This window comes from Eubalaena glacialis, chromosome 2 (genome assembly GCF_028564815.1).
Source record: "Eubalaena glacialis isolate mEubGla1 chromosome 2, mEubGla1.1.hap2.+ XY, whole genome shotgun sequence".
In the NCBI taxonomy this organism is placed as follows: Eukaryota; Metazoa; Chordata; class Mammalia; order Artiodactyla; family Balaenidae; genus Eubalaena; species Eubalaena glacialis.
The window spans coordinates 42,395,501-42,972,216 of record NC_083717.1 but is presented as its reverse complement, the minus strand read 5'-3'; the positions used below and the strand labels follow the sequence as shown (position 1 = coordinate 42,972,216).

At 40.7% G+C, this 576,716-nt stretch overlaps 3 protein-coding genes across 9 annotated transcripts; all 3 read left to right on the top strand.

Annotated features, from left to right (window-relative positions):
* Positions 1–141,055: 141,055 nt before the first annotated feature.
* Positions 141,056–141,528, top strand: LOC133084972 (large ribosomal subunit protein uL14-like). The gene has a single exon (XM_061181786.1). It carries the CDS (start codon positions 141,061–141,063, stop codon positions 141,481–141,483), a length of 423 nt encoding a protein of 140 aa, XP_061037769.1. The 5' UTR covers positions 141,056–141,060; the 3' UTR covers positions 141,484–141,528.
* Positions 141,529–220,579: 79,051 nt separating this feature from the next.
* AKAP13 (A-kinase anchoring protein 13) lies at positions 220,580–567,578 on the top strand. Of its 7 annotated transcripts, none has more exons than XM_061179972.1 (37): positions 220,580–220,798; positions 318,701–318,744; positions 359,419–359,566; positions 372,065–372,361; positions 381,922–382,105; positions 405,975–406,173; positions 408,865–412,009; positions 415,780–415,913; positions 475,987–476,062; positions 481,247–481,383; positions 491,210–491,580; positions 493,800–493,853; positions 499,105–499,297; positions 502,158–502,266; positions 511,854–511,896; positions 513,652–513,784; positions 520,282–520,456; positions 535,524–535,591; positions 537,661–537,727; positions 541,156–541,291; positions 542,689–542,801; positions 543,391–543,537; positions 544,159–544,409; positions 546,728–546,853; positions 546,970–547,087; positions 547,749–547,997; positions 551,141–551,217; positions 551,750–551,931; positions 552,052–552,134; positions 554,785–554,979; positions 558,138–558,299; positions 558,727–558,797; positions 559,268–559,312; positions 562,137–562,187; positions 562,828–563,277; positions 564,745–565,072; positions 565,905–567,578. In XM_061179972.1, the coding sequence occupies exons 2-37, from the start codon at positions 318,712–318,714 to the stop codon at positions 565,952–565,954; spliced, it is 8,400 nt and encodes a 2,799-aa protein (XP_061035955.1). In that variant the 5' UTR covers positions 220,580–220,798; positions 318,701–318,711; the 3' UTR covers positions 565,955–567,578. The 7 variants fall into 7 exon arrangements, with proteins under 7 accessions (XP_061035955.1, XP_061035954.1, XP_061035953.1 ...); XM_061179971.1 differs by having other exon boundaries at positions 543,388–543,537; XM_061179970.1 differs by having other exon boundaries at positions 543,385–543,537.
* On the top strand, positions 431,168–431,514 carry LOC133084971 (ATP synthase membrane subunit K, mitochondrial-like). Its single transcript, XM_061181785.1, has one exon. It carries the CDS (start codon positions 431,231–431,233, stop codon positions 431,405–431,407), a length of 177 nt encoding a protein of 58 aa, XP_061037768.1. The 5' UTR covers positions 431,168–431,230; the 3' UTR covers positions 431,408–431,514.
* Positions 567,579–576,716: the final 9,138 nt, after the last annotated feature.

Here is a 576,716-nt window from a genome sequence, read left to right as displayed (position 1 = left end):
GGGTTTTTTCTCTTTCATTGAGAAATGCCAACTCATTTTTTCAGCAAAGTATTTTCTAGAGAGTACAGCTATTAATCTGTTATGGGATGAATTGGGACCCCTCCCCCCTAAAAAAAAGGTATATTGAAACCCTAACTTCCAGTACCTCATAATGTGACCTTATTTACAAGTACGTCTTTATAAGGGTAATCAAGTTAAGATGAGGTCATTAGGGTGAGCTCTAATCCAATATGACTGGTGACTTATAAAAAGGGGAAATTTGGAGGCAGAGAGAGACACACATAGAGAAAAGATGATGTGAAGACACAGGGAGGGTACCACTGACAAGACAAGGGATGTCTGAGGCCACCAGAAGCAAGGAGAGAGGCCTGGAACAGATTCTCCTTCACAGCCCTCGGAAGGAATCAACTCTCATCAGGTTCAATCAAAACCAACACCTTGCCTTTGGATTTCTAGCTTTCACAACTGTGAAACGATACATTTCTTTCTCTAAGCCACCCAGTTTGTACTCCTTTGTTATGGCAGCACCAGGAAACTCATATATTCAAAAACATCAGCAAGTCGAATGATTATCAGCTAAACCGCAATAATAAAACAACCAGAAGAGCAGCTGTTAACTGCGGACTAATATGAGCATGTTACAAGCATTACCTCATTTATCCTCACAGCCAATAGTGAAGCAACGTTATTCTCTCCATTTCACAGATGAAGAAACTGAGGGCTAAGAGGGTTAAAGAATGTGCCCAATGTAACACAGACAATCAATTTCAAGGCTTGGATTTGAAGCCAGCTTCAAAGAGAATGTTAGGGATGATGTACAGTGGAAGAAACTTAGGAGTCCAAGGAGACAAGTCAGGGTCACACAAGGAGCTGCCTGCAGAGCTAGGACTGACATTGGGCTTCTGACTCCCAGGTTCAAGTTTGTTTGCCCATCCTCAACAAACATTCCCCAGGATCTTTGGTGCTTAAGGCATCGTATTAGTTATGACATGACTTGATCCCCATTCTCAAGAGGTCTACCCCTCATGAGAGAGTCAAACAACACAAAGCATCATGCAGTCATAAAAATTAAATGTTAATATTAACTCTCACTAATATTATCTTTCATTTATTGAGTACTTGCCCTGTGGCTTTGAGCCAAGTACAATGCTAAGTTTATCGTGTGCTCTACATATTCCAACTGGGACAAGAACCCTATGAGGCAGGGGCTGTTTTTATACTCAGTTTACAATAAACAAGACTGAGGCTGAAGAGGTTGGACAGATGACCAGGGTCACAGGTTGTAGGTTCTCCGAGGAGGTTCAGGGAAGGGAAGGATCGCTATGAGCTGAGTTCTGCTGAAATAGCATCTTAGAGGTCGGGGGATTTCCAAGGTCAGGAAAGGGCTCAGAGAAGCAAACAACAGAGAGGAGGGCACTACAGGCTGGAGAACAGGGAGAAGCAAAGGCACAGAGGTAGGAATGGCTTCACTTGTTTTGGCAGCAATGAAGCATCTGCCCACAGCAGAGGATCCAAGAAAGGGCGATTATGGGAGATAGACTGGGGAGGGAAATAGCAATCGGTCTGAATGCCCTGCTCAGGGACTGAGAATTTTCCTTTGAGCAAGGGAAGCCCTGAAGTTGTTGTTGAAGTGAGTAAAGTAGCGTGTCATGCAGAGCAGGGATCTGGAAAGATTTTCCTAGTGGGAATGCGTGTCCTGGTTTTTAAGTGAAAACCTAGAGACAACGAAACCAGGTAGAAGTTTTCGTGTGTGTGTGTGTGCGCGCGCATGTGTGAATCATCCAGAGGTGAGGTTAGGCCTGGACAAAGGTGGTGGCCTCGGGACAGGAAGAGAAGGGCGAACACAAGGGGCCTTACCGGGGAGAACAAGTGATGTATTTCCTGTCAGGAGAGAGGAAGCAGCGAGGGTAACTAGGACGATGATGACTCTAGGGGGGCAAATCCTGGGCTGGAAATCTTTCCAGCATCCTACAACTACCGTGTAACTTAGACAGACAGGGACTTCCCTGGTGGTCCAGCGGGTGAGACTCCGCGCTCCCAATGCAGGGGGGCCGGGTTCGATTCCTGGTTGGGGAACTAGATCCGAATACATGCCACAACCAAGGAGTCTGCATGCTGCAACTGAACATATTGCATGCCGCAACGAAGATGCCTCATGCTGCAACTAAGACCCGGTGCAGCCAAAATAAATAAATTAAAAAAAGAAAGACAGACAAGTCTTTTTTCAGGCTGATCTGCCTTTTTGGAGGGTGGTAGGCTATATAGCAGAGTGGTTCAAGAACACAACCGCTAGTGTTAAGGCCCCAGGTTCAAATCCTGACTCTGCCACTTCCTGCTACCCGTGCGCAAGCTACTGGTGACTCTGTGCCTCAGTCTCCTCACCTGTAAAATGGTTGTAACACTAGTACCTACGCTGAGGATTTGGGAAGACAATCCATGAAGAGTGCTTAGCACAGCGCCTGGCATGGATGTGATCAATATAAATTTGATTTTTTATTATGATTGTTGTTGTTGTTGTTATGATTATTATCTGAGGATTGATAAGGAAAATGTAGCCAGGATCTCAGCTTGAGCCTTGCCTAACTCCACTTGAGACCTGGGGCCCATCTGCACTGGGCTGGGGAACAAAACACAGAGAAAAACAAACTGACATTTAGTTATTCATGAAAACCACTGCTTCTCTAAAATGACCCAGCACAAATCTCTTAAGCATCCTCCTTTAACCCTTACATTCTGTTAACCTCTGCGTCTGTGCTATCTGATTCAAAATCATCGCGTGGTAAACACTTGCTCATGATTAAATATCACATAGAACAAAGCTAAAAATAATGTTAGAATCAAATGATGTAATGCTTCTCAAAACGTGTTCTGCGGAACATTAGGCCTTTTAATATGCTCATTTAAGGGGAAAAAAAGAATTTCAAGAGCAAATAAGTTTAGGAAATGTTGCATACTCTATTCACCATTTTCTTTCAGAGATTCAGAATGCATGCACATGGCTATGTTAAAAGCTGTGAGAAGACCTGAATAAAAACCTATTTCACACCACAATGAGCTACCACCACACACCCATCAGAATAGTTACAATCAATAGACAGACGATAGCAAGTGCTAACTAGGATATTATGAACTAGAACCCTCATACATTGTTGGTAGGAATAAGAAGTGGTTCAGCCACTTTGGAAAACAGTTCGGCACTTTCTTAAAATGTTAAACATACACTTACCAAACAATTCCAACCTAAGAGAAATAAAAACGTATGCCCACACAAAGACTAATACGTGAATGTAAATAACAACATAATTTACGATAGCCCCAAACTGAGAACAATACAAATGTCCATCAACTAATGAATGGATGAACAAAAGGTGGTATATCCATGCAATGGAAGAATAGCCATCAAGAAAAAGGAACAAACTACCGGTGCATACTACAACATGGAGGAACCTCAAAACCATTACACCAAGTAAAAGAAGGCAAACACAAAGGGCCATGTAGCGTATGACTCCATTATATGAAATTCTCCAGAACAGGCAAATCCATAGAGACAGAAAGCAGATAAGTGGTTGCCTGGGGCCAGGGTGGGAGCGGGGAGTGACTGTAAGTAAATTTGAGGAAAGTTGAGCCAGAGAAGTGTTGTGAGTGTTCTAAAACTGGATTATAGTGATGGTTGTTGCACAACTCTATAAATTTACTAAAAATCATTTACTCTAATGAGTGGATTTTATGCCATGTATATTTTAATAATAAATTATTACTTTAAATAATTTTATAATTTATATTATAGAATAAAGCTGCTGTTCTTCCCCTCTTTCTTCCCCCCAAAATCTATTTAACTGGTGGAAACCAGTGTTACCCGTGATTATGGACCTCTTTTTCCTTGGAACCCGTATTAACATTAGGCTCTTCTAAATAGTGAAGTACTGATTTAGAGCCTAAGCTTTATTCATCCTAGGATTTTGTCATGTCTTGAAAGCCCATTTGGCAAGCATCACGGAGTCTATTTGCATGCAGGACCCATTAGAAGTGAGAATTAGGGAAAATAGCCTGGTCATAGCCCAATGGGCCACAGGTGGAGGGAAAGATAATTCTGAGATTTTCCACCAGATTCAATCAAATCTTGGTGGTATATCAAGAGCCCAGAATGTGGCAAGTTGGGTGCAAACAATAATGGAAGATGGTCCCCTTAGCAAAGATGCCAGTAGACTCAGACCCACCCCTAGAAAGCTGAGCACACTCGTTGGCCTGCTTGGCAAGAGTCAGTAGCAGCTGTGCCTTCAGTTGCAATTGGCCTTGATGGGACATTCACCCCAAAGAGTCAGGGCAGAAGAACATGGCAGATAACCTACACTTAGAAAGACTAGTGCACCAACACAGGAGATGGCCTTGGGTACTCCTGAAACTATTCGGCAGGAATTAAGGGGGAACTGAGGCATAGAGGGGCAAAGCCTGAGAAAACTGTATTTAGAACCTTAGTGTAATTCTATTTCACATGAACAAGAGATAGGAAGGTCAGCAAACTCAGATAGGCACTAATGAGATAGCCAATGTGTCAGTTAGCTTTGCAGACACCTCTTACTTCAGTTCCCCTCCTAATTGTGCAGGTCATGCCAATAATGAGTCCGAAGAGAGGACAAGAGAGCTCAGTACAAAATATTGTCAGTTGTTTAAGAAAAAGACAGCTGGACCACTAGATAGAGGATGTGAACTATAGCCCTATGCCTGCCATTGAGTCAGGGTGGGACCCTGGATGCAGCCCTCAGTTCCATGCATCTAAATGACAGGTTGTACTGGATGACTTCTTAAGGTCCTTTCCAGCTCTCTGATTCAATATTTTCTTCTATATCTGTGACAATGCTTTGAACCATCTAAGTAATATATAAAACATTATTATTATTATTATTATTATTATCATTGTTTTAATATCTGGGATAGTGTCCATTTTAAGCTAAGAGCAACAATTTCCAAACTGATTAACCGTTTTCTGGCAATGCGATGACTCTTTATTCTGAAACATTTAGAATTACTCCAAGAGGTCCCATGGCATTCTGCACATATCTCTATAATCACATTAAACTGTAACCGTTTATGTGTCTCTCTGCCAGGAGATTGTGAGCAATTCTAGGATAGGTAAAACATGGGATTTTACTAATTTTTTAATCTCTAGAACCAAATACAGAGTCTTTAAACATAGAAGGTCCTTGAAAATGCTTGCTCAATAAAGGAGGTTAATAGTTATTCAGTGCCTGCTTGAAAGCAAGTCAAAATGACACCTGGGCCAGAGTGTCCCTGCCCTGGCTGTAAATAGACGAATTGGTTTACCTTTATTTACCAAAAAAAAGTCGGATCAGCTGACATCCTGAAGACGCCACCTTTTACAAGGAGTCATTCACTCTTTTACTTCCCTACTGGCCTTTCATTGACACCGAGGTCCCGGCTTGGTGCAATGGCCCTAAGGACTACTTGAGTTATTTGTTATCAACTTTCAGACTATAAAATATGTTTTAACCACCTGCTATGCTTCCTGAAATACACTGCTTGATGTTTCTGGGCTAGGTTACATCTACGGTGAGCCGAAAATAACAAGGCTTAATCTGGCTAGTATCGGAAGATGTGTTCTCTGAGGCTTCCAACCTCAGACGTCCCACTTAAAACAGTGTGGGCTCATTAGTGTGACATTAAAAGTACTTCTCTCTTCTTAGCTGAATCACCCAGCTGTTCCATTGTGTTAAAACAGAAAGCCAGTTTCCAAGGTGTATTGGTTATTAAACAAGAACCAAACTACATTATCTTTTTGTTGGAGGAAAAAACAAATACTTTAAAGGAATGCCAGCCTTAATTTGACTGTTCAGAATGGTTCTTTATTTTAAAATACAAAAGCAAAATAACAATTTATGGAGAAGTACATCAATCAAAGCATCATTTAGAACATCAAGCCCAGAAAACAACCCATATGTTAAGTAATAGGGGCTAGGTAAATGCAGCTTATACATACTTATATAGTTAAATATTATGGGTTTTGAAGGACTTATCAAGAAAAAAAATGATCACACTCTAATAGTAGGTGAAAATATAGGTAAATCATATATTTACATCATTATACCAATAGTTTCTGTAATATTATATATTGTAAATATGTATTTATTTATACTACATAAATGTATATGGTGGGGTGATCTGTTAAGATGTTAATGTTGACCTAGTAATCCCTGAAATGCTAACTCTCTTCCTCTCTGCTCCTCTGTGTTCTAAAGCCAGGTCAGGGTTTTTCACAGTGTGGTCCTCAAATCACCTACAGGAGGATCACTCAGTACCAATTAAACACAGATTCTTGGACCCCATTCCAAACCTTCTGACACAGAAGGGGGAAAGAAATCTGTTTTATTAGCAAGCTCTCCAGGTAATTCTTGGGATCACTCAAAGTCAAGAACTTCTGGTTGATGCTCTTCTTACCCCAAGAAGCAGCTAATTTTTTTTTTAACATCTTTATTGGAGTATAATTGCTTTACAACGGTGTGTTAGTTTCTGCTTTAAAACAAAGTGAATCAGCTATACGTATACATATATCCCCATATCTCCTCCCTCTTGCGTCTCCATCCCACGCTCCCTATCCCACCCCTCTAGGTGGTCACAAAGCACTGAGCTGATCTCCCTGTGCTATGCGGCTGCTTCCCACCAGCTATCCGTTTTACATTTGGTAGTGTATATAGGTCCATGCCACTCTCTCACTTCGTCCCAGCTTACCCTTCCCCCTCCCCGTGTCCTCAAGTCCATTCTCTACGTCTGCCTCTTTATTCCTGTCCTGCCCCTGGGTTCTTCAGAACCATTTTTTTTTTTTTTTTAAGATTCCATATATATGTGTTAACATGAGACCCTTGTTGCTGCTCCTGGGACTGCAGGGTTAATAGTGTCCATGGGCACCCACAGCCTGTACTTCATCCAGAGTGTTGCCTGCAGGAGGGACAGGGCTCTGTCTTCTCTCAGGGAACTCACACCCCCCTTCTCTAGCTTGAAAAAAAAAAAAAAAACAAAGCAGTTAATTCCTTCATGATTCAAGGGCAAATCCAAAGAAGCCCTCAACCAAGTCTTCAGACAATTAGACCTTTCCAGGAGCTAAGCTAGAAGGGAAGGGGAAGAGGAGCTGGTGCTTTGACTTGTAGGGGAGGTACCCAAGCCCTGAGAGAGGGGGACTCATAGGTGGCAGAAAGCCTCTTCCCATAGGCAGCACTGAGTAGCAGAAAGAACCAGAACCACTGTGGCTACAGCCATGGACAAAGAGCCAAGCATCCCTGCCATTTGGGGGACCACTTAAGTGGTCCAGTGGAGTGGGGAAGGGAGCCCTAAAAAAAAACTGATAATTGCCATCTTATCAACCCTACTGTAATTTGATTATGAAAAACATTTTTAATGGTATTTCTTGCCTAGCAGTGATACTGTAAAGCAAATTCTTGCCCCCTGCGTATATCTGCAGATTCCAGCTCTGCTCCTTACAAGCTCTGAGAATCTGAGCAAGCTGTTTAACCTTTAAGCTTCGGTTTCCTCATGTGTGAAATGAAGAGAATATGGGTCCCTATTCATTGGGTTGTTATGAGAATTAAATGAGTTAATACGTTCAAAAAGCTCAGTACAGTGCCTATCGCCAAGGAAGAGCTCAATAAAAATAGCTAGTATTATATAAATGAATAACACACAGGATATGCATTTCTACATACTCACTAACCTCTGTAGCAATGCCTAACAGAGCCAGAAGGACAATAAGAGCCTTTGCCTCATCCCACAAGCAGCAAATCTGCAGCCTTTGAGGTACAGTTCTCTAGATTTTTAGCATCCCAATCTGCTGGAGCCCCGCCCTGAATCCCTACCCCTGGGCCAGTGTCCTGACCACCTCTCCCCATCACTCTGTATCAGCTCCTCTCTCTGGAGACCCCGACCCTGACAAACATTCCTGTAATCCCAGATATTTTGCTCCTGTTGGGGTTCAGGGTGGGCCCCCCAAAATACACCACAACGGCATATTGATTACTGTGAATTACAGTTACTTAAGAAACAGCCAATGCTGGAGGGTCACTCTGACCCTCCTTTCTATCTCTCTGAAAACAGGAAATAAATCTCTCATGTAAAAGGTACACTCCCTATATCTGGAGGTAGAAGAATACCCTTATTGCCAGAGACAGGGAATTCAGGCTGAGAAGCCTACGTAAACAAACCTTGTCACTTCTTTAATTTACTACCCCAAGCCCAAACTCTAGATTCTTCACTAATTGAGCACCCAAAACCTAAGTCTTTTTGTCCTGTAAATTCCTCACAAATGCATTGTTTCCTTGTCTAAAAAGTATAAAAGCCGCCTGCTTTGGCCACTTCTTAGGTCTCATTTCTACCAGACCCCCTTTATGAACAAATTAAAATTTGTTTCTTTTTTTCCTCTTCATCTGTCGTGTGTCACTTTTATTATTAGTCCAGCCACAAGAACTCAAGAGAGATTGAGGGGGAAATTTCCCCTTCCCCAACACTCCCAAATGACTGATGCCCAAGGCCAATTTCCCAGAATGGGTGATGCTACATTTCTTGGTATCTGACATGATTTCAAGAGATGTTCGAGCATCGCATTAAATAACATTGAATCACATAAAGAAAAAGTGCATTTTTAATGTTCTTTCAATCCCTTTTGATGGTCAAAGGAAAAGTCTCCTTTGGGGGGCCAGCACAGCTCTACCTCCTACTTGCTAACTTGTTAACCGCCCTTTTTAAGGAAGTGAAAGCAAGCCTTAGATTCAGAGCTTTTAGCAAGGCGCGGTATCTGGCTAAACATCAACAACATAACATTGTATTGTTTTCACTGTGTTTGTTTTTATAGTTACCCTATATTTACAAGAGTGGTATAGTTTCCTTCCTAAATAAATGTATTCCTTTAATAAGAGTGAGTTGATTGTTCTTTAAAAATTAAGTAAGAGTATGATCTTTGCCAGGGATATGGTAAAAATCTTGAGGATCATGCATGAATGATGCAAGCTTGACAAATACCACCCAGACAGAAAACACTGCCTTCAAGGTAGAATGAAAGCAACATTTTCTTATCTGAGCACTTCAGATTTATCATCTCATTTCAACTTCACCACACTATGAGATAGTTATGAAACGGAGCAGGACCCTATAGTCATTCCCCTCTGTCCCCCGCCTGCCTTTTGCCTGTGGAAAAACTTTAGCCAAAGAATAAGTATAATCAGAGAAGTGAGAAAATGCAGAAACAAAGGAGAACAGTAGAAGGAGACCAAATAATAGTTTAGTCATGAAGCAAACTCAAGGACCTTTAGTTCCTCCTCAAGGGCTATAGATACTATTCTGAGCCATATCCTGTGAGCTGTCCTGTAGATACTGAAACTCCCACCAGGTGGAAGAAGTTAGCTACATGATGACCAGACTGTAGCCATGACATAAGCTGCCACAATTCTGAGAACTGGCCTCAAAGAAATGGAACAAACCAACCCTGGAACTGAAGACTAACTGTACTTAAAACAAGATGACGCTAGTCAGACCACTGATGACCAATTTCAAGATGACTGTCAGAGCTGACTGTGCTGTTTCTACATGTAGCCCCTCCCTCTGCCTATAAAAGCTCTTGCGCCCTGGTTGTCAGCAGGGGACGGAGGGGGGTAGTCGGCCTTTGGACAGGAGTCCGCCCTCCCCATCCCCGCAGTTGCCGGCCTCCAAAATAAAGCAAACTTTCCTTTCCACCAACCTTGCCTCTTTATTGGCTTTTGAGCAGCGAGCAGCCAGATCCCACTTTCGGTTATAGGTATGCTTGTTTTTCTATTCCATAGATGAGAAAACAGACTCAGAGAGGTCAAGTCACTTGTCAGGGTCACACAGCTAGTAAGCTTGAGAGTCAGGATTCAAACTCTCCATCTTTACTAAGCTTCCTCCCCCACACCCTTATTGCCTCTCCTGCTGCCAGATGGGTACCTCTCAGAAACCAATGCTGGCTTGAAGATAAATTAAATGTTGACTACCACTGAGAGGGCCTGCCTGCCAGATAACACAGACCCTCCAAACCAGGCCCTGGGATCCTCTATTCCTCCACAATCCCACTTTACCTTACAATCAAATACACTCAACAAAGACAGTATACTGTAAGCAACAACTGAAAACATCCCTGTATGTTCACTTGGGAACAGATGTGCCCTAAGTAAATTCACAGACTGACAAAATTACACAGCAAATTTGGGTAACATAGGGGCAGAAAAATGTTCTCTTCTTCCCTAGTTTCTTTGGCTGGCCTAATAGTTAAATTGCCATAGTACAAGTGAACAGGAGAAAAACAGATTTAACTTTATACATACAGGAGTCTCAAAAAAATACGAGACTCAAAGAGATGACTAACACAGGCAGCTTTTATACCTTTTAGACAAAGAAACAACAAATTTATGAAGAATTGCCAAGACAAAGGGGATTGGACTTCAGGTAGTAAATTAGTAAAGAAGTAACAAGGTTCCTTTATACAGCCTTCTTGGCTCTAAATTCCCTATCTCTGGTGACACGGATGCTCTCTACTCTCCTGTTACAGGGTAGGTACCTTTCATGTGGGAGATTTATTTCCTGCTTTCAGGGGAACAAAGGAAGATCATAGTGTTCTTCTTGTACCGGCTATTTTCTTAAGTAACTTTAATTCAAAATAATCAATATGCCAAAGTGGCATCTTTTGGCTTGGCATATTCTGCTTCCTTTCAGTAACGTCAGATATTCTAATGATGGGATCTCCCTGGAGGCCAGTGAGTCCAGAGGAAGTTAAGGGGGACTTTGGGAGGATAGCTGGAGATATATGTGGAAAGGAAGGTAGAGCCAGATTAGGAAGGACCTTGAGTGACAACAGAGGGTGTTGAACTCATTGACACCTCGAAGTTTGAGGAGTGAAGAAGCACAGGTACATTTTAGACTAACCTGGAGGAAAGGAAAGGAATGGGGTCAAGCTTTTTGCTTTTTGGAAAATTCTTATTTTGTTTTTTTCTGAGAAGCAATATTTCCTTTGGAAAGAAAAGTAAGAGCTATTAAAATGGAGCCCTCTGTGCTGCCCACATCTACCTGGAAACTCATAGAACACAGCACAGGCTTATCTAAGGGAACATTTAAAGATCGGTCCCACTGCTGGTGGACTTCCATCTCCCAGAGCAAGAAGAGATATTAGAACCTGCTGGGCATTTCAAATACACTTTATTTTCCTTCTCAAAATAGATTTGATTCAAAAATAGTTCTACTGGTTGAAAGTGCAGCTTAAAGATAAGAAACAAATTGTTTAGAGCACTATACCAATAACAGAATTGAATATAAGCTTGAAGACTGCAGTGGCCATCATCAAGAAAGCCAAGCACCCAGGACCCCCTTCTTGTGTGGTTTACAGATTTTGCCCGCTGAGCCTATTAGATTTTACATCTTGCCACTATGCCAAAGAAATAAGGTCAGGAGACAAGCCTTCATCCAACTGACACTGCCTCAGAGTATCCCTCACCGGAATCACCCCAACACGGTCAGCCCACTTCCTCACAGCCTAACATCTCCTAGTGGTTTCTTCAAACCACTGTCCTCAAATTTGGCCTTGAAGGACCCTCACTAAACAATGTCCACTCCACCTCCCCAGCTGTATTTTCTCCTTTTCCGATAACTCCTCCTAGGAGACTAGCCTTACTGAATTGTCATCATTATATTCACTCATGTATTCCATAAATACTTTGGGGGGAGGCATACCAACTACACAGCAGGTCCTGTATCAGGACACCAAGGGGAATATAACAAGCTCCTGCCCTCATGTCCCTTATAGTCTAGTTCATAGTCATTTTACTAAACCTAAGAACAACAGATTTCTGTAAGGAGAGGGTCCTTTCTTCACACGTAAGATAGTCTCCATCTTCTGGTGCCTTACAATCTTTAGAAGTAGATCCCCAAAAATAAAAATACAGAACTGGCATTAAACTTAAATGGTCTGATACTCCACTGGGGGAGGGGGCATTGGTTGAAAATTTGGGTCTCTTCCTAAAAGACTAAAAACTTTGTGGATACAGATCTATGAGGAAAATGAAAAGTGGCATGGACAGATTAACATAGTTGATATCCAGGAGGATCCAAGACCTCCCCATCGTGCCCCAAAGGCAAGTCTGAGGACCATTGACAGGGCTGAAGGAATTCTTCTTCATGTCTTTATTTACCTCTTCTCTCATCTTAGCCCTCGTCCATTTTTTTTTCTTAAAACGAGCCTGCTCTTCTACCATATGACCCTGCAATCCCACTCCTGGGCATATATCCAGAGAAAAACATGGTCTGAAAGGATACATGCACCCCAATGTTCATTGCAGCACTGCTTACAATAGCCAGGACATGGAAGCAACCTAAGTGTCCATTGACAGAGGAATGGATAAAGAAGATGTGGCACATATACACAATAGGATATTACTCAGCCATTAAAATGAATGAAATAATGCCATTTGCAGCAATATGGATGGATCTAGAGATTGACCTACTGAGTGAAGTAAGTCAGACAGAGAAAGAGAAATATTGTATGTTATGGTTATAGGCGGAATCTAAAAAGAAATGATACAAATGAACTTATTTACAAAACAGAAACAGACTCACAGACTTAGAGAAAGAACTTATGGTTACTTATGGTTACGGGAAGGGGGTGAAGGATGTGGGGAAGGGATAGTTAGGGAGTTTGGGACTGACATGTACACACTGCTGTATTTTAAATGGATAACCAACAAGGACCTACTGTACAGCACAGGGAACTCTGCTCAATATTCTATAACGAACTAAATGGGAAAAGAATTTGAAAAAGATTAGCTACAGGTATATGTATAACTGAATCACTTTGCTGTACACCTGAAACTAACACAACATTGTTAATCAACTATGCTCCAATATAAAATAACAAGTTAAAAAAACCCAAAAAACTAGCCTGTTCTTTGCCACATTCCAGCCTTGCAATAACCCAGCCATGGAAACGTCCCTCCTCTAGGGTTGCTTGCAGGTAGCAGCTTCTGCAGCTCAGGCCTATGGACTTACCACACGCTGCTCAGCTAGGGGTCCCTGATTTCTGCTGCCCAGTTATGGCTCCACCCTGCATCCCATCAGCCTGCCTCTCGGCCCCCGGAAACCTTCCCCACATTTCTCACTTTGAAGAAACTATAAGTAGAGGCCTCCCAGCTTATCTTGCTCTTACCAGTCCCCTGTAGTTCCCTGAAATAATACATATTTTTTAATTTACCCCAGTACATTCTAATTCTTGTCTTCACCTCCTAATTATCCTGGAATGATTCAGTCTCCGGGTGTGATTGGCCCTATGGTTCTCCTCTGCCCCCCACTCCAATGTATGACATCTCTGTAATTAGTCTCCTCCTTCTCCCCATCCTCGCCTCTAATTCAGCTTTGGCAAAGTATAAACTTTGTAATTAGAAAGAGCTCAAATGTTGCCAGGAATGCAAACACATTTAGTGCTAAAGCCTAGAATTTTGTACAGTTCTGGGCTCCACTCCAAATCCTAGAGTAGCAGTGAAAGAAAAGGGGTTAGGAAAGGACCCTTTAATGAGCTTGTAGTACATGTCAGGAGCTTTCTCACACACAAGCTCATTTAATCCTTTCAAAGACCTAAGAGGTGGGTTTAGGTAACAGGAGATCAGAGAGGCCAAGAGAATTGCCCAAGGTCACAAACCTGGAGAGAGGCAGAGTCAGACTCACACCCAGGTCTATTCCTGGCAGCCTCTGTTGTGGTCTTTGGGCTTCTCCACAGTATTACTGAATGTCACAAATTATCTCAGTCTGATACCTGACAAGCCTGGCTACTTCCGCGATGAAATTCCTTGACATGTCTCTTTCCACCTTTTGGCTTTCCTGTTGAAATTACTCCTACCTATTTGGTAAGGAGAGATTTCAAATGATGTCAACATCTTAAAGAACTCTGCTTAAGCCATTCAAAGCAGTATTGCCACACTCACCGCACTCTTGCAGCTGACTGCCTAGATTGTCAGCACCTTGAGGGCAGGATCCACCTTGTATTTGTCTCCCAGGTGGTAGGTTGCAGGACTTTGCACTAAAGGCACTTAATAAATACTTTATTACAAAAGAAAAATAAAGAGAAGATTGGACTCTGGCCCTACTGAAGTCTAGGGCAGTGGAAACCCAAATAACCCATCGCAGCATCCTTTCATCTGTCCTTGGATACCAAAATGAACTCTGAGAGAGCTATGTCCTGGAGTCCTGAGCAGGACAGAAGAAGGGAGGAGGTGGGTAGGAGGGAACCAAACTAGGTAACAGGAAGCTTATTTTTTTAAAAGATGTATCTTCCTTGTCCTCCTGTTTCTAAATTGCCTTATAACTTAGAGGGTTATCATATACCCTCTACAGGGAAAAGATGAATTTTAAGAAGACCTGGCAGGGATATTTTCAGCTATTGGAATCATCCTAGAAACAGATGGCGCGTCACTGCAACATGCTGTGTGAAGGACAATTCCTGCTCAGGTGTCATCCGGGATCCACCCCCAGAGCTGCCGGCTGCCGCCATTGGGAGCCTTGAAACCAAAGACACCATGTCTTTCTGTGTTCCGTGAATATGGGACTGTCCTTAGCAAAATGATCTTTGGAAACTTTCACCTCTGAAATCAGCTAACCCAGTGTTGTTTTCTTTTCAGAAGGAAAAAAAAAAATACTTTCCTCTTCTTCATAAACCACACAGTCATGATTTGCCCTAGAGATCGAAGGGAAAAAAGAGGTAATTTGCAAGCTGTTGTGCATATAAAGAGAAGTGTAGATACAAAGGTTTTTGCAAAATGGGAGGGGTCTCTGCTGGGGTATTGGAAACCAGCTGTTCAGACACTAGTCAGTTTGTACTACATCAGAAATGTTGCCATTGCTTCCTGTGAGCTCAGGGACCCTGGCTTGACTGGTGATACCAATCAGGCCAAACAGACTTGATGGACATGCCCTGAAAAAATTAGCTCTCTGTTTGCATGAACGGGATGAATCGCTTCCCTGGTGAGCACCTCACAGTACACACAGGCCATTTTCAGGGACAGGGACAAAAAAGATTCCTTACAGAAGCAATACTTTGCTTTAGACACAGGATGCTTTCCACAGAGGAATTCTTCAGTCCCACCTTTTAAAATATTCAGCAGAAAAATGTTCTAAAGAAAACTGCTTGTGGTGCAATTTCACAACTTTTATAGAGTTAGCCTCTTGGCCTCCACCAAATGCTCCCTTCTCACTGTCTCAGGTCTCTCTGGAAGATGCACACACCCAGGGCTGGATCAGAGTCTTCTTTCCTGTTTGGGGTGATGTAGTTAAATAAGAGATCCTAACATCAGAACACTAGCCTTTCAAACTTCTAAATGGATCAGAAGATCCATTTTCCCTCCTCTGGACACCCCTGACTTTAAACCCGCTCTCTCTATAATACAAGCAAGTCAAGGGGAAAGATAACATTTATATCCTTATGAGCCCATCGGCTGGCAAACCAGATGATGGGGGTGGGAATGGGCCCCCTCACTCCCACCCCCACTGCCTCAAAATGATTGTGTGATTATTCGCTTTCAAGCAGGCCTTGCCCACAACACCCCCAGACGGACAGCTCTCCTCAAGTCCCAAGCAAACTGAAAGTGTTCCATCTGATTCTAATTCACAGAAATTCCTGAGGGGGTTTCTGACTTTTACTGAACTGAAATTCAAAGTTAACAACCATAGTGAAGCCTTCGGAGAGCAGCCCTATGTGGATCAGTGCACCATCCATATACGAAAACAGTCTACAGGGCTTCCCTGGTGGTGCAGTGGTTAAGAATCCGCCGGCCAAGGCAGGGGACACGGGTTCGAGCCCTGGTCCGGGAAGATCCCACATGCTGCGGAGTGGCTAAGCCCGTGCGCCACAACTACTGAGCCTGCGCTCTAGAGCCTGCGAGCCACAGCTACTGAGCCCACGTGCTGCAACTACTAAAGCCCACGCGCCTAGAGCCGGTGCTCCACAACAAGAGAAGCCACGGCAATAAGAAGCCCGCGCACCGCAACGAAGAGTAGCCCCCGCTCGCCGTGAAAGCCTGCATGCAGCAACGAAGACCCAACACAGGCAAAAATAAATAAATAAATAAATACATTAAAAAAAAAAGAAAACAGTCTACATATGGCTCTATGCATGGGGAACCTTCTGCAAGGGTGAACTTCCTTAACAAAATATTAACAGTAGTTACCTCTGGGAAAGGGGAATCGTGTGCACTGTACCCAGACAATGAAGCTTTCTAGAAGAAGAGGAGGAAAGGGCGCAGCAGCAATAAGGAACTTGTGAGCTTCTTTCTGAAGCGTAGTGAGTTGGCAATATTTTAGCACATGCTTCTTCCAGAAAACGAAAACTGGGGTCCATACTTCAGCCTTAGGCCAACTTGGGTTTGAATCCAAGTTCAGATCTCCTGCAAGTTTATTTAACCCCGCTCAACCTCAGTGTTTCCTACCTTATAGGGCGGTAGTGAGGAATAGAAGAAAGTAAGTGGATAGATAAAATAAGCACAGCAGATGTGTGTAAACCTCCATAACTATGATTGATCTATTATCGTAACTCTCAACACATCACAAATGTGAGTTAATTTTTCTTCGAAACCAATAACCCTACTCAAAACTAAAAAAAGTTAGAAATTTAAAAGAAATGAAGGCAGAACCTTCATGTGCTGTCCAGTAGAACTTTCTGGGCTGCCCACGACATAGCCACCAGCCACCCATGGCTATTGAAAACAGGAAATGTGGTTAGTGTGACAGAGGAACTGAATTAAATTTGGCTGGTGTTGGACAGCGCAGATCTAGAGGTACCCCGCTTTCACCAAGAGGGTAATGAGTTCCCAGACAGTGAGGGCTAGGCAGACATTCTCGGTTTGTTAGAAGAGACCTCACACTAGCCTCCAGCTCTCCAGACCCAAGCCCTGCTTCTACTGCATCTCAACTCTTCTCAAAGAAAATGAAGACATCTGGACTGGTTTCACTGAACGGTATGTGAAACCCAAGTTGCACCATAACAGGATCGCCACATTTAGGATACTTTAAAATAAAAAAGTTAATAGTGTTTTTGAATAAAGATAGAAAGGCATTTCATCACAAAGGCTTAAGTCTTTCACTTTTACAGAGTTATTTGCATTTCAATGGAACACTCTCCATGCTTCTTAAAAATGCTTCAATACAGAATGGAATTGTAACAGTAGGATTCCAGGTGGTGGGGGAATTTCCTTTAAGTGGAACTGTGCACTTGCCTGGTGACCTAGACTACTCAGAAGGCTAGCCCTATTTTGTTCTTTTTTTTTTTTTTTTAATTTATTTCCTTGTTTTTCCTCCACATATATTTTTAATATAATTTTTAAGGGTTACACTCCACTTACAATTATTACAAAATATTGGCTATATTCCTTGTATTGTACAATAAATACATCTTTGTAGCCTATCTTATACCCAATAGTTTAAACCTCCCACTCCTCTACCCTTATAATGCACATCCCCCAAACTGGTAACCACTAGTTTGTTGTCTGTATCTGTGAGTCTGCTTCTTTTCTATTATATTCACTAGTTTGTTGTATTTTTTAGATTCCACATATAAGTGATACCATACAATATGTCTTTCTCTGTCTGACATTTGAGCATAATGCCCTCCAAGTCCATCCAAGTTGCTACAGATGGCAAAATTTTATTCTTTTTTATGGCTGAGTAGGTTTCCATTGTATGTATATATACCACATCTTCTTTATCATTTCATCTGTTGATGGGCACTTAGGTTGCTTCCATATCTTGGCTATAGTAAATTCTGCTGCTATGAACATTGAGATGCATGTATCTTTTCGAATTTACTATTGTTGTTTTTTTCAGCTATAAACCCAGGAGTGGAATTGCTGGTGCATATGGTAGTTCTATTTTTAGTTTTTTGGGAAACAGTACGGAGGTTTCTCCAAAAACTAAAAATAGCCCTATTTTGTTCTGAATCACCTGGATCACAGGAAATAAGGTAGAACCTGCTGACACCTCAACCATGGTCTAAGCAAACTGGGCAGCTGGGTAAAGGTTCCCCACCACCACCACCAAATCCATAGAGAGAAAAGCTTATAGACCAAATCCAATCCTGAATCTTTACAAGCAAGCCAAGATTCTCAAAGAATGGTATGTGCTCTGTTCTCAATGGGCACTAGAGTAGCTAGAGGTGCTTAGAAGGAACTGATTGCTGGGTTAAGGCAGTGCAGTAAGAAGGTGTGATTCCCAGCATTTACTGAAGTTTACTGTAGGGGTGCTGGCATGCTCCACCCAAGCCTCCACTCACAACAGGTCTGCAGCCCTCATTTCCCCGCTTCTCCCTAGAGACTGGCCTCACCCAAGGCCATGCCCTTTTCCCAGAGACACCTGAAGCCAATGACCAAGTGACATGGGCGTACAAAGGCCAGGCCCACCTGCCGCAGTGCAGGCCAACTCTATGGGTCTTTCCGGCTCCTGCACTCCCTGGAGAGATGAGACTGCAGCCCACCTTCTCGCTCTGGCCAATCCTGCTTCTTTTACTCCTTCAGGTGCTCCTCCCAAGAGCACTAATTCTGTACCAATCTCCCTCCACTTCCCAGGAAACCCCCCTGCAATAGGTCCTGTGTGCCAAACACTGTCCTCAGGACTAACATGTACTTACTCTCAGAAGTAAGCGCTATTATTATCCTCTTCTTAAAGATAAAGAAACTGAAGTTAAACAGAGATAAGTAATGTTTCCAAGACACCCAGGTAGCCTTGGGAGATCTTGTGAAGATTAAGCAGCTATCCATGCTGCAAGGACCCTAATCACAGAAGCATCCTGCAATGCCACCTGATGGAGCTGCCAAGAACTTAGTTTGGGAGCGGGGGGTGTAAAACTGGGAAATGCTGCTCACTGACAGAATTTTTAAAAAAATAACCAGAATAAAAAAACAATTGAATTGTTTTTAATAAAGCCAATTAGGTCTTCACATTTACTCAGTTGAATTTTTGTTATTTAACAGTGCCATGTATAAAAACCAAGGCAGGTTAAAAGGAACAGGAGACTACAGCAGTGAAAATAGGCTATTTTAGGTAGAGAAATAGGGAAGAACTCATTGATAAGTTGACATAAACATGCTTATAATAGTGACTAGCACGGAGTGAGCATTCACTTCATTCATTACTGTTTTTCATTCATTGTATAAGTATTTATTGAGCATCTACTATATGCCAAGTGCTCTTCTCGGCACTACAGATACACCATTGAGCAAGAGTGCAAGTCTCTGCCCTCATAGAGCTAGAATTCTAGTGGGAGGGGCAAGAAATATACAAATAAACAAGTAAATGTAAATGTCATGTGAGTGCTGTTAAAAAAGAAAGAAGCCGGGCTTCCCTGGTGGCGCAGCGGTTGAGAATCTGCCTGCCAATGCAGGGGACACGGGTTCAAGCCCTGGTCTGGGAAGATCCCACATGCCGCGGAGCAACTGGGCCCATGAGCCACAACTACTGAGCCTGCGCATCTGGAGCCTGTGCTCCGCAACAAGAGAGGCCGCGACAGTGAGAGGCCCGCGCACCGCGATGAAGAGTGGCCCCCGCAACTAGAGAAAGCCCTCGCACAGAAACGAAGACCTAACACAGCCAAAAATAAATAAATAAATAAATAAAAATGGTACTGGAAATTAATTGGCATTAAAAAAAAAAAAAAAAAAGAAAGAAAGAAGCCCAAAATGGAGTCACTTATGCTAGACCCCACCAAGAGTTAATACCTAACCTAATTACAGTTTCAACCTTCCCCAGGAACGTGCCCCTTAACCAGCCAACCTGGAATTTCCTGGTCAGCACTAGGAAATCCTCTGATAGACTCCCTCCACCCCTCTTAGGAGGGCAACCTTGCCTAAAACAATGAATTCTTTGCTAATTTCTATCCCCCCACCCCGCCACACCCTCCCTCTCTACATTTATAAACCTCTCCTTTTCTGCATCTCAGTGGAGCTCCTTTCTATTGCTCGATGAGATGTTGCCCAATTCAGTGCTGCGGGCCTTTTGGAGCTGATGATTGGAACCTAAATATTTACTTCGGCTGCACAGATTCCAATGCAAGTCGAGAGCGATGCAGCATGCCATGCTCCTGCTGTACTAAAGACCCCACAGAAGGTGTCATCAACGCTCGGTGTGGCTCTGATGCCAGGCAGAAAACAGAAGTCGATCAGCAGCTTGTAATCTACACGAAAGGCTGTGCGGCCCAGTTTGAGACGTGGTTGCAGGATAACTTGATCATCATGGCTGGTACTTTCATAGGTATTGCACTGCTACAGATTTGGGGGATGTGCCTGGCCTGGAATCTGGTGAGTGATATTGAAGCTGTCAGGGCTAGCTGGTACAGCCCCTGCAACAGCTGCTTCAAGACACTGGACAGACGCAGCCTTCCTGACCCTCCAGTGTGCCCAACTGCTATCCATGCTGCAAGGACCCTAATCACAGAAGCATCCTGCAATGCCACTTGATGGAGCTGCCAAGAACTTAGTTTGGGAGCGGGGGGTGTAAAACTGGGAAATGCTGCTCACTGACAGAATTTTTTTAAAAATAACCAGAATAAAAAAACAATTGAATTGTTTTTAATAAAGCGAATTAGGTCTTCACACTTACTCAGTTGAATTTTTGTTATTTAACAGTGCCATGTATAAAAACCAAGGCAGGTTAAAAGGAACAGGAGACTACAGCAGTGAAAATGGGCTATTTTAGGTAGAGAAATAGGGAAGAGCTCATTGATAAGTTGACATTTGAGTAAAGAATAGAAGGAAGTAAAGGAGTGAGCTGTGTAAATACAGTCAGCACTCCCATATCCGGAGGGTCCACGTCCATGGATGCAGAACCCACAGATACAGGAGGGCTGGCTATACTACACCGTTTTATAGTATAAGGGACTTGAGCATCCTCGGATTTTCGTATCCATGGAGGGTCCTGGAACCAATCCCTGCAGATTTTGAGGAACAACTGTAGTTGCAGAAAGTATTTCAAATAAAGAGGGCAAGTGCAAAGTCAGGAACAGTGAAAGATACTGAGCAGAGGTGTGACATGATCTGACAGATTTTAAAAGGATCACCCTGGCTGCTGCTGTGTTGAGAATAGACTTGGGATGGGCAGACAAGGAAGGGAGCAGGGAAGCCACAGAGGAAGGGGACTCTTGCCATAATCCAGAGCAGCAACAGTACTTTAGGCTGGGATGGTTATGATGGAAGTGGTAGAAACTGTCAGACCTGGCTCCATGCTGGAGGTAGAGCCATCTGGATTTGCAGATGGATCAGATGTGGGGTGTGACAGCAAGAGAAGAGTCAGATGACTCCAAGATTTGGGGCCTGAGCAGTTGGAAGGATGGAGTAGCCATGAACTGAGATGGGAAAAAAAAAAACCTGCAGGAGTTGCTGCTTTGGCTGAAGATGGGGCAGGATCAGGAGATGTGGATTGATGCAAGTTAGCTATGATTAGGCAGAAGCCTTTAAGGAGAGATAATATGGAATGCTGGTGATGGAATTCAGGGCAGGCTGCCCCAAAATATGGCAGTTTGGCATATTGATTGTTTTGAATTAATGTTATTTAAGAAACAGCTGGCGCAAAAAAGAGCACTCTGACCCTCCTTTGACCCCTTAAAGCAGGAAATAAACCTCCCATGTGAAAGGTACCCTCCCTGTACCAGAAGGAAGAGAGAAATCCTTATCACCAGAGATAGGGAATTCAAGGCCAAGAAGGCTGTGTAAACAAACCTTGCTACTTCTTCACTAATTTACTACCCTACCCCAAACCCTTTTGTCTTGTCAATTCTTCACAAATTTATTGTTTCTTTGTCTAAAAAGGTATAAAAGCTGCCTGTTTTGGCCACCTCTTTGAGTCTCCCTCTCTCTCTCTTTTTTTTTTTTTTTTATGGTTTCCGGTACATACGAAATTAAATGTATTTTTCTCCTGTTAATCTGTTTTATGTCTATTTAATTATTAGACCAGCCATAGAACCTGGAAGAAAAGAAAGGAAATGTCTTCCTTCCCAACACTGGTTATGAACTCATATTCTAGAGCCAGACTACCCAGAGCTGAGTCTTAGCTCTACTACTATTAGCTGTGTGACTTTGGGTATTTAACTGCACCTCTCTGAGCTTCATTAGTCTCATCTGTTAATATAGGGAGAATATCTGTATTTACCTCATATGGCTGCTATGAGACTTAAATGAGTAAAGATACGTACAAGTGCTAAGGACTAATAAACACCATATTAGTGTTTAAAAGTAAAAACTAGGCCTTCAATCAATGTCAAACTTGAGAATTATATAATATGTAGTGGAGAAAAAAGTTGTCCTCAACCCTCTTAGGGTCCCTGACTGGGTCTGAAAATTAAAATGACAAAGACATTAACAGAAGACAAGCAAGCAAATTTATTTAATATAAGTTTTAGGTAACACAGGAGCCCTTGTAAGGAAATGAAAACCCAAAGAAAGAGTTAGACCTACATATACCTATACTGGATTTGATGAAGAGTGTGTGGTCATGGAGGAATATGATGGGTTAAGGAGCATGAGATGAGTGCAGTAAACTGGGGGAAACTCAGCAAGGCCTGCTTGTTGGGATTGTTCTCGGGGTCCCTTTGCCTTAAGAGATAAGGATGCTCCTTTCCTCTGGGTGTAGGGAGGACATCTCTCACATGAGAGTTTTTTATCACCCATTTCAGGGGAGAAGAGCAAGGCAGGAGATGGTCAGATGGTCAGATGGTCAGATGGTCAGGGAGGTGACCTCCCTGCTTCTGCCATTTTACTCAGACTACTTCAGCTTAAAATATTCAACATGCCAAGGTGCCATATTTGGGGGGAGCATGTCCTGAACCCCATCAGGTACATGTTGGTACCCAGGAGGAGTGATTCACTGTATCTGAAGACTTGCTCCCCTGAGGAGATGAAGCCTGGGCTTGACTTTGAAAAATGCATAGGAAGTAGCCAGGGAGACAAAGGGTGGAAGGAGTGGGAGCGTTCAAGACAGAAGTGCCAGCAGGTCCATTTCCCTGAAAATATAGCCACTATGCAGTAAAAGCTAAATGTGAGATGGTTATCTTATGCCACCTATGTTAATCCTTCTCCCTGACACTGTATAATCCACAATATGTCTAAAGAGAATGAGAATGGCTTTCAGTTTATTTACGCAAAATAAATAAACTCTAGTACAGTCCCTCTGACCTTCTCGTGCACCTGTCTTTGCTGAGTGGTGGCTAGCACCACTGGCCACGTGAAAGCCTGTGTTGACATATTAGAGCTTCCAACACACGTGCACACCGCAAGACTAGTCTGGGTCACCACACCCATTGGCCCCTGTCGACACCCCTAAAGTTTCCTTCCTTAACCTCCAGGCAAATGTGTTCAAAAAGTAATCAACAGGGGCTGGCATTTGCCTTTCTTCTAATTATATGTGAACAGATTTCAAGGCCATATGGCTCAGTAAATATCCTGAAACTCTCTGTCCCTTACCATTCCTATCAATCCTCCTGGAGAAATAGCATTTCTAAGGTCAAAAGCGTGATTTGGGCAGGGCAGTTCTGTCTGGATCTCAGTGAAATGGGCCACAAAGACCAGACACAGAAGTAAGGCATCTGATTCCCTCAGCAGAAACCTTCCCTCTTGGTAAATGATCAAATATCAGAACATAAGCAACAGGAGAGAGGCTTGAACTTGTGTGGGATCAAGGCACTTCCTGGATTTTTTAATACACCTTAGATACATAAATATGGAAAATCTTAACAAGTGATGGCAGATAGTTAAGAAGAAGGCCAGACTCTGAGCTGTCAGAGCTTGCCTCTCTGGATAGGCCACCCATCTGAAGCCCCTTGGCCTGCAGACATAGCCCCAGTTAGTCCCCAGTCAGAGAGAAGCAAACTTAGCCATCCAGCTGCTACACCGTCCTGACAGCAATGTGTTCTGAAGGGCAGCAGAATATATCACTTTGGCATACTAATTATTTTGAGTTGAAGACAATTGAGAAGAAGCAGATATAAGAAAAGCTTTCTGCCCTCCCCTGAAAGCAAGATGTAAATGTGTAAAGGTGACCCCCTCTCCTCTCTACCAGGAAGGACGAATTCTAGACCCTTATGAGCACAGAGGCAGGATCAGGGGACCCTACATAACAAGTCTTCCTAACTAGCCCTTATCTTCCATTAGTCTCCCCCATATATTTGCCTTTCCACGATTTGCCACCCTTGAAACTGAAAGTCCTTTTCCTTTGTCCTGTCACTTCTCTAAAAATTTATTGTTCTTTTGTTGAACTGCTATAGAAGCCCAAGTTCTAACCACCCCTTGGAGTTTCTCATCTCTGAGGGTTCCCATGTATATGTGCTCTGCACGTGTTACTAAACTTCAGTGTGTTTCTCTTGTTAATCTGTCTTTTGTCAGTCTAATTGACAGGACCCCAGCCAATGAACCTAAAATGGGTAGAGGAAGAGAAAAGTTTTCCTCCTTTGCTGTTTAAAGCTGCTTCCTCATCAGCAAGTGGGCTTGAAATTAATAGCCTTTAGCCCAGAGTAACCTGCCAAGCCCTCATCCCCACGGTGAATGTCCAGAAACTTCGACTGGGCCTCTGCTCCATTACCTGGCTTACCTATCGCCCCACCTGGGCACTGAAACCTGGGTGCCTCGGTGGTTCCTCTCATCTCTTATTGTTCGTGGTCCTGATTCAACACTGACAGGTTTGGAAACAAACAAGCACCACCACGGCCTGCAACTGGGATTCTCAAAGCATTTACTCTGCTCCAAGAACCTGAGGGCCTAACATCTCCCCAGAGGCACTAGGGTTCAGGACAGCAGTATTCAACAAATAGGGCCCAGACCCACTCACTCCCACTCCAGGTGGGGAGATCTCAGGGAGATAGAAGCATAGGCTTTGCTTGTCAAAGTCATCACCACCACCAAGATGCTGGTCCCCTGAGCACACCAGCCTAGAGCAATGTTATCAACCTTTTTCACCTATGCCCGCCCTCCTTCAGCAAATCTCACAGCCATTCATTTCCTAATCCTCACTCATTCTTCCCCCTAGGGAGTGATGGCTCAGTTAAGAGTCAAATTATTTTCTGAAAATTCTTCCCCTGAGATTTGTTGAGTTTAGCTCTCTGTAGTTTACCTGGCCAAAAAAAGGTTCTATATTCAATATAGAAAATATATTTTATAATACCAAATATGCTGTTTCAAACTGTAAATACACATGCAAAACCACAGGAGATTCTGCCGGTCCTAGAGAACCAGCTCCACGTCATTAGAATCACTGTGGTTTATGTCCCCTCCACCAGATCTCAGGCCACGTGCACACCACAAGACTAGTCTGGGTCAAACCAAGGTTGGCCACATAGCTTTAAAAATTATAATTAAGATCTCCAGCTACCCTTCTTGGGCAATACCACCACAGCCAAGTGATTGCTTTCCCCCATGGTGTCCCCACTTACCCCTTAAATCGTCCTCATCTCCTGTGGTCTAGGCCCCGTTACCCATAACATAAGCCCTTCTAATCATTAAGGTAACATAGTCTGCATTTCACGTAAAGAAAATATATTTTTTAGGTTTCTGATACAAACATAATACTCCATTTTAACAAATGTGGTCACCTCCTCTAACAGACCTCCAAACACACACCTACGCACACACATGCATTGTGGATGAAAACCCAAAGCTGTCAACTGGGAAGAAAAAGCAACTAGGATATTCACTCAATGCCAAAAGCAATGTCTTTGTTTGAGTAGGCCTGGGCGCCTTGATTAAAGCATTGCCTTTTAAAATTTAATCGTGTTATAAAAATTTCTCTTCAAATACAGAAATACAAAGAGAAAATGATACAACGTAATGAAGAACCATGAACTCACAGCCCAGATTTATCTGATCTTAACATCGACCTTGTGGAATTTTTGCTTTCAGAACAAAGGAAGGTCTATGGATAAACTTGAAGGCGCCACCCTGCACTCCGCAGACCTTTCCCATGTTGTCTCTCTCTCTCTTCCTCCCAGAGATTCACCAGTTTTTTGTCTTCCCACATATTAATGTATATGTCCAATATGTTTTGTGTGTTTTTTAAACTTTATATAAGTGATATCCTATGGTAAATATCCTTGCTTGCATCTAAGACCAGCATCTGTGGGCTGAAGGCTGCCACAGCTGACAGGCTGAACAGAAGAAGGGCAAAGTCCCACAGCCCTGGGATTGGGTATCAACCTCCCTCTGCAGTAGGGTCCTTTGTCACAGCCTGGCATGTGACTAGTGCCATGTAAACAACGGTCATCATTCTTATTATCGTCTGCCTGGCCCTGTGCTTGGCTAGAATCTCAGTCCTATCCTCCTCAGTCTGCCCTTTAGACTCACCCCACAGGGACATTTTTACTCACTAACAGTGCCGAATGGCACAGCACTCATGTCAGTGCAATTTCATTCAGCAGGCAAAAAACTTCCCTTGTTCTACAAATAGAGGATAATCCATAACTTTGCTGATTTTCCTTCCTCTCTGTCTCTGGTGTTCATCCACGGCATAGTTGCCAAATACATATTTCCCCACAGTGTCTCCCCTTTGCCTGCAGAATCAAATCCAAATTCCCCAACATAGCATCAAGGGCCTTACAGTCAACCTCAGGTCTTCGTCTCATCTTTTTTTTTTTTTTTAATTAATTTATTTAATTTATTTATTTATTTTTGGCTGTGTTGGGTCTTCGTTTCTGCACGAGGGCTTTCTCTAGTTGCGACAAGTGGGGGCCACTCTTCATCGCGGTGCGCGGGCCTCTCACTATCGCGGCCTCTCTTGTTGCGGAGCACAGGCTCCAGACGCGCAGGCTCAGTAGTTGTGGCTCACGGGCCTAGTAGCTCTGCGGCATGTGGGATCTTCCCAGGCCAGGGCTCGAACCCGTGTCCCCTGCATTGGCAGGCAGACTCTCAACCACTGCGCCACCAGGGAAGCCCTCTTCGTCTCATCTTTAGCCACATCCCACATCCCAATTTTTTTTTTTTAATTGTCATGCTGGTTGCTTGTTAAAATTCTATAAAATGCATTTTTCATTTTCCTACTCTATTTTTATAATCATTTTTTAATTGAAGTATAGTTAATTTACAATGTTGTGTTAGTTTCAGGTACACAGCAAAGTGATTCATAGATAGATAGATAATATACATATTCTTTTTCAGATTCTTTTCCATTATAGGTTATTACAAGATATTGACTACAGTTTCCTGTGCTATACAGTAAGTCTTTGTTGTTTATTTTATATATAGCAGTGTGTATATGTTAATCCCAAACTCCTAATTTATCCCTCCCCTCCCCCGCAACTGCTATCCCCTTTGGTGACCACAAGTTTATTTTCTACGTCTGTGAGTCTATTTCTGTTTTGTAAATAAGTTCATTTGTATCATTTTTTTAGATTTCACATATAAATGATATCATATGATATCTGTCTTTCTCTGTCTGATTTACTTCACTTAATATGATAATCTTTACGTCCATCCATGTTATAGCATCTTATTTTAATTCTTTGTACACAGTGTTCGTCTCCTAGACTGTGAGCACCTCAGCACAGGGGCCCTACTTTATGCTTCATTTTATACTCATGCCTTGCCCGGGACATAGAGTGAATAAATGTTTCACAAACACATCAAATGTAATTTTTTTCCATGACTAATTTCTAGCAAGAAGAAGAGAATTTTAGTATCTTAGCCTGTGTGTGAACTATTGATTTATTTTTGAAGAAAAGACTCTTTCAGCAGCAGATCTTTAATAAATTATTATGAACACAAAGTCTAAAGCACTTAAGCAGTTTCCCTTGTATGGATATTTTTCCTGCCTGCAGATTTTTTTAAAAAGATAGACACATTTTGTTCTAGTTGTAATAGAATAGAATTGCAGAACCCCAGCCCTCCCCTAGACCCTTTGATCCCCAGGCCCTCCAATCCTGATGCCAACAGAAAAGGTATCTATATAATAACATCAACATCCTTAATACAACCACGGCAACAACAGCAAGCAAACTTCATCCAGGACTTACGTGTCAGGCACTGTGCTATGCCTTATCTGTACTTCAGCATTTAACCTGTCCACCACCCTATAAGGTGTGATGTATCATTTTATGTGTCAACTTGACTGGACCACAGGGTGCCCACATTAAACATTATTTCTGGGTGTGTCTGTGAGGGTTTTTCCAGAAGAGATGAGTATCTGAATCAGTGGACTCAGTAGAGCTGCCCTCCTCAGTGTGGGTGGGCACCATCCAATCCAATCCACTGAGGGCCTGGATGGAACAAAAAGTGGAGGAAGAGAGGAATCATTCCATTCCTGCCTGCCTGCTTGAGCTGGAACATCAATCTTCTCCTGCCCTTGGACTAGGATTTACGCCATTGGCTCTCCTGGTTCTCAGGCCTTCAGGCTCAGACTAGAATTATACCAACTTTTCTGGGTCTCCAGCTTGCAGACAGATGGCAGATCATGGGACTTCTCAGCCTCCACAATTCTGTGAGCCAATTCCTCATAATAAATCTTCTCTCTCCATCAATCATTTGATCAATCGATAGATAGACAGATAGATAGGTAGGTAGATAAAGGTGAGATAGACAGATATAGATAAATAGATATAGGTGAAATAGATAGATAGATAGATATAGATGACATATATAGTATCCACCTGTTTGTGTATATAGACAGAGTATATATATACATGTATAACATATATATGCTATATATGTGTTAGGGTTCTCAAAAAAACAGAACAATGCATGTGTGTGTGTGTGTGTGTGTGTGTGTATATATATATATATATATATATACTGTGCCTCCCTCCACTCCACAGGGCCCTACATACCCAAAGAACATATATATTCTACCCAAAGACATTATCCCTACTTTATCAAAACAGGAAATTAAGCTCATGAGGCCCAGAGACACGGGTGGGCTGGCCCAAGGTCATGCCTTTGCAAGGTAGAATTGAGGCAGAGTGACTTGTGCATCACCCTATCCGTCACCCCTCAAGTCACTGAGCCAGAGCTCCCTGCTTCCCCATCCTACCATTTCTGCTTCACTGAAACACTGTCTTCTCTCTCGAGCTCCCCTAGTACAAGACAGTAATCAAAACTGCCCTTGACTGATCCCAGCTGACTTTGCCTAAATTCAATCTCTCCTGCGCTGGCCATCCACTGCAGCATCCCAGTGTCTTGGCCAGGATCCTATAAGAAAGAACGCCCTCTGATTCATCTATACCCTGATGATTAGCTGGCACACACCAACACAGGTTTGCAATTCCCACATTTACACTGTAAAAGTAGGGGAAAACTTTGTGGGTTCTTATGGTTATAATTTAGGTTTGATAAACCTAAACATGCTGGAATATAGAGGAAAACAAAATCTTTTTCTGGCCTGCTGTCTCTGAGACAATAAGCACATTCAGAGCATTTAAATCTACTCCATTGATCTCTTCTGTGGTCATTTTACGAGCACTTCACTTGAGAATTATTCCTCAAGTTAATATAAATGGAACGATATGAAAGCTGAGTGCTTCCTAGAACGAGGAGCATTGAGAAGATGAAAGCTGCTTTCATTCTGTGTTGGCAAAACGTCCTTGCACTTTTCTCACATATTTGGAGGTCTTCAAAGGCCCTAAGATTTTTAAAACGCATAGGGTGGGTCTACTCTTAGATCTGCCTCTTGCTTAGACCTGGCAAGTGAAGCCACCATCTGCTCTGCTCCAGGAAAGAGAAGGGAATACAGACAGTCTGGGTCTTCCTAAGGGGGTTCCCTGGCTCTGATGTTGTGGGGTTTTTTTCCATCTCCAATTTGGAAAATATCAGGGCAAAGCAAAGTGAACCGTGCTTCTTTGGAAATGAGAGGCTAACCATATACCTCAAGGTCAACAGGTACATTTTTCAACAAAAGTTTGTTGAGGTACTACTATGTGGCGGGGTACCAGGCAGGCAGGGCGAATACTCCCTGTACAGATTTCCCGCCCACAATAGCTGCAGGGGCTCCTTTCCGTCCTTCTCAGGCTCACTTCTCCCGACTACTCCCATCACTTCCAAGAGCTGAACAGGGCACGATACTGAGCAATCACAGATGCCTAAGAAACAGATGTCTCACTGAGTAAAAGAGACCACTATGTATTAACAAGACAGAAAACGAATTAGTGACCCGATTTGTTTCTCTTTCTCTGCACTTTAAATAAGAAAAATGGGGGGCGGAATAGTGTAAGATATGAGAGCAGCCACGAGCCTGAAAATGACAGCCCAGGCCAGCTCACTGCCTCAGGAGCAGCATCCACCCTGCCCAGCCTCGGAGCCTGCCAGCAGATACCTAGAAAACAGCACAGCTTGGTTTCAAGGTAGGAATCACACACCAGTCCCTAAGGCCCACCTTATTAAAAGCAGCTGCTGAAAGGCATTAATCTGTCCACAGCAAGAAAAACTTTCTGTGATTTTTAAAAATGGAAAAAAAATCTCAGTGAATTCCCTGACCTTGGGAAACAGGAGGAAATGTTACCTACTCTCCCCTTTTCTTCCCATCCTTTCTGAAAGGGAAGAATTTTGTCAAAAATTTTAAAGCCATAGTAGAGGCAACTCAGTGACCATTTTACTTAAAGTTCAGAGTGACCAAAGGTCACTTCCAAGGTGGACCTGAGTCCTCACAACAGACACTCAAGAAGTCATATTTGGGACTTCCCTGGTGGTGCAGTGGTTAAGAATCCACCTGCCAATGCAGGGGACATGGGCTCAATCCCTGGCCTGGGAAGAACCCAGATGCTGCAGAGCAATGAAGCCCGTGTGCCGCAACGACTGAGCCTGAGCTCTAGAGCCCACAAGCCACAACTACTGAGCCCGCATGCCACAACTACTGAAGCCCACGCACTTAGAGCCTGTGCTCTGCAGCAAGAGAAGCCACCGCAATGAGAAGCCCGCATACCACAATGAAGAGTAACCCCTGCTCGCCACAACTAGAGAAAGCCTGCACACAACAATGAAGACCCAGCGCAGCCAAAAATAAAAATTAATTAATTAATTAATTTTTTTAAAAAAAGTCATATTGACAAAGACTTAGAGAAAGAAACTAAGACAGCTTAGAATCTTATGTCAGCCAAACTTTCAATTAAATGCAAAAGTAATAAAAGATACTGTGAGTCATTCAAGGCCTCAGAAGTTTATTACACAAAGACTCACTTTGAAAATACTTTTTAAGAGGAATAGTGCTGCAAAAAGAGAAAATAAATTCTAGAAGGACACTGTTAGATACAGGAAAGAAAAGTGAGTAAATATACTAACAAATTTTATTTTCTAAATAAATTATGACTCAAGATATATATATATATATTGACCAGAGTGAGGTGATACCAGAGTGAGGTGAGACCATGATAATGTATTTGCTTTGTTTGTAAAGATAACTGTAGTTTTAATGATCTAGAGGTAACGACCAGAAAACTAAAACTGTAACTTGAAAATCTGTAAAGGGACTTCTCTGGTGGTGCAGCAATTAAGAATTCACCTGCCAATGCAGGGGACATGGGTTCGAGCCCTGGTCTGGGAAGATCCCACATGCCGCGAAGCAACTAAGCCCATGAGCCACAACTACTGAAGCCTGCGCGCCTAGAGTCTGTGCTCTGCAACAAGAGAAGCCACCATAATGAGAAGCCTACACACCACAACGAAGAGGAGCCCCTGCTCGCCGCAACTAGAGAAAGCCTGCACACAGCAACGAAGACCCAATGCAGCCAAAAAATAAATAAATAAATAAATAAAATCAAAAAAAAAGAAAATCTGTAAAATAGAATTCAACATATGTATTAGAAAGTAGGGAGGAAAAAAAGACAAAAGCTATGCAAAACTAAAAACAGAAAACAAGATAAAGCAACAAATACTAATATAATAATAACTACAATTAAAGTAAAAAGTTAAACAAAACAATTAAAATATTCTCAGGTTGTATTTTGAAAAATATGCAGCAAAATATTGCCTATAAGAGATTTATTTAAAATAAAAGTGCAGGGAGAGATCATGTAAAAGAAGTATTTTGCACCACTTGTTAACAATGGCAAGAGAAATTTTATTTGAGGTATTGCAGTAGAGCAGAGACTCCAGTGTAGAGCTGAGCTCAACTCCAAATGCAGCAAAGACAGCTGAAGCTTGATAGCCAGAGAGTAGAGAGAGGGAGTCAGTTAATGGAAAATCACTAAGAAGAACCTAGCAAGATAAGAGGGGTGGGGGGATTTTTGCTAAACTGGTTTAACAGGATTCTTGCTAAAGGCAGGTCAAGGACTTGGATATCAAGGATGGAGGATGAGGAACTTGATCAGATATGAAGGATGGGGGGATTCTCCCTAAACTCACCTAGAAGGATTCTTTGCTGAAACTGGACTCAGCAGGCCAAGGTCAAGGTCTAGTCAAGAAGAGGATTAAGAGGAGCCTGACAAAAATTTGGTCAAAGAGGGAGTCTGTCAGTTGAAAATAAAGTAATGGAAAAATAAGAACCCAAAGAAATTCAGAGTAACAATCTTAATATCAGACTAAATAGAAAGTAAGGTAAAAAGTATCATAAGGAAAAAGACTATGATATATACTGGTAGAAGCAACACTAGATCAAGAAACTATAACAATCATGAACATAATGCTCTAAATAATACCGTATCAAAATACATGAAGCATAATTGATAAAACCATAGGGAGAAGTAGACAGATCAACGATTGTAGCTAGAGATTTTAATACTTCCTTTTCAGAAAAAGATAAAGCAGACAAAAAGAAAAATCATGTTGTAGAAGAACTACATATGTGTATAGGTTTGTTGACGCTTATGAAACATTTGCAGAAATTTATAATGTACCAGGCCACAATAGAAGTTTCATACAGATTAGTTTCTGACCATAAAGCAGTAAAATTAGAAATCAATAGCACATGTCTGAAAACTAAGAAATACTCTGCCTTTAGGAGAAAGAAGAAATAACAATGGAAAGTTGAAGATACTTAGAACCGGTGAAAAAGAAAGCACTAGAGGTATGTATTTCTGACTATAAATAAACATTGATTGCTAAAAACCTTCAGCAAACATCATACTTATTGAGAAAATTTTACATGCATTCACTTTAATATCAAGAACAGGAAAAAAAATGCACACTTTTACCACAACTGTACAACATAGTACTGGAGGTCCCCACCAATGCAACTAGGCAAGAAAAAGAAATAAGGAAAAAATAGAAAACATTGGAAATGAAAAGGCATAACAATTATTATTGATGAATGATATGATCACTCATGTAGATTATTCATATAGATGTAATAATCCAAGATTTATGGATAAAAGATCAACATGCTATAATAAATAGCATTTCCCTTTATTAGCAATAACTAACAAGAAAATAAAATATGAAATAAGATAACCTACACAATAGCAATAAAAATCTAAAAAAGTATCAATGAATTATTCTAAAAATGAGTGTACAAGGCCTGTATGGAGAAAATCTAAAACTTTGTCAAAGAAAACTTTTAAAAGACCTGACTATATGGAGAGATTTACTATATTCCTGTAATGAGATTACAACATTATATATAAATGGGGAATTTTCTTAGAATTAGATTGTGTTGGTAAGTTAATTTGGAGAAAATTAACTTCTTTATAAAGTCAGAAGCATTGAAATACATATAAACATATATGTATATATATATGCAAGAAACAGAACAAAACTATGGTGTAATGTCATCCATGTATAGAATATGTATAAATAAAACAATATATTTTAAGAATATATGTAAATGGGCTTATTAAGCATGTTGGAGTGAATGCCTATGGGAGGAGGTAAATAGGGATGGAGCTAGAAAAAAAAAATGGCAATGACTAAATGAACACAAAACACAGGGCATCTTTCTAAGGACCAATTACGACAGCGTGCCAGGAACTAAATATGGTCCAAAAGAAGGAACAGAGGTGAAAAAAGACATTTTCAGAAAAAAAGAAAAAAACTAAGGTAGGAAAGAGAATGCAGATAAACCAGGGCTTAGTATTAGAAGCTATCAGATCATGAGAACAATAAGAAAGACAACCTGGAATATGCGATGGGTCATAGAAGTAAGAGCTTTCAAATTAACTTTTTTTCAAAAAGTCTTTAGATAACTTTCACTATTCAAACCACACATCCATGTTCAAAGGAAAAGGCACTCATTCGGCTTCCAAATTCTCTGGATTCAAGAGGCTAAAGCACATAATGAGCTGATAGACTTCTTCCTGGGACCCCTCTTGGCCTCTGTAGAAGGCAAGTTGTAGAACTCTAATTAATTGGTCTCTGATTGATCTCTCTGTAATTATTCCTTTTTAAATAAGGTGAGTAGAGGAAAACTTACTGATAAAATAAAATAATTAAATGAAAGCTAATATATAGTCTTAATAAAATATGTTAAGCTTTCAGTCCCAAATGTCTTAGTAATTTGTATTTGAATATTTTATGCATATAAGATAGCCTCATTATTATTGCTTATTATGGCATTGAAGCTTTAAATTAAATCCAAATACAGTAAATCAAAGTGAGTTTAACTTTCAAATATGTGGTTCAGTTCTTCTCAAAAGCTCTAAGCACCAAAACATCAGTCTTAAAAGAAATATAGTCAGTGTTTTGCAAAATGAAAATCCACAAATCACAAGTGCTGCTTCCTAGTAAATAAATATAGAAAATTATTGTTAGTTATCATTTATACTCAGTAAAAATTATACAAATCCACTTATCTTTGCAATAAGGAGAAATTTTCATTTGTTGCCACTATGAAAAACATAGATAAAATCAAATGATTTCAGGATTAACACTATTTTTCTAGGTATCAAACCAGTATTTGTTGACAGATGTTATCCTACAAGCCTCATGAAGCTTTACTTTAATTACTGTGAGGTACTTTAAATATTGGATTATATATTAGAATGAGGTGCCTTCTAGAAAACAAACCCATAAGCTGCAACAGTTTTTCAGCACATTGGACAGTGACCTTTACCTGCGGTTTTCCTATGCTGGTGACCAAGCTGGTTGGAATGCTCCACTCTGCTGTCAAGTGAAAAATTATTGATTAAATGTGAGACTCTGAAATTCATCTCTTACTGAGAAACATTTAAGAGCATTATAGAATTCATTTTAGCCATGCAATAAATCTACTGAGAAATGAGAAAGAAGAATCCACTTGCAAATATGGAGAAATATTTCCTCAAGCAGTCACATCAGATAAAGTATTCACCTTCAACAATATGCCACAAAATGTAATGCTGGTAGATTTGTTTTAATGCAGTGTTCATGCATCCAGGGAAGGATGCCTGGGAAGTATTCATTCTTGTCAGTTTTTGCTAAAAACATGTCTTGTGCGTGACTCAGGTCTTCTCCTGCACTCATTATAGGAATAGAGCGTGTTCAAACAGTCCTCTCTTTCTAATGCAAAAAACAGTGTAATTTTAAAAGATAATGCTCCCCCAAGTAAATCTCTTTTGTGTATTTGATTGATGTTTCATGCTTTCAAGTTAATTGCCTAAGAAAGACTTGAATCCTCTCTTATTTTTTAAAGTTTATTAAGCATTTAGGATCTTTTCACATTTCTACAGCTTCTTCGATAACTCCACTGGTAGGTGTGATTACCTCCTCTTAAAAATTAGAAAACCAAGTCTCAGAGAGGTCAAGTGACTTGCTAAAGAACACACAGCAAGTAAATTGTGGAGCTGGGCTTTGAAACTAGCTTTGACCTATTCCATGTATAATTATGCTTTTCCTATTTGTCATAATGCTGCTCCACTATAATGTTTTACAAATAAAGTTTGCTCTGTGGCTTATCTCACTTATACACAAACATAAAGAAATAAATTTAAACTCTATCATTAGTTCTATTTACATAAAAGAAAACACGTTTATGACAGTAATCTGCCAAGTAGGTCTCCTAAAGATCTGTAGTTACCGGCTTTGGGTGTAAAAGAAATCAGTCTCAGCCTTCTTCATTACACATCTCACTAATAAGCAGATTGGCCAGGGCCTATTTTTTAGGAGAAAGTAAATGCGTAATTTCATGCCAACACCCACACCCTTTTTCAAAGAAGAAAAAATAGCATGGTGTAATACAGTAATCTCTTATAAAGAATCTTCCTGTTTATAATGATAAAGAGAGAAGAGAGAAGGAGCAGGCTGTCCAAAGACAGCCTCAGACAGGTAGCAGCCCATCTCAGGAAGGGTCTAGTCCTGCCCATTGGGGTTCAGGATACACTGAGGATAAAGCACTGGTCAACCTCATAGAGTGGTGAAGTGGTTATGAGTGTGTGATTTAGAGCCAGGCCACAGCAACATGACCTTGGGCAAGTTACTCTACCCCCAAGCTTTAAGTTTCTTCATCTGGAAAAAGGAGATAATGAGCTCTACCTTGCAGAGTATTCTAAGAGTTCAATGAGTCCCTGAGTGCAGGGTAAGAACTGAACAAATGCTAGCCATTATCATAATCCTAATCATCATATCACTTTTCCAGTTCAGCAATTTGACCTTCTTAAGTGCTCAGTATTATTTTCTTCAGGAAACCTCAAAGGACACCGACCTGGGGGGTGCGAAGGGCAGAAACAACTATGTTCCATTCCACCTATTCCCATATGCTTTGCTGGGGAAAATCATAATATTCTCTCAAATAGCTATGAGCTTTAGACCAACAAGACCAAGACACTTATCATCAATGTACTGGAGACAGTTGCATACCTTATAGGTTAAGCAGTGCCCACTGACTGTTTAAATAGAAGGAAGGAAAATATCATCCATATCGTGGATGCGAAAGAACTTTGCAAAAGAACTACTTGCAAAAATTCAAAATTGCAAACAGACACACACACCCAGACAAACACATACATACAAATGTGCTGCACAGCTTTGTAAATTAGAAAACAAAATAAATTTGATTTTGAAGTGGTTAATTTTTTTCTCAAATGTCTTTTAGTTGATATTCAACTGGATGGATAGAACATCTGTTTCAGAAGAAAGTTCCAGTGACAGGATAAAATGATTTCCAATATCATACCTCTTTAAAAATGAAAGACACCTTTATAAATATTTACCTTTTTAAGCATTTTTATTGGAATATAGTTGTTTATACATATTTATCTTAACTGAAGTAGATTCATAACAATTTTATTATGCTTACATTAATCAACCAAGTATATATGCAGATTCTCTTGTGTACATTTATGCCAAATAGTCTGAGAAATCTTAAAATACTATGATAACATTTTGACTTTAAGCAATCATTTGAGGAGATGAAGGGCAGTTGCTTCTAACTGCTTGAATTCTGAATAAAGTGGTGAAGATCAGATACATAAGTTGGATCCCAATGATAAAATGAAGCATATGGCTTTGAAATAACAGATAAGTCTTGAGTAGTCACTTTCAAGCTCACAAAGAAAGAAACAGCTGACTAGCAATGGAAAAAAACAAGGTAAAGAAGAATGAAATTGGGGAACAGAAAGTGCTGGGTGATGAATCAGAAGGCAGTATAGGTTCCAATAGCAGGATCTTTGGGAAGACACCAAGAGAAAGGGACATTTTAGAGAGCATTACCAAAGTCAAACTTTTCCCCCAAGAAATAACTGGTATCTAACCATCAACTCTCACAACATCTGACACCCACTTGTGATGCCCAAGTGAGTATTAATAGGTAGCATTTATTGAAAAGTTACTATGTGCTAAACATTGTAGTAAGCATTTTACAAGCATTCTCTAATCCTAGGAGGTGGAAACCAATATCACCCCCATTTCTCAGATAAGAAAACTAAAGCTCTGAGAAATTAAGTGACTTGCCTAAGGACATGCAGCAAGTCAATGATGGTGCCCAGGTATGAACCAGGAAATGTAACTCAGCGTCCATGCTCTTAACTTCAAAATTACACTTCTGTATACACAATGGAATACATTTCTTGAAAGTTAAAAAAAAATTCATGCAACTCAATGAATGAATGAAAAAGAAAGAATTCCATGTGCAGCCCCTCTTCCTTCAGTAATAAAATCTCATTATATGATGATTGATTCAAATTCTCACCTTGCTTAAAATAGAACTGACATCACAGGAGAGTCCCAGAACCTTGGGGATAAGAATTTCATAGAATCAGGAACTTTCTTAAGCTAGGTAGCGTTTTCTCCTTTTCCTCTTTATACACACAAAAGAACACTACTTCTTTTTTTTTTTTTTTGCTCTAGCAGCATTTTTATTTACAAACAGCAATTTCCATTGACTTTATACCATAAAAAAGCCATTTGCAAGCAAGAAACAAGAATTCAGAACAAAATTAAGCAAGGAACACTACTTCTTACTACCCTAAAGTTTTTAAAGATTATTTTATTTAAGCTCATTGTCTTTAAATAATGACACCCAATTAACCAATTAGATAACAATGAACAAATGGAATAATCAGTTTGATGACCATCATGAGGTTGTCACTTCCCTGAGTAAAGGACTTGTCACATGTCACTTCTTTCATGTGGGAGTCATGGTTGAACCTGTATTGGGTTATTTGTAAAGTAACGTAAGAAACTTCGTAGCATCTGGTTTCTTAGAAGAAGAAAGATTTTAGTTCAAACTAGACTGTAGGTCTCTGCAATCTATATCTAGACATGACAGATGATAGATAGATAGATAGATAGATAGATAGATAGATAGATAGATAGATAGATAGATAGATAGACATGTGTATGTATATTTACACCATAGGTATTTTTAAGAGCTTAAGTCTAAAGACAGAGAGAAAATGGACCCTTGGAATTGTGCACTTTCATTTTTCATTTTGAAATACCTGCATATCTCAAATGTAAGATTGTCTAGAACCACATTATCACTGGCCTTCTAATAAAAAAATGCATTCAAATGAAAAACATACTGACACGGCAAAATAAGTTCAAGTGGGAGAAACAAGCCTTGTACAAAACAGAAGAGGAATGTTTTTCCTATGAATAATTTAAAGCAAAGATCAGTTCAAGCAAGGAGAGCTTTCCTTTTAAAAACCTCTCAATACCTGGTGTGTGACCACTGCCACAGTGATGGAGTGCCTGCAGTGAATGGAGTGCCTTGCTTTGTGGCTGGCACATAGCAAGTGCTCAATTAATATTTGTTGAATGCGTGCATATATGAATAACCGAATAAAAGGTGTCTCAAAAAGCTCAAAAGCTAGAAGCTCCTATTTCAAGAATCTGAAATAAGATCATAAACCTGAATATAAATCCGAGGATGATGATAGCACTGATGATACTCTTCAGGCCAAGATCATGAACTTGACTCCCCTGGAGGCCAGTCAGTTTTGGTTATTCTGAGCCGCCACACTGTGCCCTACGCCCAGTCAGCCATGTCTCCAATGCATGTCACTGACCACAAGGGCATCTAAGATGGGTCAGCACTGAGTCATAGCTGGATAAACAATTCCAAGGGTCTGTTCTCATGGCAGAGGTCATGAGGATCTCTTTGGGTCCTTCATTTCAAGGACTTCATCCAAAGTTTCTTTCCCTACTACCTTTAAAAATGCCATTTGTGAAGGGAAAAAAAATCCACAATTCTGCTGGATATTAGTTAACCACAAACCAACCTCAAAAACATATAGAACTGTCAAGTTTGGAAACTGTTATGGAGAATTATCATTCATATGTAAGTCCAGGGGCTCTAAGAGGTGCATGATCATTTCATAGATACTCATTTAACAGCCTCTATGGAGCACCTATGTGCCAGGCACTGTGACAAGGCTGAAGAGACTGCAGACCCTGTCCTCGAGGAGTACATACTCTAGGGAAGAGAGAGACATTGCAAATATATAATCCTATAAAAGCAAAGGAGAAGGCATCATTTGGATTATGCAATATGAGGACTTTACCTAGTCAGAGGAGGTGGCCTTTGGGTAAGCTTTGGGTAAGGCTGAAAATTAGCTAACAAATAGCTATGATCACCATGTACTCCTGACCATACAAATTGGGATTAAATTACTTAGATAAATTGGGGAAAGTCAGCCTTCATTTGAATTACCCAGACACTGAGATTTTATTTTCTATTCTGAACTATTGAAATATCAAGTGAAAAAATCAAGGCAATTGACCAAACCATTATCCAGAAAACATTTTTTCCTTAATTTTACAGACTCTTCATGAAAAGTAGTTCAACAGCAACTGTACGAACAGCTCTTGGGTTCTCCACCTCAGCTGGTGCCCTTACATCCAGTTTTAAGATCTGGCTTAAGATGTATGACTTGTTATAGGTCAAAACTCTGAGGCAAATTTCTTCAAAACTCTTTGCACAACGTGGTAGATGCCATCATAGGCTATTTCCTCGCTGGTAGGATGTCAGTTAGCCTTCCCCATAGACTAAGCTCCACTGCTGAATTGGTTTCATTGTACTTCACAGCCATTTTGCTATGTAATTGTGCGGGCATTCATCAAGATGACAAAGGAAATGAAAACTCCAGTGCCAAAGCTGTGTGGATGTCAGTGAGCAAACAGATCCAAGAAGTAAACAAGTCAGATTCACATTCACTTGTGATTAACAGGAAAACAGAGGGGGAGGAAACTGACTATTTGCCAAGAACAGGATGGAGCACAAATTGAATTTTCCTCCTGGCCTTTGAAAATGTTGACATTTCATCTGCTCATTATTTCTACGTGTCTTATGTTCTCAACTTGCTTCACACCCTAAATAACTGCCTGGGGCCAAAAAAATAACTGCAATAGCATCAGGACTTTTTTAATCACTGGTCTTGTTAAGAAGTGATTGTATCCACCTTCATCTTTTATGAAGTGTCTAGAACACCTACCATTCACAACATTGTGAACTCATAATGCATGAGAGAAATTTGAAGAATATATGTCTCATTTATCTCTGTAGCCCCAGTACCTAGCCCAGACCAGTCACAAAGTCCCATTAATTAGAGGCTCCCTAAAACCCTTAAGCAGGAAAGCGACTTGCCAAAGTTCCTATCATGAGGAGGAAAGGTAATTCAGTGAGTGGAAATTCATGGTCTCTGGAGTCAAACAGATGGGATTTTGAATCGACCTCTGTTTCCTAGTCACATGACCCTGGACAAATGGCTTAAATCTTCTAAACCTTAGATTCCTCATCTATCAAGTGGAGATAAGTATCCCCAACATCACAGGGATAAGGTACGAAACAAACCAAATCATGCACATAAAACATCGGCATTTACTAGGAAATAAGGAAATGTCTTCTCTTTCCTTTACTAAACCATTCAATAGATCAGCTTGTGGCATGTCAATGATGTGGAATTTTTATTTTACTTTTACTAGTGGGAGCAAGGTGAGATGAGGGAGTAGATCCTGTTACTTTTGATATGACAAATAATATTGGGAAGTTACTCTTTTCCAGACTTGCTTCATTCATGCCAGAACAGCACACTATATATTCATGTCTGAAACGTGTTCCCCTATGGTGACAGAGCTACAGGGCTGATAGAGAGGATGCCACACTCCCATGGTCTCAGAGGCCCTATCCCATCATTATTCTCACCTTCTTTGATGCAATGAACACAGAGAACTTCATGGCCATCCACCTCCTCTTGGCATCTCTTCTACGAATTACAGATGGGAAAGTTCTCCCCTACCTCCAGATGGAGACAGCTAGGTCTGAACCCACCCTCACTCTGCTCCGCATCTACAACTCAAGCTGAATCCTACACTGGGGACATCAGTCAGCTCAGAAGTCTCAATGCTGAGAGACTGGCCCATCCAGTGGCCTGAACCATCTTTTAATGAGCTACATAGAAGTGTCACAAATTTGGAGAACTATCTTAGAAAAAGCTTTTCTTCCATTATCACTACAGTAAGCTTCCTTTTGCCCCTTGAATTAAAATCCTCTCCATGGGCTGCTCCCTAAGGTATAAACTACCTGAGCTAGCCAGCACCTTTAGGCATACTGGATCCCATCTAATGAAGAATATTATTTAATGAGAAGATAAAGGAAAGAAGGATGCAATAGTGCAGGGGGCTTAAACTATTAAGAGAATGTGATCTATCTTTGGCTTTAAATTAAGTCATTTTCACCCTAAATTAAGTGATAGCACAGCATTCAACATTCAATTTCCTGCTAGGAATGGAAATAAAATGTATAGAGTACCTACTACACACCATCGGACAGTTTACCTAACTATCACATGCAGAGCCATCACGCTAAGAACTAAAGTAACTTGCCTAAAGCCACAAAGATAGTCAGTGAAGCTGAGATTCAAGCCAGGTTTCTCACCTCTCAAGTCAAACTTTCTCAACCACAGAATCTTCTACTGTTTAGGCTTTAGTCCAAATGTACCCACTTCACAGAGGCCCACTCCCCACCACACCAACCAAAGAGTCCCTCCTTTCCTCCAAAAATAACTACTCCCGAGCATATTACCTTCTTTGTTCCTTTCATAGCAGTTACTGCAATGTGGCCTCATCTTGGTATTGATTTGCTCACTTGTTGATTATCTAAACTTCACTAGAAAAAAATGCCCCTTCAAGGAGGGCTCTTACTCATCTCAGTATACTTGGTGGACAATAATGATAACAGCAAGATTTATATAACCTTTATTATGAGCCACATACTGTAATTAGTACTTTACATATATTAATTCACTTAATCCTTTGAGGTGGAAACTATTATTGTCCTCTTTAGCTTACAGATAGGGAACCAAGGTACAGAGAAGTTAAGTAACTTGCCCAAAGTCACCCAGTTAGTAAAGACCAAGCTGGCAGCCTGGACAGACTGTCTCCAGAGTCCAAACTCTTAACTCCTCTGCTCTCTTGCTTCTATCTGTTACAGGGATGATGGGAGACTTCTTAAGAAGGCACAAAAGAGAGGCTTTGGGGAGCTTATTTACATCACTTGCCAGTATCCAGGCCCTTCCACCTGCCTATGCCTCCCCTCCTTTCCCTCTGTTCTGAAGATCCCATGTGCCAGAAGAAGTAAAAGAAAAGACTCACTGCAGACAAAAACGCTCTGTAAGGGCAGGAAATAGGCTTGCTCAGTGTGACCCAGGGAGGCTGAGCCGTGTCGTCTCCACCTTTGTGGCTCTTGTGCACAGCCACATAGAGCCTGGCACAAAGGGGATCTGGAAAGGAAAGGAGAGAGGGAAATCCCCTCACTGGGAAGGGCTGAGAAGAGTTTTCCTAGAAGAAAGAACAGTACATGCAAATGATGGAGCTCCTGACTACTTTTGTTGTATTGAGGTGTAGTTTACATATGATACAAAATGCACCACTTTTAATGATGTGATGTTAATATAGCGCTTGATGAGTTTTGACATTTAACCACCACTGAAAGCATGATAATTAATATTTCTATCACCTCCCCCCAAAGTTTCCTCACCACTGAAGATTTTCAAGCAAAAGAGTGACACAACCAGATTGGTGTTTCAGAAAGACGATCCTACATCAGGCATGGAGAGGGGGGTAGATCAAAGAGGCAATGGTATCTTAAAAACCCAGTCATTTGGTAGTGTATATATGTCCATGCCAATATTACACATCAACTATACCTCAACAAAATAAAGAAAAAAGAAAGAAAGAAAAATAAAAATAATTATGTTTACAGAGGAAAAAAACCCAGTCATCTCAGTTTCTGGCCCATGGAGCAAGATAGATTCACTGACAGACAACCACTTTAAAACACTCACTGGAACAGTATTAATTCACAAACTTGGTTAAAATGCCAAAAGGAAAGAAAGCACAAAACGACAAAACTGGTCTGTGTGGGTTAAGCATAGAGTTTTTCCTAAAAGCAAGATTGCTGCCCAATCAATAAAGCTGCAGCAATCCATACGCACCACGAGGAGATGTGATGGCCATGTAAGCTGAGTCTGGGTGTTTTATGACTTTGGGCACAGCCTCGGAGTCCCATTCCAACCAACTGCCCTGAGAAAATTAGCTGCCAGCTTGACACACAACCCAAACCAGCGGACCAGGCGAGGGTAGCGTTTGACAGAAACTGCAGTGTAGTGCACAGAGTGACTGCAGAGACAGGAAGGCAACCTGGCACCAAAGTTCAAGACCATATATGGCACCAGCCTGGTATTCCCACCAGCTCAAAAGACTAAACACCCAAACTCTCTGTGCTCAGAAATGATGATAGGAAGTTCATCCCGTGAACTGCTTATTATATGCTTTCCTTAAAAATTTAATTATCTTAACTTATTAGGTGAGGTCTATACTTATCTCCATTTTAGAAAGGATGAAACTGAGGCACAGAAAGTTCAAGCCGCTTGTCCAATGTCACACAGCAGAGCCAGGATTTAAAGCCAGGAAACTCAGCTCCAGAGACCCAGAGACTGATCCCCATACTTCCTGCCTTTCCATAGCATAATGGTTTAAGAGCACAAGTTTCAGAGTTGGACTCAGATCCAAATTCTGGATCTGCTACCAATCATCTGCATGACCTTGAATCTCTCTCCATCACAGTTTTCTCATCTGCAAAAAAGGCAGAGTTGTTGAGGGTTTAAATGTGGAAAGCTGCTGGCACAGAATGAGTCCACAATGAAGAGTAGATGTGATAGTATTATTTCAGGAGCTCACAAACCAAATTCCAGGATGCATATTATTCAAGCTTCACTGTCAACTAACCACCTAAAAAATCCTGAACACTAATGAATCATGCTGGTTTTAATTAAAGCCTTATTATTGCATTAGATCAGGAAAACTTCCCCAGAAGCATGTATTCATTTGACAAATGTCAAATACTTACTTGGTACCAAGTGCTGTTCTGGTTTCTGAAAACACACTGGTGAATGTAAGAGAAAAATCCTTGACCTCACAGGCAGGGACAGTTACATTTTTTAACGTAATTTAAATTATTGCCGACCAGGTATGGAACCTGGGCCCCAGCAGTGAAAGTGCTGAGTATTAACCACTGGACCATCAGGGAATTCCCTGTTCCTTTTAATTTTAAAAAACTCTAACAAACCAACATGTTTACCTCTCATAAGGCTATACAGGCAATCTAAAAAAAAAAAAAAAAAAGTCAAGCACCTTTTTCTTTGTCTAGAATTATACCAACCTTGTCTACAGACACTGCAATCCCGTGAGAAATCTACTTAATTAATTAAGGGTTGGGGTTTTTTTGGTGGTAAAACCCTGAAACCATGGACCTAGGAGACAAATTAAGTTACAATTATTTCTTTAGATTAATCTTTGATTTAAAAAAAAAAAAAGCTGGGCTAAAACAAATCACTGGGTGGACTCTAGGATCCCTTTAATAATATGAAAGGGACTGATTCTCTTTAGCCTTTTTTAAACATTTCTCTTAGAGTTTTATTTACACTCCTAATGGTCTCAGTGAAAACAATGAGCATGTTAAGCAAGAGGAAAATTCCATGTTGGGATGTGACCCGCAGATGAATGAATGTCTGAAGCCTTCTTTCTCAAAACTCAGCTCAAACGTGACCTCCACAGAGAACCTCCCTGACCATCCAAACTAAAGCATCCCCACACCCCCAGGTTCTATCCATTACCCTCTTTTATTTCTCCCTATCACTTATCACCCCCTGAAATGATCTCATTTGTTTATCAGTGACTTGTTTTCTGCCTCTCACACATTAGAAGGCAAGCTCCGTGAGGCTGGGATCCCATCTGCCTTTCCTCACTGTATCCCCAGCAGACAGTATGCTGCCTGGTGCACATATTTGTTGAGAGAAGAGATGAAGAGCAAAACTGGTGTGTTCCTTTGAAAGGGTCTCTCCCTTCAGCTGCAGTGAGGAAAGAGAAGCATGTACAAATTCCTAAGTTCTCCTCAAGTAGCCTATAAAGCAGTGTTGGGGTGGGGGGTGGTCTTGCATCCATTCATTCACTGAGCAGATATTTACTGAGAAACTACTATACACCAGGAACCAGGCTAAGTGCTGGGTAAGAGAATGAAATAGACATGGTCCAGGTTCTTAAAGAAGCCATTATTGAACAAGCCCAAGCCTGGAACATCTGCAAAGTATACACAGATGGGGCTACTTCAAAGATACATAATGTATGTAAAGTCCTTAGCATGGGTCCTGGAAAATAGTAAGCACTCAAGGACTGATGAGAAACAAGAGGAAAACCATCATGATGATGATGACTACTACTTCATATGCAGAAAGATAAAGGAACTTCCTACAGACATCAAATGAGCAAAAAATATTTACTGGGATCAATTAAAAAGTATTAATAATCTGCCCCTGGACGAACTAGGAGAGTTCAGTATAGGTTCTTTCTGCAGATAAGAAGAATCACCATGTCCAAGACTAGTGACGTATTTCACTTTCTTATCTAAAGCCACAGCCATGTCGTCATTTATGTTATTACTAATCTACCTAGGGAATTGGTTCAAGATGGCGGAGTAGAAGGACATGCTCTCACTCCCTCTTGCAAGAACACCGGAATCACAACTAACTGCTGGAAAATCATCAACAGGAAGACACTGGAACTCACCAAAAAAGATACCTCACATTCAAAGACAAAGGAGAAGCCACAATGAGATGGTAGAAGGGGCACAGTCACAATAAAATAAAATCCCATAACTGCTGGGTGGGTGACTCACAAACTGGAGAAAACTTATACCACAGAAGTCCACCCACTGGAGTGACGGTTCTGAGCCCCACGTCAGGCTTCCCAACCTGGGGGTCTGGCAACAGGAGGAGGAATTCCTAGAGAATCAGACTTTGAAGGCTAGCAGGATTTGATTGCAGGACATCAACAGGACTGGGGAAAACAGACTCCACTCTTGGAGGGCACACACAAAGTACTGTGCACATCGGGACCCAGGGGAAGAAGCAGTGACCCCATAGGAGACTGAACCAGACCTACCTGCTAGTGTTGGAGGGTCTCCTGCAGAGGTGGGGGTGGCTGTGGCTCACCGTGGGGACAACGACACTGGCAGCAGAAATTCTGAGAAGTACTCCTTGGCGTGAGTGCTCCCAGAGTCTGCCATTAGCCCCACCAAAGAGCCGGGGTAGGCTCCAGGGTTGGGTTGCCTCAGGCCAAGCAACCAACAGGGAGGGAACCCAGTCCCATGCATCAGCAGACAAGTAGATTAAAGTTTTACTGAGCTCTGCCCACCAGAACAACAGCCAGCTCTACCTACCACCAGTCCCTGCCATCAGGAAACTTACTCAAGCCCCTTAGATAGCCTCATCCACCAGAGGGCAGACAGCAGAAGCAAGAAGAACTACAATCCTGCAGCCTGTGGAACAAAAACCACATTCACAGAAACATAGATAGGATGAAAAGGCAGAGGGCTATATACCAGATGAAGGAACAAGATAAAACCCCAGAAAAACAACCAAATGAAGTGGAGATAGGCAACGAAAAGTATTTGCTTTATTATTATTTTTGATCAAGAGAGAGTCATGAAGAAAGCTGTTTTCAGATTGGTACTCTGGCCAAAATTATCCTGGAGCCAGGGAGAGATGAGGGAAGTGTTAACATCTCTTGTGGGAGATGGGAAGGGAGAGAAGAGAAGAAAAAAGGGAGCAGGATGTCTGGGTTTCCCAAGGGTGAGAACACCTCTTCAGATTTCATGCCTCTTTCTTGATACTTTACGGAGACAAGCTAACACAGAAATCATTTATTCTCTGTGCATGCAGTGATGGTACAACCAATTCCTCCAGAATAGGGATGGAAATGGGGGAAAGGAGAAAATCCTCCCTGAATCGTATTCTCATTTGCAAGCTCAACTTCCCCGCCCCTAACCCGCCCTCATGACATCAGTGTTCAATACACACAGGGCCTTAACCACGCCCTGACTATGGCCTGACTGACCCTACAGCTGGGGCCAAGTTCAGCGACAGAGAGCCCCTGGCATCAAACAATGGGTTCGCACCTGCACCTGTTCACCTGAGGTTTTTGTTTCCAGATAAAGCATCTCTCCCAGTGCTTTATGTAAACACAAAAATCACAATTAGCAGCCCACATAAAGGAGGTAGAGTCTCCATGTGACTCATAAAGCAGGGCAGTGGGGGTTATATATGACAACAATGGGATTAAAGGACATTACACCTGGAGATTTTCCAGGCAGTGTTAGAGGCAGGTAATACTGAGCTTCTTGGGAATTTTGGTTGTCACTCTGGCTTAATGATGAGTCTCCATCTATCTGACTTTGCCTTTGATTGGAGATTTCCAAGTAGGAATGAGTACATGTCCCTGTATGTTTAAGCCAGGCCAATGGCCCTTAAGGGTGACAGTGCAGAGCCATCAGCACCAGTATGTCCTGTACATCTTCCCATCACTAACCCGGCTCCCATTCTACTTCATTTTCTCCCATCACCTTGCCCTCAGCCTCAGCTACTAGTCCCCACTCTGCTCCAGACATTTTGTTTAGGGCTTTGGCTTGATTTTTCTGAGCTTTGATTCTTCTGATGCTTAGACACTCCTGCCCACCTCCAACTCCAGGGCTCATTTAGCTTCTGGTGTCTTGTGTAGTGTCCCCTGCCATAGCTGCATCCCTGGGGATTATAATCCCAGCAGACCCCACGTCGGCCCCTAAGAAGGATCACTAGGAATAGGAAGGCTATGCCCAAGTGTCTGAGTCTCTCATCAGACTTTCCCAGGTGCACACATTCAACACACGACCTCACACAAGAGAACCCATCTCCAAAAAGTCCCCAGTAATCACACTGGGCCTCTCATTCCATTCCAGGGAAGGATGGCGATTTGTACCCTTTCCCTGAAATTTGGCAGAGACAATGCAAGCTTACTGGGGCCTCTCCTTTCCCCTGGGCATTGCAGCCAAGTTCCCCTGAGACACTTTCACCAAGCCCCAGCCTTGGAGTTACCTGGAGGTCCCTATGACATGAACATAAAACATTCCTCCATTCCTGTTTTCCACTTGACCTCCTTGCTTCTCTACAATCAAACCCTTGAGTTTGAAATCCATGTCTACATGGGTACAGCAGAATAACAGTATCTGGGCCCATCATTCCTTGGAAAGAGGGAAGGCAGCATTTAGAGTTAAGGTAATGTGGGTCTTTGGAGTGGCCACATGGGTTTAAGGAACTGCTTAAAATATACGAGATTGACAATGGTTTTAATGGTTTAGAACAATGACCACCATGCAATATCAAAAAATCTGTGATCCAATCCTTCCAGTTTTGTCCAATGGCTCAGATTATTTTAAGGCACCTCTTTAGATTAAGTGAAACTCAACTGATGAGTCTTTTTTCTTTTTCTTTTCATAAAGGCCGTTGGGAGGGAGAGCAGGAACCTATTCCTGGAACAGGTGGGGAAGGGAGCAATCAGTCCCCAGCCCTCACCATCAGGTCTCAGGTCGAACACTCAATCATTAGATAGACCTCAGGTCCCATGCCATGACCCAGGGCCCAGGCAGAAAGCCCTCTCCTGCATCCAGGGTCCAGAGGAGGCCAGGGAGCCAAAGGACACACAAAGAATGCTGACCACACTCCCAGATCCAGACGAACAATGACCACAATTAGCTTCTTCTGCGCTTCAAGCAACAAATGTCTTTAAAGCCATGTGCTGATGACCAGGCAGAAAGGATGGCCAAGCTGGGACAGAACTGGTGTGTTAGTATCATGGCCTCCTGCACTTAGCACTCACTGGGAGTGACTTCTGCTCTGGGGCCTGGGACCTGGGGCACCAGTGGTCTGCTCTTGACCCTCCAGGAAGGGATTCTGTTTTTCACATCTCTTCCTCCTTCCCTGCATGTTGCCCCTCCTATCATGCCCCTCCCTGTTCCCTATTTTGCTCCAGGGCTTCTACCTTCTACTTTCAGTGGCTCTTCTTGAAAGGTGGAAACTGAGGGGAGGGTGGGAAGAATCAGAGTCCTGGAGAAGGGGCATGAAGCAGTACTTTGGGATATTCAGGCACATTGAGGACAGGTAACTCATGAATGACAGGGAATCAGCAATAGCCACAGAATGCTGGGCCCTCACTCCACTCGATCACCCCCATTCTACTGATGGTGCATGCTCTTGGATCAGAGGTATGTAAGTTTCCTAGGGCTGCCATAACAAATAACCACAAACTGGGGGGCTTTAACCACAAAATTTTATTTTCTCACAGTTCTGGAGGCTGGAAGTCCAAAATGAAGATGTCAGAAGGCCATGCTCCCAGCCAGGGCTCTAGGAAGAGTCCTTCCTTGCCTCTTCCAGCTTCTGGTGGTAGCTAGTGTTTCTTGGCATACCTTGGCTTGCAGCTGCATTCCTCTAGTGTCTGCCTCTGTCATCACATGGCCATCTTCCCTCTGTGTGTGTGTCTGTGTTCAAATTTCCCTCTTTTTATAAGTACAGTCATTGGATCAGGGCCACTCTAATCCAGTATGACTTCATCTTAATTGATTATATCTACAAAGACCCTATTTCCAAATAAGGTCCCATGCACAGGTACTGGGGCTTAAGATTTGAACATATCTTTTTAGAGGACACACTTTAACCCAAAACAGGAGAGTAAAGACAGACACTGAGACCACTAACCTAAGCCCAGTGGGCTCTGGCCTCTGTCAGTCCTGTACCCTTGTCTGCTCTTCACAGCACAGTTGGCCTCTCTAATACTCAACTCAGCTGCTTAATCTCAGGTCTCCAGAACCCTGCATCTTGAGCTTTCCTGGACAACCACATTTCTGTGCTACCATGCCTAGTGCCTCGCGCTATACCCAGCATGCAGTAGGCGTACAAAAAAATGATGATTGCATGACATCCAGCTGATCTTGTTCCAGAGATAAGACCAGGGGCCATAGACATAATTGTCTCAGGGTTGCTGAGGATTAGAGAAGCTAGGTCTCCCTTAATTTGGACAGCCACCCACACAAAGAAAGATGGAGGGTGAGATCAGACACACTTCAGCACTGCTTGCCTACATTTTGGGGGGCCTCTCTCTTGCTCCCACCATGTTCTTGGCAGATGTTCTGTTTTAAGAACCTACCCAAGGTTCTTACCTATTTTGCTTTGACCTTTGTCTCCAGCCCTACTCGTACGACCTTCACCCGATAGGAATTGTCCCTCAGCACTCAGCTTGCCCTTCTCCCTTGGCCAATTTGGATGGACTTCCCTTGTGACCTAAATCTGACCTCTAGGACCTACCCAAGCACTGGCTATTTGGCAGATACATGACACAAGCTTGTCTCAGCATCCTAGCTCACATCTATGGAAAACTTTGTATCTGCCAGACATGGAGCCATTGGTTTTCCATGGATCAGCTCATTAAATTCTCAGAGCAATCATGAGAGGTAATAACAATTATTATCTCCATTGGACAGATGAGGAAACAGCCTTGGAGAGGTTAGACACCTGTCCCAAGGTCCCACACCTAGGAAATGGTGGCACTTGATTCCATCCTGGGCCTAGGAATGTGTAGCCAGGTGTCTCAGAGCACAAAGCCAGTTTCCCAGAGTGTGGGTCACAAAGTCCTGTCGGCACCACAGGTGATTTGTGGTGGTACACGAACACAGCCCTAATATTGAATTCTGGAGCGAGATTCCTCTGTTAACTCTCATCTTTCTGATCATATCACGGAGAAAGTCTCGGTTTGGTGCTGAATGGGATGTGATTTAACACCTTTCTGACATGGGTTATTATCCTCTCTACCACCACCCTGTTCTTTAAAGGCAAGGCAAGCCTTGAGCTCAAGCAATTTGACAGGAAATCGCCTAGAAAAAAAAATTATACTAGTCATCCTCTTATTTCTTTTTTACTTTGAATTTATGCAAGTGACACTGTTTCTCCTTTTATGGTAGTGATTAAAGCCTTCATTTCATGATGCATTTAAGTACAAGATGTGCATCTACTTCTTAAAAATTAAGTCAGTAAGAGTACATCTGATATACCCAACATGGAAAACCCAGGAAGGTGGGCACAGGAGACTCCAGAGTGGGGCAGGGTCCTGTGTTCTGTCACCTCCCAAGACTGGGGGATCCCAGCTGTTGTATCAGCTGAGCTGGCAGCTCCCACCCAGCTGCTCTTCAAATACTGTTAATGGTTTGTGCTCATTTAGAACAGCTACAAGTTTTCACAGATTTTGGAAACACTGACAAGCACTGACCCACTAACCATCACATTTTCCTCCAAAGAAGCCCAGAGTTTTGAGAAAGTAAAAATTAGCTCAGACTGAGAAAGTAAAAATCTGCCCCCTGCCATTCATTGGGCTGGGATAACAGATAAAGATAAAGCCAGCTGCAAAGTAATAGGAAACAATATTTCTCGCAAGGACACTCCAACATTATAACCTTCTTTGAGTAACTACTGCTTTCTTACATCCTGAAAAGCCTTCATCTCTAAAAGCAGAGACTACCAGAACCATTACTAAGAAATATTATCTGTAAGAATGAAACATTTCACTCTCGCCTGGTGGAGGATCTTAGCCACTTTGACACAAAGACCCAGCCTCGATTTCCAGCCCAGATGCAGAGCTTCCAGAGAAGGGGGTTCTAAAGACAACATTCATATTTATCATAACTTTGTCATTTCCAAGGGAACAGGAACCTGGGGCCAATTTACAGTCCAGACCTGACATTGACACCCTTATACACAGTTCTTTTTTGCTTTGAACCTTTATTTCCAGTTCACTTAAACTTTACCCTTCCTGAAAATCCTGTAACAATTCTATCTTTTCCCATGTTTGCTGAGATGCCCCCCTCTGAAGTGTGCCCCCCCCCCCCACTGCAATGGGCTGATATATCTTTTTCAGGCCACAGATGGTGGTCTTAGGCTGATTGGGTTAAGAGAGTTTATATTTAACTTTTGTTATTCCAGGCTTTTCTGGTTATTGTTTACCTCTTCAAATAAACACGCAAATCACAATCCACCGCCAGGGTATCAAAACAAAATTATAAAAACTGCAATTTAACTCTTCTAAAGAAACCACCTAGTTATTCTACTCGACTTTTCTGGGTAACCATTACTGTGATGGTTGTCTTTTTTGACAGCTGTGGTTTTGTTTTGTTTCAGTTAGGAGCTGGCCTTGATCAATGTTGCAAAAAAACACACAGGCTTATTTCCAACAACATGGATGGACCTAGATATTATCATACTAAGTGAAGTAAGTCAGAGAAAGGCAAATATCATATGATGTCACTTATATGTGGAATCCAAAAAAAAAAAAATTATGCAAATGAACTTCTTTACAAAACAGAAAGACTCACAGACATGAAAAACAAACTTATGGTTACCAAAGAGGAAAGCAGGAGGGAAAGGGATAAATTAGGAATTTGGGAGTAACATATACACACAACTATATATAAAATAGATAAATCAACAAGGACCTAATGTATAGCACAGGGAACTATACTCAATATTTTGTAATAACATATATGGGAAAAGAATCTGAAAAAGAATATATATATATATATATATATATATATATATATATATATATATATAACTGGATCACTTTTCTGTATACCGGAAACACAACATTGTAAATCAACTATACCTCAATTAAAAATTAATTAATTAATTTAAACACACACACACACATACACACACACACTCAGGCTTGAATTTCCACAAGCCTGCTTAGCTGTCCTTGTTCCCTGTCAGCACAGAGCAAAGTTCCATGTCCGTCATGAGGCATGCCCACTGCCTGTTACACAAACCCTCTGGACTGGGGATCATCTGGATGGAAAGAAACTCACATCCCCTCCCAGCTGCATGTATCAGGGAGCTTTCTTTAAGCAGAATCACATGATTGTCTTGGGCAAGGGGAAGAGAGTCTAGCCCGGGGAGGGATAGAGGTGCAGGGTCCAAGTTCCTTCCCTCTGTTCTCTTGTGTCTGCTTCCCAGCAAGCTCCGCTTACTCTCTGCTCACTCCTAGCTTCTCTGCTCCCCCATATCTGAGGTGTAGACTTGACTTGGCAGTACAGTTGGCCACCCCATGACTACTTCAGACTCTCACAGCCTTAGAGCTAGATTCCCAGGACAGAACACATGATGAGATTGTTTGCCTCCAACCCTGTGCTCATGACAGCAGACACAAACACAGACCCCTGGTCCTCCCTTCAGCAGGGCTGTGGGTCAAGAGTAATTCCAAAGGCGAGGACGTTATGGATCCATTTATGTATTAACTCAGATATTGCAGCTACCTGAGGGCTTTATAGGGATACGTCAAGGGCGTGGGATACCCAGTGTAAGCTGACTCGGTTGCCTCAGGAATATGACGCCAGATCTTACTAACAGAGGGTGGGGGGGATGGGAGGCGAAGGGACAGGGGACAAGGAACAGGGGAAAAAGGAAAGGAGAGACAAGAGAAGAGAGGTCAGAGGGTCAGTGAAACCCATTCCCCCAACAGAAAAACAACTTTCCACCACAAGCCTGGATGTGAGTCAGCACAAGAAGAAGTGTAGAAGTGTATAATTATACCATTATTAATTCATACTGTGCGTTTGAAAGGTCATTTTCCTGGAGAGAACTGCTGGGTATCATGGAAAGGGCACCAGATTTATCGTCAGGTGGCCCTGGACTCCACTCTGTGTGACTTTTCCAACTGTGTCACTAGGGCAAATTCCTCCCCCTTCCTGAGTCTCAGTTTTCTCTCTTGAGGACAGTAGGTAGCACCACCTTGCCCAAGGTTGAATTTGAATGTTACCTAAGATAATGTGATTTGCCCTCCCTTTGGTCTCCAAACTGATCCAAGATGGAGAGACTCTCAGTGGTCCAGGCTGTCACATCAACAGTTCAATCACTTGAGATTCTGTTTGCAGAATCCTCATTCTTTCTTTGGTAGGTTGTTCCCAGAGGAAAATGTCATAAGAGCACAAGTTTCTCTTCTGAGATAGAGTCCTAGAGGTTAAAATATCTGGGACTTAGAATCAACCTCCAGCTTTAAATATGTTAAAGATAAGAAAGCATCCAAGTGCTTTACCACACCCTCTGTGGCAGACTTTGTTGGTTGAGGTAGCTGATGCTGTCTGAGCCCACCCATATCCCCTCATCTTATCAGAGTTCCTGCCAGACTCCCCATGCCAGCACTTATTTCCAATGCCCTAGCCTGTTTGCCAGTTCGCAGGCTGGACAGAAGTGTCAGGGACTTAAACTCCCCCAGCAGCCCTCAACCAGCGCTTGCTGGAAGTGTGATAACTCCCAAGGGTACGTGTTACTCTGGCTCCCAGAGATGCTCCAACAGGACTAGGCTCCAGCTGCCCACAGTGGTAGCCAGCTTGGCAACGCCCCCTTTCATGGTGTGATGGTTAACTTCAGGTGTGAGCTTGACTGGGCCACGGGGTGCCCAGATGTTGGGTTAAACTTTATTTCTGGGTGTGTCTGTGAAGGTGTTTCTGGATGAGATTAACATTGCCTGGGTAGCCTGAGTAAGGCAGATGGCCCTCCCCAGTGTGAATGGGCTTCATCCAATCTGCTGAACCTCTGAATAGAATGAAAGGCTGAGTAAGAAGGAATTCTTTCTCTGTACCTGTCCTTGAGTTGTAATCAGTCTTCTCCTGCCTTGGGACTCAGACTCAGACCGGAACTTACACCATCGGCTCTCCTGGGTCTCCAGCTTGCTGAGTGCAGAGCTTGGATGTCTTGGCTTTTCATAGTCTTTCATAGTCTGTGTGAGCCAATTCCTTATAGTGTGTGTGTGTGTGTGTGTGTGGATATAGATGTGTATAGATGTCTGATTGGTTCTTCTTCTCTGGAGAACTCTTACTAACACACATGGCTATTCTCTTTGCCTACCTTCCCCACCACTCTACCAGAGTTTACTTCACCACCCAAACACAACACTAACATTCAAATCCTTGTGTCAGAATCTGCTTCGGAGGGAACTCAGACTAAGATTAACCCGACAGCATCCCTGACCCCCTTCTCTCTGGCTGTCTCCCGGCATTGAGGCTAGAAACCCAGCACTTACTTTCTCAGCTTCCTGTACAATTAGAGACAGCCGTGTGACCCAATCCTGGTCAATAAGACCTACAAGTTAGTCTACTGGGGGAAATGGAACTCTAAAATGCTGTTTTATTTATATTTCTCGTTAGAATGGGAAAATCTGAAAAGAAAACTTTTGTCTCTTCCATTCTTCTTCCTGCCTTAAATGCTGAGAGGATACCTGGAGTTTCATTACTATCTTAACAACCACAATGAATTAAGAGCCCCTAAAGTCCTATAACATTTGCCGTCTTTAATAAGACCGGTCCCTAGAATCTAATTATCTCTTCCTAGGCCGTATGCATATAACATTTTAAGACATTAACTCTCCTTTGCCGCATTCAAGCACGTAGTCAGTTTTGCACATTGGCACTTGGGAGAGGCTTATGGCAGAGCAGGAAATAAATCTCCTGAAAGTGTTCTGGCTTATGTGTTCCAAAGATTGAAAGCCTTTGGGAAAGAAGAATTCTGGGCATGGACTGAGTGTCTTAAAGAGCAGAAAGGGAGAGTTCATCTCACGCAAGCTAAAAAGAGACTCCCCTGGGGTGGGGAAAGAACAAAAACAGAGATTGGAGAGAGGTTGCCGAGAGCAGAGGTGACCTATGCCCTGCTGCCTGTCATGCTCTGCTTGTCTACAGCGCTGTCACTGGCTGATGACAAGACCCAAGAAAGGAGCGATGGCATGGCACGTCTGGGCAGGCTGGACCACTGGCATCTCTGTAAAGTTCTGCAGCCACCTCACATCTCAGGGAGCTACAGAAGGGGACTCCCAGACCAGAAGGACCATGCAGGAAGGGATAGTGCAATTCTCAGGGTAGCCTTTGTAGACTGGCAAGACCTATACTCTGCCAGTGAGGTTGAGGAGGTCTGAGTGATGGGTTCAAACTCCTTTAGGGGCAGACATGTTAAGAGGTTAGGGTTGTAAAGTTTGTACACACTCCAGCACTAGCCACTGCACTGTTGTGAAGGTTACTAATCCAAGAAGACAAATCCATCTTTCATTCTTTCAATAAACATGAGTTCCTACTGTTACTAGGCATTGGAGACAAGAATCAAATAGGACACAGTCTCTGCTTCCAGGGAGCTTACAGTCTGACAGGATAAACGCTCGCAGCCAACTTGTAGACTCATGAATTGAGTTACACATTTGAGAAGCTTCCCAAATATTACCTGAATTAATTCTGACAAAAAGAGTGTTTTGTGCCCCATTTATAGATGAGCAAACAAGACTTACCAAAGCTCACACAGTTGCTATGGTGTGGCGTTAAGACTCAGACCCAGATCTGACTGATTTCAGTGGACAGGTCCCTTCCACTTTTCTCATCATCCTCAAACGCTCACAGGGAGCCCTAGAGGAGTCTGGGGACCACTCTTTCTACCCTTGACCTTGACAGACTTTATCAAGTAGAATTAGTTATGTCTTGCTATTTAATGTGAATGTTTCCCAAAGCCAATTGCTCCATCTGCTAAAGTGCTAGGTGATTTCCATGAAAACCAGTTCTATTCATCACACCTTAAGGGAAAACAGCAACCTCCTGTATGCACACATTAATTAACACAGCAGAAATAGGCTCGAGTTAATTATAGAGGCTTCCTACTTAAAAAATGAGGAACAGGCCGACTGCCAAAGAAGGCTCAGCATCACGGAACAAAGCAAGGAAAGTGGAAGAAGGCATTACATCTTTACACTGTCTTTGCCCGAGAGATACTCCTGTTGAGAAACATAAGTTTAGTGGCCAGTGCCTCGAAGCTGACCACAAACTCTGAAAGTCTCTCTCAGCTTTGTTCATGTTACATATCCCTTTAAGGAAAGACCCTCTGTCACTAGAAAAGCTGTGTGCATCAATTATTAAGAAGGGTTTATATCAAGCAGGAAGGAAAAATTACATGTCATTTGATTTGATTGGATTTGATTTGATTTTTTTTCATTACTTATTTGATTTGATTTGATCAAATTTTTTTTGATTTTTTTTTTCATTACTTATTACCAGCATCCACCTATTTGGGGAAGAATGAGCCAAAGTTTTTTTAAAAAATCCATGACAAGAACTAGAGAGATATTGGGCAATATATTTTCCAAGGCCCAGAAAATATATATTTACCACTGAATCTCCTGAGAAGTTTTCTTTTTCTGCTTCAAATATGCCAAGGAAAAGTGTACTTAAGCATGCTAATACATTTCCCAAGCCACCCTTGTCCTGTGTTTACCCTTCCATCTTTTTAAATAAATGTGGTATCAACTAAGCATCTCATCTTGATCCCTCTAGCTAGTTCCTGCAGATGTATAAACATTATCCAGCTTCTTCAAAGTAAACTCTGTGTGGTCTGCTGGCATCATGAAAAAGTATCACTAGAATAAATAACATTTTCCGTTACAAAGAGAAGGTGCAACCCAGATATTTTAAAGGTAGCTCAGTATTCTATCTTCTCCAATGATGAAATAGATATCACATTTGACCAGTTGTTACTGCCCACATGAATAGAACATTGTGATTTAAAGAATACAGGACAGGGAAGACCATGACTCCCCCACCCCCAACAAAAGACAGAATTTATAGAATCTTGTGATAGAGGGGATTTTAACAGCAACCTGTTCCAACAGTCCCCAAACTTGGGTGTGCATTAGAATCAGCTGATGAGTCTATTTTGAAATGCCACTGAGCCATCTCAGACATACTAAATCATCTCTAATAAGATGCAAGCATCTGGGTATTGGACATTCCTTCTCCAAATGACTCTGATGGGCAGCTCTATTTGGGAACTTCTCATCCAACCCAGAATCCTCACAACAACAACCCAACCAAGTGGTCCCACAGTCTTTGCTTAAATGCCTCCTCCCATGAGAGCAAGCCAATCAGTCTCTCCCTGGATGGCACTAATGTTGGGAAGTCAGCCCCCCTGGAATACCCCACCGCTGGCCCTGCTCTAACATGTAAGTCAGAGAGGTCTCATCTGCACTTATGAAAGGGCAGATTTTTGTTGCTTTCACCTGAGAAACCATATAAAAAAGATTTACACCAAGATCCAAATTGCAGACTATAAAAAATAAGGATATATCCTAAAGTTTATTATTATCAAAAATGATTTTGTACTGAATTAGGTTAGCATAAGAGCTGGACTAAATACCATTTCAGAATGAACCTTAAGCTCTCTATGATAGAAGCATAAGTGATTCAGAATACAATGCAAAGAATGCAGATCTTTCCATCATACCTGGGTTGGATCCTGGACCTTCCATTTACAGTTTGAGTGGCCTTGGGCATATTATTTAACCTCTCTGAACTTTGGTTTTCTTGGAAAATTGGGATAAAACCAATATGATAGGGTTGTCATTGGATTACACAAAATGCTGGCATTCAGTAAATGTTGGTCCTTCCTTCCCCTTCCTTTTGTGTTGCTTCTCTGCTCAATTTGTTGTGAGCTCTTTTATATCTCTTGGATCCAGTCTTTCTTTTCATTACCAACACCACCACCACCATCCACATTATTGTGCCTATATTTGCTCAGCATCTCATTGCTTAAATATTTAGCTTTGGATGGGGATAAGAAATAAATTATCATCTTAAAAACATGTTCCATAATTCCCTCCAGGGAGTAATTCTCTTTGTTCAGGAAAATATCTTGCAAGGCCACATGGGACAGCAGAAACCCTGATAGCTTGGGTTAGCCACAGGAAAAAGTAGCAAAAGAGGTAGCTAAATTGTTCTGCATTTGAAATAAACTGGAAGACCTAAGCATAAAAGAGAGGGGAGGGGAGAGAACAGTGAGATTGGGGGCAAGCAACAAGAAAGAGGGATCTTATAAAAGAGATGCTTAATATTTGAGTTTAAGTTGTTACCCTGCTGTGATATAAACGCACATCCATTTCTCCAAACTTAGGTAAAATTTGCTGCACATACAAAGAGGTTTTGTGGCAACCAGGGAAAGGAGCTGCACAAGACAGAGTAAAGGACAAGAATCAGCAGAGGAAAGAAGTCAGAGTTGATCTTGGCATGAAAGCCCCCAAGAACTACAAGAAATCTTGAATTTTTCTACATTGTTGATCGGAGTATGAGCTAACCACATCCAGCTCTGAAGAGTCAGAGTGCCTCCAGCTAACACAAAGCCTACATTAAGATGTCTGCTAAATTAACCTGCATCTTTTCCATCTCAGCTCCCTTTATGCCATTCCTTTGCTTGGAAGCTCTGAGGGAGCCTTGCACTGATGTTGGGGGCACTCTATGTTCTTTATTACCAATTTCTGTCAGAAAGTGTCCATCTTTTAAACATACACTCTTTATGCTCAACATCACTAATTATTAGAGAAATGCAAATCAAAACTACAATGAGGTACCACCTCACACTAGTCAGAATGGCCATTATTAAAAAATCTACAAATAACAAATGCTGGAGAGAATGTAGAGGAAAAGGAATCCTCCTACACCATTGGTGGGAATGTAAATTGGTGCAGTCACTTTGGAAAACAGTATAGTGGCTCCTTAAAAAATTAAAAATAGAGCTACCATATGATCCAGCAATCCCATTCCTGGCCATATATCTGGAGAAAACTATAATTCTAAAAGATACATGCACCCCTATGTTTATAGCAGCACTATTTACAATAGCCAAGACATGGAAGCAACCTAAATGTCCACCGACAGATGAATGGATAAAGATGTGGTGGGACCAATGAAACGTAAAAGCTTTTGCACAGCAAAGGAAACCATAAACAAGATGAGAAGACAACACTCAAAATGGGAGAAAATATTTGCAAACGAAGCAAATGACAAAGAATTAATCTCCAAAATATACAAGCAGCTCATGCAGCTCAGTATCAAAAAAAACAAACAACACAATCCAAAAATGGGCAGAAAACCTAAACAGACATTTCTCCAGAGAAGATATACAGATTGCCAACAAACACATGAAAGGATGCTCAACATCACTAATCATTAGAGAAATGCAAATCAAAACCACAATGAGGTATCACCTCATACCGGTCAGAATGGCCATTGTCAAAAAATCTACAAACAATAAATGCTGGAGAGGGTGTGGAGAAAAGGGAACCCTCTTGCACTATTGGTGGGAATGTAAATTGATAGAGCCACTATGGAGAACAGTATGGAGGTTCCTTAAAAAACTACAAATAGAACTACCATATGACCCAGCAATCTCACTACTGGGCATATACCCTGAGAAAACCATAATTCAGAAAGAGTCATGTACCAAAATATTCATTGCAGCTCTGTTTACAATAGCCAGGACATGGAAGCAACCTAAGTGTCCGTCGACAGATGAAAGGATAAAGAAGATGTGGCTCATATATACAATGGAATATTCCTCAGCAATAAAAAGAAATGAAATTGAGTTATTTGTAGTGAGGTGGATGGACCTAGAGTCTGTCATACAGAGTGAAGTAAGTCAGAAAGAGAAAAACAAATACCATATGCTAACACATATATATGGAATCTAAAAAAAAAAAATGGTTCTGATGCACCTAGGGGCAGGACAGGAATAAAGACACAGACATAGAGAATGGACTTGAGGACACGGGGAGGGGGAAGGGTAAACTGGGACGAAGTGAGAGAGTGGCATGGACATATATACACTACCAAATGTAAAATAGATAGCTAGTGGGAAGCAGCTGCATGGCACAGGGAGATCAGCTCAGTGCTTTGTGATCACCTAGAGGGGTGGGATAGGGAGTGTGGGAGGGAGGTGCAAGAGGGAGGGGATATGGGGACATACGTATATGTATAGCTGATTCACTTTGTTATAAAGCAGAAACTAACACACCATTGTAAAGCAATTATATTCCTATAAAGATGTTAAAAAAAAAAAGAGATGTGGTACATATATACAATGGAATATTACTCAGCTATACAAAAGGATGAAATAATGCTAGTTGCAGCAACATGGATGGACCCAGAGATTATCATACTAAGTGAAGTAAGTCGGAAAGAGAAAGACAAATACCACATGATATCACTTACATGTGGCATCTAAAAGATGCCACAAATGAACTTATTTACAAAACAGAAGCAGACTCACAGACATAGAAAACAAACTTATGGTTACCAAAGGGGAAAGGCAGAGGGGGAGGGATAAATTAGGAGTTTGGGATTAGCAGATACAAATTACTATACATAAAATAGATAGACAACAAGGTCCTACTGTATAGCACAGGGAATTATATTCAATATCCTATAATAAACCATAATGGAAAAGAATATAAAAAAGAATATATATATATTTATATATAACTGAAGCACTTTGCCGTATACCAGAAACAACAACATTGTAAATCAAGTATACTTCAATTTTAAAGATAATAATAAAATAAACATACACCCCTTCAGGTATAGCATTCACCTCTCTTAATGAAGCTTTCTGTAAACTCCTGTAACAACAACAACAGCAAAAAAAATGTTGCCAAAATGTGACCTCTGTCCAAAGAAAAAAGCTGTTTGGCCACTTTATAGGCTTGAACCTCCAAGGAGAAAAAGGTTTTTTATATAATATATAAATAAGTACATACATAAAATAAATAAAATATATATATTCTATTTATTAAGTATCTACTATGTGCCAGGTTATAGACTCAATATTTTACTTATATTCTCTCATTTAATCTTCACAAGAGTCCTCCCAAGTAGATATTATTCTTACCATTGTTCAGACAAGCAAAGTGAGGCTCATAGGAATTTGGTAATTTGCCCAAAGAGTCAGGTGGTGAGTGGCAGAGCCAGCCTTACCTTGCCTGTGCTCCCATCCAGGCCACCTTGATGGGCTGACCCCTCACTTGATTAGGACTAGGTTTGAATAGCAAACTGCAAAGATGCTCCTGAAGACCTCAAGTCTTCCTGAAGAAGAAGAGTGTCCCTACTCTGCAACAGACTCTAAATGACACCAGCAAAAGATCTGGAAAAATGTCAGGTCTTTGCTACAACGGCTCTAACTTGGCATTAGCAGTTCCAAACTCAAGCTGTGCATTAGAATCCCCTAAGGATCCTCCCGAAATTGGAGGTTCTCCATGCAGATCTGCTAAAGCAAACTCTTCGGGGGATGGGGTACAAAAAAAGATTGTATTTTAAAGTTCCCAAATAATGTAGCCAATTCCAGAAGTGGGGTTAAGAAACACTGATTCTATGCCCGTCTTAGGTACAAGAACTACCACTTTAGTGTTGTAGGACTTTTAGTTCCATCACAATAATAGGTCTATTTTTAAGGGAAGTTGGAGGAAGTGAGGGAAATCTTAGCATTAACATATGTCCATCTAAGGCTGGATGGGTTTCTGTTTGCTGCCTGTGGCCATAAGACTCTATCTCTCCATATGAGATAGTTTATAAACTCCCAGCAAGGCTGTAATTAATGGGGGGCGCATCCTATTATGCTTAATACAGAGGTGATAAACAGCCACTGAGGCATGCCAGAAACTGGTTCAGGACAAGCGCAAGCATGCCTTTGAGAGAAGAGAGTATTGTAAGCCACAGAAATATCTGGTACCCAAACCCAGTCTGGTTAGTACACGAAGCCCAGTGGAGAAAAACAAACTAACATCAGCCATGTTCTGCAATTTTTGTTGGAAGAGAACAGAGAACAGACAGGAAGAGCTGCTGCTCAGATCCCAGGTTAAGTGAGACCAGACCTAAATGACCTAAATGAGCCAGAGCTGTTTGAGAACTTGGAGGAAGATTCCAGGAGTCGACACACAGGAGAAGCATGCACCTAATTAAATCCTCCTTTCAGAAGGTGATATTTTTGTCCTAATTCTCTGGGAGAATCACTAGACCTTTGAGATAGAAAATGTTTACATAAAATGCTAAAAGGCATTTTTATTAGTTTAAAATCCTTCTTAATGGATAATTGCTGAATGACTTTCATTAGACTTTCTTTACAGAATTACCTGGTGCCATTAAAATGTTTATTATGGGGAAAATGTAACTTCTTTCCTATCTGCTATTTCTTTTAAGAAAAATACCATTGGTATTGTGATGCTCATGGAATTTTGTTAATAGCTGATAACACCAGTTAAAAAATGTTTACCTAGGCCAGTGGTTCTCAAATTTGGGGCATTAGAAACACCTAGAGGACTTGTTCCAAAACAGCTTGCTGGACCCCACCCCTGAGTTTCTGATTTATTAGGGCTAGGGTAGAGCCCACAAATTCACAGTTGTAACAAATTGCCAGGATGCTACTGGCCTGAGGACCACACTTTGAGAACCACTGACCCAGAGCTTGAGATCAACTTCCAAATGATCTGGGGTGAGATGCAGCCTCTCACTCCCACCAAACTCCAGGAAGAGAAGAGGCTGGATCATCCTTCCTCCCCTGTTTGCCAGGGGGGGACCATTGGTTTCTCCAGGACAATCCTGGTTTATCTCTTTTGCATTAATTTAATTATTTTAGCACTCCCTTTCATCACCAAAAGTGTCCCAGTTTACACGATAATTTTTATATTCACCCTAATACTTGTTCATATTTGCTTGATCTTAATCTGTAAAATCCCACATACCTAATTGGAGGATGCTTTCCTCTGGAGAGAATTTGCTTTTGCTTTCTCTGAGAACCAGGGACACTATAGACCAGGAATCACTTTAGCTGAGTTTGCAGCTTAAAAGGAAGTCCTAGTATCAACTCCAGGCTTACTCTCCTTATTGCAGTGTTGATAGTGGTGTTTGCCTTCAGGGGACCCTGCCTTTCCTTTTGGGTACTATGTGTACATCCTTCATGGTCCCCAGTTCCCAGCTCAGATTTCAGCTCAAGGGCGAAATTTTTCTTGCCGCTGCTGTTATTTAAACTTGGAGAGAGGGTTCTTGGAAATTTCCCTTACTTCTTTTTGTTTTTCACATTTTATTGTGAAAATTTTCAAACACATTCAAAAGTAGAGAGAATAATATAATGAACTCCCATGTACCCACCAACCAGTTTCAACAATTATCAACTCATTCCAATCGTGTTTCATCTATACCACCCAATTCTCTACCCACTTTCCCTCCTCACATGTACACTGGATTGTTTTGAATTAAATTACATACATCATATGATTTCTTTTATAAAGATATCAGTAGTGTCTCTAAAATAATAGGACTCTTTTTTAAATAATCAGTATTCTGTTATCACACCTAAAAAAATTAACAACTTTGTAATATTATTGTTTCATAATTTTTTTAATTTGTTCAAATCATGATTCAAATAAGCTCCATATCTTGTAATTGGTTGTTATCACTTTAATAATTTACATGTTCCCCAGACTATCTGGTTTTTATTCATTGTATCTTATTTGGTGGTGAAAACAGATAGTTTGTTCTACAGATTTTTCTTTGGAGTATGTTTTGCTGTTTGTATTCCTATGGTGTCATTTAGCATGTTCTTCTGTCCCCTGTGTCTCCCATAAGTTCACAGGTAAGTCTAGAGCTGTGCAGTCCAATGCAGTAGCCCTTAGCCACATGTGGCTACTTAAATTTAAAATAATTAAAATTCAATAAATTTAAAAAATTCATTTCCTTAGTCACATGTCTCCTTTCAAGTTCTCAATACCCACATGTGGCCAGTGGCTACTACGTTGGACTGCACAGATATAAAACATTTCTGTCATCAGAGAAAGTTCTATTGGACATTGCTGCTCTTGTTCATAATCAGATTAGTTTTTTTCAAAGCTACTTCATAGGCAATGGTATGGTATTTCTATCAAGAAGCACATAAAATCTTGTCTTTTTTTCATCATGTTAGTAGACAATGGTGATCATTGCCTAGACCCAGAAATTTGGGATGACAAAATTCCAGTTTTATCACTCTTTTTACTTATTACCTGGAATAACTCTATAAAAAGAAGCTTCTTCCCCTCATCTACTCTTTGACTGTCCTGAGCCAGTTTGTATAGGAAAGACAAGGTAACTATCTAATCCTTTCCCCTTATTTACCAGTTCTCAAAATAATAAGTTGGCTCCCTAACATTTTCTAAAAGTGGCCAATGAGGCGTTTTATTCTGAGAACCATTATGAACCTATGGGTCTAAACATATTTGATATGTTTGAATCAATTGGTGTTCTTAACTACAGTTAATAGCCTTGTGTAAATATTTTTTCATATTTTTGCTGCTGTATTTTTGGAATTAAATCTTAGAAGTAAGACTTCTGAGTCTAAAGGTAAATGCACGTGTAATTTCCTGGCATAAGGCTACTCACTAGTTATTTGCTGTCTCTTCACCCACAGTAAATCCGATTATAAGTTTAAAATAAGTAATAGTTTTGTGGTAAATGCTTTAATGCCACTCTCCTCTTCAATCTCACATTGAGAATCACACAATTTTTTTTTAACACCTTTATTGGAGTACAATTGCTTTACAATGGTGTGTTAGTTTCTGCTTTATAACAAAGTGAATCAGCTATACATATACATATATCCCCATATCTCTTCCCTCTTGCATCTGCCTCCCTTCCACCCTCCCTATCCCACCCCTCTAGGTGGTCACAAAGCACTGAGCTGATCTCCCTGTGCTATGCGGCTGCTTCCCACTAGCTATCTGTTTTGCATTTGATAGTGTATATATGTCCGTGCCACTCTCTCACTTTTTCCCAGCTTACCCTTCCCCCTCCCCGTGTCCTCAAGTCCATTCTCTAGTAGGTCTGCACCTAGAGTCTGGCATACAGAGTGAAGTAAGTCAGAAAGAGAAAAACAAATACCGTATGCTAACTTATATATATGGAATCTAAAAAAAAAAAAATGGTCATGAAGAACCTAGGGGCAGGACGGGAATAAAGAGAATCACACAGTTTTCAAAATGATTGAGCTGGCTGGATTCTGATACAAGGGTGGCTTAAACACTCATTAGTAATTTGGGTGATTAGTCATTGGAGCCTGGAGGGATGTCCCACCATCATATTCAAGTTTTCAATAAGACGATTTAAAAATTTTACAGAGCCAGAAAAAAAAAAAAACTTTAAATGGGATACAGAAGTTATCTGACCCAAACCTCTCATCTCACACCTGGGGAAACCAAGGCTCAGCAACGGCCTGATTTTCCCAAGTCGTCCCTACAACTGGTTTCTGAGTTGGGACTTCCATTCCCTGAAAATCAGAGGCACTTTTGGTTTCCCAACAGACTCTCTTCTGCACAGGATTCAATCTTTCCTTTAAGAGCAGCTATTTATTCCTAGTCAGGTGAAGTGGCCCATGACCAAGACAAAAGGAATGAGTAGCCCCCTCAGAGCCATCTTTCTTCTCTTTTCCAGCCAAACCTGCCACTCTCAGTTTCATCACCGCCAGCCCTGGATCCCTGTGAACCAGCCTCCAGATGCCTCTCAGCACGGCAGAAGAGCCAGCCAGCCCTGGCTGTCACCGCCCTTACCTTCCCCCCGGGAAAGAGGAAGCCATCCCTGCTCCTAGAGAGACAGACATGACGACAACTAAAAAGGAGGCATTTGCCTACCAATGCCTAGAGCTCCTTCCTCCCAGATTGTGAAAGGAATGGTTGGTCTTACTTAGCTGTCAGGTCAGGGCTCAGCAAATCTAGCCAGTGATGAAATGAAAGATGTAAGGAGGTTGCTGGCAGCTGCCCCCAAGATCCCTTAATCCACTGCACAGTTCTCTGCCTGGGACAAAGCATCCAAGGGGGCTGGACCCTCCCACGGGTGCTCTGCTGGCCAGGATCAACACATGGAGATAAAAGTTTTCTCTCCAAAAATACACCAAAGGTCCCTAGAGAGTAAATCCCCACAACCTGAAACCTTGTATTCTAGAGCTGTCAGATGCATGAACCCTGAATCAAAACTCCCAACAACCCGCTGAAATCAGCCCACTCTCTTCCTACTTACTGAGATTCACACCTAAGCCCCAACGTCCACCTACGGCTCCCTGAATGCCATCCTGCTGAATTATCTCCAGAGAACACAGGTCACTCTTTGGTGTAGCGGAGACCAGTGACTTAACCTGGATTCCCAGATCCCTCAGAGTCTGTGAAGGTAGTGATATTTACAAAGTTTTCAAAACATTATAGTTTAGGGACTTCCTGGTGGCACAGTGGTTAAGAATCCACCTGTCAATGTAGGGGACACAGTTTCGAGCCCTGGTCTGGGAAGATCCCACATGCCGCGGAGCAACGAAGCCCGTGCGCCACAACTACTGAGCCTGCGCTCTAGAGCCTGCAAGCCACAACTACTGAGCCCACGTGCCACAATTACTGAAGCCCGCACGCCTAGAGCCCGTGCTCCGCAACAAAAGAAGCCACCGCGATGAGAAGCCCACGCACCGCAACAGAGTAGCCCCTGCTCGCCGCAACTAGAGAAAGCCCACATGCAGCAACAAAGACCCAACACAGCCAAAAAAAAAAATTATAGTTTATATTTCTCTTCATATCTAAAAACAAAAACTTAAACGTAAAAAAAATCGAGCATGTGTGTTGGGAAAGGGGAGTTGAACACCTTAAATACTGGCCATGGGAGAAAGCAGGGGGTTCTCTCACCTGCCTGCAAGGCAGAGGCTCAGAGCACTTCCTTCTGGGCATCTGTTTCATTGTGGACACAGAGAGGGGTTTTAGGAGCAAGCGGACCTGGGTTATAATCCAGCCTTCGTCATGAACACTGGCCACGTGAACTTTAACAAAATAATCACTGCAGACCCATTTTTCATCTCTAAAGTCGGGAACATCCCACCCACTTCACAAAGCAGAGGTGAGACTCAAATGAGATAAAGTAGATGAAGCACAAAAGAGAGCCCCAGGCACAGAGTACGAGCTGGTTTCCTTCTACCATGACCTTCTCCCTTTATGAATGAAGAGGCATTGTGGCATAGAAAGACATAGTCAGAAATTCTCGGGGCTTCCCTGGTGGCGCAGTGGTTGAGAGTCTGCCTGCCAATGCAGGGGACACGGGTTCGAGCCCTGGTCTGGGAGGATCCCACATGCCGCGGAGCAGCTAGGCCCGTGAGCCACAGCTGCTGAGCCTGCGCGTCTGGAGCCCGCGCTCCGCAACAAGAGAGGCCGCCACAATGAGAGGCCCGCGCACTGCGATGAAGAGTGGCCCCCACTCGCCGCAACTAGAGAAAGCCCTCGCACAGAAACGAAGACCCAACACAGACAAAAATGAATAAATAAATAAAAATTAAAAAAAAAAAAAAAAAAAAAAAAAAGAAATTCTCTTCACAATCAACAGGCACATGGCCATAGGTCATTCAACCTCTCTGAGCCTGAGTTTTCTTATCCAAGAAAGAAAGTTTTTCTTGCAGGGTTGCTGTGAGGATTAGGGATCATGTACCTTGAAGCATGTGCTCAACAGAAGGTGGCTCTTACTGGTTTTCATGGTTTTTCCCCCCATCCCACCACGTGGTTTCAGCTGAGAAGCACCATATTCCACGCGTGGGAGAATCTGAGACGGTATGGGAAGGGTAAAAGACGAGCATGCTATGTGCCATGCATTCTCAAGGGGGTGGTGATGTCATCCCCAAGGGGGTGAAAATCACTTCTTGGAGGAAGTAAAAATTGGTTCTGCAAGAGGGTGGAGGGATCTTAGATATCAAAGTGGTTTGTGGCTCCTCAAAGGGCCATGGTACATCAACAGATATATGGTGTATCTGTGGTATTAAAATTTCACGATGGGGAGCAAGGGGTTGGTAATTAGGGGGGATAAGTGTCAAAAATCTCCTTAGGAGGTAATAATGAAAAAAAGGGGGGGGGGGTTGAGAAACACCACTGTATAGAGATGAGAAGCATCTGAGAAGAAAAGAAAATGGCTGAGTGAAAAGGCAATACTCTACCTGTGGATTAGAAGGAAGGCTGGGGGTGGGGGAAGTGGTGAAAATAGGCCAAGTTCAATGCCACCTGCCATAAACCTATAAAAGATTTTTTGGTACGGAGCGGTTTTTGTTGCCACTATTGTCTTTATTGGGTTTGTTTGTGTTTTTTTAAGAAAAAAAAAGAAGAGCCAATATATATTGAACACTTCTGTGCTAGGAATTGTGCCTGGCGATATATATCACTCCAACGTGTTCGTGAAAAGTAGATTTCAGTTCAACCAATGAGAAAACTGAGGTTGTCTGAAGATAAGCAAAACACTTAATGGCAAAGCCCCTGTTCTTTCTAGAGTGGCCATCCTTTCAAATTGCTCTGGACAGTGCCTAATTACCCCTGGTGTCAGCAGGGTCACTATTAAAGAGCACCCCTTTTCACTCTCAGAAGTGTCTGGGTTTGGATAATAAATTAAACAACCACCTTACGTTAGTGTTGCTCTGTCCAATCCTCCAGGGATTTCCACAGGGAGGGTCTAGAATCAGAACAACCCTGGATGGCCTCTTGCAGGAGCATCTTCATGAGAGGAGGCAAAGGAGTTCCCGGAGGAGAGGAGGAGGAACGATGAAAAGAAAATGGCAGAGACGTATGAGAAGAGTCCCACGTTGAGAAATTGCAACATGCCAGACTTCTGGAACCTTCCTGAATAACACCTTGATGCGCACGTGGACCTTTTGGAGCTCAGAGAAATGCAAAAGTGCAGATGCGATCGCAGCAGAAGGGTGAGGCCGCAGTTGCAGCTTCTGGGGGATCGCACACCTGGCAGGCTTAGGACACCCACGAGGAGGCGGACGAGAGGAACCCCAAGAAGCCCCAGCCAGGGCCTCGTCACCATGGAGCCACGCCCTTCCCCGGGGTCCCTGCAGCCTGGGACTGGATACCGACAGGGTTTGGAGTCTTGGCTCCAGATGGCAGGCAGCCTGCAAGCACTCGCTTCCGGGCGGCGGATGAAAGCCCTGCCGCCGGCGCCCCCCCCCCCATCCCGCCTGGGCGTCATCTTCAGACCCTCGCAGGGCCCAGCAAATTGACATCTGCAGGTTCAAGCAGGAAGTCGAAGCTGCGGGAGACTTTCTATTTGTGCCTGCGTCTGAATAATTTAACACTCCCTCCAAAATAGACTGTCATTAGAATTTGTCAATTTCTGTGCAGACAGCCTCAAAAAAAAAAAGAGAGAGAGAAAGGAAGAAAAAGTCCCCACATATGTTGCCTCAGAGTAGTGGAACAAGGGGCTGGAGGTTCCGTGTTGTTCTTTTTTTCTGGAGTCAAAGCCCCTTGCTCACAGGTACATCTGAGCCCACAGGAAATGCTGCCCTTCCGTGTCTCCTTGGCCCTAAACCCAAGTCTACTGCTGCATCTACCAGATGGAGGAGAAAAGCCAAGTTCTTACAGATTCACAGGCGTCCGTTTCCACCTCCACCACTTATTTTGTGTGGGGCTATATTCAGGTCACTTTTATGACCCTCAGTTTCTCCATCTGCAAAGTGTGAATAATTACATGGCCTCCCTCTTAGGGTTTTTATAGCATTAAACGAGCTAATGGGGGTAACGTGCCTCTTTCAAGGTCTGGCGCACAACACATGCCCGAGAGTCCTTAGTCTGCTGTTCTTTATTAGGCACTGACCTTAAGGGAAACGGTGCTAGTTCCCACGAGGTCCCACAGACAGGCACAACTGCCAACCCTGCATAATCCCACTTTCTTCCCATTGCTTAGCCTGCTAATGCTCATGGGAAAACAAACAGATCAAAACAAAACCTATATGTGTATATACAGATATACCTGTACATATATATACATACGGAATATACACACATGTACACACACCCACACACATGTACACACACCCACACACAGGTACACACATATGTACACACACACCCACACACCCACGTGCTCATCAGCTCAGCCTCCAGTCCGGATGCTCAAATCAACTGAGGCCCAGTCCTGTTTGTCAGGGTTTCTCGAGCCCCTGGTTAGTGCCTAGTTATCCCCAATGAGGGCTGTTCCAAACCTTTTCTGTAAAACCCACCCCACTTCCAAAACCTTCCCTCTTACTTCCTGACCCCACCCCATTCACTGAGTACTGACTGTAGCCTTCTCTCAAAATGTCTCCATCCTCCTCCCCTCCCTGTTTCTCCGCCTCCACAGCCTCACTGCTCATCTCAAAGGCTAACCTCCCCACTGTGCTCAGCCCCACCCCCTCCCACTGGCTCCCAGACTTGGCTCCATCCACCTCCTCCTCTCTTTGCATCTTCGAGGTCTTTCTCCTCACACTTCGTTTTTATCCTGTGAAAATGCTCCAGTTTCGCACATTCTAAAACACACTTGTCTCTACTCTCTTTCCCACTAACGCAGTCTACATTTTCTCCTTCCTTCTATCACCAACATCTTGAGGAATGTCTGCGTTCGCTGGCCTGTGTCCCCTCACATACTCGTGTCTTCATTCCTGGGGCTGCACCTCTGTTCTCACCACTGTGCTGGCAGCTTGTCCTCCAGACTCACTCATTCTGTCCTAATTACCATTCAGGTGCCTCTTCTGGGTCCCCATCCTCCTGGACCTCCTCCTTGGTCACACCTACTTTGGGGTCCATGACACCAGCTCTCTCCTGGCTCTCTCCTTCCTCCCTGAAGGCTGCTTCGCTCTCTCATTTCCTCCGTTTCTCTCTCTCTCTCATTCCGTGTTCCTTATCCTCCACCTCCTTTTTGAATGAGGAATGTTCCCCAAGGTTCTCTGCACAGCGCTTTTCTGCTTCTACTCTATCTCCCTGGAAGACTGTAGCCACTTCTCCCACATCACATTTCGGCCCTAGTCAAGCACATAACTTGACCCTGACCTTGCCCCTGAATTTGCAATCAGCTCATGAGCCTGCCCACCCAGACGCCCACCAGCCTCTGAAGTGCCCAACACGGAATTCAGGATTCCTCAGACACACCTCCCACCCTCCCTCCTAGTTGCCCTAATCTAGGGACCCCAGCGCTGACTGCTCCCTCTTTCCTCAGCCCCACTTCCCGTAAGCCTTAGCCCTGCAGTCTCAGCAGTCTGCCATCTTCAGTCCCTCCTTTCCCCTCCCCCACCACCGTCCAGGTTCAAGCACTGACATCCCCCACCTGCCGGCACAGCAACCGCCCACGTGGCCTCCGGCCTGCAGTCCCTCATCTCCCCAACACCCCCCACCCTCCCCCCCCCACCGTGGAGCCTCTCCTTGAACGGCTGTTGATATGCACTCCCTCTGCTGAGCCCTCCAAGTCCCAGTCACTGAGCTGAGCATTCTCCCCATGTCATCCCAATGCACTCTCCCAAGATCCCTGTGTGGGTACCATTCCTGCCTCCACTGTACAGATGACGAAGCAGAGGCTGAGGGGCGCACAATTAGCTAACAGTCTAACCAGGGAAGGGGCCTAAAACCACGCAGTCTTACAGCCTCCAACCACAGACCAGATCAGACCAAAAGGATCCCCTCCAAAGAAGCCTTGGGTAGCTCCCTAGTGCCTCCCAATTTCCCCACCACCATGGTCCCCAAAGCCCCCTCAGCAGCCATGTAGCCATCACACTGGATGCTCCACGTGGTACTCCATTTGTTTTCTGTCCACCTCACGGCCACATCTGTGCCCTCAGACCACATTCCGGTTCTGGGCTTTTCCTAAACTTTTCACCATCTCACTTGGTTCAGCCACAGTGCTCCCTCCTCCCCGCTGTGACAACTCCTGCAGACAATTGATTTCTCCTTCTTTGGCACACCCAGCACTTTACTTATACCTTTGCCACAGCCTTCATTTCCATTGACCTTATGTGATGGTCATGTGCATGCTCATTTTCCCGTGGTCTTGAGGGCAGATACCCTCAACGTACTCATTTCTGTACGTGGCACATACCTAACCCAGGGCATGTTAAATATTTGTCGAAATGACTTGACCCCAAGGATCTCACATATACACTGTCACCGTGATTATTTTACCCGTTTGTAAAGCAGCAGGACAAGAAACTTGCACAAGGCAACATCGGGATCTCATACTCAATGAAGTGGAAGATGGGGGGTGGGTTCCAGACCCTGGCTCGCTACCTGGTCCACTCACTTGTTCTGGGTCCGTGCAGAAAACTCACTGCTTGCAAGCTGCCGAGCTAATTTTCAAGGAAAGAACAGAACAGCTTTCGCATTCTGACACCTCCTCCTGCTCTCCCATCCCACCTTCTCGAGAATCGGCCTCTGAGGATGACTCACTGGTGGGCGAGGGTGAAAACAGCTCCCAGGAGGGGGCCGGCAAGCTCTGCTAGACACAGAGCAGGGCTGGTGACAACATTTGTCCCCAGAGGGTGGAGATGCAGTTTCTCCACAGTCTCAGGTTTGATTTGAGCCCTTGGGGTAAACCTAAGAAAGATAAGAGCATTTGCAAGTGCATTCACCTCCTTCAATCTGTGGAATATGCTCGAATACCTGGGGGATGTTTTTCTGTGCAGAGAGCACCAAATGTCATTCATTCTTCACTCCCTCCACTCAAGTCTCCTCACAGCCCATAAAATGCAAGTCACTTTAATGCCTCTAATGAGAAAAAGAAAAAGAAAGCTCAAAGAAGTACTCCTGAATCTGCTTGGCTTGGCAGAGTTAACGTAGAAATCCCGGACTGCATAGTACAGGGAACTATATTCAATATCCTGGGATAAACCATGATGGAAAAGAATATAAAAAAAGAAGGTATATATATATATATATATATATATGTGTATAACTCAGTTATTTTGTTGTACAGCAGAAATTAACACAACATTGTAAATCAACTATACTTCAGTCAATCAATCAATAAAAAGAAACAGCCCTGGGACTGTTTCTGCACCCCAATATGCAGGGATTAAAACCTGAACTCTGCCTACAAAGGCATCATGCAGAGCCTGGCAGGACTGTTAGAGCAAATGTCTCGCTCTTCCTTCCCCTCAACCCACCCCACCTCCCCACTGGCATCTCGGCTCCCGACACACAAACACCCTTCTGGGGTGTCCCTGGGTCTATTCTGTACCTGTTATACCTCTGGAGTATTTCTTTTCTTTCTTGTTCAAAAGGTTATTTGTTCCACAGAAAGAGCTTTTCTTTTCCAAAATCAGAACAGCGTGGACAATCTGCTTTCTAAACACCTACTGAGCCTTTCTGCCAGAGGATGCTGCTGGACAGTGCCGCCAGCATGACAGTTTGGAGCACAGAATGCCTTCCTGGCAGCCTCAAACAGAGGGTGCAGCCAAATGAGCTTGTTCTGGATCCGCCACACAAAGGGCACAGCTGATCTCTTTCCAGCCTGGCCTCTGCCCATTAATTAGAACATCCCAGAAATGCTTAAATTCACCTCCCATTCTCCCCACCCCATCTCGTCCACACTCTTCTTTTTTCTCTAACGATAAAGCTAAGCACCCAGGGGAAGGAAGGGTAGAGAACATCTCACGAGCATCTACCATGTGCTCAGCTCAGAGCTGGAAGCTTGACATTCATTCAGTCCTTACAAGGACCCTCCAAGGTGGGTACAGTTATTGTTTCATTGTAGAGAAGGAGGAACTGAGGCAGGTTCAGAGAGGTTAAGCAACTTGCCCAACATCACACAGCTAGTGTTTTACAAAGCTTAGCAGTTGAGTCCAAGTCTTTTGATTCCAAAGCCCATGCTATGTGGCCTACAGGACAAAGCACCAGACTGAACTGCTCCACTGTAAACTCCTTGAGAACAAGAACCGCACTTTAAATATCTCTATATTCCCCACAACACCCACCAAAGAAAAGGCACTCAGTGTGTGATGAAAGAATACAAGCATGAACAATATAACAAAATAAGAGATTTTCCTTCTTCCTCCTTGAGGTGGTCTGTACCCTGATTTGTTAAGTTTTACAATAAAACCAAATGCAGAGAGACCCCAGCAACCAAGGAATGTTAGCTTTTAAAACAAACAGAGCAATCCCTGGCACACCACATGAAGAGCTACACCCGTATGCTTTAATTTCTACCTTTCCGCCACCTGGTTAGGAAACTATATTCCTTCTTTTGGTTCTCCATTTATTTATCTTAATGGAAATAAGTCTTGGTGTCCCTGTCTGTTACATGGATTGGAAAGGAAGCATGGTGCAAGGACAAGGACCAGGCTGCTGGCCAGAATAGGTTCCAATCCCAGAAAACTACTCAGCCTCTGTGATCATCAGTTTCCTGAACTTTCACATGGGGTATTACACCATCCTCCTTGCCTCACCAGGTAGGGAGGACCAACTTCAAAAATTAAGCGTGTACAGCCAGTGTTGAGGCTGGGTGTCACTGAAGTGGACAACTGACTGTCATCCAAGAGTTTTCCCAAAAGGGTGTTCTTATCTCAGTAAGGATAACTGTAGGAGGCAGAAGAATGGCCTCCCAAACATGTCCATGTCCTAATCCCTGGAACCTGGGGATATGCTACTTGACATGGCAAAAGGAGCTTGCAGATGTGATTAAGTAAAGGATCTTGACATGGGGAGGCTATACTGGGTTAACTAAGTCGACCCATTGTAATCACAAGGGTCCTCATAGAAAAGAAGAACACAGAGAGAAATCTGAAAATGGGAAGCTGCTGGATTTGAAGATGGAGAAAAGGCCACAAGCCTGGGAATGCAGCTGGCCTCTAGAAACAGGAAAAGACAAAGGATCAGGTTCTCTCCTTGAGCCTCCAGAAGGAACACAGCCCTGCCAGCACCCTGACTTTAGCCCCGGGAGACCCATTTCAGACTCCTACCTCCAGAACTGTAAGATAATACATTGTGTTATTTTCAGCCACTAACTATGTGGCAATTTGTTACAGCAGCAACAGGAAACAAACATAATATCCCAGCCCCAGGTCTGGCTGGCACCCTAAATCAGGTTTTATCAGCCCTGAAACACAAGTCTCTCTCCCATTCCCCAAGGATTCCAGCTAGCAAGCAGAGTGCTTGACTTATCTGCAAGGAGAAATCTACCTGTAAGTCCTCATCTTGGCACGGCCAGCACCTCCTATCCCACATTAGGCAGACCAGCATGGGAGGCCCGTCTGTATTTGGGAGGATGCTGAGAAGCACAGAATTGGAGCAAGCAGAGGTAGCTGAGTTACCCTGCTCCTGGTCTCCAGCTCAAAGCCTGCTGCACGCGTGCCCACAGTAGGTACAGCCTTGCCAATCACTGGGTCTGTTGGCTAGAATGTCCTCTTTCTTGGGCAGTATTTGGAAGGCACTGCCCCAACATTGCCTTCTGAGAAGCTCCCTTTTCTGGGCCTACTTCGCTGACCAACACCTCTTAAGAGTGTTAGATGTGTTCTTTCTTTCAAATTGTGACTATTAAATAAGTAATGCATTTAAAGCACTTAGAACACAGCAAGCATCAACAAATTTCAATTATTATCACTATTCTTATCATTATTGTTAATAGATGCAATCCAGTTACGTTCAAGTACAGTGGGGTTGGAGGTCTTTTCTCTCTTTAATGTGACTTCATTTTCTCACTCTGCTCTTTATCCCCTGGTGTTTAATTTTCAAGTTCTCAAGGGAAGCCTCACCCCTTGTGCTGACTGCACAGTGGTAATTATACAAAGATCAGCTGGGATCGCTGTTGGATGATCTGTAAGATCCTTTTCAATAAATGAGAAAATGTATGTGAAGCTGCGAGTACAGTGCCTGGCACAGAATGGAAACTCAACAGTGTTTGTATTCTCACTTATTAATTCTGTGTTGTAGGTTGAATTGTGTTGCCTCAGAATTCATATGTTGAACCTCCAGTGCCTCAGAATGTTGACTGTATTTGGAGACAGGGCCTTTAAAGAGGTGATTACGTTAAAATGAGGCCCTCAGGGTGGACCCTGACCCAATCTGACCAGTGTCCTTATAAGAAGACGAGATTAGGACATACAGAGAGACACCAGAGATACAGAAGAAAACCGTGTGGGGAGGCATCAACAGGGCAGCCATCTGCAAACCAAGGAGAGAGCCCTCAGAGGAAATGAAACTGCTGGCACCTTGATCTAGACTTCCAGCCTCCAGAACTGGGAGAAAATTTGCTGTTGTTTATGCCGCCCAGTCTGTGTTATTTTGTTATAGCAGCTCTGGCAAACTGATACACTCCCCTTTTAAGAACAAATAACTTCCATATCTCTGGACAGCAGGAAGCTGTAGTATGACTTAAAAGAAGTCCCTGATCCCTATATGAGCCTGGAAATCTCTGTTTTGTGAGGCAAGGATGCATATTTTCCCAGCAGGACTTGGCTGCTGTGCCTGGCACTCAGGAGAGGGCTTCTCACTTCCTGAGGAAGGAGGTGTCATTAGTTGCACAGACACCGCCCCCCCCCCCAACACCCGCAAGAGCCCTGCACGGAGAGGAGAGTCATGCTTTGTAATCTTGCAGAGGAAACACCGGGCACCTCGGATACAGAAAACTGTAAAATTGCAAATGACAGATCCGTGACTCCCCTGAGGGAATAAATAGTGAGAACAGATGGGCCCCAAGGCTGGGAGATTTCATTTAAATCTTAATAACATTTTGATAGTTTAATGGATGTGGTGAGAAAAGAATAGCAAACCAGTACCAAACACAGTTTGCCCACCCTGATGTTAACCCAGGAGGATCTCCTCATGAGGAGAGGCATAACAGGGCTACAGGGACAAACTATTTCCTGTGGGGTTTAAAGCATCCTCTCTGAACTGGCAAAGCTTGTGATGGGGGTGATATCCAGAGTAACACAATACACCCCATCTTCCCTATGTACCTCTTCAGGGCACCTCCCTGAGCAACAGTCCTCCGCATGGTCCTGGGTGACTTCCAGGTAAAGGAGTAACCTCGGAACAGGCAGGGGACACAGACCACGTGTGCTCAGAGCTCAGGAGGGTCTCGCCTGGAGATGGCTTGTCTAGCGAATCCAGCCTGTTCCCAATTCATCTCTCCCTGCTCATCTCTGGAGACTGCCAGTGAAGACATGCCCAATATAGAGAAAAGAACACTGGACGAGGAGTCCGAAGGCCTGGGTCACAACTCTACCACACACCAACCATGAGACATTGGATGAATGACTCAGCCTCTCTGTAAAGTGGGAATAATACTTCCTACCTTGCAGGAATTTTTGATAAAGTGCAAACGAGGTCTAGTCTTTGGAAACGGTAGGCAAATAACTGGCACTCAACACATGCAAATCCCCCCATTTGTGTCTCACAAATAGCACAATGTGCACAGACGCCCATGAGTGGTTACTGCATGGGTCCTGGCTTTCTAGGTTACTCCTGGATAAACAAATGCGGGCTCTATGGTTTGATGGCCCACCCACACCATCTCTTCCTCAGGCTCTTATTTAAATAGGTGTCTTGGAAAGTACAGGACTGAGAACAGACGAAAGGTTGGGGAAGATGAGCCCAGACACAAAGTGTCTTAACTGGGACGTCCAGTTCTGTTAAATCACTCAGAGAGACAAAACAAGCAACAGGAAGCTGCAGAAAGGATGGACAGGCAGCCAGAACTGGGGGTGCCAGCTCTGCAGCAAGTGTGCCAGCAGAGAGCAAGCAGGGGACTGGTGCCCAAATGGCTCACAAGGCATAAGGATGGAGCAGAACCAACCCATCAGAAGAAAGCTGAGCAGTTAAAGATGATTCAGATGGGGAAATCAACCTCAGGCACCCCTGCTTTCTCAACTGAGTCCTCAGGGAGGATGTCTGGGGACCCCACGTGTGAGCATCATGACTTAAGCCCTGATAGAGGGGAGGGAGGGCATCTTTGATGAACACCTACTCTGAATCAGGCTCTGTGCTCATATTACCTGCATCCACAACACCACTGGTCTTATATCTATGAAATATATTTATAGTACCTGACATAATGGGGGTTTAAGCAAATGGGGCTGTTTAGCACATATTGGGAATACAGTCTTTTGTAGTCAGACTCCTGGACAAGCGTTACTTTTAAAGATATTAATATAAATAGATGCTTTCTTGAGGTGGGTGGAGAAGGAGAGGGAGGGGCAGAGAGGAACAAATCCCCTGATTGTGATGAGGCCCGGGGTGTTTCAAGGGAGCTGATGTTCTGATCTCATCTGTTTTCAATTTTAAGCCAACTCTCTTCCCTTCTAGCTAGTGGGTGATCTGTCTGGCTTGCCCAGCTGTTGAGTCCACCTTCAGAAAGAAAGTTTTAGAAATTAAAAGGTAAAAATTATGAGAGAATACGAGAGATATGAAAGACAAAGAAATGAGGGAATTCCCTGGTGGTCCAGTGATTAGGACTCCACGCTTTCACTGCTGAGGGCACAGGTTCAATCCCTGGTCGAGGAACTAAGATCCCACAAGCCTCGCAGCACGGCCAAAAAAAAAGAAACGAGATTCCACCCAAGAATTAGGGGTGATTTTAGAAGGAAAATAAAAACGACAGAAACAGAAATAATAATTGAAGGTTTACTCTGTCACTGGGTCACAACCCTTGCCTGCACATCAGGATCACTGGGCAGTTTCTTTAAAAAATTCAATTTCCCAGCCCCATCCCTAGAGTCTGTCTTAAGTAATCTCAGGAGAGTTAGGAAATTGGTTGGTTTTTGGTTTTTGGTTTTTGTTCTTTTAAATAAACTCCTCAGCTGATTCTGAAATACAGCCAGGATTGAGAACCATAGCACTGGATAAAAATTTACCCAACATGAAGAAAATCTTGACTCTTCAAACCAATAGTGTTTACTAAATTCCAAGCAAAGTTAGCCCCACCCTGACACTTTTTTAATTTCAAAGAGGAAATGTTAAAATAAGTTATTAACCTAAGAACAAACATTAGTTGTTAGACTATTTCCCTGCCACTTTAAACTATAGGAGATAATTTGTAGGACTCTTAAGGGAGGTTATATATTGTAGAGGTTAACAGTTCAGGCTCCAGAATCAGAAAAGTCTTGACTAGGTTTCTCGGCCTTTACTACCTGAATCATCTTGGGTAAGTTGGGAAGGTTAAATGAGATACTGCATTTAAAGTAAACAGCTTTACAACAAATACTAAAGGAACTTCTCTAGGCAAGAAACACAAGAGAAGGAAAACACCTACAATAACAAACCCAAAATATTTAAGAAAATGGGAATAGGAACATACATATCGATAATTACCTTAAATGTAAATGGATTAAATGCTCCCACCAAAAGACACAGACTGGCTGAATGGATACAAAAACAAGACCCATATATATGCTGTCTACAAGAGACCCACTTCAGACCTAGAGACACATACAGACTGAAAGTGAGGGGATGGAAAAAGATATTCCATGCAAATGGAAATCAAAAGAAAGCTGGAGTAGCAATTCTCATATCAGACAAAATAGACTTTAAAATAAAGACTATTACAAGAGACAAAGAAGGACACTATATAATGATCAAGGGATCGATCCAAGAGGAAGGTATAACAATTGTAAATATTTATGCACCCAACATAGGAACACCTCAATAAATAAGGCAAATACTAACAGCCATAAAAGGGGAAATCGACAGTAACACAATCATAGTAGGGGACTTTAACACCCCACTTTCACCAATGGACAGATCATCCAAAATGAAAATAAATAAGGAAACACAAGCTTTAAATGATACATTAAACAAGATGGACTTAATTGATATTTATAGGACATTCCACCCAAAAACAACAGAATACACATTTTTCTCAAGTGCTCATGGAACATTCTCCAGGATAGATCATATCTTGGGTCACAAATCAAGCCTTGGTAAATTTAAGAAAATTGAAATCGTATCAAGTATCTTTTCTGACCACAACGCTATGAGACTAGATATCAATTACAGGAAAAGATCTGTAAAAAATACAAACACATGGAGGCTACACAATACACTACTTAATAACGAAGTGATCACTGAAGAAATCAAAGGGGAAATCAAAAAATACCTAGAAACAAATGACAATGGAGACACGACGATCCAAAACCTATGGGATGCAGCAAAAGCAGTTCTAAGAGGGAAGTTTATAGCAATACAAGCCTACATCAAGAAACAGGAAACACCTCGAATAAACAACCTAACCTTGCACCTAAAGCAATTAGAGAAAGAAGAGCAAAAAACCCCAAAGCTAGCAGAAGGAAAGAAATCATAAAGATCAGACAGAAATAAATGAAAAAGAAATGAAGGAAACAATAGCAAAAATCAATGAAACTAAAAGCTGGTTCTTTGAGAAGATAAACAAAATTGATAAACCATTAGCCAGACTCATCAAGAGAAAAAGGGAGAAGACTCAAATCAATAGAATTAGAAATGAAAAAGGAGAAGTAACCACTAACACTGCAGAAATACAAACGATCATGAGAGATTACTACAAGCAACTCTATGCCAATAAAATGGACAACCTGGAAGAAATGGACAGATTCTTAGAAATGCACAACCTGCCGAGACTGAACCAGGAAGAAATAGAAAATATGAACAGACCAATCATAAGCACTGAAATTGAAACTGTGATTAAAAATCTTCCAACACACAAAAGCCCAGGACCAGATGGCTTCACAGGCGAATTCTATCAAACATTTAGAGAAGAGCTAACACCTATCCTTCTCAAACTCTTCCAAAATATTGCAGAGGGAGGAACACTCCCCAACTCATTCTACGAGGCCACCATCACCCTGATACCAAAACCAGACAAAGATGTCACAAAGAAAGAAAACTACAGGCCAATATCACTGATGAACATAGATGCAAAATTTCTCAACAAAATACTAGCAAACAGAATCCAACAGCACATTAAAAGGATTATACACCATGATCAAGTGGGGTTTATTCCAGGAATGCAAGGATTCTTCAATATACGCAAATCAATCAACGTGATACATCATATTAACAAATTGAAGGAGAAAAACCATATGATCATCTCAATAGATACAGAGAAAGCTTTTAACAAAATGCAACACCCGTTTATGATAAAAGCCCTGCAGAAAGTAGGCATAGAGGGAAGTTTCCTCAACATAATAAAGGCCATATATGACAAACCCACAGCCAATATTGTCCTCAATGGTGAAAAACTGAAACCATTTCCACTAAGATCAGGAACAAGACAAGGTTGCCCACTCTCACCACTATTATTCAACATAGTTTTGGAAGTGTTAGCCACAGCAATCAGAGAAGAAAAAGAAATAAAAGGAATCCAAATCGGAAAAGAAGAAGTAAAACTGTCACTGTTTGCAGATGACATGATACTATACATAGAGAATCCTAACGATGCTACCAGAAAACTACTAGAGCTAATCAATGAATTTGGTAAAGTAGCAGGATACAAAATTAATGCACAGAAATCTCTTGCATTCCTATATACTAATGATGAAAAATCTGAAAGTGAAATTAAGAAAACACTCCCGTTTACCATTGCAACAAAAAGAATAAAATATCTAGGAATAAACCTACCTAAGGAGACAAAAGACCTGTATGCAGAAAATTATAGGACACTGATGAAAGAAATTCAAGATGATACAAATAGATGGAGAGATATACCATGTTCTTGGATTGGAAGAATCAACATTGTGAAAATGACTCTACTACCCAAAGCAATCTACAGATTCAATGCAATCCCTATCAAACTACCACTGGCATTTTTCACAGAACTAGAACAAAAAATTTCACAATTTGTATGGAAACACAAAAGACCCCGAATAGCCAAAGCAATCTCGAGAACGAAAAATGGAGCTGGAGGAATCAGGCTCCCTGACTTCAGACTATATTACAAAGCTACAGTAATCAAGACAGTTTGGTACTGGCACAAAAACAGAAATATAGATCAATGGAACAGGATAGAAAGCCCAGAGATAAACCCACACACATATTGTCACCTTATCTTTGATAAAGGAGGCAAGCATATACAGTGGAGAAAAGACAGCCTCTTCAATAAGTGGTGCTGGGAAAATTGGACAGGTACATGTAAAAGTATGAAATTAGAACACTCCCTGACACCATACACAAAAATAAACTCAAAATGGATTAAAGACCTAAGTGTAAGGCCAGACACTATCAAACTCTTAGAGGAAAACATAGGCAGAACACTCTATGACATAAATCACAGCAAGATCCTTTTTGACCCAGCTCCTAGAGAAATGGAAATAAAAACACAAATAAACAAATGGGACCTAATGAAACTTAAAAGCTTTTGCACAGCAAAGGAAACCATAAACAAGACCAAAAGACAACCCTCAGAATGGCAGAAAATATTTGCAAATGAAGCAACTGGCAAAGGATTAATCTCCAAGATTTACAAGCAGCTCATGCAGCTCAATAACAAAAAAACAAACAACCCAATCCAAAAATGGGCAGAAGACCTAAATAGACATTTCTCCAAAGAAGATATACAGATTGCCAACAGACACATGAAAGAATGCTCAACATCATTAATCATTAGAGAAATGCAAATCAAAACTACAATGAGGTATCATCTCACACCGGTCAGAATGGCCATCATCAAAAAATCTAGAAACAATAAATGCTGGAGAGGGTGTGGAGGAAAGGGAACACTCTTGCACTGTTGGTGGGAATGTAAGTTGATACAGCCACTATGGAGAACAGTATGGAGGTTCCTTAAAAAACTAAAAATAGAACTACCATATGACCCAGCAATCCCACTACTGGGCATATACCCTGAGAAAACCATAATTCAAAAAGAGTCATGTACCAAAATGTTCATTGCAGCTCTATTTACAATAGCCAGGACATGGAAGCAACCTAAGTGTCCATCATCGGATGAATGGATAAAGAAGATGTGGCACATATATACAATGGAATATTACTCAGCCATCAAAAGAAATGAAATGGAGGTATTTGTAATGAGGTGGATGGAGTTAGAGTCTGTCATACAGAGTGAAGTAAGTCAGAAAGAGAAAAACAAATACAGTATGCTAACACATATATATGGAATCTAAGGGAAAAAAAAAAGACCATGAAGAACCTAGTGGCAAGACGGGAATAAAGACACAGACCTACTAGAGAATGGACTTGAGGATATGGGGAGGGTGAAGGGTGAGATGTGACAGGGTGAGAGAGTGTCATGGACATATATACACTACCAAATGTAAAATAGATAGCTAGTGGGAAGCAGCCGCATAGCACAGGGAGATCAGCTCAGTGCTTTGTGACCACCTAGAGGGGTGGGATAGGGAGGGTGGGAGGGAGGGAGATGCAAGAGGAAAGAGATATGGGAACATATGTATATGTATAACTGATTCACTTTGTTATAAAGCAGAAACTAACACACCATTGTAAAGCAATTATACTTCAATAAAGATGTTTTAAAAATAAATAAATAAATAAAGTAAACAAAGCCTAGCACATAACCCTCAGTAAGGGTTAGTTTTTATTACTTTATTTTTCTATTATTTTATTATTATTTTCATAGTTTCGTTGTTTTAAAATGCAAAGCTTTATAGAGAGACTGAAAATAAATGTTAAATAAAGAAATATACCATGTTCTGTAATGCCAGTTCTCACCAAATTAATTTGTAATGTAACTACATAAATACAAAGGTAATTTGTAATGGAATTAAACTGTAATTCCTATCCAAACTCCAAATGGATGTTTTTAACTTGGTGTGATGAGAAAAACAATATTTGTTTTTCCGAGTTGCTGCCCAGGCATTTTATGGTATGATAACCTTGCTCACACCCAGAGTCTGGACATTTAGAAAAGGATTGAGTTTATGATTCCCTCCATAAGTTCCTGCTTTGCTTTTTCCAGGGTACCTTTTAAAATAACCACTTAGAGTTAAGCCCATGAAAAATTAGTGACCTCCATCCCAATCACTTTATAAGCAATAGATGCTTACTACATTGTTCTCTGTTTTCTGCTGGATCAGGACCTGGGACAAAGGACTGCCCTTCTCCCCACCCCCACTGTGCCCCCTCGGTCCTTTGTGCAGGTGTATTGAAACTGTGCCTTCAATCAAAATGAACCCCTAAGTTCCCCTTCCCAAAAGTGGGAGCTCAGATGCTGAGGGAGCCACCTGCCGACCCTGGGTGGGTGGCTGGTGCCCCCTCATTCAGCAGGTCATAATTGGCATATTCTTAATTCAATACACCAGCTCTGGCTTCTCAAAACTTCTGGCAACATGATTCAGTAACTCATCTGGAAGAATAAGTGGGTGAAAATATCCAAGGAACATTTTAAAAGTAAGAATGAAGAGGGATTTGTACCTCCAGACATTAAAACAGAATATAAAACTATAATAATTACATTAGTTTGAGGCAGAGAGATCAAATAGAACAAAATATACAGGTGGCTTTTCAACTCACTGGGGAAAAAAGGAGTACTCATTAAGTGGTACTGAAGGAACTGATTAACAACAGTTAAAACAAACTAAAATAGAGATAGATCCCTACCTCACACCATATGTCATAATAAAGTGAAAATGATTACTAGATCACATGTAAAATTAAAATACTAAAAACAGTCAAAATTTACAGATGAATACTTTTCTGATTTTCAGGTAAGGAAGGACTTCTTAAGCATGAAAAGAAATTTTAACTGAAAATATTGGCAATATATGAAAATTAGGTTGCTACTTGGTAAGAAGACCATATAAGTGCAAAATTAAAGGCAAATAGATTGGGGAAATGATTACAGTAATTATGAGAGTCACTGATTTAATAACCTCCGTATACACAGAGCTTTTACTGACAAATATGGAAAACACTAACACTCAATTTTAAATGGACAAAGAACATGGAAAGACAACGCTTAGAAGAGGAAATACAATTAGTCAATAAGCAAAAGTCCTCAATCACATTAGCAATCAAATACACGAAAAGTTAAATATTTTCTCAACTAACAGATTGACAATGTTTGATTTTTTTAATAATAATACTGCAAGCAAGGATACATTGAGGGGCATTCATACATTGCTAGTTGTAGGGTAAATTAGCACAGACTTTCTGGAAGGTAACTTGGCGGCATGAATAAAGAGCTTTATCATTTATAAGTTTTATTATTTTCCAAATCTTATTCAATAACAAGTACTATTTTTCAAATCAGAAAAAAAATTAGTAAGCGTAAGGAAACCAACCACCTGATGACAAACTTGAATAGTCACTAATTTCACCAATAGATTTGGGTAATTTCAAATTTCCTTGCTAACACAAGTTTTGGAATAAGTCACATTATGTGTATTACTGTATATGTTTATAACAACCAGAGCCAGAAGTGGGATTTGTCATTTGCTAAATTCAGGCAGCTCACCAAGCAGCCCAGACTTAAACATGAGAACAAATGAATTGCTCACCATAGCTTTGTACTCACATCTCAAATGACTGACTACCTTAGGTACATCTTACCTTCTTTCCACATCCACTTAAGCCATTGAATCTCTCCCTGAGATTAAGAAAAGATTTATGATGAAAAAATAGCTCTTACCATTGGGAAACTCTTGCTCCCCTAGAAATGCCAACCCTTTGCTCCTTGCAAAGATATGCTCTGTACCAGCATTTTATTTTGGACCCCACCTTATTCTAAAAAAATGGAGCATCTTGGCTGAGCATCCCGCAGGGGATTCCATCTGCTGCTGGCCAGACAGAAGCTGGGGATTAGGAGTAAACACTGGGAGCCCCAAGCGGATCAGCCAGTGTGCCCCTGCCCCTCCCCTAAGCTTTATGCTTCCTCCCGTGGAGCCTTCTGTACCTTCCAAAGCCCTCAATGAATGGGCTAGAAAAAGGTTCTTTTCTTCCCTTGGCACTTCACTGCCATGCATGTTTCCCTGCTAGCATGGGTTACTCCATTAAGCCTCCTGTCTGCCAAAATTTCTAGACTCAAAGTAGGCACCAGGCTCTATATCTTCATTGCCTCAAACTCCAGAGAACATGTCAAGCCCTCCAACTCCAATCCACTCCATCAGTACCACAGGGGAGTGGAATGTCTGCTGGTACAAAATGCCCCATGTCCCCTCCTTGCAAGCATCCCCAGTCTCCACAAGGGAGTCTCTCAGGGTCCCTTCACTTGACTTCATGGGGAGCAAAAAGTCTTTCACCTCAAGCAAGTACTTCCTACAGGCCAAGATTCCAAAGATTATGCCTTCCTTTCCATCTCTATAATTATATAGACCTGGGGGCTTAGAGTTGAGGGTTCCACGGCCAGTTTTGATACCTCTTGGAAAGTCATGAGGGACCCCAGTTATTTGTGGCTCAGTTTAAAAGGCAGAGTACCTAAGACTTCTTATTTTCAGATTTGCACTCTAAATGCCTATTCTGGGACAATAGAATATTCCCACTAAGCATCCTGTTACATAGTTAACTTGTTTTGATACCTCAATTAGTCCCAGTTCTCCTCCCCCACATAATATAATTATAATCCACATTCTTAGCCATGTAATGTTGCAGTGTTTTCCACTGTGAGAGGCATGTACTTCCCCACCTCACTGATGTAGGGTTTGGCCATGTGGTTTGCTTTGGCCAATGAAATGTTAGCAACAGGATATGCACAGAGGCTTTCAATGTGCTTTTACAGTTTGGCATCTCTCATGTCCTCCTATCATTTGCCATGAGAAGGACATGTCCCTAGCAGCTGCTAGTAGCATATAAGTAGCTGGATGAGAGACACACGGAGCAGACCTGCACCTGAGCTGCAATGTGAAGGAGAGCCCCTCCAGCTGACTGGCAAACTCACGAGTGAGATAAATAATGTTTGTTGTGTGAGCCACTGAGATATTTGGGGATATTTGTTACACAGCTTTATTATTCTCACACAGTAATAGCTGACTAATATTCTTGCTATCTGCCCAACATTATGCTAAGCACTGTAGTACCTCATTTAATTTCTTTCTTTTCACAACTGTATGAGATAGAGCACTATTAATATTATCTTTATTCTATAGATAAGGAAATTGAGGCACAGAGCATTTAAGCACAATTAGTAAGTGAAGGAGATAAGCTTCAAATCCAGTCATATGACCACCATGGAACATAAAACAGAAAGAGAGAAAGGTGTAGCTCTGTGCTCTCCAAGGTCTGTACTCTGGGGCTGACCTTGGACTCAGAGCCACAAGGCCCTCAACACAAGACTGACCAGATCCCAAGAGCTGAGGCAACTTTTCTAGCTTTGTCAGTGCATACAGAGAGAATGAGACGGGCTTCCCTTCCAGAATGCATGACCTGTCCCTGAACTTTGAGGAGGGGAAGTCCCACGGGGAATTCTAAGCAAGGAACAATCCTGCCTTTGTGAAGAGCAGCCATCCAATGTCCTGCACGGGACTGCACAGTACATCTCATTCTCTGCCTGTTTTTTGATTCTCTCTAAGCAGATATCTCCGGCTCTTTTCTTTTAAAAATGATTACACAATTGCCAGCTGCTGGGATTATACAAATAACCTGATAATAGCAAAGCAATATGCTGTCCAGTGTTCAAACACTGCCACACAACAACAAAGCAGCCTGGGGTGCCACTTCTCATTCACAGCCTGCAAACAGAAGCAGCACAAGTGAAAGCCACCCACTCTCTCTGTTTCAGGGGAACAGAGTAGCAGGATGTTTGGTCCCAAGATGGATTTTTTTTCTCTTCAACTTCCAAGATGTTCTGCGCACAGGGAGAATGCAAAGTCACGTCCTTTGGCAGAATAACTCGTCAATATAATTCAATGATGCACTCCCTTCTTTAACCAAAGTTAGTACCCCTGATGGGCAGCAACAGGACTTACAGGTCTTCAAGTTACAGACAAGTCAGCGTTCAGAGGACAAGGATCACATCTTCCTTGCCTACCACTAACCCCAATGCCTAGCACGGTGGGCAGTCAATCAATATTTGTTGAATAGATAGATGTAAAAGGGATTTCAGGGGTGGAGGGGAATCCATCTTTGAATTTTGCATATTTTAATTCTTAAAAAGCAAGAATAGGGCAAGCAAGGACAGGGTTAAGAAAATCAGAACCCCTTAGAAAAGAAGGAATGTTGAAGGCACAGCCAGACTTTAAAGTCTTTGACACTCACCGACAAAGCTAATACTTTATCATCTTTATTTCAGCAAAAGTCAGCTCAGTGTTTGTGGCAGACACCTGGGGTTCCCTGCCCAGCAACCACGTCCCCTTCTTTTGGTAACAAGTCCTCAATTTCCCTTTGAAGAACTCCCCATTCCTCATTCCATGTGGAACTCATAGGGTGGCCTCCAGGACAGGGAGGTGACCCCAGCTGGGCCAGGCAGATTTCCTTCATCCCTGAATGGGAATCTTGATCTGGGCACCCAAAGCCAGAAAATGGTGGGGAACTCAGCCCCTTGGGAGGGTTTCCAAATAGCCCATCTATTTGCAAGGGAGCAGGCTGGACTTTCCACAGACAGACTTCAGATTTCCCCAGAACACAACATGGAATTTACATCAGTACTCCAGCACTGCATTCCATCGTTTTGCTCTTTCAGCTAAGCTCCTTCTTCTGAATCCTCATTAAACACTAGCACAGAGCAGAGGAGAGAACTCCAAGCTGGAAATAGGGGCTCTGATCATAAATCTGCCATGGGAAATAATAAGTTACCTCCCCTGTTGGGGCCTCAGTCTCTCCCTCCATAGTATTAAGGGGTTGGGACTAAATAAACACAAAGGAGCCTTGTGGGCTGGGTCAATAAAAATTGACCCTTGGAAGCCCTGGTTCTTGGCAACACAAAACTCACATTGTCAGGGACAGTGAGGCTTGGATTTTAAAGCAGTTAATCCCCTGGCTGGATGACTCGGACAAAGAGGATTAACCCTCAGATGAGAGAGTCATCATCCAAATATAGAGCAATCCCAAGCACACACATTAGAAAGGGGAAGCACCCCCGCCTTCTCTTGCAAATTCCTGTTCTCTAGCCCTGTTGGTGAGCTGTTCGATTATCCCGCCAGCATCCCAAGGCCAAGGTGTTAGACCCTCTCCATGTTCCTCCACCACGCTTCTCAGTTCTCCAATCCAGGGTTACAGCATTTCTCCTTTGAAATACACAGGTTTGTTAAAGGTACTCCAAGTTTGTTAAATAACTAACCACTGAGCACGCAGAGTGCCAGGGACTCTTAAAAGCCAGAGCTACGTAGGAGCTCCTCCTACGAAGGAGCTTAGCTGAAAGAGCAAAGCCAGGTAGACAAGATGATACAGTCCCAGCTCTCAGGGAGTTTTTCAGTCCAGAGGGAAAACACCTATTGAGTGCCACATACCCTGCGAAGCACTAGACAACCATCATCTCCTCAATAAATGCCCCTCAATAACCCCTGAAAATAGATCTTACTATGACCATTTTACAGATGAGGAAACTGAGGCTCTGAGAAGTTAAACTACTTGCCCAAGGTTATACAACCTATAAGTATCAGACAGAGCTGCTTGGTTTTAAAATGCAATGGGACATAGAATGTGGAACACCAAGAGTGAACCCTAAGGTAAACTACAGACTTTGGGTGATTATGACGTGTCAATGTAGGCTTATCAATGGTAACAAATGTACCACTCTGGTGGGGATACTGATAATGAAGGAAGCTACGCATGTTTTAGGGGCTGAGGGATGGGAAATCTCTGTATCTTCCTCTCAATTTTGCTGTCAACCTAAAACTGCTCTAAAAATAAAATCTGTTTTAAAATGATAGCATCATTTGTAAATGAAAACAATCCTATTTACAATTGCATCAAAAAGAGTAATTACCCAGGAATAAATTTAACCAAGGAGGTGAAAGACTTGTATACTGAAAACCACAAGACATTAATGAAAGAAACTGAAGAAAACATAAATATATGGAAAGATATGCTGTGCTCATGGATTAGAAAAATCAATATTAAAATGTCTATACTACCCAAACCAATCTGCAGCTTCAATGCAATCCTTATCAAAATTCCAATGGCATTTTTCAAAGAAATAGAACAAATAATCCTAAAATTTGTATGGAACCACAAAAAAAACAACAACAGCAACTCGAATAGCCAAAGTAATCTTGAGAGAGAAGAACAAAGCTGGAGGCACCACCTCCGTGATTTCAAACTGTACTACAAATCTACAGCAACCAAAACAGTATGGTATTGTCATAAACACAGACACATAGATCAATGGAACAGAATAGAGAGCCCCAAAATAAACCCACGCATATATGGCCAAGTAATTTACAACAAAGGAGCTGAGAATATACAGTGCAGAAAGGATGGTCTCTTCAATAAATGATGGTGGGAAAACTGGACAGCCACATGCAAAAGAATGAAACTCTGACACTATCTTACACCAGACACAAAAATTAACTCAAAATGGATTAAAGATTTGAATGTAAGACCTGAAACCATAAAATTCCTAGAAGAAAATATAGGGGATGAGATCCTTGACATAGGCCTTGGCAATGATTTTTTTAATCTGACACCAAAAACAAAGGCAACAAAAGCAAACATAAAGTGGGACTACATCAAAATAAAAAGCTTCTGTACAGCATGGGAAACTATCAACAAAATGAAAAGGCAATCTACCAAATGGGAGAAAATATTTGCCAATCATATATCTGACAAGGGACTAATATCCAAAATATACAAAGAACTCATACAACTCATTATCAAAAAGACCAAACAATCTAATTTTTAAATGGGCAGAAGATCTGAATATACATTTTTCCAAAGAAGACATACAGATGACCAATAGGCACATGAAAAGATTCCCAATGTTACTACTTATCAGGGAAATGCAAGCCCAAACCACAATGAGATATCACCTCATACCTGTTAGAATGGCTATTATCAAAAAGACAAGAAATAACAAGTGTTGGTGAGGATGTGGAGAAAAGGGAACCCTTGTGCACTGTTGGTGGCAATGTAAATTGGTGCAGCCACTATGGAAAACGTGCTGGAGGTTCCTCAAAAAATTAAAAATAGTACTACCATATGATCCAGCAGTTCTACTTCTAGGTATTTATTTGAAGAAAATGAAAACACTAACTCAAAAAGACATATGCACCCCCATGTTCATTGCAGCATTATTTACAATAGTCAAGATATGAAACAACCTAAGTGTCCATCAAGAGATGAATGGATAAAGGAGATGTGGTACACATATACAATGGAATATTATTCAGCCATAAAAAAAGAATGAAATCTTGCCATTTGCAACAAAATGGATGGACCTTGAGAGCATTATGCTAAGTGAAGTAAGTCAGACAAAGAAAGGAAAATACTGTATGCTCTCTCTTACATGTGGAGTCTAATAAATAAATGGCCAGTGAAAGTCTGACCACGTCCCACACCAAGCCCTTTGGGTATCTACACTATAGCATCAGGGGCCAAAAGACAAAATTCACCTGTTAGTTACTTCGAAGTTTCAGTGGATGGTCAAATCTACAAACTAGGATACACATAATCAACTTATCTGGAGAAGTCAGCCTCATCAGCGGCATATATGCTATGTTATGTGGTGGTCAGGCACATGCCACCAAAGGTAGAACTTACGTCCTGGAAGATTTCCTCACTTGCCCAGCACTGTTCTCAGCACATAAGATGCTAGATCATACTGCATAATACAAAGAGATCCAACACTCTTAATTATTTATGTAATTTATGTGGCAAGAACTTCCCAGGTTTTCAGGATAAAAAATTATTATTTTTTAATGATATGGGATGCTACAAGATATCCCCATCGTTTTGTAGAATTCAGAAACAATGTGGGAAGAAAGGGAAAATTTTGAACTTCAGTCTTTTCAGAGTGCATACACTCCTGGAATAGTCATCAGAGGAAACACTGGCTATTTAATCCCCTACACTTTTCTGCATCAAAGAAGCTCCTAGTTGTTTATCCATTCTATATATAAAAGCTTACATCTGCTAACCCCCATCTCCCACTCCACTCCTTCCCCAAACCCCTCCCCTTTGGCAACCACCAGTCTGTTCTCCATGTCCGTGATTCTGTTTGTTTCATAGATAGGTTCATTTGTGTCATATTTTAGATTCCATATATGTGACATCATATGGTATTTGTCTTTCTCTTTCTGACTTACTTCACTTAGTATGATAATCTCTAGTTGCATACATGTTGCTGCAAATGGCATTATTTCATAATTTTTTATGGCTGAGTAGTATTCCATTGTATATATATACCACATCTTCTTTATCCATTCATCTGTCAATGGACATTTAGGTTGTTTCCATGTCTTGGCTATTGTGAATACTGCTGCTATGAACATAGGGGTGCATGTATCTTTTTGAATCATAGTTTTGTCTGGATATATGCCCAGGAGTGGGATTGCTGGATCATGTGGTAATTCTAACTATCTAGAATTATTGGACTCTTTAAATATTGTGCAGTATAACTATTTTAACTATTAAAAATAAATTTAAATATTAAGATAAATGTTAACAAATAGGAATACAATACTTTTAAAATATTTATTTATTTATTTGGTTGTGCCAGGTCTTAGTTGTGGCAGGTGGGCTCCTTAGTTGTGGCATGCAAACTCTTAGTTGTGGCACGTATGTGGGATCTAGTTCCCTGAAACAGGGATCCAACCAGGGTCCCCTGCATTGGGAGTGCGGAGTCTTAACCACTGCGCCACCAGGGAAGTCCCAATACATTTTAAAAAAAAGAAAAGAAGCTCCTAGGAAACAGGCAACCCAACAGTCAGCCCAGAGGTACCTTTTTAATATTTATGTTATCGAGAAACACTCTTCTTGATCCTCCACAATGTGTTCCCATAAGCTTATGAGAAATTGTTAATTAAAATTTCATGCTCTGTATTGATGAAGGTGGACTAACCACCGTAACAAACTCTAAAATGTCAGTAGTTTAACATTGAGCTTGCTTCTCGCACATGAGACAGTGCCAAACAGGGCCAGCCAGCGGATGGGAAAAGAGCCTGGAGGAGGCACATGGAGGTTCACCGGCCAGGCCTGGAAGTGATACACATCATACCCATTCTCATCACATCAGCAGATCTGTCACAGGGCCATACCTACTTGCAAAAGAGGCTGGGAGATGGAGTCTGAGTGCCTATGAAGAGTAGGAAGCAGGTTTGATAAAGAGCTTGCTAGCATCTGCCACTGGCTGCAAAACCACATACAGTTGTTACTCAGTATCTGCAGGGAATTGGTTCCAGGAGCCCCATGGATACCAAAATCCAAGGATGCTGATATAAAATGCGTAGTATTTGCATATAACTTACACACATCCTCCTGTATACTTGATATTGTCTCTAGATTACTTTTAATACCTAATACAAAGTAAATGCTATGCAAATAGTTGTAAACTTGATGTAAATGTTGTGTAAATAGTTATCGGTGTGCAACAAACTCGAGTTTTGCTTTTTGGAACTTTCTGGAATTTTTTTCCAAGTGTTTTCGATCCATGGTTGAATCCATGGACGCAGTACCAGCAGATCCAAAGAGCCGACAGTACTTAATATGGTTATTTCTAAATAAAGAACATAATTCAAAATGCTTACATAGATGGTGAGATTATAGGTGGATTTTCCTTTTCTTTTCTCAATTTTCAGGATTAATTGTAATGTGGTTATAATATATCCAAATGGTGGTGAGAATAGGAAAGGGAGGAAATCCCCTAATTAGTAACTCCTGAAACAGTTATGGATGGACCCATGTTATCCAGGCAACTGCCTGAGAAGTAGTGGCAACACTGCTTCCCTGGTCCCCTTGCAGCTCTCTTCTACTCCAAATACGGAAAACAGAACTTTCTGCTCTGTTTGTTCTGGGCAGCTATGGTCTAGGACTTCTTTATATTTACTAAATATTTTCCACACTCTCTTGGGTCTTTGAGTACCTTAAAGCATCTCCGAGACATCAATCAGAATTTCCGCAGGTGTTGTTTCTCTAACTGGATGGATGTCTGTGATGGAAGCTATATCAGACTTCTGATCCACTCAATTCACACACGGCCAAGACTTGTGGAGGAAGCACAAGACAGTAATTATCTCACCACTCAAAGGACCCTTTCAAGGAGCCAAGACAACAATCAGCTCTTCTGAGTATGTTAGTGGTTCTTGAGCTTTTTTCCTCCTTGGCACACGTGATGATAACCACTAAACACCCAAGAGGAACTAACACAACATTGTAAACCAACTATACTCCAATAAAAATAAAAATTTAAAAAAAACAACAAGAGGTTCCAGTGGGTGTCCATGCCACTTCCCACCATTCCCCTCTCCCCACTTTACCCCCCAGCCAACACCACCTCATCAGACTGACTGTTGTTCCCAAATCAATCGAGGACTTTCAGGTCTAGGTGCCTCTGAAACTGCTTCCTCTATTAGGAATACCCTTCTCCTCCCCAGCACCCACCTGGAAAACTCCTACCCATCCTTCAAGGCTCAGTTAAGCAATGTCCCTTCATGCTGTCCAATAGTTTTTTTGGCTCTCAGTCTTCTCTCCTCATGCAGCAATAACCACTGCTTACAGTCTGTGCTCCCACAAACATGCACTCAGTATATATCTCCGTGACATCATCTTCTCACCTTATAGTCTAATTATTAATTAATGAGCTGCCCAACAGCAGAGCCCAAACACTGCAGCCCTTATAGGTCCTGGCAACGGAGGAAACTTGGTCCCCACCCAAGTCATGGTCCTACTTCCCTAATGAACCAGAGGTGTAGGGCCAAGAATATGTGACCATGTGAGTTCTCAAGCTAGGAAAAAATGATATGAAGATGTTGTGGTCTGTTCCCTACTTTTATTGTGCAGACAAATTACCTGGGGATCTTGTTAAAATGCAGGTTCTGATTCAGCAGGTCTGGGGTGGAGCCTGAAATTCTACGTTTCTAACAAGTTCCAAAGTGATGCTGGTGCTACTGGTCCAGGGCCCGTACTTTGAGTGGCAAGGGCCTGAGGTTTGTTTGCATGGGCACATGATACACCTGGGGCAGCAAGAGAGGCAAACCTCAGAGACCCCTGCTTCCAGGGGATGCAAGGTTTTTGAGACAGAAAACAGATACCCTTCCAATAAGAGAAAAGCTTAAGAGACAAGGCCTAGAATGTAGCAGTGGCTCAATAAATACTTGGAAGAGAGTCTAGAATAAAGGGCACCCCCCACAAGGCCATTTCCGCTCCCTCAGAGCCGACCACGTGCCCACTGGGCTCCATTCCAGCACCATCTGCTTCACCCCAGATCAGGAGAGAGGCCACAGTCAGATTCTGCGCACGGCAGCAGAGCAGGGCCCGAAGGCAGACCATGAGCTGCTCTCACTGGGCCTGGGCTTTGGTCACTGGCAGGGGAGACCCCAGAGAAGTTTTCAGAGGAAGTTGTTGGGGAGCCCAATCAGGCTCTCACCTGCCTGGGAAAACTGTGCTGTTTCAGAGGGCTTCTAAGCATAACAATGAAGGGGGCCCAGGCCTCATTTCCTGTTCTCTCTCTTTTCTTAATTTTTTTAATTGAGGTATAGTTGATGTCCAATATTATATAAGTTTCAGGAGCACAACATAGTGAGTCACAATTTTTAAAGCTTATACTCCATTTGCAGTTATTATAAAGTATTGGCTATATTCCCTGTGCAGTACAGTATATCCTTGTGGCTTATTTATTTTATGCCTAGCAATTTGTACCTTTTAATCCCCTACCCTTATCTTGCCCCTTCCCCTTTCCCTCTCCCCACTGGTAACCATGAGTTTGTTCTCTATATCTGTGAGTCTGTTTCTTTTTTGTTATATTCACTGGTTTATTTTTTAGATTCCACATATAAGTGACATCATACAATATTTATCTTTTTCTGTCTGACTTATTTCATTAAGCATAATACCCTCCAAGTCCAACCATGTTGTTGCAAATGGCAAAATTTCATTCCTTTTCATGGCTAATATTCCATTGTATATATGTACCATATCTTCTTTATCCACTCATCTGTTGATGGACACTTAGGTTGCTTCCATACCTTGGCAATCGTAAACAATGCTGCTGTGACCATGGTCTCTCTTGATCTCTACCCTCAGACAAACTTATATTGCTGCAGGCCTGACTTGGGGTCTGGTCCTTTCTCTAGTGTTAACTGACTGTAGGACCTTAAACAAGTCATTTCCTTTTCTAGACTCAACTCCCTCCTTTGCCTAGTAAGGAGTTTAGATTCCTGCTGTCCCTTCAGCTCTGAAACACTAAGATCCTATAGTTCAAGTAAATCCTTCCATTGTCCTGAACTTGTTCTGGGCCCAGAAAGGAACCTGCCTATGAAATACTTATTAAAACAAACCTGAACACTTGGGGTTATTGATGGATGGACATGTCTTCGTTGGCAGGTTTCTGTCCTGGGGAGCCATGAAAACAGACTTGAAAACTCACGCCTCCCCCTGCTTACGTGAGTTTTAGACGCCAGAGTGCCTGCCAACACGTGTATCATCTGGGGTTGACGTATGAAGCAGTTAACGGTCCCCAGCTCCCAGCTTGAACAGCCAACTGCTACACCCAGGCATCTGTAATGCAAGAAGGCCCCAGAAGTCTGGCAAAATTACCTTCTCTTGCATCTATGCAGAATTGGAAGAGAAAGAAATGAGGTTGTTCAACCACTTGTCCAAGGGTACTTTTGTCTGTGATTTCTTTGCTCTGGGCCTCAGGTTTCCCATCTGTAAAGTGGAAATGGGAGAGAGGACATGGCCTACATGTTCTAGTTCCTGAAAGCAGTTCAGAACTCTATTTCTGGGGGGTTACAGAGTCACCAGTTAGGGGACAATTTTCAATTGCCTTTTGGGGAAAAAGAAAAGTCAATGCTACTCTCTCCCCTGCTGCCCAAGACAGAAGCAAGCTCTAAAGACTGAAGGAAACAGGAAGTGAGCGGAACAGGAGCTTCCATAGAAACACGAAAATTCAATAGGACCACAGGCTTCTGTGTGGGCAGCTGCAAGAGGGAATACATGGTGTGGGTGTTCATTGCCAGGGTAGGAGACACTGCTGGGTGAGCTATAATCAACGGTCAAGACAGCAAGGGAGCTTTGGCCTTTGCTCCTGTTGCGTCTGAGAGCCCCAAGGGAAAATTGACTCTATGTTCCTTGATCTAGAGGAGGGCAGAATGGCAGTGAAGGCAGGGAGGTGGGGGAAAGAGAAACCATTAGCTGCTGAGTACTTACTAGATGCCGAAGACTCATCACTGTCACTCACATTCCCACTTCTTGCCCAGGCCAAGAAGAAGAATAGAGAGAGCCTCAGCTAACTGAGCAACCACAATAGCATTTACTCACTCATGTATCTAATAATATTTATCGTGTGCCTACTATGCACCTGGAGCAGGGAGAACAGCAGATTTTCCAGTAGAAAACATCATGGAGCAGATATTATGGGAGTGAAGCCCAGAAGCATCTGACAGCAGAGTTTCTGCACCTACATAATCCAAGTAACTCAAAAATTTTGGTCATGGAATTCCAACAAAGTATGGGACAGCGCAGAGCTGAGCTGGGGTGGGGGGGTGTGGCCTATTGCTGAGAATAGAAGGTTGGTTTCCCTCTGAGGCACCTTGGAAATCTCTAGCTCATAAGGCTGATTATTGTCCACTTGTCTCATTTGGAACATCATGGGCCCCATGCAAATAATCTTCTCAGTAGCACTGGCAACTTTAAATGACAGGTTCTCAATTCTCGCTACACTTAGAATTTTCAAGTCTTTCATCAGGTGTAGTGATCCTTTAATCAATTTTTAGACCAACATATTTCCAAGTCCAGGAGCATGAAGGAAACTGCAGAGCACTTGGGTTTTATTACCACCACCATCATCACCATCATCATCACCACCACCACCATCATCATCAACATCATCATCATCACCATCATCATCCCCATCCCCATCCCCATCGTCACCATCGTCATCCACATCACTATCATCATCACCGTCATCATTTTTTTTTTTTTTTTTTTTTTTTAGAGCTGTCCAAATATATCTTTATTTTGCTCTCATACATGAGGTGTTTTGACTGGTTATAGAATTTCAGATTTGAAATCATTTCCTCTAGAATTTTTTTTTTTTAAACATCTTTATTGAAGTATAATTGCTTTACAATGGTGTGTTAGCTTCTGCTTTATAACAAAGTGAATCAGTTATACATATACATATGTTCCCATATCTCTTCCCTCTTGCATCTCCCTCCCTCCCACCCTCCCTATCCCACCCCTCCAGGTGGTCACAAAGCACCGAGCTGATCTCCCTGTGCTATGCGGCTGCTTCCCACTAGCTATCTATTTTACATTTGGTAGTGTATATATCATTTTACAACTGAGGAAACAGGGGCTCAGAGAAGTTAAATAACTTGCTAACGTTTACACAGCTAGAACGTAATGAAGCTTGAGTTCAAACCAAGTTTTGTTTGTTCCCAAATCCCACTACTCCATCCGATCTCCAACATGGTCAATCCTGGTACCCACATATACAAATGGAGGCCAACTTGATACCTCTTTCTCATATTTCCTTCTGGGCTTCAATTCTTTTTTTCCCACTGTTGTCCCTTTCTCTCTTTCTTCCTCTCTCTCTCTCTCTCTCTCTCTCTCTCTCTCTCTCACACACACACACACACACACACAGGAAACCACTTGCCATTGCGATACCTACTTTTTCTTTCTTTCACTCCCCACCCCCTCCAATATCATCGCAAAGAAAATTCACACTCACACGTATTCAGTCACACCACAGGGAGGAAATGGTCAGTACCTGGAGTCTGAGATTGAAGTCATTCCAGCCTCCCCTTTTCCTGTGAGGCTATTGCCAGTTTCTCTCCTTTTATAAACAGGAACACATTATGCAAGATGCTGTAGATGTGGGATTTCTCAAGCAAGCTGGTGACACTCTTTCACTTGGCATAAAATCGATTTAAATAAATGTCTCCCTTTTTCAAGATTCTTTCCTGCTCCTGCTTAATCTTAAATTAAGAACAGTACAATAATAACCCAAGAACATCACACCCCTGAATTTCAGCCACCTCTCCCGGAGGATCTTGTCTCCTTTTTCGAAAGTATTAGCTATTTTTTGGTTTCCACTTGTTTCTCTTTCTTGTCACCACAAATTGTTTTCTATAAGATATAAGCAATTGGAGCCTTCACATTTAAAGCCTGTTTTTAGTCCGTGTGATCCACAATAAGGCTCTCATGAGACCTTGGAAGGAAAAGGAATAACTTCAGGGAGTTACACTTACACTTCAAGATCCACTGAAGCAAAGATCTGCAGTCACCTCCAGTAATTAAATGACTCTATTCACTCATTCAGTAAATACTCACTGAGTGCATACTGTGTGCCAGGCAATATTCAGGGCACTGGTGATACAGCAGTGACTTAGCTCACTGAAGGGACAAACTAAAAACATGCTAACGATATTCAAGTTTATATCTCCTTCTAGGACCTCTTCCTTCAACTCTAGACCCACATATGTAACTATCTAATTAACATCTCCCATTGGATGTCCAATTGAACCCCATAACTGTCCCTTCTCCATCTCAGTAAAGGGCCACTCTTTCTAGCTGTTCAGGTCAAAATATGTGGAGTCATCCTTGACTCCCTTCTTTCTCTCATACCCTAAATCTAACCCATCATCAGCAAGATATATCCAGAATTTGATGGCTTCTCACCATCACCACTCTCCACCCTGGTCCAAACCACCATCATCTCTTGCCTGGATCATTGCAGTAGCCTCCTGACTGATCTCCCTGTTTTCACCCTTAATCTCTAAAGTCTATTCTAAAGTCTAAAGCTCAGGTAATCATTGTAAAACCTAAATCAGATAATGTCAATGAGTGCTCAAAATTCTCCAATGGCTTCCCATCTCGCTCAGAGCAAAAGCCAAAGTCCACACAAGGCCCTAGACAATCTTGTATTACCCAGCTCTCCGTCATTTCTCTCTCATCTTCTCCATCCCCCTCTTCTCTCAGTTCCTTCTACATGAATCCCCTTGCTGTTCCCAGAACACGCCAGTACACTGTTCCCTTGGGGCCTTTGCACTTGTTGTTTTCCCTGCCTACAAGGGTCTTTCCCCAAATATCCATCTGGCTCACTCTTTCACTTCCTTCGTGTCACCCTGACCACACCCACCCCCTCCTCCACCCCACTCCCCACCCCCATTCAACCAGGCACTCCCCATCCTCCTCTCCTCACTTGATATTCTCTCATCACATAATATTACACATTTACTTATTTACATATTATCTCCCCAACTAGAATAAATCCTTCATGAGGATGAACCTTGCTACCCTGACTGCTGTAACCCCTGCCTACAACATGCCTGGCATGTAAGGAACACTCAAGAAATGTTTGGTGAATGAATGACTATCTAAAGATACCTATGTCTGAAGTTGGTCAGCCATGGAAACAGAGAAAAACACAGAAAAAAAAACAAAAAAAGAAAAAGGTCAAGTTGCAGGCATTGCCCGTTCAAGCAGAGTTCAGGAGAAAAGGAGCCTTAGCCAAGGGGACTTTAACTTTAAGGTCCCTATGGTAGATTGATTGCGCAGATATACCAATTCCTCCCCCGTTCCCTGTATCCATGCTCTCTGCCATGTGACTACTTGGTTCCTCCCATCAAGAAGTGTACTCTATTCCCCACGCCTTCACTCTGGGCTAGCCTTGTGACTTACTTTTGTCAATAGACAAGGCTGAAATGACAGTGTGCCAGTTATAAGCTTAGGGCTCAAGAGGTCATGCAATTTTCCACTCTCCCTTGGATTCCTGCGATACCATGCGATCATGCCGGGCTAGCCTGTTGGAGGATGAGATACCACCTGGAGCAGAGCCAAGTCATCCCAGCTAAGGCCATCCTAAAGCAGCTAGCTCTTAGCCACTCCAACAGCGGACAAAAATCACATGAGCAAACCCAGCTGGGATCAATCAAGCACACCCTGGATCTGCAGAACTGCCTGGACAAGCCATAGACATGTGAGAAAATGAGAAATGGTTGCTGTCTTAAGCCACAAGTTGTGGGGAGTTTTGTTCTGTAGTCCCATTGGCAAGGTCATCCCTAATGTGTGTGATCAGCCCCTAGGGGAGGCATCTCAGCTGCTCTGCTCTGAGTACGTGTTCATCAGGAAAGCTTCTCCTTATGATTTAGTTCTCACTAAGGGGGGTCTGCAGGAAGAAAACACACCACCATGCCACACAGTGTCCCAGCCATTACAAATCAATAGACTGGCATGGGGGTGAGCAAGGTCACTGTGATGTAACCCAGAGGGACAGATCAGCTTTCTGAGGCAGCAAGACCTTGGATGGGGAAAATTCACAGAGGTGAATGTCACCTTCTGGGCTGACTTGGGGGACACCCAGCCAGCCACCCAACCAGGAGCTAGCCTCATCACAGCCTGTTTCACAGGAGCTTTGACCAGGTTCTCAGGCATCCAGCCCCATTTCTGTCCAAGGAACACACTGCAGGAGCCCTGCAGCACCAAGGACAGCAGTGGGGTGGAGCTCTCAAATCCTAAAACCACGCTCTTTATTTTTTTGTATTGGGTCTGGTTGATTTACAATGTTGTGTTAGTTTCAAGCGTACAGCAAAGTGATTTTGTTATATATATATACACACACACACACATATTATTTTTCAGATTCTTTTCCATTATAGGTTATTACAAGATACTGAGCACAGTTCCCTGTGCTATACAGTAGGTCCTTGTTGTTTACCCATTTTATATACAGTAGTGTGTGTACATGTATTCCAAACTCCTAATTTATGTCTCCTCCCTCCCCCCACGCTATCCCCTTTGGTAACATTAGTTTGCCAAAACCATGCTCTTTAGAGGAACAAAGTCTCAGAGGGGCAGAGCAGCAAACTGTGGTCTTCATATTCAGCCTACAAGACGGAAGCCTCAAATAAATGCATCATATGATGTTATGTAAATGCATCCCGTGGTACACCAATGGTCAGTATATTTCCACTTGATTCTAACACCTTTCCATAGCCATAGAAACTACTGTCATTCTCAAAGAATAAAGAATAAAAACTAGCAAGAACAATACCTGCAGGACTATTCACTAAAGGTGACCCTTTCTTTCATTGTGGGGGAAAGGAAACGAACATAATACTAAGGTTCAAAAGAAGCACTAAAATAGTCCTTGATCTGGAAAGGACTGGAAGGATAGCTGAACACTGTTTTGCACAGAGCTTCTCAACACCTTGCAAAGATTTATGCCTCTGTTGGCTGCATTTGCTTAGGCTGAGTGACCACAGGAACCTATGTCTCCCAACCAGCCTTCTTCTAAACATAGAGTGTAGGATTTCACCAATTCCTTCCGCAAGAGCTCAGGATATTAATCTTAGCGACAAATAGAAATCATAAGAGGCAATACCCAAGTGACCTTGCCATGTTACCCCTCTGACCTCAAATCCTACTTCTGTTCCCCTCACTCACTCATCCGCAGCCTCCCTGGACTCCTTTCTGGTTTTCTTATGAACATACCTCTCTCCTGCTTCAGGGTTTTTGCAGGTGCTGTTACTCTGCCCAGAATGTTCTTCCTCAGACATCTGCCTGGCTTGCTCCTCACTTCCCCAGGGGTCTGGTCAAATGTCACTTAGCAGCAAAGCTTTCCCTGATCAAACTGCATTAAAAAATAACTATCCTCACCCCGCCCTCTGGCAAGATTCCCCCTTCCTCTTACTCTGCTTTACTTCTCTCCACTATAATGCATCACTTTCTAGTTACTTATTTATTTGTCCATTATCTTACACACATACTCACACACACACACACACACACACACAAGGTAAGCTCTTTGAGGGGCTTTATTTAGTTCAATTCTGTATTCCCCCCACATAGAGCAGTAACTGACACGTCGTAGGTACTCAATGAATGAACTGCCATTTCTTAAGCACCTACTTTGTGCCAAGCAATTTATATGATGATCATTTCCCAATAAACACACATTTTTAAGCATCTATGATGTAATTATATTATAAGAACTCCACTGTTATCTCCATTTTACAGATCAGGAACCCAAAGCTCAAAGCGAGGCTAAATAACCTGCCCAAGACACTCACCTAGGTCTGTTTGAGCATGAGAGCCCACGCTCCTTGCAGTGTGCCAACCTGCTTTTTAAATACCTTAGTGATGGTTTAGGTTACAAAACGCATGTGATACGCATCTCTGGTAACATGCATAACACAAGAGCTCGTCATCCTACCATTTTTCATCACCCACTATAGCTTTTGTTCAGGAAAAAACATCCATCAGATTGGATTTTTATTTCCCAGAGCACATTGGTTGAAACAGCTTTAGCTTTCCTTTATTCCACCTATTTAGAGACAATGAAGGTCAGAGCTTTCCTCTTGAACTGAGCTGGGACAAGCACAGACAGCTCAGGGACCCAGGGGAGATGAAGGTAGTTCAGCTGCTCTGAGAATCCCTCGGAATTGTCCAGAATCCCTGCCTTTGTGTACTGCTCCCAAATCTTCCTGGTCCTAGAATTTAGGAAAATGGTCCATTAAAAAAACAAAAAGGCTGATCTCCTGCATTGGGCACACTCTTCCCTTGGTGTCATCCTATGTCTGTGTCTACTGGAATCGATCTGGTCATGTACTGCAAATGCCAGCCCTGTTGTGACTTGTAAAGCTCTGACCATCCAGTAGCCTTGATGCTGATGAGGTGGGAGAGCGATGGGGGTCACTCACAGACCAAGGGACCAAGACAGGGACCCCCGTCCCTACTGAAATCCATGTAATGCCTCAACTAGGAGAGCTTCCTTTTAAAAATAATCACTGCCACAATTAATTCCTCCCTCCTCTCTGCTCCCACCACTCTTTTCTAACCTGCATTACTGAACTGATCACAGCTCATTGTTACAGGTGTTTCTTCTTCACCAGGTGTGAGCTTCTGGGGAAGTGGACTTTGTTTTCATCACCTCTGCACCCCGAAGGATTAATCCAGCCTCTGACACATACTATGTGCTCGACAGTATTTGCTGACTAAAGAAAGATGCAGAATGAGGCTGTACTACGTCTGCTGCACCCACTGGAGCAAGCAGGGTAAGTCACCTCTTCTAGAAAGGGCAAGAAGCAGAAGCAGAAGAGACCAGGGTAGACCAGAAGGACCGCTGAGCTGGCTGCAAGGCCCAATTCTCCCCCATAGGTACATACCTCTCATCCTTCACCTGCCACTCTCCGAAGCTTAAAGCCGCCCACATTTGCCTCTGAACAAGCTTTTTAAAAAATGAGCAGGCACCCCCTCCCCACCCCAGTACCCCACCCTACCCCACCCTACCGGGCTGCTCTTTTCAGAGCCCCAGACATCGACGTTAAGTTACCTTTAAAAGGAGCTAGTTTGCATCTGTGGTTTCTGGTTAAAGGATCCTGTTTCAGCAGCCCGGCTGAACCCTGGACAGCAGAGATATCTAACACCCGTCTGCGGAGGAAACGGCAGGGCCTCGCTCCTCCCTGGCTAAACGCATTTGCTCACCCGTCCCTGCAGAACAAATCATGTTCTTTTCCTTGCGCTAAAATCCCTCTATAAACAAATCCTCTCTGTGTCCCTAAGAAACGGCTCCCACACCCGCGGAGGGCGCCCTGCACATACAGAAATACACGCAAACCCCAACCCAGAGCCACCAGGTGTAAGCCTGGTTTTGATGTCCTTTAAGAACAAACCAACAACAACAAAAATCCATCTAAGAATTGAAACTAAGAGCGGTGACCAGAAAGCTTATGGACAGGGAGTTATAAACGTCCGTAGCCTAAGTTGCAAAACTATGCATGGCGCTAACAGTTCAAACACGCTTTAAAAACAGCCCTTGGGGATGCCACCTTCAAAGAGGCGCGCAGCCCCGGGCAGCGGGCAAGTCCTTGCTTTTCTGCGCCGGCTTTCCAAGTCTCTCCCCTGTCTTTTGTGCCATTTACTATAAACAACGTTCGGAGGTAGCAGCGTGTACGTTTTCAGCCCTGGCAGGAGAGCCTGGGAGCCCCAGGAGCGCGTGGGGTCCGCGCCGCGGCCGGGTCTGCACGCGCCGGAACGAGCAACACAGCCCCCTACCTGGGTGGGAAATCCGCGGGCGGCCGCCTCCGGGTGCGGGCGGAGCGGCGTCCGCCCTGGTGGCCCCGCCGGCAGCTCCGGCGAACGCTGCGCTGGGGCGATCCCCGCGGAGGCAGGAGTCCACGGGTGTCACACCTGCATCACGGCGCTCGCGCCGCCGCAGCCGCCGCCGCCCGCCCTGGCGCAGCGCGCAGCGCGCCGCCGCCGCCACACCGAGCACCAAGGGCGGGAGGCTCCTGCGTCCTCTATTCAGTGGGATCAGATCCTAACCCGCTTTCTACCCGGCCTGAGCATTAAGGCATTCGCGGCGGGCAGCTCTTGGCTTCTAAATCTCCTTCTGATTGGAGACGGAGTGTTTGGGATAGCTGGGTGGGAAGGGGACCCAGCGGGACCCCAGGCTCCCTGGATTTGCAGAGCAATAGATGTTAAACTTCTTATTCCTCGAGTTTCGAGTTTCATCCCCCACTGATTATTGTCATCTCCTTCGCGCTCTCCACCTCGCCTGGGGCAAGGGGGCGCTGTGTACTCCACACCCCCTTTCACCAGCCCCAAACTAGGACACGTCAGAGGACACGACTCAAATTCCTGGGAAGGGGAATCCTCTGATAGACCCATCCCCAAAGTACCTTAGATAATGGATGTCATTAAATCGCTCTGTCCTGTGACCTCATCGGGGAACTGAGAAGAACCTACCTGACCAGTGGGAGAAAGGAGGAAGTCTTGGGGGGCTTGATGCATTAAACCAAGCCCTTCACCTACATATGTCTCCCACCTAACAGCCCCCACTCTCACTCTACCCACAAAAGAGTTCAGCAAATTCAACTGCCAAGGCTCACCCTGCAATGAAAGGCTCTTTTCAGGAGCAAGGCTCCTTCTAGGAGACAGTGAGAAGCAGGGAAATGACACTGGAAATTCAGAAGTGAAGTCAAACAACACACTGCCTGAGGTGCCTGGCCACTTCTAGGGCCTGGAACTACATCCCTGTCCTAATAGTGGAGGCAAGGGCTAAAAGTCTCTTCCCTTTTCCACATCCAGCACAACCCGCCATCACAAGGTCTTTGGTACCATCTCCTCACCACCTCTGCCATCAGTGCACTGCCCAGAGGGCCTCTGTCTCTTCCCTATTTCAGGCCCCCATCATCTCTCACCTGGACCTCCTCCAGGGCTTCAACTGCTCAGCCTCCTAGACTCAGTCCTTAAAATGTAAACATGACCTTGATTCTTTCTTACCTAAAACCATGCACTGGCCATGTCCTTAGAAAAGCTGAGACTCTAACACATCTCCCTTAGTCACCAAAGATCAGGCCCCTGCAGAACCCTACAGCCTCTCCGCCACCATCCCCATCTTTTCCCCTGTACTCCAGCCATAACAAACTTTTAATTTCTTGCACGTGCCTCAGTCTCTCACCTCCAGGCCTTTGCATGTTCTTTTCTGTCTGCCCAGAATATTCTCTTCCTCCTAATCTTCTTATCCCTGCCTAATGCCTAATGGTCCTCAGTTGAGCCATCTCTTCCTTGAGGAAGTCTGCCCTCATCCCTGGAATAAGAGAGTTCTCCCTGCTCTGTGTGCATGGGGCCACCCCTGCTTCCTCTACCACAGCACCCAACACCTGTTACTAAAGTTGACTTCCTAGTATCTGTCTCCCTCACTAGAACATAAGCTGTGGAAATGCATGGTCTCTTGTTTGCTGTATGTGCAAAGGCATATAGTGTCTCTCAATGTATATTAGTGCAGCCACTATCCAGATTAAGATATAGAACAGTTCTGGCATCTGGAGGTTTCTTTATGACCCTTACCAGGCAATAACTACTCATCTTCCATATGTAACCACTATTCTCGCCTCTTCCAGCATCAATTATTACTGCCTGTTCTTGAACTACATATGAATGGAATCAACAGTTTTATATTATTTCAGATTTTGAAGGTATATATCTACCTATTTTATATATATAAAATATATATGAATAAAGACAAATTTTACTTTTCATTTTCCAATGCTTATATCTTTTATTTAAACTTTTTCTTGCCTTATGGCTCTGGCTAGGACTTCTCATACAATGCTAAATTAAAGTGTCAATACCTAGTCTTATTCTTAGATTCAGGGAAAAAGTCTTCATACTATTAAGTATGATGTTAATTACAAAAGTGATGATAATGAAGAGCCTTGTTTTATTCCTAATTTCAGAGGGAAAGCATTTTTACCACTAAGTATGATGTTAGCCATTGGTGTTTATTTTTATAACATTTATCAGATTAAAGAATTCTGAGAAGGAATATCAGGGAATAATAGATTCCCTTCTTCTTGTAGTTTGCTGAAAATTGTATAATAAATATGTTAAATTTTTTCAAAAGTTTTTTGCATCTATTGAGATGACCATATAGTTTTACTCTTTTATCCAACTTGGGTAATTACATTCACTGACTTTTGAATGTTAAATCAACCTTATATTCCTCAAATAAACCCTACAGGGAAATGATGTCATATCTTTTTTATATATCACTGTATTTGATTTGATATTTTGTTTAATATTTTATATTAAAAATATTCTATGTTCATGAGCGACATTAACTTATAATTTTGCTTTCTTGTAATGTCCCTGTCAAGTTTTTATATCAAGGTTGTGCTGACCTCAAAATGAACTGGAAAGTTTTTCTCATTTCTATTATCTGGAAGAGTTTGTATAGATTGGTATTCTTTCTTTTTTAAAAGTTTGAAAAAATTCATCAGTGAAACCATTAGAGCCTAGATTTTTTATTGTGAGGTTTGTAATTACAAAGCTCACTTAGGGACTTCCCTGGTGGTCCAGTGGCTAAGAATCTGCCTTCCAATGCAGGGGATACGGGTTTGATCCCTGGTTGGGGACCTAAGATCCCACACACCACGGGGCAACTAAGCCCGTGCGCCATAACTACTGAGCCCACGTGCCACAACTACTGAGCCCACGCGCCATGACTAGTGAGCCCCCATGCCGCAACTACAGAGCCCACGTGCTCTGGAGCCCGCACACCACAACTAGAGAGGAGCCTGCATGCCACAACGAAGAGCCTGCACGCTACAACGAAAGATCCCACATGCTGCAACTAAGACCCCACACAGCCAAATAAATAAATATATTTTTTTAAGTTCAATTATTTTATTAGCTATATGACTATCCAGATTTTCTATTTCTTCTTATATCAGCTTTGCTAAACCATTACTTTTTCAAGGATTTTATTTTTATTTTTCATTTAAGCTTTCAAATTTTTTAGCTGCAGTGATGTCCTATTTTCATTCCTGATTTTGATAATTTGCATTTTTTTCTTTCTATTACTCCTTGCCTGGGATTTATCAATTTTATTATATTTACCAATAAAAAAACAAATTTTGTGAATTTTGCTCTGTTATGTTTCTAAAGACTAAATTCTGCTTTTTTCATTTCCTTGCTCCTTCTTTCATTTGATTTAATTTGCTGTCTTTTTCTTCTTGAAATGGAAGCAGATTATTGGTTTTTAATAGCCTATAAATTTCCTTCCAAACACTGATTTGGTTATGTCTAACAAGTTTTATATGTTCCGTATACATTTCTGTTCAGTTCAAACTATTATACAATGTAGACTGTGATTTCTTTGACCCATGGGATTATTGAAGTGTAATTTCCAAACATTTAGGAGTTTCTGTTTTCAGCTTGTCCAATCTTTTCATTGCTTTTTTATCTTGTTTTCTACCTTCTTTTTCATTAATCAATGTTTTAATTAAATTTTATACATATATATTCACTTTAGCTTTCCCTTTTAGTATTTTTATTTTGCTTTGATACTCTATTTATATAGTGCAACTCTAATTGCATTCTACCTTATCATTTATCACTTCCCAAACAATGCAAAAATCTTACAAAAGTTTACAAAAGTTTAACTCCATTTTATATACACACACGCACACACACACACATGCAGTGACCAAACTTTAAGTGTAAGGATTAGTAAACAGACCTAAATCTTCTTTTTGAATAGTTAGGTCAGTAGCTTTGTCCAAGCAAGTTTTCTGAGCTATTCATCTCCCATGCAGAAACAGAAAGAGAGCCAATGGTCTCTCTCTCCATATGTATTTCAAATAAATTCCTCTCAGATTACATGAGTGAATTTCTTTTTATCACCTGACCCTTAGATGTCAGCATGACACCACATTTGAAAACTTGCTATAAAATAGGGTTGACTAGCCTTAGCTAGTTCCTTACCATCCTTATCATGAGAAGACAGATGTGGACTGAAGTGAGTTCTTAAATATATATATATAAAATATATACCTATATTTAATACATATTAATTATATATGCACTATTGTTTAAATATATATATACACTAAACCCGACAAGACATTGTTATTATTGTTCTTTTAAAAAGTCAATATTTTTCTACATATTTAACCAGTTCTTCATTCCTTCTTGGAGTTCTGTGTATCTATTTGGAGGTTCCTTTACTTCAGTCTGAACAATTCTTTTTAGTATTTCTTGTAGTGAACATCTACCAGAGTCTAATTCTTTCAGCTTTTCTACAACTTAAAATGTCTTAATTTGACCTTTATTTTGGAAGATTATTTTTCACTATGTATAGTATTCATAGATGGAAGTCTTTTTTTCTTTCATTACTTTGAAGAAGTCAATCTATTGTCTTCTTGCTACCATATGTTCATTTGAAAACTGCTGATAGTCTTGTTATCACCTCTCTGAAAGCAGTCTTTTTGCCTTTCACTGCTTTTAATATTTTCTTTCTATATTTTCTTTCAGAAGTTTAATTATGATGTTCCTATATATAGTTTTATTTTTTTTCTGATTCTGAGCATCTTGAATTTGTGGGTTAATATCTTTTATCAGTTTTAGAAAATTCTCAGACTATCTTTTCAAATGTTGTTTCTGCCCTATTTTCTCTCTCCTGTGCTCTTAGATTGAGAAAGCGCACGTTACACATAATTAAATGGTTTTGATATTATCCCACATGTCTTTTATGTTCCATTTTTTCTATTCCCTTTTTACCTTCTTTGTACTTTAGCTTGAGAATTTTCTATTGACCTTTCTTTGGGTTCATTAATCTTGTTTTCTGCTGTGATCAATTTGCTGTTAAACCCATCCAATGAGTTTTTAAGTAAAGATATTACATTTTTCAAATGGTTACTTGATTATTTGACATAAGCTTTGTTGAATTTTTCTTTTTATCCATTCTGTCCATCATTTTCTCTATTTTCTTTAACATACATATAAGAAAATCTATTAACTACAACATATGGATAATTTATTTTATTGTCTTTTCTGTTGATTATTAGCAAACATTTTCTTGCCTTTTTGCATGTATCCTGTTTTTTTCTTGTATGCCAGATATTGTGTAAAGGAACCATTGAAAACTGAAGTTACTCTTGTTTTCCTCCAGAGATGGTTCACCTTGCCCTCTGTTATACAGATAAGATGAGGGGTTGATCACCTCAATCCACTCAGGAATAAGCTTCCAAGGAACTGGATGTTAGCTCTACTTAGACTAATTTCACCTCTGTGTCCACATGTCTCAAAGATGAGAGCTGCCATGTGTTTATTGTAGGACATAGCCTCCAGGGAGAATTTTTCTCATCAGCACTATGAGACTGCAAAATATTTCACTCTGCCTTTCCAATCCAGCACCTAGCTTCTTATACCCCCCAACTCAGCATTCAGCAAAGATCCCATCAGGCAAACTGTCTGTACATTTGGGTGTTTTCTAGATTTTAAACTGGCATACAATCCATATGGTGGTCTAAGGCTCTGCCATTTTCTCTTCGCCTAGTATAGCCCCTCTGCCTGATCCTCAGCCCATGCTTGGACTCAGCAAATCCATAAGGAAGAAAAGAATAAAATCAGCTCACCCACCTAGGAAGAGCTCTTCCTTCTTTGGAATGTTAGTTCATTTAGTCCTTTTTGTTTTCACTATTCTCAGATATCTTTTAAAATACGATTCATATAATTTATTCTTTTTTTCTAGTTGATGTGCAAGATTAAAGGCATGCCACCACCTATTAAATACTACTGGAAAGCAGAAATTGGTTTGCTAACTGTTTCATCCTCACAACACTTTTATGAGGTAAGTACATTTTTCAGACAAGTTGTGTAACTTGCCAAAGATCACTTAATAGTAAGTAATGAAGACAGGAGATGAACCTAAGCTATCTCATCCTAAAACCAAGGGTGACAATAACCATGATGATATATTGCCTCCAATGGATGGGAATATTCTTTTTCAATAAAGAATGCTAATTCTTTATTAGCATTAGGTAATTAGGTTAAAAAATGCTAATTCTGACTTCTAACTGAAAATCTGAAGGGAAGATCATTTTTGAAACTTCCTTTTGAGATTCATTTTGAGTCAGATATGCAAGTTATTTAAATTCAAGGCACATCTCTCAACAAAATTTTTCTGTAGAAACTAAATGACCTTTTCCTACGCCTCAAGCCCCAAGAGACAAACCTCACTTAATCAAAAGTGGTTTTGGTCATATTTTCTTCAGGAAACATGAGGGGTAACTGTCAAGTTTTCTGTGTCCTCTTCCCACAGAATTCTATTGTTAATAATGACAATTCACTTCAGGAATACAAATGCATTGAGGGGAACACTTTCACTTTATATTTTCATTTTTGGAAACTGCTTGCCTAGAACAGCAAAGGTTAAGGTAATTAGAGTAGAAATGGGAAAATCCGTAATCAATTTGTGTTTTAAAAGGGCCAAAGAATACCAAAATGAGAGCTGAGAGGGCATCAGGCAGCCGGCGGTTTGTGGCTGCAAAGGGTGAGTCACAACTGAAGCTATAATGTGGAAACCAGCACATTCTGAAAAGCACTGGTGTTCACCCTTTTCTTTTTCACTTAATGTTTTTTAATTTTATTTTTATTTTACATTGGAGTATAGTTGATTTACAATGTTACAGAGCCTTTCATTGCAGGGTGAGCCGTGGCAGTTGAATTTGCTGAACTCTTTTGTGGGTAGAGTGAGAGTGGGGGCTGTTAGGTGGGAGACATATGTAGGTGAAGGGCTTGGTTTAATGCATCAAGCCCCCCAAGACTTCCTCCTTTCTCCCACTGGTCAGGTAAGCATTACAATGTTGTGTTAGTTTCAGGTGTACAGCAAAGAGATTCCATTATACATATATATACATTATACATATATATGTACCTATTCTTTTTCAAGTTCTTTTCGCATTTAAGTTATTACAGAATATTGAGCAGAGTTCCCTGTGCTATACAATAGGTCCTTGTTGGTTATCTATTTTAAATATAGCAGTGTGTATATGTCAATCCCAACCTCCCAATCTATCCCTCCTCCCCTCCTTCCCCCCGGTAACCATAAGTTCATTCTCTAAGTCTGTGGGTCTGTTTCTGTTACCTATATACAATGGAATGTTACCCAGCCATGAAAGAGAATGAAATAATACCATTTGCAGCAACATGGATGGACCTGGAGATGATCATACTAAGTGCAGTAAGTCAGACAAAGACAAATATCATAAGATATAAATGCAGAATCTAAAAAAAATGATAAAAATGAATTTATTTACAATACTGATGTTTACTCTTTGTGGGCCTTTGCCTAAGAATAATGTGATAATGATAAAGTCTCTTCTAGCTACAGCTTTGTCAGTAGAAATAATTAAGATGCAAAAGAATCAGAATCTTTTCCACTCGCTCTACTGACAGGGAGGAACTTCGGACTTGACCATGGCAAAAGTCAGTATATGAACTTACTGAGAAAGACTTGATAGTTGGCTTTTAGAAAGGAAAGTGTCACCTGATACTGCAGAAAAACCAAACAATTCCATAAAGAAAGCAATTGTCTGCCTGAAAGCAGAATTTTAAAACTAAATCTAAAAAAGGAATCCACAAAATCCCATCACAGGATTTTAAATATTTCCATTACCTTCTGCTGCTTCCCAATTAACCAAAGAAGGCAGTGATTTCCATGCATTGGCCGTGTCTGCCAGACTTGCTGGTTCATTTCCTGGATCTTATCACTCTGTAAATTTTGATGGTTCAATTATACTACCATCAAATGATGTTAAAATGCCATCCTTCCTGTATTAAAAAAAAAAAAAATTTAACACTACCTGCCAGTATAGCAATCAATTTAACAGCTGCTTTTATTATGTGCTTACCATTTGCAAGGCATTCTATGTATATTTTTGCTAATTTTCCCCCAAACACTGCAATTTATGCAGTTTATTTTCATTTTCCAGATTAAAAAAAAAAAAAAAACAAGCTTAGAGTGGTCAGATCATATGTCTAAGGCCACACAACCAGTAAGCAATAGGGTTAAGAGTCAAATCATGGTAAAATTCCAAAGCTTGGGTTCTTTCCATAAAATCACTCTTCTCTTATTGGAATAGTCTTGGTTCCAAACTATCTGTCCTGTCTTATCCCTCCTCATGCCCATTGCCACACCTTCCATTCTACCCAAATCGGTCTGTTCCCTCAAATATTTTGTACTTATTTTCTCTTCTGTATCTTTACACACACAATTCCTCATACTAATATTGTTTCTAATCCTCAACCCTATAAAAAGCTAATTTATCCTTCAAGTGCCTGCTGAGATTCCACTTCTTCCAATAAACCTGCCCAGACCACCTTACTTTCTCCCCAAGCTCTCCATAGCAATCTCTCCCTTCCAGATATGTATATGACATATATTCTATTTGTTCATTCATTCATTCAGCAGATCTTTATTCACTTCAAGCACTGGAAACACAGAGGTGACTGGAAGTGAAATCCAATAACAAATAGATAAATATAAAATGTGTTTTAAATATATTAATATATATGTGAATGTATATACACACATTTATATGTTCAACAATATTAACAATAGCTGACATTATTGAGCGCCTATTATGTGCCAGGCACTATTCTAGGCCACTTAGGTGTTCTAACTTATTTAATCTTCACAACAACTCTTCAAAGTAAGTACCTTTTTATTTATGAGAATACTGATACACAGAGAGGTTAAACAAGTTTCCCAAGGAAGATGAGAAGTTCATCAAAGGGACCAGGAGAAGAAGGATGTAGTGAATATTGCAGGTGATCCCCTAACATCCAATCTAGTCTCCTTCGAAACTGTGAAGTTTGGAAACATTTGGAAAAGATGTGAACCCCGTAAGTGGCCCATGAATGACCTAAGTAAACCCAGTCAGTAATTCCAGTAAATAATTCCAGTGCCCTGGCCCATGATCCATACAGAAACTCAAGCCTAACAGCATTTCTTTGCAACAGAAATTGGCTCAAGGAGGTCCACAAGATCACACTAAAGAAAAAATTACTTTTCCTCTTCTGGACATGAATGAGGAATCATCAAATAGCCTTGTTTGTTATCAGCAGCCATTTTACAACCATGAAGAGGACCAGTATGAACACAAAGTTTACTGTCTTAACCTAGGTTTCCCTCACTTAAGCCAGTGTTTCACCTTCCACCTGCTCTTCATCCAAATTCTCCATCATAAAAGGTTTTAGTAGTCATAATGGTACTGCATGCCAAGGCCTAGCACCATCCTACTTTCTACCAACAATGGGGTCCTCATTGCCATCTGACCAGTGAATGATGCAGTCATACAATCCATCCTGAGTGACTCGTTTCCAGGGCCCTTTATGGTGCCAGCTGTCATAGCCTCGGTTTTCCCCTGAGAGCAGAGCCTGAGGCAAGGGTTTACACGTAGGTAGTTTACTTTGGTAAATGAGCCCAGGGAACAAGAGTAGGGGGACTCTGAAGAATGAAATAGAAAAGTAAATTCAAGGGCACAGTATCAAACTAGTCACTGTTGTTGGCAACTGGACATTGGTCCTGCTGGGAAGCTCTGAGGAATTGTATAGAATTTGACTGAGAAATGTCACCCAAGCATTGGAGGAGTGAAATGCTTATCTGCCAGTTTCCATCTCCTGTTGGTCCAAAGTTGGAGCATTGAAGGTTAATTTCACACTTGCACATTTGCGTATGCAAAAGTGTCCAGCTGGTCCTCCAGTTGGTTTAGCTGCCTCACAGAGGTTTCACAAAAGAAGTGATGATTCTGTGACTGGATCATTCACTGGTCCTCTAGTTGGACAAGCTGGTTCCCAGAAGAGTGCCATATCTGGTATCAGAAAAGCAGAAAGTAAAAAATACACTGTGCAGCTGAGGCAAGGTGCTGATACACTTGGGCAGAACTGACTCCTGCACCCATGGCTAGATCAAAGGTGGACTCAGAGGATATGAAGTGGGGCACAGGAGGTGTCCACACATAGTACCAGTTGTCAGAGAGAGACATGAAAATCACCTGCAAGCTCAAGGCCATCATCCAGCTGCTAGAATCTGGCTACCTCTGTATTTCCAGTAATGGGAACACATTAACTTCCTTATTTTTTAAGCCACTTCTTTCTTCTTAATCCCCCCTTTATTAAAAGGAAACTACTAGAAAAAAAAAAATATATATATATATATATATATACATTTATGAATTGTGACATGTCAGGTAGTGGTAGGAAAGCAGCCAGAGATACAGAATTTGTTTTCCTTGAGCATAGGATTTGTTCATGTCATTGGTTGTGAAACCTTATTGGTATCACATTGGCCGTGTTCAAAATGTACATAAGCTACTCATCTATGTGAAATAAAGCAAGCTGTCTTTTCTGTAATATGAAGCCTGAATCATGCCAACTTTTACAGAGGGGATTCTCTACAGAAAAAAAACCAGTATTTACAAAAGAAGTAAGAAGTTTGTTAATGAGCTCAGTTTTTCATTCAACAAATTTAGGGTGCCTCTCATGTACGTGTCATCATTGTTGTCTTCCCTGGGGATACAGCAGGGAAACAGACAAAATTCCCCACCATCAAGGAGTACTGTCTAGTAGGCGAAACAGACAGTAAACTCAGGGGAGGAGGAAAGGTAAGACCAGACCAACATATATTTTTAAAGGATCATCTGGTTTCTGTAAGGGACTGGGGTGGAAGCAAGGAGACCATTTAGATGTTGATGTAGCAGTTTGGGCCGGAATGATGGTGGCCCATCATTGGTGAGGGTGAAGGTGATGAGAGGTGTTCATTCCTATCGCCTTTATTGTGCAAAGCAGTACAGTCTTTGAAGAAGGAAATACCTGAGGAAGAAAATGGATTCCAGAAGGAAATGGAGAAGGGAGTAAAATATAAAAGGTCACTGGATAGGTGTTAGGGAGGACATTTGATTCAGCTGGAAGGACAGTTGCAAAGTGTGAAAGAGCCATAGATTGAAAGAAATGTGGGTGATGAATTGAATCTACTTTGGTGTTAATCAATAGGCATATGATTGATAACATTGGAATATTCTAATTACTTTTCATTTCTGGGTTATGTTTCTTTAAATACAACACCAGGCAAAGTCTGGACTCTGTGGGAGCCAATATACATAGAGTTACACAGACTTACACAGAATGAAATTTGTCCTGTTTAACACATTTTGAAAGTGATTTTTAAATATTTTTACTCTTATGATTTTTACTCATAAATCTTTCCCTCTGAGATATATTAAGTTCCAACTCCTGCAAAGAAAATTAGATAGAAGACAGTTTAGCTATGAATCAAACTAGAATCATGATCAAAGAGAGTCTCAGTAGATAGAATGTAGTATAGAAATTAAGTTAGCTAAGTTTGGACCTCTCATATTAATCATTTCATAATTCATATTTTCAAATATTTACAGCTCATTGAGCAAGCCTATTTTCTTTCCCTGTGGAAAGATGCTTGGTGCTTAAGGGGCCCTGTGATTTAGTAAGGATAATTATGTGAAGTAAAGTACAAATGACAAGTGACTATTTTTGTGATTTTCTTTGCCTCCTTTCCGAACTCAGTAGAATGGTGAAGTAGGGGGGAAACTGGATGACGGTTTGAGCAGGGAGCAGGGGTTGATCTCTTTATTTAAAAATATTATGGGCAACAAATTATTCCTTTAAACTGCAAGTGTATTCAGAGTGTAAGCTCCATCACACCTCTGTGTGATGATAGTAATACATCAGTTACCTAAAACAGTGGGCAATGGGGCACTGACAGAGAATAGATGGGAAGTCCTAAAAACTTGGAAACAGGGAACTGGGGTTTGGTCCCATCTTTGCTACCATCTAGCTGTGTGGCTTTAAGAAAGTCACGTGGCTTCAACAAATGATGTTGGGAAAACCGGATATCTACATGCAAAAGAATGAAGTGCAACCCTTACCTTACACCATATACAAAAATTAACTCAAAATGGAGCAAAGACCTAAATATAAGAGTGAACCCTATAAAACTATTATAAGAAAACAGAGGGGAAAAGTTTCATGATATTGGATTTGGCGTTTATTTCCTGGATATGTCACAAAAAGAACAAAGCAATGAAAGCAAAAAAAAAAGATTAACTGGACTACATCAAATTAAAAGCTTCTGTGCATCAAAGGACACAATCAACAGAGTGGAAAGGCAACCCAGAGAATGGGAGAAAATATTTGCAAGTGATCTATTTCATAAAGGGTTAGTATCAAGAATACATAAAGAACCCTTACAACTCAACAACAACAACCACAATTGAAAAACGGACAAAGGACTTGAACTGGTATTTCTCCAAAGAAAACATAAAAATGTCAGTAAGCACATGAAAAGGTGCTCAACATCACTAATCACTAGAGAAGTGCAAATCAAAACCACAATAAGATACCACATTACACCCATTAGGATGGCTATTATTTTAAAAATGAAACAAAATACCAAGCATTGGCAAGGATGTAGAGAAGCTGGAACTGCTGTGCACTGTTGGTGAAAATGTAAAACGGTGCTGCTGCTATGAAAAACAGTAAGGTTGTTCTCTAAAAAATTAAAAATAGAATTACCATTTGATCCAGAAATTCCGTTTATGAGTATATGCCTAAAAACTTAGAAACAGGGACTTAAAGAGATGTTTTAAAACACATGTTTACGGCAACATTATTCACAATAGCCAAGAGCAGGAAGCAACCCAAGCGTTCATCGACAGATGAATGGATAAGCAAAAGGTGGTATATCCATACAATGGAATATTATCCGCCTTAAAAAGAAGGGAATTCTGATACATGCTGCGACATGGATGAACTTGGAGGATATTATGTTAAGTGGAATAAGCCAGTCACTAAAGGACAAATACAGTATAATTCCAGTTATATAAAGTACCAAGAGTAGTCAAGTTCATAGAGACAGAAAGTGGAATGGTGGTTGCCAGGGGCTGGCAGGAGGGGAATGGGAGTTGTTCCTTAATGGGTACCGAGTTTCAGTTTTGCAAGATAAAAAGAGTTCTGGAGGTGGATGGTGGTGATGGTTGCACAACAATGTGAATTGCCTAATGCTGTTAAACTGTATACTTAAAAGTGGTTAAGATGAAAAATCTGTTATATGTATTTTATCACAATTTTTTTTAAATTTAAGATAATGAATAGAAAATGCTTTCACAGTGTAGGATATACAGAAAGTGCTCCAAAAATAACAAACTTTATACTTGTTGTTTTATTAAATTTCCTGAATTGAGGCCCAAGATGGTCCCATTATGTCAAGTTCCTTTCTGGGGAAAAGAAAGCATGTGGTGAAATTAAGTCATCAGAATTTTTAGAAGTGCCTGACACATCATTTGGTCTCATTCCCTGGGGAAAAAAAAAGTTACAATGCTTTGCCAACTCTTAGAATTCTTACTTCTAACATGAAGTGTTTGGACAATTCATTAAATCATCTGTAAGTTCCTTCATCTCTCATAGTTCTCTGTTCTAAGTCAATACTTTGTAAACTGTGCTCTGTAGTTCTAGTTCTCCAGGCAAAGGACACGCTAACTCACTTGAGTTCTGGATGCTTCGGTACACGCACACGCACGCACACACATACACACACACCCTTGTTTCAAGCAGAGATGCTCGCTTTTTCTATATTGAGGTTATGTTCAATATTTACTTTTCTACAACATTTTTCTAATTTTAAAAATATGAAAGCTCTGTTTCTAAGGAAGCCAGGTATGTCAATTTTTCAGATAAATGAAATTTACCTTCTTCAAGTACAAAACTTTCATTTTAAATTCTATGTTTCATGAAAATCCTATAAAAACTGACCCTTGTCCCATACCTTCTAAAAGAGGATTCCTGGACCATAGTCTGATTGGTAAAGCTTGGCTTCACCAGGGACTGACATGCAGTGAACTATGCTTTACATGGAATTATAACTATGAGTTTCTATTCTCTTTTCAGGAAAACACAAGACTTTGAGACCAAAATGAAAATAATAACTCCTACTAACCCAGTTCTTAACTCTTCGTCTGTCAGTGCCCCATCAATCTTCATGGTACTGCCGTCCAGTACCATGCCTGGTTCCATGCCTCCAGCTCTGCCCAGCTGTTACCTCTATTAAGGCTCCCTTCATCTGGCTGAACTCTTATCATCGTTAAAAACTCAGCTCGTGTGTTCCCAACTTAAGGAAGCCACCCAAGCTGGGTGAAGTGCTTGTCCTTTCATCCCCAAATATCCTGTCCATCTGGATACCACGTATACACATGTATACCCAGGGACTTACCATTTTTATTATCGTTCTCTCTTTTTCAGTCTTCTCCTTAACTAGGTATATGCCTCTCAAGCCAAAGTCTATGTTCTCTTCATGTCTGTATCCTCAATGCAGATGACAGGGCCAGAGTACTCAATATGTACTCTTTAACTGAACTAAAATAATTTTATGTCATCTTAAAATTTCATGGATAATTGACCCTTTTTTCATAGCCAACTTTCCTTGATGTCACAGATGAGTTTTCTACCATGCCTCATCTTTTAGTTACACCTAGATAATTGAATGTTAACTCCTGTTAACGAGATTATTTAATGACATAGAAAAATACAAATAGGAATGAAGTAGGAAATCTAAATACAAAGCTGTACAAACTTCAGTAAAATTCTGTGAAAGCAGTAGTATATATTGTATATGTATGTAGAAATGATATGCACACACAATATGTATCTATATGCATATATATGGAAGTGCATCAAGATTGTTAAGACACTTTAAAAATACATTTCTGAGACCTCCAGTTTCCGGTCCAGCATATAAGGAGTTTGGAAGTCACCACTCCATTCTAACAGGTGAAAAGCTGAACAAACTGAAAAATTAACAACTCTTCTTAGATTCATGAAAGAAGTGAGGTCACAGGACAAATTGCTGCTCCCAGCATTGGAGAGACATGCAGATACAGAGAATCACAATTTACTGAAGCAGAAACGCTTGAGTAGAAACCTCCACAGGAACCAGTGCTGGGGCTGGAAAACCTGTACTATAATTGATGAATTGCTGGAGGCTCAGTGTGGAACCGTCTGTGAGATAAAAACTCCAGGGGGACCCAGTCTTAGGGGGTCCCCACATTGTTGTGAGTTTTGCCTCCAGAGGCTTGACCAGGTTCTCACAGTGAATATCGGAGAAAAATCCACTCATGCTTCCTGTAGGGGGAGGGGGAAAGTGGCTGTTTTGAAAAATGCCAGAGCATTCTATTCTTCTTAACAAGGCCTGCCCTCAAGAGAAACTACTTTGCCAGAGCCGAACCTATTGGGTTTTTGTCAGAGCCTAACTAGCCCAGGGGAAGGGAAACACCCAACTCTAGTTCCCTCCAGTCCCTCCTAAGACCCCCAACCCCCACTTAAGGGGGCTGGGACTGAGAGGCACTTGCGAAGTTCACAGCCAAGGAGCACAGCCTCACAGAAAGCCGGAGACCTAATCACAGGACCACAGAACACCTCCCCTACCACTACACCTCACCACCACATCACCAAAGGTCTCTTTACTGGTGTTCCTTCTACCCAGTATATCATGTCCAGCTTTCAACAAAAAATTACAAGGCATACTAAAAGGCAAAAAGCAGTTTGAAGAGACAGAGCAAGCATCAGAACCACACTCATACATTGCAGAGATGTTGAAATTAGCAGATCTTGAATTTAAAACAGTTATGAGTAACATGATAAGGGCTCTAATGGAAAAAGTAGACAACGTGCAAGACAAATGGATCATGTAAGCAGAGAGATGGAAATTCTAAGAAGAATCAAAAAGAAATGCTAGAAATCAAGAACACTGTAATAAAAATAAAGAATGCCTTTGATAGGCTCACTAGTAGACTGGACAGGGCTGAGGAAGGAAGCTCTGAGAGTGATGATAGAGACTGCCAAAACTGAAAGGCAAAGAGAAAAAAGACAAAAAAACGGAACCGAAGATCCAAGAACTGTAGGACAACTACAAAAGGTATAACATCCAAGTAATGGGAATACCAAGAAAAGAAGCAAGAAAGGAACAGAAGAAATATTCAAAGCAATGACTGTAATAGGGGTGGGGCGGGCGCACGCGGCCCTTAGCGCAGGCCGTTTGGGATTGGCTGTTAGCGGTCCTGCTCCCACCAATGGGCGACATTGCGGTGGGCCCCTCCCCCTCCCCTTCCTCTGTATAAAAGGAGCCCGAATTCTGACTGGGGGAAGATGGTTCTTTGAGACACTCGTCTGCCATCTTCTCGGCCTGCTGCTTTCTGAATAAAGTCATCATTCCTTGCTCCAACTCATCCCCCAATATATTGGCCTGTCGGGCAGCGAGCAGAGCGAACCTGGAGTTGGTACCATAATGACCGAGAATTTCCCTAAATTAATGACAGCTACCAAATAGCAGATACAGGAAGCTTACAGAACAGACAGGATAATGGCGGGGGGGGGGGTGTAGGGGGGGTTATTAGGCATATAATATTCCAACTGAACAAAATCAAAGATAAAAATCTTAAAAGGAGCCAGAGGGAAAAAATGCCTTCCCTCTAGAGGAGCAAAGATAAAAATTACATCCACCTTTTCCTCAGAAACCATGATGCAAGCAAGAAGAGCATTTTTTTCTCTCAACACTTCAACATTTGAAGTGTTGAGAGAAAAAAATGAATGCCAACCTAGGATTCTGTATTCTAAGAAGTTATCCTTCAAAAGTGAAGAATACCTTTTTCTTTTTCTTTTTTTGGCCACACCGCATGGCTCGTGGGACCTTAGTTCCCCAACCAAGGATCAAACTCGGGTCCTCAACAGTGAGAGCTCGTTGTCCTAACCACTGGACCACCAGGGAATTACCAAAAATACTTTCTAAGGCAAACAAAAAATTGAGAGAATGTGTTGCCAGCAGTCTTGCTTTGAAATGTTAAAAGAAGTTTTTTCAGAGAGAAGGTGTTGGTTCAAAACCAACAACCTGGAACTTCCCCGGGTGAAATCTGAAAGGGGCCCCCAGACACAGAGGGCGAGGAGAGACGGAAGGAAGAGGCAGACACTCCAGCCTCGTAGGTGGTAGGTTTAACAAGCACGGGAACTTGGTACCAAGGCTGTGGCCCCAGAACCATACCCCGGCCCCTCCCTCCAGGTAAACTGGCAGAAAACCACAACTAACCATATCCTCTAGCTGTGTTCAGAGCGCAGGAACAAGAGTCCATCCACAGGAAAACTGCGGCAAGCTGGTTCAGCTTCACAAGCAGGACAAAGCCCCCCTGCAGCTCATTACCATCTCATTATAATACTAGGATCTCAGCCATCCGCATCAGAATGGTTCGACCCTGCTTCCCACCCAAATGCCAACAACCATACAAGGGCAGAAAGGAGGTGGCAGCCCAGTTCCAGGAAGAATCCCGCCTCATCCCGGAAAACCAATGCAGATGCCTCCCCCTCATTAACCTTGCCCTTAAGATCTTGCCTGAATCATCCCCTTGGGCGAGAAGTTGATTTGCGAACTAAGTTCCTGCTTCTCCGTCCTCTGGCCATTGAATAAAGGTTGCCTTGCTTCCATCTCAGCTTTGGTTTCGGTTTTGGCTGCACGAACTTGAATGGAAAAAGAATCTTCCCCTCTGAGGCCAGCTAGGGTTCAAGTAGGGGTCCACGCGACCTAACTCGGTAACAAAGTTATCCTGAGGCTTGTCTGAGGCTTGTCTTGGGCACAGCAAGAGAAGTCCATCTCCACACCCGCCAGAATCTTAAAGTTTATATAGAAGCCTGAACAGGGTTCGGTCACACATACTGTCCCGATGGTCTCAGCAACAGATCACTCTCAAAGCTACATCCTTGAAAATGGCTCCCACTGTGGGAATGGTGGGCAGAGCATACATGCCAAGGATAGGGGTGGGGTGAAGAGCCTCCCATTTCCCTGGTCCTGTTCACACATCATGCAGTGGTCACATCCTCTGGATGACCTCCTCCAACAGAAGGAAATCGATATGGGTCAGAAACTCAGATCCACATAAAGAAAGGAAGAGCGTTAGAGAAGTAATACATGCAGGTAAATAAAAACTTTTACTTTTCTTATTCTTAACTGATTTCACAGATAATAGTTTGTTACAAATAACAATAGCAACAATGTACTTGATTATGTATGTTTATTATACATACAATATAAGCATATGCAATTGTGTATATAAGCATATACACTTCCATATGCTTCTGTATGAGTGAGATAAATGACAGCAGTAATATAAGATACAAGCAAGGGACAGGAGGAAGGAATTAGGAATATTTTGTTTTTGTAAGGTACTTGCACTACCTGCGAAGCAGTATAGTGTTATTTGAAAGTAGACTTGCATTATCTGTAAATGTACATTGCAAATTCTATCCAGGGCAACCATTAAAAAAAAAAAAATGAAGAAATATAATTGATATGCTAAGAAAGGAGAGAAAATGGAATCATATAAAATGCTCAATTAAAACCACAAATAACAGAAAAAGAGTGGAAGACAAAAATAGGAATAAAGAACAAGGGCAAGGAATAGAAGATAGAAACAAATACGGTAGATATTAATCCAACTATATCAATAATCACTTTAAATGTCAACGGTGTAAACACACCAATTAAAAGATAGACTTTGACAGAGTGGATCAAAAAACAAGACTTAAGGGAATTCTCTGGCGGTTCAGTGGTTAAGACTCCGCGCTTCCACTGCCAGGGGCCAGGTTCGATCCCTGGTCAGGGAGCTAAGATCCCGCAAGCCACGTAGTGCGGCCAAATAAAAAATATTTAACTATATGTTGTCTACAAGAAACCCACTTTAAATATAAAGACACATGTAAATTAAGATTAAGGGATGAGTAGACAAAGCACAGAGGATTTTTAAGGCAGTGAAACTAATCTGCATGATAGGTGTACGGTAGACGCATGTCTTTATACATTTGTCCAAACCCATAGAATATACAACACCAAGAGTAAACCCTAAGGTAAACTAGACTTTGGGTTTTAGTGACATGTCAGTGTAAATTATTGACTGTAACAAATGTACCACTCTGGTGGGGGATGTTGATAATAGGGGAGGCTCTGCATGTTGAGGGGGCAGAGGATATATGGAAACACTGTGAACTTTCCACCCCACTGTGGAGTGGAAATGGGAAAAACTTTTTATTGAATAATTTTAATATCTTTCTGCACTCTCCAAATTTACTGTAATGAGTGTGTGTAAACAAAGATAAAATATGTTAAAATTCTACCACCTCCCTTTTCCTAACATTTGTATGTGGAAAAATCAGTGACCCATCGGGCTTCTCCAAGTCTTCAGTTGTTTGATGAGTAACACGATCCTCTTCTTTGGCACTGATTGAACTTGTTCTGCAATAAAAACATTGAGAAAAGAGACTATGACCCTCCCAGGTTGGCATCTTCCTCTGGTCTGTGCTCCTAGGCCTCCCACCCTGTAACCAAAAGGATAATGATAAGTGTGACTTCGGGGCACTCTTATGCATGATGAAAAGCTTATTGATTTGGAAGGTGATGTTCTCCAAGAGTTTGCGACAGAGTCAGTAACAAATCATTAATATTTCATGGCTTTTCTGTTCATGTGTGAGGACAACTCCAACTGGTCTTCCTGAGTCATCAGGGGGAGGGCAAAGGCTGCTGGGGACTGCAGCGTCTCCTCGGAAACTGCTGAGCTCAAAGTGGGACCTCACTCCACATATACAGGTCATCATAGACTCTGAGACATGGGTCAGACACCAAGATGTATATTTAGCCAGGAAGCATGTTTCCATGGCAATCTTAAACTCCTGTGTCTGCCTTTCTTCCTCCATCCGGTGTATTAAGTCCACGTTCAGCCCCTGTGGGCTTTGCCCATCTGCTATGCAGCTGAGGCCTCAGCTGCTTTATGGGCTGCTGATAATCTTGGAAAGCTAGGGCAAAACCCAGACAATAATGTTCACAGCACTTATTTTGTGATTGCTTGACATTCTTTTAAGAGTCTGTTTTCAATTCAGAGACATTCAGAGAGATTTCACAAGGCAGGTCATTGTAACATTATTTGCAACAGCAAAACACTGGAAATCATCTTAATGTCCAACAAGAGGGGACTTGCCTAGATAGCTATTTCTTCAGCTAAGTACCAGATGAGGAAGTCAACTTGCATATAACGTCCATGCTGTATGCAAAATAAGCACCAGAATCATATGCATTTAGCTGCATTTGCTTAAGTTGAATGCATTTATAACATAATCACACTGTACTCATAAAACTAAAAAAAAGGCTATATTAAAAACTTATCCAAAAAAAGGTATTGAAGGAAACAGAATAACTTCACTATCCAACAAAAAAAAAAACCTTATTACTCAGGGGGCTTATGTAATCCCTTTTTAATTCCCCTCCTCAAAAATTTCCTGCCATTTTCCAACTATGATAATAATTAAATATAAATTAAATAAATCACTATCCTGGTCTGCAGAATGTGCATAACCAGACAGAGTAAATGTTCACTGAATACTATTTTCCAGTCAGGCTGGATTGTCAGGGACTGATGGAATTGGCCAGCCTGGCTAGAATGGGACTGGTCACATGATGAACGCAGAGTACATGGAAATATTGTCAGACCACAGAATTCTAGAGAGGAACAACACAATGCAGAGAGGACCTGATCCAAACCCCCATTTAACAGGTGCAGAAGCTGAGGGTCAGAGAAGCCATACCCTAACCCAATTCACAAGCTAGCCCAGAGGGGTGAGGACAAGAATCCAGGTCTCCTAATTGTCCATTCTAAGTACATTCTGATGCTTTCTTTTTTCAGAGAGTAGGAAACTGAGAAACAGAGAAGGTGGATGATTTGAAAGTGCAGCATTGAGAAACATACACAGAGCATACAAGCAAACCTAGCTTTGTGGAACAGTGGAACTCAATAAACGTTTGTTGAATGCAGTTCATGATATGTTAATGACCTATTATTTCAGATTTCAATTTTTTTAAACTTCAACTTTTTTTTTTTTTTTTTTGGCCACCCTGTGCAGCATATGGGATGTGGGATCTTAGTTCCCCAACCAGGGATCAAACCTGCAACCCCTGCATTGGAAGCGCAGTCTTAACCACTGGACCACCAGAGAAGTCCCCAGATTTCAATTTTTTGAGCCAATATAATATGTGCTCATTGTAAAAAAAATAAATAAATACTAAAGTATACAAAGATAAAAATTAAAACTCAATCCCCTCTATCCCACATCTAGAGGTAACCACTTAACCATTATTGACAGTTTGAAGAATATCCTTCCAGATATTTTCATATATATATAATTTTTAAACAAATGTTGATTCATAATGTTTTTTTAATATTTATTTATTTATTTTGGCTGCGCCGGATCTTAGTTGCAGCATGCGGGATCTTCGTTGCAGCGTTAGTACTTTTTCTTAGTTGGAGCATGTGGACTTCTTCTTAGTTGCAGCATGCAGACATCTTCTTAGTTGTGGCATGCATGAGGGATCTAGTTCCCTGACCAGGGATTGAACCCGGGGCCCCTGCAATGGGAGGGTGGAGTCTTACACACTGGACTACCAGGGAAGTTCCTGATTCATAATGTATTCACCTCTACATCTTTTTTTAATTTACTAATATATGAAAGACATTTTTCTGCATCTGTACACATGGATTGCTTTATTTGTTATAATGTCTGAATAATATTTGTCCATCTCTCTCACACTACTACTCTCCCTTGACCAAATTAAAAAATTTGTCTCCCTTGAGAATTTGTCTCCCTTGACCAAATTAAAAAATTTCTCTCCCTTGAGAAAATTAAAAAGAGAATTGTGGGAGTTGACATTTTATAAATGGTGCTGGGAAATTTGGACAGTCATCTGGAAAAATACAAAATTAGATCCATTCTTCACACCTTATGCTAGAATAAATTCCAAATGGGTCAGAGGTTTAAATATAAAGTATGAAAACATGCAGAAGAAAACGTGTGTGAATGTATCTAATTTGAAACTGGGGAAATCTTCCCTAACTATGACACAGAATCCAGAAGCAGTAAGGCAAGAATGGATCAATTTGACTACATAATTTTTTTTTCTTAATGGTCACACAAAAGAAAAAAAAAAGGGAAAGGGAAACTATAGATTTAAAAAGACACTTAAAGGGATTAATCAAGATGGCGGAGTAGAAGGACGTGCTCTCACTCCCTCTTGCGAGAGCACCAGAATCACAACTGGCTGCTGGACAATCGTCGACAGGAAGACACTGGATTTCACCAAGGAGGATACCCCACGTCCAAGGACAGAGGAGAAGCCACAGTGAGACGGTAGGAGGGGCGCAATCAGAGTAAAATCAAATCCCATGACTGCTGGGTGGGTGACTCACAGACTGGCGAACACTTATACCACAGAAGTCCACCCACTGGAGTGAAGGTTCTGAAGCCCACGTCAGGCTTCCCAACCTGGGGGTCCGGCAACGGGAGGAGGAATTCATAGAGAATCAGACTTTGAAGCCTAGTGGGAATTGATTGCAGGACTTTGACAGGACTGGGGGAAACAGAGACCCCACTCTTGGAGGGCGCACACAGAATACTGTGCTCATCGGGACCCGGGGGAAGGAGCAGTGACCCTGGGGGAGACTGAACCAGACCTATCTGCTAGTGTTGGAGGGTCTCCTGCAGAGGTGGGGGCTGGCTCTGTTTCACCATGGGGACAAGGACACTGGCAGCGGAGGTTCTGGGAAGTACTCCTTGGCATGAGCCCTCCCAGACTCTGCCATTAGCCCCACCAAAGAGCCCAGGTAGGCTCCAGTGTTGGGTTGCCTCAGGCAAAACAAGCAACAGGAAGGGAAACCAGCCCCACCCACCAACAGTCAAGTGGATTAAAGTTTTACGGAGCTCTGACCACCACAGCAACAGTCAGCTCTACCCACCACCAGAGCCTCCCATCAAGCCTCTTAGGTAGCCTCAACCACCAGAGGGCAGACAGCAGAAGCAAGAAAAACTACAATCCTGCAGCCTGTGGAACAAAAACCACATTTGCAGAAAGATAGACAAGATGAAAAGGCAGAGGGCTATATACCAGATGAAGGAACAAGAAAAAACCCCAGAAAAACAACTAAATGAAGTGGAGATAGGCAACCTTCCAGAAAAAGAATTCAGAATAATGATAGTGAAGATGATCCAGGACCTCAGAATAAGAATGGAGGCAAAGATTGAGAAGATGCAAGAAATGATTAACAAAGACCTAGAAGAATTAAAGAACAAACAGAGATGACCAATACAATAACTGAAATGAAAACTACACTAGAAGGAATCAATAGCAGAATAACTGAGGCAGAAGAACGGATAAGTGACCTGGAGGACAGAATGGTGGAATTCACTGCTGCGGAACAGACTAAAGAAAAAAGAATGAAAAGAAATGAAGACAGCCTAAGAGACCTCTGGGACAACATTAAACGCAACAACATTCGCATTATAGGTGTCCCAGAAGGAGAAGAGAGAGAGAAAGGACCAGAGAAAATATTTGAAGAGATTATAGTCGAAAACTTCCCTAACATGGGAAAGGAAATAGCCACCCAAGTCCAGGAAGCACAGAGAGTCCCATACAGGATAAACCCAAGGAGAAACACGCCGGGACACATAGTAATCAAAGTGGCAAAAATTAAAGACAAAGGAAAATTATTGAAAGCAGCAAGGGAAAAATGACAAATAACATACAAGGGAACTCCCATAAGGTTAAGAGCTGATTTCTCAGCAGAAACTCTACAAGCCAGAAGGGAGTGGCATGATATACTTAAAGTGATGAAAGGGAAGAACCTACAACCAAGATTACTCTACCCGGCAAGGATCTCATTTAGATTTGATGGAGAAATCAAAAGCTTTACAGACAAGCAAAAGCTAAGAGAATTCAGCACCACCAAACCAGCTCTACAACAAATGCTAAAGGAACTTCTCTAAGTGGGAAACACAAGAGAAGAAAAGGACCTACAAAAACAAACTCAAAACAATTAAGAAAATGGTCATAGGAACATACATATCGATAATTACCTTAAACGTGAATGGATTAAATGCTCCAACCAAAAGACACAGGCTTGCTGAATGGATACAAAAACAAGACCCATATATATGCTGTCTACAAGAGACCCACTTCAGACCTAGGGACACATTCAGACTGAAAGTGAGGGGATGGAAAAAGATATTCCATGCAAATGGAAATCAAAAGAAAGCTGGAGTAGCAATACTCATATCAGATAAAATAGACTTTAAAATAAAGAATGCTACAAGAGACAAGGAAGGACACTACATAATGATCAAGGGATCAATCCAAGAAGAAGATATAACAATTATAAATATATATGCATCCAACATAGGAGCACCTCAATACAAAAGGCAACTGCTAACAGCTATAAATGAGGAAATCGACAGTAACACAATAATAGTGGGGGACTTTAACACCTCACTTACACCAATAGACAGATCATCCAAAATGAAAATAAAGAAACAGAAGCTTTAAATGACACAATAGACCAGATAGATTTAATTGATATTTATAGGACATTCCATCCAAAAACAGCAGATTACACGTTCTTCTCAAGTGCGCACAGAACATTCTCCAGGATAGATCACATCCTGGGTCACAAATCAAGCCTCAGTAAATTTAAGAAAACTGAAATCATATCAAGCATCTTTTCTGACCACAACGCTATGAGACTAAGAATCAATTACAGGGAAAAAAACGTAAAAAACACAAACACATGGAGGCTAAACAATACGTTACTAAATAACCAAGAGATCACTGAAGAATTCAAAGAGGAAATCAAAAAATACCTAGAGACAAATGACAATGAAAACACGATGACCCAAAACCTATGGGATGCAGCAAAAGTAGTTCTAAGAGGGAAGTTTATAGCTATACAAGCCTACCTAAAGAAACAAGAAAAATCTCAAGTAAACAATCTAACCTTACACCTAAAGAAACTAGAGAAAGAAGAACAAACAAAACCCAAAGTTAGCAGAAGGAAAGAAATCATAAAGATCAGAGTGGAAATAAATGAAATAGAAAGAAAGAAAACAATAGCAAAGATCAATAAAACTAAAAGCTGGTTCTTTGAGAAGATAAACAAAATCGATAAGCCATTAGCCAGACTCATCAAGAAAAAGAGGGAGAGGACTCAAATCAATAAAATCAGAAATGAAAAAGGAGAAGTTACAACAGACACTGCAGAAATACAAAGCATCCTAAGAGACTACTACAAGCAACTTTATGCCAATAAAATGGACAACCTGGAAGAAATGGACAAATCCTTAGAAAGGTATAACCTTCCAAAACTGAACCAGGAAGAAATAGAAAATATGAACAGACCAATCACAAGTAATGAAATTGAAACTGTGATTAAAAATCTTCCAACAAACAAAAGTCCAGGACCAGATGGCTTCACAGGTGAATTCTATCAAACATTTAGAGAAGAGCTAACACCTATCCTTCTCAAACTCTTCCAAAAAATTGCAGAGGAAGGAACACTCCCAAACTCATTCTATGAGGCCACCATCACCCTGATACCAAAACCAGACAAAGACACTACAAAAAAAGAAAATTACAGACCAATATCACTGATGAGTATAGATGCAAAAATCCTCAACAAAATACTAGCAAACAGAATCCAACAACACATTAAAAGGATCATACACCATGATCAAGTGGGATTTATCCCAGGGATGCAAGGATTCTTCAACATACACAAATCAATCAATGTGATACACCATATTAACAAATTGAAGAATAAAAACCATATGATCATCTCAATAGATGCAGAAAAAGCTTTTGACAAAATTCAGCACCCATTTATGATAAAAACTCTCCAGAAAGTGGGCATAGAGGGAACCTACCTCAACATAATAAAGGCCATATATGACAAACCCACAGCAAACATCATTCTCAACGGTGAAAAACTGAAAGCATTTCCTCTAAGATCAGGAATGAGACAAGGATGTCCACTCTCACCACTATTATTCAACATAGTTCTGGAAGTCCTAGCCATGGCAATCAGAGAAGAAAAAGAAATAAAAGGAATACAAATTGGAAAAGAAGAAGTAAAACTGTCACTGTTTGCAGATGACATGATACTATACATAGAGAATCCTAAAATTGCCACCAGAAAACTGCTAGAGCTAATTAATGAATATGGTAAAGTTGCAGGATACAAAATTAATGCACAGATATCTCTTGCATTCCTATATACTAATGATGAAAAATCTGAAAGAGAAATTATGGAAACACTCCCATTTACCATTGCAACAAGAAGAATAAAACACCTAGGAATAAACCTACCTAGGGAGACAAAAGACTTGTATGCAGAAAACTATAAGACACTGATGAAAGAAATTAAAGATGATACCAACAGATGGAGAGATATACCATGTTCTTGGATTGGAAGAATCAACATTGTGAAAATGACTATACTACCCAAAGCAATCTACAGATTCAATGCAATCCCTATCAAATTACCAATGGCATTTTTTACGGAGCTAGAACAAATCATCTTAAAATTTGTATGGAGAGACAAAAGACCCCAAATAGCCAAAGCAGTCTTGAGGGAAAAAAACGGAGCTGGAGGAATCAGACTCCCTGACTTCAGACTATACTACAAAGCTACAGTAATCAAGACAATATGGTACTGGCACAAAAACAGAAACATAGATCAATGGAACAAGATAGAAAGCCCAGAGATAAACCCACGCACCTATGGTCAACTAATCTATGACAAAGGAGGCAAAGATATACAATAGAGAAAAGACAGTCTCTTCAATAAGTGGTGCTGGGAAAACTGGACAGCTACATGTAAAAGAATGAAATTAGAATACTCCCTAACACCATACACAAAAATAAACTCAAAATGGATTAGAGACCTAAATGTAAGACTGGACACTATAAAACTCTTAGAGGAAAACATAGAAAGAACACTCTTTGACATAAATCACAGCAAGATCTTTTTTATCCACCTCCTAGAGTAATGGAAATAAAAACAAAAATAAACAAATGGGACCTAATGAAACTTCAAAGCTTTTGCACAGCAAAGGAAACCATAAACAAGCTGAAAAGACAACCCTCAGAATGGGAGAAAATATTTGCAAACGAATCAACAGACAAAGGATTAATCTCCAAAATATATAAACAGCTCATTCAGCTCAATATTAAAGAAACAAACACCCCAATCCAAAAATGGGCAGAAGACCTAAATAGACATTTCTCCAAAGAAGACATACAGACGGCCACGAAGCACATGAAAAGCTGCTCAACATCACTAATTATTAGAGAAATGCAAATCAAAACTACAATGAGGTATCACCTCACACCAGTTAGAATGGGCATCATCAGAAAATCTACAAACAACAAATGCCGGAGAGGGTGTGGAGAAAAGGGAACCCTCTTGCACTGTTGGTGGGAATGTAAATTGATACAGCCACTATGGAGAACAATATGGAGGTTCCTTAAAAAACTAAAAATAGAATTACCATATGACCCAGCAATCCCACTACTGGGCATATACCCAGAGAAAACCGTAATTCAAAAAGACACATGCACCCAAATGTTCATTGCAGCACTATTTACAATAGCCAGGTCATGGAAGCAACCTAAATGCCCATCAACAGACGAATGGATGAGGAAGTTGTGGTACATATATACAATGGAATATTACTCAGCCATAAAAAGGAATGAAATTGAGTCATTTGTTGAGACGTGGATGGATCTAGAGACTGTCATACAGAGTGAAGTAAGTCAGAAAGAGAAAAACAAATATCGTATATTAACACATGTATGTGGAACCTAGAAAAATGGTACAGATGAACCAGTCTGCAGGACAGAAGTTGAGCCACAGATGTAGGGAACAAACGTATGGACACCAAGGGGGGAAAACCACGGTGGGGTGGGGATGGTGGTGTGCTGAACTGGGCGATTGGGATTGACATGTATACACTGATGTGTATGAAATTGATGACTAATAAGAACCTGCAGTATAAAAAAACAAACAAACAAAACAACTAATACTAAACTTTCATTGGGTTATTTGTATGGAAATATGTTAATATAAATGTTTCAGACATTACATGAAATTTCTAAAAATCTTATATGTTCTGGTATAATGTTATAAGTCATAATCCTAGTTATTACTTTAAAATGTATATCTCAGAAATAACTAATTTTCTTGTCAACTGCATTATTATGAACTTTCATCAAATCTTTAACCATGGTCATTTTTAACTCTTTTGTCATTTACAGACAGTTCTGGGTGTACTCTGATGCTTTTGCAAATATGTTCCTATAAATGTGTTTCATCTTCAAGAAATTCATGGAAAAGACTCTGACAAGTACAGGTTTCTGGTAACTGACTGTACTGCTGAACTGAATGAATAAGCATTTTCAGAACTCTAATGAAAAACTGATGATCTCATAAAAGTGCTAACAAAAGATCAAGATAAAAAAAAATTAATTACATGGGACTGAGTGAACTGATGAGGATGAGTATAATTTTTGTGACTTTCTGTTTGAATTAAAATTAAAAAAAGAAAAAATCCCACAAGGACTCAGAGGCAAAGAATATACAAATCAATTTTCACTGCAAAGTAAAGGAGCTGTTACAGTGGAGGATTACTGGACTGAATGTCAATATTATGACATAGTATGAGTGTGTTTCATGTTTGGTAATTGCAATCATTGTTGCTTTTGTTGTGGTCATCCATGTACAATGCTTGGTGTCAGTCTATTTATCTCTTGTAAAAATAAAATACAGTGTGTGTGTGTGAAAAAAAAATAAAAGACACTTAAGAGATAAATCAATCAATATAATATATGGATTGTTTGCATACTATTTCCAACAAACCAAGTATAAACACACACATGCACATGCACACCCATGCAGAAGCATGCAGAAGAACACATGAGCTCATGTGCATGCACACATGTTTATAAGACAATCGGGGAAATTTGGAACACTGATCAAAGATTAGAAAGTAAGTAACTTTTATGTAATTTAATGATATTGTAGGTTATATTTTTTAAAGAGCACATATCTTTTAAAGATACTCTGATAATATTTATAGATGAAACAATATGTCTGGGATTTGCTTCAAAATAATCCAGGGAGTAGGGTGGGAAGAAGTGGTTGGCAATATATATCAAATAGGAATGGCCATGGATTTAATCATTACCGAATTTGTGTAGTGAGCAAATGGTGGCTCACCAGACTATACTCTTCTTTTTTGTATTGTTTAAAATTCTTCACACTAACCATTAAAGGTTAAAATTTGTAAAGACTACTGATACAGTGATATAGTCAAGAAAACTCTCTCCTGGCTTTAGTCCTGACACTTGGCAAATACAAATTTCTTTGTATAATTAGAAATCATACATTGCCTCATTATTCTGGTAATTTATGCATATAAATTACCAGTTAGATTTCAAGTCCTTGGTATCAGGAATAGCGTGTTTTGTTCATCGTTTTTCTCCAGTGCCTAGCTAGGAGTAGGACTAGATGGGGAAGTGTTTCTCAAATTTTTCCATGTGCCGAGAGCTTAATGCTCACTCAGCACAAATGTGGACCACTGGTTTTAGGTAAAGCAAATAAAATCGGTATTAACTTTTATTAAAATTAAAATATTACTAAAATTAAGAGTATTAACACTGTATCAATGACAAGAATAATTGATAGAGAATAGTATTGGTAGACAAAAATAAATGATAAAAAATTGATTAATAAATACTACAATATTATATTATAAATGATAAATTTGATATGCTAAAAACATAAAAATAAATTTTTTATTTTTATGTTTCTTTACTTAAGTATAGTTGATTTACCATGTTGTGGTAGTTTCTGCTACACAGCAAAGTGATTCAGTTATACATATATACATATTCTTTTTCATATTCTTTTCCATTATGGTTTATCAAAGGATACTGAATATGGTTCCCTGAGCTATATAGTAGGACCTTATTGTCTATCCATTCTATATATAATAGTTTGCATCTGCTAACCCCAAACTCCCACTTTATTCCCCCACCATCCTCCCCCTTGGCAACCACAAGTCTATTCTCAATGTCTGTGAATCTGTTTCTGTTTCATAGGTAGGTTCATTTGTGTCATATTTTAGATTCCACATATAAGTGATATCATATGGTATTTGTCTTTCTCTTTCTGACTTACTTCACTTAGTATGATAATCTCTAGCTCCATCCATGTTGCTGCAAATGGCATTATTTCATTCTTTTTTATGGCTGAGTAGTATTCCATTGTATATATGTACCAAATCTTCTTTATCCATTCATCTGTCGATAGACATTTAGCTTGTTTCCATGTCTTGGCTATTGTAAATACTGCTGCTATGAACATAGGGGTGCATGTATCTTTTTTAATTATAGTTTTGTCCAGTATATACCCAGGATTGGGATTGCTGGATCATATAGCAACTCTAAAAAATAAAATATTTTAAATTAACATGAATAGAAACGTTTCATCAGCTATAGAAATGACACCCTTTGCAATCTTTCACCAACGTCCCTCCATCTGGCTCAGTGTCCTATAGTTTGGGCCACAGGTCAGATTATACATCTTGTCATTCCTCCTCATATGGTTTACCTTCCTCTGTATTTTTACTAAACACAGAGTTATCGAGCACAGAGTTCAGGTGGTCAGGAACGGCAGTAAATATTGGACACCTGTTTTATACAAGTTTGGAAAATCAAATAGAAAATGAGGTGGTTTCCCCTTTGGGTGGTAATGGTTATTTATGGCCTTAATGGAAATTATGGTTTCACAGGTGTATGCTTGTCTTCAAACTCACTGATTTGTATACCTTAAATATATACAGCTTTTTATGTGTCAATCATAGCTTCATAAAGTGGTTTTAAAAAATTAAAAATTAAATTAAATTTTTATCAGAACATGAAGTGGTTTCTCACTGAATCCTACTTTCACCGCCCTGTTGAACACTATGTTGACCAGCAATCACAATCGAAAGCCAAAGGGTAAATATTTCTGCTTGGAAGATGACTTTTTCATTCCTTTATTGACCATAGCTCTAGAAAGTATTGTTTCATGGTCTGCTGCAGTGCCCAAATGTGGATATGGATATATATATATATGTGTGTGTGTGTGTGTGTGTGTGTATCTCCAACATTATATTGTGTTTTTCTTCATGTGTTTCTCCAACAAGAGAAGAAAACCATTAACTATTGGTAAACAAACTCCCAGCAATCAAACTCTTCACACCACAGTTCAGCTTAAGAAATCCTGCTATCTCATCCTGAGTGTTCATCATAGAAATATTTTGCCTATAATGTGAGAGCTTAGACCCCTAGTTTACACTATTCAAGATACGAGATTTACGAATTTAGGTGTAAATGGCATTATGAAAAAAAATTATTTTAATTTCATTCCCCGTTTCAAAGACAAAAATGTACCGTTCCCACATTCCAGGACAGTGCCTTCACTGGAGGTGAGCAGTGTCGCCCTAACTACATGTTTCTCCTGTCAGCACGAAAAGATGTGCACACAGAGACCCCAATTTGTTCTTATGCACACTCTTCAATACTTCCTTCAATGCCAAATGAAGATTAAGGGTTAAAGTACAACTATTCTTTGTGAGAAAGCATTTTGTGGTTCGACACACAGAGCCACCTCTTTGATTCATGTGACAAAGCTCTTTCTCATTGTAAATTAGCTGGTGCTCCCTCAATATTTTTCCCAATAACCCTACTTAGGTCTACATTATACCCACAAAGTGTTATTGATTAAATTTAAAAAAATCTTTCTTCTTGCAACATGAAATTTCAGTGATAAACAAAATAAAAAGTCATCGGGCTTCCCTGGTGGCGCAGCGGTTGAGAGTCTGCCTGCTAATGCAGGGGACACGGGTTCGAGCCCTGGTCTGGGAAGATCCCACATGCCGCGGAGCAACTGGGCCCGTGAGCCACAACTACTGAGCTTGCGCGTCTGGAGCCTGTGCTCCGCAACAAGAGAGGCTGCGATAGTGAAGAGGCCCGCGCACCGCGATGAAGAGTGGCCCCCACTTGCCGCAACTAGAGAAAGCCCTCGCACAGAAACGAAGACCCAACACAGCCAAAAATAAATATAAAAATAAATAAATAAAGATTACTATTAATTAAAAAGAAAACCAGACATCTCAAGTTAATGAATTTAAAAAAAAATAAAAAATAAAAAAATAATAAAAAGTCATCATGCAGTTCTTCACACATACATCTTGGTAACTCCCGCTCTGCCCCTGGAGTGGGCTGAAGGGTGGCCCCCAAAGATATCAGGCCCTAATCCCTGCAAACTGTGAATGTTACCTGGTAAAGTTTTTGAGATGTATTAAATTAAGGATCTTGAGATGAGGCGATTATTCTGGGTAGTCCACTTGGGTCCTAAACTCCATCTCATGTAATCTTATAAGAGGAAGGCAGACATAAAGTTGACCACACACAGAAGAAAAGACTATGTGAGGACATATGATGAGAAAAACAACTTTTGTTTTTCTGAGTTGTTGCCTAGGCATTTTACAATATGATAACCCTGTGCACACCAAGATTATGGACATTTAGGTAAGGACTTGAGTTTAGGATTCCCACCACAAGTTCCCATTTTACTTTTCCCACTTAGAGGTAAACACCAGAAAAGTTAGTGACCTCCACCCCAACCATCTTATAGGTGGTTGCTACCCTGCTCCCTACCTCCTGCTCGCTCAGGACCAGAGATGGGCTGCTCTCCCCCCGGCTCATTGCATCCCCTTGCTTCTGAGATCTGTAATACATCTTGTGACTCTACTTTCTTGATGTAGATGTGGGTTTCACTTCCCCAAAGTGGGAGCTGGGGTGCTTGTGGGTGGTTTGTGCCTCCACATTCAGTAGGTCCTAATCCACATATTCTTAAATTGGTACACCAGCTCCATCGCAGGACAGCAGCAGAGATTGGAGTGATGCAGTTACAGGCCAAAGAAAGCACGAGTTGCTTGAAAATGATGCAAAAACATCAATGGTTTTAAGTCACAGACCAGCCACCACAAGCTGGAAGAGCCAAGAAATAGACCTCCCCTAATACCTCTGGAAGGAGTGTGACCCTGCCAAACCTTGATTTCAGCCCAGTAAAGCCGATTTTGGACTTCTGGTTTCCAGAACAGGTTGTAATTTTTTGCAGTGGCTCCAGGAAACTAAGACAACCCCTCAGTGGCTATATCCATATGTAAAGTCAGGTGTCTCCCACAATTCCCAGGCAGTGGCAATGGTTCTTCCACATTGTACACGGTTGATATTATTCAGCATCCAACATTGTCATAATACGCTCAGCCTGTCAGCATCCCTTTCTTGGTCCTGCAGAACATCATGCTTGTCGTTAACTCTCAGGATGGTTTTCAAGCTCTTTAGCAATAGTGTACTTGTGCATCTTTTTATTTGAAGCGTATTCCTCTGAATGGTTCCTCTATAGTTTTGATCCCTGTGATAAAATTTATCAATTTCATAAGAAAAGCTTTTTTTTGCGATTTTTTTGTGGGGGGAAGAAAACTTGGTTTACAAGAGGTCTTGTGGTTTGCAAGAAAATGATATGAAAGCTTCAATAGTTTTATGTCACTGTGGGAAAAATTCTTAACAGACCATCTAGACTAGAGGAAAATGAATCAACAATTCATTGAAATTCAACTCTCAGATGTTCATCGTTCTACTTCCTTTTTGAAACCATCTTGTTTTACTTGTACAAAATCAATAAAATACAGATTCTATTTGTCCTAAATTACAGAGCTTCTCATCATTTTTGCCTGAAAACCTGTTCAAAAGTTTCTTTTGTAAACTCTTCATGTTTACAAACTTACTATGAATTGTAGCATTTATTGATTCATTTTTGGCCTCAAAATCCACTAAGAATGGTATAAACACTTGAAAATAACCTAGTAAATTTGAATATTTGTATCCAATCTGGCACAGCAGTTTCAAACCTAGATTTTTTAAAGAAACCTTTGTATCCACATGTGCACTGAGAGACATGAACAAGAGTGTTCAAGCAGCATGATTTGTAAAAGCAAGTCAACTGAAAGCAACAGAATGTCTACTAACAATAGAATAGATACATGAAAAATTGTGGTATATTCATAAGTTCATTCTGCTGTATGAATATGTACAGCAGAGAAAATAAATGAATCAGAGCTAAGTACATCAGCATGGGTGAATCTCAAAGCCTTGTGAATGAATCTCAAAAAGTCCAGTAAGAATAGAACCACTATGGCTAATATTTTCAAATCTAAGAACAGTATTGGTTCTTTATTTTTCTTTACCCATTGTAGGAACTGTGACTTGTCTGGAAATTTGATTATACTGTATTTTCAAAGAAAATCCATGCAAACCAACCAGGCACCAGGAGAACTCAAAAGGTAACATTATTTTGGTAAACTCAACAAATTCCGGAGGCTATTCTTTAGGCAAGTAATTTGTACATCAAGAATCAGAAGGAGGGCGTTCAAGATGTCGAAGCGAGGACATGGTGGGTCCTCTGGTGCGAAATTCCGGATTTCCTTGGGTCTTCCGGTTGGAGCCATGATCAACTGTGCTGACAACACAGGAGCCAAAAATCTGTATATCATCTCTGTGAAGGGGATCAAGGTACGACTGAATAGACTTCCTGCTGCTGGTGTGAGTGACATGGTGATGGCCACAGTCAAGAAAGGCAAACCAGAGCTCAGAAAGAAGGTACATCCAGCAGTGGTAATTCGACAACGAAAGTCATACCGGAGAAAAGATGGTGTGTTTCTTTATTTTGAAGATAACGCAGGGGTCATAGTAAACAATAAAGGCAAGATGAAAGGTTCTGCCATCACAGGACCAGTTGCAAAGGAATGTGCAGACTTGTGGCCCAGGATTGCATCCAATGCTGGCAGCATTGCATGATTCTTCAGTGCATTTGTAAAAGAAAAAAATAATAATAAAAATTATTTGCTCAAAAAAAAAAAAAGAATCAGAAAGAATGTCATCATTTCTCAGAAGTGATCTCACATTAACACAATTTGAAGAGACTGGTGAGTAACTCAGAATGTCAGTTTATTAATTTATAATGAGTAACATAACTACCACACTGACCAAAATACTCAAGCGTGTAGAACATATGAATCAGAACACAAGTCATCGGATGGTTTCTTGATGTGTATTCAATAAGAACAAGGATGCCTAAATGTAGATTCAGATGTTTAATGGAATCTCAATGAGAGTCCACCTTCCAAAGGAACTAGGAAAGTCAATATACTGGAGAAGGTAGATGCTCCTTGAATGCAGATTGAAGGAGTACTACAACTTACCTATGCTCTAAGCCTATGATTCTGGAGTTCAAGCACACCTGAGGACACTCCTGCAGCACAATGCCTGGCACAAAGAACACCTGCAATAAATATATGGCAAAGGGGGACTTCCCTGGCGGTCCATTGGTTAAGACTCCGTGCTTCCCCTGCAAGGGGTGAGGGTTCGATCCCTGGTCAGAGAACCAGGATTCCGCATGCCGTGTGGTGCAGCAAAAAAAAAAAAAATTTACGTCACATTATATAAGACGTAAAACGTTTGCTGTTTGCTTCCTTTTCCCCCTATTCAATCATTCAGCAAATACCTATAAAATTGTCTCCTAAACACAAGGTACTGCTGGGAGATTAGGAGTACACAGATGAGAAAGACACTACCCCTGCCATTATATAATAACCAGCAAGTGGTTTTACAAAGCACTTTCACAGTTACCTCATTTGAACCTTGAAAGATCTTGAAACATTCTTGTCATCCTTTTCTCATGAATGAGGAAATCAAGCCTCAAGTTATTTAAATAACTTGCCTATGGTCATTCAACTAGTAATGGTGGAGCCTGGATTTGCACCCAAGTCTTTTGACTAATATATATACATGCTATATATATATATATATATATATATATATAGCAAAGAAACAGAGAAGGAAATAAGATTACTCAAAGCCAGCAAACATAATCTATCTTCCTAGAGCATCGAATAAAAGCAAGTGCAAATAATATTTAAAATATTATATAGGGGCTTCCCTGGTGGCTCAGTGGTTGAGAATCCGCCTGCTAATGCAGGGGACACGGGTTCGAGCCCTGGTCTGGGAAGATCCCACATGCCGCGGAGCAACTGGGCCCGTGAGCCACAATTACTGAGCCTGCACGTCTGGAGCCTGTGCTCGGCAACGAGAGGCCGCGATAGTGAGAGGCCCGCGCACCGCGATGAAGAGTGGCCCCCGCTTGCCGCAACTAGAGAAAGCCCTCGCACAGAAACGAAGACCCAACACAGCCATAAATAAATAAATAAATAATTAATTAATTAAAAAAGAAAAAAAAAAACCACACCACAAAAGCACCAGACACATATTTATTCTAAACTACCCACTGTTTCATAATAAAAATATATATATATATTATATATGCACACATATTATATTTGTTATATTTATTATATTATATTATATTTATTACATTATTTATATTGTATTATATTATACTCAGTGCTAACTATGGAAAATGAAAAATTCTATGCATATTTCTGATAAAACACTAAGCCAAAATGAAAATGTTTGATTGGCTTCTGTGCCTCCTTTTCTTCAGCAATATGAATCACTTTATTCTGCCCTGCTTTCTAGATTTACCATTTCCCTTCTCTTTCTTAATATAGTGAACCAAGTTGACTGGATTTTTGCCCTGGAAGGAGGCTGACACAGTCAGTGGCTCAGTGCACAAGTTCTAGGTCTAGATCTAGACCCCCTAAGGTGGCATCCCGTTTCCACCACTGTTTAGCTGTGTGACTTTGTGTTTGTGCCTTAATTTCCTAATCTATAAAATAGAGATGAGAATAGTACCTACCTCACAGTGTTGTTGAGTTAATACATATAGAACAGCATTTAGACAAGTGCTCCTATAAATGTTGACAATTCTTTTTCAAAATAGCAGTGACATCCAGTTGTCCTACCTCCTTGAAACTGTGCCCTAACAACCTTGATAATGAAGAGGGCCATGTTAATAATAACCTTGTGCTCAGTGCCTGTGATGTGTGAGCACTATCCAAGAGGCTTTGGATACAATACCTCATTTAACTGTTATAATAAATTCTCTGCTGTATTCATTTGCACACAAAATCTGAAAATAAGGAAACTACGATTTAGAGAATTTAAGAAAGTTGCCCAAGATTACACAAGTAGTAAATTATGGAGCCAAGATTTGGAATGGATTCTTTCCAACTGTAGAGCCTGTGTTTTTTCCCCTTGGATAGAGCTTGGGGTGTCCTCCAACTGTTTGCTTAAATGTTTACAAACAAACAATCTTATGGTATATTCCACAGATAGGTAATCCCACCTAGCATGAATGTTTCTATTCAATTTTCTGAGCACACCTCATGTCCCATAGTTTCAGATTTGCAGATAGAGGGCCTACCTTACTGCAGCCTTCTTGCATTCGGTTAGAGACCACAGAAAGAGAGAGAGAGAGAGAACATCAAAATGAGCCTTCAGAAACAAATTTATTTCATTGAAAGAGGTCCATTTTCCTAGAAGAGAGTAGAACTGCCTGTGCCTGAAGCCCCTGGGTTGTAAGCAAGCTAAAAATGTCAAAGATTTAAAAAAAGAAAGCCTTGGCAAAAGCCTCATCAATCAAGCAATGAGGGCTTCCCAGTAAGTTCCGTGACCCTGAGAATCAGATTGAGAATTATTCATCAAAGAAGCCACTGTCAGTTCCTCACATTTAATATGCAGATTCACAATTTTCCTGTGCATGCCGTAGTTTAATGATCAGGGACGAAAAGTGACCTGAAGAACCCAGCATGTATTTTCTGTTTACTTGTCACAGACGCTAACCTGTCCTCAAGGTCTCCACAAAGCCATCCACCCAGAGGGGAGCTTGGTCTTCACAGAATCTGCACTACCTCAGAGCCCTGCTGACTAGTCAAGAAACTTAGGGAAATGCTATTGAGTGAAAGAACCATGGAGGGGCAGGTGCAGAGCGGGCACAGCCGTGCTCCCTGATGAGTCCCCAGGGTCTAAAAGTGGTCAGCTAGGGGACTTCCCTGGTGGCCCAGTGTTTAAGACTCCACGCGCTTCTGCTATAAGGGGCGTGGATTCTACCCCTGGTCGGGGAACTAAGATCCCACATGCCACACAGCACGGCCAAAAATTTTAAAAATAATAAAATAAAATAAAATGGTTGGCCTGGTATCATGTCTCTGCTTTGAAAAAATATTAGGGGACCCAACAAATTTAATTTAATTTAATTTAAAATTTGACGACCAGAGCCTTTAAAAAGCATTTCCCCGTAGAGTCTCCATTTGGTCCCACAAACTTGAAGGCAGATACTGTTTTCCCCATGTTCTAAATGAAGTGACTGAGGCTCTGTCCAGGGTGATGAAACAGTGAAAGAGGCAGCTGGGGTCTGAGCCTAGTTGAATGTCTCTGAAACCCCTCCTGTTACTGCCCTGGGCTCAAGTACCTCCAATGCCCATCCTGAGCTCCAGCTATATGCCAGGCACTGTTCTGGGTGCTCAGAGAAATGGAGACAGGACATAGTCCCTGAGAGATGGGACAAATAAGCAGGCATGTCAAATCCTCCGCAGTGGTTGTCAGCAGGGCACTCCACCATGGGGCGAGGCAGTGACACCAAAGCTGGGGCCTGAGAGATGACCAGAAATTGGTCAGACAAAGGGAGTGTTCCATGAAGGCTTTGAGCCCAAAACCTCAACCTGAGCAGTCTCCAATCTGACAGCCAAATAATGTTCCCCTCCTATTTAGGGCTCCTGGGATTCATCTATTTCGCATTTTCACACTGTTGGGCAAATATTTTTTAAAGAACCATTTTTTCTAGGAAAAAAAAATATATATATAATACACACATAGTATGTGTATGTATATATGTATATGTGTGTGAATGCATATTTACATAAATATTCATATATATGTGTCTATAGACATGTAGAAATAGAGATAGAGATCTAGATACAGATAAACTACATACAGAAGGACAAAAAAGCCATTAAATTCATTGAGTACTATTTTTCCATGTGGAACATTAGCTAGTTTTTTCAGTTATTCAATTATTTAAGAAACACTTAAAAAGTATTTAATGAGCATCTATATATGTCAAGCATTGTGCTAGGCAGTGAGGATACAGCAACAAATAAGATCTTGTTCTCATGGTACTTACATTCTACTGGGGGAAGCAGATACAAGTAAACCTAAATAAGCAAGACACTTACAAATTACAATAAGTACTAGAAAGTAAATTAAGGGATGAGAAAGAGGAAAACATCGGGGACCACCTTAGGTAGAATGTCAGAGGAGACTTCTCTGAGGAGGTGATGTCTGAACTGAGACCTCGCAATTTCAAGAGCACTCCAGGTGGATGGGACAACAAGGATAAGGGTCTAAAGGCAGAAAAGAGCTCGATGTGTTAATGCTCTGGTCTTCAACCTTGGCTGCCCCTTTGATTACCCTGGAGAGCTTTCTAAAAATACAGATGCCCAGGCTTCACTCAAGTGCTAGGTATTTTTTAAGTGCTCCAGCTGATTTTAAAGTACAATTAGATTGAGTATCACTGTGGTAAAGGATCAGAAAGGAAGCCAGTGTGACTGATGCACAGTGAATAAGGGGAATTGAGGTTGGATAAATACACAGGTGCCAGTCTGTGCAGGACCTTGTATGCCTTGGGAAGGAATGTGAATTTTATTCTAGGTGTGAGGAGCATTTATTCTAGGTATAGGAGCATTTTTCAGGGGCATGTCATTAAGTGATTCACACTTCTATAAGATCACCCTGATTACAGAGAGGAGGAGAATGGAGAGTAGACAGTAGGGGCAAGAGTGGAAGGAGGACCAATGTAGAGACCATCACAGTTGTTTGGATGAGAAGTGATGGTGGCTTAGATTGGGGAGAGGGCAGTAGAGATGGGAAGAAGTGGATGGGCTTGGGTTAACCACCTGGAGTTAGTTCAGACTTCACAGGTTTAAGGCACGGTCCTCCACGAGACTCCTTTCACTTCAGACACCAGCCACAAGCTCCAGGGTTCTCAGGCCACCTGCACTTCTAAACAACTGGCTGCCTATTTGAGGGTTCCATTACGCTTCAGGTTCAATAATTTGCTAGAACAACTCACAGAACTCAGGAAAATATTATCCTTAACAATTTTATTATATAGGATACAAATTAAGACCAGCCAAATGAAGAGACACATAAGGTGAGGTCTGGGAGAATCCCAAACGTGAAGTTTCCATGTCCTCAGGATGTGTCACCCTCCTGGCACATCAATGTGTATCACAAATCAGGAAGCTCACCCAAGCCCTAGGGCCCAGAATTTTTACTGTGTTTTCATTATATAGGCATGATCAATTGAATCATTGGCCACAGAACAGAATTTAATTTCCAGCTCCCCCATCTCCAGAGGTTGGGTTGATATCAAATGGCTCAAGGCTCCAACCCTCAAATCACATGCCTGGCCTTCCTGGCATGGCCATCTCCTGTCCTGAGTCATCTCATTAGCATAAACTCAGGTGTGGTCTAAGGGGCCCACCATGATTAACAAAGACATTCCTATCACTTGGGAGATTGCAAAGGTAGAGAGTCCCTCCCAGGAATGGAGACAAAGACCAGACAGTTCTTCATCACTGCTCTGGGGCCACTTACTGAGCTAGAGGATCATAGGCCTGGTGAAGGTCATGGTCTGGAATCAGGAGTGTGGTTTTGCATGTGTGAAGTTTAGATTTCCTATCAGACAGTCACATGGAGATGTCAAGTAGGCAGTTCAATGGATGAGAATGGCCTCAGGGGTGAGATCTGGGCTGTGGATATAAATTTTACAGTCATCAGTACATTAATCGTATTTGAAACCAGCAGACAGGGTGAAATCACTTAACAAGTTGGCATTAATAGAGAAGATGGTCCAGGTCTAAGCCCCAAAGCAAACCAGTTTAGAGTTATTGCCACCTACAATTCTGCTTTTCCTGCTGTCTCACCTTTATTTGCTCAGACAGCAAAAAATGAAAGTTTATCCCAATTGAGACAAGTCCCATCTTTTATACAGTACACACAACCTCTTCAGAAGTCACGTGTCACAGGAGCAAGGCTAGATGATTTCCACAGCAAGCACTGGGCTCAAGCAGGTGAGGTCTATTCTAAAACAGACAATAAAATAAAATGAAAAGCAGTAATCCAGAATATTTGAAATAACATTTGGGATAAACCAAGACATGTTCCTTTCACCAATGTGAAAGTATGAAAGGATAAAAAAAAAGATGAGTTTGTAATTGCAACAAAAAATGAGTTTATAATTTCTTTTTATTGATAATATTCACTTTCCATGCAATAACTGTGACTAAAATGATTATACTGTTTGAACTTTTTTTTAAAAAAAGTAAAAGTTGCTTATTCCTTATTGAAAAGGAATTTCAAAGTTGAATTTATTTTTTCAACTTTTAAAAGTTAACATAAAACTACTGGAAATCCAATAGATGAATTACCCTTGAGAGCAGTGCCAACTTAGGACCAAGATTATCAGGGTGATAATAAGATCTTCATCCAAGGCCATCCCAAGGGTGGTAATAATAATTAATAATGAAAAGAGCAGTCAACATTCATAGAGTTCTTATTATATGCCAACCCTGAGGTAAGTATTTCACGGACTTGATTTTAACCAATAATATTTTTAATATGTATTGAATGCATGCATTTAATTTTTATTTAATAATGTTTGTTAAACAATAACCCCGAGAAATAGGAATTATTACTATCCCATTTTACAAGTGAAGAAGCTGAGGCTTAAAGAGAGAGAGTAACTTGCTTCTCTACAAGCCACAGTTGTTTAACCAAGGTAACAAGGCCACAGTTAGTAAGCCCCAAAGCCAAGATACTAACCTAGTTCTGTCTGAAGATGAAGCTATAAGAGGTCCAAGAGTTAAAGGAGAGAGAGAGAGCCACTGATGCCCTTAACCATGTCTTGGCTGTATGACTGACTCACTAATGTGTGTTTTTTCTGATAGAAGTGATTCAGTACCATGTGCAGATAGATGCTGGCAATGCCAAGATACCAAAATGTCTAGACCTCAAAACATCAGATTATCTATAAAAACTATTATGCATTCATCATGTATTATTTGTTGTTATGTAAATACATCATAAATACAAATAGATGGTATTTACTTATTAATATAAATGAATGATTTCTTTATCATTGCTATAATAATAAAAACTATCATGCATTAAGTGCCTTCTATGCCTCAGGCTCTTTACAAATATTTTTATTTAATCTTCATAGCACTCAGCATGATAGATCTGATAATCCCCTACAGAGATCCAGAAGATTTAAAATTTGTCCAAGGTCACACAGTGACAGGGCTGGGATGTCTGAATGCACGTTCTCTCCCACATAAAGAACTAAGGGTAGCAGTCCCTTAGCTCCAGGCATTGTTCAGAAGTATCTGTTTATCACTGATGTCAGTCTCTGCCATCTGCATTCCCACTTAGCTGCAGGTAATAAACATAACCCATCTATTTTATTAAACTGAATATATTAACATTATTTGAACAGCCATTACCGCTCAGTGCTCTGATACAGAGATAGCCTCAGTGATTATTGACATGCATAGAGTTCTTTGCCTCCATGCTAAACCATGTCACCCTGACATGCTTTTGTATATTTCATTTTTTGAAACTCATGTGTCTGTTTTTATCATTTTTCTGCCTCCTACCTCACTGTTAGGTTGTAAGCTGCCACACACATCTTGCTGATGTTCTTCCGCCTGCTTCTAGAGCAGAACTACTGACATTTTGTGCCTGATAATTCTTTGTTTGGGTAGGGGCTGTCTTGTGTATTTTAGTATATTTTTCAGCATCCCTGGCCTCTATCTTCTAATGCCAATAACATCTCTCCTTTCCTCCCCAGTCATGACAATCAAAAATCTCTCCAAAATATACAAACAGCTCATAAAACTCAATATCAAAAAAAAAAAAAAAAAAAAAAAAAAAAAAAAAGCAGGGCTTCCCTGGTGGCGCAGTGGTTAAGAATCTGCCTGCCACTGCAGGTCACACGGGTTCGAGCCCCGGTCTGGGAAGATCCCACATGCCGCGGAGCAACTAAGCCCGTGAGCCACAACTACTGAGCCTGCGCGTCTGGAGCCTGTGCTCCGCAACAGGAGAGGCCGCGACAGTGAGAGGCCAGTGCACCGCGATGAGGAGTGGCCCCCGCTCGCCGCAACTGGAGAAAGCCCTCGCACAGAAACGAAGACCCAACACAGCCATAAATAAATAAATAAATAAATTTATTAAAAAAAAAGCAGTCCAATCAAAAACTGGACATGGGTTGTTTCCATGTCTTGGCATCAAAAAACAATTGGCTTAAGAAGATGTGGTACATATATACAAAGGAATATTACTCAGCCATAAAAAAAAATGAAATAATGCCATCTGCAGCAATATGGATGGACCTAGAGACTGTCATACAGAGTGCAGTAAGTCAGAAAGAGAATAACAAATATTGTATATTAACACATATATGTGGAATCTGAAAAAATTGGTATAGACGATCTTATTTACAAAGCAGAAATAGAGCCACAGACGTAGAGAACAAACGTATGGATACCAAGCAGGAAAGGGGGTGTGGGTTGAATTGGGAGATTGGGATTGACATATATATACTATTGATACTATGTATAAAATAGATAACTAATGAGAACCTACTGTATAGCACAGGGAGCTCTACTCAGTGCTCTGTGGTAACCTAACTGGGAAGGAAATCCAAAAAAGAGGGGATATATGTATACATATAGCTGATTCACTTTGCTGTACAGTAGAAACTAACACAACATTGTAAAGCAACTATAGTCCAATAAAAATTTTTTTAAAAAGATGTGGTATATACAATGGAATATTACTCAGCCATAAAATAGAATGAAATATTATCATTTGCAACAACATGGATGGACCTAGAGAATATTATTCTCAATGAAGTAAGTCAGACAGAGAAAGACAAATACTATATGATATCACTTATATGTGGAATCTAAAGAATAATATAAATGAATCTATATACAAAACAGAAACAGACTCACAGACATAGAAAACAAACTTATGGTTATGAAAAGGGAAAGGAAAGGGGGAGGATAAATTAGGAGTATGGCATTAACAGGTACAAACTACTATACATAAAATAGATAAGTAACAAGGATTTATTGTATAGCACAGGGAATTATATTCAATATCTTATAATAAACTATAATGGACTATAACCTGAAAAAAATAACTGAATCGCTATGCTGTACACCTGAACTAACGCAATATTGTAAATCAACTATACTTCAATTTAAATAAATGTCTCCAGACATTGTCAAATGTCACCTGGTGGAGGGAGAGGCAAAATCACCCCAGTTAAGAACCACTTTTTAGGCATGTACATACACACACACACACACACACACACACACACACACACCCCTACACCTCTAATGTGTTTTACAATGCTGTTTAAAGGAGGAAACAGCCAGCCAGGCTTTCTAGACAAAAACACAAAGTTAAATTAGATAAACTCAAGTAATATTGTGAGGAAACCACTCTGAGTACAATGTGTGAACTTTAGCGCATGAAGCCTGTAACATGTTTTTTTGCTCAGAGGCCTATTTTATTTTATATATATTTTATATTTCCAACGTATCCTTCTGAAGAGCTGAGGTCCTCAGATAAGTGACCATATAAAAAATTTGCTATGTATGCCGCTATGGTGATCACCCATACTTCTATCATATTACTTGAATAGTCAGTCTGCAAAGCAAATAATTATCTCTAAATCTCCACTTCTCCTACAACTGAAAAATCCTATGTTTCCATTCTCCCTGAATCAATACTTCTGTTAATTAAAAAAAAAAACTAGTTAAAATGTTACTGTAAAATTTATTATTCCTTCTCATATATTAGCCCACCCACTCTTAAGAACTACCTGATATAATACTTCATTGATTCTTCTTTGCACAGATATTGCTGCCTGTTCAAATTCTGACTCTCAGATAGACTTGCTCTGAGAATGTCTGTGAGGCAAACAGCATGACGGTCTTCATCATTTTGAAACTTGCTGCCAATGTGCATTTTCCCCTGCTGACAGCAGCATTGCAAAAGAATCAATTTCTTTCTCATAAGAACTTGGTCAATTTTTTCCTGCTCTTCAGATGTCATCTTGTCAAAAAATGAAATCACTGGGAGTCATTTATATATGCCATTGTTTGCACTATTTAGCTGTCTGGGGTTATTGACTGGAAAATAAATCCTTATCGATGGTACTGATGGAATGGTTGGGTCATAAGATGCCCGGGTTTTCAACTTTAAGATATGATACCATTTTGTTCTCCAAATGGCTGAACCCATTAGAAATTCCATCAGCAGTGTTTTAGAGGTGTAGCTACTTCTTACACAAAGGGGTGTTTAGTTTTACTAATAACCTTTAGAAATACACATTACACTTGACATTCTTTGCAATCCATGGAAGATTTTTACCCATCCAAAGAATACATGTGCTTCCGCATGCTCTCTGACCACTCTGCTCAGGGGATATCACATCTGTCAATCAATGGCTTGCATAAGTTCAAGAAGGAAGCTCCAGTATGAGATTGATCTGAATCTCGACCTCCTCCCTGAGTTAACTCCAAATGACCTGTCTTTTTTGCCATTCATTGCTAGTTGGAAAATGACTGATGAGATTAAATACTGGATTTTTCCAGAATCCAAAATCATGTATCTGAGTTGTGAGCATACCTGTGGTAGAGAATTGGGTGACCATGAAAGATGTGTGATCCCCCTCTGGAGTGCAGAGTTTTTGTGGGGAAGTGTCTGTCCAGGAAGCACTACATTCCCCAGTTTCTAGGCAGGACTAGTCTTACCAAGGAGATAGCAGAAGTGATGTTGTCTCCTGCAGGTTAAAGTGATTCAGACATACATGTGACTTCCACCCAATCCCTCTCCCCAAGCCATCAGCTGAATGAAAAGAACTCTGGGCGCCTGGTGGAGATGGAAGGAACCAGGATCCTGAATAACCACATGGGAAGCTTTCCAACCAGTTTGGACTGGGAACTGAGAAATATATTTTTATTGTGTTAATCCACTGAAAATCAGTGTTAATCTGTTGCAGGAGCTAATATCACCCAAATTAATACAGAAACCATATGCAGCTAAAGGAGACTTTAATTTATGTATGGACAAATTTGTATTTGCCCTTTTAATAAAAGAAGTATACATATTTGTAGCTCTCAAGTTCACAGATGCAGAAGACAAGGGCCAAAAGCCAGCATCTGCTCCTTGGTATTTATCCAAAGGAGTTGAAAACGTGTCTACACAAAAACCTGCACATGGATGTTTATAGCAGCAGCTTTATTCATAATTGCCAAAACTTGGAAGCAACCCAGCTGTCCTTCAGCAGGTGACTAGATAGATAAACTGTGGTACATCCAGACAATGGAATATAATTCAGCACTAAAAGAAATAAACTATCAGCCATGAAAACCATGGAGGAAACTTAAATGCATGTTACTAAGTGAAAGAAGCCAATCTGAAAAGGATACATACTGCATGGTTCCAACTATGTGACATCCTGGAAAAGATAACTATGGAGCCATTAAAAAGATCAGTGGTTGTCAGGGGCTGAGCCGGGGGAAGGGATGAAAGGCAGAGCACAGAGGATTTTTAGGGCAGAGAAACTACTCTGTATGATACTGTAATAGTAGATACATGTCATTATACATGTGTCCAAACCCATAGAATGTACAACAGCAAGAGTGAACCCTAATGTAACCTATGGACTTTGCGTAATTATGATGTGTCAAAGTAGGTTCATCAGTTGTAACAAATGTACCACTCTGATGGGGGATATTGATAATAGGGTAGCTATACATCTGTGGGGGCCAGGGGCATATGGGAAATCTCTGTACCTTCCTCTCAGTTGTGCTGCAAACTAAAACTGCTCTAAAAAATGAAGTCTATTAAAAAATACGAACTAGAGGGGGAAGAGTCAGCCCCTTTGGATTTGCTCTTAACCCCTCTTGGACCCAAGGCCTTTGGATCGTGAGAGCTGTAAAGTCACTGGTCCAGTGCCGAACACCAGTAGTACACATTAAATGTCAATTTCCCTCATCTCCTCAGTTCTTAATCGCTAGCAGAATAATGGATGCCACCCAGATACTGGACATCGTGGAGGCATTATCCAATGGGAAGAATATAGCCACCTACCACTTAATCAAAAGTGAAAACAGAAAAAGGAAGCCTACAGGAGGAGAAGGCACAGAAAATTTTCTTGGCCACAAATAGGCAGAAACACCATTTGCTCTTGTATGATTCTGCTGTTGCTTTTAGGGTGTGGTTTCTGTAAGACCTTAATATTGTTTTGCTCGTTTTAGAATCATTTTAAGGAAGTAAAGCCTAGTTTACAATATGCTTTTACATCACCTTATGGATTTTACTTTGTGTTCATCATTTTAAAAATAGTTTTGATAATACAACTTTTCGAATGTTTCCAAAAGCAATCCTTAGAGAGATGCTGCATTATCCCCCTACTTTTTCCTTCAATAGAAGGTTCTATTCCTGACAAATATGCCAGCAGTATAGGGTGTGTTTTTTTTTAATCTTTATAATTTTTTTACTATGTGCAAAATCTTGCATACACTTTATAAAAAATAAATTCAGATAGTAAAGAAATGTGAAAGAAAAATAGACAAAATGGGATCATGTTATACATTTAGTTGGGCAGCTTCTTTTCTGGATTAAACTATTTGTCTTGGGCATCTCTTCATGGACATCCTTCCCATGACAAGCACCCTCAGTACATTTAAAGACCTGAGATCTCACTTTAGAGACAGGAGTTAACTGATGTTAATTCAGCATTCCTTTAACCCTGTCTGCCTCGTTATCCCAGCCCACTTCACATGAGTGTGGGCAGAAACAGCCAGGTCCAAGGAACTCATCTGGGCAGAGATGTAGACAAAGAGGGAAGAGTTTTACAATTTTGGTCATGGCTAGTTCTCCTACAAGGGACTCTTTGTAGCAGGAGTCTGCCAGTCAGTACTGCCAGGGATGAGATGCTAATTACTTGAGCATGACAGTAGCAGACCACATGGCAAGAAGCCGTCTACCATAGAGCTTCTGGATGTGTCACTCTAAGATCAGAGACTTAAACTAGGCAGCAAGGCTGAGCCCCAGCCATGGACAGGATGTACAGGTTTGAGGGTCCTTTCTGCACACACAACGGTCTTACAGCTTTTGTCCATCACAAGAAATATTTAAATAGAGGCGATCTCTCCAGGAGGGTGAAATGGAATACAGCAGCTGCTCTCAGATCACTGTATTTCCTGGAGGTGCCTGCTTCATTCCCTAGGATCGCTGGGCATTGGCCAGGAGGATGTCACCCAGTGGCCAGATTTCCTGTTTCAACAGTGACACTGTGTGGCAAGGCCGGTAACAACAACCAAAAATCCTGGCTAAAGATGATAGTATCCAGGAATCATGGAGTATCCCTGGCCAGATGAGGAGAGAGGATAGCAGGAAAAGAAAAAAATACATTCTCACTGGAGGTGTTATGGGATAATGGATGACTTATGTTAAATATTAAAATAAATGATACATCTCAAGCTGATGAATAAGAAGAACAATAACAAAGGCAGCTGCCTTCTGCTATATATCCTCTGTGACTCAGGCCTGTGAGGTTCTTTGAATGTCATCTCATCTACTCTTCACAGCAAAACTTATATAAGATGTGTACTTATTTTCATCATTTGGAGGAACCGTAAAGTTGGAAAAGTTAAGGAACTTGCCCAAGTTTACACTTGCCAAGATGTGCTAAAGTGGTAGTTCAAACCTAAAACACTCTACTCCCCAACCCAGGTTCTCTTCATGATTCCAGAGAATATGGGGGAAATGAAAGTCACTGATGCCCTCCAAAGGGAAGGGAGAAGTCTCTCATTACATTCTCTGACCCATGTAGGTGTGGAGGGGTCAGGAAAGACCTAAGAGATTACACCAACCCAAGGAAAGCATCCCTACCAACTGAGAATCTCAGTTTCAGACATCATCATCTCCAGCCCAAACCTTACAAAATATCTATGCATTTTTCACCTCCAATTTCTCATTGAGTCTGGTAAAAATTGATAGCAAAATGTATCAATAAATAGTACTCTTCTTACTATTCTATGTCATACTGATTTTCTGGGCACCATGTCCAATTTGGTTTAACTTATCTTTATTAATTAAGCTAGAGCTTTTTAAAGTATGGTTGTTATATTAAATTGATGTGACCTAGCCAGCTGCTACTAGCACAAATGCGTGTGGCAGTAGAAAGAGTTGTCACAGAGGAAATATTCTATTTCCTATCTCCTCTAATAGCACAACAAAACCCAATGCAAAGAAATCTCATCCTGACATTTAACCCTTCTCCTCCTCCTCCTCCTTGAGCTTTGATGGGACTGGGGATATGTTAATCTGGGATCATTGGGTTGCAAGGAAGGAAAACACATCAAACTAGTTCATAGTAAATCATGGGTTTGCTCTAAAATAATCTTTTCTCAATTTTAGTCCATAGGAACATAATGGACTTAGAAAGTGGCAAGTGTCCAAAATTTCTATAACAGACTCAATGTTTATGAAATCAAACCTCACAGTTTAAAAGCTAAGGTGTAGCTGATGGAAATCAAGAGTCAGGAAGTGGTGAGTGGAGGTAGAAGGAAGAGGAGTGAGAATATACTTGTACAAAATGGGAAGAAAAGTGATACCATTAGCAATTAATGGAATGAAAAAGGTTAAAATGAAAACAATAGAGGGGGAAAATGATGGTATAACTGGAAGGGGAGGAGGAGGCAGGGAAGATAGATAGTAGTGTGTGGGGGTTAGCTACTGCTGCATAACAAATTACCCCAAAACTCAGTGGCTTAATACAATCATCATTTATTATCACTTACTCATTTGCAGGTGAGCCAGAGTTCAGCTGATCTAAGCTGGGTCTGGCTAGATGGTTTTGCTTCCCTCTGTGGGTCTACAAGTCAACTGGGAGAGCTTTGCCCCACATCTTTTATCCTTCTGAGACCAGCAGGCTAGCGAGGTGCTGACAGAGGTACTTGAGGGCAAACCCTACCACACAAGCACTTTTCTAATCCCTGCTTGCATCATGTCTGCGAACATCCCATTAGCCAAAGGATACCACATGGCTGAGCCAAAGTCAGAGGGTGAAGGGTAGAGGTGGGAGGATCTGCAGAGCCCCATGGCAGTGGACATGTAGATAGGGAGGGGGTGAAGGACTAGAACCAATGGGGGCAGGAAAGGTGGGTGGCGGTAGAGGTGAACTAAATTCTCATATAGGTGAACTAAATACTACCAAAGCAGAAACAATACTCCATAGGATGGATGGTATAGTGGTACAAGTCTATTATTTAGAGAACCAAATTAACACTCAGAGAACTAAAAATTGAAACAGGGACTTCTCTGGTGGTCCAGTGGTTAGGAACCCATCTTGCAATGCAGGGGACACCAGTTCAAGCCCTGGTCGGGGAACTAAGATCCCACATGCTGCAGGGCAACTAAGCCTGTGCGCTGCAACTGCTAAGTCCACGGCCACAACTAAGATGCAGTCCAGCCAATAAATAAATAAATAAATAAATAAATAAATATTTTTTAAAAAGAAGAAGAAACAGAGTTGTTTCCTTCTGGAGATTAGTATCAAGACGGGGAGGGGTGGGTTAAGGCTTATAAACCTTTTATTTGTCGTTTGAATTTTTAACTGTATATAATTATTAAAGATATTTTAAATTAATTTTAAAAATCTAAAAACAGACACTGACCACTATATGCAATACACCAGATTAAAGATTAAAAAGAGACAATCTTCCCCCTCAAGAAGTTCACAGTCTTGTGAGGAAGACAGAGCTATAAACAAATAGTGACAATACTATTCCATAGGAGGACACAGTGCTAAGACAGCACAAAGGAGAAGGAAACTCAGTGCATTAGGAATGGATGAGGGAAGACTTAGCAGGAGTGGGGACTTATGAACTGAGATTTGAAGTACAGGAATTTGAGAACGACCTCTCTCTTGCCCAAAATCTTTAGAAATGGAAAAACATGTGTTTAAGGCCATAGCTATCCTAGAAAGCAAAGAGGGGTACCCTTGGTGGGTGGGTAACTTGGCAAAGAAGGAAGCTACAGACTGAAATATGCTCAGAAGGCTTTTGCACCACTTTTGGGCAAATACTCACAAGAATTGAGAGCAGGGACTCAAACAGATATTTGTACACCCATATTTATAGCAGCATTATTCACAATAGCCAAAAAGAGTAAACAACCTAAGTGTCCATCAATAGATGAATGGATAAACAAAATGTGGTATATACATACAATGGGATATTGTTTAGCCTTAAAAAAGTAATAAAATCCTGGCACATGTTACAACATGGATGAACCTTGAGGACTTCATGCTAAGTGAAGTAAGTCAAACATAAAAAGACAAATACTGTACGATTCCAAGTATATACGTCCCTAGAGTCGTCAAATTCATAGAGACAGGAAGTAGAATGCTGGTTGCTAAGAGCTGGAGGTAGAGGAGATGGGGAGTTGTTTAATCAGTAGAGTTTCAGTTCAAGAAGATGAAAAAGTCCTGGACATGGATGGTGGTGATGGTTGCACAGCAATGTGAATGCACTTAATGCCACTGAACTGCACGCTTAAAAATGGTTAAAATAATAAATCTGTCCCATGTATATTTTATCCCAATTTAAAAAAGAAAGAAAGAAAGCTATTGTGAAGCTGGGTACAAGCTCTAGAGAGCTCCCAGCCTGGAGGCTTAGTGTGAGAGGGCTGGGCAGAGGATGACTGTCAGTAGGTAATAAGGTGGAGCCCCAGGAGGGGCACATCCCAGTGAGTCAGGAGAGTGTGGAACCCTCAGTTGGAGCGGTGAGGCAGTACAGCTAGATATCATTCATATGGGAATAAAACACCAAACAATACACTGTGTTCCCATGGCAACACACATGTTTATGTAAACACATAGAAAAAGATCTGGAAGCTTACCACTGACAGTATCTTTGGGGAAAGTAAAGGAGAATTTTACCTTTCCCTGAATGTTTGGGTTTTTTAACTCCAAGAATATATTTATGCATTTATATGAGCATGTATTTATATACGAATAACAAGTTTAGATGAGAAAAGGATGGTGCGCTAGTGTCTTTGTCTTTTTTTAAATTGAAGTATAGTTGCTGTACAATATTATATGTTACAAGTGTACAATATAGTGATTCACAGTTTTTAAAGTTATTGTAAAATATTGGCTATATGCCCCGTGTTGTACAATATATCCTTGTAGCTTATTTTATACCTAATAATTTGTACCTCTTACTCCCCTACCCCTGTATTGCCCCTCCCTGCTTCCATCTCCCCACTGGTAACCACTAGTTTGTCCTCTATATCTGTGTCTTTGTCTTAACCACATATGTTAACCAAAACAACAGTATCTGTTTTGACAACATCCACCAAAAGTTTTAGGTACCATCTTGGTTCAAGCTCTATCAATCTTCGTAGAGTTACAATTCCCCCCCCCCCCCACAGGGACATCCCCTTGACTTTTCACTGGGGAACATATAATGTGTAAGAATTGTTCCTGCTGCCCTCCACCCCCCGGTCCTCACACCAACACTGGGCATTTTAAGTGCAAAACATTGAGGAGCTGCCAGCCTTCTCTGCCTCCATGTCAGACCCACATTTTCCATGCCACAGACAACAGCACATCTCGGCCTCTCTTGAACTCTCTCTTATTTTGATCAAGATGTTTTGTGAGAAAAGTGGAACTAGGAGTAAAGGAGGCATCAGTCCTGACTCAGTCACTTATTTACTGTTCCAAGTTGACATTTTATTTAAATCCCTGTGCTTCTGTTTCCTCGGTTCAAAACTAGTAGTGATAACAATGGCTGTTATTATAGGATTGTTGCAAAAACTAAAGAAGAATACAGATATTTAAGATAGTCTGCATGAAAAAAAATAGAAAGGGATATGGAAAATACTCGAGATTAGCTGCAGATGGAAGGTAGTCTGGGTACAACATTTATTTCTCCAATTAAATTGTAAAGTTGTCCAGGTATTGTCCCCTGCTTCCCCCACGAAGCTTTTAGCCTTCGCTTCATTGGTTATCTCCCTTTGGTATGTTATGAAATGCTTGTCCCAGCAGATGGCAGAAGAGAGCTGAGTCAGGAAAACCAGCCTGGACATTTCAATGGGCAGAGTGAACCAAGTTAAAGGGTTCACATCTTAATGTGCAGGCTGAAATAGCTCTAGACCTTGATTTCATGATTGTCATTGACCTTTCCTAACAAAGTTGGGTCTGGAAAGTCATGAGGGCAACCACTGTATCAAAAAAACTTCTTCAAGAACATTCTTTCCCTGAGCATCTCCGAGGTACTAGAGACACACAGATGAATACAAAATAGTCCCTGCCCCCCAGGGAGTTCAAAGTTAGCTGAAATCAAACAAGGAGATGACAACTTGCATTTTGCAGGGCTGCCCTATCACGACAGCAACTGTCCGAATGTGACAGGATGCCAGGTTTGGGTTGCCTGCTTCAAACCATCTTAGAGACATGGCATGTCTCTCCAGCCCCACTGTCTCCATCCAAGTCCAGCTCATCATCTCTGGCCTCAATTACTGCAGCAACCTCCTAAGAGAACCCCCTTCTAGTACTAGTCTTATCTCAAGTTCATCCTCAGGGTAAGCTTTCTAAAATGCAAACATAGTTCTACTATACACCGTCTACATAAAAAGATTTAATGGTTCCTCATTGTCCTCATAATAACACCCATACACTTCATCTTCCTTATAAGGCCTTTCATGACCTGACCTCTGCTTTCCTCTCCTGCTTCATCTCCCCCCCTCCATCTCCCATGCAATCTATATATCAACCCAAGAAATTACTTTCAATTTCCCAAATGCTTTTTATTCCCTGCTGGTCTTAGCCCAAGTTGTTTTTCTCTCTGCCTAGAACACCTTAAAACTAAAACCCATTCCCTCTGACCAGTTGTTCTCCTTAATCTGGCTAACTAGTATTTATCCTTCAGGTCTCAGATTAGATGTTATTTCCTTTGGGAAACATTCCCTGATGGTATAAGACCGGGTTGAATAACCTTCCTGGGTACCCCATAGCACTCTCTACTTCCATTTTCCTAGCATTTATCATACTTCTTCATACTAGAAATGTGCATATCTTCCCCTGACTACTGTAAGCTCCTTGAGGATAGGATTCCCTCTTGTTCAACAATGTATCCCCATTTCTTGGCACAGTTCCTGGTACAGAGCAGCACACAATCAAAATAAATTGAGTAGATGAATAAATAAATCATAAAACACAGTTGACACCATTCAAGGCATCATAAGATTCTTGGGACATGAGATTTTAAGAAAGTAGATCTTCCTTTGTATGTCAGCCACAATCCCTTTCCATCGAGCTGTCAACCACACATGCTCAAGACAGGTTGTTTTGGTGCAGATAGGCTGGAGACATGGAGAAGATCATCCAATCAATCTTTTCATCTACAACAAAGATGTTCTATAAACTTGAAAAAAAAAAAGCAAAGACTTTAACAAAGGGACTACTCGCAGAGTTTCCTTCATGGTTAAGGGAACACACAGGCTTGGTAAGGTGTCGAGAGCCTAGCAATGGTGAGAAGCTGATACCACCCCCAGGGCCTCTTGAGACCAGAGGAGGAAATACTGTTATTAAGAGTCCAGTGAGAAAGGAACCCTGGAGGAAGGGCTGTCTAGTGGGAGTGGTACACATGGGAGGATGCAACTACAGCCACAGGACGCCCAAACCGGAAGACAGCAGAGAAGAAACACCCAGGCCTCTTTTTACTCCACCATTCATCTCCCTGCCCCCCGTTGGCTCTCGCTGGCTGAAACTGAAAGCCAGCTGGTAAGAGAGCCTGGGTGATGCAGTCCACGGGACTCACCAGGGCAGAGCATGAATCTGGAAGGTGAGGAAAACAAAGAATAACCCACATCCTTACCTAAGCCAGCATCCGGGAGAGCAGGACTGTATCTTCTCTGTGTCCTTGGGAAAATGTAATTAAATATAAAATATAGAGTTTAGTGTTTAATTTTTTCAATCCTTACATACTTTTAAAATACAGAGAGGTCCAGAAATAAATATAACAGACACTCACATACCTACAACTCAGATGTGACACGTGAACTTTTTGTCATGACTGTTTCAGAGTTGATGTTATTGTTTAAAGAAAAAAATTGCAGATAAAGTTAGGAGCCCCCTCTTTTCTCCCTCTAATCCCTCCCCTCTCCCATTTTCTCCTGAGATAATCACTAAATTGGTAGGTATTCCTCCATTCACAATTTTGCTACATACATTTGTATGCATAAACAATATATAACATTGTTTTATATCATTTTGTAATTTACAAAGCGGTCCCATACTGTGTATATCCTTTTGAATCTTTTTTTACACAGTCAGCACAATGTTTCTGAGATTTATTTGTATTGATACATATAGATCTGGTTAGTCTGTTTTAACTTCTATGTGGTTTCCTATTGTTTGAATATTTACATTTCCTGTATTACTAATATATTTGAATTTATTTCCACCATTCTTATTTTGTGTTTTTTCTATCTATGTTTTTCTTTTCCTTCCCTTTTTTTGCAGGGCAGGGGAGGAAGGGGAGAACCATGTTTTCTTTATTTCCTCTGTTTCCTTTAACCATTTAGGGAGTTACAGATTCTATTTCTTTTCTTTCAATTTATTATCTTAATTTTTTAACATGCATAGTTGACCTAAAGAAAATATTAGGATATTAGACTATTTTAGTTCTGGATTATCCTCTCCCACCTTCCATGTTACTGTTGTCTAGAATTTTAGTTCCACATCTTTAACCACAAAATATAATCATTTAAAATTTTGTTTTTAGTCAAAGTTTATTTATATTTGTTTACATGTTTACTAATTGCCTTGCATCCTACTTCTTTCTTCTGCACTATATTTCCTTCTCTTTTTTTTATAAATTTATTTATTTATTTATTTTTGGGTACATTGGGTCTTCGTTGCAGCGCGCAGGCGAGCGGGGGCTACTCTAGTTGCAGTGTGCAGGCTTCTCATTGCAGTGGCTTCTATTGTTGCGGAGCACGGGCTCTAGGCGCTCGGGCTTCAGGAGTTGTGGCACGTGGGCTTAGTTGCTCCGCAGCATATGGGATCTTCCTGGACTGCGGCTCAAACCCATGTCCCCTGCATTGGCAGGCGGATTCTTAACCACTGCGCCACCAGGGAAGTCCCTATTTCCTTCTTCTTAAAGTGCATCTTTTAGTAGTTCTTTCAGCAAGAAACTGTGAATGATTGTTTTAATCATTATCTAAATGTTTTTATCTTTTCAAATGTTTTTTATTTCACCCTCACCCCTGAATGATAGTTTAGCTAGGATAAAATTACTAGACCTAGGGACTTCCCTGGTGGTCCAGTGGTTAAGACACTGTGCTTCCACTGCAGGGGGCACGGGTTCGATCCCTGGTCAGGGAACTAAGATCCCACATGCCTCGCAGTGAGGCCAAAAAAAAAGAATTACTAGACTGAAAATTGCATTCCTTTAGCAGTTTGAAAATACAGTACTATTGCCTCTGGCCTCTACTTTTGCTGATGAGAACTCTGCTCCCCACTGATGTACTCGCCTTTGTAGATAATCTGTTTTGTCTCCCTGGTACTTTGTGTTTGTTTGTTTTTGTTCTTTGATCGTTTGGAAATGGTATCAAATTTAAAGAAAATTTGCAAAATAAAAATAGTACTAAAAATATTCATATACCATTTATCTAGTTTCATCCACGATTAACCTTTTACTCTATCTGCTTTATTGTTTGTTCTCTCTCCATACCCATACATACACGTACACACTCACACACACAGCACATAATTTTTTTTCTGAATAATTTGAGGATAAGTCATGCATATTATGCTCTTTACCCCTAAATACTTCAATGCACATTTCCTTAAAGACATCCTCTTAGATAACTGTCAGCACAGTTATCAATTTTAGTAAGTTTAAAATTTTACATTTTTATTTAATCTTTCATTCTTATTCTGATTTTCTCAATTGACTCAGTAATATCCTTTATGGCATCCTCTCCCCTATCCCCAAAGTACACAGTTCAATCTAGTCTCAGGTATTGCATTTAGTTGTGCTGTATCTTTAACCTCCATGAATCTGGACTTTTTATATAGACTTTCCTTATTTTTTATGACATTGAAATTTTTATTACATCCCTCTCCCCAATTTGTAAATAGGATGTTCCTCATTTGGGGGTTCTTCTAACATTTCTTCACTAGATTCATGTTATACATTCTTGCCTGGAAAATTACATAGGTGATGTGTGCTCAAAGTATCACATTTGGAAGCACATGATATTCCAAGAAAGAGAATGTTTTCTCTTTGTGATCTTAATAAAATACGCAGTAAACATGAATTGATTTTATCTTAATTGTGACTCAGCAATGATTCTACAATCTGGAGATTCATATTTAACTAGTGTTTTCATTAAGCTAGACCCAAAAATGTATAAGAAAAAACTACCTTATTCTTTCTTCCAATCTCTTCAAACTCTCTCTGCAGATCCTTCCCCTTTCCTACATGGAATCTCAAATAATAACTTAATAATTGTATTATTTTAGGATAGTCCAATACAATATCAAAACTATAAATTTACTTAAATTCAAGTCATCCTTTCCATGGCTCAAGAAGCAGGCATCTTTGCCCACTATTAATGGATGTGCAGTTCTGTCCCTGGAGTGCAACCACTGCTTGTCACTCTGCTGCCAGTCAGGAGCACCTCCAACCATGGTCTCTTGGTTTTGGATTTTTCAGGCATGAGATATATATCTTCCCTAGGATCTTCCAGCTTCAGGAGACACATGTCAAGCTTTCCAGATACCACCATTGAAGTCACTTTCTCTTGGTTTAAAATGAGAGGGAAGCATCTTCTTGCTTCTTCTCTTTGAGTGGTCATAAGAACATAACCTATCAATGACTCTCTCCTAAAAACTCCCTCTCTAAGCCTTTTCATCTTTTACTTTTTATATAGATCTGAAGGAGGCAATTGGCTCATATTGTCAGAACCAGTTTTGCAATCTATTAGCATGTCCTGCATTTGTGACCAAGAAGCTACCTTTAAAATCGGGGTGATACTTGTGACTTATTGAACAGTTCTTGATCTTTTGGTCTCAGGAGAAACTAAAAAATGGTCTTATTTTCACATCCAGTTAGCCATGTCATTCATCTCTTCTGGAAAATTCTCAGTCATTATCTTTTTGAATATTGCTTTTCCCAATCCCTTTCTCTCCTCTCCTTCTGGAACTTCAGTTGGACATATGTTGGTCCATCTCATTCTATGATCACTCTAGTCCCATGTCACAACCTCTCTTTCATTTTTTTTCATCTCATAATCCTTTTATGTGGCATTCTGGGTAATTTCCTCAGAAAAATCTTCCAGTTCACTAAATTTTCTTTCAGCTGTGTTTTGTTTACTATTTCACCCATCCACAGAGGGTTTTTTAATTCCATTGACTATTTTTAATAATTAGAAGTTTAATTTGCTTATTTTCGATATATACTTTTCCATTTTTCATAGTGTACCCTTCTTCCATTTTAATTTCTTTTTCTAAAATGTATGTGATTGTTTTAAAGATTCTTATGTTATCATCTCTCTCAGATGAGTACATGATTTTAAGCCCTTAGGGTGCTAATCCTTCCTCATGTTGTACCTACCAACCACCCCACATGGTGGATGGTTTCCTTATGTGAGTTTTTATTTTTTATTGTGAGCTAATACTTACTGAACATCTCATGCACCTGAGGTTATGAAAGTATCCCTTCATAGTAGTTTGCATTTGTTTCTGTTGACTATTTTAGAGAGTTCATTGGTCTAGGTCATTCTATCTATAATGAAGTTAGAGAACATTTGGACTCAATACTTACACGTGGCACAGGAATGGGGTTTTACTTTTAACAGAAGACTTTTTTTCTACCCAGAATATCAGGCACAGATAGGCTCCCTTGCTGCTTTTTTTGGGGGGGGAGGTGGATAACAGGAGGAGTTTTCTAGTTCCCTTTTTTTGGAGAAAGCAACCACTCCCTGCCATCTGGTTATATGCAAGAGGTTCAGTTTAGTTCTTTGTGTCACATGCTTCCTGTCACTGCAAGGGAGTTCAATCCCTAACCCCAAGTTCCTGGGGCCCATATCAAAGTCTGGTCTATCCCTAAGGCACTGTAGCATTGGCTGGTACACTTATTGCTCCCCTTGTGAATTACCCCTTCATTTCTGCTATCTGGTAATCTTTTTTTTTTTTTTTCCTTTGAGTTTGCTGTATTTTTACTTTTCCCAATGTTTTCTTTTGCAATTTTTCAATAAGTGAAAAGAATAGTATGCTCAACATTTGCACACCCTTTACTTAGATCTATAGTTAGGGGAGAAAGAGAGAGAGAGAGAGGGAAATTGGCTTCCTCTTTATTGAAGTGCCTGTTCAATGTTTTTGTCAACTTCTTCTATTGAGCTGTCTTTTTCTTATTGATTTATAAGAATTCTGGATACTGTCAGTTAGGTGTGTGGCCAATGCCTTTTATCATCTGTAGCCTGTGTTTTCACTCTCTTAATGGTGCCTTTTGATACTTAGAAGATGTTAATTAATGAAGTTAGATTTATCAACCTATTCCTTTATGATTAATTGGGTTTGGGTTTGTTTTGTTTTGTTTTTTGTTCTTCATAAGAAATTGTTCTTTACCTTTATTCTATGCATTTGCAATAGTAGGTGGGGGTATCTATTAGCTCAGTCCAGCATTTTGCCAAAACCTACCATACAGCTTGTAAAGGAAAACAACATAGAAAGAGCAATAAACAATCAAGGAGCTTGAAGTTTAGCCCTCATGACACCATCTACAGTATTTGTATGACCTATTGAAAATTACATAACCCCTAGTGTTTAGTTTAGCTGGGACTTCAATCATTTTGTCACCCCATTAAGTGTCTTCAAACCAATTAAATATCAATTATTTTCCTAGGGGTTTTGTTAGTTGAAACCTCAAATTTACATCATACTTAATGAGAAAAATATTTTAAGTATATTTACATTTGGATGTACTTCCTAGGGTAAGGGTTGGAGAAGTCTGTTGTCAACATTTTGCAGTTATAATCGATGAAAAAGTTTAAAAGTAAAGAAGAAAGTCCCTTCACTTCTAAAAATCTCAGTTTCCTCCTCAATAGGATGATTATATAATTTATTATCCAACCCAAGACATTTTGATAGTGAAAGGAAGTGCTATTCATTGCTATTCTGGAACAACTGGTATAAACTGGGACTGTCCTCATCATCTCTGCATGTGGTTGCTCTGCCCATTTGTAAAGTGGGAGAGCTATACTAGATGATCTCAGAGATTTCTCTGGTTTCACATTCTATTACTGTAGGAGGGAAAATAAGGAAATATCTGTATTTCCTTAAATTTATTTCCTACTCTGATAAATAGGGATGTTGTCACTTTTATTATATGGTCTAATTTTTAATAATCTATGCTATAGTGAAAATTTTAATAATTTAGATAAACTTTTAGGTAGAGGAATATGGCTAAGATAGGCTAAACTTCCCTTTTGCTTTTTCCCAAGAACATGTAATCATACTCACAACTCCAGCCATGAAGTTTGCTCATCGTGCCTAGTAAGAGGGCCAATCCAGAGTGTTTGGAGTGTTCTCTGTCTTTTGGGTCTATCCCTAGTGAGTTCACTGGGAATCTAAGCCCCTCAAAACCCCAGTTCTTACAGCTGTGTTCTCCATGGTCCAGACACCTCTGGCAACCTTTAAAGTTTCCTCACAAATTCCTATGAAATAACGTTAAGTGAAGAAAATAGAAGAGGCACCAAGACCAAAAAAAAAAAGAAAGAAAGAAAAAAAAAAACTCGAGAGAACAGAATAAGAAGCCTAGAAACAGACAACAGACCCACCCCCATATAAATGGTAACTTGGAACTTGACAGCAGTGGCATTTCAAACCACTAGGAAAAGAAAACACGATTTAAAATACAGTACTGTTGTATTACTAATCTATTGCTGCATTAAAAAGAGGCTGGGGATACGGGGATATATGTATACATATGGCTGATTCACTTTGTTATACAGGAGAAACTAATGCAGCATTGTAAAGTGATTATACTCCAATAAAGACATTTAAAAAATTAATTAAAAAATAAAGAAATAAAAATTATCCCCAAATTCAGCAGATTAAAAGAATACACATTTATTATCTCAGTTTCGAGGGGTCAGGAATCTAGATACCACATAGCTGGGTCCTCGGCTTCCAGGGCATCCCTCAAGAAATCAAGGTGACAGCTGGAGCTGCAGTCATCAACTCAAGGTTTAGCGGGGGCAGGATGTACTCCCAAACTCACCCAGTGGTTGTTAGCAGGATTCAGTTCCTCACAGATATCAGACTCATATCTGATATCTCAGTTCTTTGCAGGATGTTGAGCAGAAGCCATCCTTGCTTCCTTGTCACGTGTTCCTCTCCACCACAGCATCTGGCCTCATCAGAGCATGCAAGCTGAGAGGGCAAGAAAGGGAGAGAGGAAGTGGCAGCAAGAGAGACAGTCCTAGCAAGGTAGAAGTCAGTCTTTTGTAATCTAATCACGGGGAACATCTCATTACTCTTGTCGTATTCTATTTGTGAGAATATTCTCATATCCTCATATTCTAGTCTTGAGGACTAGCCCAGGAGGAAATTACACAAAGGAGCAAGTACCAGGAGGTGGAAAACATTGGGAGCTATCTTAGAAGTCTGCCTACCACTGGGTCTTACCATCAGTCCAAAGTTCCTCTTCCCAGTTTTTCCCAGGAGACCTAGCAATGCAAACCGGACTCCAAATGACCCCTTCTGCTATCCCTAGCTCCATATGTAGCAATCCAGACACCCTGATTTCTACTTTCCGAAGTTATTCTTCTATCCTCTACTAGTCACGCAAACTTAGCCTGTGCTTTCAGAAAATGAAAATGGCAGACAGACAAAAGGAAAGCCTATCTAAAGTTAAAAAAAAGCATTAAGGATGCTGCCAGTTTCCAAAAGAAATTTTATCCCCTGGTGAAATAAAATCCTTATTCGGCTTGACCAGTGCACTTGACCCAGAGCCCAACAAAGGAATTTTCCTGTTCACACTCACTGAAGCCACACTGTCTTCCTGAAAGAGTTACTTGGCCCTAGGCTGTAGCTCAGCTCCTACAGAGGGACTTAAAAGGAAACAACAGTTCTTGGTCCAAAGCAATAAAGAGACAAGTGAGTCATAACAGTCTGGATTCTCCACCAGCATAAGCAGTTCCGTGAATCGCCTCTATAAAAACCCTGCCTTTCTATCCCAAGCTGTTCCAAGTGCCAAAACCTTCCATTCAAGAGTTTTATAACTCAGCCCTGTGCTCACAAATGTCACTGCACATAAGAGGGCCTTTGATCTCTAGCCATACCCAAGCCCATAGTCTGCAGCGAAGCGTGGTTTGATAGCTATCTAAAGAGAAAAGTGCTTGGGTTTCCTCTCGTCGATTTCTATTCTACTTTTAATAGGCTGCTTAGCTTCAGGCATCTGCCCTCTGCCCTCCCAGCTTCCATCTCAACCAGAAGTAAAACAGGGCCATGGTTATGTGCTTTGAGAGCTCATGAAATAACAATGGTGGTAGCAAATACTCATAGAGGGCTCACTACATGCCAGGCGCTGTCTTAAGGAGTTTATATAGGCAGTCCTGTGTAGGAGGATGAGGAAAGGGAAGCACACAGAGGCAAAGTGACTACATGACAAAGTCAGAGTTAGTAACGGATATGAAACCGACTCATACATCCCCAAAGTACGTCTTGCCACTGAACGGTGAAAGAGAGTAACACAAGCCTTCACTGAGAAGACAAAATATGAAGACAGAAACGTGAGCATCTTTACCATGTGATCCTGCAATCCCACTCCTGGATATACATCTGGAGAAAACTCTGCTTCAAAAAGATACATGCACCCCAGTGTTCACAGCGTCACTATTTTCAACAGCCAAGACATGGAAGCAACCTAAATGTCCATAAACAGATGAATGGATCAAGAAGATGTGATATACTATTATATAAAAAATAGATAAATAATAAGGACCTACTTTATAGCACAGGGAACTCTACTCAATACTCTGTAATGGCCTATATGGGAAAAGAATCTAAAAAAGAGTGGATATATGTATATGTATAATTGATTCAGTTTGCTGTACACCTGAAACTAACACAACATTGTAATTCAACTGTACTCCAATAAAAATTTTTTTAAAAAAGAAGATGTGGTATGTATATAATGGAATATTGCTCAGCCATAAAAAAGAATGAAATAATGCCATTTGCTGCAACATGGATGGATCTAGAGAGTATCACACTAAGTGAAGTAAGCCAGACAGAGAAAGACAAATATCATATGATATCACTTATATGTGGAATCTTAAAAAAATGGCACAAATTAACTTATTTACAAAACAGAAATAGACTCACAGACAGAGGAAACAAGCTTATGGTTACCAAAGGGGAAAAGTGGAGGGGGAGGGATAAATTAAGAGTTTGCAATTAACATATACACACTATTACATATAAAATAGATAACCAACAAGGACCTACCGTATAGCACAGGAAACTATACTCAATATCTTGTAATAATCTATAAGGGAAAAGCTTCTGAAAAAGAATAGATACAAATATGTATAACTGAATCACTTTGCTGTACACCTGAAACTAACACACCATTGTAAACCAACTATACTTCAATTAAAAAAAAAAATCAAAGAAACTCACAATTTGAATTTAAAAAAGAAATGTGAGTCTCCCTTTAATAAAGGGAGAAACTTTGGACCAAACTCCTTAGCTCTAAAAGCACTTTCTTTTTGCAGGTACTGTGTTAGAAAAGTCTTCAATAAAAAGACTAAATGTACAAACCTTTGAACTAAACCAAAGCCATGAGCTGATTAATCAAATTGAACTGAAGGCCCCAAGTCAGACTAAACTATGCTCTGAGATCTATTGGAAGAAGATTTCTTCTATTGAAGTTTTTTCCCCCCATTCAATATAAAGATACAGGACTCCATTACTGTGAAATTCCTTTAGTAAAAGAGGCTTTCTTGACTCATCTGAATTGGAAGCCTTTATGTTTTTAAAGTGTGTTTTTGTTAAGTGTGGAAATTCATCAAATATGGCTAGGTCAGAAGACAGTTCATAACTAAGTTCTAAGATGTATCATTTCAAGCATAACTAAATTCAAAAATTAGATATTCAAAATTAAGTCCAGAGAAGTTTCTATCTACAAATAGCTGCTATAATGAAAACTACCTTTTTTCTCTCAGACCATATCAAGTAGTGGAGTCAAGCCGCTCCCTGGGAACAGGGGTAGGCTTGTATATGCTGTTGGAGAGCACAGGGTTGGTCACATGGCTGTAGTTGGGTCAATAGAGCCCCACAATTTTGCTGGAATGATTGAGAAAGAGGGGTTTTTATACTGGACTTTCCAAGCAAGTGACATAAAAGCTGTCGCTGCTCCAGGCCATCTCACTGGGGACAGCTTGTCTGAAAAGGGAGCCAATATAGAAGGAAGGAGATAGAAACAGATGCCATGATTTTCTTAGAGCATTTGGATCCAGCTGTCCCTGAATCTCCTCCTGTGCGATGAGGTTAACTGAGCCTATAAATCCCTTTGTGTTGTTTTTTTAAATTTATTTTATTGAAGTATAGTTGATTTGCAGTGTTGTGTTAGTTTGCAGTGTTGTGTTGTGAAACTGTAATTGTTTCACAACAATTACAGTTGTTGTGTACAGCACAGTGATTCAGTTATACATATATATATTCTTTTTCACATTCTTTTCCATCCTGGTTTATTACAGGATATTGAATGTAGTTCCCTGTGCTATTCAGTAGGACCTTGTTGTTTATCTATTCTACGTATAATAGTTTGCATCTGCTAATCCCAAACTCCCCATCCATCCCTCCCCCACCCCAAATCCCTTTGTGTTTAGATCTGTGAATTGGGATTCTGACCCTTGCTATCCAGAGTCCTGACTGGGACAGAGGAATAGGTCAGCTTCCACCTCCTGATCTGTTACTACTGACACTACAGGCCGTGTGAAATGAACACTCGTGAAAGCTGGGCACTTCAAAGCCACACCCATATCCTGGGTGCGTCTGCTAAAGCAATCCAACAGCTGTGCACACAGCTGGAGCTGACTTAAAGAGCTCCTAGGAAGGCTCACCCTACGGCTAAAGGTCATGTAAAGACGTTTTGGAGAGATAATAACATCACACACAAACACATGCACACACACACACACACACACACACACACACACCCGTTAGGCAAGAATACCACATATTTTCTTCTTAGGGGAAATAACCAGGAGCAAAGTATGGTTATTAGTCAGTAACTGACTATAATTAGGGGCTTTTCCGCCCTAGTAATATCTGAAGTAAGGCAGAGAGCATAAGCACAGCCCAGCGGTCTGTAAAGAAGTAACCACGTCTTGCTTGATGTTTCCAGTGACTCCGTCCCTGAAGAACAGGTCCCTGCAAATCAGAAAGAAAAAGCTTCCTAGGAGAATTTAGTACGTAAGTAATTGGGAGTTTCCTCCTCTCTATCAGAGTTAAAATAATTCTACCTTTGATCTTCCACTTTGGGGCCCAACATCACTCAAGCAGCCACTCTAGGAATTCCCCAGCTGCTGGACTTTAAGTCCATTTTTATTTCAGAAACTTTATTACGCTGTTTATAATACATAGGGAAGAGTGTATAAAAATTACAGGTACACTTTAAAATAACGATTAAACAACAATGTACCCACACCCTGGGTTAAGAAATATTGGGTGGGCCCAAAAAGTTCGTTTGGGTTTTTCCATAAGAGGAAAAACCCAAACGAACTTTTTGGGCCCACCCAATATATTACAAGTCATTTTAAACTCCACGGTGTGTCCCTTCCTAATTGCATCCTGCTCCCCCTCGCTCCCAGGAGAATAACCACTATCCTGACTTTAATGTTAAGTATGCTTCTGTATTAAAAAAAAAAAAATAGGGCTTCCCTAGTGGCGCAGTGGTTGAGAGTCTGCCTGCCAATGCAGGGGACGCGGGTTCGAGCCCTGGTCTGGGAGGATCTCACATGCCGCGGAGCGACTCGGCCCGTGAGCCACAATTACTGAGCCTGCGCGTCTGGAGCCTGTGCTCGGCAACGAGAGGCCGCGATAGTGAGAGGCCCGCGCACCACGATGAAGAGTGGCCCCCGCTTGCCACAACTAGAGAAAGCCCTTGCACAGAGGCGAAGACCCAACACAGCCATACATACATACATACATACATACATACATAAAAAGAATGTAAGCAGACAAGAATATCATTAAAAATAATAATAATAATAATAATAATTGTAGCATGATTGTATCAGGCAATATTGCCTATTTTAGATGAAGGCTCCCAAGAAAAGCAAAGCTGAACTGAGTCTCTGGGTCACAGTCTGGCTTTAACTTCTGCCCCTTCTGGTGAAGGTGGAAGGGGCAGATCTTGTTAGTGAGTCCTTGGAAACACAGAGCTTACCTTCCCATCGGGCAGGGCCAGGCACAGGACGTCCAGCATCTAAACGGACTATTGAGTATTTTCTGCTTCTAAACGCATGACTGTCAGGAGCAAGTGGACACAGAAAACTTCTCTGCAGTGAAATGAATGTTCTCAGCACATCTAAGCGGCACTACATGTAGGCATTTCATTAGTACGTGGTCAAGACAGGCCACGTTAAGAAGAGAATATGACTCTTGGACTTGCTGTTCTCAAGTTGAAAAGAAAAGCAAATGGCAGTGTGTGTGGGGTGGAGCCCTCAACCTGACTCTCAGGTCCACTCCTCCCTGAGGTCCACTGCACCAGCTGGCCACTCCCACACACCTCTCATTCTGGAATCTTCTTTCACCAAGCTCTAGGGGACTCCTTCTCAGCTTCTCTAACTGGATTCCCTAATTCCTGTGTCCCAGATCTTTCCTGGTTTGTTCTTTCATTTTTGATGGCGTACAACCTACTTGAGATGAGCCTCTTGAAAAAGGCTGCATGAGACATAAAGGTCTCAAGACTTTGTGTGCCTGAAAATGTAGTTTTTTGACTCAAACTTAAGTCATAGTTTGGGTCTCGAATTCTAGGATGGAAATCATCTTCCTTCAGAACTTTGAAGGCATGGTTCTATTATCTTCTTACCTTCAATGTTGCTATTGAAAAGTCCAAAGCCATTTTTGTTCACAAGACTTTTTTATTTATTTATTTTCTCTTTGGAAGCTTTTAGAAACTTCTATTTGTTAACCAATGTTCTGAAATATCACAATATGTGCCTTGTTGTAAGTCTGTTTTTATCCATTTTGCTGTACATTCAGTCATCCCTTTCACTCTGGCAACTTACGCCCTTCAATGCAGGGAAATTTTCTTAAATTATTTTTTGATAATTTTGTTTTCTCTGTTCTCTCATTCTGGAAACTTATATTATTCAGATAGTGGATCTCCTAAACTGATCTTTTAATTTTCTTATATTTTTATTCTTGTTTCCGTTTCTATATTTTTTACAGTATTTTGGGGGTGATTTCCTTTACTTCTACTAAGTTTTTAATTTCCAGAAGCATATTTTTGTCCTCTGAATGATTCTTCTTTTTATAGCCTCTTGTTCCTTACCTCTCCTTTCCTTCTGAGGATTTTAATTATTGGTTCTTTTGTACTACTTTTTTCTCCCTGTCCTGTTTCTGTATTCCCTAAGTTGCTATTATTTGTTTCCTTTTTTCATCTCAACCTATTATGATGGTGACTTTTCTCAGAAATCTAGTACTTTTTGGCCACCTACTCATAATGACTAGGAGCGAAGAAAAGCTGGTTGGAAGCTCTGAGCATATGATGAGCTTTGTTGACTTTGAGCTTCTCTGTAGAATTGTATGGGTGGTCCCTTTGGGGTAAAACCTTGATGTTAGTTTCTTAGGCTGGTCAATATCTCAAAGAAGAGCCTTCCAATCCCCTGCCTGGAGATAAACGCTGGTGCCAGTATTCTGGGCACCAACAGGAGGAACAGGGCAAGGGGTCCCTTCATTCTGAATTTAGTGTACATACAGTCACCTAATTTCTCTGTTTTTGCCACAGTGTTGACATGGTATAGTACCCACACCCACAAATATGTCTGAAGTACCCCATCCAGAGGCCCTCTGTTCTTATCCTGAGACTAAATCTCCAGATCTCTGCCAGGGTGGGTAAAGGGCAATCATGAGGGACAGGGCAACATGGCTTTACTGTTCAGTTTTTCAAGTGCAGAGTCCTCAACTGCATTTCTGTTGCTCTAAGTAATTTGTTCCCGATTTGTTCCCATTGACTGCTGAAGAGCTCCACACAAATGCTGAAATGTGGTCGATGTGAGTGTTTACATTAAGCCATTCTGCAAATGCCTTCTGCAGAACCAGCCCTACAAACACCTGTGAGGGTGAACACCTTCTCCAGCTGAGGTGGAAGAGATAGCTGTAAGTAGGAATAGAAGAACTCCTAGGTTAAATGTTGCTAGAAAAATCTCTCCCATTATCCAAGACCATTCCATCTGTAGTTGCTTCCTGTGTCTTCTGCCATCAGAAGGTCCTTGTGTGGTTAAAAGAAAGCTCTCCTTGCTGCCTTTCTAGGAATTTTTCTGGCTACATATTCCATGTACACATAGATAAGATTAAGATGTTCATATACCTCATCTCATCTGTTCCTTATAACCACAGTCCTGTGAATTAGGAAGGTTGGGTATCATTAGTACTGTTGTTGTTATTATTATTGTTGTTATTATTATTATTACCACCCTTTTACAGAAGTGAAAACAGGCTCAGAAAGGCTGAAGGACTCGTCCAAGATCAGATTATATGCAACAAATAAAGCCAGCATTATAACCCAGATATTCTGCCCCATAGGTACCAACTGTCCACTGTACCACCACTGCCTCATGTAAATTAGCAGTCTCCTTGGGACGTACCCACTGAGATTTTCCCAGACCAATTTTAAGGAGGAGAAACTTGTCATCAACCTTGAATAAGGGTTGTGATCTCTTTTCACAATTTGTGCTTTCTCTGGGAGGCAGAAAATGTGAGTGGTTCATTTCAAGGACCTGGAGCTCTTGCCCTTGAACTATAACACTGAAGCCACCCTATGATGTGGTGACTGAGGTGACAGGATCCTCAGTGAGAACTTATCCTTCAGACAATGACTGTGACTTCATGTTCAAACCAGGAGTTTCCATTTTCCTCTATGCCTCAGCCAGCCTAGCTTTGCCCTAAGGTCTGACTTCTTCATTTTCAGATCATCATGATCAGCACCAAAAACAAGTTGCAACTGTCCTGTCCTTTGAGTTTTATTTAATTACAAAGGATATTATTAGTCTTGAGGAAAGGCACTAATTTTATGGCGCTTCATTAAAGTTATATACCTAGAAACATCTAATGAACAGGGCATGTCCAAAAAGCCATGTGTAAATTACATTTTTGCAACTGGGAATATACTTCCCCATAGGGAAATTGTATTGTGCTTTTTAAAGGCATGACTAAACGAAGAAATAAATGGTCCCAGGTCAGCACACTAAAGTCTGCTAGGCTTGTTTTTAACCGATAATATACCTGAAGTATAATGCTAATATTAGGATTTCAGATACATTTTGTTCTGAGCACTAAATATTGTTTTTATAGGAAGACACATTCCCTGAGTGGGAACATCTCTGATGCCTAAACAAAATAAGGAAAGTCAAGAGCCCAAACATTTAGCCTTTTGTGTTTTCGTTGTTGTTATTGTTTAGCCTTTTGTGTTTTAATACACGTCAACTCATTCCATTTTCAGGACAGCCCTTTGAGGAAAGTATTAAAGAAACCAAGTCTCAAAATGGTTAGTAATATTCAGTATGCATTAATAATATTCTCAAAGTCAGGTAACTAACAAGTGACAGAGCCAGAATTTAAATCCAGATTTATCTCAGCCTACTCTTTCTTCTAGGTTTAGGCACCACTCTAGATTTGATGATTTGATTTTATGATCCAAATATCCTGAACTGAGAACGACTTGTGCCTACTGGGGTGCAATAAGGGGTGGGATGAATGAAGGCTGGTCTAGAGCCTAGTCTAGAGCAGGGAATCTCAAAGTTGACCGTGCATCAGAATCACCTAGAAGGCTTGTTAACCAAGATTTTCTGGGGCCCATCCACTCATGTGTTTCTAATTCAGTAGGTCTGAGTGGGGCCTGAAATTTCACATTTCAGGCAAGCTCTCAGGTGAGGCTGATGCTGCCGGTCCAGGGACCACACTTTGAGAAATCATTAAGTCTTCTCTAATAAGTCATCTCAACAAATAGCCAATCCCTGAAGCAATGACCTTCATAGCTAGTAACAAGGGATGAAATTCACCTAACTCTTGAAGATCTATAATTATGATTAGTACACAAAGGGAGCTAGCAGGTGAATTCGCTGCCCTGGAGAAACAATATGGAAAAGAAGTAAATGTTCTCAATAAGGTCCCTCTCCACGCATAAATTTCATTTTCTCCAAAGAAAAAAAGAAGCAAACAATACAGAAAATCAACAGAGAACATTTAGTTTTGAAAACAGAAGCAATAAGAAGAAAGGGCAAGGTGGAAACAGTGTGATGACTACAAAACAATTGAGTTTCTGCATTTTTTTTCCTCAATGCCTATAGAGAAGCTTAACCAGTAAACATGTATTTATTGGGCTCTTAGGGCTCTTAGGGTATGCTCAGGTAGGTGTAGAAAAAAGTACGGGGCATGGCTCTTGACTTCTAGAAAGTTACAGTGATGCCTCATGATCAGTTTCTTGCATGCCACAAAGTGAAATTCCCAAATAAGTAAAACTAATTCCTTAAAGTACTCAGATTTTATCTATTTGAAGTGTTCTTTTCATTTTAAAACATATTTCTGAAACCTACACCTTCCTATGATTTTAAACCAAGAACAAAAAACATGGTTTAAATTTTTCTTGATGATTCTAGGCCACATAACAGATATCTTCTTTTGGAATATTAAATAATAACCACAGGACTTATTGAGGGGTACATGGCTTTTGCCCTACTTAATGTAACCCAAGTCCAGTCTTAATATTTGGGGGTTTCCCATTCTTTATCAATTGTCACTTTATCTTTGCCTTCGGGATCCAACTTCTAATACCTCCACTTTACCTCTTTGAATTTGCTGTTTCTTCTCTACTGTGGATTAGAAAATTCATGCTTTTTAGGAAGCAAGACTAAGAGAAAACAAGGGATGAAACCTGAGGACCTGAGTTTTCTGCCTATGAATCAAGTGAGCTTTAGGGTCTGGCCTTTGTGACTTCATCTTTGAAGCTCCCTGGTGAGGCTGATGCCACCCGTCTGGGGACAACATTTTGAGAACTCATTAAGGCTTCCCTAATGAGTCATCTCAACAAATACAAATATTTCTTCCTTCTTCTAAATTATTTTCTCAGTGGGGGCCAGTTTGAAATCTTCCAAATATACCTTCACTTTGAGAGGATGATTTGCCCAACCCTCCTGGCTCTTTCCTTTTTCCTTCTGGACAAGCCCTCTCAGGACCCTACTTTCATCTTCTGAAATTTTCCAAACATTTAATATAGGATAATATTCCCTGGTCATATATTTGTGTCACCTATTTATTGGATGAATAAATAATGTATCAACACATATATATATTATTGTACCCTAGTACCCTATAAGACAGGTACTATTTGGATACTTTCATTTATCTCCTTTAATCCTCAGACCCATCATATGAGCTAGGAATGAATAGCCCATATTCTAAGCTGAGAAAACTGAAACTCGGGGAGATTAAATGACCCACTCATTCAAGGTCTTACTTAGTAAATGGCATAGCTGGGATTACAACTCAGATCTTCAGATCCCAAAGCCAGCATGCTTTCCATTAGACCACAGCTATTGTCCCACTGAGAATAAACTAAATGTTGGGACGCAAAGGAAGATGGCAGTTTATAGTTTTAAATGAGACAAACTCATGGCAAGCATAATGGCCTCTCTACCCCGCACCCATGGCAGACAATGTTCTTTCCTGCTGCATATGGAATCCTCAGAATCCTTTTCAACCTAGTGTCTCTAGTAGCCAGAACTAATCCATTGGAATAGGCACAAAGTACAAACCCAAATGCCTTAGCTTCATTTATTTGGAAATTTCATTTTGTGGTATCCCACTTAGAAACATTCCACCTAGAAAGTGGAAAATAAGATGTTATTTGCAAAGGCAGATAGATAAGGTTGGGGAAGATAGACATTCAGTAGAACTGCAGCTTATTCCTTATCTTAGATCAGTGGTTCTCAACCAGGGGCAATTTTGGCCCCAAAGTTGATATCTAGGAATATCTGGAGACATTTTTCTTTGTCACAAATGGAGGAGGAGGGGGTGCTTCTGGTATCTAAAGGGTAGAGTTCAGGGATGCTGCTAAACATCCTACAATGTGCAGGATACTCAGGTTCTCTTACAGCAAATGATTATCCAGCCCAAAATGTCAACAGTGCAGCAGCTGAGAAACCCTGCCCTCGATCACAACACACGGAAAGGAAGGAACAGAGCATAGCCCCTTACAGAGGCCTGTTGCTTCTCTCACATTAGTAAAATAAAGTTGAGGGAACTGAAACCACTGGTTTAGGGTCTCCTTCTGGTTGCTCTTACACAAAGAGCAGAGGCCACACAGGGTTCAGTGATAGCTGGCTGCAGGATCCTTTTATTTTCTTCCAGCCCAGATGACCTGAAGAAGCATAAGATGCTACCCACACATCCTGTGTCAACATAGCTTTTGGCTTTGCTCTCCCAGTTTCTCTCCAATCAAGACAACAGGAAAGAATATTAAAAAGAAAAGGGACCGTTGTAAAGCAATTATACTCCAATAAAGATGTTAAAAAAAAAAAGAAAAAGAAAAGGGAAAGTGAAGGGTGAGGGGAAGAGTAGACTAGACACTCCAAGGAAAATTCCTCCACAGCCAGACTGGTTCTTGGTGCAAGCTCATCCACATGGATGCTGTGAGCGCTCTCACAGTCCTTTGGTCCCTATTTTTCCACAACCTTACCACTCTCAGTGTGGTGTCCAGAACAGAAGAACTGGCACCACCTGATGCGTATCTCCTTAGAACTGTAGAATCTCAGCCCTCCCTAGACCTCCTGACGCAAAATCTGCATCTTAACAAGATCCCCCAAGTGATTTGTATGCACATTCATGTTTGAGAAGCACTGCTCTAGGGTTTCCAAAAGGCAAAATAAAAATGCAAAGTGAACAGCTGCAAAACAGATGCAAAGCAAATCACGTGGTGTAACATATGACTTCTCCAGGGGATTTATGACCCTCTGTGGACGGTAGCTTGAAATATAGAAAACAGAAATGTGAAGGAATATGTGCAAAAAGTCAATATGTGCAAAAAGTCTTTTTAAGTGCCCTAAAGGGATACACCTTGGGTTCAAGAAAATGCGGTACTAGTACCTAAAACAGTTTCATGTACCCAATGTGTGCGCAAGTGTTTGGGTGGCTTTTTGTCTTTTGTTTTTTTGTTTTGTTTTGTTTTGTTCTCAATAGGGAACAAAGATTGGATTTATACTGATCTTCCACAAAAATCAGAGGATTTGATTTGATCAGTATTTCCAACACAGCACTGCATAATACCAAAATTTTGTAACAAGAAAAAGAGAAGAGTCAATGCTGTCTCTTTTTAAATAACGTAGAAAATAGATTAAGGCGAATGGAACCGGTTCAATCTCAGGTCCGCTCTCAATTTATTCTAATTGGCTTGGCTTCACTCATTCAAGAAATATTAGGTCCCAGAATCTGTGCAAAGGAGAGTTGGAAGGAATGCAGCAACCAGCGCTGCAAAACATTGCCTGAGATTAAGTGCGGCAGGCCGCCCTTGATAACTGAGATGGAGAGGGGAACCGAGCAGGGGGGAGGAGTCGGACAGAGAGGCGCTAGAGGAAGGGGGAGGGGAGGCGCTCTGGATGCACTTGTGGATGCGCGGGTGGAGCCCGGGAGCCCGACCTCACCCTGGGCAGGTCCAGCCTGACTCACACGCTTGCCTGCAGGACGGGCCATGACTTTGCCCGGTGAAGGTTTTCCGAGGACCGCGTCAATCAGTCCCGCAGCCTGTTTCCAACGGAGCCGTGGCCGAGTTTCAGATGATCCATCCACAAGGGCAGGTGTAGGAGGGGCCGCTAGAGGCCGCGCTCCATCCCTTCACGGAGGAAAGGAAAGGGCCCGAGCGAGTGTGTGTGCAGCTGGCTTTGTTCAGCCGAGCACTAGGTGTGCTTTCCTAACCTCCGCGCTCTGCCTGCGACTCTCTGCGTTGACCTGAGAGAGATCAAACACCAGCCTCGAAGCCAGAGCACCCCGCGACCCCTGCATCACAAGAGCGGGGTGGGATGCTGGGTGGTCCCTCCAAGCCCCTCCTCCGACTCCTGGGTCTCTTCCCAGGCTTCTCCTGGGGCAGAAAGCTTGGTTCACAGATAACAGGCGTCAGTCTCCTCACCTCACTCGGATTCTGAAGCCCAGAGAACTGATTTGGAGAGAAAGCAATGGAGCAAGGTGGAGAGAGAGAACGAACCTCAGAACTCAGGCAAACAGCCTCCTTCCTGGGGAGGCACCTGAGCCCTGGGACTGCTCCCCAGGAGGTTGGGCAAGAGTTGACACTACAAGAGGAGCGGATGTGGAAGGGGAAATGAGGCAGACGTTTCTAGAGGCTGCCCCGCCCAAAATAGTGTTCAGAGACCACTGAATTCTTAAGGTCACTGCACATTTTTATGGTGGAGTGAGGACTCAGATAAAGTCATGACAAGGCAAGCAGGAGAAAGTTGCTCCTAAAATGCTTCCTGAGAAACTCTGAGCCAGTGGATCACAATTCTGCCCCAGGACAGAGAGACCCTGGCACTTCCATAGGGAAGGGAAATCACCCAACATTTATGAGCACCTCTCCAGGCACTGGGCTTAGTGCTTTCTGCTTTCCATTGCTCAGTGACCTAACAAGCCAGTGGGGCGAATATAAATATATCCATTTTGTTAAGTAATTTTCCAGGGTCAGCTGGTAGCAAAATGGCAGAACTATGATGCTTGTTTGTTTGATTTAATTTATAAATAGATAATGCAATCACATCTTTCAAAATCAGAAAGCCTAGAAAGGGATGCAATAGAAAGTCTCTCATCCCCACTGACCCCCAGGTATCCAGTTGCCCTCATCTCATCTCCTTTGCCACATACACAGGTAACCACCGTCATGTATTCCTTGTTACATATACACTTTCAGCATTTCTTTATACATATACCAGTTAATGAGAATATATAGTCTTATTTTTCCTCCATTTGTACACAAAACATGGCATGCTATACACACTGCTCTGTGCCTTACTTTTTTTCACTTCACAAGATATCTTGTAGATCTTTCCATATCAGCACATGAAGACCTTCCTCGTTCTTTTCCTTTTACAGCTGCATGGTATTCCATTGTATGGACATACCATAATTTAATTAACCAGTCCTCTATTGTTGGATACTGCGTTTTTTCCAATCTTTTGCTACTATAAACAATGTTGCAATGAATAGCTTTGTACTTACATCATTTTGCACATGCCAGAGCCAGGAGCCCACATCTTTCTCCCTCTAAATAATTTATGTTCCCTCCACTCCAAAGCTGACACAGGACTCATTATGTATGCCGGCTCTGACAGATAAATGCTCATATCTCTGTCTTCCCCCCAACCCCCAATTTTCCTATTTTCCTTTTCTCGTTATGAAGCCTATTTGTATTTGAAACAGCTACAGAGAGGCCAGACAGAGAGTACTTGCCATTTTATCTCTTTCTGTGGTTGCTTCATTTCATTCTTCAAATACCAAGTGTGACTGTAACTGGGCTGTACTGGAGATAAAATCTGCAGATGTTGTTCCGCATAAACATGGAATTTCTGCTACCAGTTGGATCACACTGTTTCGTACAAGTGCCAGGGACGTTCAAAGCCTACATACCATAGCCCACACCAGGCTTGGATCCCAGCTTAGAACTGGAAGGAAGATGAGCTAGAGGCAGTCTGCTGCTGCGGGAGCTAGCATCCATCGTCATTTCTGGCTGTAGACCTAAAGGGACATGAAATGAATGGAGGCAACCTCAGGGAGGCCCAAGGAAGTCTGCCTTCTGGAAAAGACAAAATGCATCATCCAAGCTTTCATCATCCTTGTCATCTGTGGTCATTTTGTCTTCTCTTTTTACAGTTAGATTTTTCGAGTTTGCTTTTCAAAAGATACCTTCTTGTCTCTCAAAACAGGATTCGGGGATTAGAGAGAGTACTGGGCCGGGGCGGGGTTGGGGGTGGCGGGGCAAGAGAAGGTAGGAGTTTCTTTTTTTTTATGCATGTGATTCCAGCCACTGTCTGCATAGATCACCAAGATTGGTTTACCCTGTTTTGTGTATAGTTTGATCTAAGTCCTCATTCTTGGAAACTTACTGCACACCAGTCATTATGTTGATGAATGACAGAAGGCCCAGATGCTCTGGTCTAAAAGAAGAGTCAGACACATACCAGATATTGTCAGTGCAGAACAAGAGATCAATTCAAAGTGATACGAGCCATGATGTAGGTAGAGATGTACGTTCGGGGTCTTGTCTAGCTCAGAGGAGGGGCGCTTAACCCAGAGTGGGGAGACAGAAAGGTGGGGCAGGCAGTTCAGGAAGGCTTCTTTGGGAAGATAATGCTGAAAGGAGCCATGAGGAGTAGCAGGAAGTGCTCCAGCAAAGAAGGTGAACGGACACAACAGCATGAACAAAGGCCCAGACCGAGGAAGTAGTAGGGGTACTATGACCCAAATGTAACTTATTTTTTAAACACTTGAAAAATTGAATAGCAAGCTAGTAGCCCACATGGAGCAAGTTTTAAAGGCGAAAGCTGGGATAAATTTGAACTTGACTCTACAGTCCTTAAATATTAGCCATTCCTTCTGTTCTTACCTTAATTCGATGGGTCTTCAGTAATAAGCTCCCTCCCAATCTTCTTCTCCAACCTCGGAACATGTCAGGCAGACAGAGATCCAGGGAAGCCTTTCTCAGCTGCCTCGGCCCTTCTGTCTCTTATCTCTGACCCATGACTGTTTTCTTGTAATCACAAGGATGGCTAGAGTTTGCCTTTTTAAAACCGCCACCAGCGCTCTGAACTTAGGCAATTCCTATATCTTTCCTTCCAGCTGTCGACCAAGCCAGGACAAGTCAAGTCTTCTGGAAGTCTGTATGACAGCTCTTTGCCCCCAGGAATGGAGACACTGGAAAGCTTACAGAGCCCACATCACTCTGTGAATGTAACAGGGCTGTGTTATCATCAGAAGAATCTCCAGGGATCATATCTCCAGGTATTACTGGATATGCTAGATTTGGTTGAGAAATGCATGTATCAGAGATTCTCTGCAAAATGTGGTTTTTCAGATGGTCTTCCAATAATAATAATAATGCCAGTAACAGTAATTAACATGTATAGAACACTTCCTATGTTCCAGATACTGTTCCAAGCCCCTTAAAGATCACTCCTTAATGGTTTTATCTCCTTTAATCCCCAGATTTCCTTCTTAAAGCCTGGCATGCTGCCTAGTTAAAATTCAAGTGTCCTTGGGTTCAAATCCCGGCTCTGCCACCTACTATTTTTGTAATGTCCCTGAACCTCAATTTCCTCGTCTATAAGTGAGCATATTGATACCTTCCTCCCAAAAGTGAAATGATATAGATTAAAGCACCTGACACATAACAAGCTCACAGTGAATGTCCCTTACCTTCCCCTAAACAGCGGATACTTTTATTGAAAACGCTTCTACTTTCTTTTTTTTTTTATGCTTCGACTTTCAAATAATTTAAGACAGAAGACCTAGTCGAGTGTTTTTTGACAATGATATAATTATATCACATCATTCCTCCAAATAGCAGAAGGAAAACATATGGATTTTTTTTTCTCTTCCGGGGTCTGTATTTCTTAAACAAGACTATGAATATGAGGAAAGAATATATGAGAGCAAGCCCAAGTGCCAGTTGAGGACACATTTCCTAATCTGGACTCTGCCCCTTCAGGGATCCACACCCCACCCCCACCCCCATGAAATCATCAGAAAAGGAAAGAAACACTTGGGCTCTGAGATCCTGTCCAATTTTAGATCTAGGTGTTAGGGTCATGTGGAAGTGGCAAGTTTTTGAAATGCTGACATGCTGACACTTAAGTGCATGGCTGGATCCTATTATAGCTCAAAGAAAGTATATAAAGAACCTGGCCCTGGGTGAGAGTTCCAAAATGAAATAATATCCAGCATGATGTAAGTGGTAAGGCTTAGGGATGGAAAGACTGGGGTGTGAATCTCAGCTTCACACTTCTCAGCTGTGTGACCTTGGGCACGGATGAATAATATATTGTCACCTTAGACTCCATCCCTGGGCTCACCTGTAAAATGGAGATAATAGCATCCTTTTCACAGCATTTTTGTGCTGCTCAACCAATGTCCATTCCCCTCCCCTTTGTGGTCAAAAGCTTACTCCATGTGAAGCTACGGGGACTCCCAGCTCAGCCCCGCTGCAACCCTGAACACTTAGTAAATTGTTGGAAATCCACTTCCATATACCATTTCATGTTTTTTTAAGGGGTCTGTGTTGGAATCATTTCCAGGCTTGCAGCATGTGTCTGCCCGTGGAGAAGGAACAGTTTTCCCTCTTAGCTCCTACTCATACAATTTCACCTTGGCTGGCATCGATCACATAAACCACAGAACAGCAGTCACTGCATCACGCTCTCTGCTTCCAATCTCCTTTCCTTTTCTAGCAGTGACAGGCTTTCATCTTTCTGAAAACGTTTCCATCTCCAATTGGGACTATCCTAGTCCCTTTAGTGCCCGTGACTGGGGCTCTCAGTCTCTATTTCCTACTCCTTGGCCTTTGCTTTCCTTCGCATTTCCTGAGGCGGTCCCCTGTCCTTTCAATGACTTTCTGGATTTCTCATTCGCTTTGTGTTGTTTTTCCTTTGCTGCCTCTTGGGGACCAAGGTTGAAACCCCACTCCCTCCTTTTTCGGTTGCTCATCCTGCTATTTTTATTCCCTTATCCCTTCTGTCAAAGTAACACAAGAAAGAAGTGCCTTGAATATACCTCACAACAATTTAACTGGAGACATTAAGATTAAGAAATATAGAGCAAACAGAGCTTCAACAATATGTGTTTTATACAAAATGATAAATATTTTTAAGTGGAATTATTAGTATTAAAATCTTCAATGAAATTATATCTTGATAGAAATAAGTGTTGGCAAGGATGTAGAGAAAGGGGAATGCTTTCACACTGTTGGTGGGAATGTAAAATTGGTACAGCCACTCTGGAGAACAATATGGAGTTTCCTCAAAAAAATTAAAAATGGAACTACCATATGATCTGGGAATTAATTCCACTTCTGGGTATTTACCCAAAGAACAAAAGCACTGATTCAAAAAGGTATCTACACCCCATGTTCATTGTAGCATTGTTAAAATAGCCAAAATATGGAAACAACCTAAGTGTCCATCAATGGATGAATGGATGAAGAAAATGTGATATTCAGCTATTAAAAAAATGAAATCTTGCTGTTTGTGACAACATGGATGGACCTTGAAGGCAATATGCTAAGTGAAATAAGTCAGAAAGATAAAAACAAATACTACATGATCTCACTTATATATGGAATCTAAAAAAACTAAACAAAACTAAATGAACTCCTCCATGAGAATCTTTGTACTCTAACTGGATATATTTGTCTCCAGTCATTTTTCCTGAACCTGAAACCCACCATTTTTTCACTCCCATCCCATGGACAGTGTTCTCACTCAATTTGCCTCCCAAGTGGGACCATAACACCAACTATAAAACACACACACACACACACATGCACGCATGCACACACTTCCCTCTTTCCCCTCTGAATTCCTTGCACCCAACCCAGTTAGCTGTTCAATGTACCTTGCCCCCAGATATGGCTTTATGACAATCTCCTATTGTTAAATTAAACTATTATTCGTGACCTCTTGGGCTCTTTCCCTTGTCACAGGACTGTGTCATACTTACCTTCATACCCTCCACAATGCCAACATAGAGTGCCTTGCTCATGGCGAGTACTCGATGGATATTCATCTCACAGATGACTCTGGCTCTGCTGGATTTTGCTTCTCTTTTTTTCAGAGAGGGTCTAGCTGTCTCTGAAGAGGAAGCTAAAGCTTAAAAAAAAAAAAGAGAGCGAGAGAGAGACAATTAACTAATGCTTTAGGAGTCTTGTAGTCTAAAAGAGGAAAAGGCCTGGTGGTAGAACCTTCACAATAGTAAATCCCTGTTTTCGAAAGTATCCACTGTGTATCTGGAGGCTGGAAGGAAGAGGACTTCAGAAACAGAGAACAAATCAGGAAACGAGATCAACAAATACTGTAACTACAAACATTTACTCAAACAGGCCCCCTCTCTTATCCTAGAGACCAGAAAGGAAATAACTCCTCCCTTTGGAAAATAGGATTCCAACTTGGGGAGACACCCATGGCCTTGACCCAAAGCTCTAGAAGGCCTAAATGTATGCGTGTCAGAGGCCTTATGCCTTATTAAGGGGTGGCCCATAAATGGTGAATTAATGAATGTGAGAGAGAGAGATTGGCAAATAGTCTATTCTAAACAAGTCATAAACTTCCAGATTCTAAACAAGCCAGATTTCCCTAGAGAATTATAGTAATAATAACCACAAACATGTTCTTTCTATGTGCAAGACATAGCTATAAGTCTTTCCATGTATCAAGTCATTTCTCTGCACGGTCTCTGATGTAGATTATTTTACTATCTTCATTTTGTAAATGAAGAAATTTAAACACAGGGAGCTTAAGTGATTTCACCAAGGTCAGACAGCTAGCAAGCGGTAAACCTGGGAATGTGGAGGGAGAAACATAGGGATTCAGCTTAGAGAAACTTGGGTTGGAATCTTGGCGCCATCATCTATTAGCTGCGTGAACTTTTGCAAGTTACTTAAATTCCCTGAATCACATTTGCCTCATTGGAAAAATCAGGTTAATTGTATCTACAGCCTAGGGTTGTTGTGAAAGTTGGATGAGTCTTGGAACTTCGAGTTTCCTGTAATTGAAGGACGAGCCATTTGGATCAACCCTCCTGCTGAAATAGCCAAGCATGCTAGCTAATTTTTCTTTTCATCTTCATAAAAGTATCAAAGAACTGACAAAATGGTTTTAAAAAAAATACAGGCCTAAATCTAGAAGGAAGCAAGAACCCAGAGAAGTAAGCAGAGCATCAAAATCACTTTTCTTCTGAAGGCGTCTGTTAATCTGGATCATCCAAGCTGTGAAACTGAGCTGTGGTTTTGATGGCTTCTCGGGACAGAGGACAGAAGTCAAGGCCAGGGACTGCCAGGTCTTCCACAGGTACTTTTTCAAGGACACATGAAACAGAAGTAAATGGGCTCCTCCCACAACACCCCCATGGACTGCAGGGAGTGAGGTCTTGCTGCCAAGCAGAGTCAGGAGAAAAGAGAAAAACAACCTGTCTCTAAGGGGTTGTAACCATGGGCTAGCATTTTTGCAGAGGCACAGCCTAGGTCTGCATCGCGGGTGTGGTTCAAAAGCTCAAGCTATGAATTTAAAATGGTACTGCATGAAGAACATGACAAGAAAATGGGAGCAGGGATACAGAAAAGTAGGTTGGAGGGCAATGAAGGCAGACACAATTTGTGTGCTGTGCTCCAGGCCCACTGACAGGCTCCCCGTTCCTCACACAAACACCCTCGCACACCTGCTCATCTGTGCACCAGCTGGGCCTTCCACTGTAGGCATCACGGTGGTCAACAGTATGATCTCTGGAGTTGGATGGCCCAGGTTCAAATCCTGACTCTGCTACTTCCTGGCTGCATGACTCTGGGTAAGTCACTTAATCTCTCTGTTCATTTTTCTCATCTGAATAAAGGGAATAATTACAAAACCTCCTGTGGTTTATTGTAAGGATCAGATGAGTTCACATCTACAGAATGTTAAGAACAGTGTCTGGCATATGGGAAGTAATTATATGGTAATGATGATGATTTTCTGAAATGATCATTTGCCCTTTATTTATTTGGCAAGATTTTATTAATCCTTTACAATTTGGGTAATATTACCTGCTCTGTCAGGCCTCCCCTGTCTCAGCATACCACACAACTTCACATATACATCTCTCCTGGAGCCCTTATCACACCAATTTGCAATGACTGGTAGACAATTCTGTCTCCCCCATGGCACTATCAGTTACTTAATGTGGAAACTAAGTCTTATGTATCATTGCATCCCTAGCTGCTAGTACAGAGCTTGACACATAATAGATGATTAGTTAATATTTGATGAATGAAAGAATGTATTGATGACTTCACCTTGCCTTAGTGCAACAGTTTTTCCCATAAGAACAGTTTTTTGAGTTTCCTGTCCCTTATTCTGCCCTCATTTTAAACAAAAAACATAAAATTCAGCTTGTTCTCTCACTTGAATTGTTTTTCTGGAATGTAAACTTCTTACGAGCAATCCCAGTATCTTATCTACTTAATTTAGATCTGCATGAGACATAGAGTGTCAGGAAAATGACTAAAGCACCATAAAAATGGTATTGGCAAACAAAGTGGGCCAATGAGTCATGAGATCATGAACTGAGACATGTTCACAGATTCTTCCTGCTTATGTGGGGATGTGGACTTAAATCGACTTCCTGGTTCTGCTGTATTCATGGATCAGAGGACTGGGATGTATAGTCCCAGATTCACGACTTATTTGTTATGTGACTTTGAGCAAAACGTATTCTTCCTAAACTTCACTTTTCTCATCTGCTAAGTGAGTTTAATAATACCTGCCAGATAGTGACGTCGTGAAGCCAATAAGGTGATGCAAGACCTGTGAAGGGGCTTCATCAATGGCCAAGTGCTTAAAAATTGTAAAAATGGCCGATTGTATTTTTCTGTGCTAGAAAATTCCCATTTATATTCTGGGTGGCCAGTTCTCACCCTTCAATGGGTGGCTTTTCTCAGAAGAAGCCTTCTATCAGTGGTATAAACACAACTAATCACTTCACCTGGCAACAAAGAGACCTCATAAAATTTTAGAGACCTCTCTGTTTTGAGAGTTTGGCAAGTGACTGAGCTTGGTTCCAGAGAAAACAGCTCTGAGGGGAACTGATTGGGGAGCACATAAGAGAGTTCATGCTTTCCCTATGACTCGACTTGCTCTGACACATCCATCCACAGCAACAAGTGAAAAGAGGTCGTGGACTGCCGCAGCTGGGTGTCTGAGAGCAGGGGGAAGCCTCTCTGAAATGATGTGGTTTGAAAACCAGCTCTGAATATAAGAGAACAACCTCAGCCAGAGATTAAAGACAATCCTTCTCGTCCTGCCCCTAGGTTCTTCATGACCATTTTTTTTTTTTTTTTAGATTCCATATATATGTGTTAGCATACGGTATTTGTTTTTCTCTTTCTGACTTCCTTCACTCTGTATGACAGACTCTAGGTCCATCCACCTCACTACAAATAACTCAATTTCATTTCTTTTTATGGCTGAGTAATATTCCATTGTATATATGTGCCACATCTTCTTTATCCATTCATCTGTCGATGGACACTTAGGTTGCTTCCATGTCCTGGCTATTGTAAGTAGAGCTGCAATGAACATTGTGGTACATGACTCTTTTTGAATTATGGTTTTCTCGCAGACCTACTAGAGAATGGACTTGAGGACACGGGGAGGGGGAAGGGTAAACTGGAACAAAGTGAGAGAGTGGCATGTACATATATACACTACCAAATGTAAAACTGATAGCTAGTGGGAAGCAGCCACATAGAACAGGGAGATCAGCTCGGTGCTTTGTGACCACCTAGAGGGGTGGGATAGGGAGGGTGGGAGGGAGGGAGATGCAAGAGGGAAGAGATATGGGGATATATGTATATGTATAGCTGATTCACTTTGTTATAAAGCAGAAACTAACATACCATTGTAAAGCAATTATACTCCAATAAAGATGTTAAAAAAAACAAAAACAAACAAACAAAAAATGATTCTTCTCAACCAAGGGGAATCAGACCCTGGGGTCGTGGGACTGTTGAAGGCATCACAGGGCACCACCTCCAAGTCATTAAAGACAAGACTCTGCGTCCTGAATTTAGTGACGTATTTGCTCATCCTCATTACTAGTCTCGCTGAACTCTTCCCTGCCCCTTTTAGAAAGCGAGAGAAATTTCATAACGGAATGAGGCAAATTCATTTTGGCCTTGCCTTGGTCCATTAAGACCATATTCTGCAACTAGGAACCAAGCTGCACATTTGTGGAATTACAAGATACTAGAACTTGGAAGGAATTTGGAGAACATCAGTTGGAAGCTGAAACCCAGATATGAAGTGACATGCCCACGGGCAAGCTGTGAGTGGGACCAGAATGCAGGCATCTACACTTCCAGCCCAGGACTACAGAACTGCATCCTCTCTGCCTCCTGCAGTAGAACCTTGAGAATCCAGATGCTTCCATTTGCCAGCTGTGGTCCAGAGAGAGTGTGGATGTAGGTCATAAGGGGAATCTGCTATCTAAACAACCTAGCAACACTGCCAAGGCAATTCATTTTGAAACCTGCTACCTAAGTAGGCTGCATGATATCATCATCTGTCTAAAGAAGGTTCCAGTTGTCATTACAATCATTGGAATTGCATCGGTTGCATCAAGCATGAAATATATTCACCCACCTGGTTCTCTTCCTCACCAAGCAGGATTTTTCTTCTCTGTAATTTCTTCCAAACAGTCCTAGAGTGTAAAGGAGCTGAGGAAGACACCAAGACTTGATGACAATGCTCTACATCCCAGTTTAACTTCTGTTTAACTGAAGAAAAGGAAAAAATAAAGTTAAGTACTTCTCTATGTCAGATGCATTCCCTTTATCCCGTTTAATCCTCACAACAGCCCTCTGAGTTCGATAACTTAGCCACAATTTCCAGTTGAGGAAACTGAGGCAGGAGATAAAATAACTTTCTCCAGGTCACATATTTAGTAAGTGGTAAAGCCATTGTTGAGTCTCTCTGTCTCCAGTGGCACCTGGTCCATCATATTGAAAGTTAATGAACATGGTGTAGTTCATATACATGTATAAACTATTTGTATATATTACTTTATGCATAACAGACAAATACATAAGGTCCATTTCTAGGCAATGCTTTGAAAAAGTAATTGCACTTTGAATACTCAAAAAAAAAAGCTAGCATACACACAGGCCTCTGTTCCATTGAGTCCCACGCCACACGGCTTGCAGGATCTTAGTTCCCCGACCAGGGATTTAACCTGCGCCTTCCGCAATGAAAGCACAGAGTCCAACCACTGGACCGCCAGGGAATTCCCCATTGAGTCTTTTCATGAACCTTCCTATTTAAGAGTGTTTCAAACATTCAAATCACCAGAAAATTAAAGGTAGAAGATTCTCCATTCCACCATGCTAGAAACACACCTGAATTTAACCTAAATTTGAGTCCATTCTGGGCCAGATAAATCTGCTCTTTGTGCTCTAGAGAAAAACAGCATCCCAACTTCACCAAACTCCAAACGAGTTTACGATAATAAAAAATTACCATTTAGTAAGTGATTACTGTGTGCCAGACACTGCACTGAACCTTTTGAATTAATTACCTCCCAGCAATCATAGGAGAGAATTACCATTACAGGCATACCTCGTTTATTGCCCTCCACTTTATTGTGCTTCATAGATACTGCATTCTTTACAAATTGAAGGTTTGTGGCAGCCCTGCGTCAAGCAAGTCTATCGGCACCAGTTTTCCAACAGCATTTGCTCACTTCATATCTCTGTGTCACATTTTGGTAATTCTCACAATATTTCAAACTTTTTCATTATTATTATGATTGCTATGTGATCTGTGATCTTTGCTGTTACTACTGCAAAAACTTATGACTCACTGAAGGTTCAGATGATGGTTAGCATTTTTTAGCAATAAAGTTTTTTGTTTTTTGTTTTTTTGGCCTCATTGGGTCTTCGTTGCTGCACACGGGCTTTGTCTAGTTGCGGTGAGCGGGGGCTACTCTTCGTTGCGGTGCGCGGACTTCTCGTTGTGGTGGCTTCTCTTGTTGCGGAGCACGGGCTCTAGGCACCTGGGCTCAGTAGTTGTGGCTTGCGGGCTCTAGAGCGCAGGCTCAGTGGTTGTGGCTCACGTGCTTAGTTGCTCTGTGGCATGTGGGATCTTCCTGGACCAGGGCTCGAACCCATGTCCCCTGCATTGGTAGGCAGATTCTTAACCACTGCACCACCGGGGAAGTCCCGTCAATAAAGTATTTTTAATTAAGGTATGTAATTTTAGTCATAATGCTATTGTTAGTGCTCGCACACTAACAGACTACAACATAGTGTAAGCATAACTTTTTTTTTTACATGAGTTGATCATTTAATGAAACTTTTGATTTGCAATGTTTTCTCAGACTGTCCACCAATGATGTTCTCCTCTTCTTTCCGTTTCTCCAAACTCAAAAAGCATCTGATAAAAGATGATGATACGCTTCTCTCTCAATTTCTGTCCATATTACATATAAGAATTAAATCAGTTTCCCAAATCTTAGTTACAATTACCTGTTCAGTGTTTTTCTTCACCACTCAGTTATAAGCTCCCAGGAATAGCATTTGGTTTTTGTACCACTGTCATATGGTTGGTATCCAAAAAGATCCATTAAATGAGTTATGGATATAGCATATTTTAGTTACTCATTACATGGAAAAGTTGCTAAGTGAATTTGACTCAGAGAGTGAAGAATACTCTCTTAAAAATCAATAAAGCACAATGCAATAACAAAACAAAACACACAGGTTTGCTCTTTATATCCTACGTTGTCTTTGACAAGGCATTTAATATCTTCAAACCTCATTTTCCTAACCTGCAAAATGGGGAAGTACTTTCTCTGAAAACCTGTGAACATTTTTTTCCAAGATTTCTCTGGTGGGAATCCAAATGATAAATTATTGCTTAAATATTAATAGAACTTTGTCATTCCTTCGCGTGAATAGTCATCTTCTATTGATAAGTAATGATAACAACCTGAGGGTTTTAAGCTCAAAGGGTGGATGTACAATACATTGTAAGAGGAGAATAGAATGGCACCCCACCTAAAATTCAGCTCTGTCCACTTAAATGAGAGGTCCTCTGTGCCCTCTTAAATGGTGCTTCAATATCATCACTTAAAGCATAACTTTTATATGCACTAGGAAACAAAACATTCACGTGACTCACTTTATTGCGATATTCGCTTTATTGCGGTGATCTGGAACTGAATCAACAATACCTCCAACGTTTGCCTGTGTTCATATCATCCCTATAATTGGCTGGCTAAATTACCCAGCAAGTAAGAAACAGAGCCATGCCCATAACCACCATGCCATGATGTCGCCCAGCTATAGAGAATAGCACAGAGGAAGGTTCTATTCAGAAGCTAACGTAAGCTTGGGAGGTTGAAACTGTAGACCAGTGTCCAGAGACAGAGCCTCGCCTTCAGCATCCTCTGTCCTCGCCTGTGAGGGTGGCAGATCCAGTGATCTGCTGCCAACAAGAGGTGGCACCATGACTTCTTCTATGCTGACATACAGCACCTAATGGACCTCTAGCTCTTGTTCATTGCAACCCTACACAGAGAAAGGTAGCCTTGCCACCTTGTAAGAATTGCTAGAAAGTTCACACTTTCTAGCAATCATAAAACTATGATAACAGGGATGGTCCCCACCTTGTGTGGATGAGAGTTTCAACTCTTCTTCCAACTGGTCAGTCTGGAGAGACTATTTGGATTTGTTTTGGTTACCAGCACTAGCAACAGGTAATAACACCGAGCTGATTGACCTCATTCGATTGCCTAAGAGCCTCTTGACTTGTTATCTCATTATCTCCATATAATCTTTCCTTCTGTGCAGATAAGTCCACATGCAGGAGATTCTTCATTCTTTCTCTGGGCTTCCGCTGGGGCCCCTTCTCCCTGCTGATCTCTCTGCCCTTAGAAACCTCCCTGACTTTTCACACCTAGCTCTGGTCATGCCTTCACTCTACCTTGGCATTTGGCAAGCAGGCTATTATTTTGCTCATGGGTGTTTAAAAATAGCCTCTTTTGCATGTTTTATTTCTCTTAATTAAGTCAGAAGCTTCTCAAGGACAAGCATCATGTATTTTATTTACTTGGTCTCCCACCTCTGACACATAGCATCCTCTTCATTCAATGACAGATTGCCCAGCCACCTTTTATGTCCTCTGCCCAGCCTCCGAAATAAGGGAAAGCATCACACAAGCAAATAGGGAGGAGAATAGGGCAGAGATCTGGACATTCCAGCCTACAGAAAAATAGATAATTCTCTCTGGGCATTTTCATATGAGTTTCTTGATTGCCAATCAGATTTCACTTAGGCATTAGTTACTTTCAAAAACAAACAGACCTAAGACTTACTGAAGACCTCAATGTGCCAGGTTCCTTACATACATTATTTCAGTTATCCTCGCAACAACCGTAAATAGCAATAAATGTTTTTCTCATTTTGGAGATGAGAAAAATGACTCTGGGATATTAAGTAATTTTCCCAAGGCCTTCTGGACTCAAAACCCAGTCTAATTCCAAACACTATGATCTTCCACTCAACCGCACAGCCCCCAGTTGTGCCCCAGGGTTTCCTTGCCTATACCTCTCATTCCTTTTCTTTTCTTTTGACAGGATTATCTGTTAAGTTGCATAACATTAACTCTGAGGAAGAATGATCAGGGACCAGGGAACAGGAAAAAAGAGCAAATTTTTCTGAGTCCCCACTGTGTGCCAGGCCATGTACTAGCTTCTTTATACACATTTATTTACTCTTCTTAGTGAGCTCATTATGCAAACAAGAAAACTGAATCTCAGGAAGTCACATGACTTGCCCAGGGTCCCCCAGCAAGTGAGCTGTGGAGTTAAGATCCAGCCCCAGGACCATCTAACCCAAAGCACAAGTATGGAACGTCCCAGGAAAATAGTGATGTTCTACTAAAGTAGTGGGCTGTGTTTTCAGGATTTAGGACTGAGACCTTAGCAGGTTGTCAGGCCCAATGGGTAATGTGTCGGTCAATAGAAGTGGAACAAGACTCTAAAAGCCACAAGCTTCTGACATTGGTGATGTCAGGCAATTGTTGTGATTGTGGCTCCCTGAAGCCCACAGAGGAAACACAAGAGGTCACAGGCCAAAACCACACATCCAGCCATCCTCCAGGGGCTGACTGCCCATGAGTGTGCTGCCCACATGTCTGTATGGTGGAAGGAGACCCCAGAAACCACCAGTCCCACTAGACAAGCTTAAACAACTATCTGCAGGCCATCTCTTAGGGAGAAATCTATGCTGAACTATCCTTTGGGCATGGAGCACACTGGATCAACATTGCACACAATGGGATAAGACAGATCATTTTTAGATCAGAGATATAGTGGATACTCATTGCTTTCTCCACTCAGCAGTCATCCATTCCTTCCGGCAACACCCCAAATTTCCTCTGAGCCCCACCCTTCCCTGCTGTCAGTAAGCTGACTCTCCCTCCGACTCCAGGGACAGGCAGGTGACCAGGCCCAGCCAATCAGAGCCATGCGTTCCTTTCCTGATCACAGTAATGTGTCCAGATGAGCCTGCAACCCAATGAGATGCAATGAGACTTTTGCTTGAACTGTAGGTAAAAGGACACCTTCTCTTTCCTTCTGAGTTTGAACCTGGCAGGATGTTGACCTGGAGGTGACAGCAGCCAGTTTACCTCCGTGTGGAGCTAGAGAATAAAGTCGCCACAGAGGAAAGCAGAGATACCGCTGTGGACTGAATGCTTGTGTCCCCCCAAATTCATATGTTGAAATCCTAACCCCAGTATGATGGTAGCAGTTGGTGGGGCCTTTGGGTACGATTCGGTCACAAGGGTGGAGCCCTCATCAATGGGTAAAGCTTTGATGCCTTTATAAAAGAGACTCCAGAGAGCTCTCTTGCCCCTTCTGCCATGTGAGGACACAGCAAGAAGACAGCCATGTATGAAACAGGAAGCCGGTCCATATCAGACATTGATCTGCAGGCACCTTGATCTTGGACTTCCCAGCCTCCAGAACTGGGAGAAATAAATGTTGTTTAAGCCATCCAGTCTATGGTATTTTTGTTATAGCAGCTCAAACAGAGTAAGACAGATACAGATGAAGAAGGTTGTGTCCTAATGACATTGTTTGACCCCTGAATCCAGCCTGGCCCGGACTTTTCAATTTCCTGAGTTAATACACTCCCACTTTTTGCTTAAGTCAGTTTGACTCAATATGAATCTGTTTTTGTATCACTTGCAAGAGAAAAAGTCCTGACGCAATGGCTTTTCAAAAAAAGTCCTTCTCCCTTGAGATTTGGGGTCTCAGATTAAAGACAGTCTGATAGAACTTAATCCTTTTCATATCTTTGCTTAACTGTCTCCTCAGTAAGGCTTTTCCTGACCAATGTATTTTCAATTATGACTTCCTCCAACCCAGTAATCCTTGTCCCCCTCCCTGCTCTATTTGTCAGTTAACACCATATGATACACTACTTATTTTACTTATTTGTTTTGTTCATTGTCTGTCTTCCATAACTGGAATATAAGTCATAAGGTCAGGGATTTTTTGGTCTGTTTTATTCATTAATATGTCCCCATTGCCTACACAGAGTCTAACACAGGATAGAAGGTCAGTGAATATTGGTTCAATGAGTGAATGACTATTTGGACAAGCATTTCAAGGAGGGATTCCAGAAACATCAAAATCTTCCCAGAGCCTTTGGACTCAGACAGAGTTGGGTTCAAATCTGGACTCCTCCTATGACTGGTTACCTGCTCTACAAATTACTGAAGTCTCATCGAGATTTAGTTTCTCACATAAAAAGGGGGGGTAATAATTTGTACTCTCAGGATTATTGTGAGATTAGGTGAGATTATAACATCCTTCCTGCCACATTGTAGGCTCTCATTATAGGTTATCTACACATAGGGTAACCAACCAGAATGAGAAAGAGAACTCACTAGAATGATACATCAAGAGATCTTGCTCATCTTTTGTGAATCCATGATGACTGAGGAACAACCAAGGGTATATACTTGGCTCAGGATGACAACCACTGTTAGCATGTCTACCTGGTTTTAGAATGACTGATTCAAGAAAGAAGGCTTTTGGAAGGTATGGGAATTCTTGTGGGATACAGATGATAAATTGCTGGCTCCTGGCAAAAGATGACGTGACTTGTATCATCTGCTTATTTATTTAATGCTACAGACTGAATGTTTGTGTCCACCCCAAGATTCCTATGTTGAAGCCCTATACCCCAGTGTGATGGTATTTGGAGATGAGGCCTTTGGGAGGTGATTAGAATTAGATGAGGTACTAAAGATGGGGCCCTCATGATGAGATTAGTGCCCTTATAAGAAGAGTTTGCTCTCTCTCTCTCCCTCCCCCACCTCCCCCACCACGTGTAGACACAACAAGAAGGTGGCCATCTGCAAGTCAGGAAGAAAGACCTCACCAGAACCTGACTGTGCTGATACCTGATCTCAGACTTCCAGCCTGCAGAACTGTGAGAAAATAAATGTCTGTTGTTTAAGCCACCCAGTCTATGGTATTTTGTTATGGCAGCCCAAGCTGACCAAGACACTTGGGTACTCTTCCTTTCTTATTGCACACATAAAAACTGAGAATCTGTATAATGAAAGAGTAAAGTGAGAATAAAAAATATCAGGACCAGGGAAAGTGTACATTAGCACAGGAGGTGTCGAGGGAGGGGAAGAGCAAGTAGTTCATCAGGTAAAAGAGAGTTCTAGCATTGAGCTTTAAATTTGCCTGTCAGCTTCCAGTGAGCCAAAGAAAAGAGAGAGAGAGAAAAAAAGAGAGAGGAAGGCATTAGTAAGGGTCAGCAAAGGACAGCTTCCCATTGGCTTAATGTCTAAGGGTTTAGAAACTTCTGGAGTTCAAGGGCAGCATCAATTATTTAGCATTATATAAGGTGTGGCTACTTGACTCCTTCATTATATGATTGGGGCCTTAACAAACATGCTCAGGTGAATAGGTTCAAATGAATACACTGAGCTTCAAAGAAATGGTCAAGGGACTTCCCTGGCAGTCCAGTGGTTACACCTCGGCGCTTTCACTGCTGAGGGCCTGGGTTTGATCCCTGGTCTGGGAACTAAGATCCCACAAGCCTCAAGGCGCGGCCAAAGAAAAAAAGAAAAGAAATTGTCGAGAAGCTATCCGCTGGGCTGCCTGCCTTGGCTCATCACATTTAATGAAGTGTCTCTTTTGACCTGGTGGCAACTTCTTTAAAGTAGACTCCTATCTTTGTCCTATGAGAGTGGATGTGATTTTTTAAAAAACGGTTCTCACTATGGAGCCTTTTAGGTCCTGTGCTAGGTACCCCATGAACCTTATCTGCATCTCTCTCTCCTCATTGTAGGGATAAGCAATCCCGGCTCAGAGAGTTTAAGTAACTTGCCCACAGGCTCCCAGCTAATATGTAAAATAATCGGGACCCAACAGCCCCTGCTCCTTTCATTCCTTCAGTGTTTCTCACACTTTACTCCTACATGTGCCTTCTTCCCTATCTTTGTCTTACCCTCATAACATGCATGATTGTTTACCATTTTTCAGCAAATTAACTCTCTGTATTTTAAGTTTAACTTTTCCTTAAGCAATATGCATGAAATTATGAGTTTGACGTGCTTGTTATGTTATATTATGTTATATGTATGTTATGTTATATTAGCAATATTATTAATGCACATTAAAATAATTACATAACCATTAATTTTTTAATTTAAAATTGTGTGAGTATGACCTAATATATCCCTGTAATGGTGTGCATATTCAACCTTTGGAAAACCTTACGCAGTTTCCAGAAGTGAAATAAGGTGGACATTTCAATGAACAATACTGTTTGTTGCTGTTGTTTTGGGTTCTACAGTATCAAGACCCTTCTTTAAGCAAGGCTCATCCACTGTCTCTGAAAGCAAAAAAGGTAGAGACTCCAGAATATCTAGAACAGGCACAATGTTATCACAAGAGAAGTGGCTAGACCTGCAAAAACTCTGCAGTGAGGTGGGATAGGGAGGGTGGGAGGGAGACACAAGAGGGAGGAGATATGGGGATATATTTATATGTATAGCTGATTCACTTTGTTATAAAGCAGAAACTAACACACCATTGTAAAGCAATTATATTCCAATAAAGATGTTAAAAAAAAAAGTCTGCAGTGAGGGGATCCAGTCATTTAGATACCTGGGTTTCTGCTCTTCTGCTTAAAATAAACATTTGTTAATAGTTACACTTCAAGTAATGTCATGAATAAAAGTCAAATAAAAACCTTTGGACTTTATTTGATAACTACAAGCAGACTAACAGCAAATCATATTTAAATAAGGCCTTCATAAGTGCACCATGATGAAACAGAAGCAATAAGGTTAATTAAGTCTTTATGTTCTATTATATACCTAGGGAACCCACCCTCTTTAGATTAAACAGTATTAAAGATAGAAGGGCATGTGGTAAGTTGAAGTTATCCTCAATATATCAATGAAATGCTCTTCTTGGATTTTCAATGGTTGATTTTAAAGTTGGTTTGAGCAGTAATCCCAAGAGAGGAATCTTTTGATCTAACCAAATGAAGGAATAATCCCATTAATGCTTAAGCAAGGAAGTCATCATTTGTTCACGCAGCCAACATCTACTGGATGGATGCCTAGTGATGCTGGATATTGTGCTAGGTTCTAAGATACCCAAATAAGATGGGGTCCCTGCCCTCAGCGAGCTCATAGTCTAGTTGGGGAGACAAACAAATCAAACATAGAATGATCATGTTATGTTGTGTGGGCACAGGTACTAAGGGGGCCCAGAGAAAAGGAATTAAATGCAGCCTGAGGGAGTCAAGATAGACTTCTCAGAGAAGAGAAAGGGGCAGAGCTAAGTGCTTAAGGTTGAGTTGGAGTTTGTGATGAGGTAACTTCAGGCAGAAGGACTAAATCACATATGGGAAAGCACCGTAATGAAGGGCAACATGATGGAATTGGAGACCAGGTTGTTCATAATAAACAAGTAATTCAGTACTGCTTAAGTGAAGAAGGGGAGAAAAAGTTCAAGACAAGATGGACCAGATGATGACAAGCCTAACTAACTAGTTTATCCTGAGAGCTATAGGAGCCATTTGAAGGTAGTAAGCAGGGGAGATTTGGGTTACTTGGCAGCGGCTGCCAGGAATCCTCTGTGTGGGCTGCTCGTCTCCATTCTGGGGACTTTCCCTGGATGCATTTGGCACTAGAGAGCAGCTGCAATTACTGACGGCTGGAAAACAAGGTCTCTCTGGCATGTTATTCGGGCGACTGTAATTACAGATAATGGGCCTCAATTTGCCCGTCAGGAATTTGCACAGTTGGCTCTATCACTGGAATTTGAATATTTTGCATCCTGCTTGTGCACCAAAGTTAGAGAGCAGAAGTGGCTGTGGTTTCTCAGGAACTCATACACTGACCTTGCAAATGGTCCTAGGCCTTTGTGAAGCAGTGGCCCTTCGCTGAAGAGCAGGCTTTCCCTGAGCAAACCCATCCCCCCAGAAAAAGTTTCGAGCTGCTCTCCTCAGGCACCAGGTCTGGAAGCTAAGCAAGCAGGACCTACTGTTCCAGTGAGGTCGTGGCACTCTCCTGGAGTCCATGGCTGGTTGGGAGGACTGTGTCCACTCAGTTCCTTGTCTTTAACCCAGGCTGACACACCCTCACACTTCACTGCCCATAGCCAATTAAAAAAAAAAAAAAAAGTGCTTTGAATATATTTCAGCTCCATTTAGGGCAATTGCCTTGGAAGCGCTTGCTTCATTACTGTTTTTGTTCTTTATGCCCCATTCTGGTCCGGGGTCAACCAACTTTGTTTTCTACTATTCTGGTTTTGTGTTCTGTTCTTGTCCCAGCACTGGCCATTCTATCGATTTAACAAATAATTTATATAGTATTTGGCCATATACCAAGTCATGTTCTAAATTGCTTTATGTGTATTAACTCATTTATTCTTCATAATAAAAGTATGCAATAAATACAGATAAGGTAGTTATTATTATATCCATTTTACAGATGAGAAAATGAAGCCAAGAGTAGGGGAAAATCAGATTTGAACAAGGCAGTTTTTCTGCAAAGTCTATGCCCAACTTCACTTGAATTTCATACATTTCAACTTGTTTCTCCTTAACATCTGAGATATTTTTTTACTAAGCACTTTTTTTGTGCTAGGCATTTTACATGTGTGACCTCCTCTAATCCTCAAGACAACCCAAAAGGACAGATACAGACAACAGAGCTAAGTTATTGTGATTTAAGCAACTTGCCCAAGATTATGCTGATAGTAAGTGGGAGAGCTGCCGGCCACTGAGTCTGACAGAGCTCTTTATCCCCCCATCTCTTGCCTCATTCTCTCCTGTACTGATTGTTTGGGGTATTCTCACAGCTTGAGTCAGTCCCTGGGACCCTACAACCACCATGACACTAGACACAGCCCAGACCCCACTCAAGGGAAGCGTATTACAATCCGCCATAATCTCAGAGGAAGGAAATGTAAACTTACAGTCTACTCTGTGAGGTCACGTTCTCACTGCTTCAAAGGGCCTCTTAATAAATATAGCTGTAACAACTATATTCGCCATTTATGAAATGCTTTCTAATGTGCCAGGCACTTTATATACAATATTCCTAAGCAGCATGACAATCCTACGAGGTCAATATTATTACTGCTATTTTACAGATGAAGAAACAGAGGTTCAAAGAGGTTAAACAACTTGCCCACCATCACCCAATTATTCAGATATGCTGACTCCAAAATCCATACTTTTTCTACTATATCTGGCTTCTTTTCTTGTGAACTATATCCAGAGGAGTCCTTTCCAAGGGCTTAGAAAAAATATAGAAGATGAAAGAGAATAGGTTCCAGCGTGGGTTGGGTGAGTTCATTATTTTGTTTTTTTCCTTCCTTCCTCTCTCCTATCCTCCCTCCTTGCCTTCCTTCCTCTTTTCAATTAAGAAAAATGACACAGTGAATAACAAAGCTAACAGAGGCCCTAGACTTGGCCTCCTGTCATCTAAGTTCCACCCATGCACAATTATGACTGCGGACAATAAGATCCCAACCCAGTGTGAATCAGCACAAAGAAAAAGCAAAAGAGGGCAGGGCTGGGGCTTGGTGCTCGGAGTTAGCCCCAAAAATATGAGTCAGGGAAGTCTCAGGATAACCTCCTGCCAAATTAATCCCAGGCCAGGGCTTGCCAAGGTGCAGCTGCTCTCACAAACTCCAGAGGACCAAAGTGGACTGCCCTAGGGAGAAAGGGCAGTTCTACTGGGCCTGAGAGAGACCACTGGGCAGGTCATTGGAACTGTTGTCATCGACTGAATCTCACTGGGGCTGCTGTGGCAGAAGACAGTCCTACAGTCATGTAGGTGGCAGCGTACCTGTTTAATTCTCCTCTTCACTGTACCCAGATACTCAGTAAAGGTGTGTCTAATGCACAGAGGCACAGATTTATTTGCATTATTATATAACATCTGCAACGTGGACTAGCCAAAAATAAAGTGTCAACACAGTGCCTGCGTGCTATCCTAAAAATAATGGCATGGGTTTGTAGAGACCTAAACAAAATGAAAAAGGTTTGTCATAGTTTGTCCTTGGTCTGGGTTCTCCCCCATCATCCCCAGGTCCACCTCCCTCTCTGAATCTGAACTTTGTGAATAAATTCTGGAGTCAGAGGTTGTCAGCATCACCTTGTGCTCCAACCCCAGACAGACCTAGGCTCTTGTAGGTCTCAATAATCTGCACTTCTTTCTTTCAAAACACAGAAACCATGACATTTTCTGCTCACCCAGATCCTCCTAGAGAAAGAAGAGGGAGTTATGCATCCATGCTATATGGAAAGAGAAGAGGATTTTAGAACTATAAAGATCTGGAAATGAACTCTGCTACTTCCTGTCTGCATAGTCTTTGGGCAGCTTATTCATCTGTAACAATGGAGAAAACAAGACTTACGTTGGAAAGTTATTGAGAAGACTACTTACATGTTAACGTGGCCAGGACAATGTCTGGCTCATGGTTGATTAGATCGTGGTCACCCAATCTCCTGGGCTGACCTGTGCTTCTTTCTGTATTCCCAAATCCTTCTGAGAGCCCTAGAATCATCTGTTCCTTCTAATACAGGACTCATTGATCAGAAATGCACTGAAGGCCACTCTGGGATACTCCCTGTGTTCCAGAAACAGAAATGGGCAATTTAATTATTCTTTTATTTCGTAAAATGGTGAAGCACGTGTTCTGGGTTAGGGACTGAACTAGGAGCTGGGGATGTATAAATGAGTTGTGGGTCTCAGTTTAGAGGGGGAAACAGACAAATCAGACTATAGTCGTGAGATCTATAAGGGCAAAACTAGAGTCTGGGCAAGTCCCGGGAAGAGTATCTAAATGGGATTCTCGGGAACTGCTTGAGGAGTGTGTGTGTGTGTGTGTGTGTGTGTGGGTGGGTGTGTGTGTTGGGAAATAAGGCATGAAGGGGACGGGGGCAGGTGGGAGCCTGAAAGGGCAAGCAGGAGTAGACCAGTTGAGGAAGGAAGGTGGGATTGGCTCTGCCTGCAGAGGGAACAGCGTACGCCTAGGCACGGAGTAGGAAATCACCACTGGTTCTGACCAAGGGGACCAGAGGATAGTGGGGGGCGAGGCCAGGGCAGCAGCTGGAGAGTTGGGCAGAGGTCAGATCGCAAAGGGTCTGGGGAGCTAAGCTATGCAGTTTTTGGTTTTAACACGAAATGTATAGTGAGTCCTTGAAGCATTCCAAGCAGGAGGGTAACATGATCAGATTTGCTTTCCTAAATTGCCATGACAATTTATGTCCTCAGATTTGACTTGTTTTTATGAACTCATGACACTACCTACCCCCACCACCCCTACCCCACGGAAAGAGAAAATTACATTTCCAAAAATTAAAATTGTCAAAGAACCACATGCTAGATGGGATTTTGGTTTTGTGCTGATGGCGCTGTTCGGGGTGGGAGAGATTGGATTTGAATAGGAATATTAACACTATGACTAGAGCATTTGGCTCTCTTTTCACCCACAGAGCTAAGTCCATGGTTCTCAGATCATGAACAGGAGTTTTGAGATTTTTACCAAATCTGGAGACAATGATCTTCACTCTGACAAACGAGTTCTCAGAGGCCCCTCAGGAGTGAAAAAGCAGGAGAGCTGTAACCCAGCCCTGAAATTTATTGGCAGAAGCAGTTTACGACTGTAAAGTCTCACTCTTAAGGCACCCCCGTGCTTGCCTTCTATTTCTGGCCCTAACCAAAGCTGTCAGCTTCTCACTTTCAAAAGCATTTAGTTCGTTTAATTAAAAAAATATTATGATTGTGAGAAGTCTATAGAAGTGCCCTGAAAATCTGATGACCTCATTTTTTGGTAGCTCCACAACATTTGTGAACATTTGTTTTTAATCATTGTCACTTCCTTTGATCAAATTTACTGTCAGGGTTTTGGAGTTTCAAGGGCAGTTTATCCTACCAATCAGGACCCATTTATCTGAGGCTCTGTCTCTGTAACTTAAATACAACACGCTGGCATAAAATAAAAATCCCACTGACCTCAGCAGCAGGCAAGATCTGGAAAGCAGACTTAGAAAGTAGATTAAAAGAAAAAGCTCAAACTTTCTCTGTTGCAATCCTGTATTGTCCTCATTCACTGGAAGGCTTTTCTAATATGACATTTGTCTTGGCAGATAAAGTGTCACATACTAAGCAGGTGGTAAGTGGCATAACTCAATGGAAGCATTTGGGAAAGCAAGTCAGAAACAAACGCGTAGCTGGAATGTGTAACAATCAGCTCAGACAGGCAAGGTCCCAACACAAAAGTTATTTTGAAGGCTCCTCTCTGATTTGGCAGCCTGGCTGAAGTTAGACAGGTTTGAGCTTACTTTTAAAATCAGTCTCCCCATGAGTGAGTGAGTGAGTGTGTGTGTGTGTGTGTGTGTGTGTATTACACAGCTGCTGTCTTTCTGTCACTGAATACTTAAAGTAGAAAATCAGGAGGTAGTGTCATACTTGAAAAGAGAGAAAAGAAGATCTTCAAGAGAAAAATAAAGAGAGGAAATCGGATTTCCAAATAGACCTGATATCCACTTCAAGAGACCAGCTAAAATTACCCCAGCCAAAGAGTTTCTTGTGTCACAAGCTTTGTTCCTAATGTACGCTGAGGCCAAGGCCTCCGCAAGTGGAGCTCTAGTCACAGCTCAGCTGGGAATTATACACCCTCTGGGGTCTGCAGGCCAAGATTTAAGTGCATTAACGGAGGGCCTCCTCAAGCTAGTGTGACGGAGATCCATCAAATCCGAATAGAAGCCAGAAAGGGGAAAGAAAATAAAATTAAATAGTTCTTTCATAAACTTCATTCAAGTTTCATGAGTTGAGACACAGATGTGAAATTTTAAAAGCATTCTCCAATGCCTTCATTCTGGATGAATAGGTTTCTACATTTAGGCAGTTTTAGCATTTGCAAGGCACTTGCTTTGTGGAGGGGAAATGAATGTGTGGACAGGAGAGAAAGAAGAGGGAGGTGAAGGGCCAGCTTTTAGCTTGTACCTGGTTCCAAATTTTCCTAAGTTCCAAAGGTCTTGGTTTAAGAGCTCTGTTTAACTGTGAGAGCAGCTCCCAAATAAAAGTGAGACCCAGAACTATCTTCCTATAAGTCTGTGACTGATCTGACTCCTCCCAAATTGGGAGCTTCATAGAGGCGGTATTCTTGAGCTGGCTTTTAAGACTTGTGGAATTAGCCAGGCAGTGATGCAGTAGGAGGAGATTCTGGGTAGCGGTAACCACACCAACAAGGGTGGGAAGGAAGAAACAAGAGGACATGTTCTGGACATGTGAAGATAAAGAATTAAAAGGGCTTGGCATCAGTCTGGATGTTTGGGGCAGGGCAGAGGGAGGTGTCAGAGGTGACTTGGCAGGTTTCAGTTCAAGTGGTGACCTTTACTGAAGAATGGAATACAGGGAAAGGAATGAATTTGGAAGGCGAGGTGATTGAGAAGGGCATCTGTTGATTTTGGCTTCCCAGCATCCATCCCACTTCTTTCTATCCATGGTACTTCAATTTTCCTTTAAGCACACACCCCATCCTGTATCCTCTACTCAAGTGGCTCAGGTGTAACTGACACCATCTGTGTTTCAATGGGTGGACACATGACCCAGGCCTGACTAATCAGAACATTTCATCTCCCAGACCATCAGGGCTGACTCTATAATTTTATATAGAATTGCTTATGAATGTTAACATAATGGTGGGATGGTGAAACTTTGAGCTGTATTTGCATAGCAGTTTGTAAGATTAAGAAATCACCAAAAACAGGGGGATGACATGATTATAAGGGAGCTAAGTCTTCTCCAGTGACCTGCTTGCAGTGCTATGGTACCACCAGTGTTGATTCAGGGATGGACATGTGATCAAAGTTGGGCCAATGAAAGATAGCCCTGAGACTTTTGATCAAAGTATTGGGATACAGGACCTCTCATTTCATTGGGGGTACAAAGCTGATTAAATGGGGGCCTGGAGCTTCTGGTAGTTATATTGCTACTATGAGAGAAGAGCTTTCTGAGAAAGAAACCAAGACAGAAGAGAGCAGAGCCAAGAGAAAGAGATGGCGAGAGACAAAGAAGGTGGTGATGGGGAGAGACAGATTCCTCCTAATGGCATCACTGAATCACTCGGAACAAGACTTGCTTGAAATCTATCTCTGGATTTAATTTTCCTTTTTCTTTTTTTCTTGAGCCAGTGAACCAAAAGAGTCTTAATGAATATAAAGATGCTATTTTTGGACATATATATTTTAGGTACTGGGAGTCATCCAGACAGTTAAAAAAGAAAAACTAGTGCCCAGGACATTAGAGAAAGTGACTTGAGCACTAAGATAAAGTTTTAAGAGTCATTCACATGTTTAAAACAATAATAAGAGCCAAGAGTCACCTTCTTGCTTGGTGCCAGGTATTGTTCTAAAGCGCTTTGTATTTATTCTCTCGTTTCACCTCACAGCAACTATGTGAATAAAAAACTGTTGTTTGTATTTTACAGGTGAGGACATTAATGCACACACAGGGGAGGTTAAGCAGCTTGCTGTGGTGGCCAGACTCCAAGATGACACTAATGAAACCGACCTCTTGGTTATTCATGCCATTATTTCATTCCCTCCCCTTGAGTCTGGGCTGGACCTAGTGACTTGCTTCTGTTGAACAGAATAAGACAAAAGTGATGGTGTGTGACTTGGAGACAATCATTAAAGTGGTATAGCTTCCACTCTTCCGTGTCTCTCTCTTTCTCTCTCTCATCACTCTCCTTGAGGAAAGCCATGTTGTGATCAGCCCTGTGAAATGTCTCATGAGGTGAGAAACTGAAGTCTCTGGTCAACAGCCACAGGTTTGAGTTTGGAAGTGGATCTTCCAACCCTGGTCAAGTCTTCAGAGACTATAACTCCTACTGACAGCTTCACCTCTTGAGAAACTCTGAGCCAGAACCACTCAGCTAAGCCATTCTCAATTCCTGACCCTCAGAAACTGTGTGAGATAATAAGTGTTTGTTGTTTTAAGCTGATGTGTTTATGGGTAATTTGCTACACAGCAGCAGATAATTAATACAGATTTTGGTACCAATAATGGGGTGCTGATATAATAAAAATCTAAGATGTCGAAGTTGTTTTGGAAACACAAAGTGAGTGGAAACTAGAAAAGCTGTAAGGATTTTGAGGAGAGTGTTAGTGAAAACTTGAAGTTCCTTAAACACACGATTTGTAGAATTATGAACTTCGAAGAGCCCATCAGTTAAGGCTTAAAGGAAAATGGAGAAAAGCTTATTAGAAACTGTATAAAAGGGGATCTTCATTGTGCAGTAGCAGAAAGTTTAGTAATATTGTTGTCTGCAGTAACATGGGTGGTAAAAAATGTACCTGATTAACTGGGTGATCAAATTAAGGAAATTTCCAGCCAGTGTGCTGAAGGTGCCAGCTAGTTTCTTCTTACTGCTTACGGTAAAATGCAAATGAGAGGGATAAACTAATGGAAGGATTGTTAAACAAAAAAGGAACTGAAGGGTTTGAACAGTCTCATCATCTGTAGATGCCAAATGATGTTAAAATTTAAAAATGGCTTCTGAGAAAAGATCAAATCCAGAGCACTGCCGGGAAAACTTGGTCCAGAGACAAAGCCCAGTGTGTGTCTGTAAAATGCTTTGTTAATACTTGGAAAACTTAAATGTGTTGCCTCACAGTACTGTTCAGGCAAACAAAAAGTCCTCTATGATGCTAAGGGTGTGACTAACAGGTCCTCTCAATCAAACAATGGGACTTCTAAGAAGCTTTAGGGTATTGTCTTTCCACGGACGTCCAAAGTAGAGAAGAACTATATCAAAGAGATTTGTGAGTGTGGCTTTATTTTAATGGAGTGGACCCCCAATAAGATTCACAGGAGACCCACTAAGTATTTAAAATAATTATATCAGCAGAAACACTACCAGCTTAGACTAAAAGAGGTGAAAACAGTACAAAATGTAGAAAGGGTTTTGAGCTCTCGAAATTCAACAAGACAGAAGCAAACTGAGGAAACTACTTAGTTGCAGATATATGCTACCTTTCATGAAAAAGGAAAGATAACACAGAGAGTGGAACCAAGAGCTATGAGAACCATTCCTGGGCAGAGATAAGACTGAGTTCGAATCTAGGAACTCACAATATTTTCCAAGATGGGTTTCAGAATTGCTATGGACCAGTGATGACTTTGTGCCTCCCAGTTCCTCCCTTTTTGAACAAGATATCTATAACGAATATCCGATGCCTATTTCACAATTGTACATTGGATGTGTGCTTTGGAGGAGGGGACAGATCATTTGTCTACTTCATAGGATTAGTTTAAAGATTAAGAGCTATACTCAAGGAACTATACTTAAGGTCTACATCTGAGGAACCACATTCACACCTGGACCTCATTTAGGTTATGAAATTCTGGGCTTTGATGGTACAGTGGTCTGGAGACTTCTGAAGGCCTTAGGATGTGATGAGTATATTTTTCTCAGCCTTGAGATATAATGAGGATATTTTTCATGTGAGAAGAATGTGAATCAATGTGAGGTCAGAGAACAGACTGTGATAGCTAGCCTACAAATGACCCCCAGTGGTTCCCATCTCCTAGAATTCAGTCCTTCGTATAATCTCCTCTTCTTAAATGTGGACTGGACTTAACAACATGCTTCTAATGAATATAATAAGAAATGTTGGTACATGACTTGGAGATTATGTCATAAAAAGTAGTGTTGCTTCAACTATCTGTTTCTTTCTCTCTCTCTGTCTCTCCTTCTTTCTCTGTTTCTCCTCATTCACTTGGTAACAAGCCATGCAGTGAGCATTTCTGTGGAGAGGACCAGGTAACCAGGAACTGAAATCTGCTAACAGCCAGGAGAGTAAACTTGGGAGTAGATTCTCCAGCCCTAGTCCAGAGACTGTGGCCCCAGCTGACAGCTTTACTGCAACCTCATGAGAGACCTTGAACCAGAACCACCCATCTTAGCTACTTATAGATTCCTAACCCTAAGAAACTGTGTAGATAATAATTGTTTTGCTATTTTAACCTACATTTTGGGATCATTTGTTGCATGACAGTAAACAATATACTTGCCAAAGGCATAAACTCTCTGATTCCACTTAAATGAACCCTAAGGAAGACAAATCTTATCTAAGTTGTCTGGGGTCATGGGTGGTGGTGAGGACTGACAAGACAGGGGCACATTTGTCACACTTGCTGAATTGTACACTTAAAAATGAGTGTATTTATTGAATGTATATTTTACATAAATAAAGTTGACTTATGAGGGCAGATGATGAGGAGATGGAATTACTAGTGACTGTAGGCTAAAAAGCATGATGGGGAAGGCAAGAAGAGGGATGGGGCAATGTCTTAAGAATGTACCTATGTCAGGGATTTTAATTTATTTTTTAGGAAAATAGAGGCTTGACTAAGTTTGAAAGCAGAGGATAAGGACTAAAGGTGTAGAACAAAAAGTTTAAATTATAAAACAAAATTCCAGAGGGGACCAAAATAAATTACATTAAGCAGGACGATTGGATAGTAAAATACTTCTTGGAAAAGATGGCTAAAAGGAGAGTTAGAAGCTTGAGCGGGGACTTGTGTTTAGGTAAAGAAGGAGTCTATTACAATTTTTGTGCAAATTGACACCGGAAGTCAATTATTTTTTGATGCTCTGCTAAAATGTTTAGTATTATTCTGTAAGCAACTGCGAGCCATTGAAGTTTTTTGATCAGGGAAGTGACAAGTTAAGGCTGTACTTTAGGGAAATCATTCTATAGAAGAAATATGGACTAGTTGGGAGATATTAGAGGCAGGGAAACCCATTAGGAGACTATTGCTATCATTCAGTCATGAGTTGGTGACTGAACATGAGAGAAGCAGAAAAGAAAACTTGGCCTTGATTTGTAAAAGAGATTGTGGAATGAATAAGGCAGAATTTTGGAAATGATTAGATGGAACTGAGAGAAAGGGAAAGCAGGAAATGGAGCAGTTGAGGGAGAGAAGGAGACCTCACTTTTGGAATAAATTCTGAGGTTCAGCAGACTATCCAAGTGAAAAGGTACTTGCAGTGAGTGGGACTGCATGTAGAAATTTAACAGCAATGATTGGATTAGGTTAGAGATGAGATTTAGGAAGCATCTGTCTTTCTTTACTGACAGAGGAATCAAGACTCTTTGAAATGGACAGTGTGGGTATATCAGTCAGCTTGGGCTGCTATAACAAAATACCATAGACTGTGTACCTTAAACAGCAGACACTTATTTCTCACAGTTTGGGGGCTGGAAAGTCCAAGATCAAGGTGCTAGGAAGTCCAAAATTTGGTTCCTAGTGAGGGCCCTCTTCCTGGCTTGCAGATGGCTGCTCTTCACTAATTCCTCACATAGTGGACAGAGGAAGCTCTGGTGTCTCCTCTTCTTCTTATAAGGGCTCTAATCCCATCATAGGGGTTCCACCCTCATGACTTCATCTATACCTAATTATCTCTCAAAGGCCCCACCTCTTTATGTCACTTCATATCTTCAACATATGAGTTTTAGGAGGCTCAAACATTCAGTTGATAACAGTGGATAAATAGTAAATTATGCTTCAGACTCAATTATACCTATACTGTTCTTTCTGGAAGATGAATTGAATGGATTCCAGACACCGTTTCTCAAAATGTGCCCTTAATGCAACATGAGATATTAATGCATTTTCCAAGAGAAATTGGTTTCATGATGAAAGAAGTTTGAGAAATATAGGATTAAACAAAGCTAAACGGTTTTTTTAAGGCAGTTCTTCTTAGAGCCTTAATATGTAATGGTACTATGCACAGTGAATCCTCAAGAGGACAGGACTACAGAATATAAAGCATTTCTTATATTCCCTTAAATAGACAAAGCTTTTTCTTAGGAAGAGCTCCAGAAACCAATGTTTTAAGGAGAGCATTGTAAAAGAAACTAGTTTAGGGACTTCCCTCGTGGCGCAGTGGTTAAGAAACCACCTGCCAATGTAGAGGACACAGGTTCGAGCTCTGGTCTGGGAAGATCCCACATGCCGTGGAGCAATTAAGCCCATGCGCCACAACTACTGAGCTTGCACTCTAGAGCCCGCGAGAAACAACTACTGAAGCACCCACTCCTAGAACCCGTGCTCCACAAGAGAAGCCACCGCAATGAGAAGCCCGTGCACCTCAACGAAGAGTAGCCCCTGCTCTCCACAACTGGAGAAAAGCCCGCAGGCAGCAACAAAGACCCAACACAGCCAAAAAAATATATAAAAATTTTTAAATAAATAAATAAAATAAAGCTAAGAACAGAATTAAAAAGAGCTAACAATTACAGACAGAGGTTCAATGTGAATTGACATAAGGTATTAATCACATTAAAGAAAAAGAAACTAGTTTTATATTTTTATATTTTATAAAATATATTTATTTTATATATATATATGTATTGATATATATACATACATGTATATTAGAATATAACATCACCTATGTAGTATTCTTGCAAAAAAAAAAAAATCACCCTATTCTACCAAGGAGGGGCCAATCGGACAAATCCATATTGTGCAACGAACTATTAAACAATTGACCTAGACTCTTCAAATAAGTCAATGTCATGGAAGACCAAAAGAAAAAAAGATGGGGAAACCCTTCTAAATTATGAGAGTCTAAAGAGATACTATTAATAAATGCAATGAATGAGCCTTGATCAGATCACTTAAGGGAAAAATAAGCACAGCTATAAAAATTCTTATTGGAACAACTGGTAAAGTTTGAAAATGAACTGTACATTGGATAATACAAAGTAGGGAAAAAAATAAGCTTCTGACTCAATTACATCCTATTGACCAGGTCTTTCCCGAAGTACTTTGGTACCTGGGAACCTATACTATAAGACCTAAAAACAGGAAAGTTATAAGTGATATGTTCGTTCCATTCAAAAAGAAAAAAGAAAAGAAAAAAGCTGTTTTAAGCTGTACTGAAATTGTAGTTATTGGTAACATTTGTGTGCGAATTAAGACTTCTTTAATATTGCAAACTCCATACAATTTAGGAAAAAATATTGTATCAAAGATGAAAATTAAAAAAAAAAATCTGCCCAAGAAAACCTGAGTTTTCACAACATCATAAATCAACTGTACCCCAATAAAAATTAAAAAAATAAAAAATAAAAGAAAACCTGAGTTTAGGCCTCCCATGAATCGTTAGAGTCCTTTTTCCATTAAATAGTGTTTTAGGCTCAAAAAAAACCATGGTGTTTCTTTAACTCCAGCTTCAGAAACCCACCATTATAAATAATTGAGGATAATTATGAGAGCAGCTGAATAAACTGGAAAAGCCCAGGCACAAAGAAAAAAGCAACAGGATGAAATGTGCAGTCCTTGAGCCAGCCCATAAATCTCTCTGGAATCAGAATAACAGTCCCCATCTTCTCCAAACTGGAACCTACTTTTAAAGCAAACACCAAACCAAACCTAACCAAATCAAAATTATGTAACCCCCAAAAGGGAGTCTGGTTTTCTTTTACAGTTATAGAGAGAATATCTCTGGACCCTAAAATTAAATCCCCCTGACTCCTGACTGAGAAATATGGCAATAACTTTTTTTGAGGGCAGGGTGTTCCCTTAATCCTAAGGCTTTTGTGATTCCCTTCCTTCCATCAACCCAGCCGCCCCCTAACTCTTCTACCATGGGAAATATAATGACTTTAGAAGCTTAATTTGATCCCATGAGCAGCCTTTAGCAAACCTGTTGCTGTAAGGGTCATTATGGAGAAAAGCAAGGGTTTCAGCAACTAAATAAATCGTTCTATCACTAAGTGGTACATCTGGCCTATATTAATTAAAGTCTGGGAAACCGCTCGAGGGCAGGAGACTAGATGGCTGTCATATCTATTGGAGAGGTCAATACATGACAATATGCACTTTTTGTTGGAAATTCTCTATTACAATTGTGGCAGGGTCCATGTTTCCCTGAATTTCTCTAAATAGTACTATTTCTGCATGATCAGGTTTACTCCTAGAGTGTCATTTTCTTATTGTCTATAAAGGGAGAAGTGGAGGAGGGAGTTAAAGCAGGCAGAGCACTTGCATTGTGCCAGGCAATGTGCTAAGGGCTACGCACAGGTTGTTTTTATGTATTTATCATTGTGTGGCTATTGGGTGGGGGTGACCGATTTACAAACAAAGAATTTGAGCATCCAGGATCTAAAGCCAGCCCTGGATGCTTCTAAAGTTCTGGTCTTTCTGTCTAATAGAAGAAGAACTTAAATCAGAGAGGTTAAGCACTCTTAACACCCTAACAGCAGGGAGGTAAATAAGCATAATCTTTCTGGAGGACTATTTGGAATGAATGTACATCAAGGTCCCTAAAAATGTTAATACTATCTGAGCTGGTAATAATCATAATGATAAATGCCATTTATTATGCACTGATCTGTAATCCAGCATATAGCTCTAATCTATTTCTTCGCTATTGTTGTGTTTGTGTCTGTAGAATTTCTGATACGTATTACAGGAATATATTCTGAACAAGGAACTGGTTGCTTAAACAGCTGTTTACTGAGCACTTACTCTGTAGTTAGGCTGAACACTCACAATCCTAACTGGAGAAGGGGAGGGGAGGAGCTGAGAGAGCCCAAGTGAGGGAAGACCTAGCCAGTGTGCTATTCTAAAGTGGATTTAGCAACGTTCCCTTAGTTTTTGACCTTTGGAAGCTAAGTTGTGTCACTTAGTAGCTATGTGATTTGGAGCAAGTTATTTAATCTCTCTAAGCCCGAGTTACTTTCACCAAAAAAATGGGCGGAAGACCTAAATAGACATTTCTCCAAAGAGGACATACAGATGGCCAAGAGACACATGAAAAGATGCTCAGCATCACTAATTATTAGAGAAATGCAGATCAAAAACACAATGAGGTATCACTCACACCGGTAAGAATGGCCATGTCAAAAAATCTACAAACAATAAATTCTGGAGAGGGTGTGGAGAAAAGGGAACCCTCTTGCACTGTTGGTGGGAATGTAAATTGATACAGCCACTATGGAGAACAGTATGGAGGTTCCTTAAAAAACTAAAAATAGAACTACCATATGACCCAGCAATCCCACTACTGGGCATATACCCTGAGAAGACCATGATTCAAAAAGAGTCGTGTACCACAATGTTCATTACAGCACTATTTACAATAGCTAGGACATGGAAGCAACCTAAGTGCCCATCGACAGATGAATGGATAAAGAAAATGTGGCACATATATACAATGGAATATTAGCCATAAAAAGAAATGAAATTGGGTCATTTGTAGAGACATGGATGGACCTAGAGTCTGTCATACAGAGTAAGTCAGAAAGAAAAAAACAAATTCATATATTAATGCATATATGTGAAATCTAGAAAAATGGTACAGATGAACCTATTTGCAAGGCAGGAATAGAGACGCAGACATAGAGAACTGACGTATGGACATGGGGTGGGGGCGAGTGGGATGAACTGGGAGATTGGGATTGACATGCATACACTACCATGTGTGAAACAGATAACTAGTGGGAACATGCTGTGTAGTGCAGGGAGCTCAGCTCGGTGCTCTGTGATGACCTAGATGGGTGGGATGGGGTGGGGGGAGGGAGGTCCAAGAGGGAGGGGATATATATATATATATATATATATATATATATATATATATATATATATATACATACGTATAGCTGATTCACTTCGTTATACAGCAGAAACTAACACAACATTGTAAAGCAATTATATCCCAATTTAAAAAAAAAAAGGTGAATAACAGCACCAGCCCAGGGATGTGAAAAATAAATGAGACAGTGCAAGTGAATGAGGTATAGTGAAGGCATTATGGCCCAGGCACACGTTAACGTTTGGAACAAACTCCCACAGGGACGCTCTATCAGAATCAATCAACCTGAAGTGTGCTGTCCAGTATAGTAGTCACAGCCACATGTGGTTTTTAAACATTTGAAACAAGGCTAGACTGAATTGAGATGTGTTTTAAGTGTAAAACACACACTGGATTCTTTTGAAGACTTAGTATGATAAAACAGAATACCTCATTCATAAATTTTTGTAGGTATCACATGTTGAAATTACAACGTTTGTCATATGTTTGGTTAAATACAATACCTTTAAAATTAATTTCATCTGTTTCTTTTTACTTTTTAAATGTTGCTACTAGAAAATTTTAAATCACATATGTGGATCACCATATATTTCTATTGGACAGCTTTGGGCTTGATATTGAGGAAGAAAGTTTCTCTCTGTCGCTTAAGAAGTGAAAATTTAGCTCTGGACTGTCAAACCTCCTCCCTGGAGCCAGGTTTCTCTTAGAGATTCTCCTGTCCCCCACACTCATCCTCATCCCCCACCTAAATTCAGCTTAAGCACATGGTGCGAGGGTGATCTTTCAAGATGAAAATCTGTTTTCATCCTGGTTCCATGGCTTCAAATCCTTGGAAGGTTCTTCTTGGCCTTTCAGGATAAAGGCCATACTCCTTAGCAAAGCAGTGTAACCTGACTTTGACTCACTTCCTTCAGCTTTATCTCTTACCTCTTCTTGCTCCTGTTTTTGTCTGTGTTGTGTTTCTGATACCTTGGTGTCTTTGGATTGGCTCTTCCTTTTCCTGGGAATGGCCTCTGCTACCTGTGCACACACTCCCAAGCCTCGTGCACTAGCTACACCACCGTTCTTTACCCAGTGGATTGTCCTCCAAGACCTGGCTTAACTGTCACTCCTCCTGGATGCCTCCCCTGAACCTTCACCCTCTAAGTAGAAGTATTCCTCTCTATGCCCCATAACACCCTGTGTCTGCCTCTGGGGGGGCACTTACACTTCTGATTTCCTGCCGGCTTGCTTGCCTATTTCCCTCATTTGACAGAGTTCATTAAAGACAAGAACAATGCTCTTCATCTTGAATCCCAGGACCAAGCCTAAGCCTGGCACACAGTAGACTCTCAATAGCTACTTGCTAACTGAATTGAAAGCATGTCAGAGAACTGACCAGGGATCATCTGCTCCCGGGTGGTGTATCAATTAGAGCTCTTGCGGATGCAAGTGACAGAAATCTCCACTCCGACTGTCTTTGTTGTCTTACATGATTGAAAAGTCTATGTGTTGTTCTAGCTTCAGGAATTGCTGGATTCAGCTGTCCAATCAATGTCACCAAGATGTTGTTTTTAATTTCTCTACCTTTCTACTGTGCTGGCTCCATGTGAAGAGATTCTGTCCTCATGGCAGAGACAGCTGATAAGCCTATCTTCCAGTTTCCAGTTGAGAAAATGTCAGCTACCCCGATAGTTCAAACAGAGGGTAGAATTTACTCCTATTGCCCCTAATTGGCCAGTCTGGGGTCATGTGCCCAACTCTGAACTAATAATTGTTGACCTGCAGATAGGATGCATTGATTGGCTCAGGTTTGACGGTATGCTAAAGCATGGAACTGAGATTGTGGTGGAGTTGGCTTCACCCCAAGCAAGGGGCTGAAAGTGAAAGTTACTTAAGGCAACAGCAGGGTACTATTTGTACTGTGAAAGGAATAAAGAGTCCACTGCTATGAAAGAAGAGCCCTGAGGCAAGTTGGTTCCAGCGCTCCTTCTTTTACCAAAGTAGACATTTTAGGGACCATGGGTCTCAAGAGAAATTCATGTTCTTACATCTATGTTGATTTTGTTTTTTCCTTGCTTTGGTAATTTCCAGGGACTCTGCAAAATGGGGTTTATTCTTGTTAGAGTTATAGGTATTATAACCTATGTAAATCAATTGGAGAACTGTAAGTTGACTGGAGAGACAGGTTAGAGATAGTTGAGAGATACAAAATCCTACTGCTGCTTGATAAGGCCCTGGTATCTTTCCTGGCTTGAAAACTTACTCAGGAAAAGTAAGAGAATTACTAAACCCCAAATCTCTTTCTGGTGAAATGGGGCACACTGAATAGAGACATTTGGTGTCCCTTGGAAGAACAAGTCTTCAGTATCAGGGACCGTCAGTTTGAGGGCACCTCACAGTAGCTCCTTCTGTACAAATTCATTCATGCAAAACTTCTGAGTGCCTACTGTTCCCACTGGGACTCTGTTAGGTGTAGGAGAGAGAGGGGTAAACAAAACAGACTTTAGGGAACTTACATTACAGTGGGGGAGAGAGCCCATAACCACACCCAAATAAGATACTTTCAGACCGGAATAAATGCTGAGAATAGGTTTAAGTAATATGAATGAGAGGGACTAGGTGAGAGTGAGTTATTTTAGATAGACATTTTCTCTGACGAGGGACATTAGAGCTGGTGCCTGGATGATGAGAATGTGCCAGCCATGCAGATAACTACTTAGGACTTCCCAAGAAGACAGAGGATTTAGCTGTCTGGGGAATGTAGAGTAGACCCTTGCCCCTCAAAGCAGGGTCCCAGACCAGCAGCATCAGAATCACCTGGGAGTCTGTTAGAAGTGTAGAATCCCAGATCCCACCCCAGACCTACTGAGTCAGAATCCACATTTAACAAAATGTCCCAGGTGATTTGTAGGCATGGTAAACTTTGAAAAACGCTGGACTCTTGACCTTTTCTGCAGCTCACTGGGAAGGTATAAATCCTGCTGAGACTGGGAGCAGGGAATGTTGTTGTCAGCAGTCACTAGAAAGACAACATGGTAACATCTGCTGCTGTTTGCTCCAGCAGAAGACCATGGGGTTTTCACGTGTTAGGGTCCAAGAGATTTTCTAGGTTAGTCCCCTTGCTTTACAGGAGACTGAAGTTCTTTGAGAAGGGGTGACCTGCTCAGGGTGGGCTTCTTTGGGACAGAGTCAGGACTAGGATCTAGGAGTCTCCTCTCTCTGGGCCACCTTTCAAATATTGACAGGACAGGTTAGAGTGAGTATGGAGGAGGGAATAATAAGGTGATTGGGAAATAATTTCACATGAAGCACTGGAAACGTTTGGCCTTGGTTTTCCATTCTGTGAGGCTGAAATAAGAAAACATATGTGAGAATCAGGTTCACTTACAGGGAAGCAAATTTCTGCTCAAGGCTAGGAGCACTTCTAAGATTTAGAGCCAAACAACAATGAAAGTGCCTGATTCAGGCAGTAAGTATTCACAGTAGCCCCTCTCAGGTAGTCAGTCACTGGTAGGGAGCTTGGTTGGATCAGGTTTCCCAAAAGATAGTCCTTTGCATCTTCACATTTTTGGGGGCCATATCCTATATAAGTATTTTAAATTGATATAAAATACATGTGTAACCTGTGTAAAGTGCACTAATCTTAATTGTACACTGGATGAATTTTCACATAAGTCTATACCTTTGTTATTTACCATTCAGATCAAAATACAGAACTTGCCCAGCACCTGCCCTGCTCCTTCCCAGCCAATAATGCTTCTCCCTCTAGGTAACCACTGTTCTTACTTCGATTACTATCAATTTGCACGTTTTTGCACTTATGTGAAGTATAAGTACATATATACTTTCTATATAACGTAAATTTTTTACTTAAATTTTTTCTTTAAGTAGATTCATGTTTTACAGCTTATCTAAGAAATAACATCAATGAAATGGTCTTTTGATGTGAAAGGCATTTTCCTCCAATACACATTAAAATAAACGCACAACTATCAAAATGAGTTTATTCGTGTATTAACAGACCACATTTTGCTTTTCAAAAGCCACCAGATGATTCCTGAGGTCCTTGCAACTTGCAGATTGTCTGATTTTGCGGTGATCGGGAAGCCAAAAGTTTATGGAACGCCCTGTCACAATCCTGATGCCACCATAGATCCATCCATCCATCCATCCATCCAACTAAAACACTTGTTGAATACCTAGCAACGACTCTCTCAGGCACTGGACACAGAAAAGACCCCACTTTCTGATTTCAAGTGGAGGGAAACAGAAGAGTAAATCATTTCAGTATGTGTTACGGTAAGTGCTACAGCTCAGGTAAGCACCCTTACACAGAGGAAGGGCGGCTTCCGGAGTCAGGGCGCAGAGGAGAGGGTGAGTGAGCATTTCAGTCGGCACCTCTACCAGCCACCCGACTTTGATCACTTTGCCGCAGCGCTGCAGCTGCGGTCAACCTCAGCCTTCCTTAGCAACCCGAAGGGACCGCCCAGGTGTCTTCCTATTGGTCTCACGGAGCTTGATGGGCAGCTCTCCTGTGCAACCCCGGCTCGCGGCCCCCGGCTCCGCGCTTACTCACAGGAGAGCTCGTAGGCGTTACAGCCCTCCCCGGGTGCCCCGCCCATCCCCGAGTAGCTTGTGGCGCATGCGCGGGCTGGCTGGGGCTGTGTGCAGGGCCAGCAGGGAGCTGGAGCCGCCGCGGTAAAGCTCCTAGGCTCCGCCGAGGTCGCCGCGCCCGCTCCTCGCCTCTGCCGCCGCAGTTTCAAGCCGTTGCCACCACCGCCGCCTCTGCCGCCAGAGGAGCGGCCGCCTATTGTCTTTCTCCGCGGCGAAGGTGCGGAGCTGCTCCGGCTCGGCCCGCGGGGGAGCCCCGGGCGCCTCACGGTGAGAGCGCAACTTAGTTGGCGGAGTTGGGGGAAGTTTTGTGATTTGAGGAGGGGTCGCGGGTGGGGAGCGCGGGCCCCTCCCCCTGCGGCCGGTCCTCCGGGTGGGGGCCGGAGCGGGGGTCCGGGGCTGCGGGGGCTGGGCGGGGGCGCGCGGGCGCGCGGGCGGGGATGAATGGGCGGCGCGGGAGCGCCCCCCGGCTCTGCGGCCCCCGACTCCCTCCGCGGCCCCCTTCACGCATTGTCTGTCCCGGGGCCGCGGCGCGCCTTGCCGCTCCCGCAGCCCAGCTTCGGGGCCGCCTCCACTCCCGGAGTTGGGGGCACGGCCGTCCCGCACGGCCGCGATGCCCCCTCAGGTGCCTGGACCCCCGGCATTGCCCGGTCGGCTCCTGTGGGAGCGGGAGCCGCGGTAGCCCCCCCGGAGCTGCGGCTGCTCCGCGGGTCCCTCCCGTCCGGGAGTCGGCGAACAAGTGCTGCGGCCGCGAGGGAGCGGCTCTCGGGGGCCGGCGCGAGCGGTAAACACGCCGGGCCTTACCCGCCTTAGGGGGGCGCTCTCGGCGCCTGTTCCCGGGGGCGCGGCCGGGGCACCCGCGCGGGTCGGAGACGTGCAGCCCGAGGGGACCCGCTCTGGGACCGTGCCACGGGCTCAGCTCTGTCGAGTTCAAATGCAGCCATACTTTGAGACCAAACCAAACTTTTTTTTGGGTAAATATGGCTTACTGAACCCCTCTCCCTCCCCCCTTTTTTCCCCCCAAAGTCAACCAGTATGTTAAGATTTTAAAATAAATGTGGGGGAAATCCTCAAGAGTTTTTCTATCAGAAGAAAGGATTGGCTTTTTGTTTTTGTGTGTGTTTTTTTTTTGAACTAGTTCTTACAGCAAAATGATTCCGTCACATTTAAGTTTCTAGATCTTACTGTGAACTCAGGAGTTGACAGTGTAAGTTGGATTGAGCAATACTTTGGTGTTCGTCTTAGCTTTTACACTCCTCAGTGAAGTTATTTTGAGTTTGTTGCCCCAGGCATATAGAACTAAAGGAAAAAGCAGTGTGCCTTTTTTTCTTATTCAACAGCCCTCCCTCCCGCCCCCCCCCCCAGTTTTATTTTCATAAGTAACTTTATTTCTTTAAACCGTTGGATTGCCCAGATCAGGATAAATGCAGGCAGTTTTGGAAAGATCAGTTTTTGCAAGTTTGTAAAGGAGTTGTGATCAGCTGAGATAAATCATTGTTAGTCCTGTAGGCTTTCGTGGTCTCTAGGGGATTTGCAGGCTGCAAGAAGTACAAGCCCTGTTGTCAAGCTTTGGGTGCATCGGTTCTGCTGAATTCAGTTCATTTGGCTTATGATGTGAGAATGATTCTGTTTAAGTCCCCGCGGTGGAACAAGCCTAAATGTCTGTCAAATTGCGTGGTGGAACAAAATGACCAGAATGTATTCCTATCAGTTGTATATCCCTTTGCCATCTGCTAAATTAACAAGAAAAATTTGAGAAATACGGTGTGGGTCAATGTGCGTTGATTGGTTTCTCATGCTAAGTGAGTAATGTGAAGTGTTGCCCGGGTTTTCCTGGTTAGGTTGGCCTAATTTTGCTCTGAAAAAGCAACTTACTTCACCTGACAAAGCTAAAGAAACATGTCCTGATGGCATAAGTTTGTATTTTTAAAGTACAACAAGGTCACTTTTAGGAATCATAATCCTTGCTCTTAGGGCTTTCCTTCCTGGTTGTGTGGCTATGTGTACCTGTGTGTACCTGTGTGGGGGGCGGTTGTGGGGAGGGATGGTGACAGAGGTTGGAAGGCGTTGTCAGGGAGGGACAAAATGTAAACAAACACTACTTAGAACATGTGATAAGTAGGCCAGTTGCTTTCCCTCTCTGATAGCATGTTATACATACTTTTGTTTTAGGATTTCTCACACTTCATTTTTTTTGCCTGACTAATAGTAACTGCATATGTAGTATAAATGGACTCCTCTTCTAGCCTGTTGACTCCCTGAGGGCTGTGATGGGTCTTAGCTTTGTGCCTCTGTGCCAGGAAGGAGTCTTAACACAGCTCAGGTGCTCAGGATGCATTTGAATTGGGTGAAGTGCTTGGTACTTCACCCTAGTGTGGTACCCAGAGAACCACTAACTCTGGGGACTTGTTAAACATGACAGCTCACTTGCAGATCTGTGATGAAATTTAGTGTACTTTATAAGGATTTCTAACCTTTCTTTTTAACCTGTTAATTACTTCTTGAAAAGAAATGAGGTTTAAACAGTGCGCTATGGATTTCAGAAAGTGGTTCTAATCGAGAAAATTTCTCCCTTTTTTGGTGAAATGATTACGACTGCTGGACAAATCCATTCACTCCTCTGCCTGTTCATACCTCTGTTGTGAATTGGGGAGGCAGCACAGTTTAGAAGAATGTACATCTTTTGGAATTAGGTAAATTTGAGTTCAAATCCCCACCCTTCCATTGACTAGTTGGGTAGCCTTGAGCAGGTCACTTATCCCCTCAGAGCTTCAGTTTCCTACTGTGTAAGGTATAGTAACATACTTTACAGCATTCTTAGCAATAAATGAAACTATGTGACATACTTCATAGTGCGCCTAACATTAAGTAGGTGCCTATTACCTGGTAGCTGTAATGACAATAATTTGGATAATTTTTGTATGAGTTAAGAGAGCATTTTTAAAAGTCTGATGCTTCTGAGAACAGTGGTTTAGCTGTTTGTTTTGTAAAGAGGGAATGCTTCTGAGAATTGAGAGTCTTAAATGCAGTTTTTTAAAGGTGCGGTTGAACTGAATGTTAATAGAAAGAGCAGTTTTATCTTCTCAGTCAGCTCTTAGTCTTTGAGTGGACTTTGCAGACTGTCTCTGTAGGACAGAACTCTGTGCATTTATAGTTTAGGAAATCGTTAGAGATGGGTTGTTTTCAACATTTGTAATAGGATATCTGAGTTATTTAGTTCCAGCTTTTCTTCCTTATTTTACCTTAATTTTGAAAAATAGCAGGCATGGATTATGACTACGTTTCTCAAACTTGATTAAGATGGGACTGGACTGTGGGTTAATAAAGCAGTAGTACAATTCAGAGACTTGAGCAAATCATTTACTTCCCCTTCAAGATAACACTTTTGAAGGTGCCACCATTTGCGGAAGGAAACAGTGATTTAAATCAGTTATACCAGCTTTGTTTAGAATATTCAGAATACCAAGTGGAATAAATACATTCTAGAAATATTAACCTGTCATGGACATTTCTGTATATTGAATCTCATCTTTCCATTTGTTTTCTTATAAAATAAGGGCAAAAAGTTAACCATGAAGGATTATAGTAAACCTTTAAAAATTATAATTGACCAGACTCACAGATTGAGGAAAAAAACAAAGTTGACAAAGCTAGAAGAACACACTTGGACTTTTGGTAATCCCCTCTTTTAAAGTTAACATTGAAGTGCTCTTGAATAAACTTGGTTATTACTGATGGGGACAGGCATCCATTTGGAAGCAGTGCTCCTGAGTCACTGTCGGGCTGTCTTACCCCACTGTAAGCGGGGGGAGAGGAGGAAGCTGTTCGTGGAAGGAAGTTTGTTTCATTCATATGTCTTCACATTTATGGTCTTGTGGTCCACCTCTCGGTTGATTGGGACACATAAGTAGAAGATGGGTAGATAACCCATTTTAGTCAGTCCTTGCTCAGAGAATGCACCAGTAGACCTGATACTGAGATACTGTGATTGTTACGAATACTTGTGTGGGACAATGATGTGTTTTCCTTTTTTACCTCTTCAGAGCTGTGTTCAGAGCGTGGGGAAGGTGTGGATATCAGTGTGTGTGATGTGGGTATTGGGATGGGGAGAAGGAGACGGTGTGAGGGATTTACCATTTATGTCACTCTGTAGGCTCTTCTATTAGAAATCAGTCCTTTTGATATTTGTTTATTTATTATTTATATTGGCTGTGCCGGGTCTTAGTTGCAGCATGCGGACTCTAGTTGTGGCATGTACGTGGGATCTAGTTCCCCGACCAGGGATCGAACCTGGGCCCCCTGCGCTGGGAGTGCAGTTTTACCCGCTGGACCACCAAGGAAGTCCCAGAAATCAGTCCTTTTGAATTTTCACTTATGATCCTATCTTAAGCCCATATTCGGCCACAAAAATAGTCTTTACCACCTCAAAAGGCTAGTTATTCCTGAATGTTAGGAATTAAGTATGTCACACTGTAATGAATTAGTCTTTTAGACAGCCAAAGATGTCAAGCAAGAGAACAGCACCTAGGAGTTATGTAGAGTTTCACAAACCCAAGATAACTCTCTGATGGTGATGTCTACTGAAGGCATATGATATGGGGCCACATGGCGGACTTCACATCCGAACTTCGCCAATTATTGGCAGTGTGTCCTTGAGCAGGCCACTTCATCTGTCTCAGACTTAGTATCCTTACTTATAAAATAAGAACAAATTTGATATTGTCATCCTACCTACTCCCCACTACTGTCCTGAGAAACGCTCGAGATAAAGCACTATACAGATGCTTTGTCATTTTGTAGTTTTGCTGGTTGGCTACTGGTTTGGATAAAATTCAAATCCTAGTCTATAAAAGGAGAAAACATCCAAGTTTATTGGTTTTTCCTTATAAATATTATATCATTTCTATTGCCATTCTCCTTACTTGGGAAAATGGATACGTCTTACTTTTGGCTCTTATCTTCTCAGATTTCCTTTTATAACATATTTGTCATGGAGTATTTTTCTAAACTCAGTGCTTGCTGTGAGACCCAAGTTACTCTGAAATCACAGGAACTGACATTGGATGCCAGTGCTTGAAGTCAGGTGAAACCACAGTAAACAGTGAACAAAGAATGTCAGAATGTTTTAGAAGAGTACAAAAGAAGCTAGTGTAGTTGTCTGATCTTTACTGACTCATTTTCTTAAATTTTTAAAAAATTAAAAAATAATCAGGGAGTGTGCCTCTTATGTGCCAGATGTTATACTATGTGTCTTACACACATTTATTTCGTTTTTGAAACCAACCTGTGAAGCAGGAATTATTAACCCATTTAAAGGGGAGGAAACACCCTCAAAAGTGATTTGACAGTGGTCACATAGTTGTTAAATTTTGGTGCTAAAATTTGAACTCAGATTATTCTGGCTCCAAAGGGCATGCTTTTCACATCATTGATGCTGTTACCTGAAAAGAGTACATTTTAAAACAAATCAGGTTTACTCAATTATGGTTTATATGATAAAATGCACCCATTTTAAGTATATGAAGTTTGATGAGTTTTGACAAATGTACCCATGCATGTAACTTAACAACACAGTCAAGGTAAAGAATGTTTCCGTCACTCCAGAAAGTTCCCTTGTGCTGCTTTCCAGACAGTTCTGCCTTCATCCCTCACCCTGCTGCCTACCTTGCCATAGGTAACCACTACTCTGCTCTGTCACTAGAGTTTTGTCTGCAAACTATGGCCCTCAGGCCAATCTGGCCTACTGCCTTTACTTTTTGCTTTATAACAAAGTGAATCAGCTGTACATATACATATATCCCCATATCTCCTCCCTCTTGCATCTCTCTCCCACCCTCCCTATCCCACCCCTCTAGGGGGTCACAAAGCACTGAGCTGATCTCTCTGTGCTATGTGACTGCTTCCCACTAGCTATCTGTTTTACATTTGGTAGTATATATATGTCCATGCCACTCTCTCACTTCGTCCCAGCTTACCCTTCCCCCTCCCCATGTCCTCAAGTCCATTCTCCACGTCTGTGTCTTTATTCCTGTTGTGCCCCTAGGTTCTTCAGAACCATTTTTTTTTTAGATTCCATATATACGTGTTAGCATACGGTATTTGTTTTTCTCTTTCTGACTTACTTCACTCTGTATGACAGACTCTAGGTCCATCCACCTCACTACAAATAACTCAATTTCGTTTCTTTTTATGGCTGAGTAATATTCCATTGTATATATGTGCCATATCTTCTTTATCCATTCATATGTCGATGGACATTTAGGTTGCTTCCATGTCCTAGCTATTGTAAATAGAGCTGCAGTGAACATGTTTTTTTTAATAAATAAAGTTTTATTGGGACGCAGCAGTGCTCCTTTATTTACATATTGTCTGTGACTGCTTTGGTGCTACACTGACAGAACAGTTACAAGACACCCTGTGGTCCACAAAGCAGAAAGTATTTACTACCTCACTTTTTAGAGAAAAAGTTTGCTAATCCTTGTTCTACATAACCAAATATAATGATAACATCTAAAAAAATGAACAATTCTATAGAATTATTCAGTGCATATTCAACTTTTCCTATTTGTCCTCCAAATATCTTTTTATAGTTGATTAAAATTTTTAAAAAAAAAATAAGGATAATATTCCATTGTGTGTGTATTGGGCACTTGGGTTATTTCCATTTCTTGGCTTTGGTAAATAGTGCTGCTATGAACATTGGGGTGCATGTATCTTTTTGAATTGGAGTTTTAAACTTTTTGAATTAGAGTTGTTTGCTTTCTTATTATTACCCCATCTGAGAGTGCGAAGACTTGCCCCTGTATTTTCTCCTAGAATTTTTATCATTCAGAATTTTGTTTTTTGTTTTGTTTTTTTTAGTTCTTTTCTAATTTGTATTTCTTTTGTTTTTCTTCTCTGATTGCCATGGCTAGGACTTCCAAACCTATGTTGAATAATAGTGGTGAGAGTGGACATCCTTGTCTTGTTCCTGATCTTAGAGGAAATGCCTTCAGTTTTTCACCATTGAGAATGATGTTTGTTGTGGGTTTATCATATATGGCCTTTATTATGTTGAGGTAGGTTCCCTCTGTGCCCACTTTCTGGAGAGTTTTTATCATAAATGTGTGTTGAATTTTGTCAAAAGCTTTTTCTGCATCTATTGAGATGATCATATGGTTTTTATTCTATTTGTTAATATGATGTATCACATGGATTGATTTGCGTATATTGAAGAATCCTTGCATCCCTGGGATAAATCCCACTTGATCATGGTGTATGATCCTTTTAATGTGTTGTTGGATTCTGTTTGCTAGTATTTTGTTAAGGATTTTTGCATCTATATTCATCAGTGATACTGGTCTGTAATTTTTTTTTTTCGTAGTACCTTTGTCTGGTTTTGGTATCAGGGTGATGGTGGCCTCATAGCATGAGTTTGGGAATGTTCCTTCCTCTGCAATTTTTTGGAAGAGTTTGAGAAGGATGGGTGTTAGCTCCTCTCTAAATATTTGATAGAATTCACCTGTGAAGCCATCTGGTCCTGGACTTTTGTTTGTTGGAAGATTTTTAATCACAGTGTCAATTTCAGTGATTGTGATTGGTCTCTTCATACTTTCTATTTCTTCCTGGTTCAGTCTTGGAAGGTTATACATTTCTAAGAATTTGTCCATTTCTTCCAGGTTGTCCATTTTATTGGCATAGAGTTGCTTGTAGTAGTCCCTTAGGATGCTTTGTATTTCTGCAATGTCTGTTGTAACTTCTCCTTTTTCATTTCTAGTTTTATTGATTTGAGTCCTCTCCCTCTTTTTCTTGATGAGTCTGGCTAATGGTTTATCAATTTTGTTTATCTTCTCAAAGAACCAGCTTTTAGTTTTATTGGTCTTTGCTATTGTTTTCTTTGTTTCTATTTCATTTATTTCCGCTCTGGTATTTATGATTTCTTTCCTTCTGCTAACTTTGGGTTTTGTTCTTTCTCTGGTTCCTTTAGGTGTAAGTTTAGATTGTTTATTTGAGATTTTTCTTGTTTCTTGAGGTAGGCTTGTACAGCTATAAACTTCTCTCTGAGAACTGCTTTTGCTGCATCCCATAGGTTTTGGATCGTCATGTTTTCATTGTCATTTGTCTCTACGTATTTTTTGATTTCCTCTTTGATTTCTTCAGTGATCTCTTGGTTATTTAGTAACGTATTGTTTAGCCACCATGTGTTTGTGTTTTTTACGTTTTTTTCCCTGTAATTCATTTCTAATCGCATAGCGTTGTGGTCAGAAAAGATGCTTGATATGATTTCAATTTTCTTAAATTTACTGAGGCTTGATTTGTGACCCAAGATGTGATCTATCCTGGAGAATGTTCCGTGCGCACTTGAGAAGAAAGTGTAATCTGCTGTTTTTGGATGGACTGTCCTGTAAGTATCAATTAAATCTATCTGGTCTATTGTGTCATTTAAAGCTTCTGTTTCTTTATTTATTTTCATTTTGGATGATCTGTCCATTGGTGTAAGTGAGGTGTTAAAGTCCCCCACTATTATTGTGTTACTGTCAATTTCCTCTTTTATAGCTGTTAGCAGTTGCCTTATGTATTGGGGTGCTCCTATGTTGGATGCATATATATTTATAATTGTTATATCTTCTTCTTGGATTGATCCCTTGATCATTATGTAGTGTCCTTCTTTGTCTCTTGTAACATTCTTTATTTTAAAGTCTATTTTATCTGATATGAGTATAGCTACTCCAGCTTTCTTTTGATTTCCATTTGCATGGAATATCTTTTTCCATCCCCTCACTTTCAGTCTGTATGTGTCCCTAGGTCTGAAGTGGGTCTCTTGTAGACAGCACATATATGGGTCTTGTTTTTGTATCCATTCAGCGAGCCTGTGTCTTTTGGTTGGGGCATTTAATCCATTCACGTTTAAGGTAATTATCGATATGTATGTTCCTATTACCATTTTCTTAATTGTTATGGGTTTGTTTTTGTAGGTCGTTTTTTTCTCTTGTGTTTCCCACTTAGAGAAGTTCCTTTAGCATTTGTTGTAGAGCTGGTTTGGTGGTGGTGAATTCTCTTAGCTTTTGCTTGTCTGTAAAGCTTTTGATTTCTCCATCGAATCTGAATGAGATCCTTGCCAGGCAGAGTAATCTTGGTTGTAGGTTCTTCCCTTTCATCACTTTAAATATATCATGCCACTCCCTTCTGGCTTATAGAGTTTCTGCTGAGAAGTCAGCTGTTAACCTTATGGGAGTTCCCTTATATGTTTATTTGTCATTTTTCCCTTGTTGCTTTCAATAATTTTTCTTTGTCTTTAATTTTTGTCAGTTTGATTACTGTGTGTCTCGGCGTGTTTCTCCTTGTGTTTATCCTGCCTGGGACTCTCTGCGCTTCCTGGTGTTGGGTGGCTATTTCCTTTCCCATGTTAGGGAAGTTCTTGTCTATAATCTCTTCAAATATTTTCTTGGGTCCTTTCTCTCTCTCCTCGTTCTAGGACCCCTATAATACGAATGTTGTTGCATTTAATGCTGTCCCAGATGTCTCTTAGGCTGTCTTCATTTCTTTTCATTCTTTTTTCTTTTTTCTCTTCTGCGGCAGTGAATTCCACCATTCTGTCGTTCTTCTGCCTCAGTTATTGTTATTGATTCCTTCTAGTGTATTTTTCATTTCAGTTATTGTATTGTTCATCTCTGTTTGTTTGTTCTTTAATTCTTGTAGGTGTTTGTTCTTTAATTCTTCTAGGTCTTTGTTAAACATTTCTTGCATCTTTTCGATCTTTGCGTCCATTCTTTTTCTGAGGTCCTGTGTCATCTTCAGTATCATTATTCTGAATTCTTTTTCTGGAATTTTGCCTATCTCCATTTCATTTAGTTGTTTTTCTGGGGTTTTATCTTGTTCCTTCATCTGGTACATAGCTGTCTGCCTTTTCATCTTGTCTGTCTTTTTGTGAATGTGGTTTTTGTTCCACAGGCTGCAGGATTGTAGTTCTTCTTGCTTCTGCTGTCTGCCCTCTGCTGTAATTCAGAATTTTATATTTAGGTATATGAATCACTTTGAGTTATTTTTTCTAATGGTGCAAAGTGTAGATTGAGATTTAGTTTTTTGCATATGGGTGTTTAGTTGTTCCAGCAGTGTTTTTTGAAAAGACATCTTTCTCCATTGAATTACCTTTGTACCTTTGCTGAAAGCCAGTTGATTATATATATGTGGGTCTGTTTCTGGATTCTGTATTCTGTTCCATTGATCTGTGTCTTTCATTTTTCCATTACCACACTGTTGATTACTGTAGCTTTATACTAAGTCTTGAAATCAGGTAGTATGAGTTCTCTAATTGTGTTATTTTTCAGAATTGTTTTTGAATGTTATAGTTGCTTTGCCTTTCCAAGGACGTTTTATTTATTTATTTATTTTAATTTTCATTATGTATGTATGTATTTATTTATTTATATCTATTTATTTTTTTGGCTGCATTGCGTGGCTTGTGGGATCCTAGTTCCCCGACCAGGGGTTGAACCCAGGCTCTCGGCAGTGAAAGCACGGAGTCCTAACCACTGGACCACCAGGGCATTCCCTCAGGTACATTTTAGAATCAGCTTGTTGACATATATAAAAAATCCTGCTGAGATTTTTGATTGGCATTGTATTGAATCTGTAAATCACTTAGGGGAGAAGTGACAGTTTAGTAATACTGAGCCATGAACATGATATATCTATTTACTTAGACCTTTTCTGACGTTTTTATTAGTTTTTTGTAGTTTTAATAATTGGCTCTTGCACATATTTTGTAAGATTAATATTTATTTCATGCTTTCTGGTGCTGTTGTAAATGGTGCTTTTAAAATTTCAATTTCCAGTTGTCCATTGCTAGTATGTAGAAATAGGATTGAATTTTGTATGCCGACCTGGTGTCTTACAACCTCGCTAAACTCACTTGGGATCTTCTTCATAGACAGTAATGTCATTGGCAAATACAGGAAGTTTGATCTCTTCCTTTGTAGTCTGTATGCTTTTTATTTCTTTTTCTTGCTTTATTGAACTGGCTAGGACCCCCAGTATGATGTTGAACAGGAATTTTGAAAGTAGACATCTTTTCCTGATGTTAGGGGGAAAACATTTGTGTTTCACCATTAACATGTTCTTTAAAGTTTGTTTGTTTTTGTAGTAGTAAAGATGTCCTTTATCAAGCTGAGAAAGTTCTGTTTCTAGTTTGCTGAGAGTTTTTATCATGAATGGATACTGAATGTTGTCACAGGCTTCTGCATGTATTGAGATGATCGTATGTTTTTTTTCTTTACTTTGTAGATATGGTGAATTGCACTGATTTTTGAATATTGAACTAGCCTTGTATTCCTTTGATAATCCTCAGTTGGTCATGATGTATTTTTTTAAAAATCTCTTTATTATTTATTTAGGCTGTGCCAGGTCTTAGTTGTGGCATGTGGGCTTCTTAGTTGTGGCATGTGGGCTTCTTAGTTGTGGCATGCATGTGGGATCTAGTTCCCCAGCCAAGGATCGAACCCAGACCCCCTGCACTGGGAGTGCAGAGTCTTACCCACTGGACCACCAGGGAAGTCCCCATCATGATGTATTTTTATATTTTGTTGGATTCAATTTGCTACTGAATCTTTTTTATTTCTTCTATTTATTTATGTTCATTTAAAAAAGATTCTTGGTCATATGTATAATACTCATATAATAGTTGTTAAATTCCGTGTTCATGAATTCCATTATTTCTTTCTATGGGCTGATTTTTTTTTTCCCCCGTCTTGGGTCACATCGTCTTGTAATTTCTTGTTAGATTCTAGAAATGGTGAATTTTAAGTTGTTGATTGCTGTTGATTGGTCTAAGATAGACCAACCTTAACTCTTGTCCTTTTACTCTAAGGCTTGTTTCACCCCATTACTAAGGCCTGAAGCCTCCGTAGTTTCCATTGAAGAATAAGATGTTCTCTGCTCTGGGTGGTCAGAATATGAATGTCTGCCAGCCCTGTGTGAGCTCTGGGGTAAGGTAGCATATAGTTCTTGGGTCATTCTTTGCCTGCCTTTGTAGATTTTTTTACAATATGCACACATGGCTTATTATTCAATATTAGACTCAAGCAGGCCTCTGTGCTGATTTATGGAGATCCTTCTTCATGCAACTCCCTCCTTTCTAGTACTCTGCAGTTTTTAGGTTCCTGAGCCTTCTCATACTCTTTGACTTCTTAGCTTGAGAAAACCGCCATGCTCTGCTTGGGCTCCTCATCGCAGGTGGTCCAGCATGTGACTCCAGGCTGAGAAAGCTGGTGCACTTGTGGGGTTCACCTCATCTCTTCCCTTTGCTGGGGATTACAGTCCTGTGCTGCTGGTTGTCCAGTAGCTAAAAGATGTTGCCTCGTATATTTTGTCCATTTTTCTGGTTGTTGGGGGGTGGGGTGTGTGGCAGATGATCCAGTTACTCCATCATGGTTGGAAACTGAAATCCCTTGGAAGAGTATACTTTATTGATGGTGCTCAAAGTCTCATTATAGGATTCTTCAAGTCTTTGTGGGTGTAAATATCAAAGAAATGTTTGTTAAATGTCTACTGCCTGTAGCTAGCCCTTAGTCTGTAGGTAATACAGAAAAAGTAGATATCTTCTAGTTGAAGAGGTATGTACATAGTACATACATGAGATTAATCAAAGATGTGAAATGCTCTAGTGATGAGCAGAAAGAGGAAGATCACTGTGGTCTGATATTTTCTTTTTTTTTTTTTTAATATAAATTTATTTATTTATTTATTTATTTATGGCTGTGTTGGGTCTTCATTTCTGTGCGAGGGCTTTCTCCAGTTGCAGCGAGCGGGGGGCCACTCTTCATCGCGGTGCGCCGGCCTCTCACTGTCGTGGCCTCGTTGCGGAGCACAGGCTCCAGATGCGCAGGCTCAGTAGTTGTGGCTCACGGGCCCAGTTGCTCCACGGCATGTGGGATCCTCCCAGACCAGGGCTCGAACCCGTGTCCCCTGTATTGGCAGGCAGACTCTCAACCACTGCGCCACCAGGGAAGCCCCTGATATTTTCTTATAGAAATGCTTTCTTTTACATTTTTGTTGCTTGGCCTGTATTTATAATTCCCTTTCATGGCACAGGATGAAGTGGGTCAGTGGGTAGAGTATTGGCTCTTTTATATGCATTTGGTGACTTATTTGCTGTGTGGCTTTAAGTAAATTTTTTGTCTCTGAAACTCAGTTTTCTCATTTGTAAAATGGGCATGTGACATACCTTGTAGGGTTGTTTGTTATTTAACACATATTTGGGTGCTTTCTGTACGTCAGGCACTGTTCTAGGTGATGAGAGTTCAGTGACAAATAAAATGTAGTTGCTGCCATCAAAAGGCTGACATTTTAGCGAGAGAAGCAGAACACAAACAGGTAAAAAACAACTTTGGTGATGTCTGGTTGTGATAATTGTAGGAAGAATATGAAGATTATTAGCAAAAATTGGGGAGGTCAAACAATACCTTTCTGAGGAGGTGAGATTTGAGAGAGACTTGAAGGAAGTGAAGAGAGCAAACCACCTGAAGGTCTCTGGATGTTCCAAGTGGAAGGAGCATCAAGGGCAAAGAGCTTGAGGTGGGATTATGAACAGGGAGGCTAAGGAGGGGGCAAGAAAGGAGAATAATAGGAGATAATGTATGTGTACGTAGAGGCTGGGTCAAATAGGCTTTTAAGTAAGATGGGAAGCAGCGGAAGGATTTGAGCAAGGAATGACAAGAGCTGATTTAGGTTTTGAAAGTTTCACTCTGCGTGTAGGGAGCAGGAGGTGGAAAGAGAGAGACTAGTTAAGAGTTTTACACTAGTCCAGTCTAGAGAAGATGGTGGCTTGGGTTAGGGTGTGGCAGTGAAAGTCTGAGGAGGTTGGAATCTATGTTCCTGTGAAGATAGAACTGATAGGATTACTTACGGATTGGGAAAAGGTGTTGAGCAAAGAAGGCAATCAGGGATGATTCCTAGGTGTTATGGACAGCTGGGTGAATGGTGGTGTGGTTTCCTGAGTGGAAGAAGTGAAGTGGTTTTGCGGCGAGGAAGAAGTTGATTTCACTTCTGGACATGATAAGTTTGAGATCTGTGAGACTTTTAAGTGAAGATACCAGTAAGCATTTGGATGTGCAGACCTGGAGTTGAGGGCTGAAGGCTGGACTGGATTTACAAAGTAGAGAATTGTAGCTTGAGAAGGGAGGGTGGGGGTTATTGTGGGAATTAGTGATATCTAAAGCTCTTGGCACATAGTAGGGCAACATGGCGTGGCAGCTAGTAATAATAATGACAGTGGTAAAAAGCAACAACAACAACTGGGTATGACTAAGGGCTAGATATGAAAGAAGCAAGATGGTAGTGACCAGAAACAGCACCTTGTGTCAGTGTTAGTTAGGACTCCAAACCTGCTGAAAACTTTTCTCCTCTGAGCACGATAAAAGTAACATCGGTGAAATCTGTTGTACATTTTCAGTCTCTATATCAGTGATCTTTAAATGTGACTCAGGGGTGTCATTACGTGTAGTGTACACACCGTACACAGGATAGTTTGGGAGGAGGCTGTTGCAAAGTGTTAACTGTGGTTTCGTTTGAGGAGTGAGATGATGGTAGAGTGTCTTTTGATCTTCTAAATACTTTGCAATGTATATGTTTTTCTTTAATCTCTCTTTTTTTCTCTTTTAAATAAAGAGAGTTAATACCTTTGGAGCATCTACTCAGTTGGTGAGCCTCTGGGCTGATGAGTTTCATTTGTTTGTGGTTGCTAACACTACAGATGGGTCTTTGACTATGGTCTGTTGTCTTGAAAATTTGAGCCCTTGATCACAGGGGGGAATTGGGGGGAAGGAGTATGGGTGGTTTTGATATGAGTCCACAACAGCTCCCAGGAAAATTGTTAGCACATGTTCTCCCCACCAGGCTGGTTGTGACACCGCTTTGTTCAAAGGGGATGTTATGTTGCATTTGCATTGTGGTGGGCAGATCACTTCAGATAAATTGAATCGAGCATGACTTTTTTTTTTTTTTCTAAATCTGAATTATAACTATCCACACTAACTTAGATTTTTAGAAGTATTCCTTTTCCCAGGTGATAACTGCCAAAGGTGACAGGGACTTTTTGCAGATTTGACATTTTCTGTGATTTATGAGTCGCTTCTGAAAACACACTTAGTATAATTTGAAATGGTGTCTGTCAGTTAATCCATCTACCTGGTGTTGCCAGTTGAGTTCTGCCCTGTTTAAAGTCATTGTGTTTCTGGAGTCGGAGAAGAGAGATCCATTGTGGCGTTACATGGGAATCATTTTTGTTACCTTTTATAATCTAGAAGAAAGTGGTGTTTTGCCTCTTGGATACCTTGTGCACAGAGAGGCTGGGCTCAGAATACGAAGGAACCCTGGATGTGGCCTTGGAGTTTGGGAGTTATTTAGGAGGAAAACGTGGCAATGAGAGTTTGAGAAGTAGAGTTCTAATTGTTCATTTGGTCACATGAAACCTTGGGGTCTGGCTGAGGTGCTTTCTCTGTTTGAGGATTAAGGATGCATATGGGTCAGTGGACAGGAATGACCAAAGCTTTTGCCTGGGCCCTCCTGCTAAAAGGGTGCTGTATGCTTAGAGCATAGGACAGTGTGTATTTAAAGGACTTTTTCACTCTAGAGAGATCTTTTGCTCAAGATCAGGCCATTTCCCAAAAGGTGTTTTCTAAAAAGTGAAGTCACTAAAGGGAAGAAGAAACTTTTACTGGGTGCCTACCTGTGTATTGTGTGTTCATTTACATTTTCTCAATTCTTTACAATAATCCTGTAAATTTGGTATTATCCTCCTGGCTTTTTTGATGAGAAAAGTATGGTTCAGAGATTTTACTTTGCCTCTCTCAGGTTAATGGACTATAATTTTCATCCAGGACTCTGTGACTATAAACCTACTCTAGTTTTATTATATACGCCTAAGTCACATTTTTTATTCACTCTGATATAATTATATCCAACATAGACAGCTTAAAATTCCAGCTTGTTCTTGTAAATCGAAATCATTGTGGTCTGCCTTTAAAGTTTTCCTAGAATTCCTAAAAACATGCTGGGCTTCCATGTTCGTGCCTTGAAAGTAGCAGAAACTTGCAGGAAGAATTGTATTTTACTTCAGATGCAGGGGCTTTGTGGATCAACATTAATAATTAACATTTATGTACTTTTTCACATCTTCAAAGTGTTTTACAAACAGTTAATTAGTTCATGTTTAACCTATATTGGAAGTTGAAAAACCAGTTTTTTAGGTTCATTTTAGCAGTACTGAAATGTTAAGGGCATAAGGAGTAAGTCTTCAGCAAGAAAAATGTAGGTAGGAACCGTGCAATATTAAACATCTCTACTCAATCCTCTAGCTTTGTGCCCAGCTTAGCTCACAGCAGGCGTGTTTCTTGGGTGTACACATCTTGTGCTTAATGCAAGGGAATGGAATTATGTGGACTGAAAGACACGGGGTTCAAAGACTTGGATGATTCAGTGGACTGTATTGCAGCTTTCTTTTCTGTAGTTCCTTAAACTAAACGTGAATGGTCCTTAATTTCTGTGGGGTTTTGACAGACGGAAAGTGATTGGCACAGAGACTTTGGCAAGTGAACAGAGTCGTTATACATGCTAATTTCTGGGAAAAATATTTTCTTTTTCACTCCTGGCTTAGGAGATAATAACTCTGTAACTGAATACTTTGCTAGTTTCCTCACTTGTCACCTGATTCCATCTCCTCTCCCCCCAGTAAAATGGCTTTTACTTGGCCAGGTTATGTAGCTGGAAAAAGATTTGGAAGGAGACAGTAGTCTCAGTTCAGCTGTGTTTCTGTCACCTAAGTAGGTGTGTGACCTTGAGCAGGTTACTGCTCTTCTTCTGCCCTTGAGTACTTTTGTTCTGTGAAATAATGTGTTAAACTCACCTTTCATTGGGTCCTTAGAGGGGTGGCTGGAGGAGGATATAAAATGGAACGGAGGATATTTTCACATCAGTGAAGATTCTTCAAAGTTGCAGTGACTTTTTCCTTCCTACTTTGGTTGGAATAATTAATTTATTTTCTTACTGTTATTGCCAACCACATTGCTGTACTTCACACATCTTTTTTCCCCTAATACAGAGCAATAAATAGAACCCTTTGATAAATATTGTGTCTGGGTAATTTCCTAAGACAGGGCATGCAAGTTCCTTTTCATCATTACTTATAGCCCTGTCATTCAGAGGAGCCTGTTCATGAATCTTTGCCTAGGTGACCTTGCCAGAGAAACCTTACTATGTGGTGGCAGAAAGGAGGAGTCTGAGAGCTTGGCATGTGTATTTAATAACATTTTTATTATGAATGGGAATCTGTTCTTTTTATGGGGCCAGGTAGGAATAGCCCTGAATTTTTTCCTCTATCAAATTGTGTTGTTTTTCATATCTTTCTCTTTTTTTCCACTGCCCTTTTCCTTCACTTCGTGAAAATCTGAAAACAAGTGAGATGAATTGGCTTTTGAACCTTTTTGTAACATTAAATACACCCAGGTTTAAGTTTTTCATTCTGTTTTACCAAGGTTTTTGGTAACTTGGAAGGAATGTTTTTTATACAGCTGAACCTTGAATAATAATACACTATGTGAACTTTGAATAATTGAGATTAACTTAGTTAAATGTTTAAAGCCACCGTTTTATTTTAGAGGATGTCTATAGGTAACATATTTACTTTTTTGAAAAAGACTTTGGGCCAAGTTTTATATAAATTAGACAAGATAGAAGTTTTGGAAACACGTAGTTGGTTATAGCAGTATCATAAGCTACAGAAATAAATGGATTTTTCTGAGATACTGTGCCAGCAACTAGGATAAATGATTGTTTTTCCTGTTTAGGTTAGGTATCTTGGGTTATACTATTTTCAGTCACCTTTTTAATTTTTCCATGTTGTCTTTGCCCACTGTTTGTTTCCCCTCTCCCAGTTAATTCAATAGGATTCATTTGTCACATTGCTCACTGACTAGGTAGGGACAAAGTAAACCCACATGTCTGTATTTCCTCCTAGATTATAAGGTCCTGGAGGACAGATTTTACCTGCTTTGTTCATTGCTGTATTCCCAGCATGTGGTATTGTGCATGGCACATAGCAGTTAGTTACTACTCAGGAAATATTTGGATTGATTGATGAATGAATTTGTGATACAACTGTATATAAATAATATATGCATATGATTAATGTTAATAAAATCTATTTTTTGAGAATAAATGAACAGAATTTAATTTTTTTCTCCCAGCATCAATTGTAGTTTGATTTTGGTGAGTTAAATCATCCGTTTTTGGGGAAGAGAAGGCACCATGTTAAATGGAAGATTGGCCAGTGTTGACCAAGTCTGGCAGTAAAATTTGTTCAGCTCTTCCCTGGTTTTTGTGCTTGGGCAGTGTAGGTCTCTGTGTATTACTTTATATTTTAACCTGTTCAGCAGCTTCATCACTGACATACTGGTGTGGCTCACATATGGCCATAGGTGTGGCTTGCCTGTCTAATTTTTAAAAAATGTAATTTTAAAACATATTCAAAATAGAACAGTAGAATTGATTCCTATATACCCATTACTCAGATTCTGGAGAATTAGTGAGATTTTGCTATTCTCTGCAACATCATTTTTAAAATAACAGTTGTATTGTGATATCCATATAGAATATAATTTACCCCTGTCTCACTTTAATATGTTTATTATAGTTGTTTTGAAAGTTACTACCAGACTGTTATTTTCTTAATAGTGAATTTTAAATGGTATTTTTACTCCAGTGTTTAATACTGTAAACCATGAAATGTCTCTGTAAATCATGGCATGATGTGTTTCCAGGATATGGAACAGACAACTTTAACTCAAAGCAAATGAGTGCTGAGTAGCCTTTTTTTCCTTTCAATAGAATCATTACAGAAATAGGACCATAAACCTTCTATTAAGCACTTTTGTATGAAATCTGAGGTTTCTATCAAATTAGACATGGAAAAGTAAACAGAGCTGCACAAGTTACTGATCTTTGCAGTTTTTGAGTTCGCTTTTATGTTAGGCTTATTTTTTTTTCTTCTTCTTTGGATGACTTTCTCTTAAATACTAGTACAAGAATGTTATGATTTATACAAAATTATTATTGGTTTCATGTCAGTAGTTTTTTCACCACCCCCCCTCCCGCCGTAGAATTTAATGATTCTTTTTTCTTTTGAGAATTTATTTTTCTTCGTAAAATGTATTCCTGTTTATTTTGATTGTTGTGAAGGAAATACTTTTCAGGTAATTGAATGCCTTCATAAATTTAGTATTTCCTTAAGAATTCATTTGGCGATGTATGTAAAAATAGTGTTGATTTTTCTCATGCTTCTTAATTCAATCATCATCTTAAAAGCTTTCATTTGAAGCCCCAAGAACAATTGATCCACTGTTTTTCATAGCCCGTATTTGTATGCATTATGTCCTAAGCTCATGAATTCTCTGAAATACCACACTTTTTCCCTGCTCTGTGGTAGAGTACTGTTTGAGTTGCTTTGCCAAAAGTGCTGTGGCTGTCTAAAGATTACCACTTTAATAGTTAGCTCTCTAGGATGTGTGCCTGTAAATGGAGAATTTTCTTTCCTGAGTCTAAATAAAAGCAATGGTTTAACTGTGAGATATCTCAGGACCCAAATACTAAAGGAAACTCAGAGAAAAAAATTATATCTGTTCTCTCCCTTCAGCCTTCATGCCTGTTGAAATCTACGGGGCCATGTTCCTTAATACAACAGCTGTCATTTATTGAGAGCCTCTGTTGAACTAGGTATCTTATGTTTAATCAGTTCTCACCTCTGCAAGGTGATTTTGTGATTTTGCCAAAGAAGGAGATTGAGGTGCAAGGAGGTAATTAATTATTTGCATACTTAATCAGCAAACATTTAAGGCCACTACTAGGGGCCGGGGATCCAGGGCTGAACAAAAATAAGACATGGTCACTGCCCTTAAAGTGCTCATGATTTTGTTTGTTGATTAATGTGTGATAGCAACAATAATAATAGTAACAACTGCAGTCATTTATTGCTGCTTTCCATGTGCTAAGCTTACTTCTATGTGTTCTGTACACCTTTATTTCATTTTAATCCCCACAACTCTTAAGAGGTGGGGTCTGTTATACATACTTCATGGTTAAGGAGACTGAGGCTCGGAGAGGCTAGATAACTTGCTCAGGGTCTCGCAGCATGTGGCAGAGTTGGGACTTGAATACGAGTCTCTGACTTTAGGACCCAAGCTCTTTATACATCAAGAACATTTCTAGCAAGAGTTGAAACAAGTAATTATGTGAAAGGAACATGCACTGTGAGCTGTGATTTTGGCAGAACTTTGTGTAACTTTGACTTTGCCAGTAAATTTATTTTTATAGTTAATTTTCTGCTATATAATCTCCTATTCTAGAAGTCATCAGAGAGTTTTCATGATTCATGAGATATTTTTTGTTTTATTTTTATTAACAACAGTAATGTACAGTCCCTCCAGAAATTCAGGAATTAGACATAAACAAAAAGTACACATATGAATAAATGACACTACCTGGAAAATTTTTGTGGTACAACTGGTGTTTTTCTTTCCAGACTAAATTTGTAGAGGGAGTGTGTGTGTGCATTTATATATACCATATGTGATCATATTTTATATGCTCTTGAATATAAACAGGTTATTAAACAAATTTCATGACTATACATTTACACGATATCAAGTAACCTATGTAATCATTTTAATGGGTATATAGTATTTCATTGTATGGATTTAGATTTATCCTTAGATCACTCATTACCTTTTCAAATTTAAAAAAAAATTTTATTTTTATATTTTGGGCATGCCACGCGACTTGCGGGATCTTAGTTCCCCGACCAGGTATTGAACCTGCGCCCTTGGCAGTGAAAGCCCGGAGCCCTAACCACTGGACCTCCAGGGAATTCCCTCATTACCTGCTTTTTTTTTTTTAATTTATTTATTTTAATTTATTTATTTTTGGCTGTGTTGGGTCTCCGTTGCTGCGCGCAGGCTTTCTCTAGTTGCGGCGAGCGGGGGCTACTCTTCATTGAGGTGCGCAGGCTTCTCATTGCGGTGGCTTCTCTTGTTGCAGAGCACGGGCTCTAGGCGCATGGGCTTCAGTAGTTGTGGTGCGTGGGCTTCAGTAGTTGTGGCTCGCGGGCTCTAGAGCGCAGGCTCAGTAGTTGTGGCGCACGGGCTTAGTTGCTCCGCGGCATGTGGGATCTTCCCAGACCAGGGCGCGAACCCGTGTCCCCTGCATTGGCAGGCAGATTCTTAACCACTACGCCACCAGGGAAGTCCCCCTCATTACCTTCTTATTTGAATAGTTAGGTTTCTTTTCTTTCCCTCCTTCCCTCCCTTTCTCCTGTTGTAAGCACTGCTTTGATGAACAGCCATGTACATAATCTTTGTATTCTTATTTTTCCTCACAGAAATGGAATTGCTAGGGCAAAGGCTGTATGTTTCAACAGCTTTTAATAGATACTGTCGAGTTGTCTACAGAAAGCTTATATCATTTACACTCCTACTGGCAGAGTATGAGTGCCTGTTTACCATTTATTTTTCCATAATCTTTTTTTTTTTGGCCGCACCTCACGGCTTGTGCAATTTTAGTTTCTCAACTAGGGATTGAACCCAGGCCGCAGCAGTGAAAGCCCAGAATCCTAACCACTAGGCCACCAGGGAACTCCGTTTCCATAATCTTAAGAAAGTTTTTTAAAAATCCAACATTTAAAAGGAAGTTTTAAATGCCATAGTAAAATTATTAGTAGAATTACTGGACTGCTGGCAACCAATTGTAAGTATAAAAGAACTCTGTATTTCTAAAAGAATAGAAACTCATGAAGCATAGTCCCTACTCTCTTAAGCACTGAGAGTTAATCTAAGATTGGTTCTTAATATTAAAAGGCACATAATGGAACTTTCAAATAAAGAAAGTCACTGATAATCATGTTTTCTGGCTGCTCCTTAATTGCCAGTCCTAATTAACTCCAGCAATGAGATAAGGAAATGTTTGAGATAAAATTTATAGAGGGGCTTCCCTGGTGGCGCAGTGGTTGAGAATCTGCCTGCCAATGCAGGGGACACGGGTTCGAGCCCTGGTCTGGGAAGATCCCACATGCCACGGAGCAACTAGGCCCGTGAGCCACAATTACTGAGCCTGCGCATCTGGAGCCTGTGCTCCGCAACAAGGGAGGCCGCGATAATGAGAGGCCCGCGCACCGCGATGAAGAGTGGCCCCCACTTGCCGCAACTAGAGAAAGCCCTCGCACAGAAACGAAGACCCAACACAGCCATAAATAAATAAATAAATAAAATTAAAAAAAAAAAAAAATTTATAGAGATGGTATGGAGTAAGGTACCCTTCTACACAAAGTGCTCTATGAGAGATGACCTGTGGCCATTCTGTTCCACATCCAAATGCATATAAGAAGCTTTAAAAATTAATATTACATCTAATTTAATTATAACATGCAGAATTTACATATGTTCCCCAAATCACAGTCATGTGTTGACATTATGGTTTAAATAACCAAGAAAATAATTAAATTAAACATTGGTCTATGCTCTTGACTTACTAATCTGGCCAAACATTTTTCTGTGAGATGGATGAGTTAATTGGTCTTAACTATGATAGCAATGATTTTTAATTAAATAATGTTAAGATTTTCTGTACTATAGGTAGGAAGAATCAGTTGCATAACAAGTTATAAGTCAGATAGGTGCATAAGCTGGTCTCCTGGTACTCTTGATACACCAAAGTGTCTCTGTTCTGTTGGGCATTCTTAGCAGTATTATCTCGCTGATCTTTAGCCTAGTTCTGGTTATAGAGAAAGATTTGCTGGTTAATTTAGTAGATAAATCCTCACTAGAAGTAGAAGAATTGATTTATGCTGGCTCTATAACAGTGTTGTCCCGGAACATGTAAATTCTTATTCAGTTGTGGGAGGACTTCTGTGATCCTCTTGGAAATACCCAGTTTTCTATGTAGCGTAATTGATTCTTGAACTGTTCAGATTTCATTAATGTGTCTGGGTGTTATTTTGGTTTGGTAGGAACCCTCTTAAGTGGAATTTTGAGGACATCTTCTCTGCCAACCTAAATTTTCAAAGGGCCTCTGTTTTAGAAATCTTTTGGGATCAGGTGAGCTTTCTTCTTCTTCTTTCTTCTTCTCCTCCTCCTCCTTCTCTCCTCCTCCCCCTCCTCCCCCTCCTCCCCCTCCTCTTCCCCTCCCCCTCCTCTTCCCCTCCCCCTCCTCCCCCTCCTCCCCCTCCTCCCCCTCCTCCCCCTCCTCTTCCCCTCCCCCTCCTCCCCCTCCTCCCCCTCCTCCCCCTCCTCCCCTCCTCCCCCTCCTCCCCCTCCTCCCCCTCCTCCCCCTCCTCCCCCTCCTCCCCCTCCTCCCCCTCCTCCCCCTCCTCCCCCCCTCCCCTCCTCCCCCTCTTCCCCTCCTCCCCCTCTTCCCCTCCTCCCCTCCTCCCCTCCTCCCCTCCTCCCCTCCTCCCCTCCTCCCCCTCCTCCCCCTCCTCCCCTCCTCCCCCCTCCTCCCCCCTCCTCCCCCTCCTCCCCCCTCCTCCCCCCCTCCCCCCTCCTCCCCCTCCTCCCCCTCCTCCCCTCCTCCCCCTCCTCCCCCTCCTCTCCCTCCTCCCCTCCTCCCCTCCTCCCCTCCTCCCCCTCTCCCCCTCCCCCCTCCTCCCCCTCCTCCCCCTCCTCCCCCTCCTCTCCCTCCTCCCCTCCTCCCCCTCCTCCCCCTCCTCCCCCTCCTCCCCCCTCCTTCTCCCCTCCTCCCCTCCTCCTCCCCTCCTCCTCCCCTCCTCCTCCCCTCCTCCCCCTCCTCCTCCCCTCCTCCTCCCCTCCTCCCCCTCCTCCTTGTCCTTCCTTCTTCCTTCTTGCTGCTTCTTTCTTTTCCTTCTCCTCTTCTCCTCCTCCTCCTCCCCCTCCTCTTTTTCCTCTTACAATCACATTGCTTGGACTTGAATCTTAAAAGTGTGCCATCCTGCTTTCTCACTGTTTCCTCCAACTGGTAACTTAAGCTATAATTTGTTTATCAAAGAAGCTAGTCATTTTAATCCTAGCGTTTTCTTGACAAACTGCCCTTTTGGAGATAGAAAGGAGAGTAATAACATTGAGCAGAGCAGGCAAGGACTGGGATCTCGGCCTCTTAACATTTCAGAGGGTTCTCCCTTTGAGTCTTGTGACTTTTCCTTTCCTGGCGTATGGATTTGGACATTAACATAATAGGCCTGGTAATATACCAGTGCTAGGAGTTAAATGTTTCACTGCAGTTGTTTTGGGACACATGACAAGATTAATGGGGAACAAAGTAATAAGAGAATGTGTAATGTGAGAGTAATATAGTAACATAAGAATAATAAGGAAGTAAGGATGTCAGATATAAAATCGGAGAATTGAAACTCACTGACTGTGATAAAGATGCTAAGGGTAAATGTTGATGCAGAGCATTCTGTAGCTGAGAAAAACTTGATGGTTGGTGGATAGACACTGGATTCGGATTCAGTAGATTTGGGTTCTGGACTTAGTTTGCTGCTGACAACCTTGGGCAGGTCACTTAGACACACCCCTCCCGTCCCCAGTTTCTGCCATTAAAAGTGAAGTGCATTCATTTTTGTTTTTTAGTTTAGTTCCTCCCCCCCGCCCCACCCCAAATGGTATTCTCAAGCCCTGGGGATTCCTTAGAGTTATATCAGGGGGCCACGTGGGGTTGGGCAGGGCATGAGGAAGAGACCAAATTGTCCCCCATAGAGTAACTCCACTGTTTTTAATTTTTACTTTTGTGGGTTTTCTGTAGTATTTACTTTGAAGAAAGTCACATTGCCAAGAATCAGTTTGGAAACATCTAGACTGAAACATCTTGAAAATGCTTTTGGATGCTAAGATGTGGAGTTTATGAATACTCCTCCATAGTCTTTGTTCTTCGTGTAATTCTCAGAGTTAGGGAAATATTGGCTCAGTTGTAAAGTAACTGTGCAGCACAATGGATAATTGTGGTGTTTGACTATTTGGCTGTGCCCTGATGTCCACTGCACATGAGATATTTCTCAATACACAGTTAGAAATCAAAGTACTTTTTGCCTCTCATAACTTGGATAATCCTAATAAAAGGGTAAAGAAAATCATATTCCATGCTTATCAGAACATATTTATACTACCTGCCACTTTTTTGAGCAGCTGCCTTGTAGCATTTTATATAAGTTGTCTCATTTAACCCTGGGATGGTCTGTGAAGTTGCTGGAGTTAACTGTGCTGTAGGTGAGGACATTGAGGCTTACAGAGATTGTGTAGCTTGGCCAAGCTCCCACAGCCCGTAAGAGGTAGAGCTGGGGTTTGAAACTAGGATTGCACTTCTAAAATACGTGCATGCTTTATTGTTTGCTTGCCTCTCCTAAATTTACAGGAGTTTTGTAGCATGAAGAAATTATCAATAGCACCATTACTACTCATGTTTCTCACTAACGAAAGCAGGTAATATAAGTAATTGGCAGCTTTCATTGTTTTGGGGTTTGTTTTTGGCCGTACTACGCGGCTTGTGGGATCTCAGTTCCCTGACCTGGGATTGAACCCAGGCCATGGCAGTGAAAGCGTCGAATCCTAAGCACGGGATCACTGGGGAATTCCCTCATTGTTCTTAACTGCTTAAGATATGCCAAGGACTCTCAATCATAGGGCAGAAATGGTTTGATCAGAATGAATATATATTCCTTATCTTGTAAATACGGAATAAATGAGACATTTTTCTGATTAGAGCAGGATGAAATAGTCTATATGAAGGCTTGGAAACTATTCCTAAAAGAATAATAGATTTGAAAACAAACAGGAGTCTACAATAGATGATACAAAATTCTTTGAAGTCAGTGAACATAAACAGATTAGATTGTTTAGTAATCAGTATGAGATTCGTGATATCCATAAAGCTATATGGGAAATTTGGTAATAATTTTGGTGCCTCGGGAACAGATTTACTGTGATGTTATCTAATTGCAAAGAAACTAGGCATTTTTTTCTTCAAAATGTAGTAGTTTATTACTGGACATTGTAAAGACATCACATTGTGATGGGCATTAGTGCTGCTCACCAAGGTTTCTAGTTCTCCTTTCTTATTCTTATTAAGGATCCATTGCCCAGCCTCTTTCAAGTCCACGTGGCTATGAGACTTGCTTTATCCAATGAAATGCGAGCAGGAATGACACGCATCACGCTTGGATGGAAGCATTTAAAAGCAGATGTGAAATCCTTTCTCTCTCTTTCCCTACTGTTGGGGTCCTACCGTATGACTAGAGCAGACTGAATGCTGAGTCGAGGCATGAAGGACAGCTGCTCTAGAGAGTTTCCTGGAACCGTGCTGATCTTTGAGTGAGCGAGAAGTAAACTTTATTGAGTTCAGCCTCTACCACCTTCTGGTTGTTTGTTTGCATAGTATAACCTGGCCTATGCTGATGTTACTACATGCATTGTCAATACTCATTAGTGTTAACAGATCGCTGAGGAGAGGGACTGACCGAGAGCAGAGCAGAATTACTTTGGATGTAGATAAGCTCAATGATATTAAATACATATTAAACAGCAAAGTTTCTCTTTAGCTATCATCCATTTTATGTTATGTCAGTTTATTCTTCCAGAAGCACAGCTTTGGTCATATCACTACCCTATTTGAAAACATTAATAGTTCCTCAGTGCTCACAGAGTAAAATCTGCGTAAGACCTGCCACATGCTTTAAAACTGTTCCCTTGCTACATTGAACTGTACCTCCAGCATGTGCCTTTGCCCATTCATACAGTTGAGAAACACCTATTGATCACTTTGCAAAGGGTAGGGACTCTAATATTTACTGAGTGAATGGTTGTTAGATTGTGGTCGTGTTGAAAAGTCAGTCAGTGATTAATTTGCTTTTGTTTGACAAATTGTGTTAGTTATCTTTAAAGTTCTTCTGCCTTCCTTGCTTGCACTTGCTGCCTTCTGGCTATTATCTTTGTATTTGTACATTCTTAGCAACTTATGTGTGGTTATGTAGTAGGGCCTTATGTGGCAATGGCATTTAAAAAAAAACATATCTAGAATGCTATATTCTAACACGCTGACACCTGATGAGTCTTCTTTACCACAGCGTAAGGTCTGTTTTGTGTTTTCTTAAAGAGTTACTGTAGAGTTTCTTAATGTGACATATGGGATGAGTCTAGGGCATAAGAATGTATGCCAATTCAAACTTTGTTTTGTCTTGATGTTTTGCTGTCTCTGCTGACAATCTCCTGAAAGATGTGGGCCCTTGATTCAGAGTTTCGAAATGGGTGGTTAAAAAGACGCAGATTCTTGTCTGGTTTGGCTGTTAGCTAACTTTGTTAGTTTTGGTTGTGAACTTTATGTCCACAAAACAAGTGGGCTTGACAAGAACCTATGATTCTCTTCCTGATTTTACAGAGGACCAAGTACTTTATTTGAATTCTAATCTAGTGTGGATGCAATAATTGGAGACAGCATCCTGGTGGAGTTGGGATAGGATGAGGGAGACTTTAGATTTATTGAAGGCTTACTATATGCTGGGTGCTGTTTATTCACTTTATTCACTCTCTTGTGAGGGAATTTTTATCTCCATGTTTCAGTTAAGGAATCTGAGGCTCAAAGAAGCTAGGATCCTTGTATAGGCCACACAGCTGGTAAGAGCAGGATCCAGAACATTGGCCAAAATCAGTCTCACTCCAAAGCCAGGGTTCTTTCTGTTGTAAATTGCAGGCAGTTCTAGGTTTTTCTAATAGAGTGGCCTTTGGGGCAAAATGAAGGATGGTTTGGATGTGTCTTGAAGGAAGCACTGTATGTTGCATATGATACTGTTTGTAGAATAGTGTTGTGATACAAAGGAGTGACTGGATGAACTCTGTTTCTGGATCTTCTGTTAAACCATGTATTCTGTAATAGTGGAGTAATCCCCTTTGTTTTTGTTAGTGTGCTTTGTGTCCTGAGATAAGGGGACTTGACTGAAATCCCCACAGCTTTGTGTGGTTTCATGAGTGTGGGTTTAAGTCATGCTTGCTCTTAACTAGTTTTTGTGACTTTGGGCTAGATAATGTAGCCTTTTTGAGCTGTAGTTCTCTTGTGTGTAAAATGGAGAAAGCAACACCTGCTTTATGTAGCATGTTGCTGGATTTCATCTGTAGTTGTAGCTGTTATTGGGAAAAATTTTTTTAAGTACAAATCGTGGTATAGGATGTTGGAAGGTAAAAGAAAACCTACACAGCAGGCACTGACTTTCCCAGTGTGGGCTCCTGTTGAGAAGTAAGTTAGTTATGATATTCGTGTATTCCTGTTTTAGGATACAAGCATTGTCTAGTGCTCTAAGTTATTTGCAACTTTGTTTCTTTGCTAAGTTTTGTAAGTACAACTAAATTTCATAATCAACATTTTAAAGCAGAGCAGAGACACTCTGAGGGGAAAGTATATAAGCATGAAGCTAACTTGATTTGTTTCTAGGGGTAAATTATCTTGGGATTCTGTTTAGCAAACATTTGAAACATCATATTATGGGCTAGGCCCTGAAAGAACTGATGGAGAATAATGCACAGTCCCATTTCACTGAAGGCTCATCTCTGGAGGATAAGCATCTTGCTCACAAAACAAAAAGAATAAATATTATGCCAATTATAGGTACAAGTAGTATTAGCTCGTTGAAAAAAAAAATGAGCAGAACGAATGGAACCAGCCACTAGGAATGCAAAGATAATTTTTGGGTGAGATGGAAATTTGTGGTGTAACAGTGATATATAAAAAGCTCTAAGGAACACAGATGAGGGATGTGACTGGACTGGACCTTAAAGTGTGAGTATAGGAGTTTGCCAGGCGTGGGTTGAGGAGAGAAGGAATAGAACAGCGGTCCTGCAGGGACAGAGTCTGTGCAAAGAAACAGCCAGCCCGATGTGCTTGAGCAGAGTGAGCAGCGGGTGGAGGTGTGTAGTGTGCGTGGGGTGTAGCCACAGAATTAGGTTGAAAAGTTAAGGTGGAATGGTTGGAGTGTCCACATGTCACGCTAGGGAATTGCGTTTGCCCTCCTGAAGCTAAAGGGAGGATCGTCTGTTTTTATTTTGGATAGTTGATTCTGGGAGCAGTATAGGTAGTGACTTGGTGGGGGGCAGGGGAGCACTGCCTCTCAGAAGAGGTAGGGGAGACCATCACAGTAGTTTAGGACAGAGGTGATGAGGGCCTGGATGGTGCAGTGAGAAGAGAGGGGTGTCAGCAGATCTCCTGGACATTGTCAAGGTCGAATGGATTAAGCTTGGTGAGTAGATGGTGGGCAGGAAGGGGTGGTAGTTGTCCAGGGTGACTGGAAGTTTCCAGCTTAGGCTGCTGGGTGAATGCTTGTGTACTTAGGGCATGATTCTTTCTGGCACGGTGGGTATGAAGGAGTGCGCTTCCTGTAGGAGGTTGGCTTAGATTACCCCTTTCACTGGTTTTTGTTTTTGCTTACTGTCTGTTTTAGAATTCATTTATTCATCCAGAAGACACCATCTGCTTACTGTGTGCCAGTAATCGTTATTTTTTAAATTAATTTTGGTGAAATACACATTATATGAAATTTACCATTTTAACTATTTTTAGGTGTACAGTTTAGTGGTATTAAGTGCATTTGCATTGTTATGCAACCATCACCACCATCTGTCTTCAGAACTGAAACTCTTTACCCATTAAACAATAACTACCCATTTTCTCCTAACCCCCAGCCCCTGGCCACCACCATTCTACTTTCTTTTAATTTGGCTATTCTAGGTACCCTATATAAGTATAATCATATAGTATTTGTCTTTTTGTGACTGGTTTATTTCACTTAGCATAATGTTTTCAAAGTTCACTCATGTGTTAGAATATCCTTCTCTTTTAAGACTGAATAGTATTTCATTGTATGGATGTACCACATTTTGTTTATTCATCCATTGATAGACTCTTGGGTTGCTTCTGCCTGTTGGCTGTTGTGAATAATGCTGCTGTGAACATGGGTACGCAAATATCTCTTGAAGTCCTCATTTTCAGTTCTTTGAGTGTGTATACCTATAAGTGGAATTGCTGGATTATATAGTAGTTTTTAAAGAAGTTTTTCAGGAACTTCCATACTGTTTTCCATAGTGGCTGCACCATTTCACATTCCCATCAGCAGTGCACAAGAATTCCAGTTTCTCCATGTCCTTTCCAACACTTGTTATTTTCTGGTTTTTTTTTTTCCCCTCAATAGTAGTCATCCTAATGGGTGTGAGGTGGTATCTCATTGTGGTTTTGATTTACATTTCTCTAATAATTAGTAATATTCAGCATCTTATCATGTGTTTATCGGCCATTTGCATATCTCCTTTGGAGAAATGTCTGTTCAAGTTCTTTGCCCATTTTTTAAATTGGGTTTGAATTTTTGTTATTGAGTTGAAGGAGTTCTTTATATATGCTGGATATTAACCTCTTGTAGGATATAAGATTTACAAATGTTTTCTCTCATTCTGTTCTTTTGATTGTGGCCTTTGATGCAGCCAGTATTCTTTTAACAAACATTAAATTATGAGGGAGAGTTGTTGCTTCTGAGGTAAATTCACTGAGTTCAAACCAACGAATCAGTTTCTTCCCTTTTCCTTTAGAGTTTCTGGGTTTAGTTGAAGGTGTGTTGGAATTCTTTTTCTGGAATGTTGCTTTCTAGGTGTGGTTTCCTGACCTAGTATCTCTTGAATGGTGTCGCTCCCCTTTCTTTCTTTTTCATGCCTCATAGCTATGGTTATTAGAATAAGCATCACAATTTATTTCCCTTGGCTCGTCCCTCATCACCAGCTGTCCATTTAGAACCAGGTCCTGCCATAGCTTCTTTTGTGTAACATCCCTTTAGTGTTGTAGTTACCTGAAACCTGCTCATGCCCTTCCTCATTAACTTTGACCTGGATCATGGCAGGGGCTTCCAAACAGGTCTCCTGCTTCATATTTCTCTTACCTTTATTCTTCTTGTGTGCTATTTAGAATGGTCTTTTCACAGCACCTCAGCAATTAAAACTGAACCTCTTTTAGGGGCTTCGTGATGCTCCCAGGATCCAGTTCAAACTACTAAGCTTGGCAGTCAGACTTCTTCCACCTTAACCGTATAACCTTCCTTTCCAGCCTTTTTGCTTCCCAGGTCATTACTGTGTTGGGGTTCTTGGTCAAGGCATTTTATTTTTATTGGCTGGGCTAAGGAGCTTGGCAGCTGGGACGTTTCTCCTTGTCTGTGACTTCAGATGTCCTCACTGTGCCCTGAGCGTGCCTGTGCTCCTGCTGTGCCCTCAGCTTGTAGTGCTCTCACCTCTTCTCCTTGCCTTGCTTTTCAAAGCCCCATTCAAATCCATTTCCTCCTTGAATCCTGAATCCTTCTCCAGCTGCTCCAACCCATAGGGATCGTCTCCCTTCTTCAGAATTATTATGGCACTTATTTTCTGTGCTGTTCATCAGGCAGTTGATTTTAACTGCTCTGTATTGTTTGCCTTTGTGTGTGTGTGCGCACACGCATGTCTCCTGTCCTTAGTTCCTTGAGGTAGTAATCATGTCTTATACTCTGTACAATCCTGTACACATAGGTCATTGATAGATATTCATTGATCTATAATATGGGTTCTCAAAGTGTAGTCAGTGCATGACCCTGGAGGATTCCTGAGACCCTTTCAGTGGGTCTGTGAGGTCAACACTATTTTCATAATATTAACATGTTATTTACGTTTTTATACTGTGCAGACGTAGGCACTGGCACTGCAAAAGCAGTGCTGGGTGAAACTGCTGATATGCTAGCGTGAGCCAAGGCGGGGTCACTCAGCTGAGCTTGAGTAGTCATGGTAGTTGAACAGTTGTGTTCTCGGAGTGAAAAATGGTGCCAGTTTCACTAAATGTTCTTGATGAAGCAGTGAAAATTATTAGCTTTATCATATCTCAGTCTTTATAGTATCCTCCCCCCGACCCCGCACCGGGGGGCATACTGGATCCTTTATCTTGCAATATATGTGTTTTCCCAGTTTTACAAATCACAAAGGCGCAGGAAAACAGAGAGGTTAAGTCATTGGCTCAGACTTATTCAGGAGGTAAGTAGCAGAGCCAAGTTTTAGGCCTTGTTCAAGTCTGATTCAAAAGCCTGAGCTCTTCATACTGCTCTACCACTGCACAGAAAAGCGTGTGTTATGAATCAGCGCTGTATACACACTGCAGATCAGTCATTAGAATAAAAGTGCATTATCTTTTTTTTTTTGGCCGTGCTGCGGCATGTGGGATCTTAGTTCCCCAACCAGGGATTGAACCCGTGCCCCCCGCAGTGGAAGTTCAGAGTCTTAACCACTGGACCACCAGGAAAGTGGTTCACGAAAGTCCCGAAAGGTGCATTTTCTGAAGATGGCTCACGCAGGGCTCATGCAGTGGCTGAAGGTCCTGCCTATGTTTTTTTTTTTTTTGAACCCAGGCTGTAGTCTTGTACTGTTTTGTGGAACCAGATCCTTAGAAGGTGAGCAGAACTTCACAGCAGACCCTGACTGGAAGGCTGTAGGCTTTATGTCTTATAGATTAGTAGTAGTTAGTATGTAAATGTAGCTCAAGGTTGGGGAGATTTACAGGGTGGGTGTAGTTCAGAGGCCACTGCTTGGACTAGTAGCCCTTCTTGGTTTCATTCAGGGGTACAGAAACTTTACGTCATCTGAAAGTGTTGTTTTGGATCAGAAATGGGTTTCCCCACTGGCAGAAGAGGAAACGGGAATGGAGTTGAAGGCGGTGAACGTGAGGATAGTACTGTCTGATCTTAGGCTCTTGGGTTATTTGGTGAGAGCATCAGGTGACTGAGAGAAAAGCAAGTGTGAAAGCAGATTGAGAAAAGGGGAAGCCACCCCACCCAGGCACCCTGCACAGGAGTGTATATTGCCTCAGTTTCCACTCTGGGTGGTGTACAGTCAGGCCCTCGCGTTTGGGATCATCTGCAGAACACTTGTTTCTGCTTGCTAGGTTTGCTGACCGAGAGAACTTCACAAGCGTTTATACTCTCAGTGTCTCAAATGCTTAAGCAGCTTGACTTTCTACTGTTTAGATACTTCAAAATTGTCTTTGTAAATTTGTTTTGAAAGTAATTACATGAACTTTATTTATATTACACATTATACCTCTTTATTAAAGAGTATATATATTTTTGTTATACTTTATTATAATTATTAAACTCTCATTGTTTTCTTTCTTTGTAACCACCTCAATGGAAATGGAAATGGAAATGTAAGTACCTATTTTAGCCCAAAGAGCAGGGAAAGGAGGTGTAATTCTTTTTTTCATATTTCGGTCTTCACCAAGTCGTTTTATTCCCAGGTTTCTCATAATGTGCTTTCAAACCAAAGTCTTCCATTTGCTCAGCACTGCTGTTGCCAGTGTGTAATTGGAACTTGTCCTTTGGATTTGTATTATGTAAACAGGCTTTGACAGGAGGCAAATTTAAACTGTTGTAAAGATTGCCTGTTTATTTCTAAAACTGTATTTTGTGGTAGAATTGAATTGCTAATTGTGTTGAAGGATTTTTAAAATGAGGGGAAAATAAAACTAAAACCTATGAATAGTTGCACAGTAAAAAAAAAAAAAAATAGAAGGGGAAAATATGAACATTGTGCATTTTTCCTCTGAACTGGTCAGTAGCTGTTCATTCCAATGATAATTAACAAAAAAGATTCCCAGACATAAATGAAAATGAGTTTTAGTGGGATGTAGCTGCTTATATATAGAATGAAGATGGAAAACGTGCTATAAATACAAATGATATGGCTTCAGAGTATTCCTTTATTTAGTAATTTGGGAAGAGTTAGGGAGCTCCAGAACTGGCTAAGCAAGTTGGTGTACTACATATTTTGTTAATTCTTATGTCAGAATGCCTTTTCTTGGTGTGGGTGCATTTCTAAGATGAATGGTTAATTTGTTCTTGGTTCTTTTCAATGACTGTCTTTGAGCAAATGACAAATTGAAAAGATGTCCTAACTCTGAGACTGTTGGCATATGCTTGAGACTTTTTCTTCTTTCAGCCTTCCCATTGTATTTGGGAAGTATATGACTGGATGTGACTTACACGGCCTGGGAGGAGGGTTAGTTTCTGTTTTCTAAATTTGATTCTGGGCTTTGTATTATGTAGGATTGCGGCTTTTTGATGAGGAAAAAAAATCTACTTGTAACCTCAGAGTGTGACGAAGGGTGTTGTGTGAGCTTTTTTGGTTGAGTTCTCTGGGGTTGGGATGTTTTGTTTGTTAAATTTTAGTTTCAGGTTTGGGGTGGTAGTCAAGTTATTCTAGAAATTGATCATTTTTCTTTGGTTAGTCTCCTGAGAAATTTCAGAGAGAAATGACTTTTTAAAGTGAGATACGAGTAGATACATTATTAGCTCCTAAAATATGATGGGAGGTATCTGAGCTGGTGCTTTGAGTAAGCTCAGAATTCATGGGTCAAGGCAGATTTGTAAACAGAAGGATGTTGAGTCAGTATGTTAAATGGCATTAGAAAGATTTGCACAAAGGTGGAAACAGATGATAGAGTGACTGTATCTGCGTTGAGGAGTTGAGGAGGGAAGGAGGGAAGTAGAGTTGACTTTTGAATAACACTGTTTTGGACTACGTGGGTCCACTTATATGTGGATTTTTCTCAATAGTAAATATTACAGTATTACATGGTCTGCGAATGTGGAACCGTGGATACCAAGGAACATATACATTGGGCTGACTATAAGCTATATGCCGATTTTCAGCTTTGCCGAGGATCAGTGCCCCTAACCCATGCGTTGTTCAGGGGTCACCTATACAGTCTAAAACCTTGGAAGTGTTAAAGAAGAATGGGATGAGGTTATCCTTTTATAAACTCAAGAGTTCACTGGACTGCCAGACACTTAAGAATTATTATTCTAAACAACTATTCTTTGTGCAGTTTATGTTTAGCTCTGTGATAGGTGCTTGGGGAAGGAGTTACAAAAGAAATATGTGGTGGTCTTGCCTCAGTAATTTTTTGGAGCAGCCTGATTAACTTTGGGTTAAAGACTCTGGTGTGGGTAGCCAGATACTGTGGCAGACTGGTGCCCTTTGGTTCATTCTGTTAATTTCCCCCCTTCCTGCTATTAAATTGCTTTGGAAATCATCCATCTCATTAATGTAAAATCACACCTTATACCTCTCGCCATTAGTACCCATGGGCATGAGTGGTAGCCACAACAATTTTAGGGACTTCAGTGGTCAATGAGTGTGTCCAAGGTGCTTAATTTCTTCCACAGTTAACTAGTTTTCAGTGGGGAAAAGGAAATCTGAGAGCTTTTGGGAGACTTGCTGTAACTTACAGGACATGTAAAGTATCACATCGTAGCATGATAGATTATTGGAATTTTGGTGTATGTTGGAATGTTAGAAATAGTGTCAAGGTCATTCTCCTGAAAATCGACCCATCTGAAAACCAGTATGTTTGCTCTAGTCCATTCTCACCAAGACCATGGTGGTTTCCATTTTCATTCTTCTTCCTCCCTCTCCATTAAAAGATATAAATTTTAGGCATCCTCTACACACACTCCTTTAAAATTGTACTGTAACGTGGAAGATGACCTGTCCTTTAAGGGTTATGTACTTAATAGAATTGACATTTGTTATCTGTGGTGGAGTTTGATATGTTAGCATCATAGAGATGTACGAGGTTTCAATATGAAATATGGGATTTTTTTTAACATCTTTATTGGAGTATTATTGCTTTACAATGGTGTGTTAGTTTTTGCTTTATAACAAAGTGAATCAGCTATACATATACATATATCCCCATATCTCCTCCCTCTTGCGTCTCCCTCCCACCCACCCTATCCCACACCTCTAGGTGGTCACAAAGCACTGAGCTGATCTCCCTGTGCTATGCGACTGCTTCCCACTAGCTATCTGTTTTACATTTGGTAGTGTATATATGTCCATGCCACTCTCTCACTTCGTCCCAGCTTACCCTTCCCCCTCCCCATGTCCTCAAGTCCATTCTCTATGTCTGTGTCTTTATTCCTGTCCTGCCCCTGGGTTCTTCATAACTGTCTTTTTTTTTAGATTCTATATATATGTGTTAGCATACGGTATTTGTTTTTCTCTTTCTGACTTACTTCACTCTGTATGACAGACTCTACGTCCATCCACCTCACTACAAATAACTCAATTTCATTTCTTTTTATGGCTGAGTAATACTCCATTGTATATATGTGCCACATCTTCTTTATCCATTCATCTGTTGATGGACACTTAGGTTGCTGCCATGTCCTGGCTATTGTAAATAGTGCTGCAATGAACATTGTGGTACATGACTCTTTTTGAATTATGGTTTTCTCAGGGTATATGCCCAGTAGTGGGCTTGCTGGGTCGTATGGTAGTTCTATTTTTAGTTTTTTAAGGAACCTCCATACTGTTCTCCATAGTGGCTGTATCAATTTACATTCCCACCAACAGTGCAAGAGGGTTCCCTTTTCTCCACACCCTCTCCAGCGAAATATGGGATTTTATTCACCAAACTGTCTTGCGTCCTTTCTTCCCAAAAGAATATTAATTAATGCTTAACTTGAACAACTTAACTTGATTTTTGTAATAAATTTTTCTTGTAAGCTTGCTAACTTATGAACAGCAGGTAACTTTTTCTTGCTTTCTGTTTTTTTTGCTGATTGTTTAAGTTCTAGAATGGTATTAGAAAATTTTTTTTTTTTTGAGTTTTGAACTTTATTTACTTATTTTTGGCTGCGTTGGGTCTTCGTTGCTGCATGCAGGCTTTCTCTAGTTGAGGTGAGCGGGGGCTACTCTTTGTTGTGGTGTGTGGGCTTCTAATTGCGGTGACTTCTCTTGTGGTGGAGCACAGCGTGGGCTTCAGTAGTTGTGGATCACGGGCTCTAGAGCACAGGCTCAGTAGTTGTGGCGCACGGGCTTAGTTGCTCCGCGGCATGTGAGATCTTCCTGGGCCAGGGCTTGAACCCGTGTCCCCTGCCTTGGCAGGCGGATTCTTAACCACTGCGCCACCAGGGAGGTCCCTAGAATGGTATTAGAAATATTAATATGTTCATCCTAGGTAGGGGCAAAGCCTTTTTTTTTTCCTAAATATACACCAGGTGAGCTTCCAATAGTTTTGGACTTCGAGATTTTAGAAACCTCATTTTGAGAGGGATTTTGACTTTGCTTTTTCTTTGTCATAATTTAAAATTGCTATGTATGACCAAATGAATCGTTCTGATACGATTTTTTTTGGTAAAATTGGAACAGCATTCAAACAGTAGACCTTTAACTTAGAAGATATTATTTATATAAAAATAAACCAGAAATTACTGAAATGTAGTTTTGGAGTATTGATCAGTGTTGTTGAGTTAATAAGTTAATCAGTATGGTTAAAAAGGGTATTTGGCAGAAACAGAAATGTTGAAATATAATGACAAGTCATGCAGTGTTAAAAGAACAGTCCTTTGTTAACCCATTCACAGACTTTTTGTGATACTTACTTGAGCGCAATGGCATCATTGGCAGAATTTGTTATCCTTTTTTTGTGTGTGTGTGTGTGTGCGCTACCGTTTACTGAGTTTCTTCTGTGTTCTAGCCATTATGTCCAAAGTGCTCATTAGTCCTCACCATGACCCAGTGAAGAAGGTGACATTATTGTAGTTTCACAGAAGGGGAAATTAAGTGTAACTATTAATCAGCTGTTCAAGTGGCACAAAGCCACGGGAGTTATTGGTCTTGGGAAATGAACCCAGGTCTGTCTGGCTCCAGCTTAGCTTTGTCTGATAAAAATATAATGTGAGCCTCATATGTAATTTAAAATTTTCTAGTGACCATATTAAAAAAGTAAAAAGAAACAAGTGATATTAATTTTAATATTTTCCTTAACTCAAAATATGCAAAATATTATTTCAATATATAATATAAAAATTGAGATACTGTACATTCTTTTTTTGTATAATACTAAGTCTGAAAGTCAGTGTGTATTTTACATGTATAGCACATCTCAGTTTGGACTGCTTTTTAAGAATTCAGTATCCGCATGTGGCTGGCTGGTGGCTCCTATGTTGGATGGTGCAGTCCTAGCGCCTGTGCTGTTGCCACTACTCTATTCTACTTAAGTGTCAGGGAATGAAGAGTTCAACATCAGCCCTAAGTTTTGCATGTTTTTTATTGATTTCCGCTTATAGTGTATGATTATAGCACTGACTAGTTTAATAAAATAAGTCCTTAGAAAAAGTGGCAGAGTAGCCTGTGGTAATGCAGATATTTGGTTGTCTTTCCCATATTTAGAAATTCTGCCCCTCTGAACAGGAGTAGATGATGTAGGTTAAAATAAAATAGTCGAGCAGTATTTAAAAGGCAGGTAATTACACTTAGCCTGGAGATTTTAAGGAACTCAGTCACATACTTATCCTTAATAATAAAGACCACAAATGACTAAGAGCACTTTTAACTACAAAAGGGGGACAGCTGAAATAGTGTACATGCATTTAAGGTAGATAGTTCAGCAGTCTATTTTCAGCGCCTACTGTGTGCCAGGCATTGTTATATGTTTAGGGATTAAAACACGAAATGAACTCTTAAGAATCTCATTCTCAAGGGTTTAATTAGAACAATTGTTTCCAGAAAGATATTTTTTTTTCCCCATCTGATTGGTGTTGAGAAGAAAAACTGGGGGATGATGGGAAGAGTCAAACTGTATATCTTTTGGGACGTTTCACCATGAAAACTGTTTGCTTTAGGTACAACTTTTGTCTCGCAGCATTGTAGGATTTCAGGAAAGTGCTTTGCAGATTTCTTTGTGTGCATTTTAAGATGGTATTATACTGTACTGAGAGGGTTGAAATGTCAGAGCCCCAGAACAAGTTTAAAATACTCTCCTTCTGACAGTCTGTGACTTGCCATTATGTTGCCACGTTTCTGTTCCTGGTAAAGACCGGTTGATCATGTTGATTAACTTGGTGTGCATTTTTGACTAAGCTTTTCATACAAGTAACATCACCTAGAGTATGATTGTCGGTATTGACCTGGATATCATTATGTACAGGATTGCTTGGTTGCAAGGTAGATGGAAGTATAGGTGCTTAATCATTTAAAGTTAAGAGTTTGTTGCATTCTAGTTTATTTGGGCTGGGGAGGAGAGTAATGTTTTTCCAAATTCAGTGATGATTTTTTTGGTGAGGGGAAAGAGGAAATAGAAATGATTAGTTAACTAGCATTTACTTGTTGTTTCAAAAAATTGAAAGCTCTTAAAGATAATGGCATTTTGTCAGCGACAAAACATGCATGTGTGTCGTATTTTCTGTTGCTAAAGGTCATTGCCTCAGGGTTAATAGGGCAATGAGAAGGGAAATTGTTCACTTCATTTTTTTCTCTGGAGTTACAGAGTGAAGAGAATGGGAGAAAGAAGACACACCTTTTATATTGTTATGTTATTTCTAGATGCCTAAGGGTGTCTGACCCTTGAAACAATGTTCTTACACAGCAGTGGTAGCTTCACTATGCAGACTCTTGTCACTTCATTTTTATGATGATCTGCAGAACAGCTTCTTTTTTTTCTTTTTGGCCTCGCGGCATGTGTAACTGGAACTTCCCCCACCCAGGGATTGAACCCATGCCCCCTGCACTGGGAGTGCGTGCGGAGTCTTAACCACTGGACCACCAGGGAAGTCCCAGAACAGAAAGTCTGACCCACGACTTTGGATGCAATTGTTGGGCTTGTTAGCCCAGTCTGTTACTCTTCCTGCTTGAAGGAAGGGGTGCAAGGTTGTTACTGTTTATCCAACGTGAAGACCATTGCCCAGCTATTTGTAAAGCAGTCACTTGACCATCTGCTGAGATAAAAAAGGCAAATACAAGTTGGAAGTTGATACTTAGAACTTATACCCTTATTGGGACATGGAGGAGGAATACCTTATTTTACCAGAATATAATGCCAGGAAATTTTATTGAGAGTAAAAATGTAGGGACCAGAGATACATTTTGAAGGGGCTCAAGAGCTAGCTATTTTATGTGAGAGAAGTTATCTGAACAGCATGGAATTGTAGGAAGGGAAGCTGAAATATAAAATAATTTTTCTTTCTACTCCTTTCTTCAGTATTGGAAAACATTTTTAAGGGTTTACACCTAAAAATATTAGATTTCACACTTAAAGGGGTTATTGGCCCATTCCTAGTTTTTCACAGATTAGGAAACTTGAATTACGTGGAAGTCTGCAGACCATTTCCAGTAGAATCTCATTAAACAAAGGTGCAAATGGACAATGACGCAGAAATCCAGACAATAATGATTTTGATTATGTTTGTGTGGTTTCTCAAGTTTTTAAAAAATGATGGGACTTCCCTGGTGGCGCAGTGGTTAAGAATCCTCCTGCCAATGCAGGGGACACGGGTTCAAGCCCTGCTCCAGGAAGATCCCACATGCCACGGAGCAGCTAAGCCCACATGCCACAACTACTGAGCCTGCGCTCTAGAGCCGGCGAGCCACAGCTACTGAAGCCTGCGCGCCTAGAGCCCGTGCTCCGCAACAAGAGAAGCCACTGCAGTGAGAAGCCCGCGCACTGCAAGGAAGAGTAGCCCCCGCTCGCTGCAACTAGAGGAAGCCCGCGCACAGCAACGAAGACCCAACGCAGCCAAAAATAAATGAATAAATGGTGACCAAAAAAATAGTGACAGTCTCATAAAATAAGTCTTTTGTGAGATATCTAGGCATCAGAACAGTCCATGGCGCACATAGAATTGGGATAAATTAAGGGGGAATGTGCTTTAGATTGTGTTAGAGCTCTTGTAGTGTGCTAGACTCTTAAAGGGTGGGCAAAGCTAAAACTAAAAATAGCTGGAGGCTTATATGCACATTTGAACTTTTGAAGCAGCTGGAGCGGGTCTCTTAATTCCCTTACCCCTCCCAGCTGAATAATTCTCCCTCTCTGTTAGCGGTTTTATTGAGAGGTCTTCACTGGCTCTTAGGGCATTTTTGAGAGAGAGATGTGAAAGGAGCTTGGATTAGAGCACAGAAAGTGGAAGGAATAGCATGGAACATTTGATGATCTCTGCCACTGTCAAAATAAAAGCAAAATTTGATTGGAGAGGTTCCAAGAGAGTAGCAGATGTTTATATGGAGGGGTGTGTGTGTGTGTTCCTGTTCATATATATATTTTTTTCCTTTACCTTTCTCTCCTCCAATCTAATACTTATTCTTGTCCAGACTTTGAGAATGTAATGGAAGAGGCAAAGACTTTTCTTCCTCTGTAAATGAGTTACAAATTTTCCCAGGTCCAAGGCGGGTAACAGAGGGAACTTTATAGGTTTTTTCTTTACTTCATACGTTTATTAATATTGTTTTTAAATGTTTGAATAAAAGTTCATTTCTCAAGTTGCTGTTTTTCAGTTTGTATGCATTGTTAAACAGCTGCATTTTCCCATGTTCATTAAGGAATACTTACTTTAGTAACGCCACTGTCGCTGCTCTATGAGTGAGGTCTCCCCTTCTCCCACCCCTTTTCATATCCAGTACCTAGAACACTGCCTGGCACTAAAATAGGTGCTCCAGTATACATCAGCATTCCTAAGGCCTTTGTTACAACTACAACTATAGGATTGATAGGAGTAATACACATGATGACGGGCTCTATCATTGTTTCTCTCTGCAAATGATTTATCCACAGTCATTTGAATGATTACTGTATACCAACCAGTATGTGTGGCCCTGGGATATACATTTTTAGGACCTAATCTCACCCTCAGGGAGTTTATTATTTTAGTAGGAGAGGCTAGACTAGTCAACCAACAACAGCAGTATGGAGGTGCTGTGTTAAGAGGTTTGATAGTGTGCTTTGGAGAGTATTGGGGGGGGCACTTGACCCAGTTTTTCCATGCATTGAGAGAATTAGGTGATTGTTTCTTGAACGAAGTGATGTTTATGTTACTGTGTTCTGAAGGATGGGGAGGAATTAGCTGGGGAAGAGTTGGGGTTAGAGTAGGAAAGGCTTGGAGGCATGGAGAACCTGTCCCTTGCGCTGCACAAGTACTATATTCAGTTTTCAGGTTACCTACCATTTTGACTCATCTATGAGGAAGAGTAATTGGTTTTGTTTGGATTTAATTCCTCTTATAATTTGAACAAAGCTCCTTTCCAGTGGAGCAGTTTAAGAAGGAATAAGTTATCAATCCTACCTAACCTAATTAAACCAAACCAAACCAAATGTTGCACCCTTCCCAGTATATTCCTGTACATGATTCTAAATTAAGGAAAAAACCCATTTCAACTTTATTGTGGATAGAAGTTGTGTTATTGTACACTTTCTTATATTGGCAGCAAGTCCATCTCAGTAATGCGGATGCTCTGTAGTAAAATGGATGACTGAAAAATACTTAGTGCAATATTTTCTTGTTAATACGATATTGATACCTTATTAATTATAATATATTGCATGGGCAACATACAAGTGAGCTACTTGAATATTGTACAGCATTATATATATTCAGGTTTATTGTATTTTTACTGGAATTCCCTTTATGTTATTTATAAAGAAAAGCCTGGTTATAAATGATAATTTTGGGGGCATGTTTAAAGTGTAAAAGATAAAAACTTTCAGTTCTTGGGAAGTAATTCTTGGAGTATCAGACGGTATTTGTTCATTTAAAGAAGGTCCTCTAAGGACTTCAACACTTGGAAGACATATCATTTTCATTCCAGGACAAAGGCCTCTTTGAAAGTATTGATATTAACTGGCGGGATAGATATGTTTTTTGGGGTGAGAGTTTCGGTTTTTAAAAATAGCCCCAAAGTTATTTAGAAACAAATAGATAATAAATTGCAAAGAACTATTCTGTGTTAAGAAAGAAAATGAGACACATCTATAAATATCTAGTGCTATTTTGAAGATCCTTATAAAAGAGAAGCTCCAAAAATACTTTGAACAATGGCAGTGTTGGTGGAATAAGAATTGACTCTTCCAAAAGGACCTTGAATAGGATAATCAATGGTTCATTGTATAATTTCCAATTTTGACTCATAAGTGCTTGCACTGGTAAATGGCTAGTTTGAAAATAAAGTGTGGTTCTCCAAAAGGCTTCCCATTTCTATTAGGATTCTGTGTTATCAAAGTCTTTAATATTCTGTATTGGTTTAGTGAGTAATAGTAATGGGTGTTTCCCTTAATTAATCTAAACATAAGGTTTCACTGTTGCATGAGGCCTTGATAATTATTAAGCCAAGTGCTGATTAGGGCGGTGGGCAAAGGAGCAGTGTTCAGTCAGTGAGTTGAGAACTTAATCATCTCTTACAGTGAATGAATGAGCCTTTACTGTTGGGGGCCTCTGACATTACTGTCAAGGATCATACAAAAATAGGTGAAAATCTAAGAGAATTAAGTTTTTGTTTAGGCAGTTTCACTTGTATATTGAGGTAACACAGTCTGTGGATAAATCTTTGTTTTTTTATTTTTTTAGCATAACTAAAGCAGTTGCCCATATTTAAAGAGTATTTTCACACTTGGATTTAGACTGAGGAAAACATAAAGTGATCGTGAAAATGTAAAGGAGAAAAAATATTCTGAGTTCTCACTGCCATTCAGGGAAAACTTGGTGGAAAATCATACAGGATGATTTAGGTTTACCTGACTGGTGAGTGCAGTTTCTGCCCAGTTACCACATTTTGTCATTTAAAATCCTAAGAGGAGAGAAGTTCTAGCTGCAGTCCTGTCCCACCCCTAAATGTTTTTTAAAGGATGATGTATTGCAGGAGATTTTGACTTCATTCTACATCATACCCTCTCCTTCATAACCATCTCTGAGGAATTTCCTTTTAGGTAATTCTTGCGGCCATCACTTATGTATATAGTTACTTTGACTAGAGATTTAGATTGCATGTGTGAAATCCTGTTTCAACAAGATCTTCTTCTGGTTTATAGGAGTTAAAACCTTGTTCTTCATGCTTTAATAGGAGTAGAGAACCCTGGTCATCAGAAATGTTAGGGTTTGTTCTTCCTTTTCCCAGTATAAAGTTTTGAGAAGGTTATGTTATCTTGAACTAAAAGCTCTGTAGCGTGGTTTTATGACAGGAGCATGAATGGCACGCGAGGATAATGACTCCTTTAGGCAAAAATCTGTGGCCATTTGTGGTTTGGAAAAAACAAAAAAGTCCTTTGAAAATCCTGGGGAATAAAATTGCTTTAAAAGTAAAATGTTAGCCATAAATGTTTAGTAAATGCTACAATATAATTTTGAAACTTGAAGAAATCATTGAAATCATCTTGTCCAGTTTGTTCATTTTATTGATGAGAAACCTAAGGGTCAAAGAGTTGGAAAGAGATTAAAATAGCACGCCAGATCTGATAAGACTAATTGTAGTAGAAGTATATGTAAAGATCTGCATTTGGGTCCAGAAAACCAGTTATGCAGGAATAGATGAAGGAGGCCTTGGTTTAATTAGAGCGTTAATTGGCCATAATAAGCGTACTTTAGTCATGAGTGACATGGCCATCAGAATTGCTAAATTTGGGCTTCCCTGGTGGCGCAGTGGTTGTGAATCTGCCTGCCAATGCAGGGGACACGGGTTCGAGCCCTGGTCTGGGAAGATCCCACATGCCGCGGAGCGACTAGGCCCGTGAGCCACAATTGCTGAGCCTGCGCGTCTGGAGCCTGTGCTCCGCAACAAGAGAGGCCGCGATAGTGAGAGGCCTGTGCACCGCGATGAAGAGTGGCCCCCACTTGCCGCAACTAGAGAAAGCCCTCGCACAGAAACGAAGACCCAACACAGCCATAAATGAATGAATGAATGAATGAATGAATTGCTAAATTCATTTTTAATTGCAATAGTAAAAGTATAATGTCCAAAAATAGGTACATTGGTGGCCTCTTAGAGAAGAAGACCACACCTGAAGATGCAGACTATTAATGTACTTAGTCCTGGATTATCTATTTTCAGAGAAACATTGACAAATGAGTTTGTCTTACCATCCAATTTATACTCCTGAGCACTGTTTGAAACCAGATGCGCCAGGCAGCTTCCCCAGGTCACTGACTTCAAGTGTTGTTCCTGGCCACAGGAGCAAGGCTGACCTTTTACCTGTTTTCTTCAACATGATTCTCTTGCCTTTCCTACTGCCTCAAGATCACAGTAACACCTTTTACTTTCCTCCAGGCCTGCTCAGGACATGGTACCCTTATTTCAAGCTGTGAAGGATAGAAGTTGTTTCTCAGCGTCTTGTGGAATCAGGCCCTGAACCTCAGTAAAGATGAGGCCTCTCCTCTTTTTTCAGAGTGGCTGGTGAGGGGCAGGTGTTAAATGGTCATTTGTGGGTTTGCATTTCTGCTGTTAAGGTTTCTAAAAGGGACTTAAAAGATTTCTGGGCCTTACATTTACTTTTTAGCTTCCCTGTGATTTTGCATATATCAGAGATGGTAGCTGAGGATAGCACTGAGGACTGACACACCTACAGGAATCAAAAAACAGCAAACACCTGAGAAGGCACACATTCAAAAATGGTCATAGAATGACCATGTGGTCCTTTTCTACTAGGTTATCATCGTTTTTATTATTGATATCTTACCTTCTGAGTTTCCACCTGAGGAGAAAGGGAGCTAATCTTTATTGAACATCTAGGTAAGGAGCCAGATGCTTTACAACTATCTCTTTTTATCTTATAGTAATGTTCTCACCTCACTTATAGGGTAAGATAAAGAAACTGTGGTGTGTGAATGAAGTCATGTCATGTAGCTAGTGGAATTGTAATTCACTTGTGTCTTGACTCAAAAGATCTTTTGTCACATTTATTTGATGACCAAGGAAGACAAATTAGTGTATTTTTCTTGTTTAGAATGGCCTAACAACCACCATTCTTTTCTACCTAATGCTTTACTTTTATACTTGTTAGGCTCTCTATCTGTGTTTTCCCTTTTTCCCTGGTGGATTTTGAGTTCTTAATTTTTTTGAGTTTCTAATTTAGGATCACATGCTTCTGGAGTTTCCCTGGATGATCTTCTCCCTTCCTGTCTCCCTTATAAGACTAATGGTCCATCTGGAAGTTGTTTTACAGGCCAGGGAAGTGGGAAGCATGGGAGGTTATTCCCTAAACTGCTTCTTAATATTTTGTTTTTATTGGACTAATTTCCTTTACTGGTTGAGCATCTATTATTGATGTGATGTGGTGCGTGGTGCCCAGGAAAATAGTAACCTCTCTTCTGGCCCTCAGGAGATTTAGGATTTAGTTTCGGAGCTAAAGTATGTACAGCTGGCATTGTGATAAGTGCCACAAGGCCATAGATTGTCTAACCAACCAACCAAAAACCAAACAAACAACTGTTTAGAAGGGGAAGGGAGCACAAATTTATACAGATATTACAGGGAGGCTGTGGTTCTCAATCCTGGCTCGAGATCAGAACATACTAGGGAGATTTTAATTCAGTAGGTCTGGTGCAGGGCAGGAATCTGTGATTCCAATAGGCACAGTGATTTATGCCATCAAGGAGAATCTCTTACTTAGTTCTCGGAAACAGGTTTGTTCTTATATTCTGAATAAACCTTTGCATTTTCCTCTAGCCTGTACTTTAAAGTGGAAATAGTTGAACTTGAGTGCATTTTGGCTCATTGCCCTTGTCTAGTTAGTAGATCTGTGAATGTAATCTGTGATTGACTTAAGCAGAATTTCCAAAGTAGAAGTACATTCAGTCTTTCTAGGAGTTAGGTGTAGAACCTAGTATAGTAGACTTCATTTATTTGTATATTTTTTGGGATAAATTTGTGTATTTAATAGCAAAGCCTCATCACCTTCTATAAAGTCTCATTAATTTGGACTCTGTTAATTTAAATTTGTATTTTGGAGGCGGACAGGCACCATTGTTCACCGAGTGTGCTGGTTACATGTTTTAATCCTTGTTAGCAGGTCAAATGGAACCTCTTATCGGTAATGTTTTATTGGCTCCCAATTTCAAGTTATCTGCATTAAAGTAGTGAAAATTTCTTAAGTTCATTAACAGTTGTCACTAAGTTATCTTTCCGAAGCAGTTTGAAATTGGTTGAAGTTGTAAACTCTGTTTTCCGTATAGAAATATGCTGACACTTTCTCTTCAGTTGTAGAGAGATGCTGTGTATGACTCAGAATCTTTCCCATCAGGGGAGATAAGTGATTAGTATGTTAGTGGCAGTTGGTAGGTTTGTTGCTTAAAAGCTGTAAGTTATATTTCTCTGAACCAGCCTGTCTGATTTCCAGCTGTATAGTTATGTTGTCTTGAAGTTCTTAGTCATTCCTACGCTTATGCTTGAAGTGGCACTGTGGGCCTTCGTAGTGTTTCTGGTTTTCATCCTGTTTTAACATGTCTGACAGTTACTGTTTATCTAGCCGCCTCCATTCCTATCCTAATCATTACATATAACAACTAGCATTTGAATACTTACTATATACCAAGCATTATGCTTGATGGCTTTACACTTATTACCTTAATATTCATAATAATACCTATGTGAGTAGTATTGTTATTATCCATATTTTGCATATGAGAAAGTTTTGAAGGTTTAAATGCTTGCCTTAGGTCGTAGAACTAAAATTAATGGAAATCCATATCTGTGCTGGGAACCCATAGTTTTAACTTTGCTGTACCGGGACCAGGCCAGATCTTCATCATCAGTTAGCGTTTTTTTTTTTTGTTTTTTTGTATAGTCACTGGGGATTTTGATTCCAGCGGATGGAATAGTCACGAGTGTATTACTTCCCAGACATTCACACTAATGGTGTAGAGGCTCATGCTCAACCAAGGACAGTAAACATTATAACATTGTTTAGAAGCATATTTGTTACAAATTTAGGAACCAGGTGTATCAGGAAAATCCGAAATACCACTGGTTATGCCATTATAGTGATTAAGAGCTCAGTCTGGGAGCTGGACTGTTTACATTTATACCTTAGTTCTGCCTGTCCTGTGACCCCAGGCAAATGATTCAACCTTCCCAGTCCTCAGTTTCCTCACCTGTAAAACAAGAGTAGTACTAGTACCTTACTCCAAAGAGAGATTGTGAAGGTGAAATAAGACAATATGAAATACTTAGCAGAGTATCTTGCAAATAGTAAGCTTCAAATGTTGCCTTCCTATTATGAGCCAACAGGAAAATCATAGCAGTATTAAATTTAGATTATGTAAAAGCTCTGAGGTGGAGATGATCAAGTATTGAGGTGCTGGTTACTTTGTCCCTTAGTGTTAAGCAGACTTGTGTTGGTGGTCTTAAGCTCTGCTATTTCCAGCCATAGATAATTACTTCAGGAATATTAAAATTCCAAGTTCTGAAATATTTTAAAACATTTTTGAGTGGTTTATGTTTAAAAATATTCTTGCTAATATGAAAGTGAAGTAAATGATAAGAAAACCGATTACCAGGTTATTTTAGCAGAGTGACCTTAGGATAGATAAAACTTGAAAAATATGAAGTAGAGTTGTATGTGTTTGTGGGCTTGCATTTGGGGGAGGGATGCAGGCAGAAGAGATGTCAAGTGACAATTATTGATCAGAAGGAAGGGTTGATGTAATTGTGCATATCTGGGGTTTGGTGTATGAAAAAGATGCCTTTAATGTTAAAATGACTTTGAGAAATAGCATTTATCTAACCAAACTCTGTCTTGTTTAGTCTTCTCTATAATATTTAAACACACTGTAAGTTTTCAAAAGAAAGCCATTAAGGAAAACTGTCTTGTCACGTAAGGTAGGGGTGGGAAACCGTTTACTTTGTAAAGAGGGCCTCTGAAGTGTGCAAAAATTCATTGTAGGATATCCGAAATAAATGATTTAATTGGTGATTATTTGTTTCAATTTCCATGTTTGAAATTAGAACATAGACTGTTTAAAACTATATAAGGAGCAACATGCTTATGTTATATATTGTGGTCAGGTCAGGGAGAAGGAAATGGAGAGTGAAGTAGACAGCAGATTGTTGGAAACTGCTGTCTACAGAAAAGTTACCCAATGAGTGGCATGTGTATGCATGACCTTCTCTGGACCAAAAAGTGACACCAAAAGTGCAATATCACTCCCATCTTCAGGTCTTTTTTAAGTTAAAAGATAAATTTGTGTTGCATTTTTACAAGTACAGGAAGAGTGGCAATCTTCTTTGGTTGCATCTGGATCAGCTGATGAGCTGGAGCAGACGATTTCTAAGAATTTTTCCAGCTCTAAGATTTTATGATTCTTTGTCATCATCGGATAGAAATAATGACTGAAATAGCTGAGCACTTGAAGATTTCAAAAGTTCAATTGATAGAAATACTTTTTTACTAATTACTTCTGAATTTCATTGTGAGGCAGTTTATTTTTTTTATAAATTTATTATTTATTTTTGGCTGCGTTGGGTCTTCGTTGCTGTGTGCAGGCTTTCTCTAGTTGCAGCGAGCGGGGGCTACTCTTTGTTGTGGCGCATGGGCTTCTCATTGTGGTGGCTTCTCTTGTTGTGGCGCACGGGCTCTAGGTGTGCAGACTTCAGTTGTTATGGTGCACGGGCTCAGTAGTTGTGGCTCGTGGGCTCAGTAGTTGTGGCTCACGGGCTTAGTTGCTCCACGGCATGTGGAATCCCCCTGGATCAGAGCTTGAACCCATGTCCCCTGCATTGGCAGGTAGATTCTTTTTTAAAATTTATTTATTTATTCATTTTTGGCTGTGTTGGGTCTTCACTGCTCTACGTGGGCTTCTCATTGCGGTGGCCTCCCTTGGTGTGGAGCCTGTGGGCTTCAGTAGTTATGGCACACGGGCCTAGTTGCTCTTTGCCATGTGGGATCTTCCTGGACCAGGGATCGAACCTGTGTTCCCTGCCTTGGCAGGCGGACACCCAGCCACTGAGCCACCAGGGAAGCTCCTGGGAGGCAGTTTAGATGAGGAGCTCTTTCCAACTGTGTTTCTGGGATTCTGTGTTTTTGAGTATTGAATATTACATACCAGATCAGTTCATGTTTTTTTTCCTTTTCAGTAGAATATGACTTTACCTAAGAACAGTAGAAAACAGCTTTCTCTTTTAGCTGTCTCAACTCATTCTAACCTCATTTCTAACTTAGCCTAACTTTATAGTTTATTTTGGATGCAATATCCTGCCCACTTTTTATCTGCTATAAAAATGTATTTTTCCTTCCATGAGGGGAAAAAATGCAAGCTAACACATATTTATTTTGGATTATCTTTTTTCCGCATTATTTTCCTAACCCCTTGAGCTCTGTTCATGCCTCTGCCAGTCTTTAAAAAAAGTTGATTCAATTTGAGGATAGCTGAAACATTTTTTACGTAGGAGTGGTTTGTAAAATGTGGGAGAATTCTACTGAATTTCCTCTCATGGCATCATTCGGTAGCAGCTTACTGTTGATACAGAGATTACTGTTGATGCCTTTACTGTTCTGGGATAGTTCTAGGTTTTGAAGGAGTCAACACAGTTTTACTTCAATATGGAAACCAGGAAAAACTTTACTTTGTCATCTGAAAAATACCTGGGTGTATGTAAGCTTCATTATACGACTAGATTTTCATTCACTTTGCAAATTTGGACTTTATGAAGCTACTGTAAGGTGAAAAAAAATGATCTGTGATCCTGCCAGTTTTGCCACAGACTGATTTCTATCATGCAGAATCTTATTTCTCTAAAAGAGCAGAACACTACTGAGAGAGAGCTCTGGGAAGATTTCCAACAACTTTGTTTCTTATAGTTGAAAGCATTTGCCATCATATTTTTATAAGGTGCTGGTGGTGGGGCTCTCTCCTCCCCCTGCTACCTCCCAGTTGTATAAGTGATACATAGAATTTGGCAAATATATAATAAAGGAAATAATTACCCATAATTCCATTACCTAGAGATAACATTTTGATTTTCTTCTAGCCTTTTACTTCCTTGTACATGGTTTAAAAAATACATAGTTGATCAGATTATATAAATAGTTTTCTGCTTTTTTTCGTTTAATAGTGTGTTCCCATGTAATACAGTTTCTTGAATATTATTTTAAGGGATAGCATAATTCTATTGCTTGGAGTTATCAAATTTAATTGTTAGTAGATTAAAAATTTTTTTTTCCAAAACAAGTTTTCCTTCAATTTTATCATTATTTCCTTGTGATAAAGTAAAATTACTGAACATTGAACATTTTCAAGTTTTTTTATACAAATTGTTAAATTTTGTTAAATTTTATTTAAAATGCTTTGGCTGCATTATAGTTCATACCTATCATCTGAGTAAGGGAGGATTTTGCTACACCTTTGTCATCAGTGGGCGCTTTTGTTTTCCTACCGTTTCTTGTTTTATAGGGGGAAAAATACAATGAGATTATACCTCTCTTAGAAATGCTATGACTATCTAGTCAGTTCATAAGCTCCTTGGTCTTCGTTTTAGTCTGAACCCAATTCTGGGGACTTCTTGATCATCCCTTCAATATTATTAGCTAAGCTTTGTAAACACATGAGTGTTTGTGTTAGACCAGATCTGGAGTAGGTTCATTAAAACCAAGCTGTCACTGAATAGTTAAGCAAGCATTTGGAAATTCCCTGTGAAGGAAAAAGAACAGCCAACAAAACTGTCCATGTTTATGGTGTTCCATGCCCATCCTTTATAGAGGTAGCAGTTACTTTGGCGGAACCAGTTTGTGCATCCAGAAGAACCAGTCCAAATGTCTCTGCCCTTTATCAATGCAGACACCTGGTCATCCCCTCCTGTTGCCTTTTCTTTTGACTGTAACTAGCAGGTTTTCAGCTAGCTTACAGGTTACATACAAACTTGTTTATTCAACTTTAGCTCCGTATTTACTAGGCATATTTCTGTTTTATAGGTGAAACTCTTAAGTTAAATTTCTCTGTTTCTGGAATTTATTCATGTGTTCTGAAATGCTTCTTTTTATTTTAACTGACTATAGTGTAAACTCATGGATCCTACCCAGGAGGGACTTGACTTTGATATCATGGAGAGAGCTGGTGCAAAATCTTCAACAGGCAGTTGTCATAGAGATAAAAGAGCAATTCTTCTATATCCATCAGTAGAAATTGTCCTATCTGGTATTGCATAGGTGAATCTTTTCTTTAATTAACCAGTTTTCACTTACCTTAAGGTCGGTCAGGTGCCAAAAAGGAGAAAAGGAGAGATCTAAGCAGTAAACCGCCACAAAGATGTCAACACGGTGGTGCATCAAAGCTCTCATATGCTTTTATTTATCCTAGGAAAACTATACTTTCTCAGTCATCCAGTTGCTCTTGTCATATTGCACTTTGAAGAAGGTCACTTACCTCTTTTCCTAGCCTCTAGCAAAGTAAGGTGGCCATTCAGAAGCCAAGGATTAAGTTTAGGGATGGCTTAGTGTGGTGGCAATTGAAAAAAAAAAAATTCTAGAGTGGTTTAAACAATGCAAGTGGATTTCACTAAAGGGGCTGAAATAGCAGTTTGATAGCAAGAGAAACTGCAAGAAACATACTTAACTCTAAGCTCAGTAGTCTGGTGCCATTTGAAAGTTTGAGCATTTCTTTTCAGGTCTTTATGTGGTTATGTTTTTCACATATGTAAATATTTAGAAGGAAAAGTTTTTAATTCTGAATAAGTCTAGTTTGTCACGTGTTCTTTTGTGGATTGTACCTTTGATGTCATATATAAGAGATCTTTGCCTTAGCCAGTATCACAAAGATTTTCTCCTACTTTTCTTCTAAATGTTTTACAGTTTCAGCTCTTATGTTTTATGTCTGTGATCCAGTTTTGGGTTAATTTTTGTGTGTGGTGTGAGCTAAGGGTTTAAGTTCTTTTTTTCTTTTTGCATGTGGATATTCACTTGTTTAGTGCCATTTGTTGAAAAGATTCTTAACAGTTCTTTTAAGCTGTATTACTACCTCTCAGTCTTGGATGTGCTAATGAACAGAAGCCTTCATTTTCTGGCCAAGTTAGGGGAAGAGGGAGGGAAGGGGTTTGTCTTGAGTCTTGGCCTTATTGTAGGGAGGTCTTGTACCATAGTTTGCTTTGCTTGATTCTGATTCTATCTATTATGACATCCACAGGGTCTTTGTAAACAGTGAGTAGAGTTTTAGCCAGCTTGGCTTTAGTTAAGAAGATGCTGTTATCCTCTCCCTCTGAGGGTGATCATGAAATCTTATTTTAACACACAGTTTGGGTTGGATAAGCCTAGGATAGTATAAGCTGACTTGAACATTTGTTAAAAATAGTTTTAACGTGAGAATGATGAAACCCTTCTTAAAACATTCTTTTCTTTTTCCAAACAGTTACTTCTAACTTTGTAAGTAAAACACGTTTATTATAGAAACTTGGAAATTACCAAAGTATAAAGAAAAACCTCTCTTTCCCCATTACTACCATCCTGATTTTGGCACAGCAGTACTTTAAGTTTTGTGTGGTTGGTATGTGGACTCTGTATAGCATAGTTTTTGGGAACAATATTTTGATCTACTGATGGATTCAGGCCTGTTTTCTTGCATTTCTCATGGGAAGGGAAAAGATTAAGAGCTAATATTTGATGAGCATCTATTGTGGGCCAAGCCTTGTACCTCATAAAGCTCCATGAAGTATCAAAATTATAATATATTATTTAAAATATTTATTAAATTTAAAAATTTTAGTATTAAAAATGTATTCTCTCTCTCCATCTTCCCTACCTCCCCCCTGCTTTTTTACAATCTTGGGTTAAATTATTTGCCCAGTGTCATTCAGCTAGTGTGATAAATCTGAAAATCAGGGGGAAAGTGTAAGCATCTTTCATTTAAAATAGTTAACCTGTATTTTCTTTCATGGTTGGAAAGGCTTTAAAAGAAGAGAGGATGAAATATTTCTTATTTTCTTTCTTTTTTGACTCATGTGGTCTCCCTTTTATTATTCTCCCTCAGAATTAGAAGTTCCACGGTCTCCTTACGTCCTGCTCAAATTAAGGCTTCTTTCTCTTCCCCTTTCTGTGCTGTGCTTTCAGTTCTAAGAGCCTTAGTTTTAACTTTGGTACTGTTAGCTGAATAGAAAGATAAAGAAGAGAGCGAGGATTTTTAACAAGGAAAATCCCTTGAATTGGATTGATTTCATCAGCAATTATAATTTATTTAGCATTAACTAATAACTAGCTGTGGATTACCAGGCAGACCACTCAGTTTCTTCATCTCTAAAATGAATCAGCTACTCACCAAAGATTTTTCTGTGGTACATCAGCATTTCTAATTTTTTGTCTTAGTGGAAACATGAAATAAATTTCCGGTGATAGGGTCAGGAGTAATTGCCATAAGGATGAGTATTGAAAGAACCTCTGTCTTCTCCTAAGTGCCCTTAAATCTCAAATCACCAAACCATTTGCATTGGAGTTAATGGGTAAGAAGCGTCAATTGCAGTGTACTCTTTGTGTGTGTGTGTGTGTGTGTGTGTGTGTGCACGTGTGTGCACGCACACGCGAGTGTGTCTGTACTGGACATATGTAATCCTGGAGCCTCATTTTTCTTCCTCCTCGTTTAGAAGGTATTTATGACTGTCAAGGCCTTCTTGACAGCTAGAATGTCCCATTGACGCCCTCATTTTACCAAATAGCGTAACTATTCTAATCTGTTGCTTATGTTATTGCCATAGTATCCTGTCTGGAAACAGAAAGGTGGTTGATATGTTTGTACAGGAATCCAGATTTTTTTCCCCCTCACTGACACACGCCAGCAGAAATTTTTTTCTTGTGATTCATGCTAAGGCCTGGGGGTATAAATGAGTGCTAAGGGGGGTGGGATTTCTGGACTCTGGACAGTTAAAATTAGAGTCTTTATATTAACCCATTCTGTTAATCACTAAACTGTTTTGTTTAGTGATTTAGGGCTTTCCACTTGAGCCAACTACTTGTTATATGTATTTTATTTATTCCTGACGAATGTTATGTTTGAGCTGAACATAGAACTCAGGCTAGAGCGGAGCATCTTCCTGCGACCTCAGGCTCATTAAAACAAACAACTAAAACAGAAAACAACTGAAGGTGGCAGCCTCCAGGGATCATCTTAACATATTTGGACCAGTGAATCAGAGTGAAAAATGGTAAAAGGTGGTTTTGGAGGTGTGGAAAAGAAATCCTAAAGGAAATTAAAAAATCCTAAATCCTAAAGGAAATAAAGAAATCCTAAAGGAAATTATTTTTATCCCTTTTATTCTAGTGCCAGTGAACCTTTGACTTGATTGCAGAAGAAATCCACATGGGAGTAGGAAGTTGTTTAGAGTAAAATCTTCACTTTGCATTGATATTTTTGCTTTTCATGTGTTCAGAAAAATTGGAAAGAGAAGCTGTTAGTGGTTGAGTGAAATACCAACAGACAAAACACTAGCCTTTCAGGATGTCTGAGGGGAAATACAGAATCAGTTTTTATCTTTTTCAGAAGACATGGCCACGTAGGCTTTGTGGGAAAGGTATTACAATTCAGTTAAATTTACTGAGGTTAACACCAGGATTCCAGCAGCACTTCCTGGTGAGTGGATTTTGTTCTGGGTGGCCTTCTACTTTCCATTTTGGACCTCTTACTTCCCGGAGGCTTTCTCTCCCAGCCCCTTTGCCCTGGGGTATTCTGTTACCACAGAATAGTTAACTCTTCATATGGTACAATCATCAGCTGTTTGGAAAACTGTTTCACAGCTGAGGAAATGAAGGTAGAGAGAATTTGCACAGTGTCACGCATACCGTTTTCCCATTTAATGTCTTGTCTTCTCTTAGAGTATTTGAGACTTTAAATGAACTCTTCCCTTCTTTTCCCTCGCCCTCCATATGCTTACTCAACCAAAAACCCCTTATCCTCTGATCTCCGATAAGTACTGGGAAGTTATCTGATCAAAATAGTTCTTTGGAATGAGCCTCTTTTGAGGTTATTTACATTTTTTAAAGATGTTGGATAGTTTTAATGAATGCTCAGCATAGTTTGTGGGCCTTGTTTTTTTTTTAAATGAAAGCTTCTTTATTTCTTTCTTTATTTTTTGGCTGTTTTGGGTCTTCGTTTCTGTGTGAGGGCCCTCTCTAGTTGCGGCGAGCGGGGGCCACTCCTCATCGCGGTACGCGGGCCTCTCACTGTCGTGGCCTCTCCTATTGCGGAGCACAGGCTCCAGACGCGCAGGCTCAGTAGTTGTGGCTCACGGGCCTAGTTGCTCCGTGGCATCTGGGATCTTCCCAGACCAGGGCTCGAACCCGTGTCCCCTGCATTGGCAGGCAGACTCTCAACCACTGCGCCACCAGGGAAGCCCTGGGCCTTGTTTTTGAGGCCCCTAAAACAGCAAAGAAAATGGTAAACAACTTGGCACTTTACCACTGAAAGGCACTTGTCTCTAAACCTGCATTTCTAGAGCTCACAGTGGAAGTTATAGGTTATGATGACACCCCTGAGAGTCAGCCTAGAGAAAACTGATTGATGTGCTCTAATTTTGGAGACAGAAAGGTAAACTGATATATCTTAGGATTTTTAGTGATCATTGATGCAGGAAATTTGTTATTTAAGATAATCTGTGTCCTGAAATGTCATTAAATTCTATTTTCCTATCTGCTTGTCATATTATGGAGGTAGTTTATATAGAAGTGTGCTCTGATAAAAATTCATTTAATTACATCTTCCTTTGGGCTCCCATAGTACTATGATTTACCTTTATTTTAGTACTTACTTATAGACTGACTTGGGTTAAAAGATTTTATCAACTGTGAGAAAAGCCGGTTTATAATTAAATTAATAAAGTTCAGGCAGGGACAGAGAGAGCCAAAGATTATTTATAGTTGTCTCATCGTAATGGCACTGTACCTGAAGTTTTTCTTTCTATGTATTTTACTGAGTTGTAGAAGTGCTGTGGTTGTTGAGAGCAGCCTGGTATTGCTAGAGTTGTGACGGCAGCAGGTTATAAAGATATTGATATAATTTGGGCCTAGGGAGTTTGACCTTATTGTGAAGAAAGCAAGGGATCCTTTGGAGGGAGGATTTGATCAGAGAATCGACACACAAATCATAATCAAACTGTGGGGAAGTTGAGCCTTGTGATAATGTGGAGGTTATGGTTAGTGGCAGGGAGAACAGTAGGGAAACTATATAGTCCAAGAGGGAGGATGAGGACTTGGGTAGTAGGAACGGTTAGAGAGACATTGTAGAGGTAAAATAGCAGAATTTGTTGAGATACAATGTAGGGGGTAAAGGGGAAGGAAATCATTGCATGAGAGCTTGAGGTGAGACCATTAATGAGGATGAAGGACAGAGAATGAGGGTATAGGAGATGGGTTTGGTACAGAACATCCATGGAGAATAGGATGACTAGCAGGCAGTTGGCAATTAGGAGGGTATGGAGCTTTAGGAAAGAAGTTAGAGCTAGAGAGTCAATGTCAAGAGCAATCTGCATATATGTGATAGTTGAAACTGAGGGAATGGGGGTGGAAAAATATTTGTTGGATGTGAGGGCTGCCTGGGGGTAGTAAGTTGCCTAGGTTGTCTGGCCAGGTAAACATGCCTTTTCTTCCTCCCCACTTTGCCCAGCCCTTCCTAGAGTGCTGGGCTCTGATGAAGAGAATTTAACTTAAAATCGATCATATCATTAAACATTGTATAAATATATGACAGCATAAATATTTGGGTTTCACAGTGTATACTGTGAGAGGCAGTACTGCATGGTAAATAAGAGCATAAATTCTAGAGCCAGAATGCCTGGGCCCTAAACCTTTCTCTGTCCTTACTAGCTGTCCACTTACTAGGTGCGTGACCTTGGACAGTGTGTTCAACCTCTGTTGCTCCATTGCCTCTTTTGTAAAGCTGAGATAAAGTGGTTATTGTGAGGATTAAATTATTTCTTATTTTAAAACCCTTATAACAGAGCTTGGTATGTCATAAGCTCAAGTTATAGTTATTAGCTATTATTATCATATACTCTGATATCTGTTCTAAATGGTTCCAGATAGTAATTTGGTACATTCAGAGTCCAGTAACTCATAGTTAAAAATTATTCTCCCCAGATCTTTCCCTTTGCTGCTAGTAACTTTAAAACTAATGAGCAGAAGTTGATTTGAATTTCTTTTCCTCTTTTTGCTTGCTTTGTTTTTGGGGGAAGTTAGAGCAGCTTTGTGCCCCTTTTGGCTGTAGATGAGATAGGAAGTGTAGCCATAGCAATAATAGATTCTGAGTCTGTTGCTTTCTTCTCCTCCTACCTCATTCTACTCATATCAGTGTGGATGCTGCTGTCAGTGCTACATGGGCTGTATTGGGGCTTGAAGATGAGCTGCAATTCATTGAACTTTGTATTTCTAATCCTCCAGGCAGCTGCTGTAATCATTAGAAATTTTCAGAGGGGGCCAATTAAGTAAAAAATATTTTATGTTGGATAAACTTGCCTTGGTAGTGTGAGGGGATTGGGTGGTCAGGGTTTGAGTCCCATCCAGTTCTACCTCTGAACAAGTTACCTCTTAGGGTCTCATTTTTCTTCTCTATAGGAGAAAAGGAACTGGATCTTTATTATCAACATTTCCATTTAGCTCTGATAATGTCATTCCTAGAAACAGGACTCAAAAGTTTAAGTGTATCCTAGCAATAAGTGTGGGAAATAAAAAGGACATTTAAACATGGAACTAAAATAATTAGTGTTTTATAATTTTATTAGAGAATGTCATTGTAGCTTGATTATTTAGTGCAGGAGAGAAGAAGGTTTTTGGGAAAGAAGTTGAGTGCTGGCAGCAGAACTCCATCTAGCATATGACACTTTACAGCTGTCTGGTGTTTTAGGGGAATATGCTTAGTATTTTGGAGTGTGCTTCTGTGAGGTGTACCTTTTAAACTGGAAAGTGTGATAGCCATTCGACTTCAGCTCAGTTTTAAAGTAGTTTTCATGAAAACTCTTTTCTATTGCTCAGCTAGAATTTTTCAGAATATTGACTCAAGAGGGGAAATCACTTAGATAGGGCTGTTGCCAGCGTATACCATTAATCAGTTAATTAGTATTTGGGGATCCACTGTGTAACTATCATAGAAGCGAAAGTCTTGCTGGGGAAAAAGGCCCACGTGAGTTCATGATTCTCTCTTTTCCACTCTCAATAAATAGCATCACTGTCAGTCTATTGCATGGGAGGCAGAAATCTAGATATCATCCTTGATACTCCCTTTTTCTTACTCCCTATTTTTATGACATTTATCAACAGATCTTGTTGTGTTTAATATCCAGATATCTGTCATCTACCGCCTTCTTTCCATCTTTATCACTCTCACCCTAGCCCTAGCTGTTCCTTCTTACCTGAATTATTGCCACAGCTTTCTCGCTGGAATCTCTGTATCGACTTCCTGCCTTCTTTCACTCTGTTGTCCATTACATGAACAAGTGAGCCTTTTAAAATAAAAATCTAATCATGACCCTTACTTTTAAAATAAAGACCGAAATAGTTGACAGTAGGCCCCAAATGGTCTGGCCCCTACACTCTTTTCCAGCCTCATTTCACACCATATTCCCCCCCGTTCTCTCTGCTCTACTCATGTTTGATTTCTTTTAATCCATCATATTTAATCTTTTGCTAGGGTCTGTGTACCTGAAAGATTCTTCTCTTTGTTATTTGTTTCTTAGCTCTCAGCCCCAAAATTCATTTCTGAAGGAAGCTTTTTCTTGACTTTCTCCAAAGAGGTAAAATCTCCTTATTATTTGTTTTCATAGTATCATGTACCTCATCTTTGCAATATTGTTGCACTTCTCTGTTTATGTGATTACTTGATTTTGTCCCTCGCTAGACTCTGAGCCCTCTGAGAGCACAGATTAAACCTTCAGAGGACTCAGCATTGTCTCCACAATACCTGGTAAGTCTCCTAGCAGGTAGTAGGAGCTGTGTAATTATATGTTAAATGAATGTGTGAGCTTTAGTTAATTAGTGGTCACAGAAGTAGCATTCTAGTATGTAAAAGAGTGAGACTTGGATAGAAGTAACCCTGATTCTGTAATGAGGACAGAGAGGTGGAGTTGGGGAGTGGTATGGACTGATGCCGTCAGGCAGAGTGTCTTACGTTGAAGCTGTGTGTTGGATCTGTTGGATAATGTTATTGTGGAATGTGGATGGTGTCATACTGTTGGAAATGCAAGTCAGGTAAATGAGATTCCTTTTTTGTTTGGAGCAAAGTGAACACTGGATAAACAACGTGTGGGAAGACTTGAGCCATAGTTTCCGTGACTTCATTGGGTTTTGTTGTGCTACTTGACAGGACTTAATGTTCTTTATCCTGCTTTCTGAACTTTAAGGAAGGAATGGGGAATGGGTTAAGCCAAAAAAGGAGGTGTATAGTCAGAAAATGACAGAACCTCAGATTTGCTTTTTAAAATAATAGATTAAAACAAAAAGAGAGCTCTTCAATAAAATGGAAAGGGTATGGACCTGGGATTGATACTCAACTCTCTTTTAAGCAGCTTTATTGAGATGTAATTCATATACCATGTAATTCACTCTTTTAAAATGTACAAGTCTGTGGCTTTTAGTATATTCACAGAGTTTTGTAACAGTCATCACAGTGATTTTATTTTATTTTATTATTTTTTTAATTTTTAATTTTATTATTTTATACAGCAGGTTCTTATTAGTCATCAATTTTATACACATCAGTGTATACATGTCAATCCCAATCGCCCAATTCATCCCACCACCACCCCCACCCCCCCACCGCTTTCCCCCCTTGGTGTCCATACGTTTGTTCTCTACATCTGTGTCTCATTTTCTGCCCTGCAAACTGGTTCACCTGTACCATTTTTCTAGGTTCCACATATATGCGTTAATATACGATATTTGTTTTTCTCTTTCTGACTTACTTCACTCTGTATGACAGTCGCTAGATCCATCCACGTCTCAACAAATGACCCAATTTTGTTCCTTTTTATGGCTGAGTAATATTCCATTGTATATATGTACCACATCTTCTTTATCCATTCATCTGTCGATGGGCATTTAGGTTGCTTCCATGACCTGGCTATTGTAAATAGTGCTGCAGTGAACATTGTGGTGAATGTGTCTTTTTGAATTATGGTTTTCTCAGGGTATATGCCCAGTAGTGGGATTGCTGGATCATATGGTAATTCGATTTTTAGTTTTTTAAGGAACCTCCATACTGTTCTCCATAGTGGCTGTATCAATTTACATTCCCACCCACAGTGCAAGAGGGTTCCCTTTTCTCCACACCCTCTCCAGCATTTGTTGTCTGTAGATTTTCTGATTATGCCCATTCTGACTGGTGTGAGGTGATACCTCATTGTAGTTTTGATTTGCATTTCTCTAATAATTAGTGATGTTGAGCAGCTTTTCATGTGCTTCTTGGCCATCTGTATGTCTTCTTTGGAGAAATGTCTCTTTAGATCTTCTGCCCATTTTTGGATTGGTTTTTTTTTTTTTTTAATATTGAGCTGCATGAGCTGTTTATATATTTTGGAGATTAATCCTTTGTCCATTGATTTGTTTGCAAATATTTTCTCCCATTCTGAGGGTTGTCTTTTCGTCTTGTTTATGGTTTCCTTTGCTGTGCAAAAGCTTTTAAGTTTCATTAGGTCCCATTTGTTTATTTTTGTTTTTATTTCCATTACTCTAGGAGGTGGATCAAAAAAGATCTTGCTGTAGTTTCTGTCAAGGAGTGTTCTTCCTTTGTTTTCCTCTAAGAGTTTTATAGTGTCCGGTCTTACATTTAGGTCTCTAATCCATTTTGAGTTTATTTTTGTGTATGGTGTTAGGGAGTGTTCTAATTTCATTCTTTTACATGTAGCTGTCCAGTTTTCCCAGCACCACGTATTGAAGAGACTGTCTTTTTTCCATTGTATATCGTTGCCTCCTTTGTCATAGATTAGTTGACCATAGGTGTGTGGGTTTATCTCTGGGCTTTCTATCTTGTTCCATTGATCTATGTTTCTGTTTTTGTGCCAGTACCATATTGTCTTGATTACTGTAGCTTTATAGTATAGTCTGAAGTCAGGGAGTCTGATTCCTCCAGCTCCGTTTTTTTTCCCTCAAGACTGCTTTGGCTATTTGGGGTCTTTTGTGTCTCCATACAAATTTTAAGATTTTTTGTTATAGTTCCATAAAAAATGCCATTGGTAATTTGATAGGGATTGCATTGAATCTGTAGATTGCTTTGGGTAGTATAGTCATTTTCACAATATTGATTCTTCCAATCCAAGAACATGGTATATCTCTCCATCTGTTGGTATCATCTTTTATTTCTTTCATCAGTGTCTTATAGTTTTCTGCATACAAGTCTTTTGTCTCCCTAGGTAGGTTTATTCCTAGGTATTTTATTATTTTTGTTGCAATGGTAAATGGGAGTGTTTCCTTAATTTCTCTTTCAGATTTTTCATCATTAGTGTATAGGAATGCAAGAGATTTCTGTGCATTAATTTTGTATCCTGCAACTTTACCAAATTCATTGATTAGCTCTAGTAGTTTTCTGGTGGCATCTTTAGGATTCTCTATGTATAGTATCATGTCATCTGCAAACAGTGACAGTTTTACTTCTTCTTTTCCAATTTGTATTCCTTTTATTTCTTTTTCTTCTCTGATTGCCATGGCTAGGACTTCCAAAACTATGTTGAATGATAGTGGTGAGAGTGGACATCGTTGTCTTGTTCCTGATCTTAAAGGAAATGCTTTCAGTTTTTCACCATTGAGAATGATGTTTGCTGTGGGTTTGTCATATATGGCCTTTATTATGTTGAGGTAGGTTTCCTCTATGCCCACTTTCTGGACAGTTTTTACCATAAATGGGTGTTAAATTTTGTCAGAAGCTTTTTCTGCATCTATTGAGATGATCATATGGTTTTTATTCTTCAATTTGTTAATATGGTGTATCACATTGATTGATTTGCGTATACTGAAGAATCCTTGCATCCCTGGGATAAATCCCACTTGATCATAGTGTATGATCCTTTTAATGTGTTGTTGGATTCTGTTTGCTAGTATTTTGTTGAGGATTTTTGCGTCTATATTCATCTGTGATATTGGTCTGTAATTTTCTTTTTTTGTAGTATCTTTGTCTGGTTTTGGTATCAGGGTGATGGTGGCCTCATAGAATGAGTTTGGGAGTGTTCCTTCCTCCGCAATTTTTTGGAAGAGTTTAAGAAGGATGGGTGTTAGCTCTTCTCTAAATGTTTGATAGAATTCACCTGTGAAGCCATCTGGTCCTGGACTTTTGTTTGTTGGAAGATTTTTAATCACAGTTTCAATTTCAGTGATTGTGATTGGTCTGTTCATACTTTCTATTTCTTCCTGGTTCAGTCTTGGAAGGTTATACCTTTCTAAGAATTTGTCCATTTCTTCCAGGTTGTCCATTTTATTGGCATAGAGTTGCTTGTAGTAGTCTCTTAGGATGCTTTGTATTTCTGTGGTGTCTGTTGTAACTTCTCCTTTTTCATTTCTAATTTTACTGATTTGAGTCCTCTCCCTCTTTTTCTTGATGAGTCTGGCTAATGGTTTGTCCATTTTGTTTATCTTCTCAAAGAACCAGCTTTTAGTTTTATTGATCTTTGCTATTGTTTTCTTTGTTTCTATTTCATTTATTTCTGCTCTGATCTTTATGATTTCTTTCCTTCTACTAACTTTGGGTTTTGTTTGTTCTTCTTTCTCTAGTTCCTGTAGGTGTAAGGTTAGATTGTTTATTTGAGATTTTTCTTGTTTCTTGAGGTAGGCTTGTATAGCTGTAAACTTTACTCTTAGAACTGCTTTTGCTGCATCCCATAGGTTTTGGATCGTCGTGTTTTCATTGTCATTTGTCTCTAGGTATTTTGTGATTTCCTCTTTGATTTCTTCAGTGATCTCTTGGTTATTTAGTAATGTATTGTTTAGTCTCCATGTGTTTGTGTTTTTTATGTTTCTTTCCCTGTAATTCATTTCTAATCATAGCGTTGTGGTCAGAGAAGATGCTTGATATGATTTCAAGTTTCTTAAATTTACTGAGGCTTGATTTGTGACCCAAGATGTGATATATCCTGGAGAATGTTCCGAGCACACTTGAGAAGAAAGTGTAATCTGCTGTTTTGGGTAGAATGTCCTATAAATATCAATTAAATCTATCTGGTCTGTTGTGTCATTTAAAGCTTCTGTTTCCTTATTTATTTTCATTTTGAATGATCTGTCCATTGGTGTAAGTGAGGTGTTAAAGTCCCCCACTATTATTGTGTTACTGTCGATTTCCTCTTTTATAGCTGTTAGCAGTTGCTTTATGTATTGAGGTGCTCCTATGTTGGGTGCATATATATTGATCCCTTGATCATTATGTAGTGTCCTTCCTTGTCTCTTGTAACATTCTTTATTTTAAAGTCTATTTTATCTGATATGAGTATCGCTACTCCAGCTTTCTTTTGATTTCCATTTGCCTGGAATATCTTTTTCCATCCCCTCACTTTCAGTCTGAATGTGTCCCTAGGTCTGAAGTGGGTCTCTTGTAGACAGCATATATAAGGGTCTTGTTTTTGTATCCATTCAGCAAGCCTGTGTCTTTTGGTTGGAGCATTTAATCAATTCATGTTTAAGGTAATTATCAATATGTATGTTCCTATGACCGTTTTCTTAATTGTTTTGGGTTTGTTTTTGTAGGTCATTTTCTTCTTTTGTGTTTCCCACTTAGAGAAGTTCCTTTAGCATTTGTTGTAGAGCTGGTTTGGTGGTGCTGAATTCTCTTAGCTTTTGCTTGTCTGTAAAGCTTTTGATTTCTCCATCGAATCTGAATGAGATCCTTGCCGGGTAGAATAATCTTGGTTGTAGGTTCTTCCCTTTCATCACTTTAAGTATATCATGCCACTCCCTTCTGGCTTGTAGAGTTTCTGCTGAGAAACCAGCTGTTAACCTTATGGGAGTTCCCTTGTATGTTATTTGTCGTTTTTCCCTTGCTGCTTTCAATAATTTTTCTTTGTCTTTAATTTTTGCCAATTTGATTACTGTCTGTCTCAGCGTGTTTCTCCTTGGGTTTATCCTGTATGGGACTCTCTGCGCTTCCTGGACTTGGGTGGCTATTTCCTTTCCCATGTTAGGGAAGTTTTCAACTATAATCTCTTCAAATATTTTCTCTGGTCCTTTCTCTCTTCTCCTTCTGGGACCCCTATAATGCGAATATTGTTGCGTTTAATGTTGTCCCAGAGGTCTCTTAGGCTGTCTTAATTTCTTTTCATTCTTTTTTCTTTATTCTGTTCCGCAGCAGTGAATTCCACCATTCTGTCTTCCAGGTCACTTATCCGTTTTTCTGCCTCAGTTATTCTGCTATTGATTCCTTCTAGTGTAGTTTTCATTTCAGTTATTGTATTGTTCATCTCTGTTTGTTTCTCTTTTAATTCTTCTAGGTTTTTGTTAAACATTTCTTGCATCTTCTGGATCTTTGCCTCCATTCTTTTTCCGAGGTCCTGGATTATCTTCACTATCATTATCCTGAATTCTTTTTCTGGAAGATTGCCTATCTCCACTTCATTTAGTTGTTTTTCTGGGGTTTTATCTTGTTCCTTCATTTGGTGCACAGCACTCTGCCTTTACATCTTGTCTCACTTTCTGTGAATGTGATTTTTGTTCCACTGGCTGCAGGATTGTAGTTCTTCTTGCTTCTCCATCACAGTGATTTTAGAACATTGTCATCACCCCCAAGAGAAGCCCTGCACCCTTGAGCTGCCATCTTGACCTAGCATTTAATAACTATTTTATGTCAACCCACTTAACACTCTCTGAGGCTCAGTTCGCTTTTCTTGTTTGGGCTCTTAACAGCTGTCAAGAAATTGAGCCAGATTATTACCTTCCTAGACCCGAGAACCTTAATTTATTTTATTGACAAAAGGAAAGATTGTTGGTTACCAGAGTCACAGGTCTCTTTCTACGTATGCCAATAAGATAGGTTTCTTCTCTCAGGTTCTTTCTGTTCCTTTGGGTGTTTTGACGTAAGTTGTGGGTGTTTTGATGTAGAAGTGCAGGATTCATTTATACCCATATTAAATTTCATCCTGGTACATTTGGTCTCTCATGCAGTTCCTTGATACACCCTTTTAGCCATTCAGGGTTTTTGGATCTTCAGTCTTAACTTTCAATATATTAGTGTTCTTCATTAATCTCAGATAGTCCGTATATTGGATCATTTTATCGTTAGATATTTCAAGCCCTTGGTAAAAGTGCTCATCAGAATTGGACAGAGGTGCGATGGTGAAGAGTTGCAGTTACCTATAATAGAAACCTTGTTTCTTGTAGATGTTCACCAGTTATTCGTTTTGCTTTGTTGTTGAAAACTATTACAGGGTTAGGATGGCAACAGTGGGACATGGGCCATATTCTCCCCCTCCCACAGTGTTTCCCCAAATTCCTGGAACATGCTTTAACCTGGAAGCACATTCTGTGGCTTTAGAAGCACAGACAGGATCATGTGCTGGGGAAGGGAGAATTTTAGTCACTCTGTGCTTAATCTGAGCCTACCGTGTTCTCTCAACACAGATTTCTTCACTTCATTCACAGCAATATCATGGGAGATTTGGCCAGGTGTTTTGCTGAAATTCAGATACACTATCAATCCCTAGGATGAAAAAAGTTACTAAAAAGGAAAAAAAACAAAAAAAACCATGAACTGTCTGGTGTGTCTTAATTGTGGCTATATGCTGGGTTTTTAGATTGTTGCTTCCCTCTCTAAGGCTTACAAAACATCCCTTTAACAATCTGTGTCTGATATTGAGATAAAACTCAATAGATTAGTTTATGGAATCTACTTTCTTACTGCAAGCTGCTGTTGTTCCTTTCTAATCCTCCATCTCTTTAATTCTTTTTTTTTTTTTTTTTTTTTTAAATTATTTTTTGGCTGTGTTGGGTCTTCGTTGCTGTGCGAGGGCTTTCTCTAGTTGTGGCAAGCGGGGGCCACTCTTCATCGCGGTGCACGGGCCTCTCACTGTCGCGGCCTCTCTTGTTGTGGGGCACAGGCTCCAGACGCGCAGGCTCAGTAGTTGTGGCACACGGGCCTAGTTGCTCCGCGGCATGTGGGATCTTCCCAGACCAGGGCTCGAACCCGTGTCCCCTGCATCGGCAGGCAGACTTTCAACCACTGCGCCACCAGGGAAGCCCTCTTTAATTCTTTTTTTAAAAAAATTAATTTTATTGGAGTATAGTTGATTTACGGTGTTGTGTTAGTTTCAGGTGTACAACATAGTGATTCAGTTATACATATACATATATATTCACTCTTTTTCAGGTTCTTTTCTCATGTAGGTTATTACAGAATATCTCATCTCTTTTATTCTTAAATAATCTTTCAGGACTTGGGAAGTCTCTCTTTCTAGCTTGGGACAAACTCCTTTAAGTCAGACACTCTGACGGTGTCTCCATGTCTTGGGCTGTTAATTTTTTTCTTTGCTGTTGTTTATGCTTTATCGTGTAGTCCGAAGTTCATTCTGATTGGGAGAAAAGGAGGAACTGGAATGGATAAGGAATTCCTTTATGTACTTCCTTTTGTACACCACCACCCTGAGCAGCGGGTCTTAGATCTTCCTTCCTTGTCTTGCCTCAAACGTAGAAAACCCGAGAAGGCTTTTTGTAGTCCGTGGCATTTTTCCCAGCTCAGGTCATTTGCGGAGTAAAGATTCATACCCTTTGTGCCTTTCTACTCTCAACTGTTGTTAAGTTCATCCTTCTTGTTGTAAACAAAATCAGAAGTGTTTAATTGTTTAGTCACTCGGCTGTATACACTGAACATTTTAGTTAAACAGGTTTTTCTGCTTTGGGTTGGAGGTGACTATTAATAAGGTGTTAGAGATGAAAACTAATCCTGACCACTCCTTCTTAATCAGAATCCAAATAATCAGGACTGCACTGCCTCAGAGTCTGTAGGAGACTCACTGCCTTCACTTTATGTTTTCTTACTGCTTAGGTTGGCAGCTTTCTTTCCCTGCAATGAGTCTAGTGGCTCAAGTAAAACTATTGCCTACGGGCTTCTGTTGCGCTCGTGAATCTTCCCTCAAAGTTCCATGAGGTTATGGCTCAGGGGAGATGTTTCTCAGTCCATTCAATACTTAAAACAATAATAAGTACAATTTATTATCTACTGTGTGCCAGGCATTCGACTTATATTTGCTTGCTTAATCCTCCCAACAATGTTGTGAGAAAGGTATGATCCCCTTTTTACTGACAAGGGACCGGAAGCTTAGAGAGATTAAATGAATTGCTCCAGACTTCATAGAAATAATCTATTTGATATCTGCGTGTTTTTGTCAGTCTTTGAGAGTAACTTATCTGAAATAGTAAGAGGCATACCTAGAATTCTAATCTAGGTCTATTTGACTTCCAGAGTAAGTGATTTTTCTCACTGCTGTTGGGGGCCTGCCGTGATGTGGTGCTGTGCTAGCTGCTTTGGAGGATATGAAATGGAAGAAAATACATTCTTGGCCTTCAAAGACTTTTTTAAAAATAAGGGTGAGGGGAGCCATTGAGTTTTTTAGGGGAGGACCTACCTTTCTTTCGGAAGCAGTGGGCTGAATCCTTTCATCAGTGTGCAGAGTTGGAGCTCTAGTTGACGCAGGTGGAGGTTGCCTGTCTCAGCACCATGGTGTTGGTTGTAGCCTTTGACTCCTCGTGGTGATCTGTATGTCACCCTCTACTTGGACACAGCTGTTTTCATCAAGCCTTGTCCGATGCAGACATCTGTTGTATGGTAACAAAATGATTTGCCTTTATTTTAGGCTCTTCCATTTACGGTGTCTTCACATACTCCAGCAGAACTTCACAGAACTCTAGCCCTTGGTGGAGGGTGACTGAGTTGTATCTACATTACTTAATTGTCGTGAATTTGACTTTTCTAAGCCAAGGTGTCAAGAAAAGAGATTTGAATGTTTGCCAAATAGAGAGTAGGTCCCTTTAAGGGATGAGGCATCTGCCTTAAGCAGTTTTGAGGAAAGTAACTTTTAAGTATTCCTTAAAAGTAAGTATCCCCTTTATCCTGATTTTTGGTAATGCTCATTATGGAAATTCTGGAATACGTAGAACTCATTGTGGAAATCTTAGAATATAAAGTAGAAAAAATAAAAATTACCCATAATTGAACCTTCCAGGAATAATCACTGAACATTTGAGTCTGTTCCCTCCCTCCTTACTATGTATGAGAGAGCTATATGTCTATATTCTGGTTTTTATCACTTTACATTATAAGCATTTGTACATGCTATTAAGTTCTTCTTATGGTTTTAAATAACCTTAATCATTTTCCTAATGTTAAACAAGTTGTTTCCAGATTTTTTTTGTCATAAATAAAATCCTTGTAGATTCAAGTATTTTTAAAAATATTTGTTTGATTTTTAAGTACGTAATATGCACAGCAGAAACCAGATTTCTGCTGCCTTGAAACTTGGGGAAATCATTTTGAATAGTTGGTAATTTCTAGAACTGATAGGTTTTCCCCTCAAAACTACTTTATTTTAAGCATTTTAGACAGTTTTTTTCTGAAAAGCGTTATGTACTGTAGTAGATTGCTTAAATTTTCCTTAATGATTCAGGGCCATTATTTTATTATAAGCATCAATCTTGCTATGTTGCTAGAATAGTCTCCTCTTAATGGCTTCTATCACACCATCCTCTCTTGCTTCTCCAGACTCTCCGGCTTCTTTCTAATATTTGTTTTCCTTAGAGTGTTGGGTTGGGTCCTACTTTTCTGAATATACTTGTCTACGTGATTTCATGTCTACTGTGACATAAACTGTTACTTATATGCTAATGATTCCTAAATTTTTTTTTTAATTAATTATTTATTTATTTATTTATTTATTTTTGGCTGTGTTGGGTCTTCGTTTCTGTGCAAGGGCTTTTCTCTAGTTGTGGCAAGCGGGGGCCACTCTTCATCGTGGTGCGTGGGCCTCTCACTATCGCGGCCTCCCTTGTTGCGGAGCACAGGCTCCAGACGCACAGGCTCAGTAACTGTGGCTCACGGGCCCAGCTGCTCCGCGGCATGTGGAATCTTCCCAGACCTAGGGCTCGAACCCGTGTCCCCTGCATTGGCAGGCAGATTCTCAACCACTGCGCCACCAGGGAAGCCCATGATTCCTAAATTTATGGGAACTTATTTCTCATGAACTTCAGATCCATGTATCCATCTTTCTTTTGCTCATTGTCAATAGCTATTATTCTTGTCTATATCAAGGATACCTCAAAACCAGCATATCTAGAATTTAACTCATTATATTCCCCTAAAATTACCACATGCTCATCTGTTTTTTCCCAGTAGTACCATCATCTAGATAGTCAAGGTAAAAATCTTTCTAGATTCCTACTTAGTCTTCACTCCCAAGGGTATCTGATCACTAAATTCTAGCTAGGCTGCCTTTCGCAGATCTGTTTTCTCCTCTCTATCCTTATTACCATATTTAAACTCACTAGTTTTTATCAGGACAATCACAATAGCCTCTCATCTTCCTACTTACAGACTTACCTCTTCAAGTCTCTTCATCATGGCCAGAAATTACGTTCTTGGGCGTACATATTGTGCTGTTTTAATGCTTACAGACCTTAATGGTTTCTAGAGTAACCATTACTCTAATTGCCTCTAGAGTAAAGTCTACGTTCCTTAACAGCCTGGAATTGTTTCTTCTTAGCTTTCTGGTCTTATCTCCTGTCTCTCTGTCTCTCTCTCTCTCTCTCTCTCTCTCACACACACACACACACACACACACACACACACACACACAAGCACACACACACACTCTCTCTCTCTCTCTCACCAAACTTTTGCCACCAAACTTCTAGCAGTTATCTGAATATTGTGTGAAATTTTATATGCATACGCATATTTTATATGCATACATGCTATTCGTTCTGCTGGAGAGTACACAGCCCCTCACATAGCTTACCCTGCATTTTACCTTAGCATGATTATAAGTTCTTACAAGATACAGCTGAGTTCACTTGTGTCACTGTTCATGAACCGTGTCACCCCGTGTTGGCCAGAAATACCTCACCTGCTTCATGTTTATTGAACCTTTTATGATACTTCCTGTGGTAGACAGACTAATGTCCCCTCAAAGATGTCCACATCTTTATCTCTGTATGAATAAGTTACCTTACATGGCAAAAAGGACATTGCAGATATGATTAAGGACCTTGAGGTGGGGAGATTACTTGGAATTATCCAGGTGGGCCAGTCTAACCACAGGAGTCCTTAAAAGCAGAGAACCTTTCCTGGCTGTGATGGGGGCGTGGGTAGAGGGACGGGGTGGGGGGGGGTGTGGGGGGGGCAGAGGGAGAGGGAAGGAGTGCGAGTGAGAGCGAGCACCAGTGAGGGGGAGGTTGAAAAAGGGTCAGAGAAGTTCAATGTTGTTGACTTTGAAGGTGGAGAAAAGGGCCACAGCCAAGAGATGCAGGTGCCCTCCAGAAGCTGCAAAAAATGATAGGGAAACAGATTTTCCCTGAGACTCTCCAGAAAGGAATGCAGTCCTACTGACACTTTGGTTTTTAGCCCAGTGAGATCCATGTTTTTAGATTTCTAACCTACAGAATTGTAAAATAAATTTTTTTGTTGTTGTTTTAAGGCACTAAGTTTGTGGTAGTTTGTTATGAAAGCATGAGAACTAATATCCTTCCATTGTATCTTATCTATCTTATTGTATTAAATGTTTGCTTTCTTGTCTTTTTCACTAGATTTTAAGCTCTGTGAGAACAGGATTATATATATTTTCACCTCTGTCCTCAGCATGTAGTACAAGTGCTAAGACATTGTTAACATCCAAAAGTTTTGAGCATATGAATTAAATAATATAGTGATATTTGTAACCTTATAAATGTTTTCTAGGATCTTTGCCATGTAAATTCCCCATGCTTCTTTTTGAGTTACTGTTTTTTCATTTTAAATATTTTGTCTCCTTCTTCCTGTTAACTTAGTTCAGTTACTACTCCTGTTTTTTGTTTTTTTTGGGTTTTTTTTGGTTTTTTTGGCCATGCTGTGCTGCATGTGGGATCTTAGTTCCCGACCAGGGATCGAACCCACGTCCCAGCAGTGGAAGTGTGGATTCTTAAGAACCACTGGACCACCAGGGAAGTCCCTCTGTTCCTGTTTTCTTTAACTATGGTGGTTCTTCTCCTGTTGGTGTTTTTTTGTTTTTGTTTTTTTGCTTTCAATACAGTCTTTCTTACATCATTTGCACATGACAGTATAGAGTAGCATTGTTTCTGAGTCCCTTTGGAGAGAAGCTTGTATAGATGTCCAGTCTTACTATATTTACTCAGTGCTTCTTTACAGGTGGTGTGTACTTCTTCTTTCTCACAAAGAAATCTGAACCAAAATTTTACTTTGATAATTTCCATAAATGAAATAAAATTATTGACTTTCCCACTCTTTTTGTTAAACTGCATTCCAGTGTAAATCTGGCATGAATTCCAGGTTCACTTAGCCTGTCATAATTTACCAAATATAAATTCTGGATAAAATACAAAAACAACAATATTAAAAGTACTAGAGAGTAACCAACAAAGTGGATTCTGGAGGGCAGTTGATATGTGGAGGAAGGGACCAGGCAGTCAATCACTGGGTGAATTTCTTATTTTTAAGTCCATAGGAAACCCCCAGTATTTATATTTATGGCTTGTTATCACCAGAAGACACAGTTCAGGGCAATCACAGCCATTGAACATGAAGGAACATAGGGGATCCAAGCTAAGGCTTAAACTGGAGATTGGAGTTGCTATCCAAGAGACAGAAGTTTGCTGTCTGAGTTCAATTAACTGCCTGCTAAAACAAACAAACAACAAAAATCGAGATTATTTAGAGGAATAAAATAATCCAGAGTCTCCACAATATCCAGGATACAATCTAAAATTACTCAAAATATGAAGAAACAGGAAAAGGTGACCCTTTCGCAAAAGAAATCTAATCAACGGAGATTGATCCCAGGATGACCCAAATGTTGGATTTAGGGGATAAGGATTTTTAAGCAGCTGTTATTTATACTTAGTTATGTACAGGGAGATCTGCTTGTAATGAAAAAACTACAGAATCTCAGTACAGGAATAGAAACGATAAAAAAAGAAAAACTATCTGAAATAAAAACTTTACAGGTTAAATTTAACAGAGAGGACAGAGAAAAGAATCACTGAACTTTTAGATCAATAAGAATTGCCTAATCTGAAGAACAGAAAGACAAATGATTGAAACAAAAATGAACAGAACCCCAGAGCCCTGTGGGACAATTTAAAAAAGATCTATAATATGCATGCAGTTGAAGTTCCAGAAAAAGTAGAGAGGGAGAATGGGACAGAAGAAATTATTTGAGGGAATAGGGATATAAATATTTCCTAATTCGATGAATGAATTAACTAGAAATCATTACTGTTTTGACATTGTTTATGAGAAGAAAGGGGAAAAGGATGATGAGCATAGAACCTAGGAAGAATTGAGGCTTGCTTGCCCTACTTTCCCCCAAATGTCTGGTCTTAACCAGACTGACTGATTTCAGTCCCTGTAGTGTTTCTTTCTGGGTCTTACAGATCCACCCTGTTAGGACATCAGTAGTTTAAGTTGCAGCCAAGACTGAATTGCACAGAGTGGTAGAATACAGTGGTTTTTGAAACGTGCCAGGGCTGGTTTCTTTTGGAGGTCTGCAGTCAACACTGAATCTTTTTGTTTGTGCTGCTTTTCCCTTTGCCTTTCTTCTTTGCTTTCCTTTCCTGCTACCCTCTTGTTTCTGAGAAAGGGCAAAAAGGAGCCTGATACATTTGAGTGGGACTGGCTAGATCAAAGGCAGTGAGTTCTATTGAGATCAGAGTCAGCTCTGGCAGAGAGTAGCCTCTGGGGAGGCCTTTGTTGGGTCTTTGCTTTTCTCTCCTAGATGATGTTGCTGGTGGCAGTGCATGGAGTCACTTGGTAATGAGTCGTTGTTAATATGCCTGGATTGAAATGTGGAGGCCACAGTCCTGTAATTCTGACTGTAACTTTTTAAAAAATGCATGCTTGCATGCTCACATCCAGCTAGTATGCACTGGTGAGGCCATACTGATTGTTAGAAGTTTGAAATACTGCCCCAAGCCCTTGTTCCCACTTCTCTTTGCTCTGGCTGTCCTTGGACCTCCCCCAAGATGGCTGGTTGTCTTCCAACACATTCCTTGTGATCCAGCAGCCAGAGGGTTTCAGTCTGGCATGAGGGCTGGGTGCCTTTATTAGGCTTTATCAGACTAGTGACTTCCCTGGTCATAAATATTCAAACATCTCCCTGTCTGTCCCTCTAGTTCCTGTGTCCATCCACATGTGGGCACCAGTGTATGTCCTAGATAGGTGTTAGAAATTTGGTTACCGATTTTGGGAGGTAGTGTGGTCTAGGATTAAAAAAGAAAGAGTTTTGGAGTTGCATTGACTCCAGAGTCTACCGATTTTGAGCAAGGTGTCCTTAGACAAGTTCCTTGAACGCTGATACCCATTTTCTTGTAGAATAGGGATAATGTCTACTTCTCAGGCATTAATGGAAGCTTACAAGAATGTGTATATAATAATATGCCTTCCACGTAAATGTTGATTACTTTGATTTCCTTTTGGTTTCATCATAGCCAGTTATTCTAGGTCATCTCTAATTTTGTACATTTTTGTGTAATTCTGTTTTAAGGAATTAATTTTACAGTGGGAATTTAAAACCGGTAGTTTCTCACTCATCTATCTTTACAGAGAGAAGACTGAAGCTCAGAGGTACAATTGGGTTGCCCAAGATTATGTGGTTAGTAAGTGATGTAGCTAGAATTTAACCTCAGGCAATCTGATGTCAGAGCTAGGGCTCTTAACAAATTTATATCAGGATATCCCTAATAGTAAAGTTACGTAGGTTCAGACTTTTCAATTGCTACCCCATTCTCCCCCCCCCCCCCATTTACCAGTTTACATATAGATTAATGATAAAACCAGAGGGACTAAACTGTATAGTTTTCTTTTAAACAGAAATGTAACTATCTGTATTGATCTTTAGGCACTTATTACAATTTAACCTTGCTATATATCTGTTTATAGATCTGTCTTTTGTACTCTAGTCTCTGGTCTTTAAAAGTAAATGCGTACTTGGATTTTAGTACTTTTGAATTCTGCAAAGGATTCAACATCCTATCCATCTTCCTCTTCTCACTGTCTAGCACTGCATCCTACTCATCATAGGCACACTGTGTATTTTATTGGTGACAGTGATGGCGTGAATAAAACTGTTGAACCACCATAAATAAGCTTTTAAAATTTATGCTTTGTCGTCAAGCTATAGAATCTTGGAGTTAAGAGAATCTTAAAAATCCTTTAAAGATCCTTAGATCTTTTCTCCTGGTTAAACCTGTTTAGTTTTATCAAATGTTACTTTTTAAAACATAGTTTTCATTTCTCTTACCATCCCTTTCACTTTGTTCCCAACCTTTAAAATTTTTTGTCTATCTCGATGGGGTTCCCAGAATGGACCATTATATTCTAGATATCTTGAGTAAACAGTGGTTTGGAATCATCTGTCAGCTTCTTTGCTTTAGACACTGAGTATACCTATTAATGCATACCAGTGATTTTGGCAGCTCTTTTATGCTGTCAACTCTTCATTTGAGTTTAGTATCAACCAACCCTTAATTGTATTTTACAAGTGCTTCTGCTGTGCTACATCTTACATGCCTTTATTTGATATAATTGATTCTAAATGTATACCTTGATTCTAAATGTATACCTTGCATATTTTTAGTACTTGGTACATAGTAGGCACTTAATAAATGTTTGAATGATTCTGATTTTTGCTTGCTTACTCCCCAAGCTTTTCCTCCCTCCCTCCCTCCCACCCACCCACCCACCCACCATCCCCGTAGAACCTGTGCTCTAGCCCTACTGAACTACCATTAATTGTACCCCTAAACATCTGTGAGTTATATATGCCTCTCTATATGAGTACGCACACAGTTTTATCTCTCTAGAAGGACCCCTCTTTTCTGTCATCTCTGATGTGTTTCAGCTTCTTTCAGCTCAAGAATCACCTCTTCTTCTGTGAAGCCTTTCTGGACCATTCTTTCTTCCCCATACTCTCGTGTCATCTACCTGGATAACTAAGGCATATCATTCCACTTAATTTGTGTTCCTCTCTGTTGCCCTTGGAATGTATGTACTTTGAGAGCAAACACTGTTTTTATTATTATTTCCGTCTGCAGCATCTAACACAATGTGCCTAGCAGTAGCTGTATACTAAACTTTGGTGAATGAATCAATGAATAAATAAACAAATGAACAGAGTCAGGGCCTGATGTTCCAGCCTGTAATCTTTTTGGATCTGGGTTCTGTTATCGAACCTGCTACCCATTATTAGACGCAACAAGTTTGATCAGCCTGCTTTCTCTGTCTTCATCCAAGTTACCGACTTAAGTGTTGACTAAAAGCAGGGTTGAGGAGGTCATTTCTGATGCCTGTTTTTAATATCCTCAGTGACTAAAATTTACATACTAATTTTTTTCTCTATTTTTGTCTCAGAATAATATGAAAGAACCACCACAACAAAAACTTACTGTTTCATGGCTTACATGGTATAGGAACAGCCCAGAATAGCTCACTTTGTAAGCAGATTGAGAGTCAATTTCTGATTATTTGCTCTGAAAGTATTGTGCAGGGAGATGGTTCTTGAGTATTGAATAGATCAGTGAATATTACGAGACCATGGTGGAAAAGCTTTCTTGTATTTTTCGGGGCAAAGGAAGTTTTGAGATATTCCATGGAAACCCACTAAGGCTGCAAGGAACTGAAATTGGGAATCCTGTTTTTGCTTTCTAGTTTTATCTAACCTGGCTCACAATTTGCATTACACGTTTAAATTAGCCTGTGCATATTCTGTTATGGCTGATGACCCTTTAGGGCTGGTGACAATCCCAGCCCTTCTAGAAGTATATCAACATTTGAAAATAACAGTGTATTATGACTATGACTATATTATGATTTAGTGGTAGTTCTGTAAGTTTGGACTATTTTAATCTCTAGTAGTAGATGAGAGGTAATATCTTTGGAAAAATGACTATGAAATAAAATTAACTTGTGGTAAAATCAGTTGTGACTTATAGCTTGTAAGAGTAGTACATTAGCATTTTAACAATGTAGCTTTGATATTTTAAAGATTGGGGTACTAACGAGATGTCTTGATTCTCTCAGATGAGTTCCATCGTATCACTTTCAGAAGTTTTGTTCTTTATCATATGAAGAGACCCAAACAAAGCAGCACAAGTATAAAGGGTTTAGGACATGAACTGGATTTGTAGAATTCTGTATAAAGCCTTAGTTAAAATGTAATTCAGTTAATATTTGGGGAAAGAGTTTAGTCTTTGCTAATTTTTTTTTTAGCTCAGATAGTGCTACTGTGAAACTTGCCCTATTCCACCCTTTCTGCTTTGGTGAGTATCTGTGGAATGATTATCACTGCCTTGCAGTTAGGTGTTTACGTATCTCTCTAACAGGTCGAGAGCTCCTTCAAGGCTGTGACTACCAAGTGGTTAATTTCTGTGTCTGCAGAGTAGCACAGTCTCTGGTCCTCATTAGATGCAGAAATATTTAAGAGGATGAATGAGAGACCCAATACCTGTGCATGTGTCCTATGCAACCAGAGAGTGCCTTCTAGTATAGGTAGATCTGAAGTTATTGGCTGTAGTTGCTGTGTACAGTGTGTATTACTATTGGGTGTTACTGTCATCAAAGCTACCTCTTTCCAAGCTGTTCCAAATTGTGATAAACAGCTAAATCTGGTTTAGACAGGTACTGTTTTAGGTGTAAAATTATAGCATTTACCCCTAAGCATACTTCTGGAATAGCTACTTGGTAACACAGCTGCCATTATTTCAGTGATTGATATGATGCAATTCTGAGTTAATCACCTGAGGGTCATTTCTGGTGGACCTGCTACCATTAAGATATAGATTTAACTACTAACCTCTTTCCTTTCAACCCAAGGACCTGTGACTGTTAAGCAGCATGTATTAAATAACACAACTGATCTGTCTGTTTTAATAACTATGCATACAGACTTTAGCCAGGACACCTTAGACCCTAAATAGAAAATCTTAAAATATTAGCATGGGGTTTATAGAGTTTGTTGTATAGGGGAATAAACAGGCCTAGAGTGATTGAGTGGCTTGTACAAGGTTCTTCCAAATTCTTATCTAGCTTATAGATTTTTAAAAATAGCTTTTCCCTTTTCAAAATATCTTCTCCCCTCCCTCCCTGCCTTGGATGTTATAACTAATGAAGTCGCTATGCCCTAATCAGTTTCTTTTGTTCTGAGTACCCAGTGTGCATTCAACAGATGTGCAGTTTGACAAAGGCCCAGAGCTTTAAGCATTGACAGTGAAGAGAATTCAGTGACTTGGTGTCTCTTTGGAGATGTGGGGAGAAACAGAGATGCTTCTTCACAGGAACATTCAGTTTTATACTTTTCTGTGAGCAGTAACATCCTGTGGCTGCTGTGTCATTGTAACTTTACTCTTGTTGTCCAAGTGCTCGTCAGTGCTATTTAACAGACGTATGACAATGTCTTAGTTACCTCGCTTCATGTACTTTTCATGCTCCTTATGACTTCTTGCTGGCATCGTGCTGCCAGCCCATTACCGCGCTTGTGGTGAGAGAAGCTGAGACTTTGTCGTCCTGGCCCAGCCGTGGAACCAGGGGTAGTTGATGTTCAACACAGTGACATCAGGCATTACAGCTTTTTAAAGAATTGTTGAATTGTTTGAAGAAATAAAAAAGAAATTGTTTTAAAATCTGCATTGTTAGAGTATAATTTACATATGATAAAATTCATCCATTTAAAGTATACAGTTAATTAGTTCTGCCAGCCGCATACAGTCATATAACCAACACCCCAATCAAGGGATAGGACATTTCTGTCACTCCACAAAGTGCTAGGCAAGCACTGAGATACTTTGTGTCACTACAGTTCTGCATCTTCTAGAATTTCATAAGAATGGGATCATACAGTCTAGAGTGTCTTGTCTCTGGCATTTTCATAATGCTTTTGAAATCCATCTATGTAGCTGCATGTGTCAGTATTTCCATTCTTTGCTGAGAAGTATTCCATTGTTTGGCTATATGACAAATTGTCTATCCATTCACTGGTTGGATGCACATTTGGATGATTTCCAGCTTTTAGCTATTATGAGTAAAGCTTCTGGAAATATTTGCATATAAGTCTTTTGCAGACATGTATTTTTATTTCTCTTGAGTAAATACCTAAGAGTGGGATTGCCAGATCATACAGTTAGTATATCTTTAACTTTACAAAGAACCTGTCAAACTGTTTTTCAAAGTGGGTATTCATTTTTCCATTCCCACCAGCAATGTATGAGGGGTCCAGTCACTCTTGTCAAAAATTGGTATCGTCAGTCTTTTAAATTTAAACCATGCAGAGGGTGGATAGTGCTTATCTCATGATGGTTTTAATTTTCATTTCCTTGATGACTACTAATATGGAGCATATATCCTTTTTGGTGAAAGATCTGTTAATTTCTTTTTGAGATATTTGTCTTACTGAATTGTAAGAGTTCTTTATATATTCTGAATACATGTCCTTTACCAGATATGTTTTGCAGATGATTTCTCCTTTTCATATTAATGGCGTCTTTTGAAGAGCAGAAAGAGGTTCTTAATTTTGTCATCATCCAGTTTATCCATTTTTTTTCTTTCCAGTTCATGCTTTTTGTGTTCTGTGTAAGAAATCTTTGCTAAACCCAAGGTCACAAACATTTTCTCATGTTTCCTGTGAGAAATTCTCTCTCTTAGATTTAGGTTTGTGGTCTGTTAGAGTTAACTTTTATAGCTGGTGTGAGGGAAGGGTTGAGGTTCATTTTTTGCTTATGGATACCCACTTGTTTCAGCACCATTTGTTGAAAAAAACCATCCTTTCCTTATTGAATTACCTTGACCCATTTATTGAAAAATGAATCGACCATATATGTGTGGGTCTGTTTTTGGCTGCTTCTGTTTCATTGCCTTTATAGCTCTCCTTAGACCAGTACTACCCTGTCTTGATTACGATAGCTTTGTGGTTAAGTCTTGAGGTCAGATAGTGTAAGCCCTCCAACTTTGTTCTTTTTCAAAATTCATATGGATATTATAGGTCATTTGCATTTCCATGTGCATTTTCAAATCAGCTTGTTGATTTCTGTAACAAAGAATACTGAAGTTTTTATTGGAAATGAATTAAATATGTAGCTCAATTTGGGGACAGTTGGCATTTAGCTATGGTATGTGTCTCTATTTTTAAATATCTTACGTATTTTTTAAAAGCATGTTTTCAATTGTAACATTTTATTAGTTATACTTAGTATTTCATATTTTTGGAACTATTATAGATGTTTGAAATTTCAACTTCCAGTTGTCTGTTGTAGCATGTAGAAATACAGTGGATTCTTGTTTATTGACCTGCCACCTTGTTAAAATCACTTGTTTCTAGTAGCTCTTTTGTAGATTCCCAGTGAGAACTAATATTCTTGTTGCCTGTCTTAGGGATAAGCAATCAAACGTTTATCCTTCTGTATAATTTTAGCTGTAGGATTTTTGCAGATTCCCTTTTGTCGGGTTGATGAAATTTCCTTTCTATTCTTAGTTTCCTTAGTTTTTTAAAATTTAATTTAAAATTTATTTATTTTATTTATTTATTATTGGCTGCATTGGGTCTTTGTTGCTGCACGCAGGCTTTCTCTAGTTGTGGTGAGTGGGGGCTACTCTTTGTTGTGGTGCTCGGGCTTCTCATCGTGCTGGCTTCTCTTGTTGTGGAGCACGGGCTCCAGGCGTGCGGGCTTCAGTAGTTGTGGCATGCGGGCTCAGTAGTTGTGGCACATGGGCTCAGTAGTTGTGGCTCGCGGGCTCTAGAGTGCAGGCTCAGTAGTTGTGGCGCACGGGCTTAGTTGCTCCGTGGCATGTGGGATCTTCCTGGAGCAGGGCTTGAACCCGTGTTCCCTGCATTGGCAGGTGGATTCTTAACCACTGTGCCACCAGGGAAGCCCCTCCTTAGTTTTATTATAATGGATCAGTATTGAGTTTTGTTAAATGCTTTTTCTACATCTAATGAGATATTTGTGTCATTTTTCTGTTTTATTTTGTCAGTGTGGTGAATTCCATTAATTTACAAAAGATAAACCAACACTGTATCCCAGGATAAACCCAGTTGGGTCATTGTGTATTCTACTTTTTCATATTTCTGGATTTGAATTGGTAACATTATGTTAATGGTTTTTGTGTCTGTGTTCATCAGAGGTTTGGTTTGTATTTTATTCTTGTAGTGTCTTTGTCTGGTTTTAGTATCAGGGTAATGTTGGCCTCATAAAGTAAGTTGGAAAATCCCCCCACCCCTCCATTTTTTTGGTATTGATATCATTCTTTTCCCCTTATCTGTTTGGTACCTGTCACTTTGATGCTCTCTGGGCCTGGAGTTTTCTTTGTGATAAAACTTAGCTAAGAATTCAAGTTCTTTAATAGATATGAGGTGATTCTGGTAGATGTGCATCTCATTGTAGTTTTAATTTGCCTGTTCCCTAATGACTGATGATGTTGAGCATATTTTCATGTGCCTACTAGCCATTTATATATCTTCTTTAGTGAAATGTCTACTTCTTCCATTTTTAGTTGGGCTCTTAATACTGAGTTGGAAGAGTTCCTTAGAAGTCCTGGATATGAGTACTTTTTCAGATATGTGATTTGTGGATATTGTCTTTGGCTTCTCAGAGGTAAAGTTATGAACCTTATTCAAATATAAAATGAACATGTTTTGAAGATTTTAGCTAATTCATTTATTAATGAGGTATCCAGTCAGATGTTAAATGAGATATGTGATTCCACGTATCTAGTAATTTTTTATTGTATGCTACACATTGTGGATGATATGTTTTAGAGACTACTCTGTTTTTTATCTTCTGAAAAATGTTAACTTTTGTCCTGGCAGGCAGCTAATTGGACTGGACTCAAACTCCCACTTTAATTTGATCTCTGCTCAGTTCTTTCAGCCTCACAGATTTGCTTTCTGTTGGAAATCTTGCACTCTCCTCAGTATATGTACAATTCAGGAGTCTACCAAGGATTTGAGGAAAGCTGACATGCAGATTTTAAGGATGCTGCTTTCTGCTTGAGTTCTGTCTACTGTCTCAAGTGGTCTGGGAAGTAACCTTAGTTGAAAAGCAATGTAAAAGTGAATCTCACCCAGTACTTTTCTCTTTTTTTCAGCTTTCTGTCTGCTTTTATCTTCTTCCAGTGCCTTCAAATGGTAACTTTTTATATTTTATTCAGTTATAATTGCTTATCCCTAAGCACAGTAGTCTACTACAGGGTAATCTGCCTTTATTTTTTTGTTGACTTTTTAACTAGTGGAGCTCTTTTTCGGTCATCTCCAGTTAACTTTCCATAGTGTATATCTTCTAATGAGGTACTGGAAACCTAACTCAAGAGTTGAAAATTTTGAAAGTGAAAGGAATAGGTTGATTTGGTTGGCAAGATTTAAAAAATGTTTTCCTTGCTTCTAGTTCCGTTTTGACTAGACTCCTTGAAAGGCAGAGCTTTTCTTGGGATTGGTAAGTGCAGCTAATGCTGACCCTTAGAGGGGTTTTTGGTTGTTATTTGTTAAAGCTCAAGGCCTGAGGCCGTTAGCCCATATCTGAATATCAACTAAGAAGGAGTGTCTCCTTGGAGATTCCGTAACTGAGTTTTTTGATTCCCCAACTCTGTGGTATTCTTTTTTTCTCTTGTACTGGGTGGGGAGGCATTCTGTGGGTGGCTGCATTCTTCACTTGTTCCTTGCTCTGACCTGGGATAGCCATCAAGGTCTATAATGGAACGTCACAGTACACGTCTCTGGTCTGTTCATCTTGCTTTTAACTGCTTTGTTTTTTAATTTTCTGTTCAATTTAGTAGCAGACTTGAAGACTGCTAATTACCTATATGAAAAGCCAGTGTACTTTCCAGTATGTGCCATGAAGTGATAGGATGGTGTACTTCTTTTTAGTACTTACAGTTTGTAAAATTTAATGTAGTACCAACAGAAACGTTATTCACTTTGATTGCAGTTTTGAATGTGAAAGACTCCCTGTTCATTCTCTTGAAGCTTGGGCATTGGTTTTTAAGCTTGATTATTTTCTTTATCAGATTTTTGTAGAATTTAGGAGAAAACATTCTCAGAAGTTCCTGTAACAGCAACTAAATTTTTTGGGCAGCAGATTTTAGCTGGCGGATGTTAGCCTGTGTTTGGGTAGAAGTGAGTCTGTCCATTCCCAGCTGATTCTCAAGCTTGTAAACATTTCCATTTGGATGTGGGTAGGAACATGTTGGTCTGTTGAGTTGCATTACTTGTTTTTATTACGCAGCTGACTTTTTCTGTAGGCCGTTACCTACTACTTCGGAAAAAGAGAATAGGGCACCTCTGTAAGGTAGTCTAAAATGGTTCAGTTTGGTGGGAGATGAAACAGATGAATTAGTCTACAGAGAAGCTCTAAACAAGCATGTTTTTGCCTTCTTTCTCACCCTTCAGTCTTTAATTAGTGAAATGCTGCTTCCTCCACTAAGCATTTTCCATTGAAATTCTTCTCATCCTCACTGTGTTTAATTCCCAGCTCACAAAATCACCTTTCCTCCTTTGTTTTGTATACCTAAGGTACCCAGTGTTTCTATACGTGGAATTATGATGTGCTAGAGATGGAAGGAACTTTCATGATTACCTACTCCAACCCCTTCCATTCACAGAGTAAGAAATGGAGGTCATGAGGCTTACTACAGAGTTGGAGAGGCAGCAGTGTAGTAGTCTAAGGGTTAAGGTCTGGGTTCAGATTTTGGCTCCCACCATTTACTAACTGTGGGACCTTATACAGGTTACTTAACTTTAACCGTGAATCTCTTCATTTGTAAAATAGATTAAGTGAGGATTAGCAAGGTGCCTGGAACAGATGAAGAAAACTCTTCTATAAGTGGCAGTGAAGATGATGTTGGTGGTCGTTATGTCTTCATAGCTGATAAGCTGTAGGATGTTAGGATGGTAGAATTACGATGTTTGCCTTTTGGATGAAGAATAAGAAGAACACCCACTGAGGAATGAAACAGGAGGCTACGATGTACCTGTCAGTGAGGTATATACACATTTTTGGTGAGTATGAATTCTGAAAGCCAGTGAGCGCTTGTTTACCACCCAGTGTATTTCCAGTGTATGCTTGAGAGAGAGAACGAGGGAGGAAGGAATACTTTTTAAAAAATGCCCTTGGTTGAATTTCAGAAATGGATTTCAGAGGCCAGGAAGCAGCTTGTAACAAGAGGATGAGATCAGTTGGTATAATTGGAACTAGTTGATAATCCTTTTACTCTCTTCTCTGAACATTTAGTGTTCCTATTTTTGTGCAAACATACGAGCTCTAGAAAATGACTAGGTCTCTCCATAGATATGTCATGTGTCAAGTTGGGGAGGGTGAGGGGAATGTGGGATAGAGCCGGCAGTCAGTGTTCAGCCTTCATATTTGCTTAGCTTTTTCCTGTAGTAGGTACTGGGGCCGTTTTGTTCTTTTTAAAATGTCTCTGGAGGTTATTTTAGAATGCGATCTTTAGTTTGGTTGTACCAGCATTTGGGGAGGGCAACAGAGGGAAAGAAAGAGGAATTAGGAATATATTTTTAAAACTATGAAAAAAAATTGACCTATGAGCTTTTACCTCATGGGGTAGGCGCTGAGATTGTTGGCTTGTGGTTTTCACCATTTTACTTCCTGCTGATGGAGAGCCAGCCACGAAGTCAGCTGTTCCTGAGCCCAAGTTTGATAGCTGAAAACACCTTTTTCATTTTATTCAAGTCACTTAGAAGGAGAGTTCATATCACTGAGGTTTTAACTCTAAGCTTCCAAACTAGTGGTTAGTTGAGCGGCCTCTGTTTCTCAAGGATTCTGCTGTTGCTGCAAGTAAGGAGTAAGGATTCTGTTTCCCAGTCTTTTCCATCTTGCATTACTGTTTTTTTCTTGTTGGTTGTCCCAAGTCAGGTTTGCCTGGCTGGGTTTGTGCCAGTGAAAGACAAAGTGTATAGAACATCTATCTACTTTGTGTCATTACTGTACCGAAGAGCTGCCCACTTTTGATTGACCCACAGTGGTTCTCAGAGGCCCGTGATTACCAGCTGCTTCATGCAGAGGAGGAAGGTCTTACAGCTGGCAAGGGCTCAGACTAAAGTGCCCTCCTCCGGGTGGTCCTCTTACTCTGGTCAGAGCAGTTCATCCATTTATCAGTTGGCAGGGCATGTTGAAGGTGTTGCCTCTTCTGTCTCCCACCTCAGATCTTAGGAGCAACCGTGGCTTTTCATTCTTTCGGCGCAGTCTGAGTTCTGGCCGTCTTCTAACTGTGACTAATCCAGCACTGAACCAACTGTTGCTGCAGTGGGGGTGGGATCTCTGTGGGGCCTGTTTAATTTATGTGGAGAATCAGAAAGCCAAGATCACAGAGCTCTCAGGAGAGTTTATTTGGACTATTTATAGTTTGTTGTTCTATCCACAGTCTCTGTCTAGAGTACACACGCAAATACTTGCTGAATTGAATTATTTCCTCTTGCTGCCTTTCACATACCTTTGTTTGCATCCTTTACATCTTCTCTTCGTCATCTCTTCCGCGTCGAATTGCTTTCTGGACAGCCTGGGCTCTTGGAAGACACGTGTACAGGTACCTGTTCTTCAGTGCCACCCTCATTCCCAGTTAACAAAACCTGCAAAGCAACAGTTTTATTTTGGGGACAGTATGCCTGGAAATCTTTACTCTTTTTCCCCTAAATTAATTTACTTAAAAAAAATTTTTTTTTTAATTTTTAATTAATTTTTATTGGAGTATAGCTGGGTTACAATGTTGTGTTAGTTTCTTGCTATACAGCAAAGTGAATCAGTCATACGTATACATATATCCACTCCTTTTTTTAGATTTCCTTCCCATTTAGGTCACCACAGAGCATTGAGTAGAGTTCTATGTGCTATTCAGTAGGTTCTCATTAGTTATCTTTTTTATGCATAGTAGTGTATATATGTCAGTCCCAATCTCCCAGTTCATCCCAATCCCCCACTTCTCCCCTTGGTAACCATAAATTTGTTCTCTACATCTGTGACTCTATTTCTGCTTTGCAAGTAAGTTCCAGTTTACTTTTTGATTGTAAAGATTTTCAGAAAAAAGTAGCCAACTGAAGTGTTCATTATGACCAGATTATTAGCACTTGGGTCATTCTTTGATAACATTTATTTTATGAAACACCTATATGTATTTTTTGTATTTTGAAATATTATAATTTTAAAGGAAAGGGTATTGTGTAGCAGATGCCTGACTTTCTGTAGCTTTTTCTTTTTGTATATTCTAAATATATTAAGTATTCTAAATATATTAAGTATTTGAAGTTTCATGTGCATAGTAATATTGTCTGTTTCCACATTTACTTGAAACAATTCATCATTATGCATTTCTGTTATGTGCCACTTATCTACTCATACATAGCTAGAAATGCTAAATGTTTTAAAGCAACGATCTTATGGTTCAAATGGGGAAATTAATAACTGATAGAATAAGAAATGGAAAATTAATATATGTGATCCTCTAAGAGTTTCCTATTAAGAGGAATTCAGAAAATTTGAAATTCAGGGAATAACCTCTAAAGTTTCTCATAACTCTGTTATTTCTAAATCCAGAACAAGTGTAATATCACCCAAATTTAGCCGGGCAATAACCTTTTAATAATTTGATGGAAAGCTGCCTTTTGAATCATTATTTTTAAACCATTTTTCAATGAACTGATCAAGTTAGCAGAATTTGCAGAACATGTTGTAGTTGATTTTCGACTCCGTTGAGATATAATCTTACCAGTTCTTTACTTCAGTGTTGTCAAACACTTGTGTTTGTTTTGTGAAGCTGTATGTCCTAATTGAAAGTGAATTGTCTTTATTAACATCCAAACAGAATTAGCCACAACTCTTATAAATCACCATTTTCAAAATGCATAGGCACTTCCTCCCCTACCGTGGACGCTATGAGTGCAGAGTGTTTCCTTTAGACTCCCCTTCAATGTGACTTGGAGGAGAGATTACTGAGGGAGACCTTTCCCATACAGTGAGACGGTGAGAAACAGTTCTGTTATGTCAGAACACGGATACATTTTGGTCTTTAAGTGGCTAAATTCTCTGCTAAAACGGCTAATCACATTATCACAGGTTCTATAGTTTGTTATGGTTCTATATGGCATCTAGATTGTTAGATGTAGGGGTGATGATTTTCGTGTGCTTTTAGTTGACTGGACTAGTTGTTTCCACCTAAACTAAGTTTATCAGTAATTTAAAAAAATACTCTCTGCTCATTGTATGATATAAAAACAAAATGACTCCCTAACGGATAACTCAGGCCAGGGATGCTTTATGAATAGAAAATCTCCTTTAAAAATGAAATTTTTCACTTAAGAAGTTAATAAAGTAATATTTGAAAAAACCCTAACAGGGACTTACCTGGTGGTTCAGTGGGACTATGCGCTCCCAATGCAGGGGGCCTGGGTTCGATTCCTGGTTAGGGAAATAGATCCCACATGCATGCCTCAACTGAGAAGTCCGTCTGCCACAACTAAGAAGTCCGCATGCTGCAACTAGAAGATCCCGCATGCAGCAACGAAGATCCCACATGCCACAACTAAGACCCGGTGCAGCCAAAATAAATAAATATTTTTAAAAAGCCCAAAAAACTCTAATAGCGGGCTGCTGAAAATACTGGAGTTTCTTTGACTTTGTAGAATTTTCATTTAATTATGAAATGTACAGATTTCTTTTACTTGAAGTCTTTGTTGTTTAAAACTTTCCCTCCGATTTTGAGATCGTTTAAAAAAAACAAAAGCCACCTCTCATGTTTTCAAATACCATTGTTCTCAAAATGTTAATTTAAAGACATACTACTGGAGAATAACATTGAAGGCAATATTTATCCTCCAGATACGAGAACCATTTTAACAATTTAAAAGCTAACATTGACATTCCTAACATCTGTTTCTAATACCTCTTCTGCCTGCCACTTGTGGGAATGATGTGATAGTGCTTTTGTCATGTAATGTGACCAAGAAGGTGGGCTGTGTGTCACTGTGAAATAATTTCTAACCAAGTAGCCACTCCAGGCCTTGGGATTTGTCCAGGTTAGGTCATCCAGCTCAGTAATGTCTACATTTGTGTGAGCGCCCACTTGCCTATATTTAGTCTTTCCAAATAGTTTATAATTGGTTTAGCTCATTGGATTGCTTGCTTTTTGGATGATAGAGGTTGGGGGGGATGAAGGAAGTATAAGGCTTGAATTTGGCAGTCTCTTTACAGGATGTCTCTCTTAACCCCTGCTGAGGTTAATTTACATAAAACCCAGCTGTGTGTGAATTTTTCTAAATTTAAAGTTTATACTTACTACCATAGGGATAAGATTGTCAGCACTTACTGAATTTATGGTCTTGCTCTCCTGTATCTGGACCTCCTGGCAGCTTACAGTTCCGTTTCCTTTGGATAACAGGATACAGCTGCCGGCAAAATTCTCACCTGTGGAATAGCCATTTGGAGTTTTGTTCTCTATATAGGTCTCTGCAAAGCAGCAGAAACTATTTTTGCAGGAAACCGCAAGCCTGTGTTAAACACCAAAAGAGGATTGAAATAACATGTGCAAGTGTTCCTCTTCCCTGAAGTACCAATCATCATGCAAGAGCCTAAGTATGGTGTGAAGCAGCTCTTTGCCCTCCCCTTTACTTTGAGGTTGTTGTCCAGTTAAATGAGGCTGAATTTCCCCACTCTGGTCTCTGTTACCTCTCTGGCCAATCAAGCAAATTGATCCAGGCTGGATTTCTTAAATAAGCTACTAGGTAAGCCTTCTGGGACTAGACTGACCTTAGATACTTTGGTAAGATTGATTTTTGTTCTTATAGCTGTGGATCCTTTACCATCAAATGGTGCGGAAAAGCTGATTAATTTCTGTCTCTGATGTTCATGTCAATCAGGTATTTCTTTAGTATTTATTGGGTGCTCAGTACCATGCCAGATGCTGTGACAGGAGCAGTAGTGGTGTGGAGGAGTGCTACAGAAGACATATACGGGTGTGGTGGGCTAGGATAAACAAGTTAAGAGGAAAAGGTAAGCACAGAAATAAAAGAGAAATAAAACCCAGTGTGTGACTTACTGCTGATTGTATAGATTAGCTTATCAGCAAGGTGGAAGGCATTATCTTGAGCAAAGGAGTAAGGACTGGACTGAGCATGGTGCATGCAGATGGTGTGTGTAGGAGCTGAGTGGAAGGGAGGGTATGGGGTAGGGGAGAGGAGTGCGAAATAAGGCCGCGTAGATAATGCACTGAACACTCTGCAGAGACATCAGAAGGGGTAGTGGGGGAGCCTGGATGGCCTCTGAGAGTTCACCAAAGATAAAGGGCATATTTAGTAGAGCACTGTATCTGTTGGGGTCCCCATTTCCCTCATCAATGCCCTTTATTTAGAATTAGACATCAGCAGTGATTAGGATGGTAGAGTAGTTGAATGTGATGCGAGGTGAGTGCTGAAATGGCTAATCACATAACTCATACCAGGCAATAAGAACAGGAGCTTAATTTATTGAGTATTTTCTTGTTGCTTAGTACTGTATAAACATTTTACACACATCTTTTATTCTTATTTTCCCCCATTTTACACATGAGAATAAAGCCTGGCAGTTAAATAACTTGTCCAAGGTATGCAGCCAGAAGTGCAAGAGTTAACAACTCAAATCCAAGTCTGTCTGTCTCCTTCTCTGAATTATATTGCCATTCTCATTTTTATCCTTGCATTCTTCTTTGAGGGGTTGCTAAAGAATTGTGTTTTTTTTTTTTTTTTTAAATTGGGGTATAGTTGCTTTACAATGTTGTGTTAGTTTCTGCTGTACAATGAAGTGAATCAACTACATGTACACATATATCCCCTCCCTCTCGGACCTGCCTCCCCCGCCAACCCCCCCGCCGCCAAGAATTCTTAAATGCTAGAAGGTTGTTTCCCCAATCTAGATGGGCACTGTGCAGTCATCTGTTCCTTTAGCATCTTCATTATTATCAAAGTGGCTTATAGAGAGTTGGTGTAAAATAAATATGATATGGAATATTTTGCAGAGGAAATGTAGTGAGCTTATTAATCTCTCTGTTGGCAACTGCCAGTCCCAAGCTGCCCATGTGTGTCTGTGGATGCAGCATCTGGGCTTATGAGCCCTAGGGTGCAGGGCTCCACCTTTAGAAGAACTAAGATGGGTTAAATGTGTTCCCAAAACTGTGATCACATCTTATTTTTAGGCTTTTCCCTCCCTTTCTTGAAGCAAGGTAGATCTTAGTGCTATCTCCTAGAACTTCCTAAAGAAAAGAGGTTGGTGCCCCCAAAGAACCTTGCTAAGTGATTGCATACTACTATGTAGGCAGAGAGGAAGCTGCAGAACGAAAGAAGCATTTTAGGAAGGTTGAGTCAGAGGTGCAAATGGAGCATGGAGAGATTTTCTCAAGGTGATAAGGCCCTGGCACTCACGTCTACAAGCAGAGGCAGGTAGACTGGCAGTGATTCCTACTTGGGGAAGGAGGGTAATGTGGGCTGCTTCTGAGACCGCGTTTATAGAGTTCCATGGCTGACAGAATTTGCCTAGGGTTTGGGTTGAGGATCCCAGGGCCTGTGGAAATTGATTGGGAAGCCAGCCTTTGCTTGCTGCACCTCAGGAAAGCCATGGTGAGGTTCTGGCCTGGCCTTACTGGTTGTAACCCGCAACAGATACTTGCTCTGTCTGGGTTTGAGTTGAGGCTACATGATTACCTTCCAGTGAAACTTTTTAATGAATCTTTGAACCTGCAGTTGTGTATGATCCGACATTCGAGCTGAGCTTTAAAAAAAGAGAGATGACAAAGAAAGGAAAGAAAAGAAAATGAAGAAGAAAAAACAAAGCAGAGATTTGTTGATGCCAGTGCCGTTGTATGACCATAATTTCTTTAGGCTAGAGCTGTGTCCACTGGTTTGTATATTTTCTCTGTCTTCCTTCCTTGGCTTCTGAGGCCGAGCAGCTTTGAGGCATGTGAATTTACATGAGTGCCTCTCCTGACTTCTCCCATCATCCCCTGCTTGCACTTCTCATTTCTTCTGTATTGTTCTTAAGAACTTACTGTGCTGTCTTGTCTTTGGTTATGCAGTTTTTTCTGCACTACACTTCTGTGTTCACTTGGTGAAAATTGCCTCAGGGTTGGCCTCTTCCAGTAAGCTGTGTCTGGGCCTCCACCTTCTAGAGAGTTTATAGCTCCTTCCTGATCCTTGTAAAATTTTTATTATTGCACTTAATCATATTGTACTATAAATTACCTGGTTACTTAATATGTGTCATTTATGAAATTGGTACCGGCCATGTGGTGTTTATCCCTAAAGCTCAGCATCTAGCTGTACATGGAATATTCTAAGGGCTCAGAAATATGAGATTATCTCCCATTATTGAGTCTTTATGTGCCAGGCAGAAATTATATACATATATAAAGAAAAGGAGGCCTTAAGCTCTAAAAAGACTATGGTGTACTCTCCCATATGAATTTTAGAGCAAGCTCTAAGATGAGTGTAAGAAAGTCAGAGTTTTAAAATAAAGTTTAATTTCTTAATTATTTTAATTAGTTAATTAATTATCATGGAAAGAGTTCTGATTTTTTTGTTCCACGATAATTACTTTGCGTGTGTATGTTTGCCCTAAGTTCAGGATCATTCTGCCTATTGGGTAATCCAGCACTGATAAAGAAGAAATTAAATGAGTGAATGTGGGTGTTAGTGTTTTGTTGTTTGGGTTTTTGTCTTAGTTTGCTGAATCCTTTTGTTTTACTGTGCGTATTGCACTTTGTTAGATTCTTCATTCTTTTCATGTCCTGACTACCTGCCATAGGCTCCTCTTCCCATCTCACCCCAATTCCGACTAGTGCTTTGCTTTTTTCTTGGTGTGTAGTAAGTACTGTGTCATGAGACAGTGGGACAGAGCAAGGCTTACTGTGCCGTGAGAGAATCAGACATGTGTTATGGATCTCAACACCATTGTTTCCAAAAGTGTGGGCCATGATTTCAAAGCAAAAACATCACAAGGTTTGGTCTTCTGATTTGGACTCTGATGGCGGAAGTGGGGGGAGGGGACCGGGCCAGAGTCGGCATTATTTAAGAAGGCTCCAGTGGATGCTCATGTGCACTAAGATTTGAGAATCACTGCTTAGAGCAAACTGCTGAGTTATTAATCAGTGCATCTTTTTAAACAGAAGAACTTGGACATTTATGAGGCTTCTGTAAGATTTCCTCAGTCCCTAATTCAGGAAATGTGTTTCGTACATGTAGTATTCTATATTTTTTGTATAACTTGACATCCTCCCCAGGAAGAGTCTGTCTGCTCTTTGTACTGTGCTTCTTTTTCTATTGTTCAGAATTCCTGGCTCCCACCCTCAACCAGTTCATAACATGTTTATAGCCACCAGCCCAGACTCCTTAGGAATGAAGGAAGGAGTCTTTGGATCTTGTTATTTTCCTTGAGGAAGACCTGAATGTTGACTGTTTTGCAAGAATCCAGAGTATGCATTGTCATTTCCATGTTAACCCTCACCCCAAATGTTTGTGGGTTTCGAAGGATTTACTGTAGCCCAGTCTTAGCAGGGTCTCTGGCCAGGGAAATTCATTTGAAGCACATTTTGCCATGGAAGTACCCTGCAGGTAAAAATACTCTGTTTACACTTGGCTGTGTCCCAAACAGCTGTCCTCCTCCTAATGAGACTGGGGGCTGCACATCTTTTTTGTGGATTTAGAAGCTTTCCTGTTGTGGATGACAAAAATCATTTGCAAAAACCAATTGAAGTGATAGGTTTGTCAGAGACGGACAGCTGGTCCTTAGGAAATGGGCTGAGATCTCCACGCTCACAGGTTCAAGAGAGTTTGCAGTCTGCAGTATAATTACCTGATACGGTGTTGAGGGGGGCCTGTGATTCTCTCCCCCTCCCGCCACCTCCCCTTGGGCATTTCATTAAGGGTGGAGCACCTGTTAAAGGCTTGTTTAGTGTACTGTGTGGCTGTGGCTAAAGAATAGTGAGTTTGGTTTAAGTTTACAAACGTATGGCTGCAGACATTCTTGTTTTAATTGCTTTGCTTTTATTAGCTCTAGGGACCTTTAGTAAAGATTGTAGATTTATTCAGTGTTTTCATTTAGGGAAAAAAAAGGTCTTTTTACTCATTTCTAGGTCAGTTGCGATACACTGAATGACCGGGGACTTAAACCAGATGTGCTGTGTGTAATGTTTCCTTTCTGATTGCAAAAGTAATATCTGTTCATTGTTTAAATAGTTATAATTAACAAACATAATTTAGGAATGAAAATTCCCTGTAATCCCCAGAAATACATACATTTAACATTTTGGTATTTGTTCCTCCAGATCCTTTTCTATGGTTATTTTGCAGTTCTACTTTACCCACCAACGTGTTTTAAGACAGAAATGCATCTCTTGCTACCTGAAGCCTTTCATTTAACCATTTATACTTTTCAAAGTATTTTATGTGGTAGTCTCCACTGAGACCCAGAAACTCTGCCAGGAAGAAGGAACAGTGGCTTCTACTCTGTGCCTGGCAAGTGTGCTTAAGTGCTTTACTTGGCACTTTTTTTTTTTTTCAATTCAATATAAAAAGATTTATTAAGAAGTCATTCTCCCACCCAGATCCTCTTCTACCATGTGACCCTCACCTTTCATATCCAGTTTTATTAGTTTCTAATGTATCCTTCCAGTGTTTCTTTATGCAGATACTAGCAAACATGGATATATATTCTTATTTCCCCCTTTCTTACACAAAAAGAGGATACTATGCGTACTGTTTGGCATCTCACTCTATTCACACAGTATACACTGGAGACATATTCTACATTAGTACTTGGCACTTGCTTTTGATTCTTACACCAACTCCATAATATAGGCAGCAGTTATTATGCCCTTTCTATACGTAAGGAGACTGAGATTCAGACAAGTTAAGTGACTTGCTCATACAGTTCATTAGTAAAGAACTTGGATGCCTACCCATTTAATCTGATTTCTCATCTAGAGAATATTGTGCCACACCCTATGCCTTTCCTGTATTGAGAAGTGTTTTTTTAGATGAAAATATTCTTTGAGACATATAAAACTGTTGAGTGAGGACATAGTGCTCCTTTGGATTATTAAGAGGTATTTTTTTAGTTTTTGACCAGGAGTTGGCATTCTGTGGCCCACTGGCTGAATCTAGCCTTCTTCCTCTTTTTGTAAATAAAGTTTTATTGGAACATGGCCCCACTCAAGTCATTTACATATTGCAGTAGAGACCATATGACCTGCAAAGCCTAAAATATTTACCATCTGGCTCTTTACAAAAATGTTTGCTGACACCTGTTGTGGACACCAAGTTTTATTTAGGTGTGTAAATTTTTTTTTTTTTGTAGCTTCTAAGGTTTTGCATTCGTTTGCTCAGGCACATTGGTTGGTGGAAGTGCTTTCTGTCCTTTACTTCCCCCAAACTAATCAAACGGGCATATCACTTCTCGCTTGAGTTTCTCTGTGATCCTGTATAGCGACTGAGTTTCTACACAGTCATTTTCAGGTAGAGTGAATTGCAAAATATTCCAAAACTTTTGCTACTGTTAATGTTCATACAAAGCTGGTGTACATTCTGATGATGGTTTGTGCATTGCACCCTATGGTGATAGTTTATGTTAAAGTGCAAGAAGGGATCAGCACAAAGTCTAATCATAATCAGCAGTACCCTGAGACTTCTTGCATGGGGGTGTTGTGGGAGTGTGTAGATTTATATAATTGAGACAGTTGCATTAAAATTGGTTGAGTCTTGTTTTGACATAAAGTGAACGTGTGACATTTATACAATAGCAAGCTATTAAATTTGGTTTTCCTTTGAGCATTTTGAAATAAAATGCAAAATGTGGGAAGACTAAAAATACTTAATTACCGTGCTTGTAATTATTTCACACCCCCTGAATTTATGACTCCTCGGAATTGTAGCAGGTTACTACTGAGTGGCAGAGTTGGTGAACATACTTAAAATCACATCATTTAAATCTTTGAGTTTTGATAGTTCCTTTTCTTCATGGTCTCTTTCAAACAGCATGCAACCTTTACTGTCCCACTGTGTCTGTCACATGTTGTGCTTGTGTTACATGGAAGCAGCCCAGTAAACTTGTGAACTTGTGCAAGGTCACTCACTAGTTAGTTATTGGGTAAGGAAGAAATTCTAGGGTTTTCTCTCTTAAAATTCCTTGATGAAATGATTGAATGGACATAGTGCATTTCTTTTAATTTTCCATTTGGGAAAGCTTGATAAAAATTCTGTTGGCAAAGCAAAGAGTCCAGTGATCTCCAAATTGGTCTTGGTGTATACGTTGATTTTTAAGTGCATTTACTTTGACCCAAAAGACTGCCTTCCTGTAATATGCTCCTTTTTTACAACACAGTTCTCAAGTAAGTAAAGTAAGTCTGTTTAAATGTGTGAAATAAGTTGAGGGATTATACGTAGCAAGTTTTCGATGGTTTAGCATCGGAACTCTGAGTTCTCAGTTTTAGGACCGGTTTGAGGGTCTTTCATCTATTATCTGTATTACTAGCTTTCTTAATCTCTTTCATTTTTTGGGTAAAAGTCACCTCACAGAGGCCTTCCCTCAGCACCATATTCCTGTTCCCTCTTCTCTGTTTTATTTTTCTCAGTAGCACTCACTAATCACTATCTGAAAACTGTTTATTTTAATGCTTTATTTATCTGTGTTACTCCTAGAATAAGTTCTGTGAAGCTTCTGTGCTCTCAGTGCCTTGAGTACGGTGCCTGACACATTGGAGACGCCCAGTGACAGTTGAATTAACAAAGTCAAAGAGAGTCTGTATTGCTTGTAGAATGAGGGCTAGACGTAGGGCAAGTCAATTTGTGGCATCAGACGGGGTTTGAATCTGGGTTCTCCCACCTCTTGATGTTGATATTAAATAATTTAATCATTGAAAGAACTTTTCCCTCCCAATGAAATGGGATAAAATAATATCTTTTTATGGGGATTAAAAATTGTATTAGATATAAAGCTCTATAAATATTAGTCCTCGCTTTCCCCTGGTATGTCAGCATTGAAGAAGCCTAAAGGCAATCTGAATTTACCAATCTGATGCTTCTGGGGTCATTACCTCGATGACTTCTGACAGATTTATTCTTTCAACGGCTGTGTTGCCAACACAACAATGACCTGTCCATTTGACCAGTGTGAGTGGACAGACACTTTGTCATCCCTCTTTAATCCTCATATCAGAATAACTTGTATGGGTTTGGCTTTGAAATAAGTTTTGGCAAGTTCATGATTGCAGACAGTTCAGATGGCATCAGCCCTTAGAGCCAAGTGAGTTTCACCAGATCTTTCGTCAAATGCAGTGGGAACATCAGATAAGTTGATGTTTGTGGTCCTTATACACGTCATTCTAGGTTTTTTGGCAAATCAAGAAGCATCAGAGGGCTGTTAAGTCACTAGTTTGTCTCTGTGGATTTCTCCAAACCTTATGGATTACAAAGTGTTAATTCCTGTTTTGGTTTCCACTGATACTTCTTCTGCTTGGGATGACAGGAACACTTCAGAAGTTATTAAGGCAAATTGGTTCATAAATTTATAGGTTCTTTTAGTCTTTTGTCCCAGGTAAGTCTGAATAGGACCTGGAAAGCTGATTAAAAGACCAGTGAGCACAGTGAGCTTAATTTTAAATTAAATGGATATTTAATGCATTGAGAAAGTACTCAATCTTCAGTCTTTCTTTTTTTAATTTATGCTTGCTATTTGCATCTGATGGGCAGGAAATCTCTATTTTTCTACTAAAAGCGTTGGTTATTGCTACATTTCTCAAGCTTGGTTTTCAGTGTGGATTTTTGCAGGTGATTTTTAGCACCTATGGGTACAAAATCATTAAATGAAGGCTGGCAGGAAGGAAAGAGTGCCCTGAGCCGGGAAGTCTCTTACAATGTGTGTGTGTGGCAGGTAGACCAGAGGATGAACGGGGCAGGCAGGGAGGTGGTCAGTCACTGCGGGGGCTCCCTGGCTGTGAGCATGTCTTCCAGCAGAACACAGTGAAACCCATGGCCTGCTGGTTGGAGGTGATTGTGCTTTAGGAGCCTGGTTATAGATTTTTTTTCCACAGGTGTGTGTTAACTGTTTTTTTTGGGTGAGCCTTGATCCTCAGACACACACAGCCTGACCAAACTGGCAGATTTGTGAGAATTTTAATATTGAGAGGATTCTGTTCTTGGAGTTATGCATGGTTGCTAAGGCATTGCTTTTTATTCTAAAATCTGGTCTTGGATAACCTCCAGTTTATGCTGTTGGGATTTCAATTAATTGTTACGCTTTTGTGATCTGGTCTGGTATAATACCACATATGGGAATTTAATTTTTTTTTGCATGTATGAATGACATTCCTGTACTGTTGTTTTTTATATTGCTGGATAATAATTTAATCCAGTCCCCTATCATGGGTAAGACACTTAAAGTTGATTATAATGAAATCACTTGGGTGTGCTTCTCTGACTCTTGTGAAGATGGGATCAGCTTATTCTCAAATTCATTGTATTTGGCAAAAGACCTGCCCTTCTGAAGTACACAATACTGGACGATGATCATTTTGGCTTAGAGGAAATCCTGGTCAAATTACCAAGTTAAACTTTTAAGAACATGCTATTCTTAATATTCACAAATGTATTATGTAATGCTGGAAGTCTCCTCTAAAGTTCTTCCTAAGATTTTTGTGAGAATTCATTTAGTGCAGGTAACCACAGGGAATCCAGCTATTAATTTTGAGGAAAGTGACAACTTCTCGTTGTTGGAGGCCAGCAGTAGCCCCCCTTCTCTGAGAGGAGGGCTGAGAGGAAGAGGGCTCTCTAGTGGTCTGCCGATCCCTCCTACCCTAAGCGCCCCAGTGAGACTGGGGGGAATCCCTGGTTAGGTAGCATCATGTGAGTTTGGGGGATTATGTAAAAGTATAACTGCACACACGCTGTTCTTGCTTTGGTAACTGATTTTAATATCCTGTTGGTTTGTTGCTGAAACTTCTTCTATGACAGTGAAGCCTTTTGTCTTTATTTTTCAATCAGAAAATCTTTCTCCCCACTTGAAAAGATGGAATCTGGGCTACAAGGCATTCTGCAATCTTTGACCTTCTTGCCTCCCCAAACCTCTAAGGAAAGCTGGGCATCCAGTAATCTCAGACTTGTGATTGTGCTTTTGTAACCTTGCTTGACATCTAGGACTTTTGGAGGGTTTTAAATTTTTGACGATAACTTTTAATTTTATTCTCATTTATTTCTCCCTTTTCTGTTTCAGTGTCCTGGGTCATGAAACTTAATCCACAACAAGCTCCATTATATGTGAGTAAATCGCAAGATTTCATTTTATACTTATTTTTGCTGTTTAATTCTTATAATAAACTCAAAAAATGCTCTCATGTGATTATCAAAGGAATTTTTAACCATCTACACGTGAATTTATTGGCATAATACACTTCAGAAATTGAATTTGATTTAGTAAATGTTAAGTGACTAATAATGCATGGTACTGAGCGGAGAACAAATAATGCCCATAAGACTTGTGAGGTAGACTGATCGGGGTGATAAGATGTGTGTATAAAACAATTGCATTGCCCTGCCAAACGATACTCCGGCTTATTTTTATGTACAGTGCATTTCTGTAAAAGTAGTATGTAGAGCTTCCTACTGCCATGGTCAGTTATACCCTGTGCCACAACTAGGTGGCACTCTTTCGTTGGCAAAAGTGCCATTTACTTTAAGAATCTGGGTGAAAGCTGATATATCATCTCCCTAAAGTGAGGGAATTATAAGATGAAATGGATAAATGAATGAATCGAGGCTGGAAAAAGTAAATTCTAGGGGGGTGTGTGTGTGTGTGTGTGTTTTTAAAAACTGTTGTAAGAGTGAATTATCTGAATCAGAGTGGTGAAAAGTGCCTGTTTGGTGAGGAGCTGGCTTAGAGGTATGGATAGTTAGACTTGTGAGAGGCTGGAGGGTTTGGGGTTGGTATGGTCTGGAGACGTGAAAAAAACTTATTTGATGGGACAGGACTTCAGTCAGGTCTTGAAGATGAAGGATCATTTCGTTGGCTGAAAAATCCTCAGAATTTGTTCAAGACACAGACCAGATGGTAGAGGGATGAGTGGCAGTGAGCATGTTGTTCAGTGAGCGGGGAAGGATGGTAGTGGAAAGTCTTGCCCTGCTGAATTTGTGTTGGGGGTGATGGGAGATAAGTCTGAAGAGGTGGGTGACGCTTAGTTGTGAAAGCACACAAGAAGGTGTGCAGAGTTTATTTTGTGACCGCTGAGGAGCTTTTAATGGTGTTTAAACAGACTGTTCATTTTATGTATTTATTTTTAACCATGCCGTGTTAATAAAAGTCATATACTTTTCTATCATAGAGCAGTCATGTGATCATGCTCCATAGTTTATCTCTATGTTAAATGTAACATACAAAGAAAAATATATGTGTTCATATATGTGTTCTTAGAAGATATTTTATGTTCTTTTTTTTTTAATGATTTTTAAATTTATTTTATTTTTATTTTTATTTATGGCTGTGTTAGGTCTTCGTTTCTGTGCGAGGGCTTTCTCTAGTTGTGGCAAGCAGGGGCCACTCTTCATCGCGGTACGCGGGCCTCTCACCATCGCGGCCTCTCTTGTTGCGGAGCACAGGCTCCAGACGTGCAGGCTCAGTAATTGTGGCACACGGGCCCAGTTGCTCCGCGGCATGTGGGATCCCCCCAGACCAGGGCTTGAACCCGTGTCCCCTGCATCGGCAGGCAGACTCTCAACCACTGCACCACCAGGGAAGCCCTATGTTCTTATTTTCTTTCCAGACTACTTGGAGACAATTTATTATGTTCACCAGTGGGTTTGCACATGAATTGAATACCTTGGACTTAAGAAAACAACTTTATTTTTTGGTTTGTTTTTTGTTTTTAAAAGTCCTTTTTTTTTTAATATTTATATTTATTTATTCATTTGGTTGCGCCGGGTCTTAGTTGCGGTAGGTGGGCTTCTTAGTTGTGGCATGAGAACTCTCAGTTGTGGCATGCACGTGGGATGTAGTTCCCTGACCAGGGATCGAACCCAGGCATTGGGAGCGTGGAGTCTTAACCACTGCACCACCGGAGAAGTCCCGAACAACTTTATTGAGATAAAAGTCACACACCATAAAATCCACTCATTTATGGTTTTTAGTATATTCACAGTTGTGTTATCTTAACTTCAGAACATTTTTATCACCCCAAAAGAAACTCCGCACCCTTCAGCAGCCACTCATCAATTCCCCTTCCTCCAGCCCATGGCACCCACTATCTACTTTCTGTCTTTATGGATTTACCTGTTCTAGAAATTTCATATAAATGGAGTCATGCAATACCTGGCCTTTTGTGACTGGTTTCTTTCACTTAGCATCATGTATATAAGGTATATGTTAGAGCAAGTATAAGTACTTTGTTCCTTTTTATTGACAAATAATATTCCATTATATGGACCTACTGCATTTTATTTACCCACTCCTCAGCTGATGGGCATTTAGGCTGTTTCCACTTTTTGGCTATTATGAATAATGCTGCTATGAACAGCAATTTTTTTGGTAGTCATCCAGTTTTATTCTTTCCCCATTGAATTTTCTTGGGCACCTTTGTTGAAAATCAATTGATTATAAATGTAGGGAATTACTTCTGGACACTCAATTCTGTTCCTTTCATTTAGGTCATCCTTCATTAGGTCAGTTTCTTTCAGCAGTGATTTATATCAGTAATTTTCAGTGTACATGCCTTTTATTTTTGTGAGTTTTATTCCTAAGTATTTTATCCTTTTTGATGCTATTGTGAATGGTATTTTCTTAATTTCATTTTTAGGTTGCTCATTGCTAGTATATAAGTACAACTGATTTTTGTACATTGATCTTTTAATCTACAACCTTGCTGAACTTGTTAATTAGCTAATACTTTTTTAGTGGATTCCTTAGGATTTTCTACATCCAAGATGATGAAAATAGTTTTTTTCCTTTCCAATCTTTTTATTTTATTTCTTTTTCTTGCCTAGTTGCCCTGAGTAGAACCTCCAATGCAGAGTTGAATAAAAGTGGTGAGAGCAGACATCCTTGTCTTGTTTTTGATCTTAAAGGGAAAACATCCAGTCTTTCACCATTAAGATTAGTATGATGTTGCTAGCTGTGGGTTTTCATAGATGCCTTTATCAGGTTGAGGAAGTTCCCTTCTGTTCCTAATTTGAGTATTTTTATCATGAAAAAGTGTTGGATTTTGTTGAACGTTTTCTCTGTCTATTGAGATGATTGTGTGGGTTTTTTCTTTCATTCCATTATTGAATTACATTGATTGATTTTTGAATGTTAAACCAACCTTGCATTCCTGGGATTAATCTCATTTGGTCATGGTATATAATCCTTTTTGTGTGTTGCTAGATTTGGTTTACTAGTATTTTGTTGAGGATTTTTGTGTCTATGTATAAAAGATATATTCTGTAGTTTTCTTCTGATGTCTCTGTCTGCTTTTGGCCATTGAAAGTGTTTGATCAGGGGGCTGATAAAACTACGTAGTTGTGGTAGGCAGAATAATGGTTCCTCAAGTGAGTCTATGTCTTAATCCCCAGAACCTGTGGATGTTTATCTCACATGGCAAGAGGGACTTCACAGATTTCATTAAGCTGAGGATCTTGAAACTGGAGATTATCCTTTAATTATATGGGTAGCCCAGTGTAATCATAAAGATTCCTGTAAGTGACAGAGGGAGTCAGAGAGAGATTTGTAGATGCCACGCTGCTGGCTTTGAAAAAGGAGGAAGGGTCCATGAGTCAAGGAATGCCACCTCTAGAAGCTGGGAAAAGCAAGGAAACAGTTTTTCCTCAGAGCCTCTAGAAGGAACACAGACATCTTTATTTTAGCCCCGTGAAAGTCGTTCAGGCCTCTGACCTTCAGAACTGTAAGATAATAAAATTTGTGTTCTTTTAAGCCTCTGAGTTTGTGGTAATTTGTTGTAATAGGAAGCTAATACAGTAGTAGTTTGGGAAAATTAATTGGTGGTAGTGTGCTGGATAGTTTAGAAGGAGAGAGTAGAGCAGAGAGATCAGTTAGAAGTTTTCTGAACTTGCCATCATGGAATTTGAGAACTTTAGAGGTAATAGAGACTTCAGATGATATCTGCTTCAACCTCTCCGTTTTAGAGATGAGGAAATGAGTTTTGAAGATACTGTGATAAGGTCACACAGCTCATCAATGATGGTAAATTGTGATTTAAATCTGTATTTTCTGGGCTTAGTCATAGAAACCACTGTAAAGCTTATGAAGCTTAAAAAAGCTTCGTTCTGTTAGGGAAGCAAGGTTCTTAGACATCAGTTCTGGGGAATATACTTAATAAAGTAGTGCTTTATATATGATTTATGTGTTTAATGAAGTTGGGCAGGCTCTACTGGGGAAGACTATTTTAAATTTCAGATTTCAAGTATGTCGATCAGCAGTAATACTTATTGAGGCAATTGGTGATCCCTTTTTAAAGAGGGACAGTGTACTCCATTTTCAGTGAACTAAGCCAACTCTCAGGGATTTACACTGTTTGGGTGAAGAAAAGTGTAGTAGTTGCCCCGTTATTCACGGTTTCGCTTTCTGTGGTTTCAGTTACCTGCAGTCCCCATGGACTGATAATATTACATGGAAAATTCCAGAAATAAACAATTCATAAATTTTATTTTATTTATTTATTTTTGGCCACGCTATGCAGCATGCAGGATCTTAGTTCCCTGAGCAGGGAACGAGCCCGTGCCCCCTGCAGTGGAAGCGTGGAGTCTTAAACCACTGGACCGCCAGGGAAGTCCCACATGCATAAATTTTAAATTGTGCACTGTTCTGAGTAGCATGGTGGAATCTCACACCATCCTGCTCCGTCCTGTAGGGGACGTATTTAAATCATCCCTTTGTCCAGTGTGTCCTGCCTGCTAGACACTTAGTATCCGTCTGGGTTATCAGATCAACTGTCGCAGTATCTCAGTGCTGTGTTCAAGTGACCCTTATTTTACTTAATAATGGCCCCAAAGCGCAAGAGTAGTGATGCTGGCAATTCAGATATGCCAAAGAGAAGCCATGAAGTGCTTCCTTAAGTGAAAAGGTGAAGGTTCTTGACTTAATAATGAAAGAAAAAAATTTGTTTGCTGAGGTTGCTAAGATCTATGGTAAGAATGAGCCTTCTATCCATGAAATTGTGAGGAAGGAAAAACAGATTCATGCTGGTTTTGCTTTCGCACTTCAAACTGCAAAAGTTACAGGCAGTTTCCCTGGTGATGCAGTGGTTAAGAATCCGCCTGCCAATGCAGGGGACACGGATTCGAGCCCTGGTCCAGGAAGATCCCACATGCCACGGAGCAACTAAGCCCGTGCGCCACAACTACTGAGCCTGTGCTCTAGAGCCCATGAGCCACAACTACTGAGCCCGCGTGCCACAACTACTGAAGCCCGCGTGCCTAGAGCCTGTGCTCCGCAACAAGAGAAGCCACTGCAATGAGAAGTTCTTTTGTTAAGATGGAAAAGGCATTAAATTTGTACAATAAGATATTCTGAGAGAGAGGGCGGGAGAGACCACATTCACATCACTTTTACAGTGTATAATTGTTATTGTTCTATTTTGTTATTAGTTATTGTTGTTCATCTCTTTACTGTGCCTAATTTACAAATTAAACTTTATCACAGGTGTGTGTGTATAGGAAAAAATATATATGGGGTTAGTACTGTCCACGGTTTCAGGCGTCCACTGGGGGTGAATGTACCCCCTGAGGATGGGGGGACTACTGTAACTGTACAGGACAGTCCGTTGGTAAGGGGGTCAGTTCTCTGCACCTAGAGAAAGAAGTACTAAGCAAAAGAATAGAGTGTGTTGAAGTTTTTCTTTTAGTTTATATTTGAGATATGCTAGGGGTACATGTCATCAACAGAAGAGAGAAAACTGCTAGTTAATAAGGAAAAACACTGGATCCTGAGAAGAACTTTTACCTGAAAGTTAAGAAAAATAGTCTGGATTCCAAATATTCCAAATAACCATCTTAACCAGTCTTTGAATAAAAATGTGTCCACAATAAGCTGCAATAGTTAAAATGTAAGAAATGTCCCATACTGTACAGGTGGCAGTACTGTTGAGTGTTTAAATGAAGCTACTGTAACGAGTTATTTTCGTGAACTGTTCACAGTGGAGCACGCGGAACCTGGAACTTCGGCTGCCAGTAGTGTGACCTGCCTGTGCCTTGGTTTCCTCGCCTGTCAGCTCTGCGATTCCACAAGTACAGCCTTTGTGTTAGGCAGGCTAGTCACATTACCAGGTCAGGTGTTTCCCTCAGCCTCTACAAAAATGTTGATTACTGCCGGGTGCATGTGTGAGAATCGCAGTTGCAGGACCTTTGGGTGGCGGTGGTAAAAACGTTGACGGCTTTCGTAGTGTCCCTCTGGGTGGGGAGGGCCTAGGTTGTGTAGTGGCAGTAAAAATGGAGAGGCAGTGGCAGATGCAAGAAATATGTAAAAGAAGCAGTAGGACTACATACTTTATTAGATGTGGGGAGTGAAAAAGAATGAATGATAGTTGCTTGAGAACTTGAGTGGGAATGACAGCTGATGCCATTGCCAGATGTGGAAAAGAAGGAAGGTGACGATTACTTTGTTCTTTAGACATGTTGAAGGGCATATTGATGTCCTGATTACAGTGGGAGATGTGGGCTTGGAGCTGTGGAGTAAGAAAGTTGATTTTGTACTAGAGAGAGTTTGAGTCATCTTTAAGAAATTGGTACTTTCGACTCTGAGAATAGATGAGTTCTTTGAGCGGATAAGAGTGGATGGAATTAGGATAGTGGACTATGGCAGAGAAGGCAAAGTTGAATCAAGAGAGGAAGAAGGAGTTCCAGAAATCTGGGTTGCATGTGAGTCTTTGACTTTTTATTCCCGGAGTTCTTAAATTTCAATCACACGTTAGTACTGGAAGTGAATTTTGAGCTGGAGCTGGGGAATTCTTTCATTCAGGTGCCCGCTTTGTGCAAACCCCTTTTTGGATGCTGGAAACTTAGCCATGAACAGAATGGAAGGGTCCCTGCTCTTATGGTACTTGTATTATAGTGAGGAGAAGGCAGATAATCATAAACAAGAAAACATCAGGAAGAACAGTTTAATGAAAGTAAAAAAAACAATAGGATGTGATGTGATTGTGCCTTAGTAGAGGCTATTTTAGGCTGGATGGTCGGGGAAGGCCTCTGAGGGGCGGGCCAGTTAAGCTGAGACCTGAATGACCAGAAGGAGCCAGCCACGTGCAGATCCTGGCACAGTGTTCTAGCCCAAGGGAACAAGTGCAGAGCTCTAAAGTGAGGGCTAGGCTTGATACGTGTGGGGAACAGAAAAAATGGCCGCTGGGATTCAGAGTGCAGAGGGGGCGGGGTGCGTCCTCTCCTGGATGAGGTTGGAGACTCAGGGAGGAGACAGGGAAAAGCCTGATCTTGAAGCACTTCACAGACCATTGGGTGACCTCCCTAGGGACTGCCTTTCATCACGTCTGAAGCCCAGCACAGCACCCACCTCTGAGTGCACTCTGAACTTCAGAGCCTTCAGTGGCTCGGGGTCAGGTCAGGCCTCTTAGGGATATTGGATTAATCCTAATGTGGAGCTGTGGGCCCTGGGCAGACTGGATTCTCAGGCAGTTTAAGCATAGTATTTTGGACTACCCATCTGAGGAAAAATAGTTTTAGTACTCTGTAGTCATCTTTAAGATCCGTGTTTTAGATGTAAATTGGATTTTCTTGAATGGAGGAACATTTTAAAGCAGATTTGGCTCTCATTTATTAAAGGACAGTGTAATTAAAACTTTCTGCTTAGTTTTTATATTCTTTCATGGTTGAATTGCTTCTGGGGAGAAAAATATGTATTTTCAAAACTTGCTCTTAGTCCATTTGTGAACCTAAATGAACGGTGTATGATAGGATTTCATAGTAGTCCTTTCGTTTTCTGGTTTTCCGTGAATGCTTCACCTACTGGTGTCACACTCATTTGCGTCACCTGTAACCTTTCTGGATGACAACTCCTTAAAAACAAGAGTTCATGTTCATATACTACCTCCTGGTTTAAAACACACGTTTGCATACATTATATCATTTGGTTCTCACAGCAACCTTGTGAGGGTGGAGGAAGCTTCATTCTTACCCTCATAATACTCGAGGAAATAAGAGCTCAAGATGGTTCATTTAGTATATGCAAAAGTTAGGGCTTTACCCAGAAATGGTGACTCTCAAACCCATTGTCTTTCTTCTGTATACGAAGCTGACATGCACAGTTGCTGTCCGTAATCGTTACATAAAACACACAAATCTCATCCCACTTAATGTGATAGAGACTTGCACATATAAAGTCCTTTTAAAATAAGTAACCCAAGTTTAGTCTTCCATTTCCCATGTTTTTAAATTTTTTAAATGTTTTATTTGAAATAAGTTCACATTTATAGAAAAGTTAGAAGAATGCAACTTCACCTCTACTTATCTTTTATTAACATTTAGGTGTGACCTAAATGTGATTTGCTTATCATTTTCTGTATTACATATATGTTTTGAACTGTTTGAAAGTTGCTTTTCCCAGGCATCATACCCTATTCTCCTTAAATATTTCAGCATAGATTTCTTAAGAACTGGGACATTCTCTTTCAGAAACACAGTACAATGAACAAAAACAGGAATTGTAACATTGATGTAATACTCTTAGGTAATGTAAGTCCATATCCAAATTTCTCGGATCATCCCAGTAATGTCCTTTATACCATCCTCCTCCCCTCTTCTCCCCAGTTCAGGATTTAATCCAGGATTACACACTGTATTTATTTACAGTCTCTTTAATCTCTTAATCAGAAACAGTTCCTTTGCTTCTCTTTGTCTTTCATGATACCGGCATTTTGGAAGAGTATAGGCCAGTTAGCCAGTTATTTTGTAGCACTTTGCTTCTTTTTGACAGAACAACTGCCTTTTAAAAGTTGCTCATTAAAAAAAATAAAGATGCTCATTTGTTTCCCAAGTTTCATTATTGATTAAGTTTACCTTGTGTGAGTCCTGAATAGTCAGTGATGTCATCTTTGTGATTAAAAGCATTGCTAACAAGGAAATAAATGTGATAACGATGTCTTTATTGTGCATATGTAACTTCCTTACAATTGTAAGGAGATATGTACAGCAACCCTGCAAAGTGTAGCCTGGAGTATCTGATTTTATTCCAGAGATGTATTCTGTGAAATAACTAGCCTACCTAGTCATTTAGCGAATTGGAAAGGCATGCTAGACATAGTGCCTATATCTCTTGAGTCCTGAACTGTTATCTCTAGCCATTATGGGACTTATGGTCTGAGCCACTTGTTTACAGTAAACAACATGCGGCAAACCACGTGGCTGCTAACAATTTTTATGAACGTAGTACATGTACCCTCTGGCTCTAGAATCCTTCTCACTATCTAGATAAAAGCATAGACTTTTCCAGGGAACTCTACTTCACTTCGATGTACAGTAGAAACTAACAAAACATTGTAAAACAACCATGCCCCAATGAAAAAAAAAAAACGTAGACTTTTCCCAGAAAGGATAGGGGATGGGGAATGCTATCAGGTGATAAAAGAAAAAGCCAGGCACAGGAAGCAAAGGTTGGTATTTATAAAACAAAATAGGCCCTACCACCACCCCCACGCACTAAGCACTACGGGACCTAGCAACCTAGCAACTGGACATTAGCAACAGTAAATAAATCCTCCCCCAGACTAACAGCTGAAGGGGATGAAAGATTTTTAAACTTCTGAAGGAGGAGGATGAAAGGATCTTTGGATGCCTGTTATCTCAGGCCTCAGGCTAATTCTAGAAGAAATGTGGCCAGGCCGAACCTGAAGGTCTATAAGGCACAAGGAGACAATAGGGGTGAAGAATAAGGAGATCCGGATTATTCCAGAGAAAGTCACTTCCTTTCTCCTCTCATCACTTTACTTTTCTGTAGAAAAAGTTGTGACGATGCACCCAAGTGATTGTCCCGCAGTCAGCGCTCCGTGTGGGGATGAACTTTGTAGGAGAGGTCAGGACTGGAGAACAATTTGATGAGTCATAGGGATCATTGTATTTTCGGGGTGGTTGAGCTCACTCTGCGGGAAGAGTGAAGAAACTGAGCTACAGAGAGATTGAGGGATTTGCCTGAAGTTTCATAGGGGTTGTGATTGATCTGGTCAGGTAGCAGGATCTGCAAATAATTAGCCCAGCCAGTGTGCAGGAGGCAGTGGTTTGAATTTAAGATTCAGAGTACACACACAGAGAAGTTGTGGTATAAGTCTGGTGGTAAGTGGGCTAAGTAAGAGGAAAAAAGGTAGCTGTGGGAACGCTGAAGAAGAGAGGAATATTTGAAAAGATAGCATTGAACTCTTTTTCAAAGTAGAACAGGTAAGGATTAGAATGTCTTTTGGGCTGTAGACACATTGGAGAGTAGTTTACAGTTTCTAATTGAAATCCCTCTTCAGTAGAAAAAAAAAGTAAAAGTAAAATGTGGGTTGTAACTTTGGATGTAGGCAAGTCAGTAATAGCCATCCTGGTGAATTACTTGGTCAGATACTTATCTTCAGGAGGGTGGGTGGGTTTTTAGCCCTGGACCAGTGAAAGGAAGGGAAGATCAAGGCCCTTGAACAGTAAGTGAGGCATTTCTCTTGTAAAGTGCAGCTCCTGCAGGTCTTTGATGCTTTTCTGTATTAGAATAATGTCCTTACTGGTTGCCAAAGTGTTCCAGTGGGCATTGGGCACTTGATGGTTAATGACACTCCAGAATGGATGGTTGTGACTCTTAACACTGACTCAGAAGGTTTATATTGGACGCTGATGATTCACTAACTAAAATAACCATAAGGACACATTTAAAGAGGAAAAACTTGGGGTTCATTTCTCAGATCCTTCAATTATAAACTTGGCTTTTTTTTGGTGTCCCCAAGATTTGTGGTCTATTGAACACATCTCTAGGTCTCCCTCAGGAAAACCAAAAGGCATTTTTTTTTTAACCTTACAAACTAAATACTTTTTTAGAAGCAGAGAGATAGATGTGAGGTATAAATTCTGTTCTAAGCGTGCTGCAGGGTTATGTATGGGATACTTATTACCTGCCGTATGATTGGGATGAAACCCACATTTATTAGATTTTCAAGGGGAAGAGCCATTCTAATTACAAAACAAATGTCCAGAACCCCAACAGATCTGGTTTATTATGTCCTTTCGCATTTCTCTTTTTCCTGAGCACTGAGTGTTTGCCTATAACTGCTTCTGGGAGGAGGCAGGAACATCCTGACAGTAGAGGAACATCATAGGAAGGTAGATCTTTGGCACTGGATTCCTTTCTTCAGTTAAAATGAACAAAGCAAAACAATATCCAGTGATTACAACTATTTCTATTAGAATAGGGTCCGTCTCTTAAGGTGATGTTGCTCTCTGTTTTCTCAAGGAAGGGAAAGGTGGCTTAGGGTGCTGCTACTGGTTGAGAACTTCTTCTTGGCAGGGTACCCTGGTGGGCACTTATACACATTCCCTCATTAATCTTCACAAGAGACAAAAGATTTGGTCTGTATTTCCACTTTAGAGCCAGTGAAGTGAGGGTTACAAGGGGTAACTGACTTGTCTGAGGTTGCAGCTGTGGTGGACCTAGGGTTCAAATCCTGTGAATGATTCCCAAGCCCGTTTAAATAAGGGAAATCAGAAGAGCCTTTCCATTTGACTCACATTTAGATCTTGAGAAAAACTTAGAGTGATTTCCTGCCATCACATTGGATTCTTGTTGACTCTGGACTTCTGTGTCCAGCCTCAGTGAAGAGGACTTTGTGCAGTGGATTAATATGCTGTGTGTGTGCTAATCAGAAGTGGCCTCAGAGCCCAAACAGTACCAGAAGATGACAGTGCAAGTGGAGATGTGCTCAGAAAGAAGCAGGTTTAAAATGAGCAATTAAAACAGTTTATTCTTGCATAAGTATAGTTGGCATAAATAAAGCTGTGAAGGGCTGCAGAATTTAAATTACCCCAGCTTTAATCTTCTCAGTTGCCTCCTTTCAGGGAAGAGGACCTATTTGGTAATAGCAACATTTTATCTCTTCCTGGGAAATGTGTTTCCATAGCAGGAGTTGAACCAATCTGGCTATGCCTCTTGCTTGGCTCTTACTGTGTCACATTTTTCTCTTACAAAGAGAGCTTTATCAGCCTTCTGATCTCTTAAATGAATTACCTGCCTTTAGCCTTAACAATACATGTCTGATGGGTCAGCTCCAACATTTTGTAGCCTGGAGGCTCTTTCCAGCCAGATCTGAGGACTGTTTAAATAATGACAACTTTGTCACTAGTGCCAGAAGAAATAAGGAAGTCAAGTGTTCCTCAATTTAGTTTTTGATGGTTTTACAGAGCAAGAGCTTCAGTTTCCTTCTGTTGGGACTTTTTAATCCATCTCCAGAAACGTGCTTTGAAGTTAACAGATTTTGCATTTGCAGGTAGCATTTTCTTATTTTTCCTTGGCATTTTCAGAGCAGATGAAGATACATAGAGGTCACAGCCTTTTCAGGGTTTGTCTACATGATGCCTTTACGATAACTTGGTGTTTCCCAAGCATCTGGATATGGGGCAGGGGGGCCGGAGTTAAATTTTCCATTTGGTTCTAGTGAAGAGAAGTCTTGCTGTCCAAAGAAGACCAAAATGTAGTGCTCTGTACCCTTAGCTCATTCACCAAGTATTTGTGAAGCACCTGTTAGTGAATGGAGGACCTGGTCTTAGAGGAATAGATTCTTTCACTGGGGCTCAGATGCTTGAAGAGTTTAATGACAGCACAAGCAGTACTTGTTCAGGTGCTTGGATGAGTTATACAGATGGTTACACAGTGACGGTTCATAGCAGGGAGAGGAATGAGATGTTGGCAGAAATGATAGGGAAGCCTTCAGGAAAGATGGGGGCTCTGTTAGCCTGGACAGATTTGGCTGTGGAGAAAGGGAAGAGCAGAGCGAGAGAAGGGAACACAGTCTTAGAAGTAAGGTATGGACATGGTGTTAGCAGTGGTGGTGAGGGATCTGGCTTGACTGGAGAGGACAGTTCACATGGGAGAATACGTGGAGATGAGATTGTATAGATCTACTCTGTTCAGTATAGTAGTCGCTAGCCCCATGTAGCCATTTAAATTAATTTAAACGAAATAAAATTAAAAATTCAGTTCTTCCATTGCAGAGTGCTCAGTTGCCGCATGTGGCTGGTGGCTACCATTTTGGACAGTGCGGATATAGAATATTTCCATCATTGCAGAAAATTTTGTTGGCCAGCACTGATGGAATATAGCATTTTACAAGCAAGATAGAGAGCAACTGGAGGTCTTCTGATTAGGCAGATAGTAACATGATGAAAGTACTACCCAAAGAACATTGATGGAGAGGTGTGGGGAGCAGAGGAAGAGCAGTGAGGGGCTATCAAGTGAGTAGGCCTATTCACCTATTCACCGTTACAGCGCGCTGAATGGATGTGAGGATGGATAAGCTGTTCCGAAGAACAAATGGATTTTGTTTGGTAGAATGACTGAAAGCATCAAAGAGCCACAGATATGAACACTGAGGATTTTACCGTGAGAGACAGAGGGAGAATGGTGTAGCACCAATGGCTGAGGGAGGAGCTGCCTTGGCAGTCTGAGGGAGAACAACTGTGTCTTTACAACAGCCTATGGCGGAGGGAGTGGGGTGGGGGTGGGGTGATGGTGGTGTTGGTAGTGAGGATTAAATGGTATAAGCATATTTCACAAATGATGGATAGAAACTTTAAATATATAGGTAGTTTTTAAAAGAGACCCATCTCCTTTATTTTGCCAGTGCAAAAGTGTATAAACATATTGTGTGGCTTCCTCTTGCATCTCTGCACATGCACTTGTGTTGACAGCTCTTTCCCTTGTTTGCTTAGAAAGAGGAGGGGAACAACATTTACTGAGTACCTTCCACGTAGGGTGACTTATGTACATTTTCTCCTCAGCCTTGTGAGGCCCATATTATAGATGAAGGACAATAGCTAGTAAGAGGTGAAACAGAGGTTTGAACTCAGAACTCTTGCCCTTTCTGTCTAGTCTCTCTAAGTAAGGATGGTTTCACTACCAGTCCCTCAAATTGCTACCACCCTCTCTTAACCTGGGAACTCGAAGCCTGATGCTTATATCACATTCTACATTTAGAGGTTGGCTTTAGCACTGAATTCCACTTGCCATCGCTTTTTCAAATGTAAGATAGAGATCCTATAAACATTGTTTGCTCACTCACAGCAGTCATTGGTGTGAGGAGTTACCCGGACTGACTTTCAACTGAATTGTTCTAGAGCACTGGTTTTCAAAGTGTGGTCCCTAACCACCAGTGTGAACATCGTTAGAAACTTGTTAAAAATGCAGATTTTCACGCCCAACCCAGATCTACTGAATCAGAATGCTTGGGGTGGAGCCCTACAAACTATTTTTAAATAAACGCTCCAGATGATTCTGATGCACCCCAGTGTTTAAGCATGAACCAAGTGAACAAAAAGGATAGTTTTAAAAGCCCCTTTCCTATGAATTAAATTGGAGCATCTTGGGTAGATTTAGATCTTCCAACATGGCTGACTGTTAAGTTAACCCATCAGCAGTGGTTGACTGGAGATATATGGGAAATGATATGCATTAAGTAGGATATTGTTTCAAATGGATGGATCTATGGTGGATTCCTGAGTAAATTATTACTAGATTATTGATTCAAAATAACGTCAAGGTGTGCAATATTGAACACAGGGCTGCTTATTTCTTAGCAGGAGGTGGTAGTGATTTTCAATTAAGGGAATTAATACTTTGCATTATTTTTCACAGTATTTTTATGTCATTTAAGATTTCTCATGATTTTTTCTTTGTGTGGTTGTGAATAATTAAAGCCAGATCTGCTTTATAGTTAGTTAGCAGAGCAGTTCATGATGCAAATGGAACTCATAAGAGCACCTGGGTTTTGGAATGGTGTTGTAAACAGGCTTCTGTAATTGATTTCTGGACGGCATCAATGAATTTTAAAAACTTTGAAGTCAGCACTTGGGAGTTTAGCTATGGACCCTATGCTGAGTCAGTGGTACTGCAGGGAAACCAGTTACAGCTCTGTGTGTGCTAGCCTTCAGCCAGGTAAAACAGTTTTTGCATCTCTCCCTCTCTCTGAAATGCAGTAAACCCTCTCCACCACCCCCAACACACACACAAAGAAAACTGCTCATCTTTCAGTATGCAGTTCCTGTCATTTGTCTTTATGGAGGCCTTCCTGAACCTTCAGCCTCCTGTGGAATCTATCACTCCTCTCTCCAGGCCCCAGCTACTCTGTACAGACTTTACTATAACACCTCAAGCACTTTAAATGATTGCACTTTTGCTTACATGCCTGTTTTCATTTACTGTGTCCATCTTGAGTACAGAGACTTTATACTTGAGTTGTTGTTTTTATTGCTCTCACTTTAACTTCAGCTTCTATCACAGTACCTTGCATATAATAGGTTCTCAGTGTTTTTGATTAAATATAATAGACTTACAGCTGTTTGGGAAAGAGCTTTGCTGCATGCATGGATGGTTATAAATGTCTGATTAGTCAAAGATGAGATTTTTTTTGGCGGGGGGTGGGGGGGTAAAACTTAGGACCCTGAAGGGTAGGCCACTCAAGAGATCAAACAACATAGGGGACTTTGTGACCTGGAACCAGTGACAAAGGGTCACTTTGACCCCTGAGATGGGGCCTCTAGGAAAACTTGGGAATGATACTTGATGAAAAACTGAATTTCAACCCAAATAGTTTAATACTTCTGTGTTGTGTATGGGCTCTTTACTTGGAACTCTCTGTGTTTGCTTCTTTCTGTACTGATCTCATTTTATTGGTTTGACAAACCTGTGAATTAGGAGGAATTGTTTTCTTACTTTACAGATGGGGAAACTGAGTAAGATTTATATTTTGAAGTTTTAGTACAGCTATTAAGTATAAAATAAGCTACAAGGATATATTGTACAACACAGGGAATATAGCCAACATTTTATTATAACTGCAAATGGAGTATAACCTTTAAAAATTGTGAATCACTATATTGTACACATGTCACTTGTATAATATTGTACATCACCTATACTTCAGTAAAAAAAATAAAATAAAGTTTTAGTAAGTAAATTATAAGACTAAAGATCTTTATTGCCCTCTTTGGAATTTGCTATGCCATCTGAGATGATACTGTTAGGTAGATTCACAGAGCCCCCCCAGTGAATCTGTAATTCAAAAATCTGAAAATAGCTCCATACAGATAGAACATTAGGAATATATTTATATCAGCAGGGATGTAGAAATCAGATTCTTCTGAGAGGTACACTAATTTATTGATTGATTAGTGAACTGGTGATGTGCATCTTTAGTACTTTTTCTCATTCCTATTCATTTCTCCTCCAGAGATTCTGATTGTTTCCTTTTATGTGGGTCCTTATCTTTAAGTATAGAGAACATCATCTGTACTCTCAGAGATTTGTTTGCTTGTTTATCCTTTTTTAAACCAAAAGAGAGCTATTGGCCCTTGTGCATCCTTGGAGCCCTTCACAAAGCTCTGTGTTTGGATTAACTGCCGACCCCGTGTGATATACAGAGCATCTGGCAGCTAGGATGGAATTTTCAGCTGTCTCTCTTTGTTATGTCCACAGAAGGAAATGTGAGTTTTATCTTACTACTCAGGCAGTGGTACATTCCTTTTTTGGTCCATGGGATCCACCAATCTGATTGTGGACTTATTTTCTGCCATTCCTATCATCTTCTTGAACTAGTTAAAAGGCCAGGGGTGATTTTAACTTACCCTCATGACTATGAATTCCTCTTTGGTCACTTCCTGCATTCTTAAATTCTACATTGATGAAAGCTTATTAGGTTTTGCCAACATTGTCTGGTTCATCCTATCTTGTGTGGTTAAGGGATCCCAGGCAGCATAATATTAAGGAGCTGCTACTGTGGGTGTTTCTCACAGCCAGTGTCTCTTCTCCACAAATCCTCATTTTCCAGACCTCCATACAATTGGTTCTTTGATCCTTGCCACATGTATGGGTATGATTATAGGTTGTCCATATCTTACTAGGTCTCAGAATTAGAAGCGGGTCTTCTTTATTATGAGACAAAAGTGGGCATTTTAAGAAGTGGTGTGCTGAGATTCCAACTCCAGTCTTCCTGTTGATTATGGGGTTGTGGTCTTGATTTTTCATTTGCTGTAATTTATGTATATGCAGTAGAAGGCAGCAGAAATGCATATTATATTAAAATGGTAATCCTAAGAGCCTCCATTTTTAAATAATTAATTTTTAATTGAAGTATAGTTGATTTACAGTGTTTCAGGTGTACATCAAAATGATTTAGTTATATGTATACATACATACGTACATATACACATACATATATATACACACATATACATACTATATATATTCTTTTTCCGATTCTTTTCCATTATAGGTTATTACAAGGTATTGAACATAGTTCCCTGGGCTATACAGTAGGTCCTTGTTGTTTATCTATTTTATGTATAGTAGTGTGTGTCTGTTAATCCCAAATTCCTGTTTTATCCCGCCCCTACCTCCCACCCCCTTCCCCTTTGGTAACCACAAGTTTGTTTTCCATGTCTGTGGAGCCTCCATTTATTGAATACCTTCTGGTACTTGCCCACTATGCTAAATGTCCTTTCATTTTCTCATTTAATCACGCTAACAACCTCATGAGATAACTATTGTCTTCTGTATGTTAAAAGGTGAGGAAATAGGGCAGAGAGCTTCAGCCAGTTGCTGAGGTCGTGCATCTAGTAAGGGATAGAGCTGGAGTTCACACTAACCTTTCTTACTTCAGGAGCCGGGCTCCCGATGTCAGTGTACTGCTGCTGTGTGTTGGCTCTTACCCTCCATGGTGTGGGAAGAAGTGGGCTGTTGCTGAGGATTTGTAAAATAAAGGTATTGATGGGATTATTGAAGGCAGAAGGAGCCAGTGAAAAGTGGAATTGTTTGGAAAGAAGGGACACCATTTGGGGACAGACACTAGACCTTCTGTGATAACCATTGCAGTGGGGTACAGTGCAGTGCGGGCTACTGGTTCTCAAACTTGAACCTGCATGGGAATCACCTGGAGGACTTGTTAACACACAGATTGCTGGGCCACAGCTCCAGAGCTTCTGATTTACTCCGCTTGGGGCAGAGCTGAGAATTTGCATTTCTGATAAGCTTCTTGGTGATACTTTTGGTTCTGGGACAACACTTGGAGAACCTGTGTAGAGAAAAGTGACTCCTTTGTAGGTGTCAAGTAGATATGGTTTTAAATTCCTGCTGTAGTACTAACCAGCTGTAGGAGCCTTAGAGTCTTCATTTGTAAAATTCAGCAGGGTAATACCTGTATTACAGGGTTTTTGTGAGGGTTAAATGTGATTTTTAAAATGACAACAATATCTAGCACTTATTGAATACTTACTAAGTACGAGGTTCTTTGAGAAATGCTTCACATACATCGTTTACTCTTCAATCGTTAAATACTGTTGTCCCCACATATAGAGATCCTAGCACATGGGAGTTGCTCAGTTACCACTCCTGCCCTTCCCTGTCCGCATTTAAGAAGGCCGGGAAATGTGTAATGCACCTTAGTTAGATTTTCATAAAGCTAATTTATTTCTTTTTAAAATTTTGACACTTTAGAAGGAAAACTTAAAAAAACAAACAAACAAACAAATTCTGGATATTTATATGCAATGGTTTTACCAGTAAGGCTGGATAAGAAAAATGTTGCTATCATCTGAAATGGCAGAATATTTCTTCTTACTACTTTATGGTTTTCAAGTATTATGGATTGTTTAATGCCCATATAACTGTTTATTATCAGTTAGAAAGCTTAACCAGCTTTAAGAAAGCTTTATAATTTACCTTTAAAACTAATCAAGTTTTTAACTCTTTCTCCCTTCCTTTATAGCTGCTTTTCAGAAGGTGTCATAAAGCCAATTTTGCCATCCAGTTGAAATCCTTCACCCATATAATTAAATAAAACCCAAAAATAGTAAAATTTATTACTTTATTTTGCTTTGTTTGAGAAATAATATATTTTACGAGAAGAGAGTATAAAGGAAAGTAAAAACATGGAGATTCTGAAATGGGGGATTTTTTATTTACTTGCGAATGAGTGGGGACATTTATTCTGTGTCTGCTGTATGCTAGATACTTGTTAAAATACTAGTACTTAAGGGGATTAAATAGTAACCCTAATCTGTGTAAGGCAGTTGAAGTGGTGCTGGTTTATAGCGAGCACTTGATGAAAGAGCCGTTATTAAATTATTTCAGGCACTTCAAATATATGGATATCCTAACACAGCTTCTACCCTTGTGGAGTTTACAATCTAGTGGTTCCCCAGAAGAACTCGAGGTGGCTCCTAGAAGTCACACAGCTGGTGACAACTGAAGCTGGTGTTCTGAGTCGCGCGACTTCAAGGCCAGTGAGCTTGCCTCCCAAAGCGATGCCTCCCGTTCTGTATTTGCATCTTCCCTCCTAATCTTGGTGTAGTTGACAGTGTCACCACTGGCCAGCTTTGAATATCTCTTTTCGTGGTCTCACGGTTTGTTGTATCCTGGGCCAGGAATGAGATCTGAGCAGGTGTGGTTCAACTTGACGAGCTGGGTTCCCCTCCTGAGGCATTGCCTGGACACATGCCCATTGCACAGACAGGGGAGGGATTGGAGAGACCTTGACCTACTTGCAGTGAGTGAGGCATAGTGTGTTAGATCAGGTAAGGAGGCCTTTCCCCTGAGGAAAGAGCCCAGGTGTCTCCTCAGGAAAGCAAGGCAGGGCTTGTTTCATGCTGTCCTCTCTTGGGCCAGTCATCAGTCAGGTGAGAGGAGGATGTGCCAGATAAAGGGAGCAGCATGGCCAGGTAGTGAGTGAGACATGTAGTAAGAGTGAGGCTTCAGCCTCTTGGCGTCCTCCTGGTTTGGTATGATTGTGGTGAGTGTGTGGGGAGAGGCTCCGGGAGGGAGGGGCGGCTGGGGAGGTTAGCAAGTGCCAGGCTGTGGGGGCCTTGTCTGCCGCCGGTGGAAGGGACGCGCTCCCGAGTTAGGATGTTATCCTGTTGACCGTCCGTGAGTTTCAGGGGAGTAACTTGATCAGATCATATTTAGGAGACTCTTCTATAGCCTCCTACTGTATGAAGGGCTAGCCTGGAAGCCTGGAGACCCAATTTCATAGATGACTTGAGAGGAAAACCAAGAGCAGTGACCAGGGAATATCCAGAGAAGCCAGGTGGATAAGTATGGGAGATGGGTGGAACAGAAGTCAAGCTGATCGATTTTAATTATAGAATGTCCCCCACTTGAATCATCTGCTGTCTGGGAGGGCAGAGAAGGCAGAGAGGAATATTCTGTCAAGAATTAATAAAAATCCTTATGGTCTCTGCATTTTAACCAAATATCTGGTCCTGTTAGCAGAGGGGGACTGTCTCTTTAAGTGTTGACCTAATTACTCTAGCAGTTCCAGAGAGCCGTGAAACATTTGTGAGAGGGTGAGGCTGCTTTTTAAAGCCACCAGCTAACCCCTTCAACCAATTTAGCTTTGCTTATTAACAAGAATAGACTGAGAGGCAGGGTTGTACATTGAAACAAAAAGCTCATACTCTTAGAATTCTAAAAAACTCTTATTTTTAAGGAACACTTTCCATTAAGGGGACCATACATTAAATGATTTCCAAACTTTTTGTAATTTTGATTCCTTTTCCAGCTGAAGTTTCAAGATTCTTCCCTGTTACAGAGGATAGTTCCTAAAACCATTCCATGCAGAGCACTCTACAGACTCATTGAGCGCCATCTGCTGGTTTTATTTTAATGGACCAAATAGGTGGTGCTTGGAAATCTTTAAGTATTTGTGTGTATCTTAGTGTTGCAAAATTATGAAGCTGGAAGACAATATGAATTTTGATCATAATTAGTAGTAGTATTTAAAATAATAGTTTTGCATTGAGAAGGGGAATGCTTTTTGGCTGGAATATAGACATATTTGATTAAAAATGAAGGCAGGTTATAGGGATTTCACTGACCCATATCTATATCTGGCAAAAGATTAGCCTGGTTGAAATAAAAACTAACTTCAAATGTCAAATAAAATGGTTACTTGTTTTCTAACATTGAAATCAACCAAAATCTGCTTATATAGAATGAATTTAGTTTATGCCCCAAATTAATAAATTTCACAGTTGACTTTGTTCATGTTACTTGAGGTGCTTTGAGACATCTTTCAAGGAAAGTGTTATGAAAAGGGCTTTGCTGGCCAGTCTGGAGGGGAGTGGAAGAGTATCTGAATATTTTTCCACTTAAGAGAGAGATGGGTAAAGTCCCTAGGGTAAAAAAACAGGGACGATGCTGTTTTGTTCTCTTCTCGTCACTGGCCCTTTTGAGCCTAAGCTATATTTTACGTGACTGTTTAAGGACCACTGAGCTAAAAATTTGGCATAGCCAGAGCGTTACATTTACGGTCTTTCAATTTCTCATCTTGCCATCTTAAGTGTTTAAATGGGTTGAGGAGAGAGACGCAGATTGTTCACAGGAAGAAGGTCCGGTTAGGAATTCATTCATTCATTCATTCATCCAACATTTATTGAGCACTTAAAACAACCAGCTATACTTTTAGGCCATGCTATTGCATTGAGTAAAGCAAATGTGCTCCCTGACCTCATGAAGCTTACATAATAGTTGGGAGGAGAAGAGGGAATCAGGGCAATATGTAAATAAATATATACTCTTAGAATTTTATGTATATGATATGTATGTAAAATATACACTGAGTGTGTATATATAAACTCATGTACACACATAAACGTAAATATATGCATCAGAGAGTAAAAATTGCTATGGGGAAAAAACACAGGGCGAGCTAAGGAGAGTTGGGGCGGGGGAGTTCCATATTTCATTTAGGATGGTCAGGGAAGACCTCACTGATAAGGGAACTTTTGAAGAATAATCATTAATGTTATATAAAAGTTGTTTATGATTTTCTTATTTGATCTTTCAACAATGTGTAGAAAGTACACGGGGGAAGTAATGTTGTTAAGCCTTCCATGGCTCCCCTTGCACTAGTATAAAGGCCAGAATCCTTGGCATTTCTTTGTGAACTCGTCTCCTGCTTATTGTTCTCTGTGCTCAAGCCATAGCGTGTTACTCCTCAAATGGGCCATGGTTGTTCAAAGCGTGTAGGCATGGGCTAGGCAGACAAAGGATGAAGTCTTTCCAAGGAGAGGGAACGACAGTGATTCTTTTAAAATGTGAATCAGATTATGTCACTCTTTTCAGAACCTTCCAGTGGCTTAGCATCACACTCGGGAAAAAATCCAAACTCCATCCTCATCTCCTATCCAGTGTTATTCACTTGCTCTTCCAGACTGACCTTTGTTCTGTATACATGCCAAGTTTATACTTGTCTTCCAGTTGCTGTTCTCTCGGCCTCGAACACTTGTAACTTGCTTCTTCATTCAGGTTTCTGCTCAAATGTGACTTAGCCTGTAGTAGCCTTTCCTGACCAGCCTACCTGAAGCAGCCTCTCACGCCCACTTCAGACACACCTTAATCCCTTACGCTGTCTTATTCTTTGTAATAGAACTTTTCCCCTGATGTTATTTTTTATAATTTCGTTGTCTTACCTGCTAAAACATAAGCTCTATGAGGCCAGAAGCCTTGTCTCTTTAATGTTTATTCCCTAATTCTTAACAGTGTTTGACACATGTTTGATGATCAATAAATATTGTAATGAATAAACCCATTTTGCTGACAAACAAAATGAGTTTCAAGTGGTTTTTTGTCAGGTCTATAAAACAACCAGCTATACTTAGCTATTAAGTGATTCTGACCTTACTCCCGTGCCAGCGTTTTTTCCTACTTCACTACCCTTTGTGGTGGCAGATACTCTGTTAGTGAGTAACATGTTACATTGAAGAAATAGTGGATTGCTACATAATATTGATTTGTGTATGTGTGGGCACATTTGTGCGCGCGCTCTCTCTCTCCCTTTCTCTCTCTCTCTCGCACACACACACACACACACACACACACACACACCCCGTGTGTGTGTGCTAGTGCTTTGTGATGGTGTTAGTTGCCCAGAAAATGGAAGCCACTCTGAGAACCATACAAGTTACTTTAGGGAAATATTAAAAAGCCAGCAGAACCGAACAGCCCTGTCCAGTGATTTGGGTTTGGGATTTTTTTTTCTTTCTGGTAAGTTCTTCTGTTTTTAGCCTGATGGCAACAACATCATGCATTTATGTTAGTTCTTATCTTAAAGGCACTCAGGGTACTACTTTGCCATGACTGTGCCTTATAAACTTGCCTTTTATTTCCCTACCTAGAACACTCCAGTAAATTAGGCAGCACAAATGTAACTCTTGTGTCCTTCTGTAATTAAAGTTTGTGGTATTCTCCTTTTGAATGAATCCCAGTGTAAAGAAGGCCAAGGAACTGCACTTTGGGGTGCTCACAAAGATAGAAATACAAGATTGCTATTTCCTTGAGGTTTGCTAATATTATATATATATATTTTTCTTTTTTTTAAGCTTCATTACATCCAGTGTTTAAAACCCCTCTGATCTGGCAGCTGTTTCCTGAATGATTTTTGGATTCATTTAGTTTGTAGCCTCTTTCACCTCCTGCCACACCCCTGTCCACTCACTGCAACCACCATCTCTTTCAGAGGGAGTTCTTGTTCCTCTGGCTCCTTCCAGTGGCCTGTGTTTGAGATGACCCTGTGGGAAGCCTCCCTCCCCTGACTTTTGCTCAGTCTTGTGTCCAGTGCTTCCTCTAATTCCTACAGTACCTGAACCTTGCTTTTCCAGCAAAATTATTGCGGCTGAATTATTGCTTTATGTGTCTCTTTCTCCCTTGAAAAACTATGAACTCCAAGAGAGCAGAAATTGTCTTGTCTTCATACCCTCAGTAGCTACTGTAGTATCCTACCCAAATGCTCAACCAATCTTTAGTTAAGTGAAGGAAGTGATAAGCAAGACAAACTTAGTGTTTGGCTTATTTGTAGCATTTTACGTTTTGTTTTTTAAAAGGATGAAGTGTTTTTGGCTCAGCCCAGCAAACACTGAGCCCTTGCTGTATGTCAGGCCCTTTGAAGAGATGTTGAGTGTACAAAGATCAACTAGATAGTCAAAGATGAATGAGATAGTCTCTTCCCCAACTTCACTGTAAATGGCTAAGCTTTCAGAAGGCATGTTCCTGCCTGGGGCGATCTGTCCTGAGCCATGAGCAGCACTGGGCACAGCCATTTCTCCACAGAGGCTTTCCTAGTATACCCCACAAGGCAAACTTTGGGCACCCATCTCCTCCTCTGCACCTAGAGACGCTGGGTGTTTATGCTAATTATAGCACTTACCCGGTGGTATTCCGTCTATATGCACGTCTGTCTAGGCTTCTGGAGGGCAGGCAACAGGAAGTATTTATAATTCTAGTACCAGTTCATAGCAGAGACAAACTATATTAAATAGAGGCACTTCGTGCTTGCTTAGCATGAATGGATGAATAACTTAAGGCTTTGCTAATGGGAACAGAACAGAAAGGAAGGTAAAGAACACATTAATATTGGGATGTTAAATATCTTTCACCTATTTAACTTATCTACTTGATGGATGGACTAGAATAAAAATTTTATACTAGCAGTAAAAAATTATGAAATAACAAAGTAAAATAAACTAAAGGAAGTGTTTAAAGTAATAAAATATTTTCAAATATTTTAAGGCTCATTTACATATAACATTAATGTTTAGTATAATATTCATATTTTCAGATATTCATATTTTAAAAATAGCCCCTATACTAATGGTTAGCAGTCCTATTATATGTGATAGCAATAAGTCATTTTTTTTTTTTTTAAACATCTTTATTGAAGTATAATTGCTTTACAATGGTGTGCTAGCTTCTGCTTTACAACAAAGTGAATCAGTTACACATATACATATGTTGCCATATCTCTTCCCTCTTGCATCTCCCTCCCTCCCACCCTCCCTATCCCACCCCTCTAGGTGGTCACAAAGCACCGAGCTGATCTCCCTGTGCTATGCGGCTGCTTCCCACTAGTTATCTATTTTACATTTGGTAGTGTATATATGTCCATGACACTCTCTCACCCTGTCACATCTCACCCCTCCCCCTCCCCATATCCTCAAGTCCATTCTCTAGTAGGTCTGTGTCTTTATTCCCATCTTGCCACTAGGTTCTTCATGACCTCTTTTTTTTTTTTTTTTTCCCTTAGATTCCATATATATGTGTTAGCATACTGTATTTGTTTTTCTCTTTCTGACTTACTTCACTCTGTATGACAGACTCTAACTCCATCCACCTCATTACAAACACCTCCATTTCATTTCTTTTTATGGCTGAGTAATATTCCATTGTATATATGTGCCACATCTTCTTTATCCATTCATCCGATGATGGACACCTAGGTTGCTTCCATGTCCTGGCTATTGTAAACAGAGCTGCAATGAATATTTTGGTACATGACTCTTTCTGAATTATGGTTTTCTCAGGGTATATGCCCAGTAGTGGGATTGCTGGGTCATATGGTAGTTCTATTTTTAGTTTTTTAAGGAACCTCCATACTGTTCTCCATAGTGGCTGTATCAATTTACATTCCCACCAACAGTGCAAGAGTGTTCCCTTTTCTCCACACCCTCTCCAGCATTTATTGTTTCTAGATTTTTTGATGATGGCCATTCTGACCGGTGTGAGATGATACCTCATTGTAGTTTTGATTTGCATTTCTCTAATGATTAATGATGTTGAGCATTCTTTCATGTGTCTGTTGGCAATCTGTATCTCTTCTTTGGAGAAATGTCTATTTAGGTCTTCTGCCCATTTTTGGATTGGGTTGTTTGTGTTTTTGTTATTGAGCTGCATGAGCTGCTTGTAAATCTTGGAAATTAATCCTTTGTCCGTTGCTTCATTTGCAAATATTTTCTCCCATTCTGAGGGTTGTCTTTTGGTCTTGTTTATGGTTTCCTTTGCTGTGCAAAAGCTTTTAAGTTTCATTAGGTCCCATTTGTTTATTTGTGTTTTTATTTCCATTTCTCTAGGACCTGGGTCAAAAAGGATCTTGCTGTGACTTATGTCATACAGTGTTCTGCCTATGTTTTCCTCTAAGAGTTTGATAGTGTCTGGCCTTACACTTAGGTCTTTAATCCATTTTGAGTTTATTTTTGTGTATGGTGTTAGGGAGTGTTCTAATTTCATACTTTTACATGTACCTGTCCAATTTTCCCAGCACCACTTATTGAAGAGGCTGTCTTTTCTCCACTGTATATGCTTGCCTCCTTTATCAAAGATAAGGTGACCATATGTGCGTGGGCTTATCTCTGGGCTTTCTATCCTGTTCCACTGATCTATATTTCTGTTTTTGTGCCAGTACCAAACTGTCTTGATTACTGTAGCTTTGTAATATAGTCTGAAGTCAGGGAGCCTGATTCCTCCAGCTCCATTTTTCGTTCTCAAGATTGCTTTGGCTATTCGGGGTCTTTTGTGTTTCCATACAAATTGTGAAATTTTTTGTTCTAGTTCTGTGAAAAATGCCAGTGGTAGTTTGATAGGGATTGCATTGAATCTGTAGATTGCTTTGGGTAGCAGAGTCATTTTCACAATGTTGATTCTTCCAATCCAAGAACATGGTATATCTCTCCATCTATTTGTATCATCTTGAATTTCTTTCATCAGTGTCCTATAATTTTCTGCATACAGGTCTTTTGTCTCCTTAGGTAGGTTTATTCCTAGGTATTTTATTCTTTTTGTTGCAATGGTAAACGGGAGTGTTTTCTTAATTTCACTTTCAGATTTTTCATCATTAGTATACAGGAATGCAAGAGATTTCTGTGCATTAATTTTGTATCCTGCTACTTTACCAAATTCATTGATTAGCTCTAGTAGTTTTCTGGTAGCATCTTTTGGATTCTCTATGTATAGTATCATGTCATCTGCAAACAGTGACAGCTTTACTTCTTCTTTTCCGATTTGGATTCCTTTTATTTCTTTTTCGTCTCTGATTGCTGTGGCTAACACTTCCAAAACTATGTTGAATAATAGTGGTGAGAGTGGGCAACCTTGTCTTGTTCCTGATCTTAGTGGAAATGGTTTCAGTTTTTCACCATTGAGGACAATGTTGGCTGTGGGTTTGTCATATACGGCCTTTATTATGTTGAGGAAAGTTCCCTCTATGCCTACTTTCTGCAGGACTTTTATCATAAATGGGTGTTGAATTTTGTCGAAAGCTTTCTCTGCATCTATTGAGATGATCATATGGTTTTTCTCCTTCAATTTGTTAATATGATGTATCACGTTGATTGATTTGCGTATATTGAAGAATCCTTGCATTCCTGGAATAAACCCCACTTGATCATGGTGTATGATCCTTTTAATGTGCTGTTGGATTCTGTTTGCTAGTATTTTGTTGAGGATTTTTGCATCTATGTTCATCAGTGATATTGGCCTGTAGTTTTCTTTCTTTGTGACATCTTTGCCTGGTTTTGGTATCAGGGTGATGGTGGCCTCGTAGAATGAGTTGGGGAGTGTTCCTCCCTCTGCAATATTTTGGAAGAGTTTGAGAAGGATAGGTGTTAGCTCTTCTCTAAATGTTTGATAGAATTCGCCTGTGAAGCCATCTGGTTCTGGGCTTTTGTGTGTTGGAAGATTTTTAATCACAGTTTCAATTTCAGTGCTTGTGATTGGTCTGTTCATATTTTCTATTTCTTCCTGGTTCAGTCTCGGCAGGTTGTGCATTTCTAAGAATCTGTCCATTTCTTCCAGGTTGTCCATTTTATTGGCATAGAGTTGCTTGTAGTAATCGCTTATGATCGTTTGTATTTCTGCAGTGTCAGTGGTTACTTCTCCTTTTTCATTTCTAATTCTATTAATTTGAGTCTTCTCCTTTTTTCTCTTGATGAGTCTGGCTAATGGTTTATCAATTTTGTTTATCTTCTCAAAGAACCAGCTTTTAGTTTCATTGATTTTTGCTATTGTTTCCTTCATTTCTTTTTCATTTATTTCTGATCTGATCTTTATGATTTCTTTCCTTCTGCTAGCTTTGGGGTTTTTTTGTTCTTCTTTCTCTAATTGCTTTAGGTGCAAGGTTAGGTTGTTTATTCGAGATGTTTCCTGCTTCTTGATGTAGGCTTGTATTGCTATAAACTTCCCTCTTAGAACTGCTTTTGCTGCATCCCATAGGTTTTGGATCGTCGTGTCTCCATTGTCATTTGTTTCTAGGTATTTTTTGATTTCCCCTTTGATTTCTTCAGTGATCACTTCGTTATTAAGTAGTGTATTGTGTAGCCTCCATGTGTTTGTATTTTTTACAGATCTTTTCCTGTAATTGATATCTAGTCTCATAGCGTTGTGGTCGGAAAAGATACTTGATACGATTTCAATTTTTTTAAATTTACCAAGGCTTGATTTGTGACCCAAGATATGATCTATCCTGGAGAATGTTCCATGAGCACTTGAGAAAAATGTGTATTCTGTTGTTTTTGGGTGGAATGTCCTATAAATATCAATTAAGTCCATCTTGTTTAATGTATCATTTAAAGCTTGTGTTTCCTTATTTATTTTCATTTTGGATGATCTGTCCATTGGTGAAAGTGGGGTGTTAAAGTCCCCTACTATGATTGTGTTACTGTCGATTTCCCCTTTTATGGCTGTTAGTATTTGCCTTATGTATTGAGGTGCTCCTATGTTGGGTGCATAAATATTTACAATTGTTATACCTTCCTCTTGGATCGATCCCTTGATCATTATATAGTGTCCGTCTTTGTCTCTTGTAATTGTCTTTATTTTAAAGTCTATTTTGTCTGATATGAGAATTGCTACTCCAGCTTTCTTTTGATTTCCATTTGCATGGAATATCTTTTTCCATCCCCTCACTTTCAGTCTGTATGTGTCTCTAGGTCTGAAGTGGGTCTCTTGTACACAGCATATATATGGGTCTTGTTTTTGTATCCATTCAGCCAGTCTGTGTCTTTTGGTGGGAGCATTTAATCCATTTACATTTAAGGTAATTATCGATATGTATGTTCCTATTCCCATTTTCTTAAATGTTTTGGGTTTGTTATTGTAGGTGTTTTCCTTCTCTTGTGTTTCTTGCCTAGAGAAGTTCCTTTAGCATTTGTTGTAAAGCTGGTTTGGTGGTGCTGAACTCTCTCAGCTTTTGCTTGTCTGTAAAGGTTTTAATTTCTCCATCAAATCTGAATGAGATCCTTGCTGGGTAGAGTAATCTTGGTTGTAGGTTTTTCTCCTTCATCACTTTAAGTATATCCTGCCACTCCCTTCTGGCTTGCAGCGTTTCTGCTGAAAGATCAGCTGTTAACCTTATGGGGATGCCCTTGTGTGTTATCTGTTGTTTTTCCCTTGCTGCTTTTAATATGTTTTCTTTATATTTAATTTTTGATAGTTTGATTAATATGTGTCTTGGTGTGTTTCTCCTTGGATTTATCCTGTATGGGACTCTCTGTGCTTCCAGGACTTGATTAACTATTTCCTTTCCCATATTAGGGAAGTTTTCAACTATAATCTCTTCAAATATTTTCTCAGTCCCTTTCTTTTTCTCTTCTTCTTCTGGGACCCCTATAATTCGAATGTTGGTGCGTTTAATGTTGTCCCAGAGGTCTCTGAGACTGTCCTCAGTTCTTTTCATTCTTTTTTCTTTATTCTGGTCTGCAGTAGTTATTTCCACCATTTTATCTTCCAGGTCACTTATCCGTTCTTCTGCGTCAGTTATTCTGCTATTGATCCCATCTAGAGTATTTTTAATTTCATTTATTGTGCTTGTCATCGTTTCTTGATTCCTCTTTAGTTCTTCTACGTCCTTGTTAAATGTTTCTTGCATTTTGTCTATTCTATTTCCAAGACTTTGGATCATCCTTACTATCATTATTCTGAATTCTTTTTCAGGTAGACTACCTATTTCCTCTTCATTTGTTAGGTCTGGTGTGTTTTGACCCTGCTCCTTCATCTGCTGTGTGTTTTTCTGTCTTCTCATTTTGCTTATCTTACTGTGTTTGGGGTCTCCTTTTCACAGGCTGCAGGCTCGTAGTTCCCGTTGTTTTTGGTATCCGTCCCCAGTGGCTAAGGTTGGTTCAGTGGGTTGTGTAGGTTTCCCGGTGGAGGGAACTAGTGCCTGTGTTCTGGTGGATGAGGCTGGATGTTGTCTTTCTGGTGGGTTCGTCCACGTCTGGTGGTGTGTTTTGGGGTGTCTGTTGCCTTATTATGATTTTAGGCAGCCTCCCTGCTAATGGATGGGGCTGTGTTCCTCTCTTGCTAGTTGTTTGGCATAGGGTGTCCAGCACTGTAGCTTGCTGGTCGTTGAGTGAAGCTGGGTCTTGATGTTGAGATGGAGATCTGTGAGAGATTTTCGCCGTTTGGTATTACGTGGAGCTGGGAGGTCTCTTGTGGACCAGTGTCCTGAAGTTGGCTCTCCCACCTCAGAGGCACAGCCCTGATGCCTGGCTGGAGCACCAAGAGCCTTTCATCCACACGGCTCAGAATTAAAGGGAGAAAAAATGGAAAGAAAGAAAAAAAGAGGATAAAATAAAATAAAATAAAGCAATTATGATAAAAAAATAAGAAAAAAAATTATTAAGAGTAAATTTATTAAGAAAAAAAAATTTTTTTAATTTTTAAAAATAGATTTATTAATTTTTTATACTAAAAATAAGAAAAAAATTATTTAGAAAAAATTTATTAAGAAAAAAAATTTTTTAATTTTTTAAAATAAAAAATATGAAAAAACTTATTAAAAATTTTTTTAAAAATAGAAAATAAGGAAAAAATTATTAAGAAAACATTTATTAGGGGAAAAAAAAAATTTTTAAGCCAAAAAAAAAAAAAAAAAAAAAAACAGACGGACGTAACCCTAGGACTAACGGTGAGAGCAAAGCTATACAGACAAAATCTCACCCAGAAGCATACACATCTACACTCACAAAAAAAAGGAAAAGGGGAAAAGTTAATATATCCTGCTCCCAAAGTCCATCTCCTAAATTTGGGATGATTCGTTGTCTATTCAGGTATTCAACAGATGCAGGCACATCAAGTTGTTTGTGGAGCTTTAATCCGCTGCTTCTGAGGCTGCTGGGAGAGATTTCCCTTTCTCTTCTTTGTTCGTACAGCTCCCGGGCTTCAGCTTTGGATTTGGACCCGCCTCTGCATGTAGGTCCCCTGAGGGCGTCTGTTCCCCGCCCAGACAGAACGGGGTTAAAGGAGCAGCTGATTCGGGGGCTCTGGCTCACTCAGGCCGGGGGGAGGGAGCGGTACGGAGGAGGCGGGGCGAGCCTGCGGCGGCAGAAGCCGGCGTGACGTTGCAGCAGCCTGAGGCGCGCCGTGCGCTCTCCCGGGGAAGTTGTCCCCGGATTACGGGAGCCTGGCCGTGGCGGGCTGCACAGGCTCCCGGGAGGGGCGGTGTGGAGAATGACCTGTGCTCGCCCACAGGCTGTTTGGTGGCGGCAGCAGCAGCCTTAGCGTCTCATGCCCGTCTCTGGGGTCCGCGCTGATAGCCGCGGCTCGCGCCCGTCTCTGGAGTTCGTTTAAGTGGCGCTCTGAATCCCCTCTCCTTGCACGCCGCGAAACAAAGAGGCAAGAAAAAGTCTCCTGCCTCTTCGGCAGCTGCAGACTTTTTCTCGTGCACCCTCCCGGCTAGTTGTAGTGCGCTAGACCCTTCAGGCTGTGTTCACGCAGCCAACCCAAGTCCTCTCCCTGGGATCCGACCGAAGCCCGCGCCTCAGCTCCCAGCCCCCGCCCGCCCCGGCGGGTGAGCAGACAAGCCTGTGGGGCTGGTGAGTGCTGCTCGGCGCCGAGCCTCTGTGCGGGAATCTCTCCGTTTTTCCCTCTGCGTCCCTGTTGCTGTGGGATCCGCGCTGATAGCCGCGGCTCGCGCCCGTCTCTGGAGCTCGTTTAGGCGGCGCTCTGAATCCCCTCTCCTTGCGCGCCGCGAAACAAAGAGGCAAGAAAAATTCTCTTGCCTCTTTGGCAGCTGCAGTCTTTTTCCCGGACTCCCTCCCGGCTAGCACCGAAGCCCGAGCCCCAGCTCCCAGGCCCCGCCCGCCCCGGCGGCTGAGCAGACAAGCCTCTCGGGCTGGTGAGTGCTGGTCGGCACCGCTCCTCTGTGCGGGAATCTCCGCTTTGCCCTCCGCACCAATGTGGGTGCGCTCTCCTCCGTGGCTCCGAAGCTTCCCCCCTCTGCTACCCGCAGTCTCTGCCCACGAAGGGGCTTCCTAGTGTGTGGAAACCTTTCCTCCTTCACAGCTCCCTCCCACCGGTGCAGGTCCCGTCCCTATTCTTTTGTCTCTGTTATTTCTTTTTTCTTTTGCCCTACCCAAGTACGTGGGGATTTTCTTGCCTTTTGGGAGGTCTGACGTCTTCTGCCAGCGTTCAGTGGGTGTTCTGTAGGAGCAGTTCCACGTGTAGATGTATTTCTCATGTATCTGTGGGGAGGAAGGTGATCTCCGCATCTTACTCTTCCGCCATCTTGCCCCTCCCTCCGCAATAAGTCATTTGAAAGTCCTTTAACTTTCATTAATTCAGTCTAGCTTTCTACCTGATTAGTACAGATCAACAGTTATATTTTGCCTAGATCTTATCATCCCCAAAGACTTTTTGTAGTTACTGAGGGTATTGTTAACAAGATGGTTAAAATAAAGAGAAATTTGAAATATTTTAGATGGTGGGAAATTAACTGCATCATGAATCTAAGAAATGATATTTATGTTAGTTATGAGCTCTCTGGAATACTCAAAGTGAGAAAATCTAAGTATTTTAAGTTTTTGGCTAAAGAGGGCTCAATTGTGGCTGCCATTAACAAAGAGAAATATAATAAGTCTGATAATCTTTCTTGATGGCATTTGAGTTTGAGTTCCTTTTGGGTCCAAAGGATCCTATTTCTGGGGTTGAGGCACAGGAATAGGTAGATGAATAGTATGTTGTGAAAAGACCCATTTAAGGCTGGAGAAAAATGAAACAGTTCTTGAGTTTGCTGCTTTTCTGTCTTTGGATCTCTCCTCCCTTGTGTGTTCTGAAGATTGCTTAAAAACCATTCCTTTTAAAACTGCAAGTCCTTTAATCCTTGCCTCTTTTAGCATCACTCATCCTCTGTTCCCTGATTTCTCCTCTTATCTGGCTGGCCTTTCCTTGCTTGGTTTGTTTCTCCCTGCCCTCCCCTGCAGGAACCTGGGGTCTAGTCCTTGGCTCTCTGTTACCATGGAGACCTCATTGATGGTCAGGACTTCTTAACTTAGTGCAGGTTGGCTCTCAGATCTGCCTCACCAGCCTAGACCTTTTCTGACAGCCTGTCCTGCTAACTACCTCTTGGATGTGTAATATCTACAATTTCCCATCCTGTTGGTAGATGAAACTTGACATTTTAGAGCTTATTATTCTCTTTCTCACAAATCATTCCCATACCCCCTCCCTTTTTTCCTTAGAGAGATACTCCCTTTTCTGTTAATGTTGCTTAATGTTTACTCTCTTCCTATCTTTGTTCAGCCCCCATCGTCAATTATCATATTTCATCAAATTATTTTCAACTGCATGTCTTTCTCACATTTATTTCTTTTTAGATCATCTTGGTACTATAGCAGTTTAAGCCCATTTTGCTTCCTCACACTATGTTTTTGTAATATTTTCCCCAAATGGTTTCCTTGCCTCTATTCTCTTTTTCCTTCTTAGGATACTGCTGTGAGATAAACCTTTCTAGAACATTTGCTGCTTTTAGCATGTCACCCTCCACTCCTTGACCTCCAGTTTTCTCCCAGTACATACCACACAAGGCTGTGTTTTTTTTCTTGCCTACACACAGGTTCAAGTATGAATCTTTTGGCTTGCCATTAATATGCTACGTAAACTGATCTCTGCTACCTTTGTTCATTCATATAGTTATTGAAAAGCTTCCTGTTGCTACATAGGCATTGTGTGAAGTGCCCGAAAAGACACAGTTCTTGCTTTCCATAAGCTTCAGATGGTGATGAGAAGTATGTACGATGTAGTGGGCTGAGTGTACAATTAAACACACTCTGGCTCTGTCACACATCCTTGGGTCCAAGCAGCTGGTGTGCCTAGGTTTGAGTTTACCCCAAATGTAAGCGTGTCTCCTGCCTGACTCTCCTTCAGCACCTCTGGATACTTCTGTCTCCCTTGTTTTCAGCACCCTCTTCCTTCTTCCTACCTAATATGGGACGTGTCCACAGCCTCTCTTTCTCTTTTATGGCCTGGACCATTTTGAAGAATACAGTACCCCTGTTCTACCTATAGACCTTTTGGTGTCTGTCACTTGCTTGCTATTGAACATGTGTTTCTTCTACTGATAATTGCCTCTTTGCACATTTCTCCTTTCTGCCACTTAACTCTGTCTCCTGCACTTAACCTTAGTGTCAGAATTGTGGAAAGAATACAGACTTTGGAATCCTACTTGGGTTTGAATCCCAGCTTTAGCCCTTTCTAGCTTTGTTCTTAGACAAGACATTAAAAATCCTCTGGGTTACAGTTTTCTCATCTCCAAAGCAGGGGTAAAGATACTCACCCTGCAGTGTTTGCAAAGCAGCTGGTTTTGCCTCCAACCTGCAGAAAATGGTTGTAGTGAGCCTGTGTCCCTTTCTCCTGTCACCAATCTCCTGTCGTGTTTATTGTTTATAGAATACTAATTTGTGATTAAAGTGGTTGCTGCGTTGTATTAGTTATTTTTCCTCTATTGTTGGGTAAGAGACAGTTGTACAGGGGTGAGGACAGGCTCTATGCTCCCAGCCTGGGGTGGAGCGCCAACGGAACTTTATAAACAAAGTTTGCTGTTGGTATAGAGCTTTGTCCACATCTGTGTTGATAGAGCATAACATATCCCCAGTCCTTAAGCCCTTTAAAGCCTTTTGAATTAAACATTTTTTTCCTTTATGTTCTTAAAACTTTATGTGTGGAAATAATTTCAAATTTATAAAAAGTGGTAAAAAACAGTACAAAGAATACCCAGATATTAGTTACTCAGGATTACACCTGTTAACATTTTACCCCATTTGATTTATCATTTGCACTCTCTAGCTAAAAACCTATATACACCCACAGTGTTTCCTTTACTGTCTGTCAGTAAGGTGGGTATATCCTGGCCTTTTATCCCTGAAGTGCTTCAGTCTGAATTTTCTAAGACTGGAGCTTCTCTCTTACAAATCACAGTAGGGTTAATTACTGTTTTTAGTTGTCATGTCTCTTTTAGCCTTCTTTAATATGGGACGTGTCCACAGCCTCTCTTTATCTTTTATGGCCTTGACCATTTTGAAGAACACAGTACCCCTCTCCTGTTTAATAGAACGTTTCTCATTTTATATTTGTCTCGTGCTTCCTTGTGGTTAGATTGAGGTTTTGTGTTCCTGGTCAGAGTAATGCATAGGTAATTTTATGTCCTTCTCAGGGTATCACATCTGGAGGCACACAGTATTCATTTATCTCTACTGAGGATGTTTATTTTGATTATCTGGTCAAGGTTTTGGTAGATTTATTCCCTGAATAAATACTGCTTTTTTTCTTCCTTGTAACTTGTTAGAAGTCTGGGGGCAGACACGTTTAAGACAGTGTACATATCTTGTTACTCATCAGAATTTCCCCCTAAGTTGAGCATTCATTGAAAATTTTTGCTGGAATCAATTTCTATCATTATGATTGCAAAATGATAGTTTTACTACTTCAGCACTTTTCCCACTTTGACTGTCAGGCTTCATCATTCCACCATACATAAGAGTTCTCGCTTTTCCTCTTTCTGTCTATTGTTAATATAGATTCATGACTTCCTATTTTTTTTATTGTTTATAATTCATTACTGTTCTTAATTGACAGTTTGGTCTAAAATTGGTCCCAGATTTGGCCAGAGGAAGCTACGTCAATGTGCAGCATGGCAGCATGTCCCCATCCTTTTTTTCTGTCAAAACAAGATGTTTTGTTCCCTTATTTTCTGTCAATTTCCTTATTTTCTGTCAAAACAAGATGTTCGAGTCTCATCTTGTACATATCCTGACCTAGACCTGGAAACAGCCATTTCTTTGAGCAGCCTTGGTTCCTTTTAGTGAAGAATGGTATCAGTGACCAAGATCTGAGCATTAGGTATGCTCATTGCTACTGGGTGTCCCTCTGTGGTGTGAGGCTTTAATGAAATTAAAAACTAGCTGCCCTGCGTTTCCAAAGGATAGACTTTGCATTTCAGACAGTGGAAAAGCTATAGCTGACTGTCAATCTCTGGTTGCTTTAGGAAATGATTATGCAAAATGACATGTCAGTTACCTGTACTCTTGTATTTAAAGGCGAGAATGAAGCTAATTGCATGGATGCATATAGTATCTGAATTGTACAAGGACTCACTTTGGAGTTATTCTTTTGGTACTATAATATTTACCACCTCATGGGAAGATAATACTTTGGAGTAATGCTCAGTATTTACTTAGTATTACTTACTTTCTTTGTTTCACTTTTCCCTTACGATTGTTGGGTATAAATCTTGTCATTTTGGCAAACTGGGAAATTGATTTGGGAAGACCTGTAAACCTCCTTTAAGATTCTTGAATAAAAGCTAGTTATTGTTATAACTTCATCATTCTGGGATCTTGCAAGAATATCTGTACTAAATATTTATGTCTACAAGATATAAAAATTAGCCTCAGAAATGTAACTTAATTTTGCACCTTTTAACTTTGAATATCTGATCATATAAATTATTTGAAAAATTTTTTCTTGGAAACTTCTTATTTTAAAATAATCTCAAATTTACAGAAAAGTTAGAAATCCCATATACCCTAAACCCAGATTCACCAACTGTTAACATTCTACCTCATTTGCTTAATCATTATCTCTCATTTTTTACCCTGAATCATTTGAGAGTAACTTGTAGACATGCTCCTTTACCCCAAATACTTCATTGTGTATTTCTTAAGAACAAGGATATTCTCTTACATAACCACAGCACAGTTACCAAAACCAGGAAAATTTTAACATTGGTACAGTGTTAAATGTGTAAACCTCTTTCAAATCTGGACACTTGTCCCGTTAATGTCCTTAATAGCAATTTGTTTTTATTGTTCAGGATCCAGCCCAGGATCACGTATCGCATTTAGTTGGAAAGTCTTTTCAGTCTCCTTAATCTGGAATAGTACTTCAGCCTTTCTTTGTTTTTCATTAGTGACATTCTGGAAGAGTACAGGCCAGTTTTTTTGTGTGTGTTTGTTTTTTAATTTTTATAGAAGGCCTCTCAATTTGGGTTTGTCTGATGTTTTCTTCTGACTAGGTTGAGGTTATGGCATTTTTGTTAGGAACACTAAGTGATGCTGTGTTCTCAGTGGGTGGGATCAGAAGACATGTGATGTTAGTTCGTTTCATTATTTGTGTTGTTAACTTATTTGATCACTTGATTCATGTGGTATGTGCCAGGTTTCTGTCTTTCCCTTTGTAATTTATAAGTGAGCAGATTATTTTTAAAAGTAAGTTTTTTCTTTTTAAAATAATCCATCTTTATTTTTAAAAATTGGAAAACCAAAGCACAAAGTAAATTAAAATTGGCCTCAGTTACTACCTAGGAATAACTACTATTAAAGTTTTGGGGTCTCCTTTTCTTTCTTTTCAAATATGTGTTTTGAGCACCTGCTACTTATTATTCTAGACAAAGGGAATATCTCAGTGAGTAAAACATGTTCTCATGGGGCTTACATTCTGGTAAATAATAATAGCTATCATTTGTTTTTTAATTTATTGAGATATAATTAACATATAACATTGTATTAGTTTGAGGTATACAACATAATGATTTGATATATGTATATATTGCAAAATGATTACCACAGTGAGTTTAGTTAACATCCATCACATATAGTTACAGATTTTTTCTTGTGATGAGAACATTTAAGATTTCTTCTCTTAGCAGCTTTCACATGAACAATACAGTATTGTTAACTAGTTAACTGTAGTCATCATGCTGTACAGTACATTATAACTATCATTTATTGAACATTTATTATGTGGCAATGCACTGCTGTAGGTGCTTTGCTTTCATCAAGCATTTAATTCTTAAAACAACCTTATGAGGTAAGTGTGATTGTTGCTCTCTTATGGCAGAGAATTTAGTATACCCCAGGTTAAACAGCTGCAAAGTGATGTGCCATACTGTGATTCAGGCAGGGACCATCCTCTTAACTACTGTGGTATGGTAACAAGTTATACGCCAAGTCTGAAAGTTAGAAAACAAATTAAGGTGGTGATTCTGTTGAACTCTTGGGAACAGAACTATGGCAGCATTGTTGTCTATACCTGAGATGCTTTGTACTTGCCTAGGGTTTTCTCTTACTCCTCCACTCTTACTCCGTGTAAGCAGCGACCTCTCTTGATTGGGCCTCCCTAAGGAAATTCTCTTACTTTCCCCCTCTTCCCGTTTACTGACCTGTTCTCAATGATGTGATGGTTAAAAAGAAAAAACCAAACCAAACCCTGATTTGTAGCATTTGCCAATTTCAGTGGTGTAAATATACCCGTAATCGTTGACTTCAAGGTATCAATGCCACATCACTGAACACAGAATTGGCAAGAGGTGTGCTGGGAAAAGATGTGCAGTAGCACACCATTATAACAGATACAACAGATGTAAACCTCAAGAGCGTAGATAATAGTAAGATGTGGCAAAAGAATTAAAATGTGATGTTTCGAGTATTTATTACATCTCTTTTTAATTTATTTAATTGTAAGCTTATATCATTTACTTTTTAATAGTGGCCGTGTTTAACACCTGGCTTGCAGAAATCCTGAAAATATGATGCGCTCTCGCAAGCCTGTACAGGCCAGCTCCAGCGTACCACTGCAGTTACCTTGCTGCTAACTGTGCCCTCCTTCAGGAGCCTTAGGACTGACACTGTCTTGCTATCTAAGAGATCAGCGCTATCCCTTCTTTTAACATTCCTCCCACAAAACTCCCTATCTCATTCCTCTAATCTCCATCTAACATCTTCCCTGTTTCCAAGGCCTTGTTTGCCCCACACTGTAAGTCACTCTCTCCCATCCCTCAGATGCTCTTCTCTTCCCGATTTCATTTTTTTCCCCAAATCAAGTTACTGTCCCCAGTTAAAGGAAGGCCCCAGACACAACTAGTATCTTGGGGCATGGAGAGTCTCTCAGCAAGATGGTAGGTCTAATGTAGAGAGAGAATCCTTGATCTAGAAAAGGAAGATCTATTTTTAGATTTCCAGGTTAGAAATCTAAGTGGAAATAATATATATATTTTTTTACTTATTAATAAGTACATAAAGGTGATTTCAGTACTGTTAATAGAGTCCCCAAGATAGGGACTTATATACAAGTCCAAAAGTATAATTCTAAATAGTGTCTGAAGTCAGTGATAATTCTGTTGTACCGACTGTGCTATTCCTGTGTTAGGGTGCTTTGGAACTTTCCAGTTCAGCAGTCCTAGTAAGTTACAGCTTATTTGTAGTTCATTCTGACTTCTTAAAACAGATTGGAACCCCTACCGTATACAGGGCGCTGCACAGAGTACTGGGGAAAAATAAGAAAGAGACACTCAGGGCTATAGGAAATACTTTGAATTTGGTCTTCAGAATCAACCTGCTGGAGCATTTCTGTTACTAGACTTGATCCCAAGTTTGACTTCATGATTTTTGGTTTTTATTATTTAGTGAAACACTACCTGCTGCTCCTTTCTGCTGCTGGCCATTAAGTTGTGGCCACAGGGTGCCATGGTTCTCTAATAGGCTTTATTGCTGCTAAAGTGGAAAGGAAAAAAATGTTTTAAGCAATGGGAATTCTCTCCCCTATATAATGTTAAAATGGCCTGGCTTTCTCTAAATTGGATTTTCCATAATGCGTCATTAAGGTTTACACAGTACTAAACCTCAGTGCTTTAAAATCTTTTGTTTATGGTTACCGCATGAATTATATAATGTTTATGATTGGGAGAATGGTAATTAGGACTGTATTTCATAGAATACATTTAATTTAGCCAGTGACCTCAATTTAAAAATTGCTAGAAGAATATTTGCAAATAAAGGACGAAGATGTCTTAACTTCTAAATAGTTGCAGAGTCACGGGCAGAGTTACTGGCACAAGATTTATGTCTGATTCCGTGGGCTTAAGGGAGGGGTGGATAAGGAAGAGTAGCGATTCCAGATGGTCAGGAAACACAAATTGTTGGAAGAGCGCCCCTCCCATCGTCATAGATTAAGAATATTATCCTAGGCTGAGTGGTGAATATGCTTCAAGAATTCTCACATATTAGCTGTAAGAAGAGAAGGTATTATCTCCATTTATATAGTCAAGGAACCTGAGATTTAGAGGATTTAAGTAAAGTCTTTGTAGATGGAATTTAAACCCAGATTTGTCTGGAGCCCAAGCTCTTTGCACTCTACCACTTCCAGGCCAGCTCTGTTAGAGGCTCTCCATGTTTGATGGAGAATGGGTGGACTTGGCAGTGATTCTGTGGGATGTTGAGTTTAGAGAGTTATTGCTGCAAATGGAACACAGAGGTTAAGGGGCATTCTGAGTATAAGGATGTAACTGTTTAATATACTTCCTCCATCCTCTCTGCCTTATTTTTAGATTTTCCTGGAATTTTTACAGAGCTTTTTTAGGGAGCTGTTTTACATTCTTTAAAAATTTTTTTTCCAAGTGAATGTACCATTATCTTGTCGGTTTACTTATTTGTCTAACCATCTCCACTAAAATGTAAGCTTAAAGAGGACAGAGATCTTATTTTCAGATTGTTTTGTATTCTCAATGCCTAGAATACTTCCTGGCACATAGGGGTTCAATCAGTGTTTATATCTGTATAAACTCACTAGAATGGGCACAGTTTAGATAATACATTTGATTTCCCCTTAAATTTGATGTTTTCTAAAGATAGGCTCCCAAGAGGAACCTTACTAATGCAAACTTGCTCTCTCTTCCCTTTTCCTAGGGCGACTGTGTTGTTACTGTACTGCTCGCTGAAGAGGACAAAGTTGAGGATGATGTAGTTTTTTACTTGGTATTTTCGGGTTCCACCCTCCATCACTGTACAAGTACTCGGAAGGTCAGTTCTGATACGCTGGAGACCATTGCTCCTGGTAAGTATTTGGATGGAATCTTTACTAGCCTTTATTTATTCTGTGTTCTGGTATAGAGTAATCAGGGTGATAGAACTATTGTTAGATCTTTGTTTTAAGTACACTTTAAAGTATTTTATTTCTTGCTTGTTGCACAAAAATCTGAGCCTAGCTAGAAATAATTGAAATAAAATGGTGTCATAAATTGAAAGACAGTAATTAAGATCAGCAAAAATATTAATTTATTGGAATGTGGAAGAAAACTAAAACACATTTGAAAGATAAAAGTTCATGCGGTTACTATGGTATGACTGCATATTTGATTCTGAATATCACTGTGGCAAAAGCAAAGGTAAAATGAAGTTAGTGACACATTCCTCAGTATCCGTGAGGGAAAGACTAAACATCTTCCGTAGAAGCCAAAGCTTCCCCAGATTAACAGATTATATAGTTCATGGTGAAATGAATACTTAATCACTATTGCATTTATCCATTTAACAGAATTAAAAGGAAAATGTTTACTTTTAAAAATTCTTTATAAAGTCATTAAGTCATTGCTATTTCCACCAGAAGCAGCTGATAACTTTGACTGTCTTTTGACCGACCCCAGGTATCTGAAGGTGCATTGATTCGTGTTTGGAAATGAGCTGCTTCTTTCTTTAATTGACCTTGCTTCAAAGTTAATAATTGGTTAATTTTCATCAGAATACAAAAGAGGGCACATTTAGGGGGAACCCCTAAAAATGTTGACAGTTGACAGTTGAACCATTTGCCTTTAGAGAATAAAATGGATTTAGTTCTTATTGAAACATTTCCTGTAACCAGTGATTTTATGTAACTCTGATTCCACTTTGTTGAAATAGATGGTGTAAAAAAGTATTAGTTTATCAAGCACTTTCAATATCTGGTCTTGCTGGTATTAGATCAGATGGTCAGTTTTTGGTTGCTGCTGTGCTATTTTCCATACATTATCTTCACGTCTGATGCCTACCAGATCCTGGAAGTTAAACCACATTCAAGAACTGAGATTATGACAGTTGAAAGCTGTATTTAACCTCCTACTCAACAAAAGTGATTTTGAAAATACAGGATTTAAAGATTCTTGGCAATTTCTATGTATATTCCCCCCAAACTTTTAGGGATAGGAAATTTAGCAAGGAGTCCAGGATAGGTTCTGATTTTTTCCCGAAAGAGTATTAAGTATCCTTCTTTGTAACTTAAAGCTCTAGTCTTGTTTCCTGTGAAGTATATCATGTCAGAGAGGCTGATCTGGAACTTGACGTCTGCTCCAGCAGGTGCCATCCAGTGTCACCACTGCTAAACATTTCTTATGTGTGGATGACTGTGAGAAACAGATCCTCAGCTAGGTAGAATCAGTCAGTCCCTGACTGGGCTCTTATTAGGAAGGGAATGGAGGTAATTTATATAGACTTATTCTTTTCCTGATTTAGAAATGCTTTAGCAGTTTAAGTTTGTATGTGTATGTGTGTGTATGTGTATATGTTTGTGTGTTCTTATATAGAGAGAGAGAGCGAGAAAGCGTGCAAGTAGACATAAGGAGAGTGTTCGAGGAAGGCCGGCTATTACAAGGACATAGCCCTGTGCCCTCACTGCCGTCCTCAGTCACAGGTACCAGCAGAGTCCAGCCTCCTGGTGGAGAGGGATGTGCCTGGTGGCTCGTATACCTTCGATGACGAGGTACTTAAATTAGTGTGGACTGCAAGCAGTTACTCTCCTCGGGTTCACGGACCCACGGTACTTGTATGACAGCCAAGAGCTCTAGGTTTGTACTACATCCTTGTATACTGTCCCCGGCCTACTGTTTTGGAACTTTAGTTCCCATTTCTTCTCTTGCCTTTGGTCTAACACTTCTTCAGCCTGTTTCAGGCCCCCCTCTTTTCCAGCCCCACCTGTCTCTGGGTGTCCTTTGGTACTGACTGACTCTGAGTGCCCTAGACCTGTTGACTCCAGCCAACCAGAATGGGCATTGTATTCTGCTCTTTCCCTCTAGTTTGATCCGAATCCTCGGTAATCATTCCTGACCCATTTGCTTGGGGCCTGGAATCACAGTACCTGGTTTCTCCTAATTTTTCACTAATCAGCTCTCCTCCCCTCAAATTATGATCTTACCTATTTACCATATTCTTACAGCTTGTCCCCTTTGCCCCCAGTTGGCCTGAATGTTCTGCTACCCACCTGAATTCAGTCAGCCTGCTGCCTGAGGCCCCTAACCACAACAGAGGTGACAAAGGATTAGAGTCCCTGAAAGGCCCTCTTGTACAAGCAGGCTGAACAAAGAGTAAGGCAGCATGTGAGACTTTGATATGTGCAGGGGTCCCAGTGAGCCTCCCTCCTTGGTGAAGTAGAACCTCTGTTAACTATTGAAACAAAGGAGATTCCTGAGTGGATCTTGCTGCTCCGGTCATCACACGTGTCATTTTTCTGTTCACTTGTCTTCTTCAGCTGCTGTCCAGATTGGCCCAGTAATTGTTGTGGAGGGATGGGTAGAGATAGGGAGACTTACGGGGGTTAAGCTAGTTTTGAATTGCTTGTTTATATCAGGGAGTTAATAGTTTCGTCTAGAATTAAACTGCCTTAAATCTGCTTTGGGAGATTTCTTTGACTTGTTCTGTACTTTCCTTGAGGTCTTTACTCAGATATCACCTTCTCAGTGAGGCCTTTCCTGTCCACCTTATAAAAATATACACCACGCTCCCTGTTCCCCTTCCCTGCTTTACTTTTCTCCACTGCACTTATCAACTTTGGACACATTATATATATTATTTATTTTCTACTTGCCTCTACTGCAGTGTCAGCTTCCTGAGGGCAAGGATTTGTGTCTGTTATGTTCACTGGTATATGCCAAGAAGGCTTTTTCTGTGAATGCCTATCACTTGATGGGACTGAGTTTCTACTGTGTTGAAACTCATCCTGGTTCTCAGAAGCACCCTTCTAGAAAGGTTGTGCACACGTATGTGCATGTGTACACACACACACACATCCTTTCTTTTGAAAACTGCAAGAGGAGTCTGGCTTCTTGAGTTGACTTCTTGGCTTGGGTCAGAGGTCTGTGTTCTCTTTCCAGAGCTACCTCTGATGATTTCTGTGCATCAGTTAGCCATACTGATAGCCTCAAATTTGCTGTCTGTGGAGGGCAGTGTCAGATTAGTCAGGGTTCTTCGTGGAAAGTCTGTATTGCTTTGTGCATCCCAGTTACTGGGTAAACGTGCACGGTCTGTTTGCAGCAGCTGCGACCGGGAGGGATGTCCCTGCACCCTTTCTGCTCCTGTGTGGCGCTAGCTCCTCAGGTCCTCGTCATTTTGCTGACAATGGGAAGAAAAAGAGCTTTGTGTCTTGATCTTGCTTTTAATGTCATGTTTCATCCAGATTGCTGGCTCTGATTTTTCTTTGAGTTCTCTGCGTGTTTCACTGTCAGTGTTTTGTACTATTTTAGTTTTCACTAAAACCAGATGATTGATTGACCTTCACAGACAGCTACTCCTTGTTGTTAGTCTGTAACCTTTTATGATTTGGGGGGTAGGGAGATGAGACATTTCTTAATAGTCTCCTGGAAAAAAACCTCTTTGACTTCAGATACCGAGATTACAGTCCATTTTTTTCCTTTTTTCATGTTTTCTCACTCTTGCTTGTTTTCTGATGAGACGCTTACAATGAATTGTGTATGTATGTTTAGTTATAAAGAAATTGTAAAGTCTTTTTAAAGTAATCTTCTCTGGCCTTAACACTATAGAAAGGCTGTAGATGTGATACAATCCTCCTTCTTTAAAAATGAAATTATGTTAAGAGTAGTAGCATCTTAGGGGACAGTTAGTTGGAGCCTTTGGAGGCTTTATCTGCCTTTAAATTGTTTGAATGTTTTAGAAGTGCACATGTTATTTTTAACATATTGAATATAGTAATTTTTAATAAAAACATATTGAAGACTTTGGAAACAATGTCCTCTCTTTTGAAAATAAACTATCTTTGTGCTAATGAACACTAAACAAAGACAAACAAGCTTTATAATAAAATACCACATTCAAAATACCTATGAATTGGCTGGTTTAAGAATATAATTTGCTGTGAAATACATCCTGAAATGAAAATATATCTCTACAGACAAAAGGTGTTGCATTTGTAATAAATGAAAATAAAACATCTCCATTCTTTTATCTTCATATAAAACAAATCCCACCCCAAATCCCATTTTAACAAAACAGTGATTTTCCTTGAGGGATGAAGCCAAGATGTTTTCTTTAAAAGACTATAGGACTGGTAAGTAATATAAAGAAATCTGAGTATCCTTGGAAGGTAATTCTTGGGGGATATGAGGTACTGTCATGGATTCATTTTTATTACTTAAATGAGAATTTAGACCAAGCAGACAGTACTTGCAGAATGGAAAATGAGACAGGATGTTTAGTGGATGCTCATACTATTTTTGTGAAAGGCTTTGGTGCAGAATCTGTCATAAAATGAAATCTTTTTTTTTCCCAGCATGTCTGTTACTTACTTTTAGACTTCACAGCAAGGGTTCTTGTTTGACAGGAAAACTGCAAACATTCACTGACCCAGAACTTGACTCCGCTCTTTCGTATCTTTCTTTTCTTTCTCACTTAATCAAAGGGAAGGTACTATATAAAGTAGATTTGTTACTAAAAAGAAAGAAAAAAGTACATTTACCATGATCAGAAGTCTTTTGTGGCTTAATTAAAAACCAGTGCTTACAGCCCAGGTCTCAACAAGTAGTCCTGCAGTTAAATCATGTGTCTCTCAGTTCTTGTGAACCAAGACTCTGTTTCTAGCAGCGGACGTCCAGAGGTTGCCAAATTGAATAACACATTTGAAAAGAAGTTCTAGGCTTTTAACTGGCACAATCAGAGAATCCTGGTGCCCTCTCTCTCTGCCAAAGTAATCAGTTATCCTAAAATACTCCTACTACAAGGCTGTCTCTAGACAGACATGATTTTATATTTTAAAAGGCTTAAATTACTGTCCCAATGCTAGTCAGTATATATAGTGGCTATCCTGGAAAAACAAACTGAGGACTAGTTGAAGGGAAGCATATCTGCTGTCTGCTGTCCTATTGTAATGCCTGTGTGGATACTTCATCACCTTGGAACTATGAACACAGCTCTAGAATGGAGCACACATGTTGCACTGGGGCCAATATCCCCCCAAGGGGGTGAGAATTGGTTCTTAGGGGGGTTAAAAAACCTTAACTCTTTATATATAGAGCACAGATACACATGTACCAATATATGGTATATCTGTGGTATTAAAGTTTCATGGGATGGGTGTGGCAAATAGAGAGAAATGTTTAAAAAGGCTCCTTGGGGGATGACAATGAATAAAAGGTTGAGAAGCACTGCCTTAGAGTAATAAGCTGGATTATATGGCATGTCAAATTTTTAGTGTTAATTAGCCCCTTTCTCCCCCCAGATGTATCAATACATGATTCCTGTGCCTGCCGTCTTTTCCCCCTCTGCGTAAATACTCCTATACATACAGAGATCTTTGATACCTATCCCAAATTTGCACATCTACCATTACACCACCGAAAACTAGCAGTAGGTACATACTTCTGCACGTAATCCTATTCCTGTTAGAGTGTGGGTCTGAAGACTGAAAATTTCCTTCAACCCTGTATAGCCACTTCAAAGGGAAGAAAAAGACACCAAATTTTAAAATACTTTTGATGCCAAAATGAAGTAGTAAAAGGTACAATTTTTATATTTTCCACCTTTGACTACAAATGCAGCCTTCTGGTAGGAAATGACTGAGTGGGTCTGGGCTTGGCTGGCCCAGCAAGCACTTTCAGGGTTCCTTTTTGGATAGCTGGTGAAACAAAGTCCCAATTGTTTCATTCTCAAAAGAGAAGGCCCGGATGGGATGTGTGCCACTTTTAGCCTAATAGGAAATGAAGTAATTCTTGGGTCATGCTTCAGCAGTTTTGTTTATCTGTAGCACTATTTCGTTTCCATGGGTATGGGTGCTTCATATAGTGATAAGGAGCCTGCGGAAAAGCTCTCCGACCTCAGGAGCACACACCTCCTGATGTGTGAGCTTAAAAAAGGTTTGGATTAGGTGCTTTTAAGAGGACCATCAGCAGTTAAATTTTTGTTTCCCACCTAGGTGCTCCTGGTTGTGTGTTGTTTATTCGGCATTCTTCCTCCTTCCCTTTGTTTTTTCAGTTCTACAGTGTCAGGGACAGCACTTGCTGTGTTGGGCTTGTGCAGAAGCTCTTGATAGAGTAATAGGCATCTCTTTTCCTTGAGTCACCTGAATAGGAGGATTTTAATAGCTAGTACTGATAATAAGTACCAGGTTTAGATGCCTGTTTATGCCAGGTGTCTGCTTTGTGTACAGCCATCTCTGATTTTTTTGTTTTTTGTTTTAATAACCTGGAAGGCTGGTGATGTTCCCATTTTTGTGCGCAAGCAAACAGACTTCAAGGTCAAGTGACTTTTTCAGGTTGACCCAGCCTGTTTGCAGTGGAGGTGAGATTCAAACCTGCTATCTTCTGATCTACAGCTAGTTGTCAGCATACTTCAGTACCTCTTACAATTCACTCAGTAAGGGTTCGATCTCTCCCACCCCAAAATTTACTTCATACTTCTGTTGTAATCGACTTGGACCTGATTGTAGCATATATTCAGAAGTCAATTTTAAAAAATGGAATTGAGGTTCAGGTCATGTTCCTTAACAGTTCATCTCTCTTCTTCCCCTGTCTCAATTCTCTGGGGGTATTTCCCTCAGAAGAAGCTCAGTAAAATTTTCAAAACTTCCCCTTTTAAAAGGACTTGTGATTTTTATTTTCTTTTTTTGTTACCAGGAAATTGAGTGGAAGGAAAAACACCATGGAACTAGCTGAAAACCTTGTTACTCTTCTTTATGCTGCAGCTTCTGTCTTCATGTAAAAAGAAGTTAATTGTGGTTATTATGTCGAATTGGATATAGTTTCCCATCCCCATGTTTTTGCCCTGAAGATGTAGACATCGTTAATACCTTGTATTTTGTGTGTACAAAGGCAGTCATGAGACTAATGGTCCCTGAAAACAGTTGTGTCTTTAGAGCTAATTTATGGTAGTAAGAGATTTTATGTGTACAGATGCAGTTTTATTAATGGGTCCGTATTACATAACCTTTGTTTTTAAAAAACGTTGATTTTTTTTTTCTAGATGCTTTATCTGAAAGGTCATAGGGATTAAAAACTAATCTTGTGAACCACTTGAGCCTAATAGAAAACGTGAATGTGAGACAGTAGCCCTGCCAGCCTTGTGAGGTGGGTTTCCAGACGGTAGGGGAGGCACTTTGCTCGAGCTCAGTAGTTAATTCTTCCAATTTACTGAAAGTTTAATAAAGAGTGAGCCAGGAAACCCTCAGTTCTTCACTCCTCTTTTTTTTATTAAATTAATTAATTAATTAATTAATTAATGGCTGTGTTGGGTCTTCATTTCTGTGCGAGGGCTTTCTCTAGTTGTGGCAAGCGGGGGCCACTCTTCATTGTGGTGCGCGGGCCTCTCACTACCGCGGCCTCTCTTGTTGTGGAGCACAGGCTCCAGACGCACAGGCTCAGTAATTGTGGCTCACGGGCCCAGTTGCTCCGCGGCATGTGGGATCCTCCCAGACCAGGGCTCGAACCCATGTCCCCTGCATTGGCAGGCAGATTCTCAACCACTGCGCCACCAGGGAAGCCCCTTCACTCCTCTTTTAACCCTCAGTTTTTCTTTGGAAAAAGAAGCCTGTAATCATACCAAACAAATTCCAGATTTATGGCACATTTTACTTAGGATGATTCATAGTTTCTCCTTCAGATTGTGAGTTCATGTCTAAAGGGAAAATATTGGGCTAACAATTGGATGGCTTCTCCTAGATATCTATTTCATGGCCTTTACTGACATTCTACCTTCTCTAATACATGGTTTTGTTTTAGTTCTGCATAAATAGAGCAGACAATAGTTTGCCCATCCACCCATCCACCTTCTAAGAGATTCTGCTGAAACAGCAGAAAGAATTATGCGTGCTTATGCTGCTAATAAGCACATGTGCACACACAGGCGTGCGCACATGTGCACAGACATACACACCCCTAAACCACCTTCTATTTCTCCCTCTTTGTTTTCCCCACCCCGTCCTAGCCAAGTAAAGTCATTTTAGCAATTTCAGATAGACTTCTGTGCAGATGTATTACGTCTGCACTTTCCAGTTTTGAGTTAAGGTGGTATTGCTTCACCATGGCTTTTGGCTCTGTGTGTGTGTGTGTGCACGCGCGTGCGCGCCTGTGCAGGAGAGTGTGAAATGAAGTTGAAGATCTGGACTATGGCCTGGACCCTGTGTATATACAGGAGGTGATTTTACAGAGCAGTGATGATGTTGACTTTTAGCGACGGTGTGACTCGCTTTCTGGCTCAAGCTCTCAGGTGTCTCAGACACCTCTGCACAGGCTTGGGGAAGGAGACGAGTAAGAAAGAATAACTGTTTGGATGGATGGGGCAGTGGATGTCATTACTGTAGGTTAGTTTAATATCTCTTCTAAGACAGAGTGTGTTTAAGTTTTGAAGGTAGAATTCAATTTGGATCCCACATTATTCACATTCTCATCATTGAATTGTGAAACCTGTAAGTTTAGTTTTTATTGACATTTATTCGTATCTACCTCAAAGGACTGTCAGGAAGTTAAAAATGAGCTTAATCCTGAATAAATGGGAAATGCTATGATTACTGGTGAGATTCATGAATGAGAACCACAACATTCTTAAAGTACAGTCATCTGTCAGTATCTGCAAGGGGATTGGTTCCAGGACCCCCATGGATACCAAAATCTGCAGATGCTCAAGTCCCTTAGTTGGCCCTCTGTATCCATAGTTCTGCATCCGGAGATTCAGCCAACCATGGATCGTAAATATAGTAGTACATATATGTAGTATTGAAGAAAAAAATCCACGTATAAGTGGACCCAGGCAGTTCAAACCCATCTTGTTAAAGGGTCAACAGTAATTATCCTGACTGAAATATGTATTGCTGTGTCTGTCTGTCTATCTAGTTTGATTGGAAGTGAAATGAGCTTATGTATGTTGTTTTGGGTGATAGTATTAAAGAATTTGAGAGGAGTCTTCTAAATTATAGCTCTTGACTTACGAGATTAGGATACTCTCCAGATTTTAAAGTGTTAGAGAAGTTGTCATTTACCTCAGGCCACATAGCTTAGGAAGTAACAAAATAGGTTTGAACCCAGGTCTCTCCTCACATGAAACATCTAGATGTAGCCTAGTTAATATCTTCCTGAAACTGTCTCTTGCAGAGATTATTCCATCCCTTGAACTTACTCTCTGCTTCCATTTTTATGTTTTTGAAACTGTTTCTTGTTCCTGGAATCTCTTCCTAAGTTTCTGTCTCTCCCCACCTTGTGCCTGGTAAAACCCACGGGTTTGTACAGCTGGGGAAACCATAGAGCCTGCAGAGGCTGCCCTTATTCTGTACATGAAGAAATTGAGGCCTGGAGAAGCAGAGATGATCTGAGGTCATGCAACTTAGGAGTCTTATAGTCAGGATTTGAGCATAGTGTTTTCCTTCCTTTCCTGTTAGTTTTTCCGTGGTACCTTTATTTCCGCTTTAAGCCTTCTTGTCTCCATGAATCTTGGGTGTAGGGGCAGACAGGAGAGCAAGGAAACTTGGGTTCAGATTCTAATTCTGCCACTTAGGAGCTTTATAACCTTGGACAAATTACTTAACATTTTTGTGACTTGATTTCCTCATCTGGCAAATGGGGATAATAATAGTACCTACTGCTAGGGTTGTTATGAGAATTAAATAAACTGTTATTAGGAAATCACTGAGGATGGTGCCTGGCACAGAGAAATTATTAGAGAAGTGATAGATAGATAGATAGATAGATAGATAGATAGATGTTATTAAAGAAGTGATAGTTAGGGAGGGAGGGATAGGATAGGACTATGCATCTGAGTTGAGGGTTACAGTGAAGAACTGCTGCGGTTGGAGAGTTGGGAGCAGGATGCCTATCAAAAAGGTCCTTCTTGACTGCCACCTTTCTTTTGCTCACCTGTGAAATTCACTGGTCCTCTCTGGCGAGTTGCGTGGTATGTGTTTCTTTAGAACCCACCCCATTTTGCAGTGATCTGCAGCTTGGTTGATTGCCACCTCCTAGACTCTAAACCTCTGGAGGGCTCACATTCACTGTGATTAGCTTCTAATTACAGTGTGCTAGGCTTGGTGGATGTCCAGATGTTATTTTTGGCTGCCCCGAACAGCTCACAGGATCTTAGTTCCCCGACCAAGGATTGAACCTGGACCCCAGCAGTGAAAGCACCGAGTCCTAACCACTGGACCGCCAGGGAATTCCCCAGATGTTAGTCGTTAAATGTTACAGAACAGTTTAGAAGAACTACTTTCTGCCAGAAAAACACCCAAACCTTTATTACCTGAATCAGTTGATTTGTTTATCCTGATGTTGTTGTCTTATGTAATTAGGCTGGCTGCCCTTCAAAGAAAGATTAAGATTCTTTTTTCTAATTTCATTTCACATAGTAGATGTATAAATTCGACATATTTATTGAATTGAAATACAAACATGGGTGTATACACACAGCCATGCACATGTGTGCATGCATGCATGCCAGAGGATGCTTCACTTTCCCACAGCCTTCAGGGAAGGAATTCAACTGGGAATGCAGTGGGAGCACCTTGGTGGAGTTATGCGTTTGTGTGGAGACTGATCTCGGTGGTTCATGAACCTGGTCCTCTTGCTTAATAGTCATACTGGTCTGTCATTCCAAGTATTGGGCTCCTCGCAGGTAGGGACGTAGCTGTCACCCTTCCCTCTTTATCTGTAAGCAATGTGTTACAAAACGTTCGCATCATGATATAATAGGCCATGACCTTTGGCATCAGACTTGAATTTGAATGATGGATTCTGCTGCTTCACACGTGTGTAAACTTGGGCAAATTACTTCTTGAAGTCTCAGTTTTCTCATCTGTAGTGTGAGGACAATACACACCTCATAAATTTGTTGTGTAGAGAAAATGACACGTCAGATGCCTGGTATGTGATAGTTTCTTGGTTAGTAAGTATTGATACTTGTTACCATCCTCAAATTACACAGCAGGGAGAGATTTCTTTTGTCACAAAGTAAAGGCTTAAGGAGGCCCCTGGGGAAAAAGTATATGTGGAAAATCTATTATTACTCTCACTGGTCACGTGGAAAAAAATAATTGTTTTCTCTTTCAAAGACAGCAGAAAGCTTACTTTGTTCTGTGAAGTGTGAAGCCTCGGTTGGCTGTGCCCGTGGTCTGGAGAGCCAGATTCAGGGACCCTTCTCCTCATCCCGCTGCTGGGAAGCGGTCAGTGCGTGCCGGTGGGCTCAGGGGAGCCCAGGCCTCAGGTGCCTGCAGTTTATCAGGCAGAGCACCAGGGGGAGCACCTCAAACAGAAGCATCAACTTCATTTCCTTTTCTTTTTTCTCATCAGAAAGATACTTATGAAAGAAATGATGATGTTAGGAGCATAGTTCCAGCTAGTTGAGATCAGTGCCTGAAAGTTGAGGAAAAACGTGTTTTGATGAATATTCTATATCTTGGAAATACTTAGTTCTGTGAGGCTGAAAACCCAGAGAAAGTCTGATTCTTCAGGAAGGCCTCCCCACGGGAAACACTGCTGTTAAACCTTCCTGATCTTACTTGAGCAGAGCTCTTTGAGGTGACACGCAGCTTGCTGCCAGTGTCGCAGCTCGTGAGGTCTCTGCCCCTCTGGACAGTGGGCACTGCAGTCTCTGGCATGCTTGCTTCTCCTGAACCAGGTTTCTAGCCATAGCATTGTGTCATCCCTGGGTGACCTAGGTGATTTGATTGAAGTTCTCTTTACATTACAGGAAAGAACGTGTATCTCAGAGCAGAAGTTATTTTCTAGGCCTTGAATTGCTTCATAATAGTAAAATAAAATCAAGTCGTTTTGTACTTTTCGAAGTGCTTCCTCATTTGCTCAATTGTATCGTGGTGAAAATGAGGCAGGTTCTGGGGTATCTGTACAATTCCTGCCATGTAACCTGTATGAGTGACTTTTTCCCTGTTGGGTTTTCGGATCCAGCGCAGTTCGGGAGGGGTTAGACTTCCCATTGTACGCTAGGCCTTGCAAGGTCCTTCAGCTTTCATTCTTTAATTTGTTCAAATTGAACTGCTGTAGTTCAGTGTATGTTGAGATTTTCAGAGACTGTTAGTACCAAACACTATGCTGCCAGCATGGTGGCAGCTGGAATACAAAGTTATTTGCTGTTTGGTAGGGGAACCAATTCATATTTGCAAATAGCAATTGTAAAAATGAGTTGGAAATGGAGTTTTAAGAAGTTTGGAAGATTGCTGTTAGAGCTCGGAGGAAGGAGAGGTTTGTTTTAGGAAGGGGAGCTTGTTTGTCACGCAAGAAGAGCCGAGAAGCCCCCCCGCCAGTGTCCTCCTTTCAGGAGGAGGGCTCTAATCCTGTTTTCCTTGCTGCGTGTGTTTCCTTAGGTCATGACTGCTGCGAGACGGTGAAGGTGCTGCTCTGTGCTTCCAGAGAGGGCCTGCCTGTGTTTGTGGTGGCGGAAGAAGACTTCAAGTTCATCCAGGACGAGGCCTACGATGCAGCCCAGTTCCTGGCAACCAGTGCTGGAAATCAGCAGGCTCTGAACTTCACCCGTTTCCTTGATCGGTCAGGACCCCCGTCCAGGGACGTGAATTCCCTTGATGAGAAGGTTGCCCTGGCATTCAGGCACCTGAAGCTGCCAGCGGAGTGGAATGTGTTGGGAACAGATGCAACTTCGCATGGTAAGAACTTCAGTGACCCACAGTCTCTGAATTTGGAATTCTTGTGTTTTTGGATGGGGCTGCTTTTATATGGCTATTGTCTTCACATCTGCCACGGTGGCTGAATAGACCTTGCAGTTACTGTAGCGGAGTGACCTCGGTGGCCTCTCTCCTGGGTTCTTCAGCTGAGCTGTTAGTCCTGTTCTTGCAGTGAAATGACCCCAGAGAGAGCTCGCTGTTGTCGTCAGCAGCTCCCATTTAAAGTAGAGGGTGGCCAGTCAAAGAATAGGCAGAAGACCTAAATAGACATTTCTTCAAAGAAGACATACAAATGGCCGAGAAGCATGTGAAAAGCTGCTCAACATCACTAATTATTAGAGAAATGCAGATCAAACTACAATGAGGTATCACCTCACACCGGTCAGAATGGGCATCATCAGAAAATCTACAAACAACAAATGCTGGAGAAGGTGTGGAGAAAAGGGAATCCTCTTGCACTGTTGGTGGGAATGTAAATTGATACAGCCATTATGGAGAACAGTATGGAGGTTCCTTAAAGTACTAAAAATAGAATTACCATACGACCCAGCAAGCCCACTACTGGGCATATGCCCAGGGAAAACCGTAACTCAAAAAGACACATGCACCCCAATGTTCATTGCAGCACTATTTACAATAGCCAGGTCATGGAAGCAACCTAAATGCCCATTGACAGATGAATGTATAAAGCAGATGTGGCACATATATACAATGGAATATTACTCAGCTGTAAAAAGGAACAAAATTGGGTCATTTGTAGAGACGTGGATGGATCTGGAGACTGTCATACAGAGTGAATCAAGTCAGAAAGAGAAAAACAAATATCGTATATTAATGCATATATGTGGAACCTAGAAAAATGGTACAGATGAACCAGTTTTCAGGGCAGAAACAGAGACACAGATGTAGAGAACAAACGTATGGACACCAAGGGGGGAAAGTGGCGGTGGTGGTGGTGTGATGAATTGGGAGATTGGGATTGACGTGTGTACAGTAATATGTATAAAATAGATAACTAATAAGAACCTTCTGTATAAAAAATAAATAAAATAATATTCAAAAAAAACAAAATAAAGTAGAGGTTGGCATGTCGCCCTTCCGTGGGCCCAGATTTCAGGCTTGATCTCCTGTGTGTAGAAAGAGACCTGACCTTCATGAGGAGGGTAGCAGAGTAACTTGGGATACTTCTTTCATGTTTAATTATCAAAGCAGGGTTTTCCTTATTGTCTTCTCAAGTTCTCTAGAGAGTCCACGAAGTTGGAGGAGAGGAAAAGACTGGGAAGTAATTGGGGGGCAGCACGAGAGCAGGCTGAGCTCTGGAAAACCCCATTTAAACATTTTTAACCAGAGTATTTTCACCCTTGTTTATTTTATCTACTGGCTCTCCATATGAGAGTTCATTGAAGGAAGGGCTCTACTTTTTAAAAAACACTGATGTAATAAGTATCTATTTATGTTCCTCTTATTCAGACAGGGGATTTCCTGTGTAATTATTCTTGTGGCAAATGACATCTACTAGATATTGTGAATATATATGTATGTGTATAGACACACACACACACACACACACACACACACACGTATTTAATGAAGCAACATATACCTGGAGTCCAATAAATAACATCGTCTTTCCCTCCTGAGTGCAAATCATGGAAAGATTTAGGAGTTACATAGAGTTTAAAATGTTTGCCTTTTTACTGACAAAAGCTAGATTGAAAGGCTGACTTCAGACCGCTTGCTGGAAGGGGTTGCGTATCCTTTCTACTTTATTTCTGAAAGAGCTGGACAATCACAGGACTGCCCTTCAGCGTCCACCAGCTTTGATTATTGTGTTATGTAGGGGAGCACCCAGAAGTCACCCCCCCGCCCTGCAGGCAAGCAGATCCTGAGGAGAAGCGCTGAGAGGGGCTGAGCCAGGGGCACGCTCAGTTCCTGCTCCCGCAGACCTGTCAAGTAACTGTGTTCTTCCTCCTGTGGAAGAATGGTGAGGAGGTGTTTGCTAGTTTTGGTTCTCTTAAACCCCCTGAATTTAACCATTAACGCGGTGATCAGCTGCAAGAATGGTGTCCCTCACTATCAGGGGCTTCCTGTCAAGATAACAACTGGGGCCCTCCTGCCAGGTAAAATACAAAAGAAAGCGTGGACTCTAAAATGAAGGGAAAAAGCACTTGTCCCTTGTCCTTTTCTTATTAATATAATGTCTAAGAAACCTCTGCATTGCTGGGATCTAGAGATCAAAATATTTGCCATTATACAGGGCACGGGCACCTTTTCAGAAGTCTAATGTTCGGAAACCTAGCTCATGCTGTTTCTGTGTTGTGATCAGAATGATTATTCTGGTTGCCCTTTATAAATCAGTATCAAAAAGGATTTCATTAGTTATTTGTGGGGCTTAAAGTTTATTTTGTGTGGTTTTGCTTTGTCTTGTTTAGAGGGTACAGGAATTGGATAGCTGGTTCACGCCACATGATTAGAAAGAACTGTCAGAAAAGCACAGGTCTGAGACTTTAGGCATATTCTTCCCTTCTCTGGGTCTTAGCATCTTTGTCTTTAGTAGGCAGCTCACCAGCTGTAATATTTTTATAGTCTTTCCATGTGCTTCTTAAGTTTCTGATGTACAAAATTGTTCAAGCAGTGCTAGTGAAGACTAAATCAAATTTGAACACTTAGGGAAATGCCTGAAAACCACAATAACGTGCCATTACACACCTTTAGGAAGACCAAAATTAAAAATACCAAGCACTGGCAAGGATGCAGAACAACATCTCATACATTGCTGGTGGGAATGCGAAATAATACAGCCACTCCAGGAAACAGTTTGGCAGTCTCCTATAAAGTTAAATGTGCATTTACTATATGACCCAGCAATCCCACTTTTGGCTCTTTGTCCTAGAGAAATGAAAACTTATATTTACTCAAAAAAATCTTTTCACAAATGTGCCATTATTATAGCAGCATTATTTATAATCATCCCAAACTAGAAACAACCCAGATCTCCCTTACTGGGTGACTATATATACAAACTGTGGTACATCCATACAATGGAATACTACTCAGCAATAAAAAAGGAGCAAACTGTTGACATGTGCATCAACTTGAATGCATTTTAAATGCATTGCACTAAGTAAAGAAGTCAGTTTCCAAAGTTATTTACTCTATGATTCTATTTATATGATACTCTAGAAAGGGCAAAATTGTAGGAACAGAAAATAGGTTAGTAGTAGTTGCCAGGGGCTAGAAGTAGGGGAAAGGTCTGACCACAGAGGGGTATCATGGGGGAATTCTTTGGGTGTTGAAATGGTTTTGTGTCTTAAAAAAAAATGGTTTTGTGGTGGTGGTTATAAGAATCTATGCGTGTGCTCAAACTCATAGGACTGTACACCCCCCAAAAGTGAATTTTATTGTGCATAAACTAAAAACAAAAGAACAAAAGAAATTGAACAAGTTAACTGTATACTTTACAAGGTGAAATGCATGCAAGGGACTTAATGGACCTGTCAGCCTTGGGATCAGGAGTCTGATTTCGAGTGCTGGATTCACATTCTGCAGTTGAAGTTATTCAGTTAATTGTGGATTAGAATCTGCAAACAGTGGGTATTTTAAGGCTGAATAGCATCAATTAAGAGGTCCTTGCTTGCTGTTGGGGGACAAATGCAAAGGAACACTCTGCTTACAGCAGTGAGTTGCGCGTCAGATGCTTTTTTAAAGGTGTTTAAAGGAAGAAGGTACGAAGTCAGCTTGTTGCCTGGGATAATCATGCAGCTAAATAGGGCACCTTGTTATATAACAGGACTACTTGCTGTTGAAAGCTAGGATGTTTACAGGTGTTCCAGCCTAATACTTGTACAAAGGAGTCATGTTAAGATTTATGGTTAATCCTCCCACTCTAATCGTTTAAGATGCAGTGCTTTTTAACTTTTTTTCAGGTCCGTGACTCCTTTCAAAATAGCTCAGATTTCTCCTCAGGAAAAAATATACATAGGGGCTACCTGCAAAAATTTACATATTGTTTCAGGGATTCAGTCTCCCTGAACCGCAGGCGTGAACATGATGGTAAGAACTCTTGGCTTAGGCTTGATATTGTAAAGTAGAAAGAGCATAGGCTGCAGAGTCAGTTTGTTGATATCCTGGCTTCATTGCAAGAGTTTGTGCAGAATACTCAATCTCTCTGTTTCTCAATTTCTTCATCTGTAAAATGGAGGAAAATATATCCAATAGTGTGTGCTAGTTTGCAGGCTCTTCATTTTTAATGTACCATGACCAATATCCAGTAACCTTTTGGAGACAAAACACTGATGACTCTGATGAGGGAAAGTGACATGTTCTATAAAAGGATAAAACAGTATATAGCACTTAAAAAAAAAACCTCTTTGAAGCAGAATGAGACCTTTTTTTTTTAGGCTTATTTCTACAGGCAGTCCTTACTTTAAACATCAGCAAGAGGGAATTTGTCCATTTTATTCTTCCAAGAGTTCTTTAACCCCTAGTTACATAAAGCACTGTACTTTTTGCCTTAGTTCTGCCTTAAAGGCAAATAATATGGATTCATCTGGGTGGAGGGTGAATGGTGGGGTTGGAATATCTTCCCTCTGAGTTACCAAGTTTCACCTAGTTGTCTCAGCTCTTCAGTGCCTCTGTGGTTAGTGAGATGATGAATTAGGATGGTTTTTCCCCTGAAAGACCCTTGTACAGTAGCAATCAGCATAACTCTCAGGTAACAAAGGGTGGGCCTTTGAAGACTTGCTCTGAAGAAAGCAAAGAGGAGAAAGGTCTTGGGGGAAATCTGCATTCGTATTTAGTCATGGTGTTGTATAACTAAACGAAAAGAAGATCTAATCACCTCTGGGGTGGGAACCCTCCCCACATAGAGAAATTTGGATGGAGAGAAGGATGAGACAGGTTTAAGCCAGGCTGCACTAAAAGCAGTCTGTGTGTTCTCAGTTCTTTATATCTGATGTTGGTTAATAGAACCACAACCTTAATCATTTAGTGTTTTAGTTCCCACACCTTTTCCAGATTGATAGCTTTCCATGAAAATTTTTCCTTAGCTACACCCACTAGTAATTTTGTATGTTTTCAGCTATCGTAGCTGCTAAAAAAGAAAATAATAAAATAGTAAAAGATATTTTAATAATATATAATATTGTAATAGTCTAAGGGATTGACTCCAGGACAAGTGGTTCCTCGTAATGGCAGCGCTTTAACTCCAAAAGGTTTTGTTCCCTCTCAAACCTTGATTCTGTCACAAGGTTACAGGTGTCATTTTTCCAAATGCCCGTTTCTCACATGGGCCTGCTGTTTCCCTTCCCCACGGGGTGTGAGAATTCCTGCATCATGTGGGACTTGAGGTTTATTTAAGAAGTAGTACAGAATAGTAGAAAGAATGGTGATTTTGGAGTCTCATAGATACGCATTCAAAGAGTCCTGTGAGCAGGGTGGATCGATGGGGTAGGAAGAGTACCTGTAGCCTTTGATTACAATTTTGTTCACAGAACTCAGAATGTTTTGCTTAGACAGAAAATCTGACGACTTGAAAAGGTGCAGCCATCTCGCCTGCTTCTCACGGTCTAATGCCTGCGAGGCCCAGCGCCTTTCTCTGCAGAGCTGAGGGAATGCGTGGAGGGGTGCTACCAGCATACAAGCAGATAGTAAGCAGGACTTCAGACATTTTCTCCTACCTTCTCCGTGGGAAGCTGGGCCCACAGAGAGATTTTTCCAGTTGAACACGGTTAAACAGGAAAACTAACCAACCAACATATGGCCTATGAAATAACACTACAGCATAAAGGAAATGGAAAAGTATCATGAATATTCAGATGGAAGACTCTAATTTTTGTTAAGAAACCAAAGAAAAATTTAGAAGAGGTTTGCCATTTGTCCTTTAAAAGATTGAAGAAGTCAGACCTATTACAAAATAGGAAGGAAGGAGAAGGAAGCAACAAGGAGAAAAATAAATTTAATGATTATGTCAGTCAGGGTCACCCAGAGTATCAGAACCAGTAGGAAAATATGTATTAAGGTTTGTTTCAGGGAATGGCTTGCACAATGGTGGCGGCTGGCTAAGCAAGTCCAAAATTTTTAGGGTAGGAGTGGAAGAGAAAATCACGGGCAAGCTCAAACCCACCAGCACGAGCCAAAGCTGTCATCCTCAGACAGGAATGGGAAATCCTGAGCTGGATGGCACTCCATGAGCACAGCCTGACGCTGTCCTCCTCGGTCAGGATTTCTTCTCTCTCCAGGGGAAATCTCAGCCCTGCTTTTAAAGCCTTCCAACTGATTCTGTTAGGCCTACCCAGATTAGCCAGGATAATCTTCCTTATTAAATCAACTGATTAGGCGCTTTAATTACTGCAGAAAAGCCATCACAATGAGGGCAAAGATGGAAGGGAGTTGGCTTAAATGATGCAAGGACATCCAGAATCCCGGAGCGTAATTAAATTCAAATTGGGGATAAAGGACCCAATTGACATCATAGGAAATGCAGTTAGTGACCTGAAAAACAAAGTTGAGTAGCTCTCACAGTACAGAGGGAAAACACAAAGATCACAAGAGAGAAGAAAACAGAGAGTAGAGAAAAGAGGTTGATTCTAAATTGTAGGTGCTCTGGATTTTAAACTGAGACAAAAGGAACAAAAGCAATGATGCAAAGTATGTTAGGTAAGAGAAATTATTTTTGGAGGAAAACATAAGAAGGTACTTTTTAAACTACAACATTAGAATGCTTGCATGATTGATTTTTACAAAAAGAGACGGGGTGGAGTAATGGAGAGGGTATGGTTTCTAGACCCAAGACAAGAATTTTCAAATCTTGATGATTTTTGCTGTGGGTAAGTTATTAACCTGTCTTCATCTGCAAAATGAGGATAACAAGACCTCACAGGGTTATTGTGAGAATGAAAAAAGTGAATACAAACTGCTTAGCCCAGTGCACGGCACTTAGTCTTCACCAGATATTACTTTTCTTATTATCTGTTGATTGCAGAGAGGGGGTGACCTAAAAGCACATGTGGCACCTGCTGCTAAGGACGTTAGGATGAGATTTGGGAGCCTGCAGGTGCTGGAATTGGGGTGCCAGCTTGGAGCAGGTGTATGGCCTTGTTATTGGAACGCTACTCTTTTTTTTTTTCCCCCACCAAGAATGTGAGATCTTTTTTTTTTTTGAATTTTATTTATTTTTTTATACAGCAGGTTCTTATTATCTATTTTATACATGTCCATCCCAATCTCCCAGTTCATCCCACCACCACCACCTGCCACCCACACTTTCCTCTCTTGGTGTTGGAACTCTAGTCTTGAAGGCTGAGCTGACTCAGAGCAAGTAGGGGATGAGAAAGGGCGGGGGTGTAGAGGAAACTACTTTAAGGAGGTGTCAGGTAGTGAGACCGGACTTAACCAGTCTCTAAAAAATCACCTGGTTCCTGGGCAGTACCTTATTAGCTTTTTTGTATTTGATAAGGATGTCAGAGTGCCAGTGAAACTGTAAGGCACAAGTCAGATGGTGATATTTGATCTTTTCTGAAGGTTCTTTCTGTCCTTTTGTCCAGCCTGGCCACCTGCTCTGAGTTGTTGATTATTAAAATTTGTACCTACACAGGCAGTGGTTTCTTCTGTAGTGTTGATGTCTTTCCAGCCTGTGCCTGTGCTGAACATCATATAAATCCTGAATTAGTCAGTGTGCAGAGTTCTATAGGGAAAGTGTAAAATATGAAAGATGGTTTTTGCTTCCAAGGAAATTTACCCCGGCAGTAAGGAGACAAGACTAAGGCACAGGTGACGTTAGAAGACAGTGCAGTTCATGTAAAACTGCAGGGTCAAAGATGCCTTCATTCTTACCGTGCTGCTCACGTACAGAAGCATCGGGGACTTCAGTGTAAGGAGAAAACACTGGGGTCCAAGAAGTCTGAGAATGCTCAGTGAGGAAGTTGAGACCTGCGGGAAGCCACAGAGAATGAGAGATGTTAGCTCAGCTGAGGGGATGAAAGCAAGCACAACTGCAGGACACCATTCCCATTTCCAGACTCTGAGTGGTGCTCCCTGTGGTTGAGTAAGCCAGCCAGCATCGTGGGCTGCGTACTGAGGCCCTCAGGTAGCTGTAGCTCCCGCCTTAACAGGTTGGGCACAAGAGGATGCCCGAGGCACAGAGAGTGTTGCCAGTGAACCTAGAATGTGATTGGAAGTTGGGAGGGACAGAGAAGGGGGTTGGGGAGGGAAGGAACCCAGCGTTTATTCAGTGAGTGCCTGCTACAGGCCATCATCTGACTAGCATGTCACCTACCCCTCTGATTTGTTACTGCAGCCATGGGAGTGAGGTGGTGGTACCCCACTCTAGGGATGAAGAGAGTGAAGCTCAGAGAACTGAAATGGATTATGCCCAGTCACATGGATGGTAAATGCCAAATTTGAACCCAGATTTGTCTGACTCCAAAGCCCTTCCTCATTCTGCCACTTTCTTTTTTTTTTTTTAAATAAATTTATTTATTTATTTATTTATTTATTTTTGGCTGCGTTGGGTCTTCGCTGCTGCGCATGGGCACCTCTCTAGTTGTGACGAGCGGGGGCTACTCTTCACCGCGGTGCGCGGGCCTCTCACCACCATGGCTTCTCCTGTTGTGGAGCATGGGCTCTAGGCATGCGGGCTTCAGCACCCGTGGCTCGCGGGCTCTAGAGCACAGGCTCAGTAGTTGTGGCGCACGGGCTTAGTTGCTCTGCGGCATGCGGGATCTTCCCGGACCAGGGCTCAAACCCGTGTCCCCTGCATTGGCAGGCAGACTCTCAACCACTGCGCCACCAGGGAAGCCCCCTCTGCCACTTTCAAAGTGACTCTGTACCAAGAAGGGCCTTGACTTACCTCAGGTGAGATAGGCACATGTTTTTCGTTCTGAAGTTGTTAGCATATCATCTTGGAGTTAGTCTTTCTTATGCCTGGAGATGCATTTCTTTCTTTCATTAGACAACCAACCAAAAAAGCTGGCTGTGCCAGCAATTTGATTTGCCCTTAATGTGGGAGAATAAAAAGACCTGTGTGTACTTAACAAGCAGAACCTGTTTTTAGTGTTTAACTAGCCAACTCCTCTCTGGGTGTTATTTTTTTTTTTAAGTAATTATACCCTTTTTGATATACCTGTCTAAGCCCCAATAACTATTCCCCTTGGATCCCGATCCCCATGTTATGAGGCTGCATTCACTTCTTTCTTTCTTTTTCTTGTAAGGAAAAGAACATATGTGTAGTACAGTCACCCTTAAAATCTGCCTGTATAAATTTGTTGAACAAATGCATTAAATCAGAATATAGAAATGGATTCTCTTCTGTAGGACTGTCTCCTATTGGAGATTTTGCTTCTTATATTTTTTCTAGCTTCATTTTGTCTTTGAGAGCTGATTCTACTCTGCCACAAGAAAATTGTTCGTGTTGTATGTTGTGGCTTAACTTGAGGATCTTAGGTGCTTGGAGACAGTGGTATTTACCTGAGCCATTTCTTTGTTTGTTTACTTTGGGTTTTCACATTCTCCTCACTGATTTTCATTTTCTCCCCCATCTACAGATGGTGGCCCCCGAGAGACATTGATGCATTTTGCTGCACGGCTGGGACTGCTGAGGTTGACGTGGTTCCTGTTGCAGAAGCCAGGTGGCCGCGGAGCTCTCAGCATCCACAACCAAGAAGGAGCAACCCCTGTGAGCTTGGCCTTGGAGCGGGGTTATCACAAGCTGCACAGGCTTCTAACTGAGTAAGTACTCCTTCTCCCCATTTCCTTCTTCTCAGCACCAGCCCCACCCCCGATTCATAGTAGCCCTGCCCCCTTGGCATCTCCAGCCTTCGCCAGGAACTAAAACCTCAGCTCTGTGCCTTGCCTTTCGCTGGAGGTTTATAAGCTTGCTCCCGCTCACGACTTCATTGTCTGAGAGTAACACACGTAAGTCATATTCCCATTTTTTTCTCTCCTCTGTTTCCCTGCCCCTACTGCTTCATGCCTCTTAAATTTTACTGAAAACTCAGAATAAGTCTGGTCTGTAGGGGTAGCACTCCATTACCAAGGTATCCAGTTTTTCCCGGTTTAGTACAAGGGAAACGGTTTTTCTGTACCATATACTTTTCTTTCTGGTATGTCTTCAAGATTTGAAAGAGTTAACTAGAAATACTTCAATAATTGCTTATGGAAAGTATGCTGAACACTGAGTTTTGGTTTGAATGTAATTTCTATAAATAGAATCGAGAGCAGTGGTCTCTTCATATGAGTAGCAGTAAAAAGCAACTGAGCTGTCCTGGAAACGTGCAGTAGGAAATCCTGTCTGTGTGTTTGTGGGTTCAATTGTTATACATTCTGACTCTTCAGAGAGTCCTTTGAAGGAAGGTTGTTAGTCAAAACATTGGAAGAGTTCTTTTTTCTTTTTTCTTGAATAAATAGAAAAATAAATGCATTATGACAGCCAACACTTTTCATTGGAATATTATAAAAGGCAGAAAATTTCAAGTATAGTTTCTCTTATTTAATGATTTTTTATTGCTTTATGGTCATCATTATCTTTTCCACCACAGAGTCTAAACAAGAATCAATCCCATTGGATCTATGTTATTTTTTGAAGGATCCTTGTAAATTAAGTCAGTATTCCCAAATTCTCAGATATTTTGCCCATGTTAGACTTAATTTAGTTGCATTTTATTTTTTTACCATTTTAAGCTGTGTGTGAGGGATAATCTGGAAGGGCCAAGAAGAGATCGCAGAATGTAATGATACTTAGTGTTATATAAATAGGGGGTTTTTGTTTGTTTGTTTTTCTTTATCTGCCATGCTTATAACTTCCCCAATGAAGCCAGACAGAAGGTTCTTTGCAGAAAGCTTTCTGATGGGTGCTGTAGATACAATGACGGCCGGAGGGGCACACCTCATCTCAGATGAGCTTTGGATACTCGAGCTCTCCTAGGACAGTGTTCCAGAGAGTAATATGTTCCATTCCTTTGTACTTCCCATCTGGCCAGTGATTTGATTCCTTCTGCTTGTTTGCCTCATGGCCTTAGGAAGACAGGCCTCTTCCCAGAAGTTGAAACAATTATCTCAGTATAACTATCGTGAAGTTCAAGTGCAGTTTCTCTAAATTCAATCTTAGAGCTCAGAGGTTTTGCTGGGCAGCAGAGTTGGTTAAGGATTTCCATCCAAATGGGGAAATAGTGATTACAACAGCTTCATTATATGCTGGGTGAGGATGTCACAAGACTCTTCTTACAGCACAGCTTTAAGGAAACTAGAGTGTGTTTGTTCTTGGAGAATAGTTTTTGGCTTGCTTTGTAGTGCTACCTCTGTTAAATGTTGGAGAGCAACTTAGCTCCTTTTGAAGGGGAATGGGTAAGGGAAAGCCAACTTGAGAAGTCTTCGAATGGAGGACTGTAGTAGGAGAGTAGGAGTACCTTGCTGCAGATCTAGCTCTGAACTTAGATTCTTCTGGCTGTTATTGTTCTGCAACCTAGAAGAAATGCTGAGTCATAATTAACAATTTTAAAAAAGATCAGGTGGTGATTTTCCTAAATCCTTCACTCTTACTGTGACGTCAGTAGACTTTGCTAGAATTTCAACCATGAAGTCAGGAAAGATCATCTTTAACAGATGAGGAAACTGAGTGGATTAGAATGACAAGGTGGCAGGGCCAGAAACAGAAGCCACATCTCCTAAGAGGCTGTCCAGAGCGCCTTCCACCCCTAGGAGTCAAAGAACCCAAGAGTAGACTTAATGGGATCTGCATCCTTTGAAATTACAGGTAAAAGTTTATGCACGTGTGTTTCTGAATAAAGAGTTTGTTTTTGTGAAATTCACAAAGAGATTTATGGAAAGTTAAGAGTTGCTCCACTATATGCTGATATCTTTCTAGTAGTTCACTGAAATCTTTAGACTTGGGTGTTCTTACCCCTTCCCCCTTTCAAATTGAAAATTTTCATATAGGCCTGTCTCTTATCCTCTCTTTTCAGTTAATACGAAATTGAAGTATATACACTTTACATTTATTAATTGAAGTATATACACTTTACATTTATTCCAGCCCTAACTGAAATATCAAGTTTATTTTACTCCTTTTATACCTCTCCCAAAATAAATTTGTTGTTTTAATTCTTTGCTGCTTACGCTAGTTTTTTTGAGGGGGGAAAGGGAGGGCATTGTGCTTATTAGGGTCCAAGTTCTTTTTGTGTTTGTGTGCCTAAGGCTTATTTAGATAGTCCATTTTGATAAACTGAGTCATTTCTGTGTGAAAATTGATTCTCCTGTGCTTAGAAGAAGAAGCTTTCTCTAAATAAGACTCATGTCTTTAGGGAACTCTATTTAGGACATTTTTGGCAGTTCCCCTTTTCTGTAGCCCGAAACTGTTAACTTTCACTTCGTTCAGTGACAGGGAAGAGAGACTTGACTCTCTCTTATAGCTTGTTGACTTATAGCTCTTTTGCTTTAGCTTATATTTTGATGTACATTATGAATATGGATGCATTTGTGATCTGAAAATTCACCTTAAACACAAATGTTACGAGTTTTGCCTGAGAAATCTTAATCCTGGAGGAGTACCCAGAACACCTACACCTACTTCTGCTCTTAGGTAGATGCACAGTCATCTCCCACATTTTGAAGAGGAGTTGGTTGAACACCCTGCCCAAGGTCCCTTAATCAGCGATGGGCAGAGTAGGGAGAGAACCCGAGTCTTCAGGCTCTTAGTTTAGGATGCTAGGAAGTGATGATATTAGATGAGTGTTGCATTGGAGCCATCTAACAAGAGAATGTTAGAGCCAGATGCTGCCTGATATCTCGCTCACATATGACAAATAAATCTTAGGACCTGGGTCACTCATTAGAGCTGAGATTGAGAGGCAGTTCCTGGTAATGGCAAAGTGTGCAAACTTTGGAGTCAAGCATAAGCTTGCATTTCAGCTCTGCCATTTTTAGCTGTATTACTTTGGTCACATTGAGTAACTTTCCTGTCTAAGCTTCAATGTCTTCATCTGATTTTTTTTAAAAAAGGATAATGACGTCTACTTCCTAGAATGATAACTAAGGTCTGGGTGTGTACAATGTAAAAAATCAGGGTTTATTTGTCACACAGATTATGGTTATTTCCTGGAGCAAATGCAGGGGTTATAAATATTTCAGCTTGAAGAGAGACGGTGTAGTATGGTGGAATTGCTTAGGGACGAAAAACTTAATTAAAATCTAAGTTTCCTCACTTAGTAGAATGTATGACTCACAAAAAGTCACCTACCCATTCTGAGTCTCATGTTTCTCATTCCTTATGAATAGTATATCTAGTCTGTTGACATCATCAGGTCGTTAGAACCAAGTGAGATTTGTGCAGATACTTCGTTAAACTCTAAGGGGCTCTATGTGAAAGTTTCCTATGTAGTCATAAAATCAGTGAAATGATAGTTCACTGATCAGTGAAACTCACATTCCCATTGATTGATCTGGTTACACTATCTTTTTTGTAATGTTTATTGTAGTTCTCTGTGAATTACAGTTAGTAGAAAGGTTGGGAGAATTGTAGTGAGGCAGGCTAGTTTTGACTCCATGGTCTGCCTCTTGTGGAGCGATGTGATCTTGGGTGATCCACTTAACCTCCTCAGTGCCTTGTTTGTAACATGGGAAGAATAAGAGGACTATCTTCAGGGGGTTGCTTTGAGAAATGAACAAAAGAATGCATAACATTTCAGTGAGAGAGGGGCATAAAACAGTGACTGACATAAATGTTATCTGTTATTGCTCTTAATTTTCCTTTCCTTCTAGGCCTGTATCAATTTTTCATACATTAAGAAAGTATGGCCACAGTCTTGAAGTATTTTCAGGCAGCATTTGGACATCCCTATTTAATAAGAGTTTGAAATTATTCCCTTGTGTAATAGATAACACTTTAAAAAATTAGTTTGGCTGTCTGATACATGCTGTGATGTTGATGGAACTAGGAACTCTAGATTGGTAAGGAATCATTTACAATGCTGTTACCCTTACAGGAAGAGTATATCTTTGAAGAATTTCAACTCTCTAGTGTTGACGTAAAAGTGCTAAAATATTTTATTTGCCCTAAGAGTGAGTTTAAAAGTATTTGTCCTCATACTTAATCTCATTTTCAGTGTCAGTTCAACAGATCTTTATTTGTTGAATGCCTACAATGTACTAGAAGTCATGGTTGGTACGTTACACATAATGTTTCATTTTAACCTTATTACAGCCTTTCGAAATATGTATTATCTGTTTTACAGATGCAATATGGAGGCTCAGAGAATTGAAATAACTAGCCAAGGCTTTATAGAAATGGTAGAGCTACTAGTACACACACATCTGTGGAATTCCAAGGCCCATATTCTTCCCTCCACAAAAATTTGACAGAAGGAAAGAGACTTGGGAAAAGGCCCCTGGGATACTGGATGACCAGCACTTAATTAGGAAAGGGTAACAGGCTTTCCATTTAGTCCTAGCCTCTACTTTCCTGAGGAGAACAAGATCCTCACTAAAATCTTTACATTTGTATTACCCATCATATGGTTTTAAAACTACTTTTGGTTACCCTTAGGCTGTCTTTTTACATTTTGATTCTCCCGACAGCCTAATGAGTGGGTCGGTGGTATTATCCCTGTTTTATAATCAGGGAAACTGAGGCCAGAGAGGTAAAGTGAGTCGCCCAACATCACAAGGCTACGAACCAGGCTCAGGCTCAGAGTCCAGTGAACGATCTGCCTAGGTTGAGATGACCCGTGTGCATAGGCAGAGCACAGACCCAGCCTGGCGAACACTAGGCTCTCAGTCAGTGGTTTATTACTGTAGCATGCAGTATTGGCCCCTCTCAAAGAGTCTGTGTCTGTAGTTCCCAAGTCCTTCTTTTGACACATTTGCACTTGAAACCTGGGTCAGGGTCAGGTGGTAGAGTAGCTAGTACTCAAATGTACATATTTCACAATGGAAATGAGCCCTGTTGAGCAAGATGTTCTGTTAACATAGTGGTTGCCTTTTTAAGGTTCTCTTCAGGTGCTAGACAAGTGAGTCTTCAGTAGCCCATCTGGTGCAAAACAAGTTTGGAGCCTTTGCTTTTGCTTAGGAGGGGAAAGGATGAAACAAATGTACAAACTTATCTTTACATTTCTCCGGCCTAAGTCCTACCCATCCATCCATCCATTTATCCATCCACTCATCCTCCTTTCTCATTGTAAGATCTGGATCTTTGTGTTTTGGTAAAGATAAGGTGGTAGGACTGAGTGGAAACTAGAAAGAGGAGGAAGGGCAGTAACAGTTACTGAATGTTGATTACCTGCTGCATTGGTGCTTTACATGTGTTCTTATTTAAAACCTCTCAGGAAACGTCTGACATAGTTAATACAGTTAGTATTTTTCTACAGATGAGAAAATAGACCCAGAGAGGCTAGATTGCCCAAGGCCATATAGTTAGTAAGTTGCCATTATTCACAAGCCTGTCCTTTGGTTGTTTTTAAACTCTTTTAATAGAATTTTGTGAGGAGGCATGTTTGGTAACATTGTCAGACTTATAACCAAACTAATTTAATTACAATGATTCATAGATCTGACTTTCAGTGACTTTTTTTTTTCCTTTTTTTGGTAAATTTCTCACTGAAGCATTTTAAGAATTTTGACATTTCATAGTTTTTTTAAAGCATTCAACTACTCATCTCAGGATTGCCCTATCTGGCAACCTGCTGGAAAATTGCAAAATGTACTTTCTGAGGATAATGTTTGTATTTATTTAACAGTTATGCTAGTTACTATTTATTGTATTTGTGTTAGGCATTTTGTGCAAATTCTCACATTTTCTCCTCTCCCAGACCCTTTGGGGGTGGGCATATTATCCTCAGGTCACAAGGTGATCACCATAGCTGGTAAGTTATGGAGCAGTAATTTGAACCAGGTTGCAAATCCAAAACCCATGGCCTTTTACACTGTCTTGGGCTTTCTAAGAAGATGCGTGGGTATTGGAAGTTGGTTGGAATAACAAAGCCATTTCATATGTCTTGTGGTTCCTACCGTACACTTCTTTTTTCTCCCTGCTGTATGCACGCAAATGGCCCCAGCCTCTGTTTGTTCTTGGTGTAACATTTAGGCCTCAGAGGTTTTCTTCAGAGTTACGAAGTTACACAGCTTAACCTGTGGTAACAAATTCTCTGTGGCAACAGCATGTGATTTTTGAAGGTATTTCTGACTTCACTACAGACCCAGGTGGAAGTAAACGTGAACCTGGAGTATAGGACTTGATAGGTGTATGTGAGAAAATGAAGGATCAGTTGGCACCTTCTACCCTCTAAAAAACACAAACCTTTAGTATATTACACATTATTTTTATTTGATCAATTTTGAAGTTTCCTTAAAGGCATACCAGTAGAAAGAATGACTTGAAAATTTTACCTGCTTTTATTATTAACAAAAATAAAAATGATTTTTAAGCAAGGAAAAAAATAAGGGTTGTTGAATAAGCATTTTGGCTAAAATCAATATGTGGCCAAAGCTGAATATCACCAGTGTAGAATGAAGTTGTGTCGTACAGGAATAAATATGGAATAGTATAAAATGTAATTCTGTATGTTTATTAAGATTTAATAGTCTTATTTTAAAAGTTTTATAGTGGAAGAACAATAATTTCTCAGCATTACCAGCTTCTAGATTGCTCTCGATTCATTAACAGCACACTCACTTTCTACTGGAGCATTAGTGTCTCTAACCAGGTGGGTGATAGAAGATTATAATTCAGGGGAGTTTTTCCAGAATATGTTTTCTAAGAGGAATTTTGTACTTAGGATTCTTGATTTATTGAATCTCAAAGGTACTTGAGCTGCTGAACTTGCTTAGCATTGTAAAACAATCATTTTGACAAGGTTTTGTTCAAATGTTTAGTATCCATATACACTTATAACTACATACTACACCATTTTATATAAAGAACTTGAGCATCCACAGATTTAGGTATACGTGGGGGGTCTTGGAACAAATCCCCTGCGGATACTGAGGCACAGCTGTATATTGTTATATCCTTGAAGTATTCTTAGTAAAGTCTGTTGTTTTGACATTTGGTTAGCAAAACCAAAACATATTTGAGGTACCTCTTTTTTTTCTAATACATTTCTTCATACATTTATATCCGGATTGAGGATGATTTGTCTTAGTTGTTATACGTGGTTTTGGCCATTTCTCCTTGTAAATTTGGAGGTGGCAGTGTTGACATTCTGCTTTTAATTTTTTTTCTTTTAAGATATGAATAATTTACAAATAGAATTTTCCCTTGAAGGACACTTGGCTTAAATGGAAAGAGATAGTACAACTTAAAACATTTATTCTAGTGAATGTTTATTTAATGTTATGAATGAGTTAACAAAAAGTTAATCAGAATTAGAGTTTTTTTAATATAATGTAGTATCTATAATTCTGTAATTCTTTCTTATATCATTTAAATTTTTATAAACAGTTGTGGCTCAGAAAAGGTAAAATGATCTTCGTAAGGTTATCTAGCCATTGCACTCTCTTAATATTTATATTAACTGTCAAGCTATTTCTCTATTAATTTAATCATTTGAAACACTCTTGTATTGTGCATAGCATTAACAATTTTCACAAACACTAATTATTGTAGTGTTTTACTCTTATAGTAAATACACATTTATGCTTTAAGTGGTCATTAGAATTTTTGCATCAAAAGCAGATAAGGAGATGTGCACGTTAGATTATGTACTTGATCGTTGATCACATACATGTTTGGTAGGCATTCAACTGTTTGGCCTTAAAAATGGCAAAGCTGGACTTCCCTGGTGGTCCAGTGGTTAAGAATCCGCCTTCCAATGCAGGGGACGCGGGTTCAATCCCTGGTCGGGGAACTAAGATCCCGCATGCCGGGCATCTAAGCCCACGCACCACAACTAGAGAGTCCACACAGCCAAAAATAAAAATAAATATTTAAAAAAATGGCAAAGCTGAACTTGAGTGCATCCCTATTGCTTGTCATCTGTGAGCCTTAGTTTCCTCATCTGTAAAATGGGAAATGATAGCATGTACCTCATAGGTCTGTTAGGATTAAATGAGAACATGCTTATAAAGTTGTTAGGAACTTTAGCATGTCCCTTTATTCGGAGAGCTAGGAATGAAGATTCATTGGAAATGAGATGGTCACTCAGCTTTACATGAATATGACATCTCTTTGCACCACCATCCAGTTTCTGACGTATTTTTTCCTGGTCAAACTCACCCTGCAACTGTAACGCTATCCTGTGAAACAGCAGGGAATTAGAGTCCTGTTTTCTTCCAGTAGTAGGGAGATTTAGGGTTAGCTGCCTGACAGTTACCCCAAAAACAAGGTCTCTGTGCCTTTTTTTTTTTTTTTTTTTTTTCCTTTTTAAACGTCTAATACTCAGAAATGGCCTTCTGTTTTGCTTATTAGAGTTACACCAACCCTGGTGTCCCATATAGTCACAATTTATTGAGCGCTTTGGGAGAGCCAAACGCTATGCTGGTAACACTTTACATTCGAGGTCATTTGACCTCACAGCAAACCTAGTCACTCCCACTTTACAGATGAGGAAATTGAGCTGCAGAGAAATTTGGGTAAGTAGCCCAAGATCCCACAGGTGTTAACGTCAGAGTAAGGAGTCAAACCAAGTCTGTCCGACTTTCCAGCTCGTGTTCTAACCATTGCCTTATAAAACTTCTGTTTTAAATTATTTAACAGCATAGAATTTGTACCAAATCGCTGATGCACAGTAGTTGTTCAAATTATGTGTTCTTTTTCCTTTGCGCTCTTCCCATTCTAGCTGTTAAGGGCAGAGTGGCAGTACTATGTCAAAATGGAAGGAGGGAGGACAAAAACTGAGAGTATCAGTGCCAAAATTTCTAGTGAATCTGCATGTTTGTGAATGCATAACTAGTCTAGCAGTGAGTTCCCTACTGACACCTAAGGTAGTAGCCTCCTATTCATTTTGAGGTGGATCAGCGATTCCCCTCCCCCTCCCTCTCCCTCCTTCCCCCTTCCTCCCCCTTTTCTGGCATTTAGCCTCTCCCACTCCATCTCAGTGGAGCTGTGGTTGATTCTGTAGGACTCCTTGAGGTTTGGCACTGTTAGGGTGATGTGGTTTCATGGAAGATATTGCTGTAACCCTCAAATAAGGAACTAGGTGCTGTAGTTCCTGTCAGAAGTAGACTCAGCAAAACATGCCTTTTGGGAGGGCTGACCTGGCTGGTTTTCCTCTGCTGTTAAAGCCAGGACCCAAATAGGATGGGCTTGCGATACTCATGGTGCTTGGGCAGCTGTAAGTGAGTATCAGCTTCCAAACTGTTACATTGTTGACCTTCATTGTTTATTCTCTGCCATTTGATCTGGCTCTTTGCTGTATCTTAGCAAGTATCTTTGAGCTTCCGCCTGAATGACTAGTACCGGAAAAATGTTTTTCTCTGCAGTTGATTTGACAGGGTTTTACATGTACGTTAGCATCAAACTGAACTTTCTTCTTGAGTTGCAACGTGCTAGACAAGGTTAAGAGGGCAGAGGTTGATTGGTTGTTGACTGTTGCATAACAACTGGAATGCTGGGAAATAAGTTGAAATTCATTCTGAGCTTATTGAATTTTGTTGTACCACATACATAAACCTTGAGGTTTTGGGCCAGCTATGGATACTCAGTTTGGATGATGTAATCCTCTCTCTGAGGAATGGCGTCTTAATTTGTGTTCTTCTACAGTTGAAAACTTGCTGTGGATATTATAAAATTTATAACAGAAAACCCAATATACCTGATTAGCTTCTGATAAATATTATATCAGACTTAGAATTTGCGTAATTTGAATATGTGCTCATAGTTTGAAACTGTTAGAGGGTAAGTATTACTGTGGATAGTGTAAAGAAGTACGGAAGTTTTAGAATTAGATCTGGGTACAAGTTCTGGCCTTTTCACTTACTGTGAACTGGGGCAAGTTATTCCTTAAGCCTAAGTGTCCTCACATGAAAAATGGAAATACACTGACCCCTGCCTCAAAGTGGTTGTAAGGATTAAAAGTCAGTAATATACCTGGTACCATACTAATTGTACTAGTATTGTTGGTTTCATTCTTTGGTTTTTTTTCCCCTTTGGCTTCCTCCTTCTAATATGTTCTCACCCCACTCAAAATAAAATTCTGGTTCCTACATGATCTGCAAAGCTCCATGAGATCTGAACTCTGTACAACTCTCAGACCTCATTTCATAACATTCACTTTATTTCCATTGCTTTCTCTGCACAGCTACACTGGCCCCAGCTGCACTGGCCAGCTGGTTGCTACTTCAGGCTCTTTGCACTTGCTGTGCCGTTTGCCTGTTACATTCTGTCCCAGTAAACTCCACATGCTGGCTCTTTTGTATGATTCAGATCAATTGCCTTATCTCCTGAAAGATTTTCCTGACACTTATCTTCAGAAGCCACTGTCTCCACTCCAGGGAATTTTCTGCGCTAAACACCTTGTTTTATTTTCTTTAAAGCACTTACCTCTAACTGTAATCATACCCCTCTATACTGTAAGTTCCATTATGGTAGGAACCTTGGCTGTCTTATTTATTCATCAGTATATTTCTTGTACCTAGGAACATAAAAGATACTGCATGAATGTTTGTTGAATGTTTGAATGAATAAATGAAAAAATATATAACCTAGACTATTCATTTTCTTAAAATATGGTTTTTTTAAATATCTTGAAATATGAACTTAAGAACAACATAGAGAAGACCAAATTCCAGGTAGAATGCATTTGTAATACAGTGGCATACCATCTGTAGTGTTATCTTTTCAATGAACTTTTGGTAACATTTTATTTAGCAATAGAAAAATATGTATATGAACATTTGAAAACAAGTATTCATACAGAGCTTTTCATATATTGAGAAATAGTATTTTTGTAATTGCCACATGTGTAACCCAGTTGCCTCCTATTTAATAGGATTTAGATTTTCATTTTAAACTTGTACAGAGTAAGTTAAAATTCTCTATATGTTTATGCTGTAAATATCTTCTGGGATCTTTTTATACATATACCATTTTAGAAAATATGTGCTAATATGAAAATGAGTTTGTTAAGATACAGGTGTTCAGTAGGATACTTCTTAGTACCTTTTTTAAGGGTAATCTAAAGAAACATTTAGCTTGCAGCTTTTCTTTTAGCTCATTAATCCACATAAGTTACTATACTAAATTGCTTAGGAATAGATTGCTTGGAATGAATTTAAAAAATTGTATTTTAACTTTCATTCAGCCCTTAGCTCTGTGAAACTTTGGTTGGTTTACTCGAACTTTGTTCTCCGTCTACACGCAGAACATCAGCCTTATCACTTGGAATATTACAAATGATATTTATAATGAAAGAGCTCTGAAAAGCTGGGTACTGCTTCACAGTGTACAGTAGTCCCTCAGTATCCACGGGGGGTTGGTTCCAGGACCTGCCACTGATACCAAAATCCATGGATGCTCAAGTCCCATAGTTGGCCATCCATATCTGCAGTTGCGCAGCCTCAAATTCAAGCAACCGCAGATTGTGTAGTACTATATGTCTTTACTGAAAAATATCCATGTATATGTGGGACCTGTGCAGTTCAAACTTGTGTTGTTCAAGGGTCAACTGTATCATTTTTTTTATGTACAGTGATTAGTTTCCTGTATTTCACATTTGATTAAAGGAAATCATGTCAGTAAATTACAGAAGCTCTTTGTGACGTGTCTGTTAAAGTGGATTTTTTAAGGTGCTTTTGATTTTCTAAAAATAATAATTATAAACACTGTTTGGGATTGAACTTTTAAAATACTCTTGAATATTATTGAGTTAGTTTTCAGCTTTTCCAGGCCGATGTGAAGTATACCTTGGGAGAAAAGGAAATTTGTCCAGTGGGTCTGTAGCTGGTACCACATTCCATATTCCAGTCTGTGCCATGACTTTTCTTTCTGTTGCCACTTACCTTCTCTCCAGGGTCTCTAGATGTTAAGAATGTAAAATGTGGTTCCTCGCAGTCTGGAGGGATCTCTGTTGTATAACACACTACTGTTCAAAATGAGGGAGGCCCTGGATCAGGGCTGATCTGCCAACTCTCTGTCACTGGTCCATGATGAGATCAGTATAATGTATAATGAGAGTACTGTATGTGTTTAGAAACTTGTAATAGTAATTTGACAGAGGAATTATATGTCTATTGAATCTATTAAAACTTTGAGCATAAGTTTTTTGTTATCTTGTAAATTTTGTTTTTCTAGTAATTTTTAGAATTTTTACTTCTGTGATGAATTGGAAATTCATAAATAGTTTGAGAAGTTCTCGTCTGACACATTTAATCTACTTATTGTATAGTGCTGTAATCAGGGAGAGTAGATCAATGTTTTATGGTTTCTGCAAAAGAAGCAACTTAGAGGAGACCTGAAAAAAAGTCACATCTGGTCTGTGACTAGTCTTTATTTTGACTTATTTTACTTATCTAACTGCTTCTAAGTAAGATTAATCCATTTCATCAATTGAATTATGAAAAGTGTTGAATAAGTGCAGTGGGGTTTATAAAAATACACAAGATCATTAGAAGCTTATTGGACTTAAGTATGGGTTCTTTTCTTAAATTTTAATGACAGTAACCTGCTATAAAGTCAAATGAACTTCATGCCTGAGGATAAGAGTCCTGCCCAGATTAATGAACAAAAATTCTTTTTCTTTTTCCTGAACTGGAAAAGCTAGTTTACAGAGTGATGACTTGTATTAAAGTTATCAGTTTCTATAAGTAGAACAAATAGCTTATCTATAGAATCATAGAATCTTCACTGTTGGAAGCCTGTTCATCAACTGATTTTAATGGTCACATTACATTGGAGTTTGGGATTCATATTTAGCTCTTAATCTTTCTATCATATTGAGTTTCAAGTGCTTGTCAGAAATAAGATTGGAAAAAATGGATGTGCGTTCCTTTTCCTCTATCATGAATAGGTTATTTAAATCGGTAAACATATAGGGTTGCTATTTGATTTTGTTTGTGTGTTTGCTCCATGAGAAAGATAAAGAAGAAGAAACTAACATTTTAAAGACATATTACCTCTCTTCTAATAGTTGGATATTGGACTTTTCTTCCTGATCTGTTTTCTGTCATCAGTCTGAAGTTACTTCATACAGTTCTATTTTTCTTCCCAAGTTTCAGACTATTTTGTAAGCATTTCTATCTTTTTCCAACCTAGAATTTAATTTTAGTCAACATTGATAATGTTCTCCCTTTCAAAATAATTCCCACGTGCCTGTGTTTCTCACTCTTATTAAGTAACATCAGGCACTTTGTAGGCAAAGGACATAAGTAGGTATTAAGCCAATAACTGTCATGGAATAGGCAGAGAATCATAAGTTCTGTGAGAGATCAATCTAGCTTTATATAAGGATAAACCCAGTAATATTTAAATAGAAATCTCTATCACTTAGCTGACCTAAAGTCATCTGGGAAGTGAGGGGGCTGAGAAAGAGAGGATGCATTATTGAGTGAGTAGAGATTGATCCATCTGGGTTGCTTCTTAGCTGAAGATCTATTTGAAGTGCCTGGTGTTGTTCTGGGGATGAATTAAATGTAACTGTATCAGAGTCCAAGCTGAGACTTCTGTGTTGTGTTTTTTGTTTTTAAATATTTATTTATTCTTGGCTGTGTCAGGTCTTAGTTGCAGCACGCAGGATCTTTCATTGCAGTGTGCAGGCTTCTCTCTAGTTGTGGCGTGTTGGCTTCTCTCCAGTTGTGGCATGCAGGCTCAGTAGTTGCAGCATGTGGGCTCATAGTTACGGCACTTGGGCTCAGTAGTTGCAGCATGCAGGCTCTCTAGCTGTGGTGCGTGGGCTCCAGAGTGCACAGGCTCAGTAGTTGCAGCACATGGTCTCTCTAGTTGTGGCACGCGGGCTCCACAGTGCGCGGACTCAGTAGTTGCAGCTCGCAGGCTCTCTAGTTGTGGGACGCAGGCTCCAGAGTGCATGGGCTGTGTAGTTGTGGCGCGGGGGCTTTGTTGCCCCACAGCATGTGGGAACTTAGTTCCCCAACCAGGGATCGAACCTGTGTCCCCTGCATCGGAAGGTGGATTCTTAACCACTGGACCACCAGGGAAGTCCCTGTGTTGTGGTTTATATCTCCATGTTCCCTTGGTGCAACTCTTGACGATGCCTGCACTAAGCTGCCTCTGTCTTCTGACTTAGGCCAGAAGCAAGAAAGATAACAGGGAGGGAAGAATTAGCATTTTTTTAAACAATTAAGTTTACGTAACAAAATTATTCATAATGCTGCCACCAGAAGACAGGTTTATTTCATTATCAGATATTACCTCCCACATTGCATGGAATTGCTTAAATAGTTGCAACTGATATTCTGCATATTTGATATGAATATTTGTATTCATATGAATATTTGTATTCTGATATATTTTCACTTTTTCATACTCTTAATCTGTTTCTCTGGTCTTTATAATTATCTTTTAGGCCATCTAAAACATTTTGTTTATCATGAGTATTTAAACCATTTAACGTTGAATGTTGATTTTAATCTTAAAAAACCCAGAAATTAACTAATGAATGCTGCAGTGAGCCTCATTTTTTACTTACTTATTTCTATTTCTGTTAAATTATTTATGTAGGATAAATTCAAGGGAACTGTATAATTAGGTCAAAGGATATATTAACAACTCTAGTATTCATTGCAGTCTTGCTAGCCTTAGCTATACTTACGTAAATGAATTGGGACCTGTAGGTTACTTTAATGTGGTGTTTTACAACCTTAGCTGCACATTAGAATCACATGGGGATTCTAATTATACATTAGAATCTCCTGGGAACCTTTAAGAAATATTGATGCCTCAGGGCCGCCTCTAGAGATTTTTATTTAGTTCGTTTGAGGTGTGATCTGGACATGAGGATTTTTAAAAGCTCTCCAGGTAATTCTAAAATGCAGTTAAGATTAAGAACTTTGCTTTAGTGGGAAAATTAGACTTAACATTGCATCTGAAAATTAATTCCTGAGAGTTTGTTGAATTAGATTGGTGGCTTAAATCTGATTAAGTAAGAACAGTCAACAACTAAGTAGCTTGATCACATCAATAAATATTTAGATGTTAATCTAGTATAAACTTGACTTTAATTTTTACTTACCCTGTGAATGTTGGTATATTAGATATTGATGTAAATATAACTAGTATCATGGTAGGATATTAAAAATTATTTTTCAGGATTTGAAAGCAGTGCAATAAGGTGAAGCTAGAAAATAGAGAACTTCGGCTGTTAGAGGAGCAAGGTATTCCAAAAGTCATGGAACCATGGAGTAAGAGAGCCCAAGTAGCCCCTCAGAGTGAAAAGGAACAGAGAAGAATGACACAAAAGCCGTGGACCACAAACTATACCCATGTCCACAATGCACAATAATGTAGAACTTGCATCTCCAAAACTTAATCCTCCAAAGTCTGTATGTTAAAAATATTTAGTTTGTTTCATTGGTCTGCATTTTCTAGTGCAAAATAGGCAGCAGAGATGCATGTATGTGGAACCTAGAAAAATGGTATAGATGAACCGGTTTGCAGGGCAGAAGTTGAGACACAGATGTAGGGAACAAACGTATGGACACCAAGGGGGGAAAGCCGCGGGGGTGTGGGGATGGTAGTGTGCTGAATTGGGCAATTGGAATTGACATGTATACACTGATGTGTATAAAACTGATGACTAATAAGAACCTGCAGTATAAAAAAACAAATAAAATTAAATTAAAAAATTAAAAAAAAAAGGCAGCAGATGTAGTTTTGTGTGGTGGTTTAGAATGTCAGCCCAAATTCTGGCTTAACAGACTGTTAGGCAAGTTATTAAATTTCTCACAGTTTCAGTTTCCTCATCCGCAAATTGAGGTAATAGTATCTTCCCTCACAGGATAGTTAAAAGAATAAATTAGTTGATATGTAAAACACACAGCTCAGTATTTGACACATTGTTAAATAATTAAATTTAGCTGTAAAAGAGAGTGGTTATGTTTGTACCCCTTGCTTGTGGAAGGAATTAGAACCCAATATTTAATGAGTACTTAACTAGACATATATATGGTAAGGCTATCTCTATCCATATATCTTTTAATCCTTAAAACAACTCTGTAAGAAAGCTAATATTATCTCACTTTTTAAAAAGCAGATGAAAAAACTCTGGCTCATAGAAGCTAAATAATTTTTCTTAGATCAGATCATGGCATAAATGAGATTCTACGCAGACCTCAATACCCATGCTTTTCCCCTCATATTGCCCGGTGATTTAGCCTCTAGGGAAATCTAAATTAAACATAATTAGATGAATTTGTGGTGATTTCTTATGGTGAGTAGAATATTTTTTTTCCCATTAGGAAAAGGTAGGTACCGATTGGTGTCAGTTTTATGGAAAATGTGGTGAACAGTTTGGTTGTGTCATTTGTGAAAAAGATTGAAGGGATAAATGCCCAAGTCGATATTGTCCTTCAAATGAGTAGAATGTGCTCATTTTGAAAATAGCTAGATAATGAGAATGTGGGCTCTGCGATTTGTCCTACACTTTGTCAGAGTCTCACCAGACACCGGAGAATGACTGGTTGATTTGCTCATTCTGTGAGAAACTCAGAAGAGGGCAGACTTTAGAACTTTTCATTGGAGAATGCTTGTGTGTTGAAAAATGTTCTGCCTGGAGTGGACATTCTTTTAATTCGTGAAGAAATGTTTCCCCTAAAGGCCTCTTTGCTCCATGCTGCCTTCAGATGACCCTCAGTGCTTCCTGCTGTGGCACCTGATGAGTTCCTATAAAGACCAGCCCTTTCCACTGGAAGCAGTGCAGCATTAGGTGGGGGGGAGTACAGGCTTTGGGGTCAGTCCAACATGGATCCAGATCTGCTACTCCATTACATATTTGAGTACTAATGTTTACTGACTGCCTCCTGTGTGCCAGGCATTATTAGATACTTTGTTTCCTGTCCCCTTTAATTACCACTGCAACTTTTAAAGGGACCCTTACTGTCTTTTTACAGATTATGATACATACTCAAAGAGACTACATATCTAGCCCAAATGCTTACTTCTCGTAAGTGGTAAAATTTGTCATTTGAGGCCAGGTTTATCAAAGTCTGATGTATGTGTTATATCTTAAGCAAATGAATTAGTATTTCTGAGTCTCAGTTTCCCCTCCTCTGAACTAGAAATAGCACTTCTTTGAAAGACTCGTATGAGGATTAAATATATGGGGTATCAAGGTGCCTGTCTCTTAGTAGATACCCAAATATTAGTTTCTTCCCTGCCTTAAGTAAATAGTAATCATAGAATAGTGAAAGAATTACTACCCTCTGCCTTTTTTTAAATTGATGTTTTATATTTAACTTTTTGTTGTGAAAAATTTTGAACTCATAGAAAAGGTGTGAGAATAGTACAATGGGACTTCCCTGGTGGCACAGGGGTTAAGAATCTCCCTGCCAATGCAGGGGACACGGGTTCGAGCCCTGGTCCGGGAAGGTCCCACATGCCGCGGAGCAACTAAGCCCGTGCGCCACAGCTACTGAACCTGTGCACCTAGAGCCCATGCTCCACAGCAAGAGAAGCCACCACAATGAGAAGCCTGTGCACCGCAACGAAGAGTAGCCCCCGCTCGCCGCAACTAGAGAAAGCCGGCATGCAGCAATGAAGACCCAGTGCAGCCAAAGATAAATTAATTAATTAATTTTAAAAAATTGAAGAATAGTACAGTGAACCACTGTGTATCCTTCACCTAAGTCCACCAATTGTTAATGTTTTATTTGCTTTATCTGTGTGTGTAGATAGATGGATAGAATTTTACTGAACTCTTTTGAGAGTTGTTGCCGATATCATGCCCCTTTATTCCTAATTATTTCAGCATGTTCTTATAACAGGGCAGTTATCAAAATCAGTAATATAACATTAATATATTATGATTATCTAATATATAGTTTATATTCACTTTTCACCAGCTGCCAAAAATATCCTTTCAAGCAATGATTTTTCCTCCTGATCTTTATCATATACTGAATTCAGTTGTCATGACTTTTTAGTCTCCTTTACCACCTAGACCTTTTAAGCCATTACTGCCACTACATTGGGTCTTACTAGAATTACTTCTTTAGGTTATCTGTCCTTTCACAGAGAGTGATCTCAAACCATTTGTTTATAAAGAATATCCCTACTCTTCTGCCCTGGAGTGAAATCCCAACAAATATTTGAGTACCTACAGTGTGTCAGGAGATGAAGCAGAGTAGTGAGACCCAGCAAGTCAGAAGGTATATGGTCCTGCTCCTCCTTAGGGGTTACAGACGAATGAAGAAAAGGTTACAGTGCAGAACAAGTCTTTCAGGGCTCAGAAGCGGGAGACTGCACTTGGAGTTGTGCTGGATACTCCAGATGAAATTCAAGGCGCCCGAGAATGGTTGAAAACAATATTAATTGCCTTACTGACAGGATGATTGAAAGTTTCCAGTAATCATAATATCAATCCTTTATATCTTGAAGTCTGTTCTGGGATGTGGTTGAATGTAAGAATCTAAGAAATTCTACCCCAATACCATCTGATGTCGTAGTAATGAAATAACGCCTATACTGCACAGTTGCCACAATTGGTAGTAAAAATACCCTTTTCTTTCTTCAGAGTGGTGGTGTCCTCATAGGGGTGAAAAATGAAAGGTCGTGGAGAGCTCTGTAAACCTTCCCGCAGCATTTATACTCCTTCATCTACAGATCTCCCTTTCACTCATTTTTTTAAAAAGCCTCAGCTGAGGCTGTGGTGCCTCTTAATTCACCAACTGAAATAACCAGAATTTCTAGTGCATTCGTGGATGTGCTTTTCTGTCCTGCCAGACTTGATTTGATTACATAAAATCTTTGTGTGTATTTCTAAGGTAAATTTTAGATACCCAGGCATATTCTTCTCCATGGCAGAAATACAAGGCCGAGGGGTCAACTTAATTACTAACTGTAGGCATACAAAGGGCTTCAATCGGGAGAATGTGGAGTAGTTATTCTACAAGTGCAAAGGAGACTAAACAAGGAGAATGACCTTAAAATGGGAAATGTGGTAGTTGTACATAAAGAAAGCCTGTACTTTGGGAATTAAGAACATTTAGCTACTCCTTGGGTTTAGGTATGAGTCTCACAGCCCACCTAGGAGGGATGGTGGCTGGAGGGAGGACCGGGCTTTGCCTTTCCTTCCCTCTGTTGCCCCTATCACCGGAGCAACTGTTTCTGCATGTGATTTTATTTGAAACTGTTCAGCTACTTAAACGTTTGAAAACTAGTGTCTTAGGTGTTGAAGTCTGTCTAAAGCCTCTGAGCTGCCCTTTTCACTTGTATCTGCTGTCCGTTTGTTGCAGGCTTGGGACTCACAGGCAAATGTGCATATGAAGTTAAGCAGTTGATGTTGGAACTGTTTGTTCATTTGAACTGTTTGTACCACCCATACCAGTATTCAGAGGGACAGTTGACTGTATTTATACTCTGTTATCTCTCTCTTTTTTTTTTCTTTGGCCGCACCACGCAGCTTGCAGTATCTCAGTTCCCCAACCAGAGATCGAACCCGTGCCCTCGGCAGTGAAAGCGAGGAGTCCTAACCCCTGGACTGCCAGGGAATTCCCTGTATTATCTCTTTTAAGATGTAAATTTTTCTAACTTGTGTCATAATTTAACTCACAACAGTTCTTTTCCTTCTTAGTAATACATAAAATGATGTTGCTTTTACAAGTAATAGCATTGTAATTTTGGTGAAATATGGTATATTTAGTGCATAAAATGCCACACTCATAAGGGTAAAACTCCCATGAGATTGTTTCTGCTTTTCGTTTCCATGGAGGTGACAGTAACACCAGTAAGCCAAACTATGGCTATTTAATAGTAATTCATGTTTGACCTTAGGCTGTGTGTTTACATTATTCTTGAGAAAGGTATCATATTTATCCTTGTAGCCCTGGCATCTAGCACAGTGCCTACCATTTAATAGAAGACCAAGTTCAGGAAGTTGACATGTGTTCACATCTAAGATGTGAGAAGAAGAAGAAAAAGCCAGAGAAAACAGTGGGTGAATAGAATGATTCTTTATGGATGTCAAGTGAGAATAAATGTCAAAAGAAGAATCAGGTCACCATTTTAAGATTCTACAAAACTCAAGGACAGTGGGGACAAAGAAAAGCCATTGGATTTGGAGATTTATTTTGTCAATGGAACCCGAGACAGAAGTTTTTAGTAGCAGTGGGAGGGAGTAGGCGCAAAGCCTTTAATTGTTCAAATGGCTGGTAAGAAGGTAGAAGGGAAGGAAGAGGAGGGCAGACAGAAAGGGGTTCGGGGGTTTACAGCAGGATTTCTCAACACCAGCACTACTGGCAGTTTGGGCCTGATGATTCTTTCTTGTAGGGAGCTGTCCTGTGCATTGTAGAACCCCTCCCCACCCCCAGGTTGTGACAACGAAAAATGTCTCCAGACATTGTCAGATGTCCCCTGGGGGCTGGATTCCTCAGAGAGAACCACTGGTCTGCAGGGCTGAGTAAAGATTTCTGCTCCTGCTGCTGGCACCTGTGCAGTAATCCCTTTTCCTCCCTCTGCTCTGTCTACTGGTGAGGTTTTCAAGATACTTGCAGGTGGATGGGGAAGGAGCTAGTCCAGAAGCAGGTGGAAACTACAGGCATCCAGGGGGCGATTACCGAGCCAGTTACCTAAGGACGGGGGTGTGGAACAGAGCAAACCCACTGTATGGAGAGGTGCCCTGAAGTTAGAGGAGACGGGCACAGGCATTTTTTGGTGGATTGAAGATGGGTTTAGTTCATGTTAGATGGCCTCAAGCTTTTCACTAAGATGGGAGAAAAGGTCACCTGAGAATGAAGTAGACAAGGTTAATGTTAGGCCTTTGAGGAAATTATAGAACATTTTGGTAACCCCCGTGGGGATGGGTCAACACACATGAGTAAAAAGCGTTACAGAGCAGCAGCGAGGCCTGGCTGAATAGGAACTTTAAAAAATTATTTAAGACATTAATTAAAATCCTAGAGAAGAAGAAAACCTATAACCCAACCACCCTGACACGATTTTTATTGTGCAGTTTACTGTCTATACTTATATTTTTTTGCTCTTTTTATTTTGCTTGTTTCACTGAATATAGATTTCAATGTTATTGAACTGTTTTTTCAGTTATATTTAATGGCTCCATAATAGTCTGTAGATCTGTTCTTTAATTTACCAAACATCCCTCTAGTTACTGACTCGGTTAGGGTGTTTCCAGTCTTTAGTACTATTATACCTAATGTTGCAGTAAACATTATTAGTCATAGAACTTTGCCAAGTTTTATCAGTGGATCCAGCCTAGGTTTTATACAGCGCTGAATACAGAGCAGACAATGCATTGGCTTAAATGTCACCTCAGTGAGGCCTTCCCTGACCCACCACATTTCAAATTGCAGCCCATATCTCTGGTTTATTTTCTCCACCACACTTGCTGTCTTTCAGAATTCTAGGTGTTTTATTTATCTTGATTGCTCTTGTCTCCCTTGCTAAGTATATAAGCTCCAACAGGACAAGGATTTTGGTTTGTATCACCAGCACCAGGAATACTGGCACAAATACTTGCTGAATGGTGGGGTTTACCCAGACCTACAGGCACGATGGGTTTGAAGAGTGTCAATAGCAGCAGATATTCATGGAAGCCATTGGGAGAATAATTGCATTAACTAGTCTTTGGTTTCTAGGTGGGCTAGGAAGCAACAAAAATCCACAGGTACGATGAATTGGGAGATTGAAGGGTTAGCACTTGTGGCAACAAAAGCACATTCTTCTGGAAGGCGAGAGCATGGGAGAGGTAGGAGATAAATAGGTTGTGGTTACAGAAGGGAATTTCCCAAGGTTTAGATATTAGAAAAGAAGCAGTTTGAGAATTAATAGTGGCAAGGTTGGTAGAAAACTCCATCTTGCTGGGAATGGACTGTATCACTATTAAATTGCCCCTGCCTTGGCCAACAGTTCCCTCCTAGCTTGTTGTATTTGGTTCACACTCAGTGGTGGTGTATAAATCAAGTTTTGTTTTCAAAGACCTTTTTTTTTTTTTTTAAATTGGAGCATGGCTATAAGTGGTAATCTGAGTAAGCAGATATGCCAGTAATGCCTGTCAGACAGTTAAGCAGAGTTAGTGACAATGTCAACCCAAGCTCCAAAGTTGAATTTACAGAGTGGTTGCCTCCCCCTCATTTGGTGGAGCTGATTGACTTCTTGAGTCATTCAGTTGAGCTTTTAAGTGACTATCTTTTAGGTACTTTTCTATTTGAGGTCACTTTGCTCAGCGTAGAGCAGCTTGGTAAATGCATGAAACATTTAGCATAGCATATGCTAAGTTCATTTTAAGCAACTGTTTGGGAGTCACTCTTGAGTATGGAAATTATAATAGTTTTCTTTTGGAGCAACCTTAATTGTTACCTTCAGCCAGTGCATGACTCTCCAGTTTGTTATAGGTTTTCCACTATAGCATATTTTTAGCTTTCAAATTCCAATTATTCTCTGGTGAATTGTTAAGAACTGACAGGTATGATTTAGTAGACAGAACACTGGAGAGAGAGTTGAAGTAATGTTTCCCTCTCACATTTGTCAGTGGATGGCATGTCTATTAGTTCTTAATTCTTTAGTTTTATTTTTTATTTTAAAACATGATAATGATCTCAAACACTACCTTCCGCCTTCTTCCAGAATCTCTGGGATACCTTATCAGCGTACTGGTTCATTAGAACCACGTAAAGAGATTTCATGTTTTGAGGCCTATCCCAGAAATGCTTTTTTACATACCTGGGCATTTGTTGGCTTTATTTGAATATGAGGTGTATCGATAATGATGTGAGTTGAGCAAAGTTGTTTGTCTTTTAAATTTAAAGTTATAGCTTAAAGTTCTTGGAACCAAGTGCTTCATTCAAAATAGGATTTGATAATTAAATTGACAAGTATAGTATGATAAGGCATTATAATATTGATAGTTTTCCTCTATATAGTTGACTTCGAGAATTTTGAGAGTGCTTCCTCCACCTATTTTTAACAAAAATTGGAGTGCCCTTGCACGGATTGGATTTATTAGTTCTTCCCTTCCCAATATGATCAACTGCATTTAGCATATGGTATAACCCATTTTAAGAGAAACGCTTAATAAGCCTTGCTTTTTTTGAAAACCAGGGCAAAACCATCCTCCTTACATTTCCTCGTTATTTGGTTGTGAGCATAATATTAACTGTTTTAGGATCCCAGTCTTCTCTTTATCTTGATCAAAAGAACATCCTTAGGGAGGAATCCTGCAGTTTTCATTTAGCCCATTTATGACCTCTTATGAAGAGAATGAAACAGTTAGTTGTATGCCTGAATTACTGGGGAACTGTGCAAACCAAATTTCTGCTGCAGGGCCTCAAAGAGCAATGAGGTTTGAAATTTTACATAAGACTTAGAGGATTAAACCTATGCCTGGGAGGCAGAATACATATATATGTATATGTATCCGTGTATATATATATATATATATATATATATATATATATATAATTATATATTAATATATTATTATAATATATTCATGTATATTATGCATAAAATATACATATATATTAACCAGAGTTTGCTTGCTTCCAGGGAGGATGCTGGAGAACCAGACTCCTGGAGCAGTTTATCCTATGAAGTCCCTTACGGAGACTGTTCTGTGAGGCATCACCGAGAGCTGGACGTCTATACGTTAACCTCTGAGTCTGAACCACACCAGGAACCCCCACTTCCTGGAGACAGTTGCACTGGACATATTTTTAAGCTTATGAACATCCAACAGCAGCTAATGGTAAGAAAGAAAATTTCCATTTTCAGGCTTTTGTGCCCTCACCCCTTCCCCCAATGAGCCTTGCTATAATTAGAACATAACAGTGCTTCCCTCAAAGACTGTGAAACCTGTAAAGCAGTTTTAGCTATATTAGATGTTAACACTTACAGAGACAGAGCTCAGCCTTGGGGTAGTAGCAATAGGAGACTGCGAGAATTTTTCATTGCTTTTTGCCAGGCTTTTAAAATAACGAAAGACACATATACACATTGCATATACAGAAATATGCAACAACTAGAACTAAATTTTCCTGGCATAAAAGGAAATTTATTTAACTCTATAAATTTGTTGGTTTAACTTTATAAAACGAAATGAGCTAAAAACAGTTTCTGAGATTGTTGCTGAAGAATAAGAACCAAATTTACTCAGAAATGGAGCCTTTTCACAGCTATTTCAGTGAGTGATGACTGTGATACTGTATTTAAATTGGTAGTTGTGTGGTAAAAAGATCACTAAAACAATAAAGATTTTATAATCCACTCAAGCCTTCAAGATGAAGTTGTTGCCAGACATAAAAACATTACATACTCCCTGGTAGCATTTATTATGGGTAATATAAACATCACATGGGTACATCTCTCTTGGCCGCAACATCTGAAAGGCTAAGTTTAGATAATTTTTCCACCCATTTTATTTCAGAGTTGATTTGATTTGAAAAAAGCTTGGCAGTAATTTCATTTAAGGTCATCTGGGGTCAGCTCAATGCCAGAGCCTTCTTTGGGAGCAGGCCTTGCTTGTTTCAGAGAACAGCAGGCCAGGACACTTCATAGCAGGTTGTAGATGTACCTGCCCCTGCCTCTCCGAGTCATATTTGTTCCAGAATAGGTGTCATTTTATTTTCCTCTGAAGAGACTGCCGGAAGGTCAGGTTTTCCTTTAGGGCTCTTCTTACTGGGTGAATGATAGTCCATTTGAAAACAGCAGTTTGCAGATGCCAAAGCTACCTGCAAGGTGTGGGAATATTTTACAGGAAACCATGAGAAATTAAAACTGTGAGAAGATGCTTGTGTTAGGAGCATCTAAAATTTTTCAAACAATATAACTTTTTTCTGCAAATCTCTGTTCTGTAATGTTCACCCTTTATTAAATTTAATGACCTGCTTTCATAATTTTTTTGGAGTTAGTTACACTCTCAGCGGGAAGGGAGGCAAGCCATTTTGAATACCCTAAGGAGCATAGCACAGACGCTTTCAGTGAAAATTCATTTTTCGTGTACTCTATTATTAGAAGGACTTTAGTGAGCGTAACTCGTTTTACACTTACATGTGTGAACTTTTACATCAGACCCAGTGAGTAGACAGGAATCGGCTGATGATGGAGTACTGTAAGTGCTCGACACAGGAACTGAATGGGTAAGTGAATGAGATGACAGTGCACGGTGGATTTGCGTGAGATTATTGTAGTAGATCAGATAATGAGTGAAGAGCAAACCAGGCGTTAGAAAAATAGTTTTGGGACTTCCCTGGAGGCCTAGTGGTTAGGATTCTGGGCTTTCATTGCTGTGGCCTGGGTTCAATCCCTGGTCAGGGAACTGAGATCTCGCAAGCTGCGCAGTGCAGCCAAAAAAAAAAAAAAAAAGAGAGAGAAAAATAGTTTTTATGTGTTGAAAAAAAATTATCATTTTAACGATTCCTGAAATTTTGATATAAAGGTAAACCCACTCTAAAGATCAGCTGTGTTTTTCTCCATTCTTTCCTAAGCCTTATCTACATGTACTTGTAGTTTTTCCATAATTATAACCTTAGATTAACTATAAGTTTTATTTATTTTCTTAAACATTATGTTATAAATATCTTTTCCTTATTTCACTGTGGTCTTCATAGTTAACACTTATATAACAGTGTAGCATTTTCCATCAGGTTGATTAACCATGATTGTTTTAACCATTCCTGTATAGTTGGTTACATCTGTTTTTCAAGTTGCAAAAACTATTTTTGAGATGACCTATAATATCCTCAAAGCACAGTATCATCAGAGAATAATCAAGAATTAGGTATTACTAGTTCAATGTATTCTTATTTATTTAATATTCAGTATTAGAGGAACAGAGGAACTGCTTTTATCAACAAGTAAAAAGAATCGACCGTGCCACTCTTTTTGAAATTATAACCCCATAACTAAAATTGTTAAACTAGATTGAATGGAGCATATTTTGGAGATTAAAGGATGCTGTGTAACTCCTCAGTGAGAATTTAGGGAATGGGAGCATATGTCTGTGCCTTGTGGTTGAAGAGAGTTTACCAGACTGGCCAGGATTTGTTTTTACTTGTATATATGAGGTGGGATGGAAGCAGCCTCTGCCCCTCTAAAGCCCCTATAAAAAGTATCTTTCTCAGCTGCTCATTTGAAGATAGCCACTGTGCTTTTTTGAGGCTCAGTTTTTATCTATTTTCTAAAATAAGTTCGTAATATAGAAAATAGTCATACTGTATTCTTGCCATTTTTATCATTCTAGTGGATATGCAACTGTAAGAGGAAATTAATGTCAGGAACAAGAGAGAATTTATTTGTATTTATTTAGGTTGGCTTATCCTGTGACTTTAGAGAGGCTGGAATGCTACTGAGTTCTCTCCAACAGAATTTTTGCTTATAGGTGTCAGTGACATCTTTTCCCCCAGACAATTTTTTTAAAGTATCTTCCATTTCCTCCTAGAAAACAAACCTCAAACAGATGGACAGTCTTATGCCCTCAGTGGTGACAGCACAAGAACCTTCAAGTCTGCCCAGTGACCAAGATACAGATGGTCAGTTTCTTCCCTGTGCATCAGCGCCCACAGCCAGCCAGCAGCTTGCTTCTCCTGAAGGTGCTGAGAGCTCTCAGTGCTGCCATGGGAGCACTGTGGGGCAGATTGAAAGTTCCTATGATTTGTCAAGTGTGGTTAAGGAAGAGAATACAGACTCTTCCCGTAGGAAGAAAAATACAGGCGTGGAGAGAAAAGGAGACGAGGTGGAGCCAGCACCTATCGTGGACTCTGGGACTGCGTCTGATCCCGACAGCTGCCATCAGAGCACACCTGATTGCAAAGGAAAGGACACAGAAGGCCTTCCATCCTGTGGAGTCAGAAATGAAGAAACTGGAACAAAATCTTCGGCAATGGCCACAGGCCAGGAGTCTCCAGGCAGTGGAGGCCGCGTCCTGCAGGGAGGCGTAGCCCTGGAGCCCGGCACGGCCCAGTCTTTCTCTGGAGGTGAACTGGTGGTCCCTTCACCAGCAGGTGCCAGCGTCCCAGACACTGCAGGGGAAACGGAACACAGTCTCGTGAACCCAGAGGCCACCATCCGGGGGAATGTGCTTGCAGCGGGGGAGAGTATGAAGGAAAGATTTGAGGACTCTAATATCAGCACAGCTGGAGCCTCTGACGTAAAAGTCACAGACGAGCCTGTGGATAAAGCCAGCATTCCCAATGGTGTCTCTGCCGCTGGCTCCCTGGTTGCTGACAAGCCTGCTGAGTCTTTACTTGTCGTTAGTGATGAAGAAACTGCCATTGATGAAAACACTGCAGAAACTGAAACTTATGGAAGTTGTGAAGAGAGTGCTGATGCTCCAGGGGCTCAGAACTCTCAGTTAATTCTAGCTGCTGCAAAAGATGAGATTTCAGAAGGGCTCGAACTTGACACTCCCTGGGCCAGCATGTGTGTGGCGGTGTCACCCCCTGATTTAACCTTTCCCAGGCCGCAAAAAGATGTTACGCCAAACCAGAAATCAGAAACGGATTCATCTCGTGTTCAAAGCCAAAACAGCAAATCACCCATCTGTTCTACAACTGGAGATGATAAACTTTGTGCTGCCTCTGCATGTCGACAGAACACGGGGACTTCTAGTGGTGTGTTGGCTGTAGAACACTGTGATGACATAGTTACCCAACCTGAAGGCACCACCACAGGGCTGCTCAACACACAACCGCTGCCCACTGCCAGCTGCTCGGAAGGCCCACAGGCTAACACGGTCACCCCTGACCCTGTTAGAGACACCCAGGAACATGTGGATTTTTGTCCTCTCCAAGTTTTGGATAAAGAAAGCCAAGGAAAAGATTCGAAACTAGAAACATCTTTAGCAAATATGCTTGAGGTAGTTCCACATCCACATGCTCTTGTCCCCAAAGCTGAGAAAGAACGGGTGTCAGACCAGGCAGTGACATCAGGCAGGACTTTCTCTCTGACAGGCAGTCCAGGCAGTGAATCAGTAACCAAAGATGACGCACTTTCTCTTGTCCCCTCCTCCCAGAATGAAAAAGGAACAGCAACTCTTGAACCACATACAGATTGTAGAGATGGCCCAGATGGAGATTCGAATGATCTGGAGAAGCAGCCACCAGAAGACAGTGCAGTGGGCCTGTGCCCACCCTCCTCTGCTCTAGATCTTCAGCCTGGCATGGGGAATACCAGTCCCGTAGGACCTGGTGGGGAGTGTGAGCGTCCCTGCCTCTCAGCAGCCCCTGAAGTCCTGAATATCGTTGAGGGGGCCACTGACTCTTCCCTGCTCCATGTGGGTCAGGCCACTTTGGCCTCTGATTCCGCTTTGACTGAAGAAGGGAAAGATCAGGTGGTTCCAGAGAGCCCTGCAGCGCAGGGACCAGAAGACAAGGATAAAGCAGTGACCTGTTCCTCCATTAAGGACAACACTCTTCGTTCAGGAACGTTGCAGGAAGAGCCGAGAACACCACCTCCTGGACAGGAGGCCCTGGGATTCCGTGAAGAACCTGGCCCAGCTGCCTGTGATGAGGACAGGGCTCCTCGGAACGGTAATTCACTGGGCACACCCTTGGCCTGTCTTCACGCAGAAACTAAACATAACAAGGAAGTGGCCCCACCAGTCGCACCGCTGGTTGAAGGTGGGGCTGCACAGAGCCTGGTGCCACCAGGAGCAAGTCTGGCTACAGACTCAAGCCAGGAGGCCTCAGCCACAGAGCAGAGCAGCTCACGTCCATTGCCAAATCTGTTACCAGGTGGGTTTGAGGTTCTTACTTGTGAGCGATCTTCTGCTCTGGATGTTGAGGTGAAAAACACTCAGTCCCAGGGGAAGACCACTGCTTGTGAGGTGAGTGGAAATGCAGCATTGGGTGGTGCCGTGGTCAGTGCTCTGCAAGGCACCACTGGGGCCAGGAGAAAGGACATACCACACAACGCTCCAGACATCCAGATTCCGCAAGTCTCTTTGAGCCAGGAGAAGAATATGATCCTGGGTTTGCCGGGACCTTTACCGGACAAAGGTGTGACTGACCCTCAGGGAGCCGCACCCCCAGAGGTTGTGTCCCTGGGTTGGGAGAAGGGGAAGGTGGGGGGAGCAGATGGCAGCCGTAGCACAGGCGACTCCAAGGAGACACAGGTGGATGAGGAAGCACATCACGTCCCGCTGCAGCCTGCTGCCAAAGAGCACCCCACAGAGACGGGGCTCTCAAGCCGTGGTGACAAGGCCCCAGGCAGGGGAAGGGATGCTGCCCCTCTGCCCTGCACTGTCGCTGCCAAAGCCGTGCTTCTGCCTGAGACAGCAGACATGATTGAGGAGGCTGCGAGTCGCATAGTGGATGCTGTCATAGAACGAGTCAAGGCCTCGGGAGAACTGACGACAGGGGGGGAAGTCAGTCACATGTCACTCTCCTGTCCTTCCGAGTTGGGCCCAGGGCCTGAACAGCTGGAGAGTGCTTCTGCAGGGAAGGCGAGTGCTTTCCAGCCTGCGGAGACCCCGCCCATGGGCAGTAGTCGTGGAGAAGCCTCTGGGAACCTTGCAGGACGCTTTGCTGGAAGGGAGGAGCCAGAGAAGATTATTCTGCCTCTCCAGGGACCAACTCCGGCAACAGGTAAGCAAAGCAGAGTACAAAATCAACAGTTCGAGAAACAAATTCCCTTAAGAGTCTCTGTGATGTGCTGGTAAAAACATAGGTGTCATGTTGTTGTTTAGAGGGCTGGCGTTCATCGGGTAGGTTGCCAGGTTACCAGTCAACACCATCCAGAGAGGCACGTCATCTCAGGGTTGGACAGTTTTTGCTCCCTGCATTCCAGACTTCTGGCTTGATTGCTTAAAGCCTATAAATGCTCTATCTGTCGCACTGGAGCAGTCACGACTTTCCTAACCTGGAAAACAGTGCCTAGATCCCAGGTGCTCTAAAATGATAAAGGAATTTAGCAGATGTTTTTGTTCACATGGCTTAGTCCTTTTTCTTGAGAACCATAACAAACAGTGCTGAAAAAGTGTGTTTTATTTACAAACCTGAAACACCTTTCTTTCCCTGTCATCTTAGTCTGTGTCCTGAGCAAATTTGGTCAGAGTGGTTTCACAAACAGCTCTAAGTATCGTTGTAAGCTGATGGCCCAGCATCCCAAATGGTGGTATTAGGTCATTGGTGGAGGCTGTGGGAAGGGAACTCCCTCCTTTTCCTGCCTGAGGAGCAGACCTCCAGTTCCATTGCCTGTTGCTCTTGGGCAGCAGTCTGGGAATTGAGGACCCTGCGAAGTGCAGGGGATAGGATACAGGATTTCCGCCAGAGCCTAGTCTGCTGAGCTGCTGTCACAGGGCAGACGTTGTGTCTGCTTATCTTGGTGAAGCAGCTGCAGCAAGCAGATTGCTCACACAGCACCAGCCCGTTCCGTCTGTGGGTAACCATGTCCAGAGAGAGCAAAGAGAAACCACTGGTGTTCTGTGGAAAGAAACGATCCGAATAAAACTCCTTATTGGGGGTTGAGGCTGAAGTTCAAACTGGAGTCGGACTCGGTTTTGACTCCTGAAGTCGTTCAAGGTCAGTTTGATTCACACTTTGCGACCACCACCTGTTACCAGGTATAGACAGAGGACCTATCTCCATGCTTGCCCCCAGGCTCTGGTAGGTAAGAAGCCTGTTTTGTTTTTATTGTTTGATTGTTCTTGCCGTTCTTTCTAATTTTTGAAAACCCCTTTACTGTAGTAGGTGTTAAGAATTTGGGGGTGGGGCATGAATAGAAATGAACAAATAGAATAAGGAGAGAAGTGGCTTTAGAAAAAGAGCAATTTAAACACAGTGGTCATTTTCCCTGATAGAGGGTGTTTAACCATTTATAATCTATTTTTCCAGTTGAGGGATTTAAGAAACCTGAGGTAGTATTTTTGGTGATTTCACACTTTTTGTTTTATTAAAGTGTCTTGGATTGTTAGCAGCCAACAAATTTCTATCACTAACAATCTCAGAATTTCAATGAGAAGGTCTCTAATTTTTAAAAGAAGGCACAACAGCAAGTCTATTTTGGGGGCCCTGGCAGGTTGACATTTCAGAAGAACGGGAGTGGCTGTAAGCTGATGCCTGGCTATGTTGTTTTCATTTGGGTGCTGCGTCCTTAGCCACATGGGCTGGAATTATTTCTCTTTCTGGCTCAGTAGTCAGAATTTAACCCAAGCAAGTACAAACTATGTAAGGTTTGTGTCTATAGTACCTTATGAGAAAAGGTAGAAACCAAGCTGACTTTGATTTTTTTTTTCAGACTTTGATTTTTAATAGCACACAAAGATAGTAAAGGTGCTAAGAAATTATGTTTAAGATTTTAAGGCTTTAGGAAGGAAAATGAGATGAAAATCAAGTTTCAACAGTGTCTCTGGGCTTGGGATTTTGGTGTGTGTGTGTGGGGCGGGGGGTGAGTTACTTATTCTGCTATCCAGAGGAGTCATATGTGCTCCAGGCTCATGGCCTCAAAGGACAGAGAGAAGTAACCAGTGATGAAGAAATTGGTGCTTTTTTCAGAAAATAGCCAGGATTGGAGAAAGTCCCTGGTCACATTGCCCTAGAGAAAAAGCACCTGAGTGTGATCTCAGACCAAAGGGTATTTCCTAGGAAGTTTACATGCCATTTATGAACTTAACCATACTGTTTTATAAGTGAGGAGACATCGGTTTAACTGCTGATTTGGAAGGAGCCACATGGCATGGGCTTTTGCTTTTATATACTGCTGTTGACAAAGCCAAATAGAAATTGAGATGAGGAAAACACAAAACTTCCAGTTAGAGTGCGGGGATGTGGCCCTTTACCCATCAGGAGCACTGGCCGCAGTGCTTTGGGAAGTTAGTTGTGCATAACTGAGCCAAGCCAGTCCCAAGGGGGCTGCCAACACCCCACAGGTCTCACTCATCTCTGTTTACCGCTGTGACTGGTTGCTACTTGCCAAGATACATATTTTCAGTTAATGGATGTAGGATAGTAAGGATGTGTCAGAAATCACATCCCCAAATAAATAAAATAAAAATCATCAACAGCCCCCCTCCAAAAAAACCAAAAAACAAAAAACAACCCTATCTTACTCAGAAATGTTTTGATCAAGGAATACTTGTAAGGGGGTTGCTTAGTCAGTTTTTTGTTTTGTTTTTTTTTTTAACTGTAATCACATTTTATGAAATGTAAGAAAGATTTTGGTTCTTTGGGCAAGGAAACGTGTTTGCCCATTTTTTAAATTACTAGTAAGATTAGGTAATTAAAAAATTAGGGCAAAGAAAGGAGACTTACAACTGTTCATTTATAGGAATGTCACTTTCCTAAATCTAAAGTAGACCTTTATACATGTCACAGTGTATAAAGGTATACACTCTCACAGTGTGCTATTAGAATAAAATCTTAATATATTTTATTTATATAATTATAAAATACATAATACAATATAATATAATTTATTCTTTGGTGAAAGAAGCCTCTGTGCCCTCTGGTGTAGGGAACATTTTTCTCTGCCAGAGTAGTAGTGTGACTAGATTAATAACAACCACAGAAAATTTTCCAAATGAAATCGAGATGATAGTTCCATTTGTATTTGGATTATCAAGGTGAATTTTGACTGTTCAACCATCAGTCCCCTTTAATGAAGTGTCGAAGCCTAAATTTGCCTCAGGCATCATTTTATCACTTCCTTGCTGTATTAGCTTGACCATATGGTAGTCGTGTAACAAAACCACTACTGTTTGGTCTGTTGAGCATAATTCTAAAGAAAACATGAAAAAACTTTTTCTTCAGGAAAGGAATTGCTGTTCATAGTGTGTAATTATGTTTTGGTTTGGGAAGAAATAAAAGTTAAAACAAAAACTAATTTATTAAGAATAGTTTAGTCTTATCAATTGCTGTGATGGGTAGGTGAGTGTATGTAGTATGTTTTTAAAGGAAGACTCTTCCCAAAGGCTTTATCTCATTCTCAGCAGCTCTTTCCTTTTTGTCCTGTACAAATACATCTCTTGCCTCTTTGATAATGGTCAGGATGGGCTACTAGCTTTAGCTATTAATCTGTTCCCTTAAAGCTTGTCAGTTTTCTTTTCCATGTGCAAGTCAGCACCACACTCATCAAATTGTCATGAAAAAGTCAGTGAAAATGGAAGTTCAGTGGACATTGAACTGGATCTTACCTTAGCTACAAACCCACACAGAAGCTGGAGAAAACCATACAACCAGGTGATGAGGGACTAGCTCAGCACAAGGTCAGAAATGACACCTGCTCCAAAATAATACTTTGTATTTAACACAAAGGGAAAGGCAAACAAAACACATGAAACCTGGAGCATGTTGTGTAAATAGTAAGGCCCAGGAATCAATTTTTCAAATGCACTTTGTAACCACCTTGTTCTCTTCAGAAATGCCAGACACGAAAGCTGAAGATGAAGTGGATTTTCTGAGTAATACCAAGGAGAGTTCAGTTTCTGAAGAGGTGGCTGTAGGAAACATAGCTTCTACGCCGGAGGTGAAACAAGGCCCGAAGACCCAGGCGGTAAGTCTGTATGAGCACAAAGTGTGTTTAGCCTGCTCTGCTGTGTCTGATTTATGGCCTTGTTTGGGGGATTTTTTTGATTCACAGTAGGATTTTTTTCCCTTTCTCCCTTGTTCCCTCATATACAAATGTGGACATGTTGCAGTGAAGCTTTTGCATAGCATAGTTTTAGAATGGACCCTCCTGCAGGGATCCCTTGGAGATTATAATGAAAAACGCTTTTCCTGTGAGCACAAGACTTTCCAATTTGTCGTGAGGTTTAACATGTCACAAGATGGGAATTACCGGAAAAAGGGATCTATTAACCCTTCTTAAACCTGACTCTTCTTTCTTTATATAGAAACTGATAGCAAAAATGAGATTTTAACTTAAAGCTCAATACTGACTAAAATATGAAGTATGTCATTTTTAATGATGGAAAAAAAAGGTTCACTAGGTTTTCATAATAGCTCTATTGAGACATAGTTCACATAACCGTAAAATTCACTCATTCAAGTAAAGTGCGCAGTTTAGTAGTTTTTAATATATTTACAAAGTCTTAAAACTGTCACCACCGTCTAATTTTGTAACATTGTCATCATGCTGAAAAGAAACCCCATGTTCATTAGCAGTTCACTCCCACCCCCCTCAGCTAACAGTCACTAATCTCCTTTCTGTCTCTGTGGGTTTGCCCATTCCGGAACTTCATATAAATGCAGTTATAGAATATGTGGCCTTCGGTGACTGGTTTCTTTCACCTAGTGTAATGTTTCAAGGTTCATCCATGTTGTAACATTGATCAGTATTTCATTTCTTTTTATTGCCAAGTAATATCCTGTTGTATGGATATACTACATGTTGTGCATTTGGATTGTTTCTACTTTTTCGCTATTGTGAATAATAACTGCTGTGAACATTTGTGTATAAGTTTGTGTGGACATATGTTTTCATATACTTAGTAATGGGTGTGCTGACCCATATGGTAATTTTATATTTAATACTTACTAAGTTTTCAAAAATGGTTTTCTTCAGGGTCTTGAGATTATTGTTCTTCTTGTTTAAAGCTATTAACTTGTAAAACAAGAGAACTTAAACTTGTTGAGAGAAACAGGGTTCTAAGCTTTAGATTCCACACTTGTTTTAAAAAAAAAGAACACCTTTTGGAAGCTGAAAAATCGAGTTACTGGCCTAAATCATATTGCCCGTCGGAAAATGAGCCTTCCTTGTCTAGACTTGAGGGTGCACTGTGTTTGCTCTTCAGAGGGCTAAGTATATTTTCATAAAGTTACCCCAGTACAGAAACAGAACTATACCCTCCCAAACTGTTTCAAGTGTATAGACTGTGATAAACAAGCTTCATTTTATTGGAGTACAGTGGTAGGGAGGTGCTGACTGTTTTCACCCACTCCTTATTACAGATAGTATTCATGACTCATGCCTGGGTGGCTACTAGTACAGCAGGCATTATACAGACAAATGTTGCTTTTGCCCCTGGGGAAAGAAAAGAGAACACACCCTGCATGGGTACATGTGTCTTTGTTTCCAGCAGCCCTTAAAAAAGGAAAGGAACAAACTCACATCCTTGAATTCAAATGCCTCTGTTTCTTAGTCTTCCATCTGAAGTCTTGCTAATTAGTGTCCTTGAGTGCAGCCTGATGCTTGGCCATAGACCTTTTGCTTTCCCATGAGGATATCTCTGTCCTGACTGTATCTTGACTATTATAAAAAAGAAAACAAAACACTGTTTTTTTAAAAGAAAGTTCCTCCTCTCCTCGTCTCTTTCCTCTTCTCATTTTTCCTCCAGTTTTAGGAGTTGAGAGAGGTAATATTCCTCTGGTTGGTCATCAAGCCTCATTTTACAGATAAAAGAATTACACCCTCAGAGAGTCACATGGCTACCTCAAGGTCAGAGCCTGCTAGAATGGGAGCTTGTAGTTTGGTTCTAACCTAGGACTTGCCCAGTGGGGTGCTTTCCTCCCTGACTCTTAACCCCAGGCTCTGTGACTGTGGGGTGTATTCTAAGGAGCATCAATATGTGAGAACCATGTAATTTGTCTGTTGCTAGTGGTTGTCTGTTGCTAGGGGTTATCTGTGCTTTGTGTCTGCCTTCACTTAGCGTGGTTAGAGAAAGCATACGTGAATGGAATTTTTAGTTCATGAAGATTTTCAGGTCTACACAGTGGAGCGTTTTGTGTTCACGGCATTCTTAAAGTGACGTGAAATCTGAACACTGACCTCCCCTCCCTGTTGCTCTGCCAGCCTTGCCTTACTTGCTATGGATTGAAAGGAGAAAGCATGGACACACAATTTGATCTTTCCAATGCCCCATTTTCTCTTTTTTCCCATTTAACTTTTCACATGATATATTCATTGAGAAGTTCCCAAACGTTTTTGGTGAAGGACAGAGAGTAAATATTTTAGGGTATGTGGGACATACAGTTTCTGTAACAACTAATTAACTTTGATGTTATAGTGTGAAAGCAGCCACAGGCTGCATGTAAACAAGAGTGTGACTGTGTTCCAATAAAACTTTTATAGAAATTTGAATTTCATATCATGAAGTAATTTAATATTTTGAAATATTCTTTTCTGAATTTTTTTCAATCATTAAAGAATGTAAAATCTACTCTTAGGTTTTTTTTTACGGGCTGTACAAAAACAAGCAGTGGCCTAGTGGTGGTAGTTTGTGGGCTCCTGGCCTAGAGAATACTTGTGCTTCAGTGGATGAAAAGAAAGAGAAAGCAAGTAGAATTTTTTTCTTTTCTAAATTGTTTCAGCTTGCTGTGAAAGCTCTGGTTATTAAACTGCACGTAGGAAGGCGGAGAGTTCCGATTCTGTGTTTCTCCTGAATTTGCTTTTTGACTTAGTCTCTCCAGGGCTCAGCTTCCTTACTCTATTCGTCTTCTAGCCTTAACCTTCTGGAGTCTGGGTTTGAAGTCTGAAAAGGGTTACTTGAGCTAGTGATTGTAGTCGAGGGTGGAGTGGCATTTGTTTAGCATTATTTAATTCGATCTTTCAGACACATGCCCAATCTCTTTGTTGGCCTTGGGAATAAGCCAGTCATTGCTTCATTGACTCATTGTTTCACTGAATCATCCTTTTCCAAATGTAAAATGGGAAAAAACTGTGTATCTTACGCTTTGCTACTGTCTTGAAAACCTAGAGCATAGGTTCATAAAGGAGTTAGGCAGTATCAAGAATAGTGCTTGCTTATATCCTCAGAGAAAACACATGTATGTGTTAAATGCTACAGGTGTCTCCATACATGATACGTGGTCCTAACAGATACTTCTTCACTGAATCGAAAATTGTTCACAATTCCAGAGGCCAGGTTTTATACACAATATGGTCCATTCCCATTAGTCATTTTATCAGCATTTTATAGTCATGGTTGTTATTGCCAAAGCCTTAATACTAGTTACAATTTAATATTCAACATTATCCCTTCTTATATACATTCCTGGTTTCAGGGTTCTCAAATTACCTCTTGTAGTCCTCTTTTTTTCCCCTCAGTGAGTTAATATGTATCAAGTACTTAGAGCCTGACATGCAATAAGTACCACTTAGCATTATTATTATTAATTAGTTTTATAACTTTAGATTCCAATATCCTTTTTACTCATTTAAGTAACCAGTGGCATATGGAGGTTCCTAAAACAATCACGCCTCAGGTTCTGCTTCTTGAACATTGTTAAAAAAGCGTCAGGAATAGCATCAAATGTTAATTTAAGTTGGGAGACATGGTGCTTGTTTTACTTCTGAGACCTTTAGAATTTGAGTGACGCTTAAAGATTATCTGAAGTCTAATACCTTTGCTTTATAGGAGGAAAAAAATGGTTTCTGGAAAGTTAAGCGACTTGCCTCATTTTACAACTAGTTAATTCTGTACACTAGACTAGAACCTCATTTCTGTGTCTGTGATGTTTCTGCTATACTGTGGTTTCCAGAAAAGTCATCCTGAGGGTATACTTCCGGGGAATTCAGTTCACTTGGATGGGTTTTTGCATTTTAAACAAGTACCCCTGAATGATGCCTACACACCCTACGATTCTAAAACCATTGCATTATACTCTCGTGCTTTCGGTGATAGTTGGAGAAATTCCTTTGGCTGTTTTAGGATCTAAGCTGATTCACTTTAAAATAAGTCTTATGTTCTTATTATAATTTGTTTAGCTGTAGCTAAGTACCATCAAGATGGTATTTGTCCAGAGAGTTTGCATTTGATGCACAAATTACTAAGATTTTCCAAACCTGCCATTTATTTCCTAAAGAATGATATGACTGGGTGTAGACGTGACATTCAATACTTGAGTCCAGAACAGAAAGCCTTCTGGGACCATTCACCTTGAGAAAATGCTCCATGGTGGCCAGGAAGGAATTCTGACTCCTACTTCCCTGCCCCAGTGCCGCAAACCAGCATACTCCATGTCCTCTATGAATCTTTTCAACATGTGGCCAAGTTCATTAGGAAGGAGCTTGCTTCCCTGGGGTATCTGTTCCTTAAGGTATTTCTGTAATAATTCCTTTTCCAAATGATCATTGCAAAAGCTCATTAGCCATATGGAAGAGTTAATTCAGCAAGCCAGGTATATCTTGTCAGGATGCCCATGGTCCTAGCAGCCAAACACTCAAGAACAAATATGTTCAAGCACAACTATAAAATCCCATATGTTGAGTATTAGGTTACTGGGAAAGTCTACTCTTCATTTAACACACACTCCCCAAGCACGACCATGCTGCCTTTTTAAAAAAATAACTACACAGGGCTTCCCTGGTGGCACAGTGGTTAAGAATCCGCCTGCCAGTGCAGGGGACACGGGTTCGAGCCCTGGTCCGGGAAGATCCCACGTGCCGCGGAGCAACTAAGCCTGTGCGCCACAACTACTGAGCCTGTGCTCTAGAGCCCGCGAGCCACAACTACTGAATCCCGAGTACCTAGAGCCCATGCTCCGCAACAAGAGAAGCCACTGCAATGAGAAGCCTGCGCACCCCAATGAAGAGTAGTCCCCGCTCGCCGCAACTAGAGAAAGCCCGTGTGCAGCAACGAGGACCCAACGCCGCCAAAAATAAACAAATAAATAAACAAATTTATTAAAAAAAAAAAAAGACACAGCCAAACATTAAATTAACTGAATTTCCATTCTTAGTTATTTTTACAACAATATTAATATTTGTTTCTTCAAGGTTGTGGTAAGGGCAGTGTTGGACTATTTCTGGTTAAAATCTTGAATTCTCCCTGTAGTTTGATTATTTTCTGTGTTTTCTTCCTCTTGTCTCAAGGGGGCGAGCTTGCATTTCCATCCCTAGTCCAGGAATCTCTTCAAAAAAGTTTTCGTTTTGTGTGGCTCTTCACACCCTTCATGCACACCTGCCATAGGAAAATATGGCAGCTCTCAGGCTATCTGGTAACTAACTGGACCGGTCGTAGCACTGATATTCAAAATGACTCACACATCCTACCCTCTTATTTAACAGTTTTCAATTTTAAAAAAGGTCTTTTTAAAAATGTCTCTGCTATCATATTTACATATATATAGTTTTGTGGTATACGTGTCATCTAGGAAAAAGCAGAGTGACCTCTTCATGTTGCCAGTAAGTCTCCTCTGCGTATATTTGGCATGTAAGAGAACTAGCACTGCGCCCACCCCCCGCTGCCAATTTTCCTTTTTGGGTCCAAATCTAGAGCTAGCTTCAGTCACGGGGAAACATACTCCTCAGCTGTTTCATACAGAATCTTTGGAGACACTCTGGATGTCTCTTCTGAAATGGGGTCAACAAGAAATTCTCCAAGTGTTCGTCTAGAGAAGATAGTTGCAAAAAAGAAGTGCCTTAAAGAAGCCCAGATCATAAAGCCGTAAGTGGAAAAACTACAACCTTAATGTAAAAATATCTGTAAGAGTATAATTTAATGATCTAACTGTACATTTTTTCCTTTTTTAAAAAAACTGAGGGATAGATGATGTACAGTATTATATGTTTCAGCTGTTTAGCAGTGATTCACAATTTTTCAAGGTTATGTTCCATTTATAATTACTAAAAAATATTGGCTGTATTCCCTCTGTTGTATAATATATCCTTGTAACTTATTTATTTTATACATAGTAGTTTGTCCGTCTTAATCCCCAGACCCTATCTTGCCCTTCCCTCCTTCTTTCTCCCCCCTGGTGACCACTAGTTTGTTCTTTTTATCTGTGAGTCTCTTTCCGTTTTGTTATATTCACTAGTTTGTTTTATTTTCTTAGATTCCACGTATAAGCGGTATCATACAGTATTTGTCTTTCTCTGTTGGACTTGCTTCACTTAGCGTAATACCTTCCAAGTTCATCCATATTATTGCAAATGGCAAAAATCCATTCTTTTTCATGGCTGAGTAGTAGTATACCATTGTATATAGCTATACATTTTTCAGTGACCTTGAGGAAATTATTTAATTTCTCTGATCTCCATTTTCCCACTTGTAAAATGGTTAGGTAATCTCTAATGTTTCTTCAGGTTCTTAATTTTTAACCAGTGTGTGATTCTAAAATGATAAGAATAAGTTCATGAATGTTGGGGTGTGTATCTTACTGTATTGGAGTAAAAGGGCAACCGCGAAGGACTTTTTAAAATCACACTTTCTTTAATGGCCAGTTCTTACTGATCACTTTTTCTTTGAACATTTTCTAGGGTGTTTTGCTCTGCAGTCTTAACTTTGATTAACAATCCACTTCTTTCTCTCATAGAACTGCTTAATCATAGGTCATATGTGCATTTTGGAGGAGGCGTGTGTGCCTTTTCTTTTTTCCTCCTGTTGGGACAAAAGAACCAAATGTGATTCTTATCACTCTTTTGGCCCATTTTTTACACTCCTCATCTCACTTTTGTTCATTCTTATCTCATTATATTGACAGCCAAGGTTAGTAGCCAAGCACAGTGGAAAGATTATGGAGCCCAGTAAACCACGGTTTTAATCCCAGTTCTGGCCCTTGATCTGCCACTTTGATCCATTTGTTTAGAGGCTCAGTTTCCTCATCTATAAATTTGGGATAATGATGCCAACTTCAAGAGTTATTTGTACTAACTAGAGTTAGTATAGTATCCAGCATGTACTAGAACGTTTTATAAGCAGTAGGGTGTAACTCTAATCTCATTTTAAACTAACTCAGAATTATCAGACCCACTCTTAAGACTCGATGGATGAATGATTTTAAATAGGTGATGGTTAAAATGATCTTGGAAGAAGTTACCAACTGTATCAGGCCATAGTGTTACTTATTTAAATTACCATGTCAGTTTGTGTTTACTGTGAGGGTGCACTGATTTATTCAGTACTTCATTCAACAAATGTTCTTGAACTCTGTGCTAGACCTTAGAAATGCTGAAATGAAAATAGGCCTGTCTCCACATTCAAATTCATATTCCAGTGGGAAGAGACAATTACTAAACCAATAAGATACAGTCTGGTAAGTGTTAAAATATATAGACAAACTCAGGGTGGCTTATGAATAGATATATTTCAGCTAGATAAATGGTAAATTCTTCTCTCTAAGTTCCTATATAGCCCCTGGGAGGAGGGACGTTTCTAAGGAATGGTGTATTATTTTTACACTGTTTACCTCAAGTGGCTTCCCAAGTTTCATTTTAAAGGAGGATTGTCTTTTGTGGGGGTGAAGATATGTGCATTCCGTGTCAGAAACTCAGGCTTGGGTGTAACCGTTATTTCTGCCAGTGGACTTGGAAGGGCCCCCAATGGGAGACCTCTCAGGAAAACTAGTGTACTGCTTCTGACCCCAAGTTCTATGTTCATCTTACTGACATAAACATGACTTTATGGCTGCTTGTTTTCTCCTCTTAAGAGAAGAAGCTTCCATAGTAGAAAAACTAAAAGAAAAATATCATTTGATCTGTGGAGAAAGGCTTAGGTCCTTCTCAGTGACGCACATAATTGGGACAGTTATAGATTTCTGAGATCTTGATTGTGTATTTTAAGAAGATGCCTTGCTGGTCGGCCACCGTAGGAGTAAAGGTGCACGCTGTGTATGGAATTGTTTATCCAGAAAAGGTTTCAGAGGTACTGATTTCTGATATTTTGGGCCTATTAGGCTGCTCAACTTTGTGATGTAGTCTGTGGCTTTGATTTCCTTTATTCATTCATTTAGCAAACTTTAAATGAATGTCTTTCCCTCTCAAGGTATTGCATTGAATATGTAGGGAAGTGAAAAGAGGTTAGATATTGTCTTTGTCCCCAGTTTAGTTAAATAAAGAAAGCACATACAGGCATAATCACAATCTGTGGCTGCATTATGTGAGACGTGCCATAGGTGCCTTTAAGGTGCTCTAGAAGTTCACAGAGAGATGAATTCTTCCTGAGAAGTGCTTGTCTGAAATGTAGTGATGTTTCCTTGGTGATAACCTTGTTGTAACACACGTGGTATAAATATTCATTAGAAAGTAGGGATAGGTTCAGGGAACCTTTGATGTGCTCTCCAGCTTTATAGTTCTTTATTGCTTTCACAATGTACTTGGCCCTTCCAAGATCTAAGAATTGCCAGAAACGCCCCAATTTCAGTTTAGGAAACTGAAAAGTAACATTTACCAAAAGAAGCATAAAGAATGGAAGTATTTGGTAATATGTGAACCATGTAGGAATTAAAAAGAGTAGTACCTCTGTTTAAATATTTCCATTCAGCCAGTATAAATCTACATCCCCTCCTTGCCTCTTTCATACAGTGATATAGCCATTTTGCTTCCATTCTGAGAACCCCCAAAGCCCCATCCCTCCTTGTGGAACCAAAGAATTGTGACGTGGTCTTAAGTCATTGCCACGTGTGTAGTCTTCAATAGAAAGTTAGTTGATGATGAAGATACTTTCCATAAAGTTCAGAACAGGAAATACTCTTAGGAGCACAATTAAAATATCTTGAGTTTAAGTCTTACTCAGAAGTCACAGTAAGCCAAATATTTATTATATTGATCTTCCTTATCTGTGCAGCAGTTGGCATTCTGTCCTGAGTCATCAGAATTGATATATATTTAAGAGTTTTGAAAGCCTAGTCATTATGCGGTTGGAATTTGGGGTCGAACTGAAGTATAAGAATGAAATAGATTTTTTGTGTTTGGTTCCTGGATTTCTATTGAAGATAGTTGCAGAAGATGATTTCTGGAACAGTTTGAACTACTTATAACAGGAATAATTAGATTAAGTGTATAGCTCCCCAAAGCGGACACTGTGGAAAGTGTTTCTTTGAATGTCTAAATTTGACTTGGAACTTTCATTCATGTGAGATATACAGTAGTCCCCCCTTATCCATGGGGCTTGTGTTCCCAGACCCCTGTAGACGCCTGAAACCTTGGATAGTGCCAAATCCTATGTTTTTTCATATACATACATACCTGTGAAAAAGTTTAATTTATGAATTAGGCACAGTAAGAGATTAACAACAATAATAAAATGGAACAGTTATAACTATACTGTAATAAAATTTATGTGAATGTGATCTCTCTCTCAGAATACCTTAAATCTGTAATGTCTTTTCCATCTTAACTAAGCACGCACGGTGCCCATAATTTTTGCAGTTTGAGGTGCTATGGTAAAAATAGCACTATTTTCTTTTTCCTTCTTCACAATTTCACAGAAAATTCATCCTTACCATAGATCTTAGCAACCTCAGCAGACGATTTTTCCCCCCTTCCCTATTAAGTCTAGAACTTTCATCTTCCACTTAAAAGATGCACTTTACATCTGTGGTAGATCCAAAATGCCAACATCACTACTCTTGTGCTTTGGGACCATTATTAAATAAAATAAGGGTTAGTTGAACACCACAGTGTGTACTGAGATTGTCAATCTGATAACCAGAACAGCTACTAAGTGACTAATGGGCAGGATACGCCGGACAAAGGAACGACTCACGTCCCAGGTGGGGCAGAGCGGGATGATGCGAGATTACATCAGGCTACTCAGAATGGTGCACAACTAAAAACATATGAATTGTTTACTTCTGGAATTTTCCGTTTAATATTTCTGACTATGGTTGAGCACAGGTAACTGAAATCATGGAAATTAAAACCTCAGATGAGGGGGGGACTACTGTATACATAAACATGTGTGTATTTCTTCTACTACATAGAACGTGAGATACTTTTCGAGCATCACAGCATCTGGGAAATTTTGCTCTACCCCTTTCCTGAAGCAGTAGTTAAAAAAAAAAAAAAAAAGGAGAGGGGGATAAATAGTGAAAAAGTATGACTGACTTTCTTGCTCAGAGTCTCCTTGAAGAAAGATAGACCAGTAGAAAAATGTACTTAAGTTGGAGATACCTCGCCACTCTGTTGGTTTGTTTGCAGAAATAGAATGGGATCATAAGATTTGTAGTGGGACCATTTAAAGGTCTTTTCTGCTCCCATGGGGTCCTGGCCTGAGGAGCAGGGGCGGGAGCTCTGAGACTAGGGCGACATGAAAGCCATGTGGTGGACAGGCTCTTGGTGCTCCAGCCAGGTGTCAGGGCTGTGCCACTGAGTGGGAGAGCCAAGTTCAGGACACTGGTCCACAAGAGACCTTCCAGCTCCACATAATATCAAACGGCGAAAATCTCCCAGAGAACTCCATCTCAACGCCAAGACCCAGCTTCACTCAACGACCAGCAAGCTACAGTGCTGGACACCCCATGCCAAACAACTAACAAGACAGGAACACAACCCCATCCATTAGCACAGAGGCTGCCTAAAATCATAATAAGGACACAGACACCCCAAAACACACCACCAGACGTGGACCTGCCCACCAGAAAGACAAGATCCAGCCTCATCCACCAGAACACAGGCATTAGTCCCCTCCACCAGGAAGCCTACACAACCCACTGAACCAACCTTAGCCACTGGGGACAGACACCAAAAACAACGGGAACTACGAACCTGCAGCCTGCGAAAAGGAGACCCCAAACACAGTAAGTTAAGCAAAATGAGAAGACAGAGAAACACGCAGCAGATGAAGGAGCAAGGCAAAAACCCACCAGACCTAACAAACGAAGAGGAAATAAGCAGTCTACCTGAAAAAGAATTCAGAATAATGATAGTAAAGATGATCCAAAATCTTGGCAATAGAATGGAGAAAATACAAGAAACGTTTAACAAGGACCTAGAAGAACTAAAGAGCAAACAAACAGTGATGAACAACACAATAAATGAAATTAAAAATTCTCTAGAAGGGATCAATAGCAGAATAACTGAGGCAGAAGAACGGATAAGTGACCTGGAAGATAAAATAGTGGAAATAACTACTGCAGAGCAGAATAAAGAAAAAAGAATGAAAAGAATTGAGGACAGTCTCAGAGACCTCTGGGACAACATTAAATGCACCAACATTCAAATTATAGGGGTCCCAGAAGAAGAAGAGATAAAGAAAGGAACTGAGAAAATATTTGAAGAGATTATAGTTGAAAACTTCCCTAATATGGGAAAGGAAATAGTTAATCAAGTCCTGGAAGCAAAGAGAGTCCCATACAGGATAATCCAAGGAGAAACACTCCAAGACACATATTAATCAAACTCTCAAAAATTAAATACAAAGAACAAATATTAAAAGCAGCAAGGGAAAAACAACAAATAACGCATAAGGGAATCCCCATAAGGTTAACAGCTGATCTTTCAGCAGAAACTCTGCAAGCCAGAAGGGAGTGGCAGGACATACTTAAAGTGATGAAGGAGAAAAACCTACAACCAAGATTACTCTACCCAGCAAGGATCTCATTCAGATTTGATGGAGAAATTAAAACCTTTACAGACAAGCAAAAGCTAAGAGAATTCAACACCTCCAAACCAGCTTTACAACAAATGCTAAAGGAACTTCTCTAGGCAGGAGACACAAGAGAAGGAAAAGACCTACAATTATAAACCCAAAACAATTAAGAAAATGGTAATAGGAACATACAAATCGATAATTCCCTTAAATGTAAATGGATTAAATGCTCCAACCAAAAGACATAGATTGGCTGAATGGATACAAAAACAAGACCCGTATATATGCTGTCTACAAGAGACCCACTATAGACCTAGGGACACATACAGACTGAAAGTGAGAGGATGGAAGAAGATATTCCATGCAAATGGAAATCAAAAGAAAGCAGGAGTAGCAATTCTCATATCAGACAAAATAGACTTTAAAACAAAGACTATTACAAGAGACAAAGAAGGACACTACATAATGATCAAGGGATCAATCCAAGAAGAAGACATAACAATTGTAAATATTTATGCACCCAACATAGGAGCACCTCAATACATAAGGCGAATGCTAACAGCCATAAGAGGGGAAATCGACAGTAACACAATCATAGTAGGGAACTTTAACACCCCACTTTCACCAATGGACAGATCATCCAAAATGAAAATAAATAAGGAAACACAAGCTTTAAATGATACATTAAACAAGATGGACTTAATTGATATTTATAGGACATTCCGTCCAAAAACAGCAGAATACACATTCTTCTCAAGTGCTCATAGAACATTCTCCAGGATAGATCATATCTTGGGTCACAAATCAAGCCTTGGTAAATTTAAGAAAATTGAAATCGTATCAAGTATCTTTTCCGACCACAACACTATGAGGCTAGATATCAATTACAGGAAAAAATCTGTAAGAAATACAAACACATGGAGGCTAAACAACACACTACTTAATAACCAAGAGATCACTGAAGAAATCAAAGAGGAAATCAAAAAATACCTAGAAACAAATGACAATGAACACACGATGACCCAAAACCTATGGGATGCAGCAAAAGCAGTTCTAAGAGGGAAGTTTATAGCAATACAATCCTACCTTAAGAAACAAGAAACATGAAACCTCTCAAATAAACAACCTAACCTTACACCTAAAGCAGTTAGAGAAAGAAGAACAAAAATACCCCAAAGTTAGCAGAAGGAAAGAAATCATGAAGATCAGATCAGAAATAAATGAAAAAGAAATGAAGGAAACAATAGCAAAGATCAATATAACTAAAAGCTGGTTCTTTGAGAAGATAAACAAAATTGATAAACCATTAGCCAGACTTACCAAGAAAAAAAGGGAGAAGACCCAAATCAATAGAATTAGAAATGAAAAAGGAGAAGTAACAACTGATACTGCAGAAATACAAAGGATCATGAGAGATTACTACAAGCAACTATATGCCAATGAAATGTACAACCTGGAAGAAAGGCACAAATTCTTAGAAATGCACAATCTTCCAAGACTGAACCAGGAAGAAATAGAAAATATGAACAGACCAATCACAAGCACTGAAATTGAAACTGTGATTAAAAATCTTCCAACAAACAAAAGCCCAGGACCAGATGGCTTCACAGGCGAATTCTATCAAACATTTAGAGAAGAGCTAATACCTATCCTTCTGAAACTCTTCCAGAATATAGCAGAGGGAGGAACACTCCCAAACTCATTCTACGAGGCCACCATCACTCTGATACCAAAACCAGACAAAGATGTCACAAAGAAAGAAAACTACAGACCAATATCACTGATGAACATAGATGCAAAAATCCTCAACAAAATACTAGCAAACAGAATCCAACAGCACATTAAAAGGATCATACACTATGATCAAGTGGGGTTTATCCCAGGACTGCAAGGATTCTTCAGTATACGCAAATCAATCAACGTGATACACCATATTAACAAACTGAAGGAGAAAAACCATATGATCATCTCAATAGATGCAAAGAAAGCTTTTGACAAAATTCAACACCAATTTATGATAAAAACCCTCCAGAAAGTAGGCATAGAGGGAACTTTCCTCAACATAATAAAGGCCATATATGACAAACCCACAGCCAACATCGTCCTCAATGGTGAAAAACTGAAACCATTTCCACTAAGATCAGGAGCAAGACAAGATTGCCCACTCTCACCACTATTATTCAACATAGTTTTGGAAGTCTTAGCCACAGCAATCAGAGAAGAAAAAGAAATAAAAGGAATCCAAATCGGAAAAGAAGAAGTAAAGCTGTCACTGTTTGCAGATGACATGATACTATACCTAGAGAATCCTAAAGATGCTACCAGAAAACTACTAGAGCTAATCAATGAATTTGGTAAAGTAGCAGGATACAAAATTAATGCACAGAAATCTCTTGCACTCCTCTACACTAATGATGAAAAATCTGAAAGTGAAATTAAGAAAACACTCCCATTTACCATTGCAACAAAAAGAATAAAATATCTAGGAATAAACCTACCTAAGGAGACAAAAGACCTGTATGCAGAAAATTATAAGACACTGATGAAAGAAATTAAAGATGATACAAACAGATGGAGAGATATACCATGTTCTTGGATTGGAAGAATCAACATTGTGAAAATGACTCTACTACCCAAAGCAATCTACAGATTCAATGCAATCCCTATCAAATTACCACTGGCATTTTTCACAGAACTAGAACAAAAAATTTCACAATTTGTATGGAAACAGAAAAGACCCCAAATAGCCAAAGCAATCTTGAGAACAAAAAACGGAGCTGGAGGAATCAGGCTCCATGACTTCAGACTATACTACAAAGCTGCAGTAATCAATACAGTATGGTACTGGCACAGAAACAGAGATATAGATCAATGGAACAGGATAGAAAGCCCAGAGATAAACCCATGCACGTATGGTCACCTTATCTTTGATAAAGGTGGCAAGAATATACAGTGGAGAAAAGACAGCCTCTTCAATAAGTGGTGCTGGGAAAACTGGACCAGCTACATGTAAAAGAATGAAATTAGAACACTCCCTAACACCATACACAAAAATAAACTCAAAATGGATTAAAGACCTAAATGTAAGGCCATACACCTTCAAACTCTTAGAGGAAAACATAGGCAGAACACTCTATGACATAAATCACAGCAAGATCCTTTTTGCCCCACCTCCTAGAGAAATGGAAATAAAAACACAAATAAACAAATGGGACCTAATGAAACTTAAAAGCTTTTGCACAGCAAAGGAAACCATAAACAAGACGAAAAGACAACCCTCAGAATGGGAGAAAATATTTGCAAATGAAGCAACTGACAAAGGATTAATCTCCAAAATTTACAAGCAGCTCATGCAGCTCAATATCAAAAAAACAAACAACAATCCAAAAATGGGCGGAAGACCTAAATAGACATTTCTCCAAAGAAGATATACAGATTGCCAACAGACACATGAAAGAATGCTCAACATCATTAATCGTTAGAGAAATGCAAATCAAAACTACAATGAGATATCATCTCACACCGGTCCGAATGGCCATCATCAAAAAAATCTACAGAGGGGTAGCTTCGTCAGTTGAAGGACACCTGCAGCGAGGTCTGTGTGTTTTGGAAGATTGAAATCATGGCAGGTCCAGAAACTGATGCCCAGTACCAATTCACTGGTATCAAAAAATATTTCAACTCTTACACTCTCACAGGGAGAATGAATTGTGTACTGGCCACATACGGAGGTATTGCTTTGATAGTTTTATACTTTAAGGTAAGGTCTAAAAAAACTCCAGCTGTGAAAGCAACATAAATGGATTCTCAACTGTACCTCATCTGTTAAGTTCCCATGCCTAAAGAAGCTAATGTCAACTCATCATGTGATACTCAATTTGTACAATAAATTATGAACCTGGAAAAAAAAAATCTACAAACAATAAATGCTGGAGAGGGTGTGGAGAAAAGGGAACCCTCTTGCGCTGTTGGTGGGAATGTAAATTGATACAGCCACTATGGAGAACAGTATGGAGGTGCCTTCAAAAACTAAAAATAGAACTACCGTACGACCCAGCAATCCCACTACTGGGCATATACGCTGAGAAAACCATAATTCAAAAAGAGTCATTTACCAAATGTTCATTGCAGCTCTATTTACAATAGCCAGGACATGGAAGCAACCTAAGTGTCTATCAACAGATGACTGGATAAAGAAGATGTGGCACATATATACGATGGAATATTACTCAGCCATAAAAAGGAACGAAACTGAGTTATTTGTAGTGAGGTGGATGGACCTAGAGACTGTCATACAGAGTGAAGTAAGTCAGAAAGAGAAAAACAAATACCATATGCTAACACATATATATGGAATCAAAAAAAAAAAAAAAAGGTCATGAAGAACCTAGGGGCAAGACGGGAATAAAGATGCAGACCTACTAGAGAATGGACTTGAGGATACGGGGAGGGGGAAGGGTAAGCTGGGACAAAGTGAGTGAGTGGCATGGACATATATACACTACCAAACGTAAAATAGATAGCTAGTGGGAAGCAGCCGCATAGCACAGGGGATCAGCTTGGTGCTTTGTGACCACCTAGAGGGGTAGGATAGGGAGGGTGGGAGGGAGGGAGATGCAAGAGGGAAGAGATATGGGGATATATGTATATGTATAGCTGATTCACTTGTTTATAAAGCAGAAACTAACACACCATTGTAAAGCAATTATACTCCAATAAAGATGTTAAAAAAATAAAAAATAAAAAAATAAAGGTCTTTTCTGTTTGTATTCCAGATTCTGCAACTACAGGAAATCAAAATCTTCCAGAACATGTTGTTCTTGTTACAAAATCTTATTGTAGGGCGGCAATTGTAGTCTCTGTCATGCAGTTTATACCCTGTAGTTTGCAGTCTATACCCAGAGTGCTCTAGTGCTCAAAGGGACTGCCCTTGTTTGCCCAGCTGGTTAGCACAGAACCAGGCCCAGGACCCCAAACCCTGGAGCCTTGCTGTGGGCCAGCCTCTCCCTGCCTGCCCACCTCTACTTGAGAGATCACCTCATCTCACTGAAGTCAGCTCCGTAGTGTCCCACTGTAAGCTGAGGCACCCTGCGAACCTCTCCAGGCCTGTGCTTCCTCTGCTGGGGAAATACTTAAATAGGACCACCTCTCCTGATCAGTGACCCTCTTCTGTTTTATGAAATCCTCGCGCCATCCCCATACATGGAGAGAAGTCATGGGAAGGGCACAGCTGAATCTGCACACTGAGTCCTGTGCTGCGGGCATCTGCTGCCTGGTCAGCTCTGCAGTGCTGCCTACAGCAAATTGCCGTCTCACGTGGATTCTTGGAGGCCTGTGGTGGGGCCTCGTGCCGGTCACAGTGCAGGGCAAGATGTAACAGTCTCACCTCTTGTTGCTTTTTGCTTTCCAGAGCACTGCAGCTTGATTTTGATGTGTGCTTGTCCTGGGTTGCCTTCCCTGTAATTTAATGCAAATTGTTACTTACCAAGGCGGGGAGGTCTTTGGTTCCAAACGAGCCCGTGTGAGTCGGTCAGGACTACAGGTGGGTTTAATGATGCTTCCTGCCCGTGCCACGGTAGACGAATGGCGTGAGACAGGGAAGAGTCTTGTGCTTGCCGTGTCCTCCAGTAGGGGAGATAACCCAGCATCCCTGGGAAAAGCAGAAAGGGAGGATCTCCTTTCCAGTGCCCTTCATCTTTCTGTTTCTATGAAAATAATAACTTACGGAAATGTGCTTGTGGGCTCTTGTGTTTCTGACGTCATCGATTAGCCTGCCTCAGCTACAGGCCTCTTGAGATTGGACCAGGGCCTGGACCAGTCTGGAGGGGGATGCATGACAAGAAGCCCCAGAACCCGTGCAGTGTGTGACCTCCACTTTGTGGGCAACAGGACATCCATTCTGAGAGACTCAGGAGGTTTTTCTCTCATTCCACCCCCGTGAGGCCAGGGATTGTGGGAAGCCACGGACTGACTTGTCAGCAGGGGAAGCATGGAGAGAGCACATATATATCCATGCATAAGTTCCTTACTTTTAAACGTTTATAACAAAAGATTCCAGTGGTAAATGATACTGTTAGAATGTATTCCCTTCCTACAGGACTTACTTACTGTTGTACATTTCCAAAACTAAACCAAGCCTTTAATTTGCAGACACCTACTGTTTTGTGTGTTGAACATTATAATAGAAACTGAGGGTGCCTGACGGGTTAAATGAGTAAGACACATCCCATCCCTCAAGAAGCTCTGTTAGGAGAGATAAAGGAATGAACCACTAGTTGGCATCTGAGTCATGGGAACTTAGGGAAGGAATCATCTCTTGTTTAGGCCTATATATACCAGTGTCCCTTCTGTTCACTTTTGGTGGCATTATAACATCAGGCATTAAGTGGAGTTCTGAAATGTCTCACCCAGGGGATTTTCCCCTGTTGACAGCCTTGCTGGCCTTAAAATAGGGAGCCAGTCTTCTCATTCCAGTTCCAGAAAGTGATGCTTGTGTTGTGATTGTTTTGCCATGGAACAGTTCCTGTCTCTATCACCATTGTACACAATGCAATAGGCTGTGTTCCTTCCTAGGAGTCATTAGGTTTCCCTAATGGGATGATCTAGAGGAAGAAAATAGAGCTCTGGCCCTTCTCCCTCATTAATGCTGTGTCTGCTTCACATCAAGCTCATTGAATTGTTTTTCTCCTTACCTGAGACTGTTCCTTCCTCTTTGACTCAGGAAGAGGATTTAAATCCTGGCTTTCTTGACATGGGACTTTAGTACATTTGCTATTGCAGCTGAACCTGCCTTGCAAGCTGTGAGCAGAAATGCTGTTTCAAGATTGGCACATAATGTGGACAGTACTCTGAGGTTTGCTTTATAAGTCGAAAGACTGTGTCCTGTAGGCTTTGAGAGAGAGTTTGTCATTGGCGCACTCCACCTGCATAGCCCCCCAGGCTCGATAAAGCCAGTGGAGGTTCTTAAGAAATGCTGGCAATGCTGAATACAGATGATTGACATCTGCTGCTCAGTGTCATAGTGACCATGTATCTCTATCTACTCACTTTGGTTTTGGTGTCATACTGGGAGCTACTGTTTCAGCTGTCCCTGGAGCCGGTGAGGGCTGGGAGTGGAAGGCTCATCAGTGCCTAATAATGCTTAGTTTTCTCATCTTTGTTTTATTCCCCATGGGGACCTTTATTGCCACATGCCTATCTCTTGGCATGGCTCTTCGTTTAAGTAAAAACAAGATAATGCATGCCCTTTCAAGAATCATCTCTTGTTTAGGCCTATATATACCAGTGTCCCTTCTGTTCACTTTTGGTGGCATTATAACATCAGGCATTAAGTGGAGTTCTGAAATGTCTCACTCAGGGGATTTTCCCCTGTTGACAGCCTTGCTGGCCTTAAAATTGGGAGCCAGTCTTTTCATTCCAGTTCCAGAAAGTGATGCTTGTGTTGTGATTGTTTTGACTCAATCTTGTTATTTTTTTTTTTTTTAGACTTAGAGTCTCCATGGGTTACCTAATTCCAGCCATTTATTAGTGGACAAACATGAAGGTGCCCTGAAAGCGACTGATGTGAAAAGTTGCCTTGATCCTTCCTCTGTAAGGCTGGTTAGTGGGAACATGGAGCAGGAAGGAGGGAGGTAGCAGAAAGGAAGGGGGGGATGAAGGAGAGCTTTAATGTGGGGGTTGAGAAAGCAGAAGGGTAACAAATCGTAAGCCTCTTTACAGCATCCACAACTGACCAAGCTCTAAAGGCCTGGAACGGCAACAGCTGTGAAAAGACCTAGGTTGTCTAGTTCTTCTAGCAGTTGTTCATATAAGTTCTTATAATTTATCACCCCAGCATAGACTGGGGAAGATGAGATTATAAAATGAGATATTAAAAAAAGAAGTAGGGCTGGCCGATTTCTCTTCTGAAAAGGATTTTATCACGTAACCAATTAACTTAGTCTAATGGAGGGAGATAATTGCACAAATCTGAATAAGTAGAAAGTGGGAATTGTCAAAATATTTTTAAAAGCAGGGTTCTAACTTTTAGATGTACACAGTTACTCAGGAAATTTCAACAACTGTTGCTAAGCAGAGGCACCGCTGGGCCATCTTTAATGTAATAGACAGGACTTTAAATATTGGCACTTGTTTTCACAAAACAAATGTTTCTTTAGGAACTTCTTTTTAATAAAGAAATAGTAGTAAGGCGCTTGACAAATGCTTGTCATTGATTTTACATTTTTAAACATTTTAACAGGGTGGCCTTTTAAAGGGATATAACTCCCCCCCGCCCCCCACCCCGCATCCCCCAAATGCATATATGCTCTAATGACCACAGGGAGCAGCAGAGAGAACTCAGCTCTGGCAGGGAGAGAAAACTATATGAAGTCTTCGACCGTGTCTTTAACTTCCATTCCTTAGAATTGTGCCTTGTGGTTCCTCATATTACCTGCCCCAGGAGTGAAGAGCCACCGTATAATTAGATTGAAACATTTCCACTCTGTGGAGGCTTTGACAAGTGAATCTTTTTGAAATTGCAGAGTTTTCAGATAGCTGGAGGTAAAGCCTTAAGTGCTGGTGCTTCCCTTTGGAAGCCTTTGCTCTAGTATATTTCTAAAATACCTATGTATTTGACTGGCTTCTTAAATACTGAACAAAATTTATCCTCTTCTTGATGGCTCAAGAGTATCATTATGGCTATCATTTGACTGTTGTGTAATAAAGATGTACATCAGTGGGCACTAATCCTACTAGCAGTCCAGAAACTTGGATGAAAGAGTTACTCATGTCAGTTTACCTCTTGGTCATTTGCCTCAGTCTTTCAAAAATGGAATGAGACACAGTCAGCCATGTGGTCTATGAGAAAGTGCCTTTCAGCTAAATTCATTCACACATAGACCATGGAAACAGTCTTTTCCTAAAGAATTTTATTTGCTCTTCAGAAAACCATCTCTGCTTTTCATTCCTGCTGTAGTTACTCTTAATTCATCAGCTTCATTCAGAATATTAGGAAATTGTTTGGGCCTCGCTTCACATATATAAAACTGAAGGCATTGGCTTTCATGCAGTCTCTATTTTTCTTTCTTTTTTAAAAAATTTATTTTATTGAAGTGTAGTTGATTTACAATGTTGTGTTAATTTCTGCTGTACAGCAAAGTGATTCAGTTATACGTATATATACAATTCTTTTCCATTTTCTTTTCCATTGTGGTTTATCCCAGGGTATTGAATACAGTTCCCTGTGCTGTACAGTGGGACCTTGTTGTTTATCTCTTCTATGTGTAATAGCTCGTATCTGCTATGTAACCCCAACCTCCCAGACCACCCCTCCCCACCACCCCAGCAACCAGAAGTCTGTTCTCTGTGTCTGTGAGTCTATTTCTGTTTCACAGATGAGTTCATTTGTCGTATTTTAGATTCCACATATAAGTGATATCATGTGAAGTTTGTTGTTCCCTTTCTGAGTTATATCACTTAGTATAATAATCCCTAGGTCCATCCATGTTGCTGTGAATGGCATTTATTTCATTCTTTTTTATGGCCGAATAGTTAGTATTCCATTGTGTGTATGTGTGATCTTTTTTATTCATCTTTTGATGAACATTTAGGTTGTTTCTATGTCTTGACTATTGTGAATAGTGCTGCTATGAACATAGAGGTGCATAGATCTTTTTGAAGTACAGTTTTGTCTGTATACATGCCTAGGAGTGGGATTGCTGGATCATGTGGCAACTCTATTTTTAGTTTTTTGAGGAGCCTCCATACTGTTTTCCATAGTGGCTGCACCAGTTTATATTCCCACCATCAGTGTAGGAGGATTCCCTTTTCTCCACACCCTCTCCAGCATTTGTTATTTGTAGATTAATGATAGCCATTCTGACCAGTGTAAGATGGTACCTCATAGTTTTGATTTGCATTTCTCTAATAATTAGTGATGTTGAGCATCTTTTCATGTGCCTGTTGGTCATCTGTATGTCTTCTTTGGAGAAATGTCTGTTTAGGTCTTCTGCCCATTTTTTAATTGGGTTGTTTGTTTTTTTGTTGTTGAGTTGTATGAGCTGTTTGTATATTTTGGAAATTAAGCCCTTGTCAATCGCATCATTTGCAAATATTTTCTCTCAGTCCGTAGGTTGTCTTTTCGTTTTGTTTATGGTTTCCTTTGCTGTACAAAAGCTTCTAAGTTTGATTAGGTCCCATTTGTTTATTTTTGCTTTCATTTCTATTGCCTTGGGAGACTGACCTGAGAAACCATCGATACGATTTATGTCAGAGAATGTTTTGCCTGTGTTCTCTTATAGGAGTTTTATGGAGTCATGTCTTATATTTAAGTCTGTAAGCCATTTTGAGTGTATTTTTGTGTGTAGTGTGAGGATGTGTTCTAACTTGATTGATTTACATGTGGCTGTCCACCTTCCCCAGCACCACTTGCTAAAGAGGCTGCATACAGTCTCTTAAGCTAGAAAGCTTTCATCCCAGATTCCCTCTTCTTAGCACAAATCAAAAAAATTTTTTTCAGTCAAATTTAACTTATCACTTCATACTTCTGGGTTAGATATTCATCGTCTCTCACCTGGACTCTTTGGTTTCCTTACCACTAATCTCTTTCTGCCTTACAACTCAGCAGTTCTTGAACTTTTTGGTCTCAAGATTCCTTTATACTTTAAAAATTATTGAGCATTCCAAAGAAATTTTGTTTATATGAGTTATAGCTTCAATTATTTACCATATTAGAAATTAAAACTGATACATTAAAAATATGTAATTCATTCACAGTAACAATAGTAAACCCACTACTTGTTAACATAAAGAGCATATTTTCATGAAAAATAACTTTTCCAAAACAAAAACAAAATTAGAAGAGTGACATTGTTTTACTCAAACTTCTGGCTCAGTAGAAAACAGATTCTCATATCCCTTATTCATTCAGACTGTTGCAATAGGGAAAGTCCAGCCTAACACAGATATATGCTTGAAAAGGGAGGAATATTTTAATAGTTTTCTCAGATAATTGTGATATTCTTCTTTGATACTAGATGAGAATTGACAAATGGTAAGTTCTTAAAAGTTATCTGTAGTGTGGAATCTGAAATCATATCACTGAACTTTCTGTGCTCTAGCACATTAAAAGCCATTTGGTCTATCTTGTACTTTGAATGGATTTTTTATCCATGCCTGATTTTCTAACATCATGCATTGGTCATTTAGGGAATGTTGATTCACTGAATAATACAACTCTTCCAAATGTTGAACATTTCATTCTACAAATCAGAAAATCACATTTGGTAGCATCACCACCAATCTCATCTGAAATGTCTTTAAGTATTAGTAAATTGGCAGGTTCACAGTGGCAGATACAGGTTTTCAAAAATCTCATTTTCCCTTGAAAGTCTGAATTTTATCATCAGCAATAAATACTGCCAGTTGCTTCTTTTGAGAAACAGGTTCACTTTGTTCATTTTCAGGAAAATACGCAAGTGCTGAAGAGCCATGCTTCGTTTGCCAGTCTTTCTTTCAAATAAAAATGTTGTTCCATAACAAAAGTGTCTGCATCGGCTCACAACTTAAAACAATTGCACAGGTGATTTTCCTCAAGACAGCCGTAATACCTCCATGACAGAAGTATTTTATGTCTACTTCCCATTTGTCACACAGAGTATTAAAAAGATGAGTATCTAAAGCTTGAAATTGAATGATATTAATAATGTTTACAGCTTCATCAAAGACATTCTGTGTGAAAATGTTTGTTTTTGTTTTTTTTTTTGAAGCTGCTCATCAATTAGTGACATCCCTAGCTTCTTTTTTTTTTTTTTTTTTTTTTTTTGCCCAATGACGGGGAGAGAAGCATTTCTCTATTTATTTATTTATTTATTTATTTATTTATTTACTTACTTATGGCTGTGTTGGGTCTTCGTTTCTGTGCGAGGGCTTTCTCTAGTTGTGGCAAGCGGGGGCCACTCTTCATCGCGGTGCGCGGGCCTCTCACTATCGCGGCCTCTCTTGTTGCGGAGCACAGGCTCCAGACGCACAGGCTCAGTAGTTGTGGCTCACGGTCCCAGTTGCTCCGCGGCATGTGGGATCTTCCCAGACCAGGGCTCGAACCCGTGTCCCCTGCATTGGCAGGCAGACTCTCAACCACTGCGCCACCAGGGAAGCCCCTGTTTTTGTTTTTTATACTACGAAGAATATGGTGACTACTGGTTCACTTTGGTACCGCTGCCTTGGTTTGTGCTAAGGCCTGTCAGTGCAAATGTCGACACAGTAAAAGGGCAAATGACATCTTAGGATTACTGTGAAAATAGTTTTGACCCCACAGATGCCCTGAAGAGGTCTCTGGGCCCCTGAAGGTTTTGCAGACCACGTGTTGAGACCCGCTGCTCTGGCTCATGTTAGAGATTCTTGCTAAACGTTGTGGTGTGGCATGGACTTCACAGTCTGGCTCCTGAGATTACTCAGACGGTACCGTCAGCTCTGCTGTTCTGTTCCACAGTCCAGCTGCCAGCCACGCCAGACCCCTCTTTATCCGCGAGGTATTCTCTGCCTGAAATGTATCCTTGGAGGCTACCTGGGTACTTACTCTTCGATTCTTTAAGACCCTTCTCAGAAGCGCTGTCCTGTGCTGCACTCCGCACTCTCTCAGGCCTCCCACGTACCCTTCTCTCACCATCTTTACCCTCTCTGGAGCATTGGGTGGTGGAACCGTGCTGGGAACCGTGAGGCCTGCACAGTACCACACCTCCTGATAGGGACGCTGCCTTAGCCATGTTTCGTGGGCAGGGACCTGCCACGGTGTCTCACACACGATGGGCGTTTACAATGTAGGATGCCTGGTGGGTATCTTGAAAGAAAAAGAAACACAGGAAGAACTTTGGCAAGGCAGATTTCTAGTTAATTGACAGTTTTTTTGTAGGCACGACTTCAGTGGACTTTACCTAAGAGTATACTTCATTTATCAATTTCTCTCCTTAGGGCACTGATAACCTTTAGTAGTTCCCTTTCTTTTAAAATTCTGTGTCCTGTTTTCACAGCAAATATATTTGAGGCTTTTACGTTTTGTTAGTTCAGCTTAAAAATGGTTTAATCAATATGGCAGGACTTGCAACTAAAAACTAGGTGGAGAAAAGGAAGTTCCTCATTGATAACCCATTAATATGAGTATTTGGGATTGAACCTCTATGTAGAATTTGGAGAGTTGCCTTTGTAGTGACACAGAATAGGTCAAAGCTTCTTTGGGTTTATCGGTAAAAGGTTTAGAGGCATAGAGCCATTAGAATTCAGACCCAGGAAAACTCTACTTGTATGAAAGAAAGATAGCAACAGTAAGCTATATTAAATAATACTGTAATGCTGTGCTTTTTTGAAGACTACTAATATTATTATCACATCCTCACAGGGAAGCAAAAGAGAAGTATTAATAATAATCTTATAGATGGCAAGTTGCAGGGACAGAGCAAGGCCTTCTCTGTGTCCTTCCTGCTCAGTGCTGGGGACTCAGGGGTTGACCCTCATAATACTTTATGCTCTTACCAGTTACTTACACTATCTCCACAGGTTCCCTGGTTTGTTAGATGTACTGTCCTTGACATAGTGCACAGCCAGTCAGTGCTGTGCAATCTTCTGAGCCATTAAACATGCATACATATGCACACACATATTTTTGGAGAAATTATCAAAATGCTTCCATGAAACTTGGTCCTGAATTGACCGTTGTGTGCAGAGTATGTATATTTTTAAGTTTCAAGGGGAAGTTTTTTTTCTCTCTTCAGGGTTTATATTAAAAACATTCACATTAATTTTGAAAAGAGACATAGGCACATTTAGGAAGGTACTGGGTTATCAGTTGGTTAAAAATTATGAACAAATAAAATAGTAACCCCAAAATTAGTATGTATTTAGTCAGACAGATCTCCAGCATGGATAATCTTATAGCGCCCACCCAAACTGCAATTTTTATTTAAAAAAAAAAAAAAATTCAGGGTAGGCAGAGAATTCTGTTCTTTTACTTGCTGATTAAGTTCTGACATGTCCCATTTATTGATAAGGTCTAACTAATGCCATTTGTTTGTGGTGAGCAGAGTAGATCCCTTTTCTCTAGTGCGTGTCTCTGTATCAAAAATCCAGGGGTTGTATACATTTATGAATAAAGGAGCTTCTGAATCTAGGTTGCCTGCACCAGTTTGATCTACTCCTGAGAATGGGTTACCTTGCCTGAAAGTTCCTCTTCAGACAAAGAGATGGATATTTATTCATTCACATAGGAACTGTTTGTTGAATGCTAAATAAGCCCCAGAACCTATAGGAAAGCCAAAGAAACAGATGTCTCGGTCCAAGAGACTTGTACAACAGGTACCCAGATAACTGTGATAATCTGTGGTTTAAGTGTGATAGGAGTGCTAACGCAGTTCTAACAGAGTTGGAGGAAGGACAGGGCCAGTTTTTTGGTTTTTTTTTTAATACAGAATCACATTTTTAAAAAAATTTTATTTTGGCTGCACCGGGTCTCCGTTGTGGCATGCGTGATCTTTTAGTTGCAGCATGCAGACTCTTAGTTGCGGCGTGCATGTGGGATCTAGTTCCCTGACCCAGGGATTGAACCCGGGCCCCCTGCATTGGGAGCATGGAGTCTTACCCACTGGACCTCCAGGGAAGTCCTGACAGGCCAGTTTTTTGACTGAGGTGTTCAGTAGAGGTATCAGTATGTGATAGCATTTGAAGGGGTCTTAAAGACTTGACTGGTTTTGCTTCTGTGGTGAAGAACAGGAGGGCAGGGTCCAGGACGTGGAGGCAGCCAGATGTCACAGCTAATCTGAGCACAGTAAGTTGACTCGTGTGACTGCAGTGGAAGAGTTTTCCAAGGAGAGGTGAGAGGAGAGACCCGAGAGGCTGGCATGGTGCTAGACTTTCCTCCCAGAGTCACCTCCAAGAGCCACATGCTTTCTGTCCCGATGGTGACACTGGTATTTCGGCCGTCTGGGTGGGGACTGTTCAGGGACACTTTGAGTTCCGTCCAAATTAGGCACTTGGGGATTGGCCAGGAAAAATATCTATAAATATCTGTCTTTTACTTCTTTCCCTTTGCTTCAGATAAAGAGGCTTTTTTTCCCAAGGCTAACTCTTCCATCTGAGTTCCCAGTCCTATCTTGACCTCAAATTGTAAAGAACTGTTTCTGTATAAAACAGCTCGGCATTCAGATGCATAGTAGCTCCCTTAGTCTTAGCTTCTGGGGCAGCTACCTACCTTCTCCACTTATCAGAGGAAAGAGAACCTAACTTTTCCCTCTGTCTGCTTTCCTGTCTCATGGTGGTCTGAATCAAAGCAGAGGTGTTTTCTTCTTTCAGCTGTATCTTAAGTCAGAATTTTCAGTTACTTGTTTTTTTCTTATATGCTCCCTTGTAGGCTGACTTAAATACCTCTTTAAAAAATAAGGCAAAGATGTAGAGATGATAATAAAATAAAAAATATTATAGCAACTAATACTTATATAGTACTCATGCCACAAGCATTATACAAAATACTTTATGTGTAGTCATTCCTTTATTCCTCATAGCAACATTTTTCTTTTATCAATACTGTATGTCTTGGGACTTCCCTGGAGGTCCGGTGGTTAAGACTCCGCCTTCCAATGCACGGGACGAGGGTTCAGTCCCTGGTTGGGGAGCTAAGATCCCACATGCCTCATGGTGCGGTCAAAAATTTAAAAACAAAAACAAAAAAACAACTATATGTCTTTATTATTTTTATTTCCTGACAGTAGTGTTAAAAAGTAGGTTTTCTTCTTGAAGGATTTTTCTCTTTTCCCTTTGTTTTGTCTTTTGGACAGTTGATATAAAGGGCAAGTTATACCTCTTCATTTTTTGGGAAGGCTTGACTGTACTGGCGTGTGTTTGCCTGGGAGGGATGAGGGATGTCTTCCATGGGAAGCTGAGTCATTTTTTGGCTTGTCTGACTGACTGACTGTGCTAGAGCTGTTCTTTTTGCTGTGAAGTGAAAAATAAGAATAAGTCGGGTGACTAAAGTAGCACATTCTCATTTTATGTGAGATTCAAATTTTTCCTAAGGATATGGTTATTTTAAACACAAGTTTTCATGTCTGGCCAGGACATTTATCCTTTAAATCTAGAACCTCTTTTAGACTACTCACCTTTTGTGTACGGTTAGTTAACACTGACAAACACTTTTTCTCTCCTTTAATAACTGAATCTGGTCAGCCTTTTGAAAAGTCTTAGGATTACGATTGTGGTAAGAAACGAATGCATAATCGGTAACTCAGCCAGCCTTTGGATGTCTAGTACCGTTTTTGGCACTCTGGGAGAGATTTAAAAAGTACCTGTTGCCTTTAAGGAAGTCACCATTCTACTTAGAGTAAGACTAACATGCAGCAGCAGCAGCAGCAAGGAAGAACACAGGACAGAGCACCGTAAAGCCAGTGCGGCAGAGTCTAAGGACCATCTTAGTTCACAGTACAGCGTTAGAAGGAGAGTTAGAGCAGGCAGAGAGCCTAACTAGAAAAGTGGGATATGAAGGGTAGATTGTGGTTAAGGTGGAAAAGACACGGTGGGGAATTCCAGAAACCACAATCGTCCTAAGAGCCAGGGTCACTGAGGTAGGAAGAACCCCATATCCTAATTGTGGAACCTTGAGAGATCACCCGTTTACTTTTCTTGAGGAATGACAGCAAATGAGATTGGATAAGGATCATGGCATAGTATGATATCCAGACAAGGGAGATCAGACTTGATGAGGCTAGAGACTTGTACAGCCTTTCTGAATTACAGCACAAATCATCCCACTTCTGTGCTGGCACATCTTCGATGGCTCCCTGTTGCCTCTGAATAGAGTCTAAACTTTTTAGCACGGCATCATATGCTCCCATAATCTAGCCTGTGAATGCTTTTGCAGGCCAGGGCCATAGCACTGCTCTCACAGGAATCTGATGCAGGTAGTAGACGGCTCGCTCGTCCTCTGTCCTACCTGTTGCGCATCAACGTCTGCACCTTCTCTCACAGTCTTCATTGGGGATGCCTGCCTCCTCCCTCCCATTTTCTCTCTTTCTGCTCCTTTATGTTAAACCACCACCTTCATGAAACTTTTCTGCCTAATCAGTTTAGTCAGAGATCTTTATTCCTTGCTGAAACCCTACATTTCATTTGTACTACCCATGCCGTCTTATATTTCATACCATTGCCCCTGCTGTGTTTCCTTGAGGTCCCAGAAATGTCTCATCCATCTTCATATCTCTCATAACACCTCACAGAGCACCATAACTTCGGCAGAGATTTAAATATTGTTGAACAGATAGATAAATTTGGCTAATATTAGCTAGTTGGCTACTAGTTGGCATGACATGCTGGTGATGACAGACTCCCATGAGGAAATTGTCGTCCATAATTGTCAGTGTTGTTTCCCTGACCTCATTGCCTTTGTTTATAGAATGAGGTTTGTTCTTATTTCCATAGATGATCATATGGAAAGGGAGTTTCTTACTTGTTGGCCGTTCCTTCTGTTTCCATTTCCTTGCCAAAACACTGTCCGCCCTGCTTCCCTGCTCTAGCTATTATGAAACCTCTGTTCATATTCCTGGCCAAGGTGCAGTGTGTGCACTCAAGTGTTCTCTTTTGGTCTCTGTGGCAGGATCTCTTGGAAAGAATTGAAAGAACAGGCATAGAACTCACTTTGTGTTAATGGTCCTTTTTCTCTGTTAATGCTTCATTTACTTCTCAGAAAGTTTTTTACACACTAAAGTGTTTATTTCCAGGTTAGCCATCCTGTAGCAACCATTTTTTATGATTCACTAAGGCACTTTGTCTGAAGGGTGAAATGTCTTAAGAGAAAACTGGAAAAAGCGAACGAAGTGTACAGGCAGAACTTAAATTTTCCCCTGTGAAATGCTAGAATATTGAAATTCAGCTTTCATCACTCTCCTGCTACACCAGAACTTGCCCTCACCAAGCAAGGTCCACGAAACATTTACATAGCAAAACCCAGATCTCTCATTGGCTTGACTTTTTCACAACATTTGGCACTGTTTACCATTCTTTCTTTCTGTTTCCTCGATGTCACATCTGTGTGTTGATTTCCAAATTGGTGTGCCCAGCCCCAGCTGTTCTCCCGAGCTCCAGACACAGACGTTTATGTTACATCTAAAGGGAGATGTTCTTGTGGTACCCTGTGATTCCTCAATTCTGGCACTTCTCACACACATTATTGTAACTATTTAATGTCTGTCTGGTTCTCTGTTATATTCTCAGTGCCAAAAATAGGTGTTCAATGAATATTTGTCTAATGATTGAACGAATTTCATTTACTGAAAAGCTTGTTGAAGATTCAGGACAGTGACACATGAGAAGTTGTAGTTTACAATCACAACAGTATTATGGATTTCCCATGTAAAACTTCTTGGTTGTTTAAATTGTTACTGATAGTAAATTTGCCCTTTTTAGCATCCTTAGCAGTCTAGGTTTTTAAAATACTAATGTATTTTAAAGCCACATTCCTTGGGAAACTGAAAATTCAACCTAAAAAAATTAAATGTCTACAAATTATCTAGTACACTTTAAACAAGGAAAGATGTAAAGTGAGTTTTACAATAAAATCACAAGATTATAGTATGGAGGAGACCTGTTTTGACACATCCAACTAAGAAAAGATATGAGAAGTGACTTAACTTCACCACAAGCTTATATACTTCTAATGGTGTGGTATTCGTGTTAAGAAAGCCAGTTGGATCTTAAACATCCCAGTGTACTCAACACCAGAGGGTTTTGTTTTGGTGTTTGCATCACAAGAAGGACACCGACTAACTAGAGAGCCCTCAGTCGGGTACCCTGTGGCATGAGGAACAGTTGTGGGAACCATGATCCAGAAGAGAAGCTTTGAGGAGGGTAGCGAGTCATAATAAGTATCTTCAGATATTTGAAATGCTGCCATAAGAAGTAACTAATGTTTGTTCCCAAGAGGAGAACTAGGAACACTACACCCATTCATTCTAAAGGAGACCCAGAGAACAGTTGTCAGTATCCAGAAATCTTTTAGTCTCTATGCTGGCTGTGTTCATTCTGATTATTATAACATATTACCAATAGTGAGAAGCTATTAAAAAAATTAAATATCAAGTATTAAAATGTTGGCAAAGAAGTTGAGTCCGTTTAATGTAATGACACGCTTTCTACCTGTACTTTCTAAAATTAGGAACCATTTGTCATTTTTATTGAAAAAATAAAATCTTTTTCTATCCTTTGGCGTTTGTATAAAATCAAATGTAAGAATGCCAATGATATGAGTAACAAATTCTAAGTTTTCTTTCCTCAAATTTTAACTTACATTTTCTCCATGATAGTTTCATTTCTTTCAGTTTAGGGGATTACTCACGGCAAAATAAGATGCATATGGAAAGAAAGATTTACAGAACCGAGTTTAATGCAGACTCGTTTTATTAGCTGTGTGACCTGATACAACTGACTTAAACTCTGAGTGCGACTTTTCTGCATCTGTAGACAGTGATGTTTCACCCTATAGCTTTTTATGAGGAATAACTGAAATTGTACATGTGGAAGCACATGGCATACAGGAAGCACTCAGTGAATGTTGTTGTTATTAATAAATCTTGCCCCAGAAGACCTGTCCTAGAGGTTAAACTATCCTATCACTACTTTTCCAGATGAATTCTGATTCGGCTGTCTCCCTTTCTCCCCTCCTCCTGCCTTTTATTTCACCAAGTTGTTGGTAATTTTAGTAAAATTTAACATTTGTGTGCTTGTTCCACGAGACCTATTTCCTGTGAGGAGCACAGGTTGGTGAAGAGACATTTTTAAAGCTTTGTCTTGTCTTACTTCCATCTTAATTACTTTTTGCTATTGTTATTGTTGTCAAACAACCTGCTGCTACCAGCTAAATTGTGTTAAGGTTTCTTCTTGAAGAAGTCAAGAAAGGGTTAAAGCAGAGGAGCTGCCTGCTGCCGCCAGATGGTAGTTTGAGGAGAATTGCTGGTTGACTGGTTGCTTGCCCTTTAGGCCTTCCCCTTCTCCTTTATTCTTTTAACCTTCTTGAAACCTCCAAATCTGGGAGTGGAAGAAAAGCCAGGGGACTGGGGGCCTTAGGCCTCCCTCTCCTGGACCAGTAGTACTTAAACACATAAATTGAAATGAAAAAGGAAATGCTCGCTGGAAACAATGCAGCTGTTGTAAATAATTCCCATCTTCTCTCAATTACTCAAACATCTTATTTGGAGCAGATTGTTATTTTAAGCAGACTGCAGTTGCTCACGCGGAGGCTATAATAATAAAAATAATACAGTGTTTTATCTATATTTTAGTAAACTTTGCCACTAACAAATATGTAGCTCTGGATGACTCACTATTTTTTAAGTTAATGAAATCATAGGTTAATGAAAATTGTTGACTGTGGTAGATGTTTCCTTCCTTTTCATTTCACATGAAAAGTGGAGGTGGAAAATATAATTAAGCAAGAGTATACTACATGTTTTCTACAACAGGTTTTGAGAGAATTTCTCAATCCCTTTTTCTTTTTCCTCTGCATCTACCCACATCCTATGAGCTATATGGCAAGTGATAAAGATTTGTTAGTCTCAGACTGACCGTATCCGATCAAGAAGGAACTTCAGATACGATCTAGTGTCCAGCCCTTCTCATTTTCCAGTTCTGGAAACCCAGGTCCAAGAGTCAACCTAATTATCTCAGGATGCTCAGTGAGATAGTGGCACACCTAGGAATGGAAAGAACCTTTGATTTTCACCTTGTGCTCCTTGCGGAGATGAAACTGATCATTGGTGGGTCTTTTAGCCAGTGACATGCTACTACTTTATGTTCACTTTGGGGTACAGGACAAATGTTTTAGTAGCAGTAGACACCCCCCTCCCCGCCCCAGTGCTTGCTGGCCTTTGTGTTCTGTTTGGATCTTTCATATACCCACTAAGTGGTGTCCTAATTCAGAAACTTTGCTGTGAGACTTTAGATAGGGTTCTGCCTTAACTGAAACAAAAGGAGCCAAGTAGAGTTGACCCATAAGAATGCTGAAATAATTTGGGTAAGGGTTAGACCTTCAGAGTTAAATATCAAGGGAAAATTTAATTCATGAACAGAAATGCTATAGTTAACTTCAAATGCATAAAATATTTTTATACTTCATTTTCTGGAATCTTTAAGAATATATGTTGGGCCTGTGGTATGAACAGACTTTAAGCACTTGAAGCTTCTATTGAAGAACGTAGGGCTCCTTGTTGTGGCTGGAGAGTGGGATGGAGGACACAGAAAGAAGGGAGATATAATTAATCTTGTGAATAATTACTATTGTAAGAGGTTGTAAATAATAAACATGTTTTACTACAAGTTCCCAAAATTAAAGAAAAGGAGAATATTCTCAAAACGAAAATTCATAGGTATCAGGTCTATGGTTTGGATGTAAAATGATTGGTTTCTGTGTTTCAGAATCCTAACAGAGTAACTGTTCAGTGGTTCCAGATGCTTTTGATAAAAACTTGGAATTGTCACATCAGCAGCAAAAGCACAGGACTACAGACTCAAGTCTTCTGTGGAGAGTGCTGAACAAATCCAGAGGGGAAAGCAAAACAGACTCTCCCCCACGCCCCCCGACCCCCGAGTATGTGTTCCCTACCCAGAGAATTTGTTCTCCAAGAAGGAACAAAATACTCAAGGACAATTCCAAATCCTTTTAATATGTTTATGTGTACAGAAAAAGTAGGAAGTCTCGATTTCCAGCCTGTAGCACAAAGCCAGCAGATCATAAGAAATACAAAAATTAATCTATTTGTCTCAAAACAGTAATCTCGGCCATTTCAGACGATTGTATAACTTTGAAAGAGGTTTCTAATTATATAAACTTCTTGAGGACAGAGACCTTGTTCTTTGTTTCTTTTGTTTGCCTTTGTTGCAAGGCACAAAATATCTGTTAAATCAGTATAGATTATTTAAGTCAGGAGTTACATGAGGTTGGGAATAGAAAGGCTCTGTGGTGATTAAAGCATCTATGATCCTTAGGGAGATGCCTGGGAACCTTGGAGGCAGGAAACATTTGATTCTAATTAAAACAGAAGGGAGGGGCAGTGAGGAATAAACCATATTGAGGACAGAGGGGTGGCAGCTTTGTGTTTATATGGGGAGGAAGGAGAGTTCTAAATTATTGCTTGATGAAAGTTCATACAGAAAAGATAATAAACTATCCATTTTCCCCTACACTAAAGCCTAAAGGACCTTTCGATTTGTGCCCTAGACCACATAGTTTCAGAGTAGTTATAAATCCCCGGCCAGGTTCCCACCCTTTTGGTAAGCCTGAGCTAGAATTTTATTTACAGCTTTCTAATCTCTCTCTAATCATCTGTTTCTACTGTTTCCCATCCTCACTCTAATGAAAAGCAACATCTGGTTCACTGTCCATGTTGGTAGCATCACAGAACTAGGCTCACTGGGGACGTGTGGGGAAGGGGAGGGGCTGTCTACCTCCCTGCGGTGGATGGAACAGTGTGGGATTGGGCTCAGCGGCTGCGGTGTGTTAGGTAGAGGGGGAGATGCGTACTAGCAGGATTCGCTGCCTTGCTCTCATTTGAGCTGGTTAGCTACTTGAATGCCTGACCAGAGGAAATGGTGACTCATCAGACCTTCTCTACCCCTTTCATAGCTCCTGGAAAGCCTCATCACCAGCTCTGTTTGTGATACTGACAGAAATTTAAGTATTAAATCTCTTTTTTCCTTCCACTTGTGATGTTTGAGTCCCCTCATTCACACTCTAGCCAAGGACTCCTCTGGCCACTTGAGGAAAATGCCAGCTGCCTAATGCTCCTAGAAGGAGAACATCTTTGGACTTTTCCTTTCTCCACTCTTCCCTTTTTGTCCCCCTCAGTTCCTTCTCCTCCTTTCCCTCCCAGATCATTTATGACCCAGGTAAGAAAATGAATTCTGGAACAGGTCTGCCCCTGAGAATCTTGGCTACGGTGGGGCTGGAGGGCTCTTGGATAGTAAGAGAGCGGGCGCATGGAGTGGTGGAGCCACACTCCGGGCTCAGTTAATGTGGATGGTGGCTTTCAGCGGGGAAGAAGTCCCAGCCAGGTGACTCTTCTTAGTCATACAACGTACTGACACACGTGCCTATCACTCTACTCCTTTACTCTAAAATTTTCTTTCAAGTGCTCCCCCTACCACCTCCCCATCCCTCCCTTCCTCTCCGTCAACAAAAAAAAGCTGACCTCTTGATGATTTCTAAGCCTTGTCAGTCACTTCTGTAACTCCTTCTGGATCCTGGAAACGTAGCCCTGAAAGATTGGCTAGCATTTTTCTCATATTAAATCACTGACTTGCGTTTGGCAGGGAGATGCAGTGTCTGCCTTGTGTAGTTTCAATTTCCCCGATTTCGTGGAACAGATAATTGTGTTGAACTTGCCTGTGGTGTTTAGGATGACACCCCCTCCCTTTATTACCATACCTCCCCCAACATCAAAGCGCTTGGGGTGCATCTGGAAATGCCTGACAGAGCCTTTTTCATAGGGAACAGTGTGAGGAGGAGAAAAGGGAGGAGGAGGAAACGGTTGGAAAAGGAAGCCTTGTTTTTCTCTTCTTCGTCTGTGGATGAATCATGTTCCCACCACTGCCATTAGGTTTTCAAGCCTCCGAGGCTGCTGGTGCGGAGCTGAAAGGGCAAGTAGTGACGTTCCTGAGAGGGAGGGAAAAGGGGTGAGGGGTCTGGGGTAGGGAAGGGCCAGCGCCCAAGAAGGGAGGGAGCAAGAAGGGAGGAGTGGTCTTTTTTTTTTTTTTCCCCTCCTTTCACTCTGCTGTCATTAGATATTTTCAACTGAGATCAGAACCAAGCCCTACCGCCTGGCGAGCAAGAGGCTGACTAAAGACTCTTTACTTTGAACAGAATCTCAGAGCTTCAACTATTTTTTTTTTTTTCCTGTAAAGGAAAAATTGATTTTCCTTGTCTTTGTTTTTGTTTTGTAAGCAAGAAGAGGATTTAATGAGAGAATTTTTTCCTGTCATCCCTTCAAATTAGAATTGTCTTCCATTCTCTCTTTCTCTTTTCCTGACAAAGTACATACTGGATTTTTATTGCCTGCTTTGGGCTATTCCACCACGTGCGTCAGCCGTTATGTGTAGCCGGTTAATTCTTAATTTTTCCACTGGAATTATCGCCAGTGATGGAAATGGTGTGTGCTTCTCTTTTGGTCAAGATCTGCCTAAAGTATAGCATCTGGAAGCATTTATTGTTCATATTGTGAATTGTAAATTGTAAATTCATCATCCCAGTGCTCTGAAGTTGCCAGGAAGTTCTCAGTCCGTTCAAGGAATTGGGGATCCTGCTTGGTTTTCTTTAATTCATTTTTTGACCCTTTGAGGGTTTTCTACACAGAGGAGTTTGGAAGTCATAAATCCCCTCCAGCTCACGGTAAGAAATTTGGAGCTCTGGACTTGCGGGAGCGCGGTGGTCCCCCAGGTTGCCAGTGGGTACATCTCCTGCATCTTACTTCCTCTCTTCTGCATTTGGACAAAATGTATGAACGGCACAAGAGGCGCTACAGCCTATGTGACATCTCCAAGGTGGACAGGACTGTGGACGTGGTGTTGCTGAAGGTAAGGGGCCACACTCCATCCACTCCAAAGCTCTCAGACTCTTCTGTCTCTGAATCCAGTAGCTGGATTCCCTGGCCCCCCTGTATTGGGAGAACGGCTGAGAAGTGTGTGTGTGTGTGTGTGTGAACAGTGGGGAGTGCTGGGTTGGGTTGGTGATTTTAAGGTTCTTAGCAGAATATCAGAACAGAAACAGTGGGGACTTCAGAATCAGCATTGAGCCACTTAGTGTTTCAGTGTCATTTGACTTGCTTTAAAATGGATTCTTATGCTCAGGAGAACCTCATACTCTTGAAAATCACAGATGGAGAAATTCACTTTCAGAGTTGCCCTTTCCTCAGATGTCTGTGTCCCTCTGTCCCTGTCATCCCCACCCCAGGCCCCCATCTGGAGGGGTATCTTTCTGTCAGTCTCTCTCCTTCTGCCTCTGTCTCTTTGTCTTTTGCCTGAGTCTTTTCTATCTGTTGTTTCTGCTGTCTCTCCTCACAGCTCTGAGGGGAAAGATAGACAGTACTTATTTCCTTTGGAAGGATCTCCAGTCAATCTATTTATTAAAGTGGCAAAGTGGCCCCTTTGGCTTGGTTTGACTGCTGTTCAGGTCTAGCCTTTGAATGTTAATAGCGGTATTTGTTTGTTTTCTCCCGTTAGTGATGCTGGGTGTCTAAGCAGGATGGGGCGGAGACTCTGGATGGCTGATTGCTCACAGAAGGCATCCTTGAATCTAAAATTAGTAAGGACTCCTCCAGCCATAAGATGGGAGTCTGGGAATGTTGGACGACTCAAGGAGCACTTTTTGGAAGTTTAGCAGTTTTCTGGCAAAGGCAGGGGACATTGGAAGCCAAGCAAGTGCTTCACAGTTGCCAAGAGAACCTCAGTACCTGAACTTGTGAAGGTGTGGAGCCGGGGGAGTCCAGGCAAAGTAGTAATGTATCGCCCTGGTCAGGGAAATAGTGGAGCTCTTGTACTGATTTATCAATTCAGTGTATTACTTGAGACTCCTGAATTCTTTTCATTGGTCCATTGAGGCCAAGAAACGGCTCAGAAGGCTAGACACAGAAGTCAGTAAAATAACACTACCAGGCCGGACGAGGGGCTAGGTGGAGGAGTTGTGACTGTGGAGGGAGTGCTGTCTGTCCCTCCATGATCGCTGTCAGGTGATGGTTTGATATGCCAGGCCGAGGCTGAGAGCAGTGGGCAACTTGGCATTTTGAACTTGATCCGAGATATTATTCATTTTAGTTTCTCTAAAATGTGATTTCCGCTGTGAAATCACAGTCATGTTTTAAAATTTTTGTCCTCATGTTTAGGAGAGCCTAGTTTTTAGAACCTTTATATGCTTGACTCTTTATGATTTTACCTGTCTGGGGGAAAAAGAAAGAAGGAAAAGAGGGGGAGGGAGGATAGAAAATCTCAATCTGAGTGTCACAAGGAGTATGGTACATTTAAAATAGTGCTAAAATGTTCAGTACACTTCACTCTCATGGGGCATGAAAGCCCTCAGGAATGGGGCTAAATTAGCACAGGCTTATTGGCCTCATAGATGCTGTTTTGCAGTTTTAACAAAACACTTTTATGTGTGTTATTTCGTTTGAGACTGAGTGGTCGGGCAGCAACGGTTCCCCCGCCCCTTCATATGAAGAGATTGAGGATTCTCCTGAGCCGGGGTGAGGAACGTAAAGGACTTGAGTGATGTGATTTTTTTCCACAAGGCCACAGCTAATAAAGGACATAAATAGGTTTTTTTTAGATGTACCTGTGTTGGTATTATTTTTTTGCACCATACGGCCCTTACGTAATGAAAGATTTTCAGTAGAGGAAACTTCACTTCTCAGAAAGTAGGCATTTATTACAAATAAGTAAACACCAAGAGTCCTGAAAATACGCTATTTCCAGTTTGAAATGAGATGGGTGAGTTTGGTGCTGATTCTTTGCTTTGGAGACAGAGAAGGTGACATCACTGAGAGCTCTACATGAAAACTATATTAATGACCTGTTCGATGTCAGACGTGCTAGGTCCAAGGGGCACATGGGTCTTTAAAGTCCTCGTATTGCTTAAAGACAGGCAGTAAATAGAGAAACAAAAAGTACAAATTACTGTTAGTGATTTGATAGAAATAAACAGTGTGCTCTGTGGGAATAATGGGAATCGTATTTCAGAGAGAAGATCTTTCTGAGGTGCTGACATTTAAAAAACTGTTCTCCAGAGGATAAAGAGATGCTGGAGCTATACCAAGGGAAGGCGTTCCAGAAAGAAGGAACGGCAGATACAAAGGCCCTGAGGTAGGGAAGAATGGGCAGGGCCATTGTGATGAGAAAATACTGAGCAAGCGGGGTGGAGTCATAAGCAGGCCCTGGAAGGGCTGGGCCTTGACAGCCATGGTGAGGAGTTTGCTTTGCTTAGATACGTTACTTCTCTATTTTTTTAGAAGATCATTCTGGCATGTGGGAGTCACTTAGGCTGCCTTTATGGTGGTCCAGGCATGATGAAATGGCTTTGTGGTCTGAAGTGGTAATAAGTGGATGGGTATGAGATACAGGCATTTAATTTTTACATCATTCCTAGTATTTGTCTCATTTTACATGTAGAAAAACAGATTCGGATAGTCAGTAATTTTCCAAAGTTCTCACAGCTCACACATAGTAGGTAATAGGATGCAACCCCAGATCTGATTGTTTTCAAAGTTCATTTTTTTCTTGCTACCCTAGGTCTCCTCTTTGAGTCGGCCAATTCCTCTTATTACATGAATATGTATATCAATTTTTATTTATATATGTATGTATTTTTTAAAATCTTAAACTTTTTCTATCGGAAGAAGTCTTAGAAGTTACCGCAAGCACTTTTTTTCCCAGTGCGGGAATTCGTTCTACAACACTTTGGACAGGTGCATGATCTCATCTAAATTCATTTTGCCACACAATTTTTAGAATGATTTTTAATCATTCAGAAGTGGTCTCCAATTATCTTCCATTTTGAGTTTGTGTCTTTAATCAGTGTTTTTTTAAAAAAAAATAATTATATTGGGTGTATATGCCACTTCAGTTCTCAAGTGATCATGTATATTTTCTCACTCCTTTTCTGTGGAAGATTGCTTTATTTTATAGTAAGGAGTTTGTAATTTTTTCATCTACTCACTATATCTAAACAGTGTCCCTCATTCGTACTAAATGCTCAGTAAGTTTTTTTAGTTGAATGAGTTAATCTTTTAATACCTGTTCATGTTATGCAAACTATACTTAATGTACTGATGAGATTGGGGTAAGAACAGAGAGATGAATTATGACAGTCATCACAAAATTTAGATTGTGAGCCTATCCCTTTGGTATCACACATTTACAACTCCAGTCCCTCCCATTGGCATCTGAATAATTCACTGTAGATTAACTTCAAGATTCTGATCCTCTTTTATATACCCATACTTTCTTGGGCTTATTCCGCATTCTGATCTGTTCCCTTTGTCAGTTCTGTACAGTTAGTTTCATGGTAGCTTTTCTGCATCAAAGCCATCTCTTAGGATTTCCCTAAGGCTGGGCACACTGGTCTTTATCCTCAGATCAGCTCTTGCTTCCCATCATCAGCCCCCAGCATCCTCTGAAATCTTTCCTCCTTTCTGAATTTTTTTCTAAGTAATAAGGTGTAGGTTGATAGTATCCTTTGGTCACCCATGCCGCCATCCCCCAGCCCAGTACACGCATACACACTTCTCTTCCTCACCATATTGGTTACCCCTCTCCCCCAGTGCATATATGCCTTCTGGCTCTTATGATTGATAAGTGGTTGGTAACTATGAATCATGTGCACAGAATGGGATAAGGAAGAATTTTAATTGTTGGCAGAGGCCCTTTGGTATCAACATGCCCATTTTCCTCAGCATCCTTCAAAAAGCTAGTATTGACCTCACAAGTTGGTGAACGATAGGACCCTTTGTCTGACGCGGTTCAGTAGCTAACTCATGAGCGCATTGAGTAAGAGACCACTCCTAACACAAGAGGTTACCAAGTGTCAGGAACTTACTGCAAAACTAGCATAGCAGAAAGAGGGGAGTCGGAATCTAGGATTAACTGCTGACTTAAACTGATTTTAGTCCAGGGACCATTTCTATTTTACTAGTTTTATTACTTTGGGTACCTGGAAAAACATTGCCTACTAATAATAACATGATTTTTCATGTTAGGGATGATTTATTGAGAACTTACTTTGTCGCTAGTAATTCAGAGTATCAGATGAATGGTTAAAAGATTTGCAACCATGTTTTGCGTGCATTGAATAAAAATGTTCACAGAGGAGGATGACCCCCTCCCCATCCTTGATGTTTGGGCAGGCCACCTGACCTCATTAGTGAAAGCGCAGAAGGAGTAGTTTGTCTTTAACTCCAGTGTCATTTTCCAGAGAAATACACTTCCTTTAAAAAGTTTACTTGCTTTAAGACATTTCCATGCTGCTTCAGACAAAAGACATAAGGAGGCTAAGGATTGAAGACAACTATGCCTGTCTGCTCAGTTACACTCAGATTCCCTGAAAAGACTTTGACTCAAGTGTTGGCTTCCATGTCCGGATGGAGGGGTTTTTGCTTCCGTTTGTTCAGCCTTGTAACTCTGGCTAGATCTCCTGGGACAGTTGCAGAGGAAGTAAATACAGGCAATGGCTGGGAAGGCTGGGTGTAACCATGAGCTGTATTATTAGGATGTTCAGATATAAACAGTAGCAGAAACACCGCCAAAAAACAAAAGAGTTCTCTCTCCACTGAAAATATGTACAACTCTATTTTCAGACTGATGGGAACGCAACTTAGGTGTGGTTTAGATAATCACAAGGGATCCCAGGCTTCATGACAGGAATGAAAAATTACCAGGATGGGTCGACATTTCTTTTGAATTAACTTCTCTTATCCCGTGTTCCATGTGCACTATAACTCACCAGGACTTTGGATGTTCAATACTTGTAGTGTCCATGGTCTGGTGGTCATGGAGATGTAACATGGACAAAGGACTAAGTTTGTGTTTTAGCTAAAGAATCATAAATGGAGTCAGAGCCAGAAAGTGGTTTTTGGTAACTTATTCCTCCAAAAGATGTGGATATTTAATGGCAAAATCTCTGTTTTCCTCATTTCCAACTACTTGCTAAACAAAATTTCAGAATCATTTTGAACTGTTTCCTCTCCTACCCATTCAATCAGATGCCAATCCTGTATTTTGCTAATAATTCAAAGATTCCATAGGGCAAAACCTGGATTAAAGGGACTTATTATTAATCATTATCTTTGTTTTTCTCTTAAGCTCAAATTATTAGCAATCTCAACACTGCTGTTTCTTTCTAGTCTGTCTCCTAATTCTGCTGGCGATCAGAATCTTCTTCCAAGCCTAGTCTCAGAGCTGGCTAAGAAGAGTGTCGGTAGTACAGAGAACCAGGTTGTCATCCAGTAATGTAGGAACCTGAGTCTTAGAAGTCACCTTTTGGAAAAGAGACTAACATGAGAAGAGGTGTGTTATCATGTATATAATCAGGGCCTGGCATTTTCTCTGGCCCATGGCAGGCATTCTGAAAATGTTTCAAGTGGAGCCACGTAGTGTGTGTGGCCTTTAAGTTATCTCATTGTGTGAGTGACAAACAGGGGAGTTGTTGAAAAACAGACCCAAGACCAGGGTAAATTTATCTGTCACATCAGTGATTCTGAAACTGGGCAGAAGGAGGGAGAGATGTTTTGTAATCCAGTTTATATCTTAAACAGCTTACTTATATATAGTAAGCACAGTATTTTTCACACATGAATATGATCTGCTTGGTGTTGCTATTACTGTATACAGGATGTGGTTGAAAACACTGATACATGTTTTGACATTCTTTCCACACTCCGTGCATAAGGAGTTTGTCTTCTGGTTAATGGCATTGACCATGATTGGTAGCATCTGGCCCAGATTACCAATGCTCCTTCTGACTGTGGGCTGCCCGGCTTCTTTTCTCTAAACAAGCTCGCTTCTCTCTAACTGCTGCACACTCCCTTTTTTTTTTGGTCAGGAAAATATACATAACATAAAATTTACCACATTTAAGTGTACAGTTCAGTGGCATTAAGTACATTGACATTGTTGTGCAGCTATTATATTACCACTGTCCATCTCCAGAACTTTTTCATCTTTGCGAACTGAAACTCTGTACCTGTTAAACAATAACTCTTCATTTCTCCCTTCCCCCAGTCCCTGGCAACCACTATTCTGTTTCTTGGCTCTATGAATTTGACAACTCTAGATATCTTATATAAGTGGAATCATACAGTATTTGTCCTTTTTGTGACTGGCTTATTTCACTTAGCATAAGGTCTTCAGGGTTTATCCATGTTGTAGCATGTGTCAGAATTCCCTCCTTATTTTAAGGCTGAATAACATTCCATTGCATGTATATACTACCTTTCGTTTATCCATTCATCTGTTGATGGCCATTTGAGTTGTTTTCCCCTTTTGTCTATTGTGAATATTGCTGCTGTGAACGTTGGTGTACAAATATCTGTTTGAGTCCCTGCTTTCAATTATTTTGGGTGTGTACCCAGAAATGGAATTGCTGGATCATAAGGTAGTTCTGTTTAAGTTTTGGAGGAACCCCCTTACTGTTTTATACAGTGACTGTGCCATTTTACATTCTCAAGAGTTTACATGCACAAACGTTTCAGTTTCTCTGCATTCTCATCAACACTGGTTATTTTCTGGAGGTGGTTGTTGGTGGGGGGTGTGTGTGTGTGTTTGTGTGTGTGTGTGTCTGTGTGTGTGTTTAATAACAGCCATCCTAAGATGGGTGTGATGTGGTATCTCACTGTGGTTTTGATTTATTTGCATTTTGTTAATCCACACTCAATTTTATGCTGTTTATGTTTGTAAGAAGGCAGCTTTCCAAGCTGCTTCATCTGTAGATGTGTGTTACCTAACATGCGTGCTGCCTTCAGTGTGTCTTTTCTCTTGGTGTGTTCTGCCTCTACTCTCTTATACATTCTTTTCACCTTTTACTCAAGAACAGATGAAGCCAGTTCCAACCTTTCTCTCAATAACCATAACTTCGTTTAACCGTTTGGAAGACATCTTAACACTTAAAACTCAACACAGTCAAATAGAAGGCACCATCATCATCTCCTCTGGATTTCCTAAGTCTGTTAAATTGTGGATTTTTGGTTCCTCTTTCTCTCTCATTTCTGTGGGTTCTGCCCTTTGTACCAGCTTGCTGACCTGCTGCTTCTTCTGTGCTCCAAAGGCCATGTCCCCAGTCCAGGCATACGCTGTCTCCAGACCAGAGCAGTCTGGGCCCCTCCTGACTGGTCTTGTGTGTCCTGGATGTCCCATGCTGCTTCTTTCCTCCCCACTGTCCCATTTTATCTGTACATTTCTACAGTTGTTTTCCTAGTATAATACTGATTTTTTTTTCCACTCCCTTACTTATATAATTGGGGAGAGGGGTCCACCCTGGTAGAGAACAAAGCCATATCTCCCATTATTCTTCTTTCCTCACTTTATACTTCTGGACACTCTTGGGCTTTTTGTGCTCCTCAGAGACATCTAAGGAAAAGTCTCTGCTCTGAGTTGTAAAGCTGTGCTCCAGGACCACTGACTGGACACATACATGTGTGTTTCTGGGAAGGGGTCCATGGCTTCCCTCAGATTCTTGAAGGAGTCTGTGCCACCAAAGGCTGTGCACTCCAGCTCTGAAGCGTCCTGACTGTTTGCTCATCCTCTTTGTCACATGGCTGGAGTGCCCTACCTTACCATCTCTCTCTTTTAAGCACACCTCCCCCCCTGTAGGGCTTACCTCATATACCACCAGCTTTGTTAATAAGTTTTTCCCAAATCTCTGAGCCAGAAATTATCTTTTTTTATACTAGAGACTTCCTTACCTCTCTGGGTTTCAGGTACTAGTGTACCTATTGTATTTCACAAACTAGTCTGTTTCCCAACCTGTAGTCCCCCAGTTTGTGGAGTTATTCCATGGGGCCTGATAATCCTTAGATCCGTATGGTTAAACATGTGTCATCCTGGGATGTGGAGGCAGACGTAACCCTTGACATTTTAAATGAACAGAGGTCCCTCATACTTTAAAACTGTGGGACCTATTGTGCCAGTTGTCATCAGGATCATGATTTGTCTTTCTGTTGCTCTACCTTGACACTGTTCCTTGCCTAAAGTGGGTACAGTACTCCCCAAAAGCTGACTGGCCAACGTGTGAATGAATCAGCAAGGTAGTTCTAGGAAGACTTGTTATGCTAGATTTCCCCATCCTTTCCTGGTGAGGAAGTCTTTGATTTACCTGAAATTTACTAATTTTCAGTATAGGTTTTACTTTCAGTGTTTGTGAATGAGTCCTAATTCCAAAGAAGGAACTGACTGGAACTGCGTCATTGCCAGATTTCCTGAAGTTTTTTGTGTACTTATAGACAGTGAGCCTTCTCAGCACATCATTGGTAATTAACTGTTAGTGATTGAAAATGCAGGCTCCTTGAAATAGACAAAGCCCAAACAAACAAAAAACATTTCTTTCAATTACAGCATTTCAATGTTCAGAATATCGGCACCCACAGTTCCATATTTTAGTTGTTGCATTATGATAATACTTTATTTTCTAAATATTTTGGTCTAAATTAAACATTGACTCTATTTTCCAACAAATCTTCTCCAGAGATGTTAAATGCACTTTGCCAGACTTATCCAATTTCATATTGCCATTAAAAATTGTTTAAACAAAATTTGAATTCTGAGACAAAGATAAGAATAAGAAGAGACATTTGCAGGGGTGGGGAAAGAGCGCTGGACTGGAAGTGAGGAAAACTGGGTCCTCACTCTGTCTCTAAGTGCTGTGTTACCTTCTTTGAGTCTCTTATTAAAGGGGGATGTGCCCCCATCCCCCTTTAATGGAGCTAGTCAAGGGAGGCAGAGTGATAATCCTAAAGGTTCTCCCAACTTTTAGTTCTCTGTAAAATCGTTGACGATAAGGAATTCAAAGATGATTCGCTAAGCATCTACCATCTACTCACTGGGAGATCCGTGGAATAGAAGATGGGATTCAGTTCTCAAGAAGCTTACAGTCTTTGGAGCAGATAAAGTTACCGGTACAATATAGTTCACACACAAAACTATACCATCCCCAAATCTAGCCGCACTGAGTGTGTGGCCTCTTCTCGAAAATGGTAGTGTGCCTCCTTGTGGGACAGGAAAAAGGTCAAATCTAGGTGACAATACTTTGCAAACTTTAAAGTACCATGAATTTAGAAATATAATGAGATGTTTTACAGTTTTTAATTCTGGTATCACCTGTCTTGTTAAAACTGTTCTTTCCAAACTCACCACAAACCTCACAGTTGCCCAATGCAGTAACTTCCTTTCAAAAATTTGTCAGTTTTGACTTCTCAGCAGCAGTTGGCACTGTGGACCTACCTTCTCTTTTCAAGCCCTCTGCTTCCTTAACTTCTGTGAAACTCTTATCTCTCTGAATTCTTCTGCTTCTACAAGGGCGTGGCAATCTCTGACCTCCCCCCTCTATGTATTGTGCAATGCCTTGTATGAAGTGAAAGAGAAGAGTTGTTATTCTGGCCCAGTGTCTCTGTATGTCACATTTGTGACCTGGGCAGAAATGTATAAACCATTTCAAGTACGGTTTGTCGTTAGAGTATCCCATTCACTCTAATTCCCATTTCTGTTGGTCACAGCACACCTTGTCCAAGTCAGCACACATTTCAGTGCCTGATGTGTGCAAAACGCTATGGAACGCTTATTTACTTAACATTTCCATGTCTCTCTCACATAAACTATGAGTTCTTTGAGGACTCAGTTCTTTTACTACTTCTGCTTTTAAGGCTTGACACAATGTTTTGATACACAGAAGGTTTTAGTACTTTATTTTTTTAAGTCTTTGTTGAATTTGTTACAATATTGCTTCTGTTTTATGTTTTGTTTTTTTTGGCCACAAGGCATGTGTGGGATCTTAACTCCTGGACCAGGGATCTAACCCGCATCCCCTGCATTGGAAGGCAAAGTCTTAACCACTGGACCGCCAGGGAAGTCCCTATTTAGCATTTTTTTTTTAAATAAAAGAAGGAAGGAAACAAATCTGAGGGTGCTTAGCATTGTGTCTTTATAGAATCTTCCTTTCCTAGAAAGTAACCAATAGATTAAAAAATATTTTCCATTTTAAAAGAATGGAAGGTTGGAAGTATATCTCATACACTCATATGAGGTACCATTCATACCTGCTAGTTTGGCTACAACCAAAACACAGACAAGAACAGTAACAAGTGTTGGCAAGGGTGTGGAGAAATTAGAACACTCATACGTTGCTAGTGGGAATGTCAAATGGTGTAGCCACTCTGGAAAAGTCTGGCAGTTCCTCAAAATTTTAAACATAAAGTTATCATATGACACAGCAGTTCTACTCCTAGATGTATACCCAAGAGAAATGAAACACGTCCACCAAAAATTTGTATATGGATATTCATAACAGGATTATTCATAACAGCCAGCAAGTGAAAACAGCCCAAATGTCCATCAGCTGAAGAATAAATAAATAAAATGGGGGCATATCTATACAGTGGAACATTATTTGGCAGTAAGATTAAGTACTAATACATGCTAAGACACAGATGAACCTTGAAAGCCTCTTGCTAAGTGAAAGAAGCCAGTCACCAAAGACCTCATAATGTACAATTCCATTTATATGAAATGTCCAGAGTAGGCAAATCCGTAGAGACAGAAAGTAGATTACTGATTGCCTAGAACTGGGTTTGGGGGTGGGTGGGGGTGTGTGACTACTACTCAGAGTTTCTTTTTGGTGCCATGAAAATATTCTAAAATTAGTTAGTGGTGATGGTTACACAACTCTGTTAAATGGGTGAGTTTTAGAGTATATGAATTATATTTCAATAAAGGTCTTAAAATGCAAAATTACACACACACATACACACACAAAATGCAATGTGGTATCCCGGATTGGATCCTGGAACAGTAAAGAAGATTATTGGAAAAATGAATGAAATCCAAAGTCTGTAATTTAATTAATAGTAGTGTACCAGTGTTGGTTTCTTAGTATTGACAAATGTACTGTGATTATGTAACATTGAAGAAACAGGTGAGACCCTGTGTATGAGAACTCTGTACTATCCAAGTTTATAAAAATAAAAATTTTAAAGTAACACAGTCATTAAAGAAAATTCAGGAAGCTATGGAAAAATTTAAATGGATATTAGTTGTCTCTTTATGATTATTCAAGCATAACCACTCAGTGAAAAATTGAATCAGATTAGAGTTTTTCACCACATAGGTGTGATCATATCGAGAGATTTTTCGCTGCCACTGTGTTTAAATGTTTTAATACTGTTTAATATAGACTAATTTGTCAAAATGTGATGGATCTGAGATTTTACTCTGCTTGTAAGGTACCAAGTTAGCCTGACAATTTCATGGCTGCTGGCTGAAGTCACGGAACTCCTGGGTCAGAGACAGATGAATTTATTACTCATCGTTCAAAAAGCACCATGAGCATCAGCTTCTCATTGGTTCTTCTTGCTTCCCTAGTCTCATGGGGGCAATACGGAGGGGCCCAGGTAGATGCTCTGTCGCAGCTGAGGAACCCCAACCTTAGGAAACCTGAATTTTTACATTGGGCGGTAAGCCTACCTGACCTTTGCTCTGATTCAACACATCTGCCCTTTGCTTCAGAAAGAAACAATATCTCTATCTTCCAAGGCTGTTTGATACATAGACATTCTTGAAAAGATAGTCTAGAACAAAAGGACAGTCAGTGTCCTTTGCTTACAAGACATGCAGAAAAAGGGGAGACCCATGGGGAATTGCCTCCCATCACTAATATGTTCTCATCATTGTTATTCAGAAATTAGTGTATTTAGTTAGAGGTTTGATTTAATTTTAATTTCTTTCAGTATTTATTATATATTATTTTAAGTAATACTCTTAAATATTTTTATTTTTGTTAAATAATACATTATTTTAAATAAATATTTATGGATTACTTACATTATATGTTATTTTGCAAAATGTATAACTCACTTTCTGTAACACGCAAATGCCTAAAATTACATGAAAAGTGTAGAGTATTAGTCCCTCAAATATTGAAGGCAAGAACGTTCGGTTTACTTATTGGCTATGGAATGACGTGTGAAAAGGTGATGAAAAACATTCTCAGATAAAGAATTTTAACAAAGTTTCCTAAAATGTTGACTGAAGAGGTGTTGAAGGTCATGGAAGGGGAAAGAGCAATGTCGTGATAATTCAGAGCGGCTTGGCATTCTTTGCTGTTTAAAGGATCTGCTTTTTTATTTCTGTTACCTACTTAAATTTGTTGCTGTATTCATGGAGCAAAAGTACAGCAATTCTGGACTCCTGCTTTTCCTGTTAACAGAGAAACTTCACTGGAAGTGAACTTTGGCTCATTTCAAATGAGATGCAGTTCACAGTAAGAAAATCCTTCTCTAAATGGAAGATTTTTTTAAAGAAAATTTGCTGTTTCGATTCTTTGAAAGATGTGGATAGGGTTTGTTAACATTACTGAATTTGAGGTTTCTTCCTTAGGCACATTCCAATTGCATTTTGAAAGGGGATATTTTGCATAATCCCAGGGAACCTGCTGGAGATTCTTTTCCATTCAACATCACTTTCAAATTTTTGGCATCATTTTGTAGCACACCAGGAATTGAAACATTGATGGCCCCTGGTCCCCACCTCCTCTCCTCTCTAATGGTGAAAGAGCTGAAACGAGCGAATGATTTGTTTTGTTTCATGGTTATTTGCAAGCAGCTTAATTCCTTGCATTTCTTCTTTGTCAAACAGTTGTAATTTGACAGAATGTCCCGTAGCTTTCTACCTTATCCCACGTAGCATACTTAGTAAAACTGTTGGTCCCTCTCACCAATATAGTTTAGTATCTTCTCACCAAAGATCAGAAATTTACCAGTAGGTACACATGATATTGTAGAAACCGTTAAGTAAAATCATCTTTGAGCATTATAAATATTCAACTACTTAGTAATTTGTTTAGATACTCCTACTTATATTGTTTAGAATCCACTGACTGTTTCAGTGTTAATGAAACTAGAGGATTATAATGTTAAGGTGTTTGGGAGTGGTAAAAACTAAAATATAATATTATACTTCTCTTTTGGGGATACATTTTTTCACCTTTATTGTGATATAATTTATATACAGTAAAACTCACCAACTTAAGTTCACAGTTTGATGAGTTTTGACAAATGTTTGAATTGTGTCATCACTGCCACAGTCATGATAGGAACGTTTCCATCACCCCTGCAGTTCCCTCCCGTCCCCTTGCAGTCAGCCTCTTCCTGCAGTCCCTGTTGATCACTAATATGCTTTCTTGTATTAATTTTGCGTTTTCTAAGGTATTATATAAATGGAACCATACAGTAGGTAGTCTTTTTGTCTGGCTTTTTTCTTTTGTGATCCTGAGATTTGTCCATGTTGTTTGTATCAGTAGTTCATTCCTTCTGATTCTGAGTCTATTGCATTGAATGCTGTATCACAATTTGTTTATCCATTTACCCATTGATGACAGTCTGGGCTGTTTTCAGTTTGGGGTTATCATGAATTAAGCTGCTATGAAATTCCAGTAAAAGTCTTTGTGTAAAGGTATATTTTGATTTTGGGGGGAGTAAATACCACAGTGGGATTGATTGCTATGTTGTCTATAAGTATATGTTTGACTCTATAAGAAACTGCTAAACTGCTTTCTGAAGTGACTTACTATTTTGCATTCTCCCAGCAATGTTACCAGTGTTTCAGTGGCTCCATCTTTGGCAACAGTTGGAATTACCAGTTTTTAATTTTAACCATTTGAATGGCTGTGGACTGTTATTTCCTTGTGGTTTTAATTTACTTTTCCCTGATGATTAACGGTGTTCAGCATCTTTTCCTGTGTTTATTTGCCATTCATACATCTTCTTTGATGAAATGTTTAGTCAAATCTTTTGCCTATTTGAAAAAGCATGTTGTTTGTCTTATGGCATTGTAAGAGGTTTTGTTGTTGTTGTTGTTATGTGTATTTTAATATTCTAATTACCAGTCCTTTAGAAGATAGATGTTTTGTAAATATTTTCTCCCAGTCTGTGGCTTGCCTTTTCATTTTCCTAACAATGCCTTTTGAGGAGCAAGACTTTAAAAGAATTTTGATGCAGTCAAATTTACAAGTTTTTTTTCATGCTTTTTTAATGCATGCTAGGAAATCTTTGCCTAACCCAGTGTCACAAAAAACATTCCCCTGTTTTCTTCTAGAAGTTTTGTTGTTTTAAGTTTAACATTTAGATATATTTTGAGCTCATTTTTATAGACAGTATAAAGTTTGAGATTTGAGGGAGATTTATTTGTTTGTTTTCACATGAACACCCAATTTTTGCAACATCATTTGTTAAAAACCTATTCTTTCCTCATTGGAATACCTGGACATCTTTGTCAAACATGAATAGGTCATATCTGTGAAGGTCTATTTGTGGATTCTCTCTTGTTCTTTCGATCTGTATGCCTGTCTTCATACCAGTACCAAACTGGCTTTATTAATATAGCCTTTTTTTAAAATAAATTGATTGATTGATTTTTGGCTGCGTTGGGTCTTCGTTGCTGCGCGTGGGCTTTCTCTAGTTGCAGCGAGCAGGGGCTACTCTTTGTTGTGGTACACGGGCTTCTCCTTGTGGTGGCTTCTCTTTGTTGTGGAACATGGGCTCTAGGCACGCGGGCTTCAGTAGTTGTGGCATGCAGGCTCAGTAGTTTTGGCTCGCAGGCTCTAGAGCGCAGGCTCAGTAGTGGTGGCGCATGGGCTTAGTGGGATCGTGCCGGACCAGGGCTTGAACCCGTGTCCCCTGCATTGGCAGGCGGATTCTTAACCACCTCACCACCAGGGAAGTCACAATATAGCTTTTCTTTTTTCTTCTTTTTTTTGGGGGGGGTATGGATTTTATTTAATCTGTTTGTTTTTGTTTTGGTTTTGGTTTTTTTTTGAGTTTAAAATTTTTTAATTTTAGCATTCCAAAAGCTAAAGCTATTAACAATACAAAAACAAATACTTCACTGAACTAAAACCTTCACTATCTCTACATTTTGGGAAATTATCTGAACTTCTAAAAGTACTTTTTTAAAAAAAAATTTTTTTATACAGCAGGTTCTTATTAGTTATCCATTTTATACACATCAGTGTATACATGTCATTCCCAATCTCCCAATTCATCACACCACCACCCCCGCCGCTTTCCCCCCTTGGTGTCCATATGTTTATTCTCTACATCTGTGTCTCAATTTCTGCCCTGCAAACCGGTTCATCTGTACTATTTTTCTAGGTTCCCCATATACGCATTAAGATACGATATTTGTTTTTCTCTTTCTGACTTACTTCCTGTATGACAGTTTCTGGATCCATCCACGTCTCTACAAATGACCCAATTTCGTTCCTTTTTATGGCTGAGTAATTCCATTGTATATGTGTACCACATCTTCTTTATCCATTCGTCTGTTGATGGGCATTTAGGTTGCTTCCATGACCTGGCTATCGTAAATAGTGCTGCAATGAACATTGGGGTGCATGTGTCTTTTTGAGTTACGGTTTTCTCTGGGTATATGCCCAGTAGTGGGATTGCTGGGTCATATGGTAATTCTATTTTCAGTTTTTTAAGAAACCTCCATATTGTTCTCCATAGTGGCTGTATCCATTTACATTCCCACCAACAGTGCAAAAGGGTTCCCTTTTCTCCACACCCTCTCCAGCATTTGTTGTTTGTAGATTTTCTGATGATGCCCATTCTAACTGGTGTGAAGTGATACCTCATTGTAGTTTTCATTTGCATTTCTCTAATAATTAGTGATGTTGAGCATCTTTTCATGTGCTTCTTGGCCATCTGTATGTCTTCTTTGGAGAAATATCTATTTAGGTCTTCTGCCCATTTTTGGATTGGGTTGTTTGTTTTTTTAATATTGAGCTGCATGAGCTGTTTATATATTTCGGAGATTAATCCTTTGTCTGTTGATTCATTTGCAAATACTTTCTGCCATTTCTGAGGGTTGTCTTTTCGTCTTGTTTGCAGTTTCCTTTGCTTTGCAAAAGCTTTTAGGTTTCATTAGGTCGCATTTGTTTATTTTTGTTTTTATTTCCATTACTCTAGGAGGTGGATCAAAACAGATCTTGCTGTGATTTATGTCAAAGAGTGTTCTTCCTGTTTTCCTCTAAGAGTTTTACAGTGTCTGGTCTTAAATTTAGGTTTCTAATCCATTTTGAGTTTATTTTTGTGTATGGTATTAGGGAGTGTTCTAATTTCATTCTTTTACATATAGCTGTCCAGTATTCCCAGCACCTGTTATTGAAGAGACTGTCTTTTCTCCATTGTATATCCTTGCCTCCTTTGTCATAGATTAGTTGACCATAGGTGCGTGGGTGTATCTCTGTGATTTCTATCCTGTTCCATTGATCTATATTTCTGCTTTTGTGCCAGTACCATATTGTCTTGATTACTGTAGCTTTGTAGTATAGTCTGAAGTCAGGGAGTCTGATTCCTCCAGCTCTGTTTTTTTCCCTCAAGACTGCTTTGGCTATTCGGGGTCTTTTGTGTCTCCATACAAATTTTAAGATTTTTTGTTCTAGTTCCGTAAAAAATGCCATTGGTGATTTGATAGGGATTGCGTTGAATCTGTAGGTTGCTTTGGGTAGTATAATCATTTTCACAATGTTGATTCTTCCAGTCCAAGAACATAGTATATCTCTCCATCTGTTTGTGTTATCTTTGATGTTTTTCATCAGTGTTTTATAGTTTTCTACATATAAGAGTCTTTTGTCTCCCTAGGTAGGTTTATTCCCAGGTATTTTATTCTTTTTCTTGCAGTAGTAAATGGGAGTGTTTCCTTAATTTCTCTTTCAGATTTTTCATCATTAGTTTATAGGAATGCAAGAGATTTCTGTGCATTAATTTTGTATCCTGCAACTTTACCAAATTCACTGATTAGCTCTAGTAGTTTTCTGGTAGCATCTTTAGGATTCTCTATCTTTAGTATCACGTCATCTGCAAACAGTGACAGTTTTACTTCTTCTTTCCCAATTTGTATTCCTTTTATTTCTTTTTCTTCTCTGATTGCTATGGCTAGGACTTCCAAAACTATGTTGAATAATAGTGGTGAGAATGGACAGCCGTGTCTTGTTCCTGATCTTAGAGGAAATGCTTTCAGTTTTTCACCATTGAGAATGAGGTTTGCTGTGGGTTTGTTGTGTATGGCCTTTATTATGTTGAGGTAAGTTCCCTCTATGCCCACTTTCTGGAGAGTTTTTATCATAAATCAGTGTTGAATTTTGTCAAAAGCTTTTTCTTCAACTATTGAGATGATCATATGGTTTTTATTCTTCAGTTTGTTAATATGGTGTATCACGTTGATTGATTTGCATATATTGACGAATCCTTGCATCCCTGGGATAAATCCCACTTGATCATGGTGTATGATCCTTTTAATGTGTTGTTGGATTCTGTTTGCTAGTATTTTGTTGAGGATTTTTGCATCTATATTCATCAGTGATATTGGTCTGTAATTTTCTTTTTTGTAGTATCTTTGTCTGGTTTTGCTATCAGGGTGATGGTGGCCTCATAGAATGAGTTTGGGAGTGTTCCTTCCTCTGCACTTTTTTGGAAGAGTTTGAGAAGGATGGGTGTTAGCTCTTCTCTAAATGTTTGATAGAATTCACCTGTGAAGCCATCTGGTCCTGGACTTCTGTTTGTTGGAGGATTTTTAATCACAGTTTCAATTTCATTACTTGTGATTGGTCTGTTCATATTTTCTATTTCTTCCTGGTTCAGTCTTGGAAGGTTATACCTTTCTAAGAATTTGTCCATTCCTTCCAGGTTGTGCATTTTATTGGCATAGAGTTGCTTGTAGTAGTCTCTTAGGATGCTTTGTATTTCTGCGGTGTCTGTTGTAACTTCTCTTTTTTCATTTCTAATTTTATTGATTTGAGTCCTCTCCCTCTTTTTCTTGATGAGTCTGGCTAATGATTTATCAATTTTGTTTATCTTCTCAAAGAACCAGCTTTTAGTTTTATTGATCTTTGCTATTGTTTTCTTTGTTTCTATTTCATTTATTTCTGCTCTGATCTTTATGATTTCTTTCCTTCTGCTAACTTTGGGTTTTGTTTGTTTTTCTTTCTCTAGTTCCTGTAGGTGTAAGGTTAGATTGTTTATTTGAGATTTTTCTTGTTTCTTGAGGTAGGCTTGTATAGCTATAAACTTCCCTCTTAGAACTGCTTTTGCTGCATCCCATAGGTTTTGGACTGTCATGTTTTTGTTGTCATTTGTCTCTAGGTATTTTGTGATTTCCTCTTTGATTTCTTCAGTGATCTCTTGGTTAACGTATTGTTTAGCCTCCATGTGTTTGTGGTTTTTACGGTTTTTTCCCTGTAATTGATTTCTAATCTCATAGCGTTGTGGTCAGAAAAGATGCTTGATATGATTTCAATTTTCTTAAATTTACTGAGGCTTGTTTTGTGACCCAAGATGTGATCTATCCTGGAGAATGTTCCGTGCACACTTGAGAAGAAAGTGTAATCTGCTGTTTTTGGATGGAATGTCCTATAAATATCAATTAAATCTATCTGGTCTATTGTGTCATTTAAAGCTTGTGTTTCCTTACTAATTTTCTGTTTGGATGATCTGTCCATTGGTGTAAGTGAGGTGTTAAATTCCCCCACTGTTATTGTGTTACTGTCGATTTCCTCTTTTATAGCAGTTAGCAGTTGCCTTATGTATTGAGGTGCTCCTATGTTGGGTGCATATATATTTATAATTGTTATATCTTCTTCTTGGATTGATCCTTTCATCATTATGTAGTGTCCTTCCTTGTCTCTTGTAACATTCTTTATTTTAAAGTCTATTTTATCTGATATGAGTATAGCTACTCCAGCTTTCTTTTGATTTCCATTTGCATGGAATATCTTTTTTCTTCCCCCCACTTTCAGTCTGAATGTGTCCCTAGGTCTGAAGTGGGTCTCTTGTAGACAGCATATATATGAGTCTTGTTTTTGTATCCATTCAGCAAGCCTGTGTCTTTTGGTTGGAGCATTTAAATCCATTCACGTTTAAGGTAATTATAGATATGTATATTCCTATTACCATTTTCTTAATTGTTATGGGTTTGTTTTTGTAGGTCCTTTACTTCTCTTGTGTTTTCCACTTAGAGAAGTTCCTTTAGCATTTGTTGTTTGGTGGTGCTGGTTTGGTGGTGCTGAATTCTCTTAGCTTTTGCTTGTCTGTAAAGCTTTTGATTTCTCCGTCAAATCTGAATGAGACCCTTGCCAGGCAGAGTAATCTTGGTTGTAGGTTCTTCCCTTTCATCACTTTAAATATATCATGCCACTCCCTTCTGGCTTGTAGAGTTTCTGCTGAGAAGTCAGCTGTTAACCTTATGGGAGTTCCTTTGTATGTTATTTGTCGTTTTTCCCTTGTTTGCTTTCAGTAATTTTTGTTTGTCTTTAACTTTTGCCAGTTTGATTACTATGCGTCTCGGTGTGTTTCTCCTTGGGTTTATCCTGCCTGCGACTGTCTGCGCTTCCTGGACATGGGTGGCTCTTTCCTTTCCCATGTTAGGGAAGTGTTCGACTCTAATCTCTTCAGATATTTTCTCGGGTCCTTTCTCTCTTCTCTTCTCCTTCTGGGACTCCTATAATGCAAATGTTGTTGTGTTTAATGTTGTCACAGAAGTCTCTTAGGCTGTCTTCTTTTTTTTTTCATTCTTTTTTCTTTATTCTGTTCCGTGGCAGTGCATTCCACCATCCTGTTTCCAGGTCACTTATCCGTTCTTCTGCCTCAGTTATTCTAATATTGATTCCTTCTAGTGTATTTTTCATTTCGGTTATTGTATTGTTCATCTCTGTTTGTTTGTTCTTTAATTCTTCTAGGTGTTTGTTCTTTAATTCTTCTAGGTCTTTGATATACATTTCTTGCATCTTCTTGATCTTTGCCTCCATTCTTTTTCCGAGATCCTGATCATCTTCACTATCATTATTCTGAATTCTTTTTCTGGAAGGTTTCCTATCTCCACTTAATTTAGTTGTGTTTCTGGGGTTTTATCTTGTTCCTTCATCTGATTCATAGCCCTCTGCCCTTTCATCTTGTCTGTTCTTCTGTGATTGTGGTTTTTGTTCCACAGGCTGCAGGGTTGTAGTTCTTCTTGCTTCTGCTGGTGGATGAGGCTATCTATGAGGGTTGTGCAAGTTTCCTGATAGGAGCGACTGGTGGTGAGTAGTGCTGGGTGTTGCTCTGTTGGGAAGAGCTCAGTAAAACTTCAGTCTGCTTGTCTGCTGATGGATGAGACTATCTATGAGGCTTGTGCAAGTGTCCTGATAGGAGGGACTGGTTGTGGGTAGCACTGGGTGTTACTCTGTTGGGCAGAGCTCAGTAAAACTTCAGTCTGCTTGTCTGCTGATGGATGGGGCTGGGTTGCCTCCCTGTTGGTTGTTTGGCCTGAGGCAACCCAACACTGGAGCCTACCCAGGCTCTTTAGTGGGGCTAATGGCGGACTCTGGGAGGGCTCACGCCAAGGAGTACTTCCCAGAACTTCTGCTGCCAGTGTCCTTGTCCTCACGGTGAGCCACAGCCACCCCCCCTCTCCCCCCCCCCCCCGCAGGAGACCCTCCAACACTAGCAGGTAAGTCTGGTTCAGTCTCCTATGGGATCACTGCTCCTTCCCCTGGGTCCCGATGCACACACCACTTTGTGTGTGCCCTCCAAGAGTGGAGTCTCTGATTCCCCCAGTCCTGTCCAAGTCCTGCAGTCAAGTCCCGCTACCCTTCAAAGTCTGATTCTCTAGGAATTCCTCCTCCCATTGCCGGACCCCCAGGTTGGGAAGCCTGACGTGGGGCTCAGAACCTTTACTCCAGTGGGTGGACTTCTGTGGTATAAGTGTTCTCCAGTTTGTGAGTCACCCGGCAGTTATGGGATTTGATTTTATTGATTGCGCCCCTCCTACCATCTCATTGTGGCTTCTCCTTTGTCTTTGGATGTGGGGTATGTTTTTTGGTGAGTTCCAGTGTGTTCCTGACGATGATTGTTCAGCAGTTAGTTGTGATTCCGGTGCTCTCGCAAGAGGGAATGAGCGCACGTCCTTTTACTCTGCCATCCTGAACCAATCTCCCAAAAAAGCTTTTATAGTAAGTCTTGAGATCAAGTAGTGATGAACTGGGGAGAATTAACAGTTTAACAGAATTGAGTTTTCTGATCTATGAACATGGTGTCTCTATTTAAGCCCGCTTTAATTTTTCTCAGTAGTGTTTTGCAGTGTTTAGAGTACAAGTCTTGCTCATATTTTATTAAATTTATGCCTAATTATTTTATATTTCTTGATGCTATTGTAAATTATATTACTTTTGTTTTTAACTTCAATTTTTAATTGTTCACTCCTAATATATAGGACTAGTATTGATTTTTTTTTTGTACATTGACTTTATAACCTTCAGCTTTGCTAAACTTATTTATTCTAGTAGCATTTTTGTAGATTCCTTGAGATTTTCTCCATAGATAATCATGCCATCTATGAATAAAGCAGTAAAATTACTTATTTTCTACATCTATGCATTTTATTTCTTTTTCTTCTTTACTGCATTGGCTAGAACCTCCTGTACATATTGAATAACAGTGCTGAGAGTGGACATTCTTGCCTTGTTTTTGATCTGAGAGTGAAGTATCAGGATTTTTTAAATAGATGCACTTTATCAGGTTGAGGAATTTCCTTTCTGTTTTCAGTGTTCTATGAGTTTTAGATGTTGAATTTTGTTGCCAAATTGTTTTCTGCATCTCTTGATAATCATTAGTTTGTGGGAGGTTTTGGTCTGTTAATAAATTGATTTTCAAATGTTAAACCAACCTTGCTTTACTGGGATGAATTTGGTCACGATGTTTATCTTTTTTCTATATTGCTGGATTCATTTTCCTAATTTTTGTTCAGGATTTTTTCGTCTATGTTCCTGAGGATATTGATTTATAATTTTCTTATGTCTTTGTCTAGTTTTGGTGTCAGGGTAATGCTGGGCTTATAAAATGAGCTGTATATTGTTCCCTCCTCTTTTGTTTTCCTTAGGAGTTTGTGTAGAATTGCTATTATTTCTTCCTTACATGTCTGGTGCCATTCACCTCTGAAGTCATCTGGGCCTGGAGTTTTCCTTACAGGAAGGTTTTAAACTATGTATTCAACGTCTTTAATAGAATAAGGGTGTTCAGATTATCTGTATCTTCTTGAAAGAATTTTGGTAGTTTGTGTCTTTCATGAAATGCTTCCATTTCATCTAACTTGTATTTCTTGTTCATAATATTGATATTTCCTTATTATCCTTTCAGTGTCTGTAGGATCTGTAGTGATGTCCCCCTTTAAATTCTTGATACTGGTAATTTTTAACTTAGAATTCTTTTCTTGGTCAATCTAGTTAAAGTTTTACTGATATCAGTAAACTGATCTTCTAAGGATCCAGCTTTTGATCTTATTGATTTTATTTTTCTATTTTCTCTTTCACTGATTTCTGCTCTTTGTTTTACTTATCATGTTTGCTTTGTGTTAATTTTGTTCTCTTTCTGAGTTCTTAAGGTGGAAGCCTAGATCACTGATTTTGAGACATTTCTTTTCTAATACAGGGATTTAATATTATAAATTATGCTCTATGCATTATTTTGGCTGTATGTCACAAATTTTCATATGTGGTATTTCTATTTTTATTCAGCTTGAAATATTTTCTGATATTTAATGTTTCCTTAAGATTTCTTTTTAGAAGCTTTTTTTAAAAATTTTTTTAAATATTGGGTTTTTCAAGATATCTTTTTGATTTTGGTTTCTAATTTGATATTGTTGTGGTCAAAGAGCATGTTTAATATGATTTTAATCCTCAAATTTGAGACTTGTGTTATACGACAGAATATATTCTATCTTGGTGAACATACCATGTGCATTTGAAAAGAATGTGAATTCTATTGTTGGGTAAAAGGCTCAGTTATGTTGATTAAATCAAATTGGTTGATGATGTTTTCCAAGTTCTTTATGTATATTCTTGCTGATTTTGTGTCTACCTGTTTTATCAATTACTGAGAGAAGGCTGTTGAAATCTCTAATGGTAGTTTTAAAAATTACATTATTTTTAATCTAATGAAAGTAGAAAGTTATAATGTTAAGATGGTTTGGAGTTGTAAAGGCTAAATTAAAAAAAAATGTTTTAGGGCGGTTGTATGTGCTTCTTAATATGCTTTAGAATCACATAGGTTTGTATTCCATTCCCAGTCCTGCCATTTATTACCTTAGCAACTCCTCCAAGCCTAGCTATTCTTTGGATAGAGATATTACAAACTTCTTGGAGCTAGTATGGGGATTAAATGCAATAATATATGTAGAATTCTTAACCTGATGCCCAACATACAGTAATTCTTGAATAAATAGGAATTATTTTTGCATTTTCTAAGTTGTAACCTAGGATGTGAAATGCATATTTCAATATTTGATCCTTTTCACCTGTTAACTTATTTTTCTTTTTTATTTCACCATTGGCCTGCACCATGATCTTCCTCTTTGTATATCTTTTTTCCTCTTGCTTTTATATGCCTAACTTTTACTGACAGTTTCTTTAGAGTCTTGAGTATAGATTGCCTTGTTGTGTTGTGAAAAAGGTTTTTTCTTGACATAATTTTACCCACTTTGCAGTAAAATATTAAAGAAAAAGATAGGAGTGTTGGTGTGGTAGATATACTTGAAACAGCTGTATAAACATCCCACACTACTTCACTGTCTGAAACTCAATCTCTTTTTCTTTTTCTTCAGATAAACCGAGAAAGCTGGTGTACCATTGAGCCATGCCCAGATGCAGCATCTCTTTTGGCTCCCACGCAGAGCCCAGGTACGCAGGGATTCTCCAACTTCCAATTTGCTTGAATGACTGCATCCAAAATGTCCATTTTCTAGAGCCACAGTCCCACTCTAATAACAGATTGTTTGATTTCAAGGTCTGTCCTTCATGAGCATTAATGGGATAAATCAGAAGAAGGGGTGTACGTGATTTGGGTTTGTAGGCATTTTGTCTCACAGTTGAAAATGAACATGTAATTACCTAAATTTCACTTCAGTATTAAGTTTTCACATGTGGCTTTATGATTTATTAATTCATCTGTGAAGGCGTATGTGCTGTGCATATATGTACATGTGATAAAGGTTTCTTAATATGATAAAACTATAAGTATATATTATTAAAGACTAATCCTGGGGCTCTCGATTTTGGCTGTGCATTGAAGTTATCTAGGGAGCTTTAAAAATGTAGTGATCTCTGGGTCCTGCCCCTAGGGATTCTGATTTAATTGGGCTAGGGTGTGGTCTGGGCATCAGAATCTTTAAAAGCTCTGTTGGTTCCTCTGCTTTATAGTCAAGATTGAGAGCCATAATCTTTGGAAGTATTGTCAGCAATTGAGTGTTTCCTTAAGCACCCATGAGGTATTAGTAACATTGGATGAGGGTAAAATGCTCTTAAGACCTTGCTGGTTAATGACACAGCACATGATCTGTGGTTAGTTAGGAATCCCAACTTTTTATCCAAGTTTAGCCACTAATTCACTGTGACGTAAGGTACGTTCCCTAATGTCTATGTGCTCTATTGTCTTCCATCCCTAAAGCCTTACTGGCCTTTCTTAAGGGAAGAGTCCGAATGACCTGGTGAGTAACTGAAGTCTCTGTGACTGTTCTTGCAGCTGGTAATTTGCATTTTGGGCTCTTGAGTCGACTTTACCCAACAAAACCTCTGTTAATCTTCCCGATTTTCACTGACCTGCTGTAAAAATTACCGAGTTTTCATTCACTGGTCTTTTTAGAGACAGTTTAGCTGTGGATGTCCTGCAGTAGTATTAAATTTAAAGACAAATGGTTCAAATTCTCTATCTCCAGAGAAGTTTCCTACTGATTCTCAATCCTCTGACTTTGCTCCAAAGGAAGTGTCAGAACAATTATGAAAAGTTTTTTTCTATTTTTCTCTCACGTGGAGAAAGAGGTTAAAGGATATTATTATGCTGTAGTTGTGTTTCGGGTCTCCGAATATTATAAGACTGACCTTGTTCACAGATTTAACTTACATTTTCCCCATCTCTCCCCCTAGAATCTTCTACTTAAAAGTATAGTACTTACTATGTTTTGGTTCTTTAAGCTGTTTGGGGCCTTTTCTAAAAGTGTAATTACTCTCAGCCACTCAAGCAGTGAAACTGTCTGCTATGCAGAGGTTGCCTCATAATTTGAATATTCACAGGAAGTTTCTTCACATACTGCAGTTTATTTTACTCGTTTAAGGAAATGAATTTTGAACCCCTGAGCATTTTCCCCAGGGCATAATCTTGAATTTTGTTGACCTTTTCCATACCCCAGCACCCAAAAGACTTTGATCTTTTTAGAGTGATTCTTTTTAAACTTCAGTTTATCAAAACCCAAGATCTGGATTATGCTTCTGAACTTCAGACCTGAGATTTTTATTTTAGGCATAGTTTTTTGTGAGTTCTACGTACTTTCAGTCATGTAGGTTTCTTTCTTTTACTTTTAAGCACAGCTCAAGAGAGCAATAGTATTAGACTAAATAAGATAGTAACATTTAAAATCACTTTGTATACTCTTCAATCCAGGATAAATGCAAACCTATTTAAATAGAAATAAATACAGATGCATTATGATTGACATGGTTCAGCAAAGCCCAGTGAGTGGGCTGCTGGTAAGTTTTCCTACCCTTCCCCAACTATAATTTGTTTACATATGTATAATTGAAACCTAAAAGACTAGATAGCACTTTAAAAGTGCACATTTTGTTAGCTTTTAAAAAGCTAGTGGCTCAGGACACAAAAGTTTTAGACAGATTTATATATGGGTCATAAAATGGGGCTGGCCCACCTCAAGGTGTAATGTCCTTACTGGATACTTGTCAAATCACACGTTACAGGTTAATGAAGCCTTAACTCCATTAGGCATGTTTATTGCATGCCTGCTGTGTACTCAGGGGCGGAGTTCTGGTTACTATATGTATAAATTATTTCTAACCATCCCTACAACTATTTTAGAGAGGTACAAATCATCCCATTTCATTGGTATGGAAATGGAGACTTAGAGGGTCAAATTCCTTCTTGCCTGGGATCTTTTTGCTATAAGTATTCAGATCCAGATTTGAGCCACATCAGCCTCACTCTGAAACCAATGATCACTCATTCCTGTTTATACCTTTGTTTGCTGCTCCTCTTTATTCCTTAGGAAGGGGTCATGTAAGAAGAAAGGAAAGATTTCATCCATTTTGAAAACTTGTCAACACATGTGAAATGAGATATAGATTAGCTCTGCCTTAGGGTCCCCCACACTTCCATTTGTGGGGTTTCATAATGGCTTAAGGTCCTTTTCTCTCCCTTGTTCTTTGTTTTCATAGTCTTCCCTTCCCCCCAGCTCACCAACCAACATTGTATCACAGCAGCAGATTCTCATCCCAGACTTGGTTTGTGGTCCCTTGTAGTGCTGGCTTGGATTTATTTTCTGGGTGAGGTATTCCTACCAGGGCTGAGTCTGGATCTTCCCCGTGGATTTTCCATTAGAATGTCTTGAGCTGCTCTGTTTCCCAGGTCTGGAATTGGGATGTGGTCTGTTTGACTGCCAGCTGGACAGCTAGCACCTTAGCATAGTTGCTGCGGCAGCCCTTTCTTTCCTTGGCCAGTCCCCCTATTTTCCCCTCAACCATGGAGTGGAGTTTTTGATTTTTCCAAGTGGGGAAAAGGTGTGGGGGGAACAAGTAGAAAAATCACAGCCACCAGCTCCACCTAAGTTAGTACATACTCTGGGATGTGGGAAAAAAGGGACCAGAACTCCAGAATCCCCATGATTTCCAGTCTTTGAAAGGCAAGGCTATTCCCATTAACTAACACACTCAGAAATAGTTTGGACCAAGACTGAAATGGACCAAGGTAATTTTTTCTTTAACTGAAACATTTTCAGATTGATCTGTGGGCCGTGCCTCTATTCCTATGGCATCCTTTCTGTACTTCTGTGTTGAAATTACCTCTTAATATATTCATTTCTACTACAAAATTGTAAACTACTCCCCCCCACCACATACACACAAACATTAGACATCTCTTTTTATTTGGATAATTCCCAGTACCTATTCCTATGGCATCCTTTCTGTACTTCTGTGTTGAAATTACCTCTTAATATATTCATTTCTACTACAAAATTGTAAAATACTCCCCCCCACCACATACACACAAACATTAGACATCTCTTTTTATTTGGATAATTCCCAGTACCTTTCTATTAGTTATGCCTAACTAATAGAAAAGGTAATTTTATTGACAAGTGATTCATGACCTGTATCAGTGCAGTGCCTCTTTGACCCTTCCTCTAAGATTCCTGGCTAATGCAGGGCAAATTATTTATTTATTGATGATCAATTATTAGTTAATTTAGATAAGAAAAACTTCCTCTTCTCATTATCTCTGAACACAGACCTGTACACACACACACACACACACACACACATTTATTGTCTAAGCATAGACTGTAAGAATTAAAAGAGACATTAGGGGTCGTCTAGTTCAGTCTCCACTTCCACTTCTGCGCAGACAGCTTTTTTGAAATGTCTTGCCACGGTCACTCAACCTTTGCTCCAGCCCTTCTGGTGAACAAGCCTCATGACTTTATAAGGCTGCCAGCCTATGGCCCGAAGCCCCGTTATAGTGAAGCTCTGGCTTCCACTTGGCGGACTTTGTTCTCCCTCCTGAATGGCACAGGGCAAATCTGCAGCCATCCTCAGACACATTTTCTTCAAGCTCCTCTGCAACCTGAATGTATCTCAGGTGTTTCCACTCATGGTGACCTCATTACCATGCATGCATTTTTGTTTATCAGTGTTTTAATTTAATTTATCAATATTTAGGAACAAACACAACCGTATAGGTGCAGTGTTGGTGGCACATACTGGCCAGACTGTCCCCATTTTGGATTTGGGTGCACTGTCTATTAATAGAGCCTAAAACTATTAGTATTTCTGTTTGTTTTGCCATAACCTTGTATTGTCAACTCCTCTTGAATTTGCTTTCAAGCAAAACCTCCAGGTAGAGTTCTCATGAACTGCTAGGTAGCCAGGTTATCTACTCTGTCCCTCATCACTTAGTATCACCTGCAGGTTTGATAAACATACGTATGTTTTTCCAAATCATGCATAATGCTAACTAGAATGGAAACGCTTCATTCTTCAAAACTTCTTGAAGGAGGTTGATATCTTTCTTGGTTTCACTATGTACATAGAGATATTTTTATCTGCTGTTATCAGGTCACATGTCCTTTTTGTTTACAGAGTTAAAGAAGAGAATGGGTTAAATACTTTGCTAATTTAAGCATACAGATCTTTAGAATCCCTAGATGTACCAATGTAATATTTCTATCAAGGCCCCCTCTGTCTGGTTCACCAGAGTCCATATCCTAGTTGTTGAACTGAAAACAGATTCTAGATTATATGTTTTTCTTCATCACATTATTCATCCAATGTCAGATCTATTTAAGGTAGGAGAATTTAAATAGTTATATTTCTGGTCTTGCTTAATAGAACCCGTGAGTTTAATACACTGATACGTTTTATTAGTTATGCTCCCCCTTTGTCTTTTATCTCGGTATTTTTATAAAGTAACAAGTTTCCAGAAAGAACTTAAGTCTCAAAACAGAAATTGCCCACAAACCCTATCACATAGTTTCCTAATAAGGAACTTCTGATTTTGGTAGCAAAAGAAATAAATTCTGTAACTACCGGGAGGAAAAGATCATTATTTAAATACATAGGTGGAATTATGGTTCTAAATCATCGTTTTATCTTTCTGTACCTGTGGTTTACATGACAAACTCATGGTTGTCCTGTAGTAACTGTATCAACTGAGAATTGAAAGCTACTAATTCGACTGTGTCCTTTACAGCTTCTTAGTATGAGGAGGGAGGGAGATTGATCAGTTGGTTGATTTAAAAGGCTGGAATGAAAAGAAACTGATTTTTTTTTTAAAGCAGTGGTTGAATAAATTTTCTTTTTCAGAATGTGATAACTTCCTGGATGTTGGATTGGGCAGAGAGTGTGCCTCAAAACAAGGTGTCCTTAAAGGAGAATCTGGGAGTGATTCTGACCTCTTCCACTCACCCAGTGAAGAAGTGGACAGCATTATCTTCTCCAAGGTACTGTTGGCCTCAGTGTGTGACTCCTGCTAGACAGATGTGACTCCTACTAGCCTTACAGGGCTTCTCTTCAGGTCTTAGAGAAGTGTAAATGCTCCCTTTCAGAGAATGAAGCTCCAGGTTGCCAGGCCTTAGAAAGAGGCCTTGGCCACTTTATTTTCTGTAGAATCATGGCTGGTTACGTGCAGGTTTTGAAGCTCACATTGAAGCCTAAAGAAATGGAAGTTCCTTTAATGTGAATTAAATCAGATGACAGTGAATACTTCTCAGGGGGCAGGAAGGAACCACAGCTCAGACTGTATGACGTCATGTGTATAAACTAACCACAGAGCCTTCTGATTAATGTGTTTAGGCCTGAAGCTCGCTGCTGAGCTTGGTGATGTCACCCGTCCTCATCGAGCCTGCTTCATTGGAAGTTTCTAGAGCTCTGCTCAGGAATCCAAGCTTTCTCACTAGTGAAAAGCCAAGCCCATCTACATGCATCACCTCGTGTTTTCATATAATTTGAGGCTCTAAGAGAGTGGTGGGGGTGGGGGGGTTGCTTTCTTTTGCTTATGTTTGTATCTAGCTGCAGCAAGGTTGGTTTTGTCTCCTAAGAAGAATAGAGGCCTTTCCCACAGCAGGATCAGCAAATGGTACTCAGTTATATGCCACAAGTGCTTGTCTTTATAATAGAGAGTGGTTGAGGGGGCAGAAACAAGGCAGCTGTGCAGACACCTTTGTGCGGGTTCACGATGACTTTGGAGAAGTGATGAGAGCAGTTGGGTTAGTGGTTGATTAGGTTCTCCAAGGCAGCGTGATGATGCTGGGTTTAAAAGTTACGCTAGAAGAAGGCTTACCGTTCTGGGCTTACCGTTCTGGGACTCTGGTCTGGAATGTATTTAAGCCTCTGTGCATTTACTTTCACTTTCCCTTCATTTTTGCTCAGCGGCTCTCATATGCCCGCTTGGCCTCCCCTCGCCCTTTTCCTCGTTCCTTTTCCTTGTGGTTATTGTCTTCCAGAGGGCCTTGGAAAGACTCATGGAATTGTTTACTCATAGAAGGAATTCTGTAAAGTAAAAAGTCCACACAACTTGGAGGATCTGTCCTTCTCTGAAGTTATTTAGGGAGAGGGACCCCAATATGATCTTCTTTTTTTTTTAACTAACAGAATTTAGGTAATTTCCACTGTGATTTTGAGGTTTTCATTGTAAGGACTCCTAAAGTGTCTGCCTCCCCCCAAGGGGAATACCATTCCAAAGGTGCATGTCTTTAAAAATGTATTGCTTTTGTCCGAGATAAATAGATTAGATAATATCTCTAAGTTCCAGCTTTAAAACAGTCATCAGTAATCACTGAAGCTGGGTCATGGATGCATGAGGATTTGTTAAACATTTATATATGTGTGAAAATTTTCTTAGTAAGAAATTTTTAACAAATTGCAAAGTCTCCGTTAAGAAATAATTGCTTGAACCTCCTAGGTGCGTGACAGCTTGCCCTGGGTGTTACCATCTCTGCAGAATGATAGTTATTTCTGGTTACTAAATTGAATGATTTTCCTAGCTAAGGAGAATTAGAATTTACTACATTTTACCTAATTATTCAAACTGCCAAAAGCACTTAGGAGATTGTTCATACAAATGGCCAGTGCTAGATTTGGCAGTTTTTTCAGGATGACTGGACAGATAAAATTTTTAAAGGTTGCAGCATATCTCTGAATAAACTTTTACCAACATTTCATACTGGGGTGCCTCAGGAAGTCTAGAAATGGCGATGCACTTTCACCTCTTCATGCTGACAGAAGAATGTCTGATGGCCTGGGGCGAGATTTGGAGGGTCCTTCCTCTTAGTGTCTCTGCTCTACCACGGTTGTTAGTGACAGAGAGGTTTTGCAATAATGTTTTCTCTAGCATTCATAAAACCAAGGGTTTACATGTGAAAGGAAAAGGAAACAGACAGACTCATGTGTACAAGATGCTTACTTTATACTAGGCACTGAACAGAATTTTTTACATATGTGATCACATTTCATGCTCCCAGCAACCCTGCAAGGTGGGTGGTCTTATCTTCATTATACTCCTGAGGAAATAGAGGCTCTGATTGGTAAAGAAGTTTACTCAAAATTACTCAGCTGGTAAGTAACAAAATTGAGATTTGTACCTATCCCTAACTCTGAAATCTGTTCATTTTCTGTTATTTTGCTCTCAACCTCCAGACACCTGCATTAATAACCAGTGCTTTATATAGAAGCATGGCAGTGGCAGACAGGCCATCATCTACTTCCTTAAAAGCCTTCCTCTGTGGTCATCCACACAACATGTACTGTGAAACATCAGACTGTCCCAGAGTTTCTTCTCAGGCTCCAGCCCTCCCACTCTCCCTTCTCTAAAAAATAATCTGTAGGCAAGGCATTGCAACATCCTTTTCTGCGAACCATGAGTGGTGCGTTAGGTCACTTCCTGCAGCCACTTGTGTGACTCTGGCCTTAACAGAGGTCTCTTTAACATTAGCCTGCGGCGTTTGTCAGAACTTTCCACTTAATCTTATGTTTCCACTCAGTATGCCTGCCTCCTGGCAAGTATGACTCTTTGGTGAGTGTTGCGAGCTTCATGTTTATTCTTATGGATATTTGCTCGTTTCTAAGTTCTTTCTTTTCCATAGATCAACAGCATAAAATTTAAATTTTGTTTTTAATGTGAGAAGAAATCCTCGGATGCTTTCTGGCACTAGCTAAGAAGGATAATTGAAGGCCACAGAAAATACTAATAGTTGCTTCCTCTTTTCCCAGAGATAAAGTAAAGCCCTTACACCTTGTTTTTTCCTCCAAGTTATAAGACATAGCCACAATTGATTAAGAAAATCAAAGTAACTCCCCTAAGATGCTAACCCTTAAAGGAAAACCCTTTATTTCATATGCTGTAGTTTGCTCTCAAGTACTTCAACACCAAGCCAAAAATTTACCTTTTATTTTAAACTTTTAGAGATAAAAGTAAATATGTTTACAGAATCCAAATTAGAAAAACTATAATCACTTATGCATAAGTATTGAAATTATTATAATTTCAGAACTGTGAAGCAGGGCTGATGCTTGCCATCAGATACTTAAATAAAGTATTGCACATAAATGGATTAAGTGATTGGCATACATTAGGATTTTAAAATATGAGCTTTTATTTTCAAGGCACATGGCAGAGTGCCCTGTGTATAATATAATAGATAATAATTTATAAGTATTTGACGAGCAAATGAATGAAAATTAAAGGACTAGTATTTTGGCAATATTAAGCATGATTCCTTCAGGTGTAGTAATAAGATATAAACTGCATAGCTATTTCTATATTTCTATGTATATAAGTGTATATAATGTTTACACCTCTCTATATACATATCTATATCATACCTATATGGTGTAACGCTGGTTAAGAAAGCCAATCAGGCATTTTTTTCCCCAACATTTTATTTTAAAAATTCTGAAACAGAAAAGTTAGAAGAATTGTGCAGTGAACATCCACCACCTAAATTCTGCAATTAACTTTTTATTATATTTGCTTTGTTACATAGTTATGCATCTGTCTCTCATTCTTCCACCCACCAGTTCATCTAATTTCTTTGATGCACTTCAAAATAACTTACAGATATCAATACACTTCCCCCCTAAATGCTTAGAATTCAGTATTTGTTTATAGGGTTGTTGTTTTTTTATAAAATTTACATACAATGAAGTATGCAGTCTCAAGAGTACCATTCAATGACTCCCCCCCCAACTTTATTGAGTTATAATTGACAAATAAAAATCATACATATTTGAGGTGTATGACATGTTGTTTTTATATATATAAATAAACACACATATATATAATACTTATATACATACATACATTGTGAAGTGATTACCACAATCAGGCTAACTAACATATCTGTCACCTCACATAGTTACTTTTTATGTGTGTGGTGAAAACACTTGAGATTTACTTTCTTGGCAGATTTCAAGGATACCGTACCTTATTATTAACTATAGTGACCATGGTGTATATTAGGTCTCCAGAACTTACTCATCTCATAACTGAAAGTATGTTCCCTTTGACTAACATCTTCCCATTTCCCCCACCCCTCCAGCCCCCGGTAACCACCATTATACTCCCTGTTACTATGAGTTTGACATTTTTAGATTTCACATTTAAGTGAGATTGTGCAGTATTTGTCTTTCTGTGGCTTATTTCACTTAGCGTGATGCCCTCAAGATGCATCCATGTTATCGCAAATGGCAGGATTTCCTTCTTTTTCAAGGCTGAATAATTCTATATCCACTCATCTGTCAGTGGACACTTAGGATATTTCCATATGTTGGCTACTGTCAATAATGCTGCTTTGAACATGGGAGTGCACATATCTCTTCAAGACAGTGACTTTATTTCCTTTGGGTATATACCCAGATGTGGGATTGCTGGATCATATATGGCAGTTAGTCCTGCCTTTAATTTTTTGAGGAACCTCCATACTGTTTTCCATAACAGCTGTACCTCAGTGACCTTTGATTAATGCAGTCACCCATCTTTGTAACCTAAACCCCCATAAGGATATATCACTTTGGAAAGTTTTCTCATGCCCCTTCCCAGTTTGTCTCCTCTCTAACCCACTAGAGACAGCAACTGTTGTAATTTTTTTCTACCACAGGTTAATTTTTCTTATTTCAGAACTCCATATAAATGAAATATAAATATTATCATTCCTCTTAGATAAATACCCAGGAGTGGAATTTCTGGATCATATTGTAAGTGTAGGTTTAGTTTTATAAGAAATTGCCAGACTTTTTTCCAAAGTGGCTGTACCATTTTTTATTCTCAACAGCAAGAATGAGAATTATAGTGGCACCACGTCCTTACCAACATGTATAATTGTTTTGTTTTGCTTTGACTTTAACATTTCTGGTGTGCATGTAGTGGTATCTCACTATGTTTCTGATTTGCTTTTCCTTGACACCTAATGATTATGTTAAACACATTTTCATATGTTTATTGGCCACTTGTGTGTATCTTCCTTTATGGAATGTCTGTTCATCTCTTTTGCCCATTAAAAAAATTAGATCATTTGTCTTTTTGTTGTTGAGAAGTAGAAATTCTATATATGTATCCTGGATACCAGTCCTTTGTTAGATTTATGTTTTGAAAATATTTTCTTCCACTCTATGGCTGCCTGTTCACTTTGATAATGCTGTCTTGATGAACTGAATTTTTAAAATTTTGATGAAGTGTAACTTATCACATTTTTATAGTTATTGCTACCTGTGTCCTATCTTGTTATTGATTTGTCTGCCCCCAGCTGCAGTAACAGCTCTGTAGTTTTTAGCAATAGGATTGAATCCTAGCTGTACCTAGGATCACCTGGAGAGCTTGAAGAAGAAGAAGAAGAAGAAGGGACCAAGACAAAGACAAAGAAAAAAAGTGTGGTCCTTACTCCAGATCAGTTAAATTAGAAACTTGAGTTTATTATGTAACCTCACTGAGCTTCAGTTTTCTCATCTATAAAATGGGAATAAGAATAGCTACTAAATCAAGTAGTTGTGAGGATTAAAAGAAATCATACATCGAAATCACTTAGTATAGAGCCCCACACATGGTGAGTATCCAGTAAATAATTATTATTCAAATTTATATGATAGTTATACTGCACATATATTTAAGTAATAGATTCTCTCAAGCTTTATATAAACATCATCATTTGTTTTGGACTTTTACATTAACTTTTATTTATGTAATTATTTTGTAATTTCATTCTCCCTAGTTTATTTGGCCTTAAATTAAGCAAAACCCAAGTATCCTTGGGTCACTCTGTTGGATTCAGCCCCTGGCCCTGAAGCCAGAACTGTCTGTGTAAGGCTAGCGTTGGAAAGACCAGCCACTCTCACACCTTTGTAGTGCTCAGAGGGCATTCCCTCTGATGCCTGTTGGGTTTTTCTAGCCTGATAACCATTTGCAGATTTTCAAAATTTTATAATCCCCAAGGAGAGAGAAGCTGATGGTAGAGATGATAGTTTTTTGTGTGTGTTCCCATTCTCCTATATGCAGGAGGGAAACCAATTATGAAAACTCAAGAGAGGAAGGATTTGTGTGTCAGTCTCAGGTACAGACTTGGTCTTAGTGTCCCTAGTATGCTTGCTTTCTCGCATACATACGTGACTCCCAACCACCCCTTCTCTCCTGTTTCCGCCTTTTAACATCTCTTCTACTTCTCTGCCCAAACCCAGTCTTAATACTCATCACAATTGTGTTTTGGCCATTTGTTTATAAGAATGAAAAAATATATATACATATATTTTCATTCTTATATATATTTATATATAAATGCGTAAGTATTCATATAAATATATATTTATATTACATATATATATATATATATATATATATGGGACTTGGGATATTATTCCTGATTGTCTGGAGGAATGGCACCATGGGATCAGTTTAACTAGTACATTTGATTTACGTGGATTCAAAACTAAGTTTTAAAAAATGTGTTAGTTTAACTGATCCCATGGCACCATTCCTCCAGACAATCAGGAATAATTTCCTAAGTCTTGAAAGTCGTTTAATTAGCAGACATTTTAAGAGAAAAGACCTCTCTGAAGAAAGACTGACACATAACTCAAAAACTCTTAAGAGGAGCTTCAAATATTAGGCGTGGAACATTCTGTCTGTGTCAGAAGCCATAATTTTTTTCCCTTTCTAATATATATAAATGAAGAAACAGCATCCCCCAAGATCTGGTACTTTTTTGAGGAGGGAGGAAAATGGTGGAAGTAGTAGTTCTCACATCTGTTATTTGGCAGATATCTCTAAGAACTTTAGCACTAACAAATTCAGGGACTGGAAAGGGAACATTGCAAAAACAGTTCAAAAGTTTTAAAAACCTGCTTTCCTTCCTTCCTCTGTTATCCATGATTTAAATGGACAATACTTTTGAACAGACCTTATATTAATTTCTAACCTTTAGATCTAAAGATCATCATGTGACTTATCCATAGACACATACCTAGCTATAGAAAGGCTACGACCATACTCCGGGTTTGAGTTCTCATTACACCACTGACTACTTTCTAGTCTGCAAAGGTAGTGTAAAGATGTGATGAAGTTGGGAAATTCTTTTGAGAACGCTAAAAAAAACTTGGAAAAAAGTAGTTTAGAGCCTTCTTTAGATTCAATCTAAAGTTAAAACCATTTGCCTCAGTACTTAATAAATGAGCTCAGTCTTAATATCTGAATTTGTCCTATTTTTCCCTTTTCAGATAATAACTGCTAGCTCACAAAAATACTTGAGTGTAGGAATATTATACTGTGTGAACCTAATTCTTAAATCAGGATCAGGAATGCAAGGCTAAAGAAATCACGTGTTACTATGAAAAAACTCCCAGATCTTTTATTTTGTGTTTTTTGTTTTTTAAAAAATCAGAGTTAAAAGCACACACCAAGAAATGCCATAGCACACACAGGGAACAAGGCTATGTTGAGGCTGTATGCTAGGCAGATTTCTCCTTTTTACAGAGAAATACCTATTCTACCATCTACAAGTCATTTTCACACTGGGAAGAGCTAACTTGTACAAAGAATGTGTGATAAATGGAAACTTCAGCTCAAAAGCTTTCATATCTTTTGAAGCCTTGCCTGTGTGTTTTAAAACAGGCTCGTCACACATTTTGCTTTTTTGATGCCCATTCTGCTTGTCCCTTGGTATTGTTTGGAGAATTAGACATTTAGGCAGCTTTAGGCAGCTTTAGGCAGCTTTAGTTTCCCGGGGCTGCTGTAACCAATTACCACAAATTTGGTGGCTTGAAACAATATAAATTTATTCTTTCATAGTTCTGGAGGCAGGAGGTCCTAAAAGCAATGTATCAGAGGGGCTGCTGTCTCTGCTTATAAGTACACTACTCCTTTTGGATTCACGAACCACTCTAGTGTAATATGACCTCATCTTAACTAATAACATTTGCAAAGACTCAACCAAATAAGGTCACATTCCGAAAAGGATGTGAATTTGAGGAGGACACTACTATTCAACACAGTACAGTGAAAAAGCTAAGACATCCTAAAAGTGTATTCTAAAGTTGGTATTCATGACCATTTATAGTCTCCCTTTCTGTGGAGAGTGGCCCCAGGAATAGAAACTTTAGGATGTCCAGGTCAATCCTCACTAACTTAAAAGGAGTCATCGATAATTTTATTTTAAAACAAGACCTACCCTGTTTTAGAATCTACTTGGTAAAGCATATAGTTTTATTTTACAGTGTGGCCCAGTGAAGGGAACACTGAGGACTTTTCTGATATTGACTTTGAGATCTTATCCTTACAGGGTGGTTTTTTTTTTTTAAGGTGATCTTATCCTTACAGGGTTGGTTTTCTTTTTTTTAAGATAACAGAACAGGGCAGTTTAAAAGTTGAAATCAACCTCCGTTCAAATCTTGCTTCTCCTGTACTTGGGGGGGTGGGGGAGCCCAGGAGACAGTCTGGGCCTCAGATTTCTGACTGTCCAATGGTCCCCTCTCATCTTTCCCTCACTCATCGTTTAAAGAGCAATTAACGTAGGAAACTGGATTCTACAGGGTGGGAAAAAAAAGCTCATATGAGCTTGTGAGATCCAGCCCCAGCGGTATAAAGAATGCTTTCAGAAGGTAGAGTGCTTTTGAAGTGTTATGTTAAGCCTTTAAAGTGGCACTCCCTTTAGTATGGGAGTTGTTTTCTGTTTCAAAGCTAACAGGGCTCATTAGTTTCCATAATTTTTAAAATCTTTCTTGAAGAACTGTAAGTTTCTTTACTCCTAATTAAAACTGAGTAGACTGACTAATTATGGAAATACTGTGAAGGGGAAAAAAAAAAATCAGAGAATACCTTTCTCTATTCCCTGCTCCCTATCCCATAAGAACGCAAAATAAAGGTATTAAGATAGTACAGTGCCCACATCTGTAACTCAGAATGTGAGCGTGTGTCTTTTTAGACACTTTACTTATCTTTTGGATAAATTTATTTTTTGAATGCCATGACGCTTACCTTTCCCTCACCCATCAAATTATGTGTTCTGGTGTCTTTCAGCACGTAGAGAATGTCAGGCCACTGGGATCCAAATGGCACAATTCCTGTTAGGCTCTAGAAGTTGGCCAGGGAAAGCGCATCATCAATTTATCAAAGGCTGCATTGCCAGGACTGATGATTTTATGTACAGTTTGACTCGATAAAACTCAGCCAGTACTCAGTTAAAGGAAAAAAGGGGATAGATTTCTTGCATTTAGGTGTTCGTGGCCACAATTTGGGCATTTGTGGCAGACTTTAGGTGGGATAATAAGCTCTTCTGCATTTTTCAAAATGCTACTGAAAACAATTAGACTTGCTTTTGGAATATAAACTTCAGTATATCACTGTCGTAGCCAAGCACACTACCTTTTTTTAGTTAAGGCTTGTAAACAAAACAAAACCAAAAAAACCTAAACTTTATATGGTATGAATTTAGAGTTTTCATAAGCAGAAACCTCAGAGACATAGTTTCCCTTCATTTCAGTTGATGGTATTGACTGAAAAAAACTGACTTGTATTAGATCTGTTCCTCTGTAAGAAAGGGAAAATGATGTACTTCCCATCTAGCACCTCTAGTAAAAGGGTAAAAAGAGCATAGACCTTGACCCTACCTTTACTGGAGGCTGTTTGAATCCATCTGTGATCATGCTTTAAGAAAGAAATCTGTTTGAAGCCAACTGTGATCTTGCCTGTCCTACCCACTGTAAAGGCATTGGCTCGATGGGGAATAACAGAGAGCTGTCTGCTTGGTCCTGCCATTTCCAACCATATGTGCTTTCTCTCCATTACAGCCTGAGGAAGAACAGTTGGCCTGTGATATCACTGGATCCAGTTCCTCCACCGATGACACAGCATCCTTGGATCGACATTCTTCTCATGGCAGTGATGTGTCCCTCCCCCAGATTTCAAATTTGAACAGGTCCAGAGACCAACAATGTCTTGATGGTTTCTACAACCATGGGGTGGGAGCTGAGGGTCGAGAGAGTGAGAGTGAGCCTGCTGGCTCAGGTGAGATGGAAGAGGAGGAGATGGACAGCATCACCGAAGTGCCTGCGAACTGCTCTGTCCTAAGGAGCTCTATGCGCTCTCTGTCCCCTTTCCGGAGGCACAGCTGGGGTCCTGGGAAGAATGCAGCCAGTGACGCAGAAATGAACCAGCGGAGGTGAGACGGCAGGCTGTTTGTCTAGTCTCTCAGTGTCTGCTTGCTTTTGATTTGGTGTTATTATTAGTAAAAGATCTTAGGAGACACCATGGTATAGAAGAAAGAATATAGGCTTTGGAATCAGGAAAATCTGTGTTCAAACTCTAGCTCTATAACTTACTATGTGGATAACCTTGGCAAATTACTTGACCCTTCTGAGCTTTAACTTTCTCATCTGTAAAACACCTGCCTTTCAGAATATTTGTAATAATAAAGATTACAAGTGAAATATGTCAGTCACGTGGGTGTTTAATAAATGGTAGCATTTGTTCAGGCCAGATTTGTTCATGAAATTCAGAGATTAGAAAATTTGGAGGGAATAGTTTCATGTCAATTTTGAATTAAGAAATAAACATGAACTCTTACAGTCTCAACACATCTAAGTCTTCACAGTGCTTCATAGAAATTGCCATCTGTTTCTAGTGCGGAGAGTTTTGATGAAGTCTAAATTACCAGTGTTTAATCCTTAAGAGATCATAATAATCATTCAATTGTTGCTATTTTTCCATGTATCACTCAGTCTTGGGGCTCTCTTGTAAGTGCCACCCAGTCTCATACCTTCAGTTTGGAAGCAGGCTATAAGAAAAGTTGGATTGGCTTCTGACCATTGGCTGCCTAGATGAATTTAAGCAGATGGCTTTAAGTGTAAAGAACAAGTGCCATGATGCCTACTGTATGTACAAAGGTGTGCCTGCTCCAAAGCTGCTTTCTTAATGAGGACAAGCAGCCAAGGGAGGAGGCTGACAGTTGTAAAACAATTGATGTAAACGGTTCACCGGCAGCAGTTATTGGTTTGTTTGCTTTTTAAAAATTCCTTGACCTCCTAATATTTTGGCTCATAGCTATAAGTACATGTAATCTGATCACATTCACTCACTCATTTATTCTTTTATTCGGCCAACATATATTAAGCACCGCCTGCATGTCAAGCATTTCTACGTTCTGGAGACCCAGAGGTGAACAAAGTCCCTGCCTTCATCATACCTTACACCTTCCTGACTTGCTACCCTTTTCAGATTTTTTTAATAACACATTGTCTCATGTAATTTTGCAACCTCTTCATGAGTCAGGTGGGATTAACCCCATTTTTGCAGATGAGACTCTGCAGGTAGTTTATATCATTTACCCAAGGTCAGTGGGATCCAGGTTTCCAGTTTCCTGGTCAGGCGCTCTTTCTACGACTCCATATTATTCTGGGGTGGAGTTCAGGATGCTAAGCTTAAAAATAAGCGGTTGCTTTATCTGATGGGCAGTTTTTATATATATTTGAAATCCTAGATTATGTAAAAAGCAGTTTCTAAAAACTTTCCTTCCCAGCTTTATTCAAGCTGTACTTTTTTTTTTTTTTTTTTTTTTTAAGCATTCACACCACAAGAAAAAATAAGGTTGGGGGAATGATCCCTACAGCCAGAATTCCCTTCCTGAAGCAAGAGAAGCTTCTTGACAGGATATACTTGTCTTAGATGATGACAACATTGAGAAATGAGGATCTATTTTATATATAATCTGTTTTCCTTTATAAACCACTATGGATCCCTTTGCCATGACTTTGATTTCGGAGCTAGATGTGACTTTATGGGTCATGTAGCTCCAATGAGGAAATTGAAGCTCAGATTAAATGATTTTGCCCAAGATTACATGGTGATTTTAGGACTGAGCTAAGATTAGAACCGTATCACCTAAATTGTTTATATTTTCAACCTATGTGATACCATGGAATCTCCTGTTTGAGTTTATCATTAAGGATTGCTTAGCACCCCTGTCCCAATACCTCTGGAGATAATGGAATGAGAGTTAGGGTTCACTTTAATTAGTTTGACTAATTCTTATAGTATTATCTGCATATAGTGTAACCTGAATTGTAGAGTCTTAAGAAAAGCTTTAAAGTTTTGAATGGCCTTTTTTAAAAATCCTTTTACTTTTATAATTGAATAAACCTCATTCTTGGTCACCTGATTAACTCCTTGGAGCAAGGAGGGAGCAAAGTAGCCCTTCTCAGAAATTATCAGGCCTTTTTGGTCATGATATTTTCCTGATTCCACATTCTTTCATTCCCTTACTCCCTGAACTATTTCTCTTTGGCGATTGTGTCTCTTCCCAGTGTGATGTCTGTATGTTTCATGCATTTGTATCCATTTTATTTCAACTCGACACTGACCTCTTCCACCATTCATTTTCAGTTCAATGCGAGTTCTTGGGGATGTTGTCAGGAGACCTCCCATTCATAGGAGAAGGTACAGAGCTCACTAACTTGATGGACTAACTGTTTGCCTTTGAGCTTATACTAACAAGCATCTCATTCTGCTTCATCTGTGATTAAACAGTCTATTTTTAAATAATGTCATGTCTGCTTCAGACAAATAAAATACAGGTATTTATTAATTGCTAATGTCCATTCCATATGAAATGGTTTCTCGAATTTGAAGTTTTTTCCTATTCTACTTTTATTTTTTGAAAAACAGTTTAAAAATATTTTTTCCATCTTGTGCTTTTTGGTGTTCAGATCATTTTGATAATAGGGTCTCCCCAACTTTATCCAGGAGAATTCAAAGAAGTGTCTGTTGTGCCTATGTAATGGACCCTGGGGAGTACTTTTTCTTTCTTTCCAAAAAAAGGGGAAGAACCAGAAACATGAGTGTGCTCATGTACAGGCCCTAAAATATTTTCAACATGTTCTTTAATAATGTGATGAAAGCCTGTCTTCCTAGGCCACCTGGCACTCTCCATTCCACTGCTGATGTGGTCATTCCTTAAAGCAAGTAAGAGGCATCAGCTGGTTTCTCAGGGGCCCTCTCAGTCTTTCAATTCCTTAATTATTTTTTGTCACATAAAATTTTGAAGCTAAAAATTATAGTGATTTATAAGCTGAAAAGTCATTTCTAGCCAGAAAGTGCTGATTTGCTTTAAATTGTTCAAATGCTGAGTTTTGTTTTATATTTACTGTACAGAAGTCATTTGTGACTTTTTCTTCCCTTGTTTGGAAAAAAAATTTAGAAATCTAAAAACGATGGTTTGATTACTGTTAGTGTCTCATATTAGGAGATACTTGTAAAGAGGTATTTTTAACTATTAGCTGAAGCTGTTTGTTGGGAAGCAGGCAAATAACAGTCTTTCTTTCCCACTTCATCTTTTTCAAGTGGGTGTTTCCTTCAATTCCAGATTTTAGGCACAGAGTTGAGCTCAAATACAAGTGTTCTCAGGAATCTTAGATAATCATGAACCTGGTTAAGTTTTTCTCCAGGGGAACAAGTTGTTAAATGCCTTTTTCAGTAGAAGTATCTAAAACCTTTAGAGATATATTTGTCTGACTTTCTTTTAAACTCTTCAGTATGGACTTATTAAAATCATGCACTGGATGACACTGGAAGATGACAAGTTGCTGGATACAGTCCAGGTTAGCATGTAGATACAGCCATCACAGCAGCTCCAGTGACGGTTTCATCCCTAGTCATATTTCTGTACGAAGAACATGGGTTATAATTTTAAATTTTGTATTAAGCCTTAGCTACTAAAATCGAAACATTCCAACAAGTATTAAAAGGTGGGGAGAGCGGGATACTTGTTTTTGTTTTTGTTTTTTTAAATCTGGAACTACTAAATCTCAAAATAAAGCTAAAGAACCATGAATTGTTACCTCCCCCCAGTTGAGGAATTGAGGAAATTAGGATGCTCTCAAAAATACTCTTAGTTGTGAAAGGAATTTTCTGCTACTGTAGGACCATCTGCAGCTTCCTTCCTGAATCCTTAGAAAAGCTTTTCGGACGCGGTTTCTGTCTCCCTGTTGTTCTTCGTTCTCTTCATCCTAAATTTCATCCCAGTCTCTCACATCATTGTCATTTTCTGAGAGTAAAGGGAAGTTTAAATCTGTAGAAAGAAAGACATTATTTTATTTTTAATGAATGATAAATCGGCAAAATATATTCAGTCACTAATTTTTTCTACATTCTGTTTTTAATAAATTGGCTGTTTAGGCATAATATGCCTTTTTATTAACAGTTTAGAGATATAAAATTAAGTTAATTTTCAAAGAATGGACTTCTGAATCTCATGTGTGTCTGCAAACTATATCAAGTCTTGCTTCCCTCCCACAAGTAAATTATAAGTCAGTCTGGTCTTGCTTAGCAGACTAGTAGAGACATGTCTCAGGTGTGTATTTCCACTATCTGCTTTTGCACTTGTGAGCTTTGTACTATTAATTTAATCTGATTTAAAATGTTTTACCATTTAAATTATTTTTTAATGATATTATTTTTAAGATTTACTTTTAGAGGATCCATAGAGGTAGCTCATATTTATTCTCCCACCATTTTCCTTGTCTTTTTTCGTCTGTCAAAAACCTCCCACTTGTCAACAAAACAGAGTTATCAGCTGTATTCAAGACGAAGGTGGGTTTTTTTGGTGTCTGTAGGTCTTCCCATTTGAAGGTTCAGGAAGCTGATTGGTTTTACTGTTATCCCCCTTCTTAAAACAAAAGCATGTCACTGAGGACCTTAAGGCCAAAACAGTAGCAGTGTTATTTTTTAAATGATAGCTTTTGTTAATCAGAAATCCTCTCCTATGGATGCAGCTCCTTTCACAGAGTATCTGATATTTTGAATTGGTTATTTTTTGGCTGGTTATGTTTACTTAACATTTCCAACCCCAGATTTTCTGTTCTTGCTGCTTGAGAATAAATATCAGTGCTGAGATAGTCAAGGAAATAGATGATCAAGTGGATTTTTTTAAATCTTGTGGGAAAGTGGATACAAACCTAAAATTAAGAGACACATTGCTCACTCAGTACTATAAAATTCCTTTTCTTTTTAAGGAAAGAAATCCCTTCGTTATCATTAAAATACAAGGAAACAGTATCATTGTTATATGCTTTATCTTTAGCATAGAAGCCTAGTGAATAGGGTTTGAAGGTGAATCTAAGTGTTGATTGGGTATCATTATGAAAGATATATGAATTGTCTGGCTTAGATGGATCCTTAATGGAAACATGAAAAAAACTGATGACTCAGTGAGCCTACCCTAGTGCAGTTTGTCATCGTTCCTTTTAGTTAAGGATTAGAGATACTGTGGTAAGGGAGTTGTAGGAGTGGTGGGATGTATAGAGAGATTGTCCCCAGTAGTGGAGGTTGGAACAAAGAAGAAGCCACACGTAGGGTGGATTCTCTGTTCAGGGTTCGCTAGGAGGAATTCTTGGTTTTCCAAGATTGGGCTTGTTATCCTGTAAAGAATTCACGTAGTCATTTCCAGCACATTATGTAGATGGACATCAGTAGAACAATTTTAAGTTTCCATGTTTTTTGTTCCAGCCATTTTCTAAGATCTAAATCAATGTTACATTCCTAATTTTTCGATAATCAGATAAATCCGTCTGTCTCTAACCATGCCCTTTCTTTTTAAACCCAATAATCCCATCCCTGTTTCCTCTTCTTCCGTTTCTGTTTCTTCCTTTGATGTCATCCCCAGTATGAGCTGGTGTCCCTCTGGTGTGCAATACTCTGCTGCCCTGAGCGCTGACTTTAATTACAGAAGATACGGTATTGTTATGTGTCCAGCCACCAAAGGGGGAATCATAAAATATGGCACTTGAGCTTTTGGCTTGGAGCTGGCTTCTGTGTGGCTGGAATGCATATGGCAGCCTGCTTTGTCTGTGAGCACAGTGTTGTGCCGCCTCTGCTGGGGGCACCACTGATCCAGTTGAAGCGGTCCAGCCTAGGAGTTGGATGGTGTACCCTGATGCATCCTTTTTGGCTCAAGTGGCTATAGATTTGGTGTTTTCTGCACAGACTTGTCTCCGTGGTATGATAAATCAGTTTTCTGTTTGTTTTGATCTGTCCTAATTCCCAGATCCTAGGAATTCCTACATCCTGCGGAAAACAATAACAGAAACAAGGCAGCTAATAAGATGCAGTCATCTTTTTACACTTCCAAATCCACCAATCTCTTTATTTATTTTTTTAACATTTTTATTGGAGTATAATTGCTTTACAATGTTGTGTTAGTTGCTGCTATATAACAAAGTGACCAAAGACCACCAATCTGTTTAGATTCCAAGCTCACAGATTCCTCATCATTGCATATTCTTCTCTCAACTAAGCAGCCAGATTTAATTACTAAAACATTTTCAGGTTTAAATTTTGTGGTAAGCATAGATCTGGCTTTCCCAGGCTTTACAAATAATTCATAATAGAAAACTAAATTTCTTCACTTAGTCTGTCTTCTTATCCCTGCTATTGAAAATGAGTTTTACAGAGACATTTACGTGTAGTTAGTCATGATTTCTATTGTCGTATTGAAATAAGAAAAACAAAATCCATTGCTTAATTTACTCAAGAAAATAGAGGCATACGGTTTCAGTTCATAAGAAGTAATTCATGGGGAAAAAGAGCAAATAGAAACCCTTCTAGACTGGCATACATAAATTTTTTGTAGCAATTAACTTTGAGCAGAGATAACTAAATAGCTTCAGTATACCTTCAAATACAATTCCAGATGCTTGTAACTGAGGAAATGGTCCGCTACAGCTGTATTCTGAGATCCAGTTGTAACTGCATGTAAATTATTCTGGCTAGCAACCCCAAGAATGATAGATGGCCAACCTCTCTCTGTAGCCTCCTGCTTACAAAAAAATGCTTTTCGCTGCGCAAACCACATAGTCTTTATTCCAGGGATCCCATTTTAGATACCAAACCTTAAGTTTGCTTTTTTCCCCTTTGTCAGTATTAAGGGGGAAAAAAAAAAAATTAAACCTCTTTTAGATGCAGTAGCTTTTCAGCTTTTGCCCTTTAAGGTGTCACATGTGCCTGTCTGCAACAAACAATTCTCAGGAAACCTGTCAAAGCAGTTGTTGTCCAGACAGGTGTGCACAGATGGTCATGCTCCTACGTAATGTGGGATTTCTGGGGGTGGATGCATACCTGTGAAGTTATAAAGGTCACCTAGACTATAGTTGAATGTAAAGTTATAAAGGTCCACTTGATGGATGCAAGGGCAAGTCTAGGTCTCCCTCTTTGCCTTCTGAAAGTTACTTATGTTCATATTCTCTCTCTCTCAAGTCTAGGTCTCCCTCTTTGCCTTCTGAAAGTTACTTATGCCATTTAATTCTTTGGCATTTGCAGAGTTCAGATTCTGGCAAAGATTGATCACATCAGATCAAGGGAAAAAACACACATGAATAAAAGATCAATAAGCGAATGTGGCCTGTCCATATGGTATATTGAAAAATGTCTGAGAAAATGACCTTAAGTGGTTCAACATTTGAATAAGTTGAATGAGGTTAAAAAAAAAAAAATCTAAGTGCAGTATGTTTCTCAGCATACCAGGATATTTGTGGGGAAGGGTAGGTGGCGCTCATGGCCATGCCCTTGCAGATGGTTTTGCTGGGTGACATAGAAATACTTATGAGCAAGGGAGATACAGCTAAAGGGATTTTGTATCCTCCTTCCTTTCTGAAACTCAGAAATAGAATGAATTAACTCTTGGTTCTGTGTTCAGTTTCAGTCTAGAAGGCTTGACAGGAGGAGCTGGTATTGGAAACAAGCCATCCTCATCTCTGGAAGTAAACTCTTCAAACACCAAAGAGCTCAGACACCCTTTTAGTGGCGAGGAAAGGGGTGACTCGTTGGTGTCACTTTCAGAAGAGGATCTGGAATCAGGCCAGAGAGAACATAGGATGTTTGATCAGCAGGTAAGGCTGAAATGGGTATATGTTGCTAATTTGGAAAAAATTAGTTTTATTTCCCTAAATATGTCCTCATATTAGGAACAAAGAAGGCAAGATTTATGTTAATATAAGGCTAGGAGCTATGATTATTTACCCACTATGTAATAATCTCCGTGTAGCACACAGCAGTTTTTTAGCACTTAATACTAATTAAAGAATGCCATTAATCTGCATAGATTTAAATATTCCAGCAAAGCAAATATTTTGAAATTAAGAGAGTATCCAGGATATTAAATTGAGTTTTTCTTCTTGTCTGAGGACTTCTTTTACCACGCCAGTAGTAAAATGAGTCTTGAAGTGTATTACTTACCATTGTTAAATTTCCCAATTCTCAAAAACATATCCTAAGTTTCTCCTTCCTGGGGAAAAAAAATTCTTTGTCTCATCGCGTTGTCTAGGCAACAACTAAGTATTCTCTCTGCTTCCTATCACTGCCAAGCTATTTGAGACAGCGTCTACACTCCCTGCCTTCTCTTTCTCCCCACCTAACGTCCACCACTATCACGCTCTTGAAATTCCTGTCTTGAAGGTCCTGGGCTTCCTTTTCAACCAGACCAAGTGACTTTTTCTTAGTTCTCATCTTCTCTTTATCACTTACCCTCAGGGAGTTTTTGAGTTGAGAATTTGAATCATATGCTTTTCTAGCATCCTACCCCACTCCGAGTCCTTTTTCCTCCTCTTCGGCCAAGGAGACTTTGGATTAACTTCTGAGAGGATTCCGGGATACACATTCAAATGAAACATGTCTAATTAAACAAACAAAAAAGTTAAACACCTGTCTCTGAGTAGGTGACTGGCATTTTAGATAGAAATGTAAGGAAACATTTCAAATTAAACAAAAACCTTAACCTGTTCTTTGAATTGGTGACTAAGGTTTTGTGTAGAAATTTAATTTTTTATTACATCCTGCTACATAGCAATGATATGACCAAATATAAATTTGGCACTAGAGGATTACCTTAGTAATGAATGTATCGCTTATGCTCATGTGAAGGCCTAAGAGAATTTAGGCCTAAGGAAAATGCAGTTGAAGGCCTAAAGGAATTTTACCTCCTTTTGGCCCCCACCCGTGGCTTCTTGGCCTGATACTTTATAGAAAAAGTTAAGAAAAATAACAAGAATACAGAGAATATATTCATTGAAGTAAATGGTTTAGATTTATTTAGCCTAATGGTAACAGGAAAAGAGAGGAAAAAAATAGGAAACAGTAATTTGGTGACTACCGAGAGCATCTCTGACAAGTGGAAAGTCTGACAAGTGAAAAAGTTGCATTTTACGTGTATAGAATCCTTTGGAAGTCATTTGTAGGACCACGTAAAATACCAAAAATTGTGTGTTTGTGAACAGAATCATAGACTTAGAGCCAATATATCCCTTCCTATTCCGCTTAAGCTTTGGTGTGTGAGAACTTCAAGCCCATTTAAGTGACTTGCCTAAGCCTCGTAACTGGCTATTAGCTGAACAGTATTAAACTCAGAATTCCAGACTGTTAGTCTCACTGTTTTTTTCCATGTCTTTGAAGTAGATGACTTTTAATGAGGAAATGAGAACATTTTAATTTTCTTAATATTGTTTATGTAATAACCTTTCCTGAACTGACATTCCTAGGAATTTTAGCTATGACCCTGTTTTATAGTAAGTGATGTCTTTCTAATGGCCTTTCTGATTGAGTCTGCCGAGCTGAAGTTGTTGACAGTGTAGCACCTTGTGTGCTTAGCCTTCCGGGGGCTCTGCCCACCCATAGTTTTCCATCTTGTGTGTAACCTCAGAGTCGATATTTGAGCTGCTGGTATCACTGATGTGCACAAGTTGCCTGCAGCCAACTTCTGTTGAAGGTCTCTGCCTTTCACTGATGTCATTTTTCAGACCTCACAGTTGTATTCAAAACATAGCAACTGTTTGCCTCAGACTCCATGGTTACCCATGGAACAAGCTCTAAATAATCAGAAGTCTTTGGCGCAATTGAGTTCACCCTGGTAACGGATTTTCATTGCTTCCCTTTCAGCATGTACAGATTTCAGCTTACTATGAAGGGAAGGGATTTATGGTCATTAAAGTTAGTTGCCAATTAGAATGGCCTCTCTCAAAGCAAAAGGAGAGGGATCCCATCATCACCGGAAGCATACTAGTAAACACTAGTTGACTGTCGTGGGTTTTGTTGCAGGAACTTCTGCAGTGGGTTGGATTACATGGCCTTGAAGTGGCTGTGAATTTACTGAGGGAGTTCAGTTGTCTAATTTCAGTCACCCTCATGTTCATGTAGAAGCAGTCTAATCTTAGAAGAGGAACTGAAAATGATTTAGGCTTCTGTCCAGATGCACAGGCAACTTTGCTTGTGATCTTAAAACACTTTCTGTTTGTATCTCTGTTTCCAACTCTTTAAAATAAGAATGATATTACTGGTATCCTACTATATCTGTAAGTGATATTTAGATTTTCAAAGAGCAAGAACTATATGTAGTTTTGGTATTCCAGTGAAATTATTTTTATCTGATTATGCATTCAGTAGATGTTTTATTAAGCACTTATGAAGTTTGAGACATCATTAGGTATTATGAGGGATACGAGACAACTGTAAAGGATGGATACTCTAACTATCCCCATTTTACCGATAAGAACGCTAAGGCTCAGAAAAGCTAGGTAGCTTCTCTGAAGTAGAGCAGCTGTTTCGTGGAAGGGGAGACTTTTGACTACAAAGCCTGTGCTCTTATCCCTCTTGTGTACTGCCTTATTTCCCTAGGCTGAGTTGGAATGTAAAATTTGGTGCTTATCTAGAAATATGAGAGCAGGTGCTCACAACCTGTTTACTTTTTTTCCTTCACAGACATGTCACAGATCTAAACAACAGGGATTTAATTACTGTACATCAGCCATTTCTTCTCCATTGACAAAATCCATCTCATTAATGACAATCAGCCATCCTGGGTTGGACAGTGAGTATACTACTTTTTTTAATTAAATATATTATATTTTAAACATTTTTCCTCTCTCTCTTTCTTTTTTTTTTTTTTCCCACTTTAAGACCCTATGCCGTTACCTTACGGCATTTGCCTGCCTGTTCCTCTGAATGAATGGCTCATCATTTACAAAAAAGGTGACACAAGAGTTCAGTTTGGGGATCTTCCTCCTTTTACTACATAAAAATCTCCTTTACACATTAAATTCATTGTATTCTTAGACCTAAACCTGACAAACATTTTTAAAAACTTTCTATTTTGTGATAATTTCTGGTTAAAAATAACTTTTTTATTTATAAATAAAAATATTTATAACTATTTTCTAGTTAAAAATAACTATTTTTTAAAATAGTTGCAAAAACAGTACAAAGACTTAGTCACACATTCTTCACCTGGAGCCTCCAAATGTTATCTTAACACTTGTTTTATCCATCTTGCTCCCTGTCTTTATCTCTGTCCTGAAAGATTTTTCTGAACCATTCGGAAGTAAGTTACACATATAATGCTCTTATGTCTCAAAGATATTTTCTTATATTACCGCAGTACAATTATCCACATTTTATCCAGTACTAGTTTCCTGAGCTCTTCAAAAATGTCAAGCTCTTGAAGGACAAAGAGAGACTGAGATACATTTTTAGTCAGTTAAGTAAATGCCAAAAGGATTACAGCCAAAAATGATTACTGGAGCCGTATGCAGATTCAGGATCCACGACTGTGAAAGTTATGTAGAGACGTCGGGCATCCAGAGGCACAGAGCGTTTGCAAATTAAAGATGCTCGAAAACATATTTGAATTGGATCCAGATGTTTGCCACAGAAAGGTTTCTTTGGGAAACCCCACTTTTTTTGTTTTATTTTTAAAATAGATTTCTTTTTCATGAGTAGTGGCAGTGTGGGATCTTGATATAAAGATTTAAATTCTCATCAAAGAGAGTATGGTACATTACATTCTTTGCTGAAAGGTCATGTATTCAGGAGGCTGAAGCAAAGGGTATAACCCCTTCTGGTATTTCTGGTGTTTCTTCAGTGTCCCCTGATATATAGCTCATCTTAAAAGAGTTGAGGACAGGAGTAGCTGCCCTGCATTAATGGGATGTTCTGTCTCCATTCATGACTTACTAGAGGGCTCATTTTCTTAATTTCCACGGTGGAGTTAAGGCATAATGGATAATTCTGTTAACTTCGTCCTCATTTTCATATGATTAGTACTTCAAATACCAGTCTGGCCTGTTGGACTAAAGGTGCCTAATAATGATCTATTCCCCAAGATAACAGGTACAACCTCACAGAACTTGACTGAAATAGCTGTTCCTGTTTTTGTTTGGGTCTTGGTTTGGTTTGGTTTTCATTTGGCTTTGGGTTAGTGGTTTTGCTGGTGTAGAACGAAAATTATTATAACAAAATAGTTTATAGTGGCTTTGAACCCAGAGAACTAGAACTTGATAACCAAAGACAGTCAGTGAGGCGTTTCAGCTCTGCACCCCCTCCTCCCGTGGCCTGGTGAAGGGCCTGCTCCTGCAGCAACAGCTGCCCTGTACCAACAGAACGTGGCCCGGAGAGAGAGCTTTTTCCATTGTTCTGTGACACACTCTCTTGCCTCGTACATGAAACACTTCATTATTTTTCCTCCAAAAAGCAAGATGGTTTTTGACTGTGCTTTCAGTTGCTAACCAGCACTCTAAATGATGCGGATCACCCCCAGGAAACACTGTCCTCTAGCGCCAGGAGCTCTGGCACATCTCGTTGCTGGGGACTTGTGGCTCAGCTCACTGAGGGGTACTGAGATCAGTAGCTGACAGCTGTCATGAGTAGAGCTTGGAGCAAGAGTCCAACCCTTTCATCAAAGTAGAGTACCCTCATTCTGATTTGTCATGTACATTTCATGCAGATTGGAATGATTAGCCAGCCCCACTTACTTCCCTAAGTTAGCATATACTATAATTGGAGGGCTCATCAACTCTAATGACAGTATTTCTCCTTAGTCCCTCCCCATATACAATTAATTTTCCCAACTGTATTTTTTTATTCTGCTCTAGAAACATAAATTTTTTGCAGATGTAAAAATTCTGGCTGTTAAACAGAAGGCTAAAACTTGTATCTTGCATGCTATGCCTTTAAGTCTCAGGGTAACTGGGTGGTTCTCGACTTGCCGCAGACACAAATCTTCATTCCAGATCTCTTAAATACTCTGCATGAGTCATCTTTGGCCATGGTCTTCCTTGCTGAAACTATCATAATCAAAACCTACCCAGTGGTTTTAAAGCCCAAAGTGTGTGGTACACTTAAGATATTTTAACTAATGCTTTATTGTAAGCACACTTAGTGGCTTTGTGACCTTGGGTCCTTGAACTATTAAACAGGGCTAATAATATGATAGGGCTTAAGTTGAATTTATTTAAAATTCACATTAGCGTGTTTCCTGGCTTATGATAAGCATTTGTTATCTTTATGGGATGAGTTCACAGTGTCCAGGCAGTGCCGGGGTCCGTTTTTCTCTGACCAGAGTCTAAGCAATGATGAAGAAACTAGAACGTGGTCCCTCATTTTCTTTAAGTGGCTGTGTCTTACGAGTGTGCTTGTCTAGGGACAAAATACTTCCTAAACTCAGCCTTATCTCACTACTTCCCAGCTATTACTTGTGTTCTAGCTTCTACCTTGAAGGAAATTAGCTGCTTCTCCCACAACCTTTCATAGCTGTTACCATTTGAGCATTTCTGAAAATGTGTGTCCACCGAGCTGTTGTCTGGAATATCCCATCATTGGGTCACTGGCCAGATGAGAAAAACAGACAAACTCAGCATTATTCCCAAACTGGAATCTGTTTCAAAAATTCACTGATGTAGAGGACAATACCAAATAAAGGCGACGACTAAAATATTTCTGTGTCATTTTCTGGGGTGGAAAGTAGATGGGCGACAGCTGATTTAGGAACCGTAATGGGCAGGAAGGCTGTCCTAGCCCATGTCTTCCATTTGCTGTCTTGGTGTGGGGAACATGACAGAGGCATCTTGCCGGCTCATCTTTTTAGGGAATCAGAATAGCACTGATGCTGCCTGTATCGTGTGGGAAAATGCCGGGGAGGACTGCCCTCAGAGGAACCGCTCCCGGAAATGTGTTCCCAACATAGGGTTGAGTGGAGACTTCCAGCTTGCCAGGAGACTCAGATGGTTTCTCGGTAGAGCTTAAAAACAAACTTTAGTTTTGCAGATATGGAATAATTCAGTTATTACAGACAATCCCTTAACAAGACTATATTTTTTAACTTTTCACTGCTTGCACCCAGAAGATGCTTAGAAACAGTAAACTGTTTGGTTGTATCCCTGCTAAGCATACTAGTGGTGGTAATATTAAAAAGAGAATGATACCCATTAGGCAATTTAACCTCCTGGGCTTCTTAATGAGATTTCATTTTGCCCTTCATTTTTCAGGGTTTGTTATCACAAAGAACGGTGTTCACAAATGGCACTTGTCCTTGGAATCATTCTCAGACCTTCACTCGTAGTGTGTGAATTGACCAAGTTCCTTATGCGTGTTTTGATGGCAACACTGGCTTGTAATTGTATAGCTTGCATTAGACTACGAAAGCTAAGTGGGTCTTAAGAACTTGAAGTGTGGCATTTACATATATAAAATGCACCAGATCTTCAAAGCTAAATGATCCATGCGACCAAAGATCAGGGTGGGCGTATAGAAAGGTAGGCATCGATGCTAATGAGGATATTTTATCTTTACTTTCTGTGCTTAGTTTCTCTCTCTAACTGGGCAGTGGGATGAGACTTTATTGGAATACATTTATTTTCTTAGGGTAGTTCTGTTTGGAGAAGATAACATTTGACAAATTTGTCAGAACAAAAATTCAGTCAGGCAAATAGACTTTTTATATTGGTCTTTTTGATTATATTGCAAGGCTGGAATATATACGTAGTCATTAAATTTGAGTATGTTATAAAATTGAATCCCTGTGTTAACAGAACATATTCTTTCCATATATGTTGAAGATACTCCTTATTCATACAAGTAGGTTTCTCTTTATGATCCATGATCGTGTGACAAAAGAAGGGGATAGTCTTAGATTTTGGGTAATAAGAGAGCTCATTTTCATTTCCTAAATTTGCTTTACATTTGGAAATACTTTAGAACACACATTAAAATGGTATCTTACTTTTGTACTAGACCGTCGCTGCCTAAAAAGCCAGTGTACGTGAATTTGTGCCAGATGATCTCTGTTACAAGCAGTGGCTGCACCCTGCAGTCTGTCATCACTTAGCATTTATCTGGGGTGTGGAGTGGCTTTTGTGTTGGGTAGATACAGGGCTTTTTCCTTCATTTTATTTAGGTTATTGAGCTTCCAGAAAGCCTGACAAAAGGAAATTCATTTATTAATTTGTTTATTTATTCAATAAACATTTGAGTACCTACTCTTTGCTAGGCACCAGGCTAGACAATGGAAGGAGAGGGATGAACTTCCAGACATGGTTCCTTTTCACACCACACTTAAGCTGATGGACATGAGAACAGTTGAGTGTAACAGAAGATGATAAATGCAGCAATTGAAAGAAACGTTGGGTGTTTAGGAGCCTCCGACTTGAGGGACCAGAGAAGGCTTACTGGGGAGAAGTGATTCCAGAGTCGAGACCAAGAGGACTCTAGGAATTCGCTGGGTGAACTAGTATGTGGAAAACTAGACTGAGGAATTTGTCTTGTCTGAGGGCAATGGAGTGATTTAAGTTGATTAAATCGATTAATTAATTGATTCAAACACTTCAGAGAGACCACACTGAAGAAAGTGTTGGGGAGGAGAGGCTGGTAGATCAGTAGAAGGCTATTGCAGGATTCTGGTGAGAGTAGATGGTGGCCTGAACCAGGCCGTAGAGCACTCGCAGTAGGGGATAAGTTGATGTTCAGGGAATTCTAGAAGACAAAATCAAAAGGACTGAGTGATGTGATAAAAGGATTCAAGGATGGTACCCAGGTTTGTGTTCTGGATAATTAGTTAGATGTTAGGTACCACTCACCAAAGGAAGGAATAAAGGAGGAGGAACAGGTCAGGAGGAAGGGGGTAAGTTGATACATGTACTTGTTCAGTTTGAGCTGCTGTGGGATATCCACCCACAGGTGGGCAGTGAGATGAATGAGGCTTGAATTCAAAGGAGAGACCTGGCTTGAAAATAGAAAGTTGTGGAGTCACCACTATATCACATGCAGATTGTACTCGAAGGGGAGACAGTGAATGAGGGGGTTTGGGGTGAGGGGGAAGAGAGCCAAGTACGGGATCCTGAGGAACACCACCACTCCAGGCGTTTCCTTACTTTGAAGGAAAAAAACTCCAGCTGTAAATGATGACTGTGAAAAGTAATATACTTCTTGTTTTCATAATCTAACAAGTATGTATTTGTTGGATGAATTTTCTTAAGCTGCTTTAGAATTCTGCATATTCAGAAATAAAGATGAAAATGTGAATACATTACGTTGTCCACCTAGACAGCCTCTCCTGGAACCATCCAGGCCAGTGACATTATTCTCGGCACTGTGGGTCTGAGGTGTCTTTCACTCTGTTCCGGTATGATCTGCATGCTCTAACGTCTTCTGTCCACCCACTCCTCAGCCCAGCAGCAGATGCAGCCAACAAGGCGGATCTCCTTCTCCATCAGCATCTCTCCGCTCCTCCTTAAGTCTAAAACTCTCTTTTCTCTTGGCTCTTATTCCAGTGATGAGGAGGAGGAGTTGCGTAGTAAGTAAGCAACTTTGGGGTCCAATGGCTGTTCTCCAGTGTCTGACCAGTGCTGAAAATGCTATAGGCTTGGTACTAAGAAATTCGGGGACTTTTCTCCCCTTGCATGTCATCATTTCTAAATCATTCGTCTTCGTGCTTTGCTTTGAAGATTAATTTGGATAAAACAACAAAGTTTTTGTCGTCTCTGCACTACCAGTGCTTGACTGATCCAGTGACCTGATTCCAGGGCCTGAGACACCCTCTCAGAACAGAGATACCTTCAAAGGCATAAGGGCTTCCCATCCCACCTTGTACCTTTTGTAATGCTGAGTAGTAATTTCACAAAACTTTCCATTTGATCATGTAAATTTCATTTTCATTATTTTGCTTTTTTTGTCTCATGGGACAGATACCTAGATGTCCACTTGTGATACTTAAAAACTAATGTTAAACTTTTTTCTTCTCACCTTTCAGACCATTTCTTTTTTTTTTAATCTTTGTCAGTTTTTTGTTTGTTTTTGGAGTTTTTTTGGCTGTGCTGCACAGCTTGTGGGATCTCAGTTCCCCAACCAGGGATTGAACCCGGGCCATGGCAGTGAAAGCCTGGAATCCTAACCACTGGGCCACCAGGGAACTCCCCCAGACCATTTATTTAAGAATACCTTTTCTTTGAGATTAAACCACATGGATTATTGGGTGGAAGTTAGATATTTGTTTCCCTACCTTTTCTCCTTTTGAACTTTTATTTTTCAATCCTTTTACTACACTGTAGGTTTCAGATTATTATATTGTTACTTGATAATAACCTAGTTTAAGAACTTTATAAGGTATCAGTTTTAATAAGTTTGGAGAGGAAATGAATCCCCTCCACCCCCATGAAAATCACTGTTTTCAATTGTGCAGGATTTCTAGATGATTCCAGGATTGCTATTTTTAATGGAAAAACTACTTCTAATATAAAGTTAAATAATGAATTGTTTTCATTTCATATAACTCATATGAGTCTCAGGCAATTACAGTATCCATATGATTAAGCATCCTAATTTCCTACCATTTGCTGATCCTAAGTTTTAGCAATATTTAAATAATTATTTAATATTTAAATATTAAAATTTAATATTTAAGCAATATCAAGCTCAGGGTGACATTTTTGCATTGTTCTTAAAGGAAAGTGGCTTATGCACAAATGAAGGTCTTATATGTTCAATATTTTCTCACAATTAAAAGGCATTTGGTTTAGGCACACAAGATATTCAGTCTATACCAGTTGTCATAGGAGGGAAGTTGTGAAAATCCATCCGCAACTTTGAGTGTTCAGAACTTCTCAAAGCTGTTTCATCTCAAAGTATTTGTAATATGCTGGGAAATAGGTCAGCACTGCAAAAAAAAAAAAAACTAAGGTCCCAGTAGTATTTCTTCTACCACTAGTAAAATTATTACTGGTTATTCAGTTAATCAGCACTGGTTACTCAGTTAATCCAACCTGATGTAATCATAAAAGTATAGAAGCTTGAAGAAACCTTTGAATCAAATATCCAGCATTCCTCAGAATGTGTTCCTTAAACTCAAAAATACAGTGAGAATTATGGGGAAAGGGGAAAAGGAAGAAAAAGAAAGGGTTGGTTCTTGGCCATATAAATTTAGGAAACTCTGTTTTAAGCAGGTTTTAAAGGCTAATGTGTACATTGTGAATTTCCAAGGCAGCGTTCAGTATGCGGTGTTTCCCAAACTTACTAACTAGGTAACTACAGTATGTTCATGATGATGTGTAACATCTCATGAGATGGGTGTTCCAAGGAACATACTTTAAAAAATATTGACTGTGTCTATCCAGTAGTTCCAGTCCTGGAATGTTGTTATATTAGGTCCGCAGGTTATTTCATGCCTTGTAAAAAAAAGGTCTAGTTGAAATATGCTATTTACGTGCAACAGTACTTCATAGGCTACCTTCAATGACAGATTTCTTTGCTTCTGTCTACAATTATATCATGGAAGTAACATTGGTTATATCATATTCTTAGATGCCCTGAAAAGTTGATGACACTTTAGGAATTTCAGGGGCATTGATTTTAGAAACATTGGTGGATTAATCACTGTTTTCAGAACCACATCTCAGAGGTCATAGTAAATGAATTAAAATACCTTTCAGCAGCAAAAAAGTTGGAAATCCTTATAGGAGTCATAGATTCTCCCAGTATTCGAATCACGTATTTGTTTTTAGTTTATTTGACAGAGACCTTCTGGGAGCTTATTCTTGGCCATGCTCTCTGCTGGTTGGTGTTTTTCTTTATGGGTTTTATTTTTACTTTGTTCATATCATTAGGGTGGTAACTTACTAGGTAATTGATAAAGTGTACAACAGAATCCTGGCAGCCTGAGAGAATTTAATGCTGCTTATATCATTCAGGGCTCCTTGAGTGGGAAAATTTTTAAAGCCCCCAAATCTAAACCATACTCTTGATTTTTGTTTAAGTAAATTAAGGCATCCTGAGGTTAGAATGCTGATGGTTTCACACCTAGATCATGCAGAACTGGAAGATAGATCCCAGATCTTATTCTTACTCTTCATCTTTCTCTTTCTTCTGGCTATTGTTACCATGCATTATAACTGAAATAGAAGAAGAACCCCAAGTAAGTAAAAGGAAAAACTATAGAAAGCAATCTTTTGAAGACTTAGAATTCATTTTTAAGTTTCTCATGCATTATTTCCACCTGTTGGCTGTATGTTAGTAATAACTTCAACTTTGCATTTCTGTTCAGAATCTGGAACAATTTGGAGTTTTTAAGAGTTCCAAATGCTGGTAATCTGGTAGTGGAACATTTTCAAATCTCTATCAAATTAAAGTTTTACTCACAGTAACCTCAAGGAGAAAGGGTGTGTTTGGTCCACATTATAAAAATAGTTATACAGAGCAACCTTTGTCTACCTGGAATCATACACTGGAAGTGTTTCTATACCTGATCTCCTAAAACCTTGGAAACCATTTATCATTGTGTGATGCGACCTTTGTCTCATCTAAGTCCTAAAGTAGCTCAACCTTGATTAACATGTCGTAGGTAAAATAATGGTATTGTTCCTTCTATATTTGTTCTACTTATTGTCCTATCTGACTTAGCCTTAGATTTAATGACCCATTTTAGTTTACAGTCTGATAGTTGTGGAAGGAGGAAGAATGTATCTGCCCTACTCATTCGATCAGTATCAGCCTGGAAAGAACCTTAGCATCTGTTTTATCTTCTTTATTTCATAGATGAAGAAATGAAATCCAGAGATGTCACCCCAAATTAGTGGCAGGGCCTAGACCTTATAGGCTAGCTCTGATGCTCTTTCCTGTTCACTAATCCATTTCTAGGAATGCTTAAGAAAATATCAGCCCTATATTAGCTAGACTTTTAGCATAGAAATATATGAAAGCAAAATTAACAGCATACAGTATGACATTTAATTTCCTTTTGTATATTCCTCCTCTGACATCATCTCAGAAAGATGGCCTATGGACTCTGTACCTTCACAAGAACAAGAATTAAACGTGCATTTGAGCTTGTTTGTTGTTTGTTTGTTTTTTTTAAGTTGATTTGGGGTTTGTTTGGTTACTTGAATCCTGGATTACAATTTTTTTCCACATGGGAAATTCACTCCCCATTGCTGCCAATTTTCCAGTTCTGATTTGAGGGTTTCATTTTTAATTTTTCCTTCTTCCAAACCCTCATGAGGAGAAGACATCCCACACTGGCTTTCAAAGGCTATTTTTGCTTTATCTGTGTCAGTCGTAAAAACGCTAAACATTTTATCTGTTATCCAGGTAAAATCCTTTTGTTCTAACTTTTATTCTGCCGTTCTTGTTTTCTAGATTCACGGCCCTTCCACAACACCAGTGCTAATCTGACTGAGAGGTACTATATATTTATTTTGTTACTCCTTTTCCCAAGATGAAATAAAGGAAATCCGAAATGTCTTACGGCATTTAGGCAAACTAAGTTAATTGAGCTCATTGGAGTCTTACTTCCTTGACTGATAAATTTGGAATAATGGTTAGAAATGTTTTTTTAATGAAGGCTATATCCTTTTTAATTAACGTCTTGAATAGTTTCCCACCTTTATTCTTTACACCATCTGAATAATAAAGATTATTGTTTGCATTTATTCACATAAGGATACACTTATATTTAACTTTATGAACTTTGCACTCTTTGCTTATGGGAATTTATAATTCCTAAGTCTTAAGAACATTTTGTTTCATAATTTGTGTGTGTGTGTTCGTGTTCATGCAGTATTGCTGCCTTCTTAGCCATTTTAAGCTTTAAAGCTATTTTCTTCTGTATACATTAATATGGTACACACCTCTGTCCAAATAAGTGAATTGGTTCTTTACTTGACAGCAGGCAAAAGATTGCTATTTTGACTCATTGTTTATTTTTGTATTCCTCTTTTCAAGCTTATGAGATTAAATATTCTAATTTAAGTATAAATGGGGTTCTGACTGTTGCCCCACGGTGTTTTTTAAGTTGCCTTCCTTTTCACAAAGGCATCAGTTGTGACTCAGTGATCCAGAACTTTCTCAATATGAGTGCTCTTCTTTGCACTTCTGTCATATTTTACCTGTTCTTTGTTCTTTCTAGAGTGGTGATTTTCACACCATTTCCCCTTTATCTTAGTAACAGACTGCCTTATATTGTAAACAATATTTTATATATAAATAGACTTTAGCTACTGAATAGGACCCTTATGGTTCTGCCTGTCTGCCCTCTCACAGAGGCCCTTGAGGCAAGCACTACTTTCTATGGAAAACTTCTGACATAACTGTTCGAGAACACCTAGGAAAAGTAGTTTGAATAGATTTCTATATAATAGATTATGTATACAACTGTACATAATTGTATATGTATACAAATCATTATGTGTACAAGGGCCCAGCATTCTTTGAGGAAATCAACCTTTGTGAATTTCCTAGGGTCCAGACATGCCCATCATGGATGAACTTAGAATACAGGTGTCCTAAACAAGTAGGTCAGTACATCTGGATCTCTGTGAAACTCCTAGAATGGATCTTTCTACACTAGGTGTCAGTTTTGCCTACTGTTTTGCCTGCCTAAAATTGTGCATAGCTGAATTCACGTATTGATTGTCCAGTGTGCCAGAGGACTGAAAAAGAGGTGTGATCTCTCCTGTTAGGGAACTTGGGTATCCATTCAGTCATAAAAATTCCTTGGTTTGCATCACATATATGGGTTTCTTTTCAAACACGTATTTAATGCAAAGAAGTTTATAAATGGGTGCTTAGATTAAAAAATTTCAGATAAAATAATTAATGAATAATTGATCTTTAGACTCTATCATCAGATCACGAAAACCCATTAGTAAAAACACTAATAAGTGATATAAGAAAACTTAGCCAAGCTTTGACATGAGAACATGGGTATTCTGGCGTGCTCTGTTCTCGGATAGATATTATTACATAAGACCATTCAGCAGCCTCTGTCCACCTCTTATTCCTTTTCCCATTTTCATGTGAGTATATAAGTTGGCTGTGACTTGTAGCTAAAATAATACATGACAACGATGGTTACAAAGAATTATATGTAGAGTGTTGTAATTTTTAAAAATCAACTTCTGTAATCTTTTCAAAAACTCTTCTTTTTTCTATTTAGTATAACAGAAGAGAACTTTAATTTCCTGCCACAAAGCCCCTCCAAGAAAGATTTTGAAGGGAAGAGTGGAACAAAAGTCAGTCGTACGTTCAGCTACATCAAGAATAAAATGTCCAGCAGTAAGAAGAGCAGGGTAAGTACTCGTGGGCGTTTCTGTGTGACAACCTCAGCCGGCCCTCCGTAGGCTCCAGGCACAACCTGCACACACCAGGAAACTAATTAAATGATAGGGACAGGTGGAAATAAGTTCAGAGATGCTAGCTCAAATAGCCTAATATTTGAAGAAAACTAACAGCAAGAAAAATAACAATAAGAGGTGATACCACCAATTGAGTTTTTACTATAGGCTAAGAACTTTCCATAGAGAATCTCATTTAATCCTTTCTACAACCATGTATGGTAGATATTATCTCCCTTTTCTAGGAGTAAGGTACCTTATCTGGGAAAAATAAGGAAATAAAAATTACCTGTAATAATCCCACATAGACATAACTACTCTTCTAATATTTTTTTCATGTATTTTTAGAAAGAAAGGGATAAAAAAGGCATTAACTTTCTTATACCAATTCCTGGTGCTAAACCAAAAGATTCCATTTCAAATTAGTGGGGAAAAACTTTCTGCCTCGCACTCCCCTACACTCTATTCACCCACCCAAACTCCAAGAAAGTAAGAAGGAAAAAAAAAAAAGGAAATCAGTTACGGAGTTCTTGCACAGGAATCACTATATGTATGTGTGTGTTATACACATATACACAGGTACATACATACTTAGAAGTATGGGAATAAACACGCATTGGACTCAAGGGTATCGTTGTAAAAGTGCACACATCACCCCACCCACACCCCCGCCGCCAGCGCAAACGCAGACAAGCTTCTTAGGTCCTTAGGTAAGTGGGCTGGTAGAAATAGAGCCAATGTACTTTACTGAGTTTTGTAAATAAGATCTCTTTCTTTTAGCAAATACTAGATTTGGTCATCGCTCAGATAAATTTTTCCATAAAACCTGCCACCAGAATTGTGTTTTCTCTTCATTTCCCCTGCCCAAAGGCAGAATGGACAGAAAATGGGCAAACTGGAAAAGATGCAAAGAGTCTAGCAAATCGTGAACTATTATTTTACAAATAAATAGTATAAAATATAGAAATTATACTTAATCTTGGAATAATAAATTCAGAATTTTGTAGGAAAAAAAAGAGTCTAGCAAATCGTTTCTAGAATAGTCACATATTTAAGCGTTAACTTTATGCTTAGCCTTGTTTTATAATTCAAAAAAATTAAGGTTAAAGAGGGCAGAATGCTTATCATTATTCTACATATGGCAGCAAGGCTTAAAATAGAGCCATATCTATCTTACTTATCACTGCTGGCTTGGACACTGGTTGGCATCAACAAAAGAAAATCTCCTTGAAAGTTCAGTATAATTTGGCCAATGAGTGGCTTCTGTAATCAGCATTCTGCTAGGTACTAACAAGCACCCAGAAGAACCAAAGCCACATAGTCTTTACCTTGAAAATTTTTATGATCTGTTTGGATGATTTCAAATGTTTCTGTTGTTTTTTATCTTGTTTTTAAACTGTGGAATCTTTTCTTCAAACAAACTTTTAATTGGAAGACCAGTATAAAGTGGAGATCCCCCTTTCCATCCACCCCCTAGTACCACCGACTTAAGGGCAGAGCAGTGAATACACCACTGATCGCATTGACAAGGTAATACAAACAGACAAGAAAGAAACGATGTAAGACTGAATTTAGAAACTGGAACCTGACCTTTAAAAAAGTCTCGCACCAGCCTCCTTATTTTACAGACTGAAGCACAGAGAAGTATGCTTCAGGTAACAGACTAGATCATATCTTGTGATCTGACTTCTAGCAAGTAGAACTCTTCATTTCATGTTCACTCTTCAACAAGAGTGAACTGTTACTGCACAGTATCTTTTTCCTTTAACTTTTTTCATAACCTCGAAGGACTGGAGTTTGCTAGTAGGGTGATGAAGAGAAGGGGCAGGAGAAGAGAAGGCAATTTGTGTACAAGTGCAGCCTGTGATCAGTGGCAAGACGGCATCAGCTGACCTGTCACCTCCCATCTTCTCCTTTGTCAAAGTGACAGCACTCTTTTGCAATGAGGCTGCTTCCTCTTTCAGGCTCTTGGCTTCAAGGTTTGATCTCTGGGGGCTTGTGCTATCTCTAGTGATGGAAATTCGCAAAAAGTTACAAATCTGTAACCCTGGATTGCAATCCTTTTCACCTTATCAGGGGTTTAGATGCCCCAGTAGCCAAATATATTAAGAAGCTTAAGAGTCACCTTTGATCATTGTTACTAGCTCACTTTAAATAAGGTTGTTTTATCCTCCCACAGGACAGCTCAGCTTTTGTCAATGTACCAAAAGATAGTAAGAAATAGGGGAAATGGTGAAGTAATATATTTTATGTTAAAATTAAATACCTTGTCTTTATTTGCCATTGTACCCACAGGAGAGCTTTGCCATTCAGGAGTATTTTATTCTCAAAAGGATAACACAAAAATAAGTGAATAATTTCTTGGTGTGATGATGCTAGCTCTACTCTTTTCCTTAACTGTTGAATAATGTTAGTTCTCCATAATGCTTAAAAAATTGAAAATGCTACTATAAATGCTAGCACTGGTTTTTTATATTAATTAGTGTAAGCACTCTATAGTATATATAATATACTGTGTATAACATAGTATACACTATATATATTATACATCTATTCGCATACCTGTAGCCGGTATATGAGAAATTTGGGGGAAATTGAGTACTCATCCTTTATATGTCCTTTTAAGAATTCTCATTAACTGGCATGAGTTATTAGATAAATATTTGAATGTTTTTTTGAAAGAGGGAGAACCTAAACAGGAAGTATAACAGGAAGACTGGCAGTTTCTGCTTTTGTCTTTTAGTATCTTTAAGAGGTAGTACTGTTTCCTGCTAAGTAAGTTTACTTGCTGCAGAGTATTTAAACACTAATATGCATAATGTCCGCATTCACAGAGTGAGTGGGGTGACCCTCTTTAAACCATCCTGTCACACTGATTTTCTTTTTTCTAAGCTTTCCTCTTTGCAAACAACAGGGAGACAGGGATGTTTGAGACAAATTCTTAATCTGACTTGAAGCAGGCATTTTCGGATGTAAGGATCAGACTCCTGCACAGCTGTTAATATACTCCATGACTTCGTAACAAGACATTCAGCTTCAACTCCCAGTTCCTGTGGTGTGTCTAAAAAAGAACTAAACCCCTCCACCTTTCAAAGGTGCCGACTAGGGTAGAGTAGTGTTTGCAAAGGCTTAAATCAGCATTAAATATCATTATCTCTCTCGTTCCTTCTTTGATTAAAGACCTGCAGTGTGACAGTTGCTTAATCACAGCATGCTTCACAGTTTTCCAGAAAGTTCTCTGATTTTTTTTTTATTGTAATTACTTGTCTCAAATGGTAGGTTTAGAAAAACGAAAAAATCACTTTCCCTCATAGTATCCTAGTATAGTTGTTACCTGCAGTTTTCTCTTTAAATATTGTTAGTTTCTATTTCCCCAGCACACAGGTTTAAAGCATTTTGGCAGGTGTTAAACAAGGAAAAGTCAAACTTCAGAAAACTACCAATCACTGCCTTACCCACAGGCGTGACTTCACTAAAAAAAGTTTTCTTCATAAATGTATTGCTTTTTATAAAATGAGCACATCTAATTAAATAGCGGTGTTCCTTAACTTCTAGTGTTAAAAAATCGGCCTCAATCTTGCCAGAGTTACCATCTTGCAACTTAAGTACTGTCCACACACACTGTGTTAGGGGGAATTTGTTCTCTTTCATGTCCTGTGTTCTTTGTAACTAGGGTGGTTGGCTGTACTGGCAGCATGCAAATAGTTAAGCTTGTCTTAAGGAAACAAGCAGCCTCAGCCCTCCCTCCTTCCCTTTCTCAACCAGTCCGTGGCTTCCTCTTACCGTTTCTCTAATGGTTGCTCTGATGGCAGCTTGGAGCTGCTGGGCTGTGCCCCGCCAGCTTGAGCCCCTCCTTCTGTGAGAACACGTTTCCTGGCATGGGGATCGAAACATGTCGGTAAAATGGGGTCGGTTTCATGAAGCACCCCTTATAACAGTGAGATTCATAGGACCAAAACATGGGGAGGTAAGCACCTGACTTCTTTAAAGCACTAACCTAATAAATACAGAAAGAGACAGTGGAGTTTATTGTTTTGTGTTGTTTTTATCCCTGGAGGAGCTAGTTTGGATTGTTGCAAAGGATGAGGAAATTATTTATTATCTCTTCAGATTCGAAGAGCATTGCAAGGCTTGAGAGAGTTGCCATAGAAGATTTTCTTTTTCTTTTTTTTTTTAAAGGTAGAAATTAGTTTTTTTTCTTTTTTTCTTTAAATTTATTTATTTATTTATTTTTTGGCTGCGTTGGGTCTTTGTTGCTGTGCGCGGGCTTTCTCTAGTTGCGGCGAATGGGGGCTACTCTTCATGGTGGTGCGCGGGCTTCTCATTGCGGTGGCTTCTCTTGTTGCGGAGCACGGGCTCTAGGTGCGTGGGCTTCAGTAGTTGCGGCACGTGGGCTCAGTAGTTGTGGCACACAGGCTCAGTAGTTGTGGTGCACGGGCTTTGTTCCTCTGTGGCATGTGGGATCTTCCCGGACCAAGGCTCGAACCCGTGTCCCCTGCATTGGCAGGCGGATTCTTAACCACTGCGCCACCAGGGAAGTCCCCATAGAAGATTTTCTTAACTCTTGCTTTTTTTAGCATGCTTTTTTTTTTAGCTTTCTTGAGCAAAATGTCAGGTGCTTTTCAGTTTAACATTTTATGTATGAAGAAGCCTTTAGCAAAATTTAGTTAAAAGAAAGAAATTATTAGAAAAACTCAATTTTTATTATTTTTATTAGTTTACATACTTTAGCAGTTACGAATTTTCACTCAGAACAGTTTCCTGTTTTGTAAAGTGAAGTGGTTTGTTTTTCTCCCTTCCTCTCCATTATTTTTTATGGTTCTGAAGTGTAGCAGTTTGGCTCTTAGAGTTTTATGATACTCATTCTGTTAACAAAGGAGTTTACATGAATCACAGACTTAGCAAATATTCACCATTTCAGTATAGCAGATGGGTTCTGAATAGGAAGTCAGAAGACCTGTTCTGATTTTAACTGCAGATCATTTGCTGTGTGACCTTCTGTGAGTCAACAAACCTCTCCAGCCCTTGGCAGTAGAGCGTAGTGAATGAGAACTGAGCTTTAGAGTTGGCAGATCTGGAACTCAATTCCAGCTTGGGCAGTTACTGGTGTGTGGCCTCCAGTACAGTATGAGACATCTCTAAGCTTCAGTCTCCTCAAATGTGAAATGGAGATCATAGCTGGTACTTAGTTCATTGGGTTGTACCCAATGTATGAGAAAATTCATGTCAATTGTATACTACAGTGCTTGGCACACAGTAACTGTTCAAACTTTTAGCTGCTATGTATTATCTTGCTCTTTTCAGTTAGAACATGGGGAGCATAATGCCCACCCTACTCACCTCAGAATTATTGAATCAGATGAAATAATGTATGTAGAAGGCATTGATTCAAAATATAAGGCATTTGGTAGCTGTCAGGATCACTGACTTTGGGGTACCTATTTTCCAGGAATTTTTTTAGATTACAACAGTAGTATTGTATGCCCTGGAAAATGGGTACCCCAAAGCTAGTGGTGATGACAACTGTTGAATGCATTCTACCTACCTCTGTGAATTGTAGTTCATGGTCCAGTTAGTTTGAAAGAGAATTATTCATTTGGTATTGGTTAACCAGCCGAGCGTGTGCCTAACCATGTTTGTGAAGGACCTCTTGTGGAGAGCGTGTAGTTAGACCCACAGCCCTCGTCTCCTGACACTAGTGTGTACCTGAAATGTCCCTGGCTGCTTTGGGTATTTCATTAAGGATCTAGCACTCATTAGTATTTCTTTAAATTTTTAGGGTTTAAATCCCTCCTCCCCCAATTTGAAAATTGGGCCAAGGTTAATATCTATGAACCTTGAAATTCTAATTAGTAAGAACAGAAAATGTATATGTGGGGGGATAGTTAATATTTCTGGCTAGAGTAAGGGAGGAAACATCAGAGACGTGCCCTCACATGGGGATATGTGATGGCTGGGAGGCAGTCAGAGGGGGGACCCTTGAGTCATTTTTGATGCTGCCCAGTCATCTTTCCTCTCCCTCAGGCTGGTCCCAGAACTGTCACCATCCTGTCTTCTGCTTCCTGCCTGCAGCTGGCCCTGAACTCATTGCTGGCTTCCCCTGTGGGCTAATCACGGCCACTGCAGACTCCTCCTCCTCCAGCACCAGAAGTCTCTTTCTCTCTGGTGCTGGTCATTGGGCAATGAATGTGTCTGCTGGCATAACTAACCAGTGAATAAGCCACTGACAGAACTGTTTAGCCTTCCCAGTCCTCTTAAGGTTTTTCTAACGTAGCTCAAATGTCCACAGCTTAATAAAAAAAAATTTTGTCCAGGACAGTGTTCCGAATTTTCATCCAAAACATTCACCAGCCGCTGTTGACCACATGCCAGCTGGGTACCCTTCCAGAAGGGAAGGCCTTCTAGTGTTAACTGAAGGCCTTCAGTTAACTGTCAATTGTTTTCTTTGGCAGGAAAAGGAAAAGGAGAAAGATAAAATTAAGGAGAAGGAGAAAGATTCCAAAGAGAAGGAGAAGGACAAGAAGACTGTGAACGGGCACACTTTCAGTTCCATCCCTGTTGTGGGTCCCATCAGCTGTAGCCAGTGCACGAAGCCTTTCACCAACAAAGACGCCTATACTTGTGCAAGTAAGAGACGTGCTTCTTCCTGTGTGATGGAACGCTCTTGGCTCAGAAAAACTCATTTCTAGTTTCCTGTCCTTCCCACCCCTAATCTGTTCCTCGTTTATGTGGAGAAGTAGCCCTTTTTCTATCTTTCTTTAAATAGCATTGAAGAAATTAATTCTAGATATATAACATACAGCCTGTAATTTTTTCAGACAGCCCAATTTTAAATATTCTGTCCCGTTGTCCCTAAGCCACTACCTTATTCCAGAAGTCCATGTCAGCATGAAAACAGTCTCATAACCTCAAACCCTCAAGCTACCCAGCAGTCCCTTGTCAGGTCATATATGCTCATTTTTTACTCTAGTACTTTGGTATATGCTTCAGCCATTGACCAACGTCAAGTCATGGAAACTGCCAAGGGAGAGGGAGAGTACCTTCGTGTGCAGAGACGTTCCGTATTGACCTCTTGCTGACCTGCTTACTTCCACCTTAAAGCCAAGTCTGTTAACTGAACGTGGTTCCTGGTTTTGACAAGATGCTCTGAGACAGAGGATGGCCAACTTTTTCTGTCTAGGAGCAGATAGCAGACTTCTTAGACTTCATGGGCAATACAGTCTCTGCCACACTACTGAACTCTGCTGCTGTAGTGCAAAAGCAGCCATAGATAATACATAAACCAATGAGTATGGCTGTGTTCCAGTAAAACTTCATTTATGGGCAGTGAAATTTGAATTTCATGTAATTTTCATGTGTCATGGAATATTAATCTTTTCTATTTTTTCAACCATTTAAAAATGTAAAAACCCTTTGTAGTTCACGGGCCATACAAAAATAGGTTACAGGCCAGATTTGGCCCACAGGCTGTTAATTTGCAGATCCTTGCTCTGAGGCACTACATCTCAGAATTTTGTGGTTGCACACAGATAGAAAGTAATAATATTCATAGTACACACCAAGGAAAATCAAGGAGGCTGCTTGTGGTCAGAAGTGGCCAGTGTGAAGGTCCACTCTTCCAGAGGCTGAGGTGATTCGCATCTTGTCATACCTGTAACCAATTCAGACCAAACAGTGACTAACTCAGACTCCAAGAAGCACTTCTCAGACCATGATGTCATGACATTGTCTTGATTTCAGTCACTTATGTGAAGTATCCCAAGTGATCTGTTACTAAAAATAGTTAAGTTACTGAAATTTGGAATTTTTAAAACTTTATTTGAGCAGAGTCAAAGTTACTGCAATAATAATTTCCACTCACTTGCTTCCTTGATATTTAGAGAAAGAGTGGAGTGACAGCTGGCACACAGCCTATCTTATCCACGCTGCAGCTGTTGTGACTTTTTAAACGACTGGCGTTAACGCTCACATGCTTGTAAAATGCCTCTTATGGATATATTATACTCCAATATTGTCTACAGCCATATTTGTTTTACTGTCCTATTTTTTTTTTTTTTTTAAAGAAAGCTTCCGGGGAGCTCTCATCTCTTTTTTCATCCTCGTGCGCAGATGTCACACACATTTATGTCCTCCTTCATGTGTGACTTACCGGGATGATGATAACGACTCCAGCGTAGTAATACATTTTATGTGACCTCGAGACTGTCACTGTTCAGTATCCCCCCAGCATGTTACTCTGGAGCCCAGCTTCTAATAGGACTCATTCTTAGGACACCAGTCACCAGTTTAGTTTCTTAGCCACTGGACACAGACAGCTTCTCAATGCTAGAATAACTTGGTTGTCTAGGGCAGTAGTCACCAAGCACTTTTTAGTATGTTTATCTATCATTAAAACATACTTAGTCTGCTCACACGGGGTATGTGTGTGTGTGTAGTGTGTGTGTAAAAAATTACATACATGTCCTATACTATAATTACAAGGAGCTCATTCTAGGAATGAGAAGTCAGGTTTGCCATTTTCTTGTTTGCTGGTTAGTTATTAGTCTTCTTAATATTGTCTTAGATGCACAGTTTCTTTGCAGGAATTCGTCTCTTTTTCATTTTATTTTAGTTGAAACTAAATATAATTTATAAGTTTACTTTATTGAGCACCTGTAAATTTCCATTCATCACAAGATGCTGAAAGTAAACAAACGAGGAAGAGTGCCACTGTTACACATCCCTGACCTACCTTCCGAGGGCCTCTTCTTCCTTCCAGAATCCTCTAGGATCAAACATAACAGGAAGCCTCCTAACATTAAGGCTGAGTGAGCCACACATTTATCAGTCTGTATATTAACTCCATTTCTCTTTTAAGTCAATATAAGTGAGAGCTTATTTCCTCCTCTATTTCAAAGAATCATTTTGTGCATCCCTCCTGCAAAGTGCCTGATCTCCATTTTGGGAGTACTGGTCTCAGAGAAGAATAGGGAAAGATCATATTTCTTGACTGGCAGCATGAAATTAATATTCAAGGAACTTCATCAGTACAGCAGACTGAACACCTGCTTTCTGCTATAAAATGTAATTTTTAAATATGTATTTTCAATAAAATATATTGTTTAGAAAACTAATGTATAACTGAGCATGCAGAAAAGAAAATCCCCGAACAGTATAGATCCTGTTCTTTCTATTAGGGACTTTTAATAACTCTCAACATCTTCTCTTGCCTGTGCATTTGCTAACGTTCTTCATAGCAGTTTGCTTCCTTACATGGTATCTGGGTTTTTTTTTTTTTTTCGTAAGTTCAGCTTCAGCTTTATAAGACATTTTTCCCTCCCGTGGGAACCTCTAGATTCCCTGTTTTGTCACAGTGACCCTGTGATGCAGCAGTTCTGCATTTGTTTCAGCTGGATCCCTCAGGGTTTCATCATTCCTAGATTGGGATTCCATTAAACCTCTAGAGAAGATTTCTTAACTCAGGGTTCCAGGAGATATGGATGGTGTAAATTTGGACCCTGGATTCATATGTGATACAGAATTCTCACTCAGCGTCCTGGGGAGGGCAGGTTTCCTTGCTGCTTCTGCAGGGCCAGTAGTAGGTGAACTTTTTCCAGGCCCTTCAGCATGGCTGTTAACAGTCTTTAGTTTAAAGCTGTTGGCTTTATTTAGGGGTCTCAGTTCCAGCTCCCACTATGTGCCCTGAGACCACATATCCTGTCCCCAGTTGAGGGGATGCTCTCTACTGCTCAGAGTACTACACAACCAAGGGGTAGGTTTGAAAAATAACTGAATAAAACTTCAAGAATGAAAGTAGTTCTTGAAGAATCTTCATGGAGATTTTCACATACTTCAGTGTTCTGTGTCCTCAGTGGATTGTTCTGATTTATATTTATTATATATATAAAAGAGAAAATGGCTTCCACTCTGTCTTCTGCTTCAGTAGGGGGAGAGCTGGGTGAATATTCTAGGAGATCTTGATGACTTCAGACTGGATTTATTTTTTACATTTAACTACCAGTAAGTATGCATTTGAGTTTCTTAAGTTATTCAGCAAAGATCAGTTGTCTGAACTCTGCAAGGCACTGTGGTTCATTCAAAAGCAGTTCATCAACAAATATTCATTGAGCAGCCGAATGTGCCAGGCACCTTTCTCTTAACTCTTTTTCTTAAAACTGAATATATTTGACATGTAACATTGTGTAAACTTAAAGAATGCAAAGCGTTAATTTGATGCATTTATATATTGTAATCTGATTGCCATTGTAGCCATATTTAGCACCTCTGTCACATCACATGATGATCCTTTCTTTTTAGTGGTTGGAATATATAATTAGAGGCACCTTTCTCAAGTTGCTTATTACACAGTGGCTTATAAGAAGAGTTCTCGGGACTTCCCTGGTGGTGCAGTGGTTAAGAATCTGCCTGCCAATGCAGGGGACACGGGTTCAAGCCCTGGTCCGGGAAGATCCCACATGCCGCAGAGCAACTGAGCCCGTGCGCCACAACTACTGAGCCTGTGCTCTAGAGCCCGTGAGCAACAACTCCTGAAGCCCGTGCGCCTAGGGCCCATGCTCTGCAACAAGAGAAGCCACTGCAGTGAGAAGCCCACGCACCACAATGAAGAGTAGCCCATTCGCCACGACTAGAGAAAGCCCGCGCGCAGCAAAGACCCAACGCAGCCAAAAATAAATAAATTAAAGAAAGAAAGAAAGAAGAGTTCTCAAGGTATAATCCTTGGTACTTACTCATTGCAGCATTATTCATATTGTGGAAAATTTTAAAGGAACTAAATATCCAACAGTAAAATATTATATATTCATCAGGTGGAATATTAGGCCAATAGTAAAAATAGAATAGATCAAAGGTCGGCAGGCTTTTTCTGTGAAGGAACTGATAGTAAGTACATTAGGCTCTGCAGACTATTAGGTGTCTGTGGTGACTACCCTACCCAGCTCTTGCAGCACAAAAGCAGCCATAGACAAGACATAAATATGAATGTGACTATGTTCCAATAAGTCCGTATTTACAAAACAGATGTGGGCTGACTTCGGCCCCCAGGCCACGGTTTGCCAGCCACTGGGATAGCTCTGCAGGTACAGACAGATTTCTAAGACATTTTGATAACTTGAGAGGCAATAAATAGAACTGTATGTATGATCCCAGTTTATAGAAAGCAGATAAGTAAGCCATAATTGTTTATGTAGATGTATGAGAATATCTAAAAGGATATACACAAAACTGTTAACAATTTGAAAAAGAGGTTAGGAGAGGAGAGATTGAAGGGGACTAAGTTTTTATTTTATACTTTTGTGTTGTTTGAATTTTTTAAGACTGTACTTAAATATTGTTTCTCTGAGTAAAAAAAAATGTAAACATCAGATCACTGGTAGTTTCAAAGGTTTTTCTGGTTGTCAGCTGGTCTCTGATGAAAGAGCAAAATATGTTGATGTTGAATGAAGAACTTAATGACAAAGAGCAAAATGATCTCTGGAAAGCAGTCAGCCTGACAGAAGACCTGTGGAGAGTTGCTCTGTATAGCACCAGCATGAATAAGAAGCAGTATCGTTGATTCCACCAACTCTCAGTTCTGAGTTGTGAAGTGAAATATTATCAGAAGGTTTAGGGACAAAAGAGAGAGAAAATCTTGTTTGAGGACCCAAAGAATCCTTTTCTTTGTGCTATAGAGGACCGTAGGTTTGTGGTTATAGTGAGTGGATGACTCTTTCCATGACTAGCTCCAGATAACTTTTCAATTTAAATGCAGGCTGGAAAAAGTTGTCTAATGCATGTCAGTGTATGAAACATCTTATCATTGTCATTGATTTTTGAGTATACATTATTTCCAGGTTAAAAGAGTTGAATTATACTCTCCTTGACTGTATCGTTAGTCTGTGTTAGACTACAGTGACTACTGAACCTGCAAGTGACATATGATTGATTTGTCAGGTAGCAAAAATACCCACTATGATGTAGGAGAACACACCTCTTTTAACCAGGCATCCTAAACCCAGTTTTGTTTTCTTCTCTTCATACCTTTTCCTGTGAAACATAAATAGAAAGTCTCTTATTGGACTCACTTCATGATGAAATACAGCTAGGGCACCTCAGACTGTTGAACTGCTTTATGCTGTCAGTATAGCTTGTGGCAGAACTCCCCCTGGAGAGGACACCTGGGGTACCTTTTGGAAACTTCTATGGCCCAAGGATACCAGAGCAACCCATGGAGAATCACTTGTGTGGGGTCTGGTACTGATGAGGAAAAAACAGACTTAAGAGGTTTGAGGGCTTCCCTGGTGGCACAGTGGTTAAGAATCCGCCTGCCAATGCAAGGGACACGGGTTCAAGCCCTGGTCCAGGAAGATCCCACATGCCGCGGAGCAACTAAGCCCGTGCGCCACAGCTGCTGAGCCCACGCGCCTAGAGCCCGTGCTCCGCAACAGGAGGAGGCACCGTAATGAGAAGCCCGCACTCCGCAACGAAGAGTAGCCCCCGCTCGCCGCAACTAGAGAAAAGCCCACACGCAGCAACAAGGAACCAACGCAGCAAAAAATAAAATATATTAAATAAATTTAAAAAAAAAAAAGGTTTGAGACTTGTAGACTAAAGTTCTCAGCCACACATCTGTGTAGTAATTAAATAGTTTGTTAGATAGGACAGTGGTTTTCAGAATGTTTTTTGTGGAACTGGTGTTTTGGAAGTTCCAGATTTTTGGATTTAAACTAATTTAAAACCCACTTAAAAATATACATGCTCAAAAGTGTAACCAAATTTTAACATCAGCATATTAACTTTAGCTGTCAGTCTACCTACTTGTTTGGATTTTTCCTTCCATCTCGAATTAATTGAAGAATGTAATATAATTGCAAGGCAAGCCATTTTTTTTAACTGCTAATATTTGTACCAGCTTATCTATGAAAATGAAGATATTCTCTATGTTATGTATGCAAAACTAAATACAGACATAAATTAGATGCTGAGGTAGTTAAGTGAATTCCAAGTATAATATGCACCTGATTTCTCATTTTTGGATCCATCAAAACAACTTCATTGTCTCTTTTATTGACTTCAAAAGTAAATGTTAAAATTATAGTTCAAATATCTATACTAAATATTTTACATATTTGATAGCACACAATATAGCAATATTTTATTTAAGACTTTTTAAAAGTAGAAAATCAGTAAAATAGGTCAACTACTAGTTTTATGCTAACAGTGTTTATAATAAGTAGGATGGGGGTTTTTTGGTTTAATTTGTAATTTTTAATGTTAAGTCACCTCAGGTGTCTATTTCTTTTGGAAGCAGATTATTTCATGGAGTCCAGTGTGTCATCACAAGAGTCTTTTCTGTTTGGAGAATCAGTCTGGGGGAGGAAGTATCGTCGTCATGTCCTCTGCCAGCGGTTCTTTGATTTATGGAAATCACTTGATCAAACTGAAAATGTCACAGATTATCTTAGTTCTACCCGCTTAGCAAAACAAGGAAGAAAAGTTAATGTTTTTCACTTTAAACTGAAAGAATCAAGGGACTTCCCTGGTGGTCCAGTGGTTAAGACTCTGTGCTTCCAGTGCAGGGGACGTGGGTTCAATCCCTGGTCGGGGAACTAAGATCCCACATGCCGTGTGGTGTGGCCAAAAAAATTTTTTTAAATAAAATTTAAAATAAATAAATAAACTGAAAGAATCAGACTGCAAAAAGGAACTGTTTGATAGGGCCTGATTATTACCCTACTACGCACCTAAGGTGCAAAAATACATTTTTAGTTTAAATACCACCCCACCTCAGAATCTTAGGGGCTACCTATCTCAACTATACCTTTGCAGTCCGCTCCAGAGGTAATGTTGAAATAAGCTCGACATTTAGTGGTGGCATTAAGGTCTGTATGTTGACAGGGTGCTGCTGCCTGCCACTTATAAAAAGGGGGAAAAAATCAAGGCTTGAAAGCAAAGGAACAACATGTAGTCATCTTCCCAAAGGAACAAAAGTAATGGGCTGGTTCTCTCCAGCTTCCTGAAGAACAGTGCCTGCAGTGCATGTTTGTGTGTGTGAAGCACCATCTGTAACCTTGGCAGGAAGTGGAAAATATGAGTAATTTGGGGACTCAGAGTCTCTTTTCCCCCCTCCCTCCATCCCCTCTCATGTCCAGGATCTTCCCAGGGGTCTCAGGAAACATAGCATCCCTCCAGTTCATTTAACTCCCAGGAAACCCTTGTGCTCTTAGCTTCCCTTTTTTGGTTTAACATTAACCCTGTTTGCTGACCCTGGAGCCTCAGACCCCAAGTGGCTGCTCAGTCAGTTTTGACTCGTGGTTTAGAGAGATCAGCCGCATGGTTCATCATGGTTATGTGTGACGATGGTTGATGTTGATCTTCGCCCGTCTTTCAAATGTTTTTATTCGCTTTAATATATCTTTTTGCATTCAAATATTAAGAGATTCAGCAGGATAGAATTTTTTAAACAAATCAGCATCTCTTGACCCCAGTAGAACACACCTGGACCAGTCTGAAGTCGTAGTCGTGGTGAAAGCTGAGTCCCTTAGGTGGAAATGGTCGAGATCACAGATGCTAGAAATAGCAAGGAGCAGGAGCGAAGCCTCCCTGTAGTTCCTCTGCAGTCTGCTCCTGGAAAACAAACAAATGGTGAGAGCAGAGACTGAAGCCCGTGTCGGGACTACTTCAAAGTAATTTAATTTATGAGAAACTTGACAGGGTTGTGTGTGTTGTTTGTTTTTTTTTTTTAAACTCAGCCAAAACTCTACTCTTATTTTACGATTTCAGTGACTTGAGTGGAGAAAGGAGAAGAGTGTCTTTCCAGTTCTTACTTCTTGTAGTTATGTAAAGCTTTCCTTGAATAATCGGCTGTTCTTTCCAGCTGCCACAAATAATTTGGTCTTTGGAATGCTTGGTGTGGAGTCTTTCAGAGTATGGAATCCGTTCTGTTCGGGGTTTTTTGGATCTTGCCAGTGGTTCTGTTTAGTTTGCTTTAAACAGATGTAAAATGACATTGAGACTATTGTGGATTTATTTTCTGTTGTGTTAGCAGCTTCTGAGTACTTTTGTGGTAGGTTGGTTCTCTTGATTAAAAAAATAAACAAGTAGACCAGCTGCAATCTAAGTAGGAAACGTAAGAGTTTAGAATGTGTGTGATGGTTGGATTCAGCTTTAGATTTTATCCAGGAAGACAGCTCTCTAGATAGGCAGTTTTCTCGTATTTAGAATTCATTGCTTAGATAGTAAAATACATATAATTGATTAAGGAAAAGAAGTTCGTTTATGGAAAAGGAAGGTGAAAGAGCCTAAGCAATAAAGTCAATTCTTATCCAAACAGAGCACTTTCATTTTGGGTTTTGTTTGTTTACCAGTGTTCTTCTGAAAACTGCTGCTAGGTGAGCACTTCAGCTAAGATGATTTGGCTCATTTGTGGCTTTCCTCTTGTCCTATACATCAGCACTGTGGTTATTACACCAACTACCAAGAATATCTTACAAGGCTTTTGTATCTACACTCTATCAGTCCAGACCAGGCAGTGTCTCACACTCCCCAAAGAATTTAAACAAGAAGTTGTGGAAATAATTTTGGAGCGTGTATTTATAAATTGTTGGTATTTAAATGTTTTTTTGTTGTTTTTGTTGTTTTGTTTGAGTTTTCTTGGTTAGGGTTGACACAGTAGGAAGAAGTTGCACCTTTCTCTCCTTAAAGTTAAAAAATTCGCCAACCTTTATCCTTAAGAAGGGTCAGAGAATTTTCCCCAGATGGATTTTGCTGCTCAGACCTGTCTCTAGGAGGAGCTCTTCAGCACATCGCCCACTGGACTGAAGTGGCAGAAGAGCCCTTTCTTCAGGTCCCCAACACAACTCAAGGTGAATCCTTCCCTTAACAGGGAGGCCTGGAATATGCCATGCTGTAATTTCAATTTGGCATGGCCACTCCTCTTACCCTTTCTAATGCTGATTTTCTTAAGCCAGTCTCTCTAACGGGTTGTTTGATTTTTCTGCTGAAAGAGAGTGTATAGTATATAACAGTTCACCAAAGATCTGGTGGCAGAGGTTAAAAAAAATGCAGCAACAGATAGATGATAGCTCCCAGTCATGTGGGTTTTCCTTCATATCCTTTTGTTTGATGCCTCCTTTTAGCAAGAAGTTGAAGGCTGGGCTGTTTGCTTTTAAGCTCAGAGGAGTCTAATTAAGGGTCAGCTCTGTTGCCATAAACCACTGTGCCAAGACCTTTATGAAGAACTTTAAAGAATGAAAGTATATTGCTTACTGCTATCAGGAAATCTTTTTGAAAAATAAATAAAAGGCCAAATAATTCTTTGATCTCCCTAACAACATGGTATAGTTTGTGGCAGAGAGCTTGAAAGTGTATTAGATTTGTCTTCGATTCTTAAGTTCTCAGTAATTGTCTGTTTTCCAAAACAGAGGTTTTAACCACACCGACTTTGGCTGATGTCAGTGGGGCCGAAGTTTCTAAATCACCCATGTATACCTCTAAAACCATTGCCATGAACTGAGTCCAGGACAGCCTGGTAACAAGTAGAGTGGTTTGCAAGTAGGTACTTGAGTGAGTTAAGCAGACATCCATGCAAACTGTTTATCTCTAAGACTTGTGGCCATGTTAATAAAGCATATTAAAATTTTCAGCTGGGTTGTGGGTTTGGGGACATGTCTCAGTTAACTAAAGTGGATTTGTGTGAAAAGTTGTTTACCAGAAGTGCATTTTAAATATTACTTCTGCTTTTATGATTCATCAATTGCAGTTGTCTTTTAAATCTCAAACACTGGCCTGAGAACTTGAATATTGCTAAAATCTGTTTAAAAGTGATTGCACCTTTCCCATTGTTTAATTCTCTATAGGGTGATGGAACTGATGGGGAGGAAAGGAACAGGAAGAATGCAACTTGAGAGCAAGTTCTGTCCACGGTGTACTAGTTGGTCATTTTTGTAGATCAGAATTAGTGGCAAGTTCTCAAGCAAATCCACCACCCTGTGTTGCCCATTCATGCCTAAAACATCGATTTTCATTACAGCAAAGGAGAAAATGCTGTTTTTTAACTGCATTTAATATAAATCTAGTTTATATAGTTTATAACTATATAAATAACTATATAAAAAATATAACTATATAAAAAACTATATAAATATAGTTTATATATAAATATAAAACTGCATATAAATCTAGTTGAAAATTGTTTTATATTTGTTTTAAAAGATAAGCAAATGCAGGGAACTTTGAAGGAATTAGAATTTGGGTTTTAAAAAAGAACACACTAATATAAAATAGTGCATGGATAACATAACCAACACCTATGTGCCCATTACTCAAGATGAAAAAAAAAGTAACATTTTGTCATATTACTTTAGATTATTTTTCAGTTTTGAAGAAATAAACCATTATAGTTAAGGTTGAATTCCCCTGTTGCCCTGCCTAATCCCATTCCTCTTCCTTCCTCCCCAAGACAAACACTATCATGAATTCAGTGTGTATGTAGCCAATGTTTTATAACTATCTTATATATAAACAATATTAAAAATTTTTTTTTTGTTTTTAGTTTATATAAGTGGTACCATACAGTATATCTCATTCTGTAACTTGCTTTATTCTCCTCAGCATCATATTTGGGGGATCCAGACAGGATATTGAAACACGTGGATCTAGATTATTGACTTCTAACTCTTACTTGGTATTTCATTTTTGAATATATCAAATCTGTTCCACTGCTAAGTCATTTGGGTTATTTCCAATTTCTGTCTGTTACAAACAGTGCTGCAGGGAACATCCTTAATAGTACTTGTGTGCATCACCAGGCTATATACCAAGAAGGGAATTGCTAATTCATAAAGTAAGCACGTTTTTACCTTTACTAGATGTTGCCAAATTACTTTCCAAAATGTATGTACCGTCCATCGGCAGGTGATGTGAGCTCCTGCATCACCATATCCTCACCAGTACCTAGAACTGGCAGACTTTTATTTTGACCAATCTGGTTGGATGTGAAATGATATTTCTATGTTGTTTGAGCTGGCATTTCTCTAATTTCTAGAGAGCTTGAGCACCATTTTGTGTTTTTTGTGAATTGCCTGTTCATTGTCTTTGTATTGTTTTTCTGTTTGGTTCTTTGTCTTACTGTTTTATGAGGAGTTTTAAACATTTTTAAGATGGTGTTGTTGGATATGGCACTACCTTTAATTCCATTTCGAAATGTGTGCTTTTCTTTGTCCATGATATGAATTCATTAGTTTTCCTCATATTCTTATCACCCATGTTTTAAAGTATATTTTGTTTAAGTAAAATGGAGTGAAGAAAACGTTCTCCTAGGGTACCTAGGCAAGACTCAAGAGAGGGTAAGGAAGAATGGGATTAAAGAAGATGTATGTGAAAGACAGAGGGAAAAGATGGGGAGGGGAGCTGGAAAGCCTGTGCATGAGAAAGAGATGATGGATCGACAAGACCACTCCGTGGTCCCAGGCATCTGTGTAGCAGGGGAGGGGAGACATGTACCCTGAGTAAGGATAGTGGGGCGATGGAGGGGAAACATGTTCTGTCTCACTAGGAGATGAATATACATGTTTGCCTCAACTACTTTGTTATACTTCGTGCTGTGGGTCTAGCAGCTTGGAGCTCACCTGCCCACCCGTCTCCCTCCTTCAGACATCTAGTGCTTACTGTGGGCCTGAGGCTGGGGGTAGGGATATAAAATTTAGAAAGACAGAGTTAGACTCCATCCAGGAGTTTTCTCTCCAGTGGAAGAGTGTGGCCATCACAGTACAGTACCATGGCAGAGGCAAGCATGGAATACCAGAAGCATAGAGGTGGGGAGTCTTATCTTCCCTGCGAGAGTCAGAGAAGACTTCAGAGAGCTGACTCCTGCCAACCTAGTCAGGGAAGGAAGAGAGGGAAAGGGACACAAGTACAAGAAACAGTTTGTTCAGAGCTCAGAGGTGTGACAGAACATGGCAAGGGGCTAGAAATGTACACAGCACATGATGGGCTATGTCAAGCTAAGTAAGAAGTTTGGGCTTTATCCTAAAGATGATGGGTAGCCATTAAAAAAGTTTCTGAGAAGTGAGAGGCAAAAAGTTTTGAATACAAATCAATAAAGACGAACGGTCCAGCCCACCTGTTGCCTCTTTGACCCTTTCTGGAAGACCATTGGCTAGTGGGGCTTAAAGTCTTTAGCCAAAGTTCACCAAGTCTAGATCCTGGAATATGAATTACATTGCCTGATGTATAGAAGGGCATAACAGCATTGGCATCTCAGAGTTATGTGGATTTCTATTTGTGATTCTGCTTTTTTCTCTGAATAGTAAGATGATTTCTTTATCAAAATGTATCCTTATTTTCAAGTAGCAGAGAACTAGACAATTTAATGAGGGCCAGTGGTTTCCGGTTCCTGAGAAAAATATCCTCAAATGTTTCCTTTTGCTGATTAGAATGAGTCACTCCCCAGGGGTCTCTTTCTGCAGAGCCTTCCTTGTGCCCAGAAAGGGATGTTGCTGAGAAACCCTGGCATTAATATTCAGTGATACATAACCTTTTTATAACTGCTGACTTCTGGAACAGTTTCACGACTTATGTGGAAATGGTCATGATCACAAACAGTAGAAATTGCAGGGAGCATAGCATCCATGTAGCTCCCTTGCAGTCTCCTCCTGGAGAAGAAGACAATGGAAATAAGAATAGAGCTGTGACTGAGATAAAACCTTCCAGGTTTTTTCCTCTTGTTGATTCCCTGAGTGAGCCTTTCCCAGGAGAGTCTCTCCTCATGCTGCCGTTGGTAAATGGATGTCTCTTCTGATTGTTTAACATCAGAAAAATGACCAGACAGTGAATTTCACTTGGGATGGAGCTAGAAGAGCTTAGCTAGATAGAAGGCTTGGTAAGCCTGAGAGTAAAAGGCCCAGAATACTTCACCCCACCCCACTTCCAGACAAGTTCCCACTCTGGGCCATCCTGTCAACAAAAGTAGAGTTGCTCCCTATCACCTCTTTTATGGAAATAGCTTCAGCCAAGATTCCTCCAGTTGGAACTTTCCCTAACCATGCCCTGAAGGATGGGTCTGTCCTAGTGATAATTCAGATGACTAAGTTGAAAACTCTTCTGCAACATGAACCTTATAGAAAAATCTAGTGGATTTACTTGGAAAATTATCTCTTTCTTCAAGAGTTGTAGCATAAGGAGTCTTATAGGATCACAGAGAAAAGGAACTTGGGGGAAAATGTGGTACTTCCTTTCATTTTATAGGTCTGAGGAAACTGAGACCTATAGAGAAGGAACTTGCATAGGGTAACATTAACTAATCAGGAGAGCCAGGACCTAAATCACATTTAGTGTGATGGTGGTTCTTCTAGTACTCCTTTTAGTGTTGATAAGATATTTGACATACTGTAATCTAGGTTGTGTCAGGGCACTTGGCGTTTGGATAAAATAGACATAAGATCTCAAACAGACGTTTGAGTAGGTGGCATGAGCCAGGCATTATGCTAGGGAGACCTAATTAAGGATTCGGCAGTAGATGAAGGGACCCTGCCCTAGAGGAGCACTCAGTGGAGGAGAAAACCATAAGATTATCCAACGCATTGTGACTGGTGGTGTTAGGGAAGAGACCTGTGAACCGAGTAGGCATTGAGGAAGGAATGGGGAAAAGCCTCTGGGGTCTGGGGTTCTGGCAGTCTCCATTCTAGTATCCTCGTAATCCGTATGTGGGAACCAAGAGAGCATCCTGGCGCATGATTCGTGGGTTAGCAGAGGCAGGACCCGTGGTGCTTCCTGACTCAGCGTGTGAAGCGTTGCCTGCTGGGTGGTATCTGTTGATTTTCTCAGGCAGTCCTTCCCTGGAGAGATGCTCGTCATGGGGTGTCCCCACAGACAGCTCTCTTATTTGTTTTACTTCACCTCTGGCCTCCTGGCGCAGTTCTGTTTTATGACTTTATGGCAGCAGTACAAGCTGATGATGACCCTTGTGAGGCACAGAGGGAGGGGTTTTTACATCAGTGGCCCTTGTGGGCCAAGGAGTGAGAAATAAGAGTTGAAATAAAATCGTGTCCTTGGAGGATTATGGGCTGTGCTTCATCTTGCGGGAAATCTCTGTTCATCATTCAGGAAGTCTCCCACTTTCTCTTGAGTCAGGGCTCCCAGAGGTGCTTTAGGGTGGTTCTGATGACCTTTCTTCTGCGGCTCTTGACTCACTCGGGGTGTTGCAAAAAGTTCAGGGTAGTTAGGTTTCCAAGTCAAAGGACATAAACAGGTAGATTTTCAGATTCACATTCCACCTTTGACACAGCCATACAGATTTCACAGCCCCTGTTAAGGGGCTGTATTTATGTGTTATTTGTGGGTGTTATTAAACGTATGTGTAAATGTCTATATGTATATGTAAATGTATATCATTTATGTATTATTTGTGACTTAGACTTACATATTGACGGCAGATGCTTTCAGTTTTAGTTTTGTAGCCTCTCAGCTTCCTGCCCGAGAAGTTTCAGATTTCTAGTTTTTATTAATCAGAAATCACATCTGCTCTTGCTTCTCCTCCTCCAAATGGCATCGCATGCCTGCTTCCTAGAAGAGGGCTGCAATCTGTAATTTCGGCTAGTCACATTCTGACGTGTGAGTGACTTCACCTGGCAGTCTGTCGGTTGCTGTGGCAGTGGAAAATCAGTCTGGGGGATCTGTTTGCTGTGTATTAATGTCACCTGGGGTTTTGCTCTCTTTTCAGATTGTAGTGCTTTTGTCCACAAAGGCTGTAGAGAAAGTCTGGCCTCCTGTGCAAAGGTCAAAATGAAGGTAAGACATTTCTGGCTAAACCAATAAAATCTTCAGAGTTGGGAGATTTGGGGTTGTAGTTTTTGTAATGCTTTCAGAACTTCTCCATGTTAAATGCACATTTCTTTGTGATTTTAATCTGTGTCGCCGTTGAAGTGGTTTTCTTCTTAACTGTGTCTGCAGACCTACTCTGCCTTTCACACGCCTGGCTTCCTTCTTCAGGACCATGAGGGCAGCAGGTGGAAATCAGGGGCTCTGACACGCTGATGGGCTGGGGAGTGTCAGGGTTAAACGGGCCTGTCTGGCAGCACTTTTCTCCACAGGCTCGTGTGGATCACATGACAGAAGCAGGAAGTGTATGATGGTACATGCTCTTGAGTATGCAGCTGTGTGATAACAGGCACTGCATATCAGAGCCCTTAAAGAAAGAGTACGGGGCTGGGGGCAGATGGGCGTTTAGGTGGCCTGTGTGGTTTTCAGTGTTGTAGTCACTCATAAATGTCTTTGTTCCTTGTCAGAAGAGTGCTCTCCAGCTCCGTCTACACAAATGCTCAGCATGCTGTGTGCCTCCAATAACCAAACGCATTTATCTAGTGCAGTGGCCTCAAACTGGAGTGTACATTAGAATCACCCCGGGGGCTTGTTATAAGATGACGCTGGGCCCCACTCCCAGAGTTTCCGATTTGGCGGGTGGGGAGGGGCCAGGAACTTGCCTTTCTAATAAGTTCCCAGGTGATGCTAATGCTGCTAGTCCGAGGACCACACTTTGAGAAGCACTGAATTAGTGTAAAGATGACAGACTTCTGTACCCCAGGTCTTATTCAGTCCATGGGCCTAAATTTTGTTTGGCTCATGGAGTAATTTTTTTTTTATTTGAGTTAGTGTATTTATTGAAAAATCGTATTCACACCAATTTGGATTTCTGATTTCTCCTGAAGAAATGGAAGATCTCACAGCCCTGGTATTTCCCCTTACCCAGCATTCCCAATTCCCACCTTGCTCTTTTTCTTTTTTTCCATAGTACTTATCACCTTCTTAGGGTCTATTTAACACACTGTATTTATTATATTACATTTACTTTTTATGATCTCTACCTTCCCCCCACTAGACTGTAAGCACCAAACTTGCCACGCAGTCTGAAGTCAGGAGTGTTTGATCCATTAATAGCTCCTAAGCACGTAGAACAGTATCTGGCCTGTAGTTCCTTAAATGTTGGAGAGGTGGGTGGTGGATGATAATCTACTGGGGCTGAGTGGCTGCTGCCTCCTCTAGACAAGATGTACAAGCCCCAGACTGCCACTACCCCCTCCTCCAACTCGCCTCTGTCCTTTGTTACCTGCCTGACCCCACAGGCATTTGAGTTTGTGATCTGCGGTAAGACTGCCGTTACTGTGAATGTGCTATAGAGAAGGAGAATGATAGGGATACAGCATATCCCATAGAAAAGAATGTAACCTGAAAGGGGGAGTTCCATTTTAAATGGACCCTTTTTCACTAATGATTTATCTCAGACTAATTGCTTCAGTCTGTAATTTCTCACACAGTGTCTCTGTTCCATGCTACAACAAAAGTCTTAAAATTAGCACTTTGCCTAAGAATTATTTAACACCTTATAAATGCGAGTCACTGGAGAAATAGAAACAAAAAGGGCACAGATGCCGCTCTTAAGGAACCAGCATTCTGGTGGGGAAGATGGACAAGCAGGCGATGACCATAAATAAGGAAAAAACTAGGCGGGGGCACATGCAGGATTCTGAGGGGTGCCAGTCGCTGCCTCGGGTGAGGAGAAGAAAGAAGCTAACAGATGGCTCTACCAAGGAGGGATTATCTTGAAGTAGAAGAATGCCGTGCCTGTGAAGGTGAAAAGAGCATTCCAGGCAGAAGAGACAGCATTTGCAGGATCAGAGTGCTTGGTGGGTCCAGAGGAGAGCCGGAGTGGGTGGCTGTAGCTAGGGCTAGGATGCTGAGGACCATCGGCAGGAACAGAGCGGGGAAGGAGGAGCAGCTGGCTTCCTGCTCTAGGCCTCTTGAAACTTGACAGAAGATAAATTGTAAATGCAGTGCTCACTCAGACTTTCTTTTCCTTTCAGCAGCCCAAAGGGAGCCTTCAAGCACACGACACATCTTCGCTGCCCACAGTCATTATGAGAAACAAGTGTAAGTGGCTCAGCCCACCTCTCATGATTCCTTTTCGCCTCTCTGGTTCAGGACTTACCCATACTTCTGTAGTATTTATTTGTTATTCTTAAGCAAGATTTGAATACCTATTTTGAATACTTAGAGAAGGCTGCAGTTTCATTGACCAAAAGCTTAACATTCTACCATCAAACTCTCTGGAAGGTTCTAGAATAGTGTGTGTCTTAGCTTAAAAGGCAGCACCTTAGCCCTGTGTGTCTTGAAATTTCTCTTGCGTGAGTCGACAGTGAAACTTGCTTTTAGCAGCGTTTCAGTTGCATCAAATGAGATCTTGCTTATTAAACTTCTTGACAAACTGTGAAGTTATGAAAATTGTTCTTTTTTTTCCCCAAGGACTTCAGTGGTACACAAATTGGGTAAATCACACCTCTCCCATTCACATCAACCTGTCTTCTCCGTCTGTGCAAAGCTTCACTTTGGTTTTACTTAATATTTTCCCCTTTTCATTCTTCATTCCCTATCTCATTCCTTTCCCCTCCTCAGCATGCACTGTAGTATATTTAATGTAAACCTCTCTAATCTGCTGTATCTTTAGACATATGGGTACCTCTGGAAATATCTCTTAGGATTTTGTGCGTTACATTTAAATTAGATGATATGACTTGCTTATCCATTCTGCTGGGGTTTTTTCCACTCAATATGGTTTTGAGATATATGCATGTTACTATATGTAAGCTATTGTCTCAGATCGCTGCATGGTATTCTTTCATAAATATATACCACATCTTAATTATCAGTTCCCCCAAAGACAGTTGTCTGAGTTGTTTCCAACTCCTGCCATAAAGATGCAGTCATGAATAGCACCTAAATTTGCTCTATGGGAACCCATGTGAAACTTACTCTCAGGCCATGTTTTTCAAAGTGTAGATCCTGGATCAATTAGAAGTGCCAATTCTTGGGCCCTACCCAGACCTACTACATGAGAGATTCCAGAGACGGAGCCCAGTGATGTGTGTCTTAGTAGATGCTCCAGGTGATGGTGATGCACACACTCGAGCTTGAGGACCACTGCTCTGTGCCCGACTGCTCTGAGTGCTTCCAGATGCCTCCAGAATGGCTGTAGAGACTGTGCCACCAAGGAGGGTGTGGAGTCCCTTTAGATAGAAGTCCAGTTATTGCCCATCTTTGCATGTAGATTCCTAGAAGAAAAGTTGTGCCAGACTGTCACCCACTTTAACCAATGATCCAACCCATTCCAACACCTTTTACAAGTCTAATCTTCTTTAAACTTTTGTTCTTTGACATTATCCCTTATTTCAGAAACCTTTTTTTTTTCTTTCAAATCAGATAAAATAGAATTTTTCCAAAAAATACCTATTATGTCTGACCCCCACATGTATTCTTATTCCTGTTTTACCCGTTTTATTCCTGAGGTAACATAGCGGTAAGAGTACAGATTGTGGATTCAAGTTGTATGGGTTTGAGTCCCAGCATCCACTTAACAGCCGCGTAACCTCGGACATTTACTAAATCCCCTGTACCTCGTTTTCCTCCTCTGTGAAAGGATGGTAATAGTATCAGCAGGTGGTCATCGGGTTTAAGTGAGATCACACCAATGAAGTACTTGGTGGTAGGCCTCCTTCAGTGTTTGCTTTCACCACTACCATCACCATCACAAATAAGGATGCTGAGGCTCAGAGAGTAGTTAGCAACTTGCCTGAGTGGAGTGGATTGGCTTCAACAAGGGAAAGTTGTTTTCACCCCCCCATGCTGCCTTTTAGATGCAGGTTGTTCTTTATAATTTTCAGGGCTCTGCATGACATGACTTCATTCTGCTTCTCCGGCCGTTTCACTGATCCCTTATATACACCCATCTACTTACTTCCTCTTCTGCTTGTTACCTCCCTTTCACATTAATAGAGTGTTTCTGCATTCCTTCATACGGTTCTCCTCATCAGAATGTCCTCTTTTTCTGTTGACTTACCCACATCCTACTGTTCTTCAAGAACCGGTGTTTCTTTCTCCATCAGATTTTATCTGCTCAGCAGCTTCCCTTCTGATACACTGAGGATGTGCTCCAGGCTCTTGAACACTTGAGCATGTTCTCTTCCCTGCCAGTTGCCCTTCTTCCCTGTTGGTGTGGGACCCACAACTCCTAGTTTCCTGTGTGCTTCCTGCAGGAAGGGTCTGGTCGTGTTACAGGGTAGCATGTTTCTGGTGTTTATTATATCACCACCTTCTAAATCGAATTTGAATTGGAAATTAATGGTTTTATTAATTGTATTAAGTCAGAAACATCCTGTAATACCGTGAAGCCGTAACAGCTGCCCCAGTCTTACTTCCTTCAGCTCCTGATGCTCCTAGGGATGGACAGATAATGCAGCAGTTTAGTTAGCTACCAAGGAAAAATAATTTGTTACCCAGATGGCAGTGTGACGACTTTAGCATGAAATTAGAGCTCCAGTTTCCTCTTTGGTCAAGTTCAAGAGAAATATGCAGTATGAGGACAAATTAGCTATGTGACATCAAACACATGTTGCATTTTCCTCATCTGTAAATTAAAGGAATTGGTCCAAACCTGTGTTCTCAGACATTGTACAGAAGGATCACTTGGGGAGCTGGTAAATGTGTAGACTCCCAGGTCCCACCCGCACAGAACAAGGAGGGCTGGGAATTTGCATATCTAACCAGCCCCTCACACGTTTCTTGGTAGGTCCTCCCAAAGAACACCAGCCTCAGTTATCTCTGAGGCTCCTTTTATCCTTAAAATTCTTTCGGTCTCCTTTTCTCTTACTTTGAATTAGTTTAAATTTTTAAATATATGATACTTTCACACGATTCTTTATCCTCGTCGCCTGATTTCCATCACACCCCACGGGTAAACCACTTTTCTTAGTTTTATATTTATCTTCCTTAAGTTTCTTTATTAAAATAAAGCAAATACCAATTTGGATTATTAATTATGTTTTTAAAACATAAAAGGTGCTCTGTTGCACACTTTATTCTGCACCTTGATTTTTTTCCCCCTTAATATGTTATCTGCAGATCTGTGTCAGTTCATGGAGAGTGTCCTCATTTTTTTTTAAAGCTTCATAGTATTCACATGTAGGCTGTACCATGATTTATTAACTGATCTTCTTTTGATACTCATTTTGCTTTTACCAAACTTTGCATTGAATAACTTTGGACATATGTCATTTCAAACATAAACAAGTAAATCTTGTAGAATAAACATATCCTAAATGGAATTACTGGATCAAAGATATAGGCATTTACAATTTCAACAGCTAATGCCAAGTTGTCTTCCATAGAGTGTTTGTACCTATTTACACTCCCAGGGTAAATCTCTTTTAAAAGCAGTTTGCTTCTATTTGGCATTCATCAGGTGAGTCAGTGCTGGTGGGCATGTGTCGGTGATACTTCATTTGTTGTCCTTTCGTTCTTTACAGCCTCCCAGCCCAAGGAGCGCCCTCGGTCCGCAGTCCTCCTGGCCGATGAAACCACTGCCGCCCCCATGTTTGCTAACAGACGGTCCCAGCAGAGTGTGTCGCTCTCCAAAAGTGTCTCCATTCAGAACATTGCTGGGTGAGTGGGGATGTAAAGCTAGCACAGTTGACATCTAGGTGACAGAGCATAATAATGTATACCATTTGACAAAAAGATTGTTTTAGAAAGAAATGTATAACGTAATGGGTTAGTGCTACAGATGAGTGGGGTGAGGATTACACTTTGATGCACCATCATGATCGCCATTTTGTAGCAAGGATCCCCTTTTAACACCATTTTTAGGCCAGTTGTCCTCTGCTTTTATACATGATCAGCCCTGCTTTTAAAGAACCTGCCTTCTAAAAGGATGATTTTCAGATCAAAATAAGAAGTGGGAATAGGAAAAAAGATTTAATTCTGAAGGTTTGGTTTCAATCACTTGTATTTTCATATGTCACACTTTTCTGTTGGTCAGATGAACCTGGGGGGAGGGGGTAGCTTTCTTTTTTTTTTTTTAAACTCGCCTCTTGACTCTTAAGTCATGGGAGTGAATAATGGGCCGGGTACTACAGTAGGTTCCCCGTCCCTCATCTGCACTGAGTTCCTTTTGTGGTCCCTCCAGAAGTTGCTGTGGCCCCTGATTGTTCAGGCCTCGGCTGTCTGTGGTTAACACAGGGCCGATTATGATGTTGCTGGCTGTTTGGTGTAAGATGCCTGCCTTCCCATCCAGTAAAGAAGTCATCTCAAATGTAGGACTCAAAACATCTCTTGCAGCTCTCTTAACCTAGGCTGGAGGAAAATTCCCAACTGAAGGATGCAAATCTCCTTTTGTCTGTGTTTCCTAACCTCTGTGCTGGCTACTGTTTCCTCCTCCTTAAAAAAAAAAAAGTTTCGGGTATTTTTATATTGTTTTGTCTTTCTGTTGTAATTAACCAAAGGCTTTCTTTTCAAAGTTCTTATGTTATCCAAATGAGTTTATATTATGACTTTTAAAAGTTGGCCTTTAAATAAAATTTAGTTTTAAATGACTCTAGCTTACTTTTGTGTTGTACCACAAACATCTACTGGGTGCCTAATGTGCTAGCTGGTGAGTTGGGGTCAAGAAAAGTTCGAAGAACATGGTTTAATATAAGTGCTTGGTCTGTAGTTATTTAGGGAACACAGGGAAAAAGTGTAGTGGTTAGACATGAGTTTCAAACAAAAATTTCTTATATAATGTGTATGCAGTTTGAAGGAGGAGCATTCTCCTTGCTACCTATCGTTTAAAAAAACCCAAGGCTCAAAAAGTTCATGCTTGCAGTGATGTTAAATGCCTCCAACCTTCCTTAATAGTTTGTGTTGCATATTGCTGGGTACCTGACATAAGTAATTCGTCTTCTATCACTGTAGTGCTTGCAGCCAGCTGTCATTTTATAGTTTTTCAGATCTTCACTTAAGACCGGAAACTATGGCTTCTCAGAATGTATCTGACAGTATGTGTTTCCTTTTGCCCCCAGAGTTGGCAATGATGAGAACATATCAAACACCTGGAAATTCCTGTCTCATTCGACAGACTCACTAAATAAAATCAGCAAGGTCAATGAGTCAACAGAGTCCCTTACTGATGAGGGTAAGCAGAAGCCACGGCGTGTATTGTGTGTGTCTGCAGAGACTTTGTGCCATCTCCTAGAATGCAGGCACTAACGCATCTCCTGCCTCTTCCTTACTCCTGTGAAACTTCTCTAAACTGTCTGTAAAGCATCACATGCTTTAAAATGAGTGGTAAACCCACTTATCCTGTTGTTAGATGGTTGTCCACTGAAGGATGTCATTGATTTTAATGTGGTCAGACTCTGGTACAAATGCTTCTTCTTCCCCTAGACTTTCGTACACGTTCAGTTCTAGCTCTTTTGGCACAGTTGTAAGCCTACTCTCTTAAACAAGTAAAGTCACCAGGACCCTGATCATGTCTTAATCATCTTTGATTTATGTGACGTTTATCACCCTTAACCGAAGTCTTGAATATATAGAGTATGTCACTCCAGAACAGAAAATGATCTTTTCTAATAGAATATATATTCTATGAACATCCCTGTGTTAGTGTAGAGTGTTTATGTCTCATGAAATTATCACCCTGAGGAACGTCCAGCAGAGGTTTTTTTTTAGAGGTCACAGACGCAGGATTCTGATACTGATTTTTTTTGTATTTTGAGGAGTAGGTACAGACATGAATGAAGGGCAGCTAATGGGAGACTTTGAGCTTGAGTCCAAACAGCTGGAAGCAGAGTCCTGGAGTCAGATAGTGGACAGCAAGTTTCTGAAACAGCAAAAGAAAGATGTGGTCAAACGGCAAGAAGTGATTTATGGTGAGACTCTTCATGTGCTCTGCTAATATTTGATTTGCATTGTGTGGCATTGTTTATTAGGGGATTTATTGGGCTATGTCAAGTCAATTTTCAAGTATGTAGCATCTCAAAGATTTTCTTTTGAAAACTTTGAGGTATAGAGACATCTTATTTCTATCCTTTTCTCTCTCTGTAAAATTATATTCTTTAATTTTATTGGACATTTTATTTAATATGAGTGCTTATTTATGCGATAGTCCTAAAAAGAGATCTCTTGTGATAGTACAGTTTAATTCTTCGGCTACAGTAGAAACTAGACTAAACACAAGTCATTTCTGGGAAATAGGAACGTAGTAAATTGTGAAAGGTCTTGAATCCCAATGAAGACCACTTTGGAAACCACCACTTAAGAGTGATGGAATCCAGTACACCTGTCAGAAAATAGTGTGAGGTCCCATGAAAAATCGAGGAATAGGATGAAAACGCTTTAGGGAAAAGACAGCTGTTGACTCAGTTTTAAAGTTTAAATTGGGCCCTAAATAGCCTTAAGACAAAATTGGGCTCTTAGTAGCAGCAGACACACTTTGCAGGAGAATCCTCGAGGAGAGCATTCCTGACCACTGAGCCTTGTCCCTCCCCCAGAGCTGATGCAGACGGAGTTCCACCACCTCCGCACACTCAAGATCATGAGCGACGTGTACAGCCGGGGCATGACAGCCGACCTGCTCTTCGAGCAGCAGATGGTGGAGAAGCTCTTCCCCTGTTTGGATGAGCTGATCAGTATCCACAGCCAGTTCTTACAGAGGATCCTGGAGCGGAAGAAGGACTCTCTGGTGGATAAAAGTGAAAAGAACTTTCTCATCAAGAGGATTGGGGATGTGCTTGTGCACCAGGTGAGCAGCGGGAGGGCCCCTGGTGCCTCTCACACGCACTGGGGGCCCCGTAGCCGTGCGTTCACATCCTGGCTGTCCTGCTCACCATCTCTGTGAGCTTAGGCAAGTGATTGCATCGCTCCGACTCTCAGTTTCTTTTTCTGTAATTGAGGACAGTAGATTTTCTCTTTTAACGCTATTTTAAAATTTAAAAGATAATGTATATATAAAGTACCCAGCATACATGGTAGACATGCAGTAAAAGCCAGTTTTTCTTCCTCAGAGTCTGTACCAACATCAGAGATACTATAGTTTAAGAGATCAAAAAATATTTGTTGGAAGTCTCAACTTCAACCTGTGACTCAAATCAAAAGGCTCATTTATCTAAAAACCACCTGAGACTAAAAACTTGACTAAGAAACCATCTGTAAAATAATTCATAAAATATTTCTTGCTAATATTTTCGTCAAGGTGTGGTATGGTTTCAATCCTATGTCAAAAGCAATTTAGCTAAAAACTGTTTTGATACTTTCAGATGTATATGTCATAAGCAGTTTCTAAATGTTTCTTTTTTAAAACATTCTTTTTGAAAGAAGAATAATGCTAGTATAACCTTTATAGGCAGAGGGGCATTGCATCACATCTGACTAGCTCTTTCTCACCGGCAAGTCTCTGCCTCATTGTGGAAGCAGAGGCTTACTTGCTGGAACATTTGCCTGAGAATTGGAAATATTGTCCTTTCGTTGTATTCTTGAGTCTGTACCCCTCGCCCTATGAATTCATTGGTGCCTTCATTCATTCATTTTTCAAGTATTTACTGGGGATTTACTCAATACCATGTGGAACCACGAAGGTAAATATAGTATAGACCTGTGCTTCATGGAATTCATGTTCTAGGAGTGAAGGATAGGCATGTCGTGAAGTAAATGCAGATGCAGTGTAGTGAATGCGTTCACACTGGTGGTCAGGGCCTCAAAGTGGGCACGGTCAGCTCTGCAAGTGAGGACCCTTCCTCCCCAAACATCCCCCTCCTGTCATTTTCCATGTTTCTCCCTCTGCCCCTCCTCCCCACCCTCAGACCTGCACGGGTACTTCCTCCGACCTTGTAGCTCCTTGTGTTTGTGCATGTCCTCTAGTAAGATGTTAGCCCCGTGGTGTCCATTTGTTGGTTCTGAGCGCCAGTGCTAGAATCACCCTTTTAGGGCACTTGCTTTGTGATGGGAACCGATCACTTAAAAATCTCTCTGCCTCAGCTTCTCTGTTGGTAAAGGGGAAAAGGAAAGGCTACCCTGAACGTTTTTTCAAGTTTTGGGGTAAGGATCAAGTTGTGTTGCCTCCAGAGATTGTTAGTCCAGCGGGAATTGATGCTTAGCACGTGTCTAGTGGACCACATACAGAAACTCAGCGGGTACCCCACAGTGAACGTAGCTTCAGATGAACCGTTGAGATTGCACACGCTTGGGAATGATGTAAGGGCCATGCAGAATTGTTAGGCCTGCTGGCCTGAGGTAAGTAGGATAAACAGATTCCCTAGGTAATGACGGCCGTTTCTGATGTCTTTCTAACTTATCAGGATGACTTTTTTGAGACTGCTACCTCATGAAAGACTTCTAGTGAGTCTCTCTGTTTTATTACTGGGTTATGACAAATGGGAGTTAAAACACATCTTGCATTTCTTATGTGCACAGTACATAGATATTTCTGTGTTTATTATTTTTTAAATATATGTAACAGCTTTATTGAAATATAATTCATATGCCATGTGATCCACCCATTTGAAGTACACAGTTCAGTGGTTTTCAGTATATCCATGGAGCTGTGCAGCCATCACCACGGTCAGTTGTAGAACATTTTTATCATCATCACCCCCACCAACTTCCCCAGCCCTAGGCAACCACTAATCTACTTTCTCTGTGGGTTTGCCTATTCTGCACATTTTATATAAATGGAATAAAGCAATATGTTGTCCTTTGTGATTGGCTTTTTTCATTCATACGTTATCCATTTATCCTCTGATGAACACTTGGGTTATTTCCACTCTGGGGCTGTTGTGAATAATGCTGCTATGAACATTCGTATACAGGTTTTTGTGTGGACATATGTTTTTATGTCTAGGAGTGGAATTGCTGGGTCATATAGTAACTCTATATTTCACTTTTTGAGGAACTGCTAAACTGTTTTCCAAAGCTCCTGTACCATTTTAATCTTTTAATCTTTGGGGGGAAGTTATGAGGAAGCTCTCTTGGGTTTCACAAGTAGACTGGAAACTTTGGACAAAATGATAATAGGAGTTTAGCACCCTGAGTTATGGCATAACTTCTGTTCTCTTTCCTCTGCAGTTTTCAGGAGAGAACGCAGAACGCTTAAAGAAGACATACGGCAGGTTTTGTGGGCAGCACAACCAGTCTGTAAACTACTTCAAAGACCTCTATACCAAGGATAAGCGTTTTCAGGCCTTTGTGAAGGTATTGATGTGAAACGGTGGGGATTTCCATGTTGTCCAGAGCATTGTGTCACTGTCAGTTTTAGCTCGGGCCTTCTCCCTTGGGTAGTTCCTGACACTTGGTTTACTTCCTTGCAGAAGAAGATGAGCAGTTCGGTTGTACGGAGGCTTGGAATCCCAGAGTGTGTATTGCTTGTAACCCAGCGGATCACCAAATACCCGGTTTTGTTCCAAAGAATATTGCAATGTACCAAAGGTGCGTCTCTCTCTGGACTCAGTCTTGTTTGCCAGTGGACTGTTGCAGTCTGTCCAACAGCACTGGGGACCCCGTAGAAGAACTCTTTTACGTCGAGAAGGTCTAAAAGAGAGCCTGTGTTTTATCTTAAAAACAGTTTTCTTGAGTGAAAACATAAAGTGTTATATCAGCAGACTTAGGGTGAATGAGAGCAAGAAGGGAAGGAACCACTTAGTGATCCCAACGAGAGTTCAGTGACCTGAGCAACTTGTCACTTGTCCCTAGACTGGGAGATGATTCCCACCTGCAAGTGATAGAATCACCGCTGTTTCTCGTTTAATTACTACTTAGTAGTTTCTCTCTCAGCTAATCCTGCTCCTGGGCAGTTACGTTAAGGATTAGGTAAAACAAAGACATAAATAAAAAACTCGTTGCTCCTCTCCCTCCCTAAGAATGTTGGGTTCCTTCCACTTTAGAACGTGGCACATAATTGCATGTCATCTGTATCATTGAAACATCTAACTTGATTTAAACTCTGACAGAGCCAGGGGTAGGCACGTGCCCTTCGACGTGTTGGCTTCGCTCTGCCGGCGTGCCTACAGAGGGAAGACGGTGATGTGGAGCAAGAAGGCAGGGTCCCCCTCCTTCTGCCCAGTAGAGACAGTTATTCTTTCCTTCTCAGACAGTGAAGTGGAGCAGGAAGATCTAGCTCAGTCCCTGGGCCTGGTGAAGGATGTGATTGGAGCTGTGGACAGCAAAGTGGCAAGTTATGAAAAGAAGGTCCGTCTCAATGAGATTTATACAAAGACAGATAGCAAGTCGATCATGAGAATGAAGAGTGGTCAGATGTTTGCCAAGGAGGATCTGAAGCGGAAGAAGCTCGTGCGGGATGGGAGCGTGTTTCTGAAGAGCACAACAGGGAGGTTGAAAGGTGAGGCTCGCTCTCGTCAGAGTCTAAGTGTGTGCCAGAGGGCAGCGGGCAGGATCCAGATGTCACCAGGTTGTTCCCAGGGACCCATGTCCAGACATCACACAGGAGCAGCAGTCATTTAATCTTAATCTTGTATCAGAAAAGACTGGTTTGAGATGGCTTACAAAACCATATAGAATACAGTAAGAGAACGAGGAAATGATGCAGTCAGGGGAAATGAAAAACAAAAAATTTTTTTTTAAAGAACAAAGCAAAGGGTAAGATTCATACAAAAAAGCAAGGTGTTAAGGAAGACATATTTTCCCTATGAAAGAGGGGCAACAAATTTGGGGTCAGGGTCTCTGGCAAAACAATTGCTAGGAGGGAAATACCATCAGTTGCACAATTCATAGATTCTCTGAGATTAAAAATACATCACTCGTTCCTAAGAGACGGCAGAGGAATTTTCAGCTCCTGAGACCTTAGAGAAACGAAAGTTTAACTCACAGCAACTAGATTTATGATTAGACTTTGTTTTTCATCTTTTATCTTTCTCTAAGCAAAAGAGATCATAAAAGGTACTCATTTTCTGTTTGATTTTAGTTTTTACCTTTTAAATGATCAGCCCCATCAAGTGAAGGAAGTTAGGAGGTTTGTTCATTCATCTGTACATCTGGTTGGTTGGTTTGTTTTTAATAATTGTTTTCATCAAACCTGTATCCTCTGGGCCTATATGGTAACTCTCACCTCACCAGTAGCCTTGAGTATACCCAGCCCACCTCCCTGGCCTCGGTGAGCTGAGCACACAAAGCAGCCCAGTGCCGTCAGCCCCGCTGGCATAAAACTCAGGTGAGTGAAATGTGTGCTTCTCTCGTCGCCGAGGTATAAGTAATACTATAGGTAGCTGCTCTCGGAGGATTCCCAGGAGTCCTTAGCTAGGGTCTCACCATGCTCAGACCACATAGTAAAGAAATCCCAGGCATTCAGCTGCTCTCAAAGGTGAATGTCGCAGGACATCCTGCATAGAAGTTGGGCTCGGAATGAAGAGACTTGTAAAGAGGTTCTCGCTCTGCAGTGTGATGGCTGCTAGAATAGAGAGGCGTGAACTGAGGACAGGAGGAGGGAGCCAGGCAGAAGGGAGGAGGAAGCGTGGAAGCGTGGAGCTGAAGGGTCTGGCCCATCGGGAGGGGTGGGCAGGCAAGGTCTCTGGCAGCACAGTGAGGCAGGAAATACGGCTGAAGAATCGGCCGGGGGCCAGGTTGGGGTGGGTGCGTGCTCCAGACTAGGGGGCTGACAGGGATGCTGGTGGTAGGAGTGAGCGAAGGATGGGCTCAGAATGGAGGGTTTGAGCAGGAGAGGGGTGAGTTAGAGTGTGTGTAGTTCAGCTGCTGGGGGCAGGGTAGAGGACAGCAGGGATGCGGAGGTACCAGTGACCGAGACGAGGGCGGTCATTGTTGCAGGGATCCGGGAAGGGCTCCTCCGGGCAGGGTCATCTCAGAGAGAAGAAATACCCCTTCCTGCCACCAGCCAGCTGTGCCTCTCACTGCTCCATGATAAACTTGAACTGTGCGATCCCTGCAGCTCCTTCCTTCCAGCCCTGATGCTCTGTGATGTCCTGAGACCACAGTTGAGGGCTCTGGCCTCACCGCCACTGTGAGGCCGTGTCGGAGGCAGCCTGGTGGTAGAGAAGTACCTGCCCTCTCTTGTAAGGATGGATTTCCTAGAGTTGCTGCCAGTGCTGTATTTTCTTTACACAGCAGTTTATTTATTCATTCCCGAAATAAAAACTGATAGATTCCAGCTGTTGGAATAATGTTGTGGTCAAAGCAATGGCAGAACGATAGGTTTTCTGGCCTAAAATGTCTCCAGTGGAGATAAGAGTTTGGTGTTTAGTCATTTTCACCCCCAAGTGAAAATGACTTGTGCCAAGAACAGCCAGTCCTGTGTTGGGTAACCCTTGAAAGGGATGGGATTGTTTTTCTCTGATCTACTGACGCTGTGATCTCGTAAACTTCAGGATTCCATAAAGTTGAAACTTATGTTTTAGAGCTCTTTTTTTTTTTTTTTGGCAGACACCTGAACTATTTAAAAGTAAAGTTTAAAAAAAAAAAACTTGTCAAAACTAATGGTAGTGCATGGAAAATTACTGTGGTCTAGGCTGAAAAACTAGACCACCCTAGGAATCAGACATCCTTGCTTCTGTTTTCCTCATAGCTTTGCAATGAATTACACAGGGCACCCCAGTTTTGGCAGTAGTGGTAGAAAAGGCCAAGAGGGTCCTGACCACCCAGGAGGCGGCTGCATAAGTCAGCCCGTTGTTTTCCCAAAGATTTGTAGGCTCCCCTTTCCAGAGTAAAGGTGGTACAGAGGGACCTGTTAGGTCTCAGTAGACGGCTCACCTCCAGGGAGGTCCCACTTTGTCCTTAAGGGAATAATGGGAAATGTCACTTCATACTCCTAGAGGATTAGAGCAAGAGTTTGTGGCATTCTTTTGATTCCTGGATCCAACTAGAGATGTTAATTTGGCTTTTGTTTTTTCTTAATTGAGAAGAAGAGAAGGCTGTTTCCACGGTGCAGAGGGGTTGAGGTTGACTGTGCTGTGTTGGAGCTGGGAGCGGAGCCACTGTACTCCGTGTACCTGTGACGGCAGCGGGTGTTGTCTAGCCATCCGTGTCCTCTAGTACGTGTGGATGAAGCCTGCCTTTCATTAGACTGAGATATTCTTGTACATCACCTTCTGGCAGCCTTCCTGTCTGCTGTCCCACGCCTTTTTCCCATTACTATGATCAGAAGTTGAGAAATACTATGACCTGAGTGTTATGACCTGTAGAATGTGTTGCTATTTAGCATCTGTTAAAGTCCTGCTTTCCAGCTTTACTCTTAAAGTATTTATTCTTAAAAATCTTGCCTTGTGGGATATATCTTTCCAGCACTGAGTGCTTAAACCTTCCCAAGACAAGGCTTTGGTGATAAATCCCATTTTAAAATGCCTCTAAAAATCTAATGATCAGATCTGGACCCTGCAGAAATGTCAAGCCCTTGCCTTGGAGGAGTGTAATAATGTGCTGTGCGGGTGTGTTGCTGAGTTTTCCTTTAATGAAGTGCCCCGAAGGTGCTTCACCGTTCAGTGGTCATTGTTCTCTCTTCCCTTCCCCCGTCTACAGAGGTTCAAGCGGTCCTGCTTACTGAGGTTTTAGTTTTCCTTCAAGAAAAAGACCAGAAATACGTCTTTGCGTCATTGGTAAGCTGAATTGTTTGTCTCTGCTGTTTGTAATTAATAGTATTCAAACCCATGACGGTAGGTGGTGAGTGTTAACACTGTATTACTGCTCTCCCACCTTCTTAAAATTGGCTCAGGACAAATGCCTCCGAGTCATTTCTTACATACCCTTGCAATTTTCTGCCCACCTCCCTCCCCACCAATTATTTTTCTGTTCCCTCATAATCCTTTTGAGAGCCTTTGGCATTTGATCTAAAAAGAAATCTGTCACCGGAGTATGTCTCACACATTATGTATTACAAATCTTGCCAATTTATAACATTGCCAACCAGATTCTGTGACGAACCGGAAAGGACTCATCGTGCAGAAAACAGGACTCGAACCTTGATAACCTTAAATTTTAGTTTCCTTTTTGGAAATCTTTTTCTGTTGGATAAAATGTGAGTGAGCCGTATGCTTTTAAAAGGCATCTAGTCTTACCTTAGATGGAGGTTGTCTTAAGAGCTAGAATGTTGTATCCATGTCTTACATCTGCGCTCTCCCCATTTTCCAGGACCAGAAGTCAACGGTGATCTCTCTAAAGAAGCTGATTGTAAGAGAGGTAGCACACGAGGAGAAAGGTTTATTCCTAATCAGTATGGGGATGAAAGATCCAGAGATGGTGGAAGTCCACGCCAGCTCCAAAGAGGAGCGGAACAGCTGGATTCAGATCATCCAGGACACGATCAGCACCCTGTGAGTCACACACCCTGGCCCACCCCTGCCTCCTGGCACCTCTGTGGTTTCATAATGGTTGGGCCACCATCAGACTAATTGACATCTTCAGAATGTGCTGTTTTGTTGTGGTTGTATTAGGAACAGAGATGAAGATGAAGGAATTCCTAGTGAGAATGAGGAAGAAAAGAAGATGTTGGACACCAAAGCGCGGGAGTTAAAAGGTAAAGCTGGGTGGAAGCGGTCTGAGGCCCTGTCTGGGGGCGTCTGCAGTCCCGTAGGGTCCCCGCTGCTCCTCCATGCCAGAGCCGTCCCGGCAGGCATGTGAACCGGGGAGGGGCATAGCTCCTAACAAAAGAGAAACCAAATCTGAGCTGGCACAGGTCCTGGTGAACAATGGCTGTAGGAATGTGTCTGATACTAGATCGAGGGGATGTTGGGTCTCTCGTCTCGGTATCAGTGTCCTTGGACCCTGGTGACAGTCTTTGTACTTTGTCACAGAAGAATCTGCCAGAATTCATGGTCACATCTAAGATTAAAACAAGGAGAGAAAGGTACTTGCGGGAAAGAATTTTCCAGTTAATCCACTTATCAGTTACCCCTGCCACTGTGCCCTGCGCTCCAAATCCGTCATGAGGTGGTTTGGGGAGAAGTGTACTATGGGTTATGTTTGACCACTGTCTGTCGAGGCCCTACTGTTTCATGTGGTCTTCTTGGCATCCCTGCAAGACCTGTATTGTAACCCCCACTGTGTAGGTGAGAAAGCTGAGGCCCATGAAGGCCAAGCAACCCAGGGTCACACACACACAGTTCGTGGCAGAGCCAGGGCTGTGCTCGCTGTCCGCTCGACTGCAGGGCGCAGTGCTCGTGCCCCTTTGCCGGTGCTTGCTGAGCGCTCTGAAGTCAGGATGTGTTGCGCTTTGGGTAGAAGTAAGGCCCAGAGTCGAGTAAATACAGGCGCCCAAGGAGTTTACTTATTACTTCATTCTGTTTCAATGGGGAGGAAAAAAAAAAGAAGAGATGGACAGATTTAGACTGGAGCCAGTATCACATTTTTTAATCTCTGCCTGTGATTAGGATGGCAGAGATAAGAACTGCCTTCTTTTCACATGTATGAAGCACCTGGCCAGGCATAACGCTAGGCGCTAGGGATGCAACAATTCCTAAAACACTGTCCCTGCCACCGGGAAACCCACACTCTGGCAAGGGAGATCTACATAAATAACAGGCCACCTAGACCACAGGCACATATAAAGTGTGTAGGACCCATGAATCCTGCCTGTGGTGAGTCTCCCAGAGAAGATGACACATGAGCTACATCTGAAAAAAATTACCTCACCAGATGAAAAATAGTTAGGTGAAAAGTGAAAAAGGACTTGACATGTCTGCCAAGGAATGAAGGTTTGGTATGTCTGGAGAGTCAGGGCTGAATGATGGGAGATTAAGCCAGGAAGCCACCACATCTTGAAAGGCAACAAGGGAAAGATACAATTTCTTTAGCAAAATTTAAACTTAAATTTTTTCTAATTGGTACTGACACCAGTTGGGAGAATTGCTTGGGGGGCTGGGGGAGCCCACTGGGAGTGGAAAAGCCAGTTGGGGGACTCTTGGGATAAGTTTGGTGAGAAATGGGCTGGAGTGGGGATGGACATGAGTAAGAAATAAGGAACCACTGTGGGTGGTGGGACAGAGTGAGGAGACAAAACCGCTCCCAGGTTTCCAGCTGGGTAACTGGGGGATGACAATGTTGTTGCCTGAGGAAGAGGCCACAGGCTACAGGGATGAGGCGGGGTGGCAAGAAGGGAGAACAGAGGTTTCTGACCTGCGGAGAACAAGGCGTCTAGGTGGAGAGAGCCGCCTGACAGTGGGACTCAGCGGTCTGGTGCTCAAAACGTGGGTAGAATTTGGGGTGCCTTTTGTGAGTTATCAGCACATAAGAGGTAATTGAAGCCATGGGAGTGACTGAGGTCCCCGAGAGGAAAGCATGTAAAGTATAGAAAGGAGTCTAGGATGGAGCCCGGGGCTGGGGGGTGGGGGGGAGCCCAGATATTCATTCATGGCAGGTGGCAGGTCTGGTCTGTAAAGTGCTGGAGTAAGAGTGGTAGGACGAGAACCAGCAGTGTCCTCAAAAGCAGATGGGGAGGGAAACAGTTTTATTTTATTTTATTATTTTATTCATTCATTCATTTTGGACTGCCTTGGGTCTTCGTTGCTGTACGCAGGCTTTCTCTAGTTGCAGCTAGTGGGGGCTTCTCATTGCGGTGGCTTCTCTTGTTGCGGAGTACGGGCTCTAGGCGTGCGCAGGCTTCAGTAGTTGTGGCTCGCAGGCTGTAGAGCGCAGGCTCAGTAGTCGTGGCACACGGGCTTAGTTGCTCCGCGGCATGTGGGATCTTCCCGGACCAGGGCTCGAAGCCGTGTCCCCTGCATTGGCAGGCGGATTCTTAACCACTGCGCCACCAGGGAAGTCCGGGAAACAGTTTTAAATGGGGGAAGTCATCCATGCTGGAAAAGATGATATGAAAGACTTCACTGGATTCAGTAGTGAAGGGTAACCTTGGAAAGAGCAGATGCAGAGTGATGGGCAGAAGCCAGAGAAGAGTGTGTGGGTTGAGAAGTAAACAGGAGGCAGGAGAATGGAACAGAGTGCAAGTTCGTTATGTCAGAAATTCTAGTATTTGCCTAGAAAGACCCGGGATAGTTTTCCAGGTAGACATTACAGATCAAAAGCTTGATACTGCCTTCATGATGAAAAAGAAAGTGGGGAAGCTGTGTTCCTTGTGGTTCCATGCGTTACCGCAAGGTGGTGCACATGTCTTAGTCATCTCATCATAGTGAACAGTCAAGTCACCAGATCTCTTCTCTGTGCACCTGCAGAACAACTTCAACAAAAGGACCAGCAGATCCTACTGTTACTGGAAGAGAAGGAGATGATTTTCCGGGACATGACTGAGTGCAGCACTCCCTTGCCAGAGGATTGCTCCCCAACTCAAAGCTCTAGAATCCTCTTCCGAGCCAACACAGAAGAGGCTCTCAAAGGAGGGCCTTTAATGAAAAGTGCAATAAATGAGGGTAATTTACATTCAGCATTGCCCCCCTCTTTGTCTCCTCCCACAGTGGTGTACACACTAATATTATCTACTAGTTCGTACTTTTTTATTGTAAAATAAATCACAAATACAGAAAACAACCCAATACATATTTCGCTTTAGTAAATTATTATCAGGTGGGCATCCTTGTAACTACTACCTAGGTCAAGAAACCCCTAAAAGCCCTTCCACATGTCCTGTCCCCATCAGAGCTCTCTCCCTCCCTCCTGAAAGGAACAGGTATATTGTGACTTTTATAGTAATCACTTAGGTTTCTTTATGGTTTTATGGCCAAGTGCCTGTTCATAGACCCTGTGGTTCAGCTGTATTCATGGTTTTTGATATGCCTTTTAGGATTCTTTATTTACAGTCCCCCACCCACCCCACCATCCCTTTCTTTTCCACACAATTTATCCTTGAGCTTTGACCTATGGGTTTCTCTTTTTGGGTTTTATTCACACAGGGGTTCTGTTCTTCTGCCCTCCGTTTCCTTCAGATTCTCTGCTGGACTCGGAGGCTCAGTTGCTCAGACATAATCCCTTTGGCAAGCTGTGTTACCGTAGTGTTGTGCTCTTTCATCTGGGGACACAAAATGTCTAGTTGTCTTCTTTATTTTGTAATATATAGGAAAAACAAGATAAAAGGATAAATGCTTGATTTCCCCTCCCCCCATTATTTACCAGTTTTCAAAGTAGTGAATTGAGTTATGGTCATTCTCTGAAAGTGACCAGTACTTTTAATATACTATTATAGACTCATGAATTAAATATGTCTGATGCGCTTCAAGTCATTGCAGTTCTTATCCTTAGTAAAAGTTAAAAAGGTCCTCTCTTTGCCAAGGGGCACCTGTTTGTGGGGCCTCTGAGTCCTTTTGGCGTGACCCCAGCAGTCTTTGAGAGCTGCTTTGCTATTTGCTATGTTAAGATGTTCCAGGCTCATCTTGTTTTCTGCCCATACCTGGAATTAGCCATCTTTCTGAGAAGCTCTGGTTTCTTTTAATGGGAAATGATGTTTCAAGACCACTGTCTAGGCGCTAAGGGTGGTTATTGCTGCTGGGGTTTTCATTGTTACTAGGTTGGGCCTTTTCAGTGGGCCGCTTTGGGGGAAATATACTTGTGTGTGTGCGTGAGGGGATGGGGTAATGAATTCACACTGATGCATATTTAATTCAAATTGTGGACTACAGGGCTTAATCTCTTCTATATTACATCTGTATCTCTTTTCTTCCACATTGTGAATCCTCATTCTCAAGGATACATCGTAGAAATAAAATATCCTATATTTACCCTAACATACACATCAGAATAACAATACTAAAACTACTGTCACTGAATATAACTCTTTTATGCTATCCCCATTCCCTCCCCCCTTTTTTATTTACCAGCTGTACTCTGTCTATACTGTCAGCTTACAACCACTGTATACGGCACTCTCCCCTTTTTAGACCCGACCTGTAGTCTTCATTCTGCAAGAACCACCACCAGTTTTTATCAGTGTCTCTCCAGTCATTTTGGATGTCTAAAGCTTATTCTTTAGTAGATGTCTCAGGAAAGGTTCACGAGGATAATATACCGAGTCCTTGCATATTGGTAATAATTTGTGCCCTTTATACTTGAAAATCTGTTCTGCTGGATATAAAATCCTTGGTTCACGTTTTCTTCCTCTGAATATCTTAATTCTCGAATATGTTATTTATTTTTTTCTGACGTAAAGCATTGCTGGCAGAGTCTGATCGTAATTTGATTTTCCCCATGTAAGTCGCATGCTCTTTGCCTAGACGCCCAAAGGATTTTGTTCCCCTAAATCGGAGTAGTTTTACTAGAATGTACCTTGGTGTTGGTTATTCTGGAATGATGTTCTCGGGTTCACAGTGTTCTATTTTGATACATAGTTTCAGATTTTTGAGATTTCAGAGATGTATTCTTATATTACAGTTTTTAGTATTTTTCCTGCACCCTTGCTTTGATTTTCTTCTTCAGGAACTCCCACTATCCATATGTTGGATCATCTTTGCCTGTCTTCAATACTACTTGCTTTCCCATAGTACTTTTTATAGCTTCATCTTTTTAATGTTTAAATATCCTTTCACCATCTATTATCTTAAGTCATTTTCTTTTGGGTTTATTTGCTCTCATATTCTAGTTCAGTTTTCATATCTTAAAGGGATACCTTTTTTCCTTTCATTTCCACTTGAGTTTTGCCACCTCCTTTCTGTGTTTTCTGATTCTGACTTAGGTTCTTTCATGTCTTGTGTCATTTTCTTTATTTTATTAGCTCACTTATTTTATGGACATGTCCCTCTGATGTGCTTTTATTATATGTAGGGAAGTTATGCCCCTTGTTCTTTCTCTCTCTCTGCCTTTTCTTAACTTTGTGTGGGATTTGACTTTGATGTTTTTCTGTTGCTCATTTTTGCGTGAAATACATTTCCTAAATTTTTAGGCTCAGATAGCTTTTTTCACTTCATCGGACTCTTCTATTGTTTTCATGTAGTGTTTTTAGAATATAACGATGGCTTGTCTTAGGAGATTCCCTGCCTCTGTTTCCTCCCTTATTCCATCTGGACCTTCTTTTTCCTTTATCTCTGTTGCTTCTCTCCTGCTCAATTTTCTTTCCACTTTCAGCACTTTCTCCTTTCTGTGGGACACTGCTGCTCTAGAAGAGAACCCTAGCTGGTTGGATTTGAGAATTTTCAATTTCAGATGCTTAGACTGCTCTAGCCCCTTGACCTCCCTATGGGAGGGGCAAAAAGCCTGCCAGTTTGAACTGCAGTTCTCAAATTGGCTCACCTTACTTCCTAGGGAATTCCTTTTGGCTGCTTTGGATCTGACTCCAAGAGCCGTGCTCCTTCCAGTACCTTTTTAAGGTACTGCCTTAAAAGTACCTTCCCTGCCTTCCCTGTACCCTTTTAAATCTCCTAGGTCTCATGTGAATAAGGCTGAAGAGTTAATCTCTGCATTTCCAGTAGAATCCAACTAACGCATGTATCCTGAGCTGAGAGCTTTCTCTGAGCAAAGGAAGTCACGTAGTCACTTTGGAATTTTCTGTTCATCTTCCCTGTACATATAGTGTATTACCATGAGATTTTCTTTTTCCCATTGAAAGAGGAGATGTCAGTTTTGCATGTTTCCTTTCTTCCAGTGGAGATCCTTCAGGGTTTGGTGAGTGGAAGCCTGGGAGGCACACTTGGGCAGGCTGTCAGCAGCCCTGTTGAACAAGAAGGCATGGTAGGCCCTGTTTCCTTGCCCCGGAGAGCAGAGACCTTTGGAGGATTTGACAGCCATCAGATGAATGCTTCAAAAGGTCAGTGGTTTTGAACTCATGTGTTCTTATGGGCAGTCCTTAACTATCACAACTAAAAATGATCTGTACTCTGGTAGCTCCATCTCCTCTGTCCCAATCAGTCAGTAAATGTTTTAGTCAGATCCTAATGAGTATCTAGCTGCTAAAACACTCAGGAACCTCTATGAATGTCATGTTCATTTTGAGTAATGTAAGAGGTTTTCCTGAGATCTCAGCTAAGCTATAGCCAAAGGGGGGTAATAACACTTGTTTTTCCTTTCTGCTTCTAGTTCTTCTGCATCAGTAAAATTATTAATAATCAATCACTTAGCTGCTATTGGCATTAATAGGATTCAGAAATATTCTGTCCCTAAGCTATGTATATAGTATTTCCTTGGCTAATCTGTTTTACAACTGCAAAAAAAAAAAACCTTGTTTGTTTGTTTAGGAGGTGAGAAGGAAGAGGGAGATGATGGCCAAGATCTTAGGAGGACAGAATCGGATAGTGGTCTGAAAAAGGTATTTCTTTCTAAAATACACTCCCTAAGTCCTCCCTGGCGCTTCCTCTAAATTCATAGTCTTTGAAATTAGCCTCCTTTGATTTTGTTTTGGATGCCCAATTTGCCGTTTTTATTTCCTGTTTTATCTTAAGAGCAAAGCACGTTTTTAAGCAAACAGTACAATTCAGAGCCCCACGTTCTTGGCCGTTGGGCCTGTCTCCAGACACCGCATCTACGTGCACAGCTCTGCCGTGGCCGTGGCTGGACCAGTTTCATTAAGAGGCTCGTTTATATGCACACACCCACCTGAACTCTTTGCAAGGCTTCAGTAACAGTTCAGCCTCAGATCTTCACTGCCCTGCAGTGAGAAGCTACTGTAGAAAAGAACGAAAACAGGAAGTCACAGCATAACTCAGACACACGCTGAATATCATTTTTGCCTCAGAGTCTTCGCTGTTTTTAAATGTACTTTTTTTGTTTGTTTTATAGGGTGGAAATGCTAACCTGGTATTTATGCTTAAAAGAAACAGTGAGGTAAGAACATTATGAGCTATTTAAAAGAATATGATTTTGTTATAATTGCTAGGTTAGGAATACTCATTTCTGTTTTGCCATGATGAACAAGCTTGGCTCCGGGCTGATCTGTGCGGTTGTGTTTCCTTTCCCTGGCCCCAGGGCCTCGTCTTGCCCTTTTGCCAGAGTAGTGCCTCTGCTTCTCTGTCCTTGAGAAGCCCCTTGCTTTCTCTAAACTTGGGCCATGAAGCTCCCATGGTGATTTCTTTCCATCCACGCACACTGAGTAGAATTTGTAGCCACCTTTGCTGTAACACAAGCCTGGCACCAAAAGCCACAGTCTGGAACGTGGCAAATTAACTTGTGGGTAATTTTGCATAATAATGTCTTATCCTGCAACTCAGCTTGAGTTTTCTTCTTCGAGCACTGCTTTTCGCTCTGTGTATGTCACTCCAAAAGTAGCCTTGTCGTCTCCTAGCTAGAGATCAGGTCCCCATGCAAGTCTTTCACCTGCCTTCCTCTGAGTTCTGCTGACCCTGCAGGATAACCCACGTCTTTCACTGTTTCCCCGTCTCCTTGGGTCCCTCTTAGGAAATCCTCCCCAAGGTTACTACCGTCTCCAAACCTAGTTGACTCCAAGCGTGTGACTGTGTCAGCAGGCTGGAATTGGACCCAGGACAGTGGGGTGCTAGGGTGTACCTCTCAGGGTGTTCTCTGTGTTTCTTCCTGCTTTTAATAGAATACCTTAAGTCCCTGAGGAGCTTTCTTTTGAAATTTCAGATTAAGGAAATCTTTCCTTTTTTCCCTAAAACACAAAAGGGTGTTGTCTTCTGTTTGTTGGCATGTTAGTCTACACGCTGACATCGTAACCCCCTTCAGGGTGTCCATCCTTGAATGAAGTAAACCTGCTCCCACGCAGGCTGTTGTGCTCTGGTGTTGCTTAAAAAGTAGCCCTTGGTTGATTTTTTCACCTGGCAACTTTCCCCTCATATTTAGTGAGAAGAGTCAGATAAGAGACAGTACAAGACCAGTGGTTTTCAGGCATTCCAGCATGGATTATACACTACAGATGCTCAGCCAGAGTCTGCTGTGACTTCTCCCTCTCTCTGTTAATTAAGAATAAACTTAGGAAGCAGCCACATAGCACAGGGAGATCAGCTCGGTGCTTTGTGACCACCTAGAGGGGTGGGATAGGGAGGGTGGGAGGGAGGGAGATGCAAGAGGGAAGAGATATGGCAACATATGTATATGTGTAACTGATTCACTTTGTTGTAAAGCAGAAGCTAGCACACCATTGTAAAGCAATTATACTTCAATAAAGATGTTTAAAAAAAAAAAAAAAAAAAAAAAAAAAAAAAAAGAATAAACTTAAATGAGGGGTAAATCGTATTCTCAGAAGAGCTAAGCCTGATAATTAAGTTTTTGTGTTTTAAATATTATAAAAGGAATACGTGTTTGCGGTAGAAGATTTGGAAAACATCCAATAATGCAAAAGAGGAAAAAAATAAGTAAACATAGTACCACTGAGAAATAGCTACTATTAAATGTTTGGTGTTCATATTTCCAGCCTTTTCTTATACAGGACGTGTATTTTATGTGTGAGTGTGAATTGCATAAACATGGTTTTATGCAATTTGTTTCACTACTCCCTGGAGCTTCATATCCTCCTTTTTTTCCTCTTAACACACCAGAAGCATTTCACCAGGGCATATTCATACAAAACATGCTGATTAACAGCTGCATATTATTATGTTATGTGCCATAATTTATTTAATCTTTCCAGTGGTTCTTTCTCTACTTTTTTGCTTTTTAAATGATGCAGCCAAGAGCATCCTCATACTTTTTTTTGCACGGCTCTGATTATTTCCTCAGCATGTCATCCGCTCTCTAGAAAGGTTATACAGCGTTTATCCCTGTCAGTACAAGAGTATCCATTCTCATCATACTTTCACCAACACTGGGAATTATTTTTTAATTAACATTTTGTTGATAAGTTCAAGTGGTTATTTCTTTATTTTTGCATTTTTCTGATTTCAAATAAGGTTGAATCCTCTTTAATATGTTATATAATTGGCCATTTGTATTTCTTCTTTTGTAAATTGCTGGTTTATGTTCTGTGCCTGTTTTTCTACTAGAATATTCATTATTTTATTGATCTACGAGATCCTTTTTTAAATTAAAGTTTTTTTTTTTTTTGCTTTGTTCTGTTCACTGTTTCCTTTGCCTTTTTATTATACATTTTTACATAGTAAAAGTTGAAATTGTGTGTGTGTGTGTGGTTTCTTCCATTGTTTCTGTCTCTGAAAAGCCTTCCCTGTTTCAAGATCAGAAAACATTCTCACATTTTCTTACAGCTCTTTTACCATTCTTTTCTACACTTAACATTTCAATCCATTTGAATGTTTTTTCTGTGGATCCCAACTTAATTTCTTCCAAAGATTTAGCCAGTTTTTTCAGAACAATTCACTGAATATTCTTGCCTTCTCCATTGACTAGAAATGCTCTTTGTATCGTATACTAATGCTGCGGTTTGCTTCTGGGCTTTCTGTTTTGTTACATTGGTGTGTGTGCCATTTTTGTGCCAGTCATTTTAAATAATTGGAGCTTTGTAATACCTTTCACTGTGTGCTGACTTCCCTCCTACATACACAGTTACTTCGTTTGATCTTGTTTTTCTTGGCTACTTGTACCGGCTTATTCTCTGTGGTGCTTTCAGTCTGAAAGTACTTGGTTCAAATGCAAGCCCCTTGCTGTGTGGTAGGGTGGGTTCTTGTCAGATGACACGCAGTGTGCTGGGGTCTGAGCCTCAGAGTCTGAGGTGATGGTCCTTTGATTCCTTTTGCAGCAGGTCGTCCAGAGCGTCGTCCATCTCCACGAGCTCCTCAGCACTTTGCAGGTGTGTGCCCTTCTCCTTTATCCCTTCACTTCCTTGTTTCGAGAGAATCAGTGACCAGGGTATTGTTGGCCTGGATCTTTGAGGTTTACAGGTTTCTTATGGGTAAATGGGGCCCTCAGACTAGAGAAGACTGGCTCTCATGATGAGAAAGGTTCCAGAATGCAGTGGTTAGAGTATCATCGACCTGCTAAGACTAGACTTGACGAGCACGTGGTGGACTGCAGGTACCCTTGACAGCCATGCCCCAGAGCACATGGGGTGCTGACATGCACAGAGGAGGTGGTTTCAGTCTAGAAGGCCTTTGGTAGGATTGTAAGTTTCCATATTCCATGTCTCTGTGTGGTATTTGGATAGGGTGACCCTCCCCACACAGCTTTCTGGGAATATCCTCAATTTCTAACCAGTCCAGTTCATACCTCCTCCCACCTCCAGAACACACACTCCCCACCCCAGACAAAGCCGCTGACTGCAAAATCCCGAGTCCCCGCACCATTGACATTGCGACTTGGTTGCCGCCCAGGGTTACGCTGGAGCATTTTCCCAGAGCAGCTTAGAAACCAGGGGAGGGCCGTAGTCTGGGGTGGCGTCCTCGTCCTCCGGGCGGAGGTGCATCGTTCCCCCTCGTGCGTCTCCCCCGCAGGGGGTGGTGCTGCAGCAGGACAGCTACATCGAGGACCAGAAGCTGCTGCTGACCGAGCGGGCGCTCACGCGGACGGCGTCGCGGCCCAGCTCCCTCATCGAGCAGGAGAAGCAGCGCAGCCTGGAGAAGCAGCGCCAGGACCTGGCCAACCTGCAGCGGCAGCAGGCGCAGCACCTGGAGGAGAAGCGGCGGCGCGAGCGCGAGTGGGAGGCCCGGGAGAGGGTGCTGCAGGAGCGCGAGGCGCGGCTGGCGCAGCGCGAGGACGAGCTGCGGCGCGGCCGCCGGGACCTGGAGCGCGAGCACGACGAGCTGCAGCAGAGGAAGGTCGCCTACCAGAGCGACCTGGAGCGCCTGCGCGCCGCCCAGAGGCAGCTCGAGCGCGAGCAGGAGCAGCTGAAGCGGGAGGCCGACCGGCTCAGCCAGAGGCCCGCCGACTGTGACGTCGGCCAGGTACGGGGCGCTGGGGGGCCGGGTCGCTGTCGGGCCGGTACTGTAGGGCCGGGTCACGACCCACATAACCAAGAACCCTCTGAGCAGCGGAGGAAAGTAGGCAGATAATATAAAGGCTGCTTCTACAGATCTCTTTATGCACCACCAGGGGGCAGGTGAGGAAGTGAGCCTTTTTCTCGCATCTCTCAGCATGATGGGTTGGGGTTTGGCCAGGGGAGTTAATGGATGCCTGGCACTTCCCTCAGCCCTCAGTGGCTTAGGCTGGAGTAGCCTCAGCATCTCTGAGGATGGAAGTCAGCCGTCCAGGATTTTGGGAGCAACCCCTCTGCCCTGTGCCACATAAGAAATCAGAATGGTCCCCAGCTAAAGGAACTTGTAGCTGGATGGGGACAACACACCGAGGACACAGGTCCCCCCAGAGTACAGTGCCTGGGCTCACAGAGAGCAGTAACGCCTGAGTTCCTGAAAGAACCCACATGGTGGGGTCAGTGGGCATCAGCTACAGGGAGGAGCCCATCCCAGCAAATGATGGAAGGCAGCCCCTCTTACGGAGAGAGGATATTCCTGCTCAGGGATGCTCAGACATCTGGGCTCTGCTTAATTCCTGATTTGTCTCGCTACTGTGGATGAAACCTTTCTTCTCCTGCAGCTGCTACTAATATGGGAAGGAATTACATATGTGGGAAGCACGCTGACCCCCCGAGTTTATTTCAGTGGTGTTTTACGGTTATTCTGGAACGGGGCACCTGTGGCAGGTGGGAAGCTTGGGAGCACACAGATGCTCCTGTCTGCTGGTACTCAGGTTGCCATTTGTTTGATCGATTGACCTTGGATCATGAAAGAAAAGGAAACTGACATCTTCCAGAGGGAGCAGTTTAGCTTCCTGCAGAGTTTTTCACGTCTGTGGGGGAGTAGCCAGTGGCTCTGTGTGCTTTTTGTGACACAAGGATGGGTTCCACAGGGAAGGCTGCAAGGCCCAGCGGGAGCACAGATTAGACTGATTATGTCTCTTTATCTTTGGTTTAACCTCTGGCTAGGATCTTGGTATAAGCACGTCTCCACCTGCCCTTTAACCTGAACAGATCTCTATAATCTCTTAGCCCTGAAATAATTATCTACACCCCCGTGTAAATCAGTCGTTGGATAAGCAGCTCTTCCTGCTTCTTCAGGGAATGGGAGTTCTAAGCTGCCTTTCCAAGCTACTGTTAATTGTTTATGTTGCTGTTAATAAAAATAGTAATGGTATCAGATGATATTTTTAGCACTTTCATAGATACTACCTGAGGGAGGGAGGAAATGGAACTGAGAAGATCAGAATCTTTTTACCATTTCTCTGGAGTCCAAGGCAGTGGGTGCACATGGGGCTGACCCACTGACACAGCCGGTGACCTCAGGTAGTGTTCACTGAGTAGGCACTGGGGATGCTGCCAGCCTCCAAGTCAGACCCCTTCTCTTGACCATGTGCAGGTTTCACATCAACACACCAGGCTGCTGAGGATCCCATCCTTCCTTCCGAATCCTGAGGAGACCCTCTTGCCACCGGCACCTTCCATAGCCAAATCAGGGTCATTGGACTCAGAACTCTCAGTGTCCCCAAAAAGGAACAGCATCTCTCGGACACACAAAGAAAAGGGGCCTTTTCACATACTGGGTTCCACCAGCCAGACAAACAGAGTACCAGAGGGTCAGAGCCAGACCCCAGTGTCCACGTCCACCCGCCTGTTTGGGTTAGCTAAGCCAAAGGAAAAGAAGGAGAAAAAGAAGAAGAACAAAGGAAGCCGCTCGCAGCCCGGTGGTGAGTTACACACACCAGGTCTCCCTCTGGCCGCGTAGTCCCTGGATCCTGAAGAGTGGGTGGCTTTGGCAGCATGGGAGTGGTTAAAAAGAGGTGGCTGCCATTCAGGTGTGTAAAAGCTGAGCCACATACATCTCACCAAACCCACTTGCTCTGCCCGCAAAGGACTGTTGGAACTTACACTAAGAACACAGATTCAGAGAACATTTAACAACCCACTCTGTGTGGCACGTGCACGAAGTCGAGAGTGCGGGCTCAGTTCTCACACTTACTGTCCAGCTGAGGAGCTGAAACTCACCTCAGTGAAGCAGCTGCAGTCCTCCCTGCCTTTCTAGGCCTGGTCCAGTAATATTAATAACAGGGGCTTGGTGAGCATTTTCTGAGGGCTGCTTTAATCCTGCAGGTGACTGTGAGAGAGGTGTTGCTGACCCCCAGACACACTGGGAAGCTGAAGCTCGGGATTAACTGACCTGCCTGCCGCCACAGGGCGTGCTATCAAATCACACTGCACAAGGTCTGAGTCCTTCTCATTAGGATTGCTCTCTCCCTTCTGTGTGGGAGGTTGAAGAGAAATCCCTATTTCCGGGCCTGTTTATAAACAGCAAGCCTAGTGTTTCTGTAAAGTTTAAGGAGCTGTAGACACGGAGGACATCACTGACGACCTCGTGCACTACGTCACCTGGAGGCCCGGCTGGCAGATGTCATTGCCCACCAGCCCAGCATCTGTTTGCATCCCAGAAGACTTGTGTTTGGGGCGGAAAGAACAGAATTTACCGGTGAAAAGAGCAGTTTTTCTGAATTTCTTTTTCCGCCTTGGTTTCCTTTTTTCCAGATGGCCCTGCATCCGAAGTACCCGCAGAGGGGGAGGAGATCTTCTGCTGACCCCGTTCCTCTCCGAGGCAGCCGCTCCTGTCCCGCCACGGTTACAGCCCCACCCCCTGCTGTCCTGTGCGCGCACTCTCCTACACTGACACCCGTGCCCTGCGGCGCCCAGCCCTCCCGCACTGCCCAGGTCCTGGACCAGAAGAGCAAATGGTCTTGGGGGTCAGGGTGGGGAAGGAGGCCCAGGATTGGCAACCCAGCGCCTCTCGGGTTGGGGCCAGCCCTGCTGGATGGTGGATGTTACACCAAGAGTAGTGGCCCCAGAAGTCCAGGTGATGGTTTTGGACATGTCAGGAATTCCTAGAGGCTGAAAGAGTGTTTCCAAATGCGATCTGAAACTCTTACTGCCTTTTATTTTAGGGAACAGAACCAAAAATCAAACAGCAGATAGTTTGGACTTCATCTGAACACGTACAGTAGCCCATCTGCACATACACGTGGAGTGCGCCAGAACTGTGCACGGTCTATACCAGATGCCTGCTGGGCTTGGCTCAAGCCCCGCACGAGGGGCGCTGCCCGCCACCGCTCAGGGAGCGCGCACTCAGAGCCTCACCCACTAGCCCTCCCAGGCTGTCTCCCTGTAAACTCACCCCATGCACGCCTCACCCCTTTTTGCGTGTATTTCTCATTTCACTTCAGAAGGGACGACAAACATTTGTGAGAACCAGTGAGAGAAGGCTTGATGTCTTTAAAAAGCAGACGATCTTGAAACACCTTGATTTTGGTGTTTCAGTCACTTTAAAAAGAAAAAATATCTAATTTTATCAAGTCTAAAAGAAATCATATATTGGCTTTCCAAGATGTTTGCCCACATGTTCTGGGCACAGACGAAGTAGAGAGGCCTCCTCACCATCACCCCTGTGGCGTGACACTTTTTGGTTGTCACTGGCCATTCAGCAGTGGCCACGGCCTCCTGGCAGTGTTCCTGAGACCTCGAGGTGCCTCCCCAGGGAAGCTGCTCCTGCCTGGCAGTCGCCGTGGGAGAGGGTGGCCCCATCCGCGCTCCACCTGCACAGGGACCACCTGCTTCTCCTGCTGCCAGGGCGTGCCCACCCTGTACTAGACAGCTGGCCGAAAAGCAGGTTCAGGTGGGTGTGTTAGGCCCATATGAAGCAGTTCCCACCAGTACAGACCGAGAGAAGAGCTGGCCAGAAGGTATGGCTTGGAAAGTTCTCCTGTCAGGAGGCCTGGCAAAATTTGATTTCTTTAAAAAGTTTTAAAAACCAAAGGCCTGTTGGTTATTGTACTCTACCCCTTGAGGAACCCACAGATGCTGCCTGTTTGTTCTTTTCCTTCTCTCTCTTTTTCTTGTCCCACTGTGTTTTGATCTGTATTCCTTGAGGCTTGTCACCAGCCGGGAGGTGCAGGATGTTTCTCCCTGAGGCCCCTGCACCTGCCACACTTGTTAACCCCCCAGGAGGGGAGACCCTGGAAAATTCTGTGCTTTAAATGTGGTCTTTGATTCCTGCCTTTTGCCCCTCAGGAGCATGGGTCTTTGAACATACTTTTTAAAAACAAACAAAAAAATCTGTAACTTGGTGCTTGTTGATGAATTGCAAGCTGGCCTTGCAGATGGAGATATTTATCTTTCAGTTTATTTGAAAGAGATCTGGTTTAAAATTTTTAGCTTAGATTTGTTTTATTTATTTGTGTGTTGTGTGCATGTGTGTATATGTGTGTGTGTGTGTTTTAAGGGTGAACACACCAGCCCAACGGTTTCAACTGTCCAGTCAAGCAGCGGGTGCTGCTTCCTTACTCCCCCGTGTCTGTCAAAGTGCCTCGAAGGCCCAAAGGAAAATTAAGCATTGGGGGAGGGGTCCATTTCCTTCCCTCCTCCCACCCTCACCTCATACTTTGATCAAGGGATGTCTTCTTCCTTACTTGAGAGTTAAGAAACTTGCCACCCATGGGCTACATTTGCCTAGTTTTGTCATGGAGATTTCTTACCCTTCAGAAACACACTTTGAGCAGAAGTAGCTGATTTTCTATTGAACCTTGATGTACCCCCCTCCCCCGCCCACAAAGACCCTAAACAGCAAAAGGTTAGGTTGCCTCCTGCCGCCAGTCCGTACAGCTCAGCTTGAGTACGGCCAACCTGTCGTGTGCCTTTCTCAGATCCACAGGGAGCCCAGCCGTCTGTCCCTGTCGCTGGCTCAGGTTCACCTCTGTGGGTCCCCGTCCCACAGAGAGAAGCTCTGCTGGAAAGGGGTGGGGCTGGTGAGTGAGGACCTGCGTCCTCCTTCCTCTGTCCGTGTAGGCCGGGCCTCCCTGTCTCCGGGCTTGAAACCAGGGCTCAGTGCTGATGGCATTTGCCCTAACGCAGGCGCTTCACAGAGAGCACCCTGGACGCTGAGTTTCTGTATATAGCTGCACAGCTGGCTTTCAACTTTAAAGGGTCTTTTACTCCCAACTAGTTGTGAAGTTTCGGTTGCCTTGGTTATTCGGTGGTAGTTTTTTTAAAATGATGATTTCCCCTTCACCTGCACCCCACTAACTTAAAATACTTAGGTCAGCTTGTGGTTGGACAAGTTTAGAATCAGAATCAGAAGGCATCTCCCCCAGAACAGCGTGCAGTGCAGAGAGAGAACCACTTACCCGGACCCATGCTTTTCCATGCCTTCATCCTCTCTCTCTCCCCCTTTGATAAGGAACTCGGGGATTTTGTTGTTGCGCTTGGGGAACCACCTGGGATTGTTGCTGCTCCTGCTTTTGCTGATGGCCTTGAGGTCTCCTCTGACCTTGAGGCCCGACCTGGTTACTGAGGTGTCTTTCATGTGAGAAGGGGCTGTCTCCCGCGACAGCTCAGACTCAGTTCTCCACAGTGTCCCCACGCTAGGGGCCGTGCTTCTCCAGCTCCGGAAATCAGATGCCTGGCCTTCCTTGTGTTTAGGTTTTGGGGGACAGATGGAAACACCATCCAGAGTTCCAGAATCTCGTGAGTTGCCTGGAAGGAGGCTGCATCTTCTCTCAAAACTTACATCATCTCAATGGTCGTCATCCCAGTCGGGTGGCATGTGCACTTTAAACACTCTCTACGGTCAGCTTCACTTTCGAGACAATCAACTATGCTAACTGTTTTCTTTGAAAATGGAGAGGGTTAAAAACATGCAGATTGCCATAATTCAATCTTTGCCAACATTCCGTCCTCTACCCCCCATGAGAGCTGTCTGTGGGGACGAAATCCTTATCAAGACTTTTTTTTTGGAAAGGTACGAATCTTACCTTTTTTCCTCTCACGTCTCAGGGTAGTACCACTAAAAGTTGTTACTTTGCTGATATTCTCCCTTACTTGTTATCTTCCCAAGCCCCTAGTATTAGCAGTAGTGAGCACACATTTTTAAGATCCTTGGGGTTTGTCGTACCTTTATTTGGAGAGTGGGTATTGTGTGTGGGGTTTATAAATAGGCCCCGCCTTAAGTAAAAGGTAGCACCATAACCTTAGGGGCCAGAACTCCATCCCGAAGGTCCCGTTCACAGAAATACTTTCTATTTCATCCATTGGTCACAGAAGTTCTTTTTCCACAGCAGGTTCTTTCTCCCCAAGGATTTGGTATCGGCCTTGGAGCTGCAGTTGTTGATACAGCGTTGATGGGGGGCCAGTTGTGCCCAGAGGACAGCTAAGCCCAGGGACTGGGGTCGGGGCGCGTTGAGAGAGACGGTCCTGGTGAGTGGGCTTCAGCAGCCATGAAGAGGGTGGCTTGGAGGGGACCCCAGACACTGCCAAGGGGTGTGGACACACTTGGAATGTGGAAGCCCAGAAAGAACCCTGCCAATTCCACGGTGGCAGTGGTTGAGGGATGTGTGCCTTGCTTTCCTGCAGTGGGGCAGTGTGGCGCACACACACCTGTGGTCCTGGGGTCACGGCCCCACCTGGCGCTGTTGCTCCGATTGACCCTCGGAGACAAGGAAAGCGGCAAAGAGATTGTTTTGGTTTGGTTCGTCATTTTCTTTCTTTCCATGTAGCGTAACATTCCTAGTTAACCAGAGCTTTGGGATCTACTGCCTGCTGGCCAGGTTTTAAAGTGAAAAGTCTTTTAGTGCTGCCACAAGAGGGAAAAAAACAAAGGCTTCTTTCCATGTACCAATCGAATTTAATTTGTCAAAAGCTCGACAGGCCTTGAGTGAGTTCTCCATCTTGCTAAGGTTTAAAGACAGGCAGACCCAGCTGGCTAACGTCTCTCCTGCCGCAGACGGTGACAGCCTGCTCCAGACCCCCAGGCTGAGCCCAGTCTCTGCTCATCCCAGTCGTCACCCCCTTGAATGCCTCTGCCTTTTGTGACCACCTGCCAGGATGGGCAGCTCCAGAGCACTGACAGGGGCCCGCCCGGTTTGCTGGCCCACGGTCACGGTTTAGCCTGAGGTTTCTGGCGTGTCGCCCCGCCAGGCGCGCAGGGGACACCAGGACATGCAGGAGGGTGATTACCATGCACCTTATACCTCTGCTCTCGTTTGTTGTTCTCAAATGCTAAATGAACGTTTCTGTGCTGAATCCTATTAGATAAAAAGGGGTTAAAACCCAGATGCTGTATATTAATTTGTAATTATGTATAAAGTGAAGCAGTTTTAAACTGTAAAGATTTTTTCAGTGTGTTTTCTGGAATTTTGCCACAACGTACTGGCTTTGTATTTTATTTATCTTCCTTTCTGGTTAGCGGCTTCCGACCCTTGTAAAGTCCCCCTCCACCCTTTCAAAAAAAATAATAAATGTCCTTTAAGTCTCGGTGGTGACTGTGTTGTATTCCTGTCCCTGTGGGCTTCCTGAAGTGAAGGCTTCCAGAATACTCTGGGTTCCTGGTGAAGGGGCACCCCCTGCCCAGCTCTAAGGGACCCTTCTCCCTAGTGAAACCCTATTTCTGTACCTTCGGGAACAGGACTCAGGAGGACAGCCCCGGAGCACAAAGCAGCTCCCGGGGAACTCAAGTCCCTTGGAGCTGGACCCTAACCCTGGGGGCACCAAGAGTCAGAACCATTTCCAGTCAAATCAGCACGGTAAGAAACGTCCTTGCTATAGATTCTACTACGTAAAAAAGATGAATGTCAGTTTGCCTTTCTTTGCCAACTTTTTTCACCTCATCCCACCCCCGAACAAGGGAGCTGCCAAAAACTAATTCAGGAAGAAGAATCCCATTTGCATGTAGCTCCACAGGGATTTACTGGGTCTGATCCTCTGAAAAATTGCTGGAATGCACGGTAGGAGCTGTTGCCGCTGCTGCCTGCGGGCACCTGTGCCGCTCTTCCTGAATCACTGGCTGCCTCCCCGGAGTCCAGGCCTGCTGTCCCTATGAGAGGCCCCTCGGTCCAGCTGGCCGCGTGGTGTAATGCGAAGAACGTGGGCAGAGCTGCCTCAGTTCCCAGCTCTGCGCTCCCAAGCTCCCTGTCCCTCCCCAAGCGACAACCAAAAAGAGGAAGCAAAGGAAACCATAAACAAGACCAAAAGACAACCCTCAGAATGGGAGAAAATACTTGCAAATGAAGCAACTGACAAAGGATTAATCTCCAAAATTTACAAGCAGCTCATGCAGCTCAATATCAAAAAAACAAACAACCCAATCCAAAAATGGGCAGAAGACCTAAATAGACATTTTTCCAAAGAAGATAAACAGATTGCCAACAAACACATGAAAGAATGCTCAACATCATTAATCATTAGAGAAATGCAAATCAAAACTACAATGAGATATCATCTCACACCGGTCAGAATGGCCATCATCAAAAAATCTAGAAACAATAAATGCTGGAGAGGGTGTGGAGAAAAGGGAACCCTTTTGCACTGTTGGTGGGAATGTAAATTGATTACAGCCACTATGGAGAACAGTATGGAGGTTCGTTAAAAAACTAAAAATAGAACTACCATACGTCCCAGCAATCCCACTACTGGGCATATATCCTGAGAAAACCCTAATTCAAAAAGAGTCATGTACCACAATGTTCATTGCAGCACCATTTACAATAGCCAGGACATGGAAACAACCTAAATGTCCATCAACAGATGAATGGATAAAGAAGATGTGGCACATGTATACAATGGAATATTACTCAGCCATAAAAAGAAACGAAACTGAGTTATCTGTAGTGAGGTGGATGGACCTAGAGTCTGTCATACAGAGTGAAGTAAGTCAGAAAGAGAAAAATACCGTATACTAACACATATATATGGAATCTAAGGGGGAAAAAAAGGTCATGAAGAACCTAGGGGCAAGATGGGAATAAAGACACAGCCCTACTAGAGAATGGACTTGAGGATATGGGGAAGGGGAAGGGGAAGCTGGGACAAAGTGAGAGAGTGGCATGGACATATATACACTACCAAACGTAAAATAGCTAGCTAGTGGGAAGCAGCCGCATAGCACAGGGGATCAGCTTGGTGCTTTGTGACCACCTAGAGGGGTGGGATAGGGAGGGTGGGAGGGAGGGAGACGCAAGAGGGAAAAGATATGGGGACATATGTATATGTATAACTGATTCACTTTGTTATAAAGCAGAAATTAACACACCATTGTAAAGCAATTATACTCCAGTAAAGATGTTTAAAAAAAAAAAAAAAAAGTCCTGCGGGGTTGCCAAGCGCTTTCCCTTGCTCAGTGAACTTGGAAGTGCCCAGATTTCTAAGGAGTCTTGCTTGCAGCCCTGGCAATAGATGCCTCCCTAGAAGCCAGCAAACACTGGTCCCTTCTCTCTGCCGCCTGCACTTGGCTGTCACGGCAGCTGCAGCGTCCCGACGCCCCCAGCGGGGCTGGGAGAGTGGTTCCCACGGCCTCCCTCCTCCGCCGCTCTGCTCCCGCCATGGTGCTTGGGTCTGAGCCAGGGACAGGCTCCACGTGGGAGGCAGGCCAGAAGAGGGAGGAGGTGCCATCCTTTGTTCCAGGAGAAGAGCAGAGGCGCAAAGCGCGCAGGGCTCCACGAGGACCGGCCATCCATCCAGTGGGGCGTGGGGGCTCTGCCTGCTCCTGAGGGAGAAGGTGCCACAGATAAAAGGGGCCGCTCCTGTCTGAGGACCTCCCACCGGAAGGGAAACCAGGTTGTAGCAGCCATGTGCCCAGGAAGGGAGTGTGCTAACCAGTGCAGCAGGACAGAAACCTGAGTCCCAAACGCCGGGAAGAGGTTGGGATGCTGGAAAGTCCAGAAAAGAGCTTGCAGGGCAGGGAGGAAATACAGTGCCCAGGTTTCGTTACTTCCTAGGAAGTCGATCCATGGTGAGCTGTGCTGCAGAGCATCAGGAATAAGATCAAGAACCTCCTTCCATCACCGCCTCCTTGGTTCAGCCCCCAAGGGCCTCGCCCACCACTGCTCCTGCTCTGGGATTCTTGGGAGATTCCTTTTCCCTTAACTTTACCCCCATTCCTTCAGGGCCTCAGGTCACCGCCGGAAGGTTGCCCGGAGGTGGTGGAGCAATCCAGGTGGACGTGATGCCACCCCCATCAGGGTCCCAAGAGGAGTCCAACGTGGAAAAGGAGGCAGAGCTTGGTGCACCGCAGACTTGGGGGATGTGGGCCGCAGGGCCCCACCGGCCTCCCCCATACACCCCCTCCCAAGTCCTTTGGTGTCCAAGTTACAGCCAGGGCGTCCCCAGGCCCCTCTGGCCTTTTTCTTTCATATGGTGATCACTCACACGGCTGTAAATAGTCCCACTGAAGTTTGGGCTGCTCCTCCAGGCGCCTTGGTGAGACTTTCTTCCTGGGAAACGGTTTCTGGACCCTTGGGATGGAGGTGGGAGGGGAGGGGGACCCAGGAGGGCTTCTGGGGGGATTGGCTGGCGGGGCTCAGGGGGCGTGAGGGGAGTGAGCTCCTTAGACCAGCTGAGAACCGGGCCTGCTTTTCTCCCCCTCCCTCATCAGCACATCCCTTGAGGGCCCTGAACTTCCCACCCCACCCCCAACAGCTTTGGGGTTGAAGCTGGGCCGTTGCCTGGACAACCCCAGTTCCCAGCCTTGCCTGGTCTCTGCATCCAAAGGACAAAGGAGCTGGACGCTGGTCACCTGAAACAATGCTCCCTCCACCCGCAGGAGGAGCTGGGGGGAGGAGCTGGGGATGGGGCCCAGCTGGGGTCCCGCTCCGTTGAGGGGGCAGTGGACAAAGGCTGGGGGGCCATGCGGTGAGTGAAAGAACGGGCGCAGACTTCGGATCAGAGTCTGGGCTCAACGTCCAGTCCAGCCATCTAATGGCCAAGTGACCTTGGACAAGTTATTGAACCTGTCTATCCCAGTTTTCCTCTTAAGTTCGGGAACCAGGGTATCTAGCTTGCAGATTTGTTGTGACAATTCGGTGAGATGCTGAATGTTGGTCCCCAGCACATGATTCTTGATTCCCGAGCCTGTTACCCACAGCTGCAGGAGCTTGTCCCAGCAGCAGTGCCGGAATCCCATACCTGACCTCCGTCTCTGTACCTGGAGGTGAGCGCCCGGAGGAAGGAACGACTTTCCCCATCGCCTGGCAGTGGTGCCCAGCCCAGGGCATGGCTCGGAGCTCCTTGTCTCTGGGCTTCTGGTTTGGGATACCTGTCCCCCTTCCCTCACTTGGCTCAGGTGAACTGTCACTTCCCAGAGGAAGCCTTCCTTGACAGCCAGGGCAAGCCCAACCCCTCCCTCCTGTCTGCCCTTAATGTCTGGAACCCTCCGGCCTACACAGAACACGTGACACCTGGAACCACCAGCCTTCAGCTAGTGTCCCCTCCCCCTAGCTTCCAGACCAGAAAGCAAGGCTGAGCCCGAAGCCCACGCCCCACACACCCTCATTCCAAGACCGCAGTGCTGGGAGCGGACAGACAGGACTGTCCCAGGGCCTGGAAGAGGCAGGGACCGCTGCTCTGCCAGCAGGGCCAAGGTGGCAGGTGGCCCTCAGCTCCAACCAGCTCCAAGAAGGCTCTCCCCATCAGTGGCCTCTGGTTGAACCGTACAGAGTCCTGCTGCCAGGGCTGAGATGGCCGCCAGCCCCTGCCCCTACAAAGCAGCTGAGCCTCACCCCCATCAGGTCTTGCAGCCAAAAGTGGGCCAGGCCACTCTGCCCAATCTGGGACCAGGAAGCCCAGGGGGGCTCTCTCACCCTCTCCCACTGGAGATGAGAGCGTCTCCGAGAAAGGCGGGCTGGGAGAGCCAAAGCAGCCGGGTCTGGAAATAGAGCCACTCAAGTTCATACCCTGGCACCCCACTCCTGTGTGCCCTGGGCCAACATGCTTAACCTCTCAGTACAGTTTCCTTCTCTGTAAAATGGGGATGATGGCACCTACCCCCATACTGTTACCGTAAAAAAAAAAAAAAAAAATTACGTGTCCTTTCTTTTTGCTTGGCAGGAAGAGACAAGATAAAGGCCTGGATCTTGGGACTGTGCAGACATGTGGGCCTGCAGGTGTGAGCATTTACTGTGACTTCAGGGCTCCCCCAAGCTTTCAGATTCTTCTGGGTCAAAGAAAGTTTGCCAGTGTCTTGTCTTCTTCTTGGAGTGACCTTCCCATGGAAGGCCTAAGAGCGAGGGACTCTCACTGGCTGGAAACCCATAGGTCTCATATCCATGATGCCATTGAACCTGACCACCTAAAGGGGATCAGAGTCCCCCATTTGTGGATGATCACACCAAGGCTCATGGAGTTAGGTGATCGGCCCAGCCAGAGCCAGCAGCAGGCCCATGCCTGCCCACATGCAGACCCAAGATTTGCCCTTAGACCAGTGTTCCTCAAAGGACACTTTAGATACCTGCATTTGAACTATCTGGGCTGCTTGTTAAAAATGCATCTCCCTGGGCCCAACCCCAGATTTAATGAGTCAGAATCTCCTGGAAGGAGGCTAGGAAATTCGCAGCTTTCACTAACTCCCTGGGGAGTTTTACGCATACCACAGTTCAAGAGACCCTGGGTGCACCCAATACTCCCACCCCGGCAAGTTGCGGCAGTGGGGTGGAAAGGAAGATGAAGAAGGAGAGAGCTCCAGTGTCCCACCCCTCCGAGCAGTGAGGTCCTTTCCACTCTGCAAACAGAAGTTCCCTCCATGGAATCCCACTCTTGTTCTGCAGATAATGCTCCACGAACATTCTGGCTGTTTACAAACCTGTTGACAAAGTCTGGGAGCAGTTGCATGATTCTGGGCAAGGTACAGGCTTCAGTCTCTTCATCTGCAAGGTAGGAACCTTACGACCCCAAGGGCTGCTGTGATGATGAGATGACAGGACAGCACAGAATCAGTGCTCCGTAGATTTCTCCTGCCATTGTTGTGTGTGCCAACCTTGTCACTGAAGGGCTGGGTGGCCTTGAATGTGTCACATCCAGAAAGTAGGTGGTTGGACTAGAGAGCGGCTCTCAGCCTTGCACACGTTAGAATCATCTGGGGGGGCTTTGCACCTCAGCGGCCCAGGCCACACGTGTGGGGGATCCCCCCCAGAATCTTTAGGATGGGGCCCAGGCATTAGTACATTTGAACAGTTACGGGTGGTTCCTACGTGCAGCTGAGGTTGAGAGGCTGGATGATCCCCAAGCTTGATCTCAGAGATCAGCTCTGTTCTGCAGGTGAGGCTCCCTCCCCCAGGGTCTCCAAACAGCCCCTGAGATGGAGCCGTCTCTGCGTCTGATGGAAGCCTGGGCTTTGAGTAGCTGGGGCTCTGGGCCTGAAGGATGACAGCTCTCTCCTTGGGGCCTTGAATCCCACTAGAGTCTGCCAAGCAGCAGAGTAAACATGAGGGAGAACAAGGCAGAAGTGTTGCCCGTGGGAGGAGCACAGCCCACGGGGAACTGGGCCTGGGCTTGAGGGAACACTCCAGGGGCCTCCAGAAGTAATGA

What these genes read in the sequence shown, in the direction of transcription:
- LOC133084972 (XM_061181786.1), top strand. Translation starts at nt 141,061, where the DNA reads ATGTCGAAGCGAGGACATGGTGGGTCCTCTGGTGCGAAATTCCGGATT.
- AKAP13 (XM_061179970.1), top strand. Translation starts at nt 318,712, where the DNA reads ATGAAACTTAATCCACAACAAGCTCCATTATAT. An exon ending in GGCTCCCACGCAGAGCCCAG is followed by an intron (nt 476,063 to 481,246) that starts GTACGCAGGGAT and finishes TTTCTTTTTCAG; the next exon opens with AATGTGATAACTTCCTGGAT. An exon ending in GAAAAGTGCAATAAATGAGG is followed by an intron (nt 554,980 to 558,137) that starts GTAATTTACATT and finishes CCTTTCTTCCAG; the next exon opens with TGGAGATCCTTCAGGGTTTG.
- LOC133084971 (XM_061181785.1), top strand. Translation starts at nt 431,231, where the DNA reads ATGGCAGGTCCAGAAACTGATGCCCAGTACCAATTCACTGGTATCAAA.